Below are 576716 nucleotides of genomic sequence, written 5' to 3' on the forward strand. Positions count from 1 at the left end.
TACCCCTGCCATCCCACCGGCGAACATGTAAGTCGCCGGCGGGATGGCAGACGCGGCGGCGCGATTTCGCGCAAATCGCCGAAAAAGACTCACGAGTCTTTTTCGGCGATTCCCTGAAATTGCCCCGCCGCGTCTGCCATCCCGCCGGCGACTTACATGTTCGCCGGTGGGATGGCAGGGGTAGGCAACTCGGGGAGATTAGTCGCCCGCGAACAGGGAGTTAATCGCGGGCGACTAATCTCCTCCCCCGTGTGCCAGAGCCCTAAAGAATAATTGTTCTAAGACACACAAAGCTACTAGAGACAATTATCAGTAAATGATCAGCATTGTCTATTTTAGTAGCCACGGCAAGTAGCTGCTACTAGTAGCTCTGTGTGTCTTCTCCCTTAATAGGCCCCTCTATCATCCATCATTTTGGTTAAATGTGTGAATTTAATCAGTGAAGATTGATATAGGGAACGTCTCATATTAACTACATGATAACTCTATGCGTATATGTCACATGGCAACAAATGTTATCAACTATAATTGTTTCAAACAGGATCAAGCAGAATCCCCAAGGATCTTCAGGGCCAATGGCCTTATTAAAACACAAAATATTCCTGACAGTCTCAGGGTGAAGACACACAGAGCTACTAGTAGCAGCTACTTTTTCAATCTCCAGAAAATCCCCTGCCATAGACAATACTGAGAATTGCCTCTGCTAAAACACACGTAGAGACAGTTATCAGTAAATGATCAGCATTGTCTGTTTTAGTAGCCACAACAAGTAGCTGCTACTAGTAGCTCTGTGTGTCTTCACCCTAAGGATTTTGCAGTAAATCAATGGCAAAATAAGGAGAAATTTGAGAGGCAATCATGAGGATACTGCATAGAATTTGCCCTGTTACCAACGTTGTTGTTTCAGAACTTGGAGAAGTTGTAGGTCCGATAGAGTTAGAATTGGGGAGAAAGGCCATTTGCGCCACTGGATACACCTCAAATTTAAGATCAATTACGGTGAGATTTGGGGGTAAATATGTATTTCCTGCCCTAGATATTCTTGGAACCAATATTTTCCTATTTCTGTGCCCATTTCATGAGCTAAGGGGGCCCTGACCAAATGTTGGGAGGGGACTTCAACTGAACTGGTCTAATGTTACATATACAGTACAGAGGTAGAGCAAATTACTGTATTTTACTGGGGGAAAAGCCTGGGTGTATTTCTTCTTAAAGGGAAACTACACCCCCAGAATGAATACGTAACCAACAGACAGTTTATATTATGTTAAGTGGCCTATTAAAGAATCTCCCCAAACTGGAATATATATATCAGTAAATATTGCCCTTTTACATCCTTTCCCTTGAGCCGCCATTTAGTGATGGGCTGTGTGCTCCCTCAGAGATCAGCTGACAGGAAGTGATGCAGCTCTAATTGTAACAGGAAGTAGTGTGGGAGCAAAAGGCAGAACTCTGCCCATTCATTGGCTGATGGGGCCTAGCATGTATGTGTGCCTTGGCTTGTTTGTGTGCACTGTGACTCCTATGATCCCAGGGGGCGGCCCTTAGTACTTAAAATGGCAGTTTCCTATTTAGGATTACCCAATGGCACATACTGCTAAAAAAGTATATTTATATGAAAATGGTTTATTTAGATGAAGCAGGGTTTTACATATGAGCTGTTTATGCAATACAGTATATTTTTATAGAGACCTACATTGTTTGGGGGAATAGTTTCCCTTTAAAAGAGTTTGGGATTCTGGGAATTTGAACATTTCTTTCTGCCTTGCCAGGGGCCCCCCTGCTCTGCTTGAGCCCTGCTGTCAGTCAAACCCCCCCATTCTATTCTCGCATCCAGCTGGCTCTGTGTATAATTGCGTGACTGCAACCTTCTCATCCCAAATGATCACCCCTGGGTTCCTCTACTCGGGTTCTTGCTGTCACCACCATCGTCTCCTGCCTTTTGATTCTTCCGCCCTAAGTCCATTATTTGATACTGACTGAGATTGAATGACAGCCTCTCAGTTCCGGCTCTTCCTTTTGCTCGGCTAAATGAGAACTGTGTTTTTGTGCCCCGTGGAACGCTGCCAGCCTCGGCTCAGATCTTTGACATGCCGTGCCCTTGGGACCATCATCAGGGTCGCTAGTAATAAAGATTTATAGATTGCTGCTCGGTACCGGACCTGACTCACTTGTACTGGAAGATTCTCAGTCTGCAGAACGTATTCAGGTCAATGGGCTACAGAAATAGGGGTTGGTAGCACTAGGTAGGTACCTAATATATAGGGACAGAGACAGGGGAAAGTGTTGGAAGGGTTACTGCCTGCCCTGCTCTCATTTCCCTACAGAAATAGGGGTTGGTAGCACTAGGTAGGTACCTAATATATAGGGGCAGAGACAGGGGAAAGTGTTGGAAGGGTTACTGCCTGCTCTGCTCTCATTTCCCTACAGAAATAGGGGTTGGTAGCACTAGGTAGGTACCTAATATATAGGGACAGAGACAGGGGAAAGTGTTGGAAGGGTTACTGCCTGCCCTGCTCTCATTTCCCTACAGAAATAGGGGTTGGTAGCACTAGGTAGGTACCTAATATATAGGGACAGAGACAGGGGAAAGTGTTGGAAGGGTTACTGCCTGCTCTGCTCTCATTTCCCTACAGAAATAGGGGTTGGTAGCACTAGGTAGGTACCTAATATATAGGGACAGAGACAGGGGAAAGTGTTGGAAGGGTTACTGCCTGCCCTGCTCTCATTTCCCTACAGAAATAGGGGTTGGTAGCACTAGGTAGGTACCTAATATATAGGGACAGAGACAGGGGAAAGTGTTGGAAGGGTTACTGCCTGCCCTGCTCTCATTTCCCTACAGAAATAGGGGTTGGTAGCACTAGGTAGGTACCTAATATATAGGGACAGAGACAGAGGAAAGTGTTGGAAGGGTTACTGCCTGCCCTGCTCTCATTTCCCTACAGAAATAGGGGTTGGTAGCACTAGGTAGGTACCTAATATATAGGGACAGAGACAGGGGAAAGTGTTGGAAGGGTTACTGCCTGCCCTGCTCTCATTTCCCTACAGAAATAGGGGTTGGTAGCACTAGGTAGGTACCTAATATATAGGGGCAGAGACAGGGGAAAGTGTTGGAAGGGTTACTGCCTGCCCTGCTCTCATTCCCCTACAGAAATAGGGGTTGGTAGCACTAGGTAGGTACCTAATATATAGGGGCAGAGACAGGGGAAATTAACCTAGTATTGCTGAGCATTATTAATATTATAAAAGACAGGAAAGGCCTCATGTAAATTATACATTGTGACTCTGAATATAACTTATAACAAAAAAGCTTTTATTGTAATGCAAAATATTTTTTTTATTACATATCTTTTTTGTAACCTTACATCTCAATAATAAACTTTATCCCCCCCCCCCCATTCTTTTCTCTCTGTACATTGAGATTCTGATTGTATATTCATGTATGTACATAAACATATACAGCCCCAATAAAGCCCGCAGGGGGCCCTGCCAGCAGCTTATTGTATCATTCCGGGTAAGTTATTTACATTTGGGCCCCTTTCCTGGCTATGTACAGGCATATATACAGGATAATCCAATGGCGTTCGGCATCTTCGGTTTCATCTTGTTGTTTGATGTAAACAAGAACCCTACGGAGCTCCTTCTACTCATTATCCTACATTCACTTACACAATAAAATGCACATTTTACATTTGGGAACATGCCAGCAGAGCCATTTTTAAAAGGGAAAATAAAAAGCACAATAGGAAAGTGCTACAGCTCTGCGGTAAATCTGTAATAAAACAAACGTGGCGTTTTTAGTGCCGAAATTGTGATTGCAATTGGCTAACTTTGTAAACAGCAGGATTAACTTTCCCTTTAGTGTTGTCGGAAGCAGCAATAGCTTTCATTTTGGGTATTTGTACTTTGAAAGTGCAAAGCGGATAATACAGGGGTTGACATTGCCCAATCCTGACTGAACCAGATGCTTATTGGCCCATGTATGAAACCTTTCTGGTCGGACATTGGCCAGACAACTTAACTTAAAATGCCATTTCACAAGGGTTGTGGAAGTGTTTTTTGACCACTGGATCATCGAGGAGCCACTTCTATGATTCAATGATTGACCCAAGAGTTGGATCTGCTCCATCTGGCCCATCGTCTGGACGCCTATGTCCAATAAAGAACAAACAAGGGTTCCTGCATGATTTGTTGTTGGTTGAACATCTCAGATTCTCCTATCTTTATATTGACAGCTAAATACTGTGTAGGTTTTACCAGGGTCATTAGGGTTAGTAGGGTCCTGTCCTCCATTAAACTGGCAATGCCACCCTAGTTATAGGCACTACGGGACTAGTAACCCAGAGAAACCAAGCAGAAACTGGAAGCCAATGAATGCCTGCTGATTGGTTGCTATGGGTTACTAGAGTGGAGCAGACTTTTTTTACAATGTGTTTCCAGCAGTCACATGAAGTTGGCCTCACTCCCCGGCCATGTCTACGCTCCAAATGAATGGAGAAACCATTAAAGTGCAATGTATGAAGTCAAATCACTGCTTTTTTTGCAATGGAGCGCCATACATTGAAATGGAGCTGCCATGGAACACAGTGAAGTTACAATACATATTTTCAGTATTTTTTGGGCTAGTGGATGAGAAATATTAACATTTTGCACTGGTGTCTGTGCTTTCCTCATTGACTTGACAAACTGTTTCAGCCCACACCATTATAAATACACCTGCAATCAATTCAAAGTACCTTTTTTTATTTAATTTAGTCTTTTCTGAACCTGTTTCCTAACCAACGTCGATCCTATAAAGAAGACTGACTGGAGAACAAATGTTCTCTGACAAAGGGAAGCCATTTTCTTCATCAGTTCCTGCTGCTAAGGTGTAACCATTGTTATTCTATACCAGGAATTAGATGTCCCTCATATCTACTTACCTTCATTAAATCAGCTATTTTGAAGGTTTGTAAGTGGGTGGAGCCTGTTACAATTAGTTCCTATGAGGCTTTTCTCAAATATAAGTGTGTTTGCCCTGAGGGGTTATATTATATCAACCCCCAGTGTCTTGGGCTGAGTAAAGTATAGAACTGGGAAATGGTCTGTAGACCTCAAAAGAATAGAGAGCTCAGCAAAGTGAATTGTGTGTCTGGGTGCAAAGGCCCTAAACCAGGGGGCAGGTCAGATTGGGTTCAAGCCTACTTTGAAGATCAAACATGTTGTCAGCCCACCCCCCCCCCCCAGCTCATAACAAGGTTACAGACGTAAAAAAAATGGTGTAACAGTCACCCCGCTATAGTTCCAGGGGTACCCAGGGCACAAATAAGCACTCACCCCAAATCCCCCCCTAACTGGCCTTCAGGCTGGGCCCCCTTAGCCCATAACAAGGTTACAGATATATAGAAACATTGGGGTAACAGTCACCCCGCTATAGTTCCAGGGGTACCCAGGGCACAAATAAGCACTCACCCCAAATCCCCCCCTAACTGGCCTTCAGGCTGGGCCCCCTTAGCCCATAACAAGGTTACAGATATATAGAAACATTGGGGTAACAGTCACCCCGCTATAGTTCCAGGGGTACCCAGGGCACAAATAAGCACTCACCCCACATCCCCCCCTAACTGGCCTTCAGGCTGGGCCCCCTTAGCCCATAACAAGGTTACAGATATATAGAAACATTGGGGTAACAGTCACCCTGCTATAGTTCCAGGGGTACCCAGGGCACAAATAAGCATTCACCCCAAATACCCCCCTAACTGGCCTTCAGGCTGGGCCCCCTTAGCCCATAACAAGGTTACAGATATATAGAAACATTGGGGTAACAGTTGTAGATATTAGAATTCATAACTACGACAACAGTCACCCTGCTATAGTTCCAGGGGTACCCAGGGCACAATAAGCACTCACCCCAAATCCCCCCCTAACTGGCCTTCAGGCTGGGCCCCCTTAGCCCAAAACAAGGTTACAGATATATAGAAACATTGGGGTAACAGTCACCCCGCTATAGTTCCAGGGGAACCCAGGGCACAAATAAGCACTCACCCCAAATCCCCCCCTAACTGGCCTTCAGGCTGGGCCCCCTTAGCCCATAACAAGGTTACAGATATATAGAAACATTGGGGTAACAGTCACCCTGCTATAGTTCCAGGGGTACCCAGGGCACAAATAAGCACTCACCCCAAATCCCCCCCTAACTGGCCTTCAGGCTGGGCCCCCTTAGCCCATAACAAGGTTACAGATATATAGAAACATTGGGGTAACAGTCACCCTGCTATAGTTCCAGGGGTACCCAGGGCACAAATAAGCATTCACCCCAAATACCCCCCTAACTGGCCTTCAGGCTGGGCCCCCTTAGCCCATAACAAGGTTACAGATATATAGAAACATTGGGGTAACAGTCACCCTGCTATAGTTCCAGGGGTACCCAGGGCACAAATAAGCACTCACCCCAAATACCCCCTAACTGGCCTTCAGGCTGGGCCCCCTTAGCCCATAACAAGGTTACAGATATATAGAAACATTGGGGTAACAGTCACCCTGCTATAGTTCCAGGGGTACCCAGGGCACAAATAAGCACTCACCCCAAATACCCCCTAACTGGCCTTCAGGCTGGGCCCCCTTAGCCCATAACAAGGTTACAGATATATAGAAACATTGGGGTAACAGTCACCCCGCTATAGTTCTAGGGGTACCCAGGGCACAAATAAGCACTCACCCCAAATCCCCCCCTAACTGGCCTTCAGGCTGGGCCCCCTTAGCCCATAACAAGGTTACAGATATATAGAAACATTGGGGTAACAGTCACCCTGCTATAGTTCCAGGGGTACCCAGGGCACAAATAAGCACTCACCCCAAATCCCCCCCTAACTGGCCTTCAGGCTGGGCCCCCTTAGCCCATAACAAGGTTACAGATATATAGAAACATTGGGGTAACAGTCACCCCGCTATAGTTCCAGGGGTACCCAGGGCACAAATAAGCACTCACCCCAAATCCCCCCCTAACTGGCCTTCAGGCTGGGCCCCCTTAGCCCATAACAAGGTTACAGATATATAGAAACATTGGGGTAACAGTCACCCTGCTATAGTTCCAGGGGTACCCAGGGCACAAATAAGCACTCACCCCAAATCCCCCCCTAACTGGCCTTCAGGCTGGGCCCCCTTAGCCCATAACAAGGTTACAGATATATAGAAACATTGGGGTAACAGTCACCCCGCTATAGTTCCAGGGGTACCCAGGGCACAAATAAGCACTCACCCCAAATCCCCCCCTAACTGGCCTTCAGGCTGGGTCCCCTTAGCCCATAACAAGATGCAGTTAAACATTGATATATCTGCCAATCAAGTCATAGCTCAAAAAATGGTCACCACCAATCTCACCCTAACTGCCCATTAGTCTGGGCTTCCAGTTTCCTATAGGATTTTTACAAGTTAGAGCTCACCATTTGATAAATACACTTAAAAATCCCATAGGAATGAATAGAACGTGGGTGAGTTTTATGTATTAAGCTCGAAACTCCCATTTTAATAAATCTCCCCATTAGATTAGGTATTTGCTGAACTAATTAGTGCGGTTTCAGAACCTTTTACCCCTAATTCTCTCTATTTGGTTCTCCTAACGTGCCATATTCTGATTCAGAATATATCCTGCACATAAAGATAAATTAAATGACGTCTATGGAAGGAATATTTTGTCAGTAGTTATTTAGAAGCAGCATTTAAAATAAACAAAAGCCCCGATTATATGGAAGTTCCTACTATTTATATTAATCTGGTTGCATCTCACTACCTGTGTCTGAATATATTGCCCAAGGAACAGTGGTTGGAAGACTGCGTCTCATTGGTTAAAGTGGCCAGGCTTAGGTTTTGTGCAGGATTTTGGTGTAGGGAAGGCCTACATACACATTCTATGAACTTTGAAAAATGCCAAAGGGAAACTAAACCCACAATGGAAAATATATTGCATAAACAGCTCATATGTGAAACCCTGCTTCATCTAAATAAACCATTTTCATATAAATATACTTTTTTATTAGTATGTGCCATTGGGTAATCCTAAATAGGAAACTGCCATTTTAAGTACTAAGGGCCGCCCCCTGGGATCATAGGAGTCACAGTGCACACAAACAAGCCAAGGCACACATACATGCTAGGCCCCATCAGCCAATGAATGGGCAGAGTTCTGCCTTTTGCTCCCACACTACTTCCTGTTACAGTTAGAGCTGCATCACTTCCTGTCAGCTGATCTCTGAGGGGGCACACAGCCCATCACTAAATGGCGGCTCAAGGGAAAGGATGTAAAAGGGCAATATTTACTGATATATATATTCCAGTTTGGGGAGATTCTTTAATAGGCCACTTAATATAATATAAACTGTCTGTTGGTTACGTATTCATTCTGGGGGGTTTTAGGGATGGAGTTGGTCAGCTGACCTAGTAACTAACCAGCAGTCTCACAGATGGAGCCTGAGTTACCCCAAAATGATTGGGATCCCTGGGTGTAAATAGAATGGGAGGGCTCAATGGGCCTCTATAGACAAAGCCAATTTTTAGAGATGGAATAGAACATCCCATAATTATATATTCTGCAATATAACAAACTGCTGTGGATTTTCTTTGTTTCAATTACCCGCTATTACGTGTGCGTCACTCCTGCGCTCTGTAATTAATTCCACATTCAAATTATGACTATTTTTAACACTGGCGTTAATGGTGCTTTGTTATTTTATATTAGTTTCTAATTCAAGGGTCTGATTTCAAATATTTAAGCATTTACAGAGTTCTGTGATATTGTTATCTAGGCTCTCCTCCATCTCCCCTGTCACATTCAATCTCAGCTACATCAGGCGCAGGCAGGTCCGGGCAGCGCTGTGGGAAATAGAACTTTGCCTTCAGGTGAATGGTAAGTACTCCTGCCTTGTCTGTGTATCGGGACTTGCTTGGATATAGATAAAAAAAATCCCATTGGTCAATAAGGTCCACTTGTTCTGAAAGGCCTACAAACCATGGCCTAGTGGTACAGGTATTGGACCCCTTAACTGGAAACCCATTATCCAGAAAATCCAGAAATTACGGAAAGGCAATCTCCCATTTTAATTAAATAATTCATATTTTTAAAAATTATTCCCTTTTCTCTGTAATAATACTGTACTTGATTCCAACTAAGATATAATTACCCCTTATTGGGGCAGAACAGCCCTATTGGGTTTATTTAATGGTTAAATGATTCCCTTTTCTCTGTAATAATAAAACAGTACCTGTACTTAATCCCAACTAAGATATAATTACCCCTTATTGGGGCAGAACAGCCCTATTGGGTTTATTTCATGGTTAAATGATTCCCTTTTCTCTGTAATAATAAAACAGTACCTGTACTTGATCCCAACTAAGATATAATTACCCCTTATTGGGGCAGAACAGCCCTATTGGGTTTATTTCATGTTTAAATGATTTTTAGCAGACTTAAGTTATGGAGATCCAAATTACAGAAAGATCCCTTATACGGAAAACCCCAGGTCCCAAGGATTCTGGATAACGGGTCCCATACCTGTAGTGTAATCTACAGTTTGCAGCTGGAGCCATGCACACATATGTGCTGCTTATTGGGGCGCACCGCCTCTTTGAGCCCACAGCCTTTTCAAACTACGTCAAGGTCCTTCTGTTATGAAATGATGGAGCCTTTGTGCCATAAAATGCTTGGGCCACTTGCTGTGTCACTGAAATAGGGTTGCCACCATGTTAGACTAAAGTTACGGGCCAGAAGGGCCCCTCTGGGGTGGTCCATGGCATAGAAGGGGCGGGTGATGACAAAGTAGGAGGAGCTATGACATCACAGACCCAACAAGGTGGATCAGGGAAGGAGAAAATTGAAAAATAAATCAAGTAGCTGATGTATACAAAAAGTTATATAGTTATATATGTGCATTTATATACATAGAATATTATTGTCGCTGAACTAGGGTTCCCACAATGTTAGAGTAAAGTTACTGGCCAGCATGGCCACCTTGGAAGGGGTGGTCCATGGCATAGGAGGGGCGGGTGATGACAAAGAGGGAGGAGCTATGACATCACAGACCCCACAAGGTGGATTGGGGAAGGAGAAAAAGGAAGAGAAAGGGTATGTTTGGGGTGGGTAACATTTGCTATGGCTTTCTGACAACAGCCCAGGGCCCCAGGCTCCCTTACTCCAACCCTTTCTTCACCAACATTAAGGGGGTGATTTATTTATTTTTCAACATTCAAATTCGAATTTTATTTTCAAAAACTCGAATGTTTGGCATTTATTAAGCACAAAAAAAAACTCGAAAAACCTTGGGAGTTTATGTGGAAGTCCATGTTGTTGTTCCGGGCAAAATTCAAGCCGTTTTTTTCAAATCGAGTTTTTTAGGTTTTTTTGAGCTTGTAAACTCACCGTTATGAGGTATTTACGTTTTTTTCCATTATTCTATTGGCCAAGTGTTTTATATTAATATTGTAGTATTAGAGTTCTATTTATATTGACCCCTAAACATATCTGATCTCATGGCCGCCATTTTGTTAATCCAGTCCCCATTTCTATATCTCTCAACACCTTAATGTTCTTGGGGCTACGTTGGGTCCTAGGGCCCCGTGCAGCCGAAACCCCTGAAACCCATAGAACTAAAGCCTTAGTAAGAGCTTAAACCAGTTTTCCATGCCATTTTGATCATTGATTAATTGATCAATTATCAATTGATAAATCAAGTAGCCGATGTATACAAATAGTAGTTATATATGTGCATTTATATACATAGAACATTATGTTATTACCTATAACAGTATCAGACTGCAGCAGATATAGAGAATTTGTAGGCGGTTTATAGCAGCAATATAAAGAACTAGTTTTGGGGAATTGTACCCCAATCAAATCACTCTTTAGGGGTGCACAAATAGAGCCAACTGGGGCAAAGAGAGGCACACTAGGAATAAAAGAGAAAGGTGCCCACAGTAGGGCAAGATGGTGACAGTGACATATTGATGGATACAGACTGCAGGGTACGGTATTATTACCTAGAACAGAAGCCGGTACCTTTTGTACATCTGCCTGGACTATACACTACACCCCAATGTACTTAGTATTGCTGTGTGTATACAGAGGTAGAACGTTTCTTTATCCCACCCTTTCCTACCTGTCTAAGAGACAGCTATGTTTGCATTCTCCATTGTCTTAATGCAGTGGTTCTCAACCTCCCTAATGCCGCAACCCTTTAATACAGTTCCGCATGTTGTGGTGACCCCCAACCATAAAATTATTCCTAAAACCATCGGAAATATGTGTTTTCTAATGGTGAAAGGGTAGTTCGACCACCAAAGGGGTCCCGACCCACAGGTTGAGAACCGTTGGCTTAATGTAAAAGAAAGAACTGAACTGAAGTTGGTTTTATGGGCTACTCCCCTAAAAACAGGACTTTTTATTTTGTCCTTTGGGTTGTACACAACAACAGCAGGGGCCCATTTACTAACTATCGATTTTCTCAAATCAAATATTTAGCGCAAAAAGTTGCAGAGAAAAAATGCTGCGACTTTTCCAAGATTTACTATGCGTCTAAACGGCTAAAAATCCGAATTCGAGAATTCACCACAGAATTTCCGAGTTCATGTAGAAGCCAATGACAGAGGTCCCTTCCCTTTCCTTGAAGTTCTTTCTTTTGTCTCCAAACTTTAGAGATTTTGCTGGGTTTTGTCCGAAAACTTGACTTTTTCGAATTGTCACAACTAGTGATGAGCGAATCTGTCACTTCGCCATAAAATTCACAAAACCGGGAAAATTTTGCGAGACACATTTGTCACACAATATTTTTTGTAGTCTGCGTCTTTTTTGGTCACCTGCGCTTTTTTGATGCAAACGCACCCAATTTGAAGCCCAACAAAAAAAAATCCGCAAGACGATTTTTTCTGCGGCGAATTTTCACAGAAGTTTCGCAAAACAATTCACCAATGGCGAAATGCGCAAATTCGCTGCGAATCCATGCCTGGTGAAAAAATTCGCTCATCACTAGTCACAATGACAGTTCGATAAAGTCTGGATTTTCACTGTGACAATTCGAAAAAGTCAAGTGTGTTCTGACTTTTCTTTGCAACTTTTTTTTAGTGAATAATAGACATTCGGGAAAACGAGTTTAGTCGAATTTGAGAGTAAAAAAATTGGAAATTATGCCATTTTAGTAAATCCGCCCATTAGGGGCCGATTTACTAATCCATGAACGGATCTGAATGCGTTTTTTTCGTAATGATCGGTATTTTGCGATTTTTTCGTCGCCGACGCGACTTTTTCGTAAATTGTCGCGACTTTTCGTAGCCGTTACGACTTGCGCGAATTGTCATGACTTTTTCGTAGCTGTCGTGAAAATATCGTAAAGGTTTGCCCGCCATTTACTAGCGCTCAATACGAAAAAGTCGCGACAATGCGTGCAAGTCGTAACGTCTACGAAAAAGTCGCGACAATTTGCGCAAGTCATAATGGCTATGAAAAAGTCGCGACAATTCACGAAAAAGTCGCGATGGCGACGAAAAAAACGCAAAAAATACGAAAAAGTCGCAAAATGTTAGTTTCCAATCTGATTTTTTCCCATTCGGGATTCGGATTCATGGATTAGTAAATCAGCCCCTTAGCCTCCAGTTAGATTCACCGACCAATTACTGACTAGGCATAATCTATCTGGGTGCACCAACAGTATACAAAGGGGCACATTTACTAACCCACGAATCCAAATCCGAATTGGAAAAATTCCGATTGGAAAACGAACATTTTGCGACTTTTTCGTATTTTTTGCGATTTTTTTCGGCGTCTTTATGACTTTTCAGAAATTGTCGCGACTTTTTCGTTACCAATACGATTTGCGCGGAAAAACGTGAGTTTTTCGTAGCCATTACGACTTGTGCAAAAAAACGCGACTTTTTCGTAGCCATTCCGAAAGTTGCGCAAAATCTGGCGATTTTTTTTGTATCGTTAAAACTTAAAAGGCGCGACTTTTCGTGCAAGTTTTAACGCTATGAAAAAATTGCCAGATTTTGCGCAACATTCGGAATGACAACGAAAAAGTCGCGACAATTTTCCGAAAAATCGCAAAATACCGATCATTACGAATAAAATCGGACGCATTCGGCCCGTTCAGGGGCTAGTAAATGTGCCCCAAAGAAGTTATCATTGGCTTTTCAATGGTCTCATCCATTAAAAATAGTGAAGAGCAGATTTTGGAACTCAATATCTAGGGAGAAGTGATGGGCGAAATATTTTGCCAGGCATGGATTTGCTGTGAATTTGCGCGTTTCGTCATTGGCGGATTGTTTCGCAAAAAAAAATTGACACCTGCTTCAAAAAAATGACGCAACATTTTCGTCATTTCGAAAGTTTTTTGTAAATCTTTTGAAAGATTCTCAAATTTTTCTGCAAACCGAAACAGGACAGATTTGCTCATCCCTACTTTTTAAAAATGTTTGAATCTGAAAAAACTCTGGTATTTCTTGACGGCCAGCAAAAAAATTCTAATCAGAAAAACTTGTTTGTCATAAATTTTTTGGAAAAAAGTTGCAATAAAATCACTTTCTTCCCTTTATTTTCAATAAAGCTGTAAAATCTCACACATGTTTAAAAATATGAATAAAATGTCTTGAAACTAGTGATGAGCGAATCTGACCCATTTTGCTTCGCGGAAAAATGCACGAGACATTAGGAAATTTCGTGAAATGGCAAAAAATCTGTGAAACGCATTTGTTGCGCAAATTTTTCTATATGCATGTCTTATTTTGCTATGACCGTGACTTTTTATACCCCGTGATGAATTTTTCACGGCGGATTGTCGCTAAAGTTTCATAAAACAATTTGCCAATGCCGAAATACTGAAATTCGCTGCGAATCCATGCCTGGCGAAAAAATTTGCTCATCACTAATAATGTCCCCTTGTCCAAAACTCTCCAGCCAGTAATCAATAAACAGTGTTGGACTAGCCCACCAGGATACCAGGGAAACTCCCGGTGGCCCAGGTGTCAGTGGGCGCTCTTGCTTCTAACTATTTGCTGTAAGTTGGACTGGTCCATTGGGAAACCAAGTCCTTCTTTGTCAGTGTCGGACTAGCCAACCAGGATACCAGGAAAACTCCCGGTGGGCCCAGGTGTCAGTGGGCCCCCTTGCTTCTAGCCATTTGGCCTGTGTCATGGTCATTCCCTATTTCTGTATGGGAACAAAGAAGAGAAATAGATACCCTTTAGATACCTGTACAGATATGAAATGACAAGCTACATTGCAGCCTATTACCCTAGTCCTATCAGAATAAAGGCACCTTCTGGAATATTCCATTCACACCTGATCAGCTATAGACGGCACCTTCATTACAGCCTTTGGATACAAACTGGACTTCCACTGAAAATAATCCATTTCGTATGAATAACCCCATTAGCTAAGTTTGAATTAGTGAACAATTTGCTTCTGCCCTTCTTATATTAATTACCCCAACTCGTTTGACTCTCTTGGTGTATCGGAATGAAACCCTATAAGACTGCCAAGCTGTTGACTTTTTAAGAACCAAAGGGAAATGATGTAACTTCTGGTATCTCTGAGTGCCAACGATGGTGGGAATGATAATCCAATAAGATTCTAGGATACTAGGATATTCCTCGTATGCACCATAATTAGTACTTGTTTTTGTTATTTTTGAGGGATAGGAACATCACTGTGAATAAAGAATCTGTATTTGGGAGACATCTAGGGGCACATTCATCAAAGTACGATAGACTTGACATTTACGATCATCAGAAATTATCGTATCTAATCCGAATTTTACCTATTTCGGGATTCGAACTCGTACTTTGATGAATCTGCCCCTTAGATTAGGGATAGATGCGCTAAACTTCCATTGGTGTTTATCTTGCACCATGAAACCCTAAAGAGTTGTGTCCTGCATTGATTGTAGCTCAAACACAGACAGTACAGAGCTGTTGCATTTGTATCAGGGGCAATAGTACATTTTAAAAGTAAATGAAATAATTAGTGATGAGCGAATCTGTCCCATTGCTTCGCCCAAAAATTTGTAAAAAGACAGAAAAATTTGCAATATGGTGGAAAATTCACGAAACGCATTTGTCGCACTACTTTCTTGTTGTGCGTGACTTTTTTTTTACATCACTGCGCCCATTTTGATGTGACTGCGCCTATTTTGATTCACAACAAAATTTTTTGTGCAAATTTTCGAAAAAGTTGCACGAAACTATTCAGTAATGGCAAAATGGTGAAAAAATAGGAAAACGGTGGAAAATCAATGAAACACATTTGACGCAAAACTTTTTTGTCGAGCACAACTTGTTTTGACACGACCGCGCCTATTTTGAAGCACAACGAATTGTTTTTCGCACAAATTTTTGAGAAAGTTGTGTGAAACAATTCGCCATGGCAAAATGGCAAAAAATGTGAGAATGGTGAAAATGCGCAAGACACATTTGTCACATGACTTTTTTGTTGTGCGCAACTTTTTTTTGTCGTGATTGCGCCCAATTTGCTTCTATTTTTACACTTGCACAACTTTTTTTGCCGCACTACAATCATTCTTGCATGAATTTTCAAGGAAATTTAGCAAATCAATTCCCAAAGGCGAAATACGCAAATTCAATTTCCGCATTTTGCCAGCAGTGAATTGTTTCACGAAACTTCAGTGAAAATTCACGCGGAAAAATTAGTTGCGCGGAATTTTTTTTGTTGCGCATCAAAATGGGCACGGTCGCGTCAAAAAAGTGTGGGCGACAAAATAAATAAATGCAGGCGACAAAATAAATAGATGCGTGCGACAAAAAAATAGACGTGGGCGACAAAAAAAATTGTGCGACAAATACGTTTCGTGAATTTTCCGCCATTTCGCAAGTTTTCTTGCCGTTTCGCAAATTTTATTGCGAAGCGAAATGGGACAGATTCGCTCATAACTAAAAATAATTTCGAAAAATGCAGGAAACCCAAGTAAAAACAGAAGTAGATAGAAGTTTTCCACTAAACACTGAAAGAAAATGTTATTGATATTACTGAAACTGCGTGGAAAATATATTGTGTGTGAAATTCCGTTATTTTCTATTTCCCGCCCTGATGACTTTCTTATATATTTTTGATGAGTGGGAAAAAAAAACGCAACGACATTTGAACTTGTGTCGACAAAAACATGTTTCACCCTTTCGTGAGAAATAATGAATTTACCGCCCTAGTCTGAAGAACAATTATTATCTGTTCAAAATGCACCAAAATTGACGAAATACCAATGTATTGGAATCGATAGTATTTTTTTTATATATAAATAATCAAAATAAGGTACATAGAAAATTTTAACCAAAAAATGGCTCATTTTCCTATTTTCACCTTTGATAAATATGGGCATTTCCACCAGAAACAAATCTGAATAAACGGGGGGGCCCCGCCCCTTTTTAACCAATATGGCGTCAGAGAGATAAACGACCTCGGTCAGTCACAACTAGAGGACACTGTCCCTTGAACTCAGCCTGAGAACAACAAAGTCTTTACCGTTTTTTGTTTTTTTTTAACGAATCGAGGAAAATTAAGAGACAATCGTTCGTACATACAACCAGGGGTTCCCCGTCACTATTTTTATTGAAAAAAGAAATTTTTTTTTACATCCGCCCAAGAATACCTTAAATCAAGCATTCCGAAAAATAGAATTCTATCCATGCAGGTACTTGCTGCACCAAAAATAGTCTTTTTTTTGTTTGTTTTTGTTTTTTTAAATAAAGTAAAAAGAAAAAAAAAATGTACAATTTGAATTAAATAATTTTTCCTTGTTCCGTATTAATTGCTCCAGCGATAAAGCAAATGATCGGAGCCGTTTATTAGAGCAAAGTAAAACCCTGGAATAGTTCGATCCGCTTTTTTTGTTTTCTTCGTAAACGCATGCCATTTTCAAAAACAAAAAAAAGTGCATGCTGTTTTTTGTTTTTTTTTCGTAAATTGATTTGGAACCGGCCAACTAGAAAGATCCATAATATTTCGTGATTATTCATATTTTTAAACAATCTCTCTAGCGTTTAAAAAAAAAATAGTTTTATGATATTTACGGCATTCGAACTGCCTAATGCACATGCTTTCAAAGAAATAAATACAAAATAAATGTCAATTTTTTTTTAAAAAAATTTGTATTTTCTTTGTAGTCTAGGAACAATTAGAAGTTTTTCAAGTAATGCGATTGCTTACTGGAATTAATACCTGGGGGCACATTTACTAAAATTTGTTTTTTTTTCTGGGCTTGAAAGTCGTACAAACTCGACATAAACTCGATCATTGCTGTATTTATAAAATGTCACGATAATTTTGAATTGAAATTTCGAGAAAACTTGAAAAATTCAAGTTTAAACAGAGGTTCGTTTCCATTTTTCCCAGACAGGAAGTGCTCCAGTGGCCATTTTAGGAGCATAAATATAAATATAATGTGTTTACGTTTCACTTGAAACTGGGTGAAATAGAAAACAATGATGGGATTAACTTCCCCTTGAAAACAAGTGAAATAGAAAACAATGAGGGGATTGACTTCCCTTTGAAACTGGGTGAAAATGAAAACAATAAGGGGATTAACTTCTCATTGAAAGATCAAGGACAGGTTGCCAGTGACTATTCTATTCCTCTACTATTCTAAGCCTCCATAGGACTCAGTAGTACAGGTATCGGACCCCTTATCCGGAAACCCATTATCCGGAAAGTTCCGAATTACGGAAAGGCCATCTCCCATAGACTCCATTTTAATTAAATAATTCACATTTTTAAAAATGATTCCCTTTTTCCCTGTAATTATAAAGCATTACCTGTACTTGATCCCAACTAAGATATAATTACCCCTTATTGGGGCAGAACAGCCCTATTGGGTTTATTTAATGGTTAAATGATTCCCTTTTCTCTGTAATAATAAAACAGTACCTGTACTTGATCCCAACTAAGATATAATTACCCCTTATTGGGGCAGAACAGCCCTATTGGGTTTATTTCATGGTTAAATGATTCCCTTTTCTCTGTAATAATAAAACAGTACCTGTACTTGATCCCAACTAAGATATAATTACCCCTTATTGGAGCAGAAAAGCCCTATTGGGTTTATTTAATGGTTAAATGATTCCCTTTTCTCTGTAATAATAAAACAGTACCTGTACTTGATCCCAACTAAGATATAATTACCCCTTATTGGGGGCAGAACAGCCCTATTGGGTTTATTTAATGGTTAAATGATTCCCTTTTCTCTGTAATAATAAAACAGTACCTGTACTTGATCCCAACTAAGATATAATTACCCCTTATTGGGGCAGAACAGCCCTATTGGGTTTATTTAATGGTTAAATGATTCCCTTTTCTCTGTAATAATAAAACAGTACCTGTACTTGATCCCAACTAAGATATAATTACCCCTTATTGGGGCAGAACAGCCCTATTGGGTTTAATTACTGTTTAATGTTTTTAGCAATCTTTAGGTAGGAGATCCAAATTACGGAAAGATCCCTTATCCGGAAAACCCCAGGTCCCGAGCATTCAGGATAATGAGTCCCATACCTGTACTCGACAGATCAAACCTACCGATTTTATTTTATTTTTTTTGAGAAAAAAATAAACTTTTTGAAAAACTCCAATTCTCGAAATGATCTAGAAGAAAAAATTCCGAATTGATCTCAAAATTGCTTAGTAAATGTGCCCCTCGAGGTTTGAATTTGTTACAACTGAGTTGGGATTGCACAAACACTCATACTCATACCCGTGACCTGCTCTTTTTTTTTTTTTTTTTAGATGTTTTTTTGTTATTTTTTAGTAATTCAAAAAGGTTCTAAGGTCAGAAGTGCAAGCGACACACAAAGGCTTTGGATTTGGTACCCATTCCGTATTCATTATCTAGGAAATCCTCTGAAATACTTTCAGGGGGTTTATGTAAGGCATAGTTTGCTGGAGAAGTTAGAAGAATCCATGCTTCATGCTCACTAATGAGTCTCGAGGAAGGCAGGCGCGTTTCTCGTTTTCCGTTCTTTCGCTCCCCTCTCTCTGTGTCTCATTTCAGAAAAAATGAGAAGGTCTAAGAGAGAGTGAGACGGGTGATCTTCTCAAAAATACCCAGACCCTAAATTGATTTGCGCCTTTTCATTAACCTGTGTTTGTCTGTAAAGCTATGCAACCCAGGAGACACTGAGCTCACGGGGGACGGGAAGAGACTGTTTTTTAATGTGCTTGGTGAGATTTCTTCAATCTTGTAGGATATCGAGTGAAAGTACTGAGGATTCAGCTTGGAGCTGAAGGAGTTTTGGTGGGACACCACCCTGCTGGTGTACTCGTGAGATCTATAACACATGCAAGAACAAACGGACTGAAGGTCCGTCACTTCGGCCTTGTACCGTTGGCGGCCATGTTGTGTGTCCTCCTGGATGTGGATGATCATGCTGTTACGGTTTCCTGCCAAGGACGCCCGCTCCTCCGCGTCCCTCCTTTCATCCTCACTGTTCATAGTCAGGAACCTGAGAACGACTAAGTTTAGAAACGCCCCAATAACTGTCAGGCCTACTAAAATGTACATAAAGCTAAAAGCCACGTAGAGAGGCTTCTTCTGAAGGGCCCTGTTTTTTTGCAGAGCCACGTAGTCTCCGAAACCTATCGTCGTTAAAGTTATAAAACAGTAATAATAGGACTGAAAGAAACTCCAGTCTTCGTAGTGGGAGAAGGCGGCGGCTCCGATGCAAAGAGTGCCCATGCAGGAGAAGAAGCCAACGGTGACCATGTTCTCCATGGAGACGTCCGTACTGCGCATCCCGCAACATTTCTTGATTCGCTTCAGGAGGTACTTGACAAAGGTGTTCATCCGCTCTCCCAGGCTCTGGAACATGACAAGAGTGAGTGGGATTCCAAGGACGGCGTAGAACATGCAGAAGGCCTTTCCCGCATCAGTTCCTGGAGCTGCGTGTCCGTACCCTGATGGTATAATAGAAATAAAACACATTATTACATATTCTTTTATAGGATTGCAGCATTTAATTTCCTCCAGATCAAGAGTAGACAGGACTTAGCACTGGGGTAGCAGGGTGACTGTTACCCCAATGTATCTATATATGTGTAACCTTGTTATGGGCTAAGGGGGCCCAGCCTGAAGGCCAGTTAGGGGGGGATTTGGGGTGAGTGCTTATTTGTGCCCTGGGTACCCCTGGAACTATAGCAGGGTGACTGTTACCCCAATGTATCTATATATCTGTAACCTTGTTATGGGCTAAGGGGGCCCAGCCTGAAGGCCAGTTAGGGGGGGATTTGGGGTGAGTGCTTATTTGTGCCCTGGGTACCCCTGGAACTATAGCAGGGTGACTGTTACCCCAATGTTTCTATATATCTGTAACCTTGTTATGGGCTAAGGGGGCCCAGCCTGAAGGCCAGTTAGGGGGGGATTTGGGGTGAGTGGATATTTGTGCCCTGGGTACCCCTGGAACTATAGCAGGGTGACTGTTACCCCAATGTATCTATATATCTGTAACCTTGTTATGGGCTAAGGGGGCCCAGCCTGAAGGCCAGTTAGGGGGGGATTTGGGGTGAGTGCTTATTTGTGCCCTGGGTACCCCTGGAACTATAGCAGGGTGACTGTTACCCCAATGTTTCTATATATCTGTAACCTTGTTATGGGCTAAGGGGGCCCAGCCTGAAGGCCAGTTAGGGGGGGATTTGGGGTGAGTGCTTATTTGTGCCCTGGGTACCCCTGGAACTATAGCGGGGTGACTGTTACCCCAATGTTTCTATATATCTGTAACCTTGTTATGGGCTAAGGGGGCCCAGCCTGAAGGCCAGTTAGGGGGGATTGGGGTGAGTGCTTATTTGTGCCCTGGGTACCCCTGGAACTATAGCGGGGTGACTGTTACCCCAATGTTTCTATATATCTGTAACCTTGTTATGGGCTAAGGGGGCCCAGCCTGAAGGCCAGTTAGGGGGGATTAGGGGTGAGTGCTTATTTGTGCCCTGGGTACCCCTGGAACTATAGCAGGGTGACTGTTACCCCAATGTTTCTATATATCTGTAACCTTGTTATGGGCTAAGGGGGCCCAGCCTGAAGGCCAGTTAGGGGGGGATTTGGGGTGAGTGCTTATTTGTGCCCTGGGTACCCCTGGAACTATAGCAGGGTGACTGTTACCCCAATGTTTCTATATATCTGTAACCTTGTTATGGGCTAAGGGGGCCCAGCCTGAAGGCCAGTTAGGGGGGGATTTGGGGTGAGTGCTTATTTGTGCCCTGGGTACCCCTGGAACTATAGCGGGGTGACTGTTACCCCAATGTTTCTATATATCTGTAACCTTGTTATGGGCTAAGGGGGCCCAGCCTGAAGGCCAGTTAGGGGGGGATTTGGGGTGAGTGCTTATTTGTGCCCTGGGTACCCCTGGAACTATAGCGGGGTGACTGTAACCCCAATGTTTCTATATATCTGTAACCTTGTTATGGGGTGACTGTTACTATATTTTTACTAATGGCTTGTACACCAATATCTGAAAACATCTGCACTGGATGCCTAGGAGACAGATATTTCTCAATACAGTTAAAGGCTTCATGTGTAGAATTAACTTCATCCAAATGTGATGTTATTTGCCAGGGCATAATACAATAGCAGTAATTTTCAGCAAATTCCATGAAGAACTAAAAAAAAAACCACAGATGCAATAAAAATAAATATGACTGACATTTATATGCTTGTAGCAATGTGTGGGCTCACTATAATTTTTTTTTTTAATAGCTATTATCGCTGAAGTATCACGGTGGGTATAATATACTCTGTGGTGGGTAATGAAAAGAATAGCAAAATAAATGCTAAACAGTCTTTTTTGTCTCTGAAGGTTACAGGCTAATGCTTCTGCTTGTGGGAAACAAATGTTGCTATTAAACTAGGCAAAGGAGGCATTTCTCTCATATAAAAGGAAATTTCAGGATGTCTAATGGCCAGAAGTACTGGGGCACCTATCTGTGCTAAACTAATAGGAAGTTGCCCCTCCCTTTGCTGCTATAACTGCCCCTACCCTTCTGGGAAGGTTCCCACTAGATGTTGGAACAGTGTTGCTGGGAGTTGCTCCCATTCAGCCACAAGAGCATTAGTGAGGTTGGGCAGTGATGTTGGGGATCAGGCTCACAGTCGGGGTTCAGTTGGGTTGAGGTTAAGAGCTCGGTGCAGTCTGGTTCTACTACTCCCATCTTAGCAAACCCATTCTGTTCTACATTTCTTGGATTTACAACTTAATAACAGTGTCTACAAAATGGCGCCTGGGATTATGAATCCCAAGATTGAAGGACACAAGAGTTAAATCATTTATATAGTGCAAGTAAAATGTATTTTGCTTGTCAAACACAACACAAAACAATTTGGAATTATTTGCTACGATGACAGGCCCCGTTGAATTATGGGAGTGGAAAGACATTATTAATGACACCTAGAACTTTGCAGCAATGTTGTTATCCAGGTTTATTAGCAGAAATGTTTCTCTGCTGTTCATTCTCGGTGTATGCTCCATCTAGTGGTAGCCTGCAGAATCTATAAAGAAATAGCAATAATCTGTGGGTTGGGTTAGAAAAATAGGCGATACTGCCCCTTTAAATGCAGTGTTTGTTGTTCGTAAATAAATTCATGACTCCTGTGAGCCTCGGGGCCGGGAGCCAATGACCTTTCTGTTTTATTCAAAAAGCCATTGGTTCCAGGCAGGCAGCATTGGGATTGGGCCCTGTGGTGACGCATCATCAGAGCGCAGCATTTAATCCAATCACTGCCAAGCTCTATTGGCCATAAGCACCGAGACCAACGTCTGGCAGTTTTCTCTTGTCTGGTTAAAAATGACATTATATTTCTCCTGTTCCACAGCCACGCAGGGTTAATCTTTCTGTTCAGGGTTTTTTTCCCCCTTTCTTTCTGACATTTATTAGTCACATGCTAATTAAAACAGATGCTCCTACGTTAAGGTTTGATACATTTCCAACCACAAAAAGGCTTCAATTTATTGTTGGGAGAAAACAGAGAAAAAATGGATTTACATTCTTGGCTCGAGTACTGTTTTGTTCAAAGGGAAAGTTAAAGTGAGATCCCTCCTGGATCTGGCAATATTCAGTTGGGCAGTTTGGCCGATTTTGACTTTATTGCCTTGCCATAGGAACCGGGCAATTGCTTTACAGCAGGGATCCCCAACCTTTCTTACTCGGGAGCCACAGTCAAATGTAAAAAGACTTGGGGAGCAACACAAGCACCATAAAAGTTCATGGAGGAGCCAAATAAGGGCTGTGATTGGCCATTAGGGGCCTCTATGCACCCTATCAGCTTACAGGGGCTTTATTTGGTAGGGAATCTTGTTTTTATTCAACCAAAACTTGCCCCCAAGTCAGGAATTCAAAAATAACTCCCTGGTTTGGGGGCACTGAGAGCAACACCCAAGGGGTTGGGGAGCAACATGTTGCCCTGAGCCACTGGTTGGGGATCACTGCTTTACAGAGAGCAACATGGACTCCAGGAAATCCCACAGCAGACGAAAAATGAGCCACGATAGTGAGAGCAGTGCATGGTGGCACCTTATTATGCATTGTGTGTGGGCAGAGGTTCAGCCAAATATCTACTAGGACGAGGCCACCATTACTGACAAGGCAAAATGTATTCTGGAACAGTCAGGTTTCCTAAATAACCAAGTCAAAAGCACTCAAAGCTGTCTTCAGATGCACCCAGAATGTTGGTGCCAAGCGCAGAAAGAGAGGGGAATAGCGGGTACAGCAGGGCAAGATGGAGATGGTAGGACATAAAGAAAACATGGTGACTGTAGAGCAAGATAAGTACAGTAGGGCAAGATGGAGATGGTAGGACAAAAAGAAAACATGGTGACTGTAGAGCAAGATAAGTACAGTAGGGCAAGGTGGAGATGGTAGGACAAAAAGAAAACATGGTGACTGTAGAGCAAGATAAGTACAGTAGGGCAAGGTGGAGATGGTAGGACATAAAGAAAACATGGTGACTGTAGAGCAAGATAAGTACAGTAGGGCAAGGTGGAGATGGTAGGACATAAAGAAAACATGGTGACTGTAGAGCAAGATAAGTACAGTAGGGCAAGGTGGAGATGGTAGGACATAAAGAAAACATGGTGACTGTAGAGCACGATAAATACAGTAGGGCAAGGTGGAGATGGTAGGACATAAAGAAAACATGGTGACTGTAGAGCAAGATAAGTACAGTAGGGCAAGGTGGAGATGGTAGGACATAAAGAAAACATGGTGACTGTAGAGCACGATAAATACAGTAGGGCAAGGTGGAGACAATAAATGAGAAGGTCAGGCAAGGTGGAGACTATGGGGGAAGAGACTGTAGGGTAAGATGGTGAAGGTATAACAAGATGCATACAGCAGGGATAGGTGGAGATGTTGGGCAACAGTGTTGGACTGGGACCCCAAAGGCCCACCACAAAACTTAGACCAAGGGCCCACTCCCCAAACTATTTTTCCTTCTTTCCTCACTTAGCCACTTAGTTTTCCAAGTTTCTTTTATTTACATGCTAGCATATATTCTCTATCTTTCCATCTATTTCTCCTCTTTGTTCCCATTCAGAATTAGGGAATGACCATGAAGTAGGCCAAATGGTCAGGAGCAGGAGGGCCCACTAACCCTGGGCCCACCGGGAGTTTTCCTGGTATCCTGGTGGGCCAGTCCGACACTGTAGGTAGATTACCAGTGGCTTTACATATAGGGAGCCAACACTCAACAACATGTAAATGTATAATATGAGAGGGTAAAAGAGAAATTCTGCACTTAACTGCCACCTGAAAATGTACCCAAGCCCCAAAAAAGCACCAAAGATGCTATTGGCACTGCATATTGTCACATCGGGCACCATTCCTTGTGTGGTCTTCTGCCTTCCTCTCCGCCTACGACTTAAATAAGCCCCATTTCCAGCTCTATTTATAGGCGCACATCCTCCTGGCCCTGCCCCCTCAGTAACATCATAGGTGGGGCGGGGCTTGGGCCTATAAATAGAGGAGGAGCCACAGGCAGGTTTGGGCCTTTTGGCTAAGATCAAGTGTAGTATCAGTGGGATATCTCCTAATTAAGGAAGGTATGGAAGTCCCCATCCACTGTGAGGCAGAGGGCAGCTTGATCCTCTGGCCAAAGGGCCACATTGCTTATTAACCCTAAGTTGTCAGCACCCCAGACCTTGCGAACCTGCGGTGCTTTACCTTGGGTGCAATACCTTGGGCCCTGCACTGATCTAGGGAGGAGGTGTGTGGCCATTAGGCTCCTTCTCCCTCTGAAACCAGCCCTGACGTGGGCGCAATTGTTTTTTGGGACTTCTTCGGAGGTCCATTGTCTTCTGATAGGAGGGGTAACGGTAAAAGTGTTCCCCTAGCCTTACGCCAAAGGGACCCTAAAGACCTTTGCTTCCTTTGTGCCATTTGGCCGGGGAGGTGGGGGATAAAGGGGCCCACGCTAGCTCTTGGGTGAAGGTGGGTCTGAAGAAACGGTGTCCTGGGGTTTCTATGGGGACTTGGTCTATTTTTAAGGCTCAGTCCATTGTACCCTTTGCACTTGCACTGGGTTTACTGCAAAAGCACCTACTGGTGCCCGTGGAATCCCATGGGAGGGGGAGGGGCATTTGCGCAGAGATTACGTACATGCATGGCTTAGCGCTTGTGTATTTACCTGCTTGTACGGCGGCTCAGTGTAAGTGTTGTGTGTGCGGGTGTTTAACTCCATTATGTAGATTCTATGCTTTAACACTTCCAGATAATCTTCCCCACTTATCTCTCCAACACGGCACCCACCGCTGCCTTTAATTACCCTGTACTTATTGTGAGAGTTACGGCACATTGTGGGCTTTTTTGTTGTCACAGCAAATGGCTCTCTTGTCACCCTCCTTCATTTCTGTGCATTTTCCTTCCACGATCCTCTATAGAGCCACGCGTTTCAATGGAAACTCCCCGCACGGAACCTTTGGAACGTTTCTATAACTGGGAACATTCTTTCTCCCAATGCTTTTCATATATACAGCTTTCCACTCTTAGCGTGCAATTGGCATTGTGGATAATCCATGGTAAATAGAAACAACTGAGCAAAAGGAACAATGGACTCTCTTCGCTGATAACCCTGGTAGATAAGGGGAATTCGACCCAAAAAAGTAACTGTAATTGCTATATTAACCATTGTCTGTCTGGCTGTTTACATGCTCTGCTCTGCTGGTCATATATTATGGTTAAATGTGATGGACGTACGTCTTTTTTCAACCTAACTTACTATGTAATGTAATGTAATCATTTAGATTGTCCATAGGTTAAGCCTTGCCCGTGGTTTTCAAGATAAAACAAGGTATGTATTTGGCTGTTGGAGTAATAGATTAACAGGCATTGGCCAACCCAACAACCAACCAGATCCTTCAACCAACCCATATCTATAGTACATGGATATTGGCTGTGATTGGGTGGCCACCATCAGGGTCGGACTGGGGGTTGCAGGGCCCACCGGGGCTCCCGCCCCAGGAGCCCCCCTAACCCCCCTGCAGGGTCCCCCACCCGACGTCCTCCCCGAGCGCGCATAAATTTAACACGTCGGGCAGAGGAGGCGCCGGCAAGGGCCAGGTCAGGTCTGGGCCACCGGGGCTCACTAGGAACAGGGCCCACTGGGAATTTTCCCGGTGGCCCGGTGGCCCAGTCCAACCCTTGCCACCATGCGCACACATAACCATTGAAAACTTGTTTTTTGGGCATCAATGGCCGCCTTAAGACAAGAGAAAGAGTGGAGCCCTAAGGGCCATATTCAGATTCGATACAGTAGCCACAAACAATTACTTAAATCAAATCGGTTTAATCCAGAGCAAATTGTTTTGTGTCAATGCCATTCAGATTGATCAGCTGGGAAATATGGTTGAATATTTTCCATATGGTCAATGGGGTGATTGATCTAATTTCTGGGGGGATGGCCCATTTGGGCGATTCCAAATCTCAGACCAGTAGGAGATACTGGGGGGTCTTAAGGTCCCCATACACAAGCCGATCCACTCGTTTGGCGGTGTCGCCAAGTGAGCGGATCTTCTCCCGATATCCCCACCTACGGATAGGCGATATCAGGAGAATCCAGGATAATTCGATCATCTGGCCCAGGGGCCAAATGATCCAATTCTAACGATGGGCATAGGAAAAGTTGGCTCGTTGATGCGGTCCCCGATCCGACTAGATATTCTAACCTGCCCGATCGAGATCTGGCCAATTTTAGGCCAGATATCGGTCGGGCAGGCCCATCGTTAGTGCCCATACACGGGCCGATTAGCTGTTGAATCAGTCTAAGGGACCCATATCGGCAGCCAGAATCGGCCCGTGTATGGGGACCTTAAGATGTTCATAGCCTGAAGGTTATCAACAGGAGAACTCCATGGAATTTAAATCTGCCCCTAAGTGGTACAGGCAGAATTCTAATCAATTCCATGCATTCCATCATAATGCACTTGATTTTAATTCAATAATACACTCTTAATTACTTAATTGGGGATGGAAAATGTCAACAACTCATCTCAAGCTCAGGCTTTCCAGTTCCCATCCCTGAGCCCAATGATTTACTATCCTCCCCCCAGGACACATCATCAACTGGATTGCTGATTAACTTCTAGTGGAATGATAATAAAAGTGTATTATTTACTCTGCCATACCAGCGCCCCCCCTGTAGAACACGACGCTCAATCAAACATAAGAAAAAAAAACATTTGGAACTCTTAAATTATTGACAGAGAGAGCAAAGTAATAGCCTGAAATGCTTTTAGCTTAATTGGCCAATATTTTAATAGACAATTTCATCTGGCGTGGTTCCATTCTTTCTAACTTTGTACACGAATAAACTGCTGAGCTGGCCCCCGTCATGATGGGATTATTACTGGGAATGATGGTTCTGTATCAGGGGAACAAAGGCCTCTATGATCTTATATTGGCCAAAGCCACGTCGACTTATAGTTCAGTTGATCCATCACTTGGGGCTGAGTTACCTCTTGTTGGTCATATATTGTAGACGTATTAACTATTACGTTTAGGGCAATTAGTTACTCTATGTAGGTAGAGAACATATGCTGCCATACCATTTCTCACCAGTAGATGTCAGACTTATTTGATCACACCTTGGAGATCCAAGCTTTGGTCAAAGTGGCCTTTTGCTCGTTACCAAATTACAGATAAAGGAAAATAGTTTGCTGCCCAAATTTCACCCTAATTGACACTTATCTAGAAGAGTGAAAAGGCTCTCTCCCCAAACTTTAAGCTAACTGGCATTCAGATGGACCCCCTGTAGGTCCAACCTTTGGCCCTGGACCTCCATGAAGGACTAAGCTTTGGTCAGGCTTCCCCATAGCTATTGAAATTAGTACAGATATAGAAAATATTAGTTTATCGTGCATTCAGTCATAATTTCCAGAATATCTAGGACAGAAACGACATATTTATGGCCAAATATTACACCAATTGACCTCCAATCTGGGCTTTTAGGCATATCTAGGAAAGCAAATGACCATTCTCCGCAGTTCTCATTCTAACTGGCCTTCAGGCTGAGCCCCTATGTCACTGCTTCAAGTCCTCCCCAGGGGGCAGCCATACAGCTTTGCTGTAGATACACATATGCTAAGGAAGATACAACACTTGTCAACAAGGGGACTTGGACAACCTTTGCAACTAGACCTTCAACCATCCAACCCAATGCCAAACCAACCACTTAACTGGCCAATATTTCTGCAATCCAGAAATAAATCTATGGTTATGACTACCAGCCATGGCTTTCCAGGAAGCAATTTGGGCAAAAAGAAGGATTCACCCCTACTATTGACCTTCTAGATGGTGAAGTGTGATGTATGGTAGAAACCATATGGACCTCACCCAATAGTTTGGGAGAAACAGACAACTTTAAGATAATTCTAAAACTTTTTTCCCCATCTTGATATTTTTTAGTTGCTAATCCTTGGTAAATAAATATTCATACACTGACGCTTGTGCCACTGGAGTTGGACCGCCACCATCACAAACACTTCATTGATTAAGAGATTCGCTCTAATCCACATGCAGTCTCATCCAAACGTCTCCGGCCCACACGGAATGTCTGATTCTGCCCTTAGTGAAGGAGCACATCATATAACGAGCCCATTAGTAGGCACTTAGGCGCCCAGCAGGCTATTGGTTGAGCATTCACGGATGCTGCTCAGTCAAATCCAATCAGCGGCCATTGGCCAATATTGCCATTAGTACTGCCAGCAGAAGAGCGGATCGGTACCTAGAACTCTACACTTACCATCAAGACGTGATTAATGCTCTAATTTATGCCAAGTCTGATTGACTAAGATTATTAGTGACTTATCTCTGAATCACACAATGACAATATCTGCCAACCACTTGCAAACTTTATTCCGTCACGTGACTGCTACTAATGCCGCTATTGCTCATTCTCCATGTAAATCTGTCTTTGCAGTGAAAAACAAGCCAAAGTGAACTGTGCATTTCGGGGTTACTTAAAGCAACAGGATACACCCCATTTGAACATAAGGCTGAACATACTTTTTGCCTATTGTTTTCATTAATAAGTATCCATGGTGTCTGATCCTTCTGGCACAAAACAAGAACATGAAGCCAGTTTCACTGCCAGTACTTCCTGTCCCTTAGAACAAAGGAGCTCATTAAACTAATTACCAGGCCACTGATAAGCCCCTGATAATGAACAACTCAAAGGCTGCTGCTTAGATAAGGGGGGTGGTGTTGTTTGTAGGGAGCTCTGAACAAATTGACCTTTTTATAAAGGAAGGGTAGGGTGAGATAAGTGAAAATAGGCACCTTGTGCCTTTATATGGTCACTGACTTCTAATATCCTTATCATTTACAGTAGGGGGTACATTATCCCTTATAATACATGAGTGATACTCAGAGTTCCCTGTATAACTCAGCCTGCAGCCTTGTGCCTTTATATGGGGGGCACAGAACCCCTCAGTGACTGCTAATATCCTTATCATTTACAGTAGGGGGTACATTATCCCTTATAATACATGAGTGATACTCAGAGTTCCCTGTATAACTCAGCCTGCAGCCTTGTGCCTTTATATGGGCACAGAACCCCTCAGTGACTGCTAATATCCTTATCATTTACAGTAGGGGGTTCATTATCCCGTATAATACATGAGTGATACTCAGAGTTCCCTGTATAACTCAGCCTGCAGCCTTGTGCCTTTATATGGGGGGCACAGAACCCCTCAGTGACTGCTAATATCCTTATCATTTACAGTAGGGGGTTCATTATCCCGTATAATACATGAGTGATACTCAGAGTTCCCTGTATAACTCAGCCTGCAGCCGTGTGCCTTTATATGGGGGGCACAGAACCCCTCAGTGACTGCTAATATCCTTATCATTTACAGTAGGGGGTACATTACCCCTTATAATACATGAGTGATACTCAGAGTTCCCTGTATAACTCAGCCTGCAGCCTTGTGCCTTTATATGGGCACAGAACCCCTCAGTGACTGCTAATATCCTTATCATTTACAGTAGGGGGTACATTATCTCTTATAATACATGAGTGATACTCGTAGTTCCCTGTATAACTCAGCCTGCAGCCTTGTGCCTTTATATGGGGGGCACAGAACCCCTCAGTGACTGCTAATATCCTTATCATTTACAGTAGGGGGTACATTATCCCTTATAATACATGAGTGATACTCAGAGTTCCCTGTATAACTCAGCCTGCAGCCTTGTGCCTTTATATGGACACAGAACCCCTCAGTGACTGCTAATATCCTTATCATTTACAGTAGGGGGTACATTATCCCTTATAATACATGAGTGATACTCAGAGTTCCCTGTATAACTCAGCCTGCAGCCTTGTGCCTTTATATGGGCACAGAACCCCTCAGTGACTGCTAATATCCTTATCATTTACAGTAGGGGGTACATTATCTCTTATAATACATGAGTGATACTCAGAGTTCCCTGTATAACTCAGCCTGCAGCCTTGTGCCTTTATATGGGCACAGAACCCCTCAGTGACTGCTAATATCCTTATCATTTACAGTAGGGGGTACATTATCCCTTATAATACATGAGTGATACTCAGAGTTCCCTGTATAACTCAGCCTGCAGCCTTGTGCCTTTATATGGGCACAGAACCCCTCAGTGACTGCTAATATCCTTATCATTTACAGTAGGGGGTACATTATCTCTTATAATACATGAGTGATACTCAGAGTTCCCTGTATAACTCAGCCTGCAGCCTTGTGCCTTTATATGGGGGGCACAGAACCCCTCAGTGACTGCTAATATCCTTATCATTTACAGTAGGGGGTACATTATCCCTTATAATACATGAGTGATACTCAGAGTTCCCTGTATAACTCAGCCTGCAGCCTTGTGCCTTTATATGGGCACAGAACCCCTCAGTGACTGCTAATATCCTTATCATTTACAGTAGGGGGTACATTATCTCTTATAATACATGAGTGATACTCAGAGTTCCCTGTATAACTCAGCCTGCAGCCTTGTGCCTTTATATGGGCACAGAACCCCTCAGTGACTGCTAATATCCTTATCATTTACAGTAGGGGGTACATTATCCCTTATAATACATGAGTGATACTCAGAGTTCCCTGTATAACTCAGCCTGCAGCCTTATGCCTTTATATGGGCACAGATCCCCTCAGTGACTGCTAATATCCTTATCATTTACAGTAGGGGGTACATTATCCCTTATAATACATGAGTGATACTCAGAGTTCCCTGTATAACTCAGCCTGCAGCCTTGTGCCTTTATATGGGGGGCACAGAACCCCTCAGTGACTGCTAATATCCTTATCATTTACAGTAGGGGGTACATTATCCCTATATTACTCTCAAACCTTTGTTACAGAGCCAAACATGTCACAGTTCCACTTGTCATTTACAAATGCAATATCTCACTTTCCCCTCCTGATTGGTTAATATTTAATCTTTGCTGTAGGAACGACGGTTATAACCGTGACGCAAGTAACACGACCGCGTTGCCATCTAAATATTGATGTTCCGCGGTTATTGTCCCATTGTAAAACCTACGGATCCGCGTGAGATCCCTGGGAATTGTTTTTATTGTGCATTGATTGGCTCAGAGCCACATTCCCTGCGTTGCTGCCGCTGGAGACTCGCCGCCGCCGCCGCCGCGGAATAATATTTTATTATTTGCCGAATGGATCTGTGTCGGATTAGGGGAATAATAATGCTACTTTCACCGGTGGCGGAGTTTGTGAGCGCAATTTAGAGCGAGCTTTGAAACCCTCCCATTCAGCGCAGCTTATCTGTGAAGGGCTCTTGTGTGGGTCTATTAGAATCACAAGCGGCAGCAAATAAACTCGTCGCAGGACAATGGCGCGGCCGGGAGCTTTCAGCTAAAGCTTCGCCTTTGAAGCCGCAGTAATTGGATTTTTTACCAGCCGCGATACACACTGATGCAGAGTACGATAAAGCGCACAATACGGACGCAATCATTACTTGTGGTGAAACGTGTTGTTTGTATCGGTGTGAGCCGGAGAAAACCTCAACGCATCCCATTGGCGCGGCGAGACGCCGTTATGTAGTGCCATCAGCTTCTGGTCCTTGGAACTTACACTCATTCTCATATTTTCCATACAGTTCGAAAACAGAATTCTAAGCAATTTTGCAATTTACATTCATTATAAATTTGCAATGGTTTTTGTATATATAATTGTTATTAGAAGCAGTGTTTGTCCCTTTCTATTCCCTGCCCTGGGGGCTCTGACTGAAACAATGTAACACAAGGAGCAGCCTGACAGACCTGACTCGCTGGGGGAGACTGACCCCTGAAACACTGTAACACAAGGCAGCAGCCTGACAGACCCGACTCGCTGGGGGAGACTGACCCCTGAAACACTGTAACACAAGGCAGCAGCCTGACAGACCTGACTCGCTGGGGGAGACTGACCCCTGAAACACTGTAACACAAGGCAGCAGCCTGACAGACCTGACTCGCTGGGGGAGACTGACCCCTGAAACACTGTAACACAAGGCAGCAGCCTGACAGACCTGACTCGCTGGGGGAGACTGACCCCTGAAACACTGTAACACAAGGCAGCAGCCTGACAGACCTGACTCGCTGGGGGAGACTGACCCCTGAAACAGTGTAACACAAGGCAGCAGCCTGACAGACCTGACTCGCTGGGGGAGACTGACCCCTGAAACAATGTAACACAGGGCAGCAGCCTGACAGACCTGACTCACTGGGGGAGACTGACCCCTGAAACAATGTAACACAGGGCAGCAGCCTGACAGACCTGACTCGCTGGAGGAGACTGACCCCTGAAACAGTGTAACACAAGGCAGCAGCCTGACAGACCTGACTCGCTGGGGGAGACTGACCCCTGAAACACTGTAACACAAGGCAGCAGCCTGACAGACCTGACTCGCTGGGGGAGACTGACCCCTGAAACACTGTAACACAAGGCAGCAGCCTGACAGACCTGACTCGCTGGGGGAGACTGACCCCTGAAACACTGTAACACAAGGCAGCAGCCTGACAGACCTGACTCGCTGGAGGAGACTGACCCCTGAAACAATGTAACACAAGGCAGCAGCCTGACAGACCTGACTCGCTGGGGGAGACTGACCCCTGAAACACTGTAACACAAGGCAGCAGCCTGACAGACCTGACTCACCTTTACATTAACTTTTAATATGTTATAGAATGTCCTATTCTATATAGCAGCTTTGCAATTGGTCTTCATTATTTATTCTTTGTATAAGTTATTTGCCTTTCCCTCCTGCCTCTTTCCAGCTTTCAAATGGGGGTCTCTGACCCCGGCAGCCAAAAACTATTGCTCTGTGTGCTTACAAATGTATTATTATTGTTACTTTGTATTACTTATCTTACTATTCATCCCCTCTCCTATTCATATTCCAGTCTGTCATTTAACCCACTGCCTGGTTGCTAAGGTAAACAAGACCCTAGCAACCAGGTGGCTACTGAAATTCCAAACTGGAGAGCTGCTGAACAAAACACAAAATAACCAAAAACAAACCCCACAAAAAAATAACAAAATGAAGCCCAATTGCAAACTGCCTCAGAGTAATGATGTCTATATCATATTAAAAGTTAATTTAAAGGTGAACAAGAACGGATTCTGAAACATAAGATACAGGCGGTTTGTTTGTTTTTTTTGAAAAGCAAGGATCCACCAGTCTCTAAGGGGCAGATTTACTAGCAATCACATTTGATAAGTCATGATAATTTGTAAGTTGATCATACGAAAGTTTCTCAAGAATTCTGATGAAAGTTTTACAAAATGTTTGATAATATAATTGCCATTTCTCCCTATACAGGAAGTGCTCCAGCGGCCATTTTAGGAGCATTGGCGCTCATGCTGAGAAAAGAATATTGTGTATAAGTTTCACTTGAAACTTTGTTGGGTAGAAAACAGTGATGGGATTAACTTCCCCTTGAAACTGTGTAAAATAGAAAACAATGAGGGGATTAACTTCCCCTTGAAACTGTGTAAAATAGAAAACAATGAGGGGATTAACTTCCCCTTGAAACTGTGTAAAATAGAAAACAATGAGGGGATTAACTTCCCCTTGAAACTGTGTAAAATAGAAAACAATGAGGGGATTAACTTCCCCTTGAAACTGTGTAAATTAGAAAACAATGAGGGGATTAACTTCCCCTTGAAACTGTGTAAAATAGAAAACAATGATGGGATTAACTTCCCCTTGAAACTGTGTAAAATAGAAAACAATGAGGGGATTAACTTCCCCTTGAAACTGTGTAAAATAGAAAACAGTGATGGGATTAACTTCCCCTTGAAACTGTGTAAAATAGAAAACAGTGATGGGATTAACTTCCCCTTGAAACTGTGTAAAATAGAAAACAATGATGGGATTAACTTCCCCTTGAAACTGTGTAAAATAGAAAACAATGATGGGATTAACTTCCCCTTGAAACTGTGTAAAATAGAAAACAATGATGGGATTAACTTCCCCTTGAAACTGTGTAAAATAGAAAACAATGATGGGATTAACTTCCCCTTGAAACTGTGTAAAATAGAAAACAGTGATGGGATTAACTTCCCCTTGAAACTGTGTAAAATAGAAAACAGTGATGGGATTAACTTCCCCTTGAAACTGTGTAAAATAGAAAACAATGATGGGATTAACTTCCCCTTAAACTTTGTGAAATAGAAAACAGTGATGGGATTAATTTCCCCTTAAACTTTGTGAAATAGAAAACAATGATGGGATTAATTTCCCCTTGAAACTGTGTGAAATAGAAAACAATGATGGGATTAACTTCCCCTTAAACTTTGTGAAATAGAAAACAGTGATGGGATTAATTTCCCCTTAAACTGTGTGAAATAGAAAACAATGATGGGATTAACTTCCCCTTGAAACTGGGTGAAATAGAAAACAATGATGGGATTAACTTCCCCTTGAAACTGGGTGAAATAGAAAACAATGATGGGATTAACTTCCCCTTAAACTTTGTGAAATAGAAAACAATGATGGGATTAACTTCCCCTTGAAACTGGGTGAAATAGAAAACAATGATGGGATTAACTTCCCCTTGAAAGTGTGTGAAACAGAAAACAATGATGGGATTAACTTCCCCTTGAAACTGGGTGAAATAGAAAACAATGATGGGATTAACTTCCCCTTGAAACTGGGTGAAATAGAAAACAATGATGGGATTAACTTCCCCTTAAACTTTGTGAAACAGAAAACAATGATGGGATTAACTTCTCCTTGAAACTGGGCGAAATAGAAAACAATGAGGGGATTAATTTCTCCTTGAAACTGGGTGAAATAGAAAACAATGAGGGATTAACTTCCCCTTGAAACTGGGTGAAATAGAAAACAATGATGGGATTAACTTCCCCTTGAAACTGGGTGAAATAGAAAACAATGATGGGATTAACTTCCCCTTGAAACTGGGTGAAATAGAAAACAATGATGGGATTAACTTCCCCTTGAAACTGGGTGAAATAGAAAACAATGATGGGATTAACTTCCCCTTAAACTTTGTGAAATAGAAAACAATGATGGGATTAACTTCCCCTTGAAAGTGTGTGAAACAGAAAACAATGATGGGATTAACTTCCCCTTGAAACTGGGTGAAATAGAAAACAATGATGGGATTAACTTCCCCTTGAAACTGGGTGAAATAGAAAACAATGATGGGATTAACTTCCCCTTGAAACTGGGTGAAATAGAAAACAATGATGGGATTAACTTCCCCTTAAACTTTGTGAAACAGAAAACAATGATGGGATTAACTTCTCCTTGAAACTGGGCGAAATAGAAAACAATGAGGGGATTAATTTCTCCTTGAAACTGGGTGAAATAGAAAACAGTGATGGGATTAACTTCCCCTTGAAACTGTGTAAAATAGAAAACAGTGATGGGATTAACTTCCCCTTGAAACTGTGTAAAATAGAAAACAGTGATGGGATTAACTTCCCCTTGACTGTGTATGAAAGCCCTGGTTTTATCGCCATGGGTTTGTTTACATTTCCAAAGTGCTCCACACCCTGTGTTGCCCCGATAACTGCCCCCATGAACATAAATACCACATATCCTAGAAAGGGCCAAGAATTCTGCAGACTTAAAGGGGTTGTTCACCTCTGAGTTAACATGTAGAGAGTAATATTCTGAGACAGTTTGCAATTGGTCTTCATTTATTATTATTTGTGGGTTTTTTTTTATTATTTCAGTGTTTGTTCAGCAGCTCTCCAGTTTCAGCAGCTATCTGGTTGCTATGGTCCAAATTACCTTAGCAACCAGGGAGTGGTTTGAATGAGAGACAGGAATATGAATAGGGTAGGGGCTGAATAGAAAGAGAAGGAATAAAAAGTAACAATAACAATAAAACTGGAGCCTCACAGAGCAATAGGATTTGGCTGCCGGGGTCAGTGACCCCCATTTGAAAGCTGCAGGGAGTTAGAAGTATTTATTCATTTGAAAACTATAAAAAATAAATAATGAAGACCAATTGAAAAGTTGCTTAGACTTGCCCATTCTATAACATACTAAAAGTTAACCTAAAGGGGAACTGACCCTAATGTTACGTATTTAAGGTTTACAGACATTTTTTTCTGAGAGACTGACCCAATGGATTGTATTTTATGCCCCGTTTGATCTAACGCGCCCTTAGTTACACCTATATACACAATATATATATATATTATAGAAGGTTCGGCCAAGATGGAGAAGGGGAATCTGACAAAGATCAGAAAGCAGCGTTGGCGCCAGATGGTTCCGTTACAGATGAGCAAACCGTGGGCATAAAGCCTCTGCCTGGGTTTCCATTGCATAATAACCGCATCTGCCCAGAATAGAATCGCGGCTGTACGTACGCGGATACTAACGGCTCTGTGGGTTAAACCTACGTCCCTCCCTGGCCGAGCTCCCAGCGTCCCCAGCTCCAAAGCTTCGGCAGATGTTCCTTTTTCATTTCAATGTTTTTGTTTTTGGGTTCTCGCGAGCTCGATATAAAGATGCCAAGGACGGAACTTGTAAATAGCTTTATATAATCCCGTTTGGCGCCGCGACCACAGATGGCAACTTTTTTTTTTCTGTTTCTTCTCCTTTCTTTGTGCCCATTTAAAGTAGGGGTGCACCAAATCCACTATTTTTGGATTCAGCCGAACCCTGAATCCTTCGTGAAAGATTCGTCCGAAAACCAAACCGAATCTGAATTGGCATTTGCTAATTAAGGGAGGGCTAAAAAGAGCCAAATTTTTCAACTTCTGTGTTTATGTGTCAAAAAGTCATGGGATTTTATGGATTCGGTTTGGCCAGGAGCATGGATACGGCCGACTCCTGCCGAAAAAGGCTGAATCTTGGCCGAATCCTGGATTCGGTGCATCCGTAGTTCAAAGAAAGAAGTATGAGTATTTCGCCATTAGCAATTTTTTTTCTCCAAACTGCCATAAAAATTGGGCGCAACAAAAATTTGCTGAGGGGTTCTCTTATTGAGAGATTATTTCTCCCAGTGGCACTTCATGGTCAGTGCTAGTGATGGGCGAAATGTTTCGCCAGGCATGGATTTGCGGCGAATTTCCGCGTTTCGCCATTAGCGGATTGTTTCGCGAAACGGATGAAAAAATTCGCAGCGGAAAAATTCGACGTACGCCCAAAATAATAGCCGCGGGCGGCGAAACAATAGCCGCGCGACAAAATAATAGCCGCGGGCGACGAAACAATAGCCACACGAAAAATAATAGCCGCAGGCGACTAAACAATAGCCGCGGGCAACTAAACAATAGCCGCGCGACAAAATAATAGCCGCGGGCGACTAAACAATAGCCGCACGAAAAATAATAGCCGCGGGCGACTAAACAATAGCCGCGCGACAAAATAATATCCGCGGGCGACGAAACAATAGCCGCACGGCAAAATAATAGCTGCGGGCGACGAAACAATAGCCGCGCGACAAAATAATAGCTGCGGGTGACGAAACAATAGCCGCGCGACAAAATAATAGCCGCGGGCGACGAAACAATAGCCGCACGAAAAATAATAGCCGCGGGCGACTAAACAATACCTGCGGGCGACAAAACAATAGCCGCACGACAAAATAATAGCTGCGGGCGACTAAACAATAGCCGCGCGACAAAATAATAGCCGCGGGCGACTAAACAATAGCCGCGCGACAAAATAATATCCGCGGGCGACGAAACAATAGCCGCACGGCAAAATAATAGCTGCGGGCGACTAAACAATAGCCGCGCGACAAAATAATAGCCGCGGGCGACTAAACAATAGCCGCGCGACAAAATAATATCCGCGGGCGACGAAACAATAGCCGCACGGCAAAATAATAGCTGCGGGCGACGAAACAATAGCCGCGCGACAAAATAATATCCGCGGGCGACGAAACAATAGCCGCACGGCAAAATAATAGCTGCGGGCGACGAAACAATAGCCGCGCGACAAAATAATAGCTGCGGGTGACGAAACAATAGCCGCGCGACAAAATAATAGCTGCGGGCGACAAATTTTTTTTGTCGCACGACATTTTCGCCGTTTCGCGGATCTTTTTAAAGATTCGCAAATTTTTCGGCGAAGCGAAACAGAACAGATTCGCTCATCACTAGTCAGTGCCCATTTCCACCATTGGTTCCCTGTATATCCAGTGAGAAGCTACATAGGCCCAATGGGGTTGCATGTAACTGGAAGGTGACCTTACTGGGGGCGCCAAGTCCCCCCAATGAGCGCAAAGGCAAATCTGAGGTACTAGGCTTGAGTCTCTTCTTGAAAAAATTCCTGGCATGGGGTACTTGGCTGGAGGGCCCCACTCCTCCATCTTGTTTTTTTTAATCATGCAATTAGTCCTTGGGCACAGTACCTAGACCTAGCAGGTCTAGCCAGCCATACACGTTAAGATTTTTAAAAGATCTTTCCATTATAGCAGGACCAGGCTTATATTGAAACGATCGTTTAAAAGTATGATTTGTCCGTCAGCAAAAACGACCGTTTCAAGCAATATCGTCTAGTTGAAGGTAGCGAAACAACCTGATTGGTCAAAAAGAGACAAGAAAAATGGGCTTGTGGCGCTCCGCAGTCAAGTATTCTGGGTCCATGTGTCCATTGTTTCCCCCTCCCCTCCAGCTCAGCTTTCATTCCCCTCTAAAGGGAAACTATCCCCCCAAACAATGTAGGTCTCTATACAAATATATTGCATAAACAGCTCATATGTAAAACCCTGCTTCATCTAAATAAACCATTTTCATAAAAATATACTTTTTAGCAGTATGTGCCATTGGGTAATCCTAAATAGGAAACTGCCATTTTATGTACTAAGGGCCGCCCCCTGGGATCATAGGAGTCACAGTGCACACAAACAAGCCAAGGCACACATACATGCTAGGCCCCATCAGCCAATGAATGGGCAGAGTTCTGCCTTTTGCTCCCACACTACTTCCTGTTACAGTTAGAGCTGCATCACTTCCTGTCAGCTGATCTCTGAGGGAGCACACAGCCCATCACTAAATGGCGGCTCAAGGGAAAGGATGTAAAAGGGCAATATTTACTGATATATATATTCCAGTTTGGGGAGAGTCTTTAATTGGCCACTTAGTATAATATAAACTATCTGTTGGTTACGTATTCATTCTGGGGGTTTAGTTTCCCTTTAAGTTCCGCTGATTTCAATGCACAGTACAATGTCACTTGCAGTACAGCATTCTGACTGATGGAGGCGCCAAACCCTTTCCACCAATGCAGCTAAAATGAAGTTTTAAATCCAATAACATGGGAACTAAACCTCTTGTTGTTCTGTATAATCATTCGGACGCTGTACAGAACAAACGGACTGGGCCACCTGGTGGGCCCCGGCGGGCCAGACCCTCCCCTTGCCGGCGCACCCCCTGCCCGACTGCCCCTCCCCTGATGCGTTAAATTTCCTGCCTCATTAATCCAAACATTTTCAGGGGAAGAACTACTCTTTCTATGGGCATCTGCCTAACTCATGGGTGCCCTCAGGGTCGGACTGGGGGGGTACAGGGCCCACCGGGACTGCTGCCCCAGGGGCCCCACACTCCCCAAGGTGCCTCCTCCAGTCACGTCGCCCACAGAGGAGCCCCCGCCACGCACCTCTAAACCTGCCCTTGTCCAACGTGAAACGCGTCAGGGGAAGGACATCGGAGGCCAGAGGAAGCAGCAATAGGGTTGGGTCTGGGCCGCTGGGGCCCATTAGGGCCGGGGCCCACCAGGTATTTTCTTGGCCCAGTCCGACCCTGGGCACCGCTGGCCCAGAATGATCCCTGCTGGGGGCTCTGGGTCCCTCAGGTCCCCCTGTCCTGACGTGCCTAAGTATGCACCCTCTGGGGAGGGGCTGGGCGGGCAGCTGGGGGTGGGTATGGGGACCATGGTGGGTGTCCCTTGGGGGATGCGTTTGACGGAAGAAGACTAAAATCCGAATGAGTATGGGCACCTAGAGAAACAGACCAAAGTCAAAATAAAGGTATTAGGGGTTAGAGCCAAGCCACAGTGCTCAGCCAACCCCCCCCCCCCACCCCCCCAAAAAAAAAAAAACAAAATCAACATATCTGCATTAAATTTTATTCACAAATCTAATCATTTTTTTGGCCAAAGTGATTAAGACAAAAGTAGCCGATGCTCCGCCCCCAACCCAAATCAGCAGAGCTCATTGGCTCTAACGGCCCAGTGTATTTCAGCTTTAATGGTGCAGCTGCAAAGGGATAGTTATCATTTCCCATCATGATCAGCGCCAAGATCTTTATTTGCATCACAAAAACATAAAGGCCGAATATAATGGAAACTGTCAAAAGTGGCAGTGTTAAACTACATCTCCCATCAACCCCTAACAACCTGATCTTTCCTATGGTCTCTTCCCTTTTATTATGAGTTCAGAGCAGCTTTGCGCTGATCTCCTTGGAGACGGGAGAGTCCATTGTACAGAAGGGGGTCAGTAGCTGAGCTGCGGCGCGCAAGGTGTGACAAAGTGGCGGATGAGCTGATTGTGGCTACAAGGTCAGTGGGTCCCAGACATGCTGGAGCCGGATAATAGAAGTTGTAATTAAATTCCAGTTGGCTGACATCCCTGTCTCCTCTGCTCTATGGGACTCATATACAGTATATATATACAGTGGAGGAAATAATTATTTGACCCCTCACTGATTTTGTAAATTTGTCCAATGACAAAGAAATGAAAAGTCTCAGAACAGTATCATTTCAATGGTAGGTTTAACAGTGGCAGATAGCACATCAAAAGGAAAATCGAAAAAATAACTTTAAATAAAAGATAGCAACTGATTTGCATTTCATTGAGTGAAATAAGTTTTTGAACCCTCTAACAAAAAAAGACTTAATACTTAGTGGAAAAACCCTTGTTTGCAAGCACAGAGGCCAAACGTTTCTTGTAATTGATGAGCAAGTTTGCGCCCATTTTAGGAGGAATGTTGGTCCCACTCCTCTTTGCAGATCATCTCTAAATCCCTAAGGTTTCTGTCTCTGTGCAACTCTGAGCTTGAGCTCCCTCCATAGGTTTTCTATTGGATTAAGGTCCGGAGACTGACTAGGCCACTCCATGACCTTAAAGGAAATGGAAAGGCAAAATTTATAAATACTACCATTACATAGTGCTAGTATTGATAAACAAAAACGCTACACTTTGGGGCCAATTATATTAAGAAAAACTTATAAAATCTTACTTTAAACTTTTTGCTCTATCTAAAGAATGGCGCGGCCATCTTTGAAGTTGTTTGCCCTCTTCCGTTCCTTCGGCGTCTGTACTGCGCATGCGCAAGCTTCCTTCCTTCCCCCAGCCTAGGCGCGCGTCCTTTTCTGCGCATGCGCTTATAGTGCGCGCTCCTAGAGGCCGGTTCAGAGGGTGAAGAGGGAGAGCGCGCCTGCCTGAGCGCGTCCACGACTTCTGCAGACTGCGCATGTGCTGCCTGGATTAGAAGTCGTGAAGTCTTCAGAAGCGCGATGCATCATGGGAGCGTTCCTGACACAACTCAGTGGTTTTTGCAGCGCTTTGGATTTAGTGCACCTAAACGATCCGGATATGGGGAGACTTAAGGGCAGCGTTGAGACCACAGATGGTAAGCCTGCTCTTAGAGATTAACTCTTGTGTAGCCTTTCCTTCTCCTTTAATGTGCTTCTTCTTGAGCCACTCCTTTGTTGCCTTTGCTGTATGTTTTGGGTCATTGTCGTGCTGGAACACCCATCCACGACCCATTTTCAGTTTCCTGGCAGAGGGAAGGAGGTTGTCGTTCAGGATTTCACGATACACGGCTCTGTCCATTTTCCCATTAATGCGAATAAGTTGTCCTGTGCCCTTAGCAGAAAAACACCCCCAAAGCAAAATGTTTCCACCCCCATGCTTGACGGTGGGGACGGTGTTTTGGGGGTCATAGGCAGCATTTTTCTTCCTCCAAACACAGAGAGTTGAGTTAATGCCAAAGAGCTCTATTTTGGTCTCATCAGACCACAGCACCTTCTCCCAGTCACTCACAGAATCATTCAGGTGTTCATTGGCAAACTTCAGACGGGCCTGCACATGTGCCTTCTTGAGCAGGGGGACCTTGCGAGCCCTGCAGGATTTTAATCCATTGCGGTGTAATGTGTTTCCAATGGTTTTCTTGGTGACTGTGGTCCCTGCTAATTTGAGGTCATTAACTAACTCCTCCCATGTAGTTCTAGGATGCTTTTTCACCTTTCTCAGAATCATTGACACCCCACGAGGTGAGATCTTGCGTGGAGCCCCAGAGCGAGGTCGATTGATGGTCATTTTGTGCTCCTTCCATTTTCGAACAATCGCACCAACAGTTGTCACCTTCTCTCCCAGCTTCTTGCTAATGGTTTTGTAGCCCATTCCAGCCTTGTGCAGGTCTACAATTTTGTCTCTGACATCCTTGGACAGCTCTTTGGTCTTTCCCATGTTGGAGAGTTTGGAGTCTGCTTGATTGATTGATTCTGTGGACAGGTGTCTTTTATACAGGTGACTAGTTAAGGTGTCCTTAATGAGGTTGACTAATTGAGTAGAAGTGTCTAACCACTCTGTGGGAGCCAGAACTCTTAATGGTTCGTAGGGGTTCAAAAACTTATTTCACTCAATGAAATGCAAATCAGTTGCTATCTTTTATTTAAAGTTATTTTTTCGATTTTCCTTTTGATGTGCTATCTGCCACTGTTAAACCTACCATTGAAATGATACTGTTCTGAGACTTTTCATTTCTTTGTCATTGGACAAACTTACAAAATCAGTGAGGGGTCAATTAATTATTTCCTCCACTGTATTTATAGATATCTATATTAGGGATGCACCGAATCCAAAATTTGGCCAATAAGGGGTAATTATATCTTAGTTGGGATCAAGTACAGGTACTGTTTTATTATTACAGAGAAAAGGGAATCATTTAACCATTAAATAAACCCAATAGGGCTGTTCTGCCCCAATAAGGGGTAATTATATCTTAGTTGGGATCAAGTACAGGTACTGTTTTATTATTACAGAGAAAAGGGAATCATTTAACCATTAAATAAACCCAATAGGGCTGTTCTGCCCCCAATAAGGGGTAATTATATCTTAGTTGGGATCAAGTACAGGTACTGTTTTATTATTACTGAGAAAAGGGAATCATTTAACCATGAAATAAACCCAATAGGGCTGTTCTGCCCCCAATAAGGGGTAATTATATCTTAGTTGGGATCAAGTACAGGTACTGTTTTATTATTACTGAGAAAAGGGAATCATTTAACCATTAAATAAACCCAATAGGGCTGTTCTGCCCCAATAAGGGGTAATTATATCTTAGTTGGGATCAAGTACAGGTACTGTTTTATTATTACAGAGAAAAGGGAATCATTTAACCATTAAATAAACCCAATAGGGCTGTTCTGCCCCAATAAGGGGTAATTATATCTTAGTTGGGATCAAGTACAGGTACTGTTTTATTATTACAGAGAAAAGGGAATCATTTAACCATTAAATAAACCCAATAGGGCTGTTCTGCCCCCAATAAGGGGTAATTATATCTTAGTTGGGATCAAGTACAGGTACTGTTTTATTATTACAGAGAAAAGGGAATCATTTAACCATTAAATAAACCCAATAGGGCTGTTCTGCCCCCAATAAGGGGTAATTATATCTTAGTTGGGATCAAGTACAGGTACTGTTTTATTATTACAGAGAAAAGGGAATCATTTAACCATTAAATAAACCCAATAGGGCTGTTCTGCCCCAATAAGGGGTAATTATATCTTAGTTGGGATCAAGTACAGGTACTGTTTTATTATTACAGAGAAAAGGGAATCATTTAACCATTAAATAAACCCAATAGGGCTGTTCTGCCCCCAATAAGGGGTAATTATATCTTAGTTGGGATCAAGTACAGGTACTGTTTTATTATTACAGAGAAAAGGGAATCATTTAACCATTAAATAAACCCAATAGGGCTGTTCTGCCCCAATAAGGGGTAATTATATCTTAGTTGGGATCAAGTACAGGTACTGTTTTATTATTACAGAGAAAAGGGAATCATTTAACCATTAAATAAACCCAATAGGGCTGTTCTGCCCCCAATAAGGGGTAATTATATCTTAGTTGGGATCAAGTACAGGTACTGTTTTATTATTACTGAGAAAAGGGAATCATTTAACCATGAAATAAACCCAATAGGGCTGTTCTGCCCCCAATAAGGGGTAATTATATCTTAGTTGGGATCAAGTACAGGTACTGTTTTATTATTACAGAGAAAAGGGAATCATTTAACCATTAAATAAACCCAATAGGACTGTTCTGCCCCCAATAAGGGGTAATTATATCTTAATTGGGCATAATAGCTGATCAGATTCCCAACTACAGACTAGTTCCCAGAATTCCTTGATTAAACTGGAATCTATGGGAGATGGGCTTCCATTAATTCGGAAGTTTTTGGATAAAATGGTTTCCGGATAACGGATCTCATACCTGTACTAACATCACACTGACTGACAGTCTGTGACGTGGTAGAACTACAATTCCCAGCATCCCTAGAGTTGTCCCACATATGGATGTATATTTGATATTTTTTTATTCTCTTTCCCTCCAGACTGATGTGGGCCCAGACAATGCCCCTCTTTACCCCGAGTGCTTCCCTCTGCCAGTTTCCGTGCCTCATCCCCCCCGGCAACACTGCCACAGACTGACTTATAACCGCTGAGCACAAAGTGCGTTTCCCAGCGGAGCGCCGCGGTGCTGCCGCCTCTCAGAGCAGATGGTCTAATTTCATAGGCTACTGAGCGCCCCGCTTGCCGACATTGTCCGTTTATCAATGGGATGACACAAATTAACCTTTTCAATACTGTATAGTGATTATCTTTAAATGAAATTACCCTGCAGTTCATCTTTGAATGAATTTTTAGTATGATGCAAACAGAGCTATCCTGAGACAATTTGCAACTGCTCTCCTTTTTGTATTTATTAAGCTTTTTTTGTTTAGCAGCTACCTGGTTCTGGGAACTAGTCTGTAGTTCGGAATCTGATCAGCTATTATGCCCAACTAAGATATAATTACCCCTTATTGGGGCAGAACAGCCCTATTGGGTTTATTTCATGGTTAAATGATTCCCTTTTCTCTGTAATAATAAAACAGTACCTGTACTTGATCCCAACTAAGATATAATTACCCCTTATTGGGGGCAGAACAGCCCTATTGGGTTTATTTAATGGTTAAATGATTCCCTTTTCTCTGTAATAATAAAACAGTACCTGTACTTGATCCCAACTAAGATATAATTACCCCTTATTGGGGCAGAACAGCCCTATTGGGTTTATTTCATGGTTAAATGATTCCCTTTTCTCTGTAATAATAAAACAGTACCTGTACTTGATCCCAACTAAGATATAATTACCCCTTATTGGGGCAGAACAGCCCTATTGGGTTTATTTCATGGTTAAATGATTCCCTTTTCTCTGTAATAATAAAACAGTACCTGTACTTGATCCCAACTAAGATATAATTACCCCTTATTGGGGCAGAACAGCCCTATTGGGTTTATTTCATGGTTAAATGATTCCCTTTTCTCTGTAATAATAAAACAGTACCTGTACTTGATCCCAACTAAGATATAATTACCCCTTATTGGGGGCAGAACAATTCTATTCAGTTTAAATAATGTTTTATTGATTTTTTAGTAGACTTAAGGTATGAAGACTTTCAGATTTTAATTACGGAAAGACCCCTTCTCCAGAATACCCTTGGTCCCAAGCATTCTGGATAATGGGTCCTATACCTGTACCACTATTTTCCTGGACAAACTCACAAGTGACATCACAAAGGGGGGCAGAAATAAGCCCCACCTATAGCAAGGGGCAGGGGCAGAGCATTCCATTTACATGTACCCCCACATCTCAAATCACGGAACATGCCAAGTGATCCCAATGGTAATCCAGTTTATGGGCACTGATGTCCATCCGTGGGCACCTCAGGAGCATAACTGGGCCAGCAAAACCGGGGCACAGGCTAAATAATTCTAGTTTTCTAGTTAGAAATGTTGGACGTCATGTCCTTTGGATCGTCTCAATGGAATTCGGGAGAAATTGAGCCCTATTACCCTGCATTCCCATTGTATGATTCCAATTGAGCTGCAGGAGTATTTCAGTAGGGAATGAGAGTTTGGGCGGCCAGAGAGGATTCGTCGCAAGGGGCTTTACTGGATTATTTTATAGGGAACCATCAAGCTCTGATATAGTGGCAGAAAGTGCAGAGAAGATAAATTGGTTCTGGGCCGAGCTGCCTTTATTGCACAATAGTGACCTTTGAGCGTCCGGCAAATGAACAGAGATATTCACTGGTATATTGTAACCCAATTAGAAAGGCATTAAGAAACTGAGATGGAGCTAAATATTGCCTGTAATTGGTTTATGTTTAAAGTCACATCCTCTGCCTAAGTGCAGCTTCGGATTCCCTGAGGCCCAGAGCTGGACAAGGAGGTCTAGTACCATGTCACTGCATCTGGGACTTTTAGGTCCTTTGGTCCCTGGTGTGAAGGTTCTATTGTCTCAAAGGGACTTGGTGCTGCCCCATCAGTCCGACTGTTAAACCAGCCCAATACAGAAAGTCTTCCATTCACTTAGGCACCCAAAGGAACTAGCAAGGATACAGAGTGCCACCATCACCTTCATGCTCTGCCATCTTGTTCTGCTGTTACCATCTTGTTCTGTTGTCCCAGTCTTCTCCTGCAGTCTCCATCGTGACCTTCCATTCCTGCATTTTTCCTCCTTACAATTTCCGCTTTAGAGAGCCCTGCAGATCCCTACCTAGTCACTCTAGGGTGGGGCTGTTTTCATTGTATGTTCGAAGCTTCCAACAATGCTTTTACCCATGAGGGGTCAATAATCAACATATAGATTGAGTCTACTCCAACCCCAAGTGCATATCTGCTCCTTGGTGGAACTTTTCACTTGCTACCCTGATCATAACTCCTAATTCTTGACTGAGCTATTACAGATCTAGCGTCACACTATCTCCACCCAGACTCTAAATACCATATACCCACCCCAACAGGCCAGATCCAAAGAGGCCGAGCACAAGAACTATGGCATCTCCTGGCCAATTACTGAACTGCCAGATAGACACTTTTGCCCAACTTTAAATTAGGACCACAGTTAGCTGTCTAAAGATGGCCATACACAGTAAGATCCACTTGTTTGGTGAGGTCCCCAAGCGAGCAGATCCTGTCCCAATATCCCCACCTACGGGTGGGCGATATTGGGCTAATTCGATCGAATTAGAACAACAGGTATAGGTGTCTGTTGGTTTGGGACTGCACCAACAAGCCGATCAGACTAAAAATCAAACCTGCCCGATCGATATCTGCCTGATGCCTGCCTGTCAGGCAAGCTCATTGTTAGTGCCCATACACTGGTCAATAAGCTGCCAAATCAGTCTAAGGGACCAATATCGGCAGCTAGAATCCGCCCGTGTATGGACACCTTAAGTCAAAGGAAACTGCCTGAATAAAGGGTAACTAACCCTTCAGTCCCCTACACTATTTTTATATTTTTTGCATTAATACCATTTTATACATGTTCCTAACTGTATCAAATACACAGCAACTGACCCCAGAGAAAATGGCTACAGAACAGGAATACTTGGCCTTTAAACAATATACCTGTACCTGTATTTTTCCTCTCCTTGTATTTCTTTTATAAACATTCATGGAATCGCTGTGCTGGATTCTAACAGTATTACTGCAACACTGCAAGTCACAGATGCACCACTAACTGAATAAGTGATTCATGCCATTCATTGCCGGGAATATAGCGAGAGTCTGACACCGGCCGAGACCCCGGCACCCAGTTAGGGGGAAGACACACAGAGCTACTAGTAGCAGCTACTTGTCGCGACTACAGACAATGCTGATCATTTACTGATAATTGTCTCTGTGTGTTTTAGCAGAGGCAATTCTCAGTATTGTCTATGGCAGGGGATTTTATGGCGTTTAGTAGCCGTGACAAGTAGCTGCTACTAAGTAGCTCTGTGTGGCTTCACCCATATGGGTGTAATTGCCACGTGCCCCAGTGTGAGCCCCGGGTGGTCGATATATAAAGCGATGGGGTCTGCTGGGCGAGGGCGACTTGCGCTCTATTATGAGTCAGTGACACGGGGACAAGCGCGCATTAGCGAGGCAGCCGGGAACTCCCCCAGGCATCGGTTCCTATAGCCCAAGCTGCTCTGACATACGCTGCTGCCTATTGTGGGAGCCCAGGCCGGATTCATTTATAAATGCCTACATAGTAAGGATTACTGAGCCCAACTGGTGCCAACATGATACAGAATATAATGGGAGGAGATGGGAGTTGTGGAAAATGCACCAATGTTTCCCAGTTATAAACCTATGATACTCAGAGTTCCCTGTATAACTCAGCCTGCAGCCTTGTGCCTTTATATGGGGGGCACAGAACCCCTCAGTGACTGCTAATATCCTTATCATTTACAGTAGGGGGTACATTATCCCTTATAATACATGAGTGATACTCAGAGTTCCCTGTATAACTCAGCCTGCAGCCTTGTGCCTTTATATGGGGGGCACAGAACCCCTCAGTGACTGCTAATATCCTTATCATTTACAGTAGGGGGTACATTATCCCTTATAATACATGAGTGATACTCAGAGTTCCCTGTATAACTCAGCCTGCAGCCTTGTGCCTTTATATGGGGGGCACAGAACCCCTCAGTGACTGCTAATATCCTTATCATTTACAGTAGGGGGTACATTATCCCTTATAATACATGAGTGATACTCAGAGTTCCCTGTATAACTCAGCCTGCAGCCTTGTGCCTTTATATGGGCACAGAACCCCTCAGTGACTGCTAATATCCTTATCATTTACAGTAGGGGGTACATTATCCCTTATAATACATGAGTGATACTCAGAATTCCCTGTATAACTCAGCCTGCAGCCTTGTGCCTTTATATGGGGGGCACAGAACCCCTCAGTGACTGCTAATATCCTTATCATTTACAGTAGGGGGTACATTATCCCTTATAATACATAAGTGATACTCAGAGTTCCCTGTATAACTCAGCCTGCAGCCTTGTGCCTTTATATGGGCACAGAACCCCTCAGTGGCTGCTAATATCCTTATCAATTACAGTAGGGGGTACATTATAACCCCTTATAATACATGAGTGATACTCAGAGTTCCCTGTATAACTCAGCCTGCAGCCTTGTGCCTTTATATGGGCACAGAACCCCTCAGTGACTGCTAATATCCTTATCATTTACAGTAGGGGGTACATTATCCCTTATAATACATGAGTGATACTCAGAGTTCCCTGTATAACTCAGCCTGCAGCCTTGTGCCTTTATATGGGCACAGAACCCCTCAGTGACTGCTAATATCCTTATCATTTACAGTAGGGGGTACATTATCCCTTATAATACATAAGTGATACTCAGAGTTCCCTGTATAACTCAGCCTGCAGCCTTGTGCCTTTATATGGGGGGCAAAGAACCCCTCAGTGACTGCTAATATCCTTATCATTTACAGTAGGGGGTACATTATCCCTTATAATACATGAGTGATACTCAGAGTTCCCTGTATAACTCAGCCTGCAGCCTTGTGCCTTTATATGGGGGGCACAGAACCCCTCAGTGACTGCTAATATCCTTATCATTTACAGTAGGGGGTACATTATCCTTTATAATACATGAGTTTGACACCCAATATTCTAATGGTGCCACCCCTGTTTGATAGGCTATATATAGATACGTATATATAGATATATATATCCCCGCTGACACAGAGAGACACATATACACATATGCATGTAAAGCTTATCCAGCAGATAATTTTAAAGCTGTTACCATGGAATTAAATACGTTTGCTGTATTTATAGATTTGCACGGAATAACCCCAGTAACTAAGCAGCTTTCCCTTGGTTATCTGCATCTGAGTTTAATATAATCAGGATAAAAATAGGGAAATGAAGCCATCCCCGGAGCTCCAAGCAAATCATAACCCCCCCCCTGCTCTCACATAAGGATTACACCCATTTTTACTGATTTACACGGAGGATCAAGTTCCCACGTTAAAGAGATTTTTCTTGTTTCTAATGACTTTTTGCCTATATGGCAGCACCGCCACATCAGTATAGAGGACGGAGCTAAAGGAGATTAAAGGTTCGGGGAAACTGAGAATATTTCCCATTTAGAGCCGAGGAGCTGAGGTTGGTCTGTGGGTTATATGAGATTTATATGATTATCCTGGTGCCTGATATTGGCTCGGGGAAACCAAGGATGAGGGGGGGGGGGTGATTTACAACGTACTAACACAGATGATAAAACCGTTCCAGTGCAGTTGCCATAGCAACCACATCTTTGTTGTTCAGATTCATGGCTGCATATATATTGGGGGTGCTCAGGGGGTTCCACTGTTTGCCCCCTAGTGGGATTGGATAAAAAAATTGTAGGGGGGGGGCACAGAGTGGAACCTGTGGGGGCAAATCTCAGTTTCATATAGAACAAACAGGGCTGCTGCCTATGGAACACAGCAGCCCTATGACATAAGAGAAATTAAAGGGAAACTATACCCCCAAACAATGTAGGTCTCTATAAAAATATATTGCATAAACAGCTCATATGCAAAACCCTGCTTTTTCATAAAAATATAAATTTTTATTAGTATGTGCCATTGGGTAATCCTAAATAGGAAACTGCCATTTTAAGTACTAAGGGCCGCCCCCTGGGATCATAGGAGTCACAGTGCACACAAACAAGCCAAGGCACACATACATGCTAGGCCCCATCAGCCAATGAATGGGCAGAGTTCTGCCTTTTGCTCCCACACTACTTCCTGTTACAGTTAGAGCTGCATCACTTCCTGTCAGCTGATCTCTGAGGGAGCACACAGCCCATCACAAAATGGCGGCTCAAGGGAAAGGATGTAAAAGGGCAATATTTACTGATATATATATATTCCAGTTCTTTAATAGGCCCCATAACATAATATAAACTGTCTGTTGGTTACGTATTCATTCTGGGGGTGTAGTTTCCCTTTAAGACAAGGTCATATCGCCGGTGGGCCATGCTTGGCCAAGCTTTATACCACCAGAGGCTCCAATACAACCCCATGACGTGCCTACTGGACTAGATACTAAATGAGAAATTGATAGACGTGTCTAGTTACAAGTTCAGCCTATGGACTATTTTATAAGCCAACCACCTTGTCCGTTTGTAGCCCGGGATGCCGGATCTAATGGGCTTTCATTATACATAAGTGGCCAGGTTGCGCGGTTTATAATTTAACAAATGGGCCCCCTACTCGCAGTGGCGGAGATCAGAGGAGCAGATGTTCCTGGCCAGGGGTTGCTAATTGGAACTCTAGAGGAATGGAATCTCCATATCTAACCGGTGATCACAGATCAAGCAGAAGCGCCCCGGGCACTCACGGAATAATGGAGGAACCTCGCGGGCGCTCTCGCTTGATCTAAGGTACTGGGTCTGGTTTCCCTGTTCATGGAAATACATATCTGCATCTGCAGAAACAGCGAGGAGACAGCAGGTAGCATGTACCAAAGAAATTCTATTGCCTTATCATGGACATTCCCTGGGTCCTGCTTCTGGCTAGGAAGCCCATGCTGCTGCTCCGTCTGTCCTACAGAATGACACTAAGCATGGGAAGCAAACTGCCACTGAGCTCATCACATGATCCTAGATAGCTAATGATGTCACTATCCTGCTGCTGCCATGTTGGCTTACTGGCACCCTACTGGCCTTTTCTCACCTTCTGCTCCACTGTCACCATCTTGCCTTACTGTCACTATTATTAAAGTAGGACCCAACAAGGTTGTGACAGCAACTGAGGACTTGCAACCGTGTCTTACTGTTCTTAACTTGCCTATGGTCACCATCTTGTACACCTGTCTCTTTATTTTTCTATTGTCCCCATCTTGTCTCACTTACACCATCTCAGCCAGCTGTCTCCATTTTGCCCTTCTGGTACCGCTGTAGCTTACTAGAATCACAATGGCTTTCTGGTTTACTGGAACCCTTTTGGCCTTTGTCATCAACTGCCCTTCAGTCACATGGCCTGCTGAGACTAACTTGCCCTGCTTGGCTTACTGGCACCCTTTTGGCTTTCTGCCAACAATATTCCTTGCAGTCTCCATCTTGCCCTACAGACTTAATCTTGCCCTGCTCTCTCTATCTTGCCCTACTGTCTCCATCTTCCCCTACTGTCTCCATCTTGCCCTACTGGTATTATCTTGCCCTACTGGTATTATCTTGCCCTACTGGTATTATCTTGCCCTACTGTCTCTATCTTGCTCTACTGGTATTATTTTGCCCTGCTGTCTCTATCTTGCCCTACTCTCTCCATATTGCCCTACTGTCTCTATCTTGCCCTACTTGCATTATCTTCCCATACTCTCTCCGTCTTGCCATACTGGTATTATCTTCCCCTACTGCATCCATCTTGCCCTACTTGCATTCTCTTGCCCTACTCTCTCCATATTGCCCTACTGGTATTATCTTGCCCTACTGGTATTATCTTGCCCTACTGCCTCCATCTTGCCCTACTTGCATTATCTTGCCCTACTCTCTCCATATTGCCCTACTGTCTCTATCTTGCCCTGCTGGTATTATCTTCCCCTACTGTCTCCATCTTGCCCTACTGGTATTATCTTGCCCTACTGCCTCCATCTTGCCCTACTTGCATTATCTTGCCCTACTCTCTCCATATTGCCCTACTGCCTCCATCTTGCCCTACTTGCATTATCTTGCCCTACTCTCTCCATATTGCCCTACTGCCTCCATCTTGCCCTACTTGCATTATCTTGCCCTACTCTCTCCATATTGCCCTACTGTCTCTATCTTGCCCTACTGGTATTATCTTGCCCTACTGTCTCCATCTTGTCCTACTGTCTCCATCTTGCCCTACTTGCATTATCTTGCCCTACTCTCTCCATATTGCCCTACTGTCTCTATCTTGCCCTGCTGGTATTATCTTCCCCTACTGTCTCCATATTGCCCTACTGGTATTATCTTCCCCTACTGTCAGCATATTGTGCACATAAACTCAGTAACTATATTTGTTCTTTGCCTTTTGCTTCAGTGCTCCCAAACCTGGCAGATTAAATAGCATAAAGGATTAAAGCCCATTTTGGGCAATCACTTAGCAATGGAATCAAACTCTCCTCCTCCGGACTCCATCCCATTTGAGCCTTTAAAAGATCCATAGATGTTGCATCGACAAAACCAACCGGCAACCTAAAGTAAAGCGCCCGGCATCTTGAGGGAACGGCATCGTATATTATATTTACATGGAGGGAGGCTGCACCTTAATTATTTATCTATTCACTTTATTAGTTCTTTTCTTCTTCGGAACAGTTCATCCTGATATCTCTGCAAAGCGGGGAATGTGCCAGACTCTTGCCAAGAGCTTAGAACAAAGATATGAGCATTGAACAGAACACAGCCTCTCAGAACCATAACCCTGGCAATGGCTAAGTGCTCCAAGGGTTAATTAGCCTGTTGGGGCACTGTGGCCACAGGCAGGTATTAAATACATTTAAGGCTGGACTGGCAATTTAGATACTTTGGCAAATGCCAAAGGGGCGGCTGTAAGTTGCCATAGACCAAGTATTTTCTAGGACAAAGTGGTGCCACTGTTTGGGCCAAAGTAGTGTAAAAAAGCCAAAGTGTCTTTTGATTGGAAGCTCCAATACATTAGTCACATGGTGCTGGTGTAACGCAAATGCGAACCCCACTCAGACGCCCTGCTGGACTGATCCAATCTCGTTGCTGCTGACCCAGCACTAATGTATTTAATTCCCACTGGGGTCACAGAGTGGCTAATAAAGTGGCTGTAAAACCCCCTAACTAGGGGCCTTATAAATCATGAAACCCGAGTGTTTACTGGTTTAATTATTTGGTTCTTAATTAATGCACCTACGCTGGGTTTAACAACCATCACATCCAGTAATACCAAGAGGAAGCTTAAAGGGAAACTACACCCCCAGAATGAATACGTAACCAACAGACAGTTTATATTATGTTAAGGGGCACCCCAGGAACATATTTTATGCTTGTGTTGCTCCCCAAGTCTTTTTACATTTCAATGTGGCTTAGGGGTAAAAAAAAGGTTGGGGATCCCTGCCCTAATGTATGATATTAGTAGGGCATTAGAAGGCAAACAAAGCGTCCCCATTAGCACACAATACGCAGGCAGCCCACACAGTGCCCCCATTATAGTGGGGTACAGAGATGGCACATTGTCCCCTTACAGTGAATTATACAAAAAGGCCCCAGTAGTGAGCATTACACAGCCATTGTGCCCAGAGGGCATTGAACCCAACAAACTACATCGTCCAGCTCACATACTAAACCCAATGGATTGCATTATATAACCTGCCCATTGTACCCAACGGAGCTCATTACCCAACTCACACATTGAACCAAATAGAGTGCATTACCCATAGCCAATACACATTGGACCCAACAAACTGCATCTTCCAGCTCACATACTAAACCAAATGGAGTGCATTATATAACTTGCCCATTGTACCCAACGGAGCTCATTACCCAACTCACACATTGAACCAAATAGAGTGCATTACCCATAGCCAATACACATTGGACCCAACAAACTGCATCTTCCAGCTCACATACTAAACCCAATGGAGTGCATTATATAACTTGCCCATTGTACCCAACGGAGCTCATTACCCAACTCACACATTGAACCAAATAGAGTGCATTACCCATAGCCAACACACATTGGACCCAACAAACTGCATCTTCCAGCTCACATACTAAACCCAATGGATTGCATTATATAACCTGCCCATTGTACCCAACGGAGCTCATTACCCAACTCACACATTGAACCAAATAGAGTGCATTACCCATAGCCAATACACATTGGACCCAACAAACTGCATCTTCCAGCTCACATACTAAACCAAATGGAGTGCATTATATAACCTGCCCATTGTACCCAACAGAGCTCATTACGTAGCTCACACATTGGACCAAATAGAGTGCATTACCCATAGCCCACACACATTGGACCAAATAGAGTGCATTACCCATAGCCCACATACATTGGACCAAATAGAGTGCATTACCCATAGCCCACATACATTGGACTCAACAAACTGCATCGTCCAGCTCACATACTAAACCCAATGGAGTGCATTATATAACCTGCCCATTGTACCCAACGGAGCTCATTACGTAGCTCACACATTGAACCAAATAGAGTGCATTACCCATAGCCAACACACATTGGGCCAAATACATGACCCACACAGAGCCCCATAGCGTTGCATTGCTGAGGCGGTACAGTGAGTTATACACACAATGTGGCGGTGGTGTTGGTGCGCCTTGCTGTTCTCTATTACTGAATAGGGGAAATGTTTGCTCCTTATAGCGCCCGACATTAATGGGCTTATTTATCAGTTGTCGAATTTGTGAATTCGAGTCTGTATTTCTAAATCGAATAAACTCACATATCGAATGCTCGCTTATTTATTAATAAGGAAAACTCGCTTGAACCTAGGACAACTCCCATTGACTTCTATAGAACCCTAAATGTGGGTGACTGCGGCAGTGTCATTAGGAAAGCCTGTTACCTGGATACCGATGCCATATACTGTATTCTATACACAGAGTGGGGGTATTTCTATCCCTGTACACATATATCCGCGGGCAATGCCGCTCATTTTCATCCTATAAAAGACGGAATTTCACGGAGTTCTAATAGGAACAGCTCTGCCCCGCGTTTATCTCTTACTAAGCAAATCGGATGTGTAATTCAGCATTTCAGAGGCTTCTTGCTCGGATTAATAATCTTTATTGCGCCTCTAATGCATTCTGACATCCCCGTAAAACTGATCTGCGCTGTGACATCAGCATGAATATTTATGGGAGCCAAAGTGGCTCGTTACAGTCAGGGCGCGGGGAGATCGGTAGGTTGGGCACTGCACTGGCATTGGCACTGGCACCGGCACTGGCACCGCCACAGAACCAATGGGCAGTTACCAGGTATAGAAGGCTCTCAGTCGGACGTTGAGTCCAAATTCAGACCCAATGCTCCTGGTGCTGCCAGAACAAACCATTGGCTTTGGGAAAAATGAGGGAAAATATGGGCTCAGTAGATTGGGTCAGGTTTCCCATGGCATGATATAAATGGGCCCTACACATACATGTTACATGTGCATAGCATATATGTATAGGCAGCGCCACCATCAGGCACCTACGGGGGGTTCTGCTGGCAAAGGCTCTAGGGCAGTGGGGGCCCCAAGAGACGTAAAAGTGAGATTCACAGGTTGCCTATGGGGTGGGGCTTGTTGGGGAGTGGGCGGGGTTTGTATGGGTCATGGGTGGGATTTCAGGGTGTGATGGGGGTGGATCATGGGCATTGTTGGACATAGTTTACTCTTTACTGGGGCCCCCATTCTACTTGTTGGCAGGGCCCTTTATCCAGGGGGCTAGGTGACCAATCGTGCCCTCTGGGGGGAGGGCCCTGCTAGTTTAGTAGTACAGGGGCCCCTAATTCTAATAGCAGCCCTATTTATAGGCCTTTAGTTTCCAGTCACTGGTGTTAAATAAATGTTGGGTTTAATAAACATTTTACCAATATAATTAGTAAATTAACCCTTAAGGCTGCCCCCGGCGTGACTGATGGGACTGTCTCTCTGCGCTCTACTAAAAAGAGCCAAGTCGGATTGTACGTGACACACTGGATCATGGAGGGGTTAAAATAAAGGTCCTTTTATAATAGAGACTCTATATACAATATATTTATGTGTATTTGGGCATAGGAAGGCACCTGTTCTGCAATACCAGCTCCTGCCAGCAGGTGGAAGCATTCCATTCACATTTAGTGGCTGCTCTAACCATTACATGTAATAAAAGGCACTAAGTTTGCCCAGGAGCAGTAACCCATAGCAACCAATAAGAAACTTGCCTTTAATCCATTAAAGCCACATTCTGATTGGTTACTGCACCTGGTAAACTATGTACCTTTATTACATAACCCCATTAGAGTATTATGTGTTTATGCTGACTCAAAAGACAACAGAGAGCTGTAGTCTCCAACAACAGCTGGGAGTGCATTAAACCCAATTGGTTTTTTCTTTCTTTTTTTTTTTTTTTTTTACAGATGGCGCCAAACTCTCACAGAGCTGCAGTTCTGGTTAATTGAATAACCCCGCATTGATCTGGGTGCCGCTGACAAGCGCGGGCGTTAGTGCAAGGGTTGCATATGGCCCTTCGGTGTAAGGCTGTTAATTTCCCTTGTAGCCTTCATGAAATATGCATGGCCAATTGACTGGCGGCGGCCCATAAATCTGGCCCCGTTATCAGCCGCAGAATGCAAACGAGATTTCCAGCCCAAGCGATTGATTCCCCCCCCCCTGCACTTCAACACGTAGCGTCAGCATTGGGGAAATGATTATTGTTAACCCAAGAGCTAACACATTGCTAAATAATTAAGTTGCCCGCATCCCTCGGCTAAAGGAGATCCATAAATATAGGAGCCATTATTGGCCTTCGTGTAATATCCGCGGGGACAAATTATTTCTCCATTTTGCTTTTGGGGAACAGGCCTGCACCCCTTTGCTAATCAGATGGGGAGTCTCAGCTCGACTAACCTCCCACTATGGGTCCAAAAAACACCCCTTTCCCCCATAGATTCATAAAAAACCTATCCATCACCTGACACTTCAAAAGCATTAAAGGGCAAGTACGAATTTAGGCCTTTTGGTTGTGCGGTTTCCAGTCTTTGGATCCAAAAGGATTCTCGGCATCATCATTTCTTTGCTCTATGAAGTGTATCTGCCTTTAGTTTTAATATATTCTCCAGTCTATGGATGTGCAAATCGTTCTCCTTGGATAACAGAGTCATAGTATTGAGAATGACGAGAATGTTTTTGTATTTTTGATTTAAAAAAAGTGTGTGTTTTGGACTTATCCATTTTACAGAAGCCAAATGGCCTGATCCACTTCTGCCAATGGGATTTCCCAGTGGGAAATACATTCTGCGGGGGGGGGGGGGGGGGCTGTTGTTGTGCCCTCTGAGGATACGGCAGCTCTTGGTACGTACCGGTGCTTCCAATGGCGGCATGACAAATCATACAGTAGAGCAGGGGGCCCCAACCTTTCTTACTCGGGAGCCACAGTCAAATGTAAAAAGACTTGGGGAGCAACACAAGCACCATAAAAGTTCATGGAGGAGCCAAATAAGGGCTGTGATTGGCTATTAGGGGCCTCTATGCACCCTATCAGCTTACAGGGGCTTTATTTGGTAGGAAATCTTGTTTTTATTCAACCAAAACTTGCCCCCAAGTCAGGAATTCAAAAATAACTCCCTGGTTTGGGGGCACTGAGAGCAACATCCAAGGGGTTGGGGAGCAACATGTTGCCCCTGAGCCACTGGTTGGGGATCACTGATGTAGGGAAACTATGGCAAATGCCAAAGGGGCTGCAATGGACTGGAGTTTGATATTGGGCCTGTGTGGGGCCAATATTATTATTATTAACATTTATTTATAATCCCGCAGCGCTGTACAATAAGTGGGTTTCATACATTGGACATACAGAGTAACATATAAAGCAATCAGTAACCGATACAAGAGGTGAAGAGAGCCCTGCCCAAAAGAGCTTACACTCTACAAGGAGTAACATATAAAGCAATCAATAACCGATACAGGAGGGGAAGAGAGCCCTGCCCAAAAGAGCTTACAATCTACAAGGAGTAACATATAAAGCAATCAGTAACCGATACAAGAGGGGAAGGGAGCCCTGCCCAAAAGAGCTTACACTCTACAAGGAGTAACATATAAAGCAATCAGTAACCGATACAAGAGGTGAAGAGAGCCCTGCCCAAAAGAGCTTACACTCTACAAGGAGTAACATATAAAGCAATCAATAACCGATACAGGAGGGGAAGAGAGCCCTGCCCAAAAGAGCTTACAATCTACAAGGAGTAACATATAAAGCAATCAGTAACCGATACAAGAGGGGAAGGGAGCCCTGCCCAAAAGAGCTTACACTCTACAAGGAGTAACATATAAAGCAATCAGTAACCGATACAAGAGGGGAAGGGAGCCCTGCCCAAAAGAGCTTACACTCTACAAGGAGTAACATATAAAGCAATCAGTAACCGATACAAGAGGGGAAGAGAGCCCTGCCCAAAAGAGCTTACAATCTACAAGGAGTAACATATAAAGCAATCAGTAACCGATACAAGAGGGGAAGGGAGCCCTGCCCAAAAGAGCTTACACTCTACAAGGAGTAACATATAAAGCAATCAGTAACCGATACAGGAGGGGAAGAGAGCCCTGCCCAAAAGAGCTTACACTCTACAAGGAGTAACATATAAAGCAATCAATAACCGATACAGGAGGGGAAGAGAGCCCTGCCCAAAAGAGCTTACACTCTACAAGGAGTAACATATAAAGCAATCAGTAACCGATACAGGAGGGGAAGAGAGCCCTGCCCAAAAGAGCTTACACTCTACAAGTCTATGTATATATATATATGTGCCATTATGTGGCCAAAGTCTCATTATTCCCTAATTGATTTTGCTTTGTGCATTGCAGCTCTATGGAACCCTGCATTAGGGCGAGTGGGGGCCCCTACGCAAACGGGGTGGTTGGGTTTAACCCTCCTTTGTGGCCGCTATTTTCTGAGCTCATGACTCTCTGACCAAGGGTTTGTGATGATGTTTTACTCATTGGATACGGTTTATCTCAATTATTTCCCTCATTTATCTCTGTCATTGACTTTATAAAATCGGAAGGTAATTCCGGGGTCCCAATAGGATCTCATAATTAATCCAGCACCTCATTTACTCAGCAGACAGATCCAGTAGATCCGGGAATCATTTAATTACTGGGATCTAATCCATTTTATTACATGAACTGTTCCCGGTGAGGGTGACAGCTCCCTGGGTAATAGTATTAAAGGGCAAGTAAAGCCATACTTTAATCATAGGACCTTTAGACAGCCTCCCTGCCCAACTGCACTAGACAAACCCAGCTATTCATAATATGGCTTTACTACCTATTTAAGGGTTAACTCTGGCTACTATTAATACCCAATAGTAGAGTCCTGTGCGAGACCAATTTTTGAGACCCAGCCCCGACCCGAACCCGACCCGGACCCGACCCAGCCCCCAGGCCGCAACCTGCAACCCGGACCCACAAGCTGCATTTTTACTCGCTTTGACCCACTTCCTGACCCACAACTGCCGAATCCACAACCCGATCCATGACCCACTGACTATTGTTAAACAGGAAGTGCTGTTGCTGCAAACCGGAAGTGACATTATCAGAAGTGGGCGGGGTCAAATATAGATAATATAGGTAATATAATGTAAGATACGATAAAAATATGGATAACCCAACTCAAAGACCTACAACTTTACCAACTCTCTGCAACTGGAACATTAATAACCATATTATAAGCAACAGTGATTCACGTGGTTTACTTGCCCTTTAAATAGAAATAAAGCCATGCACATAGCCGTTATGGGCTGGGTAGATTCCTGGGGCACAGCGTGGCATGATTGGCAGGGGAACAGTGTGGGGTAACATCTCAGGGGGGAGGAGACATGAAAGAAGGTTTTCTGATCATAAGTAATAAAATATTAATAACTATCAATATTAATTCCATCTGAGCTCATTTAAGTAGGAACACGATGTATAGTTATGGTTGTGCCCATAGGCCCTTAGCTGCTCTTATATTCCCTGCTCGTAGTTTTATGTTCTTATGTCAGTTTGTATGGTAGTTAATAATATATAGGAAATGCAGATTTTATTCCTAGAGCCAGCAGGAACAGCCCCCTAAGTTTGCTCATAGCCTGTACAGAGAGATACCATAAAACTATGGCACATAGGGATTCCCCTGTACTAAGCACAATTCAGCAGGAACAGCCCCCTAAGTTTGCTCATAACCTGTACAGAGAGATACCATAAAACTATGGCACATAGGGATTCCCCTGTACTAAGCACAATTCAGCAGGAACAGCCCCCTAAGTTTGCTCATAGCCTGTACAGAGAGATACCATAAAACTATGGCACATAGGGATTCCCCTGTACTAAGCACAATTCAGCAGGAACAGCCCCCTAAGTTTGCTCATAGTCTGTACAGAGAGATACCATAAAACTATGGCACATAGGGATTCCCCTGTACTAAGCACAATTCAGCAGGAACAGCCCCCTAAGTTTGCTCATAGCCTGTACAGAGAGATACCATAAAACTATGGCACATAGGGATTCCCCTGTACTAAGCACAATTCAGCAGGAACAGCCCCCTAAGTTTGCTCATAGCCTGTACAGAGAGATACCATAAAACTATGGCACATAGGGATTCCCCTGTACTAAGCACAATTCAGCAGGAACAGCCCCCTAAGTTTGCTCATAGCCTGTACAGAGAGATACCATAAAACTATGGCACATAGGGATTCCCCTGTACTAAGCACAATTCAGCAGGAACAGCCCCCTAAGTTTGCTCATAGTCTGCACAGAGAGAAATCCCTAAGATTTGTTCATGTCTTGTATTTCTTTTCCACCTTACTAATAACAGGTTATGCTCTGCTGGTTGCTAAGGTCACACTCGGTGGATTAGTGGCTTTATCTGCTCTGGGAGTTGCTAGGCTACCAGCAAAGGACAGGACAGTGGTGGAGGCTTCTAGTGACCTGAGGCAGATATAATTTGGGTTATTATTAGAAAGCACTGACACAGGGTTTCCTGCCCCTCACACGTGGTTGTTCTTTTCTGGGCTCCCATAATGGTGTCTTGGAAATCAGAGCTGAACCTTCATTTCCCCCAACCTTCCTCTCGCTCTCACTCTCCTAGATATACCTGGAAGCCCAGCCTGAAGGCCAGTTAGGGGGTTATCTGGTGAGAATGGCAATTTGCTCTCCTAGATATACCTGGAAGCCCAGCCTGAAGGCAAGTTAGGGGGTTATCTGGTGCGAATGGCAATTTGCTCTCCTTGATATACCTGGAAGCCCAGCCTGAAGGCCAGTTAGGGGGTTATCTGGTGAGAATGGCAATTTGCTCTCCTAGATATACCTGGAAGCCCAGCCTGAAGGCCAGTTAGGGGGTTATCTGGTGAGAATAGCAATTGGCTGTCCTAGATATACCTGGAAGCCCAGCCTGAAGGCCAGTTAGGGGGTTATCTGGTGCGAATGGCAATTTGCTCTCCTTGATATACCTGGAAGCCCAGCCTGAAGGCCAGTTAGGGGGTTATCTGGTGAGAATAGCAATTGGCTGTCCTAGATATACCTGGAAGCCCAGCCTGAAGGCCAGTTAGGGGGTTATCTGGTGAGAATAGCAATTGGCTGTTCTAGATATACCTAGAAGCCCAGCCTGAAGGCCAGTTAGGGGGTTATCTGGTGAGAATGGCAATTTGCTCTCCTAGATATACCTGGAAGCCCAGCCGAAAGGCCAGTTAGGGGGTTATCTGGTGAGAATGGCAATTTGCTCTCCTAGATATACCTGGAAGCCCAGCCTGAAGGCCAGTTAGGGGGTTATCTGGTGAGAATGGCAATTTGCTCTCCTAGATATACCTGGAAGCCCAGCCTGAAGGCCAGTTAGGGGGTTATCTGGTGAGAATGGCAATTTGCTCTCCTAGATATACCTGGAAGCCCAGCCTGAAGGCCAGTTAGGGGGTTATCTGGTGAGAATGCCAATTTGCTCTCCTAGATATACCTGGAAGCCCAGCCGGAAGGCCAGTTAGGGAGTTATCTAGTGAGAATGGCAATTTGCTCTCCTAGATATACCTGGAAGCCCAGCCTGAAGGCCAGTTAGGGGGTTATCTGGTGAGAATGGCAATTTGCTGTCCTAGATATACCTGGAAGCCCAGCCTGAAGGCCTGTTAGGGGGTTATCTGGTGAGAATGGCAATTTGCTCTCCTAGATATACCTGGAAGCCCAGCCTGAAGGCCTGTTAGGGGGTTATCTGGTGAGAATGGCAATTTGCTCTCCTAGATATACCTGGAAGCCCAGCCTGAAGGCCAGTTAGGGGGTTATCTGGTGAGAATGGCAATTTGCTCTCCTAGATATACCTGGAAGCCCAGCCTGAAGGCCAGTTAGGGGGTTATCTGGTGAGAATGGCAATTTGCTCTCCTAGATATACCTGGAAGCCCAGCCTGAAGGCCTGTTAGGGGGTTATCTGGTGAGAATGGCAATTTGCTCTCCTAGATATACCTGGAAGCCCAGCCTGAAGGCCTGTTAGGGGGTTATCTGGTGAGAATGGCAATTTGCTGTCCTAGATATACCTAGAAGCCCAGCCTGAAGGCCAGTTAGGGGGTTATCTGGTGAGAATGGCAACTGGCTGTGTTAGATATTTTTGGAACTAAATTACTGATACCGCATATTTTCCTATATCTGTAATTATTTCATGAGCTAAGGGGGACCCTGACCAAATGTTGGACCTTCAACGGGGCCCCGGCCAAAGGACCTTCAAACGGGCTTTAATTGAAAAATTCTAATACCCACTGGTCCAGAGAATGAGGTCTGACCCTGGATATAAAAACCTTTATCAAACCCCTCTCCCTACAAAGAGCCCCCTCTAACGGTACAGGCCTCGGCCTATTGCCTCCCAGAAGGCAAAGAGTTAAAGAATCCTGTTACTAGGTTGCGAGAGTAAGAAAATGGTAAATTAAGCGCTATCAAAACATGCCTCAATTTAATTTCTATAGCAACGTCCAACATCTGAGCGGGGAAAAAAAGCTATTTATAAATTTGCATCAATTTGCTTAATTCTGTGTTGTTTTACTTGTTTTCACTCTAGGTTTTAATTTTCTCCTTTTTAAAAAAAAACCCGAGGTGGAATGTTCCGTTCCTTCAAGTACATTCATCTCCAGAACGGAGAATTCCGGCTTCTAAATCACAAAGGGAAAAAAAGGAGGCGATAGGGCCCATGGGGTGCTGGTTTGGGGTTTATTGGTTTAAGTTGCCCTTTTGAGTTCCATTGCTTGGGCACGGTGCCCTTTGCTGGGCGCCACTTGGGTTGCCTGGCATTTAATAGTGACATTTAGGTCTGTGCTTCTTCTATTTCATTGACAGGAACAATATTAAATGACAAATATGAACCCCTCATTGATACATAACTGCTCATGGTTAGATGTTATTTTGGGCAAAACACCCCCAAACCTTAGGGGTTGGCATCTCTGTCTTTGGCAGCTCCCAAGGAATGTTCTGGGCACAACAGTCCAGTACTGATCTAACAGATCCTAGTAGGAAGTCCCTGTGCCCCCAGCAGGTAACACTTAGGGCCCCCATTACTTCTCAGAACATGGGGGTGCAGACTATTAACCTCTGCTGTACCAACTTCTAAGAAGGTTTCGCCTCCTGAGACAGCGGCATACTGTGCAACACTGCACTTTCCTCCTCTCGGATTCGGAACCTTCCTACACGCCTGACCCGCTTCTCCTGGTGCCGACTGTGTGTGTGTAGTTTGCACCTTATGGTGACTGGGTGCCCATGATTTTTAATAGAATACAAGATTAATGGAACGGTTGCAAAGGCACTGGAGTAGGGCGAGTGTTTGTGGCACAGTGTCACCCCGGCACACACCAAGAAGGCATTGGGCACTATCAGTAGACAAGGAAAAGGAGGCGGCTAAATAGAGCCCCACCTCTGAGCCCCTCAACATATAAGGGGGAATTACACCTACTTCCCTGCCCTGTGATGCCCAGAGGTGCGGGGCCTTGAGTGTAGCACGAATACCTGTATTGGCCAGACTGGAGGTGCCACCCAGATGTCCCCTCTCCTGACCCAGAACTTGTGCCTCTTTCAGTGACAAGGCACAACAGGGGACAAGGCTGTTTTATGCCCACCGGTGCTCTGGTGCTGGGGTCAGACTGCGGCAAGACCAGGTCTGGACTGGGAGTCAAAATAGCCCCCCACCAGCCCAATGAATAATGACTGTCTAGGGCATCTTACAGTTATAGAATGTTGTATATAGTAAAGAGCGAAATCTTTCGGCAGTGATGGATTTGCAGCAAAATTCGGCATTTAGCCATTGGCAATTTTTTTTCACGAAATGGGCAGCGGCGGATTTGTAATGAAGGCCCCCCCGAGGCCTCCATCATTAGCCCCCCCCCCCCCGATTGCTTATGCGCATTGATTATTGCACCTATGGAGCAGTGGGGAGAGGGCACAGTGCGCGTCCTGGTCCCAGTGCTCCATATGCGAGCAATGTGTATGTGCCGTGCCGCCCTATGCACTTTCCAAGTGAGGAAAAAGTTGTGGTCACGTCAAAAAAGTTGTTAACGTATCAAATACATTGTGATATGCACATCCAAAAAGTAGCAGTGTTTCGCTCATCACTAGCCACTTTGCAATTGGTCTTCATTATTTATTCTTTGTACAAGTTATTTACCTTCCCCTCCTGCCTTTTTTCAGCTTTCAAATGGGGGTCACTGACCCCGGCAGCCAAACCCTATTGCTCTGTGAGGCTCCAGTTTTATTGTTATTGTTACTTTTTATTCCTTATCTTTCTTTTCCCATTACTATACTTATTCCAGTCTCTCATGTAAACCACTGCCTGGTTGCTAGGGAAAATGAGACACTGGCAACCACTTAGCTGCTGAAATGCCAAACTGGAGAGCTGCTGAACAAAGCTGCTGAACAAAAAGCTAAATAACTAAAAAAAAAAAACATAAAAAATGAAAAGCAATTGCAAATTGTCTTAGAATATCACTGTCTACAACATATTAAAAATGAATCTAAAGGGGAACAAGCCCTTTCAAACTGTCGGCTGAGCCGTCACCATTCCTCCCTGCCTGTCGCACCCTGCAATGAAGTCGCTCTTCGTCATACAGAGAATAATGGGGCCCAATAAAACCCCGTCGTTGGAACTAATGGTGCCCTGCGGGATTTATACATCAGCCACTTTGGCTTTTATTATTATCATTATTTTGTTATTATATTCGGGTGCCGACGGATGAAACAAACTCGGACGCGTCCCTTCCCTTTATCTTCATTTAATTCCCTGTAAATAAAGACTTCATTTCTTTTTTTTACAGCTGGTGAGGAAATAATCGGGGATTAAATACACGGCTGCCAGATGTGATATATACGAGGGGCTACTGTGGAGGGGGGCCCTTATATAGCAGCCTCAGGCCTCATACCTGTAACCAGGTCATGTGACCCCCTTGTTAGGGCCCCCGGCTCACCCCAGCACCCAGGCTGCGGGTTAAATGATGCTCTGAAGGGTTAACATAACCAACTGAGCAATTTAAAAGATACTAAATGTTCATTTTAAGGTCAACTTCACCTTTAAAAAACACTTGCCCTCAACTTAAACCCTTAAACCAAATACCCAAGCGGCGGCGTAACAATGGAGAAAGCAGACTTAGCAGTTGTGGGGGGGCCTGGGGAACAGGGGGGCCAAAAACACGGGGTCTGCTTCCTCTGGGTGGGGATTTATAGGTGGGTGCAGGGGGGGATAATATTGTAGGGAGGGCACGCCAGGGTGGGGGGACCAGGTGAGGTTGCTACTCTGTGCCGGGCCCCTCAAAAGATTTTTTTGCAGGGGGGCTCAGCGCAGAGTAGTAACGCCACGGTACCCAAGGGTCCTGCCCAGTGGCACAAGAACAAACTGCCAGGCCCCCTCCACATAAATCTTTTTAAGGGCCACAACCCGGCCAGTCCCTCCACCCACCCACTTGTGTCCCCCGCTCGCTCACACCGGGGTAGGTAAGAGAGCAGCAGGGCAGGGGGGTATTCTAACAACTATAGAGTAAGCCACCCTGTCCCCCAGCCCCCCCCCCAAACATGAGGTCTGGTTCCCCTTTAGTTATAGGGAGTGGGGGGGGATCGTCCAGCCCTGGGCCCCCAACCATCCAACCACTTTTACATATCTCCCCCCCCCCCCCTGTGGCCCACCAGCTGTCTGTGGGATAGTAGAGTTGTAGGTCAACAAGAGCCTCTGGTTAATCTGCATTTGTCTCATGATAATCTGCCCACTGGGTGGCGCTGTTTCATAGGCGTCTAAGGGGGACACTGCACCTCAGCACAGCCGGCTCTACAAACAGGGGTACTCTGGTCATGTGACAGTCTGTCTGTGGGTGATGGGAAGTGTAGTTTGCCAGATAGAGTAGCACAGAGCCATATCTGCCCAGCGATTGGGCTACAAACTGAGGGAGGAGGGGCTAAGGCAGCTCATTTCACATTCAGAATGAAGCAGAAGCAACTCCCAGCGGCTGTGTATAACTTACCCTAATTGAGTCTCTGACTGTCAGGAGAATTCCCAGTTACTAATTAGCGGCTGCACTCTCCGTCCCCGGCCTTTAGGCGCTTATACTGGGGGGTCTCAAGCATCGGCCGCCTTCTGTTACGCCGAGGTGCACAATGGGGGTTAGTTGCCACCATAATAGTTAAGGTTATATTATTTCCTTAAATATATAAGCATTTTACCATGTCCCCATCCAACCAGTCTGCAAGTCATGAATAAGCCGCCTAAATAAAGAGACTTGGCAGGTAATAATAAGGGTTAATGTACCCCCTACTGTAAATGATAAGGATATTAGCAGTCACTGAGGGGTTCTGTGCCCATATAAAGGCACAAGGCTGCAGGCTGAGTTATACAGGGAACTCTGAGTATCACTCATGTATTATAAGGGATAATGTACCCCCTACTGTAAATGATAAGGATATTAGCAGTCACTGAGGGGTTCTGTGCCCATATAAAGGCACAAGGCTGCAGGCTGAGTTATACAGGGAACTCTGAGTATCACTCATGTATTATAAGGGATAATGTACCCCCTACTGTAAATGATAAGGATATTAGCAGTCACTGAGGGGTTCTGTGCCCATATAAAGGCACAAGGCTGCAGGCTGAGTTATACAGGGAACTCTGAGTATCACTCATGTATTATAAGGGATAATGTACCCCCTACTGTAAATGATAAGGATATTAGCAGTCACTGAGGGGTTCTGTGCCCATATACAGGCACAAGGCTGCAGGCTGAGTTATACAGGGAACTCTGAGTATCACTCATGTATTATAAGGGATAATGTACCCCCTACTGTAAATGATAAGGATATTAGCAGTCACTGAGGGGTTCTGTGCCCCCCATATAAAGGCACAAGGCTGCAGGCTGAGTTATACAGGGAACTCTGAGTATCACTCATGTATTATAAGGGATAATGTACCCCCTACTGTAAATGATAAGGATATTAGCAGTCACTGAGGGGTTCTGTGCCCCCCATATAAAGGCACAAGGCTGCAGGCTGAGTTATACAGGGAACTCTGAGTATCACTCATGTATTATAAGGGATAATGTACCCCCTACTGTAAATGATAAGGATATTAGCAGTCACTGAGGGGTTCTGTGCCCCCCATATAAAGGCACAAGGCTGCAGGCTGAGTTATACAGGGAACTCTGAGTATCACTCATGTATTATAAGGGATAATGTACCCCCTACTGTAAATGATAAGGATATTAGAAATCACTGGGCTTTTACTGTACTGGTGGAGGAAGGGTTAAGCACACTAAATTATACACACAGAACCAATCCCTTAATAACTTGGGCAGTTTTTGAGACAAACAGTTGATACTTCACTCGCTGAATGTAACACTCGCTCCCGTGGTGCCGCACAGAGGGGACAATATTCACAGATACTTCAGGCACCTTCACCCTTTGGGTGCCATTTACACAGGCACAGTATCAGCAGCACCCAGAGGTGGCACTCACTTATAGGTGATCTTGTCCCAATGCTCAAGGTGCTGCAGGAATTCCCTATATATGTGCCTAACCGCTGAGTCCCTATACTGGTGGGCGACACCACGGGGAACTTACCCTTCTGGTCTCCCCATTGGAGCCTCTGGCCGCTCTACTAACTACCCTGATCCTGCCTCTCCCTCCTACTCTGAGCTATTACTCATCTTTCCTGATACTGACTACTCCTACTGAGGCCTACCTCCAACTCAGGTTCTTCTGGCACCAACCACCCTCCAAAGAGACCAAGCGCATAGTGACTGCCTATTTTTAAAGACAAGGGAACCCTTCCACCCCTGTCTATACAGTCCCTGTAGAACATGTAATTCAGAGTGACACACAGGGTAAGTGCCAATAGGGAGAAGTCATATCACACATTTATATCTCTGCCCTTTACATTGTTTATACCCGTTATGTTTATGTTGCTTTTGCCCAACTCTCTCCTGCTCCTCCCTTGGGCTCTCATTTCCACCTTTGGTTTCTCCTACATCTTTCCAATCTTACTGCCCCCAGTTCCTTCCGTGCACCCCAACTGCCCTTTCCCATTCTGCCGGCCAAGGTTATGTTCTCCCACTCTTTTCTCTGGATAAGCTCTATGGCTCCTTCTCATCCCAAAGCTTTAAAGCGGAAGTCTCCCCCACTCCGATTAATGTCCATTCCTCACTCTAGAACTTTAGCGATGTCTCCCACTTTCCTTTCCCTCCCTCTTGTGCTCTCCCTTCTGGCTGCTTTCTGTTCTGCTCTCCTTTGCCTTTGCCATAAGGGTTGGAAGCAGAACCTAGGGTCTAAGGGGACACCATGGCACCCATGGGTGCTCTACCGACCCTGCTTGCTCAAACCCTCCCTGTATTAGAGTCGCCAGCAGGTGTCATTGCTCCATAGCTTTCCAAGAAACATTATAAATTCCATATAAACAATTCCTATCACGTCGGAGCCTCCGTACTGACGTGCAGGGAGGGGGGGGGGGGTGCCGTACATTTGGCTGTTTTGTTAAATCACATTTCACTGATTCATAAAGAATTTAAAAAAAAAAGAAAAGAGCATCTTTTGTTGTGCAGATCGGCAGCATATGCCGTGTCATACGAATTGTCAGCCCACTTGTTTGTTTCGTGTGTGTGTTTATGTACATGTTTGCACACTTTGTGCATAATTGGTGCATACAATAGTGACAGACAGCACAAAGTGTTAATATATACCCCACCCCCGTCCCCCTAATCCAACCTGTATCATAAGGATATCATCTATGTACCTCCAATGATACCGAGTTCTAAGCTGGATCCACTCTGAATGTGTCCCGACATTATTCTGCCCCCCAAAGGCCCATTAGAAGCCAAACATAACTGGGAATGCAATGAGTACCCATGGATGTACCCCCAACCTGTCAGTCAAAACAACCCTCCACTGTAAATTAATTGTGGCCTAAAATGATCCTAATCTTATCCATTGACTAAAGTTTTCTAGAACATAGAGTGGTCTAGAACATTAAGGTCCAAGGATGGTATTGATACAAAAACAACAATTCCTGTTTATGAATTGGATCCAGTCCATTGTTTGTTGCACTCCATGATACCCTTTTGTCGGGTCAGCCTCAACCCCCTTCCCTTATTCATTCTAAAGTAGTGAGGCCCAAACTGTGGTGCCAGCCCACTGGGAGGGCTTTGAACTGAAGGCTTGTTGGGGGTAAGACTGTGGTGCCAGCCCACTGGGAGGGCTTTGAGCTGAAGGCTTGTTGGGGGTAAGACTGTGGTGCCAGCCCACTGGGAGGGCTTTGAGCTGAAGGCTTGTTGGGGGTAAGACTGTGGTGCCAGCCCACTGGGAGGGCTTTGAGCTGAAGGCTTGTTGGGGGTAAGACTGTGGTGCCAGCCCACTGGGAGGGCTTTGAGCTGAAGGCTTGTTGGGGGTAAGACTGTGGTGCCAGCCCACTGGGAGAGCTTGGAGCTGAAGGCTTGTTGGGGGTAAGACTGTGGTGCCAGCCCACTGGGAGGGCTTTGAGCTGAAGGCTTGTTGGGGGTAAGACTGTGGTGCCAGCCCACTGGCAGGGCTTGGAGCTGAAGGCTTGTTGGGGGTAAGACTTGGGGAGAATGAAACATACTTGAAAGGTCAACTAGAGTCAGACTTGGGGTGAATAATGATTTGCTGCCCTAGATATTCTTGGAACTATGGCTGAATAACTGATCCTTCAATGTTTTCTTCTATCTGTCGCCTCTCTGAGGGACTGAGCCTCCTAGAACTTTTGCCTTGGGTCTCCATCGTTTGGAATCTTTGGTATCTGCCAACCCTCTGGCCTCGAGGTTTCATAGAAGACTAAGTTCTAGGTTATATGCTATTTTTTCCAATATGGCTAAACCTTTGCCCTACTGTTAACCATATTATGGCTTTTTTTAACCCTTTTGAAGCTCAGCAGATGGTAGACTTTACGGCATTAATGTAGACGTACCAGTATGCCAATGCTGTAGGGTCTGCTGAAGCCTGTAGGGAAAACATGTTGCCTAGTAACACGGTGCTGGCCGCGATGATAAAATATTGACTTAAAACAACATAAAAGCAATAATACGTAGAATAGTCTGTACTTACACATTGCCTCTATAAAGTGGAGCAACTTAATATGCACCGGGCGCCTCGCGGCACCATCTTTACAGCCCGTGTCAATATCCATCCTATTAAAGCCATCTTTCAGCAACTCTTCCATAACAGATGTGTTGCCAATAAAATCCCGGCCAAACAGATCCTTGTCATTACCTCCCCGTGTAACGATAATTGCTCTGCCCTTTCTGCTTCTGGCCCCGCCGCCTACTGACTGCCACGGCCCCCATCTTTACTATACATAATGGCTAAGGATTTATTTGCACCCCATTATCAATCAGTATGGATATTGTTACCGGTGTGAGAGACTGCAGCGCAATACAACTGCCGGCTCTACCAAATGCCAAAATATATAATATGGAGAGAATTATAATGAAAGTGGTTCAGTCCTGTAGGTACCACCCACCTTCCCCTCGGTCTGGGTCCCTCCATGGCACAGTTCCATTTACAGTAGTCTCCAACACAGGTATGGCTATACCAATATCACAGTCTCGGCTACACCAGTATCACTCACATTAATTGTCTATTACAGTGGCCACAATGAGCTTCTGGTGGCCCACAGTGACTATCTAGGGGCAGCTGGTAAAGCAAGAGCAAATCTCTGGGGCCATATACTCAGTCTAAAGACAGAGGCGCTAATCAATGGGCATAGGGGTCGATCAATGGGCAGAGATGCTGATTAATGGGCAGAGGTGCTGATTAATGGGCAGGGGTACCTGTCAATGGGCAGAGGTGCCAGTCAGTGGGCAGAGGTACCAGTCAATGGATAGAAGTGCAAGTTAATGGGCAGAGGTACTGATCAATGGGCAGAGGGGACAGAAAATGGGCAGAGGTTCTAATCAAGGGGCAGAGGTGCAAGTCAATGGGCAGAGGTGCCAGTCAGTGGGCAGAGGTGCCAGTCAATGGGCAGAGGTGCAAGTCAATGGGCAGAGGTTCTAATCAAGGGGCAGAGGTGCAAGTCAATGGGCAGAGGTGCAAGGCAATGGGCAGAGGTGCAAGGCAATGGGCAGAGGTTATAATCAAGGGGCAGGGGTGCCAGTCAGTGGGCAGAGGTTCTAATCAAGGGGCAGGGGTGCCAGTCAATAGGCAGAGGTGCAAGTCAATGGGCAGAGGTTCTAATCAAGGGGCAGAGGTGCAAGTCAATGGGCAGAGGTTCTAATCAAGGGGCAGAGGTGCAAGGCAATGGGCAGAGGTGCAAGGCAATGGGCAGAGGTTATAATCAAGGGGCAGGGGTGCCAGTCAGTGGGCAGAGGTTCTAATCAAGGGGCAGGGGTGCCAGTCAATAGGCAGAGGTTCCAATCAAGGGGCAGAGGTGCAAGTCAATGGGCAGAGGTTCTGATCTAGGGGCAGAGGTGCAAGTCAATGGGCAGAGGTGCCAATCAAGGGGCAGAGTTGCAAGTCAATGGGCAGAGGTGCCAGTCAGTGGGTAGAGGTGCCAGTCAGTGGGTAGAGGTGCCAGTCAGTGGGTAGAGGTGCCAGTCAATGTTTAAGTTGTATAACACACAATAATGCCTCCTTTCCTTCTCCCAACAGAATAAATACTGAGGGGCTTTTCACCGCCATTCAAGAGACCTGGGGTACTTACTATTGCCCCCCATTCCCCACCGTCGCTGTGGCGCTTTGATACATTACGGCACCGAGCCGAAGGCAAATACAGGAAATGACAGACATTCTTGCAGTTTGCTCCAAAGTCTGTGTTGCTTTTTTTGGTTTCTTAACCTGATTCCCTCAACTCCAGAGGGCACCGCATCCAATTACAGGGTTCCGCCTGCTGAATGCCAAGCAGAGCCGCGTCGGGCAAACAGAGCCGCGCAGAACAAACACGCGTCTCGCTTTAAGGTAAAGAAAACAGAACAAGCGACTGAATATATTATACAGAGAGATACTAAGCACAATTCAGCAGGAACAGCCCCCTAAGTTTGCCCATAGCCTGTACAGAGAGATACCATAAAACTATGGCACATAGGGATTCCCCTGTACTAAGCACAATTCAGCAGGAACAGCCCCCTAAGTTTGCTCATAGCCTGTACAGAGAGATACCATAAAACTATGGCACATAGGGATTCCCCTGTACTAAGCACAATTCAGCAGGAACCGCCCACTAGTGCTCACCTGACCGTGTGTGCTGCTGGGTGCTGATCGCAGGTTGTGTGGTGCTCGTTGAGCTCAATCATGAGCAATTGCAGCCCTGGAGGGTGTGGTGCGCCCAGGGATGCTGATCCAGGAAAGCCCCAGGCCTCATCTGAGTCACCTAGGCCTCGGGGTGCTTCTGCAGAAGGAGGAGTTTCTGAGGGGCCCCAAGCGGAGTCCCCAGTGCAAGTTGCGGGGTTTGACCCTGACATGCTGCCGCATGAACCGGGATTCCAGGAAAATCTGGCCAAGGGAATTCAGAAGTTTAAGGAGAAAAGGGCTGAGCTTGCGGCTCTGAAATCTCTAATAAAGACCAAGAGGTATGAGTGCGCTAAGGCCTACAGCCTGGCCCGGCCCCGCAAGAAGGTAGAGATTGCTGCCCTGTGCGACAAACAGCGCACTCTGGAGCGGGAGCTGGACTTCCTTGGCAAGGGAATCGGCGCGGTAAAGGAATCCTTTGATAATGCCGAGCGGTTCCGGGAGATGGAGCAGAGGCGCCAGGAGGAAAAATACAGGGCATCGCTGAGAAGCAGAGCCATTACAGAGGTGTCCAGCGATGAGGAGCCTGAAAGCTCTGGGGCCCTCCAGCCAAACCGGCCAGTTCCAAAGAGCCCTGGGATCCCCACTGGCACTCCTACTGGTACCCCCACTGGTACCCCCTCAGGTACACCGGGCCTCCTAAGGGAGATCAGGCAGGTGGAGTCTCCTTGCTCCCTGAGACCGCAAAAAATGGTCTTTTCTATGGAAGAAATTGAAGATATTGACCCCAAGGAAAAGGTAAAAGCGAAGGAAAAGAAACAGCAGCTGGAAGTAAGTAGCTTTGTCTACACAGAATCTGATTTCCCTGTCCTGCCCTCACCCCAAAATCAGCCTATATCTATGGGTGTCTCCCAGGCTGCCCCTCAGTCAGCTGAGGATGTTGGGGTGCAGTCAGCCCCTGCTGCGTTGGCCAGTTGGGCACACAAAGCAAATGCCAATATGGCTACAGCAGGGAAAAGTGAGAATCTGCCATCTGGGAGGAATGTAGGGCAGCCGGCGCAGAACATGGCTGAAAGGGAATCAGTTTGCCACACTGCTGCAAATATCGGTGCAGAACAACTAGCGGGCCCTGAGGGTGTCATCTCACAGCAGCCAGAGGCCACTACATCCACTACTGTGTCTCTCCCAGAGCAGGAAAAAGCCAGTTGTGATGGGAACAACTCGGAGCGGAACCATAAAGGCAAAGCTGCAGTCGCTGAGCAGCAGGAGGAACAGCGAAAGGGAAAGAAGAAGAAGAAGACCAAGCCTGCTCCTAAATCTGGCAGGAAGAAGGCGGCTGCAAAAGACTCTGCAGCGGACTCTTGTAGTTCAGCAATTCCAACTGCTGCCATTTCCAATGGTGCAAGTGTGCGTGGGCGTGACTGCAGTGAGGGGATCGGTGAGCGACTGCCTGAGGCTGGTGAGTGCACTGGGAATGTGAATTCTGTGGGTGTAAATGTGTCTGGGGGGAAAGTGTTGGGGGGCTCGGGTCCAACTGTGCAAGGGTCAAATGCTGTTGTGCAAGAGGTGAATGTGGGTGCAGATACAAGTGTTGTGGGTGCAGGTATGAGTGCTGTGGGTACAAGTGCTGTGGGTGCAGGTACGAGTGCTGTGGGTGCAGGTATGAGTGCTGTGGGTACAAGTGCTGTGGGTGCAGGTACGAGTGCTGTGGGTGCAGGTATGAGTGCTGTGGGTGTGGGTACAAGTGCTGTGGGTGCAGGGGTGAATGACCCAACTGGTGCAGTTAATGCCACAGCGGCGGGTGTGAGTGCAGCGAATGAGGTGGCGGGAGTGAGTGGCCAAAGCTTTGCTAATATTGTCCGTGGCAAGGCTAAAGTGCCTGGCAGTGTGAATGTGGCGAAGGTGGCAGTGAGTGGGGCGCGTGTGGGTGACAAACCTGCAGTGGGGAATTACCCCCGACGTGGGAGGATCTACCCCGCAGACTCGGGGAGGCGCAGGAATGTGGTGCGGTTGCAGTGGGAGGGGGAGGGTCCCTTGCCTGAGGGAAATAATGTTATTGATAAGATCTGTGATATGGGCTTCACTGCAAATGATATTTATTGTTTTGTGCATAACAAAGTTTTCAAAGATTATACCATCAGCTTCATGAGGCCCCAGGAGTTAGATGAATTCTGGGAAAAGTTTAGGGATGCCACAGGGATGTGGGAGGGGTTTCGGGCAGTGCCCGTGTCTAGGCCTGGGGTCTGCAAGGTCACCATTCTAATAGAGAATGAGTCCATCCCCCCCGCAGACCTTAAGATCTGGCTCAGAAGGTATGGGGATGTGATAGGGGAGCTGGAGAGGGACTTTGGGTACAGGGGGATATGGACGGGGGGCTGGCAGGCTAAGGTGCGCCTACGCACAGTAGGCAATGTCACCCAGCACATCCCCAGCTCCGCATACATTGGCCGGGATTTAGTCTGCTGCTTTTATCCCGGGCAGCCCAGGGAATGTTGGAAGTGCGGCTCCACCAGGCATTTCAGTATTAGTTGCGATGTACTGAAATGCGCCATGTGCCTTGGCGTAGGTCATGTGGCAAAGCACTGTCCCAAAAGCATCCGGTGCAACTTGTGCGGAGAGCTCGGCCATGCGTATGGTTCCTGTCCTATGTCGTGGCAAAGCATTGATGAGGAATACCACAAGGAAATGGGGGTGCTGGAGTCCGAGGCCACACAGGGTCAGGTGGTTGGGGAAACTCAGCCTGTGCCTGATCCTGACCCCCCGTTCATCCCCCATAATTCATCTCAGCCTTCCCATGGCCCCCAGCCTCCCCAGGGCCCCCAGCCTTCCCGGGCCCCGCAGTCTTCCCAGGCCCCGCAGTCTTCCCGGGCCCCGCAGTCTTCCCGGGCCCCGCAGTCTTCCCAAGCCCCGCAGTCCTCCACATCCGTTAGGGCAACACGGGGAAGGGGGAGAGGACAACCTAGTGGACGGTCACTAATGTCCCAAAGGGTAGTTCAGGAGACCCCCCCTTCTGAGCGGCCTAGTGCGGCTAACAACACATTGGGGGATTGGGTCAAAGTAGGCGAACCCCAGAAAGCCACCTTGGCCAAGCAAAAGGCTACCAACTCGAGTGGGGGGAATCACAGAAAGAAAGAGGAGAGGGCAGAGGGTGCCCATACAAAGGAGGGGGCTGATCCCTTTCCTTTATCCGTAAACAGATTTGCTCCTTTATCTTGGGGGGAGAGGGCAGAGTTGGAGGAGGAGGAGGAGCTAAACAGGGAGCTTGGCCAGTCTGATAACGCCAACTCTTCCTCTTCGGAATTTGAGGACATAAGTCCTGCTGAAGCTGAAAAGCTTCCATCTGGTCTCTCTGCAAAGAGGGAATGCTCTGACGATGATAGGAAGGTAAAAAGGAGGGTGGAAACCTCCTCATCTTAATCACCCTGTAAATGGCTGTTCCCCCTCCGATACGCGTTGTGACCATTAATGTCGCGAGCGTTAAGTCTGTAGGCGCAAGAGACACGGCCTTCTTTTTTCTCTCCCGAGTTGAGGCAGACATTTTATTTTTGCAAGAGACCAGATTATGCAATCTTCAGGTGCTCCATAGGGCCAAGAAGGAATGGGTGCACGGTCCTTCCTACTGGTCTCTTGCGGCCGAGATGTACAGCGGAGTGGCGGTCCTTTTTAAGACCAGTAAGGTAACAGTCAAACGGGTGATTGAGGTAGAGATGGGCAGATGTATGGTCTTAGACGTCCTGCTGAATGGGCAGAATCTTCGCCTTATTAATGTGTACGGTCCTCAGACCCTAAAGGCGAGGAGGGACCTGTTTAGCAGGATTAAGCCCTTTCTTTTTACAGCCCGGCCGATAATTTTTGGCGGTGACTTTAACACCGTGACTAGGCCTATGGATAGGGGAGGTGCCGCAGGTCGGCTGGGCTACGATAGCATTTACCTGAATAGCATAGTTAGTCAGGCCGGCCTAGAGGATGTGCACATTCGCCACTTCCCTGACCGCACGGGTTTCACTTTTTATAGAGGAACATGTAGAAGTAGGATAGACAGGTTTTTTGTTAAACAGGACTTCATAGTGTCTCCTCCTGAGGTGACAGCCGTGGAGTTCTCCGATCACTGTATGGTGAGTGTGTCCTTGAATGTTTCAGAGTCCCCTCAGAGGGGAAGGGGTCTTTGGCGCCTGAATTCGGCCCTCCTGGGGGAGGAGTGTGTAAATCAGTCCTTCAGGGAGTTCTTTCAGGCTCAGGAATCCTTATTAGATCTGTGCAACACTAAGGCGGAGTGGTGGGAGATGGTCAAAAAGAGGGCAGCAGGACTCTTTCGAGGCCTAGCAAACAAGATACAAATTGATAAAGATCGTGCCTACCAATCTCTCAGGAGAAAGTTAGACAGACTGGTGTCTGATGGGGCCCAAGGTGGGGAAGTTGCCAGGGTCCGTGCCCTCATGAAGGAGTATCAGTATGACAGGTACTCTTCCCTGGTTTTGGAGAGGGACTACGGGAAGCACCACTCGCCCGACCCTTACCAAAACTGCCGGGAAGTGTTTTCCCGCAAGTCCATACACGGCTTGCAAAATGAGGCTGGGGTGCTAGAGACTTCGGTCCCTGGTATTCTCAGAGTTGTTAAGAACTACTATGCTAAACTCCTGAAGGGGCAGGGGCTCTCCCGGGCCAGTATGTCTTCCTTTCTGGAAGAGACCCCTATTCTGCAAGATGAGAATATTTCTTTTGACGAATTGGAGTGTGAGATTGGAGTTGAGGAGGTCAGGAAGGCAATTGAAGGCTTAGGCCTCAAAAAGTCTCCAGGGCCTGACGGTTTAACAGCCGAATTTTATAAACAGTTTGTTGATGTCCTGGCCCCTCGTCTCACAGAGGTATTCAATAGCACCCTGGAAGAGGGCCTACTCCCTCCCTCTATGAGACACTCAGCTCTTATTCTCCTCTCCAAGGGTTTGGACCAGTCTAAGGTTGAGAACTGGCGCCCCATCGCTCTTCTCAATACAGACCGAAAGATTCTGGCAAAGGTCATGTTCAACCGCCTTTTTCCTTTTGCAGAAAGGCTTCTTTCCCCCTCTCAGCACTGCACAGTGAAGGGCCGCAGCACCTTTTCCGCTGTCCTTGGCATCCGGGAGGTCCTAGAGCGGTGCAGGATCTGCGAGTGGGGTAAGTATCTGCTGACTTTGGATCAGTCAAAGGCTTTCGATAGGGTAAACCACGAGTATCTCTGGTTGCTCCTTGACAGGTACGGTCTTCCGGGTAAATTTGTTAATTGGCTAAAGATTTTGTATAAAGGGGCCGAGAGTTTCCCACTTGTGAATGGTTGGTCCGGGGAGAGCTTTGGGGTTTCTTCTGGGGTCCGACAGGGCTGTCCTTTGAGCCCTTTGCTTTATGTATTTGCCATTGATCCCCTCATAAGGCGGATAGAGTGCGATGCATTAGCAGGGGTTCCTCTGTCTCCCGGGAGGGCCCTGAAGGTCTCCGCTTATGCAGACGATGTCACAGTAGTCGTGTCTAGTGGGGAGGAGGCAGAGACTGTGGCACGGGTGCTAAGGGACTACTCAAGGGCCTCTGGGTCCTTGATTAATCAGAATAAGTGCAAAACTTTCTGGATGGGGAAGGGAGATCCTGCCTTCGATCTTCCGGATGTCTTCCCAGTGGCCCAGCCCAAAATTAAAATTCTTGGTATCGAATTTGGCCATGGCGATTATGCCAAGCAAATTTGGGAGGGCAAGTTGGAAACCGCATCTGTTCTGGTGAACCGGTGGAAAGGGTTGAAATTTACCCTCAGAGAAAGGGTGGATCTTATCAAAACCTACCTGATTCCAATCTTTTTGTATCTCAGCCATGTGTGCCTTTTGCCAGAAGCTTTCTACGTTAAGATCAAAGGTCTCTTCTTCCAACTGTTATGGGGGAATAAGACAAACCTCATCAAAAGAAATATTACCTACCTACAAAGGAAGGAGGGGGGTCTCGGTATGGTGAACCCCGTTGTGTTCTTCGTGAACACCTTTATTAAGTATAACTATAACAACCTCCTGTTGGAGAAGCCTCCTTTGTGGGTGGAGATCTTCAGAGTTTGGGCCCTTCCTTTTCTTGAGTGTTGGAAGAGAGGCGGCTTGGTAAAGAGCGTGCGTGCTCCTCATGCCCCTCTCCCGCCTTATGTTGCCGTGAGTCTGAAGGTGATGAGGCGGTGGTGTGTGTCTGTTGGGGAGATCAGGGCTTCTCCAAGAAGGGACATCGATAGGAGAGTCTTGGGTTCCTACTTTCATGCATCACTGGCCCTGAAAGACTGTCCAGACGAGGTGTTGAGATCAGGGCTCTCTTTAGTCAATTCCCCAAGGGTTCCCCCGAAGCTCAGGGATGTCGTCTGGCGCTCCTTCCACGGGAAGCTCTATGTTAATGGGAATCTGAAGTACAGACGCACTGATGACCGTGACTGCCCACGAGAGGAATGCTCTGGGGAAGTGGAAACGATGGACCACTTCTTGCTTCAGTGCCCCTTTAACATAGATGTTTACAAACAAGTCTCTGCTGCCTTGGGCATTCCTTGCCTCTCTGGTTGTAATTACCAGGAGTGGGCCTATGGGGCATTCAAGCGACACAGGGGGTATGATTTGGGCACTCTTTTCTTAGTCAGCTCTGTTGTCCGCTTTTACACCTGGAACACACGGTGCAAGGTTTCTCTCAGGCGTGAAGTCCTCCCCTGTCCAGTGGTGGTGGATATGGTACTGGGTGAGCTCGGGAAGATACGCTCTTTGGAGAGACAAAGGATGGATGAAGCAAGGTGGAAGGGTCTGTGGAGGGGCATTCAGTTTGACCCACCGTGAGTCTCTTGCTAATTCTGATGTCTCTTTGGTGTTGGGCTAGTTCTTTTCACCCCCCTTAGATTTTTGCCTTCGTCGTATTTTTCTGATGGGGCTTCATACAGTTTTAGGTGAGTAGCCCAATCTTTTGCCTTCCTGGAGTCAGAGCCATGTTTTGTGTATATAGTTGTTTATAGTAGAGTGGCACCCAGCCAGGCTGAGCCGCTCATTGAAGTTGAGTTAAAGTTGGAAATTGAGCAGCGTTGTGTAGCTCAGGTGCGACTATACATCAGCTTTGTAACATTTGTACAGTTGCCCACAGAGCAAGCGGATACGTTTTATGGATAAGCTAATTATGTTTACTGCATGTAAATCTATTTAATGCTTTTGCTTATTTGTTATGTTATTTTAAGCTTTATTGTATTAGGATGCAAGAACTCAATAAACAAAAATTTCCCCTGTACTAAGCACAATTCAGCAGGAACAGCCCCCTAAGTTTGCTCATAGCCTGTACAGAGAGATACCATAAAACTATGGCAGATAGGGATTCCCCTGTACTAAGCACAATTCAGCAGGAACAGCCCCCTAAGTTTGCCCATAGTCTGTACAAAGAGATACCATAAAACTATGGCACATAGGGATTCCCCTGTACTAAGCACAATTCAGCAGGAACAGCCCCCTAAGTTTGCTCATAGCCTGTACAGAGAGATACCATAAAACTATGGCACATAGGGATTCCCCTGTACTAAGCACAATTCAGCAGGAACAGCCCCCTAAGTTTGCCCATAGCCTGTACAGAGAGATACCATAACACTATGGCACATAGGGATTCCCCTGTACTAAGCACAATTCAGCAGGAACAACCCTCTACATTCTCTCAAGCAGTTGCTGAGGGACAATGGGCAAACTCCATACGTGAGATCCAGTACATGAAGGGGGTTCTATAACACATGAAAAACAAATTTACTTGCTGCTGTTTAACCCTTTGAATGCTGTCTTTTTACTTCAAAAAGCCAGTGATGGGTGAGACGCTCTCGCAGTACGCAGCTGTCTGAACTCTATACACCTCTCTCGCCAGACAATCATCAAACAACAGCAAGTGGATCAAGCAGAGCAGCATAAAAGCCCCCGCTCGGCACTTTATCTGCGGCCAAAGCAGCAACATCACAGGGAGCGGAGAACAAGAAAGTGGGGAGCAGGGGACTGAGCCCCCCGACTGCCCTGGGAATCTGTCCCATTTCACTTTACCGAAAAATCAGCGAAACTGCAAAATCTGGTAAAATGCCTTTGTAGATTGTAAGCTCTTTTGGGCAGGGCTCTCTTCCCCTCCTGTATCGGTTATTGGTTGCTTTATATGTTACTCCTTGTAGAGTGTAAGCTCTTTTGGGCAGGGCTCCCTTCCCCTCCTGTATCGGTTACTGATTGCTTTATATGTTACTCCTTGTAGAGTGTAAGCTCTTTTGGGCAGGGCTCCCTTCCCCTCCTGTATCGGTTACTGATTGCTTTATATGTTACTCCTTGTAGAGTGTAAGCTCTTTTGGGCAGGGCTCTCTTCCCCTCCTGTATCGGTTATTGGTTGCTTTATATGTTACTCCTTGTAGAGTGTAAGCTCTTTTGGGCAGGGCTCTCTTCACCTCCTGTATCGGTTACTGATTGCTTTATATGTTACTCCTTGTAGAGTGTAAGCTCTTTTGGGCAGGGCTCCCTTCCCCTCCTGTATCGGTTACTGATTGCTTTATATGTTACTCCTTGTAGAGTGTAAGCTCTTTTGGGCAGGGCTCCCTTCCCCTCCTGTATCGGTTACTGATTGCTTTATATGTTACTCCTTGTAGAGTGTAAGCTCTTTTGGGCAGGGCTCTCTTCCCCTCCTGTATCGGTTACTGATTGCTTTATATGTTACTCCTTGTAGAGTGTAAGCTCTTTTGGGCAGGGCTCCCTTCCCCTCTTGTATCGGTTATTGATTGCTTTATATGTTACTCCTTGTAGAGTGTAAGCTCTTTTGGGCAGGGCTCTCTTCCCCTCCTGTATCGGTTACTGATTGCTTTATATGTTACTCCTTGTAGAGTGTAAGCTCTTTTGGGCAGGGCTCTCTTCCCCTCCTGTATCGGTTACTGATTGCTTTATATGTTACTCCTTGTAGAGTGTAAGCTCTTTTGGGCAGGGCTCTCTTCCCCTCTTGTATCGGTTACTGATTGCTTTATATGTTACTCCTTGTAGAGTGTAAGCTCTTTTGGGCAGGGCTCTCTTCCCCTCTTGTATCGGTTACTGATTGCTTTATATGTTACTCCTTGTAGAGTGTAAGCTCTTTTGGGCAGGGCTCTCTTCCCCTCCTGTATCGGTTACTGATTGCTTTATATGTTACTCCTTGTAGAGTGTAAGCTCTTTTGGGCAGGGCTCTCTTCCCCTCCTGTATCGGTTACTGATTGCTTTATATGTTACTCCTTGTAGAGTGTAAGCTCTTTTGGGCAGGGCTCTCTTCCCCTCTTGTATCGGTTACTGATTGCTTTATATGTTACTCCTTGTAGAGTGTAAGCTCTTTGGGCAGGGCTCCCTTCACCTCCTGTATCGGTTATTGGTTGCTTTTACTCTGTATGCCCAATGTATGGAACCCACTTATTGTACATCGCTGCGGGATATGTTGGCGCTTTATAAATAAATGTTAATAATAATAATAATAATAATAATAATAATAATAATTGTAGTCACGTAAGCAGACAAATTGTTTTTACAGCGCAACTTTTTGTTTTGCAGCCATCGGAGTCTCCGGCTAGTTGGTCCCACTGTGAGTCAGCAGTTTGTGTGTATGTGGATTGGCTGTGTTGGTTATCATGTGACCAGATGAACTATACTGTAACAAGGGGGGGCAACATCCCTACCAGTCTCCCCCCGTGCCGGGGCATTAGGGCACACACAGGGCTCCGTCACTCACAATTTGTCGTTGTTATTTTGTGTTACTAAATGGCGCTAAATATCAAAAAATGGCTCGTCCCCTGTGTTACTGACTGGCCCCCCGTGCTACTGACTGGCCCCCCCGTGCTACTGACTGGCCCCCCCGTGCTACTGACTGGCCCCCCCGTGCTACTGACTGGCCCCCCCGTGCTACTGACTGGCCCCCCGTGCTACTGACTGACCCCCCCGTGCTACTGACTGACCCCCCCTGTGCTACTGACTGACCCCCCCCGTGCTACTGACTGACCCCCCCCGTGCTACTGACTGACCCCCCCTGTGCTACTGACTGACCCCCCCCCGTGCTACTGACTGACCCCCCCCGTGCTACTGACTGACCCCCCCCGCTACTGACTGACCCCCCCTACTGACTGACCCCCCCCTACTGACTGACCCCCCCCCGCTACTGACTGACCCCCCCCTACTGACTGACCCCCCCCTACTGACTGACCCCCCCTACTGACTGACCCCCCCGTGCTACTGACTGACCCCCCTACTGACTGACCCCCCCCTACTGACTGACCCCCCCTGTGCTACTGACTGACCCCCCCCGCTACTGACTGACCCCCCGTGCTACTGACTGACCCCCCCTACTGACTGACCCCCCCCTACTGACTGACCCCCCCTGTGCTACTGACTGACCCCCCCCCTACTGACTGACCCCCCCCTACTGACTGACCCCCCCGTGCTACTGACTGACCCCCCCCTACTGACTGACCCCCCCCCTACTGACTGACCCCCCCGTGCTACTGACTGACCCCCCTACTGACTGACCCCCCCCCCCTACTGACTGACAGACTTGATTAATCCCAAGCCCCTGCTGATGAGGCAACATCTGGATTCTATTGGCACAAAGACCCCGGGATCATGTTAATTCCATATATCGCTCTAACTGACCCTTCCTTCCCCTTTATACCCCCAGGGGCAGTTACACGGGGCTGTTACCACACAGAGCTGGGCAGCCGCTCACTATCGGTCGGGATTCTATTTTTGGCATCACTGTAGCAAAAAGGAGTCTTTAGAGATTTACTAAGCAGAGCGAGGTTTATAAATAGCGGCCGGGAGTGACATATTCACTTTCCCGCCACAGAGTCACATGGTACATTATTTATGGCAGCAGGAAAAAGTAAATAGGAATGTTTTAACCCTTCACCGCCAGGAATTGGAGAGACTTGGCCCTTCTGCTGAATGGAGGCCAAATTGGCCCCGCTGATGGCCAATATCTTCCTCTGGGGCAACTGGGAGTCGCTACATGGGGTACAACTTATAGCATAGACTGGGGGGGTAATAGTGTGGTTTGACCATGTTGGGGGGGGGCAGACTGGCACATTTGCCTTGAATGCTTATGGTAGTCAGATATGGGGGCAAAGCAATAACCTCTGGGGTCTTTGCCCCACCCCCAGGCCTGACCCCACATCTATAGGAGCCACTGATTGGAGGCTTATGGGAGGGGGTAATAGTGTCGGGGGGGGTAATAGTGTGGTTGGACCATGTCGGGGGGGCAGACTGGCAAACTTGCCTTGAATGGCTCTTATGGTGGCCAGGTATGGGGGCAAAGGCCAATAGATCACTGATTGACAGAGGGCAAGAACCTCTGCGGTCTTTGCCCCACCCCCAGGCCTGACCCCACTTCTACAGGAGCCACTGATTGGAGGCTTATGGGAGGGGTGTGGTCAGATTTAACACATGAGATTAGTGCTTTGGTTTCTAGGGCAACATCCCTTAGTGATGAGAAAACCCCTTTTCAGCACAGAAACTTTTCCCTATATCTATGGTCTCCGCATTCATCATTAAATAGGTACTGTCTCTTTAAGGTCAGCGGGGTTACTTCTTACAGAAAGAGCAACATCTCCCCCCCCACAAATACACCGGGTCATTATTAGCCCCCACATGTCAGTTCTACTCCATCAGCCGCCAAAGGTCGCCCAGGTGACTAACACGAGTGCGAATGTCAGAGCTCATTACTGGCGCTCTCACCGGCAGCCAATCACCATCCCTGTCATTCTGCCAGGCGCATCTTACAGCCAACTGACAGCTCAGCCTCCCAAGTGGCATTCTCCTACACTCAGTAGGCCAGGTCTCCGCATTCACACATGAAGTGAAATGAGCCAAGTGCAAAGCTACATTCCCTATGCGCCGTCATTTGCAAGCAAGCAGTATGGCAGCACCGCAGCACATAGAAGAAAATGACCCCCGGCCTGTGACATAGCAACTACAATCACCGGGGGGAGGGGGGGCTGCTCAACAACTTGGTTGGTACCCTCCCACTGATTCTTGCCCCATAAGCTGAGGGGATGCTGGGAGATGTAGTTTGCACATCTGCACCACTTTCCTCTGGCACCGTGGATACTACAGTGTATTTATTGTGCCCATTTGGGTTCCATCCTTTAATCAGATTCTTTATATTCACTTCATATCCGCTCTTAGCTGTTACTGCTGCCAAAGCTGCACGTCAGTCTCATCCTTGTGCTTCCCAGCAGGGAACGGGTTAAAGGGAGTAAAACCCAGTAAAGCAGCCCAGGTGGGACATGTTATGTCTGGCTCTGTTGGATCCGCTGCAGGGATACGGCCCCACTGTCCCCTCAGCCCCGCTCTGCTCCACTGTCCCCTCAGCACCCCGCTCTGCTCCACTGTCCCCTCAGCACCGCTCTGCTCCACTGTCCCCTCAGCACCGCTCTGCTCCACTGTCCCCTCAGCACCGCTCTGCTCCACTGTCCCCTCAGCACCGCTCTGCTCCGCTGTCCCTTCAGCACCCCTTTCCTCCGCTGCCCCCTCAGCACCCTGCTCTGCTCCACTGTCCCCTCAGCCCCGCTCTGCTCCACTGTCCCCTCAGCCCCGCTCTGCTCCGCTGTCCCTTCAGCACCCCTTTCCTCCGCTGCCCCCTCAGCACCCTGCTCTGCTCCACTGTCCCCTCAGCCCCGCTCTGCTCCGCTGTCCCTTCAGCACCCCTTTCCCCCACTGCCCCCTCAGCACCCCTTTCCTCCGCTGTCCCCTCAGCACCCCTTTCCCCCACTGCCCCCTCAGCACCCCTTTCCTCCGCTGCCCCCTCAGCACCCTGCTCTGCTCCACTGTCCCCTCAGCCCCGCTCTGCTCCGCTGTCCCTTCAGCACCCCTTTCCCCCACTGCCCCCTCAGCCCCGCTCTGCTCCACTGTCCCCTCAGCACCGCTCTGCTCCACTGTCCCCTCAGCACCGCTCTGCTCCACTGTCCCCTCAGCACCGCTCTGCTCCACTGTCCCCTCAGCACCGCTCTGCTCCACTGTCCCCTCAGCACCGCTCTGCTCCACTGTCCCCTCAGCCCCGCTCTGCTCCACTGTCCCCTCAGCACCGCTCTGCTCCACTGTCCCCTCAGCACCGCTCTGCTCCACTGTCCCCTCAGCACCCCTTTCCCCCACTGCCCCCTCAGCACCGCTCTGCTCCACTGTCCCCTCAGCACCCCTTTCCCCCACTGCCCCCTCAGCACCCCTTTCATTTACTGTCCCCTCAGCACCCCTTTCCCCCACTGTCCCTTCAGCCCCGCTCTGCTCCGCTGTCCCTTCAGCACCCCTTTCCCCCACTGCCCCCTCAGCACCCCTTTCCTCCGCTGTCCCCTCAGCACCCCTTTCCCCCACTGCCCCCTCAGCACCCCTTTCCTCCGCTGTCCCCTCAGCACCCCTTTCCCCCACTGCCCCCTCAGCACCCCGCTCTGCTCCGCTGTCCCTTCTGCACCCCTTTCCTCCGCTGCCCCCTCAGCACCCCTTTCCTCCGCTGTCCCCTCAGCACCCCTTTCCCCCACTGCCCCCTCAGCACCCCGCTCTGCTCCGCTGTCCCTTCAGCACCCTTTCCTCCGCTGTCCCCTCAGCACCCCTTTCCCCCACTGCCCCCTCAGCACCCCGCTCTGCTCCGCTGTCCCTTCAGCCCCGCTCTGCTCCACTGCCCCCTCAGCACCCCGCTCTGCTCCGCTGTCCCTTCAGCCCCGCTCTGCTCCACTGCCCCCTCAGCACTCCTTTCCTCCGCTGTCCCCTCAGCCCCGCTCTGCTCCACTGCCCCCTCAGCACCCCGCTCTGCTCCGCTGTCCCTTCAGCCCCGCTCTGCTCCACTGCCCCCTCAGCACCCCGCTCTGCTCCACTGCCCCCTCAGCACCCCGCTCTGCTCCGCTGTCCCTTCAGCCCCCTTGCCACACTTATTTTTTCTTTGCTTTTGTTTTGTTCCCTTTTTTATGCGCTCCGGATTTCCATATCGTTGAGCCTTCAGCACCCTTTCCTTTACTGTCCCTTCAGCACCCCTTTCCCCCACTGTCCCCTCAGCACCCCTTTCCTTTACTGTCCCTTCAGCACCCCTTTCCCCCACTGTCCCCTCAGCACCCCTTTCCCCCACTGTCCCCTCAGCACCCCTTTCCTTTACTGTCCCTTCAGCACCCCTTTCCCCCACTGTCCCCTCAGCACCCCTTTCCTCCACTGTCCCTTCAGCACAGCTCTGCTCCACTGTCCCTTCTGCACCGCTTTCCTCCACTGTCCCTTCTGCACCCCTTTCCTCCACTGTCCCTTCTGCACCCCTTTCCTCCACTGTCCCCTCAGCACCCCTTTCCTTTACTGTCCCTTCAGCACCCCTTTCCCCCACTGTCCCCTCAGCACCCCTTTCCTCCACTGTCCCTTCAGCACAGCTCTGCTCCACTGTCCCTTCTGCACCGCTTTCCTCCACTGTCCCTTCAGCACCCCTTTCCTCCACTGTCCCTTCAGCACCGCTCTGCTCCGCTGTCCCTTCTGCACCCCTTTCCTCCACTGTCCCTTCTGCACCCCTTTCCTCCACTGTCCCTTCTGCACCCCTTTCCTCCACTGTCCCTTCTGCACCCCTTTCCTCCACTGTCCCTTCAGCACAGCTCTGCTCCGCTGTCCCTTCTGCACCCCTTTCCTCCACTGTCCCTTCAGCACCCCTTTCCTCCACTGTCCCTTCAGCACCCCTTTCCTCCACTGTCCCTTCAGCACCCTTTTGCTCCACTATCCCTTCAGCCCCGCTCTGCTCTGCTGTCCCTTCAGCACCGCTCTGCTCCGCTGTCCCCTCAGCACCCTTTTGTTCTGCTGTCCCTTCAGCACCGCTCTGCTCCGCTGTCCCCTCAGCACCCTTTTGTTCTGCTGTCCCTTCAGCACCGCTCTGCTCCACTGTCCCCTCAGCACCCTTTTGTTCTGCTGTCCCTTCAGCACCCTTTTGTTCTGCTGTCCCTTCAGCCCCGCTCTGCCCCCTGGGAAGGCTGCTTAGGACCCCCAGCAAGACAAAGTTCCTATTAGTGATGATTCCTTTCCGAGTAGCGCAGGGAATGGAGGGAAGAATAGGGGAATATTGGGATAATGAGCGGAAATCTCTGCTTGGGAGAGTGTAGGATTTAAAGGGAAACACACAGATTTAGGCAAGCGAGCCATAGTGTCTGGGCACCAGTGATCCCTAGAAGGTTCCGTTGGTTTCTATGGAAGGAATACAGAAGACTGTACATGTGGAATGAGGGGAAGGCAAACAAACCCTCCCAGTAAGGAAAGGAAGGGGGGGGGGGTTTCTGCCTGACCCGGCCTGTCAATCACATTACCTCTTGGATCAAAAGAAGTTGACACAAACCCAAGGGGCATTTATTGTTTGCTGATTGGGCCTTACGGGATTGTATATGGGAATCAAACCAACCTTCCCTGACCAGGTACCCAATCAGGTAATGAATAATCCCATTGGCCCCCCAACCCTGTACCCCGTTCCCTGACCCCGGGCCCCAAAAGCTCGGATGAGCCCAAGTTTGTCTTAAAAAGGGGGGTGGCCAAGTCTGGCAAAGAACTTGGCCACCCCCCTGGCAAAGAAATGTATATATGTGACCTTTGCAATAATGGTTTAATCGTATCCGTAGCCTCCGCCTTTTCCACCTCCACAAATCCATTAACCCTTTCATTCGCTTTGTAAAACAGCTGCCGCAGGATGATAAAGACATTGTGAGGCCTTCCGATGTTGCTGAACTGCAACTTCCATCAAGAAAAAGTTCCAGGGCAGGGAAATGATTCAGTAGGAGCTACCGGGGGGGGGGGGAAGAGATACTGATCGCGCAAGCAGTGGATTTACTATGTGGGGAAACTGTCATCTTCCCATGGAGGGTTCCATGTGAATTACATTCCGGGGGGGGGGGGTAATAAAACCGCACGGTGGGCTATTGGCGCAACCCCACAACATTGTATCTGCCGAGGAAGGTCACACAAGTGTCACTATTGTCACTTTCCATCTGCCGGGGACTTAAACCCCCCAAGGTCCTAAAGAGGGGGGGGTCATTGGCGCTGAGATTCCTGCTCCTCTGCTTGTTTTATGCTCTGAATAAATGATAATACACTGATTTGTCTGCTATACAGCTACACAGATTACGTAACAGGCAGCCTATTCGCCATCACTACGGCGAGACTCACATAGCAACAGCCAAGGCTCTGTCCTTTAGGGGGGTCCAACTTATTATGGGGGGAGGCTATAAAAAAGGGGACAGCAAGGAGTAGATATAAATACTTAGGGGCTTATCTGTCCTTTAGGGGGGTCCAAGTTATTATGGGGGGGGCTATGAAAAAAGGGGACAGCAAGGAGCAGATATAAATACCTAGGAGTTTATCTGTCCTTTAGGGGGGTCCAAGTTATTATGGGGGGGAGGCTAAGAAAAAAGGGACAGCAAGGAGCAGATATAAATACTTAGGGGCTTATCTGTCCTTTAGGGGGGTCCAAGTTATTATGGGGGGGCTATGAAAAAAGGGGACAGCAAGGAGCAGATATAAATACTTAGGGGCTTATCTGTCCTTTAGGGGAGTCCAAGTTATTATGGGGGGGGCTATGAAAAAAGGGGACAGCAAGGAGCAGATATAAATACTTAGGGGCTTATCTGTCCTTTAGGGGGGTCCAAGTTATTATGGGGGGGCTATGAAAAAAGAGACAGCAAGGAGCAGATATAAATACCTAGGAGTTTATCTAAAGGTGGGGTGCAGCACCCCAATATCACGCCCCCCCCAGTTCCTTAATTTCATCCCTCTCTCCAGCTTGCCAAATAAAAATAAAGAGGAGTTAAAAAAAAGTCAAATAAAGAGAAAGAGTTAAATGCCATATAAATGAGGGGGGTGAAGAGGGTTAAAGAGGAGGAGGAGGAGGAGAGGGGGGAGAGGAAGGCAGGGGAGGAGGGAAGAGGTGAGTGAGAGAGTTAATGCAATGGGAGGGGGTTGGGGGAAGACACGGGGGGGGTAAAAGAAATGAGTTTTATTGGATATTACGCAATAGCGAGTGCGTTTAAATGAATTCGCTGCTAATTCTGCGCAGCAATGGAACAGCCCCTCTGAGATGTTTCATTTCATTATGTTTTATGTATTGGGTTGTTGTTATAACAATAATAATCACCTGACCCCCCAGCCCTGAGATCAGCCAATCAAAGATCACTCTTACCAACACAGAATGTGGCCCTTTCGGAGCCTAAGGTACAACAGACAATGCTGACGGCGTTATATTCCCCGGAGCTGAGCCTCTATCCAAGGGAACAATCCACAGAGCCCCCCGGGGGGGCCGCCAAGGTATAATGATGTTAAACAATTACTTTCAGGGGCTCAACATCTAAAAAAATGGAAACTATTAAATGATGTCAATGGCAGGGAACCATTAAATTCCCCATAAGGGGTTAATAGTGGGTGAAGGGGGGGGGGGTTGGGGGTCTTGCTGTTACTTTTTACACTTTCAGGGGATACAGTGACCCCTTGTTTGGGGGCAGGTAGGTACCAGGCTAAGGAGTGGGCATCACAATTTAACCCAATAGAGACCAACATGGAAAGCGTCGCAGTCGGATCACTTGGATCTGTCCAGATAGGGAAAAATCAATGGTCACTTTCCAAAGCTGCTGCTTAGTAGGAAATGAAGAGTATCGAAGCCGCGGAGCTCAATAGGAATCTACTTAACCTGACAAAGACTCACTTACTTTCTAAGGAGCTGACAGTTAGAGAGATCTGTGCTGAGCTGCACTAAGTAGACTCTCCCCGTGACTCACTGTCAGATAATAACGTATTGTCACCAAAGGAACAAGGCTCCTATACTCCTATTCTTCCCTACACAAACCATCAAAGCAAAGGCACCCACTGTATTGCCTCCCCAGCACCCAACGTTGGATCGTTCCAATCCCACCATCATAGACCGTCACTGTGAGCAGAGGGTTAATGAGATAAACAGGCAGTGATTCTGCTCTCTCAGACACTAGAGATAATAACGTATTCCAACAAAAGCAGGAGAACATGACAGTAGAACTTCTATTCTTCTAGAAACTCCATTGCTTCTACAGTAGCCAAGAGCTGATGCTTTCAGAACCATCCGTAGCCATGAACTGGGGCCACTATACAATGAATAGATACTGTAGGCAAATGGAAAGTTTATAATAGAGGGGTGGGTAATACCTGCTTCACTTGCCAGGCTTTGGGTTGACTGGGTTCATATTCTACATTGACACAAGAGCAAGTACAACACTACACGCTACTATGAAATCCTGATAACGATACCTAGGGGGTGAATAAACCTCCACTTTCATCAAGTCAGGACTCAATCCCTTGTGAGCAGCACCATCTCCTCCTCATCCAGACTCTAGAAATAAGAGAGAGCCAAGACCCAACTAGCGCAGGGAGAATGGATGAGTTTAGGAAGGCTATTGATGGGTTGAGGTTCCTCAACTCAGGGGTTCCTAGCTCAAGATGAGGTTAAAATATGTTTAGGAAGGCTATTGATGGGTTGAGGTTCCTCAACTCAGGAGTTCTTATCTCAAGATGAGGTTGAAATACATTTAGGAACGCTATTGATGGGTTGAGGTTCCTCAACTCGGGAGTTTTTAGCTCAAGATGAGGTTGAAATATTTAGGAACGCTATTGATGGGTTGGGGTTCCTTAACTCAGGAGTTCTTATCTCAAGATGAGGTTGAAATACATTTAGGAAGGCTATTGATGGGTTTGGGTTCCTCAACTCGGGAGTTCTTAGCTCAAGATGAGGTTGAAATGCATTTAAGAACCTTATTGATGGGTTTGGGTTCCTCAACTCGGGAGTTCTTAGCTCAAGATGAGGTTGAAATACGTTTAGGAAGGTTATTGATGGGTTAAGGTTCCTAAACTCAAGAGTTCCTAGCTCAAAATGAGGTTGACATACACCAATAATGACACTTTTCCCACCAAAGCCCACCCTAGCACCACCTTCCCAGCCAGCTGCTACTTACCTATAGTAGTAATGACAGTTATGGCAAAGTAAAATGAGCCAGCAAATTTCCACTGAACCCCAGCCCTGTGAGGTTCCGACTGCATGATGACCAGCTCCAGCTGCCTGTAGTCCTCACTGGTGATGTTGTACTTTCCCTTGAGCCGTATCTCCTCGGCTTTGAGCTTCTCTTCCTCCCTCATCTCGTAGTCGGACTCCAGGGCGTCAAAGACGGCGGCACCGACCAGCAGGTAAGTGAATGTGCAGATTATGAGGGACAGAGTCCGCACATTCTGCCGCTTCATGGCCGCCAGCAACCGGCTAGTGAGGGGATCATGTCCCCCCGTCCTGTCTGAGAGGGCGCAGCAGTCGCTGGGAAGTTGCAGGCAGCAGTGGTTGGGTTGGGCACCTGGTGAGTGGGAGTGGAGGGGGTGGCTGTGATGGATGCAGGGTTGGTGGTCACCTCTTCCCACTCCCTGCTCGTTTTCCTGGGAAGAAGAAAGACACAAGAGGCTACTGGACCTCCTGGACCAGTTGTCCTGCAGCCTGGTGACTCTGCGCAGGACTTGCCCAAACCAAGCCGTCCCGGAACGAAGGGCCATCAACTCCCCCACCCCCCGAATGCACCCCTTCTTTTCCTCTCCCCGCCAACGGTTCCTGATCTTCTCCAACAACCAAATCCAGGAGTCGAAGTGGAACAACGCGAAAAAAAACCCCAAACGCGACTGCGATCGATTTGTCTTAAGTAGACTCGCCAATGTGTCCTTTTATCTGAATGGGAAATGGCCAGTAAAACGCATCTGTCTCTCTACCTACTGCGATCTGGGAGGAATCTTGTACGACATGTAGACCAGCAGGGGGACCGACAAAGACTCTGGAGATGTTAAGACCCTTATTATAGAGTTAAATCGCCTTTCGACACTTGTGCCCATATATTGTCGGCCGAAAGTGCTGTCAGACCTTGTATCTCCACCGACCGAGCATGAAATGAACGCTCCAACACGCCCGCTCACTCGCAGAGACGCCGATTTTGGAAAGCGCTTGAGTTCCCTTGCGATTAATCATGACAGATGCGTCTGAACATTCTATCCAGCCGGAGTTGATACGATGTTGCACAAGGAACGCTCTGTAGAGTTCTGCTCGGATCTAGAACAAAGCACAATCACTCCGAGCCCCCCTGGAGACAATAGGGAGGGGGGGGTAGAAATTCCTTGCGGTGTTTCTGATGTTTCCAAGCGATTCCAAGTTGCAGGTAGGACTTCCCAGAGATAAAGTCGCTGCTGCTGCTGAGAAGCCAGTAAGGGCTCAGGTAGGTGGGGTCCTTCCAGGTTTGTGGGTTCCAGGTTGAGGGGTACAGCAGGCTGCAGAGACCGTCTCTCTGGGACAAGGCAGCAGGGGGGCCGCCGGGTCCCCGTTATGTTATATTGGCAGCTGCCCTCAGGCACACGCATCAATGCCGACAGATGGTAAATCTCTGGAGAGAGAACAGGTCCCCTTTGTCCTATTAGAATTCCCCCCCCCCCAAAAAAAAATGGGAAGGTTTCCCTTTAAAACAATGCAGCCCTCCAGCAGTCAGGTGAGAAGGTGCTTTGTCAACTGCCCCCCTGCACCTGCGGGTCCCCCCTCCGAAACTGCAACTCTCAGCTGTGGCATGTGTTTGTTTTATGGAGCTCCGAGCAGCACATTGGTGTGTGGGGGCTGCACTGGGAATTTACCAGCACCCCCCCTCAATCCCCCTGTCATTGTGTTGCCTTGTCTCCCCCTCTGATCGTTTCCCTGGAAGTCTCCGCTACCTTCTGCCTCCCTCTCCCTTTCTCCCCTATTCCTCCAACCCTCCCTGCCACCCCCCACCCCGTCCCTGGCCCCTCCCCGCTGTCCCTGGCCCCTCCCCGCTGTCCCTGGCCCCTCCCCTGGAATAGAGGGGAATCGCAGGAAACCTGGAGCACATGCTTCAATGTTTAGAGGTTGGAGAGGGAATGGGGGGGCCGGGGGGTATTTAATTAGAATGAATGGGGGTAAAAGTGCAGCCAGGGCAGGAGGAAGGTGCAACTTTATCTGGGGCGCAGGGGGTTAGCAGTTGGCATTCAGGGTGCGACTCTCTGCGTCTAAAGAACTGTCTGTGCGTCTGTTGCTGATATCTGCGGTACTGACCCAGTGACACCGGGATTGGGAATATTCAGTACTGATCCGACAGCACAATAAGCGCTCACTGCCTGTGGGTTTGTGCCAGAACTTAACCCTGTGTTTGCTGCGCAGCTTTGGTTTCTTATAGTCATAGCGCTGCTCCTTTAGTCTGAATTATCCTGGCAAGTCAACGATGATAAACCCCCCACTAATGAACCAATGAAATGAACACTATAGACCCTAATCGTATCCTTTAGTTATGAGAGGGGGGAATTGAACCCCAAAATGATTGTAGGTTACATAAACCGATACTATAAATGAATACATGGTCGCAGAACCCCTCAATGACTGCTAATATCCTTATCATTTACAGTAGGGGGTACAGTATCCCTTATAATACATGAGTGATACTCAGAGTTCCCTGTATAACTCAGCCTGCAGCCTTGTGCCTTTATATGGGGGGCACAGAACCCCTCAGTGACTGCTAATATCCTTATCATTTACAGTAGGGGGTACATTATCCCTTATAATACATGAGTGATACTCAGAGTTCCCTGTATAACTCAGCCTGCAGCCTTGTGCCTTTATATGGGCACAGAACCCCTCAGTGACTGCTAATATCCTTATCATTTACAGTAGGGGGTACATTATCCCTTATAATACATGAGTGATACTCAGAGTTCCCTGTATAACTCAGCCTGCAGCCTTGTGCCTTTATATGGGGGGCACAGAACCCCTCAGTGACTGCTAATATCCTTATCATTTACAGTAGGGGGTACATTATCCCTTATAATACATGAGTGATACACAGAACCCTTCAGTGACCCCCAGGGGGTCAGGACAATGTCCCTATAATAGAATCAGTCCTGCCCGTAGAATAAATTGCCCCTCCAGCCTGGCAAGCTGCCCCAGCTGAATACATGCAGGCTTCATATCATTCAAAGGGATATTTATTTGAAGACAGAACATTTACACTTCACAGAGATGAGAGAAGTGAATCCGCAGGCGTTCCCCGGCCCAGTGGGTGCTCTGCCTGTATATACAGTGTGTTCCCTCTGTGATAATACCCAGTGAGAGTCACACAGCACCCTAGGGAGACATCATGCAGAGCGCGCCAGGGTGCCATCCAGCCTGCAGCAGCCAAGCACTCCCAGACTGTCTCTCTATTGCCTTGTCCCCTAAGATAAAGTGCTCTGTTATACAGATAGCTAGAATCTCAGCCATAAAGCAGGGCAGGACTGCTGCTTACAATGGGGGGGGGATCAGATAGGATCTGTGCCACTGTGACAGAATGCTCTGTTATACAGATAGCTAGAATCTCAGCCATAAAGCAGGGCAGGACTGCTGCTTACAATGGGGGGATCAGATAGGATCTGTGCCACTGTGACAGAATGCTCTGTTATACAGATAGCTAGAATCTCAGCCATAAAGCAGGACAGGACTGCTGCTTACAATGGGGGGATCAGATAGGATCTGTGCCACTGTGACAGAATGCTCTGTTATACAGATAGCTAGAATCTCAGCCATAAAGCAGGGCAGGACTGCTGCTTACAATGGGGGGATCAGATAGGATCTGTGCCACTGTGACAGAATGCTCTGTTATACAGATAGCTAGAATCTCAGCCATAAAGCAGGGCAGGACTGCTGCTTACAATGGGGGGATCAGATAGGATCTGTGCCACTGTGACAGAATGCTCTGTTATACAGATAGCTAGAATCTCAGCCATAAAGCAGGGCAGGACTGCTGCTTACAATGGGGGGGATCAGATAGGATCTGTGCCACTGTGACAGAATGCTCTGTTATACAGATAGCTAGAATCTCAGCCATAAAGCAGGGCAGGACTGCTGCTTACAATGGGGGGATCAGATAGGATCTGTGCCACTGTGACAGAATGCTCTGTTATACAGATAGCTAGAATCTCAGCCATAAAGCAGGACAGGACTGCTGCTTACAACAAGAATACTTTCATTATTATAATTATTTCCCCACTAGCAATGAGCACATTTGTGACATGATTTCCCGACATGATTTCCCAGCATGCCTTGCTGTCGGATGACAAGACTCAGTAGTTCCGTCCCATGATGCTCAGCCTGTCAGTACCAGAGACAGACTCGGTTGCTCTGCCTGAGTCACTGCTCCCCAAGTGCCGCTCACACTTCAGGCTAATGGGCATCTGACGTCGGGAGCGGATCCGGCACAATCTGCTCTGCGGTCCCGGGTTCCGCTGCCAAGAGTTCTACTCCGAGCTCTGCCATTAAAAGGGCTAATTACCAGCAAACAATTAAATATTTCTCTCCGCCGCGTCCCATAGACAAGTGATTGCCGGCCAGAGGGGGATTCATCATAATCTCCTCCAAAAGCCTCATCTCAGTGGGCTGCGGAGCTGTTACCCCTAACAGCCAATCAGCAGCTTTGGCTGAGCCACGGCAGGAAAACGAATGAAAGCAAAACACTGATTGGCTGGTAGTTGGTAGAACCTTCAGCCCTTACACTTTTGTTAAACTACAACTCCAAGTATCCAAAATACTTTATGGAAAATTGTTATGGAAAACACAGTGTTAAGTTAAAGGGGAACTGCACCCTAAAAGCAGTTTTTGATTAAAATAAGAAAATGTAATAATAATTATAATAATAATATCCACTCATTCCTCGTTATTTGTACATGTATCTGTTATTGAAATCAGTATCTGTCAGACCCAGAGAATAGAATGGACAGCCGGTGAGCGGCAGGGTGGGTGTGTATTGGATCTTATTCTACTGTCTCCATCTTGCCCTACTGTCTCCATCTTGCCCCATTGTCTCCATCTTGCCCTACTGTCTCCATCTTGCCCTACTGTCTCCATCTTGCCCTACTGTCTCCATCTTGCCCTACTCTCTCCATCTTGCCCTACTCTCTCCATCTTGCCCTACTGTCTCCATCTTGCCCTACTGTCTCCATCTTGCCCTACTGTCTCCATCTTGCCCTACTGTCTCCATCTTGCCCTACTGTCTCCATCTTGCCCTACTGTCTCCATCTTGCCGTACTGTTTCCATCTTGCCCTACTGTCTCCATCTTGCCCTACTGTCTCCATCTTGCCCTACTGTCTCCATCTTGCCCTACTGTCTCCATCTTGCCCTACTGTTTCCATCTTGCCCTACTGTCTCCATCTTGCCCTACTGTCTCCATCTTGCCCTACTGTCTCCATCTTGCCCTACTGTCTCCATCTTGCCCTACTGTCTCCATCTTGCCCTACTGTCTCCATCTTCTCATACTGTCTCTGTGTGGCCCTTCTCTTACTTTTCCCCATTCTCTCTGTACAACTGCTACTTTTTGGGTTCTGGACATTCCCCCTTATGTACAAATAAAATGTATTACTTAATTTAACAATGGGGGCAGATGGGGGGGGGTAACTGGTCAGTAGGGGCCGACTCATCTCTGGTCTCTAAAGCAGAATTGGGATCATGCCCTGAATGACCCTCAGTGGGGCCCAAAAGCGCGAGGGCCCCGGGGGCTCATTGCCGGCACAATCTGCAAACTCTCCATCTCCATTATTTGCCCCTGGCGGAGCCCCTAATAATTGTTATTACCCCGGCAATGAGTTTGCATGGAAATGCAGGGAAATGTTTCCCTTTAGTGGCGACTTTGCCGACACGACGCAGCGGCGGGAGCGACTGACACAAATATATACAAATGACGGGAGGGAAAAGGAGACATTACGTCCCATTAAGCTAAAATGAATACATTAGGTTGCTAAGCAACCGGGAAAAAACCCATAAGAACTGTAGTGTCCCGTGCGCTCTATGTCAGGTATAGGAGATGCTAAAAAGATGGTAACGTGCAGTTGAACTACAACTCACTGCATCCCAAAATCTAGGATCAAGCTGTGCTGAAAGGTATAGTTCTTCAACAACTGGAGACCCATGATTAAAAGTTATTTGTTACCCCACAGTAACTGATTATTGGCCGAATGACTTTCCTTAGGAGCCAGGGAACCAACTGCTCTGCTCCTTGTAACCGAGAGGAACACAGCCCTGATTGGACACATGGCAGCCCTGTCCTGGTTCAGCCAATAGTTGCCAGGTCTGGGAGTGATTAACCCCCAATTGAAATGTATAAGGATTGAGTACAGTGCTGTTCAACTTCTGCTGCCATAGTTTTACAGTATCTCTCTGTACAGGCTATGAGCAAACTTAAGGGGCTGTTCCTGCTGAATTGTGCTTAGTACAGGGGAATCCCTATGTGCCATAGTTTTATGGTATCTCTCTGTACAGGCTATGAGCAAACTTAAGGGGCTGTTCCTGCTGAATTGTGCTTAGTACAGGGGAATCCCTATGTGCCATAGTTTTATGGTATCTCTCTGTACAGGCTATGAGCAAACTTAAGGGGCTGTTCCTGCTGAATTGTGCTTAGTACAGGGGAATCCCTATGTGCCATAGTTTTATGGTATCTCTCTGTACAGGCTATGAGCAAACTTAGGGGGCTGTTCCTGCTGAATTGTGCTTAGTACAGGGGAATCCCTATGTGCCATAGTTTTATGGTATCTCTCTGTACAGGCTATGGGCAAACTTAGGGGGCTGTTCCTGCTGAATTGTGCTTAGTACAGGGGAATCCCTATGTGCCATAGTTTTATGGTATCTCTCTGTACAGGCTATGGGCAAACTTAGGGGGCTGTTCCTGCTGAATTGTGCTTAGTACAGGGGAATCCCTATGCTGCCATAGTTTTATTATATCTCTCTGTACAGGCTATGAGCAAACTTAGGGGGCTGTTCCTGCTGAATTGTGCTTAGTACAGGGGAATCCCTATGTGCCATAGTTTTATGGTATCTCTCTGTACAGGCTATGAGCAAACTTAGGGGGCTGTTCCTGCTGAATTGTGCTTAGTACAGGGGAATCCCTATGTGCCATAGTTTTATGGTATCTCTCTGTACAGGCTATGAGCAAACTTAGGGGGCTGTTCCTGCTGAATTGTGCTTAGTACAGGGGATTCCCTATGTGCCATAGTTTTATGATATCTCTCTGTACCCCCCAGTTTGACCCTGCCCTCCCCTGTGAGAGGTTACAGTTGGCCTCAGTCGGGCCTCTCGCCTCCCTCCGGCTCCACCACAAGCTCAGGGAGGAATCATCCGAGTACAATTTGAACGTAATGGATATCTATGGATGCCTACATTCAGCCTCGGTTGCTTTGTTCCAGTGTAATAACCCCCTTTAATCTCCCTTCCTTCCATGAGAATATCTCTCCGTGTGTAGTTAAAAGGTAGAATTACCCTGAAGCCCCTTGGTGGCTCCATTCCTGGAGTCGTTCCTCTACCTGTAATGCCTCCTGATTTGCACTATAAGTGACTCCCATGTCCTTCAGATGTCCTCTATGGATACGGAAAATAGACTTCCTTCTTTTAAAGTTCTTTGGGGGGGGGGGTTGATTATTTGCCGTCTGTTTGTATTTCATCTCCGACCTACATTAGGACCTTTGAATACCGACAATATTTACTTATTTATTCATCTCACCGGGAGCAGGAATGTTCCTTTTATCTTCTGAGGCTTGAGCTTGTTCTGGTCTCCAACGCCCAGGCTTCTCCTTGTTTATTGGGAATGTTCCATCTTCTTTGTCTCTTTGTTCGCTTCATTGTGTAGGTTTCATGTCCGGCCCTGATACCTATTGATAATGATATAAAATTCATAAAAGCACAGAATTAAATACATAAGTGACAAAAAAAACCTCAAGACGCCTGGAACTCCAGGCCACTAGAATGAAGGTCCTACCCTAAAGATATACTATGGGGGAAGTGGGACAGGGAAATGCAAGGGGGGCAGTAGAGTGAAGCTACAGAGCAATTCCTAGAGAGGCATGAAAATGGGGGTATTATGGTAGAACATAAGGTAGAACATCTCATGGGAAGATGGTATAGGTTCTACAGGCGTGGGTGAATGCATGGACAATAGATTGTCCCAAGCTGAGCATAAGGTCCAAGAGGGAGTAGACTATTAGAGAAGATCAGCTTTTTAACCAGGACCTTCCCTGGCCGGCCCTTTCTCAACCAAGCCTGAGAAAGATTTGAAGACCAGAGCCAAACTTGTACCATCAGCTGAAGAAGAGATGGTGTGGGGGTCAGGCTATGGGAACACTATCCCACCAACGAAGGGGTAAGCTATCATAAGCGGAGCATAGGGACCAAATAAAAAAAATTCTATGTTGTAGAAAAAGTGGAAAAGTGGTGATGCATTTTCTGACCCAACCGCTGGATTCCAAGCTAGTCCATGCATGACTACAGCAGATTTGCAGAGAGAAGCATGTGGAGAACAAGGATTTTATACTTTATGCTCCACTTGTCTGGAAGCCAGGAGAGAGACATTAGTAGTAATGGGGATGATGGAAAGCTCCAAACTCCAAGCTCCATCATTTTTGTCATCCAAGTCTTTCTTTCTACAGTTGCTCCTCTAAATACAGGGCCCTGGGTCGTTCCCCTTATTTGCACCCCCAGCAGACATCTCTGTATTGTCTCTGTTAATGGATTCTAAAGGGCGTTTTGAGGTTCAAAAGAACATAAATGAGAACATGTTGGTGGCCACCTTGGGACGAGGAACCTTCTCATAACAAAATAAAGGCAACGCAAGGGCTGCTCCTGAATACTGAAAAGCGGCCGACTTTGAACACTGACCCCCATGTAAAAGTCTACATTAGTATAGCTACCAACAAACACGTAACATGGTGGACTTGTTCCTTTTCCCTAGCCACTTGGTCATGGCTTCCTCTGGTCTGCAGCACTCATATCCTCCCCAGTCACTTCAGATTCTGTTCCCAGATGCTCTTTAGATGCTCTCTCCTTGACTACTGTCTACTTTACATTTTATACAACTTTTTAGCCATTGCCCCCACACACCAACTGATCAGATGGGGTTGATAAGAACCACGCCTCACCTTTGTTCAGTAACTGTTGAGAAGGCTTCTCTCACACAGTAATGAGTTTTTATGGCTGCTGTAGGCAACATACGGCCCAACTGCCATTCACATAAAAACCCTTTGACATGGAGATTTGGCTTCGGGTGTGACTTGGACAACTGGTTTATAGTAAGTAAGTAAGTAAGTAGAGTTTTATTGTCATCCCAACAATATACTTACAAGTACACAGTGGGATGAAATATTGTCCTCCTGGATCAAAAAGGTGCAATACATAACTATAATTACTATAATAATAGAAAATAAAATGTATTAGTGTTATATACAATATTATATAGTGTTATGTAGTCCAGAAAAGGTGTGAAGTAAAGAATCTAGTGTGGAGGAGGACAGCATGGTGCTCAGGAGCGGGACTGCTTGGGGAAAGCAACTATCCTGATGATGCGGAGCCGTCTTCAAGATGGAAGAGGAGTAAACAAGTGGTGGGAAGGATGGTAGGGGGCAACCATGATGCTTATGGCTTTACGAAGGCAGCGTGAGGTGTAAATATCCTGCAGACTGGGTAGAGAGTTGCCGATGATGCGCTCAGCACAATCCTCTGAAGGGCTCTGCGGTCGGAGGCGTGGCAGTTTCCATACCAAACCATAATACAGCCGGTCAGGACGCTCTCTATGGGGCCTCTGTAGAGGATGTTAAGGATGGATTTGGTGCACCTTCTTCAGTCGTCGCAGGAGGTGCACCTCCCCAAATCCATCCTTAACATCTTCTACAGAGGCACCATAGAGAGCGTCCTGACAGTACAACCCCCCATACTCAGTGTGTAACACACTAACACATATATATATAACACAACTATTGGAACCCAAGATGAGCAGTTTCTTACACCCATTGCCCATTTGTTTTTAATCTAAATTCTCATTTTCACCAGCAGGTTCGGAGGCATGAAGAGCACTTGGCACAATCCTATCACCCCACCCCCCCCCCCCCCCCCAGGGGAATTGAGATCATTGCCCGAGGCTTGGGGCAGACTGTGTTCCAATGTTATGCAATGGCTGGCGTTACTAAGCGCCGCCGCACTGGATTATGAGATATGGTTGCTAGCCATATGCTCAGCGGAGCTCAGATCCATATCAGAACATTTCACTGTTTGTCTGGGACTTGCGGTCACTGAGTTCCTGGCCTCTTATCCATTGGTTTTCTATGAATTCTTTTAAAGAGGACTGAGGTGTCTGGGTTCCACCAGGGCTGACACCTCAGGCCCCCCCCCCCCCCATTTGGGGCCCCATTGCCTGACTACCCACCCTCCACCCATGCATTCCATATACTTACTTTACCATAATGGGGGAGGGGGGTCAGTGGGTAGGTGCCAATACTTCCCGGTGGGGATTGGTTCTGGGTCGGTAGGGGGCCCACTGGTTTTTTCCTGGCGCCCATTCCGACCTTGACCCCAATGCTAGAACATTAATGGGCTGGTTCACCTTTATGTTAGAGAATGCCCTATCCCGTGCTGCCATTGGTTTTCATTATCTATTTTTTAAAAGATTTCGTCTTCCAAATTGGGGTCACCGACCCCGGCAGCCCAAAACCATTTGCTCTCTGAGGTTACAATTTAATTATTATTTTTACTTTTCATCCCTTATCTTACTAGGCAGACCCCTCTCCTGTTCATATTCCAGTCTCTCATTCCAACCATTGCTTGGTTACTAGGGTAAATAGGACCCTAGCAACCAGATAGCTGCTAGTTTACCTGCTGAACAAAAAGCTAAACAACTGAAAAACCATAAAAAATATAGAAAATGGAGACCAATTACAAAATGTCTCCGTCTACATCAGACTAAACGTTAATCAAAGGGTGAACTGCCCCTTTAGGGGGCACAATTGGCAAAGGGCTCTCATTTTCTTTTTGGAGCCTTTTTGGCTCTTTTTTCCATTTTATTTATGATTAAAAACCAACTACTTTCATTGATATCATTAGTTCTTCGGTGCCGGCACAATAACCGTTTGATTGGATAAGGGCAATCGCTGTGGGTTGTCACGAGGGGCCGTCGGCTTTGATAAAAGATGTTTGGGTTTATTGCGCTGTATCTAACCTTCCGACGGTCGATAATAGTTAACTTTTTTACAACCCTCTCATCTCCCCTTTCTAAAAACAAGAGTAAAGGTTAATTACTCCTGGGACGTTTCCATCAGACCTGCCCGCGGAGGGGAAGCTCGATCCTTGGCTAAATTTAGCCGCGCGTCTCAGCGAGTATTGATCCCGTCACCCGCTGTTAATTAGATACACAACATGCAGCATTGCCAGTCATTTATCAAGTCCCGGCGCCGCCTCCCTCACTTTGCCCCTGGAGATGTCATTCGGGGACCTTCTCTAAACCCTCTATTGACAGAAAGCTCCCCGGCTCCAACGTCCGGCAACGGAAAAATATCTCCAAACCTCCCAAATATCCCATCAAATTTATCAGTAATTCCATTAACTCTTATTTTCATTATGTGATGTTTTCCGTTTTTGCATTAGGAATTTTGGGCAAATACCAAATCCACCACAAACCAACTAAATCTGAGCCTTAAGCTGCTCCAGAGAGTCATGTGACTGTAAAGGTGGCCATACACGGGCCAATGCCCTTCCCACCCCTTGTGTCTCAACCCTTTCTCCTTGTAGAGTGTAAGCTCTTTTGGGCAGGGCTCTCTTCCCCTCCTGTATCGGTTATTGATTGCTTTATATGTTACTCCTTGTAGAGTGTAAGCTCTTTTGGGCAGGGCTCCCTTCCCCTCCTGTATCGGTTACTGATTGCTTTATATGTTACTCCTTGTAGAGTGTAAGCTCTTTTGGGCAGGGCTCCCTTCCCCTCCTGTATCGGTTACTGGTTGCTTTATATGTTACTCCTTGTAGAGTGTAAGCTCTTTTGGGCAGGGCTCTCTTCCCCTCCTGTATCGGTTATTGATTGCTTTATATGTTACTCCTTGTAGAGTGTAAGCTCTTTTGGGCAGGTCTCCCTTCCCCTCCTGTATCGGTTACTGATTGCTTTATATGTTACTCCTTGTAGAGTGTAAGCTCTTTTGGGCAGGGCTCTCTTCCCCTCTTGTATCGGTTACTGATTGCTTTATATGTTACTCCTTGTAGAGTGTAAGCTCTTTTGGGTAGGGCTCTCTTCCCCTCTTGTATCGGTTACTGATTGCTTTATATGTTACTCCTTGTAGAGTGTAAGCTCTTTTGGGCAGGGCTCTCTTCCCCTCTTGTATCGGTTACTGATTGCTTTATATGTTACTCCTTGTAGAGTGTAAGCTCTTTTGGGCAGGGCTCTCTTCCCCTCTTGTATCGGTTACTGATTGCTTTATATGTTACTCCTTGTAGATTGTAAGCTCTTTTGGGCAGGGCTCTCTTCCCCTCCTGTATCGGTTACTGATTGCTTTATATGTTACTCCTTGTAGAGTGTAAGCTCTTTTGGGCAGGGCTCCCTTCCCCTCCTGTATCGGTTACTGATTGCTTTATATGTTACTCCTTGTAGAGTGTAAGCTCTTTTGGGCAGGGCTCTCTTCACCTCTTGTATCGGTTATTGGTTGCTTTATATGATACTCCTTGTAGAGTGTAAGCTCTTTTGGGCAGGACTCACCTCCTGTATCGGTTATTGGTTGCTTTATATGTTACTCCTTGTAGAGTGTAAGCTCTTTTGGGTAGGGCTCTTTACCCTCTTGTATCGGTTACTGATTGCTTTATATGTTACTCCTTGTAGAGTGCAAGCTCTTTTGGGCAGGGCTCTCTTCCCCTCTTGTATCGGTTACTGATTGCTTTATATGTTACTCCTTGTAGAGTGTAAGCTCTTTTGGGCAGGGCTCCCTTCCCCTCCTGTATCGGTTACTGATTGCTTTATATGTTACTCTGTATGTCCCATGTATGAAACCCACTTATGCCCCATGTATGGGCACTAACAGCGGACCTCCCCGACTTACATCTGGCCTGAAATTGGGCAAATCTGGATCGGGCAGGTTTTATTACCCCATTGGCTCGTTGATGCGGCTCCCGATCCGACTGCGCCAATACCCGCTGTTTTAATGAATAGAACTTGGATGGGTTTTTAAATACTGAGGTCTAAACCTGCTTTTGGATAAAGTTGCCCCATAATGATGATTAAAGGGCCTTTTATTGTGGTTTCAAAAGGCTCTAAAACCACGAAAATCCGTATGTTTCTCAACCTGCCCATGAGGGGCCCATTCATTAAACCACGAGTAACCACGATCATTTCTGATGTTCGAAAATTCCACGAAAATTCTTTTATCGGTTGTATGAAAATATTGTGGTTGCGCCCCGAAAGTCACAACATTTTCGGATCTGAACGTTCGTAAACCGGGCGAAAACCTTTCAGGCTTTGAACAGATCCAACCTGGCGAAAAGATGGTCACGATACCAAAGCTTGAATGAATTCCGAAATGGTCATAGTCTTTGCCAAAAGTACGACTTTTTCGTGGAGGTTAACGAAAACCACAAAAAAGTCGTGGAATTTTAACGAAATTATTACGAAAAGTTCTAGAAGTTAGAAAAAATACGAATTTTTCTCTAAAAAACGTAATTGTGGTTTAATGAATGGGCCCCTAAGTGATCGGGTTCAGTTTGGGATTTGCCCAAACTAAATCCCGGATTCAGTGCCCCCCCTACCTTACCCAGGCCTGTCCTGCCATACATTTAGGGGCTCATTTACCAACCATCGATTTTTTTATATTCAACTTGATTCTGATTTTTTCTGAGCGAATCGGCCATAAAATTTGCGAAACGGCCATAAAATTTGCGAAACGGCCATAAAATTCGCGAAACGGCCATAAAATTCGCAAAACGGCAAGAAAATTTGCGAAACGGCACAAAATTCACGAAACACATTTGTCGTGCAATTTTTTTGTCGCCCACGCTTTTTTGACGCATCTGCGCCCAATTTTGACACAACCGTACCCTTTTTTTGACGCATCTGCGCCCAATTTTGACACAACCGTACCCTTTTTTTGACGCATCTGCGCCCAATTTTGACACAACCGTACCCTTTTTTTGACGCATCTGTGCCCAATGTGATGCGCAACAAAAAAATTCCACGCAACGAGTTTTTCCAGCAAATTTTTCCGGCGAATTTTCATGGAAGTTTAGCGAAACAATCCGCCAATGGCGAAATGTGGAAATTCGCTGCGAATCCACTATTTACTACAATTAGAAAAAGTCAAGTTTTTCACCGCTTTTCCCGGAGTGACTTTTCCTTGCGACTCTTTTTTAGTAAATATTAGACTTTCGGGAAAACGAATTTGAAAATAAAAATTTTTTAGAAATGATGAAGTTTTAGTAAATCTCTGGTGGAAGGTGGAACCAATTGCGTTGGATTCAACACGACGCACACCGGGCATGTAGCTGAGGGCAGTGTTGCATTTGCCGCCATTCCCTTCCATGCATCGCAGCAAACCTAGCTCTGTGATTGGCTGCAACGCTGGAAATTTGAGGGAAAGCAGTGTATTGTGGGTAAAAACAGAGATTAGTATCTGATATTGCACTTTGCACACTGCACCTACTTTTATAAATGAGCCCCACGCTCCCCTTGTTATAGGCTATGAGAATACCTGGGCAGCGCCATTTATGAATGAGTTTATACGACGCCACTCCCCCTGGGATTCTAAGCCACGCCCCTTCTGGAGAAATCGGGATCTCTCATATATTTGCACTCGTTTAGAGTCCGTCGTACACACCGAAACCAATAAACTTGTGGCTCCTGCTCCTCTGACATCAGATATTCAATGTTCGGCTTTGGGAGACCCTCCAGAGACCGTCTCGCTCGCCCCCTCGCTCCCCTCCGTGCTATAAATGGCCGAAGATTGATGAGTTCCTTCTAAATAAACAGATTACCTTGCAGGCAAACGAGACAGGTGAGAATTCATTTAGCCAATATCGCCGGGCTTGCTAATGAATACTAATTGGTTTTCCTTGGGAGGGTGGGACGCTGGGGGGGAAACCGTCTCTATCTCCCGCCCCTGGGGTCGGTGGGACGGGAGTCCAGTTAGTGACAAACAGTAACCCTGAGACATCAAACAGGAGAGACCTCGGCCTGCACCTCTGGAGATGTTTCCCATAATAAAACTCCACTTGTTCTTCAAAGGTTTATATAGGTTGTCATATCGGCCAATCAGATAAGCTGGTCAGACTCACTTTCTGCCCCAGAACTGGTACCTATGAGCAGGTAGGGATGTAGTGTATTATATGGAATATGGAATGGAACCTACTTATCAGGGGGTAGAAGAGCAGGGGATTAGGATGCCCCCCAATAGGAAAGTGCAAGGCAAATTACACCCTACCGACCCCACCACCTTGGGGTATCAAAGTAAAGGAAGACATATTTGCTCCTGGAACCTCTCGGTGAGCAGGGAAAGTAACAGAGATACCAACCTGAATCCTGAAATTGTACTATTTTACCCAATGCCATGGAAGTCAGGCAGCCACTAGAGGGGGCTGTGATGGATGGGGGGACTGGGCCAATGGGAAAGCCAAAACTCGCAACCTGGAGGAACAGTTGAACCCACCGGACCTGAGGGTATTGGGCCTGTCTGTGCAACCCGACTGCACGAACCTAAGACAGAACTGGGGCAGTTTCTCCCCTTCCCTTTAGAGTCTCTCTTACCCAGGGCAGGGCAGTCCATGGGCAACTTTTCAGCTGTCTCTGTCCCCCGAGAGCAGAAACCCAGGGACACCCCCAGGGCAGTCTCACAGCCGGCACTTCCCATGGTGCATCAGGACTTGTTATTCAAATGTTCTGGCTCCTCCACTTTCTGGGGCCCAGTATGCAGTTCTTCCCCGCAGAACCAATAAAACTACTTTGTGGCCTCAAGTTCTCATGATGTTGCTTCCAACCAGGGGCATCTACTCCTTCCTGTACCCCGGGTCCTGTACCCCACACTGTACTAGAGCCTATACCCCGATTCCACCCCCCTATACATCTTTCCAAAGCCCCCACCCTTCCCCAGTCCATTGCAAATAGAGTTCTAAGCAACTTTCCCATAAACATTCATTAATCACTCTCACTGGTTTCAAAGTTCTAGGTAAACAGGGTCAGACTGGGCCACTGGGGCACCAAGAAGAAACCCGGTGGCCCTTGGTGGCCCAGACCCAACCCCCACAGGGCGCTCCCTCAAGCCGCCGGTCTGAGGATAACTTTAATTTAGGGGATTGGACGGCCCCTGTGGGAGGTGTGAAGCCCGCGGCTGGGGCCCATTATGGGGTGCAGGGGCCCATAAGGCAGTAAGTAGCCCGGTGGGCCCTGCACCCCCCAGTCCAACCCTCTGTGTAAATGTAATTGCTATTGAAATCAGTGTATATTAATGTGTGTGCAAAGTTGCAATTAGGTTTGGGTTTATTTCCCCTTTACTGCAATCCCAGCAGCACTTTGCTACTTTATCCCTCTCCCGCTATCAGTTCTTTATGGTAATAAGCACTAACGAGATTGGGAGGCGGGGGTGCCTAATCACCCAGGCAAAGAGCTGAGAGTTTGGGAACGTTGGTGCCGGCGCTGATTGTACCGAACGGGTTCAGCACACGGAAATCATTGCTTAAACCTGATTTACTAAGACGTGCTAATTAAGCGCTGAGTGTTCCGGAGCGACGGATCCAACGAGTCTCGTTACTGATCTCTGAGTCTCACACGTACCAGGGAATGGGTCTGGGTAAATCCAGTGTCACCAACTGGCCTATAGGGGGCCTTGGGGTAGGCAGAAGAGACAGACCCTGGGGGGCACTAGGCAAGTACCTCTCCTTCCTGCCAAGCCCTAGTCTGGGCCCTTGTCCCCCCACTGCAGCGGGTCACTGTACCTCCCTCCCCGTATTGCCCCCCACACATCATCACATTCTCAGTCGTACAGAGGAAGGGGACAAGGTGGCCGGTCAGGTTGCCTATGGTGCCCAACCAGCTTGGTCCGGCTCTGCTCTTGGGGGTTATCCAAGTTATCCCTGTAAGCCAATCACCTCTGGCCAAAGGTTACAAGGATGAAGTTAGTATGTTTCCTATCCACCAACCATGACTCTTGCCATCTTGCCCTACTCTTAGCATTTCCCTACTGTTGCCATCTTGCCCTACTCTTAGCATCTCCCTACTCTTGCCATCTTGCCCTACTCTTAGCATCTCCCTACTGTTGCCATCTTGCCCTACTCTTAGCATCTCCCTACTCTTGCCATCTTGCCCTACTCTTAGCATCTCCCTACTGTTGCCATCTTGCCCTACTCTTAGCATCTCCCTACTGTTGCCATCTTGCCCTACTCTTAGCATCTCCCTACTGTTGCCATCTTGCCCTACTCTTAGCATCTCCCTACTCTTGCCATCTTGCCCTACTCTTAGCATCTCCCTACTGTTGCCATCTTGCCCTACTCTTAGCATCTCCCTACTGTTGCCATCTTGCCCTACTCTTAGCATCTCCCTACTCTTGCCATCTTGCCCTACTCTTAGCATCTCCCTACTGTTGCCATCTTGCCCTACTCTTAGCATCTCCCTACTGTTGCCATCTTGCCCTACTCTTAGCATCTCCCTACTCTTGCCATCTTGCCCTACTCTTAGCATCTCCCTACTGTTGCCATCTTGCCCTACTCTTAGCATCTCCCTACTGTTGCCATCTTGCCCTACTCTTAGCATTTCCCTACTGTTGCCATCTTGCCCTACTCTTAGCATTTCCCTACTGTTGCCATCTTGCCCTACTCTTAGCATTTCCCTACTCTTGCCATCTTGCCCTACTCTTAGCATCTCCCTACTCTTGCCATCTTGCCCTACTCTTAGCATCTCCCTACTCTTGCCATCTTGCCCTACTCTTAGCATCTCCCTACTGTTGCCATCTTGCCCTACTCTTAGCATCTCCCTACTGTTGCCATCTTGCCCTACTCTTAGCATCTCCCTACTGTTGCCATCTTGCCCTACTCTTAGCATCTCCCTACTGTTGCCATCTTGCCCTACTCTTAGCATCTCCCTACTGTTGCCATCTTGCCCTACTCTTAGCATCTCCCTACTGTTGCCATCTTGCCCTACTCTTAGCATCTCCCTACTGTTGCCATCTTGCCCTACTCTTAGCATTTCCCTACTGTTGCCATCTTGCCCTACTCTTAGCATTTCCCTACTGTTGCCATCTTGCCCTACTCTTAGCATCTCCCTACTGTTGCCATCTTGCCCTACTCTTAGCATCTCCCTACTGTTGCCATCTTGCCCTACTCTTAGCATTTCCCTACTGTTGCCATCTTGCCCTACTCTTAGCATCTCCCTACTCTTGCCATCTTGCCCTACTCTTAGCATCTCCCTACTGTTGCCATCTTGCCCTACTCATACATCTCCCTACTGTTGCCATCTTGCCCTACTCTTAGCATCTCCCTACTCTTGCCATCTTGCCCTACTCTTAGCATCTCCCTACTGTTGCCATCTTGCCCTACTCATACATCTCCCTACTGTTGCCATCTTGCCCTACTCTTAGCATCTCCCTACTCTTGCCATCTTGCCCTACTCTTAGCATCTCCCTACTGTTGCCATCTTGCCCTACTCTTAGCATCTCCCTACTGTTGCCATCTTGCCCTACTCTTAGCATCTCCCTACTGTTGCCATCTTGCCCTACTCTTAGCATCTCCCTACTGTTGCCATCTTGCCCTACTGTTTGACCCTTCCCTACTTGTGAGTTCTCACACAACCTATTCTCCCCTATTCCTACGTGCAACTGGCAGTCTCAGATCAACATTATGCCCTTGGCAGTCTCTCCTTTCTGCACCCCATTAGACAGCTCAGATATAATTGGGGTCAGAATGGAGTTCTCTGACAATGGGCTCAGTAATAGGATTTGTATAGGGAGTAGGGAAGGGCACCACGTGTGAGACTGCTGAGCATGATGGGAAGATGGGGGGCTGGAAGGGGACTGGATGATGAGAAGATCAAGACTAAGGTGACAAAGACCCTTCAAGCTGTGAGACCGGAGTCAGGGAAGAAAAATTGCCTCCATAGGAAAAATCCATTCAAATTGGAAGCCTCTTTGTTGCTTTGGAAACCAATTAAAATTTGAAGTGAAGCAAATGGGGGGGAAGGGGACTTTTCCACTCAAATAATAAAGATAAGGAAAAGCCATTGAGGGATTAGGCGTCTGCCCTGCCATTGAGAGGCACTGATTGGCTGATGGTTATCCAGAGAAATAATGGGAAAGAACCCCCTTTGTGTCCCAACATTCTGATCCACAAGAGGGTGAAGCTCATAAGCCACACACAGAGCTGCTCCTGTATTTGTATTTATTATTGTTATGGCTCCTGTGTGTTCCATGAATTTATTGGGTTCCTAATTCTCTCTAATTGCCCAATAAACGCCTTTGTTCTGCTTTGGCGCCCCAGTCGCTGTCACTCATTGGCTGCGTTGTTGCATGAAGCCGTATTGGCGGGTAGAGTGCAACTTTGTAGCATAGAAGCGCTGATGCATGTAATACTGCGGGGAGGAAAGCTGTAAATAAATGTGGCACTTTCAGTGTATAACTGCCCCCCCCTCACTGGGATTTAACAAGAAAGTAAATGTTCCTGTATGTGGCCGGGCCGGGCTGCCGAGGGCAAATAAACAAAGCGGCTATGAAAGCCCACGTACAGCTCGGGGGGTACATGTCGCTGCCGGGGTTTGGGGGGCTCATTAGACCCACAGTGGGTAAGTAAATACGGAATCAGCCAGTAATGTTCAGGGAGGGGGAGGGGAAAGGATAAGGGTCTTGGGTTCTGAAATGAAAGGGAGGTTCTTCCTGGGCACAGAAGGGGCACTGAGTATTGGGGGCTACTAGGGACCCCCAGGGCATATCGGGGGCCTATTCTCCAAACATTGTCCTTCTCTTTTATTCCATTCTACCCCATTCCTTCCTGCTTTCTTTTATTTACCTCCCCGACTTACTGCCCCCCACTTTCTTCCCCCTCTCTCCCCTTCTCCTTCTGTCTCTTTCCATCTCCCTTTCTACTTTCTGTTGCTTATCTCCCCTCCTCTTCCCATTTCCTTCCTCTCTTCTCCTAATCTCCATCACTATTCTCTTGCCCCGCCCCTCCTCTATGTTCTTCTCCTCCCTTAGGGACACATTCTCTTGCCCCGCCCCTCCTCTATGTTCTTCTCCTCCCTTAGGGACACATTCTCTTGCCCCGCCCCTCCTCTATGTTCTTCTCCTCCCTTAGGGACACATTCTCTTGCCCCGCCCCTCCTCTATGTTCTTCTCCTCCCTTAGGGACACATTCTCTTGCCCCGCCCCTCCTCTATGTTCTTCTCCTCCCTTAGGGACACATTCTCTTGCCCCGCCCCCCCTCTATGTTCTTCTCCTCCCTTAGGGACACATTCTCTTGCCCCGCCCCTCCTCTATGTTCTTCTCCTCCCTTAGGGGCACATTCTCTTGCCCCGCCCCTCCTCTATGTTCTTCTCCTCCCTTAGGGACACATTCTCTTGCCCCGCCCCTCCTCTATGTTCTTCTCCTCCCTTAGGGGCACATTCTCTTGCCCCGCCCCTCCTCTATGTTCTTCTCCTCCCTTAGGGGCACATTCTCTTGCCCCGCCCCTCCTCTATGTTCTTCTCCTCCCTTAGGGACACATTCTCTTGCCCCGCCCCTCCTCTATGTTCTTCTCCTCCCTTAGGGGCACATTCTCTTGCCCCGCCCCTCCTCTATGTTCTTCTCCTCCCTTAGGGGCACATTCTCTTGCCCCGCCCCTCCTCTATGTTCTTCTCCTCCCTTAGGGGCACATTCTCTTGCCCCGCCCCTCCTCTATGTTCTTCTCCTCCCTTAGGGGCACATTCTCTTGCCCCGCCCCTCCTCTATGTTCTTCTCCTCCCTTAGGGGCACATTCTCTTGCCCCGCCCCTCCTCTATGTTCTTCTCCTCCCTTAGGGACACATTCTCTTGCCCCGCCCCTCCTCTATGTTCTTCTCCTCCCTTAGGGACACATTCTCTTGCCCCGCCCCTCCTCTATGTTCTTCTCCTCCCTTAGGGGCACATTCTCTTGCCCCGCCCCTCCTCTATGTTCTTCTCCTCCCTTAGGGGCACATTCTCTTGCCCCGCCCCTCCTCTATGTTCTTCTCCTCCCTTAGGGGCACATTCTCTTGCCCCACCCCTCCTCTATGTTCTTCTCCTCCCTTAGGGACACATTGATTTTGAGAAAAACTAGATTTTTTATGAAATTTACTTATGGGTTTTTGTCAGTACTGCAATTTTTTTTTGTGATATTGTTTCTTGAAAAATTTGAGTTTTTTGGAAATTTTTCCTGAAAAATTAGAGGTTTTTTTTTTAATATCTCCCATAATCCTCCATAGTCCTATGGAAGCTTAGAATAGTAGAGGAATAGAATAGTCAGTGACAGCCTGTCCTTGGCACATTTTCAAGGGGAAGTTAATCCCGTCAAGTGAAACTTAAACACATTATTGTTTTCCAAGAATGAGTGCCGATGCTCCTAAAATGGCCGCTGGAGGACTTCCTGTTTGGGAAAAATAAAGAGGATTCATGGAAACGGGCATTTAAACTTAAAATTTTTGTGTTTTAGCAAAACTTTCTGCTTGAAAAAGTCAGGATTTTCTAACATGAACTCAAAATTTTTGTATGACCAATTCAAACGTCATTGTGACATTTCATAAAAACAACAATATTTTTTTAATAAATCAGCTCCTGTGTTTTTCTCCTTTTTGCCCCCAACTCTTTCCCCTTTGTTTCTTGTTCTTTCCTTTTGTTTTTCTCTCCCCGTCTCCTTCTGTCCTTTCTGCTCAACTTTCTATTCCGATCTCTCCTTCCTCTGTCTCTTTCCTTCCCCCCTTTCCTCTCCGTCTGTCTCTTTCCTTCCCCCCTTTCCTCTCCGTCTGTCTCTTTCCTTCCCCCCTTTCCTCTCCGTCTGTCTCTCTCTTTTCCTTCCTTTCCTCTCTGTCTGTCTCTTTCCTTCCCCCCTTTCCTCTCCGTCTGTCTCTTTCCTTCCCCCCTTTCCTCTCCATCTGTCTCTTTCCTTCCCCCCTTTTCCTCTCTGTCTGTCTCTTTCCTTCCCCCCTTTCCTCTGCGTCTGTCTCTTTCCTTCCCCCCTTTCCTCTCCGTCTGTCTCTTTCCTTCCCCCCTTTCCTCTCCGTCTGTCTCTCTCTTTTCCTTCCTTTCCTCTCTGTCTGTCTCTTTCCTTCCCCCCTTTTCCTCTCTGTCTGTCTCTTTCCTTCCCCCCTTTCCTCTCCGTCTGTCTCTTTCCTTCCCCCCTTTCCTCTCCGTCTGTCTCTTTCCTTCCCCCCTATCCTCTCCGTCTGTCTCTTTCCTTCCCCCCTTTTCCTCTCTGTCTGTCTCTTTCCTTCCCCCCTTTCCTCTGCGTCTGTCTCTTTCCTTCCCCCCTTTCCTCTCTGTCTCTCCTTCCTCATCTTGCTCTACAATAAGCACCATCTTGCCCTTCTACTGGCACCATCTTGCCCTTCTACTGGCACCATCTTGCTCTACAATAGGCAGCATCTTGCCCTACAATAGGCACCATCTTGCCCTACAATAGGCACCATCTTGCCCTACAATAGGCACCATCTTGCCCTACAACAGGCACCATCTTGCTCTACAATAGGCACCATCTTACCTAAATAGGCACCATCTTGCCTTACAATAGGCACCATCTTACCTAAATAGGCACCATCTTGCCTTACAATAGGCACCATCTTGCCCTACTACAGGCACCATCTTGCTCTACAACAGGCACCATCTTGCCCTACTACAGGCACCATCTTGCTCTACAACAGGCACCATCTTGCCCTACTACAGGCACCATCTTGCTCTACAACAGGCACCATCTTGCCCTACTACAGGCACCATCTTGCTCTACAACAGGCACCATCTTGCCCTACTACAGGCACCATCTTGCTCTACAACAGGCACCATCTTGCTCTACAACAGGCACCATCTTGCCGTATTACAGGCACCATCTTGCCCTACAATAGACACCATCTTGCCTTACAACAGGCACCATCTTGCCCTACAACAGGCACCATCTTGCCCTACTACAGGCACCACCTTGCTCTACAATAGGCACCATCTTCCCTACTATAACCTTGTTGCTCTCCTTCCCACTGGTGAGCTATAGCCCCACAAGATGCAAATTTACAGGGACAGGGGCATTCCCTGGGGATTTTGTTGGCTAGGGGCAAGGGGATCCCCAAGCGGCCATGTTGCTAAGTGACAACACATTATATTAGTATAATTGAAACAACTTCATTTGATCAAATGCATTAGCCCCCCTGTATCCAGCAGCCCCCGACATGAAGCCCCCGTCTCCCAGGAAGTAGCCCCTGGGCTTATAAAATGGTTTTGCTCCCTTGTCTGTCAAATGTGTATTTTAGTGAATGTCCTTGTCGGCATGTGGTCCGCAATAATTCCGAATGGATTCCGAAGAAAAGAAACGGAGAGAGAAAAGCGTTAAATATTCATATTGCCGCCAGTTCCAATTTAGCCATTAATGAGATGTAAAGGGAAAGAATGAATTAATGCGCAGCGGGGGGGGGGGGCGAGTCGGGAGAAACCCAAGTAATACAGAAAAAACCCTCATTCTGTTCAACTCATTTATGATGATGAGGTTCTGGTAATCAGCCCAAAGGGACCGGGAGAAACGGAACGGGAGTTATACAGAGAGGGGCCGGGAGTCCCTACTGCGGCATCGTATCAATCAGAGAAATATATGGCGACCGGCTGTGAATTAGGAACCAATAAAGGACAAGTAAACTGGTTTTTCCTATTCTGTTCCTTTCCTTATAACCTTTCCATTTTCTGATCTTTGTTACTACGGTAACAATATGGGCTTGAGCTCCCCTATTATGACACACCCACTTTTTGGCCACTCCCCAGTTGCCACACCCACACAACATCACAGCTGCATCTTTTAATCTTAATATATTTCCTTAGAAAAGCTCCAAAATAATTTTATACATGTTCCTAGCCCCAGGAACAGAACCGCGGGTGCGGGAAGTTTGGAGGATGTTTGCAGTTGTGTTTAAGGTCCTTCTATTAGTTCCATTATGTCCCCAATAATTCATTTCTTTCAGATGCATTTCCATCCCATGGAGCAGAGAGGCTGGAGGACTCACACCCAGGTATTTCCAACCCATGGAGCAGAGAGGCTGGAGGACTCACACCCCGGTATTTCCAACCCATGGAGCAGAGAGGCTGGAGGACTCACACCCCGGTATTTCCAACCCATGGAGCAGAGAGGCTGGAGGACTCACACCCAGGTATTTCCAACCCATGGAGCAGAGAGGCTGGAGGACTCACACCCAGGTATTTCCAACCCATGGAGCAGAGAGGCTGGAGGACTCACACCCAGGTATTTCCATCCCATGGAGCAGAGAGGCTGGAGGACTCACACCCAGGTATTTCCAACCCATGGAGCAGAGAGGCTGGAGGACTCACACCCAGGTATTTCCAACCCATGGAGCAGAGAGGCTGGAGGACTCACACCCAGGTATTTCCAACCCATGGAGCAGAGAGGCTGGAGGACTCACACCCAGGTATTTCTATCCCATGGAGCAGAGAGGCTGGAGGATCCACACCCAGGTATTTCTATCCCATGGAGCAGAGAGGCTGGAGGACTCAAACCCAGGTATTTCCATCCCATAGAGCAGAGAGGCTGGAGGACTCACACCCAGGTATTTCCATCCCATGGAGCAGAGAGGCTGGAGGACTCAAACCCAGGTATTTCCATCCCATGGAGCAGAGAGGCTGGAGGACTCAAACCCAGGTATTTCCATCCCATGGAGCAGAGAGGCTGGAGGACTCAAACCCAGGTATTTCCATCCCATGGAGCAGAGAGGCTGGAGGACTCAAACTCAGGATATTTCCATCCCATGGAGCAGAGAGGCTGGAGGACTCACACCCAGGTATTTCCATCCCATGGAGCAGAGAGGCTGGAGGATCCACACCCAGGTATTTCCATCCCATGGAGCAGACAGCATCTAGTTAATTATGTCCATTATGTTTCCTGAGATGAACCTCACTGTTCGCCCAGTGTTGCTGCCTTAAATAATGTCACTGTAAAACATAGATATTGGCTACAAGAAATGCAACAAGCGTCCAATAGTCATGGCTTGCAGCTTTGATGAATGGCTGCACTCTACTTTATTATATCAATTATATCAGGAGCTTAGAGAGCTGGCGAGACAGATCATATGAGGACACCGCGCACCGAGATATTGGAAATTACACTATTGGTTCTAGAGAGTGCAAACCCCCAACTGCTGCCCACCAACAGCAATGAAAGTAGAACAAGATAGAGACTGTGGGACAAGATGGAAACAGTAGGGCAAGATAGAGACAGTAGGGCAAGATGGAGACAGTATGGCTAGATGGAGACAGTAGGGCAAGATGGAGACAGCATGGCTAGATGGAGACAGTAGGGCAAGATGGAGACAGTATGGCAAGATGGAGACAGTAGTGCAAGATGGAGACAGTATGGCTAGATGGAGACAGTAGGGCAAGATGGAGACAGTATAACTAGATGGAGACAGTAGGGCTAGATGGAGACAGTATAACTAGATGGAGACAGTATGGCTAGATGGAGACAGTAGGGCAAGATGGAGACAGTATAACTAGATGGAGACAGTAGGGCTAGATGGAGACAGTAGGGCAAGATGGAGATAGTATAACTAGATGGAGACAGTATGGCTAGATGGAGACAGTAGGGCAAGATGGAGACAGTATAACTAGATGGAGACAGTAGGGCTAGATGGAGACAGTAGGGCAAGATGGAGACAGTAGGGTTAGATGGAGACAGTAGGGCTAGATGGAGACACTGGAGAAAGAGGGGAGTAGTAGAAGGCAGTGGGGCAAGAGGAGACAGTATTGTAAGATGGCGATAGTAGGGTAAAATGGTGACAGTGGGGTAAGATGGGTAGAGTAGGATAAGATAGGGAAAAGTAAGGCACGATGGGGACAGTAGGGCAAGATGGAGACAGTAGGGCAAGATGGAGACAGTAGGGCAAGATGGAGACAGTAGGACAAGATAGAGACAGTAGGGCAAGATGGGGACAGTAGGGCAAGATGGAGACAGTAGGACAAGATGGTGATAGTATATTAAGAAGACAACAGAAGAGCAAAATGGCAAAATCAGGGCAAACGGAGACAAAAAGCCAAGATGGTGAGAGTAGGAGAAGATAAATACAGTTTGATGAGATGGGGCCAGTAGAGTAAAGGTATGACAGTAGCATTCATTTTTAGAGTTTCCTTCAGCTGTTTGTGAAACTGTCAGCACCCACCGACAGGTATGGAGGCCGTAATTGCCCCACCCACACAAATACTAAAGACAGTTCTGCTGGCCTATTGGAGCCAGTCAGTTGGATCACTAGGGAACCGATGCTGACCTCATACTAACTCATACTGGTCTTTACCAGGGAATCCTGGGTTTGAATCCGGCCCTATGACTTGATACTCCTGTTTCTCAGAGGGGGCATTGCCAATGCATATTGAAGAATATATTGGAGGTATGTAATAAAGTTTCCAAGAGAAATTTGGGCGTTATCTCTGTATATTTCCCCTCTGTACCCCTAGAGCCAGCCCTCCCCAGCTTTGCTAATAGAGACCACTAGTAGAGGCTATTCTGCCGGAGCGTTGACGGTAGCCTCGAAATGAGTTGCCAAGGGCTACATCTTAGCTTATTCCAAAGGCAAAGAGCTAAATGGTTTCTCTGTAGTAGCCAGACCACCCCGATGGCCGGGGGCTTAGTAGTAGTTCAAGTTCAAGCCTAATTATTTATATTGTTTGCTGTTCTTCCCTCCTTTGTGAGCCTCCAGGTGCGGAACCCATGATAGGTTCAAAGCCTCCTCCTTCGGATCCCCCTTTACAACGGTGCCAATTATCACAGGGAAACAGGAGCCAAATGTGTTTGTGCTGCGGATCTTATAAGCCGCGGTACTTGAGGATTTGTGTGTTGGCGTGCCAGCTTACATGTACCGCCGGCTGTTGGACAAAATGTGATTAAGAACAAATGAGATCTGGGCAGAGCGTCACGCAGGTTTGAAATGTATTCCCAAATTACCGGCAATTGAAGCCGGTGCCACTAACCTGTCAGAATATAATTAACCGTCCTTTATTCTTCACCAAGAGAGGGAAAAAAATTACATTTCCATACGGGGATGCGAGAGGCGCAGAAATGTGTCGGAGTTTCCTTCCTACCCGGAATATATTATAACTCATCAGTATCCAGATAAGAGACATCCCGTTCCGTTGAGTTGCAGAATGTTCTAAGCACGAGTTCCACTCAAGGGGCTCCGTTCCGCCATTATTGACCCCATTTATTGGCAAAGACAACAAAATACGTACTTTTTCCACTAGGTAAGTCCTCAGTATGGTCAGTATACAAGCTGGAGTGTAGGGCAGGCAGCGCAATATCATGGTCAGTATACAAGCTGGAGTGTAGGGCAGGCAGCGCAATATCATGGTCAGTATACAAGCTGGAGTGTAGGGCAGGCAGCACAATATCATGCTCAGTATACAAGCTGGAGTGTAGGGCAGGCAGCACAATATCATGGTCAGTATACAAGCTGGAGTGTAGGGCAGGCAGCACAATATCATGGTCAGTATACAAGCTGGAGTGTAGGGCAGGCAGCGCAATATCATGGTCAGTATACAAGCTGGAGTGTAGGGCAGGCAGCACAATATCATGGTCAGTATACAAGCTGGAGTGTAGGGCAGGCAGCACAATATCATGGTCAGTATACAAGCTGGAGTGTAGGGCAGGCAGCGCAATATCATGGTCAGTATACAAGCTGGAGTGTAGGGCAGGCAGCGCAATATCATGGTCAGTATACAAGCTGGAGTGTAGGGCAGGCAGCGCAATATCGTGGTCAGTATACAAGCTGGAGTGTAGGGCAGGCAGCGCAATATCATGGTCAGTATACAAGCTGGAGTGTAGGGCAGGCAGCGCAATATCATGGTCAGTATACAAGCTGGAATTTAGGGCAGGCAGCGCAATATCATGGTCAGTATACAAGCTGGGGTTTAGGGCAGGCAGCGCAATATCATGGTCAGTATACAAGCTGGAATTTAGGGCAGGCAGCGCAATATCATGGTCAGTATACAAGCTGGGGTTTAGGGCAGGCAGCGCAATATCATGGTCAGTATACAAGCTGGGGTTTAGGGCAGGCAGCGCAATATCATGGTCAGTATACAAGCTGGAGTTTAGGGCAGGCAGCGCAATATCATGGTCAGTATACAAGCTGGAGTGTAGGGCAGGCAGTGCAATATCGTGGTCAGTATACAAGCTGGGGTTTAGGGCAGGCAGCGCAATATCATGGTCAGTATACAAGCTGGAGTTTAGGGCAGGCAGCGCAATATCATGGTCAGTATACAAGCTGGAGTTTAGGGCAGGCAGCGCAATATCATGGTCAGTATACAAGCTGGAGTGTAGGGCAGGCAGCGCAATATCACGGTCAGTATACAAGCTGGAGTGTAGGGCAGGCAGCGCAATATCACGGTCAGTATACAAGCTGGAGTGTAGGGCAGGCAGCGCAATATCATGGTCAGTATACAAGCTGGAGTTTAGGGCAGGCAGCGCAATATCATGGTCAGTATACAAGCTGGAGTGTAGGGCAGGCAGCGCAATATCACGGTCAGTATACAAGCTGGAGTGTAGGGCAGGCAGCGCAATATCATGGTCAGTATACAAGCTGGAGTTTTCTTGCAACTTGTTTTAGTATATATCAAATGAGAAATTTTGGTTCTAGTAAATCTGCCCCTGTGGGTTCCTATAGCGACTGTGCAGAGGTGGGCACTATGGCAGGTCCCGCAGATAAACGCGTGTATGTACAGCCCTTCTACATTCTGTGACACATCACTAATTATACAAAGCAGAAAGGCTCCCAAGACGCCCCCCCCCCCCCCCCCAGTTAGACAAGAGCTTTATTATCCCCGTAAAGGGTTTTCTCTGGAGTCCAATAAGGAAACGTAACATTTCTATTTCTCATTTAAACAAGGATACGGCTAATTCATCCCACCGGTTGCACCTCTGTCACTGTAATTAATAGACGGACAACCCTGAGCCCCCTCTTCCCCTCTCCGGGGGGGCACGTTCCCGGCTTTAATAACATTTCTTGCTGTCATTTCCCTTTATTCCCTGTGTCCCGACCAAAGTAATGTTTCTGCTCCGTATGCAGGTACAGTATGTTATACTACTGGGAACCGCAACTCACAGTAGTGGGGGGGGGGGGGATAATAGCCTCTGGGAAGGGACTGGGGCTGTGGGATAGCAGGTATAGTAGGGAGAGATGGTGCCTATAGTAGCAGTGGGATAATAGCCTCTGGGAAGGGACTGGGGCTGTGGGATAGCAGGTATAGTAGGGAGAGATGGTGCCTATAGTAGCAGTGGGGGGATAATAGCCTCTGGGAAGGGACTGGGGCTGTGGGATAGCAGGTATAGTAGGGAGAGATGGTGCCTATAGTAGCAGTGGGGGGATAATAGCCTCTGGGAAGGGACTGGGGCTGTGGGATAGCAGGTATAGTAGGGAGAGATGGTGCCTATAGTTGCAGTGGGATAATAGCCTCTGGGAAGGGACTGGGGCTGTGGGATAGCAGGTATAGTAGGGAGAGATGGTGCCTATAGTAGCAGTGGGGGGATAATAGCCTCTGGGAAGGGACTGGGGCTGTGGGATAGCAGGTATAGTAGGGAGAGATGGTGCCTATAGTAGCAGTGGGGGGATAATAGCCTCTGGGAAGGGACTGGCGCTGTGGGATAGCAGGTATAGTAGGGAGAGATGGTGCCTATAGTTGCAGTGGGATAATAGCCTCTGGGAAGGGACTGGGGCTGTGGGATAGCAGGTATAGTAGGGAGAGATGGTGCCTATAGTAGCAGTGGGGGGATAATAGCCTCTGGGAAGGGACTGGGGCTGTGGGATAGCAGGTATAGTAGGGAGAGATGGTGCCTATAGTAGCAGTGGGGGGATAATAGTCTCTGGGAAGGGACTGGGGCTGTGGGATAGCAGGTATAGTAGGGAGAGATGGTGCCTATAGTAGCAGTGGGGGGATAATAGCCTCTGGGAAGGGACTGGGGCTGTGGGATAGCAGGTATAGTAGGGAGAGATGGTGCCTATAGTAGCAATGGGGGGATAATAGTCTCTGGGAAGGGACTGGGGCTGTGGGATAGCAGGTATAGTAGGGAGAGATGGTGCCTATAGTAGCAGTGGGGGGATAATAGCCTCTGGGAAGGGACTGGGGCTGTGGGATAGCAGGTATAGTAGGGAGAGATGGTGCCTATAGTAGCAGTGGGGGGATAATAGCCTCTGGGAAGGGACTGGAGCTGTGGGATAGCAGGTATAGTAGGGAGAGATGGTGCCTATAGTAGCAGTGGGGGGATAATAGCCTCTGGGAAGGGACTGGGGCTGTGGGATAGCAGGTATAGTAGGGAGAGATGGTGCCTATAGTAGCAGTGGGGGGATAATAGCCTCTGGGAAGGGACTGTGGGATAGCAGGTATAGTAGGGAGAGATGGTGCCTATAGTAGCAGTGGGGGGATAATAGCCTCTGGGAAGGGACTGTGGGATAGCAGGTATAGTAGGGAGAGATGGTGTCTATAGTAGCAGTGGGGGGATAATAGCCTCTGGGAAGGGACTGGGGCTGTGGGATAGCAGGTATAGTAGGGAGAGATGGTGCCTATAGTAGCAGTGGGGGGATAATAGCCTCTGGGAAGGGACTGGGGCTGTGGGATAGCAGGTATAGTAGGGAGAGATGGTGCCTATAGTAGCAGTGGGGGGATAATAGCCTCTGGGAAGGGACTGGGGCTGTGGGATAGCAGGTATAGTAGGGAGAGATGGTGCCTATAGTAGCAGTGGGGGGATAATAGCCTCTGGGAAGGGACTGGGGCTGTGGGATAGCAGGTATAGTAGGGAGAGATGGTGCCTATAGTAGCAGTGGGGGGATAATAGCCTCTGGGAAGGGACTGTGGGATAGCAGGTATAGTAGGGAGAGATGGTGCCTATAGTAGCAGTGGGGGGATAATAGCCTCTGGGAAGGGACTGTGGGATAGCAGGTATAGTAGGGAGAGATGGTGCCTATAGTAGCAGTGGGGGGATAATAGCCTCTGGGAAGGGACTGGGGCTGTGGGATAGCAGGTATAGTAGGGAGAGATGGTGCCTATAGTAGCAGTGGGGGGATAATAGCCTCTGGGAAGGGACTGGGGCTGTGGGATAGCAGGTATAGTAGGGAGAGATGGTGCCTATAGTAGCAGTGGGGGGATAATAGCCTCTGGGAAGGGACTGGGGCTGTGGGATAGCAGGTATAGTAGGGAGAGATGGTGCCTATAGTAGCAGTGGGGGGATAATAGCCTCTGGGAAGGGACGTTGTTACACCGGGCCATAATAATGCAGTTTATTTATACTCCCTCCTTCCTACGTTTCTCTCAGACCCGTCTCTATGAATACGAGCGGCAGTGCTGTCCCTTCCCGTAGGCTATTTATCATATTTCCAATCATTTCTATACACATATATATATATATATCTCCTTCCTTTCATTCCCCCTGTGCAACCCCCTTTCCTGAAGAGAAATACGACTCCAGCAGAAAAGGAATATCAATACCCAGCGAGCAGACAAGTCGTTAGAATGGATTTCAACAATCAAAACTGCGTTCGCGTAGGAATTCCGTGGGATCTTTAGGCAGAAATGGAATTACACAAACATCAATATCCCGTTGTCAGGCCGCGACGCAGAAGGGAATATAATGAGGGATAAATTACACATTTTACAGCGGTTTGGTCGTTTTATTAACACCCATAAAGCGAATTTCAATTCTTTTTGAGATCCTGAGACCCTGTAATTAACTGTAGGAATGAAACATACAGTCAATATATTATATCACTTTATCACTGATTCATTATTCTTTATAAGATATAGAGCTGCATAAACTTGTAGCATTTATTGTTATTAATAGATTCCACGTTCTGCCACTAGGTGGAGCATGTAATAAAACCAGCAGTAAAGCCTCAAAGTATGGCATTGCTGTAAAACCATGTGACTGCATTAAATCTTGCAAAGTACAAAATCTTGACTCAGTCTCTATAGAGTTCTACTGGCGCCATCAACGGAAAGCAGCACAGGATTCCCCAACACCTTCCCGTTGGCCCAATGCACTGGTAGGGAGTGATCCTACTACAGATGATTGGGATCAGTCATGTGATGTCTTGAGATGTTGTAGGAACAATGTACTGGGAGGCCAGTAGAAAGTTTAATTAGTGGCTAATCAATAATGCTGTAATTTAATCTATTGGACTAGTAGTTTATATATATATATATTTATAGCATTTGGTTTTGAACTGTGGTCAAATTATTGGTCAGGGGCCCAATTAAGAGAATGTACTCAACTGTTGCGTAAGTTGTAACCCCATAGCAACAGGTCTGGGCTCTGAGGAGCATCTAAGACAAGTATGCTGTCCTAGATGCTCCTCAGAGCCCAGACTGAAGGCCAATGCCTTCAGTCTTGACCTGAGGAGCATCTAGGACAGCATATTTGTCTTAGATGCTCCTCAGAGCCCAGACTGATGGCCATTTAGGATGAAGTTTAATGTATCTATGGCCCCAAAATAATAATAGAATACAGATGTAGAAAAAAATCCAAACTTCATCCTCATTGGCCTTTAGTCTGGACCTGACGAGCATCTAGGACAACATATTTGTCTTAGATGCTCCTCAGAGCCCAGACCGAGGGCGATTTAGGATGAAGTTTAATAGAATACAACAGCAGAGAAACCCCAAACTTCACCCTAATTGGCCTTCAGTCTGGACCTGAGGAGCAACTAGGAATGCAATAAACATATTTGTCTTAGATGCTCCTCAGAGCCCAGACTAAGGGCCATTTAGGATAAAGTTAATGTATCTATGGCCCCAAAATAATAATAGAATACAGATGTAGAAAAAACCCAAACTTCATCCTCTTTGGCCTTTAGTCTGGACCTGAGGAGCATCTAGAACAGCATATTCGTCTTAGATGCTCATCAGAGCCCAGACCGAGGGCCATTTAGGATAAAGTTCAATATATCTTTGGCCCCAAAAAGAGAAACCCCAAACTTCACCCTAATTGGCCTTCAGTCTGGACCTGAGGAGCATCTAGGGCTGCACATTTGTCTTATATGCTCCTCAGAGCCCAGACGAAGGGTAATTTAGGAAAAAGTTTAATGTATCTATGGCCCCAAAATAATAAAATAATACAACTGCAGAAAAAAAAACAAGCTTCACCCTAACTGACCTTTAGTCTGGACCCAATGAGCATCTAGGAATGCAATAAACATATTTGTCTTAGATGTTCCTCAGAGTCCAGACTGAAGGCCATTTAGGATTAAGTTAGAAGATAAAAATAAAAGAATCCAATGGCAGAGAAACCCCAAACTTCACCCTAATTGGCCTTCAGTCTGGGATTTGAGGAGCATCTACGAATGCAATAAACATATTTGACTTGAGCCCAGACTGAGGGCCATTTAAGATGAAGTTCGATGTAAATTTGACCCCAAAATAATAAGAGACTACAACAGCAAATAAACCCTAAACACCCCCCTAACTGACCATCAGTCTGGGCTTTGAGGAACATCTAGGACAGATACAAGCATATTGTAACTTTGGCACCAAAACACACTTTTAGCTGGGCCCCCACCTACTGTTTCTGGCTTCCCTGGGGAGTCAGCCCCCCATTCTGGGATGCTCTGCCTTCAGGCTGGATCACAACATAGAAAATAACTTTCAAGGAAATGTTTAGAAGAAAGGCTGTCTCCATAAAAGCCATCCCTGTATATTAATGTACGAACCGTGAAAAAATGTTGAAATTCTGAGGAAGAGAAGAGAATTCTTCCTGCCTGCTGTGCCCTTGGCAAGGATACGCCGCCTTCAGCCCTCAGCCTCGTCCTTCTTTTTTCCATGAATTCTGCACAATTAACGGAAGTCCCAAGAGCCAACCTGAAAGTCTTGTGGTTTTTACCCTTTCGACACTCCGTCGGCTGCAACATGGGAAAGGTTGGAGCAGCCCTTTGGGTCAATATTTCTCCGAGCCCGTGGCCCATTAGCATAAGTCAATATTCTGCTGAACTCAACTTTAGCATCAAATAGCGAGGGGGAAAGGCCCAACTGAGTCGGTATCGTAATCGTTCTACAGCCGGTAGTATTTACGCACAACTGGAGCTCATCTGGGTGGATGAATAGATCATTCACGTGGGGATTTGGCTAAATTCCTGAATTATTATCATTGTTATCTGATATTGGTCAGGTAGGGGGTAGTTAAATGTAGGGTCAGGTAGGGTGTGGCCAACCAACAGGTCACAGGTTGGGTGTGGTAGAGTATCTTTTTGTATTCAGCTTCTCCACCTCCCTTCCAACCTTCCACCCAAACTTTGGACTGCACCACTTCCATGTTTCTATATGGGGGTCAGGTTGCGGGTAAGGAGGGGTATAGCTGCTCCGAGAGAGTGAATAAAAACAGTTTGATGCTCCAGGTTCAAGGTAAAGCTGCTCCAAAGTAAGAAAGTGGTTTAAAGACCTGGTGAAGGTTGTAGGCCAGCAGGTCCAGGTTGGGCAGCTTTTGGCAACTACAGGTTCCTTGACAAAGAGAAATAAATATTGAAAAGCTATTTTTAAAGAACATAATCTATAGAAACCGATAGGTAATCTGAGCTTTGTCAGGCAGTATCACCCTCAGAAACAGCGTCGGACTGGGCCACCGGGGTACTGGGAAAGAACCCAGTGGGGCCCGGTGGCCCGGATCCAACCCCCCCCCAGGGTGCCCAGGGTGCCCAGGGTGCTCCCGTGATCCACTGTCTCCCTCCCATGAAGTGTCGCAGGTAAGTTTCTTTTAGGAGTGCTCGGGGGAGGGGGTCGGAGGGTGTTGGGGGCCTCTGCAAGGGGGGGGTCAGGGAGGAAGGAGAAAGGGGCCACTGGGGGGGGTGAAGGGGCCCCTGAGGCAGAAGGCCCGGTAGGCCCTGCACCCCCCAGTCCAACCCTGCTCAGAAAGATCAGTGGGTGCGATAGGGCAGCCCCATTGTGATGGATTTGGCCCCCCCAGTAGAGCGTAAGAGTAAGAGTAAAGCCAGAGTTGGGGAACACAGTTCAGCCAGTGGTAGGACAGCAGCTCAGAAAGCTTCCAACGCTACTAACCAATAGTATAAACATGACTGCAGCCAGTGGAAGATGATATGGATATTGCACTAAGCTGGAGAGTCAGCATCTTACATAGTGGTGGCACCCCGTTATCTACATAAAGGGGGACAAGCTAAGGACCTTCAGTTGTGCGGGTATAACTCAATGATCCACAAGCAAAAGTATCTAACAAAACAAAAAAGAGCCATCACACTGCAAAAATCAAATTATGATTTGTTTGGTTGGCTCTGGGCGACCAATGGCGTTCCTACATAGGCACCTACATAGGGAGAGACCATTTTGAGAAAAAGGGGTGGCTGGGATTGTGGGGGAAGGGGCTGCCACCTTAGAGCTGGGCGTCCAATCTCATTGGCTGGAGGTCTGCATGTTGGGCAGGTTCCCTGGGGTTCTTGGGACCAAGGTTCTTGCACATCAGGCACTGGATGAGAATGTGTATATAAATATATATATAGAAATAGTAGGGACACAGCGAGGCCTCAAATTGTGCAGCCAACGGAATCAAAATGCAGCTTCGGCTAAACGCGTTTGTCAGCAGCCACGTTACATTATTGCTCTGCATTCTAACCAACATTTACGTCAATTACCTTTTGCACTGTCAATTTCTTATTGCTTAGCCATGGATTTTATCTGCTGCGCTTGCCTAATTCCTCCCTAACGTGGCGCCATCAATACCTCGTATATAGTTATATAGCCTGTAATGCCCCACCATGGTTACAGATATATAGAAACATTGGGGTAACAGTCACCCTGCTATAGTTCCAGGGGTACCCAGGGCACAAATAAGCACTCACCCCAAATCCCCCCCCTAACTGGCCTTCAGGCTGGGCCCCCTTAGCCCATAACAAGGTTACAGATATATAGAAACATTGGGGTAACAGTCACCCTGCTATAGTTCCAGGGGTACCCAGGGCACAAATAAGCACTCACCCCAAACCCCCCCTAACTGGCCTTCAGGCTGGGCCCCCTTAGCCCATAACAAGGTTACAGATATATAGAAACATTGGGGTAACAGTCACCCTGCTATAGTTCCAGGGGTACCCAGGGCACAAATAAGCACTCACCCCAAATCCCCCCCTAACTGGCCTTCAGGCTGGGCCCCCTTAGCCCATAACAAGGTTACAGATATATAGAAACATTGGGGTAACAGTCACCCTGCTATAGTTCCAGGGGTACCCAGGGCACAAATAAGCACTCACCCCAAATCCCCCCCTAACTGGCCTTCAGGCTGGGCCCCCTTAGCCCATAACAAGGTTACAGATATATAGAAACATTGGGGTAACAGTCACCCTGCTATAGTTCCAGGGGTACCCAGGGCACAAATAAGCACTCACCCCAAATCCCCCCCTAACTGGCCTTCAGGCTGGGCCCCCTTAGCCCATAACAAGGTTACAGATATATAGAAACATTGGGGTAACAGTCACCCTGCTATAGTTCCAGGGGTACCCAGGGCACAAATAAGCACTCACCCCAAATCCCCCCTAACTGGCCTTCAGGCTGGGCCCCCTTAGCCCATAACAAGGTTACAGATATATAGAGACATTGGGGTAACAGTCACCCTGCTATAGTTCCAGAGGTACCCAGGGCACAAATAAGCACTCACCCCAAATCTCCCCCTAACTGGCCTTCAGGCTGGGCCCCCTTAGCCCATAACAAGGTTACAGATATATAGAAACATTGGGGTAACAGTCACCCTGCTATAGTTCCAGGGGTACCCAGGGCACAAATAAGCACTCACCCCAAATCTCCCCCTAACTGGCCTTCAGGCTGGGCCCCCTTAGCCCATAACAAGGTTACAGATATATAGAAACATTGGGGTAACAGTCACCCTGCTATAGTTCCAGAGGTACCCAGGGCACAAATAAGCACTCACCCCAATTCCCCCCTAACTGGCCTTCAGGCTGGGCCCCCTTAGCCCATAACAAGGTTACAGATATATAGAAACATTGGGGTAACAGTCACCCTGCTATAGTTCCAGGGGTACCCAGGGCACAAATAAGCACTCACCCCAAATCCCCCCCTAACTGGCCTTCAGGCTGGGCCCCCTTAGCCCATAACAAGGTTACAGATATATAGAAACATTGGGGTAACAGTCACCCCGCTATAGTTCCAGGGGTACCCAGGGCACAAATAAGCACTCACCCCAAATCTCCCCCTAACTGGCCTTCAGGCTGGGCCCCTTAGCCCATAACAAGGTTACAGATATATAGAAACATTGGGGTAACAGTCACCCCGTTATAGTTCCAGGGGTACCCAGGGCACAAATAAGCACTCACCCCAAATCCCCCCCTAACTGGCCTTCAGGCTGGACCCCCTTAGCCCATAACAAGGTTACAGATATATAGAAACATTGGGGTAACAGTCACCCTGCTATAGTTCCAGGGGTACCCAGGGCACAAATAAGCACTCACCCCAAATCCCCCCCTAACTGGCCTTCAGGCTGGGCCCCCTTAGCCCATAACAAGGTTACAGATATATAGAGACATTGGGGTAACAGTCACTATACACACAATGATATCATTATATGGAGCCAATACTATAGAATAAATAATTCTGATCCATGAGGCGCCGGCTGTAGAGTTCCGGTTGAGATTAGGGAGTCGCTGCAGAAACACGACCAATAGAGAAAGAGAAATGGATCTCAGAAATTCGTTAGATAAATAATAAGAGACAGGAAAAGTTTCTTTGATGATTTACAACCCAGAAGTGGCAGCAGAGAGAGATCTCTCCATAATGATCCCCCTTTATCTCTGCGGCGCTGCTGCCTGTAAAGATCTAAGGAGTCACGACTAAATGAGAAAACTGCCATTTCCAATAGTGTAAGCGGGCGCTCTCGTGTGACTCCCCAAACTGACAGTCGCGGTCATTCCGCGCTCATGTCGGGCCCCTCAGTGTCCAAAATGATAAACATTTCAACACGGTTTCATATCGGGTTTGGGTAATGAAATCCTTATTAAATGACCTTTTCCTTGTAAGTGACCATCACAGATAATCTGATCATCGGGGGAAAAAGTCACCGTGATGACATTGAACATGGCTGCTCTGCGGCTGTCTCTTGTGATTGGCCAATCAGCGGCGGCCTCGGCATCATAAATGTCATTAAGTCAGGAACGGCACAAATGGGAGCAAGTGCCATACATAGGGCTTCTATTATTCACTGCTCTGTGTGTTTGATAGGGTCACTGCCCTGCAGAGCTTACACTCTAAGAGTGAGTAGACAGGGATAGGTACAAACATCATGCTAATGTCAGGCCAAATGACCCTATTACAGGGTTTAGAAATGAAGGATGATGGGGAGCTACTGGTAAAGGGCATGGTGGACTTCAACTGGTGGAGAAACCCAAACATAAACATTCTCCAAGGGTTCCACTGTGAGAGGGGCTTTTTGATCCCATCAGATGCCACCGGTCCATCCATTTGACTAATGGGAAGCAAAGCCGGGTATAGGGTGGCAGTCAGGGTCTGCGGGCCACCTACTTTCTACAGGGCAACTGATTAATCTAAGTGCCAGTAAGCCATCTCCACCACGATAGGTCCCTTGTTCTAGGACAGTGATCCCCAACCAGTGGTTCGTGAGCAACATGTTGCCCCCCAACCTCTTGGATGTTGCTCCCAGTGGCCTCAAAGTAGGTGCCATTTTTGAATTTCTGGCTTGGGGTCAAGTTTTGGTTGCATAAAACCCAGTGTAAAGCCAAACAGAGCCTTCTATAGGCTGCCAATCCCCATAGGGGCTACCAAACAGCCAATTGTAGCTCTTATTTGCACCCCCAGGAACTTTTTCCATGCTTGTGTTGCTCCCCAACACAATTTCCATTTGAATGTGGCTCACGAGTATAAAAGGTTGGGGATCCCTGTTCTAGGAGTTCCTCTTGGGATATTATGATGGTTTTGGTTGTGAGCCCAATTACTGGTTGCTTCAGGCCCAATAGCGTGCTAAGGCTGGGCAGGTCCACTAGCTGTAGGGTGGCATCCAGGCTGGAGTGAAAGGTGATAATGAAAGGTGGAAGAACAGTCAACGTCATGGAGCCATGACGGTTGGAAGCCAATTATATCCTCAGTATATGACACTGGGCTTTCTCAGTGAAGATACTGCACTTCATTAGCACCTCTCAAGGCTCCTCTTTGAGGACTGTAACATTTTTACATTTAAAAGATAAATAAATAAAAGGGAACTTCGTAATACGTCCCATTGTAACACGTCAACGATGATGAACGGCTCGAGCGTTCTGAATACTCGCGGTAGCTATGAGGCTTTCCCATGAGTTGGCTCAAGCCTTGCAGATACTCAGCCATCAATAGATTCTACATGACTGAGATCGGAGCTGACATCCCCATAGGGAACAAACCAACAAGGGGAAAGAAAGACCTAGAAACAAATGAAAGTCCGGCCATGAATAAATCACAACTGGATCAGCCAATGTCCTTGGTTCTTGTTCATTCACATCTAATATTCTCGGTGCATTCTTTCTTTTTCCCACCAGTTCCTGCAATGTATTTCTTGTTGCTAGACAATATATATTCATTTATTTTTACAAAATACTCATTAGAAGCTCATGTAGTGACAATATGTGCCATTATGGTTCCAGCAGCCCATTGTGTCCATGAAGAGTTTTCTTGAGAAAGGCTCATCTACTCACCTACTCATCTACTCACCTACTCATCTACTCACCTAATCACCTACTCACCTACTCATCTACTCACCTACTCATCTACTCATCTACTCATCTACTCACCTACTCATCTACTCACCTACTCATCTACTCACCTACTCACCTACTCATCTACTCACCTACTCATCTACTCACCTACTCATCTACTCACCTACTCGCCTACTCATCTACTCACCTACTCGCCTACTCATCTACTCACCTACTCATCTAATCGCCTACTCATCTACTCACCTACTCGCCTACTCATCTACTCACCTACTCATCTAATCGCCTACTCATCTACTCACCTACTCATCTACTCATCTACTCACCTACTCATCTACTCACCTACTCACCTACTCATCTACTCACCTACTCATCTACTCACCTACTCATCTACTCACCTACTCATCTACTCACCTACTCATCTACTCACCTACTCGCCTACTCACCTACTCGCCTACTCATCTACTCACCTACTCGCCTACTCATCTACTCACCTACTCATCTAATCGCCTACTCATCTACTCACCTACTCATCTACTCATCTACTCACCTACTCGCCTACTCATCTAATCGCCTACTCATCTACTCACCTACTCATCTACTCACCTACTCATCTACTCACCTACTCATCTACTCATCTACTCACCTACTCATCTACTCACCTACTCATCTACTCATCTACTCACCTACTCATCTACTCACCTACTCAGGTCCTATTGGGATTCATTCTGACCTTCGGTCATTGAGGGTCTTCTGTTCTCCACGTGAAGGTTGACAAACTACAGATGGAGTCCTGCCCCTATATCACCATGAAAATAAGCATCTTGGATTAAGGTTTCACCATGTAGAACATTTCAGATAAATCAGCAATTGTAACCTGCTGTGGTTCTACAGTAACACTATAATAAAGTGTATTTGCATGGGGCAGATCTTATGGGGATAGCGATTAAATGTGTGAAAGTGGCACACAGTAGCCAATCAAAACCAAAGCCTTGGAATGGTCACTGGACTAGAGCAACCTGTAGCCAATCCACACCTTGGAACAGAACTAGAACCTGTAGTCAATCATAGACTTTGGACATTCACAGAACAAAAGCAACCTGAACCTAGTCAAAGGCTTGGAATATTTACTGGTCTAGAGCAACCTGTTGCCAATCAATGCCTTAGAACATTCCCAGAACTAGAACCTGTAACCAATCAAAGACTTGGAACATTGCTGTCTCCTTAACCCTTTGGTCTGTCTCTTCTGTTTGTTTAAAAGGTTAAAAACAACAACAACAAAAACATACTTGGAACATTCACTGAACAAAAGCTTCCAAGCTTTGGAATATCCACTGGACTAGACCGAGCTGTACCCAATCAAAGCCTTAGAGCATTTACAGGACTAAAGCAATATGTACCCAATCAAATCTTTACAGCACCAGAGCAACCTGTAGCCAATCAAAACTTTGGAATGTTCACTGGTCTAGAGCAACCTGTAACTAGGGATCCACCGAATCCAGGATTCGGTTTGGGATTCAGCCAAGATTTGGCCTTTTTCAACAGGATTCGGCCGAATACACGCTCTTCGCCAAACCGAATTTGAATCCTTAAAATCATGTGACTTTTTGTCACGTAAACACAGAAGCTGATAATTTTTCGCCTTGTGGTTCTCTTTAACCATAATTTGCATATGCAAATTAGGATTCGGTTCAGTATTCGGCCAAATCTCTTATGAAGGATTCGGGGTTTGGCCAAATCCAAAAATAGTGAAATCAGTGCATCCCTATCTGTAACCAATCAAAGCTTTGGAACAGTCACAGAGTAAACCAAGCTGTAGCCAATAAAAGCCACTGGACTAGACCAACCTGTATCCAATAAAAGCCCAAAACATTCACTGGACTAGACTAACCAATAGCTAATAAAAGCCAAGAAACAGTTACTGGACTAGACCAACCTGTAGCCAATAAAATCCAAGAAACAGTTACCGGACTAGACCAACCTGTAGCCAATAAAATCCAAGAAACAGTTACTGGACTAGACCAAGCTGTAGCCAATAAAAGCCAAGAAACAGTTACTGGACTAGACCAACCTGTAGCCAATAAAAGCCAAGAAACAGTTACTGGACTAGACCAACCTGTAGCCAATAAAAGCCAAGAAACAGTTACTGGACTAGACCAAGCTGAAGCCAATTAAATCCAAGAAACATTCACTGGACTAGACCAACCTGTAGCCAATAAAAGCCAAGAAACAGTTACTGGACTAGACCAACCTGTAGCCAATAAAAGCCAAGAAACATTCACTGGACTAGACCAACCTGTAGCCAATAAAAGCCAAGAAACATTCACTGGACTAGACCAACCTGTAGCCAATAAAAGCCAAGAAACAGTTACTGGACTAGACCAACCTGTAGCCAATAAAAGCCAAGAAACATTCACTGGACTAGACCAACCTGTAGCCAATAAAAGCCAAGAAACATTCACTGGACTAGACCAACCTGTAGCCAATAAAAGCCAAGAAACAGTTACAAGACTAGAACAAGTTTTAGCCAATAAAAACCCAAAACATTCACTGGACTAGAGCAACTTGTAGCCAATAAAAGTCAACAAACAGTCACTGGACTAGACCAACCTGTAGCCAATAAAAGTCAACAAACAGTCACTGGACTAGACCAAGCTGTAGCCAAACAAACCCAAGAAACAGTTACAGGACTAGACCAACCTTTAGCCAATAAAAGTCAACAAACAGTCACTGGACTAGACCAACCTGTAGCCAATAAAAGTCAACAAACAGTCACTGGACTAGACCAAGCTGTAGCCAAACAAACCCAAGAAACAGTTACTGGACTAGACCAAGCTGTAGCCAATCAAATCATCAAGATGTTCACAAGTCATCAGACTCAAGTTGAAAGCAGAAAAGCGACAGCACATTAGTGTGAGGCGCCTCTATACAACACAATGATGTGCATCCAACTTGGGTTTATTTACTTTGTGCCCAATTATTTGGTTCCGCCCGCTGTACATGCTCCGGGGTCCAACCCCTCGGCAACCGCGCCGCTGCGAGACCCTCTTGGTACCGCAATATTTTATTTGCGCGATTGATTTGCAGCGCTGGGATAATGAATTTCATTATAATTGGTTTTACAGGGAACAATTCCTGGGAGACTTTTGTTGTTGCTTCACGGAAAATATTCTTCCCCGGCTCTAACGATCTCAGGCGTTCTTGGTTTTTAATTAGTTTGTGTGGCGCCGCGGGAATTCAGCTCTGCGAATGTTCGGTTGAGGGCCACTTAATGCGCCGACCTCTACACTGAAATTGGGTCCCCAAGTCCCATCCATTGTATGCGGGTTGTGCTCCCTCTTAGCCACTCGGCGCTGTGGGACGCGCTGCGATTTATATACAGAAACAGAAATAATATTCATTAATGCTCAGAGACAGTCATTCTAGTGTGGGGGCTGTTTGGGCGTTTCCCAATCATTAGAGGGCACAGGAGGCCATTTTGGGTGGTCAATAAAAGACAAGAAACATTCACTGGACTAGACCAAGCTGTAGCCAATCAAAGCCAAGAAACATTCACTGGACTAGACCAACCTGTAGCCAATCAAAGCCAAGAAACATTCACTGGACTAGACCAAGCTGTAGCCAATAAAAACCAAGAAACATTCACTGAACTAGACCAACCTGTAGCCAATCAAAGCCAAGAAACATTCACTGAACTAGACCAACCTGTAGCCAATCAAAGCCAAGAAACATTCACTGGACTAGACCAACCTGTAGCCAATCAAAGCCAAGAAACATTCACTGGACTAGACCAAGCTGTAGCCAATAAACACCAAGAAACATTCACTGGACTAGACCAACCTGTAGCCAATCAAAGCCAAGAAACACTCACTGGACTAGACCAAGCTGTAGCCCAACAAACCCAAGAAACATATACAGGACTAGACCAAGCTGTAGCCAATCAAAGCCAAGTTTAGTAAGTTTAGATACTGAACATTGGCGGGTTTCCTGGATATCCCATTGGAACAAACCATTATAGTAAAGAATAGATGTTACACCATGAAACTTACTTGGTGTTGTGTCCAGAACATGAAAGATCTGATTGGTTGCACTGGGTAACTGCTCTGCGGCTGCTTAGTGAATAAGCCCCTTCACTTTTGAAAGGACCAGCTTCTATCCCTACAAACATGGCGGGATTTCTCAGGTTTGGATGACGATGCTCGCGAGCACTTCTCTCTGTGGGTTCAATGTTATGGCTCTGGCAGCAACTGAGGCTTTTTTTTATTTGAATAATTATGCTATTAGCAACGTGACAGATAACATCCATTACTGCGCGCGTGACGCGGCCCTCGGATGATAAACAGCCGCAACTGCAAGTGACACACACTGTGTTTATTCCTGTTGGCGACTAAGACACTGCAAGTAGTAGTGTTTCTCTATAGAGCCAGGAGGGACCGCATCAGTGCAGACAGTCATTCTAGTGTGGGGGCTGTTTGGGCGTTTCCCAATCATTACAGGGCGCAGGAGGCCATTTTGGGTCAATAAAAGACAAGAAACATTTCTGGACTAGAGCAACCTGTAGCCAATCAAAGCCAAGAAACATTCACTGGACTAGACCAATCTGTAACCAATCAAAGCCAAGAAACCTTCACTGGACTAGACCAATCTGTAGCCAATCAAAGCCAAGAAACATTCACTGGACTAGACCAATCTGTAGCCAATCAAAGCCAAGAAACATTTACTGGACTAGACCAACCTGTAGTCCAGCAAACCCAAGAAACATATACAGGACTAGACCAACCTGTAGCCAATCAAAGCCAAGAAACATTCACTGGACTAGACCAACCTGTAGCCAATCAAAGGCAAGAAACATTCACTGGACTAGACCAACCTGTAGTCCAGCAAACCCAAGAAACATATACAGGACTAGACCAACCTGCAGCCAATCAAAGCCAAGAAACATTCACTGGACTAGACCAACCTGTATTCCAACAAACCCAAGAAACATATACAGGACTAGACCAAGCTGTAGCCAATCAAAGCCAAGAAACAGTTACAGGACTAGAGCAACCTGTAGCCCAGTGATCCCCAACCAGTCAAATGTAAAAAGACTTGGGGAGAAACACAAGCACCATAAAAGTTCATGGAGGAGCCAAATAAGGGCTGTGATTGGCTATTAGGGGCCTCTATGCACCCTATCAGCTTACAGGGGCTTTATTTGGTAGGAAATCATGTTTTTATTCAACCAAAACTTGCCCCCAAGTCAGGAATTCAAAAATAACTCCCTGGTTTGGGGGCACTGAGAGCAACATCCAAGGGGTTGGGGAGCAACATGTTGCCCTGAGCCACTGGTTGGGGATCACTGATATAAAGTCTGAAGACCCCCATGTTAGAGTGAGAAGGCACAGGTCACCTCCCTTTGGGGCGAGAGCATTGTCACCTCTATGTAATCCAGTTGCTCAATAACAAGGAGGAGAACCCCCTGGTCGTTCATCCACCTACAAATGAACTGTCTGTGAGAAGTGGACAAAGCTTCCCGTGACAGCAGCTGCCACTGAGCGTCACATTCAGAACGGAGAGGCCCCTGAAGTTCAAGGGAATCTAATAAAGTTGTCACTCAAGCGGCGGTCTGAGCGGCGAGCTGCCACCTCTCATCCATCCCACATTGCAGAACGCATGATCATCCTCGTATGGAAGGACGCGGCCAAACGCGGCACAGAGCAAAGCGACAGTTATGACAGAAATTAATTATAGGTAAGAGAAAAAAATCCATCGGCAGCAAAAATTAATGAAGAATTTATTCAGCCTATGGGCGATGTTTTGGGGCCACTGGGGCCCATTGCAAACACTGATACGTTACTTATAATCCCCGCCCCCAAGTCACTAATGAACAAGGTAAATGAAAGTGGATCAATAGAAGAAAGCAGTGGTTTGTGGGGCAAAATCCAAATAGGTCTACTGCCCCCCCCCCCCCCACTGTCCAGCTTCTTACTCACCTCATCATAGAAAGCAATTAAATTGGTCTGACATGACCTGTCCTTCATAAAGCCATGCTGATTACAACCCATAATGCCATTCTCCAGAACTTAATTTTGAATGTGATCCCTTAACAACCCTTCAACTAACCTGCCCACCACAGATGTCAAACTTACAGGTACAATACCAGATGAAAGTGAGTCTGAGAAAATCAGAAATAGAGGCCTGGCTATACTGTACTAAGCTCCCTCAGTACCCGAGGGTGTATTCCATCTGGCCCTGGTGCCTTGTCCACATTAATTGGGTGGGTCTTGGGTCTTGCTATCCTTAATGACCCCATTATTACCATTACATAATAGAGACACAACCTCCCAACCCACATCTTTTTAATATTAATAGACTTGAAAAATGGTTTGGGATTAGTCTTAGCCTCTGCTGCAATCTGCTCCACATTTTCTATCTTTGCCTTCCCGGTTACTGTTTCACATTGGTTATAGTGTTTATATTCACATATTAAAAAGGATCTTCACCTTGTAACCTTGTCAGTTGTGCGGTTTATAAATGATTTGCTTCATGTGTTGCTTTCTCTTCCAAAGGTGCTTTTAGATAGAAGGCTTTGGGAAGGCTTTATTAGATTTTTTTAGTCTTTCTTTTTTGGTTTCTCTAGTGTGGCCCAAGCAAACAGATGACAATTTCAGTTCTATGTTTCACTATGGCAAGAGTTGATGTAAGGCAACCTGCCCAACTGGCGAGCATCAACATTCTACCCTTGCAATTGTGGGAGGTTCAGGTAGTCTTCTCTCTGGTAGATTTGGACTGCCGACGTGAAACTTCATGTTTCAAAAGGAAATTGGGCCCCATCTTACTTCTCCTGTGGCAGCTGTTAGTCATTCATCTGTAAGGTGACCAGTCTGATGGATGGCTACTTACCTCTCTGTCTGCTTGGTCCTTTGACCCTTGCCTGCCAATGTATTGTTAGTCTGGATATGGCCTCCGGTACCTCTCAACTGCAATGACTTTGGGCCAGCATACAAACTGCTGCTGCCTACCTTGTTCTTGTCCAGTTCCTTATGCATCTGGCTTCATGGTTCTCCATGGGTCACCAAAGTGAAGTGGATCTCTGTAACGGTCTCAACACAATGCCAAGGGCCACAAAAGTGTGTTAGTTCTCCATCTTTTCCAGTGATGTCAGAGCACAAAGGAGCCTCTATCCACTGGGTCCAACCATACCAGTGTATGGTACAAAGGAGCCTCTATCCATTGGGTCCAACCATACCAGCGTATGGTACAAAGGAGCCTCTATACACTGGGTCTAACCATGCCAGCGTATGGTACAAAGGAGCCTCTATCCACTGGGTCTAACCATACCAGCGTATGGTACAAAGGAGCCTCTATCCACTGGGACCAATCATACCGGCATATGGTACAAAGGAGCCTCTATCCACTGGGACCAACCATACCAGCGTATGGTACAAAGGAGCCTCTATCCATTGGGTCCAACCATACCAGCGTTTGGCACAAAGGAGCCCCTATCCACTGGGACCAACCATACCGGCGTATGGTACAAAGGAGCCTCTATCCACTGGGACCAACCATACCGGCGTATGGTACAAAGGAGCCTCTATCCACTGGGACCAGTCATACCGGCGTATGGTACAAAGGAGCCTCTATCCACTGGGACCAACCATACCGGCGTATGGTACAAAGGAGCCTCTATCCACTGGGACCAACCATACCGGCGTATGGTACAAAGGAGCCTCTATCCACTGGGACCAACCATACCAGCATATGGTACAAAGGAGCCTCTATCCACTGGGACCAACCATACCGGCGTATGGTACAAAGGAGCCTCTATCCACTGGGACCAACCATACCGGCGTATGGTACAAAGGAGCCTCTATCCACTGGGACCAACCATACCAGCATATGGTACAAAGGAGCCTCTATCCACTGGGACCAATCATACTGGCGTATGGTACAAAGGAGCCTCTATCCACTGGGACCAATCATACCGGCGTATGGTACAAAGGAGCCTCTATCCACTGGGACCAACCATACCAGCATATGGTACAAAGGAGCCTCTATCCACTGGGACCAATCATACTGGCGTATGGTACAAAGGAGCCTCTATCCACTGGGACCAATCATACCGGCGTATGGTACAAAGGAGCCTCTATCCACTGGGTCCAACCATACCAGCGTATGGTAAAAAAGGAGCCTCTATCCATTGGGTCCAACCATACCAGCGTATGGTACAAAAGAGCCTCTATCCATTGGGTCCAACCATACCAGCGTATGGTACAAAGGAGCCTCTATCCACTGGGTCCAACCATACCGGCGTATGGTACAAAGGACCCTCTATCCATTGGGTCCAACTATACCAGTGTACGGTACAAAGGAGCCTCTATCCATTGGGTCCAACCATACCAGCGTATGGTACAAAGGAGCCTCTATCCATTGGGTCCAACCATACCAGCGTATCGTAAAAAAGGAGCCTCTATCCATTGGGTCCAACCATACCAGCGTATGGTACAAAAGAGCCTCTATCCATTGGGTCCAACCATACCAGCATATGGTACAAAAGAGCCTCTATCCATTGGGTCCAACCATACCAGTGTATGGTACAAAGGAGCCTCTATCCACTGGGACCAATCATACCGGCGTATGGTACAAAGGAGCCTCTATCCATTGGGTCCAACCATAGCAGTGTATGGTACAAAGGAGCCTCTATCCATTGAGTCCAACCATACCAGCGTATGGTACAAAGGAGCCTCTATCCACTGGGTCCATCATTTGGGCGTATATACCCCAATACAGGGGAAATACATGGACAGTAAAGGGACCTGCCCCTCTCCAGCTGCACATCCGACTCTCCTACCAACATGGCGGCCCTTAACCTCCACTTAAGTCTCTGCTCCCCTCTGTCTTCCTTCATCTGTATCTTGTATTCACGTTCCATATAGAATTCAGAAATCCCATTATCTCGGTATAAATAAATAATAACAAACTGCTTTGTCCTGAATTCCGCTGTTATTTTAAACTGAACTCTAAACAAATGCATTAAGCGCGTCGCTCGCGAGCGTCGTTATGTCACTTCAGCCACCGCCTCTGTCACCAAACGTCTCCGCTCTTTTCTAGATTGCAGTTTGGTGAGTGGAGAGAAGCAGCTCTCATTAACCCTTTCCCAGCTATAGAGGGAACAGTATGTCAGGGACCTGCCTGCCGGAACTATATATTTCCTATCCATGTCTGTGCTGAGCGGCCGGATCAAAGGGCCCCCAACAAGCAATGGTGAATCAATAAAACACTTTCTGAATTCATACCCTGCAAACAAAAGGCCAGAGACTCAAAGAATTATTATTATTATTATTATTATTAAAGGGGAACTCCAGCTTTAAAACCAATAGAGCCCCACACAACACAGAAACCCCTAATATCCCTATCCCTGTAATCTGTTCCTTGAAACAGTAGGAATAAATCCCATTTTTATATGCTGAAATCCAGCTGCAAAACAGTTCTTCTCTTTCTGCATCATTTCAAATCCTGGCAGGGGAGGAGGGACTAAAACACTGATGTTACACATTGTAACAACTTCCCCACAGCTTACAGACAGCATGCAGGAACTACATAACCCACAATGCATTGCACTGGGATGTTCCTTTCCTTATTGGCATCACGTGTGCAGCAGGGGATTGTGGGATTGGGAGGAGGCAGGCTGAAGGCTGAGGACAGGCGACTACTGTTACATTTTATTTGAGTCACAAAGTAGTCAGCCAGATCAGCAGGGGAACAGGGGGTGGGGCTTAGGGAACAGGGGTGGGGCTTTGGGAACAGGGGGCGGGATTTAGGAAACTGTTCCAAACCAGATTATTACATTAATGAAAAGGCTGCATATTATTTAATTGATGTATATTGCAAAGTTGCTTGAAATTAAGTTTACTTTTACTCTCTCTCTCTTACTGGCGCTGTCTATATTCTAATACGCCCAAGGTCCATCTATGGAGAACAGAAACATCGTCCCACAGGAGTAACGTTCCCTCAGTTATAGTTTCCCTTTAATGTGTCGGAGGTGGAACAATGACATTTCCTGCTGGTCCCTCCTGTAATTCTCTTGTATCTCCCACAATTCCCCATACACTTTCCTACCGGCACAAACAATGGCTGAGAACCTAGAATGGATTCCATCCTTGCTCCGAGCCCCTCAGAACAATCTCCTCCTTTCTTCCATTTCTGATGAGACGACCTTGTGTCCAACCTCCTTTTCATTACTGTAAATGAATCTTCCCTTAATGTAAAGAAAGGAGATTGGAACACTGGCGAGCGAGTAAAGCGAAACGCAAGGAATAGAATAGAAATATTAGCAGTCACTGAGGGGTTCTGTGCCCATATAAAGGCACAAGGCTGCAGGCTGAGTTATACAGGGAACTCTGAGTATCACTCATGTATTATAAGGGATAATGTACCCCCTACTGTAAATGATAAGGATATTAGCAGTCACTGAGGGGTTCTGTGCCCCCCATATAAAGGCACAAGGCTGCAGGCTGAGTTATACAGGGAACTCTGAGTATCACTCATGTATTATAAGGGATAATGTACCCCCTACTGTAAATGATAAGGATATTAGCAGTCACTGAGGGGTTCTGTGCCCCCCATATAAAGGCACAAGGCTGCAGGCTGAGTTATACAGGGAACTCTGAGTATCACTCATGTATTATAAGGGATAATGTACCCCCTACTGTAAATGATAAGGATATTAGCAGTCACTGAGGGGTTCTGTGCCCATATAAAGGCACAAGGCTGCAGGCTGAGTTATACAGGGAACTCTGAGTATCACTCATGTATTATAAGGGATAATGTACCCCCTACTGTAAATGATAAGGATATTAGCAGTCACTGAGGGGTTCTGTGCCCATATAAAGGCACAAGGCTGCAGGCTGAGTTATACAGGGAACTCTGAGTATCACTCGTGTATTATAAGGGATAATGTACCCCCTGCTGTAAATGATAAGGATATTAGCAGTCACTGAGGGGTTCTGTGCCCCCCATATAAAGGCACAAGGCTGCAGGCTGAGTTATACAGGGAACTCTGAGTATCACTCATGTATTATAAGGGATAATGTACCCCCTACTGTAAATGATAAGGATATTAGCAGTCACTGAGGGGTTCTGTGCCCCCCATATAAAGGCACAAGGCTGCAGGCTGAGTTATACAGGGAACTCTGAGTATCACTCATGTATTATAAGGGATAATGTACCCCCTACTGTAAATGATAAGGATATTAGCAGTCACTGAGGGGTTCTGTGCCCATATAAAGGCACAAGGCTGCAGGCTGAGTTATACAGGGAACTCTGAGTATCACTCATGTATTATAAGGGATAATGTACCCCCTACTGTAAATGATAAGGATATTAGCAGTCACTGAGGGGTTCTGTGCCCCCCATATAAAGGCACAAGGCTGCAGGCTGAGTTATACAGGGAACTCTGAGTATCACTCATGTATTATAAGGGATAATGTACCCCCTACTGTAAATGATAAGGATATTAGCAGTCACTGAGGGGTTCTGTGCCCATATAAAGGCACAAGGCTGCAGGCTGAGTTATACAGGGAACTCTGAGTATCACTCATGTATTATAAGGGATAATGTACCCCCTACTGTAAATGATAAGGATATTAGCAGTCACTGAGGGGTTCTGTGCCCATATAAAGGCACAAGGCTGCAGGCTGAGTTATACAGGGAACTCTGAGTATCACTCATGTATTATAAGGGATAATGTACCCCCTACTGTAAATGATAAGGATATTAGCAGTCACTGAGGGGTTCTGTGCCCCCCATATAAAGGCACAAGGCTGCAGGCTGAGTTATACAGGGAACTCTGAGTATCACTCATGTATTATAAGGGATAATGTACCCCCTACTGTAAATGATAAGGATATTAGCAGTCACTGAGGGGTTCTGTGCCCCCCATATAAAGGCACAAGGCTGCAGGCTGAGTTATACAGGGAACTCTGAGTATCACTCATGTATTATAAGGGATAATGTACCCCCTACTGTAAATGATAAGGATATTAGCAGTCACTGTTGTGCAAAACAATCAGGGTTCTTGCACTGAAGCCCATAGAATCGGATCCCTGGGTAGTAGAGACAGGTAAACTGGTTGATGGAAACAGGGACAAAGCAGAGGTTTTAAACCACTTTATAAAGGTTTCATTTGTGTAAACATAAATCTACATAATGAAGCTTTGGGTGACTGACTGACTTAGGAGGAAGGTTTAAAAAGACTGCAATATGTGAAAGTAAAGAAAGGTCCGGAACCTGATGGTATTCACCCCAAGGTGCTAAAGGAACTTAGTGATGTGTTTGCTAAACCAGTTCATTTCATCTTCAGGGATATTCTGCGGTACTGTCTCCATCTTGCCCTACTGTCTCCATCTTGCCCTACTGTCTCCATCTTGCCCTACTGTCTCCATCTTGCCCTACTGTCTCCATCTTGCCCTACTGTCTCCATCTTGTTCTACTGTCTCCATCTTGCCCTACTGTCTCCATCTTGCCCTACTGTCTCCATCTTGCCCTACTGTCTCCATCTTGCCCTACTGTCTCCATCTTGTTCTACTGTCTCCATCTTGCCCTACTGTCTCCATCTTGCCCTACTGTCTCCATCTTGTTCTACTGTCTCCATCTTGCCCTACTGTCTCCATCTTGCCCTACTGTCTCCATCTTGTTCTACTGTCTCCATCTTGCCCTACTGTCTCCATCTTGCCCTACTGTCTCCATCTTGCCCTACTGTCTCCATCTTGTTCCACTGTCTCCATCTTGTCCTACTGTCTCCATCTTGCCCTACTGTCCCCATCTTGCCCTACTGTCTCCATCTTGTTCCACTGTCTCCATCTTGCCCTACTGTCTCCATCTTGCCCTACTGTCTCCATCTTGTTCCACTGTCCATTTTCTCATCTTGCCCTACTGTCCCCATCTTGCCTTACCCTCTCCATCTTGCCCTACTGTCTCCATCTTGTTCCACTGTCCATTTTCTCATCTTGCCCTACTGTCCCCATCTTGCCTTACCCTCTCCATCTTGCCCTACTGTCCCCATCTTGCCTTTCCCTCTCCATCTTGCACTACTGTCTCCATCTTGTTCCACTGTCCATTTTCTCATCTTGCCCTACTGTCCCCATCTTGCCTTACCCTCTCCATCTTGCCCTACTGTCCCCATCTTGCCCTACTGTCTCCATCTTGTTCCACTGTCTCCATCTTGCCCTACTGTCTCCATCTTTTTCCACTGTCCATTTTCTCATCTTGCCCTACTGTCCCCATCTTGCCTTACCCTCTCCATCTTGCCCTACTGTCCCAATCTTGCCTTACCCTCTCCATCTTGCCCTACTGTCTCCATCTTGTTCCACTGTCCATTTTCTCATCTTGCCCTACTGTCCCCATCTTGCCTTACCCTCTCCATCTTGCCCTACTGTCCCCATCTTGCCTTACCCTCTCCATCTTGCCCTACTGTCTCCATCTTGTTCCACTGTCCATTTTCTCATCTTGCCCTACTGTCCCCATCTTGCCTTACCCTCTCCATCTTGCCCTACTGTCCCCATCTTGCCCTACTGTCTCCATCTTGTTCCACTGTCTCCATCTTGCCCTACTGTCTCCATCTTGCCCTACTGTCTCCATCTTGCCCTACTGTCTCCATCTTGCCCTACTTTCTCCATCTTGCCCTACTGTCTCCATCTTGTTCCACTGTCCATTTTCTCAACTGACACCACCTTGTTCCCCTAGCACCTTTCTCTACATTGTGTTCAACCGTTGCCATCTTTCTTTACTGTCACCATCTTGTCTTACTCTACTGTAGCCATGTTACACTACTGGCACCATAGAATCCTACTATCCTGTGTCTTCATCCTTCATCTTTCCATACCGCAGGCTGGCAGTCAGTCCCCATGGTGCAACCAAATAGCCAATCACAGTGCTTATTTGGCAACACCAAAGAACTCTTTTCATGCTTGTGAGGCTCCCCAACACTTGTTACATCTGAGGCTGGGGATCCCTGCCCTACTGTCTCCATCTTGTTCCGCTGTATTAACTACTCTACGCGTTTCACACCTACAGCCGACAGCTCTGAAAGAATATTCTTCTCTATATCCCCCATAAAGATAGATTCACATTGGCCTCATTCCAATAAAATCATCCAACGTTCAATGGGAATGACCATTACTGGCCCGAGATGAACTCCCTGCTGATATATTACATAGAATCTGATTTATTTAACATGTTCCACCAGCCGTTCTTTGAACAAACTTCTATCAATTTATCCAATATCGCCAGGTTCACAACCACTTGACCTTCCCTCGACATTCCGTAGGACTCTCTCCCCGCCGCGTCCGTCCCCTGTGGGACCCAGCGAAGGAGCAAAGATGAAACACAAAAACATTTACTTTCAACTCTTCGCTCCTTTACAGAAACTCAATAGGTTTCCCATGCACATAAATAATTCACTTGCCCTTGGTGTAAATGATTTATCACAGAGGGAAGATTTGGAGCAATAAGTTTATGTTGAGAGCGCGCGGATCTAATCTCTGGAACTGAAATTGATTGGATTTGTTGTCAGACGCTGTTTATATAATGGACGGTTTTTTTCACAGAACTCACTTGCCGTTGTCATTCACTATGCAATTAACTTTCAGTCAGATTCAGGCAAATACGTTATTCTTTGTTTTAGGACTTTTACATTGTTCATTGTCCCTGCCCTGCAGCTTCGTTGCCTCTATGCACCAGGGATTCGGCCAATGATCCCCAACCTGTGGCTCAGGGGCAACATGGTGCTCATCACCCCTTTGATGTTGCTCCCAGTTGCCCCAAAGTAGGAGCCATTTTTACATTTCTGCTTGGAGGCAAGTTTTGGAAGCCTAGAGACACAGTTTTACTCCAAGGGGCACATTTACTAATCCACGAACGTCCATAAAGCGTCCGAATGCGTTTTTTTCGTAATGATCGGTATTTTGCGACTTTTCCGCAAATTGTCGCGAATTTTTCAAGTGCTCAGTACGAAAAAGTCGCGACAATTCACGAAAGTCATAATGGCTATGAAAAAGTCGCGACAGTTCACGCAAGTCGTAACGGTTACGAAAAAGTCGCGACAGTTCACGCAAGTCGTAACGGTTACGAAAAAGTCGCGACAATTTACGATACAGGGGAATTGTGGGAGATACAAGAGAAGTACAGGAGGGACCAGCAGGAAATGTCATTGTTCCACCTCCGACACATTAAAGGGAAACTATAACAAAAAAAATCGCAAAAAATACGAAAATGTCGCAAAATGTTCGTTTTCCAATCCGAATTTTTCTCATTCGGATTCGTGGATTAGTAAATCAGCCTCCAAGTGTAGCCTATGAGTAAAAAAGGGTTGGGTATCCCTGGATTCGGTGTTCCACAGTGCCGTATAGTGGTATCAAGCTGGGCAAGCATCCAATATTGGCACCAACCAGGACGCACAAACTCTATAGGTTATTTACTGGTTATCTCAGGCATTCCCATCTTCTCTCTAAAATGTCCACTCCAGGGCTCAGCAACGGGGGGTGGATCGGTGCCCACCCTCTGGATTTGTATGGAAAGCCGAACTAGCACATGGATTAGCTGAACCACCGAGTAACCACTTGTGTGTTAAACTGGCCTTCCATGCACCGATAATATCGTACGAAACCTCGCAGGAGGCTGCAGATATCGGTCGACTCGCCGATCGAGCGGGTTAGAAGATTTTTATTGGGCGCCATTGAAGGTGCCCAAGCAAAATGTATGTTCAGGGCTGAATCGGCAGAAGGAGGTTGAAATCCTATTGTTTCTACCTTCAAATCTAACGATTCAGCCCTGAATGTCAGTGGGGGGTTGAAATGATCTTTCATGCGACCAATGGTGAAAATTGCCACGTGTGTGGCCACCTTTATTGCGTCAGACAAATTGCCCGCTAACTCTATAGGGCTCATTACTCACACTGAGTGCGAAATTTCCGGCACAAATCAGAATTTTTTTAACCCAAACTGCAGCAGTTTATTTCCCATAATTCCAGCCACTAGGGGGGAGTTGCCATTGCCACAATTATGTCTGATGCCATTGCTCTATGATACATATCAGTCACAACTGTGCTGGAAAATGTTTACGTTGATACGGAGCCATTTCTGGTGTAAAGCCCTGCCCGGTGCCCGGATCTTTAGGTGCCTTTTCACCGCACATTTTGGCGCTGCTGCAAGGGGAGCTCTGGACCTTACACACCTTCGTGGTGGCCGAAGCTCCAAGGTTTTCTAGCATCACTGGGTGCTGGATACACTCAAACAGACTTGGAAGTGCAAGTACAACTAATATGGAGTCAAATTATGTAATGACTGAGCCAACTTGAGGTCCTAAATAAGCCAATATATAATTGTAATGAGGAGTCATGGAAGGAGGATCCCAGCAGCAATATGTATGAGCCAATCAGATGAATGTTTCAGCATATTATATAAGAGAACACTGCTGCCTGGCCATAGCGCCCACCTTCCCAAGGTTTCTGGTACCATCTGCCCATTCCATAGATTCGAGAGTTGCCTGTGGCACCAATACTCACACATAACGCTCTCCTCAACACTTGCCCCAGTCGGTGGTGACACTCTCTCAGACCTAAGCCAAATCGGCGGTGACAGTCTCTCAGACCTAAGCCAACATCTAAGCCAAATCGGTGGTGACAGTCTCTCAGACCTAAGCCAACATCTAAGACAAATTGGTGGTGACACTCTCTCAGACCTAAGCCAACATCTAAGCCAAATCGGTGGTGACAATCTCTCAGACCTAAGCCAACATCTAAGCCAAATCGGTGGTGACACTCTCTCAGACCTAAGCCAACATCTAAGCCAAATCGGCGGTGACAGTCTCTCAGACCTAAGCCAACATCTAAGCCAAATCGGTGGTGACAGTCTCTCAGACCTAAGCCAACATCTAAGCCAAAGCGGTGGTGACAGTGTCTCAGACCTAAGCCAACATCTAAGCCAAATCGGTGGTGACAATCTCTCAGACCTAAGCCAACATCTAAGCCAAATCGGTGGTGACAGTCTCTCAGACCTAAGCCAACATCTAAGCCAAATCGGTGGTGACAGTCTCTCAGACCTAAGCCAACATCTAAGCCAAATCGGTGGTGACAATCTCTCAGACCTAAGCCAACATCTAAGCCAAATCGGTGGTGACACTCTCTCAGACCTAAGACAACATCTAAGCCAAATCGGTGGTGACACTCTCTCAGACCTAAGACAACATCTAAGCCAAATCGGTGGTGACAATCTCTCAGACCTAAGACAACATCTAAGCCAAATCGGTGGTGACAATCTCTCAGACCTAAGCCAACATCTAAGCCAAATCGGCGGTGACAGTCTCTCAGACCTAAGCCAACATCTAAGCCAAATCAGTGGTGACAGTCTCTCAGACCTAAGCCAACATCTAAGGCAAATCGGTGGTGACAGTGTCTCAGACCTAAGCCAACATCTAAGCCAAATCGATGGTGACAATCTCTCAGACCTAAGCCAACATCTAAGCCAAATCGGCGGTGACAGTCTCTGAGACCTAAGCCAACATCTAAGCCAAATCGGTGGTGACACTCTCTCAGACCTAAGACAACATCTAAGCCAAATCGGTGGTGACAATCTCTCAGACCTAAGCCAACATCTAAGCCAAATCGGTGGTGACACTCTCTCAGACCTAAGACAACATCTAAGCCAAATCGGTGGTGACACTCTCTCAGACCTAAGACAACATCTAAGCCAAATCGGTGGTGACAATCTCTCAGACCTAAGCCAACATCTCCTCAGCTCCATTCTCATGATACATCAACAAGTAATGCACACATAGTGCTAAACCCTTACAAATGTCACACTCTTATGTATAATGAAGGGAAGTGACAAAATAAGCTTCAGCCTCACACAGTAGAACAATATGGATGGGGCCATAACCAACCTCCATGGAATGTGATGGGCAAAATGAATATTAATTTTTGTTCCATAATTTGTGTTTTTCTATGGAACAACTCTAAAATCCACCAGCTAAAACAGGGGTGGGTAAACTACGGCCCATTCGTCTTTTTAATCCGGCCCGCCGACTCCGTAAGTCTTGGCGTCTGGGGACTGACGAGTGAAAATGGCGTAACGCTGGCCCAGCCGTCAAATTTTAAAAGTCAATGTGGCCCCTGAGCCAAAAAGTTTGCCCACCCCTGAGCTAAAACCTGCCGAGATCATGTAGAAGTCAATGGCAGTTGTTTACAACTTGAAGATATTTCTTTGCTTCGTACTTTTAAAGGTTTTCTGTTCTTCTGACTTATACAAAAATAGTCACGGTCATCGTGGGACAAGTAGAAAAGGTTGCGGATTCCGTGACTTTTTGTATTGCAAAACACTTGCAATGTGGCTTTTGGTCCTCTGCTGCTTAGTAACCGCTTTTGACTAAAACGGCCAGTGACGAAAGGGCTCATATTAATAATATTTTTTTTGCCCCCCTCCCCCCGTATTCAGTGTAACCTTTGGGCAACGTATTTTCGGGCGCGTGGGTTATTAGTATAATGATCTATCACAGGATGGATTCCCTGCGGTGAACTGTCAGGATTGTAACCATTGTGTTCATTACTAAGCGTGGCGCTAATGAGGTCGTTACAGGACGCGGCGCTGATGGGAGCGTGGCCCCACATGACTGCACTGATATCATTCTCTCTCGTTCTGCATCTTAATAGGGCTGAGTAGGACTCATAATGTACAGTACGGTGTGTAAGACTCGACGCCCAATCCAAATACAGATCATTTTCATTCATCGCTATATCATTAATCTGGAGATGGCAACGCGCTCAGTTTAAACCCATCGAGAATCCGAAAACATAGACTCCTGTCCACCCGTGTCCGACAGCTATAAACAGGGCTGTGGCTTCTGGGAAAATCACGACTCCAAAATGGCCGTGGGACAGGGGGAGGAGATAAGGATGATCAACAAGGATAACCAGACCAATATGGCGACCGCAATCGTCAATGGTTTAGGGGAGCTCTAATAAACGTAATTGGTTTTGCGCAACATAATTATGGCATTTGGCAAAGGGCAGATATTTGGGAAAGTTACACTTTCGGGGGTTTCCTTTTCCTTTAAAAGAGTCTCCAGCCCTGGCTTGTAATTATTAATTTTGTATCTAGTCAGCTTTTTCTGGACAGAATAAAATCTCTTCTCACTTTTAGCTGAAATCTCATGATCTCAAGGGATAAGCCGGTGCCCTCTGGAAGGATCTACAGGCAATGTATTGATTTCATACCATGTGATTATCTGCTTTCTGCAGAACCAATTCTCCAGTTTATAAACAATTTGATTTTGGCTTCATTAAATTTCCCTTCATTAAATTCCAACTATTCTACCTTTTGACCAGAAGACCAAGCCCTACTGCCTAATCCATCTTCTTTAGGTTCCCTCATTCATTTAATTGTCTCCTATCCACCCTTTGGGCAGAAGGCCCAAACCCTACTGCCTACTAAATATCCTTTAGGTTCCCTCATTCATTTAATTGCCTCCTATCCACCCTTTGGGCAGAAGGCCCAAACCATACTGCCTACTCAATATCCTTTAGGTTCCCTTATTCATTTAATTGCCTCCTATCCACCCTTTGGGCAGAAGGCCCAAACCCTACTGCCTACTCAATATCCTTTAGGTTCCCTTATTCATTTAATTGCATCCTATCCACCCTTTGACCATAAGCCCAAACCCTACTGCCTACTCAATATTCTTTAGGTTCCCTTATTCATTTAATTGCCTCCTATCCACCCTTTGAGCAGAAGACCAAACCCTACTGCATTGTACCGATTTTTTAACATTCAGCCCAAATCTAATATTTTAGATTCAAATCTAATTTTGGTTTCATGGCTTTAATTTAACGTTCTTTATATAAAGGTTGCTCCTGGATCTGTACAGAGTGCCTGTACACTGTATTTGTTTTCCAGGCCTGATCTTCTAAAAGGAACTTTATATTACACAGCACATAGAAGACTATAAGATGATGGTTGAACGAAATAGGAATATGGTTGTTACACCTGAATGACCCAGAAGGAACCACCTAAGCCTCTTTTTGATTGGTGAGAATGACTTTTGTCCTGGCTCAACCTCACGTGTTCCTTATGTGCAGATATCCAATGAGAGCGCTCAATCCCTGACACCAGTCGCGAGGGAACGTGTGATGTTTTCTCCCTTCTCGGGAATGTGAATATGAGTTGAAGCTAAGCCAAGAACACTCTTTGGAACGCAAGTCAATGGGAAGTCACCACTGGTTCCCTATGGCACTTCCCTGACATATTAATTCTCCCCCATATGGGAAATCACCGCTGAACACTGCGTATACGGCACATCGAGACTCTTCTGCCTTTCACACAGGAAATGAAAATATATTTTCAATTACAGCTTTTTATGAGCCAACCGAGCCTACGGCTGCTATTTCAGGAGTCGGGCTGGCAGGGGTACAAGCAATGAATGTAAAAAATCCCATGAAAACTTACAGGTTTCATAATTTGTACAGAAACGGCGAGTATATATTATAAAAACTTCTAGCTGGATCTGAGTGGGATTCTTACCTTCGTGCCATCGATCTTGAAACTCAATCATATTTTCGAGATGTTTTCTGTATCCATCACTCTTGCAGTTCAAACACTCCCAGATCCCGAGAGCGTCATGATTTGCCTCCGTACATGTATTAAATGCAGTCAAGTCAGGTCACATATACAGTACTGTAGCTTTATTATCCCATTGTAACATCATTTATTTCCCAAATGACCATAATCATGATCCATTCAACGAAGGCCAGGCTTGCCTAGCATTATCTATCATACAGAATGCCTATGCCCCTATATCATTCGTTTTCTGATTGGATGAAACTGTCCTCCAATGAGTGAGTAGTATGGTAAAGGCATAATGGAGTAGAAGCAGTAGGAGGTTAAATCAAAGATGGCGGCAGCAGGACAAGATGGCCCACTGTAACACTTTGAGTGATAGTGTTTTCCAAACTGTGGCCCTTCAGGTGTTGTTGGCGCCCAAGCAACTACAACAGCTAAAAGACATATAGAAAGAAACAACGAGAGTGGCCAGAATGCCCCACCAGGACTACCAGAAGGACTACCAGTGGTCCCCAGTCAAGGACAATTCCTATTAGTCCTTTCTTATACCCACCATTGGTTTATATGCTGTCACTGTTGTGAGAATGAACCCTCAGTATTAGGTTGCTTGCGCCCTAGGAGGTCCAGCTCGACACTGAAGGGGGGGGGGGGGTCATATTTTACATCTATTTTACATCCATGTATAAGTACAAGATCCCTAATGTGTCTATTATACTGATATTATAGCCTTTCTTTATATAGACTGGGTCTGCTACTCCTGGGGGACGTATTCAAGTAATTCTAGGTTGACAGGTGGAAACCGGTACTGCAAGTGACAAAATTGCAGGTTTTGTAATGGAAATGTTTATAATGGTGAATCTCCCAGAAATAGCAAACAGCCCTTTTGTTTTAAACAGGTGGAAAGATTCGGATTGTCGGACAGGGCAATGTTTCTTCCAGCGGTATAATAAGTTCAGTAAGAGGAGGACCCCACGCTGAACATAAGGAAATGTCGGCATTGGTAGGGGGTCAGAATTTGGTCTCACTGAGGGTGTCTATGGCACGGATATGCACGCTGGGGAGGCAGAACCAAGACAAGGGGAGTTCTCTGTTGGAGTTATCGTCCTGAAATTTAATGTCCAAATAAAAATCTCCGGTGTAGAGGAAGAGGAGGGCTCCGAAGCACACGGAATGGTCCATTGGCTGCACCTGAAGAGAGAGACAGGGCAGAACAGTTCCATGAGATAACGGAGTCAAATAAAACTGTTTATGGCATGTGAAGGATGGAAGGGAAACCAAACTGAAGGTGAAACCCGTAAAAAGTGTTTCCATACCCTATTGTTCTGCTTTTAATGTCAGGGAGTGGGAGTTTCCCAACATATGGAGGCTGTGGGTTTGTAGTCTTTACTTCCTGTTCTGCAGAGCTACTTCCAGTTCTTGCAAATAAAGGACTGCCTATTTCTACAGTATCAATGCTGTTTGAAGGCTTAATAGAATGAATACTTGTACGTCCAATTTGAGGGCAAGATGGAAACAGTAAAGCAAGATGGAAGCAGTAGTACAAGATGGAGACAGGAGGGCAAGTTGGAAGCAGGAGGGCAAAATGGAGACAGTAGGGCAAAACGGTGACAGTAGGACAAGATGGAGACAGTAGGACAAGATGGAGACAGTAGGACAAGATGGAGACAGTAGGACAAGATGGAGACAGGAGGACAAGATGGAGACAGTAGGACAAGATGGAGACAGGAGGACAAGATGGAGACAGGAGGACAAGATGGAGACAGGAAGACAAGATGGAGTCAGTAGGACAAGATGGAGACAGTAGGGCAAGATGGAGACAGTAGGACAAGTTGGAGACAGGAGGGCAAGATGGAGACAGTAGGGCAAGATGGAGACAGTAGGGCAAGATGGAGACAGTAGGGCAAGATGGAGACAGTAGGACAAGATGGAGACAGTAGGGCAAGATGGAGACAGTAGGGCAAGATGGAGACAGTAGGACAAGATGGAAACAGGAGGGCAAGATGGTAGAAGTAGGGAGATGGAGAGATACTTACTGTTCCAATGTAAAACGTATTGGATCCAACAAACGTGACAATGTCCTGCAGCTCGTGGTTATGGACCCCATTCTGATAGTCCTGATAAGGAATGACAGTCAAAGCAAAGGGGCCCACCGCGTTCTTGCTGCAGTTAGTCAGTCGCACCTCCAGGTGAATGGGATCCCCTACTTTGCAGTCAGCAATCACGTCGCAGTCACAGGGTTTCCCATCGACCGACACATCTGGAACAAGAAGCAAATGCAAAATTAGGATTCGGTTCAGTAATCGGTGAGTTTTTCACAAAGGATTCGGGGTTCGGCTGAACCCAAAAACAATGGATTTGGTGCATCCCTAATTAATAATAGTTTTACTCAATACCCATATATATAGCCCTGCAGGTTGGACGCCCCCATCAGTCTGAATGCAGAACATATATTCCTACATAGAATTACTGCAGATTTACTCCATTTTCAACAAACTCATATTTGAAACTACTAAAAAAAAAATAAAAAACTCAAAATGCTCATTTTCGCCTTAACGAAAATCCTTCATTTTGTACATGAAAAATGCACCACGAGAAGTCTAGACGCTCTTTAAGCAGAAGAAAAAAATCAATTAATGATATCAATTTCCCCGTGGTGCGGAGGGTTCCGGAAGCTTCAGACTTGCCCAAAGTCGTAGATTATGTTCCGCCGTCCGGAATTCATTACTGGGCGCCGCGGCCAAGGAGCAGAAAGCGCAATGACACGGTTTTGGATAAAAAGGAACATTTTCACATTAAAAAACAACAAGCTGATTATTTATTGGCAAAAGGGAGTAAAATGGTATCTTAACCCAAAAATGATCAGATGGAACTTCTTACTTATCCAGCAAAAGGGCAACAAAATGGATTGTCCTGGGGGAGTTGGAAGGGAACATGTAGTAACAGGCCTGGGCCAAGTAGCATTGGGTCCCCCATAATATATGGTTCCCAGGCCTGGGCCAAGTAGCATTGGGTCCCCCATAATATATGGTTCCCAGGCCTGGGCCAAGTAGCATTGGTGCCACATAATATATGGTTCCCAGGCCTGGGCCAAGTAGCATTGGTGCCACATAATATATGGTTCCCAGGCCTGGGCCAAGTAGCATTGGTGCCACATAATATATGGTTCCCAGGCCTGGGCCAAGTAGCATTGGGTCCCCCATAATATATGGTTCCCAGGCCTGGGCCAAGTAGCATTGGTGCCCCATAATATATGGTTCCCAGGCCTGGGCCAAGTAGCATTGGGGCCACATAATATATGGTTCCCAGGCCTGGGCCAAGTAGCATTGGTGCCACATAATATATGGTTCCCAGGCCTGGGCCAAGTAGCATTGGTGCCACATAATATATGGTTCCCAGGCCTGGGCCAAGTAGCATTGGGTCCCCCATAATATATGGTTCCCAGGCCTGGGCCAAGTAGCATTGGTGCCACATAATATATGGTTCCCAGGCCTGGGCCAAGTAGCATTGGTGCCACATAATATATGGTTCCCAGACCTGGGCCAAGTAGCATTGGTGCCACATAATATATGGTTCCCAGACCTGGGCCAAGTAGCATTGGTGCCCCATAATATATGGTTCCCAGGCCTGGGCCAAGTAGCATTTCCCTCATAATATATGGTTCCCAGGCCTGGGCCAAGTAGCATTGGTGCCCCATAATATATGGTTCCCAGGCCTGGGCCAAGTAGCATTGGTTCCCTCATAATATATGGTTCCCAGGCCTGGGCCAAGTAGCATTGGTTCCCTCATAATATATGGTTCCCAGGCCTGGGCCAAGTAGCATTGGTGCCCCATAATATATGGTTCCCAGACCTGGGCCAAGTAGCATTGGTGCCCCATAATATATGGTTCCCAGACCTGGGCCAAGTAGCATTGGTGCCCCATAATATATGGTTCCCAGACCTGGGCCAAGTAGCATTGGTTCCCTCATAATATATGGTCCCCAGCCCGGGGCCAAGTAGCATTGGTTCCCTCATAATATATGGTTCCCAGGCCTGGGCCAAGTAGCATTGGTGCCCCATAATATATGGTTCCCAGGCCTGGGCCAAGTAGCTTGGGCCAAGTAGCATTAGTGCCCCATAATTAATATATGGTGCCCAGGCCTGGGCCAAGTAGCATTGGTGCCCCCACTTCAGCTCAAACCCCTGCACCCTCCCTTAGTCTACATACCAGCTTCTAAAACCTTCTTGGTCCACAGCCATCCTTCTTCTTCATCTCCAATCCCTACCTGATCCACCCCTCCACCAAAAGCCCCCAACTGTTGCACCCAAGGCCATTGCCTCTTCTGCCTACTCCTATTTCTGGCCCTGGTGGTTCCGGCTTTCAGTCACTGGGGCTGGTTGTAATGATCCTCCCCAAGAAGGGAAGTCCTCCTCAAGCTTATCGTCATAGAAACTAGAGCCTTATCTGTTCGATACACTTCAAAAATTCCTTTTTGGGACGTATCTCAGTCTGTACATTTCCCCACCCATAATGAGAAAACCAGATCCCAGAACTTTAACAAGTTTGATAACCAAAACATAGAAGAAGAAGCCATTTATATGTAGCATGGAGTCCCTCAGACCCTCACCAGATCTGCACAAGTGAGGCTGGAACCACAATCAGCACAATGAGACACATGGGGGGTTCCAGAGTAACGTATAGTATTCTAGAACCCATCTACCAACCATCTCGTTATAGAACCTGTGTAAGGTGTGGATGTTATTCCTGGTGTATATTAAAGGTACATACACATAGCCAGCCAAACACAGCAAGACCCAAGTCAGGATGACCCATTTTTTAACCCTTGGGGCAAAAACAGTATCACTTGGGCGGCCATTACAGACCACTAATCTCAATCACAGGCTAATTTAGTATTCAATGGAGTTTTTGCCCAGGCCAATCAGTATCGATCAGTGAAGCCCCCCTGAAGGGTCACATTACATTCCAGAAGTAGAGCGACCGGAAAAATCAGGACCGGAATGTTCCGTGTCACTAAATGCACAATTTCTAGGCTGCAGAAAGGAACGTGTGGCTTGGCCCTGATACTCGCTGCCTCGCACAGAATGAGTGGCCCTCGTATTACAAATGACTGTAAGTAATGGGCACGGTGACGATGCTTATTGGTCGGCACAGACATGCTCTAAGGGGATGTAATCTAATGAGCTCTGCTGGGGGGGGGGGGGGGGGGGGGGGGGGGGGGGGGGAGGGGAGGGAGGGGGGGGAGGAGGAACAGCGCTGCGGAATGTGTTGGCGCTTTATAAATACATGATAATAATAATAATAATAATAATAACCCTACAAACAGGGATCCAGCAAAACAAGGTGACCCAGCCCTCCCATTCTAGCTGGCATTTTAGTCCCGCCCAAACCACTCCCAGTTACACCCTCATTGCTGGGCCCAGCCCTCCCATTCTAACCTGCAATTTAGTCCCGCCCAAACCACTCCCAGTTACACCCTCATTGCTGAGCCCAGCCCTCCCATTCTAGCCAGCCTTATAGTCCCGCCCAAACCACTCCCAGTTACACCCTCATTGCTGAGCCCAGCCCTCCCATTCTAGCCAGCATTATAGTCCCGCCCAAACCACTCCCAGTTACACCCTCATTGCTGAGCCCAGCCCTCCCATTCTAGCCAGCATTATAGTCCCGCCCAAACCACTCCCAGTTACACCCTCATTGCTGGGCCCAGCCCTCCCATTCTAACCCGCCTTCTAGTCCCGCCCAAACCACTCCCAGTTACACCCTCATTGCTGGGCCCAGCCCTCCCATTCTAACCAGCCTTCTAGTCCCGCCCAAACCACTCCCAGTTACACCCTCATTGCTGAGCCCAGCCCTCCCATTCTAGCCAGCAATTTAGTCCCGCCCAAACCACTCCCAGTTACACCCTCATTGCTGAGCCCAGCCCTCCCATTCTAACCAGCCTTCTAGTCCCACCCAAACCACTCCCAGTTACACCCTCATTGCTGAGCCCAGCCCTCCCATTCTAGCCAGCATTATAGTCCCGCCCAAACCACTCCCAGTTACACCCTCATTGCTGGGCCCAGCCCTCCCATTCTAACCAGCCTTCTAGTTCCGCCCAAACCACTCCCAGTTACACCCTCATTGCTGGGCCCAGCCCTCCCATTCTAACCAGCCTTCTAGTCCCGCCCAAACCACTCCCAGTTACACCCTCATTGCTGGGCCCAGCCCTCCCATTCTAACCAGCCTTCTAGTCCCACCCAAACCACTCCCAGTTACACCCTCATTGCTGAGCCCAGCCCTCCCATTCTAACCAGCCTTCTAGTCCCGCCCAAACCACTCCCAGTTACACCCTCATTGCTTGACCCAGCCCTCCCATTCTAGCCAGCATTTTAGTCCCGCCCAAACCACTCCCAGTTACACCCTCATTGCTGAGCCCAGCCCTCCCATTCTAACCAGCCTTCTAGTCCCGCCCAAACCACTCCCAGTTACACCCTCATTGCTGAGCCCAGCCCTCCCATTCTAACAAGCCTTCTAGTCCCACCCAAACCACTCCCAGTTACACCCTCATTGCTGAGCCCAGCCCTCCCATTCTAGCCAGCATTATAGTCCCGCCCAAACCACTCCCAGTTACACCCTCATTGCTGGGCCCAGCCCTCCCATTCTAACCAGCCTTCTAGTCCCGCCCAAACCACTCCCAGTTACACCCTCATTGCTGGGCCCAGCCCTCCCATTCTAACCAGCCTTCTAGTCCCGCCCAAACCACTCCCAGTTACACCCTCATTGCTGAGCCCAGCCCTCCCATTCTAACCAGCCTTCTAGTCCCGCCCAAACCACTCCCAGTTACACCCTCATTGCTTGACCCAGCCCTCCCATTCTAGCCAGCATTTTAGTCCCGCCCAAACCACTCCCAGTTACACCCTCATTGCTGAGCCCAGCCCTCCCATTCTAACCAGCCTTCTAGTCCCGCCCAAACCACTCCCAGTTACACCCTCATTGCTGAGCCCAGCCCTCCCATTCTAACCAGCCTTCTAGTCCCGCCCAAACCACTCCCAGTTACACCCTCATTGCTGGGCCCAGCCCTCCCATTCTAGCTGGCATTTTAGTCCCGCCCAAACCACTCCCAGTTACACCCTCATTGCTGGGCCCAGCCCTCCCATTCTAGCTGGCATTTTAGTCCCGCCCAAACCACTCCCAGTTACACCCTCATTGCTGAGCCCAGCCCTCCCATTCTAACCAGCCTTCTAGTCCCGCCCAAACCACTCCCAGTTACACCCTCATTGCTGAGCCCAGCCCTCCCATTCTAACCAGCCTTTTAGTCCCGCCCAAACCACTCCCTGTTACACCCTCATTGCTGGGCCCAGCCCTCCCATTCTAGCCGGCATTTTAGTCCCGCCCAAACCCCTCCCAGTTACACCCTCATTGCTAAGCCCAGCCCTACCATTCTAACCAGCCTTCTAGTCCCGCCCAAACCACTCCCAGTTACACCCTCATTGCTGAGCCCAGCCCTCCCATTCTAACCAGCCTTCTAGTCCCGCCCAAACCCCTCCCGGTTACACCCTCATTGCTGAGCCCAGCCCTCCCATTCTAACCAGCCTTCTAGTCCTGCCCAAACCACTCCCAGTTACACCCTCATTGCTGAGCCCAGCCCTCCCATTCTAACCAGCCTTCTAGTCCCGCCCAAACCACTCCCAATTACACCCTCATTGCTGGGCCCAGCCCTCCCATTCTAGCTGGCATTTTAGTCCCGCCCAAACCACTCCCAGTTACACCCTCATTGCTGGGCCCAGCCCTCCCATTCTAACCTGCAATTTAGTCCCGCCCAAACCACTCCCAGTTACACCCTCATTGCTGAGCCCAGCCCTCCCATTCTAGCCAGCATTATAGTCCCGCCCAAACCACTCCAGGTTACACCCTCATTGCTGGGCCCAGCCCTCCCATTCTAACCTGCAATTTAGTCCCGCCCAAACCACTCCCAGTTACACCCTCATTGCTGAGCCCAGCCCTCCCATTCTAGCCAGCATTATAGTCCCGCCCAAACCACTCCAGGTTACACCCTCATTGCTGGGCCCAGCCTTCCCTTTTAGATGCATCACTTGGTACCATCCCACCCAAATAAGAACAGCAGGAATTTAAGCCAATTATAAACCCAATTCTACTGGGTGCATCTTAGAACCATGTTTTACCCAAGCCACGCCCTCTCTGCTGAGGCCAACCCCCCCCTAGCCACGCCTATTTTTCCCGCAGAGAATATAGGGTGCATTTCAATGGCTGTCAATGGCAGCGGGTAAGTAGAATTTGGGTGCAAATCCTGACAGTGGGAGACTGGGTGGGGGGGGCAGTTCCATTCCAGTGATGATAATGGGTAGAAAGCAGATACAAAGTGTTAGGGACTTGCACCCCTGTAGTTGAACTGTAACTCCCTGACGCCTCGGAGCCTTTGGGTGTTGAGTTTAATAAGCAGCAGAAACAAAAATCGAAGGTTTTACAAACTCACACAATGTTCCTTATTCCAAGGACACGTTGGGGTTACGGACCCCCCCACCCCCCCAGGATGGAGCCCCCATTGGCGCAGAACAGTATAAATCCAGGTCTGCAATCCAATATGAACTGTGCTTATAACAAAAATAAATATTGATCGGAATCCCAAGCATTCATGACAACAATCAATATGTAATGGAGGAGAACGGATAAACAGGCGGATTCTCTTCTATCATCTCTGAACTGTGCTGACCCCGAGCTCTTAGCGCAGCAATAAAACAAGAAATGGGGGGGGGGGGGGAATCCCGCGGATCCTCGAGACTCAATCTCTATCGACTGGGAGGGATAAACCAACCTCTTGTTATGAGGCACAATCTGAACAAACAAGAGGAATTTGCAAAGAAAAAAAAAAAGATTTCTCCTTCCAAAAAGTGTATATGCAACTTGTTTAATTAAGTGTATACCTCCTGTATGCGGAAAAGTAATTATATAGTCTCTTACAAAGCAGCAGTCCTGCCCTGCTTTATGGCTGAGATTCTAGCTATCTGTATAACAGAGCATTCTGTCACAGTGGCACAGATCCTATCTGATCCCCCCATTGTAAGCAGCAGTCCTGCCCTGCTTTATGGCTGAGATTCTAGCTATCTGTATAACAGAGCATTCTGTCACAGTGGCACAGATCCTATCTGATCCCCCCCCCCCCCCCCCATTGTAAGCAGCAGTCCTGCCCTGCTTTATGGCTGAGATTCTAGCTATCTGTATAACAGAGCATTCTGTCACAGTGGCACAGATCCTATCTGATCCCCCCCATTGTAAGCAGCAGTCCTGCCCTGCTTTATGGCTGAGGTTCTAGCTATCTGTATAACAGAGCATTCTGTCACAGTGGCACAGATCCTATCTGATCCCCCCCATTGTAAGCAGCAATCCTGCCCTGCTTTATGGCTGAGATTCTAGCTATCTGTATAACAGAGCATTCTGTCACAGTGGCACAGATCCTATCTGATCCCCCCATTGTAAGCAGCAGTCCTGCCCTGCTTTATGGCTGAGATTCTAGCTATCTGTATAACAGAGCATTCTGTCACAGTGGCACAGATCCTATCTGATCCCCCCCATTGTAAGCAGCAGTCCTGCCCTGCTTTATGGCTGAGATTCTAGCTATCTGTATAACAGAGCATTCTGTCACAGTGGCACAGATCCTATCTGATCCCCCCATTGTAAGCAGCAGTCCTGCCCTGCTTTATGGCTGAGATTCTAGCTATCTGTATAACAGAGCATTCTGTCACAGTGGCACAGATCCTATCTGATCCCCCCCATTGTAAGCAGCAGTCCTGCCCTGCTTTATGGCTGAGGTTCTAGCTATCTGTATAACAGAGCATTCTGTCACAGTGGCACAGATCCTATCTGATCCCCCCCATTGTAAGCAGCAATCCTGCCCTGCTTTATGGCTGAGATTCTAGCTATCTGTATAACAGAGCATTCTGTCACAGTGGCACAGATCCTATCTGATCCCCCCATTGTAAGCAGCAGTCCTGCCCTGCTTTATGGCTGAGATTCTAGCTATCTGTATAACAGAGCATTCTGTCACAGTGGCACAGATCCTATCTGATCCCCCCCCATTGTAAGCAGCAGTCCTGCCCTGCTTTATGGCTGAGATTCTAGCTACCTGTATAACAGAGCATTCTGTCACAGTGGCACAGATCCTATCTGATCCCCCCCCCCCCCCCCCATTGTAAGCAGCAGTCCTGCCCTGCTTTATGGCTGAGATTCTAGCTATCTGTATAACAGAGCATTCTGTCACAGTGGCACAGATCCTATCTGATCCCCCCCATTGTAAGCAGCAGTCCTGCCCTGCTTTATGGCTGAGATTCTAGCTATCTGTATAACAGATCATTCTGTCACAGTGGCACAGATCCTATCTGATCCCCCCCATTGTAAGCAGCAGTCCTGCCCTGCTTTATGGCTGAGATTCTAGCTATCTGTATAACAGAGCATTCTGTCACAGTGGCACAGATCCTATCTGATCCCCCCCATTGTAAGCAGCAGTCCTGCCCTGCTTTATGGCTGAGATTCTAGCTATCTGTATAACAGAGCATTCTGTCACAGTGGCACAGATCCTATCTGATCCCCCCATTGTAAGCAGCAGTCCTGCCCTGCTTTATGGCTGAGATTCTAGCTATCTGTATAACAGAGCATTCTGTCACAGTGGCACAGATCCTATCTGATCCCCCCATTGTAAGCAGCAGTCCTGCCCTGCTTTATGGCTGAGATTCTAGCTATCTGTATAACAGAGCATTCTGTCACAGTGGCACAGATCCTATCTGACCCCCCCCCATTGTAAGCAGCAGTCCTGCCCTGCTTTATGGCTGAGATTCTAGCTATCTGTATAACAGAGCATTCTGTCACAGTGGCACAGATCCTATCTGATCCCCCATTGTAAGCAGCAGTCCTGCCCTGCTTTATGGCTGAGATTCTAGCTATCTGTATAACAGAGCATTCTGTCACAGTGGCACAGATCCTATCTGATCCCCCCCCCCCCATTGTAAGCAGCAGTCCTGCCCTGCTTTATGGCTGAGATTCTAGCTATCTGTATAACAGAGCATTCTGTCACAGTGGCACAGATCCTATCTGATCCCCCCCATTGTAAGCAGCAGTCCTGCCCTGCTTTATGGCTGAGGTTCTAGCTATCTGTATAACAGAGCATTCTGTCACAGTGGCACAGATCCTATCTGATCCCCCCATTGTAAGCAGCAGTCCTGCCCTGCTTTATGGCTGAGGTTCTAGCTATCTGTATAACAGTGGCACACTCCTGCTACATTGCCTGGCTGTGAGACGGTTGGATGGGAATCAGAACAAACGCCCCTGTCTGTATCAGTAATGGGGAAGTTTAAGGATCAATATTCCAGATGAAAATGAGTGTATTAGTATTAGTAAAGCGGGCAGTGCGGCCGAGGGGCCCCGCAGGGACAGCGATCTGTTTGTTAGCCCCCGGGCAATGACAGGGATGTTATTAAACCCAACACAGCAATGGATGAACATTAGTGCTGCGCTACTGATCCTGCAGTAACTGCCCTACGTGTGTCACTCACTAACTGCCATCGTATGCACCGCAGCGGCCATATTGATTATTATTGCACACAGTTCAAGGGGAACTGCACCCCAATAGCCAATCAGTTCTTATTCTCACTGAGTTTATTGTTATTTGTAAATGTCTCCTGAAATAATGTAGCAAAAGTCAGTTCTACTCCAGGTCTGCTATACTGTATCAGGAAACACTATGGCACCTCCTACCCATATATATAAATACAAATATACAGAGAAGGAATGTTCTGGGCACACAATAAGCTGTACCCCCATACTGTACTGTCTAAGGGAAACCCTATGGCACCCCCTACCCATATGTATAAATACAAATATACAGAGAAGGAATGTTCTGGGCACACAATAAGCTGTACCCCCATACTGTACTGTCTAAGGGAAACACTATGGCACCCCCTACCCATATGTATAAATACAAATATACAGAGAAGGAATGTTCTGGGCACACAATAAGCTGTACCCCCATACTGTACTGTCTAAGGGAAACACTATGGCACCTCCTACCCATATGTATAAATACAAATATACAGAGAAGGAATGTTCTGGGCACACAATAAGCTGTACCCCCATACTGTACTGTCTAAGGGAAACCCTATGGCACCCCCTACCCATATGTATAAATACAAATATACAGAGAAGGAATGTTCTGGGCACACAATAAGCTGTACCCCCATACTGTACTGTCTAAGGGAAACACTATGGCACCCCCTACCCATATGTATAAATACAAATATACAGAGAAGGAATGTTCTGGGCACACAATAAGCTGTACCCCCATACTGTACTGTCTAAGGGAAACACTATGGCACCCCCTACCCATATGTATAAATACAAATATACAGAGAAGGAAAGTTCTGGGCACACAATAAGCTGTACCCCCATACTGTACTGTCTAAGGGAAACACTATGGCACCCCCTACCCATATGTATAAATACAAATATACAGAGAAGGAAAGTTCTGGGCACACAATAAGCTGTACCCCCATACTGTACTGTCTAAGGGATATTGGATATTGCAGCTAGGAGTAAAAAGAATCCAAAATTATTTTTTAATTATGTGAATAGTAAAAAAAATGAAGCAAGAAGGGGTGGGAACTTTATTATCACGGGGGGGTAAGTTGGTTGATGAGAACGGGGAAAAAGCTGAAATTTTGAACTCTTATTTTTCATCTGTCTATACATCTGAGGAGCCAGATAATGAAGGCTTCCCTTGTAATATACCCTGTGCTAGTAATTTAGCTACTGACGCATGGGTCACTCAGGAGGAAATTCAAAAGAGACTTGAACATGTAAAGGGAAACAAAGGTCCAGGACCGGATGGGATTCATCCCAGGGTATTAAATGAGCTGAGCGCTGTGATTGCCAAGCCTCTTCACATAATTTTTCAGGATTCATTGAGGTTTGGCATGGTGCCGAGAGACTGGCGGATTGCTAATGTGGTGCCGTTATTTAAAAAGGGATCTCGTTCTCAGCCTGAAAACTATAGGCCTGTTAGTCTGACATCAGTAGTAGGAAAACTTCTGGAAGGGGTAATAAGGGATAGGATAGTTGAATACATTGCAGTTCACAGTACTATTAGTTTGTGCCAGCATGGTTTTATGCGTAACAGATCTTGCCAGACTAATTTAGTTGCCTTTTATGAGGAGGTGAGCAGGAACCTTGATGCTGGAATGGCAGTTGATGTCATCTACTTAGATTTTGCTAAAGCGTTTGATACAGTACCGCACAGAAGGTTAATGATCAAATTGAGGAATATTGGCCTAGAACATAATATTTGTAATTGGATAGAAAACTGGCTGAAGGATAGAGTACAAAGAGTGGGGGGTAAATGGAACATTTTCTAATTGGGCCAGTGTGGTTAGTGGAGTACCGCAGGGGTCAGTCCTTGGTCCTTTGCTTTTTAACTTGTTTATTAATGACCTGGAGGTGGGCATAGACAGTACTGTTTCTATTTTTGCTGATGACACTAAATTGTGCAAAACTATAAGTTCCATGCAGGATGTGCCGCTTTGCAGAGCGATTTGACAAAATTGGAAAACTGGGCAGCAAACTGGAAAATGAGGTTCAATGTTGACAAGTGCAAAGTTATGCACTTTGGTAGGAATAATATAAACGCAAACTATCTACTGAATGGTAGTGTGTTGGGGGTTTCCTTAATGGAGAAGGATCTAGGGGTTTTTGTAGATCACAAGTTGTCTAATTCCAGGCAGTGTCATTCTGTGGCTACTAAAGCAAATAAAGTGCTGTCTTGTATAAAAAAGGGCATTGACTCAAGGGATGAGAACATATTTTTGCCGCTTTATAGGTCCCTGGTAAGGCCTCACCTTGAGTATGCAGTGCAGTTTTGGGCTCCAGTCCTTAAGAAGGATATTAATGAGCTGGAGAGAGTGCAGAGACTGCAACTAAACTGGTTAAGGGGATGGAAGATTTAAGCTATGAGGTTAGACTGTCGAGGTTGGGGTTGTTTTCTCTGGAAAAGAGGCGCTTGCGAGGGGACATGATTACTCTGTACAAGTACATTAGAGGGGATTATAGGCAGTTGGGGGATGTTCTTTTTTCCCATAAAAACAATCAGCGCACCAGAGGTCACCCCTATAGATTAGAGGAACAGAGCTTCCATTTGAAGCAGCGTAGGGGGTTCCTCACGGTGAGGGCAGTGAGGGGGTTGGGGAATGCCCTTCCTAGTGATGTGGTAATGGCAGACTCTGTTAATGCCTTTAAGAGGGGCCTGGATGAGTTTTTGAACAAGCAGAATATCCAAGGCTATTGTGATACTAATATCTACAGTTAGTATTACTGGTTGTATATATATAGTTTATGTATGTGAGTGTATAGATTGGTTAGTATAGGTTGTGTGCTGGGTTTACTCGGATGGGTTGAACTTGATGGACAATGGTCTTTTTTCAACCCTATGTAACTATGTAACTATGTAACTATGTAAGGGAAACACTATGGCACCTCCTACCCATATGTATAAATACAAATTTACAGAGAAGGAATGTTCTGGGCACACAATAAGCTGTACCCCCATACTGTACTGTCTAAGGGAAACACTATGGCACCTCCTACCCATATGTATAAATACAAATATACAGAGAAGGAATGTTCTGGGCACACAGTAAGCTGTACCCCCATACTGTACTGTCTAAGGGAAACACTATGGCACCTCCTACCCATATGTATAAATACAAATATACAGAGAAGGAATGTTCTGGGCACACAATAAGCTGTACCCCCATACTGTACTGTCTAAGGGAAACACTATGGCACCTCCTACCCATATGTATAAATACAAATATACAGAGAAGGAATGTTCTGGGCACACAATAAGCTGTACCCCCATACTGTACTGTCTAAGGGAAACACTATGGCACCTCCTACCCATATGTATAAATACAAATATACAGAGAAGGAATGTTCTGGGCACATCTGTATGTATTTATAACCTTAAACACAATTATAATTACTATAAATTAAGAGTGAAAACAAATAAACAACCTATAGGGTTATACACTCAGCTCTAATGAGACACAAGACTCCGGGGCCCGTAAGCCTATGGGGGGAGTTAGTGAGTCTGCGCTGAACACACAATTACACGACTCCTGACTCGCACACTATAAATAGCAGTTGTTTGCCCAAGATTTGACATTCTTACTCGAATTCTCCCGCAGAATAACAATTCCCGTTATTTTTAGCCCCTCTCTGTTCGAGGACGAATGTAAATCGCGAGGCAATTAGCGCCGCCGAATGCCCCCGGGTGACAAAATAAAAGCGCAGATGGGGACGGCAACCAATACCCACAATGCTTTTGGCTGCGCCAGTCACTCACAATATCTACAGATGTATTTATATAATAAACACAGACACAATGACTATATAAATTATGGCCCATATATAATGTATAAGGACTGGACGTGGCCCTACAAGACATTTTCGTGGCCCCCTATACTCCATAGACCTCTTTGTATAACATCAAGGCTTTAAATATTCAACACCCAGAGCATGGAGATCAATGGGGCCACGAGGGGCCCTCGGCTGATCTGTGTCCCTGACGTATATATATAACTGCTTTGTACCTCTCTATCCCCCCAGGGGCCCCTCTGATGTTGAGCGCCCAGAGCCAAATGCCCTTTCCGCTGCCCCCCACAATGGGCCCGGCAGGCAGATATAAAGCTGAAGCTATTAGAGAAGAGGCCATTTTGTGCGCTGACCCCTTCCCTGCCGGCGGAGTTGCCATAAGATTAGCATCAAAGCAGATCTTTCCATTGGTTACGGCACATAAAAAGGCACATGAGTGCGTGTGGGAGCTATTACCGGCCACTTACAGAGCACAACCCCAGGATGGAAAATGGAAGAGCTATCATACAAACATAAACCAGAGGCCCCAACCGCACGCGCGGCGTCACTAGGTAAAAGCCACGGAGCTCCAGGCAGGGAGGGCCATCTGGCAGTTACGTCTCCACTGAGAGGCACAGAGACAGGAGGATCTTGGGTGAACCACAAAGGTTCAGATATTTTCTGAACATATTCCATTATAAGTATCTTGGGCCAATTCCATGCATAAAACTGGAGACCACCAGCCAATTTAAATATAATACCCCAGAACCCACAGCAGGATAAATACAGCGCCAATTCCATGTATAATACCCCAGAACCCACAGCAGGATAAATACAGTGCCAATTCCATGTATAATACCCCAGAACCCACAGCGGGATAAATACAGTGCCAATTCCATGTATAATACCCCAGAACCCACAGCAGGATAAATACAGTGCCAATTCCATGTATAATACCCCAGAACCCACAGCAGGATAAATACAGTGCCAATTCCATGTATAATACCCCAGAACCCACAGCAGGATAAATACAGTGCCAATTCCATGTATAATACCCCAGAACCCACAGCAGGATAAATACAGTGCCAATTCCATGTATAATACCCCAGAACCCACAGCAGGATAAATACAGTGCCAATTCCATGTATACTACCCAGAACCCACAGCAGATAAATACAGTGCCAATTCCATGTATAATACCCCAGAACCCACAGCAGGATAAATACAGCGCCAATTCCATGTATAATACCCCAGAACCCACAGCAGGATAAATACAGTGCCAATTCCATGTATAATACCCCAGAACCCACAGCGGGATAAATACAGTGCCAATTCCATGTATAATACCCCAGAACCCACAGCAGGATAAATACAGCGCCAATTCCATGTATAATACCCCAGAACCCACAGCAGGATAAATACAGTGCCAATTCCATGTATAATACCCCAGAACCCACAGCAGGATAAATACAGTGCCAATTCCATGTATAATACCCCAGAACCCACAGCGGGATAAATACAGTGCCAATTCCATGTATAATACCCCAGAACCCACAGCGGGATAAATACAGTGCCAATTCCACGTATAATACCCCAGAACCCACAGCAGGATAAATACAGCGCCAATTCCATGTATAATACCCCAGAACCCACAGCGGGATAAATACAGTGCCAATTCCATGTATAATACCCCAGAACCCACAGCGGGATAAATACAGTGCCAATTCCATGTATAATACCCCAGAACCCACAGCGGGATAAATACAGTGCCAATTCCATGTATTATACCCCAGAACCCAAAGCAGGATAAATACAGCGCCAATTCCATGTATAATACTCCAGAACCCACAGCAGGATAAATACAGTGCCAATTCCATGTATAATACCCCAGAACCCACAGCAGGATAAATACAGTGCCAATTCCATGTATAATACCCAGAACCCACAGCATGATAAATACAGTGCCAATTCCATGTATAATACCCCAGAACCCACAGCAGGATAAATACAGTGCCAATTCCATGTATAATACCCCAGAACCCACAGCAGGATAAATACAGTGCCAATTCCATGTATAATACCCCAGAACCCACAGCAGATAAATACAGTGCCAATTCCATGTATAATACCCCAGAACCCACAGCAGGATAAATACAGCGCCAATTCCATGTATAATACCCCAGAACCCACAGCAGGATAAATACAGCGCCAATTCCATGTATAATACCCCAGAACCCACAGCAGGATAAATACAGTGCCAATTCCATGTATAATACCCCAGAACCCACAGCAGGATAAATACAGTGCCAATTCCATATATAATACCCCAGAACCCACAGCAGGATAAATACAGTGCCAATTCCATGTATAATACCCCAGAACCCACAGCAGGATAAATACAGTGCCAATTCCATGTATAATACCCCAGAACCCACAGCAGGATAAATACAGTGCCAATTCCATGTATAATACCCCAGAACCCACAGCAGGATAAATACAGTGCCAATTCCATGTATAATACCCCAGAACCCACAGCATGATAAATACAGTGCCAATTCCATGTATAATACCCCAGAACCCACAGCAGGATAAATACAGTGCCAATTCCATGTATAATACCCCAGAACCCACAGCAGGATAAATACAGTGCCAATTCCATGTATAATACCCCAGAACCCACAGCAGATAAATACAGTGCCAATTCCATGTATAATACCCCAGAACCCACAGCAGGATAAATACAGCGCCAATTCCATGTATAATACCCCAGAACCCACAGCAGGATAAATACAGCGCCAATTCCATGTATAATACCCCAGAACCCACAGCAGGATAAATACAGTGCCAATTCCATGTATAATACCCCAGAACCCACAGCAGGATAAATACAGTGCCAATTCCATATATAATACCCCAGAACCCACAGCAGGATAAATACAGTGCCAATTCCATGTATAATACCCCAGAACCCACAGCAGGATAAATACAGTGCCAATTCCATGTATAATACCCCAGAACCCACAGCAGGATAAATACAGTGCCAATTCCATGTATAATACCCCAGAACCCACAGCAGGATAAATACAGCGCCAATTCCATGTATAATACCCCAGAACCCACAGCAGGATAAATACAGCGCCAATTCCATGTATAATACCCCAGAACCCACAGCAGGATAAATACAGTGCCAATTCCATGTATAATACCCCAGAACCCACAGCAGGATAAATACAGTGCCAATTCCATATATAATACCCCAGAACCCACAGCAGGATAAATACAGTGCCAATTCCATGTATAATACCCCAGAACCCACAGCAGGATAAATACAGTGCCAATTCCATGTATAATACCCCAGAACCCACAGCAGGATAAATACAGTGCCAATTCCATGTATAATACCCCAGAACCCACAGCAGGATAAATACAGTGCCAATTCCATGTATAATACCCCAGAACCCACAGCAGGATAAATACAGTGCCAATTCCATGTATAATACCCCAGAACCCACAGCAGGATAAATACAGTGCCAATTCCATGTATAATACCCCAGAACCCACAGCAGGATAAATACAGTGCCAATTCCATGTATACTACCCCAGAACCCACAGCAGATAAATACAGTGCCAATTCCATGTATAATACCCCAGAACCCACAGCAGGATAAATACAGCGCCAATTCCATGTATAATACCCCAGAACCCACAGCAGGATAAATACAGTGCCAATTCCATGTATAATACCCCAGAACCCACAGCGGGATAAATACAGTGCCAATTCCATGTATAATACCCCAGAACCCACAGCAGGATAAATACAGCGCCAATTCCATGTATAATACCCCAGAACCCACAGCAGGATAAATACAGTGCCAATTCCATGTATAATACCCCAGAACCCACAGCAGGATAAATACAGTGCCAATTCCATGTATAATACCCCAGAACCCACAGCGGGATAAATACAGTGCCAATTCCATGTATAATACCCCAGAACCCACAGCGGGATAAATACAGTGCCAATTCCACGTATAATACCCCAGAACCCACAGCAGGATAAATACAGCGCCAATTCCATGTATAATACCCCAGAACCCACAGCGGGATAAATACAGTGCCAATTCCATGTATAATACCCCAGAACCCACAGCGGGATAAATACAGTGCCAATTCCATGTATAATACCCCAGAACCCACAGCGGGATAAATACAGTGCCAATTCCATGTATTATACCCCAGAACCCACAGCGGGATAAATACAGTGCCAATTCCATGTATTATACCCCAGAACCCAAAGCAGGATAAATACAGCGCCAATTCCATGTATAATACTCCAGAACCCACAGCAGGATAAATACAGTGCCAATTCCATGTATAATACCCCAGAACCCACAGCAGGATAAATACAGTGCCAATTCCATGTATAATACCCCAGAACCCACAGCAGGATAAATACAGTGCCAATTCCATGTATAATACCCCAGAACCCACAGCAGGATAAATACAGTGCCAATTCCATGTATAATACCCCAGAACCCACAGCAGATAAATACAGTGCCAATTCCATGTATAATACCCCAGAACCCACAGCAGGATAAATACAGCGCCAATTCCATGTATAATACCCCAGAACCCACAGCAGGATAAATACAGCGCCAATTCCATGTATAATACCCCAGAACCCACAGCAGGATAAATACAGTGCCAATTCCATGTATAATACCCCAGAACCCACAGCAGGATAAATACAGTGCCAATTCCATATATAATACCCCAGAACCCACAGCAGGATAAATACAGTGCCAATTCCATGTATAATACCCCAGAACCCACAGCAGGATAAATACAGTGCCAATTCCATGTATAATACCCCAGAACCCACAGCAGGATAAATACAGTGCCAATTCCATGTATAATACCCCAGAACCCACAGCAGGATAAATACAGTGCCAGGTTGAGGATTGCATTGGATCTTTCTGGTGTCTTTCTTTGGGGGGGGATGTTCTCCCCCTTAAGCCATCAGCATTCCTACCTAGCAGGCAGCTTGGAGACACAGTGCACTATGGGAATAATGAGCCTGTTCAACTTCCACAATTCAATTTCTGCTATAAATTTCCATAAAAAGCATAAAAGTTACTTAAATTAAGACAATTTCCATTTTTCTCCTTGGTCCGACCAATAAATACAGTGTGTAATCTCCCCCTAACGTGACGTCTCACTACAATGAAGTATTTACCAACACTAAAAGCGCCATGAATTACGGGAAGATGGCAGGAGCCAGATGATAAATCGATGCAGTAACCGGCGGCAACCCACTCCGGACTTCATCCCGCATCCAAAATCATATTAGTAAGAGATTTACAGGCTTTAAATTATAATTGGTGGGGACGGCATTCATCACGTTGGCTTCCCGGGGAGAAAGGGAAAAGCACAAAAGAATGGGGCGGACGACGTCTATTAAAAACCCAAAACATTATTACATCACACGCAGAGTCAATGGTGGTTCCGGAATATTCCACCCACCCCTCCATACACAGTATGCGCATACAGTATGGCGGCCTGGGGGCAGGGGGTGGAGCTAACAGGACATGACCAAAGCGTTCCATGGACATGGCCAAAACCTCTAGGACAGCGGTTCTCAACCTGTGGGTCGGGACCTATTTCGGGGTAGAACAACCCTTTCACAGGGGTCGCCTAAGACCATTGGAAAACACATATTTCCGATGGGCTTAGGAATAATTTTATGGTTGGGGGTCACCACAACATGAGGAACTGTATTAAAGGGTCGCGGCATTAGGAAGGTTGGGAACCACTGGTCTAGGAGGTTGGCATCACTGACAAATGTTTGCAAAGGTGACGGAGACGGCTGGTACGGAATCACTTCCTACACTTCCACCATTATTTCAGCATGTCACAGAAAAGCAAACCTTAGATTGGTTGCTATGGGTTACTAGACGTGGAAGTGACATAAAAGAGAACATGTCCTGGGCATTGGTTAGGGAAATGCAGTGACAGCTGGTATAGGAGTATATGTAATACAGGTATTTCCTAATGGGGATCAAGGCAAGTACAACGTAGTAGCCCTGTGCAACCAATCAGAGGCTTCCTTTGGCTCTATGGTGACTCGACTGAGCAATGATCCGTTCAGGCTGGCTGCTTGAAGTTACTGTACTTAGGGCAAATACAGTCATTGCATGAGATCAGGGCTCATTACATGAGACCAATATGGCCCTAACTCTCTCTCCGAAAAGGAACGATGGCCACAAACAACACAGTGCGGTTGGACAGTCACTTAATCCTAACATATATGTCACCCATTGTATGTTGTGTGATGCTTATCAGACCCAAGTGGAATTGTTTCTTTGTAACAGAAACCCATTTGGATTGAGTGGGTTCCATTGGCCAACCAATGACTAGTCAAGGCTGAACCATCCCCATCTTTCTGCGTGATGTTTTTTGGCTTGAAGAGCACCCAGTCTATTGACCGGTAAAATGAGTGGATTATTAAATCCAGCTTCACAGCTCCATGAATATCAAAGGCCCAGTAGGGGCCCCTGACCGATATATACAGTCTGAATGCTGTACATGGGAGGGCGAAACAGAACCTCACTAAGGTTTCCGGGTCACTAAATATATCTCCAGGGCCTGGAAAATGATATTTGTGTGTCAAGCCTAAAGGGAACACACCGGGAGTTCAGTTACCCAAGCACAACAAATTCTGGGGCAGGGAGCCAGGGGTTCTTTGGTGGGTTAAAAGCTGCTGAGTTTCTCAGTATGACTAGTGTGAAGGCTGAGTAACCGTGGGGCCCACTGAATGCAGAATAATGTGTGATATTGTCATTATGTGTTTGTGTGAGAGTGTGTGTGTGCCCCCAGGTGTGCTGCTCTTTACAAGATCCATCCAGTAACGTAGCGACAATCGCCTGGGAAATGTCAGGCCGCAGACACCTTTGTATCTGGCAATATCTCACCCTATGTTGCTTACATCTGTTTCCTGCAAACCACAGACTCTGACTATGTAACTGAACTGCTCCTCAATTGGAACTCCCAGTATGCTCTATGTAGGAAAGTTACGGGGGTGTACATAGCCCAGGAAAATCCCTTAGCTATTGCTGTGGCACCATAGGGCAAAGCCAATGGCGCTGGCATGATGCTATGCTTAGGTTGGTGCTTCTGTCTGTTGGAAAGTATCTTGTTGGCTTGTTGGAAAGTATCTTGTTGGCTTGTTGGAAAGTGTTTTGTTGGCTTGTTGGAAAGTGTCTTGTTGGCTTGTTGGAAAGTGTCTTGTTGGCTTGTTGGAAAGTATCTTGTTGGCTTGTTGGAAAGTATCTTGTTGGCTTGTTGGAAAGTATCTTGTTGGCTTGTTGGAAAGTATCTTGTTGGCTTGTTGGAAAGTATCTTGTTGGCTTGTTGGAAAGTGTCTTGTTGGCTTGTTGGAAAGTGTCTTGTTGGCTTGTTGGAAAGTGTCTTGTTGGCTTGTTGGAAAGTGTCTTGTTGGCTTGTTGGAAAGTGTCTTGTTGGCTTGTTGGAAAGTGTCTTGTTGGCTTGTTGGAAAGTGTCTTGTTGGCTTGTTGGAAAGTGTCTTGTTGGCTTGTTGGAAAGTGTCTTGTTGGCTTGTTGGAAAATATATTGTTGGCTTGTTGGAAAATATATTGTTGGCTTGTTGGAAAGTCTAAGTGGTCCATGGATTGTGGACATTTGGCCAGAGCACCCATGGAAAATGCTAGGCCAGCAAAGATTGTGTTGTGTGGCTTAAAGACCCGGTAAACGTTAAGATGGGGAGGGAGTTTTCTATGCCCCTCCTTCTTCTCCTGGAACTGGAATTACAAAGTTTTCAATGATAATTTAACAAGAACTAAAGATATTCAAAAATGATTAGAGAGAGTCATGAACGACGGTTCCTCTTGTATCTTGATGGTGTTGCTGAGAGGTTTAGAGCCGGCGCCTCTCCTCGCTCTTCAAGTGGTCCTTACAAGTTGAGCGGAGGGGGAAAGTGACAGAATGTTCACACTTCAGTGAGTCACCTCCCGACCTCTCACAGAGACGCATCACTAGATAACAGTTTAATGAGATAAGTTCTTCTTTTATCCTGTGTAACATCCAACCCAATTATGTAATCTAAAATCCTTGTGTTTTGGGTAGTCAGGCAGGGGATTGTGGGAAGAGCAATAAAAACTTGGCCAAGAAAATCTCCTTGGTAAAAAGGTTAGACCTGTCTTAAGTGGGCCAAAAACAGACCACTTCCCAAGTTTCTATTTATAATGGGGCCCAAAAACCAAAATCATCAGATACTGTAGCAAGATAGTGACAGTTCGGTAACATGGAGACAGTAGGGTAAAGTAGTGACAGTAAGGCAACATTGAGACAGTAGGAGAAGATGGGGATAGTAAGACAGTATGGTAAGAGTAGAGAAGGATTGTAATAGAAAGACCACATAGTAACAGTAGGGCAAGATGGTAAAAGAAGATGGTGAAAGTTGGGCAAGATGTGGTCAGTAGGACAAGATGGTGAGAGTGCGGCAAGATGTGGTCAGTAGGACAAGATGGTGAGAGTAGAACAAGATGTGGTCAGTAGAAGATGGTGATAGTACAGCAAGATGTGGTCAGTAGGAGAAGATGGTGAGAGTACAGCAAGATGTGGTCAGTAGGAGAAGATGGTGAGAGTACGGCAAGATGTGGTCAGTAGGAGAAGTTGGTGAGAGTAGGACAAGATGTGGTCAGTAGAAGATGGTGATAGTACAGCAAGATGTGGTCAGTAGGAGAAGATGGTGAGAGTAGGACAAGATGTGGTCAGTAGAAGATGGTGATAGTACAGCAAGATGTGGTCAGTAGGAGAAGATGGTGAGAGTAGGACAATATGTGGTCAGTAGAAGATGGTTAGAGTACAGCAAGATGTGGTCAGTAGGAGAAGATGGTGAGAGTAGGACAAGATGTGGTCAGTAGAAGATGGTGAGAGTAGGACAAGATGTGGTCAGTAGGAGAAGATGGTTAGAGTACAGCAAGATGTGGTCAGTAGGAGAAGATGGTGAGAGTAGGACAAGATGTGGTCAGTAGGAGAAGATGGTGAGATTAGGGCAAGATGTGGTCAGTAGAAGATGGTGAGAGTAGGGCAACATGTGGTCAGTAGGACAAGATGGTGAGAGTAGGGCAAGATGTGGTCAGTAGGAGAAGATGGTGAGAGTAGGACAAGATGTGGTCAGTAGAAGATGGTAAGAGTAGGATAAGATGTGGTCAGTAGAAGATGGTGAGAGTAGGGCAAGATGTGGTCAGTAGGAGAAGATGGTGAGAGTAGGGCAAGATATGGTCAGTAGGACAAGATGGTGAGAGTAGGACAAGATGTGGTCAGTAAAAGATGGTGATAGTACAGCAAGATGTGGTCAGTAGGAGAAGATGGTGAGAGTAGGACAAGATGTGGTCAGTAGAAGATGGTGAGAGTAGGACAAGATGTGGTCAGTAGAAGATGGTGAGAGTAGGACAAGATGTGGTCAGTAGAAGATGGTGAGAGTAGGACAAGATGTGGTCAGTAGGAGAAGATGGTTAGAGTACAGCAAGATGTGGTCAGTAGGAGAAGATGGTGAGAGTAGGACAAGATGTGGTCAGTAGAAGATGGTGAGAGTAGGACAAGATGTGGTCAGTAGGAGAAGATGGTTAGAGTACAGCAAGATGTGGTCAGTAGGAGAAGATGGTGAGAGTAGGATAAGATGTGGTCAGTAGGAGAAGATGGTGAGATTAGGGCAAGATGTGGTCAGTAGGACAAGATGGTGAGAGTAGGGCAAGATGTGGTCAGTAGGAGAAGATGGTGAGAGTAGGACAAGATGTGGTCAGTAGAAGATGGTGAGAGTAGGACAAGATGTGGTCAGTAGGAGAAGATGGTTAGAGTACAGCAAGATGTGGTCAGTAGGAGAAGATGGTTAGAGTAGGACAAGATGTGGTCAGTAGGAGAAGATGGTGAGATTAGGGCAAGATGTGGTCAGTAGGAGATGGTGAGAGTAGGGCAAGATGTGGTCAGTAGGAGAAGATGATGAGAGTAGGGCAAGGTGTGGTCAGTAGGAGAAGATGGGGCCTGTAACACTGTTCCAACCTGTGCAGTAGTTAAAGTACAACTCCATGTATCAGAGGCGTTACACAATAAAGGGAAACTACCCACACAGTTCCACTAATTGAGCTGCTGCACATCCCAATATAGAAAGACTTCCTTCCTGTCTGTCACCTCATGTAGATGAACCAACTCCCGGGAATTACAGTACAAGTTCTATTTCGGGCCCAGCTCGGGAGGTTTCTTTCAGGTTCTGATTGACTCCATTCCCAAACTGACACCTCATCGCTAGCGGGGCGCCCAGCAGCGCCACAAAGAGATTCCCCCTTAAATAAAGGCGCAGTCACTCTATTTACTGTGATGCCACGAGGAAACGTGCCGTGTTGCTATTCAGGGATACAAAGCGACAACTCCATGTGTGCGGGTACAGGAGCGGCGCCGGGAACCCACTCCCCCCCATTGCAACAAAGTTACCCCTCCTGCCCCCGAGTCAGATGAGAGACCCCATTTTTACAGCAAAGAGTTGTATAATGGCACAAAGTGTTGTATAATGGCACAAAGTGTTGTATAGTGGCACAAAGTGTTGTATAATGGCACAAAGTGTTGTATAGTGGCACAAAGTGTTGTATAATGGCACAAAGTGTTGTATAGTGGCACAAAGTGTTGTATAGTGGCACAAAGTGTTGTATAATGGCACAAAGTGTTGTATAATGGCACAAAGTGTTGTATAGTGGCACTAACCGGGGGGCTAAAAGCCCATGTAGGGCCCCCGATGGTCAGGACTAAGGAGACAGACACGGTATCAGTAACCCCCAGGCTCTATGCGCCTTCGGCCACTGGGTTTTTTTTTCCCTTGAAATTAGCGAAGTGACGTCAATAGAGATTAATGGATTACAAAAAGAGCAGCGGTCGCACAGTCGCACATATCTGTACAATCTGTACCCGCAGCAGCAACGCCGCTAATTCATTTTCCACAGAAAAAGCACTCGGGGGGCTGTGATGTCTCTGCCCCGATCTGTGTGTTCTCATCTTGTGCGTCTGGGCCCCCCCCGGTCTGATCCGGGCAGCTGCTACACACACACACACACTAACACACGTGTGTACAGACAGATATAATAGCTGCACAGGGTGGGGTGATAGGCCAGGGGGTCCCTGAGTAGTTGCAATGCCCGGGGCCGGCTGTAGGATGGCGCTCTAAGAGACAGAAATCAGCAAAACAATTCCCTTAACCCTGTAAGTGCTCAGTGCTGTAAGTGCCCTTATCTATTACCCCGTTTGTATCTTTCTGGCACTGACAGTGTTAATTCAATTAACAAGTTAACTGTTTAGGCACCTTTGGACACATTCTAGATCCCCTATAAATCTGCCCATCAGCCAAAAGGCAAGGATTGGACTGGCTAAGGCTGAATGCCATCCATGTGCCCGGAATAAAGCCAAAGGCCCAGCTGGGCATGAATGCAGCAGTTTAGCACAGCGCCATGTTATTCCCTTTATCCCCACTGTCTCCATCTTGTCCTACGGTCTCCATCTTGTCCTACTGTCTCCATCTTGTCCTACTGTCTCCATCTTGTCCTACTGTCTCCATCTTGTCCTACTGTCTCCATCTTGTCCTACTGTCTCCATCTTGCCATCTTGTCCTACTGTCTCCATCTTGTCCTACTGTCTCCATCTTGCCCTACTGTCTCCATCTTGCCCTACTGACTCCATCTTGCTCTACTGTCATCATCTTGCCCTACTGTCTTCATCTTGCCCTACTGTCTCCATCTTGTCCTACTGTCTCCATCTTGCCATCTTGTCCTACTGTCTCCATCTTGTCCTACTGTCTCCATCTTGCCATCTTGTCCTACTGTCTTCATCTTGTCCTACTGTCTCCATCTTGCCATCTTGTCCTACTGTCTCCATCTTGTCCTACTGTCTTCATCTTGCCCTACTGTCTCCATCTTGCTCTACTGTCATCATCTTGCCCTACTGTCTTCATCTTGCCCTACTCTCTCCATCTTGCCCTACTGTCTCCATCTTGCCCTACTGTCTCCATCTTGCCCTAGTGGCTCCATCTTGCCCTACTCTCTCCATCTTGCCCTACTGTCTTCATCTTGCCCTGCTCTCTCCATCTTGCCCTACTGTCTCCATCTTGCCCTACTGTCTCCATCTTGCCCTAGTGGCTCCATCTTGCCCTACTGTCTCCATCTTGCCCTAGTGGCTCCATCTTGCCCTACTCTCTCCATCTTGTCCTACTGACTTCATCTTGCCCTACTCTCTCCATCTTGCCCTACTGTCTCCATCTTGCCCTACTGTCTCCATCTTGCCCTACTGTCTCCATCTTGCCCTACTGTCTCCATCTTGCCCTACTGTTGCCTCTGACCAGACATTATCACTGTGTACGGCAGCTATAAAGATGATGATGATGCAAGAGGCAGAGGCAGATCTTTGCTTACATCTCAGCGCCCCTCCCTGCGAGCCCCTTGGAATAAGGCTCTTCCATCCCCGACGCTATTTCACTTTTATGGCTGTTTAATAACTTGTAGTTTGCTCAGTCGCGCTGTGATTTGCAGGCGCGCAGGATAAAAAAGGATCATCCCGTCGGATTTATTACTGCAATTTTATATTTCAACTTTAAATATTTTATCAGTGTTGGAGCTCCGGCACGCGGCTCCGGCTAGTTAACTAAAAGTAGAAAAAAAGACATTTCTGCACAGAGGATGGGATTACGAATAACGTCGGGGAACAGGCGGGTTTGTGCCGGGGAACAGGCGGGTTTGTGCCGGGGAACAGGCGGGTTTGTGCCGGGGAACAGGCGGGTTTGTGCCGGGGAACAGGCGGGTTTGTGCCGCGGCTCAGGGCAAAGTTGACACCTGTTCCATTGGCACCGAGGGTTCTGGGGAGTTCAGCAAGGAATTTAGAGCAGGTGAGGTCGGGGATGTATCGGCAGATTCGGAAGCCATTTTTACAAAAACATTTGTTATTGTCACAAGTTTCTTATAGGTTTGGTCAAACTGAATTTTATTCGGCACATTTGCCACTAAAAAGGGAATGATTTTTACTGCACGTCCCTTCAGACCAGTGGGAATAGAGTTAAACAAGAGTTGCAGACAGGGTCGGATTGGGCCGCCGGGAAAAAAACCCAGTCCTAGTGGGCCCCAGCAGGCCAGACCCGACCCTTGCCGGCGCTTCCCCTGCCGACCGTTCCTCCCCTGGTGCGTTAAACTTATGCTCGCTAAGGGGAGGACGTTGGATGAGGGACCCTGCGGGGGGGAAGTAGTGAGGCTCAGTGGGGGCCCCTGCGGAGGGGTGTGGGGGACGCGGCCAGCAGGGGGGAACCTGCAGGGCATCTGGGGCCCTCCATCCCCAGTCAAACCCTGGGTGGAGAAACAAAAAAAGTTGGCCATACGCGGTGCAATCCGCTCGTTTGGTGAGGTTGTCTAACGAGTGGATCATCTCCCGATATACTCACCTACGGTGGGCAATATGGGGCTAATTCAAATTAAAATGATGGGCCATCGGACCAAGGTCACCGATCAGGAAAATCAAACCTGCCCGATCGAGATCTGCCCAATTTTAGGCCCATACACGGGCAGATAAGCTGCTAAATCAGTCTGAAGGACCGAATTGGCACTAGATATCTGCCCATGTATGGCCGCCGTAAGGCTGGGCTCCCTAGAGCGCGACTATTACCGGGGCCGGCTGTGTATTTACCCCACACGCAAGGAACAATTATCACACGGAGCACAACGGAGCCTCCGCTACCGAACAGGCACTTGCATAGACGGCTTCTCTGCCTCCCCTTTCATCTGGGGAAAGACAAACATATTAACATGAATTCTCTGAGCTCTCCCGGGGAAAGGCAATGCAAGCCGGCTGTCACTCTCCGTGTAGCGTTCCCTCCCGGGAGGGGAAACTGCCAAGGAAGAAATCTTTGTGACAACAACTGGATCTGTATTCCTGGGGCCAAATCCGCTCGGCAGTAAAGAGAATTCTTCTTGCGGGAGAGACAGTCGCGCGTTTATTAGCACTCGCGCAGCTCTATAGGCAAGGGGAAGAGCGCTGCTCCTCTGAATTGGGGGTGAAACCTCTATAGAGCGTGCACCTCAAAATAACGCAGTGCAAGACTATGGGGGACTTGCTGAACTCCCAAACCAAGGGGTTAATATAAAGTTGCCCCTCCCTTTGCTACTATAACTGCCCCTAACCTTCTGGGAAGGTTCCCACTAGATGTTGGAACAGTGTTGCTGGGAGTTGCTCCCATTCAGCCACAAGAGCATTAGTGAGGTTGGGCAGTGATGTTGGGGATCAGGCTCACAGTCGGGGTTCCATCCCACAGGGGGTCAGTTGGGTTGCCCCTCCCTTTGCTGCTATAACTGCCCCTACCCTTCTGGGAAGGTTCCCACTAGATGATGGAACAGTGTTGCTGGGAGTTGCTCCCATTCAGCCACAAGGGCATTAGTGGGGTTGGGCAGTGATGTTGGGGATCAGGCTCACAGTCGGGGTTCCATCCCACAGGGGGTCAGTTGGGTTGCCCCTCCCTTTGCTGCTATAACTGCCCCTACCCTTCTGGGAAGGTTCCCACTAGATGTTGGAACAGTGTTGCTGGGAGTTGCTCCCATTCAGCCACAAGAGCATTAGTGAGGTTGGGCAGTGATGTTGGGGATCAGGCTCACAGTCGGGGTTCCAGTTCATCGTACAGGGGTTCTATGCAGTCAGGGCCTTCCCATCTCAGCAGCCCATTCTGTAGGGCCTGGCTCTGTGCATGGGGGGGTTTATTGTGCAGTGGCCCCAGTTCTGGGAATAATGGGTGTAGTTAAAGTAACCATTGCCAATCACTGTTGGACCCCCACACATTTAGCCATACGCTCGTTCCGACCTGCCCCACTGGAGGTTTTACTCAGCAATTAAAGCGCTGTACCTTTAAGTGATTTTTATTCTTTGCGCAGTTATTTCCAGGAACTTATTTAAAGTTCAATTGACCAGAATAAGGTCAATAATAGCCACCAGCGCGAAAATCACTTTATTGTACATACGGCCGCTACAGACAGAAAGGTCACATGCTGCGTGCCTCTGGTGATTACTAATTCCTGATCTGCTCGCAAGGAACAAGGAAGGAATAGGAATGGGAAATGTCGGGGGCTACAGACTCTTATGACTTTGTTGCTTAATGGGATATGGGTGTAGGGTAAAGCTTTGTTACATTTCTGCTTCCTGGTGCTCATGTGACTTCCTCTGCTTCCTACCAATTGTTTACTTCCTGGCACATGTGACTTCCTCTGCTTCCTACCAATTGTTTACTTCCTGGCACATGTGACTTCCTCTGCTTCCTACCAATTGTTTACTTCCTGGCACATGTGACTTCCTCTGCTTCCTACCAATTGTTTACTTCCTGGCACATGTGACTTCCTCTGCTTCCTACCAATTGTTTACTTCCTGGCACATGTGACTTCCTCTGCTTCCTACCAATTGTTTACTTCCTGGCGCACGTGACTTCCTCTGCTTCCTGCCAAAGGATTTTTTTCCTAGTGCCCAAGTTATTTCCTCTGCTGCCTACCAAAAGTTTACTTCCTAGTACTTACATAACTTCCTCCCAAAAGTGTATTTCCTGGTGCTTGTGACTTCCTCTACTTCCTACCAAAGGCTTTTTTCCTAGTGCCCAAATGATTTCCTCTGCTTCCTAAAAAACTTAACTTCCTGGTACTCACATGACTTCCTCTACTTCCTAACAAAAGTGTATTTCCTGATGCTCGCGTGACTTCGTCTACTTTTTACCAAAGGCTTTTTTTTCCCAATAATTCCCTCTGCTTCCTACCAAAACTTTACTTCCTGGTACTCACATGAGTTCCTCTACTACCTAACAAAAGTATTTTTCCTGATACTCATGTGACTTCCTCTACTTCCTACCAAATGTTTACTTCCTGGCACATGTGACTTCCTTTGCTTCTTTTTTCTTAGTGCCCAAATGATTTCCTCTGCTTTCTACCAAAACTTCTACTTTTCTACTTCCTGGTGCTCACATGACTTCCTCTACTTCCTAACAAAAACGTATTTCCTGGTGCTCACATGACTTCCTGGTGCTCATATGACTTCCTATACTTCCTGCCAAACGTTTACTTGCTGTTACTCATTTGACTTCCTATAAACCTGTGTTTTACCATGACGGTTTCCGTTACACCATGTGACACATACAGGTAGAATAACAGACCTATAGGAAGCAGCCTGTATGACACCTACGGCCTAACTGGCCAATCAGCATCTCTCGGCTGCCTGAGATAACACTATATCCCCTTTACATGCCACATTTTGCCCTTTTGTGCTAATATCCAGCAGCCCTGTCCCATTTAATAGAGATGCAGCCGCTGGGTCTGGCGCGCGGGGGATGAATGAAGATCATGTCAATATTGGGACAGAACATTTCTTTAATTGGTTTCTGCTCAGGGACAAAGGGAAACCAACAATGTCCCTCGGCCTGAGCTGTGAGTGAGAGCGACAAGGGCAGCGAGTATTGTATGAAAGGATCGTATCCATCAGAGAGAGGGCTGGTCCCCTGCCAACTGCCCCCCCCGACTATTGTACTCAGGGAACAAATCAAACGCTTGTCCTTTTGTCGGCACATCAGAAAGCGCAACCTTCACTGCTGGAGTCAAATCAAACAGGAGGAACCATCACTGGGCATGGAGGGATCAAACAGCTCCGGCAGCCGGACTGGGCCCCGAAATATTATTGTTCTCTTTGTATTCAGCCCAGTCCGACCCCAGCCGCCACTCACTGCCCGGCCTGATGGGATCTGGGGGACACGGGGGTACGGGATCTGTTATCCACTGACTGGCCCAAGGGATAGGGGGGGCTTTCTGTAATGTGGCTTTAACTATAGTGGGGTGACTGTTACCCCAATGTTTCTATATATCTGTAACCTTGTTATGGGCTAAGGGGGCCCAGCCTGAAGGCCAGTTAGGGGGAGATTTGGGGTGAGTGCTTATTTGTGCCCTGGGTACCCCTGGAACTATAGCGGGGTGACTGTTACCCCAATGTTTCTATATATCTGTAACCTTGTTATGGGCTAAGGGGGCCCAGCCTGAAGGCCAGTTAGGGGGGGATTTGGGGTGAGTGCTCATTTGTGCCCTGGGTACCCCTGGAACTATAGCAGGATTCATTTTAACTCTAACTTCTCATTCCTTATCTTCCCCTTTAAAAGAACCTACTGCAAAGGGTTAAACAGAGTTCCCAGAAGGCTTTTCTTTGAATAAATGAGTGCACTTGGCCTTACGGTTCCGGGGCAGGTACATTACAGGGGCTGTGCAGATACAGAGCCCTCTCCAATAGCTGAACAATTACAATGATAAAAGACTTTAACTTCCCCTTGGAACGGACACATGTCAGCCTCGCGCTACAGCAGCACATTCTCATTTTGCAGAGCAGCATATTAAATGAGAGTAGAAAATAAGATTTCATAGGCTGCGGGCAGGGATCCCGATTGTGAGTGACAGTAAATTACATATGGCCGCTTTCTGCTGCCAATAACACAATCAGCCCGTGAAGATTCCCAGGACGGCAAATTGCCACAGGGGCCACGTTAATTTATAATGCAACCAGCAGTACAACAGCTGCACCCCTATAATATTTAATCTTGGGGGATGCTGGGAGTTTTACTTCAACTGCTTTTTACGGTATTACTGACATGTCCCTATTGCACCCACAGTTTTAGTCCCTTCTCCAAAATCATCCTGTCCTACTATACACACTATTGCACAGTCCCAGTGCCTTGTCCTGACAGTGAACAGTGCTGAACATTCCATATATAATAATAACAATACTGTACAGATACAGGGGGTTAGTGGTTTCTGACATATTTGCAGTTTTAGACCACTAATACCTGGTTTAGGAGTTAAAACCGGGCTAAAGGGTGTTCCGATGATGTCAGTGACAGCAGGGGTGGAGCCAGTGAGATACTGAGACAATCCTATTGGGTTTATTTAATGGTTAAATGATTCCCTTTTCTCTGTAATAATAAAACAGTACCTGTACTTGATCCCAACTAAGATATAATTACCCCTTATTGGGGGCAGAACAGCCCTATTGGGTTTATTTCATGGTTAAATGATTCCCTTTTCTCTGTAATAATAAAACAGTACCTGTACTTGATCCCAACTAAGATATAATTACCCCTTATTGGGGCAGAACAGCCCTATTGGGTTTATTTAATGGTTAAATGATTCCCTTTTCTCTGTAATAATAAAACAGTACCTGTACTTGATCCCAACTAAGATATAATTACCCCTTATTGGGGGCAGAACAACCCTATTGGGTTTATTTAATGGTTAAATGATTCCCTTTTCTCTGTAATAATAAAACAGTACCTGTACTTGATCCCAACTAAGATATAATTACCCCTTATTGGGGCAGAACAGCCCTATTGGGTTTATTTAATGGTTAAATGATTCCCTTTTCTCTGTAATAATAAAACAGTACCTGTACTTGATCCCAACTAAGATATAATTACCCCTTATTGGGGCAGAACAGCCCTATTGGGTTTATTTCATGGTTAAATTATATACCCCCTTATCATAATACCAGCAAAATCAAACTGCCAGTTGGTTGCCATGGGTTATGGGGTGGGGTTAAGACATCATGGGCGTGGTTACAGTGCTGCTCAGGTGTGATTGGCTGAATTTAAAAGTTTTGAACTGGGCAGTCCAGATGGGTGGCAACCCTGGTTTGGTTTTTAGCATGAAATCATTTTCATTAACCCTTTATTTGTTGGGTAGGGGTAACACAGCTGCTCAACTGCAGCCAAAGCAGTTCTTTAATTCTAGGGGTACAAAGCCCAATTATATTATATTATATATATATTATATATTATATATTATATGAATTTCCCACTTCTATTTGGAGTATTTCCACCAGTTACGGCGTTGATATCTGTTTGGAAGGAATGTACGGATGCAGTAAATGCGGCTCCCAGCTGCTGCTACACGGAGATTAGCCGCCCAATGCTTTAATCTGAATATTTTATTTGTGGGGATAGGGGCCCAGCTGCCCGGCTCGGACACGGCGGCCGCACTTCACACTGTGGGGGAAACCAATGAAATGAAACAATTACACAAAATGGCGCCCGTGCACTCGGGCCGCGGGGTGAGTGCGAGCTGCTCGGCGAGACAATGGCGTCGGCTTTAATCTAACACATGTTCTGCCTCAGGGTCCAGAGATGGATTTTTCAGCTTTCTAGGTTCTGGCAGAAACAGGATTATATCCGTGACGTTAAACAGCTTTATAAATAGAAATAAGAATCATTTCGGGGGGGAGAGATACGGTCTGTGTCCCCGCGCGGCGTGGCCCTGATATACGGCAATATATATCCCAGTAACAGTCGCTGCACGGAGACTTGCAACAAATTCATAGAATCGAACTACAGTAATATCTCCCCTTTATTCCCAATATTATATAAGCTGAGGAATCTTCGGTAACCCATGGCAACAAAGAGGCAGTTTGATTTTGCTGGTATTATGATAAGGGGGTATATCATTTAACCATTAAATAAACCCAATAGGATTGTTCTGCCCCAATAAGGGGTAATTATATCTTAGTTGGGATCAAGTACAGGTACTGTTTTATTATTACAGAGAAAAGGGAATCATTTAACCATTAAATAAACCCAATAGGGCTGTTCTGCCCCAATAAGGGGTAATTATATCTTAGTTGGGATCAAGTACAGGTACTGTTTTATTATTACAGAGAAAAGGGAATCATTTAACCATTAAATAAACCCAATAGGGCTGTTCTGCCCCAATAAGGGGTAATTATATCTTAGTTGGGATCAAGTACAGGTACTGTTTTATTATTACAGAGAAAAGGGAATCATTTAACCATGAAATAAACCCAATAGGGCTGTTCTGCCCCCAATAAGGGGTAATTATATCTTAGTTGGGATCAAGTACAGGTACTGTTTTATTATTACAGAGAAAAGGGAATCATTTAACCATTAAATAAACCCAATAGGGCTGTTCTGCCCCAATAAGGGGTAATTATATCTTAGTTGGGATCAAGTACAGGTACTGTTTTATTATTACAGAGAAAAGGGAATCATTTAACCATGAAATAAACCCAATAGGGCTGTTCTGCCCCAATAAGGGGTAATTATATCTTAGTTGGGATTAAGTACAGGTACAAACGTATATGTGTTTTAGGGCCCCATGTACCCCAACAAGGCTACATATCTTACTATAGAACGTGCCACTGGTCATGGTTGGCCTTGCCCTGAGCAGTAAGACAAGGGGTGATGAACCCAAGGGAAGAGCGGGGCCCCCAGGACCCTGATATCCCCCTAACACAGTCCCAGCTCTGTGACGCCTGTAGCTTTAATGCCCTAGAATCAAGCGAAAGCATTAGTGGGGCCTTTATTTATTCAACAGTCGCAGCCGAAGACACAGTTGACTGGGTCGGAATATTCAAGCCCATGTTCTGCTTTGGGAAGTCTATTAAACTCCCTAAGACACTTGTCAGCACTTTGAGCGAGTGTGAAACGGCGACGCACTTTACCTTCCCGGGGGGGGGGGGGCAAGATGGAAAGTTCCGGTATGTGGGACAGGCAAGGGAGGAAAAAGGGGAGACATGGAGAGAGAGGGCAGTGAGGGAGGTCACAATGGGTGTAGGGAAATGTAGGATTTATCAACATTGCCCAAACCCACTCGCCAATAGCAACCAATGAGATCTTTGCTTTAATTTTCCAGCTTGTGTTCAAAACAAACTGCTGATTGGTTGCTATATATAGTGGCACTGGGTCGCTATACAGCACCGCGGCCCTGGGTCGCTATACAGCACCGAGGCACTGGGTCCCTATACAGCACCGCGGCACTGGGTCGCTATACAGCACCGAGGCACTGGGTCGCTATACAGCACCGAGGCACTGGGTCGCTATACAGCACCGCGGCACTGGGTCGCTATACAGCACCGAGGCACTGGGTCGCTATACAGCACCGCGGCACTGGGTCGCTATACAGCACCGAGGCACTGGGTCGCTATACAGCACCGAGGCACTGGGTCCCTATACAGCACCGCGGCACTGGGTCGCTATACAGCACCGAGGCACTGGGTCGCTATACAGCACCGAGGCACTGGGTCGCTATACAGCACCGCGGCACTGGGTCGCTATACAGCACCGCGGCACTGGGTCGCTATACAGCACCGCAGCACTGGGTCGCTATACAGCACCGAGGCACTGGGTCGCTATACAGCACCGCGGCACTGGGTCGCTATACAGCACCGCGGCACTGGGTCGCTATACAGCACCGAGGCACTGGGTCGCTATACAGCACCGAGGCACTGGGTCCCTATACAGCACCGAGAGGCACTGGGTCGCTATACAGCACCGCGGCACTGGGTCGCTATACAGCACCGAGGCACTGGGTCCCTATACAGCACCGAGGCACTGGGTCCCTATACAGCACCGAGGCACTGGGTCGCTATACAGCACCGAGGCACTGGGTCGCTATAACAGCACCGAGGCACTGGGTCGCTATACAGCACCGAGGCACTGGGTCGCTATACAGCACCGAGGCACTGGGTCGCTATACAGCACCGAGGCACTGGGTCGCTATACAGCACCGAGGCACTGGGTCCCTATACAGCACCGAGGCACTGGGTCGCTATACAGCACCGAGGCACTGGGTCGCTATACAGCACCGAGGCACTGGGTCGCTATACAGCACCGAGGCACTGGGTCGCTATACAGCACCGAGGCACTGGGTCCCTATACAGCACCGTGGCACTGGGTCGCTATACAGCACCGTGGCACTGGGTCGCTATACAGCACCGAGGCACTGGGTCGCTATACAGCACCGAGGCACTGGGTCGCTATACAGCACCGAGGCACTGGGTCGCTATACAGCACCGAGGCACTGGGTCCCTATACAGCACCGTGGCACTGGGTCGCTATACAGCACCGAGGCACTGGGTCGCTATACAGCACCGCCGCACTGGGTCGCTATACAGCACCGCGGCACTGGGTCGCTATACAGCACCGAGGCACTGGGTCGCTATACAGCACCGAGGCACTGGGTCGCTATACAGCACCGAGGCACTGGGTCGCTATACAGCACCGTGGCACTGGGTCGCTATACAGCACCGTGGCACTGGGTCGCTATACAGCACCGTGGCACTGGGTCGCTATACAGCACCGAGGCACTGGGTCGCTATACAGCACCGAGGCACTGGGTCGCTATACAGCACCGAGGCACTGGGTCCCTATACAGCACCGTGGCACTGGGTCGCTATACAGCACCGAGGCACTGGGTCGCTATACAGCACCGCAGCAGACACTCACTATAACAGACTGCACAACACTGTATTATTCTCAGTGATGAAGACTCCACATAACAACAACCCTTCTGTTACTTTGCTGCCCCTACAGGTCCCCGCGAGGGACATTCCGTGCCTACAGAAAGCAAACTCACTTCCCAGCCAGCACCATCTCTCTCCATCAAATGACTGAAAGTTATATCATTGCATAATGAATAATGGATTCTCTAAAGGACCGTGACATGCTGCGCGGCGCAGGTACAATGTTTCTCTGCGGTGCGACCAGAAACCCGTCGGTTCCTATAGGAGAAGCGCAGAATTACTCTCCAGTCAGAACATCCCCCTCTCTACATATTTAATGTACGGGTCCATTATCAGAGGACAGTTTTATGGTGCAATTTAAATGAATATTTTAGCTCTTCTGGAGACAGAAAAATGTACTTACATCTACGCAGTGCCTTTAAGTGATATATGTGTCCAATAAGAATAATAAATATCCCTGTGAGTAATTACATCTCGCAGTTACGCGCGAGGCAAAAAGACTCCTTCAGCAAAGTGAAACGGGTGCCAGACTGTAATGGGGTTATGTAATAAAAGGCTCTATGTTTTCCCAGGAGCAGTAACCCGTAGCAACCAATCAGCAGGCAGCATTTACTGGTTACCTGTGTAAAAGCGAAACTGGTTGCTATGGGTTACTGCTCCTGGGCAAACCTAGTGCATTTTATTACATATAGGGGTTAGTGTTCTATCCATATCCAAGTATTCTATCGGCAGATAAATGTTATAATATGTGCAAATTAATGAGGAAGGTGGGTCTAACACTATTGTTTAACAAGGTCTACATATCAGTTAGTTATGGTTACTCTTCGTCTACTGACTCTTCTTCTACTCAAGAAAGTTATCATTTGCTGCCAAGAGGGTCAACATTTCAGTCAATCATGGTTACTCTTCTTCTAGTGACTCTTTTTCGGCTACTAAGAACCTCATCATGAACTGTCAAGAAGGTCAATATTTTACTCAATCATGGTAATTCTTCTTCTTCTGTCTGCTCTTCTTCTACTACCAAGAACATCATCAGCATGTCATGAAGGTTAACATTTTAGTCAATCATGGTTACTCTTCAACTGACTTCTTCTACTGCCAAGAAAATCATCATGCACGGTCAAGAAGGTCAATATTTCAGTCAAGCATGGTTCCTCTTCTTCTACTGGCTCTTCTACTATCAAGAATGCCACCAAGCACTGTCAGAAAGGTCAACATTTCAGTCAATCATGGTTACTCTTCTTCTAGTGACTCTTTTTCGGCTACTAAGAACCTCATCATGCACTGTCAAGAAGGTCAATATTTTAGTCAATCATGGTTATTCTTCTTCTACCGCCTGCTCTTCTTCTACTACCAAGAACATCATCAGCATGTCATGAAGGTTAACATTTTAGTCAATCATGGTTACTCTTCAACTGACTTCTTCTACTGCCAAGAAAATCATCATGCACGGTCAAGAAGGTCAATATTTCAGTCAAGCATGGTTCCTCTTCTTCTACTGGCTCTTCTACTATCAAGAATGCCACCAAGCACTGTCATGAAGGTCAACATTTCAGTCAATCATGGTTACCCTTCTTCTACTGCCATTAAAGTCAACAGGTCAACATTTCAGTCACTTGTGGTTACTCTTCTTCTACTGACTATTCATCTACTGGAAAGAACATCAACATGCACTGTCAAGAAGGCGACCATCTCAATCAATTGTAGTTACTCCTCTTCTACAGCCAAAAATGTCATCAAGCACTGTCAGAAAGGTCAAAATTTCAGTCAATCATGGTTACTCTTCTTCTACTGGCAAGAACATCAACATGCAATGTTAAGAAGGTGACCATCTCAATCAATTGTAGTTACTCCTCTTCTACAGCCAAAAATGTCATCAAGCACTGTCAGAAAGGTCAAAATTTCAGTCAATCATGGTTACTCTTCTTCTACTGGCAAGAACATCAACATGCACTGTCAAGAAGGTGACCATCTCAGTCAATTGTGGTTACTCCTCTTCTACAGACAGTTTTACAGTTTTTCTACTGCCAAGAATGTCATCAAGCACTGTCAGAAAGGTCAACCTTCCAGTCCATCATGGTTACTCTTCCTCTACTGACTGACCATCTCAGTCAATTGTGATTACTACTCTTCTATTGACTGTTTATCTACTGCCAAGAATGTCATCCAGCAGTGTCAGAAAGGTCAAAATTTCACTCAACTGTGGTTACTGTTCATGCCTGCCAAGAAGGGTAGCAGCCATTTTGTGGATACTCTTCTTGAAAGTGGTGAAGGACAACAATGAAGTCCAAGATACATCTTCTTGCACTGCCATTAAGATCAATTTTTCAGTCTTTTGCCCAGTTATTGTACAGTTAGCTTTTCAGTCAAGGTGATTTGCACAGTCATGAAGATAAACATTTCAGCTTTTGCTCTGCTATGGAGGCCAAGATAGTATTCAAAGTTGCTTCTCTTCCTGTGCCATGAAGGTAAATATTACGTATTCTTGCTCTAACATGGAGGTCAACATTTCAGTCACTGTTTCTCGTCTTTCCTTTTCACCAATTCACTGACTTCCCTCTTGCTTAGGGATGAGCGAGAGAGAAATAAATGAAATATTGCTCAAACAGTATCTGCTTTAGTCACTGGTATTGGAATTAATATTTTGTGGGCTAATACAAGCATTTCAGAGGGCCTGAAGCAACGTGGCATGTATAGTTACTCACTGCTTCTACTCTGTGTTTATCTGTGGCGGGTTTTATTTTCACGCTTGGCATAAACACGCGCATCGTCTGCTGATGGAAGATTTTGTATGTTGCTTTTTTAATGCCATATGAACAACTGGTACAATAACGCCTTTCATCGAACTTTATTACTCATAATCCCATCTGTGTTACAACTCCATTGATCAGAAGACAGATGGCAGTGGCTGCAACTTTTCTATGACATCAGACAATTATGGCAAGTTGCAACTCTACATAATATGAAGGAGATAGTCTTTTGGAGGATGTACATATATATGCTATATAGGAGGGGGGTAGGGTTTGTTCAGCTATGGGAAAATGTGTTGGAATATTGAGGTGGTCACAAAAGCAAGGGTGGGCATATAAGTAGCTTAGGAGACGTGAGAGGAAAGTAGGGTGTTACAGGCAGGTAGGATGAATGAGATAAAAAAAAGCGGGTCATAATGAGGCCATTGTCTTTTTAAAGGAGAAGGAAAGGCATTTTCGCATTCTACTGCCAATAGACACATGAGTGCAAGCTAGAATGTTATATTTATCCTGCAGAAAGCTTTACCATACCTGAGTAAACTGCCCTAGAAGCTCCCTCTGTTTGTTTAAGATAGCAGCTGCCATTTTAGCTTGGTCTCAGTAGCTTCCTGCTGCAGCTGTTGCTAGCTCAGATTACACAGAGCTGGGGGGGAGGAGCATTTTCTGATGGAAGGGGGAGCGAATTCTGATGGAAGGGGGAGCAAATTCTGATTTTTCTGAGAGAGGAAGTCAGATACCCTAAGAACATGTATACACAAAAGGAGACAAGAAAACTGTGTTTCTTTTGATTGAAGACTCAGTGCAGCGTTTCTGTGCTTATGGCTGTATTTACATTAACCTTTCTAATTAAGCTTACTTACTTTGCTTACTTGGCCCCATATAATGCTTGCAGACACAGGCAAATGACTTTTCATCAGAGAGTGAGAAATAAATGGGAGGGTAAATGAAGGGACTAAAAGGAGTGCAATGTAAGGTCCAAGATGTGGGATGAGCAAGTATGGGGGGGGGGGGGCATATGCAGCCACAAATGGAAGGGTCCAGTTGGGAAAGTAAAGGTTACTAAAGGCTGCCATGCACGGGCTAATGTGGCCAGCTTATCAGCCCACGTATGGGGCCCTCAGAAGGGCCAACCTGACTGACATCTGCCTGCACATCAAGTTTAGGATGAGGAACTCGTTGTTGGCCCTTGTGTTGAAGCTCTTTGATGTGGCCCTTGTCCCAGTGGCTTGTGTCCCATCAATGTCATCCAATCGTTCAGGCCTAATCTGATATCGCCTCAAGGTGGGCATATCGGGGAAAGATCCACTCGTTTGGAGACCTTGCTGAGCTGCAGAGAAGTGCAGTTGTGAGATTGACTGACGGCGACGGGGAAAGGGAGACGGTGGAGAGAAACAGATAAAATCATGGGGAGTAAATAGAATATATAGGATAAAGGACTCGTACACTGGGAATATCCAGCTAGAAATTATATTCTATAAACAATAAACAGAGAGGTCACCCACCAAGGCGGCAGCTACACGGCTCCCAGAGGCGCCAGCGAGCGGCATCAAACAGAAATGAAATGTTTCTTCCCTCCCCGAGGGCCGAGAATTCTCCGTCACTTTGCTCCGCGCTATTCATAGTGATTTATAATAAATTTCAGCCCTCGGGGGGTGTTACCTGTGCGACTGCAGGCTATCATCATTGTGACAGGGGGAAGAAGGGGCTAATGTGCTGAGCGCACGGCTTTTCTATCCGCCGCCTCCTGCCTGGGATTAATAAGCAACGGCGGATAAATGAGTCCCCAGCTGACTCCCCTATGGCCACAGGGAGATCAAAAATAAATAAATATATTTATATACAGACAGACAGACAGTGTTTACCAAAAATGTGGGGTGGGGTTTAGTTGCTCCGCTGGTTTTGTGGTGAAGACACACAGAGCTACTAGTAGCAGCTACTTGTACCGGCTACTAAACGCCAGAAAATCCCCTGCCATAGACAATACTGAGAACTGCCTCCGCTGAAACACACAGAGAGACAATTATCAGTAAATGATCAGCACTGTCTGTTTTAGTAGCCACGACAAGTAGCTGCTACTAGTAGCTCTGTGTGTCTTCACCTTTAGGACTCTGTTAGTTATTTATTTAGGAACCTTCACTCTTTTGTATATTAAACCCAGAGGGTCAGGCTATAAAACTGTTGTAGCTGACAGGGGGAGGGGCAGAGAGTCAGTGACTTGAGCAGTGGGCGGGACTAGCGCACTCTAATGGCAGCTTGCAGGGGTAGAAATTCTTCGATATATGTACAAAGGTTTCTGTGGCCTGGATTTTATATGTTATATATGTTTTAATGTTGGGATTCACTAAATCTTCATTAATGTACAGTACTACAGTATCCTGAATGGTGAGGGCAGGAATCTGGGGGTTCAGGCAAATGCCAGGGGGGCTGCTGTAAGTTGCCATATTCACTATTTATAAGGCTGATGGGGGCTGTTTGGGCCGCTGTGTACTTGGAATTCCAGGGTCTATTGTGAAGCTCAGTCCAGGGCTGGGTGAGGGCTTCCCCTATGTATAAGAGCAGTTAAGACTCAGTAGTCAATGTATACATTTTAACTGAAGAAAGTGAGGGGTAATTTGAGCCCATTAAGCTCTCAGAGCAGCCCAGTACAGCACTTATGCTCACAGCCATTTGTAAGGTAAATGAAAGGTAAATATTTTCCTATAGCAATAAAACAGCGCATCTCTGGGCGTGCAAACAATGCAGCCGCGCAGGGGCGTCCGTATGAGGCAGATGCACCCATTCCCAGGATACAGGGATTCCATGATCAGCTCCCTCGGGGCTACAATACACTGTAATAGTGCCCATCCCTTCAGCTGAAAGGACCTGGGGTTTTCCGGATAAGGGATCTTTCCATAATTTGGATCTCCATAACTTAAGTTTGTTAAAAATCATTTAAATATTGAATAAACCCAATAGGGCTGTTCTGCCCCAATAAGGGGTAATTATATCTTAGTTGGGATCAAGTACAGGTACTGTTTTATTATTACAGAGAAAAGGGAATCATTTAACCATGAAATAAACCCAATAGGGCTGTTCTGCCCCCAATAAGGGGTAATTATATCTTAGTTGGGATCAAGTACAGGTACTGTTTTATTATTACAGAGAAAAGGGAATCATTTAACCATGAAATAAACCCAATAGGGCTGTTCTGCCCCCAATAAGGGGTAATTATATCTTAGTTGGGATCAAGTACAGGTACTGTTTTATTATTACAGAGAAAAGGGAATCATTTAACCATTAAATAAACCCAATAGGGCTGTTCTGCCCCAATAAGGGGTAATTATATCTTAGTTGGGATCAAGTACAGGTACTGTTTTATTATTACAGAGAAAAGGGAATCATTTAACCATGAAATAAACCCAATAGGGCTGTTCTGCCCCAATAAGGGGTAATTATATCTTAGTTGGGATCAAGTACAGGTACTGGTTTATTATTACAGAGAAAAGGGAATCATTTAACCATTAAATAAACCCAATAGGGCTGTTCTGCCCCAATAAGGGGTAATTATATCTTAGTTGGGATCAAGTACAGGTACTGTTTTATTATTACAGAGAAAAGGGAATCATTTAAACATGAAATAAACCCTATAGGGCTGTTCTGCCCCAATAAGGGGTAATTATATCTTAGTTGGGATCAAGTACAGGTACTGTTTTATTATTACAGAGAAAAGGGAATCATTTAACCATTAAATAAACCCAATAGGGCTGTTCTGCCCCAATAAGGGGTAATTATATCTTAGTTGGGATCAAGTACAGGTACTGTTTTATTATTACAGAGAAAAGGGAATCATTTAACCATTAAATAAACCCAATAGGGCTCTTCTGCCCCAATAAGGGGTAATTATATCTTAGTTGGGATCAAGTACAGGTACTGTTTTATTATTACAGAGAAAAGGGAATCATGGATATCCAAGGTGCGTATCTATCCCTGTCAGAAGATACAGGGGGGCAGGGACGAAACTACATGGCTGCTGCCAATAAAAAAGATAGGGGGTCGGCCTGGCACCCCCATTTCTTATGGAACCCTGGGCAGTACAGGGTGCAAGCTCAGGTGTGTGCCAGGGCACAGGTACGACCAGCGGAAGCCTTTTCATGTTGAATGGGTTTGGGAACACAAATGATCAGCAAACAGATTGCCGGGGGGGGGGGGGTTTACAAGCTGTGTTTGTTGGGTTACTGTACAAGGGTGCTTCATTACAACAATGTTTGCGCAGTGGAGACAAAAGGTGCGCTTTGTGCACAGAATAATGCCCGGCCTGTAGTGCCATAAATTGGCATAATGGAAAAACAAACAGCCCATTTGGGTTAATCAGAAACCGAGCCGCAAACAAGCGACCGTCCTTAAAGGGCAAGTGATCCCTGCTCGTTTGCTAACGAGCAATAAACCTCCATCAGAGAGCCAGCGAATCATATCCGGCTAAAAACCCGACCTGGGGTCGGCTGAATCCAACAAGATACAGATTAAAGGGGATCCTTTATATATATATATATTCATTATACATTTTAATTGCCTTAATGTGTGAATGTAATTGCTGCTGAAAGCAGTGTCTGTCCCTTTCTGCACTGCTGCTTCTGACTTTTGAAACAATGTAGAAGAAGTCGAAAGATGCCACACAGTTTCAAGAGTCAGAACTGACGGTGCAGAATACATAGAGAGCACAATCATTTACCTTGGAACATCTTCATTCATCATCATTTACAACAAGGGCACAAAATCCCATTGGAAACTGCAACTCCCTGCACCCTGGGACACCTCGCGGCTATCGGTGGGATGCTGGGAGTTGCGTTTCGGCCACCTCTAAAGCTCCACAGGTTGGCCCGGCAGCTCTCTGTTCCAACGGTACCGAGTCGCCGATTCTCATTCATCGGATCACTTTGGTTCTGCTTAATAAGTGGAATTCCCTGTGCTGGGTGCAGACTCATTACTTTTCATGAAGTATGCAAGTGTTTTCCTAGAGCACCGAGCCTAATCCATCAGATCGCTCAAATGGCACCGGGGCTATTACGTCTGAATAATAATCGTGCCCGGCATCGCCGATTCCAGCTTCATTTTTAGCCTCTGTTATAGCGCAGCCAACCCCCCCGGGCACTCTCAGCCAAACACTGCACCTCCCCATAGTAATTTCATATTATTTCTGTGCATCTGTTTAACCTTGCAGTGTCTCAAAGGAACCCCAGAATTAATATCCTGGTATTTGCAACAGCCTCATATTTCCTATACAAGTACTAGTATTTATACTGTTCTACTTATTTGTAAATATAAATAGCAAAGGGTTCTGGGAAAGAAAGCTGGTGATTGTAATGGTGCCTATAGTAGCAGTGGGGGGATAATAGCCTCTGGGAAGGGACTGGGGCTGTGGGATAGCAGGTATAGTAGGGAGAGATGGTGCCTATAGTAGCAGTGGGGGGATAATAGCCTCTGGGAAGGGACTGGGGCTGTGGGATAGCAGGTATAGTAGGGAGAGATGGTGCCTATAGTAGCAGTGGGATAATAGCCTCTGGGAAGGGACTGGGGCTGTGGGATAGCAGGTATAGTAGGGAGAGATGGTGCCTATAGTAGCAGTGGGGGGATAATAGCCTCTGGGAAGGGACTGGGGCTGTGGTATAGCAGGTATAGTAGGGAGAGATGGTGCCTATAGTAGCAGTGGGGGGATAATAGCCTCTGGAAAGGGACTGGGGCTGTGGGATAGCAGGTATAGTAGGGAGAGATGGTGCCTATAGTAGCAGTGGGATAATAGCCTCTGGGAAGGGACTGGGGCTGTGGGATAGCAGGTATAGTAGGGAGAGATGGTGCCTATAGTAGCAGTGGGGGGATAATAGCCTCTGGGAAGGGACTGGGGCTGTGGGATAGCAGGTATAGTAGGGAGAGATGGTGCCTATAGTAGCAGTGGGATAATAGCCTCTGGGAAGGGACTGGGGCTGTGGGATAGCAGGTATAGTAGGGAGAGATGGTGCCTATAGTAGCAGTGGGGGGATAATAGCCTCTGGGAAGGGACTGGGGCTGTGGGATAGCAGGTATAGTAGGGAGAGATGGTGCCTATAGTAGCAGTGGGGGGATAATAGCCTCTGGGAAGGGACTGGGGCTGTGGGATAGCAGGTATAGTAGGGAGAGATGGTGCCTATAGTAGCAGTGGGGGATAATAGCCTCTGGGAAGGGACTGGGGCTGTGGGATAGCAGGTATAGTAGGGAGAGATGGTGCCTATAGTAGCAGTGGGGGGATAATAGCCTCTGGGAAGGGACTGAGGCTGTGGGATAGCAGGTATAGTAGGGAGAGATGGTGCCTATAGTAGCAGTGGGGGGATAATAGCCTCTGGGAAGGGACTGGGGCTGTGGGATAGCAGGTTATAGTAGGGAGAGATGGTGCCTATAGTAGCAGTGGGGGGATAATAGCCTCTGGGAAGGGACTGGGGCTGTGGGATAGCAGGTATAGTAGGGAGAGATGGTGCCTATAGTAGCAGTGGGGGGATAATAGCCTCTGGGAAGGGACTGTGGCTGTGAGATAGCAGGTATAGTAGGGAGAGATGGTGCCTATAGTAGCAGTGGGGGGATAATAGCCTCTGGGAAGGGACTAGGGCTGTGGGATAGCAGGTATAGTAGGGAGAGATGGTGCCTATAGTAGCAGTGGGATAATAGCCTCTGGGAAGGGACTGGGGCTGTGGGATAGCAGGTATAGTAGGGAGAGATGGTGCCTATAGTAGCAGTGGGGGGATAATAGCCTCTGGGAAGGGACTGGGGCTGTGGGATAGCAGGGAGAGCGACGCTGCCAATCACCGCGAGTGAGACGCATTGTGCTCCTGTAATGGCTTTTGCTGCGCGGAGAAGAATAATATCCCATCACTGAGCAGGGACACGGCGCACAGAGAAGGTGCATTAAGCCGACGTTATTGCCATATAATGTGCCCAGTAATAAGCGATAAAGCGCCAGTGTCTGTGCCACATCGATGCCTTTTTAGCAATTGGGCAACTTCAGTGCAGAAGCTTTAAATACCAAATTATAATTAATAGAAGCCGGTGGCCAATAGCCGGGTATGTGATGCCGGGGCCAGGGATAAAGAAAATGGCTCCAGGCAGGGTCGGACTGGGGGGTGCAGGGCCCACCGGGGCTTCTGCTTCAGGGGCACCTGCACCCCCCAGTGGCCCCGCTGCCTTCACCCCCCCTAGATTCCTCCAACACCCACCGACCCCATCCCCCGAGAGTTCCTAAAAGAAACTTACCTGCGGCACGTCGGGGGAAGGATAGTGTGACCGCCCCGGGGGGGATCGGATCTGGGCCACTGGGGCCCAGTCCGACGTTGGCTCAAGGGTGCCAACCCCAACTGGGGCAGTTGTAGGCCACAGGGAGGACAGAAGGGCCACTACTAGGGGCAGAAGTATCTATAGAAATATTCTTGGGGTTCTATTGTTCTGGCACTGCCTGGGCAAGCAACTACTCAGTACCCTTTGGACCCCTCTGCTAGAGACTAGGGACACTTACAGGTACCAACATTCTGTAGGAACTCCCTAATCATTGGCCGGCCCGGAGACGTTCCATTAGGGGAATATGGGTAAGTGTTCAGTCCGAAGTTGGCTCTAGGGATTGGCATAAGGGTGGCAACCCCAAGTGGGGCAGTTGTAGGCCACAGAGAGGACAGAAGGGCTTTTTTCCCCCGTGAACCCACTACCAGGGGCAGAAACATCTTTTGTAATCCCTGGTTAGGGTCCCTTAATATTCTTGGGGTTCTATTGTTCTGGCACTGCCCGGGGACCCCCGCCCTGCAGGCAACTACTCAGTACCCTGAAGTTCCCTTTGGACCCCTCTGCTAGAGACTAGGGGCACTTACAGGTACCTACAGTCTGTAGGAACTCCCTAATCATTGGCCGGCCGGAGACTTCCCGTTAGGGGAATATGGGTAAGTGCTCAATGCAATGAAACGAGGCTGTGGAGTCCCCAGAATACGGGAAAGTATAGATAAAGGCAGGAGAAGCCCCCCCCCTCCAGTACCCAGCACCCCCCACCCTCATGATAAATGATCTGCTTCCCATTAAGTGAGAATTCCCTGCATCTGATGTGCATCTCGCAGGCAGCACGGGCGGCTTCTAATTCAGTAAAGATGGAGATCTCGGTGCCTATTTATAACCAACTCGCTCAGAGTGGGGGGGACTCCGCGGCGGTGATGGATAAAAGCTCCGGCTGCAAATAAAGAATGATGGGAGTACCGGTACCGGTACCGGCAGGGCTGGGCTTGGGGGGTTCCGAGTAGGGGCGGCTGCTGCACTGTGGGGCGACTCGGAGGAGCAGCTATGGGTAGGAAAAAAGGGAGCCTGTAGGGCAAGATGAGGAAACATATTCTTTATATCACTGTTGCCCAACTGTCAGCCTATTCTTTATATCACTGTTGCCCAACTGCCAGCCTATTCTTTATATCACTGTTGCCCAACTGCCAGCCTATTCTTTATATCAATGTTGCCCAACTGCCAGCCTATTCTTTATATCAATGTTGCCCAAATGCCAGCCTATTCTTTATATCACTGTTGCCCAACTGCCAGCCTATTCTTTATATCACTGTTGCCCAACTGCCAGCCTATTCTTTATATCACTGTTGCCCAACTGCCAGCCTATTCTTTATATCACTGTTGCCCAACTGCCAGCCTATCCTTTATATCACTGTTGCCCAACTGCCAGCCTATCCTTTATATCACTGTTGCCCAACTGTCAGCCTATTCTTTATATCACTGTTGCCCAACTGCCAGCCTTTTCTTTATATCACTGTTGCCCAACTGTCAGCCTATTCTTTAAATCAATGTTGCCCAACTGCCAGCCTATTCTTTATATCACTGTTGCCCAACTGCCAGCCTTTTCTTTATATCAATGTTGCCCAACTGTCAGCCTATTCTTTATATCACTGCTGCCCAACTGCCAGCCTATTCTTTATATCACTGTTGCCCAACTGCCAGCCAATTCTTTATATCACTGTTGCCCAACTGCCAGCCTTTTCTTTATATCAATGTTGCCCAACTGTCAGCCTATTCTTTATATCACTGCTGCCCAACTGCCAGCCTATTCTTTATACCACTGTTGCCCAACTGTCAGCCTATTCTTTATATCACTGCTGCCCAACTGCCAGCCAATTCTTTATATCACTGTTGCCCAACTGTCAGCCTATTCTTTAAATCAATGTTGCCCAACTGCCAGCCTATTCTTTATATCACTGTTGCCCAACTGCCAGCCTTTTCTTTATATCAATGTTGCCCAACTGTCAGCCTATTCTTTATATCACTGCTGCCCAACTGCCAGCCTATTCTTTATATCACTGTTGCCCAACTGCCAGCCAATTCTTTATATCACTGTTGCCCAACTGCCAGCCTTTTCTTTATATCAATGTTGCCCAACTGTCAGCCTATTCTTTATATCACTGCTGCCCAACTGCCAGCCTATTCTTTATACCACTGTTGCCCAACTGCCAGCCTATTCTTTATATCACTGCTGCCCAACTGCCAGCCAATTCTTTATATCACTGTTGCCCAACTGCCAGCCTATTCTTTATATCAATGTTGCCCAACTGTCAGCCTATTCTTTATATCACTGCTGCCCAACTGTCAGCCTATTCTTTATACCACTGTTGCCCAACTGTCAGCCTATTCTTTATATCACTGTTGCCCACCTGCCAGCCTATTCTTTATATCACTGCTGCCCAACTGCCAGCCTATTCTTTATATCACTGCTGCCCAACTGCCAGCCTATTCTTTATATCACTGTTGCCCAACTGTCAGTCTCTTGGCTGACAGTGGGAGCTGGCATTTAGGCAACATTGATATAAAGGAATCAGGAGTTTCAGATCAACAACAGATGAAGGGCTCCAGATGGTTGGTTAGGGATGGTTAGGGGTTAAATTCTCTCCAACTACTGACCAATAAATTAAATGCCAGGGGGACGTCCTGTGATTTGGGCACACAGACCCCTAAGCATGATGGCAGTGCCAAGAAGCACCATGGCCGGTATCCTGTGCCAAGAAGGCTTTTTCCTTAGTGTTTAAAGTAAATCCTATTGGCCAGTAGGGCGCCTGGGCACGCGGGATTGGTCGGATAACGGCACAAGGCTGGCATGGGGAGGGCAACAGGTGTTTGCCCAACGTGATACAGGAATGACCAGTTTCCTGACCAGTTCCGTGCCATTCAGTGCTCGGGCAGAACCAAGATGCGGGGGTGGCGCTGACAACAATTTATATTTGTAAGTGTTAAAGTCATTAAATCTGCTGAGCTGTTCCAGCCTGAGCCCGAGCCAACTGACACTGGGATCTATCAAACTGCCAGCCGAGGAGGAGGAGGAAGGCAGGGATGCTGGCTGCCACCCACTCACTCCCACAAACTGATTGAACTGCCCCGGAGCTTTATGGCATTGACCAACACCCTGTCCAACCTGGGGGCACACTCACCAAATGCACCCAGCTTTCCTATAGGCTGAAAGTGTATGCATACCTAATTAGTTCTAGCACCGGGCTCGGTACCCCTCATACGGACCCCACACACCCAGCACCAAGCTCGGTACCCCTGATATGGACCCCACACACCCAGCACCGGGCTCGGTACCCCTCATACGGACCCCACACACCCAGCACCGGGCTCGGTACCCCTGATACGGACCCCACACACCCAGCACCGGGCTCGGTACCCCTGATACGGACCCCACACACCCAGCACCGGGCTCGGTACCCCTGATACGGGCCCCACACACCCAGCACCGGGCTCGGTACCCCTGATACGGACCCCACACACCCAGCACCGGGCTCGGTACCCCTGATACGGACCCCACACACCCAGCACCAGGCTCGGTACCCCTGATACGGACTCCACACACCCAGCACCGGGCTCGGTACCCCTGATACGGACCCCACACACCCAGCACCGGGCTCGGTACCCCTGATACGGACCCCACACACGCCAGCACCCGGGCTCGGTACCCCTGATACGGGCCCCACACACCCAGCGCCAGGCTCGGAACCCCTGATACGGGCCCCACACACCCAGCACCGGGCTCGGTACCCCTGATACGGACCCCACACCACCCAGCACCCGGGCTCGGTACCCCTGATTACGGGCCCACACACCCAGCACCGGGCTCGGTACCCCCTGATACGGACCCCACACACCAGCACGGGCTCGGTACCCCTGATCACGGACCCCCACACACCAGCACGGCTCGGTACCCTGATATGGACCCCACACACCCAGCACCGGGCTCGGTACCCCTGATACGGACCCCACACACCCAGCACCGGGCTCGGTACCCCTGATATGGACCCCACACACCCAGCACCAGGCTCGGTACCCCTGATACGGACCCCACACACCCAGCACCGGGCTCGGTACCCCTGATATGGATAAGCTCTGTTTATGGGCAACTGGCAGTGCAGTTTATAAGGCTCTCAGCCAATCAGCCGGCCAGTTACTCGCATTGACTCACGCAGTGGGGGATCCCATTAACCTATCACTGCCTTTTTCCACAGCAATTTAAATAGATAATCTCTGTTACAAAGTGGGCAAAATATTTTTGGCACTGGTCAGGCTTAGATGTATGTAAATAGGTGCAACTTACAGCCCCAATTTAATTTTCTTTTTTTTTTTTTATTTCATTATTTGCCAGGGAAGCATCTCCCTGTTTTACATCCCTGCAAGAAATCACTATCTGCCTTCCTAGCCTGCAGCACTGCCAGAAATCAATTCCATTCATTTTGTCATAAATATTTTATTTTCTCTTTAAAGGGACATAATTGTGCTTAGTACAGGGGAATCCCTATGTGCCATAGTTTTATGGTATCTCTCTGTACAGGCTATGAGCAAACTTAGGGGGCTGTTCCTGCTGAATTGTGCTTAGTACAGGGGAATCCCTATGTGCCATAGTTTTATGGTATCTCTCTGTACAGGCTATGAGCAAACTTAGGGGGCTGTTCCTGCTGAATTGTGCTTAGTACAGGGGAATCCCTATGTGCCACAGTTTTATGGTATCTCTCTGTACAGGCTATGAGCAAACTTAGGGGGCTGTTCCTGCTGAATTGTGCTTAGTACAGGGGAATCCCTATGTGCCATAGTTTTATGGTATCTCTCTGTACAGGCTATGAGCAAACTTAGGGGGCTGTTCCTGCTGAATTGTGCTTAGTACAGGGGAATCCCTATGTGCCAAAGTTTTATGGTATCTCTCTGTACAGGCTATGAGCAAACTTAGGGGGCTGTTCCTGCTGAATTGTGCTTAGTACAGGGGAATCCCTATGTGCCATAGTTTTATGGTATCTCTGTACAGGCTATGAGCAAACTTAGGGGGCTGTTCCTGCTGAATTGTGCTTAGTACAGGGGAATCCCTATGTGCCATAGTTTTATGGTATCTCTGTACAGGCTATGGGCAAACTTAGGGGGCTGTTCCTGCTGAATTGTGCTTAGTACAGGGGAATCCCTATGTGCCATAGTTTTATGGTATCTCTCTGTACAGGCTATGAGCAAACCTAGGGGGCTGTTCCTGCTGAATTTTGCCTTCCCATTGTTGCTCTGTGGGGCCCCAGGGAAGCCGCCCTTGCTAAGAGGCTACTGGAGTGCAATGTGAAGTGTTTGCACTTAAGTCCTATGTTATATTAAAGGTTAAGGGTCCCTTGTAAAACTCCCAGCAGAAGGCAGAGAGGATGCTGGGAGTGGAACCCCGCACCCAGGGGGAGGCTCGGCTGGGCCGACTCTGGTTAATATGAGGATAAGAAACTGTTCTGCGTCTCCATCAGGCTTTCATGTCATATCAAAGCGGAGCTGGTAGAACATTCAATAATTAAAACCTATTTTCCGGCGCTGAAGTGCCACTTCCCGGCCCACAATGGGGAGAGAGAATGGAGGCCGGGGGATGAAACAATCAGCACTGCGGCGGCGCCATCAATCATTCATACATGCTAATAACATCTAATCAGCAGATAAAGGGCCCATGCATTATTCAGCCTATTGCTGCTCTTCAAAACCAACACGGCGGTAAGTGGGGATTTAATGCGCCAGCGAGACTGCGAGGAGTAAATACAAACACCGGCACGGGGGCACCCCCAATCCTTGGGCAGGCAGGTGGGGTTAACCCCTCGGTTCCCTGCACAATATTCCAACAAAGAGCGTGGCACCCGGGTCATAGGGAGACAGGGTTTGTTTGCAAAGGTTTGTGGTACAGATGGTTCTGCAGTGTAGCAGTGGGGGGGATTCAGTGTGACAGTTGGGACATTAGGGTTCTGCAGTGTAGCAGTAGGTGAGGATTCAGTGTGACAGTTGGGACATTAGGGTTCTGCAGTGTAGCAGTAGGTGGGGATTCAGTGTGACAGTTGGGACATTAGGGTTCTGCAGTGTAGCAGTAGGTGGGGATTCAGTGTGACAGTTGGGACATTAGGGTTCTGCAGTGTAGCAGTAGGTGGGGATTCAGTGTGACAGTTGGGACATTAGGGTTCTGCAGTGTAGCAGTAGGTGGGGATTCAGTGTGACAGTTGGGACATTAGGGTTCTGCAGTGTAGCAGCAGGGGGGGATTCAGTGTGACAGTTGGGACATTAGGGTTCTGCAGTATAGCAGTAGGTGGGGATTCAGTGTGACAGTTGGGACATTAGGGTTCTGCAGTGTAGCAGTAGGGGGGGATTCAGTGTGACAGTTGGGACATTAGGGTTCTGCAGTGTAGCAGTAGGTGGGGATTCAGTGTGACAGTTGGGACATTAGGGTTCTGCAGTGTAGCAGTAGGGGGGGATTCAGTGTGACAGTTGGGACATTAGGGTTCTGCAGTGTAGCAGTAGGGGGGGATTCAGTGTGACAGTTGGGACATTAGGGTTCTGCAGTGTAGCAGTAGGGGGGGATTCAGTGTGACAGTTGGGACATTAGGGTTCTGCAGTGTAGCAGTAGGGGGGGATTCAGTGTGACAGTTGGGACATTAGGGTTCTGCAGTGTAGCAGTAGGGGGGGATTCAGTGTGACAGTTGGGACATTAGGGTTCTGCAGTGTAGCAGTAGGTGGGGATTCAGTGTGACAGTTGGGACATTAGGGTTCTGCAGTGTAGCAGTAGGTGGGGATTCAGTGTGACATTTGGGACATTAGGGTTCTGCAGTGTAGCAGTAGGGGGGGATTCAGTGTGACAGTTGGGACATTAGGGTTCTGCAGTGTAGCAGTAGGTGGGGATTCAGTGTGACAGTTGGGACATTAGGGTTCTGCAGTGTAGCAGTAGGTGGGGATTCAGTGTGACAATTGGGACATTAGGGTTCTGCAGTGTAGCAGTGGGGGGGATTCAGTGTGACAGTTGGGACATTAGGGTTCTGCAATGTAGCAGTAGGTGGGGATTCAGTGTGACAGTTGGGACATTAGGGTTCTGCAGTGTAGCAGTAGGGGGGGATTCAGTGTGACAGTTGGGACATTAGGGTTCTGCAGTGTAGCAGTAGGTGGGGATTCAGTGTGACAGTTGGGACATTAGGGTTCTGCAGTGTAGCAGTAGGGGGGGATTCAGTGTGACAGTTGGGACATTAGGGTTCTGTATCGTGCAGGGTCTAATATCCTGCAATGCAATGTGAAAGCGAGACAAATTGTGCAAAATGTGCCTTTCCCAATGGGCCGGCAACCAGTTTTCAGCAAAAAAATCATATTGGAAAGGCCCCATACGTGTGCCAATAAGGTTCTGGGGGAGCTGATATGAGCCTGTGTATGGCCAGCTGTATCTTATTGGCCAAGGGTCCCTTAGGGTTCCATCCTGCCCCCAAATGGATTGTTTGGCCGCGTCCTAATGCTCCAACGAGCAGTGGGAGAAACGCTGATACCCCCAATGGGGCAGTCTGGTAAAAAAGCAACAACATCGGCACCAAATACGGACACGGGGAGCTGGGAAAGCCTCTGGCACTGGAGCCCGGCTATTTGCACCCTGGGGCAAAGTGGTGTGTACCCCTGAAATAGAGTGCAACTGACTGAGCAGCACAAACTAGGGGGCCACTAGTGTTATGGGGCCACTTAGGGTTCCAGTCTGCACCCAAAGGGTCCATAAGTGCCCCGAGGGGCCGCTATTGTGCTGTTAGGGCTCCGCCCTTTACACCCCTGAGGTTGGTGAATGAGGCCCCCGGTGCATTTGGCGACCCCCCCCCCAGAAGCCTGATACCCGCCAGGGAATGTGATTAGGGGAAAGGACGTCATTAGAAAGTGCGGAACTTAATAACCCAGCAACGGGCTCCGAGCGGCACCGGCTTTTTGTCATTAATGATGTGTTTTCATAGACGCGGTTCAGGTCCGCTTTAGAGATCATTTGATCTATTCTGGCGCCGCGCTCCATTCAGATAATAACCTGCCGCGCGAATATTATTCCCTTTTGTGAGGGACGTTACTGATCTACTCACACAATAATTACAGGAGCGAGATAACATCACCGCTGGTCAGAGGAACGGGCGCACAATGGCGGCTAACGAGAGCTCCTTAATCACTCCAAATGGCTGATATTGTTCCCGGGATGGAAGAGACGCAATTTATATGAAAGGGGGAGAGCGCGATCCATTGATAAAAGCGATGCTCGACGGAACCTTGTAACCCGCCTAGAATTTAAAGGGGAAGTACACTATATATAAACTATAGACAGGTCAAAACCTCTTCATTGGTAAAAAGCCGGAATAGTTCCTTCGGAGAAGGGTAGGGGCAGTTATAGCAGCAAAGGGAGGGGCAATCCAACTGACCCCTGTGGGATGGAACCCCGACTGTGAGCCTGATCCCCAACATCAGTGCCCAACCTCACTAATGCCCTTGTGGCTGAATGGGAGCAACTCCCAGCAACACTGTTCCACCATCTAGTGGGAACCTTCCCAGAAGGGTAGGGGCAGTTATAGCAGCAAAGGGAGGGGCAACCCAACTGACCCCCTGTGGGATGGAACCCCGACTGTGAGCCTGATCCCCAACATCACTGCCCAACCTCACTAATGCCCTTGTGGCTGAATGGGAGCAACTCCCAGCAACACTGTTCCACCATCTAGTGGGAACCTTCCCAGAAGGGCAGGGGCAGTTATAGCAGCAAAGGGAGGGGCAACCCAACTGACCCCCTGTGGGATGGAACCCCGACTGTGAGCCTGATCCCCAACATCACTGCCCAACCTCACTAATGCCCTTGTGGCTGAATGGGAGCAACTCCCAGCAACACTGTTCCACCATCTAGTGGGAACCTTCCCAGAAGGGCAGGGGCAGTTATAGCAGCAAGGGGAGGGGCAACCCAACTGAACCCCTGTGGGATGGAACCCCGACTGTGAGCCTGATCCCCAACATCACTGCCCAACCTCACTAATGCTCTTGTGGCTGAATGGGAGCAACTCCCAGCAACACTGTTCCAACATCTAGTGGGAACCTTCCCAGAAGGGCAGGGGCAGTTATAGCAGCAAAGGGAGGGGCAACCGAACTGAACCCGTGTTTCCAAGTCTGACCCTGCCCCCATACTTGACATTAGAGTGTTTGGTTATAGACGTCCTGCTCTGTAAAGCAGCATTGTGTGTGGGGGAGATAAGAAAGCTCAGCAGGGGCAGCACACACACAACTAACCCAGCGCAGAAACTGAATTGAAAAGGGGGGAATTGTGCAGATTCTCAGTTTTTATCTGCAGTAAAAGAAATAAAAACACGGCATATCCTTATAAATCACCCCCTTCCTTATTAGCGGTTTCTTTTCTGTTGCAAAGAGATGGATTTTGCCTTTTTTCTAACCCAGTCTGGCCACATCCCGGCTCCACACAGCAATTACACCAGGGAAAGAGCCGGGGGACGTGCGGCTATTGATTAGCGGGTATAATGAGCTGTGATTGCCATTTTCTATTGGCGTTGGGAGCAGATAAAAAATAAACCCTGGATGATTTATCTGATGAGTGGGTTTCATTTGTTTAAATGTCAGGAGATTTACTGGATAAGGAGTAAAGTTACTGCGCATCGGCCAATCGCTCCCATTCCCCCACACAGCTGTATATACTGTATATATATATATATATCTGTATGAATCTGACCTGAGCTGCTTTCTGATTAGGACAAGAGCTTAAAAATAGCAAAGGTAGGAGGTGCCATAGTGTTTCCCTTAGACAGTACAGTATGGGGGTACAGCTTATTGTGTGCCCAGAACATTCCTTCTCTGTATATTTGTATTTATACATATGGGTAGGAGGTGCCATAGTGTTTCCCTTAGACAGTACAGTATGGGGGTACAGCTTATTGTGTGCCCAGAACATTCCTTCTCTGTGTATTTGTATTTATACATATGGGTAGGAGGTGCCATAGTGTTTCCCTTAGACAGTACAGTATGGGGGTACAGCTTATTGTGTGCCCAGAACATTCCTTCTCTGTATATTTGTATTTATACATATGGGTAGGAGGTGCCATAGTGTTTCCCTTAGACAGTACAGTATGGGGGTACAGCTTATTGTGTGCCCAGAACATTCCTTCTCTGTATATTTGTATTTATACATATGGGTAGGGGGTGCCATAGTGTTTCCCTTAGACAGTACAGTATGGGGGTACAGCTTATTGTGTGCCCAGAACATTCCTTCTCTGTATATTTGTATTTATACATATGGGTAGGGGGTGCCATAGTGTTTCCCTTAGACAGTACAGTATGAGGGTACAGCTTATTGTGTGCCCAGAACATTCCTTCTCTGTATATTTGTATTTATACATATGGGTAGGGGGTGCCATAGTGTTTCCCTTAGACAGTACAGTATGGGGGTACAGCTTATTGTGTGCCCAGAACATTCCTTCTCTGTATATTTGTATTTATACATATGGGTAGGAGGTGCCATAGTGTTTCCCTTAGACAGTACAGTATGGGGGTACAGCTTATTGTGTGCCCAGAACATTCCTTCTCTGTGTATTTGTATTTATACATATGGGTAGGAGGTGCCATAGTGTTTCCCTTAGACAGTACAGTATGGGGGTACAGCTTATTGTGTGCCCAGAACATTCCTTCTCTGTATATTTGTATTTATACATATGGGTAGGGGGTGCCATAGTGTTTCCCTTAGACAGTACAGTATGAGGGTACAGCTTATTGTGTGCCCAGAACATTCCTTCTCTGTATATTTGTATTTATACATATGGGTGGGAGCTGCTCTACTGCTTGTCCAGTCCACAAAAAAAAGACATTGGTTTTACAATTAATATTTGTGGGTTCGGTGCATGTATTATACGTTCTGGGTATCGTTAAGCCCAGGGCAGAGATGGAGGGGACGCAGCAAATAAAATCAGTTTGCAGTTTATGATCTGTGCCGAGCCACAAACCTCTGTTCGGAGCAATTAAAATCATTGTTCCGATAATGAAATCGCTGCCTGCTGAATGCTGCTGCTGCTCAATCAATAACCGTTTAGATTTTCACAATATGGATTCAATTACGGGGAACAAAAACTTCCATTTTCTGCACTTTTTTTTTTATATGTCGTGATCGGTGTCTATTTAAAGCCGTAAACTGTAACTAAGCGGCATGCTGGGGGCCCATGTAGCCAGGGCAGTACCACTTGGGTGTCTAGTTCTACAGGGTAATGCAGTATGGCAGCTCCCCTGCTCAGGGAAAGCACCCATTGGCATAACTAGGGATCTATAGGCCTTGGTGCAAATTTTGTAACTCTGTCCCCAAACCATGGAGCCGAAATTGACACCACTGTAAGCTGTACCCCCATACTGTACTGTCTAAGGGAAACACTATGGCACCTCCTACCCATATGTATAAATACAAATATACAGAGAAGGAATGTTCTGGGCACACAATAAGCTGTACCCCCATACTGTACTGTCTAAGGGAAACACTATGGCACCTCCTACCCATATGTATAAATACAAATATACAGAGAAGGAATGTTCTGGGCACACAATAAGCTGTACCCCCATACTGTACTGTCTAAGGGAAACACTATGGCACCTCCTACCCATATGTATAAATACAAATATACAGAGAAGGAATGTTCTGGGCACACAATAAGCTGTACCCCCATACTGTACTGTCTAAGGGAAACACTATGGCACCTCCTACCCATATGTATAAATACAAATATACAGAGAAGGAATGTTCTGGGCACACAATAAGCTGTACCCCCATACTGTACTGTCTAAGGGAAACACTATGGCACCTCCTACCCATATGTATAAATACAAATATACAGAGAAGGAATGTTCTGGGCACACAATAAGCTGTACCCCCATACTGTACCCCCCCGCCTACATTTCCCCATCACGCTCATCTCACTCGCTGAGGCTCAGACATTATTCAGGAGTCAGTAGCAAGAGCAAGGCAACAGTGGATAAGAAGCAATGAATATTTCTATGAAAGTGCTGCATCCTGGGAGGCGAGTTATAACCAAGTACTGACTCATCCCTCGCAGCCCAATGAATCACCGCTGATTGTTTCCCCTTCGGGCCCCTGAGAGAGTGAGGAAGAAGCAGTGAAGTGCAGGGCCAGGGGGGGGCGCCACTTGTAAACCCACTCACATTGTTTCATTCGCTTCCAGTGGTTTGGGGATTATCTACAACTTTATATAAAGGTGCTGCTCGCTCACAGCCTTGCGGGTAGGTATTTATATGTGTCTATAGCTGCCCGTGCATAGGTAGGTCGGCACTGGCCAAATGGACAACCTTTTTCCAATTGGCCAGGTACAGTAAGTAATATGCCACATCAGGCTGATCTGATATTTAAGTATCCGGGGGCTGGGAAAGGACCATATTTCACAGCAAGATGCATTGCTCGTCTGATGGGGAACATCATTAATATATGTTGAAGGCCCCAAGCTGATATCCAACGGGAATGCCAAGACTTAAATATCAAATGCATCAGCCTTAAGGTAGCCATACGTGGGCCGACTAAAGGAGAAAGAAAGGTAAAAACTCAGTAAGCTTTATCAGAAAGGTCTATATAAATACAGCCATAAGTATAAGAAACGCTGCACGGAGTCCTCTATCAAAAGAAACACAGGATTTCTTGTCTCCTTTTTTGTAAACATGTTCTTCTGTATCAGACTTCCTCTCTTTTAGGACTCCTTCAGGTTTGGGGCTTGAGTCTGCTCAGTTCTCTCCCCTCTCCTGCTCCCCCCTCCTATAAGAATGCATAGGAACTCACTCCCCCCTCCCTTAGGAATGTGTGATCTGAGCTTCCAATGGCTACAGCTGCAGCAGGAAGCTACCAAGACCAAGCTAAAATGGCAGCTGCTATCAGAGGAAGCTTCTATGGCTGTTACTCAGCTATGGTAAAGCTTTCTGTTGAATAAATATAGTGTTCTAGGTGGCACTAATGTGGCGACTCTATTGGCAGTAAAATGCCAAAATGACTTTCCTATAAAGCTGCCGATGGACAGCCTGTGTATGGGGCCCTTAGTCGGCCTGCTGACTGATATCCATTGGCTCAGTTTAAAAATCCTACCGGGGTGAGGAGAGCATTGGCTCTTTGATGTGGTCCTTCCTCCACAGCCTGAATCCTGTCAATGTTATCTGAACATTTAACCAAAGAGTCGTACAGTTGGATCAATCCAATATCAGCCACCTCAACGTGTGCATATGGGGGAAAGGTATGTTCCTTTGGCCATCTCACTAAACAAGCAGATATTTCAGTGTAGGACCTTAGAGCCCTCCAGAGTCACTCATTAGGGACAAACCCACCGGGGGCTGACTGAGAGACAGCGGAGGTATCTGGAAGGGTTGGTCTTTTCATTTCAATAATGGAAAAATATGGAAAAATCCATGCTCAATTGTCTCTTGTTCTTACCCACACATCAGCCCCTCTGTATCTGCTCTTGTTGGGTTCCAACCCTTCTTTATTCTTCTTCAGCCATCATGAAGGGCTTGGGACTGGCACAAAAATACTAAAGGTTGGATATAATGTTCATTCCAGTCTTATGGGTCTCTGTTTTACCCCCAATCCCAGTGCGATGGCTCTGATTGGAGAAAGACAGACTCTAAAACTAGGGGAAGAGATTAGAATTTTTAAAAAGAAGATCTTATGGAATGGTTTTTGATAATAATATGTTCCGGTTGTAAAGAACACTAGAAGGAACTTGCCCAAGACCACAGCCCCACATCAATTGCCCAAAGTAGCCCTTGGATAAATGGACTTTATTCCCAATATTATCAATAACTGACTTAAGGCCCCCATACACAGGCCGATTGTAGCTGCCGATATCGGTCCCTTGGACCAATTCGGCAGCTTATCGGCCGGTGTAGGGGCAGCAACGAATGGCCTTCTAGACAGATATCTGGCCCAACTGTAGGTGGGGATATTGGGAGAAGATCCGCTCGCTTGACGACCTCGCCAGGTGAGCAGATCGTTACGTGTATGGCCACCTTAAGCTCTAATCAGATATCAATGAGGAAGAAAAAGGTGGGTACTAGTGGGCACAGTTTGGGGCAGTATCCTAGACTGCCAGCTTTCAATGGTGGCCAATTTTACCAAAGTTCTAATGATGAGGCCAAACAAGAACATATTGAACTTAAATGAGTCACGTGGGCACCAGAAGTGAGCGTGACTATAAAACAATAAAGAATATAATTTGATAAGGTCCCGGGTAATTTATCCTTTACTCCATGTGGTTTCAGGGACTAATAGAAACATTTCATGCTGATGAGCAGTCGGCAGTTGAGCAGTCGGCAGTTTGTATCCCAGTAATTCCTGTTGGGCAGAGGACGGGCAGAAGCCCACTGAGCAAACAAGCAGAACGTCATGCACGATTCCCAGAGTATAATGGGAACGGGGAGTTTCAGTGCAAAGGAGATAAGCAGTTAACGATAATTATATTCCTGCTGGATGTTGGAGATCCTGCTGTGCTAAACCTTTAATTGTCTGGCCTCTCGTACTGCTATTGATTAACAAATGAGATTCCCTTCTTGTTTAATGAATGAGCTTAATCACTGATCTGAGCTTTATTAAACTTTCTTTGAGTTGCGAGATGTGTTGTGATAATTTGCTGGATCCGGTCCAAGAGAGGTAAAAAAAAAACAACAGAAATGAAATAAAAATGTTACTCCAGGTATTAAGCAGTTAGCAAAGGACTGATCCTGAGTACTATAGGAACCTGATGGGTAAGAGCTTTAGCTTTTCAGAGGGAACCCTGACTATTAAGTCTTCACTCATTGGCTTCCAAAGCAGTAACATGAGCCTTGGGGTGTAGATAAATACTGCCCCAGCCTATCAAGGTTTGCCCCATCCTGTCCAGCCCAAAGGTACTAATACAGCGGTTCCACAGTGGGGTGTCCAATTGCAACAGTTCAGCTCGCAGTAGGGATGCCAGCTTTTCCATGGCCCCTTACCAGCTGATGATGTGAAGGCAGAGCTGACAGCTCAGGTTACACGGCACAGTTCAGAGGGGGAGCGAGCTGAGATGGGAGGGGGAGTGAGTTAAGATGGGAGGGGGAGCGAGTTAAGATGGGAGGGGGAGGGGGAGAGAGGAGCAACATGCGCAAACTCGTGCCCTCAAGGATTTTTCTGAGAGAAGGAAGTCTGAAACCAAAGAACATGTGTACACAAAAACATAGAATAAATCCTGTGTTTCTTTTGATAGAGGACTAGTGCAGCGTTTCTGTGAATTTACATAGACCTTTCTGATAAAGCTTACTTGGTTTTTACCTTTCCTTCTCCTTTAAATGATATGGATGTTTAGATTGCAGTTAGCTGAAGGTCCCCTTGCTGTGGAGAATATATAGTAGCCCCTCTCCCAAGTAATTCTCACCCACACAAAGCACCGAGCAATCGTTATCCTACAAGTAATGTTTATGATACTTTCCTTTCATCCATCTAATTCCCCCCTGAGTCACACCAGAGAAGCTCAACATCAGCGGAACCTTCCTTTGTTTCCTTGCAGGCCATAAATAATAGAGAATATTCTGTACATCACATATTCCCATCCCCAGTCCGTACGTGAGATATCAGACAGACGGAGGGATGATACAAAAGCTTCACTTTGGTGCGTGAGTTGGAAAACCTCTCTTCTGGCTTTTGACAAGATGTCCTACAGCAAAATCATGTGTCGAGGAAGCTTTATAACGGCATAGATTGTCCAAAGTCTAACCCTAACCTCCAACAACAAGTTGTGTATCTGTTCCACGGCTCCTGGAGATACGTATGGACTAGTCTGGACTCAGCAAAAATCCCAACAGCCTTCCTGTTGTATCAGAATCATGGCGTAGTGTTAGTCTTGCCTCTCCAGTGCTTGGGTCCTGGGTACAGTGTGACCTTATGAAGTTTGTGTGTCCTCAAATATTTTCGGAATATCTAGTGACCTGGGGGCCACATGTTGCTCCCCAACCCCTTAGTTGTTGCTCCGGCCTTAATTTTTGAATTCCTGGCATGGGGGAAAGTTTTGGTTGCATAAAACCCCAGTGTTCTGCCCAACAGAACTTCCTATAGGCTGCCAGTTCACAGAGAGGCTACCAAAAAGCCAATCACAGCCGTTATTTGGAACTCCTAGGAACTAGGAACTTTATTCTGGTCGAGGAAAGATGAAGCCCACAGTGTTCTGTGAGGGTCATATTTTATAATGTCCTCCCGCAGTTACCCATCTACCCTTTCCCCAGAAACACTTCGGCATTTTTTAAATATTTATCAATATTTTTCAATTCATTATCTAACTATGAGCAACCAACTGCTATGGAAAAGAAAGATACATGAGCTTCAAGTCAGATTAGCGAGAAGGGTTTGTATGAACAGGGAGCAACTTTTATACTTTCCTTTCCTCATCTATTTCTACACTACGACTGCTATTTCCCCACTGCTACACAGTTACTACAGTTCTACTCTACCACAACTATTTCTATTATTTTACTACTACTATTTATACTACTCTACTATTATTCTATTCTACTACAACTATTTCTACTCTATTACTACTAATATTTTACTCTCAACTACTAATATTCTGCTCTACTACTACTAAGCTACTCTACTATGACAATTCTACTCTACTGCTATATGAGTATAGTATTTCTACTGTAAGCTACTAAGAATACATCAGCCCAATCACAATCCTCCACTGGTGCCCTCTGCTAATCTGGGCTGGGATAATAATTTAATTATCCACTATACAATTAATGTATATATATATATATATATTGTATTATGTATAAAACCAAGACCCATTTTACGCCCTTCTATCCATTCATTTCAGTAACCGGGACCCATCGCACCTAATACCCGTGGAAGTTCAACATGGCTGCCATGTATAGGCAATATTATTTGCTGTCCTCAATCCTTAAGCATTGGTTGAATAGCTGATACAGAAATGTTTTCACATATGTGTAACCTGGTTATACTACAGGGGAGGGGACCGTGACTTTATGTTAAACCACAAAGGGGGCATGAAATGCCAGAAAGCCTAAAAACCACTGAATTCGGCCTTGTTTGTGCCATATACCCGAGGGAGGCCAATCTAGTCCCAATACGCACAATTCAGTTCATAATCCCTAAACCTGGAGAAGCACAGATGAAATATTTTCATGAAGATGTTTTATATTGCAACAATTCCGGACACGGAAGCCTTTTTAGATCAACTATATGGGCCCCATCAGCAAAATATCCACCAACTGCATCTGGTTTCATATCTTTGTTTTACTTTATTGCCTTATTGTCCTTTTAGGTTTCCTGCTGGCTCAGTAATCATCCAGAAATGAAAATGCACAATATATATATATTTATGTATATAAATATTTTCTGCAAAATCCCATTATTGCATTTGGCTTTAAAAGCAACCTCTTAGATGAAATGAAAAAGGACAGAAATGATGAGTTGGCTGTATGAGCAGGAGAGTAGCCGGCCCTGCAGAGAAGCTCAATATACAGTAGCCGGAGCTGGGATAATAAGGAGGGCTGTGGGATGCCCGTGCTAGGGTGGGCAAGCCCTCACCCCTCGTCTCCCCAACCTCCCCCCAAACACTGCTCATTAGCTCCACTTGGCACCCACATGTGCCCTTCCCCACCCACCGCCTACAACTCAGGCTATAGTGCCGTGTAGGAGAAAGGAGCATATTTAATCCAAATAATAATAAGAAAAATATGCACTGACACATTCTGGATTTTACATCTCACATTTCCCACTGTTAGTGCCACAGAGGGACAGGTTTCTCAGGACAAACTCATATTCCTCTCTTTGTGACTCTTTGGGAAAATCTGACCATAGCGCTAAGTCACTGTAATTCCACCCTAATCACAGAAATACAAGACCCTGTACAACATGGCTGTGTATAACGTCTGTGTGTAACGTCTGTGTGTAACGGCTGTGTATAACGTCTGTGTGTAACGTCTGTGTGTAACGTCTGTGTGTAACGTCTGTGTGTAACGGCTGTGTGTAACGGCTGTGTGTAACGGCTGTGTGTAACGGCTGTGTGTAACGTCTGTGTGTAACAGCTGTGTGTAACGTCTGTGTGTAACGGCTGTGTGTAACGGCTGTGTGTAACGTCTGTGTGTAACGTCTGTGTGTAACGTCTGTGTGTAACGTCTGTGTGTAACGTCTGTGTGTAACGGCTGTGTGTAACGGCTGTGTGTAACGTCTGTGTGTATAACGGCTGTGTGTAACGGCTGTGTGTATAACGGCTGTGTGTATAACGGCTGTGTGTATAACGGCTGTGTGTATAACGGCTGTGTGTAACGTCTGTGTGTAACGGCTGTGTGTAACGGCTGTGTGTAACGGCTGTGTGTAACGGCTGTGTGTAACGGCTGTGTGTAACGTCTGTGTGTAACGTCTGTGTGTAACGTCTGTGTGTAACGTCTGTGTGTAACGGCTGTGTGTAACGGCTGTGTGTAACGGCTGTGTATAACGGCTGTGTAACGTCTGTGTGTAACGTCTGTGTGTAACGGCTGTGTGTAACGTCTGTGTGTAACGGCTGTGTGTAACGTCTGTGTATAATGGCTGTGTAACGTCTGTGTGTAACGTCTGTGTGTAACGTCTGTGTGTAACGGCTGTGTGTATAACGGCTGTGTGTAACGTCTATGTGTAACGGCTGTGTGTAACGTCTGTGTATAATGGCTGTGTAACGTCTGTGTGTAACGTCTGTGTGTAACGTCTGTGTGTAACGGCTGTGTGTAACGTCTGTGTATAACGTCTGTGTATAATGGCTGTGTAACGTCTGTGTGTAACGTCTGTGTGTAACGGCTGTGTGTAACGTCTGTGTGTATAACGGCTGTGTGTATAACGGCTGTGTGTAACGCCTGTGTGTAACGGCTGTGTGTATAACGGCTGTGTGTAACGGCTGTGTGTAACGGCTGTGTGTAACGGCTGTGTGTAACGGCTGTGTGTATAACGGCTGTGTGTAACGTCTGTGTATAACGTCTGTGTGTAACGCCTGTGTGTAACGGCTGTGTGTAACGGCTGTGTGTAACGGCTGTGTATAATGGCTGTGTGTAACGCCTGTGTGTAACGGCTGTGTATAACGGCTGTGTGTAACATCTGTGTATAACGGCTGTGTGTAACGGCTGTGTGTAACGGCTGTGTAACGTCTGTGTGTAACGGCTGTGTATAATGGCTGTGTAACGTCTGTGTGTAACGGCTGTGTGTAACGGCTGTGTGTAACGTCTGTGTGTAACGGCTGTGTGTAACGGCTGTGTGTAACGGCTGTGTGTATAACGGCTGTGTGTAACGTCTGTGTGTAACGGCTGTGTGTAACGTCTGTGTGTAACGCCTGTGTGTAACGTCTGTGTGTAACGCCTGTGTGTAACGGCTGTGTGTAACGGCTGTGTGTAACGTCTGTGTGTATAACGTCTGTGTGTAACGTCTGTGTGTAACGCCTGTGTGTAACGCCTGTGTGTAACGCCTGTGTGTAACGGCTGTGTGTAACGGCTTTGCCTTCTGGCTGGTGGGAATTGATTGGTTGGAAGAGAAGCAAAATAAGAATAAGAAGGTACAAGAAACCCTGGGGGGCAGTTATCAAAGTGATACATAGACTTGATGGCCCAATATTTAAAGGGCTCAGTACAAACCCTTTGGGCCGCACCACTGGCCAATGAGTCCATAGCGCCATTTTGCTTTATGGGATAGGGCTGTGCAGCCTGTAATTAAAGTTATTTCTTCAAGATTTCCAGCACTGGGGATTAAATAAACATACATTTTCCCTTGAATTTTAGGATTAACGCAGCTTTAAAGGGAAACTACACCCCCAGAATGAATACGTAACCAACAGACAGTTTATATTATGTTAAGGGGCCTATTAAAGAATCTCCCCAAACTGGAATATATATATCAGTAAATATTGCCCTTTTATATCCTTTCCCTTGAGCCGCCATTTAGTGATGGGCTGTGTGCTCCCTCAGAGATCAGCTGACAGGAAGTGATGCAGCTCTAACTGTAACAGGAAGTAGTGTGGAAGCAAAAGGCAGAACTCTGCCCATTCATTGGCTGATGGGGCCTAGCATGTATGTGTGCCTTGGCTTGTTTGTGTGCACTGTGACTCCTATGATCCCAGGGGGCGGCCCTTAGTACATAAAATGGCAGTTTCCTATTTAGGATTACCCAATGGCACATACTGCTAAATAAGTATATTTATATGAAAATGGTTTATTTAGATGCAGCAGGGTTTTACATATGAGCTGTTTATGCAATATATTTGTATAGAGACCTACATTGTTTGGGGGTAAAGTTTCCCTTTAAATATGAAAGAGCGGAATAGAAGGAAGACCTGATGTTGGGCTTCAATCCCATCAGTAAATCCCTTATCTCCCACCGACATATTTAGACTTGGCTCTGTATGTTACAGTCGCTGGCGGGGATCCAGGCTTTAGGGCGGGGCCTACTTATCCATCACTAAAAGGATTAATCTCCTGGTTTCCATGAGGCAGGGAATTCTTTCCATATAAATAACTGGCGCAATATAGACTGCAAAGCCAACCGGCCAACTGATCCTTCATACAGGGACCTTCTGGGGGAGACCTATGGGAGACCTACATCAACCCCCCCTTTATCCATCCAGTTAATTTTCTATTCTAGACGCTGAATATCGACGCTTATAAAAGCTACGTTACTGGGGGTGGGGGCAATAAGCACTTACTGAATGTAGAATGGATCCAATGACAAGTACAAACCATATAATTCATTCATGCCACGTGGTAAAGCTTTGCCATTAGTGCCCATAGACACGCAAGTTCTTCAGATTCCACTCTACTCATCTTAGAAGATTTAGATATAATGTTAGATTTTAGGATTATTCCATTTCCATTCTACTAATACTCATAAATAATCTCAGCGAGGAATAGCTTTATTGCTTCCGCACACACAGAAACGTGAATGGTTTTCTCACTGAATGTTATCCCAACCATAGTACCAATATAAATACCACCAGCCCCAGCAGGAGACCATTCTAGATCTAGACGCCCTTGTAGATCTGATTTGTTAGGCAGGAGACCCTTCAAGACAAGCTTAGTCTAAACAGAAAACCCTTCCAGACCAGTTAAGCCCAGACAGAAGGTCCTTCTAGACCAGCTAGGTCCAGGTATGAGACCCCTCTTAACTAGCTAACCCCAGACAGGAAACCCTACTAGACCAGCAAAGCCCAGGCAAGAGACTATTCTAGATCAACTAAGCCCAGAAGGGAAGGCCTTCTAGACCAGCTATGCCCAGGCAAGAGACCCTTCTAGACCAGAAAGGAAGGCCTTTCAAGACCACCTAAGCCCAGATAGGAAACCCTTCTAGACCAGCAAAGCCCAGGCAAGAGACTATTCTAAATCAACTAAGCCCAAAAGAGAAACTCTTCTAGACCAGCTATGCCCAGGCAAGAGACCATTTTAGACCAGCTATGCCCAGGCAAGAGACCCTTTTAGACCAGCTTTGCCCAGGCAAGAGACCCTTCTAGACCAAAAAGGAAGGCCTTTCAAGACCACCTAAGCCCAGATTGGAAACCCTTCTAGACCAGCAAAGCCCAGGCAAGAGACCTTTTTAGACCAGCTATGCCCAGGAAAGAGACCCTTCTAGACCAGAAAGGAAGGCCTTTCAAGACCACCTAAGCCCAGCTATATTCAGACCAGCTATATTCAGCTATATTCAGACAGGAGACCCTTCTATAACGCTTTTTAACTTTGTGTCATCAAAATTTGATTGTTACACCAATCTATGTTCTACTAATATAACATAACCCCTCCAGCCCCATATACACAGGCAAACAGGGAGGCAGTATATCCCTTTTGGCCAAGGCTTAGACATGAATTTATTGTGTATGACTAATGCCAAGTGTGTTTAATAAACTCAACACATATAATTTTCATATGACTCTAACAGCACAGCCAACCATAGATAATTAATTGATCTGATATACATAATTTGTCTTGTCTACGGAAATTACACTCCGCTAAAGTGCATTTTAATACGGAGTCATTATATGCTTTGTGTCTTTAAGGCCTTATGTGCTGTTTAATTACACTAAGTTAGGTACAAACACCTATTAGAACAGCCTTAGCCTATAGAGCAGCAGATCAGAGCCAGGGTATATAGGAAGGGTTAAAGCAGGCAGCCAATCTGAGCAATTAGAACGCTCACCTGGCAAGGGCAATAGGCCAATCGGAACGTAGGGATACTGACATTTCAGATAGTGGCGCAGTCAACTGCAAATAGAAGAGCAAAGGGAAGAAAAACATTGAATCAGTGCCGACCGGTATGGCAAGTAATGTGCGCGGGTCCCCCGGGGGCCAACAGAACCGCATCCCGGCTAATGAGCAATGTAACTGATACCTGAATACCTTCCTATTTCTCAGGCCATTGTGCAATTGCCTCATTAGGGTATGATGGGGAATCAATAGGGTGGGGGGGGGGGGAGGGGAGATCTGTATTCAGCCGGGGACATGGGAGATAATACAACCGGATTATCCAGTCATTTACTGAGATGCACTGAAAGTAGAAATACAAGGAAATCATCTAGATTAGGTGGGTACGGATTAGTGAGAAAGTGTGCGGGGGGGGGGGGGTCGTACGGAAGGAACCAATTACCTCCATGTTTATCCCAAAACACACACTAACTGATTAATATAATGTACTAAAAGTATTCAAAGTACCGGGCTGAATCCATAGGAACAGAAAACGATCATAGTCATAGGGGTGTATTTATTAACAGTCATGCTGCTCATAGTAACCAATCAGCAATTAGATTTGAACGGCCAACTACGAGTTAGAAAACAAAAGCAAAGATTTGATTGGTTGTTATGGGCAACATTACCGTTGTGATTGTCTCCAGTGTTGATAAATACACCTCATGGACTCACTCAAAATATTGTACCATTCTATTTATTTATATGTTTTAAGTTGGCGATTAAAGGGGAGGGCTTATCTGTCAGTTGTCTCCATCTTGACCTACTGTCTCCACCTTGAACTACTCCATCATAACCTAAAGTCTCTATCATACCCTAAAGTCTCCATCATAACCTAAAATCTCCATCATACCCTAAAATCTCCATCATAACCTAAAATCTCCATCATACCCTAAAATCTCCATCATACCCTAAAGTCTCCATCATAACCTAAAATCTCCATCATACCCTAAAGTCTCCATCATAACCTAAAATATCCATCTTAATCTAAAATCTCCATCATACCCTAAAGTCTCCATCATAACCTAAAATCTCCATCATACCCTAAAGTCTCCATCATAACCTAAAATATCCATCTTAATCTAAAATCTCCATCATACCCTAAAGTCTCCAACATAACCTAAAATCTCCATCATACCCTAAAGTCTCCATCATAACCTAAAATATCCATCTTAACCTAAAGTCTCCATCTTGACCTAAAGTCTTTATCTTGACCTAAAGTCTCCATCATAACCTAAAGTCTCCATCATAACCTAAAGTCTTTATCATAACCTAAAGTCTTCATCTTAACCTAAAGTCTTCATCATAGCCTAAAGTCTCCATCATAACCTAAAGTCTCCATCATAACCTAAAGTCTTCATCATAACCTAAAGTCTCCATCTTAACCTAAAGTCTCCATCATACCCTAAAGTCTCCATCTTAACCTAAAGTATCCATCAAACCCTAAAGTCTCCATCTTAACCTACAGTCTCCATCATACCCTAAAGTCTCCATCTTGACCTAAAGTCTTCATCATAACCTAAAGTCCCCATCATACCCTGAAGTCCCCATCATAACCTAAAGTCTCCATCTTGACCTAAAGTCTTCATCATAACCTAAAGTCCCCATCATACCCTAAAGTCTCCATCTTGACCTAAAGCTTTCATCATAACCTAAAGTCTCCATCTTAACATAAAGTCCCCATCATAACCTAAAGTCTCTACCTAAACCTAAAGTCTCCATCTTGACCTAATATCTGGGGGGGGGGGGCAGTGTATGCAACTGGTACCTTTTTAAAAACATCTCTGTTTGCCATAAGGTGCTAATAATACCCACAGTTCCCCATTGGCACGGACGGCTGAACCTCACACAGTTATATGTTTTTAAACAACTTGACACAGATGCGGTGGCCGAGTCTTGGCCTCTGATTAACATATTCCACTCAAACGCAGAACTGCTAATTTAGCAAATGAGCCTGCTGTGCTTAAGTGGAAAACAAGCTACTGCCAATAAGTCACAGAGCTATTTTGGGAAAGCACTGTACTAAACCCAACAGTTTAACCCATTTGGAAGCTGGAGCCTGGTTGGCGCTTGATGGAACCGCTAATGAAGTATCCCCCAATGTGCTGTTTCATGACTGACTGCCCCAGCCTCCCATGTTACTTTCATCTCCTTCTCTCCAAGGCCATTTGCTGTTCTTTGCCAACAGCACTAAACTGTGTCCCAAAATAACAGTTTCTAAATCTGGCTTATCTGCGCGGCCAATGTGCCTCGTGTGTCGTCTCTGATCCTGTCAACTCCTTTGCGTCCGCAGAGGACTTTGAATCCTCAGTCAACATGGCGGCCATCGCACACACAATAAATCCACTCCTTGTGAGACTTACTTACCAATCATTTTGAAACCTTCCCCCAAGAAAGTAGAACCACGTGGGCAGAGTTGCTTTCCGTCTGACATAAAATAACCCAATTACTTATTTGTTGGCGTTCGGCTACTAAGAAGCACTGTTTTTAATTTAGGAACTGTCTCAACTTGAATAATGATGTTATTATCAGTTCTTGCATTCCTTCATTTTCCTTTACATCTTCTCTACCCATTGTTCCCAAGATCTTTAACCTGAAGAATCCAAAAACTGGTCCTGCCTGGTGACCAATAGTTTTGGTACAGCTCCTTCACATTCTCAATGGATTGGTCAAACCTTAGGGACCCAAAAATTCACATTTGGCACCATTTGGGTCAGATATATGCAAAAATCTATTATAGGATGTCCATGGTAAAACAAATTGCTATACAGTCATTCGTGGCTATGTGAGAACTTCCCCTTGGGAACTAGAATAGTTGATGTCATGATAGATGGAGGCAACAAAAGAAGTTGTCATTGCCTTTTTACTGAGCAGGATCCCTGTTGGACTGTTGGATATACAGATGGCAGTTTGCTGATAGACATATCGGTAAGAGAACTCTGCAAACTGCCCCAAGCTCTGATAGCACTGCAGCACTGGTAAAAAGGAAAATCCTAAGGGCTGAGGAACACTCTGAGGATCATTATAGAGAAAGTTGCACTTTACAGGTCCCAACTGTTGAGATAAATCAAATAGATGATTCTAAACCAATTCATGAAAGTTGACTTTGTTTAGGTATCCTGCTCTAGGCGTTGGGTGAAGGGATTAGCGATGCTCCAGAACTTATCAGTTTTTTTAGCAATGCTCCAGAATTGTCAAAAAACATGAAATATGTAGAACGAGAAAGAAATGAGCAAAAATCTTGACTGCATAGATGGGCCTGTCCAACTGCTGCACTTTCTACTGCTTTGACAGCTCCAGCTGAATGCAATATAAATAACTGTCTCCATGTTGGACATGACAAAATGTGGATGAAGCAGCAATGTGGAGCATTTATAGAGCAGCAACAAAGCTGAAGCAAAGGCTCTGGAACCAGCCTGGAGCTGAGAATGTGTCATGACCCCAGAACTAGTCTAGAGGGCAGGATTTGTCATGGTTCTGGAACCATTCTAAAGCTGAACTTTTGCCTTGCGTGGAACTAAAGGTTTGTCATAGCTCTGAAACCTGCCAGGAGCTGAGGATTTGTCTTGACTGGGGAACCTGTATGGAACTGAAGATTTGTCATGGCTCTGGAACATACCTAGACCTGAATATTTGTCATGACTCTGGAACCTGCCTAGAGCTGAGGATTTTTTCATGACTCTGGAACCTGCATGGAACTGAAGGTTTGTCATGGCTCTGGAACCTGCCTAGACCTGAAGATCTGTAATGGCTCTGGAACCTGCCTAGAGCTGAGGTTTTGTCATGACTCTAGAACCTGCGTGGAACTGAAGGTTTGCCATAGCTCTGAAACCTGCCTAGAGCTGAGGATTTGCCATGACTGTGGAACCTGCGTGGAACTGAAGATTTGTCATGGCTCTGAAATCTTTAGGGCAGCAACAGAGCTGAAGCAAACTAAAGAGGACTGGTCATGAACCAAGAACCAGTCATGAGCTCAGGATTTGTTATGGTTCTGAAACTATCCTGGAACTGAAAATGTGTCATGGCTTTGGTACTTGTCTAGAGGACAGGATTTGTCATGGTTCTGGAACCATCCTGAAGGTAAACTTTTGTCATGACTCTGGAACATTACTGGAGCTAAAGATTTGTCATGACTTTAGAACCTGCCTGGATCTAAAGATTTGTCATGATTCTAGAACCTGCCTGGATCTGAGCATTTATCATGGCTCTGGAACCTGCCTGAAGCTGAGGATCCGTCACAGACACAATATTAAGAACTGGGTAGAAAAAAATTCTGCTTATAATGACAGGTAAATGTATTGTGGTGCCCCACTAGTGTGAATGCCCAGGTAATAACCAAGGCTACTAGAAAGGCAGGTTCTGGCCCTGACACCTCCTACACACAATCCCATAATAAACAGATACGGATAAGTTGAGTTGCCGGTATGTTGAAGCAGATGAATAATGATGAATCACGCGGCGCTACGATGCAGAGGGAATTTATATCCAGATACAGAAATGGTGTTACTCACAAATCTATTACAGACTCGGGCCCAGTGGGCCGCCTCGCCTGCTACAATTATCCCAACACGTTCCCTGCTGGGGCACATTTAAATAGGTGTGTAACCCGTCACATATCTATCTTCCTACCGGGCGATGGGGAATATTACTGCACTGTTTATCTTATTAAATAATTGGCTGGAGTCGTTAGCAAGAATCTGCACAAAAGCACAAATATAAAGAGAGAAATAGAGGAGCAAGAAGGGTCGGACTGGGGTGTGTGGGGCCCACCGGAGCTGCTTCCCCGGGCCCCCAACACCGACCAACAGCCCCTTCTTCCCCCTGCGTGTGCAACTTATACTTACTTTATGTCATGATCGGGGGGAGAGGGGCAGACGGGGATTGCTTCTGGGTTGGTGGGGCCCACCGGGTTTATTTCCAGTGTCCCAGCAGCCCAGTCTGACCCTGGAAGCAAGAAGTGTTTATGTTTATAATTAATGTGATTTTCTCTCCCCGATTGTTAGATCATGTGACACATACGGATAGAATGGTTGGTAAGTGGGTAGGGAAGGTAACAGATACTGTATATGAGACGTTTGCCATTATGTATATTCAGGGCCGCCATCGGGGGGGAGAGGGGGTACAGTTGTGTACGAAAGTCATGTAATTGCTTAAGTTACGCATACAGTTACGTTAAAATGTAAGTAGCTTTTGCAAAAGTTGCCTAGAAACTTAAGAAACTGATGTAACTTGCCTAATTATGGAAAGGCCATCTCCCATAGACTCCAATTTAATCAAATAATTCACATTTTTTAAAATGGTTTCCCTTTTCTCTGTAATAATAAAACAGTACCTGTACTTGATCCCAACTAAGATATAATTACCCCTTATTGGGGCAGAACAGCCCTATTGGGTTTATTTAATGGTTAAATGATTCCCTTTTCTCTGTAATAATAAAACAGTACCTGTACTTGATCCCAACTAAGATATAATTACCCCTTATTGGGGCAGAACAGCCCTATTGGGTTTATTTAATGGTTAAATGATTCCCGTTTCTCTGTAATAATAAAACAGTACCTGTACTTGATCCCAACTAAGATATAATTACCCCTTATTGGGGCAGAACAGCCCTATTGGGTTTATTTAATGGTTAAATGATTCCCGTTTCTCTGTAATAATAAAACAGTATCTGTACTTGATCCCAACTAAGATATAATTACCCCTTATTGGGGGCAGAACAGCCCTATTGGGTTTATTTCATGGTTAAATGATTCCCTTTTCTCTGTAATAATAAAACAGTACCTGTACTTGATCCCAACTAAGATATAATTACCCCTTATTGGGGGCAGAACAGCCCTATTGGGTTTATTTCATGGTTAAATGACAAGGGGCGGGGCCAAAATGTTGGTACTGCGCGTGTGTTCATGGGGGGCCCCATATAAATAACCTGTGTGGGCCCCAGAGTTTCTGATGGTGGCTCTATGTATACTGATACACATGATGAAGGGATCACACGTCTCCGTATATATAAAGAGCCGTAATATCTCTTTATAACTGTGGCACAGTCAGAAGAATTCCCAATTCAAGTTCAGGCCATAGATTTTGTGCAGGAAACGTCACGCTGCTTATTCTGATGTTCCTACAGATTCCGCAGTTCGCACACAAGGCGGCTGCAGGCATGAAAAACGGATTTCAAGTTGCCCTGAAGGGAGTATAGCAAGTAACTATGGCAACAAGTGACAGGCCCAGTAACAGATTCTATTCTGTAAGGGAACATTGTTACAGAACTTCTCTCGCTGCATCTTCAGCATTGGGTATTACTGTATCTACATGCAGCTAAATACTATAGGAACCCATTCATAGCAACCAGGGTCCATTACGGGATCTGGCAGGTAAAAATGAATCAGTGGATTGTAAATGGTTTTATTACTTGATTATAATCTAATCTATAATTATAATTCCAATAATTATTGTATATATATATATATATATATATATATATATATATATATATATATCAGTTATAAAGTTAACCAGAATCTCAGCCATAAAGCAGGGCAGGACTGCTGCTTACAATGGGGGGATCAGATAGGATCTGTGCCACTGTGACAGAATGCTCTGTTATACAGATAGCTAGAATCTCAGCCATAAAGCAGGGCAGGACTGCTGCTTACAATGGGGGGATCAGATAGGATCTGTGCCACTGTGACAGAATGCTCTGTTATACAGATAGCTAGAATCTCAGCCATAAAGCAGGGCAGGACTGCTGCTTACAATGGGGGGGGATCAGATAGGATCTGTGCCACTGTGACAGAATGCTCTGTTATACAGATAGCTAGAATCTCAGCCATAAAGCAGGGCAGGACTGCTGCTTACAATGGGGGGATCAGATAGGATCTGTGCCACTGTGACAGAATGCTCTGTTATACAGATAGCTAGAATCTCAGCCATAAAGCAGGGCAGGACTGCTGCTTACAATGGGGGGATCAGATAGGATCTGTGCCACTGTGACAGAATGCTCTGTTATACAGATAGCTAGAATCTCAGCCATAAAGCAGGGCAGGACTGCTGCTTACAATGGGGGGGGATCAGATAGGATCTGTGCCACTGTGACAGAATGCTCTGTTATACAGATAGCTAGAATCTCAGCCATAAAGCAGGGCAGGACTGCTGCTTACAATGGGGGGGGATAGGATCTGTGCCACTGTGACAGAATGCTCTGTTATACAGATAGCTAGAATCTCAGCCATAAAGCAGGGCAGGACTGCTGCTTACAATGGGGGGATCAGATAGGATCTGTGCCACTGTGACAGAATGCTCTGTTATACAGATAGCTAGAATCTCAGCCATAAAGCAGGGCAGGACTGCTGCTTACAATGGGGGGATCAGATAGGATCTGTGCCACTGTGACAGAATGCTCTGTTATACAGATAGCTAGAATCTCAGCCATAAAGCAGGGCAGGACTGCTGCTTACAATGGGGGGGGATAGGATCTGTGCCACTGTGACAGAATGCTCTGTTATACAGATAGCTAGAATCTCAGCCATAAAGCAGGGCAGGACTGCTGCTTACAATGGGGGGATCAGATAGGATCTGTACCACTGTGACAGAATGCTCTGTTATACAGATAGCTAGAAAGACTGTTTGAGACTTACTGAATTAACCAATATATATAATATTTTGCTTCTTGTCTTTCCCAGAATGAGCAGAAATGGCTGATCCTGGAATAAAGCCAAGGATAACCCTGGGGGGCCGCTGTGCTAGAGAGATTTACACCACGGGGGGCATTTTGGCTGTGAGTCGTACTGCCAGGCTGTGCCTCTCGGGGGCAGGAAGGATGAACGCTCTTTTATCCGAACTCTCTTTGCTCTCCGGTGCCACAGTGGGTGACAGTTAGTCGGTATGACAGCCGGCCTATTCAAGGAATCCTTCCCCCCCCTCTCCCCGCCGGTAAAAGAAAGGAACGTTGTCTTTAAAAATTAATTCACATGGAAAAGGAGAAAGTCTATTCGGAGACAGAGACGGCAGCACTGGGCTCCCTAGTGTTTGATTGGGCCACGCTGCGGTGCTGGGGTCGGGGGCAGTTTGGGAAGGGAGCGTGTCTGGGGTACACGGCAATGTCACCTTTACCGAATGAACTTATTAATATTATTATTATTTATATACCCCCAGGACTTACAGGGTAAAGTGATACAAGGGATGGCGGCTATGAGATCACAGTACACGGTGGCTATGAGATCACAGTAGGTTGCAGCTATGAGATCACAGTAGGCAGTGGCTATGAGATCACTGTAGGTGGCAGCTATGAGATCACAGTACGTGGTGGCTATGAGATCACTGTAGGCGGCGGCTATGAGATCACAGTAGGTGGCGGCTATGAGATCACAGTAGGTGGCGGCTATGAGATCACAGTAGGTGGCGGCTATGAGATCACAGTACGTGGTGGCTATGAGATCACTGTAGGCGGCGGCTATGAGATCACAGTACGTGGCGGCTATGAGATCACAGTAGGTGGCGGCTATGAGATCACTGTAGGTGGCGGCTATGAGATCACAGTACGTGGCGGCTATGAGATCACAGTAGGTGGCGCCTATGAGATCACTGTAGGTGGCGGCTATGAGATCACTGTAGGCGGCGGCTATGAGATCACAGTAGGTGGCGGCTATGAGATCACAGTAGGTGGCGGCTATGAGATCACTGTAGGTGGCGGCTATGAGATCACAGTATGCGGTGGCTATGAGATCACTGTAGGTGGCGGCTATGAGATCACAGTAGGCGGTGGCTATGAGATCACTGTAGGTGGAGGCTATGAGATCACAGTAGGTGGCGGCTATGAGATCACAGTAGGTGGCGGCTATGAGATCACAGTAGGTGGCGGCTATGAGATCACTGTAGGCGGCTATGAGATCACAGTAGGTGGCGGCTATGAGATCACAGTAGGCGGCTATGAGATCACTGTAGGCGGCTATGAGATCACAGTAGGTGGCGGCTATGAGATCACAGTAGGTGGCGGCTATGAGATCACAACGCATCAAAATGAAAAGGTCACAGTACAGGAAGGTTACACTGAGGGGGGGGAATTAGACATTCCAAGAGGTTACAAGGGGAGGGGCCTGGGTTCGGTTATGATGGGTGGCACTACCCAAGGACCAATGAACCTATTGCAAGTTTCAGCATCTCAATGATCCAGGACTTCAAATTTGTCACAGGGGGGCACCATCTTGGAAAGTGTCAGTGCCCTAAAGTGCCCCGTGGGCCATTACCCTTAGGGCCAATCAGAGGAAGGTAAGATGGGCCTATTGATTAACACTGCTATAGACATATCTTGGCTCATTTATAGTAACGGATATGTACTGATGGGGAGGAACAGTAATGGGGGGCCCCTGTATATAACCCGCACGTCCCATTGCAGCTCCACGTTTGCCTGGGATTTATCAGGCTTTATATAAGCGGCGCATTTCTAAGAATCTAATCCCGCTGGCGGCGCTGAAAGGCTGAATGCGGCACAAGCAGATTTAATGCGTCCCCTGGGTTACATAATGCAACCCTAATGGGCAAGATGGAAACCTTTCATCGGGCCGACTCTCAGATACAGCCATTTATTGTATTTATTCCTCCAATCACATTCACACCCATCTCTCACTGCCGGCCCCAGCTGCCTGCTCTCTACTTCTCTCAGCCGACAGTCAGGATTTCTATTAATCTCCCCCCTGCACAACTGAGCCTGAGAGCTCCCAAGCTCCGATCCTAGGGCCCGGCTTCTCTACTGATCCCACATCCCTACAGCACCCAGAGCCCCCATAAATCTCAACCGATTCACAAGGCAACTCCCATCCTAACGGCAAACTGCATCCTGAGGAAAATTTAAGAAAACATAGTATATCTGAATCCCTATGTGCCACAGTTTTATGGTATCTCTCTGTACAGGCTATGAGCAAACTTAGGGGGCTGTTCCTGCTGAATTGTGCTTAGTACAGGGGAATCCCTATGTGCCATAGTTTTATGGTATCTCTCTGTACAGGCTATGAGCAAACTTAGGGGGCTGTTCCTGCTGAATTGTGCTTAGTACAGGGGAATCCCTATGTGCCATAGTTTTATGGTATCTCTCTGTACAGGCTATGAGCAAACTTAGGGGGCTGTTCCTGCTGAATTGTGCCTGAGTCTGAGCTTTCAGCCAGCGCTACACATTAGAACTGCTTTCAGCTAACCTATTGTTTCTCCTACTCCCATGTAACTGGAGGAGTCCAAAGCCGGACTTGGATTTCTTACTATTGAGTGCTATTCTGATACCTACTGGGAGCTGCTATCTTGCTCCCTTCCCATTGTTCTGCTGATTGACTGCTGGGGGTGATGGGGGGATATCACTCCAACTCGCAGCGCAGCAGTAAAGTGTGCCTGAGTCTGAGCTTTCAGAAGGAGCCAGCGCTACACATTAGAACTGCTTTCAGCTAACCTATTGTTTCTCCTACTCCCATGTAACTGGAGGAGTCCCAAGCCGGACTTGGATTTCTTACTATTGAGTACTATTCTGATACCTACTGGGAGCTGCTATCTTGCTCCCTTCCCATTGTTCTGCTGATCGCTGCTGGGGGGGAGGGGGGGTATCACTCCAACTTGCAGCGCAGCAGTAAAATGTGACTGAAGTTTATCAGAGCACAGGTCACATGGCTGTGGCACCCTGGGAAATTAAGAATATGGCTAGCCCCATGGGAAAAACAGATTACAATGCAGGATTCTGCTGGGGAAGCTCTATTAGCTGATGGGTTTCCCATGACAGTATAATAATATAATAATTACTGTTTATTACCCTCTATCCCTGTAATAGACAACAATAGAAATGCTTCCAGCTAAATTCTGATATTCAATGGTGCGACTCTGTGTCGGGGTAATTATCAGTCCTCGGGAACTTCAAACAAAAAAAGGGGGAAGAAAAGCTGCTGAAAGGCAGACGGGCCCCGAACACCAGATAAGGGCCCGATGGAAAGGCTGAATGGTGACAGAACTGCCAGGAACGTAAATGGGAGATAAGGAATTCATGGATAACACAACAACTGGCAGCTGGGCAATCACACTAAGTATACATCCCATGCGAATATGTCATTAGGTGACAGCATAACGGAGTCATAGAGCCCCCCAGGGGCCCCGCACTCCCCAAAAGAAATGGACCCTCATCTAGATTCATAGGCGGATGGCTCTGGGCAACTGAGACTGCAGCCAGGGGGCTCTAAAGGGGTTAATGCACGGCTCAACCAAACATTACTCAGTTGTTGCTGGACTACAAATCCCAGAATAATGTAACATATAATGATGGTTGAGGCATGCTGGGAGCTGTAGTCCGGCAACATCAGGGTTGAATTCTTAAAGAAATATTGCCCATTAATACTTTTCCCCCATCTCCCCAACCAGCGACTGCTTTAAAAAGCACAGTTTCCCAGCACTGAACAAGTCTGTCCTTTATCCCCATGTCTGATTCCTGTGCCATATAATGACGGGAATATATATATATATATATATATATATATATATATATATATATATATCTCATACAAGATAACAGCAAGATTCCTGACATAGTGCTGGGAATCAGCATTCTCATTGGTTGATTGTTTTGCTTTTATAATGAGGTTTTTGATCAGTAGAATTCTCACTGGTGAATTTTCTTGCATCTATAATTATGTTTTTCAGAAACTTCTACAGCAGAACTAGGGGGCACGGTCAGAACCAGAATTCAAAACCGGGCACCCAGAGGTTGCCCCCTGTTGGTCCCCATTCCACCCCCCTTGCCCTGGGTGGCATGACACCCCTAAATCTGTGCCACCCACAAACGGGGCCTGGGCACAGCGAGACAGTGTTATGGTTGTTAAAAGTGGGCAATGGGGCAGATGAAGATGTAACTTAGGACCCCTTGTGAAACTGGGGTCTTTGTATCTGGGGGGGTGTAATTGAATTAACTCTAAAGGTCCCCATACACGGGCCGATTCTAGCTGCCAATATGGGTCCCTTAGACAGATTCGGCAGCTAATCGGCCCGTGTATGGGGACTACCGACGGGCCTGCCCGACTGGCCTGAAATCGGGCAGATATCGATCGGGCAGGTTAAAAAAAATCTAGTCGGATCGGGGACCGCATTGATGCCTATACCCTGGAATCTCCCCATATCACCCACCCGTAGGTGGGGGATATCGGGAGAAGATCTGCGACATCGCCAAGCGAGCGGATCTGAAGGTGTATGGGGACCTTTAGTTTGCCTTATCATGTAATAAGTATAGTATATGCCTACATGTAGATGTATTCTGCCTCCCTGCAGAATGTTGCAAGCTCTTGGGGCCAGTTAACTGCAATAAATCCATTTCCCACATGATTCCCAGTATCGGCTCCCAGTCACGGCTGGACTCGCTCCTATAGAATGGGAAGGGGGAAAACAGAATAGTACTGAGTCACAGATTCCCTACGGGCATCTCTGGGATTTGACTTTCATATCCCGTTATTTACCCGTATGGGCCCCGGTGGAGCCGCGAGTTGCCCGCGCCCCTCTGTTTATGGCAGGGAATCTACAGTCAGAGGGAATAAATGAAATGTCACTGTGCGCCACAAGTCAGTGCTGTAAATCTGTCACCGAGAGTCACAGTGTCATACGCCGCCCCCCGGGGGGAGAAGCTAATTCCGGCTGCAATAACCTGGCCTAAAAATAGGCCGCGGCTGCCACTCCAAAGCAGAATCATTAGCCGGGGCCTGTCCCTTCTCTTCAGCAACACGGAATGGGAATTCACTTTCGGCACAATAGCTTGGGAACTGGCAGGGAAGGCCCTCTCCTTGCTGCCTGCCAATGGGATCAGGTCCGGACTGGCACCGGGGGGGGTAACACGTGGGGGCAAGTTCAGTAGGTATCAAAAGCGGGGCTCCCAGACTTTCTATATTTTCCCCAACCCCAGGAAATTTGTATTTTTAAAACCAACTTGCATGTATCAAACAGTTGATAATGACCAAAGGTTGGGATTACAGAGTCGCATGATGCCCAGATGGTGCCGGGAGTGGCACTATGGACACGCTGGGAGCGCCAAGCCTTGGTGCCGGCCCTGCTGGTCAGAGGTGGAAAGTCTCTGAGGAAAGGTCCACAATGAAATAAAAGTTTCATTATCAGTGCATTATACTCCTCTGAATGTAGAAGGAATGTGCTGAGAAAAGTTGCGTTTCAGGCTGATTTATTAAAAAAATTTCTGCAAAAACCCTACTAGCCCCGCCCTTCTGTTCCACTTCCTGCCGCCTCCTTTCCCAGGCTGTGCCGGCGGCACTCAGCATTGTACAACAGGAACCAATCAGTAGCTAGGCTGACCTGATAGAGAACTAAGCTGGTCTTTGCTCTAAGTCTCCTTGATAGACTCCCTGGGCCGCTGGGCAGATGGCACACAGGGTTCTTACATGTTGGCCCGAACACAACTGGAAATGTAACTGCTGCAATGACATGAATTAGGCCAGTAGGTTCTGAGAGTTTTGGGGCAGAACCGTAAACAGTAGTATGGAGAACACCATCTGGTTAAGGGCAAGAACCCATTATTTTTCTGCCTCTTTGCAATCAACCTATTTAATGCATTTCTACACCATGTACGGAGGCTGAGAATGCCACCTCACCTAAGTGTCATCTTTGATCAAAAGACCACTATAGAGCCAGCCCTGGGGTAGACACATCTTAGATATTCCATATCCTCATGCATTCCCACCTACCTGTATTATTATTAATATTTATTTATAAAGCACCAACATATTCCGCAGCCCTGTACAATACCTGTAGGGTCAGACTTACAGGGCTTCACAGGAACAGAACAAGTTATTAGGAAAAAAGACTGGGGTGCCACCATTAGGGAGGCCTGGGTTAAGGAGGCCAAGAGTTCCTACTGCCATATATTCAATATAGGTCCTCATGGGCCGGAGCCAGGGTAGCAGTGACGTGATGTCACTGGAGGGAAAATCCCACCCCCCTTAAAATGCTCAACCCCACCCACTTTTGGGGTCTTACATCAAAATCTGGCAGCAAAATTAGGGAGGGTTGAACCTTGCAGAACATTTCCACTGCCAGCTCAGTGCAATCTACTGACCCGGTGGCACAAAAGAGGCACCGCCAACAATTCCGTCCAAAGCAGCGGAAATGCCCCCAGGGGTGTGGCCTTGTCTAATGTACTAAGCTTCATTAACAAAAAATAAGCAAAGAGTTAGATTTTTTTGCCCAAACTCCCTGTTTATATCTCTCTACATGTGACATCCCTACAGCGACTCTTCCACCTCGGCTGCGGGTCATGGAGCTGAGCTAAACAGATTTTTATTGGCTGCGGAGCAGGTTGCAGAGGACCTTATTTCATCAATGAGGCGCGCCCGTGTCGGCAATCGTCCGGCTAAATATATCTCCATCGAACTCATTGCAGCAAATTAATTGATAGGAGAGATCTTCAGACACAAACGTTTGGCAGATGCCTTCAATTCCCTTATCTGCTCCGGCCCAACGTCTCTCTTTGCACATATGTTTAATTATTCTTGGGAAATCGGATTTTCTTTCCACTCTAATCAGCGTCCCTTCCTGGCGCAGTTTGCTCAATTTCCCCAAATTCTATTAGAATTAACTCCGGGCTCGGCGGCGGCTCTGTCAGGCCTGTTTGGATCTTTATCCGAAGCAGAAGGTTGGGGGCTGGGACCCACGGGCTGCGTGTATACAAGTGCCATAGGCTACATGGGTCACTGGGCAGGTTGGTCACCTTGCAGTTGGTCTATTATTACTGCTGCAGCGGTGTAGAATTTAAGCTATGTGTATACTACTGTGCTGCCATGAATGGGCCCCAAAGAGCTTCCAGGGTGCTGGGCAAGACCATAGGTAGCCTGGGCCATATCCAGTTCTGACTCATTTAATATTTATAGATATATATATACTAAATAATTGGCACAAAGGCTGGGCTGCCTGGATAGGCTGATAGCACTCCTGGGTAGGGTCGGACTGGCAGTCTGTGGGTTACAGAGGGCACTGGGAATACCAGGGCCTGTTTTGACTCCCAGTCTGGGCCTGCTCCAGCGTTAGGTGGTGCTATCACTGCCCCCTATTGCCATTGGTCCCAATTCCATGCCAAACTCCCACTTTAACATCTAATGCAGGGGAGGGAGGGGATTATGTAAAAGAAACAGGCCCGGGGTATTTTGTGGGGATCCTAGGAGGATGCCCGGCTACGCACCCCAGGCCATTTGTTTACTATAGGAAGGGAAGGTAAGTGGGCCTGGCTAAGCACCCCAGTCCATTTGTTTATTATAGGAAGGAAGGTAAGGGGGCCTGGCTAAGCACCCCAGTCCATTTGTATATTATAGGAAGGGAAGGTAAGTTGGGCTGGCTAAGCACCCCAGTCCATTTGTTTATTATAGGAAGGAAGGTAAGGGGGCCTGGCTAAGCACCCCAGTCCATTTGTATATTATAGGAAGGGAAGGTAAGTGGGGCTGGCTAAGCACCCCAGTCCATTTGTATATTATAGGAAGGGAAGGTAAGTGGGGCTGGCTAAGCACCCCAGTCCATTTGTTTATTATAGGAAGGAAGGTAAGGGGGCTGGCTAAGCACACCAACCAGTTTATTATAGAGGGGGAATGTAAGTGGGGCTGGCTAAGCACCCCAGCCTGTTTATTATAGAGGGGGAATGTAAGTGGGGCTGGCTAAGCTCACCAACCAGTTTATTATAGAGGGGGAATGTAAGTGGGGCTGGCTAAGCACCCCAGCCTGTTTATAATAGAAAGGGAAGGTAAGTGGGGCTGGCTAAGCACCCCAACTAGTTTATAATAGAAAGGGAAGGTAAGTGGGGCTGGCTAAGCACCCCAACTAGTTTATAATAGAAAGGGAAGGTAAGTGGGCCTGGCTAAGCACCCCAACTAGTTTATAATAGAAAGGGAAGGTAAGTGGGGCTGGCTAAGCACCTCAGCCTGTTTATAATAGAAAGGGAAGGTAAGTGGGGCTGGCTAAGCACCTCAGCCTGTTTATAATAGAAAGGGAAGGTAAGTGGGGCTGGCTAAGCACCCCAACTAGTTTATAATAGAAAGGGAAGGTAAGTGGGGCTGGCTAAGCACCCCAGCCTGTTTATAATAGAAAGGGAAGGTAAGTGGGGCTGGCTAAGCACCCCAACTAGTTTATAATAGAAAGGGAAGGTAAGTAGGGCTGGCTAAGCACCCCAACTAGTTTATAATAGAAAGGGAAGGTAAGTGGGGCTGGCTAAGCACCTCAACTAGTTTATAATAGAAAGGGAAGGTAAGTAGGGCTGGCTAAGCACCCCAACTAGTTTATAATAGAAAGGGAAGGTAAGTGGGGCTGGCTAAGCACCCCAGCCTGTTTATAATAGAAAGGGAAGGTAAGTGGGGCTGGCTAAGCACCCCAACTAGTTTATAATAGAAAGGGAAGGTAAGTGGGGCTGGCTAAGCACCCCAGCCTGTTTATAATAGAAAGGGAAGGTAAGTGGGGCTGGCTAAGCACCCCAACTAGTTTATAATAGAAAGGGAAGGTAAGTAGGGCTGGCTAAGCACCCCAACTAGTTTATAATAGAAAGGGAAGGTAAGTGGGGCTGGCTAAGCACCCCAACTAGTTTATAATAGAAAGGGAAGGTAAGTGGGGCTGGCTAAGCACCCCAACTAGTTTATAATAGAAAGGGAAGGTAAGTGGGGCTGGCTAAGCACCCCAACTAGTTTATAATAGAAAGGGAAGGTAAGTGGGGCTGGCTAAGCACCCCAACTAGTTTATAATAGAAAGGGAAGGTAAGTGGGGCTGGCTAAGCACCCCAACTAGTTTATAATAGAAAGGGAAGGTAAGTGGGGCTGGCTAAGCACCTCAGCCTGTTTATTATAGGAGGGGAAGGTAAGTGGGGCTGGCTAAGCACCTCAGCCTGTTTATTATAGGAAGGGAAGGTAAGTGGGGCTGGCTAAGCACCCCAACTAGTTTATAATAGAAAGGGAAGGTAAGTGGGGCTGGCTAAGCACCCCAGTCCATTTGTTTATTATAGGAGGGGAAGGTAAGTGGGGCTGGCTAAGAACCCCAGCCCAATGGTTTATTATATTAGGGGAAGGTAAGTGGGGCTGGCTAAGAACCCCAGTCCAATGGTTTATTATAGGAGGTAAGGTAAGTGGGCCCGGCTAAGAACCCCAGTCCAATGGTTTATTATAGGAGGTAAGGTAAGTGGGCCCGGCTAAGCACCCCAGCCCAATGGTTTATTATAGGAGGTAAGGTAAGTGGGCCCGGCTAAGAACCCCAGTCCAATGGTTTATTATAGGAGGTAAGGTAAGTGGGCCCGGCTAAGCACCCCAGCCCAATGGTTTATTATAGGAGGTAAGGTAAGTGGGCCCGGCTAAGCCAATGAGGCTCCGTTACAATAAAATACCCCAGTAGGCAACAGAATAGGGTGTGTGCGGCTTCTCCGCTGCAGTTTATGCTGGGAGGGTAATTACAGATTCAATGTTTGGACATTTCCACACATTCCAGGCAATTTATCTTTCATTGCGCAGGATTATTATTACCGGCAACGTCTGTGTATTCGCCAGTTTCGCTCTGATAGAAAAAAGAATTAAATAAAAACCCACCGGAGATGATTTGTCAGGACAGAAACAATTACTCTGATTCCCTGCTGGGGAGGGTTCTGCATATTTTGTTATTTACACAGCTATTTGCTTTTATCAGCCTGATTGTTCCTGGTTACAATTACATCCGTCTCATATCTTCATTAAGCGCCGGGGCTTCAGGCGCGGCTACTGTCATATTAATGCTCACCTTGATCCCGGCAGTTAGCTCTGCGCTCATTAACCCTTCCCAGGGAGCTGTTTTGCTACCAGTCTGTGTATATATATATATATATAAAGTTCAAAGTATCGGCACTCACCAACCAGAAACACCAATGTCCGGGTGCTATGATGTCACTTTATTTTATGGCACTTTGCACTAAGTCACTTTCAAATATGCCACTCGTTTCCGATGTGACATTTTTTGAGATTCTCTCTGAATAAGTAATTTAGATATTTTGGCACTGCTCTATATATTTTTTATCATGAAGCTTTGATACTCAGTTAACTGTATGCCTTTTATAATTTTAGGTCCCTGATGGGACATAATCATTACAATAATAGGCACAAGATGTTGTATAAACTTAACGCATCAAATTGGGTGACTTTATGCACTTGATAGGGTAGATATACTGTCACAGTCTTATTAATGATGTTTTAGTGTTAAATCTCATATGTGCACATAAGGGGTTAACTGAGTCTAATATCATGTGTACACCGATTGGATCATGTCAGTATTTAACTATGCACCTCACTTCCTTCACACTGTCCTGATGACGATCCGGCATGGATCGAAACGCGTAGACATTTGGGTCTAAATAAACTTTTTTGTCTTTTAATTTTTCCCTGGAGTGCTTTCTGCGAGACTTTATATATATATATATATATATATATATATATATATATATGTGGGGGGAAATGAGAGCAGGGCAGGCAGTAACCCTTCCAACACTTTCCCCTGTCTCTGCCCCTATATATTAGGTACCTACCTAGTGCTACCAACCCCTATTTCTGTAGGGAAATGAGAGCAGGGCAGGCAGTAACCCTTCCAACACTTTCCCCTGTCTCTGCCCCTATATATTAGGTACCTACCTAGTGCTACCAACCCCTATTTCTGTAGGGAAATGAGAGCAGGGCAGGCAGTAACCCTTCCAACACTTTCCCCTGTCTCTGCCCCTATATATTAGGTACCTACCTAGTGCTACCAACCCCTATTTCTGTAGGGAAATGAGAGCAGGGCAGGCAGTAACCCTTCCAACACTTTCCCCTGTATCTGTCCCTATATATTAGGTACCTACCTAGTGCTACCAACCCCTATTTCTGTAGGGAAATGAGAGCAGGGCAGGCAGTAACCCTTCCAACACTTTCCCCTGTATCTGTCCCTATATATTAGGTACCTACCTAGTGCTACCAACCCCTATTTCTGTAGGGAAATGAGAGCAGGGCAGGCAGTAACCCTTCCAACACTTTCCCCTGTCTCTGCCCCTATATATTAGGTACCTACCTAGTGCTACCAACCCCTATTTCTGTAGGGAAATGAGAGCAGGGCAGGCAGTAACCCTTCCAACACTTTCCCCTGTCTCTGCCCCTATATATTAGGTACCTACCTAGTGCTACCAACCACTATTTCTGTAGGGAAATGAGAGCAGGGCAGGCAGTAACCCTTCCAACACTTTCCCCTGTCTCTGTCCCTATATATTAGGTACCTACCTAGTGCTACCAACCCCTATTTCTGTAGGGAAATGAGAGCAGGGCAGGCAGTAACCCTTCCAACACTTTCCCCTGTCTCTGCCCCTATATATTAGGTACCTACCTAGTGCTACTGACCCCTATTTCTGTAGGGAAATGAGAGTAGGGCAGGCAGTAACCCTTCCAACACTTTCCCCTGTATCTGTCCCTATATATTAGGTACCTACCTAGTGCTACCAACCCCTATTTCTGTGGGGAAATGAGAGCAGGGCAGGCAGTAACCCATCCAACACTTTCCCCTGTCTCTGCCCCTATATATTAGGTACCTACCTAGTGCTACCAACCACTATTTCTGTAGGGAAATGAGAGCAGGGCAGGCAGTAACCCTTCCAACACTTTCCCCTGTCTCTGCCCCTATATATTAGGTACCTACCTAGTGCTACCAACCCCTATTTCTGTAGGGAAATGAGAGCAGGGCAGGCAGTAACCCTTCCAACACTTTCCCCTGTCTCTGCCCCTATATATTAGGTACCTACCTAGTGCTACTGACCCCTATTTCTGTAGGGAAATGAGAGCAGGGCAGGCAGTAACCCTTCCAACACTTTCCCCTGTATCTGTCCCTATATATTAGGTACCTACCTAGTGCTACCAACCCCTATTTCTGTGGGGAAATGAGAGCAGGGCAGGCAGTAACCCTTCCAACACTTTCCCCTGTCTCTGCCCCTATATATTAGGTACCTACCTAGTGCTACCAACCACTATTTCTGTAGGGAAATGAGAGCAGGGCAGGCAGTAACCCTTCCAACACTTTCCCCTGTCTCTGCCCCTATATATTAGGTACCTACCTAGTGCTACCAACCCCTATTTCTGTAGGGAAATGAGAGCAGGGCAGGCAGTAACCCTTCCAACACTTTCCCCTGTCTCTGCCCCTATATATTAGGTACCTACCTAGTGCTACTGACCCCTATTTCTGTAGGGAAATGAGAGCAGGGCAGGCAGTAACCCTTCCAACACTTTCCCCTGTCTCTGCCCCTATATATTAGGTACCTACCTAGTGCTACTGACCCCTATTTCTGTAGGGAAATGAGAGCAGGGCAGGCAGTAACCCTTCCAACACTTTCCCCTGTCTCTGCCCCTATATATTAGGTACCTACCTAGTGCTGCCAACCACTATTTCTGTAGGGAAATGAGAGCAGGGCAGGCAGTAACCCTTCCAACACTTTCCCCATATCTAGTGCTATAACTACATTTTGAAAGACAAAATGATATCCCCAAACTCTATTATATAATGATATCTGCAGTATAACTAATGACAAGGTACTTTTATAAAGAAAAAAAAACATTTTATCTCTCCATAAAAAAAGGTGTTAATATCGGCAATAATTAAACTAATGGGGAAAACACTTAACACAGATGCACATGTAATTCCATTCCCTGCGGGTCTGGGAGTGACACCAAGTAAATAAAGTGTGACAAAACAATTAACAGATTTATTACTAATTGAAGCGTTATGTAAACTGGAGAGAAATATACAGCACCTTCTTCTGGCAGGTCATGTGACTCCCTAATTGCAGATTAACTTGGCCTTTATACCCTGTTTGCCCCCAGCCTGGGGAAGATGATGACTCCAGTTTTACTCCTTAACAGCTGAGTTAATGAGATGACCATATGTAGTGATGGCGCCCATGATGTCAAAGATCATGTGATGAGAGAGAGAACAAGCCAACCCAGGAGGGGACTGAAGTTCTAACATGACTTGATGCTGGTTACCAGGTTCCAGCAGCAGACGAGTAGAACTAATTGGGCTGAACAACCCCCTGCAGGTTGGCCATCCCCACCTTAGATACTGGTGGAAGCTCATTTTGGAGGTCACTGAGACTTGAGATTTGTATGTAGATGGATGGGGAGAGGGATGAGAACTTGCAGGTATCTCCACTTCATACAACTCTTAGTAGAAAGATAACATTATTAGAAAGCCAGGCAAAAGAGAGTGCAAAATAGAGTGCCTCCAGGCTTGGATATTATCCTTCCTTCCGTGAGCGCAGTTGTTCCAGGGGTATTCCCACCAGGCAGGCTGAATAGAGGTGAGCAAGGAACTTGCTTCTTTCTCCATCTAAATCCCACTTAATCTGACTGCGAAAAGGAGGTGACATATAAATCATACACTACACAGGCTGGGCTATGAGGCCACGGTCTCCTCACGTGATGATACGGGTACACCCAACCAAAATTACTAACCCCTTGTAGCAATCATTAATGATAGATGTTGGGTGTCTACGAGATGGGTGAGCCTCTTATGGCATCACACACCCATGGCTTTGGTCAAACCATTTTCATATTCATGCGAGGCGTCACATCTCCAAGCCTCTAGTAGAACATCGCCATGGTCCTCTCTGAGTCTAGCACTGCACAGAACGAGGTCCCATTTAGAGAATGAGATCCCATTTAGTGAGCAAAGTCCCACTCAGAGAACAAGGTCCCACTAAGAGAACAAGGTCCCACTGAGAGAACAAGGTCCCACTGAGAGAACAAGGTCCCACTGAGAGAACAAGGTCCCACTGAGAGAACAAGGTCCCACTGAGAGAACAAGGTCCCACTGAGAGAACAAGGTCCCACTGAGAGAACAAGGTCCCACTGAGAGAACAAGGTCCCACTCAGAGAACAAGGTCCCACTCAGAGAACAAGGTCCCACTCAGAGAACAAGGTCCCACTCAGAGAACAAGGTCCCACTCAGAGAACAAGGTCCCACTCAGAGAGCAAAGTCTCACTCAGAGATATCAGGTTGCTTTTCATGGACTCTCTGGTTTGACCGGGTTTTAAAGACAATAAAGCTGTGGAATTTTCCTAAGAGCATATTCTTGGTTAAATCTATTACATATTTAATAGATGGGATTTGGGTTTCAAGTTGAGGCTACTTGATCCAAAGGAAATCTTGGATTCAGCTGGCCATACATAGGGCAATAAAAGCTGCCCGCTTGTCCCTCTAGAACAAGTTTTATTGGCTCTTGTATGGGGTCCACTGACTGGCCTGGCCAACCACTTTTCAGACATATCTACTGAGGCGGCTTGAAACTCCCATCGACCATCACCGCATTAAGGAGGTCCTTGTCTGATGGGTCTCCATAGGCCCTGCCCTATAATCCGATTGCTCATCCCCGAGCCAATGGATCGGCCTGATTAAGCCCAGTACGAGGAATATGGATGATGGGCCTACATGGCTCTGGTTCATATGCCTTCTGCTCTGCTCCTCTGTCTGGCTGCTCATTTCTCCTCTATCCAAAGGGACTTCATTCCATTTATTTTGGGGGCGACAGAAATAGCTGTTACCTGGGCTTCACCTATGGAGAACACAAACTGGCAGTTTCGGAAATGAAAATCCCACCGGCAAGGAAGGAAGATTTCCCTTCATTTTGTCCATAAGGATCTCATCTTGCGTGTGCGACGGCTCAGTTCTTGGGAAACACCTTCATTATTTTAAGACAAAATCAAATAAGGACTTAATGAAATGTACGGAGCGCTGATGACATTCTGTTTACTCTGCACTGTGCCGGCTGGCAGCTTGGGCTCCGCACTCAATCTCATCACTTAGACTCAATCAGCAGGACCAAAGCCGATTATCTGAGGGTTTCAATGGAGAGGAGGGCAGCACCGAGGATAAAGCCTCTAATGGGGGGGTCATATCGGAGACGGGTTCCCAAATGTGTCCCCGACACCATTCCCGGTGCAGCAAATAACATGCATCCGACAATGCACAGGGGGTTTCTTTCCCAATGCTGGCAGATTTTCCTGCTTTATTTACATTCAATTCCAGTTTATTCTTGAATATTTATCATTTTAGAGCCATTCCTATTGGGGGGGGTCTTTTAGTTTGCACAAGAAAACTGCCAATTTGGACCTGAATAAAACGGCACATAATGGTGTTTATTGATGACTAAATATCCATGCACCGTAAGAGCCCCTAAAAGTAAGTTGACCCTAGAAAACAATATATTTTTGGAAAGATCTAAAAAAAAAACCAAAAACCTATCTCTGCTAATGAGGCTGATGGTGTTTTCCCTTTGCCATTAGGATAAAACACTAACTATAGATGCCAGGGGCCCTGCCCACTATGTACTGGGACCCCATATCAACACATTCACTGCATTGTATATGGGGGTTAGAGCCATTAAAAAATACATTGATCCCAGAAAACCAGATATTTTTGGAAAGGCCACATCCTGAAGAATTTGAAATCACTCCAAAACTATAACTATGCGTAACTCCGAACCATAAAAAGCTGCAAATCCGTCTTTTAGAATGTAAGCTCTTGCTTTTTAGAGTGTAAGCTCTTGCGAGCAGGGCCCTCCCCCTGGTGTCTCCGATCCTCATCCAAATGCAACTGCAAACCATTTTTGTGAATTGTTTATATGTACATGTTAACTGTCTTTTGTACCCCTCTATTCTGTACAGCGCTGTGTAAACTGACTGCGCCATATAAATAATAATAATAATAATAATAGTTCAATTTTGCAAGTTTGAATGAGGTTTTTGAAACTCACCTCCCATGAGTATGAACACCGGGGGTCTTCTGAACAGATTGGCCACTGATATAGGGGCAAAATGATTGAAGAGTGAAGTGAGAGCTCCCCACGGACCACTGGAGTGAAATTCCGCCACGCTAATTGCATTTCTATGGGTTTTCTAAAACTATTTATCAATGAGTGAAAGTAAAAGTTGATCCTTTGGGAAACCACTGGCCAAGGCGCACTCTCTATCTCCGGGCAGGGAGCGGGCGATGAAGTCACAAGGGGCGGAGAGGGGTGGCCAGTGATGTCACAGGGCAGGGCTATGACATGGTGATCAGTAATTGGCCAATCGCAGCGTCAATCATAGCGAGTCCTGCCCTGCCAGGCAGTTTTGATCTGCTCTTCCTAAAAACCAGGCTGCCTGGGTCAAAACCATACAGGGTCTGAAAGTCCAATCAGGCCAAACAATACAGAATGAAATCAAATCCCTTCTAATCCAATAAAAGCAATGAGAGCAATAACAATATTATTTCCCAGGAAGACTGGCAGCTATGGGGAACGGAATATGTAACGGAATCACTAGAGAGTTTTGCACTTAGTCTTCATTTTTTATTATTTGTGGTTTTTGAATTATTTAGCTTTTAGTTCAGCAGCTTGGAGAGCTCGTTGCTGGGGTCCAATTTAACTTAGCAACCAGGCTGTGAAAGAAAGACGGGAATATGAATAGAAGAGGGCCTAAGTAGAAAGTAATACAAGGTAACAATATAGCTGGAGCCTGACAGAGCAACAGTTTTTTGGCTGCCGGGGTCAGTGACCCCCCATTTAAGTCAGATGAGGAAGGCAAATAATTCAAAAACTATAAAAAAAAAAAAATGAAGACCAATTGAAAAGCTGCTAAGAACAGGCCATACTTAAAGTTAACCTAAAGGTGGACCACCTCTTTAAGCCAGAATGGTCCAGAACTGGGCAGAACCTTCAGACTGGAAACATGGGCCGACCACGTTGGTCCGAGTACTGGGTCCCTTACTGAAGGTTCTAGGGGTCCCCAGCTCAGAAGCCTGTGGAATCCATGAGAAACCAGGAGAGACACGTAGGTATACCAACATGTTGCCCCCCGACCCATGCCCCTATTGGCAGAGGGTGCCTCAAGAGTCACAGAGACATAAAACACAATTCATAAAGGGGCATGCAGGTGAGTGGGTGTGGTTTGGTAGATTGTGGGAGGGGTTTGGGCATAATGGGGCGTGATTGGGTGGGTTAAGGACATGCACTGAGCCTTTTGTGATCATTAGGGCCCCACTGTACTTGTCAGCAGGGCCTCAGAGGGGTCCAGGGGGCCAATAAGTTAATAATTGGGGGAGAGGGCCCTGCTGCTAGGAGTTGGGTGCCCTGTGACTCCTAAGGGGGGTGCGGGTAGGTACCATGGAGGCACCAATATGTAATAAACAATCCAATCCAATTGATTACTTGCCAATATCAGCACTTTTTCAATGCCAATGAACGGTAAAGACTTGCAATTTTCCATCACCCCCCCCCCCCCGGCTCTGGGAGTGAAGGGGTTAACCACAGCCTCGGCCTAAAATAGAATAAATATTACAATGAAATAAATTCGCAGACAATAACTCGAAAGCGCGGATCAGTTCCAATTAGGGCTAACTGATCATTTTGCCTGTCCATTTCCACGGCAACAGCGGATCAAGAGGCGGAACGGCCGAGCAAATGAATTCAAGCTGTCAGGCCGCATCTCTTCAGCTCCGGATTTGAGGGGGGGAAAGCGAATTCGCCATAAACGCCGGATTCATAGAATTAACACAAAACTTGTCATTTCTGAACGACTGCGGCTGCCAATCAGCATTCAGATCTAAAAGGAGAAAATGGCGGTGCTCCTGCAGGGGATGCTGGGAGTAGTAGTTCTAGCGAAGGGGGTGGTTCACCTTCAGGTTAACTTTTAGTATCTTATAGAATGGCCTATTCTAAGCAGCTTTTCAATTGGCCTTCATTTTTTATTGTTTCTGAATTATTTGCCTCCCTCTTCTGCCTCTTTGCAGCTTTAAAATGGGGGTCACTGACCCCGGCAGCAAAAACCTATTGCTCTGTGAGGCTACAACTGTATTGTTGTTACTTTTTATTACATATCTTTCTATTAGCCCCAGTAGCCGAGGTGGCAGCGCCGAGCCCCAGTAGCCGAGGTGGCAGCGCCGAGCCCCAGTAGCCGAGGTGGCAGCGCCGAGCCCCAGTAGCCGAGGTGGCAGCGCCGAGCCCCAGTAACCGAGGTGGCAGCGCCGAGCCCCAGTAGCCGAGGTGGCAGCGCCGAGCCCCAGTAGCCGAGGTGACAGCGCCGAGCCCCAGTAGCCGAAGTGGCAGCGCCGAGCCCCAGTAGCCGAAGTGGCAGCGCCGAGCCCCAGTAGCCGAAGTGGCAGCGCCGAGCCCCAGTAGCCGAAGTGGCAGCGCCGAGCCCCAGTAGCCGAAGTGGCAGCGCCGAGCCCCAGTAGCCGAAGTGGCAGCGCCGAGCCCCAGTAGCCGAAGTGGCAGCGCCGAGCCCCAGTAGCCGAAGTGGCAGCGCCGAGCCCCAGTAGCCGAAGTGGCAGCGCCGAGCCCCAGTAGCCGAAGTGGCAGCGCCGAGCCCCAGTAGCCGAAGTGGCAGCGCCGAGCCCCAGTAGACGAAGTGGCAGCGCCGAGCCCCAGTAGACGAAGTGGCAGCGCCGAGCCCCAGTAGACGAAGTGGCAGCGCCGAGCCCCAGTAGCCGAAGTGGCAGCGCTGAGCCCCAGTAGACGAAGTGGCAGCGCTGAGCCCCAGTAGCCGAAGTGGCAGCGCTGAGCCCCAGTAGACGAAGTGGCAGCGCTGAGCCCCAGTAGCCGAAGTGGCAGCGCTGAGCCCCAGTAGACGAAGTGGCAGCGCTGAGCCCCAGTAGCCGAAGTGGCAGCGCTGAGCCCCAGTAGACGAAGTGGCAGCGCTGAGCCCCAGTAGCCGAAGTGGCAGCGCTGAGCCCCAGTAGACGAAGTGGCAGCGCTGAGCCCCAGTAGCCGAGGTGGCAGTGAGGCACAGCAGATTAACATGAACAGAGATTAAGAGCTGCTGCAGAAAGGGCAAGTAAGGTCGAGATAAATCCGGGAAAATCAGTTGTTTGCTTAGAAGAAGTGCAGTACCCAGGCCCGGGCCCATCTGAGCAGCTGGGGTGACTCCGACCTTTAGATCTGATTAATGTCGACTCGCAGGGCCCTTGGAACCCAGTCTGTACACACCAGCCCTGTTGCTGCTTTAAAGTGTAAGTTGCCCTTTAAATACTATAAAGCTAAGCAGGCTTTCTACCCCTTTCCCATCACTAGAGGGCGCTATTTCACTGGAGTGCCAAGATATAATGCAGGACTTGCCCTGATGATGAACATTATCCCAACGTGATCAGTCCCCCAGGCACTCCTGTGCCACCGACTCTATCCCTTTATTACTTCTTTCACCTGGATATCCCTACACCCCAGCGTTATTCTATCCCTACACCCCAGCGTTATTCTATCCCTACACCCCAGCGTTATTCTGTCCCTACATCCCAGCGTTATTCTGTCCCTACACCCCAGCGTTATTCTGTCCCTACACCCCAGCATTATTCTATCCCTACACCCCAGCATTATTCTATCCCTACACCCCAGCATTATTCTATCCTTACACCCCAGCATTATTCTATCCCTACACCCCAGCATTATTCTATCCCTACGCCCCAGCATTATTCTATCCCTACGCCCCAGCATTATTCTATCCCTACACCCCAGCATGATTCTATCCCTACACCCCAGCATTATTCTATCCCTACACCCCAGCATTATTCTATCCCTACACCCAAGCATTATTCTATCCCTACACCCCAGCATAATTCTATCCCTACACCCCAGCATGATGCTATCCCTACACCCCAGCATGATGCTATCCCTACACCCCAGAATGCCTTGCACCCAGTTTACTAAGGGCCTAACAGAGCGGCTCTCGGGCCCCAAGATAATAAAAGTCTGGACCAATCAAATTTCTATTTTGCCTTTATTGCTGAGAAAGAATAGCAGTTCGGAACAAACTCCCAGGGGACTCCCCGCTACGCTAAACATGAAATAACATTTTTCTGCTGGCAGCGGCGCGGCCTCCCTAATGGGTGTTATTTATAATAGCAATAAGTGGCAAGCGCCGGGCTGTAATCATCGCAGTGGCCACATCCCGGCACGTCGCATGAACTGCTGCTTCTTCTTGGTAACAGCACGAATTACAGACACGGTGGTCACCCCGACTTCTATATAACCAGACCCTAATACACCCCTATGCTAAATAGCCATTAGACAGGGGCAGGCATAAAACACTGGGGTGGAGAATAAAGTTTGGAGTAGGACTAATGGGGGTGCCCCTAGGGCTCAGTTTAAACTTGTGCGCGAAACGCGTCCAGAATGAACTTCCATTTGTAAAGGGGAAACAAAGGTTCAAAAATGTAAAGAATGAAGAAGAAAGTGTAAGCGAAGGATATAGAGGGAATGAAAGGGTTAAGGGGCAACTAAATGAAACCTGGCAAGGGGGCTAGTGATTGCAGGTTGGGGCTACTGGGAAACACTCCCCCCTTAAAAGACATTTTTCTCAGTGCTGGTTCCCTTTAATATACAATTTATATTCAGGCAACATGACTGCACTCCCAGATCCATGGATATTTACAGCAGGAGAACAAACCGTACCTTGTCTCCCATCTATATTTCATAGGGGCACGCGCGCTGATACGAGGAGCTGGAACGCGCAGCCCAGGTTTGGGGGCTTATTACAGGCGCAGCCAGTAAAGGGGGTGACGCATCAGAGAGAGAACTGACAGCATAGAGCGGCTTTCATCCCGCGCCAAGATGTTGGCAGCAATATTCCGTTTGGAGGAGCTGAGCTGGAATTCAACAGAGAGAGAGGCTGGAGTTTAAAGGAAAACTCATCTTTTTTCTCATTTATTACAAAAAATAAGAAAAGATAGATTTAAGCGCAAGGGACAGCGGCGGGGCAGTAATGTGGGTGCAAGGTGCCCTTAGGGTTTGAAACAGGGGGATTCCATACATGGCGCAGCCAACTTCTACTGTTCCTCGTGATGGTGAGACATGAACTGGCCAACAAAGTCCGTCAACAGGTGGAATTTGGATCCTCAATATACTTGGGGGTGTCTCTTGGATCCTCAATATACTTGGGGGTGTCTCTTGGATCCTCAATATACTTGGGGAATCTGCCATAATAATACAAAACATTATTTATGGCGTCAGTCTGTAAACTCCTCCCTGACCCCACTGCCCCCCTCTAACCCTGAGAAACCTTCTTCTATCTGCCTGGGGGCACAACTGGGGTTCCCCCATGTCCCACTGACCCAGCAACCCTGATAAACTCCATTATAAAGCCCCTGGGAATGTTCTGAGTAACCCGGCTCATACACAGGGCAATGTCTGGGTGAGTCGGGGCCTGAAGAAGTTCTTTGGTACCGCGGCCCACTCATTTCCAGGGAATTCTCAGCCCGACCCTAGGCTTGTGCACTCTGATCCCTCTCTGGCCAAATCCCAAGAAAATGCAATAAATTCCCAGGAAATCAATAGCCCCAATCATGCAGGATTTAGTTACTCTCTATAAATAAGGAGGGTGCAAGGTGCCCTTAGGGTTTGAAACAGAGGGGTTCCATACGAGGAGCGATACACGGCACGGCCAACTTCTACTGTTCCTCTGTGATGGTGAGACATGAACTGGCCAACAACGTCCCTCAACAGGTGGAATTTTAAACATGTCTGTCCAAAGATGTAGGTCACGATGCCCAAGACAACTTACACGTGTATGGCCATCTTTAGCCTCCGGGGGACCAGTCCAGACCTGTCCATCCACAGCCAAACCTAACCTTCCCCTGGAGGAATGATATATGGTGCCTCCTTAGACCTGCAGTCTCATTAGGCCTCAATTTATCAGATACCCCTCAACTTTTTTCACTTAATGCCCAGTTATCTTTCACACGGGGGTTTTAGGGTTGGATCTATGTAACATGGATGTAATATAAAAAGTTCTTTAGATCTCTTGGATCCTTTAGTGTCCCTTGGAAGGCCATCACTAGTTTCCGATATCTGCAGTACAAAGATATTGGTCAGGAATGCCCACCCAGCCAGTATGTGTATGGTCAGCTTATGCCTCTTTCCAGAAAAATTGTCCCCAAATAAAGAACAATTTTTATGTTTAAATAGGTTTTCTGGCCAAGGAAACGGAAGGGGGCAGAGTAAGTGATCTTTTAGCCCTACAAAAATAGCCCTTGAATGTTGCCATGGAACACGTTCTGTCCCCTCTATGTAGATGCCCCCATTGTAAGACTAAAGGTGCCCAATACCCAAGCAGGGGCCACTGCTGGCTGAACTGGAAGCTGCCTATTCTTACTAAAGGGGGTAGATTTTTATGTTTTTTTTTATTTTCTGTTCATGTCTATTTCTGCTCCAGTCTCCCATTCACAGATTTCTATTACATTGTACTTACATTCTAATTACAATTGCTGGAAAAAAGTATAAATGAAAGATCTCCCTAAGATACCCATGTTAACAGATATTGTTTTGTATATATATTTAGGTCCATGATTGGCTGCCACATAAGGACTAACCCAAACGCATTCTGTGCTGGGGGGGGGGGGAGCTCGTTACCAAAGCGCATTGTGAGAGATATTAATCTCCTATGGGCAGGGATGGGAATGAACCCAGCGTGACTCCATAATGGGACTTTAATGCATTGGGCCGTGTGTGTAAATCACTCGCTTAATATCGAATGCAAATCACCAGCATCACGGAGACAGAAGTGGGGGGTCACGGGGTGTCTCTTGGATCCTCAAGCTAAATGCGCAGGTACTTGGGGAATGTGCAATAATAATACAAAACATTCTTGTAGAGTGTAAGCTCTTGTATCGGTTACTGATTGCTTTATATGTTACTCTGTATGTCCAATGTATGAAACCCACTTATTGTACAGCGCTGCGGGATATGTTGGCGCTTTATAAATAAATGTTAATAATAATAATATTTATGGCGTCAGTCTGTTAACTCCTTCCTGACCCCACTGCCCACCTCTAACTTGAACCCTGAGAAAACTTCTTCTATCTGTCTGGGGGCACAACTGGGGTTCCCCCATGTCCCACTGACCCAGCAACCCTGATAAACTCCTTTATAAAGCCCCTGGGAATGTTCTGAGTAACCCGGCTCATACACGTGGCAACGTCTGGGTGAGTCGGGGCCTGAAGAAGTTCTTTGGTACCGCGGCCCACTCATTTCCAAGGAATTCTCAGCCCGACCCTAGGCTTGTGCGCTCTGATCCCTCTCTGGCCAAATCCCAAGAAAATGCAATAAATTCCCAGGAAATCAATAGCCCCAATCATGCAGGATTTAGTTACTCTCTATAAATATATATATATATATATATATTCATTAAAGGCCAAGGTAAAACAGCAGCCGTATTGAGCAGCAGGCAGGCACCATTTTATGGGCGCCGTTAGTAATGCTTTGTATCAGCCCAATATTGTATGTGCCAGAATAAGGGACCAAATAGACATCTCCATACACAGGATACACAATTAGATGGTGGGGAGGGAGTGCTGAATGAAAAGTGAAAGTAACTGTCTGCCCCAACTAAGCCTGAGGCATAGAGGCAGGGCAGGCAATATATGATTGACAGGTGGGATTTTTAAAAGCCTTTTCAATGGGTATAGTTGGGTTAAAAAAGGATTTTGGGTTTCATGTTTAATTTGAAAAGGACTTTTATTATACAGCTTTTAATTACCTGATACCTGTATATTCCATATGCCCATTCCCAAACATGAGCAAAATACACTTAAAAAGGCAAATATCTAGAGATCTGTAAATTGTTGGGTCTGGATTGTATTCTACACACCCCAACTGTGACAAGAATCTGAGCCGTTTGCCTGCCCCCCCACTCCAACATACACAGTTCTACCTTTTGGGGTGCTAAGCGTGAAATAGTGTGTAAAGTGCTTTGCACCCTTTTATAGCAATGCTGCCAGCGTTTAGTAGTGATGCCCACAGGAGGGGTAGGTTGAGGGGCAGTTGATTCAGACACACAATCTAAGGGGTGCAAGGTGCAACAGAGGAATGGTTACCCCCTGCCCCCCCCGCCCCCATAAAGCTTAAAGTGGAAAAGATACTTGCCTAGGATTTTAAACAAGAAGCAAGGATGGTGCCCACAGCATTATTACTATCACCCAACTATCTCATGTTAAATAAATCCCCTGGTGCATTGTGCCCCCCCCCATAGCTTTATTACCCACAGCATTATTACTATCACCCAACTATCTCATGTTAAATAAATCCCCTGGTGCTTTGTGCCCCCCCCCCCCCCATAGCTTTATTACCCACAGCATTATTACTATCACCCAACTATCTCATGTTAAATAAATCCCCTGGTGCTTTGTGCCCCCCCCCCCCCCCATAGCTTTATTACCCACAGCATTATTACTATCACCCAACTATCTCATGTTAAATAAATCCCCTGGTGCTTTGTGCCCCCCCCCCCATAGCTTTATTACCCACAGCATTATTACTATCACCCAACTATCTCATGTTAAATAAATCCCCTGGTGCTTTGTGCCCCCCCCCCCCCCCCCCCATAGCTTTATTACCCACAGCATTATTACTATCACCCAACTATCTCATGTTAAATAAATCCCCTGGTGCATTGTGCCCCCCCCATAGCTTTATTACCCACAGCATTATTACTATCACCCAACTATCTCATGTTAAATAAATCCCCTGGTGCTTTGTGCCCCCCCCCCCCCATAGCTTTATTACCCACAGCATTATTACTATCACCCAACTATCTCATGTTAAATAAAGCCCCTGGTGCTTTGTGCCCCCCCCCCATAGCTTTATTACCCATAGCATTATTACTATCACCCCATTATCTCATCTTAAATAAAGCCCCTGGTGCTCTGTGCCCCCCCCCCCTTAGAATCCCATTAATAATAATGATTATAATGAGCACAATTAGCAGTCGGGATTACCTGTACCAATACAAACTGCCCATAATTCTTCATGAACCAATCGATACTCTCTCAGTTTTCAGGAAAGGAGAAAAAAAATCTCTTTTTTCTCCTTAAATGGAGGAAATATGGGTCATTAGTGAATGTTGGCTCTATACCCCCCCTGTCTGATTTTGCCCCAAGGTGAGAAATAAATAGCAGATATCTAGTGAGCAGCAGTGTTCATTACAGCAGTGCCATAGATCAGTGCCTTCCATCAATAACCCCCACCCCCCCATTGGGTCAGTACTATCCCGGCCAGCATTGGCTGCACTTCCTATGGACTGACCCGACTGCTGCATCTAAAGCCCACAAAAAAACCAACCTATGTATTAGCTACTTACTGTTCTTCCACCCCATGAGAATATGGGGTGCAGATTAGAGCACTTGGGGTGCCCAAATTATAACCTGCCCTAAAGGATTGGGATAAAGGAGACATTAAAGAGACGCTGCATGGAGACTCTTTGAAGGGAAACAAGTGATTCCAGAGAAATAATATACTGTATGTCTGTACCCCTAAGGATTTCAAACATCGATGGCCAATCAATGGGCTCCAGTTATGGACATAATGTACTGGGGGTAAATATCAAAGGAGCATGACAGTTAATCCGTTCTCCTGAATAAATACAAATATACAGAGAAGGAATGTTCTGGGCACACAATAAGCTGTACCCCCATACTGTACTGTCTAAGGGAAACACTATGGCACCTCCTACCCATATGTATAAATACAAATATACAGAGAAGGAATGTTCTGGGCACACAATAAGCTGTACCCTCATACTGTACTGTCTAAGGGAAACACTATGGCACCTCCTACCCATATGTATAAATACAAATATACAGAGAAGGAATGTTCTGGGCACACAATAAGCTGTACCCCCATACTGTACTGTCTAAGGGAAACACTATGGCACCTCCTACCCATATGTATAAATACAAATATACAGAGAAGGAATGTTCTGGACACACAATAAGCTGTACCCCCATACTACACTGTCTAAGGGAAACACTATGGCACCCCCTACCCATATGTATAAATACAAATATACAGAGAAGGAATGTTCTGGGCACACAATAAGCTGTACCCTCATACTGTACTGTCTAAGGGAAACACTATGGCACCCCCTACCCATATGTATAAATACAAATATACAGAGAAGGAATGCTCTGGGCACACAATAAGCTGTACCCCCATACTGTACTGTCTAAGGGAAACACTATGGCACCCCCTACCCATATGTATAAATACAAATATACAGAGAAGGAATGTTCTGGGCACACAATAAGCTGTACCCCCATACTGTACTGCCTAAGGGAAACACTATGGCACCTCCTACCCATATGTATAAATACAAATATACAGAGAAGGAATGTTCTGGGCACACAATAAGCTGTACCCCCATACTGTACTGTCTAAGGGAAACACTATGGCACCCCCTACCCATATGTATAAATACAAATATACAGAGAAGGAATGTTCTGGGCACACAATAAGCTGTACCCTCATACTGTACTGTCTAAGGGAAACACTATGGCACCCCCTACCCATATGTATAAATACAAATATACAGAGAAGGAATGCTCTGGGCACACAATAAGCTGTACCCCCATACTGTACTGTCTAAGGGAAACACTATGGCACCTCCTACCCATATGTATAAATACAAATATACAGAGAAGGAATGTTCTGGGCACACAATAAGCTGTACCCCATACTGTACTGTCTAAGGGAAACACTATGGCACCCCCTACCCATATGTATAAATACAAATATAAAGAGAAGGAATGTTCTGGGCACACAATAAGCTGTACCCCCATACTGTACTGTCTAAGGGAAACACTATGGCACCTCCTACCCATATGTATAAATACAAATATACAGAGAAGGAATGTTCTGGGCACACAATAAGCTGTACCCTCATACTGTACTGTCTAAGGGAAACACTATGGAACCTCCTACCCATATGTATAAATACAAATATACAGAGAAGGAATGTTCTGGGCACACAATAAGCTGTACCCCCATACTGTACTGTCTAAGGGAAACACTATGGCAGCTCCTACCCATATGTATAAATACAAATATACAGAGAAGGAATGTTCTGGGCACACAATAAGCTGTACCCTCATACTGTACTGGCTAAGGGAAACACTATGGCACCTCCTACCCATATGTATAAATACAAATATACAGAGAAGGAATGTTCTGGGCACACAATAAGCTGTACCCCCATACTGTACTGTCTAAGGGAAACACTATGGCACCACCCTCCCATATGTATAAATACAAATATACAGAGAAGGAATGTTCTGGGCATACAATAAGCTGTACCCCCATACTGTACTGTCTAAGGGAAACACTATGGCACCCCCTACCCATATGTATAAATACAAATATACAGAGAAGGAATGATCTGGGCACACAATAAGCTGTACCCCCATACTGTACTGTCTAAGGGAAACACTATGGCACCCCCTACCCATATGTATAAATACAAATATACAGAGAAGGAATGATCTGGGCACACAATAAGCTGTACCCCCATACTGTACTGTCTAAGGGAAACACTATGGCACCCCCTACCCATATGTATAAATACAAATATACAGAGAAGGAATGATCTGGGCACATAATAAGCTGTACCCCCATACTGTACTGTCTAAGGGAAACACTATGGCACCCCCTACCCATTTGTATAAATACAAATATACAGAGAAGGAATGATCTGGGCACACAACAAGCTGTACCCCCATACTGTACTGTCTAAGGGAAACACTATGGCACCCCCTACCCATATGTATAAATACAAATATACAGAGAAGGAATGTTCTGGGCACACAATAAGCTGTACCCCCATACTGTACTGTCTAAGGGAAACACTATGGCACCCCCTACCCATATGTATAAATACAAATATACAGAGAAGGAATGATCTGGGCACACAATAAGCTGTACCCCCATACTGTACTGTCTAAGGGAAACACTATGGCACCCCCTACCGATATGTATAAATACAAATATACAGAGAAGGAATGATCTGGGCACACAATAAGCTGTACCCTCATACTGTACTGTCTAAGGGAAACACTATGGCACCCCCTACCCATATGTATAAATACAAATATACAGAGAAGGAATGTTCTGGGCACACAATAAGCTGTACCCCCATACTGTACTGTCTAAGGGAAACACTATGGCACCTCCTACCCATATGTATAAATACAAATATACAGAGAAGGAATGTTCTGGGCACACAATAAGCTGTACCCCCATACTGTACTGTCTAAGGGAAACACTATGGCACCCCCTACCCATATGTATAAATACAAATATACAGAGAAGGAATGATCTGGGCACACAATAAGCTGTACCCCCATACTGTACTGTCTAAGGGAAACACTATGGCACCTCCTACCCATATGTATAAATACAAATATACAGAGAAGGAATGTTCTGGGCACACAATAAGCTGTACCCCCATACTGTACTGTCTAAGGGAAACAATATGGCACCCCCTACCCATATGTATAAATACAAATATACAGAGAAGGAATGATCTGGGCACACAATAAGCTGTACCCCCATACTGTACTGTCTAAGGGAAACACTATGGCACCTCCCTCCCATATGTATAAATACAAATATACAGAGAAGGAATGTTCTGGGCACACAATAAGCTGTACCCCCATACTGTACTGTCTAAGGGAAACACTATGGCACCTCCTACCCATATGTATAAATACAAATATACAGAGAAGGAATGTTCTGGGCACACAATAAGCTGTACCCCCATACTGTACTGTCTAAGGGAAACAATATGGCACCCCCTACCCATATGTATAAATACAAATATACAGAGAAGGAATGATCTGGGTATGTAATAGGTGATGTGACACACTGTACTGTAATACGTACAGAGAACTGGATGAGAAGGAGTGGAATACATTAGGCACTGGGTGGATATTTATAGCTGTGCCATTAAAGGCTTCTGTCAGCCTAAAAACCTGTTTATTAATTCAGTGATACGCGTGGCACTCAGGAGCCGGGCTGCTGCCAATGTGAAACGGAATCGGCTCAGAGATGCCACTTGGAATTCAGCGCCGTAGAAGAGATCTCTGATGTGCTTATTTCACGTCCTGCGTCTCGATTCCCTCCCGCCGGGCAATTAAATGAGAACTTGTGAAGGAAGGAGCAAGGAGTATCCAAAATGTCACTCAGTCTCCCCTATCCAACATGAGCAAAGGCAGCCGGGAGTTACAGGGGGGCTCATTCATCAGCACATTTGCTAAAATGGATGTATGGTACAGGTATCGGACCCCTTATCCGGAAACCCATTATCCAGAAAGTTCCGAATTACGGAAAGGACATCTCCCATAGACTTCATTTTAATCAAATAATTCACATTTTTTAAAAATGATTTCCTTTTTTCTGTAATAATTAAACAGTACCTGTACTTGATCCCAACTAAGATATAATTACCCCTTATTGGGGCAGAACAGCCCTATTGGGTTTATTTAATGGTTAAATGATTCCCTTTTCTCTGTAATAATAAAACAGTACCTGTACTTGATCCCAACTAAGATATAATTACCCCTTATTGGGGCAGAACAGCCCTATTGGGTTTATTTCATGGTTAAATGATTCCCTTTTCTCTGTAATAATAAAACAGTACCTGTACTTGATCCCAACTAAGATATAATTACCCCTTATTGGGGCAGAACAGCCCTATTGGGTTTATTTAATGGTTAAATGATTCCCTTTTCTCTGTAATAATAAAACAGTACCTGTACTTGATCCCAACTAAGATATAATTACCCCTTATTGGGGGCAGAACAGCCCTATTGGGTTTATTTAATGGTTAAATGATTCCCTTTTCTCTGTAATAATAAAACAGTACCTGTACTTGATCCCAACTAAGATATAATTACCCCTTATTGGGGGCAGAACAGCCCTATTGGGTTTATTTAATGGTTAAATGATTCCCTTTTCTCTGTAATAATAAAACAGTACCTGTACTTGATCCCAACTAAGATATAATTACCCCTTATTGGGGGCAGAACAGTCCTATTGGGTTTATTTCATGGTTAAATGATTCCCTTTTCTCTGTAATAATAAAACAGTACCTGTACTTGATCCCAACTAAGATATAATTACCCCTTATTGGGGGCAGAACAGCCCTATTGGGTTTATTTAATGGTTAAATGATTCCCTTTTCTCTGTAATAATAAAACAGTACCTGTACTTGATCCCAACTAAGATATAATTACCCCTTATTGGGGGCAGAACAGCCCTATTGGGTTTATTTAATGGTTAAATGATTCCCTTTTCTCTGTAATAATAAAACAGTACCTGTACTTGATCCCAACTAAGATATAATTACCCCTTATTGGGGCAGAACAGCCCTATTGGGTTTATTCATTTCATTTTTATTCATTTATTATTGGGTTATATTTAAATGATGTTTAACAGACTTAACTTATGGAGATCCAAATTACGGAAAGATCCCTTATCCAGAAAACCCCAGGTCCCAAACATTCTGGATAACGCATACTAAAATATCATTATTTATCAATAAAATAGAAAATATAAGTAATATAAATGATACCAATCCCTACACGGTGTAACTGTACAGGTAGTTTATACGTGTGCGCCCCCGTTCCCTTGAGCCTCTAATTGGCCCTGGGGCCACGGAATTCTGACTCAGAGAAAAGAAAAATGACATGAAACATGATTTGTTCTTTTTTTGGGAAGCCATTTGCATAATCTCCAAAAATAGCCCTCAGTCTGTTTGTTTTCTAAGGGTAAGTAAATTCTCTTTTTTTTTCCACCCCAGTTTCCATGGAGATATTTCGGAGTATCAAAGACAGACGGCTCCAGTGATCCTGCCGAAGTTGCCTATTTATAACCGAACGGACACAGGGAACTGCCCCGCGTGGCTATTTCCAGCCCTCGTTAACCCCTTGCTGGAGAAAGGGATCCTAACCCTGCAGCAAAGTGATTTAGTTACCCTTTAATATAAACTAGCATTTAAAGGGCCAGACACACTGCAATGGTCAGCAAGCAGCATATGTGGCAATACCGGGGCAGAAGAGCAGGGTAGTGCTTGCCAGTACCTGATGCCCTCGGGTCTATATTCAGTACAGGTATAGAACCCGTTATCAAGAATGCTCGGGGCCAAGGGTATTCCGGATAAGGGGTCTTCCCATAATTTGGATCTCCATAACTTAAGTGTACTAAAAAATCAATAAAACATTCATTAAACCCAATAGGATTGTTTTGCACCCAATAAGGGGTAATTATATCTTAGTTGGGATCAAGTACAGGTACTGTTTTATTATTACAGAGAAAAGGGAATCATTTAACCATGAAATAAACCCAATAGGGCTGTTCTGCCCCAATAAGGGGTAATTATATCTTAGTTGGGATCAAGTACAGGTACTGTTTTATTATTACAGAGAAAAGGGAATCATTTAACCATTAAATAAACCCAATAGGGCTGTTCTGCCCCAATAAGGGGTAATTATATCTTAGTTGGGATCAAGTACAGGTACTGTTTTATTATTACAGAGAAAAGGGAATCATTTAACCATGAAATAAACCCAATAGGGCTGTTCTGCCCCCAATAAGGGGTAATTATATCTTAGTTGGGATCAAGTACAGGTACTGTTTTATTATTACAGAGAAAAGGGAATCATTTAACCATTAAATAAACCCAATAGGGCTGTTCTGCCCCCAATAAGGGGTAATTATATCTTAGTTGGGATCAAGTACAGGTACTGTTTTATTATTACAGAGAAAAAGGAAATCGGTTTTAAAATTCTGAATTATTTGATTAAAATGGAGTCTATGGGAGACGGGCTTTCCGTAATTTGGAGCTTTCTGGATAACGTGTTTCCGGAAAAGGGGTCCGATACCTGTATATATAATATATTCTATATATTAGCAGGTTCCTCTGAGCTGGCCAATGGAATGCTCAGTAGCAATTGATGGTGACTGGATACTGCCTCGGAGGCTATTAAATATGTATGTCCTAGTTGTTTGTATTGCAGAGATATTTGCCAGGGGAATTAGCCTTGTTTGCTTTCTTTTCTTATAGAATATTCCTCCCCGTCCCTGAAGCACAGATATCATATAAGGTCAGGATATAATTGGGACTGGGGGATTCTGGGAAAAGCCTGGTCTCCAATGCACTGGCAATGACACACCCAGGGGCCACCATCACGCCCCAAGTATATTATAGTAAGGCCTATGCTTAGCAAGAATATTGCAATTGGTCTTCATTATTTACTTGCTATCGTTTTTTAATTATTTGCCTTCTTCTTCTGCCGCTTTCCAGCTTTCAAATGGGGGTCACTGACCCCGGCAGCCAAAACACTATTGCTCTGTGAGGCTACAATTTAATTGTTATTATTATGTTATATTACTTATTTTTCTATTCAGCCCCTCTCCTGTTCATATATCAGTCTTTCATTCAAACCATGCCCTGGTTGCTACGGTAATTTGGATTCTAGCAACCAAACAGCTGCTGAAACTCCAAACGGGAGAGCTGCTGAACAAAAACTGAAATAATTAAAAAACTACAAATAAAAAATGAAGACCAATTGCAAATTGTCTCAGAATATTACTGTCTGCATCATAATAAAAGTTTATTTGAAGGTGGACATCCCCTTTAATCTGGTAAGACCCAGCAATTTACATTTTATTTATATTTATTACAGGAGATCTGGGCCAATAGCTCTTCTGCTCATGAATTACAGTGGCCCAGGGATTTGCTCATAACGTCCCCTAAATAAGCTCTTTTATCTGAACCCCCCCGACTCTGATCTCTCCACTTAATTTTAAATAAACCTCGTTGTCACCTAAATAATTAACTCTGCGTTCTAAATTAATTGTGTGATGATTAAACCATTTGTTGTCTCTGTCTCTAGAGAATAACGGAGCAGAACCCTTAGTGAGTCAGAGGGATCCACAGCCTCTGATTTGTTAATCCATGGTACAGGTATGGGACCTGTTATCAAGAATGCTTGGGACCGGTGGTTTTCCAGATAAGGGGTCTTTCTGTAATTTGGATCTCAATACCTTGAGTCTACTAAAAAATAATTTAAACATTAAATAAACCCAATAGGGCTGTTCTGCCCCCAATAAGGGGTAATTATATCTTAGTTGGGATCAAGTACAGGTACTGTTTTATTATTACAGAGAAAAGGGAATCATTTAACCATTAAATAAACCCAATAGGGCTGTTCTGCCCCAATAAGGGGTAATTATATCTTAGTTGGGATCAAGTACAGGTACTGTTTTATTATTACAGAGAAAAGGGAATCATTTAACCATTAAATAAACCCAATAGGGCTGTTCTGCCCCAATAAGGGGTAATTATATCTTAGTTGGGATCAAGTACAGGTACTGTTTTATTATTACAGAGAAAAGGGAATCATTTAACCATTAAATAAACCCAATAGGGCTGTTCTGCCCCAATAAGGGGTAATTATATCTTAGTTGGGATCAAGTACAGGTACTGTTTTATTATTACAGAGAAAAGGGAATCATTTAACCATTAAATAAACCCAATAGGGCTGTTCTGCCCCAATAAGGGGTAATTATATCTTAGTTGGGATCAAGTACAGGTACTGTTTTATTATTACAGAGAAAAGGGAATCATTTAACCATTAAATAAACCCAATAGGGCTGTTCTGCCCCAATAAGGGGTAATTATATCTTAGTTGGGATCAAGTACAGGTACTGTTTTATTATTACAGAGAAAAGGGAATAATTTTTTAAAAAGTGAATTATTTGCTTATAATGGAGTCTATGAAAGATGGCCTTCCCATAACTCGGAGCTTTCTGGATAGCGGGTTTCTGGATAACAGGTCCTATACCTGTATGATAAAGGCAGTAGTAAGTACTTTATACTCACTGCAGCTTCAGTAGGAACAGTTACTATGTCTCTACATATGGAAAGTAGATATGGTTAAAGGGGAAGTATAACTAATAACCAATTTATCTGCCTATTTATGTGCTCTGACTCCCATATCAATAAATACAAAGCTACAGAAAGGAAGGTTTCTGTTCCCTCCGGGCATCAATCTGACATCTCCCCAGGAAGGAGCTCTGTTGGACTAAGGGCAGAGACTCTTCTTGCCTTGGTAAATTTCGAATAAACCCTAATTTACAGTTGGGGGTCGGAAGCACAGCGTGAGGGCACGTGAGGTTCTTGAAGGGAAGCCGAGACATCAAGCTGGTGGGAATGAGAGCCGGCCGGTTCTGACAGCCCCTGTGTCTAACGACCGTCGAGAGAACATATCACCAGCAAACTGGCTAAGCGGCGGGGGAATTCTGCTCATTGGATAAAACGCACGGTCCATTGAGCGTAACTTGTCTTTGCGCTTGAAATCCGCAGGGTGATTGGATTACAGGGGAGAAAGTTAGCCATTCGTTAGACAGGCGGCCAAAGTGAAAATGATGCCGTGTAATGCGCCTCCAATCAAGCGAGACTGCTCGGCCGCAAACCGCCTCCGCCTCGGGGTTTTATTCCAGGCTCAGAAGCTTTTGGATCCACAAATACAATAGGATGAGTTGAAATACCAATCTCAGGGGATGTAAAGGGGTCTTATTTACTGCATACCACCCCCTTAAATATACAAAGAGCAAAGCATGCTGGGAAAGAAGGAACGCTATTTACTGACCAAGTAAAGAGGGAGAATGAAGAGTGATAAACACAGCCCTTGGGTGGACTTTTAGGACTTGCATTTTATTCTTCTTATTGCATTGGGGGTAACATTACTGCCTCTCAGTGTCGGGGTCTTGAAATTCCATTAGGGGCACAATGTGAGTTGGGTTTGTGGGTTTCCCCCCGGTTGCATTTGTTGCCCCCGGGTGCCTTAGTTTCTTCCCTTCTGGCAGAGCAGAATTTCTGAAAATGTTCCCCCCCAACCCATAGAGGCCCATTGTAGCCAACAAAGCACCCACCTTCTTCACTCGCATTAATCCAATAACCAGTCCAGTGGGAGCTATTGGGAAATCCAAATTTTAGAATATGGCAGGCACTCCAGGACTTGAGAAAAAGTATCAAGCAGTAGCTCAAAAAAGTTTATTTATATTAACACATAATGCTGTATAGCCTTACGCTTTTCGTACCATCATGGTACTTAATCATAGGCTAAGACCTATTAGCCTATAATTAAGTACTATGATGGTATGAAACGCGTAAGGCTATGCAGCTATGCAGTCCTGGAGTGCCTGCCATCTTCTAAATTTTGGATTTCCTTATGGCCCCCTCAAGCTGAAGGTCTGGGGCATGAGCGCCCAGGCCCATCTATACCATCGGTGAGCATTCAACCAATATTTGACTTTAAGAGCATAGTTTCCATTTGTGTTTATCAGTGGGAGCTATTAGTCAACTACGTCCTTCATATCCCAAAATAAAAAATATATCAGCACAATTAAGACTTCTTCAGTCCATACAGTCTGATTATTAGTCAGTGTCCCCTGGGAAGGGACCCAGTGGGTTGGTCCTCCCCCAGTCTTATAGTAGCGTCTGGCTAATAGTATATCTTGTGTAGTTACAGACTTGACAATAGTGCAGTGGAGGTTTAGTTCCCCTTTACATCCAGCTGTGAGTTCTACAGGTCTCCATGTTGTACAATGATCCTTGTGCCCCGTTGCAGATCTCCGATCGCAGCAGCTGAGCCGCGGTTGCGCCTATGAGAGCCGGAGAGCAGAGGAGACGCCAATCGCTCGGTTAGAAAGCAACGCGGCTGATTTATGTCCCCAATTCATCAAACAGACGTGGAGCAGATGGGGCCACACACGTCTCACTCACGTTATTCCCGTGTAACAACTGAAATCACCTACACGGCAACTGTCAGGCCCTGAACTTCAGCACATACAGAGCAAAGGGACTTATTTAAAGGGAAAGTTCACCTTCAATATTTTCTATTTTTTGTGGTTAAAGCACAGGGTTGAGTCCCTGGGGGGGGGGGCGGTATAAATCTTGCACCCCCAGAAAGTATTACTTTTGTTTCCCATTCCCGGGTCCCACAGCCCCTACTCACCAACAGACGCCAGGATTAACCCTCTCTACTCTGACACCCCCCAGGCACACAGATAAAGGCCCCCCCTTGGTTGGCACTGTGGCCCTGGCCCATAATGCCCTTCCCCAGATGAATGCACACAGATCTAAGCGCGCCGGTTCCACACTGCCCCTTGCTACCTTGTGTTTGCTCAAGCTCGTAACGAGACGCGATCGATGGCGGATAATTGGCTGCCCTTCTTTGTGTTCATAGCGGCTCAAAGCAGTTGTTTATTTGTCCTTTAATGCAGTGGTTCTAAATCTTCCTAATGCCGCGACCCTTTAATACAGTCCCTCATGTTGTGGTGACCCCCAACCATAAAATTATTTCGACCCCCAAAGGGCCGCTGCTTTCAGTTAAAGGGGCCCCCTGTCCCTCAGCGTCAGGACTGAGCGCTCGTGATCGCGCCAATGAACGTTCTGCGCTGCGCATAGTGCCGCTTATGTTGTTTCTGTTGTTGAGCCTGACGCAGCACATAGGCCTAACATGATATCCCATAATATCCCATAATGAAGAGCCGCCAATCATCTCCCTAAAGTGACACTCGCGTGCGGAGGAACAGCATGGCGGCCGACGTGTTCATTTAACGCATTTCTGCCTCCAAGTGGGACCCGTGGGATCCGTGTGATTGATATGCAGAGCGAGGCCCCGACACATTAATGCGCAGAATAAGCAAATTACACTTCCCCCATATTCCGCACAAACATTCCGGATAAAACATTTCCAATTTGCTTTCTCAGCTCCGAATATTAAATCTGCATTAATTCCGCCACATTACAGCGAGTAGCGAGCGGCTCCGGCCCTTTTATACTGGACTCTTTCCAGCTTTCAAATGGGGGTCACTGACCCCGGCAGCCAAAAACTATTGCTCTGTGAGGCTGCAATGTTATTGTTACTTTTAATTACTTATATTTCTCTTTTAAACCACTGCTTGGTTGCTAGGTGAAATTGACCCCTAGCAACCAGACAGCCCCTGAAATTCTAAACTGGAGAGCTGCTGAACAAAAAGCTAAATAATTAAAAAACTGCAAATAAAAAATGAAGACCAATTGCAAATTGTCTCAGAATAGCATTCTCTGCATCATAGCAAAAGTAAAGGTAAACAACCCCTTTGAAGGGGAACTTGACCCACAAACTTTTTTTTATTTTTTTTTAAATGAAAATATCATTCCAAGCCCCTTTCCATTATGTCTCCAATAGGCATGGCTGACTGATATTGACCAGGGAAGGTTTAAAGGAGACACTTAAGATAAACAAAAAAAAAAAACCCTAACCCTGTAGGTAATTATGAATAATATACGGTGCTGGTTTCCCTTTGGGCTAAACATTAACCCTATCTGTAACAATGGCCCCTTTATTGGAGCTCCCTATAGATCCTCTCAGGTCCCTGTCTGGGTTTCACATGAGGGGTGGGCGTGTCCTAACGGTCCCTGCCAGAAGAACAGTAGGAGGGGGAGAGCCAATCACAGCCCTGCAGTCACACAAGCACAGACAGACTTCAGTTCCCTATCAGGTCAGCCTAGCTGCTGATTGGTTCCTATCCTATAGTGCCGCCGCCCCTCTGCACAGCCTGGGAAAGGAGGCAACAGGAAGTGGAACAGATGGGCGGAGCTAGTGGGGTTTTTGGAGAAATTTTCAGCCCAAAACACTACTTTTTAAAGTACAATCCTTCTATATTTAGATGAGTACAATTCATTGGCACAATACTGTTTGTCACACAATATGTCCCCTTTAAAAATCCTGCTGGGGCGAGGGCCTCATTAGATCATTGACACAGTCCTTGCCCCAATGCCCTGCATTGCTGCCTGGTATCTGCCCCGTATTGCCCCGAGTAATTTGCAAGAAATGTTGAATTACATTTAAAGCCAATCTTCCCAATACAACCAGGTTAATTAATTAAAGCGCAGCAGTAATAATTAGCTCTTCTCCCTACCTCCTGCTGCTACTCTATTTAATATAAATATATGGGAACAATAAACTAAGAGCTATGGATGAATGTGTTACATCTTCTGTTAACTGGTCCCATCCCATAATAGATTTCTAGAAGCCATAGGGGCAACGCTGGTGTTATGGGGGCGGGGTCTAAGCAGAGGTGGCAGTAAGGGGACCTACATCTCATTGGGCATCACAAAGTAGTTGTAGGTGGTTCCAGTAAAGGTCAGTTTAGCAATACTCTGGATAATCACCCCAACTCTGTGCAGGTCGGTAGGGAGGATGGCAGTCGGATTGCTGGGTGCAATGGGTGCCAATAGAAGGAGGCCAGCAAAGCAGGCCCTTAAGTACAGTAGTTAGGTGCAAGGGCTCATGGGGCTTGTAGTCCGGGCAGTGATTGGGTAGAAGGTAGGGGAGGTAATAAAAGGGGTGAGTGGAGGTGGGTTTGGCGCCAATTTTCCTGAACAGCTCCGCCCACCCTATTGAGAAGCACCAGTCGCAGCTATTGGATGAGCAATAAATGGCAGGAGTTGGGCAGTAGGAGCCATGGCGGAAGTTGTGCAGGGCTAGGCGCGGTGGTGATTAGCCAATGTTAAAAGGGGAGGGACAAAAGATAAGGGGAGGAGTCTCTGGGATTTGTTATGCCGGTTAACAAGGGTAGTGTTATATATTAACGTGTTGACATTGTAACGTTGTATGATTGGTAATTATATGCAATAAACTTGGCTGCCGCCTTCATAACCCACACGGAGTCTGAGGGTTAGTGAAAGGGGGGTGAGAGTTTTGGGGGGACTTGACGCTGCCCGTGTCATGTAATAGGGACGCGCAATGCGTTACTTCCTGTAGGAGTCGGACCAAACCAATGCATTTTTTGTGGGGGGAGCTAATTTCTGGATTATTATTCAGAGGTCCCTCAAGGAAAAGTAAAAACGTTATGTAGCTGGCAGCCATGCAGAATACGGAATATGGCAAAAGCGTCAGTGTGCGACCCAGTGACATGGATACAGGCACATTTATATATTAATTATTATATTTATTCTGAATCCGACAGATGTTTATCGTGGGCTGCCCAGCTGCTGTGAGTTCTTGCCAACTGAGCACAATATGGTACATATGTCTGTACGGACGCAGAGAGGGGGGGAACATAAATAAATAATTGCCCCTGCCTGGTTTAATGCCCCAGCTCCGCGCTCAATGACGGGCAAGTGGGAGTCGCTGCCGCTGTGATTACGCGGCCTGTGTGACTAAGGCTCTGACTGGCATATGTGCCCGGGGCTGGTATTTACAGAGCCACGTCTGCCACTGAAACGGGCCTAATTAATCACCGCAACCCATACACTGCTGCCAAGGAACGAGAGGAACTTAAAGGACTTAATTTTATTTCCATTTTATTCATGTTATTTGCTAATATAACCGCTACTGAAAGCAGTATTTGTCTGTTACAATTCTCTGACTGTTGGTTCTGACTGTGTACAGGTATCGGACCCCTTATATGGAAACCCATTATCCAGAAAGTTCCAAATTACGGAAAGGTCATTTCCCATAGACTCCATTTTAATCAAATAATTCTTATTTTTAAAAATTATTTCCCTTTTCTCTGTAATAATAAAACAGTACCTGTACTTGATCCCAACTAAGATATAATTACCCCTTATTGGGGCAGAACAGCCCTATTGGGTTTATTTAATGGTTAAATGATTCCCTTTTCTCTGTAATAATAAAACAGTACCTGTACTTGATCCCAACTAAGATATAATTACCCCTTATTGGGGGCAGAACAGCCCTATTGGGTTTATTTAATGGTTAAATGATTCCCTTTTCTCTGTAATAATAAAACAGTACCTGTACTTGATCCCAACTAAGATATAATTACCCCTTATTGGGGCAGAACAGCCCTATTGGGTTTATTTAATGGTTAAATGATTCCCTTTTCTCTGTAATAATAAAACAGTACCTGTACTTGATCCCAACTAAGATATAATTACCCCTTATTGGGGGCAGAACAGCCCTATTGGGTTTATTTAATGGTTAAATGATTCCCTTTTCTCTGTAATAATAAAACAGTACCTGTACTTGATCCCAACTAAGATATAATTACCCCTTATTGGGGCAGAACAGCCCTATTGGGTTTATTTCATGGTTAAATGATTCCCTTTTCTCTGTAATAATAAAACAGTACCTGTACTTGATCCCAACTAAGATATAATTACCCCTTATTGGGGCAGAACAGCCCTATTGGGTTTATTTCATGGTTAAATGATTCCCTTTTCTCTGTAATAATAAAACAGTACCTGTACTTGATCCCAACTAAGATATAATTACCCCTTATTGGGGGCAGAACAGCCCTATTGGGTTTAATTACTGTTTAAATAATTTTTTCAGTAGACTTAAGATAGGAGATCCGAATTACGGAAAGATCCCTTATACAGAAAACTCCAGGTCCCGAGCATTCTGAATAACAGGTCCCATACCTGTACCACTGAACCACAGAGCCTGTGAAGTACTGTGGAAAGTGGGGTCTTGGCCCAGTCCAAATCGATACATACCCCAAGGGGTGGCACTTGGGGACCCTACTGTATAGGGACATGTCAGTGTATTAGAGTGCTGTCAATATTAGACATATTTACTAAGCCCCACGGTGAGGGGATTATTTTATGATATGCGCAAGGTTATTTCTATCCCCGTTAATTATCCCCTTACAGTTCCTGTACATTACCAGAGCGCGGCTGGGCGCCCCCGGCGGAACACCAGCCCCCTGTAATTTCAATTATCCCCCAATTCTGCCCTTATCAGTAACTGCCCTGTATATTCAGCACTTCTGTACATTAGGATTTGTTATCCGCTCGTGGTTAGGACGCGGCCGAGCAGGGAACACACAATGCAGCATTGGTTCCGCTACGGCGCCGCGGGGCTTACAGCAGCACTGACAGTTACGGGGGAAATGCGGCCCCCCGGGGAGAGTCCAATTTGGAAAGATGGCGGGAGGCCTCGCTAAAGCCGGGCTAAACCATTTCCCAACTGCCCCGGGAAGCAACACTCTGAGGGATCATATGGGTTTGGGTGAAAATAATGTAAATGTCACATCTGTAATGAGAAAACCTTCAGGTCTGGGTGTAGAGAAATCAGCCAATGGGGTGCCCCCCTTTAATACTGGGCGCAATGGGTTAATTTCAAGGTGTTATTCTGGTCTAGAGTCATTTAAAGGGGTTTAAGTTAACTTTTAGTAAGATGTAGAGAGTAATATTCTGAGACAGTTTGCTATTGGTCTTCATTTTATTATTTGTATTTTTTTTTATTAGTTATTGAATTTTCAGTTCAGGAGCTCTTCAGTTTGGGGTTTCAGCAGCTATTGGGTTGCTAGGGTCTAAATTACCTTAGCAACCAGGGAGTGGTTTGAATGAGAGATGAAGAGAAATTTGCCTGAATATAAAGATAAGGAATAAAAAGTAAATAAAACTGGAGCCTCATAGAGCAATAGTTTCTGGCTGCCGGGGTCAGTGACCCCCAATTGAAAGCGACAAGGATTCAGAAGGAGAAGGCAGGCAGGGTCGGACTTGGCCACTGGGATACCGCTCCCCCCGTCCTCCCCTGATGCATTTCATTTACACCCATTCAGAGGAGGATGTCGGGTGGGTGGCAGGGGCCCCTGTGGGGGTGCAGGGGATGCGGTTGGTGGGCACCTTGGGGGGTGCGCACCCCCCAGTCCAACACTGAAGGCAAGTAATTAAAAAACAATAAAAAATAAAGACCAATGGAAAATTTCTTAGAATTGGCCATTCTATAACATACTAAGGGGCACATTTACTAACCCACGAACGGGCCGAATGCGATTTTTTCGTAATGATCGGTAATTTTGCGATTTTTTTCGGCGTCTTTACGATTTTTGCGTAAAAACGCGAGTTTTTCTGCGTCTTTACGATTTTTGCGTAAAAACGCGAGTATTTCATAGCCATTACGAAAGTTGCGCAACGTCGCAATTTTTTCGTAGCGTTAAAACTTGCGTGAAACGTCGCGCCTTTTAAGTTTTAACGCTACGAAAAAGGCGCGACTTTGCGCGCAAGTGTTAACGCTACGAAAAAATCGCGACTTTGCGCAACTTTCGTAATGGCTATGAAAAACTCGTGTTTTTACGCAAAAATCGTAAAGACGCCGAAAAAATCGCAAAAAATACGAAAAAGTCGCAAAATGTTCGTTTCCAATTGGAATTTTTCCAAATCGGATTCGAAATTGTGTCTTAGTAAATCAGCCCCTAAGAGTTAACTTAAAGGTGAACCCACCCCTTTAATACATGCACTAAATTACGGGCAGGGTACAAAAGTGCCCGCCAATTTAAAAAACTGAAAAGATGTAGTGGAAGGCAAATAATTTGAAAACCATAAAAAATAAATAATGAAGACCAATTGCAAAGTTGCTGGGAATAGGACCAGTCTAAAACATTTCCCCAAAACGTTCTTTGCTGCTTTGTAAAACACGGACACAATGTGCAGCACTAGTGTGTAAATGTACCGAGAATCACGATAGGGGGATTATAGGGGTACGGTCCAATGAGAGCAGCCGCAGGGGGTGGAGCCAGTGCAGTATTACATGCACTATGGGGCAATGAGAATATCATACAGGCAGAGTTGCCTGAGGTCCATTTGCAGAACAGCTTTACAGGCTTTGTAATTGGCTAATTAATTGTTTCATAATCTACATCATTTAATCACAATATTCTCAATAGTTTCCCTTTCAATAAATGAGAGCTTTTAAGCCCTTTCAGCCTCGGGTCGGATCCTTCCATCGAGCAATTAGAAATCCATCGCTCGCGACCCTCCTCCCTGTGTGGCGACACTTTCATTTAGAACTTGATTATTTGGGTGTTTGAACTGAAGTTTGTGTATCTGCCCCCACGTTTCTAGAACTGGGAGGGAATTCAATGGGGCAATAACTCTACAGAACTGGGAGTTCCCATTGGTTGTTTGTTTTATTCGGCTTCGTCATCCCGCCGAGGAGCCTGGGAACTGTAGTTTGCACAGAATATCAATGAGCAAAGAGAAGTATAACACAATAAATATGAGCAGTGCAGGAAATACAATATTTGTCCTCTCCATTTCCAATTCCCTGTATTAGATTATAAATAGGCCCCCAGGTTCCCCCACGGGGCCAACCAATCATGAATAAGCAAGAACAATACAACTATTAATCGACTGTATAACCAATAGAGACCAATCAGCATTCTCCGCACACACACATTCTCTGTAAAGGGAAAGTAAACCTACACGTGCTTCTGTTTGCTTGTTTAACCCCATGGGCCCAAAGAAGTTGTTGAACTGTGACTCCAAGTGCCTCCTGTCAAGCAGGGGGGCAGTAGCCCAACAACCCCCCGAGGGCCGCACAGTGACTGGAATTTAAACCAATCAGATCATTTCATCCCAGCCTTGGGCGTTAAAGACGAAAACCAAATGTCAATGTTCATTTAACACACAGGCAATATTCTGTAGGTTTGCGGTACAGAAAGGGTTAAAAATCAGATGCCCCCCCAAGGGGACCACTTACCCCACTGGAGAGGAGCCAATTGGAGATGCTCGAGAACCAGCTGATTTAACACTCCTTCGACGCTCGCCTCGCCTTCTCGCTTCAGAGATGGGTGGGAAAGGGTTAAGGGAAAATAACACTGGCCAACCAGAAGGAAGAATAATGAAGACTTTCTGCAATTCAATGACCTGGAAGTTTATATGGCAATGAGTATGGCCAGTGTGAGTATGGCCAGTGTGAGTCTGACAGTGAGTATGGCCAGTGTGAGTCTGACAGTGAGTATAGCCAGTGTGAGTCTGACAGTGAGTATGGCCAGTGTGAGTCTGACAGTGAGTATGGCCAGTGTGAGTCGACAGTGAGTATGGCCAGTGTGAGTCTGACAGTGAGTATGGCCAGTGTGAGTCTGACAGCGAGTATGGCCAGTGTGAGTATGGCCAGCGTGAGTATGGCCAGTGTAAGTCTGACTGTAAGTATGGCCAGTGTGAGTCTGACAGTGAGTATGGCCAGCGTGAGTCTGACAGTGAGTATGGCCAGCGTGAGTATGGCCAGTGTGAGTATGGCCAGTGTGAGTCTGACAGTGAGTCTGACTGTAAGTATGGCCAGTGTGAGTCTGACAGTGACTATGGCCAGCGTGAGTATGGTCAGTGTGAGTATGGCCAGTGTGAGTCTATGTGGCCATTGGGTATGGCAGTGTAAGGTGGCCATACATGGTAAGATTTGCCCGATTGGCAAGGTCTCCTAATGAGTGGATCTTCTTCCAATCTGCTCACCTAAAGGTGATACTGAGCTAATTTTGACCCTAGAGCCAAACAATCGAGTTACAATGGGGGCACAGGCGCCATCAGACCGAGGGCTGCATCAACAAACCGACGTGGGCTCCGATTTAAGCCTCAATACAAATTACTTGTATATTAAAAACCCTAGATACGAGACAGACAGACAGAGGGACATACAGACAGAGGGACAGACAGACAGAGGGACAGACAGACAGAGGGACAGACAGACAGAGGGACAGACAGACAGAGGGACAGACAGAGGGACAGACAGAGGGACAGACAGACAGAGGGACAGACAGAGGGACCGTTTCTCTATGAGACCTGGATTGCCCTATGAGTGGGTTGCCCCACTTTTACTTGCCCCCTACCTTGCCCATAGTAAATGTATGTATATCTTTATTTATGGAAATGGCCCATTATGTCTCTGTGCTGCTCCCATCACTGTTCTACAACATATTCCTTCTACTCTTTGCTGGAGATTTGTGGAATTCTCATTTTTTAGGAATATTTTAGGTTGACTGTTGAACCCCAAGACAATGACACATGAGGAGATCAGTTGCCCCGAGATTAATCATCTCTAGTCGTAGTCGTTAATTATTTAGCTTTTTTTTTTAATTCTTTATTTTGCATTTAAGATTAATTAGCTTTTTGTTCAGAAAATGGCCAGCTATCTGGTTGCTAGGGCACAATATACCCTAGCAACCAGGTGGTGGTTTGAAAAAGAGACATGAATATGAAAAGAGGAGGGCCTAAACAGAGAGATAAGTGATAAAACGCAACACAAACAATAAAATTGTAGCCTTTTGGCTGCCGGGAAGATGGAAAGAATCAAGCGGAAGGTGAATAATTAAAGAACTATACAATATAAAAAATGAAGACCAATTGAAAAGTTGCTAAGAATAAGGCATTTTACAGTTCTAGTGCAAAAAATGCAAATCTTGAAAGAAAAAAAAAAGAAATGTGAACGTTAGTAAATGCCCCCCGGAAAGCATCAGAAGAGATTAGTCGCCACCGTTAGAGGAGATTTAATCACTGGGCAATTAATCTCCTCATGTGACATTGCGCTAATGAGGCTCCTCCCTATGGGGGGGCAATATATTATCTGCCTCACAATGTGAGTAAATTTCGCGCTGAGGCTTTTGGAAGTCGCTTTGATGCCGATAGGAACAAAGTGCAAATGGCGCGGTTTGTTTTCCCTCCCGCGGGCGAATCCGTCTCCTTCCCGCGCCCCAAACTCCCTAATGGCCTATTGGGAGCGTTGTTATCAGAGCAAATATGATAAATGCGAGCGCAATGTGCGGCTCCTGCGGATAATCAGCTCCTATGGGCGGAACGTCTCTCCCTCGGATTCTGCTTCTGGGAATTGGGCCGCTCCGGCTTCTCTCTCTTATCTCTCAACCACGGGTTTCCCCGAGTGCAAACAGCACCAGCAATTTATATATATATTCCTACTCTTATCTTATGGCAAACTGAACACATCTCTAACCCAACCAATGAATTGAATTTTATCAACCTGCTAAAAAAATAACATCCTAGCCGGACATTTTTAAAGGGGAACTTCAGCTTCCAAGAGCCCCAAACAGCACAGAAACCCCTAATATCCCTATCCCTGTAATCTGTTCCTTCAAACAGTAGGAATAAATCCCATGTTTATATGCTGAAATCCAGCTGCAAAACAGTTCTTCTCTTTCTGCATCATTTGAAATCCTGGCAGGGGAGGAGGGACTAAAACACTGATGTTACACATTGTAACAACTTCCCCACAGCTTACAGACAGCATGCAGGAACTACATAACCCACAATGCATTGCACTGGGATGTTCCTTTCCTTATTGACATCACGTGTGCAGCAGGGAATTGTGGGATTGGGAGGAGGCAGGCTGAAGGCAGGCGACTACTGCTACATTTTATTTGGGTCACAAAGTAGTCGGATCAGCAGGGGAACAGGCGGTGGGGCTTAGGGAACAGGGGGAGGGGTTTAGGGAACAGTTCCAAACCATAGTATTACGTTAAACATTATGAAAAGGCTGCATATTTTTAATTGATGTATATTGCAAAGTTGCTTGAAATTATGTTTAAGTTGTGTTGGGGTGAAGTTCCCCTTTAATTAGAAGCAACAAACAAAACTATGCCCTTGTGTGTCCATTACAACAAGTACATATAACACGTCGGTCATGTCCCACCTCCTTCAATCGCAGGTGCGGCCGGACAGGAGAGAAAACACATAACTGTATTATCCCCAACAATATATTACAGGCCAATAAATAGATGAGTTTTACTTTGTGCCCTGGACCTACTGTATTTCCCACTCCCAGGTGTCAGCTCTTGTGCGCCAGTCCCAACACGCTCCAGCGGCAACGCTCCATTGGGAACGGGGGGGGGGGGGGGGCTCGACCATCTGCTCTTAATAGAACAAAAGCAGCAAAATGTTTCAGAAAGTGAATTATCCCCGATACCTCGCAAGGTGAACAAAGACAAGACAATTAAATCTTGATAATGATGGAAAATTCATTATGAAAGAAACTGCCGGCTAAAAATAGCCCTTTCTAACGACGATAATTATAATTGATCCGAGTTCCACAGCTCCTTTTATTAAAGCAATTTTCAGCCGCTTATAATTGCAGATCTGGCGCTTCTGCTGGACGGGAGCTGGAACAGCTGAAATAGATTTGTAACAGTCTCGATTCGAGAGAATTTTTAATATCTTCTTCTTCTGTCTGATCTGCGAAGGGTGTAAGCAGCACCCAGCACCCTGTCTCTAAACTCAGCACTGCCCCCTATAGATCATAATAATTGTACAGACATGAGAAAACATTGGGGTAACAGTCACCCTGCTATAGTTCCAGGGTACAAATAAGCACTCACCCCAAATCCCACCCCCTAACTGGCCTTCAGGCTGGGCCCCCTTAGCCCATAACAAGGTTACAGATATATAGAAACATTGGGTAACAGTCACCCTGCTATAGTTCCAGGGGTACCCAGGGCACAAATAAGCACTCACCCCAAATCCCCCCCTAACTGGCCTTCAGGCTGGGCCCCCTTAGCCCATAACAAGGTTACAGATATATAGAAACATTGGGGTAACAGTCACCCTGCTATAGTTCCAGGGGTACCCAGGGACAAATAAGCACTCACCCCAAACCCCCCCTAACTGGCCTTCAGGCTGGGCCCCCTTAGCCCATAACAAGGTTACAGATATATAGAAACATTGGGGTAACAGTCACCCCGCTATAGTTCCAGGGGTACCCAGGGCACAAATAAGCACTCACCCCAAATCCCCCCCTAACTGGCCTTCAGGCTGGGCCCCCTTAGCCCATAACAAGGTTACAGATATATAGAAACATTGGGGTAACAGTCACCCCGCTATAGTTCCAGGGGTACCCAGGGCACAAATAAGCACTCACCCCAAATCCCCCCCTAACTGGCCTTCAGGCTGGGCCCCCTTAGCCATAACAAGGTTACAGATATATAGAAACATTGGGGTAACAGTCACCCCGCTATAGTTCCAGGGGTACCCAGGGCACAAATAAGCACTCACCCCAAATCCCCCCCTAACTGGCCTTCAGGCTGGGCCCCCTTAGCCCATAACAAGGTTACAGATATATAGAAACATTGGGGTAACAGTCACCCCGCTATAGTTCCAGGGGTACCCAGGGCACAAATAAGCACTCACCCCAAATCCCCCCTAACTGGCCTTCAGGCTGGGCCCCCTTAGCCCATAACAAGGTTACAGATATATAGAAACATTGGGGTAACAGTCACCCCGCTATAGTTCCAGGGGTACCCAGGGCACAAATAAGCACTCACCCCAAATCCCCCCCTAACTGGCCTTCAGGCTGGGCCCCCTTAGCCCATAACAAGGTTACAGATATATAGAAACATTGGGGAATCTTTTTTTTGGGGGGGGGGAAAGCTTTTTCATCCCATTCTGACTGTGGACACGGGTTTGTTATTTAGAAAGAGAGCTATTGCCTCTCCATGTTGTAAGGAAAGTTTCCATTTGCCTCCTAGATCCTGGATTAGCCTGGAGGTCCCGCAGCTAAAGGGAGGAGTGTTGGGACTAGTGATCAGATTCGATACAGAATTTATTTTGAACGTAATAAGAAAAAGGCAAACCCCTTATCAGTCAGGTTTTCCATAGAAAGCTAACTTATCCTTTAATGATAAATAAAACATTAGCTCGCTATCCCCGGCCTCCCAGAAGGCAATGAAGGCAGACATTCCCCTGCCCTACACACGCCGTTCCTGCTTGAGACAAGTTTGCTTGGTGTTTTCCAAAACATTATTACGGAGAGAGGCAAATATCAGGGCAGGATTTTGCCTCATTTGGAAGAGAACTTTATCTTCAAATTAACAGGCGCCGGGTATTTGCAGGGAATAAAAGTGGGACTTTGGCGCTCTGATCTGCTAATGTTCTTGTGTAGCTGACATTTGCTTTCTGTGTAACAAACATGTACTTTCAAAACTCAAAACCAATTATCCGGACAAAAAGCCAATCCCGCTTTGAGCACAATCTCTGCCGCGCACATTCTAGAGAAACGCGCCGGGCCCCTCACAGCAGCGCGTATGGCTGGGTTTAATGGCCCCCTCTCTGAATTGTCTCAAATAATGCTCTATGGCAGCGCATTCCAGGCTTTTGGTTCAGTATCACCCTGGACCCCCATGAACTCATAACAACTCATATGAAACAACATATAGTCATAGTACCCATAATGGCTGCCACCAAATAAGTGTAGACCTCAGATCCCATCCTAAATGGCCTTCAAGCTCACATTCCAGGAGACAACACTGCCATTCTCCGAAATCTCACCCCGACTCGCCTTTAGGCTGCCTCATCCCACGGTTCCAGGCCCATCTAACAGTGCGGCAGCCATAGAGTGGCACCAACCAACGAGCAATTACTGGTCTGGCAGCCATTTAATACACTGTGTAGAAACATATGCTGATTCTATAGAGCAGTGATCCCCAACCGGTGGCTCGTGAGCAACATGTTGCCCCCCAAACCCTTGAATGTTGCTCTCAGTGGCCTCAAAGCAGGGGCTTATTTTTGAACTTCTGGTTTGGAGTCAAGTTTTGGTTGCATAAAAACCAAGTATAATGCCAAACAGAGCCTTCTATAGGCTGTCAGTCCACATAGGGGCTATAAAGTAGTCAATTATAGCTCTATTGGCACCCCCAGGAAACTTTTTCATACTTGAGTTGCTCCCCATCTGCCATTTAAATGTATAAAAGGTTGGGGATCAATGCTACAGAGTCAAGGCTATGAAGAAGGTCAAGACAAATGGTAATGGAGAAGAGTAAAAGGAACAAGGAATTAGAGATGGCAAAAGAAGAACAGAAAAGATGGTTGGAAACACAGTTGGGAAGATGAATAGGGAAGAAAGAAGTCAGTTCATAATACATTTCAGATAAGCCAACAACCTCAATGCTAACTCCCAGGAGGTAGTCCAACGTACAAAGACTTAACCTTCAATATACCTAATAGGATACAAACTGATACCCACTATCAGGCCAAACAGAGGCTTCTGTAGGCTGCCAGTCCACAGAGGGGCTATAAAGTAGCCCATTATAGCTCTATTGGCACCCCCAGGAACCTTTTTCATGCTTGTGTTGCTCCCCATCACTTCTTCCATTTAAATGTGGCTCACGGGTATAAAAGTTTGTGGATCCCTGCTATAGAGTCTATCATTTATTGTGCACAATTAACATTTCTTTTCTTGGTATTTTTTTCTGTTGACTGCAGCACACTGGAATGGCTCATGTTGGTGACAGTATCAGTTGGCTTTCCATCAAAAACAGACATTGGGCTTTTACCCTGTTTTGCATAAAGGTTGTTCATCCCATGGTGGAGTAAAATACAATAAAAAGAGAGAGAAAGAAGAAGAGGATAAAGGAGGTCAAGACAAATGGTCATGGAGGAGAGTAAAAGGAACAAGGAAGTAGAGATGGGAGAAGAACAACAGAAAAGATGGTTGGAAACACAGTAAGGAACATGAATAGGGAAGAAAAAAAGTTAGTTCGTAATAAATTTCAGATAAGCCAACAACCTTGATGCTAACTCCCAGGAGGCAGTCCAACGTACAAAGACTTAACCTTCAATATACCCAATAGGATACAAACTGATACCCACTAAGAAATACTGTGCATTTGCCTGTATTCTGTACGCTGCGCTTCTAGCCTCTGGTGATTACCCATGGGTCCCACTCCGGTACCTCCGTCTCACCGCACATTAGATTAGCAGATAAGCCCGGAATGTGTAAAACATGTTCTCTTTTCATTAACATGAGTTTGACTAAGCCACTAAATGCACAATTAGGTACAACCCGACCGGCACTTTCCCTGCACTCCCTGCCAGTTAAGCCTCCTATAAAGCTATTTTGTGAGCACTTTAAAGCCACGGATCAGCTTACAGAGCAGTCAGACACATTACCGTCCTTGTCTAATCAAGTTCAGTTCGGCCGAGGGGAACATCCCTAGGGGGGGGCCCACGGCAAACTTTCTGGCACCTGGCACAGAACAGGCTAAAGCTGATGTTATTTGGCAGAAAGTGAATGATTTCTACTTTTATTCACGTTATTGTACAGAGACACCACGGAAATGGCTCAGCTGCAGGAACATCTCAGGAGGCCACATATATATGTGAAAAGGTAGCATTGTTTGAAGGGAAACTGTCACGCAAAGCAAATTTATAATATGTTGCGCTGTCTCAGCCAAGCCAAAAATATCAACCCCTGACCCCTTCCGTTCTATTTTGTTCCCTAATGAGCCATGCTTTATATGAAGAGCATTGCTCTGGGGTTCGTAAGTCCATCTTGCTGTACACGAGCTGTCAATCAAGAGAGGTAGGTTATGCTGGAAGGTGGGCAGTGATCACTTTCTTATTAAGAAATGAGGGAAATGAAGATATTGTTATGGCAGGGGGCCCAGAGTGCCACCCCTGCCTGTCAGAGCACACTCGCAAGCTGGTTTTATAGACGACACAATAGGGAGAGCAAAATCACACATATACTGTGCAATATATGCACTAATAATTGCCCTGGGTTCTTGTGGTTCCATTGATCCATTTCATGTATTTCTAATCTCTGTAGAGCGCCGTGTTTACTTATGATAAACGCCCCATGTGATCTTTGCTGGAAGAAGCAATATATCTGTGCATTCTTGGCTTCCTGCTGTGCCTCGCACCGTAGCTTCCATACTTATCCTCAGAGAGTGTATAATGCAGAATTGCTTCCCAGCGGGGGTTACAAGATGGACCCTCATATAAATAATTGGTTTCAGGCCATTAGTGTTGGCCGAAGAATTTTCCAACACCGTGTCCCAAGCTAAGGTACCCAGACGCCATCTTGTGTCTCAGTAAAACCCAAGAGACAGAAATCCACATACTCACCGTATTTTATAAACTCTTCTTTTCATATTATATTGACCAATACAGTATCTAGTCGAATTCAGTCTAAAACAACTGGACTTTTTCCTTGAAAACCTTTCACCACTCATCCAAGTGGCTTCTTCAGTAATTCTTGGCTTCTTCAGTAACTGAAGAAGCCGCTTGGATGAGTGGTGAAAGGTTTTCAAGGAAAATCTCAGAACAGTCCAGTTGTTTTAGAATGAATTCTACTAGATACTGTATATCATGGCCTGGATGAATGAGAATCTTCATAGACATTTTACACAAGAAGACATGGGCATTTTCTTCACACAACCCAAAAGGAGACTCCAATAGCCATTCTACCCTCACAGTATCCTCTGTTTATCCTTATACAGTAACCTGGTTTTCTCTGTTCAATGGGCACACCAGCATATCCTGCCTTAAAGAATACCCTCTATATTTTAATATATACAGGTATCAGACCCCTTATCAGGAGAGCTCTGAATAATGGAAAGCCTGTCTCCCATAGACTCCATTTTAATCAAGTAATTCAGATTTTTAAAATTGATTTTCTTTTTCTCTGTAAAAATAAAACTGTACCTTGTATTTGATCCCAACTAAGATATAATTACCCCTTATTGGGGCAGAACAGCCCTATTGGGTTTATTTAATGGTTAAATGATTCCCTTTTCTCTGTAATAATAAAACAGTACCTGTACTTGATCCCAACTAAGATATAATTACCCCTTATTGGGGCAGAACAGCCCTATTGGGTTTATTTAATGGTTAAATGATTCCCTTTTCTCTGTAATAATAAAACAGTACCTGTACTTGATCCCAACTAAGATATAATTACCCCTTATTGGGGGCAGAACAGCCCTATTGGGTTTGATTAATGTTTTATTGGTTCTTCAGTAGACTTAAGGTATGAAGACCCAAATTACGGAAAGACCCCTTATCCGGAATACCCTTGGTCCCGAGCATTCAGGATAACGGGTCTAATACCTGTATATATTTTTTTCAAGAATTATGACGTTGAGACACAAGGAGTCCCACTATTGGTGGCTTCACACAAGCAGGCTGTATATTGGGGTCCCTCCACTTCTATTTATACTCAATAAATAAAACGCCGAGAGGATATTAAATTCTAATAAGAACAGGACTTAGGCTGAGGATTATTAGAGTACAAGTGGGGGATGGAATCCAATATATTGATCATTTCTCTCTATACCTGAGGCTTTTGTTATTTGCCAAAGGATATGATTTTCCAGCGGATGCCCAACTTGCTGTTGATCTCCAAGCCTTTGGAATGTTGCCGCTCTTCTTCTATCTCCTTCAGGTTGGGGAAGCTCTGCCTTTCACTGGACGAGTCCGAAATGCTCTCAAAGTTGAATTTATCCACCTGAATTGCCATTCTGCCGAGACAAAAAGATATAAAAGTGCTGTCAGCTCTTACAGGGCTCCTTAGGAATAAAAGCATTATCATTATGAGTTTGGTAAAAGCCAAATGCAATCATAGAGCCATCGTGGAACACAATGAGGACACGTAGGTGCCCGGCACATAAACACTCTCAGCAGCAGAAACGTTATTACTATTATTGTTACTATTCTGTGGCTTTTGTAAAACTTTCCATTTGTCTCTTTTGGGTTTCGGCCAATTTGTCGGCTCATTACGATGCATCTGACAGTGGCGCAACCTTCATCCCACTTGGACTGAAATGTATAAGCTTAACATCTACATGGAGGAAGACATTGTGTAACTTTGGACTGGTTTCAGGAGAATCGTGTTGAGAAGGTAATAATACGCCATTGGTCGGCATACAGCTGGGAGCCAGAGACTCTCTGGAATAAGATTTGGGTACAAGTACAATATGAAAGTTAAAACATAGTACAGGTATGGGACCTGTTATCCAGAATGCTCGGGGCCTGGGGTTTTCCGGATAAAAAAATCATCATATTGAATAACCCCAATAGGATTGTTTTGTCTTCAATAAGGATTATTTATATCTTAGTTGGGATCAAATACAGGTACTGTTTTATTATTACAGAGAAAAGGGAATCATTTAACCATGAAATAAACCCAATAGGGCTGTTCTGCCCCCAATAAGGGGTAATTATATCTTAGTTGGGATCAAGTACAGGTACTGTTTTATTATTACAGAGAAAAGGGAATCATTTAACCATTAAATAAACCCAATAGGGCTGTTCTGCCCCAATAAGGGGTAATTATATCTTAGTTGGGATCAAGTACAGGTACTGTTTTATTATTACAGAGAAAAGGGAATCATTTAACCATGAAATAAACCCAATAGAGCTGTTCTGCCCCCAATAAGGGGTAATTATATCTTAGTTGGGATCAAGTACAGGTACTGTTTTATTATTACAGAGAAAAAGAAAATCAATTTTAAAAATTGGAATTATTTGATTAAAATGGAGTCAATGGGAGACAGACTTTCCATAATTGGGAGCTTTCTGGATAACGGGTTTCTGGATAAGGGATCCCATACCTGTGTTTATATATATATATATATATATATACATATATATCAAAAAATTTAGGTGTGAGATTTCTCAACCCTCCTTAAATCTTCTTCTACCTCTATATCATTACCATTTAGTGTCCCCTTTGTGGACCAAGAGCACTTTGCATTGCAAGCCAAGGGGCAGGAATTTCCACCAATTATTATACATTGCACATTTTTCATTACATCCCACCCAAGATGGGGAGGGCTATTTAGTAATTTTTGAGTTCGGAATTTTCAAGTTTTAGATTTTTTTACACAACTGAGAACAAAAGTAGTGATTAAATGGGATTAAGTTTTCTTTTGCAGTGGTTTAAAAGTTTGATAGAAAGCTCAAATCGGAAGAGATTAGTTGCTGCGATTTTCGAGGCTAATGTCCCACGGAAGATTGAGTCGCTGCGATTTTTAATAAGCGAGTTCCAGCGACAAGTCACTCGTTTTGTCTCTACATAGAGCAGAATATAAATCGGCAGTACCTAAACCGACGCTACTACTTCCAATCGCTTTGTCATTCAAAACTATTGGAATCGCTGAAAGTAAAACCCACTGAGCGGGAAGCCGCTGCGATTTCCCCATTGCACTGAATGTCATTTCTAATTGTGGGTGGGGAATATGATACCGGGATTTGTGGGAAATGGAATTGCTCCGTTGTTGAAATCTCTAGTAATTGCTTGTTAGGAAAACACTCCCCGTGGGACATAGGGTGCGAAAAAAAACCTCAACTGCAAACAAAAATTGCATTGTTCGTTCAGTTGTAGAAATAATCAAAATTGCTTTAATGTTGAAAATACACCTCGCAATAAATTCTACACAAGCTTTTAGGGCTTTATCTGCTCCATTTTTGCATTCAATTCTCAAATCATGAAAGTTAGAATTTGAGTAAAATTGATTAAGACTTGATTCACAAAACCAAACAAATCCATATGCGCCATCACTTCTACAAGTAGAGACGGGGCTCAAGTTTTTCAGGATTAGACCATTTGTCGCAACACCACTCCCTGTCGTTAAACCACAAATATTGTACTTATTGTGTTTATTGTATTTATGACCGTGTCCCATTAAGAGGACAGGCAGCCAGAGCCACAAGGTCCTACAAATCTCCGTAAAGCCTGTTCCTTCCCAAATGACCAGAAAGGAAGGTTCCTCCTCAATCAGGGTAGAGGCTTTGGTTAATCCGTAGACTGCAATTAGGAATCAAATCATACAGTAAACAAACAGCAGGCAAATTTAGTGAAACAGAAAAGACAAAGCCAGTGGAATAAACTATTCCACAATGGGCATGTCGGAGTTAGGAGGTGTCAGTAACTAACACCCAGCTAAAGTAGCATTCAAGCCTCTTGCTAATCCTTGGAACAATATAGAAAGAATGCATCTTCTCCTTATGGACTTGATATTGAACATCCGCATGTTGATAATTTATAAACACAGTCTGTACAATAAAGCTGGCCATAAATGTACAGATAAAATTGTACAAATCCTAGTTTTGCATGATTTCGGGCCATGTGTGGGTTCAGAATTATTGTTCGAATAACTCCCGCACCATGGGGATTGGTCGTTTAGTCGGTCAGACAGGTTAGAAAAGTTTGGTCGGATAGGGATAAAATCTGTGCATGTGTTGTGTATCTGATGATACTCTTGGGTGCAATACAATGGGAGTCACTTTTGTATGATTGGTGTCTGGCAACTATTTAATGTTCAGAACATCCTCCCATTTGTCTATGAAGATTCCTATTCGTCCAGGTCATGATATACAGTATCTAGTAGAATGTAAGGTGGCCATACACGTTAAGATCCGCTCACTTGGCAAGGTCCCCATATCGGGCAAATTTAGGCTAATTCGATCAGTTGGCCCTGGGGCCAAACGATCAAATTATAACGACAGCAATGGGCGCAGTCGGTTCGGGGACCGCATCAATGAGCCAATGTTGTCCCCGATCCGGCTACATGTTTTAACCTGCCCGATCGATATCTGGCCAATTTCAGGCCAGATATCAGTCAGGTAGGCCCGCCGTTAGTGCCCATACACGGGCCGATAAGCTGCCGAATCAGTCTAAGGGACCCATATCAGCAGCTAGAATCGGCCCGTGTATGGCCTCCTTAAGTCTAAAACAACTGGACATTTCTTGAAAATGTTTCTCATCCGAGTGGCTTCTTCAGTTCAAATAGCTGGTAGGGAATCCTCCCATTTGTTATTTTATGGGTTTATCCAACAATTTCAATCTGAAACACAATGTTCGTAACTTCCAGGCTCACATTTTATTTACCGCTCTTTAAAACGTTTTACATTCCCTTTCATGAACTTCCCAAAAGAGGGTTTCATTTGAGACGCTATAGCCAAATAATAAAGCGTTTCTCTAGGAGAATACTAAAGATGGCCCCAGCTGGGATCTCACAAAACCTTCATAATAACTCTCCCTTCATCAGGAACGCTTTTCCCCCTAGGCGGAGGCTGCTAATTAGCCAGGAGCAGCGGGCCTCTTTCTGACATTGCATTCAGCTTCTGCTTTCAAGGCTTCGCCAATAAACCTACTGTGCCCTAAACGGCTACACAATTAGGAACAATGGCACGTGCCTCCGATAGCTCTGGATTTTAGTTTTTATTTCTCCCGTTGTGATTCTTGTTAAACCCTTTTGCTGACAAACATTATAAAGCAGAAACTCCAGGTCAGAGAACAACTTCATGTACGTTAAATACCTGGAACTCCATTCCTCTGCTCCTCACTCCATCTCTTCCCTTGTGTCTCCGTACGTTCCTGGCCAACTCCTTCGTTCCTCGCAGAGCAATCGTTTGGTTGCGCCCCCAACTACTACTGCTGTTTCCCGCCTTAAACCTTTCTGCCCTGCTGCCCCTCACATTGGGAATACCCTCCCTGATTTCCTCCGGAGAGAATCCTCCCTCAGTCTTTTTAAAACTAAACTTAAAGACTCCCTATTGGAGCACTCACCCAGCACCTGATCTGGGAACTGGCACTTATATTGTAGTGTCACCCACTGTGACCTACAACACTTACATTTGCCTATTTGTGTCTGTAAGTTTCCCTCCCATATAGATTGTAAGCTCTACGGGGCAGGGACCTCCATCCTCTTGTGTCTTTGACTCTTAACTTATTGCAACTGTATCTTGTATTTATTTGTATTTATTGTTATACTGTGTATTTATCTATTATTATCTTAATAACCCCCTGTTTGTATTAATGTATTCTACTGTACAGCGCTGCGTACATAAGTAGCGGTTTATAAATAAAGATATACATTCATACATACATACATACAACTACAGGGGTGGTGCTTTAGGCTTCATCCAGGGGCACTAAACACACTTTGATAGGATAAAAATTCTTTGACATTGTAGTATCCTGTATATGAGATTCCACTGGTCGACCATAACTGACCCAACATGAGGAAGCCCATTTACCAACAATCGGATTGTTGTGGGGTTAAACTCATTTCCATGAATGTCAGTCATATATCAAAAGATTTGGATTGAAAAAGCACAAAGGAAAAAAAAAAGTTGCAGAAAACCAAAACTTTTTTGTATTGTCATACTAAAGCCAGCATCAGACCTCTAAAAATCTCTAAAACCACAAACCAAAGAAAGATAGGATTTGTTGCAGTTTTGTCACATAATAAATCGCAACAAAATTAAATTTTTTAATCAGGTTTTGGCATCAAAATGCCCCCCCTTATTTCTCCCAACCACCAGCCTATAGAGTTACGTTGATCCTCTAGACCAGTGGTTCTCAACCTTCCTAATGCCGCGACCCTTTAATACAGTTCCTGTTCCAGTTGTGGTGACCCCCAACCATAAAATTATTCCTAAGACCATCGGAAATATGTGTTTTCCGTCTTAGCCGACCCCTGTGAAAGGGTCATTCTGCCCCCAAAGGGGTCCCGACCCACAGGGTGAAAACCACTGCTCTAGACTTCAATAAACATTCAAGGCATCTTGTTGGGAATTTCTAGCAGAACCAACATTTCCAGGAAACACAAAGTAAGCTGAATGTAAATATATAATGGAACCCTGATTTGGAAGAATTGCCGTTAACAAAGGGTACTGGTCCACAGGGGCCACACCCAGGTTATGTACTGTAGAATATGGGAGAGGGCAACATTGGAGCGGTGGGGTCCCTGCGTCTTGGGGGAATGAAAATGAAATGTAACATTGTAGCACGTCCCACTGGAGGAACATGGGATCCTAAGGGGAACGTTTCAAGCTTTGAGAGGGATTGTAGGACAATCCTTCCATACATTGCTCTTTGCTATAACTTCAATATATATTTGTGTTACAAACAATTCTTTGAAGTTAAAAAGCCCCCAAAAAGTTGATTTGCTCCACTTCATTAATTCATGTAATTGTACAGGATAAAATCTTCTCACTGAAGCTGTGCTCCTCACAGTATTAGGGTTTATGGACCATCGAGTTGACTTCAAAAACTGCTCATGTTTTAATTATTAAATATCATGGGAAAATGAAACAAATGCTAATATTGTATTCTCAGAGTTTCATATTTGCAAACACCGGGGGAGACTCTGTACCATCCCACCCATCCCACTCTGTACCATCCCACCCATCCCACTCTGTACCATCCCACCCATCCCACTCTGTACCATCCCACCCATCCCACTCTGTACCATCCCACCCTTCCCACTCTGTACCATCCCACCCATCCCACTCTGTACCATCCCACCCATCCCACTCTGTACCATCCCACCCATCCCACTCTGTACCATCCCACTCTGTACCATCCCACCCTTCCCACCCTGTACCATCCCACTCTGTACCATCCCACCCTTCCCACCCTGTACCATCCCACCCTTCCCACCCTGTACCATCCCACCCTTCCCACCCTGTACCATCCCACCCTACCCACCCTGTACCATCCCACCCTTCCCACCCTGTACCATCCCACCCTTCCCACCCTGTACCATCCCACCCTTCCCACTCTGTACCATCCCACCCTTCCCACTCTGTATCATCCCACCCTCCCCACCATCACAATCCAGCAGTCGGGACTTGGATAGGATGGGACACTGGCAATGCAGGATTGATATTGGTCCAATCAGAAGGATGGAACTGACATAAATCAGAGTTATTCAAGTTGAAGGCTGTTGTTGAATTTCAGTGTGCAGTTTCCCGCTATGTCCTTATAGCAACTCGTCTTCCCCTCACGTAGTCCGTCTGATCCAGGCAAATACTCTCTCTGCTCTATCCTAAAACTACCTGTTACGGGATTGCTGCTTGCTTTGTATTCAAGCTTATAGGTTTACAGAGAAGGATTGGTACAGAGAATGCCCAGGGAAACCTTAGATTCACTGAACCTTTAGAGAAAAGCCATCAGGGCACATTTACCAACACACCAGGTGCTGTGGCCCTAGGGGGCTCCCTTAGGACTTATACAGAGAACACTTACATGGGAGCCTTGTATGATTTGGATAAGCTCCCGTCAGGACCTGGTGTTTACTGGCCGCTGCTTCTTTAGGTTGAGCCACAGGAGGCAGTGCAGTAAGGGACTGGCTTATATTACGGACTTATTCACCTGTTTGTACTCCCTGGCCCATGTCCACTGCAGACAGTAGCTACATTAACCGGCTATTTAAGCCTTCGTCCTTCTACAGCCTGTGCTGGATCATGGGCCCATGAGCTTTGTCCGAGCCTCAATTTACTGCCCTGCAAGTCTGATCCTGCCTGACCCTTGTTCTTCTGGTTCTGAATCCCCAGTTTTAACCCTAGGACTCTAATATGGACTTTGACTCTTCTCTGCCTGCCTTGACCTTCAGCCGGTCTTAAGGACTGTGTGCTTGCTGCCTGCCCAGACCTGGGCCTCAATTTGGATTTGCCAGTTCCTCACAGCTTTCTGCTGGGGTCTGATTTTCAGTTCTTTTTTATTACACATTTTGTAATGGCTCTGTATGGTTTGTGGTAGCACATTAGCTCCTCCCAACTAGTTTAACCCAAATGCCTTGCATATATTAACCAATGGGTAATCAAGGGATGTGCCTCACTATAAAAGGAGTGGGCAAACTTTTTAGCTAAGGGGCCACATTGACGTACAGACAGGCCAGGCCAGCGTTATGCCCAGGGCCGCCATCAGAAATCATGGGGCCTCTCTGTTCCCCCCCAGCATCCTCCAGCTCCCCCCCAACGTCCTTCCCAGCATCCTCCTCAACATTTCCAAACAGCATCCTCCCTTCAGCAACCTACAGCTTCCTGTGGCTCCCCCCCAGCTCCAGCACCTTACACCTTCCTGTGGCTCCCCCCAGCTCCAGCACCTTACACCTTCCTGTGGCTCCCCCCAGCTCCAGCACCTTACACCTTCCTGTGGCTCCCCCCAGCTCCAGCGACCTACAACTTCCTGTGGCTCCCCCCAGCTCCAGCGACCTACAACTTCCTGTGGCTCCCCCCAGCTCCAGCGACCTACAACTTCCTGTGGCTCCCCCCAGCTCCAGCGACCTACAACTTCCTGTGGCTCCCCCCAGCTCCAGCGACCTACAACTTCCTGTGGCTCCCCCCAGCTCCAGCGACCTACAACTTCCTGTGGCTCCCCCCAGCTCCAGCGACCTACAACTTCCTGTGGCTCCCCCCAGCTCCAGTGACCTCCTGCGTCGGCCTGCTTCCTCCATCCTTCGGCTGCGTCTGTCCCCCAGCTCACTACTCCATCAGAACACTTTTATACAGTTGCGCCCGGTGCGTATTGACGTCACGCGCAACCAATCAGGGCCCGTAATTCCTTAAAGGGGGCCGTGGAGTCGGCGGACTGGATTAAGAAGGCCAACGGGCCATAGTTTGCCCACCCCTGCTATAATGATATATCACTGAAAAAACCTAATGTTTAATACACTTTTTAAATAAAAATTTTTATTTAAGAGAATGTGCCATTGGAGAGTCCCAATATGAATCGCTGCCATTTTACTTAAGTCCGTCCCACTGGTTTGCACAAGACTCCGCCCTCACAAAAACAACCAATGCAACTTGGTACATTAAGTGATGAGTGGGCGGAGTCATGTCTTTTGCTCCCACACATCCTCCTGTAATAGTTACAAAAGGTGTTTTTTCCTGTCATGTGATCAGCGTGTGACTCACAGAAATCTACAAAATGGCGGCTCACTGTAAAAAGGCATAAAATGAAGCACTGGCTGATATGTACATGCTAAACACATGAGATTCATTGATCACATATCAGAAATATAAATGATCTTTTTGAGATTGTCTTTCAATACATATCGACCCCTTTTAATGATCCTTTAAGATTTCTTACGCATTGTTTTCAGGCAACCGTTGCATTTGGATGATTTAATTCCTTTCGCAGCGAAATAAAGCGCCGGTACCTGCGAATGAAAGATTAACCACACGGAAAGGCATAAAGCCCACTTGTAGTATAATTACATCGGGCAACATACAGATAAGGGCTGGTATTTTTAGCTCCGTATCCTACCGCTGTCCTCTATTTAGCAAGCAATTAGAAGCTAATTAAACAATATTAAGAGCGGCGAGTTTTCTGGCCGACTTGAGTAAATAAAACACTGTAATGCGCTGGATAATAAAGCGAAATCAACCTGCCGTCAGCCGAGCGCATTCCCGGCCCATATGCTTATCTTCCATGGGGATTAAAGCGGTCAGGAATCAGAATTGAAAAGGAAAGAAATTGGCAATGGTTAAAAAAATAATGTAATTAGCAGAAAATAATTAGAGAAATTATTTTGAGAGGAGCTATTTGCAATACTGCGCACAGCCGGCAGAAAGAGTACGTACTATTCCGTGTTAAATACAGACGGAAAGCAGATGTTCATTGTGCCTCACAGGCTTGCGTTGTAGGTCGATCCACCCGATTAGTGCCAAACTTCTATAATTATCCTTTATTTATTCAGCGTCAACACATTACACAGCTCTTAACAAATAGTGTCGATCATTCACATCTTTCCCCGCCTGTGGGATAGCAGGTATAGTAGGGAGAGATGGTGCCTATAGTAGCAGTGGGGGGATAATAGCCTCTGGGAAGGGACTGGGGCTGTGGGATAGCAGGTATAGTAGGGAGAGATGGTGCCTATAGTAGCAGTGGGATAATAGCCTCTGGGAAGGGACTGGGGCTGTGGGATAGCAGGTATAGTAGGGAGAGATGGTGCCTATAGTAGCAGTGGGGGGATAATAGCCTCTGGGAAGGGACTGGGGCTGTGGGATAGCAGGTATAGTAGGGAGAGATGGTGCCTATAGTAGCAGTGGGGGGATAATAGCCTCTGGGAAGGGACTGGGGCTGTGGGATAGCAGGTATAGTAGGGAGAGATGGTGCCTATAGTAGCAGTGGGGGGATAATAGCCTCTGGGAAGGGACTGGGGCTGTGGGATAGCAGGTATAGTAGGGAGAGATGGTGCCTATAGTAGCAGTGGGGGGATAATAGCCTCTGGGAAGGGACTGGGGGCTGTGGGATAGCAGGTATAGTAGGGAGAGATGGTGCCTATAGTAGCAGTGGGGGGATAATAGCCTCTGGGAAGGGACTGGGGCTGTGGGATAGCAGGTATAGTAGGGAGAGATGGTGCCTATAGTAGCAGTGGGGGGATAATAGCCTCTGGGAAGGGACTGGGGCTGTGGGATAGCAGGTATAGTAGGGAGAGATGGTGCCTATAGTAGCAGTGGGGGATAATAGCCTCTGGGAAGGGACTGGGGCTGTGGGATAGCAGGTATAGTAGGGAGAGATGGTGCCTATAGTAGCAGTGGGGGGATAATAGCCTCTGGGAAGGGACTGGGGCTGTGGGATAGCAGGTATAGTAGGGAGAGATGGTGCCTATAGTAGCAGTGGGGGGATAATAGCCTCTGGGAAGGGACTGGGGCTGTGGGATAGCAGGTATAGTAGGGAGAGATGGTGCCTATAGTAGCAGTGGGGGGATAATAGCCTCTGGGAAGGGACTGGGGCTGTGGGATAGCAGGTATAGTAGGGAGAGATGGTGCCTATAGTAGCAATGGGGGGATAATAGCCTCTGGGAAGGGACTGGGGCTGTGGGATAGCAGGTATAGTAGGGAGAGATGGTGCCTATAGTAGCAGTGGGGGGATAATAGCCTCTGGGAAGGGAATGGGGCTGTGGGATAGCAGGTATAGTAGGGAGAGATGGTGCCTATAGTAGCAGTGGGGGGATAATAGGTGGGGATGCTGGTAGTTCTACTTAATATTCTATTTCTGTTTAGCCAAAGCCCTACCATAATTATGGTGGCCCAGAAACTAAATTAAAGCAAAACTAGCAGAAGGATTTTTCTCTCCCTAAAAGCAGAGCCCATGATGTTATTAAGGCGACACCTGGAAGATGATTATGGCACCGAGCAGGAATCCCACTGGGAGAAGCCGGCACATAACTGGTGAGACTGTAGCGTAGCAGCGAGACACTGTAATAAAGTTAGTATCAACAAGCTTTAGAATACAATCCGCCCTCAGATTTCTCATTAGATGGCTGTTACGAGCTTCAAAAAGAATCCAGACTGAACATAACATCTATTACTGGGAGAAAACAGGCTTTTCATTTTCTTCCTTTGTTGATATTTATTCATTACTTCTTGGTAAGTGCAAGCATTATTATTTTAAGCTTAGCCCATAACAAGGTTACAGATATATAGAAACATTGGGGTAACAGTCACCCCGCTATAGTTCCAGGGGTACCCAGGGCACAAATAAGCACTCACCCCAAATCCCCCCCTAACTGGCCTTCAGGCTGGGCCCCCTTAGCCCATAACAAGGTTACAGATATATAGAAACATTGGGGTAACAGTCACCCCGCTATAGTTCCAGGGGTACCCAGGGCACAAATAAGCACTCACCCCAAATCCCCCCCTAACTGGCCTTCAGGCTGGGCCCCCTTAGCCCATAACAAGGTTACAGATATATAGAAACATTGGGGTAACAGTCACCCTGCTATAGTTCCAGGGGTACCCAGGGCACAAATAAGCACTCACCCCAAATCCCCCCCTAACTGGCCTTCAGGCTGGGCCCCCTTAGCCCATAACAAGGTTACAGATATATAGAAACATTGGGGTAACAGTCACCCCGCTATAGTTCCAGGGGTACCCAGGGCCCAAATATCCACTCACCTCAAATTTCCCCCTAACTGGCCTTCAGGCTGGGCCCCCTTAGCCCATAACAAGATTACAGATATATAGAAACATTGGGGTAACAGTCACCCCGCTATAGTTCCAGGGGTACCCAGGGCACAAATAAGCACTCACCCCAAATCCCCCCCTAACTGGCCTTCAGGCTGGGCCCCCTTAGCCCATAACAAGGTTACAGATATATAGAAACATTGGGGTAACAGTCACCCCGCTATAGTTCCAGGGGTACCCAGGGCACAAATAAGCACTCACCCCAAATCCCCCCCTAACTGGCCTTCAGGCTGGGCCCCCTTAGCCCATAACAAGGTTACAGATATATAGAAACATTGGGGTAACAGTCACCCCGCTATAGTTCCATGGGTACCCAGGGCCCAAATATCCACTCACCTCAAATTTCCCCCTAACTGGCCTTCAGGCTGGGCCCCCTTAGCCCATAACAAGGTTACAGATATATAGAAACATTGGGGTAACAGTCACCCCGCTATAGTTCCAGGGGTACCCAGGGCACAAATAAGCACTCACCCCAAATCCCCCCCTAACTGGCCTTCAGGCTGGGCCCCCTTAGCCCATAACAAGGTTACAGATATATAGAAACATTGGGGTAACAGTCACCCTGCTATAGTTCCAGGGGTACCCAGGGCACAAATAAGCACTCACCCCAAATCCCCCCCTAACTGGCCTTCAGGCTGGGCCCCCTTAGCCCATAACAAGGTTACAGATATATAGAAACATTGGGGTAACAGTCACCCTGCTATAGTTCCAGGGGTACCCAGGCCCCTTGGGGGACGAGGGGTCCTGCTTCAGATGTTTGGGGTGCCAGTCCCCCCGATACCAAGGCATGTGCAGTCAAGATACCCAGCTCTGTGCGTAGCAACCAACGCGGCCCCCACTGCCGCTCTGTAACCTTTATTAATCTCACGTCCGACATTCATGGGAATCCGAGTGATTTCTCATTTATTGGGAACGTTCCTCCCCGAGGAAGCTAAATAAGGCCTGAGATTTATCGTCGCTATTCACTATTGATCTGTCACAAGCAACCGGATCGATGTCCCAAATGGCAAAGCAATAGTGACCTATAGATCATGCCGGTACCAGCGGGGAGGGGATAGTACAGGCAGCACAATAACCCCCCATGACTGACATTCTGTGTTTGTGGGTTACAGGCGTTGGGGGGCACACACAGATAGGCGCTTTAGGTGGATGATGAGCTCTTGGCTTAGATCCTATTGGCCTCCCCGTGAATCCAGCGCCGCACTTACACAACAAAGAGATCACTGCCACGAGCGAGACTTGAATCCCCATTGAAGCGCCTGACTCACTCCTGTCTGACAGTGAGATGTTGGCAGTCGGGCCGAGCATCAATCAGGAGCCGGAAGGGAACAGATGGTTTTTCTGCTTGTTTGTATATAAATGCCACCATGTTGCTTCTCTGTGTGGGGCAAAGGGCTCCAGGGGGTGCTGGGAAAATGGACTCGGTTCAATGCAACACAGAACCTTCGATTAAAGGGGCAGTTGTACTATCACTTCATCACATGGCACCTTTTGCTGAATGGCTGTCTGTCTTAAAGGGGACCTCCAGCCTCTGAACCAAAACACAGAAACCCTAATAAACCTATCACTGTAATCTAAAGGAGGAATAAATACCATTTTTATAACGGTTCTTCTCTTTCTGTATCATTTGATATCCTGGCAGGGGAGGAGGGACTAAAGCAATGATGTTACAAATTGTAACAACTTCCCCACAGCTTACAGACAGCATGCAGGAACTACATACCCCACAATGCATTGCACTGGGATGTTCCTTCCTTATTGGCATCACGTGTGCAGCAGGGAATTGTGGGATTGGGAGGAGGGAGGCTGAAGGCAGGCTGGGGACAGGCGACTACTGTTACATTTGGGTCTCAAAGTAGTCAGCCAGATCAGCAGGGGAACAGGGGGCGGGGCTTAGGGAACCATTCCAAACCTGGAACATGTATGTGTGATTGGCTTGTTTGTGTGCACTGTGACTCCTATGATCCCAGGGGGCGGCCCTTAGTACTTAAAATGGCAGTTTCCTATTTAGGATTACCCAATGGCACATACTGCTAAAAAGTTATTATGAAAATGGTTTATTTAGATGAAGCAGGTTTCTATATATGAGCTGTTTATGCAATATATTTGTATAGAGACCTACATTGTTTGGGGGTATAGTTTTACTTTAAAATAATAAAATGACCAACTCCACACCCAGGGCCAACACACTCTGCCAACAGCAACCAATGGCAAGCCATGTTTGGGTCCAAGACAGTAACATCCATCTTGATAATATTTGCCCCAGTCACTCGCTAAGCTTGTACCCTATTGATGTAGTAGAAAGCCAATAAAGACAAGGTTTCTCTGCATCACGCAGGCCAACTTAAGGGCAAAGACACACCGTGCTACTTAGTAGCCGCTACTTGTCACGGCTACTTAATGCCAGAAAATACCTTGAAAATACTGAGAATTGCCTCTGCTAAAATACACGTAGAAACAATTATCAGTAAATGATCAGCATTGTCTGTTTGTGTAGCCGTGACAAGTAGCTGCTACTAGTAGTCCCGTGTGTCTTCTCCCTTATAGATCAATCTTGCTTATCAGTCTCCTGGATATTAGAGCAACTGGGTGCCATGAAGGGGCAATAGGACAAGAAGCAAAAAGCTTAAAAATGGCCCCTATGCCCCCCCCCCCCCCCCCGGGCCCCACACTAACAGGCACACAGCCCTGTAGTACTAATGTACGAGGAATACAAGGGCGGTTATGTCCCGAGCAGAACAGACAGAGAGAAATAACTCCTCTCCCAGCACAGGAATCCAATAACCACAATGGGATTATTAAACAAACTCTATTTAATAGACCATTACATGGGAAATTGTTTAAAGCAGAATATTTCTCAGCAGAAGCAATAACCATGGGAGAGCGTGACGGATGGGATACAATTAGCCATTAGGGAGGGGTGATTATGAGAAGGGAAAAGACATAGCGGTGATTAGAAACTAGCCAGTCACATTAGATGTAACAATCCCATAAGTGATTAGTATTGGGCAGATAAAGAGAGGGTAAGCGGGGCAAAGCCTGGCACTCTAACACTGTGTTGGGATTCCTTGTTCTTTACTGCCCCCCCTCATGGTATTGTGTCGGCCAAACTCATATCTTGTGTTGTGTCGGCCAAACTCATATCTTGTATTGTGTCGGCCAAACTCATATCTTGTATTGTGTCGGCCAAACTCATATCTTGCGTTGTCGGCCAAACTTATATCTTGCGTTGTGTCGGCCAAACTCATATCTTGCGTTGTGTCGGCCAAACTCATTTCTTGCGTTGTGTCGGGCAAACTTATATCTTGCGTTGTGACGGCCAAACTCATATCTTGCGTTGTGTCGGCCAAACTCATATCTTGTATTGTGTCGGGCAAACTCATATCTTGCGTTGTTGGCCAAACTTATATCTTGCGTTGTGTCGGCCAAACTCATATCTTGCGTTGTGTCGGCCAAACTCATTTCTTGCGTTGTGTCGGGCAAACTTATATCTTGCGTTGTGACGGCCAAACTCATATCTTGCGTTGTGTCGGCCAAACTCATATCTTGCGTTGTGTCGGCCAAACTCACATCTTGTGTTGTGTCGGCCAAACTCACATCTTGTATTGTGTCGGCCAAACTCACATCTTGTATTGTGTCGGCCAAACTCATATCTTGTATTGTGTCGGCCAAACTCATATCTTGTATTGTGTCGGCCAAACTCACATCTTGTATTGTTTCGGCCAAACTCACATCTTGTATTGTTTCGGCCAAACTCATATCTTGTATTGTGTCGGCCAAACTCACATCTTGTATTGTGTCGGCCAAACTCACATCTTGTATTGTGTCGGACAAACTCACATCTTGCGTTGTGTCGGACAAACTCACATCTTGTATTGTTTCGGCCAAACTCACATCCTGTACTGTACCCTATTCATTTAGCTCATATTTAGAAGGGGTTACACTGTCCCTTTAAGTCTCTGAAACAAAGTATTTATATTAGAGGAGAAGAGGGAGAAGGTCTTTAATAAAATGAGCTTTGGGTTCCAGCGATCCAGTCTGGCCGGTGGGCAGGATTAGGGCCGACTCAGCACTAAGCTCTTTATATTGTGTCATTCATTCCCTATTGATTTGCATTAGTGCAGCACAGAACTGCGAGTCCATTCCATCGCATTAATAGGCTTCCCTGGCTGCGCTGATATGGAATCATTGCTTATACCTGTAGGGAGGCCTCCCTGCTCATTCTAGCACTGGGCTTTATATCCTCTGGGGAGGCCTCCCTGCTCATTCTAGCACTGGGCTTTATATCCTCTGGGGAGGCCTCCCTGCTCATTCTAGCACTGGGCTTTATATCCTCTGGGGAGGCCTCCCTGCTCATCCTAGCACTGGGCTTTATATCCTCTGGGGAGGCCTCCCTGCTCATTCTAGCACTGGGCTTTATATCCTCTGGGGAGGCCTCCCTGCTAATTCTAGCACTGGGCTTTATATCCTCTGGGGAGGCCTCCCTTCTCATTCTAGCACTGAGCTTTATATCCTCTGGGGAGGCCTCCCTGCTCATTCTAGCACTGGGCTTTATATCCTCTGGGGAGGCCTCCCTGCTCATTCTAGCACTGGGCTTTATATCCTCTGGGGAGGCCTCCCTGCTCATTCTAGCACTGGGCTTTATATCCTCTGGGGAGGCCTCCCTGCTCATTCTAGCACTGGGCTTTATATCCTCTGGGGAGGCCTCCCTGCTCATTCTAGCACTGGGCTTTATATCCTCTGGGGAGGCCTCCCTGCTCATTCTAGCACTGGGCTTTATATCCTCTGGGGAGGCCTCCCTGCTCATTCTAGCACTGGGTTTTTAATCCTATAGGGAGGCCTCCCTGCACATTCTAGCACTTGATGTTTAATGCTCTTGGGAGGCCTCTCTGCACATTGCAAACTCTTAGCTTTTAGTAACCCTTCCCACACTGTATATAATAGAATCTACAATCAAGTAACAGAGTGCCAGAGTGGGACTGTGAGAGCCATCTTGTTGCTAAGCTTACTGACCTTAGCAACCATACATTCCTTACAGTTTAGGAGGGGTTGAGTTTAAAAAGAATTCTAAATAACAACAATGAAGCAATAATAACATAACAAGGGATAACTGTGTATGACTGTGGATGAATCTGCTTTGGGTTTCAAACCCCAAATCAAAACAGTTTGGGGAGTCACTTTTATATCTCGTGGCCTCTGTGGGAGTGGAAAGAAGCTGCCCATTTGCAGATAGAGAGGGGGGTAGAAGGGGTAGAACATATAGACTGGATTTATGTGGATCTCTTTGATGTAAATGAATGAGGGATCTCAGCACAAAACTGATTCTTTATTCTCTGATTTCTCTCTGCATTCCCTGCACGCTTCATGGTAAATATACTTTGTTTATTGCCTTTCCCACGCGAGCAGGATATATTCCCCTCCGGCACACAGGGAGCCCTGCCATATTACTGTCCGTCTGGGTTGCTATGAAGTATTCCCCGCTCATCCCCAGCAATGGGTTCCACTACAGAGAGCAGAATCAATAGGAATCCCAGTGAGCGGCCCCCGAGGAACGGCACAGTTATTCCTACCTGCTCTGCTCACCCACAGTAAATATTACACTGAATATTTAATCAAATTACGATTTTATGAAATCGTAAAAAACAATGATAAAAAAAAGATATTTCAGAAAATGTAATGTATTAATCTTAGCACAGTCCCTGCAGCATATTCAGTAACACCCACCCGTACTCGCAAGGTATAAATCCCGGTGTGCCCCACCTTTAGCAAAGGAACCTTTCAGACTGCTTTATGGTCTGTGTTAGAGCCCGGGGCGCGTTACCATAGTTACGTAGTTTATATCCCTATTACATTAGGAGCGCCAGTTCCAGACTGATGGGGGACGCACTGCCGGTTCTGCATGGAGACGCGTGCATTTCAGCAGGGAGGGGTCTCTATAACTCAGCCAAACGCAAGGGATAGCAGGAAATTCCCTGTAACACTAGCGAACATGACAAGACTTCTGTTAGGTCACAGGAATGATTCAGTTTACACGGGGACACAAGCATTACAGGGGCCCTTTGAGTGGTCTATGTGAAAGTGTAGCCCTCCTTATTTTCTAGCCCCCCCCCCCATCTCTATATATTTACAAAGCTACATAGGCAATTAAGCTTAAAGGTTCAGAAGGAAAGGTTAAATAAGTAAGCTTTATCAGGAAGATCAATGTAAATACAGCCATAAGCACTCACAGTAATGCTGCTCTGAGTCCTCTGTCAAAAGAAACAAGGCATTTCTTTCTTTCCTTCTATTCTGTACACATGTTCTTTGGTATCAGACTCTGAGCTAAAACCTCCTGGGCTCTGGCTTGAGCGTGCTCAGTTTGCTCCTCTCTCCCCTTTCCTTCTTCCCCCCTCCCCCTCTGCTGTAATCTGAGCCCAGAGCACAGAGATGCAGACAGGAAGTAAAGTGAGACCAAGGTAAAATGGCAGCTGCTTTCTTCAACAAATACAGAGAGTCTCTAGGGCTGTTTATGCAGGTATGGTAAAGCATTCTCCAAGATAAATATAGCATTTTAACCTGCCCTATTGACGGAAGAAGCTGCATCAGTAGCTTTCCTTCTCCTTTAACTCTTCGTTGTAACTGGATCATTGGGGCCAGCTCGCACTCCACAGCATTTAAAGATCTTGTGACTGGGCCACCCTATTACCATGTCCATTTTGTATGTGCTCTAAACTTCCAGTAGATTGTAAGCTCTTATATCTCAATAATTAGCAAATACACTGAGTCCATGTTCTCTCCTAACTGAATTATACTTTATGTATAAAGGCAAAGTAAAATACAGTATGAACAACAGCAATATGATTTGGCAAAAACAGCCTAAAGCTAGTGCCTTAGGCCAGAATATGGACCATAGCCTGCCATCAGATTGCCAACAGCTAGATCATAATAGCGGCCCATGGAGACCTATTGGAAAAGAAATTCATGAATTAATTACATAATGAATCAATGTGGCCCCTGCTAATGGGACTTTTAAATCCATCCTATGTCAGTTTAGGCCCGTGCATGGGATAGTAAGCTACCAACTTGGTCTAGAGTTGGCAACTAATATCAGCCTGTCTATGGCAAGCTTTATTTTCTGATTGGCTACAGGTTTTCTAGCTCTGCAAAAGCTCTAATGCTCCGATTGGCTACAGGTTTTCAATCTCTGCAAAAGCTCTAATACTCCGATTGGCTACAGGTTGTCTAGCTCTGCAAAAGCTCTAATGCTCCAATTGGCTACAGGTTGTCTAGCTCTGCAAAAGCTCTAATACTCCGATTGGCTTCAGGTTGTCTAGCTCTGCAAAAGCTCTAATGCTTCAATTGGCTACAGGTTGTCTAGCTCTGCAAAAGCTCTAATGCTTCAATTGGCTACAGGTTGTCTAGCTCTGCAAAAGCTCTAATGCTCCGATTGGCTACAGGTTTTCAATCTCTGCAAAAGCTCTAATACTCCGATTGGCTACAGGTTGTCTAGCTCTGCAAAAGCTCTAATGCTCCGATTGGCTACAGGTTGTCTAGCTCTGCAAAAGCTCTAATACTCCGATTGGCTACAGGTTGTCTAGCTCTGCAAAAGCTCTAATACTCCGATTGGCTACAGGTTGTCTAGCTCTGCAAAAGCTCTAATGCTTCAATTGGCTACAGGTTGTCTAGCTCTGCAAAAGCTCTAATGCTCCGATTGGCTACAGGTTTTCAATCTCTGCAAAAGCTCTAATACTCCGATTGGCTACAGGTTGTCTAGCTCTGCAAAAGCTCTAATACTCCGATTGGCTACAGGTTGTCTAGCTCTGCAAAAGCTCTAATGCTCCGATTGGCTACAGGTTGTCTAGCTCTGCAAAAGCTCTAATACTCCGATTGGCTACAGGTTGTCTAGCTCTGCAAAAGCTCTAATACTCCGATTGGCTACAGGTTGTCTAGCTCTGCAAAAGCTCTAATGCTCCGATTGGCTACAGGTTGTCTAGCTCTGCAAAAGCTCTAATACTCCGATTGGCTACAGGTTGTCTAGCTCTGCAAAAGCTCTAATACTCCGATTGGCTACAGGTTGTCTAGCTCTGCAAAAGCTCTAATGCTTCAATTGGCTACAGGTTGTCTAGCTCTGCAAAAGCTCTAATGTTCCAATTGGCTACAGGTTGTCTAGCTCTGCAAAAGCTCTAATGCTCCGATTGGCTACAGGTTGTCTAGCTCTGCAAAAGCTCTAATACTCCGATTGGCTACAGGTTGTCTAGCTCTGCAAAAGCTCTAATACTCCGATTGGCTACAGGTTGTCTAGCTCTGCAAAAGCTCTAATACTCCGATTGGCTACAGGTTGTCTAGCTCTGCAAAAGCTCTAATACTCCGATTGGCTAAAGGTTGTCTAGCTCTGCAAAAGCTCTAATACTCAGATTGGCTACAGGTTGTCTAGCTCTGCAAAAGCTCTAATACTCCGATTGGCTACAGGTTGTCTAGCTCTGCAAAAGCTCTAATACTCAGATTGGCTACAGGTTGTCTAGCTCTGCAAAAGCTCTAATACTCAGATTGGCTACAGGTTGTCTAGCTCTGCAAAAGCTCTAATGCTCCGATTGGCTACAGGTTGTCTAGCTCTGCAAAAGCTCTAATGCTCCGATTGGCTACAGGTTGTCTAGCTCTGCAAAAGCTCTAATACTCCGATTGGCTACAGGTTGTCTAGCTCTGCAAAAGCTCTAATACTCAGATTGGCTACAGGTTGTCTAAACCTACAAAAGTTATAATACCCTGATTGGCTACCGGTTGTCTAGCCCTAAAAAAGTTATAATACTCCGATTGGATAAAGGTTGTTTAGCCCTATAAAAGTTAAAATATTCTGATTGGCTACAGGCCTTTTAGCCCTGGAAAAGATTGAATAAGGTTATCAGCTCCAGGTTGGCTTTACCCCTGCTAAAGTATTGCTTTTATTGGCCGCAGGTTGATTATACCCCACAGAGATGTACTAATGCCCTGATTGGCTGAACGGCGGTTCTATTCCTGCAATAGTTCTCAAGCTCTGATTGGCTACCGGTTGATTCTAGCCCAGCCAATGTTTTGATTGCTCTAGTCTTGTCAGGGACCTTATCTTGTGAATAGCAACAGGTTGGTGTAGTTCTGTGAACATTTTAATGTTCTGATTGGCCTCGACATTACTGTAGCCTTGACCAATTGCAACTTATGATGCAGAAAACAAAAGGATATGCCTAAAGGACTCATCTAAACAACCACCAACACTTTGCAGTTAGGCAGCCAGAATCCTGCTCTGAAAAGTACAATAGCAATAAGATATATTCAGATTTAATATTCCGTCCCCACAGCCCCCAAGCCTACACACAGCACTTACACGTAAGTAAATGGCAAATGTCTGTATGTTGCGTGAGTGGGAGAGCCGCAGGCCAGGCTGACCGGATCATCCCTTTACATGGGTCACTGCACCGCTGCTACGATTGCAATGCTATATACTTATATTTCATTATTATGGGTTAAAAGGGCAAGAAGTTACCTGTTACAGCGCAGGAACCCCCCTCTGACCCACTTGAGACATATCCGACCCGTTCTTATAAATCCACGACTGTATTCCGCTGGCAGAGGAGCAGCCGCGTTCCTATTATCATTTCTACATTAGCTTCAATTACAGCCATCAATATTCTAGCAGAAAGCCAGGTAATTAATGAATCAAAGCTTTAATGGCTGCGACTGCGAGGGGCCCAATCGGAAGACTCCTCTGTGGGTCGGGGCAGCAGGTTGAATCATGAGCAGAAGAAATCAGAACTATATCCCCCCCCCCCATGTCGGCTCCACAGGAACCCATTGCCCCTGGAACTACATGTACTTATCCGGACCCTGCTGCCATGTAAAGGCTGTGATCACTTACTGCTCTGCTTATGAACCCATCGACGTAGTATAGAAAGTACAACATTACACGTTCCTGCCAGCTGAGCCCAAATGCATTTTTTAAATTGCCTGTAATAGAAATATGGCTGAAATATGGAATCATATACCCTTCTATAGCTGCCTTCCCTGTATTCCCCATGGCAGAGTGCCCCCCAGTGGTGTGGTTTCCAATCTATCAATTCTCAGGGGTCTCTTGTAGCCTGAAGGCATCTATAATCCCATTATTAACCGGGGTGCTCTAGGCAACTGTAAGCAGTCTGTACAGCCCACACTGGTCCATGCCAGCTTACTGGCCCATGTACGGAGCCAACATGACCTGCCCAATAAATATCTGGGCAAACCTGTTGGGCAAGTGTGAAAATCCTGGTGTGCAAGAAACACATTGGGTCAATAATGTGGTTCCTACCTGATGGGGTTGCATAGACACCTATTATGATCCAATCACTGTCCCAAAGAATCAGACAAGCCTGATTTGGTCACCTAGCTGCCCTCACCAAACATCTTTCCATTAGGGATGCACGGAACCCACTTTTTTAGGTTTGGCCGAACCCCCAAACCAACACTGAAGGATTCAGCTGAATCCCAAACCGAATCCGGGAATTGGTGCATCCCTACTTCCCATGCTCTGCTAGATTATTATTATTATTAACATTTATTTATAAAGCGCCAACATATTCCGCAGCGCTGTACAATAAGTGGGTTTCATACATTGGGCATACAGAGTAACATATAAAGCAACCAATAACCGATACAAGAGGGGAAGGGAGCCCTGCCCAAAAGAGCTTACAATCTACAAGGAGTAACATATAAAGCAATGAGTAACCGATACAGGAGGGGAAGGGAGCCCTGCCCAAAAGAGCTTACACTCTACAAGGAGTAACATATAAAGCAATCAGTAACCGATACAAGAGGGGAAGGGAGCCCTGCCCAAAAGAGCTTACACTCTACAAGGAGTAACATATAAAGCAATCAGTAACCGATACAGGAGGGGAAGGGAGCCCTGCCCAAAAGAGCTTACACTCTACAAGGAGTAACATATAAAGCAACCAATAACCGATACAGGAGGGGAAGGGAGCCCTGCCCAAAAGAGCTTACACTCTACAAGGAGTAACATATAAAGCAATCAATAACCGATACAGGAGGGGAAGGGAGCCCTGCCCAAAAGAGCTTACAATCTACAAGGAGTAACATATAAAGCAATCAGTAACCGATACAGGAGGGGAAGAGAGCCCTGCCCAAAAGAGCTTACACTCTACAAGGAGTAACATATAAAGCAACCAATAACCGATACAAGAGGTGAAGAGAGACCTGTCCAAAAGAGCTTACACTCTACAAGGAAACCAAGGGCAAGCTACACAGAGAAGCAACTCAACTACAACTGTGGTTTGATACACGGCCAATAAGAAGCTTCCTCTGAAGGACTGGGGAGATGATTGGGGCTTCCATGGGGTGGTGGGGTTCCTAGAATACAAAAATGAACTCTGAGACATTGAGACAGATTAGTTCTGAAGAGTCAAAGAGGAAAAGAGGGGGGACGCCTTCAAAGGGTGCTGCCCATAGACATGTAATAATAATAATAATAATAATAATAATAATAATAATAAAAATAGGAAGAAAATAATGTAGTTAATTGGGAAGAGCTCCCTTTGTCCAACCATGGAGTAAAGGATCACTGTATCTGGGCTGTGCTGAAAGTGCTTCTGGGGACAGGGCTGGCATGGGGAATACACAGTTGGCCCCCAAACCACGGCACAGGGAAGATAAGAATAACCAACCATTTTCTCCTTTTGGAGTAGAAAAGTATAATCTTTTAAAGTGATAGTGACACGTATTTTAACAAGCTGGGATCTGCTACTGCTGAGCCTATTACATGCCTGTTCCCTTTCAGGTAGTGCCCCATTACCAAATATCAGATGTATGACAATTTACTGGATATCTTTCCACTGCAGACATGCATGATCCGTATAAGCTGTTACCTAGAATTCTTGTAAGCCTCCTACTCTGACCCAAGGTCCTCTCTACCACTGCATAGGGCCCAGTGCCAGTAAATACCAGTGCCTACAGGGGTCTCATGCCCTGCTGAAGGGTTCAGACTGGCTGGGGGGGGGGGTCTCCTGCCCTGCTGAAGGGTTCAGACTGGCTGGGAGGGTTCTCCTGCCCTTCTGAAGGGTTCAGACTGGCTGGGGGGGGTCTCCTGCCCTGCTGAAGGGTTCAGACTGGCTGGGAGGGTTCTTCTGCCACGCTGAAAGGTTCAGACTGGCTGGGGGTGGCTCTCCTGCCCTGCTGAAGGGTTCAGACTGGCTTCGGGGGGGGGGGGGTCTCCTGCCCTGCTGAAGGGTTCAGGCTGGCTTCGGGGGGGGGTCCCCTGCCCTGCTGAAGGGTGCAGACTGACTGGGGTGGTTATCCTGCCCTGCTGAAGGGTTCAGACTGGCTGGGAGGGTTCTCCTGCCCTTCTGAAGGGTTCAGACTGGCTGGGGGGGGGGGGTCTCCTGCCCTGCTGAAGGGTTCAGACTGGCTGGGAGGGTTCTTCTGCCCCGCTGAAGGGTTCAGACTGGCTGGGGGGGGGTCTCCTGCCCTGCTGAAGGGTTCAGACTGGCTGGGAGGGTTCTTCTGCCCCACTGAAGGGTTCAGACTGGCTGGGGGTGGCTCTCCTGCCCTGCTGAAGGGTTCAGACTGGCTTCGGGAGGGGGGGTCTCCTGCCCTGCTGAGGGGTTCAGACTGGCTGGGGGTGGTTATCCTGCCCTGCTGAAGGGTTCAGACTGGCTGGTGGGGGGGTCTCCTGCCCTGCTGAGGGGTTCAGACTGGCTGGGGGGGGTCTCCTGCCCTGCTGAGGGGTTCAGACTGGCTGGGGGGGGGTCTCCTGCCCTGCTGAGGGGTTCAGACTGGCTGGGGGGGGGGTCTCTTGCCCTGCTGAGGGGTTCAGACTGGCTGGGGGGGGGTCTCCTGCCCTGCTGAGGGGTTCAGACTGGCTGGGGGGGGGGTCTCCTGCCCTGCTGAGGGGTTCAGACTGGCTGGGGGGGGGGTCTCTTGCCCTGCTGAAGGGTTCAGACTGGCTGGGGGGGGGTCCTGCCCTGCTAAAGGGTTCAGACTGCCTGGGGGGGTCTCCATTCTGAGACTGATACTGACAACCTGGTTTCCCACAGAGAGAAGCTCTTTCTCTTTAAAGCTTTGGTACCAACACAATGTATACAAGATTTGGGCCCCCAGCGCAGAACCAGTTAATAGCAACTGCACTAAAGCCTGATATTCTGCCCAACCCAAACCAACAGGATTCTGCGCATCCCTAATTCTTATGACAAACTCCTGATCTGCAGAACAAGCAGGGACGGTGCTGAAACAGCAAAATGCTGAGGCTGCTCCATTGGCACAGAGAGGGCGAGGGGCTCCCAGTCTAACCGGGAGAGACGTGCAGCACTGCCGGGCCCCCAAGCCACCCAGCAGAATATTAATATCAGGAATATGCTGAACACTGCACCAATGTCTTCCCATTGTCAAGTGACTACACAGGCTGCCTGGGGCATTCAGTTAGCCCCCGGCCAGCAGCTTTATATGCCATGTATCTCCCATTTATATCTGGATGAGTACAGTAAGGTGAGTTGCCACACTGCTTAGCTTAGCAGAAATGCGACTATAAAGTCTTCATTAACACAGAAGCTGCTCTACTATACACTCACTATGGCACCTCCTACCCATATGTATAAATACAAATATACAGAGAAGAAATGTTCTGGGCACACAATAAGCTGTACCCCCATACTGTACTGTCTAAGGGAAACACTATGGCACCTCCTACCCATATGTATAAATACAAATATACAGAGAAGGAATGTTCTGGGCACACAATAAGCTGTACCCTCATACTGTACTGTCTAAGGGAAACACTATGGCACCTCCTACCCATATGTATAAATACAAATATACAGAGAAGGAATGTTCTGGGCACACAATAAGCTGTACCCCCATACTGTACTGTCTAAGGGAAACACTATGGCACCCCCTACCCATATGTATAAATACAAATATACAGAGAAGGAATGTTCTGGGCACACAATAAGCTGTACCCCCATACTGTACTGTCTAAGGGAAACACTATGGCACCTCCTACCCATATGTATAAATACAAATATACAGAGAAGGAATGTTCTGGGCACACAATAAGCTGTACCCGATACTGTACTGTCTAAGGGAAACACTATGGCACCTCCTACCCATATGTATAAATACAAATATACAGAGAAGGAATGCTCTGGGCACACAATAAGCTGTACCCCATACTGTACTGTCTAAGGGAAACACTATGGCACCTCCTACCCATATGTATAAATACAAATATACAGAGAAGGAATGTTCTGGGCACACAATAAGCTGTACCCCCATACTGTACTGTCTAAGGGAAACACTATGGCACCTCCTACCCATATGTATAAATACAAATATACAGAGAAGGAATGCTCTGGGCACACAATAAGCTGTACCCCCATACTGTACTGTCTAAGGGAAACACTATGGCACCTCCTACCCATATGTATAAATACAAATATACAGAGAAGGAATGTTCTGGGCACACAATAAGCTGTACCCCCATACTGTACTGTCTAAGGGAAACACTATGGCACCTCCTACCCATATGTATAAATACAAATATACAGAGAAGGAATGTTCTGGGCACACAATAAGCTGTACCCCCATACTGTACTGTCTAAGGGAAACACTATGGCACCTCCTACCCATATGTATAAATACAAATATACAGAGAAGGAATGTTCTGGGCACACAATAAGCTGTACCCCCATACTGTACTATCTAAGGGAAACACTATGGCACCCCCTACCCATATGTATAAATACAAATATACAGAGAAGGAATGTTCTGGGCACACAATAAGCTGTACCCTCATACTGTACTGTCTAAGGGAAACACTATGGCACCTCCTACCCATATGTATAAATACAAATATACAGAGAAGGAATGTTCTGGGCACACAATAAGCTGTACCCCCATACTGTACTGTCTAAGGGAAACACTATGGCACCTCCTACCCATATGTATAAATACAAATATACAGAGAAGGAATGTTCTGGGCACACAATAAGCTGTACCCCCATACTGTACTGTCTAAGGGAAACACTATGGCACCTCCTACCCATATGTATAAATACAAATATACAGAGAAGGAATGTTCTGGGCACACAATAAGCTGTACCTGCAGTGAGGAGTTACAGGCAGCTTTCTATACCCAGAGACTCAAACTGCAATCAATAAGTTGCTCCCATAAAACTTCTATTCCCTCTCCTTATCTGTCCCTGCCCCCTGTAACCCGCCGGCGCACCCGGGGTCTCTGGAAGACGTCAGTCTGGCAGAAGGAATAAAACACCATGGGGCCCGCAGCTTCCGATTAGCGCATCTCGGAGCAATCAGAGCTCCGTGCCAATCTCAGCCAATTAGAGCCATCTGCACAGGCGTCAGCTCCCAAAAATAGCAAAAAAAAAAAAAAACCAGCTAATTTGTATCTGTTGCAACAGTAACCTGTGTGTCATGATAATAGAGTTTGGCCCAGATATGTTGCTATGGGAATCGACTGCTCCGTGTCTTTAACTGGATTTCTTCCGATCTATCCTTAGTAGCGCTGCACTTTCTTACAATTAGCCGTTACCCCTGTGGGAGCAAGTTGGAGACCCCAAATATTAATATTCCCCGGCTCAGTGGGACCCCAAGCTTTCTGCATTTGGGGGGCCACAACCCCACTAACTAATGCTGAGCATTACCGCTGATCTCCCAAATCCCCCCGAGGAATACAATCATATTCACTAATATCTCCCTATGTCTCCATTTATGTTACAGGATATCAGATACTACCCTGCCGGCTGTATACTTACATTTATATTTATATTGAATTACCCAGAATAATGATATATGGATTCTACTGCTGCCGCCGGGCTCTACACTTTATTATTGTGGCCCTTTCATCCCCCTCTGGTGGAACCGTATATATATATATACTACTGTTCAGCGCTGTGTACATAAGTAGCACTTTATAAATAAAGATATACATTCATATATATATATATATTAGCATTACATAATCCCACTTTGCAGCACTTCTGTTTATTTCAAGGAATGTCAGCCACTTGCAGCCCAACCCTTAACCCTATACTCTGTATGAAACCCAGGCTCTCCCTCTTTCTTTCTTCCACTAGTGGCAATATATTGGGAACTGTAGGGGGGATTCTTTCCAAGAACCTTTATCAACTCACCAAGCCCTCAATGTTCAATGGTACCAAGTCTTAGTACAGGGGAATCCCTATGTGCCATAGTTTTATGGTATCTCTCTGTACAGGCTATGAGCAAACTTAGGGGGCTGTTCCTGCTGAATTGTGCTTAGTACAGGGGAATCCCTATGTGCCATAGTTTTATGGTATCTCTCTGTACAGGCTATGAGCAAACTTAGGGGGCTGTTCCTGCTGAATTGTGCTTAGTACAGGGGAATCCCTATGCTGCCATAGTTTTATGGTATCTCTCTGTACAGGCTATGAGCAAACTTAGGGGGCTGTTCCTGCTGAATTGTGCTTAGTACAGGGGAATCCCTATGCTGCCATAGTTTTATGGTATCTCTCTGTACAGGCTATGAGCAAACTTAGGGGGCTGTTCCTGCTGAATTGTGCTTAGTACAGGGGAATCCCTATGTGCCATAGTTTTATGGTATCTCTCTGTACAGGCTATGAGCAAACTTAGGGGGCTGTTCCTGCTGAATTGTGCTTAGTACAGGGGAATCCCTATGTGCCATAGTTTTATGGTATCTCTCTGTACAGGCTATGAGCAAACTTAGGGGGCTGTTCCTGCTGAATTGTGCTTAGTACAGGGGAATCCCTATGTGCCATAGTTTTATGGTATCTCTCTGTACAGGCTATGAGCAAACTTAGGGGGCTGTTCCTGCTGAATTGTGCTTAGTACAGGGGAATCCCTATGTGCCATAGTTTTATGGTATCTCTCTGTACAGGCTATGAGCAAACTTAGGGGGCTGTTCCTGCTGAATTGTGCTTAGAGAATAACAAAGCTGGCTGCTTTTTAATGGATATACCCAATGACACCCGAAAATGTCTGTTGAGCACAAAGCCACTAGCCTACTAATAAGCAAATACAAGATGATTTCACATACTAATAAGAAGTAGAAAGGCAGGAACTCAGGGAAGGTGGTAGCAATGGCCCCGCAGTCCCATTCTGTCTCAGTGCATATTATCTATACAGATATATAATTTGAGGGAAATAGCAGCTGTTAGAGCTGAAGGAACGAGGAGTAAATGTCAGCGAGGGCCGAGGCGGCGGCCGGGCCTATTAGTACAAAGCTTTTTACTAAAGACTGAATATAAAAGCAGGTTTAAATAATAAGCAGTTTGGGTTATTGAGATAATATTTTCAATTTTCTCCTTCATGCACAGGGCATATATATATACAGCAGATGTAAAGGCCAACTTAGCCAAAAAATATTGTGGAAATGGCCGAGCAAGAGTCTCATATTGTCTAATCCACCCGCACTTGGATAGGAAGCTCAGAAACTGCTATTAAATCATGTATCCCTGTTATAAATGTATTTAAAAATCTGAGCTGTCAATCATATATTGCCTGCCCCGCCTCTATGCCTGTGGCATAGAGGCGGGGCAGGCGATATATGATTGACAGCTCAGATTTTTAATAACAATTACTTTAACTTTCCATTCATCACTTCCTATACATCACCTAAATGGCAAAAGCATAATACAAAGCTTTGCCTTAATAACAGTGCACACAAAATGGCGCCGGCCTGCTGGCTGTGACTACTAATTCCAAGACTGAAGGGAAAATAAATTCAATCATTGAAATAGTGTAAGTACAGTTTATTTTGCTCTACTAATCTGATTCAAAAGGATTAACAATTATTTCTTAGGGTGACGGGTTCCCTTTAATACGTCGAGGACCTTGGACGCTGGTTCTTTCAGCCCCGAGACCCTGAGGGCGAGTAAAGGTGGCCATACACCTTCAAATCTGCTCGCTTGGCTATGTCGCCACCTACGGGTGGGCGATATCAGGAGAGTCCAGGCTAATTCGATTGTTTGGCCCTGGGGCCAAACGATCGAATTATAAGGAAGGGTATAGAAAAAGTCGGTCCAGGGACCACATCAACATGCCGATGCGGTCCCCGATCCGACTTGATTTTTTAACCTGCCCGATCCAGATATCGGTCGGGCAGGCCCGTCAGTAGTGCCCATACACAGGCCAATTAGCTGTTGAATCGGTCTAAGGGACCCATATCGGCAGCTAGAATTGGTCCATGTATGGGGACCTTAAGAGGTGGGAGTTGGAAATGAGAGAACTGGTACTGGATTCTCAGAAAGGAAAGGAGCGTTGCCATTTGCTGTGTGCCAGTGGGTCAGACCATTGCCGCTTTTATTCTGCCACCTGTAACATTTGGTGTTGTGTTTTCAAATGGGATTACAGAACCAGAGCCAGCGCCATGTTCCCAGCCGAGCCTGGCAGCAAGTACCATCCCCAGCCGCCCCCCCCGGAGGCAAATTTAAAACAGATACATAATAAAATGCGTTATTTTTGTTTATTTTCATGCATTTTTCTCATCCAAAGGCTCCGGCGACAGGGCAGGCTGCAGGATTTGGCACGGCCCAGCTGGGCAGAAGCTTTGGAAGTGACAGCCGGGGAAAGGGATGATTTATGGAGCGGTTTGCGCGAGATGAATTGCTCTTCTCTGCCAGTTGGAAAGTATTAAGTGAGCTCAGGACGTTTCCAGCCGACGGCCCTCCTTGAGAAGGTTCTGTCTCGGAGAAATGGCCCTGAAATATCTGACCGGGGGGGGGGGGGAGTGTAGTTGTCTCCAATGGATTTTGGTAAAATGTAGCAGATTTTTATCAGCCGTGCAGCAGATATTCCTGCTAGTCCGCTCTACATCCAAGGTATCAGCTCAGAGATGGGGGTCTGAGGGGGCTACCGTTGCTGCTTAATTATGAACCAATCACATGAGAACATGAAAACACAAATTAAGAAACATGTTGACCCTAAACATAATGATTAGTAGATTATAGATAGATAGGGTTGAAAAAAGACCAGAGTCCATCAAGTTCAACCCTTCCAAGTAAGCCCAGCACCCACACCCTATACTCACCAATCTATACACTCACATACATAAACTATATATACAACCACTAGTACTAACTGTAGATATTAGTATCACAATAGCCTTGGGTATTCAGCTTGTTCAAGAACTTAATGGATTTCCCAACTGTGGGGGTCACAGGGTATATTATTAAGGGGGGCACACAATAAAAGATGTCCTTGTTGAGGAAAACCTTTACCTGAAAGGGTAAGCCAATGGGCTGGGACGAATTGGGTGAACCAATCAATGCATTTGATATGGGACTCGCTCAATAGGATTTTGTAACCTGCCTGATATCAGTCATACTGGCCATCGGAGAGACACAGCCAATGAGCTGATGGCTCAGGTTGGCAGCTATTGGTCAGTTTTTGGCCACCCTAACTCCAAACATGGCCGTACATCACCAGAGGCACATCTGGGAAATCCAATTTAATTTAAATGCAATTGGCGCAGCCTCGCAACATGGTGTATTAGAGGGGGGGTGAGGGGGAAGTTTCTACAGACCATGCGATGGTGATGGCTAATCATACAGCATCTGTCCCATTGCCGGATCAGGCAAATACCTTGAATGGTTGGCCACCTCGACAAAATTTGCACCAGCAATTAGCTGGGGTTTGGGTGGTAATTTATTGTTATGCGGCTCTTTAGTTTGGAACTGTAACCGGACTGGTCCGATCCCTCTCCAGCGAGCAGGCAGCTCCCAATAGAACTGTCCAGAGAAGGAATTATCTGTGGGCACAATGAGCTAAGATAAGTCCAGGTTGGCACCGTAGGATTATTGTGCCAGTGGCTGGGGCTGGAATGCCCAGTATATAGAATATATCACACAGTTCTGGCCCCCCCAGGCTTGAGAGACAGCAGCAAATATTAAGAGATGAGGAGAGATTTGAGGGGTTCTCCTGGGAAGAGGTCTCTTCTATCCCAGTATCATTACATACAGTGTTTCAGCGCCGCACTTGGCTTTTCTATCAATGAAGCCATTTAGTTTTTATTTCTCCAATAAAGTGGACTGTTAATTCTTATATTCTTCATATTCCCGAGCCAGCTCTATGTGCATGGCAGTTACCCCCAAACTGCGATGTTGTTTAAGTGCAAAGGAAACAGTCTGTGATTATGTGAAGCTTGGTATCTAATTATAGCGGCGCAATATCCCAGTGCGATTTCTGGCTTTTTGGTAAATTGTAGCTCAAAATATATATCACTTTCATGTCAAGCAAAACACATCACCAGGGAACATGTTTCCCATCGTTTATTCATAATTAATTATTAAGGATTCCCCGACGCTTGTTTTTCAAATTGTCATCAAACTCATTTAACCAGCGCCTCCACATTAATATCCCATATGCCATCAAAGCATTCTAGTCCAGCCCACTGCTTGTGTTACAGATTCCTTGCCCCTCCCACTGTAAGCTTCCATCAGAGTGTTCTAGTCCAGCCCACTGCTTGTGTTACAGATTCCTTGCCCCTCCCACTGTAAGCTTCCATCAGAGTGTTCTAGTCCAGCCCACTGCTTGTGTTACAGATTCCTTGCCCCTCCCACTGTAAGCTTCCATCAGAGTGTTCTAGTCCAGCCCACTGCTTGTGTTACAGATTCCTTGCCCCTCCCACTGTAAGCTTCCATCAGAGTGTTCTAGTCCAGCCCACTGCTTGTGTTACAGATTCCTTGCCCCTCCCACTGTAAGCTTCCATCAGAGTGTTCTAGTCCAGCCCACTGCTTGTGTTACAGATTCCTTGCCCCTCCCACTGTAAGCTTCCATCAGAGTGTTCTAGTCCAGCCCACTGCTTGTGTTACAGATTCCTTGCCCCTCCCACTGTAAGCTTCCATCAGAGTGTTCTAGTCCAGCCTACTGCTTGTGTTACAGATTCCTTGCCCCTCCCACTGTAAGCTTCCATCAGAGTGTTCTAGTCCAGCCCACTGCTTGTGTTACAGATTCCTTGCCCCTCCCACTGTAAGCTTCCATCAGAGTGTTCTAGTCCAGCCCACTGCTTGTGTTACAGATTCCTTGCCCCTCCCACTGTAAGCTTCCATCAGAGTGTTCTAGTCCAGTCCACTGCTTGTGTTACAGACTCCTTGCCCCTCCCACTGTAAGCTTCCATCAGAGTGTTCTAGTCCAGCCCACTGCTTGTGTTACAGACTCCTTGCCCCTCCCACTGTAAGCTTCCATCAGAGTGTTCTAGTCCAGTCCACTGCTTGTGTTACAGATTCCTTGCCCCTCCCACTGTAAGCTTCCATCAGTGTTCTAGTCCAGCCCACTGCTTGTGTTACAGATTCCTTGCCCCTCCCACTGTAAGCTTCCATCAGAGTGTTCTAGTCCAGCCCACTGCTTGTGTTACAGATTCCTTGCCCCTCCCTCTGTAAGCTTCCATCAGAGTTTTCTAGTCCAGCCCAATGCTTGTGTAACAGACTACTTGCTCCTCCCCCTTTAAGATAAAGTGTTCTAGTCCAACCCATTACATGAGTTACAATTCCTGCCCCTCTCCTATAAGCTGCCATAACAGTGATCTAGTTCCACCCATTGCTTTACATATAACAGTCTATTGAAGGTTTGGATTTAGCTCCATTTGGATGAGATTAAATTGTGGGTTCAAATATACCCAATTTTGTGGTTCATTGCCTAACCTTTTGTGTAGGCAATGAACCCCTCTGTGTAGGCAATGAGCCCCCCTGTGTAGGCAATGAGCCCCCCTGTGTAGGCAATGAGCCCCCCTGTGTAGGAAATGAGCCCCCCTGTGTAGGCAATGAACCCCCCTGTGTAGGCAATGAGCCCCCCTGTGTAGGCAATGAGCCCCCCTGTGTAGGCAATGAACCCCTCTTTGTAGGCAATGAACCCCCCTGTGTAGGCAATGAATCCCCCTGTGTAGGCAATGAACCCCCCTGTGTAGGCAATGAACCCCCCTGTGTAGGCAATGAACCCCCCTGTGTAGGCAATGAACCCCTCTGTGTAGGCAATGAACCCCCCTGTGTAGGCAATGAACCCCTCTGTGTAGGCAATGAACCCCCCTGCGTAGGCAATGAACCCCCCTGCGTAGGTGATGATCCCCCCTGCGTAGGCAATGAACCCCCCTGCGTAGGTAACAACCCCCCTGTGTAGGCAATGAACCCCCCTGTGTAGGCAATAAACCCCCCTGTGTAGGCAATGAACCCCTCTGTGTAAGCAATGAACCCCCCTGTGTAGGCAATGAACCCCCCTGTGTAGGCAATGAACCCCCCTGTGTAGGCAATGAACCCCTCTGTGTAAGCAATGAACCCCCCTGCGTAGGCAATGAACCCCCTGCGTAGGCAATGAACCCCCTGCGTAGGCAATGAACCCCCCTGCGTAGGCAATGAACCCCCCTGCGTAGGCAATGACCCCGCCTGCGTAGGCAATGAACCCCTCTGTGTAAGCAATGAAGCCCCCTGTGTAGGCAATGAACCCCTCTGTGTAGGCAATGAAGCCCCCTGTGTAGGCAATGAGCCCCCCTGTGTAGGCAATGAGCCCCCCTGTGAAGGCAATGAGCCCCCCTGTGTAGGCAATGAACCCCTCTGTGTAGGCAATGAGCCCCCCTGTGAAGGCAATGAGCCCCCCTGTGTAGGCAATGAACCCCTCTGTGTAGGAAACAACCCCATAGGAACAGCCCGAGGCTCCTGATCATAGTTCTGGGCTGATACTGGTAATCCCTCCTTCCCATCCGGCGCGGGCGCTAATGATAACAGCGAAACAGAATTAAATAAGCTCGACAGGGGGAAGAATCCCTGGCCCAACAAACGTACACGTGTCTAACATGGTTACCAGCCGTGTCAATCACCTCCACCCAACCCATGAGAGGCCTGCCAGCCGCTGGGGCATGAAATGTCTTAAGCCTTAATTAAGTGCAAGCTTATCAGTGGGGAGAGGAGCTTGTCCTTATATAACAGCCCCACAGCTTCCCGACTGGCGGAGAACTCTTATTATTTCTCATTATTATTATTTACTAAGCAGCAACAGAATTGCACTCAGCCTGGGCAACACTTACCAACACTGACCCAATACTGGGCAGCCCTCACCAACCAAGGGGCCAATACTGGGCCCTCTGGTTACTACCCCATCATTGTGCCACCCAGGCAGACTGCCCTGCCAAATCAGAATAATGGGGCCCCAATAAAAGAAAGACTAAACGGAAGGGATGGGCACAGACCTAATCAATGCTTATCCCCTAAACAAGGGGTCCTAAAACTTTTTAAGCGAGAGGCCAGTTCATGGTCCCTTATACTGTTGGGGGGCCGGACTATCCCTCTCCCAGCTCCCCGCTCCCTTCCAGCTCCCCCCACCCCAGCTCCCTCTCCCCACTCTCCGCTGAGTCCGCTCTCTTCCAGCACCCCCCCACTCCGTACATCCTGCCTCTACCAGTTCCTCCCTCCCGCTGCCCCCTGAGTCCTCCCTCTTGCAGCTCCCCCCTCCCCACTGACTCCTCCCTCTCCCAGCTCCCCCCTCCCACTCCCTGCTGAGTCCTCCCAGCTCCCCTGTCCCGCTCCCCGCTGAGTCCTCCAGCTCCCCCCCGCTCCCCGCTGAGTCCTCCCTCTCCCAACTCCCCCCGCTCCCCGCTGAGTCCTCCCTCTCCCAGCTCCCCTGTGCCGATCCTCGCTGAGTCCTCCCTCTCCCAGCTCCCCTGTCCCGATCCTCGCTGAGTCCTCCCTCTCCCAGCTCCCCTGTCCCGCTCCCCGCTGAGTCCTCCCTCTCCCAGCTCCCCTGTGCCGATCCTCGCTGAGTCCTCCCTCTCCCAGCTCCCCTGTCCCGATCCTCGCTGAGTCCTCCCTCTCCCAGCTCCCCTGTCCCGCTCCCTGCTGAGTCCTCCCTCTCCAAGCTACCCCGTCCCGCTCCCCAGTGGGGGCCGATTAAATTACCCTGGGGGGCCGGAAATGGCCCACGGGCCGTAGTTTGAGGATCCCTACTCTAAACCTTGCCCGATCTCTGTGCACTCCCTTCCACCTTCACAGACTACGAGTTAGTTGTCTGCATCTATTGGGGACTCCTCCCAACTTAACGACCATTAAAAAGGGCCAAAGACTATCAACCATGCCATAATAGGGTACATATGTCACCCAGGTGCCCCCCCATCTGCCTGTCCCTTGCATGCACTGCTGGTCCAGACTAAGAGAATGTTTGCAGCACTGTAGTAGTAACCAGCTCTATTCCAGCTGAAACACCAATGCCATCTTCTGTGATTTAAGAAATATTTTTATATTGGGGTTTACTTTCCCTTACCCCCTGAGCCCACCAGGAAGTACTAGCTCGGCTAATAGCAGCTCCTTTAGCTAATGACTTGATACACTGCATTGTGCCATTCATTATTAATGCAACTAAATAAACAAACAGCACAACATGATTTATTAATGAGGAGAGGTCGCGATTAGTTGTTATTGTTGGGAAAGCAAAATGAGAGGAAATGCAAAGTAAATACAATTATATTCAAGAACCAATACATGGGAGTCTCTGGGGGCTCTATTATGCCTAGGGAAATGCTCAGGCCAAATAATATATTTGAAGGCATAGGGAGGGGAAAAGCAGGGAGACTAAAGTTCTCTGGAAAATGGTGCATCATTGCGCAAGTTATAGTTCCGCTTGCCCTTTGCCTGCCCCAGCCTCTCTGAGATTCCCATTTATTTATATAAACCAATAAACCTCACATCTATCTTTCTAACTGTACTGGGAGCCAATTAGATTCTACAATATAAAATACAATTTCCAATCTAGCTCTTATGAATAATGGACCCCCCTCTGTAAGTCATAAGGCTGCAGGCTGAGTTATACAGGAAACCCTGAGTATCACTCATGTATTATAAGGGATAATGTACCCCCTACTGTAAATGATAAGGATATTAGCAGTCACTGAGGGGTTCTGTGCCCCCCATATAAAGGCACAAGGCTGCAGGCTGAGTTATACAGGGAACTCTGAGTATCACTCATGTATTATAAGGGATAATGTACCCCCTACTGTAAATGATAAGGATATTAGCAGTCACTGAGGGGTTCTGTGCCCATATAAAGGCACAAGGCTGCAGGCTGAGTTACACAGGGAACTCTGAGTATCACTCATGTATTATAAGGGATAATGTACCCCCTACTGTAAATGATAAGGATATTAGCAGTCACTGAGGGGTTCTGTGCCCATATAAAGGCACAAGGCTGCAGGCTGAGTTATACAGGGAACTCTGAGTATCCCTCATGTATTATAAGGGATAATGTACCCCCTACTGTAAATGATAAGGATATTAGCAGTCACTGAGGGGTTCTGTGCCCATATAAAGGCACAAGGCTGCAGGCTGAGTTATACAGGGAACTCTGAGTATCCCTCATGTATTATAAGGGATAATGTACCCCCTACTGTAAATGATAAGGATATTAGCAGTCACTGAGGGGTTCTGTGCCCATATAAAGGCACAAGGCTGCAGGCTGAGTTATACAGGGAACTCTGAGTATCACTCATGTATTATAAGGGATAATGTACCCCCTACTGTAAATGATAAGGATATTAGAAGTCACTGAGGGGTTTCATAGGCCGAGTATATTAGTATAGGATATGGTGTCCTTCACTGTATTTGCACATATATTGTAAAGTTGGCTTTCCCTATAATATTTCCCCTGGCCCCACACGTCAGTGCTTTGCACTTTGTCCTGCTGACAGGGGCCCAGAGTTAATAGCAATTATGAAGGCAGGGTGCTGTGTCCCTATATATAACAACACTTGCCATTTGGCATTTTAAGATGTAAAGTTAAATTAGTGGCTTCCGAATCTCAGCAATGGCGTAAAAACCCCACAAAGAAAAGTCACTTAATCAATGCAACAAAGTGATTGTGGCCGCAGATAAAGAGCAAGTCATGTCTGCCGACGCAGTGCCGCTTTCAACCTTTAATTAGACTATTTTTCTACAAAATGTCATGTTAATTAGCTGGAAATCTAATTACTAGCTCTTCACACAGAACAGTAAAGGCAATGTTTATAGAATAATTTGACACCGGACCCGCAGAGATAAGTTTTTTTTTTTCTAAACCGCCCAACCGTGACTTTGTCTGTCAGTGGCCAGTACGGAGCAGAACTGGGCCGAGACAGGTCGGATGGAGAGGAAAGGGCTGTGAGCCGCAAAACACAAAGCACAATGTACTTTAATTGAGAGAATCAAAGTTTGTCGGAAAAATCTTGGTCTATATGGACAGACCAGTCTTTATGATGCAAAAACTCCAATGGTTTGATCACTAATAGCTAATTAGGCAACATATACTAGTGCCTAAAGCGATACTGCCATGATATTTATGGGGTACTTTTTATTTCTAAATGACACTGTTACACAGCAAATAATTCCCTCTGCCATTTAACCTTTTATTCTTGTACCAACAAATGTATTTGTAGCTGTAATATTGGTGTGTAGGCGCCATCTCAGTGCCTTGTGCCTGAGTCTGAGCTTTCAGCCAGCGCTACACATTAGAACTGCTTTCAGCTAACCTATTGTTTCTCCTACTCCCATGTAACTGGAGGAGTCCCAAGCCGGACTTGGATTTCTTACTATTGAGTGCTATTCTGATACCTACTGGGAGCTGCTATCTTGCCCCCTTCCCATTGTTCTGCTGATCGGCTGCTGGGGGTGAGGGGGGGGATATCACTCCAACTTGCAGCGCAGCAGTAAAGTGTGCCTGAGTCTGAGCTTTCAGCCAGCGCTACACATTAGAACTGCTTTCAGCTAACCTATTGTTTCTCCTACTCCCATGTAACTGGAGGAGTCCCAAGCCAGACTTGGATTTCTTACTATTGAGTGCTATTCTGATACCTACTGGGAGCTGCTATCTTGCTCCCTTCCCATTGTTCTGCTGATCGGCTGCTGGGGGTGAGGGGGGGGGGATATCACTCCAACTTGCAGCGCAGCAGTAAAGGTAATTCGGACCCTAGCAACCAGAAAGCTGCTGAGCTCCAAACTGCAGAGCTGCTTAACAAAAAGTGAAATAACTTAAAAACTACAAATAATAAAAAATGAAGACCAATTGCAAATTGTCTCAGAATATTACTCTCTACATCACAATGAAAGTTAACTTAAAAGTGAACAACCCCATTAAGATGTCAACAGGCAGAGTTTGAAAGTGATGCGGAACTGAAACAGGTAAAAAATGTACTTTTTGATAAGTTCCATTTGTCTCTATACCTTAAATTTAACAGTGTGAGAAGTAGCGTCTTGCATTGTAGCATAAGTGTCTCCTAGAGTCTGCTCACACAGTGCTATTTCACATAATAATGTAACAGACAGATAATATTCTTATATTAAAGGCTGAAAAGGCTCTCTGAAAGCACTTGAGATAATAATGGCCGGTTAAAAAGGCTGACCTTTCCACTGGAGGCCATAATGAGATGTTTCCCTATTGCTTCTGCTACTTCATTGGATGACATTTATTTTTTTTTCCTACATTTTAATTCACATTATTATTTTAAGCAGAGTGAACTCTTCTGTGATTCATTCTAAAAGAGAAATATCTTTTGTCTTATCTGTCTGTTTTGTCTCTGGGAAGGGACTGGGGCTGTGGGATAGCAGGTATAGTAGGGAGAGATGGTGCCTATAGTAGCAGTGGGGGGATAATAGCCTCTGGGAAGGGACTGGGGCTGTGGGATAGCAGGTATAGTAGGGAGAGATGGTGCCTATAGTAGCAGTGGGGGGATAATAGCCTCTGGGAAGGGACTGGGGCTGTGGGATAGCAGGTATAGTAGGGAGAGATGGTGCCTATAGTAGCAGTGGGGGGATAATAGCCTCTGGGAAGGGACTGGGGCTGTGGGATAGCAGGTATAGTAGGGAGAGATGGTGCCTATAGTAGCAGTGGGGGGATAATAGCCTCTGGGAAGGGACTGGGGCTGTGGGATAGCAGGTATAGTAGGGAGAGATGGTGCCTATAGTAGCAGTGGGGGGATAATAGCCTCTGGGAAGGGACTGGGGCTGTGGGATAGCAGGTATAGTAGGGAGAGATGGTGCCTATAGTAGCAGTGGGGGGATAATAGCCTCTGGGAAGGGACTGGGGCTGTGGGATAGCAGGTATAGTAGGGAGAGATGGTGCCTATAGTAGCAGTGGGAGGATAATAGCCTCTGGGAAGGGACTGGGGCTGTGGGATAGCAGGTATAGTAGGGAGAGATGGTGCCTATAGTAGCAGTGGGGGGATAATAGCCTCTGGGAAGGGACTGGGGCTGTGGGATAGCAGGTATAGTAGGGAGAGATGGTGCCTATAGTAACAGTGGGGGGATAATAGCCTCTGGGAAGGGACTGGGGCTGTGGGATAGCAGGTATAGTAGGGAGAGATGGTGCCTATAGTAGCAGTGGGGGATAATAGCCTCTGGGAAGGGACTGGGGCTGTGGGATAGCAGGTATAGTAGGGAGAGATGGTGCCTATAGTAGCAGTGGGATAATAGCCTCTGGGAAGGGACTGGGGCTGTGGGATAGCAGGTATAGTAGGGAGAGATGGTGCCTATAGTAGCAGTGGGAGGATAATAGCCTCTGGGAAGGGACTGGGGCTGTGGGATAGCAGGTATAGTAGGGAGAGATGGTGCCTATAGTAACAGTGGGGGGATAATAGCCTCTGGGAAGGGACTGGGGCTGTGGGATAGCAGGTATAGTAGGTTCTGTTATATTAGTAATGTCCAACATGCAGCTCTTAATTTGATCTTTAGGCTCACCCCCCAGCACTGCCTCTCTTTATAAAGACAATAGAGATTGGCTGATTAATGACCTTCCTGTGGATCAGTTCAATGCTAGTTGAGAATAAGTTTGAATACACAGTTGGATTTCATGGATGTGTGTTTTCTCACCCACAGCTACTATTTAGTAGACTGCAGGGACCCCGGCGAATCCCCCAGAGGACACCGGGGAGTGAATTTCACTTCTGGAAACACAAGCACTTGGCTCTCGAAGGTAATTTGCTCTCCTTGTTTATAAGAAGCTGGCGATTATCTTATTTGCTTTGGCTGATTTTAGCGTAACATAAAAACAAATGGAGATCAACCAATCTAGCTAATGCGGATAGCGGTAATTAAACATAATTTGGTTGAGTTTATACTTAAAGCTGTTATAAAGCAAGAGGATAATTAGGCAAAGTGTCAAACAAAAACAGAGCGCAATCTCCCGCGTTGGAAACGTGATTGTCGAGATGGCCGCTCGCCGCTCCGACTCCCGTGACCTTCAGTTTATTTTTAGTCTCAGTAGGACATGGAAGGTTGTGTTTTGGGGGAGACTGATGATAGGCTACTTACTACAAGATGCAAAGGGGGTCATAATGTTTGCTACAGGTCTAGTGACCCCGAGTAACCAATCAGATATGGTATATGGTATGGGGACACCTGCCTGTCCAACATCTTCTTGCGTGGGGGGGGCCACTCAACCGGGTCCAATTAATCAGGTCTTTAACTACAAATGCTACGTCCAGGAACTGCATTAATGATTAAAAAGATCATGGGGGTTATGTAATTAAAGGCACTAAGTTTGCCCAGGAGCAGTAACCCATAGCAACCAATTAGCAGGTAGAGTGTTTTGGTCACCTGAAAAGCCAATATTTTACTGGTTGCTATTGGTTACTGCTGCTGGGCAAACTTAGTGCCTTTTATTACATATGAGGGACGTCTTCTATAATTGGGGGTCCAGGGCCAATCAGCCATTAGGAAGTGACTTTCAGCCACCATTGACCAAAAGCTCTACTTGACTACCAATTGGCTTTAACTGACAAAGCAAGATGATGTACTTCAGCAACAGGTAAAGGCCAAGGCTGCACCTTGCATTACTGTTGACATTTCCCTGTCACCATCTTGTTTTACTACCATGATTTTGTTACTATTTCCATCTTGTCTTTCTTAAAGGAGAACTAAACCCTAAAAATAAATATCGCGAGAAATGCCATATTTTATATACTGATCTACTGTACCAGCCTAAAGTTTTAGCATCTCAGTAGCCTTTACTGTACCCATTTTACCCTACTGTCATAATTTTCTCGTACTATCTTCACAGGGTGCTATTGTTTGCCATCCTATCCTACTGTATGCCATCCTATCCTACTGTATGCCATCCTATCCTACTGTATCCTATCCTATGCTACAGTTGAGACCTGGCCCTACTGTCATCATCTGGCCCCTTCTTACCCTACTATAACTTTTTTGTCACGTTGCCTCATCTTGCCCTACTGTTGCTATCTTACCACGCTGTTGGCCATGTTATTATATTGAACTGCAATACCCTGTCCCCCCACCACCAAAAAAAAACCACACTCTTCCTACCTACTACAACCACTGATCTCTGGGACTTTATTAAGTTCAAGGGCCCTGGCCAGTTGCCCCTATCTGAAAACTCTTAAGATGGCACCTTTAGCTAAAAATGTTGCATTTAGTGCCCACATAGATGTCTGCCTTCCTCATTGGAACATAAAGCCCCATTTCTCTTGTTATTCCTGTGCCACATAGATCAACACTTCTGTACAATCCTACATGTTACTAATGTCAGTTTAGCCTGACTGTCGGCTCGGAAGAGAAATAACAAGTTGAATGTTCCATACTGTGAAGGCCCAATATTAGCCGGACACTGGGTCCCCCCCTGCTGGTTTGTGACCTGCACAACAAGCCAATTTGCTGTACATCTGGCTGAGTGGGGGCAAATTGCACGTGGCAGATCATTAGACTCCATAGCTGCAGATTTCCATCCTTTCAATGTTATATTTTCCCACTTTGGCCAAAGCAATGTGAATTTCTAACCCTCTGCAAATAAGAGATTTGGCAGTTGAAATCCTAAGCAAAAAGAAGCCTGCCGCCTACAGTTTATTCAGAGAAAGTGGAATATATCCTTGTCTGTCTGTATGTCTGTCTATGGAACATTTTCCTGCTTATCTGTAGCATTTCTTTAGCGCTTTAGCGTGGGAGGGAGCACAAGAAGGGAATCCTTTTTTTCCCCCTTACAAATAGAAATGCAATTACAATGAATACTACACTGTAGAAAGTGCAAGCAGGTTGCCAGACACAAAAGCGCAGCGCAATGGAATAATGGTCTGAGTTTGCCGAGGTCTATTAACCCATAGCAACCAGATGTGTGTCTGAAGTGAAAAAACTGCCAGGGACAGAGTGGGCAGAGGTTTCAATACGGGAGAGATATACCTCATTCCAAGAATATCATAGTGGGAATATGAAAGTGAGAGTCAGGTTTCAGCTACAAATACATTTTAAACAGCTTATCAAGGCATAAAGGCAACAATGTAAATTGTATTCTAAGGGCATTTTAGGCAGAGCTTAAAATTAATTATAATTATAGCAGGAAAGGCATTTTGGCATTCTATTGCCAATAGATTAGTTGTATTAGTGCCACCTAGAACGCTATATTTATTCTGCAGAAAGCTTTACCATACCTAAGTAGCAGCCCTAGAAATTCCCTATGTTTGTTTAAGAAAGAACTGCCATTTTAGCTTGGTCTGACTTAATTTTCCTGCCTGCACACTGTTCCAGTAACAGCTCTAAACAGAGCAGAGAGGGAAGAGGGAGAGAGGAGAGACGGGAGGGGAAGGAGGAGGAGGAGTAGAAGGGAGGGGGAGAGAGGAGCAAACTGAGCAGGCTCGTGTCATGCCCTAAAGGATTTTTTTGAGAGCAGGAAATTTGTCATAGATCATATATACAGAAAAAATTAAGGAAGGTGGTGTTTCTTTTCACTTAGCGTTTCTGTGAGTGCTTATGGCTGTATTTACATTGACCTTTCTGATAAAGCTTACTGAGTTTGTACCTTTCCTTCTTCTTTAATAAAGATGTATTTATCAATAGCACTGGCAGTACTCCAAGCCTCTGACCAATTATTCATACCTAAAGATCTACAGTATATGAGTCAGCTCTATACATGGAAAGCAAAGAAATGGTTGTGTAAGCCCATACCTTTGGCACTCTCCGGCATGAAGAATGAGATCCTGGTTGTCCTTGGCATTTATGGTGAGCTCGTGCTCGGTTGAGTTAAAGACATCGAAGAGTAGGTGACACTGCCGCGTGCTGCAGGGGGCACAGAACATAAGGAGGCATTGAAGGTAATGATCTCTGAATCCTATTCTGCACTGACCCTCGGCTGGTTCAAGGGCCTAGAACCCAAGTAACTCCAGACGAGTGGCTTAGTGCAACATTAGCCTTTAGCCAAGTGAGATTAGTGAATATAAGTAACTTATGGGGGAAGTCCTCACCTTGTTGCCGGTAGGGTACTGACACGGGTGAAAAACACTGAAGGTTCTACGTCAACATGGAGCCCAAGAGACAAGTTCCTGTAGTAACCTTCCACATGCCCCGGGCCTCCAGAGTACTTAAAATTTAGAATTCCTTCCAGTGACTGTAAAAGAAGCAGAGGGGAAAATCACAGTCATTACTAGATACTTCTCTAGCCAGGTCTCCTGAGACATAGACTAAATGTTTAGAAAGAAGCAGTGCCTTCACCCTACACTCACAGCAACCACCACAATTCAACAAGTTCATTGTGATCATGTAGAACAGTGATCCCCGACCAGTGGCTCGTGAGCAACATGTTGCCCCCAACCCCTTGGATGTTGCTCCCAGTGGCCTCAAAGTAGGTGCTCATTTTATATTATCTGATAAGGAGGCAAGTTTTGGTTGCATAAAAACCCAATTTAATGCCAAACAGAGCCTTCATAGGCTGCCAGTCCACATAGGGGCTATTAAGTAGCCACGTATAGCTCTTATTGGCACCATCAGGAACCTTTTTCAGGTTTGTGTTGCTCCCCAAAACTTTTTTCATTTAAATATGGCTCATGGGTATAAAAGGTTGGGTATCCCTGATGTAGAGTATGGTAAGCATAAGTCCGTGCCAAAGCCTAATACTGTATAGGGTTATAGTAGGGGGGTGCCCTATGGTGCTGTTGAGTATAAAGCCCAAAACCCAGTGCAATTCCATGTAAAGTTGTGTGCAGCTTCTCTAACTCAAAGTCCCACCAGAACGCACCAAGAGCAGCCAGAAGGAATGACTAAGGGGTATTCTAGCAGCAGCTTATGGCAGCCCACTAGTATTTTATTGACTATGCAGAGGCCCACAAAGAGTTATACAGCCCAGTGGTCCTGTATTTAACACATGATTAGCTTTAAGTGCACAACAACTAGTTCGCAACTCACAAAAACATGTTTATGCTCAGTTTGGGTACAGCTGCCCGCTGACACCCAGCCTGCGGTTTTATTCATAATATCTGCACCCCTCTTTGTGTTTATGGCATGTAAGTCGCGGCCTCCACAACAGACAGTCTGAACTGGAAAACTGATTCTTATCTATTGCCAGACTCAGTTTCTCAGGCAAATCTGCAAGGCTGACGGTGTTAGGATAATAATGGCAAATGTAGTGATGCATCAAGGAGGTGAATTGCGCGTCCCCTTAGCCCTTAACCAAAGCAAACTCCTTTCCAAATGCTGTTTGTATTCCAGCTGTTACCGCCAGTTTGCATGCTATTCAGCACATGACTAATTAGGATCTCGAGGCAAGTGGTTTATTTTGTTTATTCTTCCACTGTAAAATTATTATTGCACCAGAGCGATCCAAACAGATTGGCCGCCATATCGGCAACATAAATCGTAAAAGAGGATGGAGCGAAGAAACCTCGCACAAAAGATACCAGTAACACAGTTTCATATTAGAGGAGATGCTACAGCTGGGTAAACACTTCACCAAAGTCCTCGATATTTTTAAATTCTATCCAAGTCAGAAATAATTTTTATGATCTGGTTACAACGAGCTAAGCTGACTAGAACAATCATATAGAATGGTTTTGCCACTGCAAGGAAACCTAAAAGTGCATACTGTTAAGCGGAGAGGTAATAGAATGGCAATGGTCTCTGGTACCTTCCAGTCTTTAGACATCTGAACTGATGCTTCCAAAGCAAAACAGAGACCTTTTCCGCAAACCCTTTAGCTGTCCAAAATAAATAAGACACCCAGTGCACACTGCTGGAGGGATCGGCACCCTCCCAAAACCAAACTAGCAACAAACGCAAATGGCACTCAGAGCTGCAAATAAGGGAGGAACCCCTTAAAAAACTTTATTTCGGAGGTGCAACGTTTCGGGGCAAAGTGACCCCTTGGTATGCTTTATAAAGGGGTCACTTTGCCCCGAAACGTTGCACCTCCGCAACGGGTTTCTTTCCTTATTTGCAGCTCTGAGTGCCATTTGCGTTTGTTGCTGATGCTTCCAAAGGACATTGACCCGACAGAGAACGTGGCCTTGGAGAAGAAGACACTTGATACAAACCCTTACTGAAGTATATAGGAATCAGAAGCAATGGGCAGTAGAGTAGGGTTTGTACACCCACAAAAAGTGGCACAGACAATATTTTTGTTGTTCCAACTTGAAACTCTCCTCTTTGCAAGATGGGGTTTTGCTTCATTTATGGAAACACTACGTATGTTCCATGACTTCTGAGGTTTCTACGAAACCTCATGCTCACACCTCGGGAATCTTGGTCGGATATAAGTTGGCATTCAAGTCTATAAAGTGGAGCTAGGGCCACTGTTTTGGATACTAGATTACTGTAAGGAATACATTTGGAGGTAACTGGTGTCTCCCATACCTGGTCCCTGGTGAGATGAGAAAGGATACGTGCAATTCACTAGTGACTGAAAGCAATATTAGGAATTCAGCTTGGAACTCAATGCACAAGATAACAGCACCATCAAATATTCCCCTTAAGCTGACAATAAATTCATATTTTAGCACGGAAAGACCTAGGTAAAATTTCTATTCCAACAGAGTCACCAGGCAAATTTTGCATTTAGTTAAGGCCCCACATTGTACAGAATACTGAAGCATTGGAGGATTAGTGGAAAATTTGGCTCGAGGGAAACCAGGTTTGATTCTAAAAAGCTCCCTGTGGACCTGAGCAAATCTCTTTATCTCCTTGCACCTCAGCTACAATCACTGCCTTCCTGTATGGCAAGGGGCACAGCGTGCATGGAAAATGTGCATAAGGAAGCATAAATCTAGCGGAAATAAGAATAAGGAAATAATAATGGAACGGCCACGGGGCTTTCAATCATGGTAAAAATTCACCAGAGCTGTGTATCCTGAAATAGAATTCAATAAAGCAAAGTGGGGTCATATTTAGGAAGATAAGGTATGTTCCAGGTACAAACAATGAATGAAAACAAAGGTCCGTGGAGATGAGGGAATCCCACTTTTTTATAGAGGAAGGGACAAGAGAAACCAAACTAAGGATAAAAAGACGCAGTTTCTCCATGGCCATAGTTCTGCCAACAATGCCCCTCTGCGCGTTTAATGGAAACCACTGGTTACTGCTGGGCCAACTGAAAATGTGCATTATGGAGTTAGGGGCCACCATCAAACTGGACGTATTTTCTACACAAGTTCATATGAGGTATGCCCAGTGCATCCCGCCATTACCCAACATGGCTCCCTGGCTAAAAAAAAAAAAATTTGCCCTGCCCAAGTAAAGGCGGCCATACACATTAAGATCCGCTCGCTTGGCAAGCGAGTGGATCTTCTCCCGATATCCCCACCTATGGGTGGGCGATACCGGGTGAATTTAGGCTAATTCGGTCGTTTGGCCCTGGGGCCAAATGATCGAATTAGAACCCTGGTAAGAGGCACAGCCGGTTTGGGGGCTGCATCAACGATCCAATGCAGTCCCCGATCCGACTACATTTTTTAACCTTCCCGATCAATACCTAGCTGATTTCAGGCCAGATGTCGGTCGGGCAGGTCCATCGTTTGTGCCCCTACATGGGCCGATAAGCTTCCGAATCAGTCTAAGGGACCCATATGGGCAGCTACAATCGGCCCATGTGTACGAATTGGCACATTGGGGTCAAGATCTGGTCTCACAACTGGCCAACAATATTCTGCCAAATCCACAAATGACAGAACTGAATTATCCTTATGTAATAAAGCACATCAAGGTTCACAGGGTAACTAACCCATCGGTGTTAGAATATAATAACCTACTGTCATAAAAATCAGGAGTAAATTAAATTGCTTGTATGTATTTGGGGTTTGGGAGGAAACCAAGGTACCCTGGCCAGGGCTGGACCAACAAGGGCAGCACTGCAATGCTAACCCCCATACTGTACTGTCTAAGGGAAACACTATTGCTAGCAGCCCACCATGCTGCCAGCACAACAGAACTATTTTGCTTTGTGTTGGGTTCTTTGTTGGGTTCTTTGTAGGGTTGCCACCTCTTTCAGATATTGGATCCGGGCAGAGGGTGGGGCTGATGATGTTAGGGGTGGGGCCAGTGACAACAGGGGCGGATCTGATGATTCTTCGCTGGCAGTTTTCACCCCGACGGTCCTTCCAAATAACAGGTGGCATCCCTAATTCATTCTATTTTAGTGATCAGAGTACAACAGAGATGAGCTGAGCTATATCCATGGCCAATGGGACGCTCTCCAGGCGTCTGTCTCAGCCCTGTACGAATCAGCATTAGCTCTGCAGAAAGCGTCTGGTTAGAGAAAGCCATTTGGTTACCCAGGCGAGGGTCCAGCGTGCTGAAGGAACATAGAAATCCTGTGGAAAGGAAAAACAGCCAAGGCAAATTGGGCTCAGGGGCCGAGCGTGGCGAGGATGGAGCGGGAAGGGAAGGTCTGCGCTGCCTCCAGGTCTGGCAACGGTACAGGAAAAATAAAGTAAATTGGTAAATAAAGTGCATGAGGGAAACGATGGAATAACTCAGCGCCACTTTGCGTCCCCTATTCTCTAACTTGTCAACAAACATGGCTTCCGTGACCTCCGTTCTCCGTAATTGGATCCTCGGGTACAGATGTAACAAATAATGGGTTAACAAAGAATCCCGCCAATTAGCTGGTCACGTTACCTCCTACCCATATGTATAAATACAAATATACAGAGAAGGAATGTTCTGGGCACACAATAAGCTGTACCCCCATACTGTACTGTCTAAGGGAAACACTATGGCACCTCCTACCCATATGTATAAATACAAATATACAGAGAAGGAATGTTCTGGGCACACAATAAGCTGTACCCCCATACTGTACTGTCTAAGGGAAACACTATGGCACCTCCTACCCATATGTATAAATACAAATATACAGAGAAGGAATGTTCTGGGCACACAATAAGCTGTACCCCCATACTGTACTGTCTAAGGGAAACACTATGGCACCTCCTACCCATATGTATAAATACAAATATACAGAGAAGGAATGTTCTGGGCACACAATAAGCTGTACCCCCATACTGTACTGCCTAAGGGAAACACTATGGCACCCCCTACCCATATGTATAAATACAAATATACAGAGAAGGAATGTTCTGGGCACACAATAAGCTGTACCCCCATACTGTACTGTCTAAGGGAAACACTATGGCACCTCCTACCCATATGTATAAATACAAATATACAGAGAAGGAATGTTCTGGGCACACAATAAGCTGTACCCCCATACTGTACTCTATAGCCAGGTCTGTCGCAAAACCCTGTGCGGCCATTTTGTTACCTCCCAAATGAACATTCTAAGCCCAAGTGTTAGGACAATAACCTGCAGGACACACAAGGGTTAACATTTGCGCGCAGGATCTGGTGTCACTTAAATGATGATTTATAACGGAATAAGCACTTTATGATCCAATCATTTGCAAGCTTAGTAAAATGTAGCGCTGTGTGGAGCAAATTTGCAGGGCCAATTTAATTTAGTAGTGAAGGTCAATAGAAATAAAGCGCCGGGGACATGAAACAAAGTGACCCTGGGTCGGCAGCTTTGGCTCGGAACACTGTGACCACTGAGTCATTACTGAAACGCATCAGTGCGCAGAGAGGGGGCGCATTACTGACCCCACGCTCGGGGAAGGAGATTTTATTGTATCGGGAAATAGCTTAGAATGACATTTTATTTTTTTTATAGCGCAGTTCCCCTTTAACCGCTCAGGGCTGAAATGGTTTGGTCTAATTCCAGGGCTTTCTAGGAGAGTTGCAGTTGAACTTGTGATCACTTCCCTCTCCAAGAAAATTCAACACTTACCCCCGGGGGCAAATCTGCTACCGAGTCACACGAAAGGATTCCAGGAAAATGACATTCACTGGCCTGGAAACTGATTGGCCGCTACCGGTGGCCATGTATGCACATCAGCGTATTACGTGGGGAACCCATTGCGTGCCAAGTGCCAGCGACTCACTGTCAGCCAGTATCTTACAGGTCACTCCATCATTCACTACCGTCTCAGCAGCAAAACCCAAGTGACAGAGGTGTCTGTGTGACGTGCACTGATTCATTGTGCCTATTGCCCTGTTAGTAAATGAGGCCTGGGGAGCTGCCTGCCCCTGCCTTATGGGTACATACATATATGTATGATGTCACACTCAGTTTGTTGATGTCACTTTCTAGAGTGGGCAGCAGCCAATTGCTGGATAGAGTTATTGTGGGTCAGGTTGGGCAGTCAGTCCCAGTGGGTTATAAATGAAGGTTGTGGGTGCCAATTCATCTGGTTAGATCAGTACAGGTTTCTGCTGTGCCAGGGGAATAGGCTGTAACGTGTGTGTATAATAAGCCGATATATATATACAGTATATTACATTTCTTTATAATAACAGTTTAACCCTCCTTGCACTGAATGTCCAGAATATATTTTAGGGTACAGCCAGGGCAGCCATCAGAAATCACGGGGCCCCTGAAAACAACATTTTCTGGGCCCACCTCCCACATGGCCCCTCCCATCAGTACAAAGGACACACAGATATAAAAAGTATCAAGGCCCCCATAACAGTGCCCCCCTAAAGATATGCTGACCAGGGTCCCCCATACACAGTGGCCCCCATACACAGTGCCCCCCTAACGCTATGCTGGCCAGTGCCCCCCACAGACAGTGCCTCCAATAAACAGAGCCCACCGAAGACGGTCTTCTTTTGGCTTCTTTCAGCGGCGGCTTCGGCGAATTCGGACTCCTCCAAGAGACAGGCCCTTTTATAAGGTTGGGCCTTGTGGGTACTGATGTCACGCGTACGCACGGGGCGCAACCAATGGGATTAGCCGCTGACCACCAATGAAATTTAAGATGCCCAATGTTAAGGTGGACTGGGCTCGTATTTGATTACGGGGTCCCCAGCTAACAAGAAAAGTTTAGCACGGCCGGGCCCCCCTTAAATAGTAGAAACTCTCTGGGCTCGGGACGACTGTCCCCCCTGTGCCTCCCTGATGGTGGCCCTGGTTACAGCTAATGGATCCCCTTAAGGCAGGGGTCCCCAACCTTTTTTACTCATGAGCCACAGTCAAATGTAAAAAGACTTGGGGAGCAACACAAGCACCATAAAAGTTCATGGAGGAGCCAAATAAGGGCTGTGATTGGCTATTAGGGGCCTCTATGCACCCTATCAGCTTACAGGGGCTTTATTTGGTAGGAAATCTTGTTTTTATTCAATCAAAACTTGCCCCCAAGTCAGGAATTCAAAAATAACTCCCTGGTTTGGGGGCACTGAGAGCAACACCCAAGGGGTTGGGGAGCAACATGTTGCCCTGAGCCAATGGTTGGGGATCAATGCCTTAAGGGAAGAAAGGAATATACAGATATAACTAACCGTAGCGTAACTATATATATATATATATATATATATATATATATAGCAGAGACCAGGTTATGCCACTTATTACTAACTTACATTGTAAATAAATCAGGGATGTCCAACCAGCAGCCCTCCAGCAGTTATTAACCTGCCCTCCCAGAATGGGGTCCCCCAGCTTCACTGCCTGGGGCCCCCGCTCCGTTCCCTCCGTCCCTGCCCATATCTGCCCAATGTGCTGAGCCAGCAGTGGCCCCTGTGCCAACACAGTGACAGCTGCCAGTGGCCCCGGCTAAATATAGACTACGGCAAGCGGTGCGGGGACATAAATAATGCAGGGAGTATTTGATTTTCTCTGCGCTCGGCCAAGCAATTCCCGCAGAAGAAAGGAACCCTTCGATACGCTCAGCGGAGATTAGAGAGGAGCTAAAAATAGCCGGCGCGGTGAGGAAGAGACCAACTGAAGGGAGAGGGGCCGCCTTCAGGCTGCTCGCTAAACGGAGGCATTAACTGGCAGTTCAATAGCGGGTCAGGCGGCAGATGGGATAACAGCAAATACGGAATGAGTTTGATATTATCAGCCCCTGATGTGTTTGACCCCTGCATGTTGCCATACGGTTATGTACCAAGGCACGGCGTATGTGATATCATATTGCTGAGCCAAAGCCAAGGTTTCGGGAAGGAATCGGCTCATTGCACAAACTACTTCCAACTCAACACAATCCTAAGGGTGCAGACACACAGAGCTACTAGTAGCAGCTACTTGTCACGGCTACAGAAACAGACAATGCTGATCATTTACTGATAACTGTCTCTCTGTGTGTTTTAGCAGGGGCAATTCTCAGTATTGTCTATGGCAGGGGATTTTCTGGTGTTTAGTACCAGTGACAAGTAGCTGCTACTAAGTAGCTCTGTGTGTCTTCACCCTAATGATTTATGACCTGGGTCCCTGGAAACAAATCTTCTAAGGGAGCCCGGTGAGAACAGTCCCTCCTCTCCTGGGTGCCACCAACACCTTCCTATACTCCCCCATGGTCTCCATACCTACTCTCTGCCCCTTCCCCATATATAATAAAATAAATAAAGAATGAAGTGTTTAATTTTAAACAGGTGACTTATATATACTTTTTATGTATATCACATAACCTCTATGTCTCCTCCCAACCACATGAGCCAGCAGCCCCCCAAAACTATGGGAAGCCTCTCCTCAAGCTCCACCCACTGCCACAGTGACAGAATGCTTTTTAAAGGGGTTGTTAACTTTGTAGAGAGTAACAATTGGCAGTTGGTTTTCATTTTTTATCTGTGTTTTTTTTTTTTTTTAATTATTTTACTATGTTCAGCAACTCTCCAGTTTGGAATTTTAGTTGTTATCTGGTTGCTAGGGTCCAAATTACATTAGGAACCAGGGACATGCTAAGGTAAGTTGTAATGAGAGACTAAAAAGTAACAATAAAACTGGAGCCTCACAGAGCAATAGGTTTTGGCTGCCGGGGTCAGTGACCCCCATTTGAAAGCTGGAAAGAGGCAGAAGAAGAAGGCAAATAATACAAAAGCTACTACGGCAGTGGCCATGCTTGGTGGGATCTGCATGGGCAAATCAGTGGTACAGAAGAACAGGAACAGCACCTCTTGTCTTTGTAGATTAAAATGCCTTTATTGCAAAGTTTTTTGGGGCAAACAACAACAGCAGCAACGCTTCAGGTCACATATGACCTTTTATCACATCAGTGGGATCTTACAGCAGGAAGAACAGGGGTAGTGGAGGGTTTAATTGCAAAGTGTCTGTTTAACCTGTGGGCTTATCAATTGGACAAGGAAGATGGCAGAAGGAAGATGAGCTGAAGGAGACATTAGCAAGCCCATAAGTTGCTCCCATGATCCTCCTCACATTTCAATTTGCATGAGTTCTCCTCAACATCGACGACAATTGATCACTGGCTGCTCGGCAGCAAATAAAAAGCCCTGGGGGCTAAACAATAATGAATAAACAAAAGTGAGACCTGCTGAAAGCGGAACAGAAAATCAATGAGTTCTAAATGAGTGCCGGAGTCAGTCTGCAGCTGCCCAGCTACTAAGCCTGCAGCTAATTGGGGTGAAGAGCAGAGAGGCCGGCACAAAAGTAAGGGCAACTTTAGCAACTAAGGGCTAGCACCTATTCCCACCTTACATCTAAGCCCCCCCCTCTAAACCATAGCACCCACCCTCCCCAATAAGGTCCACACTCCCCTAAACCCGATCATAAAAGGCAGAGATGTGAGATTTGTGGCACCCATGCCTGGCCAAGTGAACTGCTGTCCCTCATCCTGTGGTGGAAACATCTGGCCAGAAAAGTGCAGTTGAATCCAGAACCAAAGCCGCTGATTTCTAACCCTTTACTTGCTACCTGCCAAGTTCCACCACTTCTGTGATTTTCCTTTTTAATAGGTTTGTTGATCACATAACATGCAAAGCATTGTGGGAATTTGAGTCTCGGCTAGAGGGGAGGGGCTATTGCAAAACAGTTTCATTAATACATTTATACATTCAGAACCTGTGGTGCAAAAAAGAGTGTATTAGGGTTAGGGTGCAAAAGCCATGGGAAGGTTCACAGAACTCCGAGAATCATATCCGGTGGATGAAGGTGTAGTTCATTGTAACTGGGTGTGGCCAGGAAGGGGGAGGGGCTTGACTTGAGATTTTATCAACCAGGAACACTAAGAAGTATGGATGATACCTGGTTGGTGTGTGGCCAGTTTGATTAAAGGGGTTGTAAAGGGGAAGGTTCACCTGTGCAGCAGCTGAAGAGATTTTCAGAGATATTCACTTCAGAATCCTCTGAAATCCATGTACTGGGGGGGCGGGGTCAGTGACCCCTATAAAAACTACAGTTGCTTTTTTACTTCCTTAGATGATGTCACAAATAGTACCAGCAGCAGCCTGAACTCCCATTGGCGGTGTCTCCTGTCAGTCTGACACTGCTTCCTGTGCCTGTGACAGAGTGGATAATTTATAAGCTCTTGTAGATTGTAAGCTCTTTTGGGCAGGGCTCTCTTCACCTCTTGTATCGGTTATTGGTTGCTTTATATGTTACTCCTTGTAGAGTGTAAGCTCTTTTGGGCAGGGCTCCCTTCCCCTCCTGTATCGGTTATTGGTTGCTTTATATGTTACTCCTTGTAGAGTGTAAGCTCTTTTGGGCAGGGCTCCCTTCCCCTCCTGTATCGGTTATTGGTTGCTTTATATGTTACTCCTTGTAGAGTGTAAGCTCTTTTGGGCAGGGCTCCCTTCCCCTCCTGTATCGGTTATTGATTGCTTTATATGTTACTCCTTGTAGAGTGTAAGCTCTTTTGGGCAGGGCCCTCTTCACCTCCTGTATCGGTTACTGATTGCTTTATATGTTACTCCTTGTAGATTGTAAGCTCTTTTGGGCAGGGCTCTCTTCCCCTCCTGTATCAGTTACTGATTGCTTTATATGTTACTCCTTGTAGAGTGTAAGCTCTTTTGGGCAGGGCTCTCTTCCCCTCCTGTATCGGTTACTGAGTGCTTTATATGTTACTCTGTATGTCCAATGTATGAAACCCACTTATTGTACAGCGCTGCGGAATATGTTGGCGCTTTATAAATAAATGTTAATAATAATAATAATAACAGTATGTTAGATTAGTGACAGGCTGAGCCTGTTTGCCTATGCCATTGCAAGGAAGAAATTAACCAATGACCTTTCAATTTATGCAACTGTTTAGTGTCCAAGCAACCAATGAGTTGGTCCAATAGGGAATAAATAAGGGCAAAGGCCGGCAGTGATGATGTCAGCATGCAGGAAGTTGTCAGGGTGTCAGGTTCAGAATAGGCCCCTCCCATCCCTTCAGAAAACTGATCAGAGAGACAGAAGGACGGATTTAACAGGTATAAAGTGTCGCTTTTACAGTGGCCTTTTTTATGGAAATGGATTTTCTGACACGCTGAGAGCATTGTTGGTGATTTAATAAGAATTCCACAGTGAAGGTGAACAATCCCTTTAAATTGCCCAAACTGTCCCATGGAATGTGCAGCCGACATTAGATGATATTTTACAAACGGAAGGGAAAACATGGCAACAAGAATTAATAGTATCAGTAAATATAAGATTTATATTTCCATTGGGGAAACCCTCGGTGCAATTATAATAACCAGCCAAGGATAGACATCTACAGAAGCCTGCTGATAGGAGGAAACACTTATTACAAATATTCATATATTTCCATTAGACTCTTATTTAATAGGACCCCAACAGTCTTCAGGTATGAGCTGTGCATGCTGGGAGCTGTAGTTATGCATTAAGCCCTGTATCCCATTCAGAGCTCTGTCCCATCCCAGAGAAGACACCAGACTTGATCCTTCCATGATCCGGGACAAATGATTCTCTATTAGAGGGTCACAGTGGAACAAACACAACCAGTCCCAGGCCCATTTATCATTCACCAACCATCCGAGTGTTTATATTTAGACTCCCCCGACACTGTGACACTTTCCCTTGATCTCTATTTGTATTGTCACTGGCAGGGTTTAAAGATCATCGATGCCTAAACCCCTGGTGACCTTCTCTATTGAGTCTCCTCAAATAACATGACTAATTCATCCCTATTATTCTAGGGGTCGTCTGGGCATGTTTGTGTATTCACGAGAGGCGTGCAAAGGTCTAAATCTATTATATTCTACAGCCCAGAAACGGTAGCACAGTAATGTAGAGGGGAGGGCGCCCCCAAGTGTCTTACACAAATTATATATATAAATATATATATATAAATATATATATATATATATATATATATATATAAACACTGGGGTAATGAACTTATTCAAGTGTGCAATAGTCCCAAATAAGTCAACGTCCATAAGACATGTGCCATTGGGTAATCCTAAATAGGAAACTGCCATTTTAAGTACTAAGGGCCGCCCCCTGGGATCATAGGAGTCACAGTGCACACAAACAAGCCAAGGCACACATACATGCTAGGCCCCATCAGCCAATGAATGGGCAGAGTTCTGCCTTTTGCTCCCACACTACTTCCTGTTACAGTTAGAGCTGCATCACTTCCTGTCAGCTGATCTCTGAGGGATCACACAGCCCATCACTAAATGGCGGCTCAAGGGAAAGGATGTAAAAGGACAATATTTACTGATATATATATTCCAGTTTGGGGAGATTCTTTAATAGGTCACTTAATATAAACTGCCTGTTGGTTACGTATTCATTCTGGGGGTTTAGTTTTCCTTTAAACAGCAGATTTGAGTTCTTCATCAGTAAAGTTCCTATTCAAAAGATCCAGTATCATTTGATACTCTGATAAAGTTCGAGGGGTTATAAGAAGCAGCAGAAATACTGACCTTTATTGAATATGGGCCCAAAAGACTGAGACGGTAAGTGCTGTAGATAAAGAGCAAATTCAATATGGCGGCTGTATCTGGGAGGCTGCTCAGCAGCTCCGTGAGTTCCGTGTTTATAATGAGACAGACATGGCTTTACATGAGGTTCCAGTCCCGGCTAGAGGGGCTAATAATAATACTAATAATAATGTGCAAATAAATATGCACAGCTTTGCATTCTATAATGTCAGAAGGAATTTGTCGATTGACTGGCGGTTGGACATTATATCAGAAATTGGTAGGATCGCATTAATTCCACACAGTTAGCGCAGCTATTTCCATCGCTGGACCGTGACTTGATTTGCTGTCACGGTCACTTGAGCCCCTCTCGCTGCTAGTTCAGCAGTAAGTCAGTGAGAACTAATTTCCTCCTATATGTAACATCTCCTTCAGCATGACCTTGAGGGACCCCCCTACAGAGAAGCCGCAGTTCATTATGTAGAACACAGGTAACGATGGTGGCGCAGATAATTACCCCTCAGTCTATTTAAAGGCACCGTCCACAAAAGCCTATTTCCATTTCAGCTGCCAATTTATTGTAAATGACCAAGAACCAGAATCTAAGGAAAGCAAGAAGTGCCATTGGCCAAGTCAAACCAAACAGCCAGTGCCGGTAGCTACCAGATGCTACAAGGGGACATGGGTGGCAGTAAAACAGCTAAAAGTAACCCATATACTACCCAAGTGCCCAGGGTATACAGGCTGGATCTGGCATGGCCCCCTATTAAATTACATACGTGCCCATTGTATCTATGCTGGATCTGGTCTGGCCTCTGTGTGTGAACTGATTTACCCATGTACTATATATGTGCCTGGAGATGGCATCTCATCTGAACTGATTTCCCCATATAATACATTTGTGCCCAAGTTATCCAGTCTGGGTCTGGCATGGCATCTCAACTGATTTACCAATATACTTCAATTTGTGCCCAAGTTATCTATTCTGGGTCTGGCACGGCATCTGAACTGATTTACCAATATACTTCAATTTGTGCCCAAGTTATCTAGTCTGGGTCTGCCATGGCATTGTAACCGATTTACCCATATGCTATATTTGTGCCCAAGTTATCTAGTCTGGGTCTGGCATGGCATCGTAACTGATTTACCCATATGCTATATTTGTGCCCAAGTTATCTAGTCTGGGTCTGGCATCGTAACTGATTTACCCATATGCTATATTTGTGCCCAAGTTATCTAGTCTGGGTCTGGCATGGCATCGTAACCGATTTACCCATATGCTATATTTGTGCCCAAGTTATCTAGTCTGGATCTGGTATGGCATCTGAACCGATTTACCCATATACTTCAATTTGTGCCCAAGTTATCTATTCTGGGTTGGGTACTAGAATCAAACTAATTTACCCATATACTACATTTGTGCCCAAACATCTAGAGTGGATATGCCACGGAATCTGAACAGATTTACCTATATATTTCAATTTGTGCCCAAGCATCTATGCTCCATCTGCCATGGAATCTGACATGTGCCCAGGGTATCTATGCTGGATATGGCGCGTCCTTTGCACATACTGTTTGACCCACTGTGTTTCTTACCCACAGCGCTTGGCCTTGTATATCTAGGCTGGATCTGCAATACCCGCTGAGTATATCCAGTACTTGCCTATGATAGAATATTGAGTTGAAGAGAGGCAACGAGAAGCAGAATGAGACATTAAATCCAAGTTATTAGAAAATATTCCAGCTATTAAATAATTCAATATGAGCTTTGAGCCTGCAATTGAGGAGCATCAGCCATTCATTGTAACACCAATCAATACAATGCAAACCCATTTACTGAGGATTTATGAAACAGTAAGAACCCTCATAGAGAGCGAGTGCACAGTAACTGGCAATAGGGGCATCCCTGCACTGTGAGTTAATCTGGCACAAAGCGAATAGGGGCCTATATATTAAGTTGTGTAACATTATTTACCACTGGGCCTTTCTGCTTAAGTGCTATTTAATGATGTGCTTCACAATCCCCGATATAATCCGTGTGTGTGGGGGGCAGGGTTACACCACCCAAATGCCAAAATATATGCCATTATTTTTACCCCACCAAGTGGTAACTCTTAAAAGGAGTCATGAAATGGGAACAGCTAAACAGCTTAAAGGGGAACTATCACTAAAATTGAAATGTAATATAAGCTTTATCTTAAGGAAAATGAGTCTTTCTAAATATAATCAGTAAGAAATGCTGGCCTGTTTCTGAAATAATCAAGTTACTCTTCATTATTCTCTGAATAATTCTCTTCATTGTCTCTTCATGCAAAAGTGGGGGTCAAATTTTGATTGACAGGTGAGTCTAATACATCTTTTGAGGGGGGCTCCCTTTCCTAGCAGGTATATTAGCGGCAGCTCAAATAACCGACTCCAGCACAAACAAATCTAACAACATGTCTGACTCCAGCACAAATCCTGCATGTAGAGAAACGGGATCCTCATCAGAGCCTTTAGCTTTAATATATCCTCTAGGAAAACCCTTTCAAAGGATGTATTAGACCTGTCAATCAAAACCTGACTCCACCTCCTGCATGAAGAGAGAAATTGCTGATTATTATAGTGAAGAGTAACTTGAATATTTCAGAATTTTCAGGGAGATGGAGCTTATATTAATTTTAATTTTTGGAACTGCTCTTCTTTATAGTAGAAAGGCTCTGGCATTAAAAGAAGAGAACAATGGAGAGCAAGTGCAATGCTGAATCTGCAAGCTAATCTTGTTACACCGTTACAGAAGCTATGAAAAACAAACATTCACCTGTTTATAGTTCTATTAATCCTTCTGTTAGTATGGGGCTTTGGGGCTCCATTTGGCCCTTCTCACCCTAACTTTAATGGTTACTCTAAAAGTCCAACCCCTTCAGGAGCCATGTTTAAACATGTCGCACAAGATCTCTTGCTGTCTGCCAATTTGGATTTATGGCTCTGTATTATCAGCCTGTATGGCTCTAGGGATATAACATAATAATTTGCATGTCTCCACCCAAATGTCTTTAAATCATGCTTTAGGCCTCCCATTACTGGTCTAAATACAGTGCAATGTGTGTAGAATGGGGAATGAAAGAATACAAACACCTTATCGTCTCAGAAGGCTTTATATTGCATCTCAGGTAGAAGGAAGGGCTTTTCAGCTCCTTGTGGCCCTTCTCACCCTAACTTTAATGGTTACCCTAAAATTCCAACCCCCTCAGAAGCCATGTTCCAACATCTTGCCCAAGGTATCTTGCTGTCTGCAAATGTGGATTTATGGCTCTGTATTATCAGCCTGTATGGCTCTAGGGATATAACATGAGAATTTGCATGTCTCCACCCATATTTATTTAAATCATGCTTTAGGCCTCCCATTACTGGTCTAAATACAGTGCAATGTGTGTATAATGGGGAATGATGAATACAAACACCTTATAGTCTCAGAAGGCTTTATATTGCATCTCAGGTAGAAGGAAGGGCTTTTCAGCTCCTTGTGGCCCTTCTCACCCTAACTTTAATGGTTACCCTAAAATTCCAACCTCCTCAGAAGCCATGTTCCAACATCTTGCCCAAGGTATCTTGCTGTCTGCAAATGTGGATTTATGGCTCTGTATTATCGGCCTGTATGGCTCTAGTGATAGAACATAATAATTTGCATGTCTCCACCCATATTTATTTAAATCATGCTTCAGGCCTCCCATTACTGGTCTAAAGGTAGTGCTATGTGTGTATAATGGGGAATGAAAGAATACAAACACCTTATAGTCTCAGAAGGCTTTATATTGCATCTCAGGTAGAAGGAAGGGCTTTTGGGTACCTTGTTGCTCTTCTCACCCTAACCTAAATGGTTGATTTGTAAAGTATTTCTATTAGACAAATGCAAATGGGAGAGGAGCTTAATGGCCCTTAGTCCTGAATTATTTAGAAAGGAAAGCAGGCATAGAGCAAACCCATGACAGCTGGTAACACTATTCTGCCACCCACATATCTGACCCTACTTGCGCCCCGTCCAGGTGTGTGCTGCCCCACAGCCTTCCCGCGGCCTCTCTTCACATATCATTTGGGGAGTTTGGTGCAGCTGTATCACTCAATGAATAATTAAAAAGGACGTCATAAACATAAATGCAATTTCTCTCCATGGATACACATATAATTAACATCATGGTTCCATCTCCCATGAAGACGCTAAATGAAAACGCCTTAATGAAATGGAGAAATTGCTCGCGAGTAATTGAATAAGAGGAACATGTACGCAATATGCTGCCTGGCATTTTAACGGGAGGCAATTAACACACAATTTAACAGGTGGCCGTCCTTAATAACGAGGCATTGATCTCGTTGCGACTTGTTTCTTTGTTGCAATATAAAAGGGAGGTTGCTCATTATACGGGAACAGTCGGAATATTAATGGCTGCCACTTACAGAGGAGAAGGAACAGGCGGCCGCTAATGGGAGACATGTAAGGGCTATTTTCAGAGCTAAATGTGCTCTTGATCTTACACTAACCAAATCCAATCAAATGGTTTTGTAATGAGCTCTTGGATCTTAATGAAATCAGTGGGACATGTGTAGCCCCCACTGGTCAGATCATTAACCCTTCCATAACTCTTATACCTACATTGTTTCTATTGCCCCCCCCCCCCCCTGCAACTTTGTATTTTAGCAGATTATTCTGCCAGAAGGATGTGCATTCCTCTATGGTTTAAAGGGAAACTATACCCCCAAACAATGTAGGTCTCTATACAAATATATTGTATAAACAGCTCATATGTAAAACCCTGCTTCATCTAAATAAACCATTTTCATATAAATATACTTGTTTAGCAGTATGTGCCATTGGGTAATCCTAAATAGGAAACTGCCATTTTAGGTACTAAGGGCCGCCCCCTGGGATCATAGGAGTCACAGTGCACACAAACAAGCCAAGGCACACATACATGCTAGGCCCTATCAGCCAATGAATGGCCAGAGTTCTGCCTTTTGCTCCCACACTACTTCCTGTTGCAGTTAGAGCTGCATCACTTCCTGTCAGCTGATCTCTGAGGGAGCACACAGCCCATCACTAAATGGCGGCTCAAGGGAAAGGATGTAAAAGGGCAATATTTACTGATATATATATTCCAGTTTGGGGAGAGTCTTTAATAGGCCACTTAACATAATATAAACTGTCTGTTGGTTATGTATTCATTCTGGGGGTGTAGTTTCCCTTTAATAAAGAGTCGGTATAGGAAATCTTGTCCCCCTTAACCAAAATCAACACCCTAGAAAGGGACAGGCCCAGTTTAGTTTGCCAATATTAGAGAGGATATACCAGAGTAATGTAAAAGGGGCAGAGAGAATAGGCTGATAGGAATAGCCAGGCAGGCCACTGGGGTATAACTGGGCAGACTGGGGCATTACTGCATATTATACAGAAGACTTTAGAGCATGACCTGCTATTTTTGGGATGTGCCCACCCATGCTTGCATTGGTGGCAACTGAATATATCTATCTTACTATCTGCAATATGAAGACTCTCTCTCTCTCTCTCTCTGTGAATATATACACACTAAGGAGTCCCGTCAGGACCCCATGATTCCTGATGGGATGACAACCCTGTATACATATATATTATTTAATATAATTTGTATATATCTATGAGTATACTATATATCTGTTATCCCCCCAGCACCACCACCGTTCCCATATAAAGGAAGGCTCTTGCTATTGGTCACTAGGTTGCAACCTATTAAAAGAAGGGAATAGGGTTTCGGATAGGGCTCTGCTGCTGCAAATCCAGAAGACACTGAGAAGATAAGCAGTTAAACTGTTTTGGGGTTCCAATTATCCCCCCTCAACTTGTAGCTAGCAATTTGGGGTTGAATTTGTCTGTTCTGGAGCAAAGTATCCCAAGGAGCAGCTGGGACACAAGCCTGGAAGAGAGGACTGTGTGTGCGTCACTAAATAAAGCCAAGGACTGGGCCATTATATGAAATATTAAAATACAAGCATGATAAATAGCGGGCACTTTCCCAGCGCTAACCTTTATCAGGGATCAATAAAACATGCCCCCCGACAGTCCGTTTGATCCCTCGCTCTTGGAAATGAAACCTCCGGCGGGTTTCCGAGTCATTTGGAGAAAGATAAAAAGATAAACGCAATCTCTATTAAGATAAAGCTGATCGGGGGGAGGAGGGGGTTCAGGTAAAGAAATTATTTTTCTGGGCGTCTGGCTCAACAGGAAATATTTATATCAGACACCATTTTATAAATGGTAACATTTGGCCATATTTCTCTCTGGGAGGTTCCTATTGGACAGCACTGGCCTTTAGAAAGATGGGAAATGGAAACGCTAATGAGATCCAGTAACTAAAATCAGCCATTGAGCATCTCCAGGGCAGGTATTGATCTGAATTCAGAGGAACGCAGGTCATTTTGCAGCATGGAGCCCACCGAGCCCGACATGGCACTCCTCATTGGCCTGTGGGCAAACCGGCCATTTCTTCGACTGGAAAATTGTCCAGTCACTTGGCACTAAAGTGTCACCCTTATTGCCCTCCATGTGAATGGGACTGTCAGGCAACTGTGGGCTTTTGTAAGGAATTATGATACAAAATGAATTGCACTGGGATAGTTATGCTATAGAATGGCTCTCTGCTCCCTGCTGCCCCCCCAATGCCCACCGTGCTGTGTGGGTACCCAACAGGCAGCAGATTAATACATTCTCATTATGGCAGCACTTTGGGTCTGGACCGGGTCAGAACCCTGATGCAGAGGCAGCAAGAATTCCAACCATTTATTCCCAGGTGTAACAGCTAAAAGGGGCCCTTGTGCCTTTAACCCAATGCGCTTTCGCTCCCTGTTGCTTTGATCCCTATAATGTAACGCTGATTCGGGCAGACAGGAGAAATCGCTACCTCGGCGCGCATCCGTCAGGCTCAGGCAGGAGGGAAATTGCCTTTTACTGCTGATGCCGGCGACTCACTTGTAATTATGATTGTTATTTAGGGCAGTGTCTTGTAAGGAAATATCATGTTAAAAATGGAGTTTGGGGAAGGAGGGAGGGCGACTAAAGCTTAACTAAAGCAACAAGCACATTGTGTTGTGGGCTTCTGTACCAGCCCAGGGCTCCCCAGCCCATTAACAGAGGTCTGTGCCCCCAAAGGTGCCCCCCATCTTCTTTTCTGCTGATTCCCAGTAGGTGTATGTTGGGTGGGCAACCCCAATTATATATCTGAACTATAGATATTGGTCATCCATTGATCAGATGTGTTTGAAAAGTTGATTCCACATGTTATCCAGAGAATGGTGCACTGGCAGAGAAGGAGTGAAGATGATCATTTCTGCTCCAAATGAAAGGAACAATATTGCCAATGGCCAGTTATACAGTATGCTCGGGCCCATGGGCCGACCTGTCAAATACCAAAGAGAATCAGCCAACGTATGGCCACCTTTTTATAAACACGCCTCCATAAGTCATCAGCCAACCCCTAAATACCACCCTATATCTGTAACACCGTAATGAGCTAAGGGGGTCTGACCAAACTCTGGGCCTCCGATGGAGGCTCAAACTAAAAACATCTGGAAACCTCTGTTATACAAAAAAGATGCAGAAGAGGAGAACAGAAAGGGAGAAAACAGAATAAAGGAATATGGGAAAAGTAACACAAATGGAGGGACCAGAACAGATGAGACAATAACATGAGAAGAAAGCAGATGATTGGAGAGAGGAGGAAAGAGTGGGTTGGAGGAAGTCAGGGAAGTCCAGGCAGTGTGGGTTGACCCCATTAGGTTGAAGCCCCATGGCTAGGTACCAAGCAAGGTACCAGGAGACAGGAGCAAGGGATCTTCAGCACAGAACTTTACTAGAAACTCAAGGTACCGGAACACGGATTACCAGGAACTCAGGAACAGCACTTGGCATAACAAGGTCTGGGACAACTCAGGATACAGACTAACAAAATTAGCAAAATTAGCAAAATGATCCAACAAGGGCCAAACAGGGGAGGGACCTATTAAAGGGAACAAAATGAGTAATTGCCAACACCTGGCAAAAGACGGGAGAATAAGGCTACACGGCACTGTAAGATATAGTAACAGAATAACGGGAACTCCTGTTGCTGAGGTTCCTCAGTAGGGTTCAAGTCCCAATAGTTCCTTACAGTGGGCCCCTGGCACTTCAATATAACACTGACCAACCTTTTCCTATGGAATATCCCATAATGCAACAGAACCAAAGGCAACTCAATCGGGTAACACTGCTCTAAAGAGTGTAGCCGTCGGGTTTGGTTCCGAAATGTGCTTTGCACGGACAGAGAGTAATGACATAATGCAGGGGATTGTGGGAGGAGGGGCACTCAGCCATGATTACATAGCGAGGCGGTACATCACACATGACAGACCAGATATCAGGGCCAATGAGTAGAACATTAGAGCCCACCAGTTATTCAGGTGCATAAAATATTAACTGGCCGCTGGCAGGGGGAGGCTGATTCCATGTATAATTTATGGCATTAAGTACACTTGGTTGGTGGCAGTGTAACAGTCTGTTACAAACAGGCGGCATCTTGGGGTCATGGGACATGTGCCAAACAGACTGGGGGTCCATTATTTATAAAAGAAAAGACTGCCCGACCTCTGACCATTCAACTATTATTACATTACAAAACCCTCTTGCTCTCAGGGGGTGCTGGGAGTTGTGTTCATGCAGTTTTCATTCTCTGCTGTCTCTATCTTGCTTTAAAGCCTCCATCTTGTCCTACTGCCTCCATCTTTCTTTTATTTCTTCATCTTGCCCTACTGCCTCCATCTTTCTTTTATGTCTTCATCTTGTCCTACTGTCTCCATCTTGCCCTACTGCCGCCATCTTTCTTTTATGTCTTCATCTTGTCCTACTGCCTCCATCTTTCTATTCTGTCTTCAAATTGTCCTACTGCCTCCATCTTTCTTTTATGTCTTCAACTTGTCCTACTGCCTCCATCTTTCTTTTATGTCTTCAACTTATCCTACTGCCTCCATCTTTCTTTTATGTCTTCAACTTGTCCTACTGCCTCCATCTTTCTGTTATGTCTTCAACTTGTCCTACTGCCTCCATCTTTCTTTTATGTCTGTATCTTGTCCTACTGCCTCGATCTTGCCTTGCCTTCTCCATCTTGCTTTATCTTCTCCATCTTGCTTTTGTGTCTTCATCTTGTCCTACAGTCACCATCTTGTCCTACTTTACATTACAGGGGGTCTCATGATGGGGGGGGAGGGTAGCAGATAAACAACAAAGCACATATTATATTTAGTAAACATTAGGGATGTACCGAATCCACTAGTGTGGGATCCAGCCAAACCGTGAACCCCTTATGAAAGATTTGGCAGAATACCAAAGCGAATCCTAACTTGCATATACAAATGATGACACAGAAGGGGATAAAGAGAGTGACATGCTTTGTGTGGAGTGAAAAAAATATGATGTTTATGTAACAAAAAGTCACGTGATTTGAAGGATTCAGATTCAGTTCAGCCCGGCACATGGATTTGGCCAGATCCAAATCCTGCTGAAACAGGTCAAATCTTGGCCGAATCCTGAACCAAATCCTTGATTCTGTGCATCCTTAGTAACCACAGTGTGGCTCCTATCCTGCTGTGAACCTGTTAGTCTAGATGGCCCAGTTATGGAGCAGCCAAAAGGAACAAACTGTGACTATTAATAATATTATTATTATTATTTGACTAGACTGCAAGCTTCAAAGACAAGTTGAGCAGATTGTTTTCTGTCTTATTATTACTGAAATCTATATTTGCAGTCAGTCTGTGCGCCTTGGCTTACTATACACAGGCAAACACCATCTCTGGGAATAATTAGATATCTAGTATTTGGGAAATGTTAAACAAGAGCGGAATTAAATGTTTTAGTGATTAATTCCTCCTAAGGATTAAATGAAGCGCAACCAATTACAGCCTCATGTATCATTAGCTTATCTGAAAAATGATGGTATTATTTGCAGAAAACTCTTGGGTAAATAATCTGTTTCCCATCCTTTCCTGCGTCTCTTGCAGATTTATTCATTTCTTCTTTTGTAAAACTGCTTCTTAGAAACTTCAGATTTTCCTTTGGTCTTAGTACAGGGGAATCCCTATGTGCCATAGTTTTATGGTATCTCTCTGTACAGGCTATGAGCAAACTTAGGGGGCTGTTCCTGCTGAATTGTGCTTAGTACAGGGGAATCCCTATCTGCCATAGTTTTATGGTATCTCTCTGTACAGGCTATGAGCAAACTTAGGGGGCTGTTCCTGCTGAATTGTGCTTAGTACAGGGGAATCCCTATGTGCCATAGTTTTATGGTATCTCTCTGTACAGGCTATGAGCAAACTTAGGGGGCTGTTCCTGCTGAATTGTGCTTAGTACAGGGGAATCCCTATGTGCCATAGTTTTATGGTATCTCTCTGTAAAGGCTATGAGCAAACTTAGGGGGCTGTTCCTGCTGAATTGTGCTTAGTACAGGGGAATCCCTATGTGCCATAGTTTTATGGTATCTCTCTGTACAGGCTATGAGCAAACTTAGGGGGCTGTTCCTGCTGAATTGTGCTTAGTACAGGGGAATCCCTATGTGCCATAGTTTTATGGGGTCTCTCTGTACAGGCTATGAGCAAACTTAGGGGGCTGTTCCTGCTGAATTGTGCTTAGTACAGGGGAATCCCTATGTGCCATAGTTTTATGGGATCTCTCTGTACAGGCTATGAGCAAACTTAGGGGGCTGTTCCTGCTGAATTGTGCTTAGTACAGGGAAATCCCTATCTGCCATAGTTTTATGGGATCTCTCTGTACAGGCTATGAGCAAACTTAGGGGGCTGTTCCTGCTGAATTGTGCTTAGTACAGGGGAATCCCTATGTGCCATAGTTTTATGGGATCTCTCTGTACAGGCTATGAGCAAACTTAGGGGGCTGTTCCTGCTGAATTGTGCTTAGTACAGGGAAATCCCTATCTGCCATAGTTTTATGGGATCTCTCTGTACAGGCTATGAGCAAACTTAGGGGGCTGTTCCTGCTGAATTGTGCTTAGTACAGGGAAATCCCTATCTGCCATAGTTTTATGGGATCTCTCTGTACAGGCTATGATCAAACTTAGGGGGCTGTTCCTGCTGAATTGTGCTTAGTACAGGGAAATCCCTATCTGCCATAGTTTTATGGGATCTCTCTGTACAGGCTATGAGCAAACTTAGGGGGCTGTTCCTGCTGAATTGTGCTTAGTACAGGGAAATCCCTATCTGCCATAGTTTTATGGGATCTCTCTGTACAGGCTATGAGCAAACTTAGGGGGCTGTTCCTGCTGAATTGTGCTTAGTACAGGGAAATCCCTATCTGCCATAGTTTTATGGGATCTCTCTGTACAGGCTATGAGCAAACTTAGGGGGCTGTTCCTGCTGAATTGTGCTTACTACAGGGGAATCCCTATCTGCCATAGTTTTATGGGATCTCTCTGTCAAGGCTATGAGCAAACTTAGGGGGCTGTTCCTGCTGAGTTGTGCTTACTACAGGGGAATCCATATCTGCCATAGTTTTATGGGATCTCTCTGTACAGGCTATGAGCAAACTTAGGGGGCTGTTCCTGCTGAATTGTGCTTACTACAGGGGAATCCCTATCTGCCATAGTTTTATGGGATCTCTCTGTCCAGGCTATGAGCAAACTTAGGGGGCTGTTCCTGCTGCATTGTGCTTAGTACAGGGAAATCCCTATCTGCCATAGTTTTATGGGATCTCTCTGTACAGGCTATGAGCAAACTTAGGGGGCTGTTCCTGCTGAATTGTGCTTACTACAGGGGAATCCCTATCTGCCATAGTTTTATGGTATCTCTCTGTACAGGCTATGAGCAAACTTAGGGGGCTGTTCCTGCTGAATTGTGCTTAGTACAGGGGAATCCCTATCTGCCATAGTTTTATGGTATCTCTCTGTACAGGCTATGAGCAAACTTAGGGGGCTGTTCCTGCTGAATTGTGCTTAGTACAGGGGAATCCCTATCTGCCATAGTTTTATGGTATCTCTCTGTACAGGCTATGATCAAACTTAGGGGGCTGTTCCTGCTGAATTGTGCTTAGTACAGGGGAATCCCTATGTGCCATAGTTTTATGGTATCTCTCTGTACAGGCTATGAGCAAACTTAGGGGGCTGTTCCTGCTGAATTGTGCTTAGTACAGGGGAATCCCTATGTGCCATAGTTTTATGGTATCTCTCTGTAAAGGCTATGAGCAAACTTAGGGGGCTGTTCCTGCTGAATTGTGCTTAGTACAGGGGAATCCCTATGTGCCATAGTTTTATGGTATCTCTCTGTACAGGCTATGAGCAAACTTAGGGGGCTGTTCCTGCTGAATTGTGCTTAGTACAGGGGAATCCCTATGTGCCATAGTTTTATGGGGTCTCTCTGTACAGGCTATGAGCAAACTTAGGGGGCTGTTCCTGCTGAATTGTGCTTAGTACAGGGGAATCCCTATGTGCCATAGTTTTATGGATCTCTCTGTACAGGCTATGAGCAAACTTAGGGGGCTGTTCCTGCTGAATTGTGCTTAGTACAGGGAAATCCCTATCTGCCATAGTTTTATGGGATCTCTCTGTACAGGCTATGAGCAAACTTAGGGGGCTGTTCCTGCTGAATTGTGCTTAGTACAGGGAAATCCCTATCTGCCATAGTTTTATGGGATCTCTCTGTACAGGCTATGAGCAAACTTAGGGGGCTGTTCCTGCTGAATTGTGCTTAGTACAGGGAAATCCCTATCTGCCATAGATTTATGGGATCTCTCTGTACAGGCTATGAGCAAACTTAGGGGGCTGTTCCTGCTGAATTGTGCTTACTACAGGGGAATCCCTATCTGCCATAGTTTTATGGGATCTCTCTGTCAAGGCTATGAGCAAACTTAGGGGGCTGTTCCTGCTGAGTTGTGCTTACTACAGGGGAATCCATATCTGCCATAGTTTTATGGGATCTCTCTGTACAGGCTATGAGCAAACTTAGGGGGCTGTTCCTGCTGAATTGTGCTTACTACAGGGGAATCCCTATCTGCCATAGTTTTATGGGATCTCTCTGTCCAGGCTATGAGCAAACTTAGGGGGCTGTTCCTGCTGCATTGTGCTTAGTACAGGGAAATCCCTATCTGCCATAGTTTTATGGGATCTCTCTGTACAGGCTATGAGCAAACTTAGGGGGCTGTTCCTGCTGAATTGTGCTTACTACAGGGGAATCCCTATCTGCCATAGTTTTATGGTATCTCTCTGTACAGGCTATGAGCAAACTTAGGGGGCTGTTCCTGCTGAATTGTGCTTAGTACAGGGGAATCCCTATCTGCCATAGTTTTATGGTATCTCTCTGTACAGGCTATGAGCAAACTTAGGGGGCTGTTCCTGCTGAATTGTGCTTAGTACAGGGGAATCCCTATGCTGCCATAGTTTTATGGTATCTCTCTGTACAGGCTATGAGCAAACTTAGGGGGCTGTTCCTGCTGAATTGTGCTTAGTACAGGGAAATCCCTATCTGCCATAGTTTTATGGGATCTCTCTGTACAGGCTATGAGCAAACTTAGGGGGCTGTTCCTGCTGAATTGTGCTTAGTACAGGGGAATCCCTATGTGCCATAGTCTTATGGGATCTCTCTGTACAGGCTATGAGCAAACTTAGGGGGCTGTTCCTGCTGAATTGTGCTTAGTACAGGGGAATCCCTATGTGCCATAGTTTTATGGTATCTCTCTGTACAGGCTATGAGCAAACTTAGGGGGCTGTTCCTGCTGAATTGTGCTTAGTACAGGGGAATCCCTATGTGCCATAGTTTTATGGTATCTCTCTGTACAGGCTATGAGCAAACTTAGGGGGCTGTTCCTGCTGAATTGTGCTTAGTACAGGGAAATCCCTATCTGCCATAGTTTTATGGGATCTCTCTGTACAGGCTATGAGCAAACTTAGGGGGCTGTTCCTGCTGAATTGTGCTTAGTACAGGGGAATCCCTATGTGCCATAGTCTTATGGGATCTCTCTGTACAGGCTATGAGCAAACTTAGGGGGCTGTTCCTGCTGAATTGTGCTTAGTACAGGGGAATCCCTATGTGCCATAGTTTTATGGTATCTCTCTGTACAGGCTATGAGCAAACTTAGGGGGCTGTTCCTGCTGAATTGTGCTTAGTACAGGGGAATCCCTATATGCCATAGTTTTATGGTATCTCTCTGTACAGGCTATGAGCAAACATAGTGGGCTGTTCCTGCTGAATTGTGCTTAGTACAGGGGAATCCCTATGTGCCATAGTTTTATGGTATCTCTCTGTACAGGCTATGAGCAAACTTTAGGGGGCTGTTCCTGCTGAATTGTGCTTAGTACAGGGGAATCCCTATCTGCCATAGTTTTATGGTATCTCTCTGTACAGGCTATGAGCAAACTTAGGGGGCTGTTCCTGCTGAATTGTGCTTAGTACAGGGGAATCCCTATGCTGCCATAGTTTTATGGTATCTCTCTGTACAGGCTATGAGCAAACTTAGGGGGCTGTTCCTGCTGAATTGTGCTTAGTACAGGGGAATCCCTATGTGCCATAGTTTTATGGTATCTCTCTGTACAGGCTATGAGCAAACTTAGGGGGCTGTTCCTGCTGAATTGTGCTTAGTACAGGGGAATCCCTATGTGCCATAGTTTTATGGTATCTCTCTGTACAGGCTATGAGCAAACTTAGGGGGCTGTTCCTGCTGAATTGTGCTTAGTACAGGGAAATCCCTATCTGCCATAGTTTTATGGGATCTCTCTGTACAGGCTATGAGCAAACTTAGGGGGCTGTTCCTGCTGAATTGTGCTTAGTACAGGGGAATCCCTATGTGCCATAGTCTTATGGGATCTCTCTGTACAGGCTATGAGCAAACTTAGGGGGCTGTTCCTGCTGAATTGTGCTTAGTACAGGGGAATCCCTATGTGCCATAGTTTTATGGTATCTCTCTGTACAGGCTATGAGCAAACTTAGGGGGCTGTTCCTGCTGAATTGTGCTTAGTACAGGGGAATCCCTATATGCCATAGTTTTATGGTATCTCTCTGTACAGGCTATGAGCAAACATAGTGGGCTGTTCCTGCTGAATTGTGCTTAGTACAGGGGAATCCCTATGTGCCATAGTTTTATGGTATCTCTCTGTACAGGCTATGAGCAAACTTTAGGGGGCTGTTCCTGCTGAATTGTGCTAAGTACAGGGGAATCCCTATGCCAGCCAGGATATGAGAGAAGAGGATCAGTGTGAGGAGTGGGAAGGTGACACGGGGGTGGATCAGGGGTATAAAGGGGCAGTATAGGACAGAACTATGAGGGATTACAAATTTACCAGGAAGTAGATTGTGGGTAAATTACTAATCTGTGCCCCAGGATTGGCTGGCTGGAAGGTGCCATATTCAGTGCTGCTGGGGGCCCTAGCGATGTAGGTGCTGCCTCCCCTGTTCCTTTCCCCATAACAATTCAACTGGAGAGATGAAACCCCCGGCACAGACATGGAAGACTGTTTGGCTGAAAGGGTTAATGGTAACCATGGCAGCTGGTTGCAAGTGGAGAATCTGATTTCTCTCCCCCCCCCCTCGCCAGCTGACAGAGCAGATATAAATATCCCTATTAGCAGCTGCCATGAATCTTTAAACAGCGGGAGGGGGACAAAGGCAGCTAAATATAGCCCTGCGGTGCGGGAGGGAAGCGCCGTGTCCTCACCGAAACCTTTCCCCTCTCACTCCAACAGCCAATCCTCTCCCTGCAATGCTGATCATTATACCGGGCACATCAGGCACTGCACCCAATCCCATGGCAGCTCCGCCACCTCTGGGTCCCTCCTGTCCTCTATCTGCCCTGCCACCCCTGCCCCCACCCCCTACAGTAATACAGGCATACCTTGCCTTACTATACACAGTATCACTCAGATAGAGGCCAATATAAAGCAATACAGGCACACCTTGCCTTACTATACACAGTATGACTCAGATAGGGGCCAATATAAAGTGATACAGGCATACCTTGCCTTACTATACACAGTATGACTCAGATAGGGGCCAATATAAAGTGATACAGGCACACCTTGCCTTACTATACACAGTATCACTCAGATAGGGGCCAATATAAAGTGATACAGGCACACCTTGCCTTACTATACACAATATCACTCAGATAGAGGCCAATATAAAGCAATACAGGCACACCTTGCCTTACTATACACAATATCACTCAGATAGAGGCCAATATAAAGTGATACAGGCACACCTTGCCTTACTATACACAGTATCACTCAGATAGGGGCCAATATAAAGTGATACAGGCACACCTTGCCTTACTATACACAGTATGACTCAGATAGAGGCCAATATAAAGCAATACAGGCACACCTTGCCTTACTATACACAATATCACTCAGATAGAGGCCAATATAAAGTGATACAGGCACGCCTTGCCTTACTATACACAGTATCACTCAGATAGGGGCCAATATAAAGTGATACAGGCACACCTTGCCTTACTATACACAATATCACTCAGATAGGGGCCAATATAAAGTGATACAGGCACACCTTGCCTTACTATACACAGTATGACTCAGATAGAGGCCAATATAAAGCAATACAGGCACACCTTGCCTTACTATACACAATATCACTCAGATAGAGGCCAATATAAAGTGATACAGGCACACCTTGCCTTACTATACACAGTATCACTCAGATAGGGGCCAATATAAAGTGATACAGGCACACCTTGCCTTACTATACACAGTATCACTCAGATAGGGGCCAATATAAAGCAATACAGGCACACCTTGCCTTACTATACACAATATCACACAGTTAGAAGTCAATATAAAGTGATACAGGCACACCTTGCCTTACTATACACAATATCACACAGTTAGAAGTCAATATAAAGTGATACAGGCACACCTTGCCTTACTATACACAGTATCACACAGTTAGAAGTCAATATAAAGTGATACAGGCACACCTTGCCTTACTATACACAGTATCACTCAGATAGAGGCCAATATAAAGCAATACAGGCACACCTTGCCTTAGTATACACAGTATCACTCAGATAGGGGCCAATATAAAGTGATACAGGCACACCTTGCCTTACTATACACAATATCACTCAGATAGGGGCCAATATAAAGTGATATAAGCACACCTTGCCTTACTATACACAATATCACACAGTTAGAAGCCAATCTCCTGACAGTATCCTGCCTTACTATGCAGTAAATGGCAACTTTTAACCTCTTAACTGCTGTATTCACAGGAAAACCAAATATGTACCAAATGAATATTTCCATGGGCAAGCAAAAAACGAATTATTAACCTTTCCACTGCCAGACCTTGTGCTTCCTACCAGGACTGCTCAGCAGTTCTAATGTGTAGCGCTGGCTGAAAGCTCAGACTCAGGCACACTTTACTGCTGCGCTGCGAGTTGGAGTGATATCCCCCCCCTCACCCCCAGCAGCCGATCAGTAGAACAATGGGAAGGGAGCAAGATAGCAGCTCCCAGTAGGTATCAGAATAGCACTCAATAGTAAGAAATCCAAGTCCGGCTTGGGACTCCTCCAGTTACATGGGAGTAGGAGAAACAATAGGTTAGCTGAAAGCAGTTCTAATGTGTAGCGCTGGCTGAAAGCTCAGACTCAGGCACACTTTACTGCTGCGCTGCAAGTTGGAGTGATACCCCCCCCCCCTCACCCCCAGCAGCCGATCAGCAGAACAATGGGAAGGGAGCAAGATAGCAGCTCCCAGTAGGTATCAGAATAGCACTCAATAGTAAGAAATCCAAGTCCGGCTTGGGACTCCTCCAGTTACATGGGAGTAGGAGAAACAATAGGTTAGCTGAAAGCAGTTCTAATGTGTAGCGCTGGCTGAAAGCTCAGACTCAGGCACACTTTACTGCTGCGCTGCAAGTTGGAGTGATACCCCCCCCCCTCACCCCCAGCAGCCGATCAGCAGAACAATGGGAAGGGAGCAAGATAGCAGCTCCCAGTAGGTATCAGAATAGCACTCAATAGTAAGAAATCCAAGTCCGGCTTGGGACTCCTCCAGTTACATGGGAGTAGGAGAAACAATAGGTTAGCTGAAAGAGGAGGAAAATGTGCTGAATGTGAAATCTGGGACATTACATGACAGGGCAGATGATGCCAATGCCATGTTCATACCGTGACACTTACATTCAGAACACGAGTGCAGAAACATATGGGCACCAAAGCGCCGTCATTAAATATTTCATTTACACAGGCTGCCAATCAGATTGCCCGGTGCTCGCGCTCCCTCCCAGCCGGTGCTGCTGTGTTCCTAGCAGATGGCAGAGCTGTGCCGCCGTGGAACGCTTCTGATGAAGCAATTGGAAGGGCCAGGGAATGTCAGGAGCGATTTACATGAGCACATCAGCCGCTGGCAGGCATCCGTGCCCGGGTACCCGGGGGCCTCACCCCCAGCCTGACCCCAAATCCCTTCTGTAGCCTCTGACTGACATGTGACTCAAACCCCCAGAATTAATTTCTATAATAGGAAAGAAAATGATGTCACTATTGGAACGGAGAAGGATTATGATGATTGGGCAGCAAACAGCCGTGTGATGTGCGTGTCGTGCCCCCCCCCCATCATCGCTTTCTAATCCGCCTGTAATTAACAGAAGGGCAACTGGGAAATAAACAAATTAATTTAAACAACTGAAGGGATGTATATGGCAAAGGGGCAGTGCCCGGGGGCCGGGGCTAAGCCACTGCTATTGAAATCACTAGGGAACCATTGCCGGTAAAAAAAAAACCACATAGCCGTAAAGGGCCTGAATGTGTGTGACATTAAAGGGGAACTATTACCCTAATAAATCATTTCAAATATATTTATATTGTGTCTGTCAAGCAAAATAAATTTTACTTACACTGTAAATAAAATAAATATTGTATTTCTTTAATGTTCTACACACAGAATATCTGTATCAGTCCCACTGTATCCTACACACAGAATATCTGTATCAGCCCCACTGTATCCTACACACAGAATATCCGTATCAGCCCCACTGTATCCTACACACAGAATATCTGTATCAGCCCCACTGTATCCTACACACAGAATATCTGTATCAGCCCCACTGTATCCTACACACAGAATATCTGTATCAGCCCCACTGTATCCTACACACAGAATATCTGTATCAGCCCCACTGTATCCTACACACAGAATATCTGTATCAGCCCCACTGTATCCTACACACAGAATATCTGTATCAGCCCCACTGTATCCTACACACAGAATATCTGTATCAGCCCCACTGTATCCTACACACAGAATATCTGTATCAGCCCCACTGTATCCTACACACAGAATATCTGTATCAGTCCCACTGTATCCTACACACAGAATATCTGTATCAGCCCCACTGTATCCTACACACAGAATATCTGTATCAGCCCCACTGTATCCTACACACAGAATATCTGTATCAGCCCCACTGTATCCTACACACAGAATATCTGTATCAGCCCCACTGTATCCTACACACAGAATATCTGTATCAGGTCCCACTGTATCCTACACACAGAATATCTGTATCAGCCCCACTGTATCCTACACACAGAATATCTGTATCAGTCCCACTGTATCCTACACACAGAATATCTGTATCAGTCGCACTGTATCCTACACACAGAATATCTGTATCAGCCCAACTGTATCCTACACACAGAATATCTGTATCAGCCCCACTGTATCCTACACACAGAATATCTGTATCAGCCCCACTGTATCCTACACACAGAATATCTGTATCAGCCCCACTGTATCCTACACACAGAATATCTGTATCAGCCCCACTGTATCCTACACACAGAATATCTGTATCAGCCCCACTGTATCCTACACACAGAATATCTGTATCAGTCCCACTGTATCCTACACACAGAATATCTGTATCAGCCCCACTGTATCCTACACACAGAATATCTGTATCAGCCCCACTGTATCCTACACACAGAATATCTGTATCAGTCCCACTGTATCCTACACACAGAATATCTGTATCAGCCCCACTGTATCCTACACACAGAATATCTGTATCAGCCCCACTGTACCCTACACACAGAATATCTGTATCAGTCCCACTGTACCCTACACACAGAATATCTGTATCAGTCCCACTGTACCCTACACACAGAATATCTGTATCAGTCCCACTGTATCCTACACACAGAATATCTGTATCAGTCCCACTGTATCCTACACACAGAATATCTGTATCAGCCCCACTGTATCCTACACACAGAATATCTGTATCAGCCCCACTGTATCCTACACACAGAATATCTGTATCAGTCCCACTGTATCCTACACACAGAATATCTGTATCAGTCCCACTGTATCCTACACACAGAATATCTGTATCAGCCCCACTGTATCCTACACACAGAATATCTGTATCAGTACCACTGTATCCTACACACAGAATATCTGTATCAGCCCCACTGTATCCTACACACAGAATATCTGTATCAGTACCACTGTATCCTACACACAGAATATCTGTATCAGCCCCACTGTATCCTACACACAGAATATCTGTATCAGTCCCACTGTATCCTACACACAGTATATCTGTATCAGCCCCACTGTATCCTACACACAGAATATCTGTATCAGCCCCACTGTATCCTACACACAGAATATCTGTATCAGCCCCACTGTATCCTACACACAGTATATCTGTATCAGCCCCACTGTATCCTACACACAGAATATCTGTATCAGTCCCACTGTATCCTACACACAGAATATCTGTATCAGTCCCACTGTATCCTACACACAGAATATCTGTATCAGCCCCACTGTATCCTACACACAGAATATCTGTATCAGCCCCACTGTATCCTACACACAGAATATCTGTATCAGCCCCACTGTATCCTACACACAGTATATCTGTATCAGTCCCACTGTATCCTACACACAGAATATCTGTATCAGCCCCACTGTATCCTACACACAGAATATCTGTATCAGTCCCACTGTATCCTACACACAGTATATCTGTATCAGCCCCACTGTATCCTACACACAGAATATCTGTATCAGTCCCACTGTATCCTACACACAGAATATCTGTATCAGCCCCACTGTATCCTACACACAGAATATCTGTATCAGCCCCACTGTATCCTACACACAGAATATCTGTATCAGTCCCACTGTATCCTACACACAGAATATCTGTATCAGCCCCACTGTATCCTACACACAGAATATCTGTATCAGCCCCACTGTATCCTACACACAGAATATCTGTATCAGCCCCACTGTATCCTACACACAGAATATCTGTATCAGCCCTACTGTATCCTACACACAGAATATCTGTATCAGCCCCACTGTATCCTACACACAGAATATCTGTATCAGTACCACTGTATCCTACACACAGAATATCTGTATCAGCCCCACTGTATCCTACACACAGAATATCTGTATCAGCCCCACTGTATCCTACACACAGAATATCTGTATCAGCCCCACTGTATCCTACACACAGAATATCTGTATCAGTCCCACTGTATCCTACACACAGAATATCTGTATCAGTACCACTGTATCCTACACACAGAATATCTGTATCAGCCCCACTGTATCCTACACACAGAATATCTGTATCAGCCCCACTGTATCCTACACACAGAATATCTGTATCAGTACCACTGTATCCTACACACAGAATATCTGTATCAGCCCCACTGTATCCTACACACAGAATATCTGTATCAGCCCCACTGTATCCTAAACACAGAATATCTGTATCAGCCCCACTGTATCCTACACACAGAATATCTGTATCAGGTCCCACTGTATCCTACACACAGAATATCTGTATCAGGTCCAAGGGTTAACTGGAGTTATGGAGGGATATGGAGGGATGACACGAGGCAGGAAGGTCTCGGAGCTGTCTCTCGCGTGCTGCTGCCATGCTTTTCTGGGGAAGATTACATAAGAGCCACTAAATGCTTCAGGAGCCAAAGTCGGGCACATTAGGACGGTCGGTTTCACTCCACATAAACACCAGTGTCCCCTGGGGGCTCAGCAAACTCAAAGCCCTAAAGTGAAGGGACGGCTCTGAGAAGAGAAGGGAACTCAGAACTGTGACAGTCAGTAGGGAGCGCAATAACCTTGTGTGTGTGCCCCCCCATAGCTTTACCTTGGGGGTCTGGGAAATGCTTCATAGCAGCAGGGAGAGGCACGGAGCAATTAAACAGAAGCTCCATAGGCAATAATGTTAAAGGGACAGCGCTGATTTATCTTACAGTTGTGCCTAAAGTTACAGTGGGAAATTCAGAATTTAATCTAAAAAGTCAGTATATTCCCTTTGCTCTGATACAAGCCGCGAGTAGGACTGACAGCTGATATATTTAAGCCAGGCGTTGGGCATAATGTATGGTTCATCTGTCCTCCCCCTCATCCAATCACACAATAAATCCTGATTCACCAATGAGACGGTCAGGGTCAAAGCCAGACACTAATACAGTTATTCAGTATGTGCGCTCTGCAGTGAACCCCACTAATCCACCCACTCGTACTAAGGATTTCCCCCCTCTGCCCTTCAGATTAACAGACTTTGGCACCCAGGGGCATAATGCAGCCACCCTGGGCATAGCCGGAGATTCTCCCATAAGGCAGTGCAGCACCATTGGATGCAGTTGGGTGGGGAGGGCCAGTTAGTAATACCACTGTTAGTACCCTATTGGCTACTGGCCGTCACACCCATCTACTGACATTTAATGTACAACAATATTTAAGATGCGCTCAGTTATTCTGCTCAATATACATTAATTATAGGATTTTTTTTCTGAGCTGCACTACTACTAAGGGAAACACTATGGCACCTCCTACCCATATGTATAAATACAAATATACAGAGAAGGAATGTTCTGGGCACACAATAAGCTGTACCCCCATACTGTACTGTCTAAGGGAAACATTATGGCACCTCCCTCCCATATGTATAAATACAAATATACAGAGAAGGAATGTTCTGGGCACACAATAAGCTGTACCCCCATACTGTACTGTCTAAGGGAAACACTATGGCACCTCCTACCCATATGTATAAATACAAATATACAGAGAAGGAATGTTCTGGGCACACAATAAGCTGTACCCCCATACTGTACTGTCTAAGGGAAACACTATGGCACCTCCCTCCCATATGTATAAATACAAATATACAGAGAAGGAATGTTCTGGGCACACAATAAGCTGTACCCCCATACTGTACTGTCTAAGGGAAACACTATGGCACTCCCTACCCATATGTATAAATACAAATATACAGAGACGGAATGTTCTGGGCACACAATAAGCTGTACCCCCATACTGTACTGTCTAAGGGAAACACTATGGCACCTCCTACCCATATGTATAAATACAAATATACAGAGAAGGAATGTTCTGGGCACACAATAAGCTGTACCCCCATACTGTACTGTCTAAGGGAAACACTATGGCACCCCCTACCCATATGTATAAATACAAATATACAGAGAAGGAATGTTCTGGGCACACAATAAGCTGTACCCCCATACTGTACTGTCTAAGGGAAACACTATGGCACTCCCTACCCATATGTATAAATACAAATATACAGAGAAGGAATGTTCTGGGCACACAATAAGCTGTACCCCCATACTGTACTATCTAAGGATAACCAATGATAAAAATGCATTTGTTGGAGGCAGAGCTGGAATGATTTATTGTCGGCTCGCTAACAGAATACTAAAAAAGCACCAAAAAGAATCTAAATGCCAAAAATTAGCATTATAGAATCAATGAGACATTCTGACAATGTTCTGCAAAGCCTGTCACTAACGCTCCCAGGCGCTTCCCTTTGTATGAAGCCTGCGCGGCACAAAATGATTCCTAGCGCCCGTCTCGTAGAACCGCATTGTGACTCTTCCTAAAACCCAGAGTGACAGCTCCTGTGTATCAGACGGGTCACAGTTACACCAGTGATGTGATATTAACTGCATGGAAATAAACTTGTCATAGGAATAATAATCCAGTCAAATGTTCTATTTCTCATATTTAATTAGTAGGAGGGAAGGAAATCACTGGGGAGTGCCAAACTCGTACCACAATCCTACACTGGGGGTTACAATCACCCCCAACACAATTAATTAGGGTCACACTAGGGTGTGCAATCCCAGGGGCCCCCACACTAGTCATGTGTGGGGCAGCCCAACACCAATGGTATATATATCAGGCATGGGTATATAAATATTCGGGCGAGGAAAGGGTCAAATTTTTGTCGACCCGAACATCACTACCCCACACCCCGCTATGGGCCCCCCCAATGCCTGCCAACCCCCTCCCCTCTGAGTGCACGTACATTATACTTATCTTCAGCGTGATTGGGGAAGGGAGATCAGCAGGGGAACACCAGTGGGGATTGGGTCTGGGTCAGAAGGCCCGCGAGAGCCGGGGACAACCAGGTGTTTTACCAGGGCTCCACCGGCCCAATCCCACCCCCCTATTGAGATATAAAAGTACTTAACTAGTAAAGTGCTAGGTTAGTGTGTGTGTATATATATATATATATATATATATATCCCCTACTGTGTCTCATACCACATGGTAATTATTCCCTGTGTATTTATACTTATTTATTGTATTTATTATAACACTTGTCCTCCCTGTGTGTAATTGTGTAGATTGTACAGCGCTGCGTACCCTTGTGGCGCTTTATAAATAAAGTTATACATACATACATACACACACACACACATACATAAAACTGACTCTAGCTCAGGGCTGTCCAACCGGAGACCCAAGGGTTGGGTGTGCCCCTCACAACCCTTTTAACCCCCTGCATTCCCAATGAACAAGTTGTTGCTGCCATGTAAGATTCCCAATTAGACTGTAAGCTCTATGGGGCATAGATGTAACCACATTCCATGTACTGTACCATTATCCAGTGCTGTGTTTATATGAACCCAATGGCGTAATTAATGGAGACAATAAAGTGACTACAGAGGGCAAGTTACAAACACTGGCGGATAATACAAGGACAAGACGATCAGAGGCTGCACCAATACAACCCCTATATGGGCTCAATTACTCTCCCATAATGCAGCTCTGTTCCTTACTGCACTGATATCACAACACAATAATGAGGAGTTTGTTTGGACACCTGACCAGTAAGTTCATTATTGTACAGCAGGAAGCCGTCTGAAGCCTGCAGCTCAACACAGCCCCCTTGTGTTCAAATAACTGAATAGCACCCCCTAGGTTGCAAACTATGGGGTAAACCAGAGAGCAGTTTCCAGCAATATTTCCCCAGTTTATTAACGGGGCAGTTCACCTTTAATTTAACTTTAAGTATGTTACGGAATTAACAATTCTAAGCAACTTTTCAATTGGTCTTCATTATAAGTTTTTTGAACTATTTGCTTTCTTCAAACTCTTTGCAGTTTTCAAATGGGGGTCGCTGACCCCGGCAACTAAAAACCTACTGCTCTGTGAGGCTCCAGTTTTATTGTTACTTTTTATAACTTTTTTTTCAGTCCCTCTCCTATTCATATATCAGTCTCTCATTCAAGTCACTTCCTGGTTGCTAAGGTAATGTGGACCCCAGCAACCAGATAGCGGTTATAACTCCAAACTGGGAGTTGCTGAACAATTATTGAAATGATTATAAAACTACAAATAATAAAAAATAAAGACCAATTGCAAATTGTCTCGGAATATTACTCTCAAAGGTGAACAACCCCTTTAACACTTTCCTGACTGTCAGTTAAATGCTTAAACAAAGCGACACATTTCTAACTGCTGATACCTGTGCCAAGTAAATGGTACCTTCAAACCCAATACAAGTGCAACTCAATGGCACTAAGGTTCTGTTCCACTGAGACGAAGGGGGTTATGTAATAAAAGGCACTAATTTTGCCCGGGAGCAGTAACCCATAGCAACCAAGTAGAATTTACTGGTCACCTGTTAAAAAGCAAACACCTTATTGGTTGCTATGGGTCACTGGGCAAAATTAGCACCATGTGGGGCAGGCCTTTTGACATTGCCCTTATATACAATTTATTATATGTTATTTATTGTTACCTTTACGTGGTTGAAATCGCTGCTCTTGCTGTCTGATTGGTTGATAGGCTTACTCTCCACTCTGGGTTTGGAAACATGCCGAAATGGGCTGGAGATCTGGAGGCCACTGACGCTGATCCCATCTGGGAGGTGGAAAGACACAAAGAAATGGGGGCAAGAAGGGAAAGAGACACATTAGAATTAAAGGCCAAGTCAATCAGTCTCTGCAATCAAAAGCAGCATCTGCCCCTTGTTATATCTGCACTGCGGGTTCCAACTACATGTACCACTGTAACAAAAGCCAGATCTCCTCCAGCCCACTACAGAATCCTATCATTCCCCTATACAGGTCAGTTAGTCGCTGAAGTGTGCAGGGCATTGTGGGTACTGGAGTGGAGCTGACTATCAGAATATTGTTTCAATGCTACATGCAGTCAGAACCAGCAGTGCAGAGAAAGGCAAACGGAAAGAGATAATGCTTTTAGTAGCAATCACCTTTACAAATAATGTCTAAAGATATATATAATGCAAAGCTGATTAGAATTACATTTGCTTCCAATAAGCAAAATGTTATATATTATAGGTTTATATCCCCTTTACGGCCATTAGAGTGCACCTCGAGAATTAAACTGTAGGCTGAGTGTGTATGTATATATATATATATATATATATGTAATTCCACCCACGTGGATGTGAGTTTATCTAGCCTAAACTAACTTATTTCCCAGCATGCACTGCACGCAGGCTGATGGCGCGGTGGCGCCGCTAAGGGAACCTATTGTTTTCCCTGCACTTAATTACATGTTACGGACGCGCTGCTGCTATGCGATTGCAGTGAATAAAACAATTATCAGCATTAAAGGCCAAAGCCAAATAAAATAGATGAACTTGCTTGCAGGGCTTATTGCGACTGCTGCTGCGCAGGGCTCAGAGGAGACGCAATCTGGGGCCCCGAGATGACAAGACGCAATCCCTCCATTGGTTAAATTGGTAGCAGGAGGTTGCACAGCTAAAGTCATGAGTTATTTACACTCTCATTAGAGAAGGCTGGAGGGGACACTGATAACCCAGGGGCCAATGAGAATGCTCCTTATTCAACTGCACATTGATTCCCTGCAAACCGGATAACCCAGGGGCCAATCAGAATGACTTTTACTCACCCGGGCCCTAATACACTGCACCATTCTAACAGTGAGAAGAGACCATAACCTAATCCTGGGTTAAGTTAAAGGGGAACTCTACCCCCTGCATTGTAAAAGAGCCAATTTACAACATTCACTAACAGGGCTGCCATCAGAAATCACGGGGCCCCTCACAACAAAATTTTCTTGACCCCCCACCTCCTCGCATGCCCTGCCCCCCAATGGCCCTTCCCCAAGTGACCCCTCCCATCAGTACAAAGGACACACAGACATTGGTAGCCAGGCCCCCATAAAACATTGGTAGCCAGGGGTTATGTTTTGCATTGGTGCCCCTAAAACATTGGTAGCAAGGCCCCCCTAAAAAATTGGTAACCAGGGCCCCCCTAAAACATTGGTAGCCAGGGGTTATGCTTTGCATTGGTGCCAGGGCAGGGACCCCCTAAAACATTTCTGGTCCTCCCCCAGTGTCCTCATACTACTGGCCACTCCCCGCTGCTTCCTGCTGCCCCACCCCCACTGCTTCCTCCCGCCCCCGACAGCGTTCTCTAGCTCCCCCCCACGTCCTCCCCAGCATCCTCCAGCTTCCCCCCCCCACCAGTGTCCTCCCCAGCATCCTCCAGCTACCCCCCCCCCCCCCGCAGCATCCTCCTGCGGCTCCCCCCCCCAACATCCTCCTGCGGCAACCCCTGCTTCCCCACCCACCTCCCCTCCAGCATCCTCCAGCTGCCCCCCCCGCGCATCCTCCTGCGGCTCCCCCTGCTCCCCCAGTATCCTCCAGCTCCCCACCCCTATAAAGAGGCGTGGTTTGCGATCAGCAGTCGAATAAAAGGGGAATTAGAAAGTAGGGCGAGTGCCTGTGGAAGCTGAGACTGGGCAGATTGGTTTAATTCTAATGTAATTGGGATACAATGTAGGGTACAGGTAGGGGGGGCAGAAGGGGGTGCCTAATGTTTTTCAGGTAGGTTTTAGTTTTTAATGAATGTTCTTAGACATTCATTGGTGATTTCTGACACGTATATGTGCGCCGGTGCCGAGAGTCCCCGAGAGACATATATCATTTGGTTGCACCAGTACAGAGTAGTTAGGCTGCGAGAGAATAAAAACCTGACCAACCGCATAAATGAGACATTGGCAGCGGGAGGGGAAACGGCTCCTCTGATTGAGTTCAATAATAAAACACAAAAACTCTCAAAAACCACAGGAAAGTGGAAATCTGACGCCACAATGTTGAAAGAGATTTATTGAACATTCGCCGATGTTTGATGGATTCTTATTCATTATAACAAGTCCCGTCCCAAGCGGCTCGGAGATTCCTCTGTAATGAACCCGCGCGGTTCTGATGTGCGAGGCAAGTAAAGTTCATCACTTCGTTATTCTCTAGCAGATATTAAGGAATACATTTTAGGGTTTAGTTATCCTTTAATGATTGAAAGAAATGGATATGAATCATTGAGCGGCGCTCAGTCCCACGTCAGGCACTGCTGAACGTTCCGGCGCCGGCGAGTGAAGGAAAATGAGATCCAGGAGGAACAGACTGGGAAACGCTGAATGGCAATGAGGCCGGCACGCACAGAGCGTTTCGCTTGTTAAATATACCATAGAGCGAAATATATTTAATTTAAAGGGGAAATAAAGCCCCAGTATAATGATTTTCCCTTGTATTACTGACTTAGATGCAGATTATTATTTTGTTCTACTGACACAGGCTGCCCACAACCTTCCTTATCCATTCCCATAGTCCTCCTTTTTGTGCAACTATTTCCAGTAGGCTTGGGGTACAGATAGGGGCATAGCCAGTTCCAAAGATGGAAATTGTATGGTTCAGCAATAGCAGAAACAAACCTCAGAATTTTCTTATAGCCTGTACAGAGAGATACCATAACATTATGGCAGCATAGGGATTCCCCTGTACTAAGCACAATTCAGCAGGAACAGCCCCCTAAGTTTGCTCATAGCCTGTACAGAGAGATACCATAAAACTATGGCACATAGGGATTCCCCTGTACTAAGCACAATTCAGCAGGAACAGCCCCCTAAGTTTGCTCATAGCCTGTACAGAGAGATACCATAACATTATGGCACATAGGGATTCCCCTGTACTAAGAACAATTCAGCAGGAACAGCCCCCTAAGTTTGCTCATAGCCTGTACAGAGAGATACCAGAAAACTATGGCACATAGGGATTCCCCTGTACTAAGCACAATTCAGCAGGAACAGCCCCTAAGTTTGCTCATAGCCTGTACAGAGAGATACCAGAAAACTATGGCACATAGGGATTCCCCTGTACTAAGCACAATTCAGCAGGAACAGCCCCCTAAGTTTGCTCATAGCCTGTACAGAGAGATACCATAAAACTATGGCACATAGGGATTCCCCTGTACTAAGCACAATTCAGCAGGAACAGCCCCCTAAGTTTGCTCATAGCCTGTACAGAGAGATACCATAACATTATGGCACATAGGGATTCCCCCTGTACTAAGAACAATTCAGCAGGAACAGCCCCCTAAGTTTGCTCATAGCCTGTACAGAGAGATACCAGAAAACTATGGCACATAGGGATTCCCCTGTACTAAGCACAATTCAGCAGGAACAGCCCCTAAGTTTGCTCATAGCCTGTACAGAGAGATACCAGAAAACTATGGCACATAGGGATTCCCCTGTACTAAGCACAATTCAGCAGGAACAGCCCCCTAAGTTTGCTCATAGCCTGTACAGAGAGATACCATAAAAACTATGGCACATAGGGATTCCCCTGTACTAAGCACAATTCAGCAGGAACAGCCCCCTAAGTTTGCTCATAGCCTGTACAGAGAGATACCATAACATTATGGCACATAGGGATTCCCCTGTACTAAGAACAATTCAGCAGGAACAGCCCCCTAAGTTTGCTCATAGCCTGTACAGAGAGATACCAGAAAACTATGGCACATAGGGATTCCCCTGTACTAAGCACAATTCAGCAGGAACAGCCCCTAAGTTTGCTCATAGCCTGTACAGAGAGATACCAGAAAACTATGGCACATAGGGATTCCCCTGTACTAAGCACAATTCAGCAGGAACAGCCCCCTAAGTTTGCTCATAGCCTGTACAGAGAGATACCATAAAACTATGGCACATAGGGATTCCCCTGTACTAAGCACAATTCAGCAGGAACAGCCCCCTAAGTTTGCTCATAGCCTGTACAGAGAGATACCATAAAACTATGGCACAATTCAGTTGGTCTTGGCATCGTCTCCCCTATAAGAAGACAAAGTGAATGGGATGTGCTTGTAGGGATGAGGTATCAGTGTGGGCACAGTAACATCTCAGTAGCTAAAGGGCCACACGTTTGATAGCCCGTGCCCTGATACAGAGCCCAGTGTCCCCCCATGATCCTTTCTGCCCCCCCCCAGACACACAGGCTGTGCTATAAGACAAATGGAGAGTATGAAGTCTGGCACCGCAGGTACAAATTGGCCTTTCCGCGATGATCAAACGCGCCCTGCAGCTCGTCATGATCAAAGGCAACATCCCACCTGTGGTGCCTTATTCCTAATGACACTTCGTTAACATCAGCGCTAGAAAAGACATCGTGTTGCCCACGGCAATGCTTTGTTGTGCGCCTCCGGGGCCACAGGGGTTAATAGAGGATTCTCAATTGCACCTAATTACCGGATCTGTCAGTCTCAGCCGGGGAAATTGCCTTTATGTTTCACACTCTCCCGGCACGGAACCCAAACACATTAATGTTCTAATAATCAGATAATTCACAGGCACGAGGATCCGCTCCTGGCCACGCTACATACATGTATTTAAAGCTACATACATGTTTAGTATGTTGAGTACCTACAGAAATTTCCTGTATTAAAGGGGTTGCTCGCCTTTGAGTTAACTTTTAGTATGATGTAGAGAGTAATAGTCTGAGACAATCTGCAATCTTCATTTTTTTATTACAGGTTTAGGACTTGTTATCCAGAATGCTCGGGACCAAGGGTATTCCGGATAAAAGGTCTTTCCGTAATTTGGATCTCCATAACTTAAGTCTACTAAAAAAATCAATAAAACATTAATTAAACCCAACAGGATTGTTTTGCATCCAATAAGGATTATTTATATATTAGTTGGGATCAAGTACATGTACTGTTTTATTATTACAGAGAAAAGGGAATCATTTAACCATTAAATAAACCCAATAGGGCTGTTCTGCCCCCAATAAGGGGTAATTATATCTTAGTTGGGATCAAGTACAGGTACTGTTTTATTATTACAGAGAAAAGGGAATCATTTAACCATTAAATAAACCCAATAGGGCTGTTCTGCCCCCAATAAGGGGTAATTATATCTTAGTTGGGATCAAGTACAGGTACTGTTTTATTATTACAGAGAAAAGGGAATCATTTAACCATGAAATAAACCCAATAGGGCTGTTCTGCCCCCAATAAGGGGTAATTATATCTTAGTTGGGATCAAGTACAGGTACTGTTTTATTATTACAGAGAAAAGGGAATCATTTAACCATTAAATAAACCCAATAGGGCTGTTCTGCCCCCAATAAGGGGTAATTATATCTTAGTTGGGATCAAGTACAGGTACTGTTTTATTATTACAGAGAAAAGGGAATCATTTAACCATTAAATAAACCCAATAGGGCTGTTCTGCCCCCCAATAAGGGGTAATTATATCTTAGTTGGGATCAAGTACAGGTACTGTTTTATTATTACAGAGAAAAGGGAATCATTTAACCATGAAATAAACCCAATAGGGCTGTTCTGCCCCCAATAAGGGGTAATTATATCTTAGTTGGGATCAAGTACAGGTACTGTTTTATTATTACAGAGAAAAGGGAATCATTTAACCATGAAATAAACCCAATAGGGCTGTTCTGCCCCCAATAAGGGGTAATTATATCTTAGTTGGGATCAAGTACAGGTACTGTTTTATTATTACAGAGAAAAGGGAATCATTTAACCATGAAATAAACCCAATAGGGCTGTTCTGCCCCCAATAAGGGGTAATTATATCTTAGTTGGGATCAAGTACAGGTACTGTTTTATTATTACAGAGAAAAGGGAATCATTTAACCATTAAATAAACCCAATAGGGCTGTTCTGCCCCCAATAAGGGGTAATTATATCTTAGTTGGGATCAAGTACAGGTACTGTTTTATTATTACAGAGAAAAGGGAATCATTTAACCATGAAATAAACCCAATAGGGCTGTTCTGCCCCCAATAAGGGGTAATTATATCTTAGTTGGGATCCATTACAAGGTACTGTTTTATTACTACAGAGAAAAAGGAAAAATTCTGAATTATTTGATTAAAATGGAGTCTATGGGAGACAGGCTTTCCGTAATTCGGAGCTTTCTGGATAATGGGTTTCCGGATAAGGGGTCCGATACTTGTATTTGTAGTTTATTTTAATTATGTCAGTGTTTGTTCAGCAGCTCTCCAGTTTAGAGGTTCAGCAGGTTTTTGGTTGCTAGGATTCAAATTACCTTAGTAACCAGGGTGTGATTTGACGGATACATGAATAGGAGAGGACCTGAATAGAATAATAATATAAAGTAACAATAACAATTGCCTCAGTGGATGTAGTGATGAGAAGGCCAGACATTTACACCCAAACCCACTGCTTCCCAACCTGCATCTAAAACAGTACATATATGGGCGGAATCAGCCACCAATAGGGAGGGGTCTTTACTATTACATCACCAAAGGGGAGGAGCTCTGTCAAAGTTTGGTCTGCCACTCCCTTCAGCAGGAGGTTTGAATGTTTAAAGCGATTTATATCCTTTATATTGGGACTTCCCCTAAAATGGAGAACAGAAAAGCGCTAAGGTGTGGCTTGGTTTCTAGGGACATGGGTTTTATTCAGGGTTGCCCAGGTTGGCCTTTTTTCCACCAAATCGGGCTACTAATTTAAAGTAGATTTCCAAAGTACGAACCTGCCAAGGTACAGATTTGGGCTACTCTTTGGAGTGGGTTTGTAGTCAACCTTTTTTTTTCCTTAGTGAACCTGGCAAGCATCTCCCAGTGCATGTTGGGTAATGTAGTTGGTATGTAAGCATAAGCCTACAGCCAAGGTTCATGTAAAACTACATTACCCAGCATGCATACCAACATATGCCTTATTTTATTTCTCAGATATTTATTTTTTCCACTGTGGATATTGTGCTATTTTTGGGCTACTTTTGAAGTGGCGTTTGGCTAGTCCTGGGCTGGTTTTGGCACTGACTTTGGCTGGTTTTGACAATTAGACCTGGCATTTAGTGATGTACAGTAGAGAAAAAATCGACCCACACCCGACCGCTCCCAACTCAAACCCTACCCGACCCAGCTTCTGCCCTGTATTTATAGACCCGCGCCTGCCCCACAATGATGTCACAAAAGGGGTGGGGCACATCGGACGCGCAGCTATTAATTCAGAAGCCGGAAGATACAGGTCCCGCGGGTATCGGGCCGGCCTGCACATCACTACTGGTATTCCTGGTTTTATTGGGCCAGGGTCTCAGTGGAATGGCGGTGTTGGGGGGGACACAGTAAAAAAATCTTGATTTCAAAACAGCAGCGTCGGGGGTTAAAACATACGTGCATTTAGGCTTTGGAAGTCTATTCACCATAAGTCACTGGTTTGGTGCTTCTTGGCCCGTCACTAGAACTGCGCTATCCGGACCCTCTAACTCCATCAGCACATTCATATAGGATTTCAATTTCCTACCGTTCTTCTCTCCTCGCCATTATCTGCCATAATCTCCCTCCGAACAGAAGATTTGTGTTAATGCACTCGACTTGGAAAGCAGGGGAAAAAGTCCGACTTCAGTAACGGCTTCCAGTCGACTGCGAAACTTCCACTCGTTTCCCTTCCGTGGGACTTTTCATGAGATCCGCTATATAATAATCCCCTAACACAAAGGAAATTGTATTTCGTGCGCAGTAGGAAACTGAAATCTATGACCTGTGCATTTAACCAAAAAAAAAAGGTAAAAAAACTGCTTCTTTTTGATTCTGGAACATTCGGCAACGGCCCGGTTCATTTCAGCCGGCGAATAATGAGAGATGACAACTCCGACACTCACAGATCAGACAAAATAGAAATGGGGAAAAATTCTTTTAAATTTACGGGCAGCAAACGTAGGGGCGCGATTCTCTTCTTAGGGTTTATCAGCCGAAAATCAGATTTATGCAGAAGAGACATGAAAGGGTTTAATAAGCGCGGTGTATGGTTAGGGCCATATGTACGGAATGAGGGTGCGTGACGGGAGGGAGGAATTGGCCGTGTATCGGGGAAGGTGCCACAAACAAGGGATCGTGTATCTGCGCTGTTAGATTCAATTTCACACTAAGGAGTGCGGCGCGTTTAAGATCTTATCAAGGAATAAAGAACCGGTGTAGGCTGGAGTGTATAGAGGGGGATATGGGGGTGGCAGAAATCCAAGCATTCTCTCAAATCCCCCCCCCCCCCCACCCAAATTAATTTGGAGACGGGGTTTGTAGTCCAGTATAAAAATAATAGCAGAGCTGTCAACTTAATGGCTCTAATACTTGTGAGAAATGTGGCGCCCCCAAAATTCCACCCCCTACACTTCCCTATTGTCTCCTTGTCCTGTCCCCATCCTGCCCAACTGTCTCCATCTGTCCTACTGTCTTGTCCTACTGTCTTGTCCTACTGTCTCCATCTTGTCCTACTGTCTCCATCTTGTCCTACTGTCTCCATCTGTCCTACTGTCTTGTCCTACTGTCTCCATCTTGTCCTACTGTCTCCATCTTACCCTACTGTCTCCATCTTGTCCCACTGTCTCCATCCTGCCCCACTGTCTCCATCCTGCCCAACTGTCTCCATCTGTCCTACTGTTTTGTCCTACTGTCTCCATCTTGCCCCACTATCTGCATCTTGCTCTACTGTCGCCTTCGTGCGCTACTATCTCCATCTTGCCTTACTGTCTCCTTGTCCAACTGTCTCCATCTTGCCCTACTGTCGCCTTCTTGCCCTACTGTCTCCATCTTGCCCCGCTGTCTCCATCTTGCTCTACTGTCGCCTTCGTGCCCTACTGTCTCCATCTTGCCCTACTGTCTCCTTGTCCAAATGTCTCCATCTTGCCTTACTGTCTCCTTGTCCAAATGTCTCCATCTTGCCCTACTGTCTCCATCTTGCCCTACTGTCTCCATCTTGCCCTACTGTCGCCTTCTTGCCCTACTGTCTCCATCTTGCCCTACTGTCTCCATCTTGCCCTACTGTCTTGTCCTACTGTCTCCATCTTCCCCTACTGTCTCCATCTTCCCCCACTGTCTCCATCTTGAGTCTGTAGTTGTGAAAGACTGACAGAGAATAAATACTGGACTACAGGCTCTGATAATCAAGGCTTGAAATAAAGAGGCAAAGTGGAACCATCCTGTTTGAAGATGTCTGTTACGTGGAGACTACAAGCTCTTGGGATATTCCTCTTCCTACTGAGCAACACTAATAAAGCCTTAAAGGGGCTGTTTACTTTTGCGTAGCAGGAGTATGATGTAGATAGAAATAGACAATTTGGTTTTCATTGCTTATTATTTGTGGTTTTTTATTATTTCACATTTTATAGAAAAATAAGTAATACAAAGTAACAATAACAATAAAACTGGAGCTTCACAGAGCAATAGTTTCTTGGCTGCCGGGGTCAGTGACCCCCATTTGAAAGCTGGAAAGAGTTATAAGAAGGAGGCAAATAATTCAAAAACTATAAAAAATTAAGACCAACTGAAAAGTTGATAGAAATTGTCCTTTCTGTAACATATGAAAAGTTAAAGCTGAACTAATCCTTTAACTTGAAGATGGACTACCCCTTTAAAAATAATTAGGATTTCAGCAACAACTGAGAGATTTTGGAACAAATGGGGAAATACTAACATTGCAACGTGCCGCAATAGGAACTTACCATCGCTGAGATCCTGCAGAAGGTTTTCTTGGCAGGAGAAGTCTAGTTTGACCTTGATGTAGACAGTTAGAATTGCTGTATTTCCAGGTTTCAGAGGGAACTGGGCCAGCGTCTCCTCCAGCTCCCAGCTTAGGAAGTCACCGTAGAACTTTTCTGTAGAAATCAGAGAAAATAAAGCCTTTAGCCCCATTCCATAGAAATGATCTGGCCCCAAGGGCCCATGTATAGACAAAGCACATCTGATAGTTACTAAATACCAAGAGAATAGGACCAGCTGCCCTTATCCTCTCACAGAGGAACGGAAGGAGCAATCCCTCTGCTTAACCAACCGCAACAAGTCCAAAAAGAGTCATCACTACCCCAAGAGCAGGCACCACAGGTACAGGTACTGTTTTATTATTACAGAGAAAAGGGAATCATTTAACCATTAAATAAACCCAATAGGGCTGTTCTGCCCCAATAAGGGGTAATTATATCTTAGCTGGGATCAAGTACAGGTACTGTTTTATTATTACAGAGAAAAGGGAATCATTTAACCATTAAATAAACCCAATAGGGCTGTTCTGCCCCAATAAGGGGTAATTATATCTTAGTTGGGATCAAGTACAGGTACTGTTTTATTATTACAGAGAAAAGGGAATCATTTAACCATTAAATAAACCCAATAGGGCTGTTCTGCCCCAATAAGGGGTAATTATATCTTAGTTGGGATCAAGTACAGGTACTGTTTTATTATTACAGAGAAAAGGGAATCATTTAACCATGAAATAAACCCAATAGGGCTGTTCTGCCCCAATAAGGGGTAATTATATCTTAGTTGGGATCAAGTACAGGTACTGTTTTATTATTACAGAGAAAAGGGAATCATTTAACCATTAAATAAACCCAATAGGGCTGTTCTGCCCCCAATAAGGGGTAATTATATCTTAGTTGGGATCAAGTAGGAAAAATGTTTATACTGAGTTCAATATTTAAGACCGGTCTGGAGGCCGAGTTGGCTAAAATATGGGGTGGACACTGCTCCTCTCTGCTGGGTAATTCTGTAGCCAGAAGGCCAATATGGTGTATGCTTTGTCCAAGTGTATGTGCAGATACTATAAAATGGTCATATTTAGTCACCAAACTACAGTGCCTACAAATACCGGCACGCCTGGGACACAATGGTAATGGTGTCCCTGTTTCTGCCCAAATATGGGAGGAGAAAGGGTTGTGGCTCCGCCTATAAATTCTGTAACATGGCAGCTGCCTCAGTGGAGTAGAAGGCAATTTACAATAAGTATATCTTCATAATAATAATATCTCTGTTCAGGGATATGGTGCTATAACAATGGCAATGGGAAAATGAGACAGAAAATATAAATATTTCTTCCTACTGACTCACAGCCTGTCATGGCCGAAGCTTTGGTGGTGAATAATATAACCAAAGTATAATGGGCATCAATGTTACGCGGAACAATGCGCCTCTAATTCACAGTGTGTAAAGGCTTCTTTAGGCTCACAACACAGTGTTTAAGCAGATCCCCAATTAACAGTCTGATTCCCAGTCAAGATATCAATTCTGCTGTGGAAATGAATAGGAACCAATTAGTTTCCCTTTGCAGAAATGCCATTTGTCTCGCTGATGTCTTAGAACATATGGAGACTATTTGGTTCTATACGAGGGCAGCAGGCCTTGAAAATAATGTTTAGTATGATACAGGCAGTCATACTGAGACAGTTTGCAATGTGGTCAGTGAATAATTTAGCTCTTTGTCCAGCAGCTGTCCGGTCTGGGATTTCTAAGGTTGCATTTTTCCCTAGCAACCTTATAAATAGAAACATTGGGGTAACAGTCACTCTGCTATATAGTTCCAGGGGTACCCAGGGCACAAATAAGCATTCACCCCAAATCCCCCCCTAACTGGCCTTCAGGCTGGGCCCCCTTAGCCCATAACAAGGTTACAGATATATAGAAACATTGGGGTAACAGTCACCCTGCTATAGTTCCAGGGGTACCCAGGGCACAAATAAGCACTCACCCCAAATCCCCCCTAACTGGCCTTCAGGCTGGGCCCCCTTAGCCCATAACAAGGTTACAGATATATAGAAACATTGGGGTAACAGTCACCCTGCTATAGTTCCAGGGGTACCCAGGGCACAAATAAGCACTCACCCCAAATCCCCCCCTAACTGGCCTTCAGGCTGGGCCCCCTTAGCCCATAACAAGGTTACAGATATATAGAAACATTGGGGTAACAGTCACCCTGCTATAGTTCCAGGGGTACCCAGGGCACAAATAAGCACTCACCCCAAATCTCCCCCTAACTGAACCAGAAACAGAATCTGTGATACCTGGTTCTCTATTCGCAGCTGGCAGTGAAAGGGTTAAGGCTGTTGCCGCTGAGGAGTAACAGCCAATAGGAAGGAACTAGCGCTTGCCACATTTCAGGCCATTATATTCTAGCAATATTACCAATTCTCCAGGCGGCATGTTGTAGCAATGCTAATCTTGTTTCTCTGGCACCCCTCAATCAGCTGGAACACGAGTCAAAAACCGCCGGGGGGAAAATGAGAATACGAGGGTGGGGGGGAAGGAAAATTAATTGATATTCTGTTGGCAGCCGCGCGTGGGTTTGATGGCAGCGCTATCTGCAGCCGGGGCAGCGCCGGAGATGGCGGCAGGGAGAAGTCTGTGGGGCTCAGATTTAGATTGACAATATCCCATTTTATCTGCTTGTTCCCCTTTGTGTTTTAATCTCTGATGTGCGTCGTCTGCAGAACATTTTTTTTAAGGGGCATTCAAACCCAAAAGTAAAAAAAACTGCCTACTGAAAGAGAATGGAACTTTCCAATTCATTCTACATTTCAGAAAAGGGGTAGTTTGCCTTTAAATTAACTTTTAATATGTTGCATTTTTATGGTTAATTAGCTTTTTGTTCAGCAGCTCTCCATTTGGTATTTTAGCAGCTATCTGGTTACTTGGGTGCTTTTTACCCTAGTAACCAGGCAGTGTTGTAAACGAGAGATGGGAATATGCATAGTAGAGGGGCCTGCACAGAAAGATATGAGAGAAAAATAATAATAATAAAAATGGAGCCTCACAGAGCAATAGTTTTTGGCTACTGGGGTCAGTGACCCCCATTTAAAAGCTGGAAGAGAAAGGCAGATAATCCAAAAACTATAAAAAATGAAAACCAATTGCAAAGTTGCTAGGAATAGGCAATGCTATGCCATACTAAAACTTAATCACGTACTGCGTTCACCTTTATGTTATCCCTTCTGCACTACTGGTTCTGACTCCTGAGTCAGCCTTGCAGGCATCTTCACCTTTTATTACTGACAAATATGCCCTGCAGGCAGGATTGGAAAATTCTTGACGTACAATATAAAGCAATAAAATGGGATTTTTCATATGGGTATAAGCGGGAGAAGTGGAAGTCTCGCTGGCGTCGGGCGGAGGGATGGAGGCCTGGGAAGGTGAGCTGTACCTTTTATTGCTCCGACAGAGGCAGAAAATCAATATCCCATTTTGTCGCAGAGCCACCCTGTGAGTTGGGGAAAGTTTGTCATTACAGACGCACGCTGGTCCCATGAAAGCCTGGGCCGACCCGCTGCGCCGCCTCTCCGGGCCCGACGCCAGCCGTCAGATAATGAACACTCTAACGCTCTAATGTCACTTGTAAGGATTTTATCCGTCTCTGGGGGAATGCGACTCCCGACTGTGATGGAAGGACAGACCTTTCAGTCTGCGGATTTCTGATGCCACGGGCACTGTGCCAGTCTGTGTGTTACAGGGTGGGTATGGGGGGGCACAGGCTGTTATTATTGGCTCTCGGATGCATAAGCACATGTACATACGGCCCAGCTGCTTCTCAGCAACACAAGTGTATATGAAAAGATGTTTGATTGGCTTTCAGCAATGCAGGAAGTTTTCATTGGTTTGGGGTATCTGGGATTGGGGCTTTGTGACTGAGTGGTGACGTAAATGGGGGCAGGGTATTACATCAGTAACCAAATTCAAGGGAAATCGTGAATCCAGAAAATGTGACTTTTGGTTACATGAACACGGAAATTTAAAAAAAATATCTCTTTAACCCTTCCATAGCCTAATTTCCACATGCAAATTAGGATTCGGTATTTGGCTGAATCTTTCACAAAGGATTGGGGGTCTCGCCAAACCCAAAAATAATGCATTTAGCGCATCCCTACAAATAGTGAGCAGGGTGGGCTAGAAATGAAGCTGGGGAAGGGGATAGGAGACAGGCCCGGGGAGGATAGGAGGCGGGTCAGGGGAGGATAGGAGGCGGGTCAGGGGAGGATAGGAGGCGGGCCCGGGGAGGATAGGAGGCGGGTCAGGGGAGGATAGGAGGCGGGTCAGGGGAGGATAGGAGGCGGGCCCGGGGAGGATAGGAGGCGGGCCAGGGGAGGATAGGAGGCGGGCCAGGGGAGGATAGGAGGCAGGCCAGGGGAGGATAGGAGGCGGGTCAGGGGAGGATAGGAGGCAGGCCAGGGGAGGATAGGAGGCGGGTCAGGGGAGGATAGGAGGCGGGCCAGGGGAGGACAGGAGGCGGGCAAGGGGAGGGCAAGAGGTGGGTCAGGGGAGGACAGGAGGCGGACCAGGGGAGGATAGGAGGAAAGGCCAGGGGAGGATAGGAGGTGGGCCAGGGGAGGACAGGAGGCGGACCAGGGGAGGATAGGAGGAAAGGCCAGGGGAGGATAGAAGGTGGGCCAGGGGAGGATAGAAGGTGGGCCAGGGGAGGATAGGAGGAAAGGCCAGGGGAGGATAGGAGGTGGGCCAGGGGAGGATAGGAGGAAAGGCCAGGGGAGCATAGGAGGAGGACCAGGGGAGGATAGGAGGTGGGCCAGGGGAGGATAGGAGGTGGGCCAGGGGAGGATAGGAGGAAAGGCCAGGGGAGCATAGGAGGAGGACCAGGGGAGGATAGGAGGTGGGCCAGGGGAGGATAGGAGGAAAGGCCAGGGGAGGATAGGAGACAGGCCAGGGGAGGATAGGAGGAAAGGCCAGGGGAGCATAGGAGGAGGACCAGGGGAGGATAGGAGGTGGGCCAGGGGAGGATAGGAGGTGGGCCAGGGGAGGATAGGAGGCGGACCAGGGGAGGATAGGATATGGGCTGGGGGTGGAGGACAGGTTATTACAAATTTACTGGCAACTACATTGCCAGTAAATTTGTAATACCAGCCCCAGCCTGGCTGGTATGTTACCCGCTAGGCCAGTGAAACAGCAGCCAGTTGGCAACCCTACCCAGGATGGTGCAGGTATAGATGCATGCAAGGGAACCTGCAACCTGGGGGTGGGAGGTACAAGCGACTCTCCTGGGACCGTTGGAATCAATTTCCTATCAGGAAGGTGAGGATTAAATCTGGCCACACACATGGAGAGCCGCTTGTTAGGATAGGTCACTTTAAGGACATGTGAACCCTCCACAAAAATGCAATTAGTGAACAACATTTAAATTCCTGCCACTCCTGTTGTTTAAAGGTTAATAGTAAGGCTGCAGCACCCCCTTAATCACTTGGGATTCCTTCTCCTCCTCTAACCCACTCACCCCCTCCCTAAGGCATTTACTTTGGCTCTTGGCTAATGAGCATGCTCAGTTCTTCTTAACTCAGGTTACTAAACACGCCCTTCAGTCTAGCAGCCAATGAAGAGATGGCACTGCTGGTTTCCAAGGAAACTATTCTATCCGTGCACTCTACTGGAGAAACATGTTTATGTGTCAGAGGGAAAATGGCCGCCGGGTGAAACCTGCTATTTGTTAGAGAAAAATATGATGGTGCCGGCGAACAGAGGGGATATCTGCAGTACAAATGATGCAGTTTGGGTGGGGGAGATGTGCCCAACTTATATACATGTAGGGTTTACATGTCCTTTAATAGCTGCATCTCTACCAATTTGCTGCCACACTGGCAGATCCCTAATCAACTAATGAAATGTTATTGCAGGAGCTCAGGGATCCAATGCAGTCATCTCCTGATAAGATTTCCAACCTGTCTGAGAGACATCTGCCTGATTTCCTTCCAGCTACCTGTCAGGCAGGGGGTGCCCCTCGCTAGGACCAAGGGGCTGAGTCTGCAGCTTTCATTGGCCCATATCTGGCCAGCATTATTCACCATATTCCAGTGCTACAGTCAGAGGCGGATAAGGCAGTCACACAGAGACACATTTGAGGATTAAGCAGCTATATCTGCTGTGACACTCGGTTATCTCCCCAGGAAGCCCCCCGGGCACCACGCGCTGCTGGGGAACACGTAAAGCGTGAACACTCAATTAGCTGAGGCTACAGAACCACAGCAAAATATAAATCCCAAGGAAAAGGAAGGGTTGTGTTGGATTTCACAGGTAATAGAATTAGGGTTGGGTCTGGCACCGTCTCCGCTAACAATGCAACGGATTAGGGGGTCTTAGTTACTAAGGTAACTTGTTCTACGCAGTCACGCCAGCAGGGGGCATCTTGGGAGATTATTTGTGGGTGAAAAGCAGGCACTCACGTAATATTGGAGTAGAGAATGCCTGGATGCAGTATACACATAAGTATTGTACAAAATGGAAAAGATACCGCACTCACAGGCTTTAGTGCAAAAATAAAGAAAGTCTGACACAATAAATTTGTCTTTATTTTTGCACTAAGATCTGTGAGAGCGGTATCTTTTCCATTTTATATATATATATATGCCTCCGTGTTTTTGGAATGTAGGGGGACTCTAGAGTACAAGGGAGGGGGATATACAAAAACATTAGGAAATATAAGGAAAAGACTAACCTTTGGTGTTGACTGTTTTGGACGTCACTTCTAGTTTCTCCAAGCGCTCCGTTCCAATGTTCTCTAGTTTGATTATAACCTTTTGGGTCTCGCCGTTGTACAGCTGAACAGAAACGTGGGTTGAGACTTCGTCCCCTGAAGAAGGCTGTAACGCGTGGGCCGACCTAGGGCAGACAAGGGACCGTGAATATGGGGTGCTCCTTTTTTTAAGGGGTTGGGCTTGAAACGTGCAGTTTATAACTTGTAGTGCTTTGGCTTCACTGATTGGCTGTACTAACAGCTCAAATAAAAGTGACCGCTAGTGGTTAAAGAATGGTAGGATATTTCATTTACTTTCCCTTTAAATACCCTCATCTTTACCTTAAAGGGGTGGTTCACCTTCAGGTTAACTTTTAGAATATTGCAGAGTGGCCTTTTCTTAGCAACTTTACAATTAGTCTTCATTTTTTATAGTTTTGATTTATTTGCTGACTCTTTTTAGCTTCCAAATGGGGGTCACTGACCCCGGCAGCCAAAAAACTTGCTCTGTGAGGCTCCAGTTTTATTGTTACTTTTTATTTTATCTTATATTTATTTTATCTTATCTTTCTTTTTTTTTTTTACCTTTTTTATACATATCCCTATCTGGTTGCTAGGTTAAATTGGACCCTAGCAACCAGATAGCTGCTGAAATTTCAAACTGGAGAGCTGCTGAACAAAAAGCTAAATATTTCAAATAATAAAAAATGAAGACCAATTGCACATTTTCTCAAAATCACACTCTCTACATAATACTAAAAGTTAATTTAAAGGTGTACAACTCCTTTAACCAGCAAGCAAAAAATGGTTAATGCAAAAAATAAAATTATACTAAAATGATGTAAAGAAGGAGTTAATAAATGGTATAAATGTCTCCTTTATACTGCGCTGAGCACTGGTTTTTGCCAACGCTGCACTAAGGGAGCCTATAATACCACCTCACGTGAGAGGAGCAGTACTAGGATGGATGGCCTGGGGGTACCAAGTGCTGCCCATTGTGGAGTCACTTGGAAATATTAAGAATTACTCTATACACAGATCACATCAGAGTTTGCAGCATTCGTGCCTACAGCTCCCCTCAGGCACAAACAACAAGCAACCCAAAAACACAACCGCAGCCTCCGGGAACAGCTTGGCGGCTATTCAGCCCTTCAGCAGGAAGCGCCCTCGCCTGAAATCCAACCGCTCACTACGTTTCACTGAGCTATGTGAAATCAGGGCTGAATATCAAATTTGTGAGCAGCTCGTTAGATCCCACTGGAGTAATATTATATTTAGGGCAGAATATGCGCCCCTATGCTTGAATTAGCTAACTTCTCTGTGCGCACTTGGAGCCATTGCATCGGCCGGGGTGCATTTCATGCCAAAATCCATAGGTGCAGATTCTTGGCCTGTGTTCATCCGCAGCCCCAGGATCCACCATGTGAGGCATTAGCCTTAATGTGGCCATACACTATAAGATCTGCTTGGCAAGGTCACCAAACGAGCATATATTTCCCCCGATATGCAATATCGTTCTAATCCGTTAGTTCCACCAATCACATTACAATGAAGGGGAATACGAGTTGACGTGGTCCTTGATCAGCTGGGAGAATCAAGCCTGTCTGATCGACATCTAGATGATTTTCGGCCACATATCGGTTGGGGAGGCCCGTTGGAGTGCCCCATACATTGGCAAATCCTCAGCTTAAATTTGCAAATTAGAGAGGCTTCAGATGGGTTTTTTTGCCTTCCTCTGGATCAACTAGCAGTTAGGCAGGTTATATATAGGCATTATGGTTGAACGTGATGGACGTATGTCTTTTTTCAACCTAACTTACTATGTTACTATCTAGAATGAGTTAGTCACCCACGATAGATCTCTGCTACCGCAGTCAACTAACCACTCCAAAATGCCTTTCCACCGGCAACAACAGGAGTCCCTGGTGGAAAGGCAGGTCGATTGTCGATTAACCAGCACCCGACCCTAAGCCACCCGCTCCCAGCCTGAACCCGACCCTGCTAGTCCCCTCTATTTATAGATCCACGCTGAACCACTCACCCATGTCATCACAACACATGCAGGTGGTGCAGGGGCGCCTATAAATAAGAGAGCAGGAACCGGGAAGCCGGCAGTGTAAGGTGGCAGAAGAGACCCGAACCCCCCCCCATGACCCGTAAATGTTGTGCAGAGGTTGGCCCCAACCCGCCCGACCCGCGGGTATTGGGCACACATCACTACTACATTGCTTTGGCTTTACAAAGTCGTACAAAGTTGCCTGCAGGAAGAAACTTTGCGTGTCTTCTGAAAACCGAAGCGTAGGGCTTTCCACCGGTGACCGTGGACATTTATCTGTTATTGCATTAAAAGGCAAGCTCTTGTATACAGCAACAACGGTAACTGACCCCCTGACTCACCTGGGGAGGGAGGTGCTGATCTGAAGCCTGGGCAGTGCTGGAATCACATCCACGGTGCATCCATTGTTCTTTAGGCCCGGAAGGTTATCAAGCAGGCAGTCACTGTATACTCCAAACACCGACGTGTGATAGCCTTATAAAGTGATATATAAAGTGATATATAAGTCTGTGACTCAAGCAGTGGGCTGGACTATTACACTAATGACAGCTTCTAGGTGGATGGGCAGAGAGTCTGGGTTAAAACACTATGAAAAGGCAAATAGACTGGAAGATGGACTGCAATATAAATGTGACATAAAAGAGTTTGCTTCCCCTTTAAATGAAAAAGCTAATACTTCAGCAACACAAGAGTTAAAGTCTTCATTAAACCGTCTATTTCATAAAAATAAAAGCCCCCAGACAAGTTCATTTCCCAGAAACAAGCGTTATTCTCAGTGTGAGATAATAAATGAACAGAAAGTCCGAATCCCTGAGAAATCTCGCTCACACAATACTTCAGCGCTGTAACCCTGCCTGCTGATCAGACATGGGCCACGGCGCTCCCGTCCCCGGCTCGGCTCATTAGCGCTAACTGATAAATGTGTCCTCAAGGTCTGCTCTATTCCTGCTGCAATTCCTGCGCCCTCTATACAACTGCATTCAATTTATTGCCATGTTAGATAATGCGCTCTGCCACCTTCACCGCAGGAAATGTACTACATGCAATATTTAATTAGAGAGAAAATATGTTTTATATACTGTATATTTATATTTATACAAGCAAGGGCACTGTACAACATTTCTTCTCTGTATTATTGGTGCCCAGAACATTCCTTCTCTACATGTTTGAATTTATATTTATGTTTGGGATATGTTATATTGTGTCCCTTACACAGTAGACCAGTGATCCCCAACCAGTAGCCCGTGAGTAACATGTTGCTCCCCAACCCCTTAGATGTTGCTCCCAGTGGCCTCAAAGCAGGTGCTCATTTTTTGAATACTTGGCTTGGAGGCAAGTTTTGGTTGCATAAAACCCAGTGTAAAGCCAAACAGAGCCTTCTGTATGCTGCCAGTACACATAGGGGCTACCAAATAGCCAATCATAGTCCATATATGGCACCTTCAGGTACCTTTTTTATGCTTGCGTTGCTCCCCACCTCTTTTTACATTTGAATGTCGCTCACGGGTAAAAAAGGTTGGGGATCCCTGCAGTAGACTATCATGGAGGAGTATAGCTTATTTTTATTGTATTTATATTATTCCACTTTGTTCATTATTTATATTTATACATATATAACATACAGTTTGGTCATTTCCCTATGGGACCAAACCGTAAATTATATCCTTAGAAACGGTGCTTAGTGATGTCATCAGTTATAATCAGAGCTTAGTGATGTAATTTCTGTCACATGACTCACTTAAACTTGTATATTATAATAAATAAAGTACCTCCTATTGTAAAATATGTGAGTCACCTCGGAGTTCCATGACCTGTATAAAAGCCCTCAGCCTTGTACTTTTATATGGTCATGGAACTCCTCTGTGACATAATATCCCTATATGTTACAATAGGGGGCACTTTATTCACTATATATTATAAGGAACTCCTCTGTGACTTATAATATCCCTATATGTTACAATAGGGGGCACTTTATTCACTATATATTATAAGGAACTCCTCGGGGACTTTAATATCCCTATATGTTACAATAGGGGGCACTTTATTCACTATATATTATAAGGAACTCCTCGGGGACTTATAATATCCCTATATGTTACAATAGGGGGCACTTTATTCACTATATATTATAAGGAACTCCTCGGGGGCTTATAATATCCCTATATGTTACAATAGGGGGCACTTTATTCACTATATATTATAAGGAACTCCTCGGGGACTTTAATATCCCTATATGTTACAATAGGGGGCACTTTATTCACTATATATTATAAGGAACTCCTCGGGGACTTATAATATCCCTATATGTTACAATAGGGGGCACTTTATTCACTATATATTATAAGGAACTCCTCGGGGGCTTATAATATCCCTATATGTTACAATAGGGGTCACTTTATTCACTCTATATTATAAGGAACTCCTCGGGGGCTTATAATATCCCTATATGTTACAATAGGGGGCACTTTATTCACTATATATTATAAGGAACTCCTCTGTGACTTATAATATCCCTATATGTTACAATAGGGGGCACTTTATTCACTATATATTATAAGGAACTCCTCGGGGGCTTATAATATCCCTATATGTTACAATAGGGGGCACTTTATTAACTATATATTATAAGGAACTCCTCTGGGACTTATAATATCCCTATATGTTACAATAGGGGGCACTTTATTCACTATATATTATAAGGAACTCCTCGGGGACTTATAATATCCCTATATTTTACAATAGGGGGTACTTTATTCACTATATATTATAAGGAACTCCTCTGTGACTTATAATGTCCCTATATTTTACAATAGGGGGTACTTTATTCACTATATATTATAAGGAACTCCTCGGGGGCTTATAATATCCCTATATGTTACAATAGGGGGTACTTTATTCACTATATATTATAAGGAACTCCTCGGGGGCTTATAATATCCCTATATGTTACAATAGGGGGTACTTTATTCACTATATATTATAAGGAACTCCTCGGGGGCTTATAATATCCCTATATGTTACAATAGGGGGCACTTTATTCACTATATATTATAAGGAACTCCTCGGGGGCTTATAATATCCCTATATGTTACAATAGGGGGCACTTTATTCACTATATATTATAAGGAACTCCTCGGGGGCTTATAATATCCCTATATGTTACAATAGGGGGTACTTTATTCACTATATATTATAAGGAACTCCTCGGGGGCTTATAATATCCCTATATGTTACAATAGGGGGTACTTTATTCACTATATAATACACAAGAGCAGTAAATATTCTGTAAATTAAATCTTTACAAACGGTTGCTTAGTGATACCATGAGTTATAATTGGTGTTCAGTAATTTGTGCCATATGACTTACTGCAACTGGGTATCATAATAAATAATGTACCACCTGTTGTAAAATATAAGGATATTAGAAGACAACACAAAGTTCCGTTTTTATATGGTCATAGAACTGCTTGGTGACTTATAATATCCTTATATTTTACAGCAGGGGGTACACCAATCACTGTATAGAAGGGATGTTCTGGGCACACAGTAATGGAAGTTTTTTCCATTAAGTAGCCTATGTTGCTGAATATACGGGGCTGATTTACCATTGACTGTGATCTGCCCAGTGGTTCTGGGAACGCCAACTAACGTCACAGGATACAGGCCGGACTCGGCGGGAAGGGAAAGAGCCGCCGGAAGGTATTCAAACTCAACGCCGCTTGTCAGGAGACCCTGAAAGGAAAATACGGAGAGTTATTTATACATATAATGAGATGGGAAGCCAGGGATCTGCATGGAAGGAAGGTGTCTGTCTGGATCTTTCCATTGCCATGGGGTAATACTGAGCTGGTTTTGACTGTAAATGACTCCCTACCCAACCCAAAAGCTCTAGCCCCTCCCACTGCTTGAGTCACAGACTCCCTTCCTCCGTAAGCTGCCAGTGCCCTAGTCCCTCCCACTGCTTGAGTCACAGACTCCCTTCCTCCGTAAACTGCCAGTGCCCTTGTCCCTCCCACTGCTTGAGTCACAGACTCCCTTCCTCCGTAAGCTGCAGAGTGCCCTTGTCCCTCCCACTGCTTGAGTCCCAGACTCCCTTCCTCCGTAAACTGCCAGTGCCCTTGTCCCTCCCACTGCTTGAGTCACAGACTCCCTTCCTCCGTAAGCTGCCAGTGCCCTAGTCCCTGCCACTGCTTGAGTCACAGACTCCCTTCCTCCGTAAGCTGCCAGTGCCCTAGTCCCTCCCACTGCTTGAGTCACAGACTCCCTTCCTCCGTAAACTGCCAGTGCCCTTGTCCCTCCCACTGCTTGAGTCACAGACTCCCTTCCTCCGTAAGCTGCAGAGTGCCCTTGTCCCTCCCACGGCTTGAGTCACAGACTCCCTTCCTCCGTAAGCTGCAGAGTGCCCTTGTCCCTCCCACTGCTTGAGTCACAGACTCCCTTCCTCCGTAAGCTGCCAGTGCCCTTGTCCCTCCCACTGCTTGAGTCACAGACTCCCTTCCTCCGTAAGCTGCAGAGTGCCCTTGTCCCTCCCACTGCTTGAGTCACAGACTCCCTTCCTCCGTAAGCTGCCAGTGCCCTTGTCCCTCCCACTGCTTGAGTCACAGACTCCCTTCCTCCGTAAGCTGCCAGTGCCCTAGTCCCTCCCACTGCTTGAGTCACAGACTCCCTTCCTCCGTAAGCTGCAGAGTGCCCTTGTCCCTCCCACTGCTTGAGTCACAGACTCCCTTCCTCCGTAAGCTGCCAGTGCCCTTGTCCCTCCCACTGCTTGAGTCACAGACTCCCTTCCTCCGTAAGCTGCCAGTGCCCTAGTCCCTCCCACTGCTTGAGTCACAGACTCCCTTCCTCCGGAAGCTGCAGAGTGTCCTTGTCCAACCCCCAGTCCTGCCCATGTGTTTGCCAGTCAGCTATATCTCAATGTCTGGTATGACTGGTAAATTAGCAGAATGGGCCCTTCAGTCCCACCAGGTCCCAGGTTAAAGTAACATTCTCACAGTATATTGCAATGACAGACCGTGTGAGTCTTTAATTGTAAAAAAATTCAAAAACACTGCATATCCGAAGAATTAGGAAAACTGTTACAATGCAGCAAATAAATCTTATAGTTCTGTTGCTATTAGAGCAAGCAAGCCTCTCCCAAAGTCATCCACCAATCACCTATAGCCATTCATCTGCGCCACGTATGTTCTCCATCTGAGATCAGACACAGAACGGCTTTATATCGCTTCATCAAGGCCCAGAATTGCCCTTTAAAAGCACCCTATAGGGCCCTGCCTTTTCCACAACGTATCTGATCTCTCCCTATGTATTTTTTATACGGGCCTAACGGCTGCCACGTCGCTTTGAACATTCTGAAGGGAAACATCTAGTTTTCAGGGGCATGAATTTTGTATATGTGTTTCACTATTCATGTACAGGGGAGGCAGCGAGGGAAGGAGAGAAGGCATCGCCATGAAAGGGCTGATTTGAAAAGCATTTCCCTTTCTGAGGCTTTGAAATGTGCATTTGTACTGCCAGGAGAGTCACCCCTGCAATGGCAATTACTCGCAGCGTCCAATTATATATTTTTAGCATTACAGTAAATAGCACCAAAAATATTTCCCCTTTTATTCAGTATGTTCCATGTGGGAAAGGCTTAGACTCTAACTCAAATGTAGACAAACTCATTGCACTTCAATTCTTTTATTTCTCTCAAACCTGAAAATGCTAATTATGGCTCTGATTTAAAGTTATATTCAGCTTCATTTTCTAAGGAAAAAATATAGATTTGTTACATACTTACATTATACAGTGAGAGACACAAGCTCTGGCACCCCAAGCATTCAGTATGGAGTGAGAGTCAGAGACAGTGAGCAGTGTCACCATAAGCACATTATATACAGTCTGAGAGACAGGGGACTTTAACAACCCAAGCTCGTTATACCACAAGATACTGACACCCCAACTACATTACACAGTGAGAGGCGGTAGATACTGACACCCCAACTACAATATACAGTGAGAGTCAGTAGATACTGACACCCCAACTACATTACACAGTGAAAGGCGGTAGATATTGACACCCCAACTACATTATACAGTGAGAGGCAGTAGATACTGACACCCCAATTACATTACACAGTGAAAGGCGGTAGATATTGACACCCCAACTACATTATACAGTGAGAGGCAGTAGATACTGACACCCCAATTACATTACACAGTAAGGGGCAGTAGGCAGTGACACCCCAACTACATTATACATTGAGAGGAAGTAGATATGGAAACCCCAACTACATTATACAGTGAGAGGAAGTAGATACGGACACCCCAACTACATTATACAATGAGAGGAAGAAGATACAGACACCCCAACTACATTACACAGTGAGAGGCGGTAGATACTGACACCCCAACTACATTATACAGTGAGAGGCAGTAGATACTGACACCCCAACTATATTATAAAGTGAGAGGAAATAGTAAGTGGCACCCCAACTACATTACACAGTGAGAGGAAGAAGATACTGACACCCCAACTACATTACACAGTGAGAGGCAGTAGACAGTGACACCCCAACTACATTACACAGTGAGAGGCAGTAGATACTGACACCCCTTCATAGAACCTTTCTTACCCACGTGCCACTCTCTCCACAGAACATTTCTTACCCCCGTGCCAATCTCTCCATAGAACCTTTCTTACACACGTGCCACACTCTTTTACCTTCCCCCCGCCCCATACACCATTCTCTTTTCCCCTACTCCCTTCCCTGAGATCTAACAGCCCAAACACCACTTCCACTGCTTCTCATTTACCTTCTCCTCCAAACAAATCTGAGAATTCAGATTTCCTTCTGCCTTTAACTTCATCATCCTACTCCTTTCCCCTTCTACTGAGGCACATACGTTTATTTTAGCTGTTGGTCATTCATAACTTAAACTGCATGGGAATACTGACCGATTAGTGCAGGCTCTTTGCAATAAAGTAATAGAAACCCTTGGGAGACACGTACTAGACCTTCAATGGTGTGACTTTTAGAGTAAAGTAGTATATTTAAAATAATGATGATAAATGTAATAAAGAGTGCGTCTGTCTATGGTATCATTATATTGTTCATATTTTTACAAACTATCCCCATAGAACAGTATATACATAATATCCTTCTCTAATCTCTTGCTCATTAATGCCATAAATGGAATAAATGAATCTGAATGGGATGTATATATACATATATGTGAGTGCCTATATAATGGGGGTCCGGACTGGGGTCTGTATAATTTGCACGTGGAATAGTTTTGTTTTCTTGCAATATAAAATAATAATTAACGACTCATAAATAAAATGCCCGGTGTTTTGTCACGCCGATCATGAAAATGATGCTTAATGGAATAGTCCATTTCTCCAAGTGTCAGAAGCACTAGTGCAGAGAATAGCGAGAGACAGACACATACATCATTATTCCTGGCTCCTTCCCTGCACTACAGCATGATCCATAGGTACCAGCGGCCCTGTATTAACGGGCAATAAGAAGTAGAACAAATATGGCGGTGCCTGTAGGGCAGCTTACAGACAGAATATCATGTAAATGTTCCAGTCTCCTTGCTAGCTAGGAGTGAAGCCATTGGCAGTGATTCAAGGGAATGAATTATTGCTCCATTCGTGGATGTTTAATTCCCTCATATGTTGGAAAACATATGCATGAATATTGATCGATAAGTCCCCTTCAAATCAGGTTGCCAGACCACCCCCTGTCAGTTTCAAGAGCAGAATGTGAGCAGGAACTAAATATATATATACAGCTTAACATGGCCGCTCCATTGACTCAATACTCAGTACTGAATAAGGGAATATAAGTGACAATAAATCAGGATAACAGAAGCCCATCAGAGTCAGCAGTAACCGGCCAATGGGAATCCCTACCTATTGACTGAACAATAGAGTATTGCAAGTAGACCATCAACCCAGTGGTCCCCAACAATCTGCAAATACTTGAGGCCAATCACAGTGGGAAGCAATCCAGTTATTCCTATATATAATCCATGCTAACTATGCTCAGCTACTAGCTACCTGAATCTACACCTCCCAGAGAGACAGATACATGGGGAAGAGGAAAGATGGCCGGGGAGGGGGAATGATAATGCACCATAGTGCTGCCGGTGGTCACCAGTAAATTGGCCCTAGAGAATGCCCCAATGATTAAGCCACCATAGGGGACATAATGACAGTTACAGTGGGATCATACATTTATAGTTCTATTACTAGTGATGCCCCCAAAGGTTACTTGGAACCCATTCGGTGGGGGTACCATGCAGAGATAAAGCAGTTTTCCCAAATATCTCCCACCAATACCAGTAATTCTGTGCTAGAAGACAGTGCCAGGGAATTTCAGCCATAAAGTGAGGCTGGAGAAGGCTATGAGTAACCGCAACTGACCAATCTGTACGAGATCAAAAACAGATCCATTTTTTGCAGGATGAATCATGGTTTTTAAACATTACTAAACGTTCCAGACACAAATACAATTATTTTTTGGTGAGTATATTTAATGCAGCTATTAACATAAGCACCCGTATAGACAGGGGAAAAGGTTACAGTGAGCCCCATCCAGTCGCTCCGTTCCACTAGCACCATCTTTGCTGCAGATGGAAGTCACTTTAGTCATGGTTGGCTCATTATTTTACCATCTGTGCCTCTTTCAGTTCTGGCAAAACAGACTCTTTTGCAGACAATATTGGCTTTGGTGGCACAAAATCGAGAGAAGTGGCCACTCTGCCAATGACCTTCCTATTCGTCTGACTGTGAAGAACAAGTGGCTTCCAAAAGTGACAGATTTTAATTCCTATAGGAAATGCAAAGAGCAGGAGCGTTCTTCATCTCAAGGAACAACCACATTTGATTTATATTCTTCTCTTACTGGGGACATTTACTAACTATGGTGGAAGTGAAATTGCCTACATATTGTACTTTTGGAGCTTTGCCCCCCTGGCCAAGAATCAAAAACAGACGAATTTTTGTTCATTATGCAAAAACCGCTTTTGGAGATCACCTTTTTACATATTTTCTCCAACAAGATAAGCACTTTCTTCGTCCCTCCCAATCTTCCCAATGTAGGCAGGATGGTTGGGTTGGTAGAGCAGCAGAGTCGTTCTTCTGTAGTTGGGACACCAGGAAAACAAAATGGCTTGTTCCAGGATAATTTTCTGCAGCCTCCAACATATCTCCTTATATTACTTCGCTGAGAACATTCATACCTTTTCACTCAGACTAAGACACTGTGCAAAATGGCAGCCATAGCTAGAGCTCTGAAGTGGGCACTTAAGATACCACTGACACTCCTTAGGTTCCAAAAAACCAAGGGATTGTCCCATCAGCCTCATCTAGCTTTATGCTCTCTATTGTCCCTTTCTGTCTAAAGCCTTTTCAGAAAATCCTCACTGATACTTCAGAACCCTTCCTCAACTGGCTTAAAGCTGGCCATACACCTTCAGATCCGCTCGCTCGGCGATGTCGCCAAGCGAGCGGATCTTCTCCGGATATCCCCACCTACGGTGGGCGATATCGAGAGAATCCAGGCTAATTTGGTAATTTGGCCCTGGGGCCAAACGATCGAATTAAAACGACGGGTATAGGCAAAGTCGGTTCGGGGACAGCATCGGCTTGTTTTTTAACCTGCCCGATTTCAGGCCAGATATCGGTCGGGCAGGCCCGTCGGTAGTGCCCATACACAGGCCGGTTAGCTGCCGAATCAGTCTAAGGGACTGATATTGGCAGCTAGAATCGGCTCGTGTATGGGCACCTTAAGTCTATGACAGACAGCAGTATTCTAGTGCAACTTACAGTTGGTCTTCATTGTTCATGGTATTTGAATTATTTATGTTCCGCATCTCTCAGGCAGTAACAGGCAGAAATCTTGATGGTAGAATAGAAAACAAATAGCAGTGGACTATATAGAAATACAAATAAAAGGCAACAATAACCCTACAACTGTAGACAGAATTTTTTTTTCTGGTTGCAGGTCCGTCCTCTAAGCTGGAAAATGCTCTGTGCACTATTGCCCTTTTCGTTTATTCCATAAGGTTCTAACTGAACAGAGTCCAAGTGGCAGAGAGGAAAATGATGTTAGAAATAGAATAATACATGAACGGAGTACCTCCCAGGAATGTCAAATCACTGGAAACGCTCTAATAATTGGTCGTATATCCATTTAAGTTCTGGGAACTTGAGCCCACTGCAGACAAGCTGGCTCTGAATAGCACATTGTTATGGGTTATACATGAATAAAGAGCCATTACACAGATCCTCTGAGCAGCCAACATTTCCGCAGGAGCCACCAACTTACTAACAAATGGAAAATGTCCGGCCGCTATTAAGAGGGAGCAGACTGGCAGGATGATAGGAAGAAGGGCCCTACATACATATCATAGAAATGTGCATACCAAAAACAAAACACAAAAAGAAGTCCAAAGAAGGCAAAGATCCTGATACCATTATTTACATGACAAAAACCCTATAACACAAAAAGAAAATCCCTCCTTGCCCCACCCATCATAAACTGTAACCAGTGTTCTAAACCAGCTTAAGTCACTGACTCCTTTGTCCAGTCCCTTGAAGCTGCCATCACGGTGTCCATGTACCACCCACTGCTTGAGTTACAGACCATCTGCCCTGCCCCTTTAAGCTGCCATCACGGTGTCCAAGTACCTCCCACTGCTTGAGTTACAGACTGCCTGCCCTGCCCCTATAAGCTGCCATCACGGTGTCCAAGTATCTCCCAGTGCTTGAGTTACAGATTGCCTGCCCTGCCCCTATAATTTGCCGTATCCAAGTATCTCCCAGTGCTTGAGTTACAGACTGCCTGCCCTGCCCCTATAAGCTGCCATCACGGTGTCCAAGTATCTCCCAGTGCTTGAGTTACAGATTGCCTGCCCTGCCCCTATAATTTGCCGTATCCAAGTATCTCCCACTGCTTGAGTTACAGACTGCCTGCCCTGGCCCTATAAGCTGCCATTACAGTGTCCAAGTATCTCCCACTGCTTGAGTTACAGACTGCCTGCCCTGCCCCTATAAGCTGCCATTGCAGTGTCCAAGTATCTCCCACTGCTTGAGTTACAGACTGCCTGCCATGCCCTGCCCATATAAGCTGCCAACACAGTGTCCAAGTATCTCCCACTGCTTGAGTTACAACTGCCTGCCCCTATAAGCTACCATCAAGGTATCCAAGTACCTCCCACTGCTTGAGTTACAGACTGCCTGCCCTGCCCCTATAAGCTGCCATCACAGTGTCCAAGTATCTCCCACTGCCTGAGTTACAGACTGCCTGCCCTGCCCCTATAAGCTGCCATCAAGGTGTCCAAGTACATCCCACTGCTTGAGTTAAAGACTGCCTGCCCTACCCTTATAAGCTGCCATCACAGTGTCCAAGTATCTCCCACTGCTTGAGTTACAGACCGCCTGCCCTGCCCCTATAAGCTGCAATCTGGGTGTCCAAGTATCTCCCACTGCTTGAGTTACAGACTGCCTGCCCTGCCCCTACAAGCTGCCATCACAGTGTCCAAGTACCTCCCACTGCTTGAGTTACAGACTGCCTGCCCTGCCCCAATAAGCTGCCATCACAGTGTCCAAGTACCTCCCACTGCTTGAGTTACAAACTGCCTGCCCTGCCCCTATAAGCCTCCATCATGGTGTTCTAATAGCTCCCACTGCTCAAGTTACAAACTGCCTCCCCAGACCCTTTAAGCAGCCATCACAGCCTAAGCTTTAATTACAAACTCTCTGTAACTCTACCTGTAAGCAGTGCCGTTTCTACAATAAGGCAAGGTGAGAACCTCATTGCACTGTGAGTGCCTGACACCCTTTCAGATAACTAATCAATTCTAAACCCAACTGCTGAAATACAGTGGCTTTATCCATTGTCTGGCTAACAAGCTTGGTTGCTGCTGGCCATACAATGGTACCTCTGTTAGCAACCAATTAAACTGAACAGTGGTACAGACAACAGATCTGCCCTCAGGAAATCAATGCAGTAAAGAAGCCGATGAACCTTTTAACAGGTGAGTAAAAGGTCTTGGTGACATTGTCAGAGCCGGTGACCCACCACTATCTGCTCATTTCGGTCACGCTGACCCTCGATTCTATCCAGTCTCATTTCCTGCATTGAGGGAGAGGCGGTCATATCCATCCTGGCAAGAAATTACATTTACTCCAGGCTTTGTAATGGACGTCAGTGTGCTGAAACCCTCCACAGTGGCTGGAGTGCATGACTGCCGGCTATTAAGCAGCCTTCCTTGGAGATGATTGGGTTTATAGGACATTGCTCTAATGTTATTATAAGTTTTATGGACAAACACAGGGTGCTCTAAGGGTGAATCCACATTCATAAGCACACACAGCACTATAATCCAGTACAATGAAACCTTATACCTGGTATCTAGTACACAGCTCCCAAAATGCACATCCCGACTTAATATAAACACAGATTATTTTATGATGCAGAAATGATAACAAATGCTAAAGGCGGCCAAACAATGGCAGATTTAAGTCCTTTAGACCAATTTGGCATCTGCCCATGTATGGGGCTCCCTTACAGGCCTCCCCTGGGTGAAAACTGGCCAAGTATTGATCAGGCAAGTTTGATTTTCCCGTCGGATCGGGGACCACTTTGGCTCATTGATGCAGTCCTTGCTCCAATGGCTTCTATATCATTGTAATTTGATCATTCCTAGGGCTGACTATAAAGATTTTCATCCAGGTCATAGTATATCCAATATAAATAAATCTAAAGCAACTGGACTTGTTAAAGGAACAGTAACACCAAAAAATGAAAGAGCTTTAAATTAATAAAAATATAATACACTGTTGCCCTGCACTGGTAAAACTGGTGTGTTTGCTACAGTAACACTACTATAATTTATATAATAAGCTGCTGTGTAGCCACGGGGGCAGCCATTCAAGCTGGAAAAAAGGAGAAAAGGCACAGGTTACATAGCAGATAACAGATAAGTTCTGTAGAATACAATAGTGTTTTATCTGTTATCTGCTATGTGCCTGTGCCTTTTCTCCTTTGAATGGCTGCCTCCATGGCTACACAGCATCTTATTTATATAAATTATAGTAGACTTTCTGAAGTAAACACACAACTTTTACCAGTGCAGGGCAGCAGCACATTATATTTTAGTTACTTTTATACACTTTCATTTTTTGGTGTTACTGTTCCTTTAAGTAATCATTGAAGACGTTTCACTACTCATCCGAGCAGCTTCTTCAGTTCAACTGACTGGTAACTCCACAGCATTCACACCTCTGTGAGTTTCAGGTGTCACCTTTCTGAAGAGTTACAAAGTGCCATTGTGATTGGATTAGTGGAAGAGTTTATATGCTGTAGACTTCCCATACCAGTCAGTTGAACTGAAGAAGCTGCTCGGATGAGTAGTGAAACGTCTTCAATGATTACTTAACAAGTCCAGCTGCTTTAGATTTATTTATATTGGATATTCCTAGGACTCTTCAGTCTCATTGCCCGTCTCTCGCCATTCTCTCTTCATGCAGCAGGTGGAGTCAGGTTTTTATTGACAGGTCTAATACACCCTTTGGGGGTGGCTGCACCTTTGGCTTAGAAGAGGTATTACAGCTCACTCTTTTAAAATATCCGGCTTTGGCAGAAATCCTGTCTCTCTACATGTCGGATTTATGCCGAAGTCAGTTATTTTGTTTGTGCTGGAGTCAGTTGAGTTAGCTCTAACACGTCTGCAGCCCCCACTAAAAGCTGTACTAGACCTACCTGTCAATCAGAATCTGACCCCGACTTCTGCATGAAGAGAGAATAAAGAAAGACAGGTTATTTATGTAGTTAGATATTTCCATGAGAAAAAGCTTAGATTACATTTTGATTTTTGTGATAGAACCCCTTTAAACAGGCAACTGAACTTTTTATTCAACCAAAAGCATGAAGATCTCCAAAGCATGCTGATTGCCCAGGGATTCTGGGGGCTCTCTGTTCAAGGTGAAATACATTAACAGTCCAATCGGCTCCATTCTTTCAGTTCGCCAGAGAAAAGGAAACATGGCTGCCTAGTCAGTTGATTCCATCAGCAAGAGACGCTCTATACAGGTATGTACAGTAACTTACCATTGTCTCAACTCTCAGTTCAAAAGGCATGGGATTGTACACCATCAGCTGAACTTCACACACATCTCCTTGTACCCACTGGAAATCTGTAGATAAGAAAAAAAATAATTACAAAGTAGCAATATTTGCCCAAGTTAGTTACCCTCACTCTGGCCCAGGGGGGTGTTGTCCAGAAAAAAGGCTAACAAATAAGTCTATATTAACGGTCTGTTGAGGAGTAAAGGGAATTATAGAGATCAGAGTTTGAGATATCTGTTATTGGATGTGTTAATATCAAATTAAGCTTTCTGTTTGATTAATGCACATGTCTGAAATAACAGTGAGAAAGGATGGAAACAAGATAGCAGCTCCCAGTAGGTATCAGAATAGCACTCAATAGTAAGAAATCCAAGTCTGGCTTGGGACTCCTCCAGTTACATGGGAGTAGGAGAAACAATAGGTTAGCTGAAAGCAGTTCTAATGTGTAGCGCTGGCTCCTTCTGAAAGCTCAGACTCAGGCACACTTTACTGCTGCGCTGCAAGTTGGAGTGATATCCCCCCCACTCACCCCCAACAGCCGATCAGCAGAACAATGGGAAGGGAGCAAAATACCAGCTCCCAGTAGGTATCAGAATAGCACTCAATAGTAAGAAATCCAAGTCCGGCTTGGGACTCCTCCAGTTACATGGGAGTAGGAGAAACAATAGGTTAGCTGAAAGCAGTTCTAATGAGTAGCGCTGGCTGAAAGCTCAGACTCAGGCACAAGGCACTGAGATGGCGCCTACACACCAATATTACAGCTACAAATACATTTGTTGGTTCAAGAATAAAAGGTTAAATGGCAGAGGGAATTATTTGCTGTGTAACAGTGTCATTTAGAAATAAACAGTACCCCATAAATATCATGTCAGTGTCCCTTTATGTAAATGGATGGCATTATATTAGCTGGGGTTCCAGGACTGACAGATAGAACAGGAAGGTTCAGGAGATAGAGAGATGACTTCCCAGGCAGGGTACTGCCTCCAAAGAGCTTATAGTCAACTTCACAGACCATTTGGCATTAGAGCTTGGCTACTTTCTGAAACTGAAGTTGGACCTGGGGGCAAGGTATTGAACTTAATTAAGACTTTCTTGGCCCTTTTGTTCCTTTATGTTGCCTATGTCTTCCCAATACCAGACTCTAACTATGCTCATATCTATAGTCTGTTAGGACCAAAAGTGGAAATGCCTTTCAGCAGAGGAAAGAGCTGGGGATGAAGGTTTAGTAGCTGTATGCATGATTTCTTGCTTTATGGTTCTACAACAGATCAATTACTGCCCACCCTTGTCCTGTCATTCACACACCATAGTGCAGAAAGCCCCAACCCAAGGCTCAAAAGCAATAGGCTGCAAGCTGCTATTAGTGCATAGGGGGCAGGCCAATATCCAATCAGAACACAACTGAACCCCCCCCCCCCCCTGGGAACTCCTTTGCCCTTGTGTTACTTCAGTGGCTCCCAAATAAATGTGCCGTACCAAGAGCAAACGGCTGGGGACTTGGCTACAATGAATCATCTGCTTGTCACAAATACAATATAGAAAATATAACCAGTAACAGAGAGCTGTGTAACTTGGGCTCAATGTACAGAACCGCAGAATCAGGCCCGGACTGGCAATCTGTGGGGTCTGGAAAATGCCCAAGTGGACTGGTGGGGGGCTGTTTGGGCCTCTGTGAGTGCCAGGGTCTATTCTGACTCCCAGAGTAGAACTGCACAGAATGGTCTTGTAGCACAGTATAATAGTATTATAGTAATAATTGTATGAAATATAAGAATCCAAGGTCGATGACTCATTAGTGTATATAGGGGTAATTATGTAATCACAGAAATGATGCTAATGAATAATCAGAAACAATTAGAACTGCTAATCGACTATACTGCTACATATTATAATCCTATTTATTGTGTGTATATACAATATATATATATATATATATATATATATATATATATATATATATATATATATATATATAGTGGATGTGTAGAAAGCACTCACAGCATATAAAAGTAAAACAAAAGTTTGTTTGTTTATTAGCTCATCGCATCAACGCGTTTCGATCCTAATATATATATATATATATACACACAGTATATGTGTTTGTGTATATATATATATATATATATATATACACATATACAGGAATGGGACCTGGCAGCCAGAATGCTCAGGACCTGGGGTTTGCTGGATAAGGGATTTTTTTTTTGGCAAATTGGATCTCCATGCCTTAAGTCTAATAAAAAATCATTTAACCATTAAATAAACCCAATAGGACTGTTCTGCCCCAATAAGGGGTAATTATATCTTAGTTGGGATCAAGTACAGGTACTGTTTTATTATTACAGAGAAAAGGGAATCATTTAACCATGAAATAAACCCAATAGGGCTGTTCTGCCCCAATAAGGGGTAATTATATCTTAGTTGGGATCAAGTACAGGTACTGTTTTATTATTACAGAGAAAGGGGAATCATTTAACCATTAAATAAACCCAATAGGGCTGTTCTGCCCCAATAAGGGGTAATTATATCTTAGTTGGGATCAAGTACAGGTACGGTTTCATTATTACAGAGAAAAGGGAATCATTTAACCATTAAATAAACCCAATAGGGCTGTTCTGCCCCAATAAGGGGTAATTATATCTTAGTTGGGATCAAGTACAGGTACTGTTTTATTATTACAGAGAAAAGGAAATCATTTAACCATTAAATAAACCCAATAGGGCTGTTTTGCCCCCAATAAGGGGTAATTATATCTTAGTTGGGATCAAGTACAGGTACTGTTTTATTATTACAGAGAAAAGGAAATCATTTAACCATGAAATAAACCCAATAGGGCTGTTTTGCCCCCAATAAGGGGTAATTATGTCAGGAACTATTGAGATTCGAACCCTGGACTTTGTGCGGAACTCCGGCTGCACATGCTTACTGAGCCACAGGGGGCTCTTTGACCTACATGCGATCAGTTGCTCTAATGTCCTTTCTGCCTTTCCACCAGTTTCACTGTCTATATTGGTCATCACATGTGTGGCTGCTTTGTTAATCACCAGACTATTTAAACCCTCTCCGGGCTAGACACAGTGCTCGATCATCGTTCCCGCTGAGCCTGGTCTTGCCACCTCCGATTCCTGTGTTCCCTGCCTTGTTCCTGTTTGATTTTGCGATATTGACTTCTGCCTGACTTTCTGAATTGCTTGAACTCTGCCTGGACTGACCCCTGCCTGACTAACGGATCTTGCTAGAACTCTGCCTGAATCGACCCTTGCCTGATTAATGGACTTGCTAGAACACTGCCTGGACTGACCCCTGCCTGCCTTTGGATTCACCTGTTACCGGACTCTGTATTTATCACAGGCCTGTACTTTACTTTTATTTCCATTCTGTTTATATTCATTAAAACTTCTTTGTTCTTCTAACTTGGCTGTCTGGCCTTTTAAGGGAGTTCTGGGTTATCCGCACATAGGCTCCTACCTGCCAGCCACTCACCTGTGGTTGCACCTGACAAATTATATCTTAGTTGGGATCAAGTACAGGTACTGTTTTATTATTACAGAGAAAAGGGAATCATTTAACCATTAAATAAACCCAATAGGCCTGTTCTGCCCCCAATAAGGGGTAATTATATCTTAGTTGGGATCAAGTACAGGTACTGTTTTATTATTACAGAGAAAAGGGAATCATTTAACCATTAAATAAACCCAATAGGGCTGTTCTGCCCCAATAAGGGGTAATTATATCTTAGTTGGGATCAAGTACAGGTACTGTTTTATTATTACAGAGAAAAGGGAATCATTTAACCATTAAATAAACCCAATAGGGCTGTTCTGCCCCCAATAAGGGGTAATTATATCTTAGTTGGGATCAAGTACAGGTACTGTTTTATTATTACAGAGAAAAGGGAATCATTTAACCATGAAATAAACCCAATAGGGCTGTTCTGCCCCCAATAAGGGGTAATTATATCTTAGTTGGGATCAAGTACAGGTACTGTTTTATTATAACAGAGAAAAAGGAAATCTTTTAAAAAAAATATAATTATTTGTGTATAATGGAGTCTATTCCTAATGTGGAACTTTCCGGATAACGGATCCTATACCTGTACAAGTTTTAGTGAGTCATGTGACAGAAATTACATCACTAAGCTCCGATTATAACTGATGACATCACTAAGCACCGTTTATAAGGATATAATTTAGAGTTTGGTGCCATAGGGAAATGACCGAACTGTATATTATAATAAGATAATAAACAGAGACATTTCTTCTGGCTTTACGTTGTGTTATAAAGGGAAAATACTCGGTTTCAGTGGTATCTATGTGAGGTTTTACTTGCTGCCATTAAGTATAATGTAACGTTCCATCTCTAGGGTACCAGCCCTTCCACAGAACAAAAATGTCTTTCCTCTCTCTCTCAGGACCGGCTGCATGTTCTGAATAATGTCCCAGAAATTGAAGCCGGCCAATGTGAATGATTTATCATGCCGTACGGAGCTTTAGAGGCTGAAAATTATTTCGAAAAAGTCTATTTTCAGCCTCATATTTCACTTGTGCCCAAGGAGCCGTGGAAACTGGGAGGTACAGTGCGGTATAATATATGTTTAACGGCTCTGGAGAGACGGCGAAAGGTTAATTCACTCCCGGGGTGAAAGTGGAAGCAGTTAAACATACACGCGGGATGGAGTCAATTTATTCCTGACAACATAATTAGCCATTTTTAATTGCCCTTAAAAGTATGGGTTTACAAAAAATGGCATAAGGTAATTTTCAGTCATAATAAAGATCGATTTTGACTCATAGAATTTCAACAGAATTGTACATTTGTAGTATTAAGATATAATTAGGACTATCTTCCCATAAGAGAAAATTAGGAGGTGCCATAGTGTTTCCCTTAGACAGTACAGTATGGGGGTACAGCTTATTGTGTGCCCAGAACATTCCTTCTCTGTATATTTGTATTTATACATATGGGTAGGGGGTGCCATAGTGTTTCCCTTAGACAGTACAGTATGGGGGTACAGCTTATTGTGTGCCCAGAACATTCCTTCTCTGTATATTTGTATTTATACATATGGGTAGGAGGTGCCATAGTGTTTCCCTTAGACAGTACGGTATGGGGGTACAGCTTATTGTGTGCCCAGAACATTCCTTCTCTGTATATTTGTATTTATACATATGGGTAGGAGGTGCCATAGTGTTTCCCTTAGACAGTACAGTATGGGGGTACAGCTTATTGTGTGCCCAGAACATTCCTTCTCTGTATATTTGTATTTATACATATGGGTAGGGGGTGCCATAGTGTTTCCCTTAGACAGTACAGTATGGGGGTACAGCTTATTGTGTGCCCAGAACATTCCTTCTCTGTATATTTGTATTTATACATATGGGTAGGAGGTGCCATAGTGTTTCCCTTAGACAGTACAGTATGGGGGTACAGCTTATTGTGTGCCCAGACTATTCCTTCTCTGTATATTTGTATTTATACATATGGGTAGGGGGTGCCATAGTGTTTCCCTTAGACAGTACAGTATGAGGGTACAGCTTATTGTGTGCCCAGAACATTCCTTCTCTGTATATTTGTATTTATACATATGGGTAGGGGGTGCCATAGTGTTTCCCTTAGACAGTACAGTATGAGGGTACAGCTTATTGTGTGCCCAGAACATTCCTTCTCTGTATATTTGTATTTATACATATGGGTAGGGGGTGCCATAGTGTTTCCCTTAGACAGTACAGTATGAGGGTACAGCTTATTGTGTGCCCAGAACATTCCTTCTCTGTATATTTGTATTTATACATATGGGTAGGAGGTGCCATAGTGTTTCCCTTAGACAGTACATAGTAACATAGTAGTAACATAGTAAGTTGGGTTGAAAAAAGACATACGTCCATCAAGTTCAACCATAATGCCTATACCTAACCTGCCTAACTACAAGTTGATCCAGAGGAAGGCAAAAAACCCCATCTGAAGCCTCTCTAATTTGCCTCAGAGGGGAAAAAATTCCTTCCTGACTCCAAGATGGCAATCGGACCAGTCCCTGTATCAACTTGTACTAAGAGCTATCTCCCATAACCGTGTATTCCCTCACTTGCTAAGAATCCATCCAGCCCCTTCTTAAAGCTATATAATGTATCAGCCAGTACGACTGATTCGGGGAGGGAATTCCACAACTTCACAGCTCTCACTGTAAAAAATCCTTTCCGAATATTTAAATGGAACCTCCCTTCTTCTAAACGGAGTGGGTGCCCTCGTGTCCGTTGGAAGGACCTACTGGTAAATAAAACATTAGAGAGGTTATTATATGATCCCCTTATATATTTATACATAGTTATCATGTCACCTCTTAAGCGCCTCTTCTCCAGTGTAAACAGACCCAACTTGGCCAGTCTTTCTTCATAACCGAGACTTTCCATACCCTTTACCAGCTTAGTTGCCCTTCTCTGGACCCTCTCTAGCTCAATAATGTCCCGTTTGAGCACTGGAGACCAAAACTGAACAGCATATTCTAGATGGGGCCTTACCAGTGCTCTGTAAAGGGGAAGAATAACCCCCTCCTCCCGTGAATCTATACCCCTTTTAATACAGCTCAGAACCTTGTTTGCCCTTGCAGCTGCTGCCTGGCATTGCTTGCTACAGCCAAGTTTATTATCTACAAGGACTCCAAGATCCTTCTCCATTATGGATTTGCCTAGTGCAGTCCCATTAAGGTTATACGGGGCTTGCATATTTTTACATCCCAGGTGCATGACCTTACATTTATCCACATTAAATCTCATCTGCCACTTAGCTGCCCAGATTGCCAGTTGGTCAAGATCCTGCTGCAGGGATGTCACATCCTGGATAGAATTGACTGGTCTGCAGAGTTTTGTGTCATCTGCAAACACTGATACATTACTCATAATACCCTCCCCTAAGTCATTTATGAACAAATTAAACAAAAGTGGACCCAGTACAGAACCCTGAGGGACCCCACTGAGAACCTTACTCCAAGTAGAGAATGTGCCATTAACAACCACCCTCTGTACCCGATCCTGTAGCCAGTTTTCTATCCATGTGCAAACGACTTCACTAAGACCAATAGACCTTAGCTTAGAAAGCAGTCGTTTGTGGGGAACGGTATCAAATGCTTTGGCAAAATCCAAATAGATTATATCTACTGCATCCCCACTGTCCAGCTTCTTACTTACCTCATCATAAAAAGCAATTAAATTGGTCTGACATGACCTGTCCTTCATAAAGCCATGCTGATTACTGCTCATAATGCCATTCTCCACTACATAATTTTGAATGTGATCCCTTAACAAGCCTTCAAATAACTTGCCCACCACGGATGTCAAACTTACAGGCCTATAATTGCCAGGCTGAGATCTTATTCCCTTTTTAAATATGGGAGTGACATTCGCCTTCTTCCAATCCCTAGGTACCATACCTGATGAAAGAGAGTCTGAGAATATCAGAAACAAGGGCCACTGCAATTCTGCCCCTAGCTCTCTCAGTACCCGAGGGTGTATTCCATCTGGCCCAGGTGCCTTGTTTACATTTATCGTGTGTAACCCTTTAAGCACCATATCCTGTGCCAACCACTGTGTAGTTGGAGCTGAGGCAACAGTGCAGCTATTGGGTGGGACTTGGCCCACCCAATAGCTGCACTGTTGCCTCAGCTCCAACTACACAGTGGTTGGCACAGGATATGGTGCTTAAAGGGTTACACACGATAAATGTAAACAAGGCACCTGGGCCAGATGGAATACAGTATGGGGGTACAGCTTATTGTGTGCCCAGAACATTCCTTCTCTGTATATTTGTATTTATACATATGGGTAGGGGGTGCCATAGTGTTTCCCTTAGACAGTACAGTATGGGGGTACAGCTTATTGTGTGCCCAGAACATTCCTTCTCTGTATATTTGTATTTATATATATGAGTAGTAGGAGGTGCCATAGTGTTTCCCCAAGGCTAATAGCAAATCAGGGTTTTTTTTTAACTGCCTAAAAACCCCCCAAAACTACGTGCCATGGCCAGAGTGGCAATCTCGTGCCCCCATGTGAACAGGAGCACATCAGCCCACCAATGGGCCACGACCCACCTATACACGTGACAGAGGCAGTTGCTATGCAAGTCTAAGGCAGATGGCCTGGGCAAATTATGACATTCCTCTGCAATTGGCCCATTGCCCACAGACAGTACAATATCAGGGCACAGCTAAATAATTATGTATTTATAGACAGAGAACATATTCCGCAGCTCTGTAATGAACACGTCCCCTCTGCCCGGTGTTATTTAGTATTCTGAGCGCCTCCTCCTGCTGCCGGGATACGTACGAGCATATGGGCATTTATGTGGGCATTTATTTAGCCTGACCCGTTCCTGTTAGAGCCACGAGTGCCGGTGCCATCTGTTCCCTGATCAGATACAGAGATTAAGGAGGAAAGTAACGGCGCTGCCTCTAATCTGGCTGCAAAGCTCCGGCGCTCCTTAGCACGGAAGGTGATGTCTCTGCTCGGCTGTCACTCACAGATTACTATCCAATGTAGTTCTGGCCTCGGAGTAACCAGATAAGGTTCCCTTAATCCTGTCTCCCTCTTGGTGGTTCCATCAGATCAGTCGGAAGCCTTCCTCCCATCCCTCGAAGCTGCAACTAAAGGTCGCCATACACGGGCCGATTCTAGCTGCCGATATGGGTCCCTTAGACCGATTCGGCAGCTAATCGGCCCGTGTATGGGCACTGAGGACGGGCCTGCCTGACCCATATCTGGCCTGAAATCAGGCAGATCTTGATCGGGCAGGTTAGAAAATCTTGTCGGACCGACTTAGCCTATACCTGCCATTATAATTCGATTGTTTGGCCCTGGGGCGAATTAGCCTAAATTCCCCCGATATCGCCAAGCGAGCGGATGGATCGCCAAGCGAGCGGATGTATGGCTACCTTAAGGTGGATCACCTACGGGTGGGCGATATCGGGAGAATCCAAGCTAATTCGGCCCTGGGGCCAAACGATCGAATTATAACGACGGGTATAGGAAAAGTCGGTCCGGGGACCGCATCAACGAGCCGATGTGATCCCCGATCCGACTAGATTTTCTAACCTGCCCGATTTCAGGCCAGATATCGGTCGGGCAGGCCCGTCGGTAGTGCCCATACACGGCCCGATTAGCTTCCGAGGGACCGATATCGGCAGCTAGAATCGGCCCCTGTATGGGGACCTTTATTCTTCTTTATCCCCAACTGCAATCATGCTTATTAACCCTTTATATGCCCTGTGCGATGTTGTTGGACACGGACTCCCCATTGCTCCGTATCTGTGAGCCCCCCGTGCCAGCTGTGCCAAGCTCCTACCTCTGGTTCCGAGCAAAGCTTCCCATTCGCATAAAGCAGAAATCCTGTTCCTACAAACATCAAAGGATTCGGCTTTTCCTTCCTTAGAAATAAAACATTAACAATCCGATTGGTTCCGGTTATTTCCGATAATGCGGTTTTCTGCTCGCCGCTTTCCAAACAAAGGGCAGCAATTACAGTAGCGCCACACGGGGTGGGGTTTCTGTCAGCTTTGGCTTTTGTTATGAAGCTTAAAGGGAAACTATCCCCCCAGAATGAATACGTAACCAACAGACAGATTATATTATGTTAAGTGGCCTATTAAAGAATCTCCCCAAACTGGAATATATATATCAGTAAATATTGCCCTTTTACACCCTTTCCCTTGAGCCGCCATTTAGTGATGGGCTGTGTGCGCCCTCAGAGATCAGCTGACAGGAAGTGATGCAGCTCTAACTGTAACAGGAAGTAGTGTGGGAGCAAAAGGCAGAACTCTGCCCATTCATTGGCTGATGGGGCCTAGCATGTATGTGTGCCCTGGCTTGTTTGTGTGCACTGTGACTCCTATGATCCCAGGGGGCGGCCCTTAGTACTTAAAATGGCAGTTTCCTATTTAGGATTACCCAATGGCACATACTGCTAATAAAGTATATTTATATGAAAATGGTTTATTTAGATGAAGCAGGGTTTTACATATGAGCTGTTTATGCAATATATTTGTATAGAGACCTACATTGTTTGGGGGAATAGTTTTCCTTTAAAGGGACATATTGTGTGAAAAACCATATTGTGCCAATGAATTGTACCCATCTAAATACAGAAGGAATGGGCTTAAAAAAGTTGTGTTTCAGACTGATTTACTAAAAATATCTGCTTCCTGCTGCCCCCTTTCCTAGGCTCTCAGTACACAGCACTGTAGGATAGGAACCAATCAGCAGCTAGACTGACCTGATAGGGAACTGAAGCCTGTTTGTGCTTGTGTAACTGCAGGGCTGTGACTGGCTCTCACCCTCCTACTGGGCTTCTGGCAGGGACCGTTAGGACACGCCCACCCCTCATTTGAAACACAGACTGGGACCTGAGAGGATCTATAGGGAGCTCCAATAAAGGGGCCATTGTTACAGATAGGGTTAATGTTATACCTTTACTAGCTAACACACTTTGTAATCCTGTAAACCTACACCCATAACCCTGACTTCTAATATCCTTATCATTTACAGTAGGGGGTACATTATCCCTTATAATACATGAGTGATACTCAGAGTTCCCTGTATAACTCAGCCTGCAGCCTTGTGCCTTTATATGGGCACAGAACCCCTCAGTGACTGCTAATATCCTTATCATTTACAGTAGGGGGTACATTATCCCTTATAATACATGAGTGATACTCAGAGTTCCCTGTATAACTCAGCCTGCAGCCTTGTGCCTTTATATGGGCACAGAACCCCTCAGTGACTGCTAATATCCTTATCATTTACAGTAGTACAGTATCCCTTATAATATGAGTTTCCTGACATCTATTATCCTTATATTTCACCTCATGGAATACATTTTCCTTTAATATTACCCTTCGTTTTCTATAGTTCAATATAGGTAATAAATAAATGAGCAAAAGCAGCAGAATTTAATACTAAATAAAAGCAATATAAACCCCTCAGGTAGGGAGGATGGGGCTGGAAGGTGAATATTGATATTATAATAGGAAAGATCAGCAATGGGATTAAGATATTATACATAATAAATGTGCAGTAACTAGTAGCCTAACCCAGTTGATCTGACACATGAGCTGTGCGGCCTGCAGCGGGACAATCCATCACTGACAGGGGAGCCGCGGAGCCATTATTCATATATCACTTACATTTATTTTGTTAGCTTGCATATTAATTGTGATAAGCCTCAGTTTTATATTACGAAAGATTACATCCATCAAAAGAAATTAACGTGTCAAAAGAAGCCAAGATATATGGAGTCTCGGGGAATAAATCTGCCATTACTGGCGGCAAATCAAGCCCTTAAAGGGCAACTATCCCTTCATTTCATGGATTTTCTAATATTAAAAACTGAATATATTCATATATATATATATATATATATATATATATATATATATATATATATATATATATATATATTATATTTAGTTTCAATAGCTCAACAGTTTTTTATTTCAGAAACTATCTTGTTGCTAGGACCTTATTTTCCTAAGAAACCAGGCCAAAGTACTGCATAAGTACAACAGACAAACCGATTAGGTAACTAATAAAAAGTATCAATGTCAATACAATTGCAGCCTCACAGAGTAATAGTTTCTGGCTGCCGGGGTCAGTGACCCCCATTTGAAAGCTGGAAAGATGTAAAAGGGGGAGGGCAAATAACTCAAAAACTATAAAGAATAAATAATGCAGACCAATTGCAAAATTTCTAGGAATAGGACATTCTATAACATACTAATAATTAACTTAAATTTAATCCCCCCCTGAATAATATGTGGGTTTAGATGCCCCTTAATAGCCTAATTTTAGGCAGTTATATAATGGGAATCTACACAGACAGTGTCATTTTTGCACTATGATATATATATAAATATGAATAATATAGATTGGTACAATCCTATAGAGGGGATTAAAGCGGTATTTTACTTTCAGGTTAACTTTTAGTATGTTATAGAATTCCCTATTCTAAGCATCTTTTCAATCTTCATTATTTATTTTTAATAGATTTTGAATTATTTACTCTACTTCTTCTCTTCCCAGCTTTCAAATGGGGGTCACTGACCCCGGCAGCCAAAACCTATTGCTGGGATTCGGTGCATCCCTAATTGTTATTGTTACTTTTAATTATGTATCTTTCTATTTAGGCCCTCTGTCTCTCTTTAAAACCACTGCTTGGTTACTAGGTTAAATTGTCCCCTAGCAACCAGACAGCCCCTGAAATTCCAAACCAGAGAGCTGCTGAACCAAAAGCCAAATAATTCCAAACCTGCAGAAATTAAAAAATGAAGACCAATTGCAAATTGTCTCAGAATAGCATTCTCTGCGTCATACTTAAAGTTAATGTGAACCCCTTTAAACACCAAACATCTCGGTTCTGCTAACCCCCAGCATACAGCGTGCAGGAGAAGCTCGGTTGGAGCCGTACGTCCCTTTGCCACTGTCGGCCCTATAATAAAAGGTCATAAAGCAGAAGAGGACGATTATGGGCTCGGCAAAGTGAAAATGGGTTTAAAGCGGCGGCGGCGGCAGATAAGTTTAATAGGAGCGCTGGCAGGCACGGTGTTGTCATATTTTAATGTTAAATAAATCACCCCGGCCTGCAGGGAGGGCATTTTACTCCTTACAAATAATGATATGTGACAGGCATAATGACCGGCCCAGCACTTTGTGAAGGTGGAATATAATAACTGCTGAGATTTCAAGCACATCCTGCAGCGCCTGCAAATTACTCCCTTTATTCCTACGGCTGCTGTATTATTTATCTGCCTCCCTGCTCCCCTATCTATTGCTATCAATCAGCCCCAATCAATCCGCAGGCACAATCCCAGCTCACACCTGCAGATTGGGTTGCGCGGATCCCTCATGTTCCGGTGACAAAGCGCCAGCGTGGGGCTGCCGGCTGCAACCGAGTGTTAATTCAATGCAAAATGGCAGAGCTGTATAAGCAATAATCCTCTGTTACAGGCTATGAGTCTCACAGAGCGTGAATACAGAACATTAGTTTCCATTTATTATGCCCAAACTCTCCTTTTCATATATTTTTATTTCACGCTTTATGTACTTCTAATCAGTGCCTTGTTTGCGCTTACTAAATATATCCATTTTATTAAACACAACTGTTCCTGCGCTGAATGGAAATGATGTTTATCAGAGAGGATCTGTGCCGTGGGGGGAGAGAGAACAGATAAATAATACAGTATAATGGGAGGCCTGGCAGTTACTGCCCCGCTAGTTACAGTGCAAAAGTCCAAAGCAGAAAGTTCTGATTCACTCCTACTAATATCTGCACTCATATTAAACCCATAAATACCGGCTATTTCCATACAGCCGTGACCTTGCCGTCTCTCTTTAAATATTATATATAATAATAACAGTATTAAAGGGACGGTTCCCCATTAAGTTAACTTTTAGTATGTGTTCTAAGCAACTTTTCAGTTGGTCTTCAATATATATTTGTTATAGTTTTTGAATTATTTGCCTTCTTCTTCCAACTCTTTGCAGCTTTCAAATGGGGGTCACTGACCCCGGCAGCCAAAAAACTATTGCTCTGTGAGGCTCCAGTTATATTGTTATTGTTAATTTTTGTAAATTTCTTTTCTATTCAGTCCCTCTCCTATTCATTTACCAGCCTCTCATCCAAACCACTCCCTGGTTGCTAAGGTAACTTGGACCGTAGCAACTCCAAAATGGAGAGCTCCTGAACTGAAAATTAAATAACTACAAAAATGAAGACCAATTGCAAGTTGTCTCAGAATATCTCTCTCTACATCATACTAAAAAAAAAAATTCTAAATATTATATATATATATTTATACAGAAACAAAAGAGGAGCACACCCTTTAAATAAAGCAAGTGCCCTTGGTGCTGGTCAAATAATTCAGTAGACAGACAGAGTACCGCACACATAGGTACAAACCTGGTTTGTCCCTGAGGAAGAGCACAGTTTGGTGCTCGAAACGTCAGATTTTTTCAATAAACATTTTTGTTTTTTCTACAAAGTCCCTATGTGTGCGGTACTCTGTCTGTCTATATATATATTTATATATATATACACACAAACCATTCAACAGCAAATCTGCCTGGAACAAAGGGCCAAAATCCTTCCTTGCATCTATGCAAAATCTCCCCCCACACAGAGCAACACAATCCCCAATACCTACCCTCCCATAAATATGCCTCACTGCCCCCATTGCTGTGCTGTTCCCTGGGCATAGCTGTGCCACTTACCGATCTTCTTGTTCTTCTCCTCGCTGCGGTTGTGAGCGATAATTGGGGAGTAGATGAAGGGGCTCTTGGTGGACAGCTTCTGGCCCAACAGGTTTTTCACCTTCTGCGGCCTTAGAATGACCGGTAGGTCAAGAAGTTTCACAGACCTGGACGATGGAACAGGAGTTGGGTATTCAATGGTTAATTAGCCAGTTATGGTGTATAGAAAACTGAAGCAAAGCCCACGTGGCTGTATACTGTACACTCTGCTTTGCAGTGTGCCTTCTCTGTGCTCTCTAGAGTACCAGGGAGCAGGACTTCCTATTGTGCACTGCATGGAAGGCGGAGAAATTCCCATGTGATGGAAATAAGCACAGCCCACAGGAAGTACACAAGAGGAAGTTCCGTTCTTGAGGCTCCGGAGCAGATCCCTGTTAACTGTTTAACCCAACATTATTTATACTTCAGGAATCCAATGTATTTCAAGGTAGTGATTTCCTAATAGTGGGGCTGGGGTTTCTATAAGATGCCATAGACATGCACTGTTTATTGGGGCTGTGGTGGTCCCTTAGGGCCTCTATAAACGTGATATGCCAAGACCAATATTGCATCTCAGCCCAGTCTTGGGGGCAACATTTGTGGGAAAGGAGACAGAAAGGTGGCAGGGCCACAATCGATAATCATCGGGACCAATAAAACTACGTTATCGGGGTCCCAATTATTATCCCACTGGTCACCTTATTGGTAAATAAGACTCCAATGAAAATATATGCCACTGGCATGGAAGGCCATGACCCCAATCTACCCCATCCACTCCCATATATGACAAAATTCCATTCATGTTCTACCAATTCCAGCCCACTCCCCTACAAGCCACACCTCTTTGACTGTGTTTGCACATCTCGGGGTCCCCCTCTGCCATAGGGCCCACGACTGCATTAACCCTTTACCCCCCCCCCCAGGGTGGGAGAGTTTTTCTCGTATAACAAAGGCAAAGCAAATATAAAGCCCCACCCAGGTCATGTCAAGCACCAATACAATAGGATTACACTAAACCAAAACATTCCTGTTTTGTCACCTCTGGCCCACTTGCCAACTATATATATATATATATATATATATATAGAAATAGACTGACTATTGCTCTCTATATGCATATATTATACATATATACATATATATATATATATATATATATATATATATCTATATATGAGAAATGGCAGAGCTATTCCTAGAAGTAGATTTGCAGACAGAAATAAAAAGCCCAGAGAGAATTAGACAGCCAGCGAGCCTAAATCTTTCACACCGGTGCCCGTAACAGCCCAGAGGTTTTTACTCTCCCCCCATATATTTCTATATATAGAAGCTGCTAAAATCTGAAAATGAAATCTCAAGGACGCACGCGGTCAGTCGCACATCACGTACAGGCACAGGGCCAACTGCTATTTTTAAAGGAAAGATAAAATGACTCTGAGCTGATAGATTGCACGGAGAGACCTCCCAGAATCCTTTGCAGTCACTTCCCATAAAATAAGCTACAAAAAATGGCCAGCGAAGGCAATTTACTGCTTCTAAAGGCAATGTTACTGCTTTTTTTTAGTTTGCTCCCCCCCCCCAAAAAAACCAGGTACTAGCTAGCAATTCCCATACAGCCGAAAAAGCTTTTCATTCTTACCTGACAATGGGCAGTTTGGTGAAAGGAACTGGGGGCAATATCAGCCCCTCTGGTAAAGTAATGGGGTCCATGGTGCCAGGGCATTTTGAGGTGTAACTTTCCAGGCTCTGGGCCACATCCTTCTTCTCTGTAACACAAGAAATGGGATTTACATGAAAGAGTCACAGGTTGGTCTTAAAGGTACAGTACAAGATGCTTATACAGAGAATGGTGCAACTCATTGAACAGTTAGAAAATGTGTACAAATGAAACTGGGTACAACAGACAGACTGTGCAAAATAAAAAATATTTTTAATATAATTAGTTAGGCAAAAATGTAATCTAGAAAGGCTGAAGTGGGCAGCTGTCTAACATAATAGCCAGAACACTACTTCCTCCTTAACAGCTCTCTAAGCTGTTAACAGTCAGTAACCAATCAGTGACTTGGGGGGGGGCATATGGGAAGATCACAGTAAGAATGGAAAGGATTGTGACTGCTCTAGAAGAGTACCATAAGTATGGGAATGTGCCGCTGTTCTAGAAGAGTACAATGAGAATGGGAGGGCACTCGACTGCTCTAGAAGAGCACAGCAAGACTGCAAATGAGCGCCACTGCTCTAGAAAAGCACAGTAAGAGTGGAAATAAGTTCTGCTGTGCTAGAAGAGAACAGTCTAAATGGGAATGTACATCACTGTTCTAAAACAATACAATAAGAATAAAAATGATTGTCACTGACAGTACAGAAAGAATGTGTGTGTCACTGCTGCAGAATAGCACAGTAACTGGGTGGTGTTAGACTCCCCTGGATAAATCTATTTAAAAGGAAAATGTTTGCATGTGAATACCCTATAAGCATAAAGGTTCTTTCCATATTTTGGATCTCCATACCTTAAAAATCATTTAACCATTAAATAAACCCAATAGGGCTGTTCTGCCCCAATAAGGGGTAATTATATCTTAGTTGGGATCAAGTACAGGTACTGTTTTATTATTACAGAGAAAAGGGAATCATTTAACCATTAAATAAACCCAATAGGGCTGTTCTGTCCCCAATAAGGGGTAATTATATCTTAGTTGGGATCAAGTACAGGTACTGTTTTATTATTACAGAGAAAAGGGAATCATTTAACCATTAAATAAACCCAATAGGGCTGTTCTGCCCCCAATAAGGGGTAATTATATCTTAGTTGGGATCAAGTACAGGTACTGTTTTATTATTACAGAGAAAAGGGAATCATTTAACCATTAAATAAACCCAATAGGGCTGTTCTGCCCCCAATAAGGGGTAATTATATCTTAGTTGGGATCAAGTACAGGTACTGTTTTATTATTACAGAGAAAAGGGAATCATTTAACCATTAAATAAACCCAATAGGGCTGTTCTGCCCCCAATAAGGGGTAATTATATCTTAGTTGGGATCAAGTACAGGTACTGTTTTATTATTACAGAGAAAAGGGAATCATTTAACCATTAAATAAACCCAATAGGGCTGTTCTACCCCCAATAAGGGGTAATTATATCTTAGTTGGGATCAAGTACAGGTACTGTTTTATTATTACAGAGAAAAGGGAATCATTTAACCATGAAATAAACCCAATAGGGCTGTTCTGCCCCCAATAAGGGGTAATTATATCTTAGTTGGGATCAAGTACAGGTACCGTTTTATTATTACAGAGAAAAGGGAATCATTTAACCATTAAATAAACCCAATAGGGCTGTTCTGCCCCCAATAAGGGGTAATTATATCTTAGTTGGGATCAAGTACAGGTACTGTTTTATTATTACAGAGGAAATCATTTTTAAAAATTAAAATCATTTTTTATAATGGAGTCTATTGGACTCCTGTAATTGGTAATTAGAATAGATTAAAGTAGAATATTACAATAAGAAGGTGAGTGGGTGTGACTTGATTAGCATTATCAAATAAGAAAAAGCGTGACTCTAGAATCATATAGTATGGGGGGGGGAAGCGTTACTAGGGGTAACTGCGATATCTAACGGACTCAAGACCCCCTTCTCAACCCAAAAGAACATCATGATACGCCTGAGCGATGCCAACTGAAGTTGGGGGGCCTTAGAAGTGAAAGGATCTCTCCGCACTAAACACTTGGCACTTCCCTGATGTTCCGGACTGTCTCTTTTATAGCAGAAATGTGGGCGCTCTGATACCGTGCCGTCTCTGCCTACTCACTTCACCTTGCCTGTTTGAAGTCAGCCCCTCCGTACGATGAATCAGTTCAGGCGAAATTAATCACACGTCTTTTATGTATTTAAGGGAACAAAGGTTAAACAGTTTGCAAACTCAGCAGAGATCTACTCGGCTGGCATCAAAAAGGATCGGTACCCAAACAGCAGCCGCGGAGTCACTAAATATAGCCATTCATTGGTATAATGAACTCCCATTTATCTGAGCTGTCTTGTGTAGGAAGAGACGCGCACAAAAGCGAGGAACGGTCTCGTTCCTTTGTGTATAATGACAAGTAAAATTATGTATTAGGAAGATACCAAAATACACTTTTTTGCATACCTTTTTATGTGTAAGGGTGCTACTAACTTCAAAAAATAAAGACATGGGCTTTAGGCTTAACTGTCATCTACTGAGAGACTGACGGCCCAACCAGGCCGCAGAGATCACGGCAACAGATTCTCTGGTCTAAAAGGAGAAGCAACATGGAACCCACCGGACCAGACACAGCGGAGTGCAACGAAGAACCTTGGCTTGAAAATGAACCCGGCTACCTGCACCTCCATAAGGGCCCAGACAGGAACCAGGTTTAGTTAGTAAAGGGCAAGATAATCCAAATGAATGCTAGGAGACAGGAAGGGTATAATTGACGGATTGAGTACCCAATCGGGCTAATCTGACCATATGTCTTCCAATCGGATTACAGTATGAATATAAGCAGACCTCTGGGTGAGGATCACAACCCAATGTGATCCTCACCTAATAGTTTTTTTTAGGGTGCCAGATAAGACATCTATCCAATAACTGACATGGACCAATAAACCGTCAGCCAAGTTAATGGCCGACTATTATACCAGTCTCACAAAGGGCTTTCTTCACAGCAGTGATCACCAACCAATTGCCCTCAAGCAAAATGTCGCTCCCATTATCCCAGCTGCTGTAGGCTGCCAGTACCCAACACTAATCTCCTCCTTCCTATTAATCTCTGTATATTTATAATCAGCCCCGGACTAGAAATCTGTGGATTCTGGCAAATGCCAGAGGGGCTGCTGTAAGATGCCACAGACTAGTGATCCCCAACCTGTGGCTCAGGGGCAACATGTTGCTCCCAGGGGCCTTAAAGCAGGTTTTTTTCTTAATTCCTGGCTTGGAGGCAAGTTTTGGTAGCATATAAACCAGGGGTCCCCAACCTTCCTTACTCTTGAGCCACAGTCAAATGTAAAAAGACTTGGGGAGCAATACAAGCACCATAAAAGTTCATGGAGGAGCCAAATAAGGGCTGTGATTGGCTATTAGGGGCCTCTATGCACCCTATCAGCTTACAGGGGGCTTTATTTGGTAGCAAATCTAGTTTTCAAAACTTGCCCCCAATTAAGGAATTCAAAAATAACTATCTGGTTTGGGGGCACTGGGAGCAAAATCCAAGGGGTTGGGGAGCAACATGTTACCCCTGAGCCACTGGTTGGGGATCACTGATATAAACCATGCGTACTGCCAAACAAAGCCTAATGTAAGCTGCCAGACCACATAGGGGCTACCAAATAGCCAATCACAGACCTTTATGGCACCCCTTTTTGGCTTGTGTTCCCACTGTTTTTATATTTGAATGTGGCTCACCGGTAATAAGTGACACAGTGACAAATGAGCCTTTATTGAATAAAATATTCTATATACAGCGATGGGTTACAGGACTATTGAAAGGCATAATGGTAAAGGCCTGGGCCAGTGTGTGGGAAGAGTGAAATACAGTAATAAAGATTATTTCCCTACCCTGACACTGATGGCAGTTCCTATATTTAGCTGCATTTAAAATGGTCATTAAACGTTTGGTGTGTAATTTCCCTTAAATAGAAACCCATCCCGACTCGTAGCCGCACACTGGCAATTAGCCTGCCCTGCGTTATTCCTGCCAGGCCCTTTCTACAGTCTCCGCGGGTCTGCCAAGTGGCACTTTTGTGTCTTCTTAATCAATTCTGCCCATTAAGTTGTGAGATTGTGCCCTTCAGCCGAGTCCTCTGACTGTCTGCCAATCCCTATTTTTAGGCGCCATTAATCCTGCAAGGCAACATGTCGTGATAAATTAATAAGCTCATACAAATGCCCTTATTTTATAGCAACATAGTTAGGATTTTAGCATTTCCAGACATCGATTTACTGACCGATGGTTAAACTAAGGCAACGCGCAGGTAAAGCTCACCCCCAATGTGCCGGGGTGCCAGGAATACTGGGGGGCCCAATGTGCCCTGACTGATGTGCAGTTGCACTACAGGATTATAAAGTTCATCTTTAAAAAGGCTGGAGGACCCCAAAATGATTTTGCTATGAGAGCCCAAATGATTTCCTTTGTAATAATAAAACAGTACCTGTACTTGATCCCAACTAAGATATAATTACCCCTTATTGGGGCAGAACAGCCCTATTGGGTTTATTTCATGGTTAAATGATTCCCTTTTCTCTGTAATAATAAAACAGTACCTGTACTTGATCCCAACTAAGATATAATTACCCCTTATTGGGGGTAGAACAGCCCTATTGGGTTTATTTAATGGTTAAATGATTCCCTTTTCTCTGTAATAATAAAACAGTACCTGTACTTGATCCCAACTAAGATATAATTACCCCTTATTGGGGGCAGAACAGCCCTATTGGGTTTATTTAATGGTTAAATGATTCCCTTTTCTCTGTAATAATAAAACAGTACCTGTACTTGATCCCAACTAAGATATAATTACCCCTTATTGGGGCAGAACAGCCCTATTGGGTTTATTTAATGGTTAAATGATTCCCTTTTCTCTGTAATAATAAAACAGTACCTGTACTTGATCCCAACTAAGATATAATTACCCCTTATTGGGTGGAAAACACTCCTATTGGGTTTATTTAATGTTTAAATGATTTTTTAACAAACTGAAGTTATGGAGAACCAAATTACAGAAAGATCCCTTATCTGGAAAACCCCAGGTCCTGAGCATTCTGGATAACAGGTCCCATACCTGTACTACTATAGTTTACAGAAATAAACTGATGTGTAGCCATAAGGGCAGCCATTCCAGCTGAAATTGATCTAAATGGCACAGGTTATAGAGCAGATAACAGATGAGCTCTGTACAATACAATGGAATACAATGAGGTTCTTCTCGGATATCTCCTATGTAACCTGGGCCTTTTCTTCTTTTTCAGCTTAAATGGCTGCTCTCTTGTTTACAAAGCAGCTTATGTATATAACCTATAGCCGCCTTTCTACAGCAAACACAGGCAGTGTATGGCGCTAGAACATGATGATTTATTTTTTTGGCATTACTGTTCCTTTAAACCAGTAATAAGAAATAAACCATGTAACAGTACTGCCGGCGACACGTTGAAAAGACTAAGATAGAGACAGGCCAGACACACTTGAGACTGATCCCTGTCGAGACATTTGTTGCCGGGAATTTGGTCCTATCAAGAGGCCAATGAGCCACTGATTGAGCCTAGAGGAGAATAAAACAATATTTTTCCCTTAAGCTTCCGACTGTCCTTAGTGTGCAAACCCACAAAAGACCTTCAGAGTATAACGCAAGGGTTCATTTACTTCCCTGGCAGACTAGGGGTTAATGTGCTGCAGGTGGCTCTGGGTAAAGTGGCCAAGCTTTGGCGACTAGAGAAGCACCATGTTAGCGTGAAGGAAGAGGATTTGCCATTGTGCAGTCGTAGCAAAGCAGGAGATTGATGATCCTGTCTCGCTGCCGTCTCGCACCATAAAGTATGAAGAGCGGCATCATGAGGCGGAATCTTCAGGGAAATGATTGTTTAGATACTCAAAGAAAATACATTGGAGTTTCTGGAAATCGACACTTACTGCTCACACTTAGAAGCTCACTATCATCATCAGAAATTCATATAGCAAGCCAAATGGCCTATTATCCTGGAATAGACTTATTTCCCCCACTCCTACTGTCTGATAAGGGGATTTGTGGAATAGAGTATGTTAGAATCTCAGCCATAAAGCAGGGCAGGACTGCTGCTTACAATGGGGGATCAGATAGGATCTGTGCCACTGTGACAGAATGTTCTGTTATACAGATAGCTAGAATCTCAGCCATAAAGCAGGGCAGGACTGCTGCTTACAATGGGGGGATCAGATAGGATCTGTGCCACTGTGACAGAATGCTCTGTTATACAGATAGCTAGAATCTCAGCCATAAAGCAGGGCAGGACTGCTGCTTACAATGGGGGGGATCAGATAGGATCTGTGCCACTGTGACAGAATGCTCTGTTATACAGATAGCTAGAATCTCAGCCATAAAGCAGGGCAGGACTGCTGCTTACAATGGGGGGGGATCAGATAGGATCTGTGCCACTGTGACAGAATGCTCTGTTATACAGATAGCTAGAATCTCAGCCATAAAGCAGGGCAGGACTGCTGCTTACAATGGGGGGGATCAGATAGGATCTGTGCCACTGTGACAGAATGCTCTGTTATACAGATAGCTAGAATCTCAGCCATAAAGCAGGGCAGGACTGCTGCTTACAATGGGGGGGGATCAGATAGGATCTGTGCCACTGTGACAGAATGCTCTGTTATACAGATAGCTAGAATCTCAGCCATAAAGCAGGGCAGGACTGCTGCTTACAATGGGGGGATCAGATAGGATCTGTGCCACTGTGACAGAATGCTCTGTTATACAGATAGCTAGAATCTCAGCCATAAAGCAGTGCAGGACTGCTGCTTACAATGGGGGGGATCAGATAGGATCTGTGCCACTGTGACAGAATGCTCTGTTATACAGATGGCTAGAATCACAGCCATAAAGCAGGGCAGAACTGCTGCTTAAAATGGGGATGGGAATTCTCTATGCTGCCTGTGTGTGCCATACTCTGCCTGCCCTGCCCATGTGCGTGCCGTACTCTGTCTGCCCTGCCCGTGTGCGTGCCATACTCTGCCTGCCCTGCCCGTGTGCGTGCCATACTCTGCCTGCCCTGCCCGTGTGCCATACTCTGCCTGCCCTGCCCGTGTGCCATACTCTGCCTGCCCTGCCCATGTGCGTGCCGTACTCTGCCTGCCCTGCCCGTGTGTGTGCCATACTCTGCCTGCCCTTACTGCCTGTAGGAAGGTGTAGGAAGGTGGGGGATATCCCTGTAGTGAGCACCAACCATTTGAGCGTTTGCTGCACTACCACCATTAATGTGGGTATGGTCTCTATCACAACTCTTGTGATAACACGGGTGTAGTTTGAAGTGGGTGTGGTTTCAAAAAAGGGGGAGTGGCCAAAACTGGCTTCCATTATCAGCCTACCACCACGTAGACCATAAAAATTCCAACCCTTGGTACCATAGAAGTTGCAATGCTTGCGCTCACCAAAGGAACAACCCCAACTCAACTCAACTGCAAAGAGCAGTCTGACAAAATTGATGCAGACAAAAACAAAAGATTCAATATATATATATATATATATATATATATATATATATATATATATATATATATATATATATATATATATAGAGAGAGAGAGAGAGAGACAGACAGACAGAGAGAGAGAGAGAGAGAGCATTAAAGGGGAGGGCATTGCTTGGGAGCTTAATGCACAGAATGACTTTATGTCCTGTATATATTGGCAATGGGTGAGTGCAGAGGGGCTCTTGTATTTATTTAGTATCTATAGGGTGTCTGATTGTGCACCCCTGGCCCATGTATAGCTAACCCTTATAAACACACAGCGCTGGGGATAAATGATAGATGTGAATACAAGTCGCTAAGACTCTCATCCCACATAATCCACTGCCGCTCCTCCAGCAGCTTCATTAGAAAAGCGCCACCTCGGCAGTTTCTCGCTCCCCTGAGGGAGTTAATGCAGTGTCTTCATTTGCTTTTGATTCCATGCTCGGTGTAAATAATTCAATCTGTTTCTTATCGCGGCCGCTGAATTATTATGCAGGAAGCGCCATACCGCTTGTTAAAGGGATACAAGCTCTTACCTTGTTATTCACACACCCCAATTATATTAGGGGCCGAATGATCAAAGTAGGAAACCCAGAAGCTCTTTTTTTTCCCCAGTTGTTCAACAGTCGGGAATGTTTTGAGCAGGTTAAAACGTTTATTCATTAAAGCTGTTACTTGGAACTCTATGGGGTATTAGTGCTCAGGGCAGCTCAGCAGCAGCACCAGGAACTAATACCAACCCAAATAATTAAAAAAAGTAAGCTTTATCAGAAAGGTCTATATAAATACAGCCATAAGTTTAGAGAGTCCTCTATCTAAAGAAACACAGGATTTATTGTCCTTGTTCTTTTGTGTTCTTCTGTATGTAGGAAGCGCCATACATTACATTACATTAACATTTATTTATAAAGCGCCAACATATTCCGCAGCGCTGTACAATAAGTGGGTTACATACATTGGACATACAGAGTAACATATAAAGCAATCAGTAACCGATACAAGAGGGGAAGAGGGCCCTGCCCAAAAGAGCTTACACTCTACAAGGAGTAACATATAAAGCAATCAATAACTGATACAAGAGGTGAAGAGGGCCCTGCCCAAAAGAGCTTACACTCTACAAGGAGAAATACAGCTTGATAAAGGGATACAGCTCTTACCTTGTTATTCACAAACCCCAATTATATTAGGGGCCGAATGATCAAAGTGGGAAACCCAGAAGCTCTTTTTTTATTCCCACTTGTTCAACAGTCGGGACTGTTTTGAGCAGGTTAAAACGTTTATTCATTAAAGCTGTTACTGTTCTGTGCAGTAGAACTCTATGGGGTATTAGTGCACAGGGCAGCTCAGAAGCAGCTCCAGGAACTAATACCAAGCCAAATAATTAATCCCCACTAATCATATATCTCTCAGTAATGTGTCTATACAAACCCAGGTCCCATACAGCCCTGTCCCAAGTCACCGTACTGGACCCTGGGAGTTGCAGTAATACCAAAGGATCCCTCCATCTGTTCAGGGGCAAACCCCCTACGGTGGGCACATAGCGTGGCATTTCCAACACCCCCTCCCCGCCCCAATCTGCTGATATATGGAAAAAGGAAACACTGACAATAGGTTTTATAGCTTCTTTGAGCTGCTTCACTTATCATTTAGAATGAGAAACTGGTGATTTAATTAATCCTGGAAAGAAACACGACACACGGCCCTGGATCTGCGCTGCTCCGTTCATTAAAGCCGCTTCTAATGAATTAGCGTGCCCACAAGCTAGCCCGCTTAAATGCTTAATTTCATGCACCGTCCGCTTGCAGCATGGTAATCTCTCTACCACACCGCCTGGTTCTGGGAAGGAAAATGCTAGGTGGGCAGCTTTCTGTCAGTATGACACATACACAAGCCCGACAGGGGATACAAAGTAAAGACTCAGTAAGCTTTATCAGAAAGGTCTATATAAATACAGTATAAGAAACGCTGCACTGAGTCCTCTATCAAAAGAAACAAGTGATTTATTGTCTTCTTTTGTATACACATGTTCTTCTGTGTCAGACTTCCTGCTCTCAGAAAAATCTTTCAGAGTCCGCTCAGTTCTCTCCTCTTTCCCTCTCCCCCCTTACTCCTGTTCCCCCTCCCAACAGAATTGAATTCACTCCCCCACCCAACAGAATTCGCTCCCCCACCCAACTGAATTCACTCCCCCACCCAACTGAATTCACTCCCCCTCCCAACTGAATTCACTCCCCCTCCCAACTGAATTCACTCCCCCTCCCAAGTCTGTGTAATCTGAGCTACCAGCAGCTAAAGCTGCATCACGGAAGCTACTGAGACCAAGCTAAAATGGCAGCTGATATCTTAAACAAACAGAGGGAGGTTCCAGGGCTGTTTAAAGCTTTCTGCAGAATAAATATAGCATTCTAGGTGGCACTAATGTGGCTAATCTATTAAAAAGCCAAAATGCATTTCCTTCTCCTCTAAAGTTTGCTGATTAAAAAAAAATGGCATAGGAGGTACCAGTGGGGTACAGACGATGTAATTGGGCCCCTCATGGGTACGATAATATCTAAGCTTCAGTATCCCCCGCATATGCTACAAGCACAGGAAAGCTTCCCCGGTACTAACCTTGGTCCGACAGGAAGTCCAACATGGTTTGCAGAAGGAAAGAGAGATGCCGTACGGCCAGGGCAGGGTTCCCCATCCTGCGAGAAGCGTATACCAACTCATGGAGCAGGCGCATCTGCACAGCCGCCCATCCCTTGTGTGTGCCTGTAGGAAATAAGCAAGGCCATAATGACATATCTCTGAGGACAGACACTCCTGAGGTCCTGGTCATATTAGATAAATTGCCATAAATGCTCTTATTTTGGGAAAAATAGGACAATAAGGACAAACACAGAGAAAATTGGAAATAATTGTGCCTATTTCTCAAATTCCCTGATAATGGCATTCATTAATTTTACCTTCAGTGTCATTGGGCTGTGCCTGCTAGAATCACACACTATTGCTATAAGCTCCTCCCACTCAGGACTACAATAGCAAATGCATGTTCAACTCTATTGGTTAGTAAAGATATAATATAATAGTGTACGACAGTGCTGTCCAACTGGCGACCCCCCTCTGTGTGGCCCCCCACCTGTCTGGCTGCTTTGATGGCTTACCTTTGAGTAAGCATTAAATGGTATCAGTACTGAGATTAACTGCCCCCCTGCATGGTTCTCACCTCAGATTCAGGCTGTAATCCCTCTGTATTGTTTAAACATGTAATCCCCTGTGTTTTTCACACCTTTTAATACCTGCATTTTTCACCCCCTGCAGTGTTCACACCTCAGGCTCAGACTGTAATCACTCCCATTGTTCACTTCTTCACACCTCAGACATAGGTACTGTAGGCAGAATATGGCACATACAGCCAGCATAGGGCAGGTAGAGTATGGCACACACAGGCAGCATAGGTCAGGGAGGGAATGGCACACACAGGAAGGGTAGGACAGGCAGAGTATGGCACATACAGCCAGCATAGGGCAGGTAGAGTATGGCACACACAGGCAGCATAGGTCAGGGAGGGAATGGCACACACAGGAAGGGTAGGGCAGGCAGAGTATGGCACACACAGGCAGGGTAGGCAGGCAGAGTATGGCACACAGAGGCAGCTTAGGGAAGGCAGAGTATGGCACACACAGGCAGGGTAGGACAGGCAGAGTATGGCACACACAGACAGCATAGGACAGGCAGAGTGCTGCCTGTGTGTGCCATACTCTGCCTGCCCTATGCTGCTTGTGGGAGGTGAACCTGGCATGGGTTTGTTGTGGGAGTTTGTTAGCAGTTGGAAATAGCCATTAAATGGTCCCTAAGGTGTGTAATTATGTACTGGGGGTTGCTCTGCTATCCACAGGGGAGGAGGAGGCATATGGAATTTAAGGGTATATCTTAATATGACATAATTCTTTCACATATGAATGACGGTTGATATCCCCGCAAGCATTTGGGATTTTGCTGTGCTACCACCATTGTGATAAAATAGGTGTGGTTTTGAAGTGGGTGTGGTTTCAAAAAGGGGAGTGGTCAAAACTGGCTTCCATTAGCGGCCCTCCACCATGTATGCTAGAGAAATTCCGGCCCTCGGCACAGTAGAAGTTGGACAGCACTGGTGTACGAGGTCAGGGGTACCAAATCCTCTCCTTTGCTCCCTTAGAGTTCTGCAAGATGAAGCAATTCTAATGAAGAGTCCGCACATAGGGGGTCATTTATAAAGACTTTGCACCTGGGCAGTAACCTATAGCAACCAATCAGTAATTAGCCTTTCTCATCCAGCTGCAGGTTGAGCAGTGAAAGCAAATATCTGATGGGTTGCCATGGGTTACTGCCTAGGTGCAAATGTGCTCAGTCTTTATAAATAACCCCCATTGTGTTTTCATGGGGTAAGTGCTATATCCTGGTACTAATTTAGCCATACAGCCATACTCTGGGGTAATAAGGTGGCAACAGGACCACTTAAAAAGCCCCACTATGCACCCATAATCTAACTGAAGGACTTGGGGGTGCAAAATACAGCTGGTGTTCTCCCCACGTCTCCCAGCCTGTAGCAGGGCTTCTGTATGAGTGCACAAATATATCATATAACGAGATGTTATTTTTCCAATGCGTGGGATTGCGACTGCTGCTCTTTTGTAGGCGCTGCTAGAATCCAGCACTCGCTGCTCACATCTCTGCCTTCCCAGACAAACATTCCTGCCTGGCCCAGGCACATCCTACAGGGGGGATTCAGTGCCACCGCGCCGAACATCCTAATGGCTTAGAGCCCCCCCTCTCCCGTACCCCAATGATCCTCAAATGAATCTCCTCCCGCACTGCAACACTGCCCTCTTTACATGCCTTGGGCACAGAAGCACACCCGCCATTTAAGTCATTGTGCTGGTTCCTTTGTTAAACAGGCTCCGCTACAAAACTTACTTTCCTGCTGGAAATGGCAATAGAAATGAGATTTCTGAAAAGTCTTTTCTACCTCAAGAGTTCCTAACAAAATAACTGCTTTACGGAAAAGGAATGAAATGTTATATACGGGAGCCTTTGTGCCTGGAGTGGCGGAAAATAAGGATAATTCAGAGAGAGGGCGCCAAGGATTGTGAGTTACAATGGGTTTCACGGGAGGGGGTTCCAACGTTCCTACGGGAAAAACAAAGCATTGCTGGTTCTATAGTGCAAGTATAGGGACTCCAGCCTGCAGCAAGACAGCTCCTATTCAACTACAACTCCCAGCATTGTCTTTATAAAGTCTGTGAGTACAGGAAGCTTACTGTATAGAACATTCCTTCTCTGTATATTTGTATTTATACATATGGGTAGGGGGTGCCATAGTGTTTCCCTTAGACAGTACAGTATGGGGGTACAGCTTATTGTGTGCCCAGAACATTCCTTCTCTGTATATTTGTATTTATACATATGGGTAGGGGTGCCATAGTGTTTCCCTTAGACAGTACAGTATGGGGGTACAGCTTATTGTGTGCCCAGAGCATTCCTTCTCTGTATATTTGTATTTATACATATGGGTAGGAGGTGCAATAGTGTTTCCCTTAGACAGTACAGTATGGGGGTACAGCTTATTGTGTGCCCAGAACATTCCTTCTCTGTATATTTGTATTTATACATATGGGTAGGAGGTGCCATAGTGTTTCCCTTAGACAGTACAGTATGGGGGTACAGCTTATTGTGTGCCCAGAGCATTCCTTCTCTGTATATTTGTATTTATACATATGGGTAGGAGGTGCCATAGTGTTTCCCTTAGATAGTACAGTATGAGGGTACAGCTTATTGTGTGCCCAGAACATTCCTTCTCTGTATATTTGTATTTATACATATGGGTAGGGGGTGCCATAGTGTTTCCCTTAGACAGTACAGTATGGGGGTACAGCTTATTGTGTGCCCAGAACATTCCTTCTCTGTATATTTGTATTTATACATATGGGTAGGAGGCGCCATAGTGTTTCCATTACAAAAAGCAACAAGCAGCAGGTACCTTTACTAAAGTCCTTGGGATCCAGTGACAGGCTGTATCCCGGCAGCGTCTCCAGCAGGAGTTTATAGCAGGCCTTCCATCCGGGCTCTACGATACTTGGGGCCACACACTGCATTGCAGCGACACGTTTAAAGAAGGAAGATTTGCGACGAAAGCCGATGAGTTCGTACAATTCAGAGAGTACACTGTAACGCTGAATCTTCTCTTCTTCGGAAAGCTGCAACCGAGACAGACAGTCATTTGTATTGTGTATGTCTAGAGCAACATTACAGCAGACATTTGCCATATAAACACACACACACACACACACACACATATATATATATATAATACAAAAGTATGGCTTATTGATATCATTGGCATTTTCTTATCATTTACAGTAGGGGGTACATTATCCCTTATAATACATGAGTGATACTCAGAGTTCCCTGTATAACTCAGCCTGCAGCCTTGTGCCTTTATATGGGCACAGAACCCCTCAGTGACTGCTAATATCCTTATCATTTACAGTAGGGGGTACATTATCCCTTATAATACATGAGTGATACTCAGAGTTCCCTGTATAACTCAGCCTGCAGCCTTGTGCCTTTATATGGGGGGCACAGAACCCCTCAGTGACTGCTAATATCCTTATCATTTACAGTAGGGGGTACATTATCCCTTATAATACATGAGTGATACTCAGAGTTCCCTGTATAACTCAGCCTGCAGCCTTGTGCCTTTATATGGGGGGCACAGAACCCCTCAGTGACTGCTAATATCCTTATCATTTACAGTAGGGGGTACATTACCCCTTATAATACATGAGTGATACTCAGAGTTCCCTGTATAACTCAGCCTGCAGCCTTGTGCCTTTATATGGGGGGCACAGAACCCCTCAGTGACTGCTAATATCCTTATCATTTACAGTAGGGGGTACATTACCCCTTATAATACATGAGTGATACTCAGAGTTCCCTGTATAACTCAGCCTGCAGCCTTGTGCCTTTATATGGGCACAGAACCCCTCAGTGACTGCTAATATCCTTATCATTTACAGTAGGGGGTACATTATCCCTTATAATACATGAGTGATACTCAGAGTTCCCTGTATAACTCAGCCTGCAGCCTTGTGCTGAAATAACAAAACTAGAATAAAATTATTATGAACCTAAAACTAATGCATATAGACACTATCACACACACACCATCCGCAACCCAAAGTGAGAGTAAAAGTGGCGTGGGTATTTCAGCTTCCCTGCACCTCCCTAGTTCCATGCAAGAGAGATCAGTTATGGGGGCCAGGGGGCAATGTCAATATCCCTTTTCCTCACTGTGTAGTTCCAGTTCATGTTCCAGTGCAGTAAAACTACAACCTCTATATACAGTTGCAATTGTACACTGGCCAAACTGTGTAGCACTACTGGCCCCTAATGGCCATCTGTGCTCACTGCAGGGCTTTTACATCTCCATTTATTCCTTGAATCATTTTGTTATTGAATTGATTATTTCTATGTAAAGGAGTAATCGTCAAAAAATTTCCTAGTATAAAAAGTATCATACTCCAGCACCTATCTAATGGCAGGGATGCCCAGGGGCCCACATCCAATACTGAAATTTCAGTGCGTACAGAGGGATGTGTGGCATAAGTTAAATGATCCCTAGAGTGTCTTGGCTGGCAGAATCCTAGAGAAAGAATCCTGGCTGCGCTGAGTGATATCCAAGAGGGGGGGAACTGTTGCTAAAAAATCTTGCAGTTAGTCATTTCATTCTTTTGTTTGTTAATATTCCACTTCCTAATCTATCTTTAACATGAAACTTGAATTATTATCCGGATGCTTCTAAAGTTCCTGTTAAAAGGTGGCGGGGTGGACATCTTGGATCCCACTCAGGCAGGAGGGTAAATGAGTTAGAGTCGGAAGCAATTTTGGCTACCTGGAGTCAGTGGTACCATAAACTGAGGAGTTGGAGTGTAAGGATTTACCTACAGACTCCAGCTAGGGCTAGGGATTTGTGGGGATGGAGTCATCTTTGGGTACTTGGAGTCGGGTCGGAGTCTAAGGGTTTATATACCGACCCCACAGCCCTGTAAGCAGCTCCCAGGCACAGTCTACACCCTGGGGTGAACGAGGGAAAAGAATGAGGAAACTCATTGCAGAAATTAGGGATGCACCGAACCCAAAAAAGTTTGTCCGAACCCCTGAACCCACCCTGGAGGATTCAGCCGAATCCTGAACCAAATACAAATCCTAATCTGGGATTCTGCGCCTCCCTAGCAGAAATAGAAGCAATGCCGGCCTAATGTCCGCCATAGAATTGCCAGACAGTTATTGCCCCAGTGCGGGGAAACTGGCTAAAAGCATTATGGGTAGAGGCAAAACCGTGCAGCACCTCGCAGTCTAGCTCTTCCTTCTAAATGAATATATGGGAGGGCTCCCTCAATGAGTGGCGTCTGCATTTAACCCCCAGGGGGTTACAGGGGGCTTCAGTTAATGGCGGCATTACAAACACTTGCGCTCCCCTATACCTCACCCCTATTACTGCCGCGTATATAACCCCGGCGCAGCTGTTTGTACCTGAATCCCACTGAGCATTATACACCCCTATATGAGCGCACAAATATCCCCCCCACTTCCTGCGCATGAACCATCCAGCCAAAGAGATCCAGCTGCTCAGCTCCTACCAAGCCCTATGGCTGCTGTGGGAAAAAGTTATTTTGGAAAAGGGAGCTGCTCGGCGCTGCTGCACGGCGTAACTGCAAATTGTGTAATTAACATGGCGTATAATGTGCATTTACCCGGGATGGAGCGCTCGCTTCGAAATGCCTCACTGAGACGGCAGCACTGAACACCTTGCTAATTGGGTAATAACAAGAGCGCGTGATTTAGAGCTTCCAGGTGATTTACACTAAACAGCTCTCTCTCTGTAAATAGGAGGGGGAGGAATTTAACTCTTTTTCTACCCCAAAAGGAAAGATCTGAGCAGGATAAAGGGGAACAAAAGCCCTAAAATGTACCAAAAAGCCCCCAGCCTTAGTGAGCCTTACCCCAAACCCCTTCTCCACCTTTCTGCCGATAAGAGCATAATTAACTACCGCTTTTATTAATATATTCCAAATGTACGTGCCCTGAGCGCTAGTGCCCCCTAGTGTAACCAGGAATGACCTGACCATAGACCAACTGGTTTACAGGCGGATATATCAATTTTTAGTTTGTTTTTCTAAACCGAATAAACTCGCATAATGAACGATCACTTATTTATTAATAAGGAAAACTCGTTTGAAATAAAAAAAAAAAAAAATGAAAGTTTACGAGCTGTAAAAACTCGAAAAATTTGAGTTTGAGAATACGCCTTGACTTTGCCTAGGACAACCCCCATTGGCTTCTGTAGATACTCACAAGCTTTTAAATGGCAAATTTTTACATTTGAGTTTTTAGGGTTTTTGTACTCAAAGGGGTTGTTCACCTTCAACTTAACTTTTAGTATGATGTAGAGAGTGCTATTCTGAGACAATTTGCAATTGGTCTTCATTTTTTTTTTTTTATTATTTGTGGTTTTTGAATTATTTAGCTTTTTATGTGGCAGCTTTGCAGTTTGGAATTTCAGCAATCTGGCTGCTATGGTCCAAATTACCCTAGCAACCAGGCTTTGATTGGAATGAGGGACTGGAATATGAATAGGAGAGGGACTGAATAGGAAGATAAGGAATAAAAAGTAACAATAACAATAAAACTGGAGCCTCACAGAGCAATAGGTTTTGGCTGCCGGGGTCAGTGACCCCCATTTGAAAGCTGGAAATTCTATAACGTAGTAAAATTTAGTCTACAGACCATTTTTTGAATCTGCCAATGAGAAATAGGGGGTTGGCCTATGATGTAATCAACATAATTACCAGTAAATCAGCCCTACGGGGACTGGCAGCCAATCACAGCCGGCACTCACCTGGCGCAGATTGATGTACACTACATTCTGAAGGAATTCCGAGGCCTCCATGCTCCTTTTCTGTATGGCCAGCACACGTACGGCCTTCACACAGGCTTCCAGCTCGATCACCCCTGCCGCCTTGGACTGGAAAGACAAAGGTTTGGGTTTATGCTGAGAGGGTGCCACACATACTGGGAAGCGAGCAGCGCAAGAATGTATAGAATATAGGAGACTATGCAAGTATCCAACCAATTGGAGCAAAGGGATGCACTGAACCTTGGCTAAAGGTTAAAGAGCAGGTCCTGTTTGGGTTTGTGAATAAGCCCCAGTTAAATGCAGGGGGGCACCCCATGTCCTCACAGTGTAACATGAGAGAGTAACATGAAAGAGTAACTTCTTACACCGGGGTTTTCCAGACTTTTAGGGTTTAGCCCCACTTTGAGGTACAGTTGCTACCTTCCTACAGTGTTATATGGGGCTCAGTCAGAGCCTCGAGGTGGGGGGGCAGTTAGAACCCTGCGTTCCCTGAAGCTACTCGTATGCCATAAATATAAGCTGGCTATTTCATATACAACAGGTCAACGGGGCCAAACCTCACTGTATGTAGAAGAGTAGGGGGTGCAAAGACCCAAGTGCCCAGATGGCCAATACAAATGAGGTTACGCACAATCCCACAATGCCCGCACCTTCCCATAGCAAGAGATGGCCTCCTTGTATTTCTCAATGATGTCGTCAGGGCTCAGGCAATTTTTGGCACGGCCAATCTCGGTGCTGGCGTCCATATTGATCCCATTAGTCGACAGAGCACCTAGAGAAGTAAGAAGGAGCAATGTATAAGGCTTTATGTTAAATATAACAAACGTGGGTAACAGTCTGACAGTTTGTAGATATAATGAGAGAAACGAATTTGCTGCAACCCAGTGGCACAATGATGGTCCATATTATTATTTCTGGGATGAAACACGAGAACAAAGATTTAAAGTACATTGCTAATAAATAGGTTTCGTATTCGGCCAGGATTTGGCCTTATTCGGCAGGGTTGGGATTTGGCCGAACCAAATCTTAATTAGCAGAAATTAGCATTTGGAAGGGTTAAATGTTAGGGGGAAAAAAATGTCACCACCGATTTTTACCCCTTCCAGATCCTTATTAGTATATGCTTATTAGTATTTGGATTGGGTTGGGTATTCGGCTGAATGCATCAGGGTGGGTTCGGGGGTTTGGCTGAACCCAAAAAAACTGGATTTGGTGCATCCCTAGCTAATAACCAAAGGGAACAAAAGCCTTTGCCCTCCTGCATTCCTAACTAATTACCCTCCATACCTTCACTTACTAATTACCCTCCATACCTTCACTTACTAATTACCCTCCATACCTTCACTTACTAATTACCCTCCATACCTTCACTTACTAATTACCCTCCATACCTTCACTTACTAATTACCCTCCATACCTTCACTTACTAATTACCCTCCATACCTTCACTTACTAATTACCCTCCATACCTTCACTTACTAATTACCCTCCATACCTTCACTTACTAATTACCCTCCATACCTTCACTTACAAATTACCCTCCATCTACCCAGCACACTGCACATGTTCCTGTCTCCAGTTGACTTCCAACCCCAATGTGCAGCTGAGTGTGAGGGAATTGGAAGCTCATAAATAACAGATAACATAATCAGACCCATAGGTATAACACACAGCAGTCTTTTCATGGCACCTACAGTGAAACTTAAAAAAAACTAAGGATACCCATTTTATAACAAATAATTTATAACATTTGGCTTCACAGGGACATTTTATAAGTGGCACATAAGGAATCAACATTGGATGCAATAAATATTATGGGAACTCACCTGGGTCAATGAGAACTTCCTGTGCACCTATAAGGAATGTAAAAAAAAATTAAAATATAAACATTTATTTAAATGAAAATGTAAAACAGAAAATATCATATTAACCCCTTAAAGATCAAACTAAATATATAGCCACAGAGAGGCCATGTGTACGGTATGCACTGGCACCTCTTTCACTTCCAGAGCCAAAAAAAAAGTTACTCTTAAATCCTTTTTTAATTCTGTGAACACATTTCTAATGCCACACAATAGTGTACAGGTGGCCATACACGGGCAAATTTAAGCTGCCACATCAAGTCCTTTAGAGAGATTTGGCAGTTTATCTGCCCATGTATGGCCCCCCCGACGGGCCTTCCTGATTGACAGTTGCCGAATATCGGCCAGGTGTCAATTGGGGGACTGTATCGGCTCATTAATGTGGTCCTCGGTCCAACGGCCCATACCCCCGCCATTTTAATTCAATTGTTTGGCCCTAGGGCCTAACAATCGTATTAGCCCAATATTGTCCACTTTAAGTGGATTTTTCCTTGTATGGCCACCTAATATGTGCATTTAGTGTGTTGTTTTCTCCGCTGCAGCTAACCTCTCCTACCCTCCTACTCCTGGGCTACTGGGCCCTTATCACTCAGGCAGCAGTGTAAATACCCATAAGCCATTCAGATAAGGTCCCAGCTTTTGGGGCTACTGCTCTGAACATATACAACATATATAGTGTAACCTAACACAAGGCTGATTCTTTTTGCCAGAGGGGAAACAAATCAGCAAAATGTATACTCCTGAATGCAAGTACATAGAGCAGCAATGCAACACAGCATTACAGCAGTTTATAAAGCAAATATGCGCTTGTAGTGCCAAGAGACAAACACAAGATGGCGCAAGAGAGCAGAATAAAGATTCCAAGGGGCCTGTAAGAAAATAGAAGGAAGCCTAACAACATGGTCCTGCATCATCCGACAGTAACTGTAACAGAGGCAATTAAGGATAAAATACATACAAATTGATTAATGCACAAACATAAAGCATTAAATCTATTGCTCATAAGAGCCTATGAGCTTCTTAAACATTTTAGAGCCTGAGCACCCCCACATTGGGTCAGGTTAGTTCTACCTGGTCGGTGTCTCTTGAAGGAATCAGCAGACAGTGTGACGCTCTGCCTTCTCTGGGTTCCAGCCTTGCCCCCTGTGCCTCCGGGGTAATGGTGAATAACAGATGCGGAGCACAGGCCTTCCAGGGCGGCTGCAAAGATAGCGCAGAACATCATATACATATAGTTAAAAAGCACTTAAGGGGGTTGTTCACCTTTGAGTTAACGTTTAGTATGTTATAGAGAGTGATATTCTGAGACAATATGCAATTGGTCTTCAATTTTTATTATTTAGAGTTTTTTTTAATTATTTCAATAATTGTTCAGAAGCTCTCCAGTCTGGAGTTATAACTGCTATCTGGTTGCTAGGGTCCAAATTACCTTAACAACCAGGGAGTGGTGTAAAAGAGAAAATGATATATGAATAGGAGAGGGACTGAATAAAAAAAAAAAAGTTAAAAAAGTAACAATAACAATAAAATTGTAGCCTCACAGAGCAATAGTTTTTGGTGACCCCCATTTGAAAGCTGAATTAAAAAACTATATATAATAAATAATGAAGACTAATTGCAAAGATGCTATAACATATTAAAAATTAAATTAAAGTTGAACCACCCCTTTACTGTTGAATAAACACGTCCATCAAGTTCAAGCTTTTTCTCTAATATTTTCTAGCACACTTGGTAGGAAACAATATGGCTGCTCCCACATATACATACTGACACATGTGATATAGATTTATATTATCCTACACAAATAATAATCTATACCCTCATATGGATCAGCTGAAAATATTTAACCCTTCCGTGTCCTACTTTGCAAATTCAAATTAAGATTTGGATTCGGTTAAGTTTTCAGCTGAATCTTTTACAAAGGATTCCAGGTTCGGCCGAATGCAAAAATAGTGGATTCGGTACATCCCTATGTACCCCCTGTTGTAAAACATAAGGATATTTGAAGTCACCTTTATATGGTCGTGGAACTTGTCTGTGACCTATAAGATCATTACATTTTACAACAGGGTGTACTGTTTATTTCTAGGGCACAAAGGACACATGGATCCGAGTAAAGACAATGATACCCTTACCTCCGAGCCAGACAAAGTCATTGACGGCCCGTAAGAGCTCCACAGCCATGTGGTAATGCACCAGCGCATCCTGTAACATCCCTGCCTGTAGGCACAGGTCTCCCACGTGCTTGCGCATTCGGCCCTGGCAGCGCTTCTTATAGTGCCTGGGGGAACAGAATAAACAGTGGTACTGAATGGGAATGATTAGCAAAAAGCTAAGCCACCAATTATACATAAAGTTGCTGCACGAGTCAGGAGAATGAAATGGTGCTGGATGTCTTTCAAGGTGCCAGTATTAAATGAGAAGGAAAGGTACAAACTCAGTAAGCTTTATCAGAAAAGTCTATGTAAATACAGCCATAAGCACTCACAGAAACGCTGCACTGAGTCCTCTATCAAAAGATTTGTTGTCTCTGTTTTCCTGTGCCAGAGACACGCAGCTCTCTCCTCTCTTCCCTCTCCTGCTTCCCCCTTCCCTCAAGAATGCTAAGAACTCACTTCCCTCCCCTAAGGAATGTGGATCTGAGCCAATCAGCAGGAAGCTGACTCATAGTCTTACTAACTGAGCATGTACACCGGTCTGGGTCTGAGTGCAGGAGTGAGGCATTATGGGAACTTTCTTTACACAGCTCATCGATTTTTTTTTTCCTATGAGGCTTCTGATCATCTGAATGGGAAAAATATAGGGAGAATTAGGGGTTCTGTTGAGACAACTGAAGGTATGCCTGCAGCTTGAGATTAACTCTTTATTAGCCTTTCCTTCTCCTTTAATAGAAGCTGAACATATATGTGGTTAAACTATCTGTCACAAAAATAGCATGAAAAAAGACATTTTGGAAGGATAACCCTCTCTGTAGTAGCAATTCAGTTCTGATGCATAAATGAGCTGGGAACAGCTTCGATTGGATATGACTAGATCTGAATTGGTTATCATATAAGGAGTGCTTATCCCAGAAAAAGTAACAGTAATACACATCAGCAATAGCCCAATGGGAAGGTAAGGGATCAGATAGGATCTGTGCCACTGTGACAGAATGCTCTGTTATACAGATAGCTAGAATCTCAGCCATAAAGCAGGGCAGGACTGCTGCTTACAATGGGGGGGGGGGATCAGATAGGATCTGTGCCACTGTGACAGAATGCTCTGTTATACAGATAGCTAGAATCTCAGCCATAAAGCAGGGCAGGACTGCTGCTTACAATGGGGGGATCAGATAGGATCTGTGCCACTGTGACAGAATGCTCTGTTATACAGATAGCTAGAATCTCAGCCATAAAGCAGGGCAGGACTGCTGCTTACAATGGGGGGATCAGATAGGATCTGTGCCACTGTGACAGAATGCTCTGTTATACAGATAGCTAGAATCTCAGCCATAAAGCAGGGCAGGACTGCTGCTTACAATGGGGGGGATCAGATAGGATCTGTGCCACTGTGACAGAATGCTCTGTTATACAGATAGCTAGAACCTCAGCCATAAAGCAGGGCAGGACTGCTGCTTACAATGGGGGGATCAGATAGGATCTGTGCCACTGTGACAGAATGCTCTGTTATACAGATAGCTAGAACCTCAGCCATAAAGCAGGGCAGGACTGCTGCTTACAATGGGGGGATCAGATAGGATCTGTGCCACTGTGACAGAATGCTCTGTTATACAGATAGCTAGAATCTCAGCCATAAAGCAGGGCAGGACTGCTGCTTACAAATGTGAAAGGTGAGGAGTTATCTATTTGTAACTGAATCTCCCAGCAGCTTCTGGTTAAGGAACAACAGTGGGGGTTACGCTTCCTAATAGCTTTGTGGCAGACAAAACAATTAAAAACATTAGATTGAAGTGTTCAGTAAATTGCATGCCTATAACAGGACTCACCGGCTATCTGGGTCCAACCCTACAAAGTCCTTCTTCTCATATGGGACATACAGCAAAGGGATCTTCTCCCCAGACTTCTCACTAGTCCTGTCTAGACGTTTGCTTTCCAGGACAATAAAAAGGGACTGAATAAAATCCTCCACCCGCTTATCCACCGCAGCGCAGTCATCGTAGCTGGGATAGGAAGCAACGTCAATGCGGCTCTGATCCGCCATCTCGCCCTGAAACCCAAAAACAAACAGCCGCGAGTCGTACAGAGTGGAACTGTAAGCTTCCTTCTGCTGCTCGAACTTCAAGATGGTGGGAGGCAAGTCCCTGGCGGAGCCGCACTCGGCAATAGATATGAGGCCGACCACTTTACGGTGAGTCTGGAAGTCGCCCCACTCATTGTTCTCAACGGGGTACTGGTGCCGGTACCGGATAAACAGCAAGCGCTGAGTGTTCATAGGGTTGACCTGGCACACCGATGACACGCGGTTATAGATCTTGAAGAAATTCTCATTCTTGATGACCCCGATGGACTGAACCACGACAAGGAGGGTCTGATGGTCCTCCGCGCATTGCATATAATCGGGGGCACTCATTCTTCATTAAATACAGATTCTGCAGAGAAAAACAGAAATGTTATAATCGGAGACGCGGAAATTCAGTACAATTAGACATAATAGACTGACGGAACAATTGTGCAGTGCGTTCTCTGGCCAAGCTCTAGAGGCTCTAGTTTAATATATTATACCAAGGGTTCTAGGTACTGACCCAACTTTGTTTTTTTGTACCCAGTCCCTTCTGCTTTCTCCCCGGACAAACCAATAAGAAGGCTGAATTGAAATTCTACCGATAAAGTGTTGGACTTGGTGAAATTTTCCATTTCTATAGGGCCTGGACAATGACACCCTATTATATCTAGAACCGTGCGTATCAGAAGATATATTGATGACACTTGTTAAAACAGGGGTGGGCAAACTTTTAGGCTCAGGGGCCACATTGACTTTTAAAATTTGACAGACGGGCCGGCCAGCACCATCTCCGTGCGTCAGTCCCCTAGGTTTTGCGTCGCTGCGCTTACATGCAGTCTTTACGCCAAGTCTCGCGTGATGAGACTGCGGAGTTGGGATTTTCTGAAAGACAGACGATTGAAAACTGCGGTCTCTGTTAGGAAAAGCGAGACACACCAATACTCGGCGGCCGGATGTGGCCCGCGGGCCGTAGTTTGCCCACCCCTGGGCTAAAAGAACACCATCCCCGCAGAGTTTGGGCATGAAACGGGCACGGTGTTTATACAGGCACAACCCCAGCTCCCCAATAACATTCTGCTGCCGGCGGGATCCTTGGGGTTACAGTTCCACTGCATCTCCAGGTGCCCAAAGCTTTGGGTCAGAACCAGCCCCCGACATGCCAGAGCCAGAGCATTCCTAACACTGTATGAATGATGTGGGGCAAAACAACACATAGGGGAGTATATTTATCACAATGTGTAGAAAGTGGAGTAAAACATTACCGGTGATGTTGCTGATAGCAGCCAATCAGGTGCTTTGCTTTACTTTTCTATCTATTGAAAGCTAATTGCTGATTGGTTGCCCTGGTCACATCACTGGTAAGGCTTCACTCACATTTTACACAGCTTGATAAATACACCCCACAGCTGAGGGCAATGCCCGGGCCCGGTATGTGCCACTGACAGCAATCCCAGCATGCAACACAAGGGGCCACACACACAGCCGGGTATCCCTGCCCCACAGCTGCTCCCGCTACTCACACTACAAATAGAGCTTTAAAATCCCAGATACACAAAATGGGAATTCCGCCCAACGGATCCGGAAGTGACGTGCCAGCCCCGCAATCCGTAGCGCAGAGCGGGGAGCAGTTTAACCCTCCCGCAGGGATATTCCCGTCCCGCTGCTGCCTGACAGGTAAATCCCGCAGTCTCTTCTCGCGAGAACGTGACGTCCCCCACACACGGCTATATACGCGCTGACGTCACACGCAGCCTCTAGGTGGGAGGGGCCAGCCGGGACTGAGGGAAATAGTTGTGGCGGGGCGAACTCGCGTTATTACTGTGTGCAGCTTGTCAGGGAATCAATGGATTTGTTATTGTGTTGGTGCCCACTGCCCCCCACAGCCCCCCACACAGCCTTAGCGCTAAATGTCTGAATAAAACTACATTATGGTTTCCCGTTCCACTATCCCCCATGTTTGTGCCTGGGAACAGAACCCCTAGGGGCTAGAGTGGCCCCAATATCCTGCTCAGATATACACATGAATGAATGGAATACGCTCGGGTGCAGGCACATGTAGCCGATATACGCATGAATGAATGGGATACACTCGGGTGCAGGCACATGTAGCCGATATACACATGAATGAATGGAATACGCTCAGGTGCAGGCACATGTAGCCGATATACACATGAATGAATGGGATACGCTCGGGTGCAGGCACATGTAGCCGATATACACATGAAAACGCGAGAGAATGCAAAGTCTGGCGTTTTCGTGTGTATATCGGCTACATGTGCCTGCACCCGAGCGTATCCCATTCATTCGTGCGTATATCGGCTACATGTGCCTGCACCCGAGCGTATCCCATTCATTCGTGCGTATATCGGCTACATGTGCCTGCACCCGAGCGTATCCCATTCATTCGTGCGTATATCGGCTACATGTGCCTGCACCCGAGCGTATCCCATTCATTCGTGCGTATATCGGCTACATGTGCCTGCACCCGAGCGTATTCCATTCATTCATGTGTATATCGGCTACATGTGCCTGCACCCGAGCGTATCCCATTCATTCGTGCGTATATCGGCTACATGTGCCTGCACCCGAGCGTATTCCATTCATTCATGTGTATATCGGCTACATGTGCCTGCACCCGAGCGTATTCCATTCATTCGTGCGTATATCGGCTACATGTGCCTGCACCCGAGCGTATTCCATTCATTCGTGCGTATATCGGCTACATGTGCCTGCACCCGAGCGTATTCCATTCATTCATGGGTATATCGGCTACATGTGCCTGCACCCGAGCGTATCCCATTCATTCATGGGTATATCGGCTACATGTGCCTGCACCCGAGCGTATCCCATTCATTCATGTGTATATCGGCTACATGTGCCTGCACCCGAGCGTATTCCATTCATTCATGGGTATATCGGCTACATGTGTCTGCACCCGAGCGTATTCCATTCATTCATGGGTATATCGGCTACATGTGCCTGCACCTGAGCGTATTCCATTCATTCATGCGTATATCGGCTACATGTGCCTGCACCTGAGCGTATTCCATTCATTCGTGCGTATATCGGCTACATGTGCCTGCACCTGAGCGTATTCCATTCATTCATGCGTATATCGGCTACATGTGCCTGCACCTGAGCGTATTCCATTCATTCGGGTGCAGGCACAAGTAGCAGGCGTAGGGCTGAATTTCCGGCAAGCATTTTTCCGCTTACCGAAAAAATCATCCCCACACCACGTGTGGCATCAGCCTAAAGCAGGGGTGGGCAAACTACGTCCCGCGGGCCACATCCGGCCCGTCAGCCCTTTCAATCCGGCCCCCTTAAAAGAATGACGGGCCCTGATTGGTTGCGCCCCATGCGTGCGCACAGCGTCAGCACGCGGCGCAACCATATAAAAGAATGCACTGGGGAGCCGGGGAACAGAAGGACGGGACGGAGGAAGCAGCGGGTCGCTGGGGGTGGAGCTGAGAGGCCCCATAATTTTTGATGGCAGCCCCGGGCGTAACGCTGTCCCAGCCCGGTCCGGCCCGTCTGTTAGTTAATGTGGCCCCTGAGCCAAAAAGTTTGCCCACCCCTGGCCTAAAGGCTGATGCCACACGAGGCATAGGGCGGATATTTTCAGCAAGTGGAAAAATGCTTGCCGAAAATTCAGCCCTACGCCTCCTACCTGTGCCTGCACCCGAATGAATGGAATACGCTTGGGTTAAAGCACATGTAGCAGAAATACCCATAAGAACACAAGACTTTCAAACTCTCCCGTTTTTATGTGTATTTCCGCTACATGTGCCTGCACCCGAGCGTATTCTATTCATTCCGGTGCCGGCACAAGTAGGAGGCGTAGAGCAGAATTTTTGACAATCATTTTTCCACTTGCTGAAAATATCCGCCCTACGCCTCGTGTGGCATCAGCCTTAATTTGTATCTTTTTTAGCTTCAGTGCAGGAGATGAAAGGGAAATGAGGGACTTTTCAGTAAGAATCTGGGACTGGGGGCTGAGCTGTCAAAAGAGGGACTGTCCCGCAAAAATCAGGATAGTTAGGAGGTACCGTATGTAATATCCCTCATGTTTGTATCCTTACTGCAAAACTGTGTGGGATTATTTCCTAGTGGAATTTCCCCCGAGGTGTACTCTCCTCACTGTCCACTAGGTGGCGGCACTGCACTGTGAATCCCAGTTTCCCAGTATCTTTCACTATTGCAAAGGGGGCTCAGTGCACCAAGCACAAGCCAGATAAGTGCGCCTAGAAAGGGTTACACTTTATTTTTCTACTTTATTTTATAACTTTCACAACAGTTTCAATGCTTTATATATTCAATGTCCAATCATTGCTTCTATGTGTTTAGAAAAAAAAAACATTTTACTTTACTAGCCTTACTTTACTGTGTCTAGAAAATATAAGAATGGTTATGGGGAGGTTACACACTAATATACAGTAATATAGGAAATATAGGAAGTTAAATGGAACATTTGAAGAAGGCACTGGGCTGCCGGGACACCGGGGAAAAATTCAGTGGGCCTGGCAGCCCAGAACCAACTCTTAATCGGGCTCAGGGGAGGATGTCGTGTGGGGCCCCTGTGGGGGGTTAGGGAGGCTAAGCAGGGGCCCCTGTGGGGGGTTAGGGAGGCTCAGCTGGGGCCCCTATGGGGCTTAGGGAGGCTCAGTGGGGGCCCCTAGGGGATGCTGGGGGACGCAGCCGGCGGGGACACCTGTAGGGCCCTTGGGGCGGTAGCCCCGGTGAGTCCTGCATCCCCCAGTCCAACCCTGGAAGAAGGAAAAGTAAAAATCCCTGGGGGTGCCAAATGTTAGGCTCCCCCCTCCCCCAGTGATTGTAATCGCTTACCTGTTACCCCAGATTGGGGCAGGAGAAAACTGCATCATCCCAGGGTAGCTGTGAAGGAGCAATCCCTTTCATCTCACACGCAGGAAAGTGAAAGAGGCGGCTTTCTTTTGTTCAGCTTTTCACCCTACTGAGCCTGCACAAATGGCACACAGACAGAAGAAGGAAGAGGATCGCTCTCTTGCAGTTACCCCGGGCTGGGGCAGTTTTCTCCTAGCAGGAGACAATGTGTCAAGGACAGGCTGTCACTGACTATTCTATTTGTGTACTATTCTGAGCCTCCAGGAATCAATGGTTCTCGGCAGCTTAAACCTGACGTACTTTTTGTCTGTCTAAAAAAGACATACAGTTTTATAAATCTCAAATGTTCGTTGTTTTTTTTTGAAAAAAAAAATACTCAAATTTTTCGAGAAAATCCTCACACTTATTTAATTTGTCCTTCCTATAGACCAGTGATCCCCAACCAGTGGCTCAGGGGCAACATGTTACTCCCCAACCCCTTGGGTGTTGCTCTCAGTGCCCCAAACCAGGGAGTTATTTTTGAATTCCTGACTTGGGGGCAAGTTTTGGTTGAATAAAAACAAGATTTCCTACCAAATAAAGCCCCTGTAAGCTGATAGGGTGCATAGAGGCTGCCTAATAGCCAATCACAGCCCTTATTTGGCTCCTGTCCCTGTACTTGATCCCAACTAAGATATAATTACCCCTTATTGGGGGCAGAACAGCCCTATTGGGTTTATTTAATGGTTAAATGATTCCCTTTTCTCTGTAATAATAAAACAGTACCTGTACTTGATCCCAACTAAGATATAATTACCCCTTATTGGGGCAGAACAGCCCTATTGGGTTTATTTAATGGTTAAATGATTCCCTTTTCTCTGTAATAATAAAACAGTACCTGTACTTGATCCCAACTAAGATATAATTACCCCTTATTGGGGCAGAACAGCCCTATTGGGTTTATTTAATGGTTAAATGATTCCCTTTTCTCTGTAATAATAAAACAGTACCTGTACTTGATCCCAACTAAGATATAATTACCCCTTATTGGGGCAGAACAGCCCTATTGGGTTTATTTAATGGTTAAATGATTCCCTTTTCTCTGTAATAATAAAACAGTACCTGTACTTGATCCCAACTAAGATATAATTACCCCTTATTGGGGGCAGAACAGCCCTATTGGGTTTATTTAATGGTTAAATGATTCCCTTTTCTCTGTAATAATAAAACAGTACCTGTACTTGATCCCAACTAAGATATAATTACCCCTTATTGGGGCAGAACAGCCCTATTGGGTTTATTTCATGGTTAAATGATTCCCTTTTCTCTGTAATAATAAAACAGTACCTGTACTTGATCCCAACTAAGATATAATTACCCCTTATTGGGGGCAGAACAGCCCTATTGGGTTTATTTCATGGTTAAATGATTCCCTTTTCTCTGTAATAATAAAACAGTACCTGTACTTGATCCCAACTAAGATATAATTACCCCTTATTGGGGCAGAACAGCCCTATTGGGTTTATTTAATGGTTAAATGATTCCCTTTTCTCTGTAATAATAAAACAGTACCTGTACTTGATCCCAACTAAAATATAATATACCTTAGGTAGCAGAGATCTATTGTGGGCGACTGAACCGCTCAGTGGATCTTTACCCTCAAATGCAGAATCCCCAGTGTCAGACGTGACCTTCCTGAATGACCATAATCTATAGGAATAATAATCTATATGGTTTTGTGGTTATTAATTGCTGCAGTAAAACTGATTCCATCATTCAATCCCTATTTACCTACTCTCCTCGCTTGTCACAGGGCTGGGTTACGCCGGCCGTACACGTAAAGGTTTGTCTCTAACTTGTAATTGGTCATTTTTTATTTTCTGCAGTTTTTAAATGATTTATTCGCTCAGTAGCCCCCCAGTTTGGTATTTCAGCAGCTTTCTGGTCGCTAGGGTCCAGTTTAACCTAGCAACCAGGCAGTGGTTTGAAAGAGAGAGAGGGATATGAACAGAGGAGGGGCTGAATAGAAAGATAAGGAATAAAAAGTAACAATAAAACTGGAGCCTCACAGAGCAATAGGGTTTGGCTGCCGGGGAAAAGCCAAGTGATTGGCTCAGGATAAGCCTGGTCCTACAATAATGTAAAGATCTTTTAAACATCCTAACGTGTATGGGCAGCTTTAGAGCAAATGCCCCATAAGCAATAACTGCCCCGCCGCACAGTGGCCCATAACTCAGGGATTTCTGTACAATCAGAGCTGCTCTATGTTCCTTTCTATCAGCCGCACTACAACTCCCAGCAGCCCCCGAGTGCTGAAGTCCCGCCAGTACGTGATTACGAGCGCTAGGAATGATGGGACTTGTAGTTTTTATCAGCTGTACGGAAGCCGCGTTGTGCAGCTGAGGCCGGAAAATGGCGGCTCCGGAGAGCCGGTTGGTGTCGCTGCCTCTGTCTCGGATCCGACTCATTATGAAGAGCTCGCCCGATGTGTCCAACATTAACCAGGATGCGCTGATGGTCACTGCCAAGGCCACTGTGAGAGATGGGGCAGGGGGTGCGGGGCTGGGGGGGTATCCGGGCACCCACTGGGGGGACGGAGGGTACAGGGCTGGGGGGGACGGAGGGTACAGGGCTGGGGGGGACGGAGGGTACAGGGCTGGGGGGGTATCTGGGCACCCACTGGGGGGGCGGAGGGTACAGGGCTGGGGGGGTATCTGGGCACCCACTGGGGGGGCGGAGGGTACAGGGCTGGGGGGGACGGAGGGTACAGGGCTGGGGGGGTATCTGGGCACCCACTGGGGGGCGGAGGGTACAGGGCTGGGGGGGTATCCGGGCACCCACTGGGGGGACGGAGGGTACAGGGCTGGGGGGGTATCTGGGCACCCACTGGGGGGCGGAGGGTACAGGGCTGGGGGGGTATCCGGGCACCCACTGGGGGAGGAGGGTACAGGGCTGGAGGGTATCTGGGCACCCACTGGGGGGGCGGAGGGTACAGGGCTGGAGGGTATCTGGGCACCCACTGGGGGGACGGAGGGTACAGGGCTGGGGGGGTATCCGGGCACCCACTGGGGGGACGGAGGGTACAGGGCTGGGGGGGTATCCGGGCACCCACTGGGGGGACGGAGGGTACAGGGCTGGGGGGGTATCCGGGCACCCACTGGGGGGACGGAGGGTACAGGGCTGGGGGGGTATCTGGGCACCCACTGGGGGGACGGAGGGTACAGGGCTGGGGGGTATCTGGGCACCCACTGGGGGGCGGAGGGTACAGGGCTGGGGGGGTATCTGGGCACCCACTGGGGGGACGGAGGGTACAGGGCTGGGGGGGTATCCGGGCACCCACTGGGGGGACGGAGGGTACAGGGCTGGGGGGGTATCTGGGCACCCACTGGGGGGACGGAGGGTACAGGGCTGGGGGGTATCTGGGCACCCACTGGGGGGCGGAGGGTACAGGGCTGGGGGGGTATCTGGGCACCCACTGGGGGACGGAGGGTACAGGGCTGGGGGGTATCTGGGCACCCACTGGGGGGCGGAGGGTACAGGGCTGGGGGTATCTGGGCACCCACTGGGGGGACGGAGGGTACAGGGCTGGGGGGGTATCTGGGCACCCACTGGGGGGACGGAGGGTACAGGGCTGGGGGGTATCTGGGCACCCACTGGGGGGCGGAGGGTACAGGGCTGGGGGGGTATCTGGGCACCCACTGGGGGGACGGAGGGTACAGGGCTGGGGGGGTATCCGGGCACCCACTGGGGGGACGGAGGGTACAGGGCTGGGGGGGTATCTGGGCACCCACTGGGGGGACGGAGGGTACAGGGCTGGGGGGTATCTGGGCACCCACTGGGGGGCGGAGGGTACAGGGCTGGGGGGGTATCTGGGCACCCACTGGGGGACGGAGGGTACAGGGCTGGGGGGTATCTGGGCACCCACTGGGGGGGGAGGGTACAGGGCTGGGGGGGTTGAATAGTGGGGCCCCTATTGCACAGATTTCGGCCCCACTGCACAACCGTATGTACCATGAGTTTTCATATCCAAATGCTTTAATAACTAGAGGGAACCCAGGCGGTGCAGGAAGGGCGGAGCCTTATCTATGGGGGTGTCCAACCTGCTGAGCTCCCGATCCTCGGGGGTGGGGCCAGTATCCTTCCTTCCACCTTAAATACCCAACTCTGCCCAAAGGATTCTGGGAATGTGCAGCTAATAGAGAAGGAATGAGAGAGATCCCCTGACCCAGTACTGAGGTTCCTTTGTTCCCACAGGAGCTTTTTGTCCAGTTTCTCGCCACCCACTCGTACAAACACGGCACCGGCAAAGAGACCAAAACCCTGACGTACAGCGACTTGGCCAACGCCGCCGAGGAATCCGAAACATTCCAGTTTCTCTCAGGTACGTTGTGTTGTCTCCGTGTGTATCTGGGGCCCCCCCGTCCTGCTGTGTGTGTATCTGGGGCCCCCCCGTCCTGCTGTGTGTGTGTATCTGGGGCCCCCCGTCCTGCTGTGTGTGTGTATCTGGGGCCCCCCGTCCTGCTGTGTGTGTGTATCTGGGGCCCCCCATCCTGCTGTGTGTGTGTATCTGGGGCCCCCCGTCCTGCTGTGTGTGTGTATCTGGGGCCCCCCGTCCTGCTGTGTGTGTGTATCTGGGGCCCCCCCGTCCTGCTGTGTGTGTGTATCTGGGGCCCCCCATCCTGCTGTGTGTGTGTATCTGGGGCCCCCATCCTGCTGTGTGTGTGTATCTGGGCCCCCCCGTCCTGCTGTGTGTGTGTATCTGGGCCCCCCCGTCCTGCCTGTGTGTGTGTATCTGGGGCCCCCCCGTCCTGCTGTGTGTGTGTATCTGGGGCCCCCCCGTCCTGCTGTGTGTGTGTATCTGGGGCCCCCCGTCCTGCTGTGTGTGTATCTGGGGCCCCCCGTCCTGCTGTGTGTGTGTATCTGGGGCCCCCCCGTCCTGCTGTGTGTGTGTATCTGGGGCCCCCCATCCTGCTGTGTGTGTGTATCTGGGGCCCCCCATCCTGCTGTGTGTGTGTATCTGGGGCCCCCCATCCTGCTGTGTGTGTGTATCTGGGCCCCCCCCGTCCTGCTGTGTGTGTGTATCTGGGGCCCCCCGTCCTGCTGTGTGTGTGTATCTGGGGCCCCCCGTCCTGCTGTGTGTGTGTATCTGGGGCCCGGTAGCCGCAGCGCCCGATGGGGGGGGCCCAGTAGCCGCAGCACCCGATGGGGGGGGCCCAGTAGCCGCAGCGCCCGATGGGGGGGGCCCAGTAGCCGCAGCGCCCGATGGGGGGGGCCCAGTAGCCGCAGCGCCCGATGGGGGGGGCCCAGTAGCCGCACCGCCCGGAGCTCATGTCCGTGTTACTTCTCATTACAGACATTTTGCCCAAGAAGATTCTGGCCAGTGACTACTTGCAAATGTTAAAAGACGAACAGGAAAGGGATGAAGATGATGATGATGAGGAGGAAGAAGAAGAAGAAGAAGATGATGAGGATGATGATGATGATGAAGAGGAGGAGGAAGATGACGATGATGAAGAAGATGATGATGATGATTAGCCATACTGAGCTGGACTTTGTACTTTTGTATTCTGTGTGACTATTTTTGACTACTAAGTTACTTTTGTATTTTTTTTAGAGACAACTTGCCCTTTGCTCCTCTCGGGAGAATGTTCCAGAATAAATCCATTTCTAACAAACAGCGGCGCTGCGCGTGGAGGTTCTGTCCGTGCCGCTGGGCACCTGTAGCTCCAAATAAACCCCCCAGGGATATCTGGGGGGATCCCTCCCTGCATTCTGCTGAAAGTGGGGGGGGGGGCTGCCATGTCTGAGAGTGACTGTTAGTGACAGGCCGAGCGGTTTGCCTATGTCACTGCCAGGGAGAAATCAACCAATGGCCTTTCAGTTTATGCAACTACTTAGAGAGTCCAAGCAACCAATGAATTGGCCCAATAGGATAACAGTAAGGGCAAAGCCTGGCAGTGATGATGTCAGCATACAGGAAGTTGTCAGTGTGTTGGGTTCAGAATAGGCCCCTCCCATCCCTTCAGAAAACTGATCAGAGAGACAGAAGGACGGATTTATAGTGGCCTTTTTACTTTTTCTATGGAAAATGGATTTTCTGACAAGCTGAGAGCATCGAAGGTGAACAAACCCTTGAAAGGAATAGTTCTTTTTATTTAAAGGGGAACTAAACCTCCCTGCTGCAAATCTAACTATTTGGGCCCCTGCACAGGATGAGGCTTTCATTGCCTGTTCTGCCAGACAACATGGCGGCTGCCAACCCTGCGGAGCGGCTATTGATGATCCAATGTGGGGGGGGGGGCAGGGCTGCTCAGTGGGGCAATGGTTTGGGGGAGGGGCAGATGGGCTGTATGGGGATTCAAATAAGTATAAATGGGGGGGGGGGTTACTCGGGGTCCCACTCTCTGCAAACTGGGAGAAATAGAACCTTCGGAACTGGGCTGAGGCAGCGCAATCACACGGCAGGGCTACGTTTCATCCCAATCGGCTCTGTACTTGGGGCTGTGAGACGCCACTTCTTGTTGCACCTATGGGACTGAATGCCCGGACTTGAATTGGGTTATTGCCCTGCTGAGGTGCAAGGGCCGTGCCACTGGCCAGTAACTGGGCACCTGTCCCTATGTATTTGGAGTGTGGGAGGAGCCGGGTGGGGCTGTACTCATGGCAGCACAGGAGGGAGAATCCTTGCAGACAGTGCCCCCTCGCTGGGGTTGAACTCATGACTTCTGTGCTACAAGGCAGAGGTGCTGCTGTACTTACTGTATCAGCCCTATAACTGTAATGCTCCAGGCCTTCAGTTGCCCCCAGCAGCTCCCCATCTTGGACCTCGTTAGGCATCTTTTGTGTGTCAGTGGCACTGCACATGCTCAGTGGGCTGCAGTTGAGAAGCTTAGCTTAGGGGGCGTGGGAAATCAAGCAGGAAGTGAGGTCACATCTATCATTGAAGCTGATGCTCCAGCACATGCGCAATCCCTTCCCACAATCCCTTGCACATCTGTAACACAGTAAATATACCCACTTTACTGTAGCACCCATGCAGCACCTAGTGTTAATAAACAAGCACCCACCACCACCATGAAATGGGGTTTAATTAATTTTGATGCCTTTGTTCCAATACCGCCATATAATGTGTGTAACCACGCCCCCTAATGTCATTGGCTCATTCGTTTAATTCTGCCGAAGGCGGTTACGTGATGGAAACACCTGCAGGGCCTTGTCATTCTGAGCTCAGGGGCGGAGTCTGCTCCCTCCGTATCCGTATAATCTATAAACAGTAACTTCTCAGGAAAATACCCCGGGCTGGGGCTGTTAACTGTACCAGGGGGGCTGCTTGTGTTGCATTTCGCAGATGAATGGGTGGGGCCCAGATGTACAGGTGCCCGGAGGGATCAGTAGCTGCAGGAGCCGGGAATAGAATGTCTCTAATACAGAACTCTGGCGCCATCTATAGCAGCCAATGGCTATACAGTTACTGTACCTGTGCTACCGGCCCCCACTCCCCTGTTTTGAACCCCAACAGCAAGTTCTGCTGATTCTCTCTGTATTTAACTAAATCTGTGCGGTGCCGCCATAGTGTACTCCGTTTTACCCACAGAGCTTACACTCTAATTGCCGGTGCACTAAGTCCTGGGAATCAGGTCTGTGATCTCATCCAGCCTAGCTCCAGCCTGGGGAGGGATCCGATTGGCTGGCTGCCCCACTGCACGTCTGGGAGAGGTGTGCCTAAGGTTTGGAGCCAAAAATCTAGGGGCGGGCCCAGCTGTTTATAAAGGGAGCCCCTGCTGTTGTTTGCCAGTGCAGAGATAGAGACCCAGAGTGAGCAGTTAGCACAAACTGTGTGAGGTCAGACTTGAAAGGATAAAAGTCTGCTGGGCTGCCAGGGAGTACAAAGTCCTCTGTGGAATCTCTGTGTTTCCCCTGGAGTGAACAGGTATTGCTCGGTTATCTGCTACGTGGGAGCAGCCACCCTTTTCAACGGGGAAGGTACTCTGGGGCAGGTAGCGCTACCTGGGGGGAATTAAGAGCTCTTTGGGAAGGGACTGAACTGATTTAAGGGTTGGGGGTCTATCTGGATCCAAGTTGGGGCTGGGCAAAGTACTGTGTCAGCCATGGCTAGCCCACACAAGGTCCTGTTCTGTTTCAAAGTTATATAAAGTTTGATATTGCTGCAACCCGTGTGTGATTATTTCCTAGTGGAAATCCCCTAGAGGTGTGTCCCTCAGTGTCCACTAGGTGGCAGCACTGCGCTGTTCCCAGTTCCCAGTATCAATATTACTCTGAGAACACACATCTCCTGTGAAATAAAGCCAATATTAAGTGAATGTGCCAAGAAAGGGTTACATTATATTCATTCGCTGTCCGATTGCTGAAGTGGCAGAAACACTTGAATGCAGAGTCGGTGCAAGTATTTTGGGGTTAATAATCAGAAGGACTGCAGTTATTCGGTTCCCTTCGGGTTCAGAGCAAATGGCGTCTGACAAGGATTTTTTAGATGCATTTCACTGGGTAAAACAACCTGCAGGGCGGGGTCTGTCTGTACCGCTTCTCTGAGGTGATTGGCTGCTCAGGACATGTGACCCATCTGGTTGCACAAATGATCTGCCTGTTTGTGGGGAGCCGCCCTTTACATTCATTTTGCAGCTCTATCAGGTGGGCAGGGGGTGGAGACACTGACGTAGGAGGAGTCTTGTTTAACCCTTTGCCTGCCAAACACTTATAGAATATGTTGAACATGATGGACGTATGTCTTTTCTTCAACCCAACTTACTATGTAGGGGACCAGAGAAGCCTGTCCCGTTTCTCAGTCTGTGACATCATCCAGCCTAGCTACAGACTGGGGAAGGACCTGATTGGCTGGATGCCCCAGTGCATGTCTGGTAGAGGTGTGCCTAAGGTTTGGAGCCAAAAATCAAGGGGCGGGCCCAGCAGTTTATAAAGGGAGCCCCTGTTGTTTTTGCCAGTGTTGAAAGAGAGATACAGAGTGAGCAGCCAGTACAAAGTGTTGTGAGTTCAGACTGAAAGGATAAAAGTCTGCTGGGCTGCCAGGGAGTACAGAGTCCTCTGTGGAATCTCTGTGTGTTTCCCCTGGTGTGAACAGGTATTGCTTGTTTGCCTGCTACGTGGAAGCAGCCACCTTTCCATAGGGGAAGGGACTCTGGGGCAGGTAGCGCTACCTGGGGGGACTAAGAGCTCTTGGGGAAGGGACTGAACTGATTTAAGGGTTGGGGGTCTATCCGGATCCAAGTTGGGACTGGGCACCTACAGACTGTGACAGTGCCGGGAGTGATAGACTGCACGGGTTCCTCAGGGCGGGATTATCAGTCCTCCCTAAAGCTGTTCTACCTTCTATTTCAACAGTTATATAAAGTTTAATATTTCTGCAAATCTGTGTGCGATTATTTCCTAGTGGAAATCCCCTTGAGGTGTGTTCCTCAGTGGCCACTAGGTGGCGGCACTGCGCTGTTTCCCAGCTCCCAGTATCTATAATTCATGAGAACAAAGTAATCTCCTGTTTCTAAGTCTAAAACAGCCAAATGAAGTGCCAGGAAAGGGTTACAAATACAAAGGCTCTAACTGGCAATAATGTATATAATACAGAGCGAAAACAGCGCCTTCGGCAACAAGGCAGGGGGGCTCCATGTCAGCCCTACCATGTGACCTCCTAGCAGCACAAACGATTGGATTACATGTCAGCAGCTTGGACTGCTCCTCCCCCTAGCCCCGCCCACTCACTTCCTGCGGCAACACATGGGGGTAACGTCACGGCCAGCGGCCCTCCTGCTGCAGAAAGTGTATTGTGCTCTTTCCTTTTACAAATTGATTTATTCTTTTTAACTAAAGGGGTCGTTCACCTTTAAATTAACCTTTAGTATGATGTAGACATTGATATTCTGGGACAGTTTGCAATTGGGCTTCATTTTTTTTTATGGTTTTTCAGTTAGTTTGCTTTTTTGTTCAGCAGCTAACTGGTTGCTAGGGTCTTGTTTACCTTAGCAACCAGGAAGTGGTTAGAATGAGAGACTGGAATATGAATAGGGGAGGGGCTGAATAGAAAGATAAGGAATAAAAAGTAACAATAACAATAAAACTGGAGCCTCACAGAGCAATAGGGTTTGGCTGCCGGGGTCAGTGACCCCCATTTGAAAGCTGGAAAGAGACAGAAGAAGAAGGGAAATAATTTAAAAACGATAAAAAAGCTTAATAATGCAGACCAATTGCTAAGTTGCTAGGAATAGGACATTCCATAACATACTTAAAGTTAATTTAACCACCCCTTTAAAACTGTCCGGGAATACAAGTACCAGAAGCCAAATCAGCTGGCAAGGAAAGGGTTAATGCAGCTGCCAATGAGACTCCAGGAGTGACTTCCCGTATCACTCACAGTGACATCACTGGCAGCCAGAACAGCAGGGGGCGCTCCCGTTACAATTTCATGATAAGTATAAAACTGACCCCCAAGTTACACCCCTAGTTTGGACTTTAACACTTAGAGGGAAAGGCTCTGAAGTGAAATATTCTCCTAAAAATAAAGGTTGTAGCAAAATCATCTCTGACCAGCAGATGGCGCCATAATGCTAAAAAAACAAACTCATCACTACTGTAATATACATATAGTGTACTAAATACTGACACCATAGGGATTCCCCTGTACTAAGCACAATTCAGCAGGAACAGCCCCCTAAGTTTGCTCATAGCCTGTACAGAGAGATACCATAAAACTATGGCACATAGGGATTCCCCTGTACTAAGCACAATTCAGCAGGAACAGCCCCCTAAGTTTGCTCATAGCCTGTACAGAGAGATACCATAAAACTATGGCACATAGGGATTCCCCTGTACTAAGCACAATTCAGCAGGAACAGCCCCCTAAGTTTGCTCATAGCCTGTACAGAGAGATACCATAAAACTATGGCACATAGGGATTCCCCTGTACTAAGCACAATTCAGCAGGAACAGCCCCCTAAGTTTGCCCATAGCCTGTACAGAGAGATACCATAAAACTATGGCAGCATAGGGATTCCCCTGCACTAAGCACAATTCAGCAGGAACAGCCCCCTAAGTTTGCCCATAGCCTGTACAGAGAGATACCATAAAACTATGGCACATAGGGATTCCCCTATACTAAGCACAATTCAGCAGGAACCGCCCACTAGTGCTCACCTGACCGTGTGTGCTGCTGGGTGCTGATCGCAGTTTGTGTGGTGCTCGTTGAGCTCAATCATGAGCAATTGCAGCCCTGGAGGGTGTGGTGCGCCCAGGGATGCTGATCCAGGAAAGCCCCAGGCCTCATCTGAGTCACCTAGGCCTCGGGGTGCTTCTGCAGAAGGAGGAGTTTCTGAGGGGCCCCAAGCGGAGTCCCCAGTGCAAGTTGCGGGGTTTAACCCTGATATGCTGCCGCATGAACCGGGATTCCAGGAAAATCTGGCCAAGGGAATTCAGAAGTTTAAGGAGAAAAGGGCTGAGCTTGCGGCTCTGAAATCTCTAATAAAGACCAAGAGGTATGAGTGCGCTAAGGCCTACAGCCTGGCCCGGCCCCGCAAGAAGGTAGAGATTGCTGCCCTGTGCGACAAGCAGCGCACTCTGGAGCGGGAGCTGGACTTCCTTGGCAAGGGAATCGGTGCGGTAAAGGAATCGTTTGATAATGCCGAGCGGTTCCGGGAGATGGAGCAGAGGCGCCAGGAGGAAAAATACAGGGCATCGCTGAGAAGCAGAGCCATTACAGAGGTGTCCAGCGATGAGGAGCCTGAAAGCTCTGGGGCCCTCCAGCCAAACCGGCCAGTTCCAAAGTGCCAAGGAACACCCACTGGCACTCCTACTGGTACCCCCACTGGTACCCCCTCAGGTACACCGGGCCTCCTAAGGGAGATCAGGCAGGTGGAGTCTCCTTGCTCCCTGAGGCCGCAAAAAATGGTCTTTTCTATGGAAGAAATTGAAGATATTGACCCCAAGGAAAAGGTAAAAGCGAAGGAAAAGAAACAGCAGCTGGAAGTAAGTAGCTTTGTCTACACAGAATCTGATTTCCCTGTCCTGCCCTCACCCCAAAATCAGCCTATGTCTATGGGTGTCTCCCAGGCTGCCCCTCAGTCAGCTGAGGATGTTGGGGTGCAGTCAGCCCCTGCTGCGATGGCCAGTTGGGCACACAAAGCAAATGCCAATGTGGCTGCAGCAGGGAAAAGTGAGAATCTGCCATCTGGGAGGAATGCAGGGCAGCCGGCGCAGAACATGGCTGAAAGGGAGTCAGTTTGCCACACTGCTGCAAATATCGGTGCAGAACAACTAGCGGGCCCTGAGGGTGACATCTCACAGCAGCCAGAGGCCACTACATCCACTACTGTGTCTCTCCCAGAGCAGGAAAAAGCCAGTTGTGATGGGAACAACTCGGAGCGGAACCATAAAGGCAAAGCTGCAGTCGCTGAGCAGCAGGAGGAACAGCGAAAGGGAAACAAGAAGAAGGAGACCAAGGCTGCTCCTAAATCTGGCAGGAAGAAGGCGGCTGCAAAAGACTCTGCAGCGGACTCTTGTAGTTCAGCAATTCCAACTGCTGCCATTTCCAATGGTGCAAGTGTGTGTGGGCGTGACTGCAGTGAGGGGATCGGTGAGCGACTGCCTGAGGCTGGTGAGTGCACTGGGAATGTGAATTCTGTGGGTGTAAATGTGTGTGGGGGGAAAGTGTTGGGGGGCTCGGGTCCAACTGTGCAAGGGTCAAATGCTGTTGTGCAAGAGGTGAATGTGGGTGCAGATACAAGTGTTGTGGGTGCAGGTGTGGGTGCAGGTACAAGAGCTGTGGGTGCAGGTACAAGAACTGTGGGTGCAGGTACGAGCGCTGTGGGTGCAGGTACAAGAGCTGTGGGTGTGGGTACAAGTGCTGTGGGTGCAGGTACAAGTGCTGTGGGTGTGGGTACAAGTGCTGTGGGTGCAGGGGTGAATGACCCAACTGGTGCAGTTAATGCCACAGCGGCGGGTGTGAGTGCAGTGAATGAGGTGGCGGGAGTGAGTGGCCAAAGCTTTGCTAATATTGTCCGTGGCAAGGCTAAAGGGCCTGGCAGTGTGAATGTGGCAAAGGTGGCAGTGAGTGGGGCGCGTGTGGGTGACAAACCTGCAGTGGGGAATTACCCCCGACGTGGGAGGATCTACCCCGCAGACTCGGGGAGGCGCAGGAATGTGGTGCGGTTGCAGTGGGAGGGGGAGGGTCCCTTGCCTGAAGGAAATATTGTCGTTGATAAGATCTGTGATATGGGCTTCACTGCAAATGATATTTATTGTTTTGTGCATAACAAAGTTTTCAAAGATTATACCATCAGCTTCATGAGGCCCCAGGAGTTAGATGAATTCTGGGAAAAGTTTAGGGATGCCACAGGGATGTGGGAGGGGTTTCGGGCAGTGCCCGTGTCTAGGCCTGGGGTCTGCAAGGTCACCATTCTCATAGAGAACGAGTCCATCCCCCCCGCAGACCTTAAGATCTGGCTGAGGAGGTATGGGGATGTGATAGGGGAGCTGGAGAGGGACTTTGGGTACAGGGGGATATGGACGGGGGGCTGGCAGGCTAAGGTGCGCCTACGCACAGTAGGCAATGTCACCCAGCACATCCCCAGCTCCGCATACATTGGCCGGGATTTAGTCTGCTGCTTTTATCCCGGGCAGCCCAGGGAATGTTGGAAGTGCGGCTCCACCAGGCATTTCAGTATTAGTTGCGATGTACTGAAATGCGCCATGTGCCTTGGGGTAGGTCATGTGGCAAAGCACTGTCCCAAAAGTATCCGGTGCAACTTGTGCGGAGAGCTCGGCCATGCGTACGGTTCCTGTCCTATGTCGTGGCAAAGCATTGAGGAGGAATACCGCGAGGAAATGGGGGTGCTGGAGTCCGAGGCCACACAGGGTCAGGTGGTTGGGGAAACTCAGCCTGTGCCTGATCCTGACCCCCCGTTCATCCCCCATAATTCATCTCAGCCTTCCCATGGCCCCCAGCCTCCCCAGGGCCCCCAGCCTTCCCGGGCCCCGCAGTCTTCCCGGGCCCCGCAGTCTTCCCGGGCCCCGCAGTCTTCCCGGGCCCCGCAGTCTTCCCAGGCCCCGCAGTCCTCCACATCCGTTAGGGCAACACGGGGAAGGGGGAGAGGACAACCTAGTGGACGGTCACTAATGTCCCAAAGGGTAGTTCAGGAGACCCCCCCTTCTGAGCGGCCTAGTGTGGCTAACAACACATTGGGGGATTGGGTTAAAGTAGGCGAACCCCAGAAAGCCACCTTGGCCAAACAAAAGGCTACCAACTCGAGTGGGGGGAATCACAGGAAGAAAGAGGAAAGGGCAGAGGGTGCCCATGCAAAGGAGGGGGCTGATCCCTTTCCTTTATCCGTAAATAGATTTGCTCCTTTATCTTGGGGGGAGAGGGCAGAGTTGGAGGAGGAGGAGGAGCTAAACAGGGAGCTGGCACGGTCTGATAACGCCAACTCTTCCTCTTCGGAATTTGAGGACATAAGTCCGGCTGAAGCTGAAAAGCTTCCATCTGGTCTCTCTGCAAAGAGGGAATGCTCTGATGATGATAGGAAGGTAAAAAGGAGGGTGGAAACCTCCTCATCTTAATCACCCTGTAAATGGCTGTTCCCCCTCCGATACGCGTCGTGACCATTAATGTCGCGAGCGTTAAGTCTGTAGGTGCAAGAGACACGGCCTTTTTTTTTCTCTCCCGAGTTGAGGCAGACATTTTATTTTTGCAAGAGACCAGATTATGCAATCTTCAGGTGCTCCATAGGGCCAAGAAGGAATGGGTGCACGGTCCTTCCTACTGGTCTCTTGCGGCCGAGATGTACAGCGGAGTGGCGGTCCTTTTTAAGACCAGTAAGGTAACAGTCAAACGGGTGATTGAGGTAGAGATGGGCAGATGTATGGTCTTAGACGTCCTGCTGAATGGGCAGAATCTTCGCCTTATTAATGTGTACGGTCCTCAGACCCTAAAGGCGAGGAGGGACCTGTTTAGCAGGATTAAGCCCTTTCTTTTTACAGCCCAGCCGATAATTTTTGGCGGTGACTTTAACACCGTGACTAGGCCTATGGATAGGGGAGGTGCCGCAGGTCGGCTGGGCTATGATAGCATTTACCTGAATAGCATAGTTAGTCAGGCCGGCCTAGAGGATGTGCACATTCGCCACTTCCCTGACCGCACGGGTTTCACTTTTTATAGAGGAACATGTAGAAGTAGGATAGACAGGTTTTTTGTTAAACAGGACTTCATAGTGTCTCCTCCTGAGGTGACGGCCGTGGAGTTCTCCGATCACTGTATGGTGAGTGTGTCCTTGAATGTTTCAGAGTCCCCTCAGAGGGGAAGGGGTCTTTGGCGCCTGAATTCGGCCCTCCTGGGGGAGGAGTGTGTAAATCAGTCCTTCAGGGAGTTCTTTCAGGCTCAGGAATCCTTATTAGATCTGTGCAACACTAAGGCGGAGTGGTGGGAGATGGTCAAAAAGAGGGCAGCAGGACTCTTTCGAGGCCTAGCAAACAAGATACAAATTGATAAAGATCGTGCCTACCAATCTCTCAGGAGAAAGTTAGACAGACTGGTGTCTGATGGGGCCCAAGGTGGGGAAGTTGCCAGGGTCCGTGCCCTCATGAAGGAGTATCAGTATGACAGGTACTCTTCCCTGGTTTTGGAGAGGGACTACGGGAAGCACCACTCGCCCGACCCTTACCAAAACTGCCGGGAAGTGTTTTCCCGCAAGTCCATACACGGCTTGCAAAACGAGGCTGGGGTGCTAGAGACTTCGGTCCCTGGTATTCTCAGAGTTGTTAAGAACTACTATGCTGAACTCCTGAAGGGGCAGGGGCTCTCCCGGGCCAGTATGTCTTCCTTTCTGGAAGAGACCCCTATTCTGCAAGATGAGAATATTTCTTTTGATGAATTGGAGTGTGAGATTGGAGTTGAGGAGGTCAGGAAGGCAATTGATGGCTTAGGCCTCAAAAAGTCTCCAGGGCCTGACGGTTTAACAGCCGAATTTTATAAACAGTTTGTTGATGTCCTGGCCCCTCGTCTCACAGAGGTATTCAATAGCACCCTGGAAGAGGGCCTACTCCCTCCCTCTATGAGACACTCAGCTCTTATTCTCCTCTCCAAGGGTTTGGACCAGTCTAAGGTTGAGAACTGGCGCCCCATCGCTCTTCTCAATACAGACCGAAAGATTCTGGCAAAGGTCATGTTCAACCGCCTTTTTCCTTTTGCAGAAAGGCTTCTTTCCCCCTCTCAGCACTGCACAGTGAAGGGCCGCAGCACCTTTTCCGCTGTCCTTGGCATCCGGGAGGTCTTAGAGCGGTGCAGGATCTGCGAGTGGGGTAAGTATCTGCTGACTTTGGATCAGTCAAAGGCTTTCGATAGGGTAAACCACGAGTATCTCTGGTTGCTCCTTGACAGGTACGGTCTTCCGGGTAAATTTGTTAATTGGCTAAAGATTTTGTATAAAGGGGCCGAGAGTTTCCCACTTGTGAATGGTTGGTCCGGGGAGAGCTTTGGGGTTTCTTCTGGGGTCCGACAGGGCTGTCCTTTGAACCCTTTGCTTTATGTATTTGCCATTGATCCCCTCATAAGGCGGATAGAGTGCGATGCATTAGCAGGGGTTCCTCTGTCTCCCGGGAGGGCCCTGAAGGTCTCCGCTTATGCAGACGATGTCACAGTAGTCGTGTCTAGTGGGGAGGAGGCAGAGACTGTGGCACGGGTGCTAAGGGACTACTCGAGGGCCTCTGGGTCCTTGATTAATCAGAATAAGTGTGAAACTTTCTGGATGGGGAAGGGAGATCCTGCCTTCGATCTTCTGGATGTCTTCCCAGTGGCCCAGCCCAAAATTAAAATTCTTGGTATCGAATTTGGCCAGGGCGATTATGCCAAGCAAATTTGGGAGGGCAAGTTGGAAACCGCATCTGTTCTGGTGAACCGGTGGAAAGGGTTGAAATTTACCCTCAGAGAAAGGGTGGATCTTATCAAAACCTACCTGATTCCAATCTTTTTGTATCTCAGCCATGTGTGCCTTTTGCCAGAAGCTTTCTACGTTAAGATCAAAGGTCTCTTCTTCCAACTGTTATGGGGGAATAAGACAAACCTCATCAAAAGGAATATTACCTACCTACAAAGGAAGGAGGGGGGTCTCGGTATGGTGAACCCCGTTGTGTTCTTCATGAACACCTTTATTAAATACAACTATAACAACCTCCTCTTGGAGAAGCCTCCTTTGTGGGTGGAGATCTTCAGAGTTTGGGCCCTTCCTTTTCTTGAGTGTTGGAAGAGAGGCGGCTTGGTAAAGAGCGTGCGTGCTCCTCATGCCCCTCTCCCGCCTTATGTTGCCGTGAGTCTGAAGGTGATGAGGCGGTGGTGTGTGTCTGTTGGGGAGATCAGGGCTTCTCCAAGAAGGGACATCGATAGGAGAGTCTTGGGTTCCTACTTTCATGCATCACTGGCCTTGAAAGACTGTCCAGACGAGGTGTTGAGATCAGGGCTCTCTTTAGTCAATTCCCCAAGGGTTCCCCCGAAGCTCAGGGATGTCGTCTGGCGCTCCTTCCACGGGAAGCTCTATGTTAATGGGAATCTGAAGTACAGACGCACTGATGACCGTGACTGCCCACGAGAGGAATGCTCTGGGGAAGTGGAAACGATGGACCACTTCTTGCTTCAGTGCCCCTTTAACATAGATGTTTACAAACAAGTCTCTGCTGCCTTGGGCATTCCTTGCCTCTCTGGTTGTAATTACCAGGAGTGGGCCTATGGGGCATTCAAGCGACACAGGGGGTATGATTTGGGCACTCTTTTCTTAGTCAGCTCTGTTGTCCGCTTTTACACCTGGAACACACGGTGCAAGGTTTCTCTCAGGCGGGAAGTCCTCCCCTGTCCAGTGGTGGTGGATATGGTACTGGGTGAGCTCGGGAAGATACGCTCTTTGGAGAGACAAAGGATGGATGAAGCAAGGTGGAAGGGTCTGTGGAGGGGCATTCAGTTTGACCCACCGTGAGTCTCTTGCTAATTCTGATGTCTCTTTGGTGTTGGGCTAATACTTTTCACCCCCCTTAGATTTTTGCCTTCTATGTATTTTTCTGATGGGGCTTCATACAGTTTTAGGTGAGTAGCCCAATCTTTTGTCTTCCTGGAGTCAGAGCCATGTTTTGTGTGTATAGTTGTTTATAGTAGAGTGGCACCCAGCCAGGCTGAGCCGCTCATTGGGGTAAAAATCGTAAGCTGAAAATGGAGCAGGTTTGTGAATATCTCAGGTGCAACCTTGTACATCAAAATTTGTGCAGTTGCCCACAGAGGAAGCAGAATTATGTGAATAAGTTGGTTATGTTTATCCTTTGTATGTAAATATTTTTTTTGCTTTGCTTATTTGTTTGTTATTTATTTAGATTTATTGTATTAGGATGCAAGAATTCAATAAACAAAAATTTCCCCTGTACTAAGCACAATTCAGCAGGAACAGCCCCCTAAGTTTGCTCATAGCCTGTACAGAGAGATACCATAAAACTATGGCACATAGGGATTCCCCTGTACTAAGCACAATTCAGCAGGAACAGCCCCCTAAGTTTGCTCATAGCCTGTACAGAGAGATACCATAAAACTATGGCACATAGGGATTCCCCTGTACTAAGCACAATTCAGCAGGAACAGCCCCCTAAGTTTGCTCATAGCCTGTACAGAGAGATACCATAAAACTATGGCACATAGGGATTCCCCTGTACTAAGCACAATTCAGCAGGAACAGCCCCCTAAGTTTGCTCATAGCCTGTACAGAGAGATACCATAAAACTATGGCACATAGGGATTCCCCTGTACTAAGCACAATTCAGCAGGAACAGCCCCCTAAGTTTGCTCATAGCCTGTACAGAGAGATACCATAAAACTATGGCACATAGGGATTCCCCTGTACTAAGCACAATTCAGCAGGAACAGCCCCCTAAGTTTGCTCATAGCCTGTACAGAGAGATACCATAAAACTATGGCACATAGGGATTCCCCTGTACTAAGCGCAATTCAGCAGGAACAGCCCCCTAAGTTTGCTCATAGCCTGTACAGAGAGATACCATAAAACTATGGCACATAGGGATTCCCCTGTACTAAGCACAATTCAGCAGGAACAGCCCCCTAAGTTTGCTCAGTTTACCTAGGTGATGTTGGTGCGGTAACACAGAGAAGACACATGGGCGGGGCAGACAAATGCTCCGCCCCACAATACAAATGACAATGACGGCTCGGGTCGCAGGTCACACCTCTTTAATAGGTAAGTACTGTATATATACAAGTCCATTCTATTCTTCCTGAGAATAAGTTATAGCGCCCCCTGGCGAAGCAACAGGGGTTCATGTTGAACAGAGAACAAAAAGATAATTTATTCGGATACCAACGATGCAGATAAAAAAACAGCGGAAGGGGGTGGAGTCGCCTGGCATTAGGCGCGGGTGAACTAAGCGAGTAAAAACGTTGCGCGGGAACGTGAGACTTCTTTATAAATTAATTAAAAACAGTGAATGGCTGGGGGGGTGGAGTCTGTGCAGGCGCGGACGTTGCTAACGGCACATTTACAAAAAAATAACTTTATTTGGGTGAAAATAAAAACAAGAACTAGCGGCTGCTGACGTCCAATGAAATGCTTGTATCCATCCGCACGGAAACAAGAGGGTAAAAGGTCTGATAAGGAATCGCTGCTCAGCGCTGTGTAGATCCGGCAACCGCTGAGTTACATGAATAGAAAAAAAAAAGTTCCAGCGGCCGCTTCCTGGGTTTCCCGGGTAACCGTAAATCTCTGCGCCGCTCCGACCCTCTGCGCGCTACGGGCAGCCTCTGTCCTCCATGTTGCATTGGCCGCCCTGGGCTACTGGGCCGGGCAGGCTGGCTTTCTCAGTTGCTATGGGGATGTTGCCGGTAACTCCGCCCCGGGCGCCCCGTATTTCAGCCATAGTTATAAGAGGAAGAAAGGGGGGTAAAACTGCAAGTCGTGGCCCGGGCAGCGCAGGAGAAGCAGAGCGTTGCTGGTGGAAGGCTTTGATGGAATCCCAAAGGGAAACTTGCTGAGAGAAACAGGACAGGGGTTCCGGTGGCTCTAATGCGGCCGCGAGTGGCTGATCATTCTCAGTCGCGCTTGGTCTATGACATCGAGCAAGTTCTTGGCGTCTACGGCCAAAGCGTGCGCCGCCGTCAGCATCTGCTTCTTGTACTCCTGCTGCAGGCTGGTCATCACGTACTGCTGCGCCAACTTCATCTTATTGATCAGCTCCGCCAGGTCCGAATTCAGCAGCTTCTGCGCCATCTCGATCTGCAACAGTGACAGACACTCAGGGGAGGGACGCAGAACTGCCCCCCGGGATACCCCCCCCCCCATCTGAGTGCGCAGTGTCACTCTCACACCCCCCAGGTGACCAGTAAATACAACTGCTGATTGGTTGCTATGGGTTACTAGACCTGTTATCACATTACCCATGTATTTCTCCCTGTAGAGCAGGGTTCCCCAACCTTTCTTACTCGGGAGCCACAGTCAAATGTAAAAAGACTTGGGGAGCAACACAAGCACCATAAAAGTTCATGGAGGAGCCAAATAAGGGCTGTGATTGGCTATTAGGGGCCTCTATGCACCCTATCAGCTTACAGGGGCTTTATTTGGTAGGGAATCTTGTTTTTATCCAACCAAAACTTGCCCCCAAGTCAGGAATTCAAAAATAACTCCCTGGTTTGGGGGCACTGAGAGCAACACCCAAGGGGTTGGGGAGCAACATGTCGCCCTGAGCCACTGGTTGGGGATCACTACTGTAGGGGCACCCATAGTAAATACCCGTAGGGCCGGGGCAGAAACAGAAGCATAAGCACAACTTACCTCTCTGTGAGTGCTGGCCGGAAGAACAGGAATGGTTTCATCTACTGTCGCCAATAACGTCCGCAGCGCCAGGCCCACCCCCTGCGGGAGGAAATCAGACGTGTCAGTTCCGTGCTGTTTATACACCCCCAGAAGCTGAGACCCCCCAACCCTCCCTGAAGTGCTAGTGATGGCGGATACAGCAGACAGTATTAGGAAAGGGCTGGGTGCCTTTTTAGCAGTGAAACGGTAGCAGGCAGATCCAGGGACAGAGCCAATCACACGTCAGGGACAGAGCCAATCACACGTCAGGGACAGAGCCAATCACACGTCAGGGACAGAGCCAATCACACATTTAGGATTTTTGGATTCATTCATTTACACCTTTCTCATTTACACATTTCTCATTTACAACCGCCCGTGCATCTACCTACCCGCCCGTGCATCTACCTACCCGCCCGTGCATCTACCTAGCCGCCCGTGCATCTACCTAGCCGCCCGTGCATCTACCTAGCCGCCCGTGCATCTACCTAGCCGCCCGCGCATCTACCTAGCCGCCCGCGCATCTACCTAGCCGCCCGCGCATCTACCTAGCCGCCCGTGCATCTACCTAGCCGCCCGTGCATCTACCTAGCCGCCCGTGCATCTACCTACCTCCCTGTGTATGAACCTACCGACACCTTCTGGTACTGCTATTCCAGGGCAGAAAAGCAATTACCTTGACCATGGGAACATATTCCTCGGGGGGCGCCGGCTGGATCCTGCTCGACATTTCTATCACAGCTTTAACCAGACCGGTCACATTCTCGTAGACTTTGTCGTTGGTTCGGTCCAGGTTGGCAGTCGGCGGGGGGCTGATCTCCTGGGGCTGGATCTTAATAAGCAAAACAAGAGGAATCAGAGAGAGAAAATATTGTGCAATTTACTGATGTACTGACCCATTTACTGATGTACTGACCCATTTACTGAGTTGCAGAGAGAACACTCAGGGCTGTTACTGGCTTGGGGGGCAGAATAGCAGCCCGTGGGGAGAGATTTATTTATGGGGGAAGCAGAGAAGTGGATACAGAGGGCAGCAGTGAGCACAGGGTACAAGAGGTTGGGTATCTGGGCATACAGTATCATTAATACAGAACCCAGTGGCCCAAGTGTTCCTGCGGGGTCTATAGGGCAATGGACCTGTGTTGGTCTGGCACCAAGAAGACCCCAATAGAAGTGCAGACCCCCCCATACTTGAAGCCATAAAATGGAAATTCTCATCCAACCAGCCGTCTGGCAGCAAAGCCAGTAGATCTTATTGGGCCACAAATAGAATCCAAGGTGCCGGGCACAGTGCAATGAGAGCCCAGTCCGGGCATGGGGGTGCCAGTCTGCGGAACTAAATACAAGGTCACCCATAATAATGAGAAGGGGCCAAGAACCAAGCGCCAGGGGCTGCTGAGCCAATAGCCCCATGAGTAAAACTGCTAATCTCATAACTGCAAAAGTGCTCAGAGGAGCACCGAGTCATGTGATTAACCCCCATACAAGCAACAGTCGCCCCCCAATGTAAGTCAGAGGGGCTGTAAGTCAGATGCTTGTTTGGATGAGAATTTCTGTTTGGGTGTGAGCGGTACCAAGTGACCCGTTTGAAGCTGTGAGAACATGCAGTAGGAGACGGGCACGACACGGGCACACACACACACACAGAGGTAGTGCTTACCCGCCATGGCTAGTTGCGAGCAGAGGAGGGTTAAGAAAAGTTACCGAAGCAAAGGAAAAAAAAAAAAAGAAAAATCTATTAATAAATGCAGGAGAAAGGAATTGAATGGAGAATAAATGCAAAGCAGGGATTGGCGGCTGCTACTGAACTGCAACTCCCAGAATCCTCATAGTGCTTGGTTACTGGGGGTTGCAGATCATGGCTGCCGGGGGGGGTGCTACTGGTATTCTATATCACTAATAAGCTCCATGCATCAGCGCCGGGCTGGGGGGCAAATCATCGTGCACAAAGCTCCTACTTACCCCATGCTACATGCCGGGGTACATGCAGAACATAAGGGCATGCAAGGGAACCAGCGCTGCCTACGTAGCGGGCAACTGGCGCAAAGTACCACAGAGTTGGCCTGCGTGGGGGCAGAAGGGCCAATACTGCGTCACCTCCTGACTCCCAGTATATTCAGTACTGCCTCCCATCCCACATACTGCACAGTATTGGTCACATGTGTAAAGCATCCTATTGGAGCACTGTACTGGCCCAGATCACACCAACAAAGAACCTGTAAGCCAACCAGAGGCAACCGAAGGTGCCAGCGCCAGTAACTGGCCAATGGCTGCATATGTGCTCCTCGGGGGAGGGCTTCAGGCTATTGCGTCTGTTAAGGTTCTTCTACAGCCAGAATATGATTGGTTCAATATTACTGCATGGTAAAAGCTAAGTAATCACATTCACCCCGCCTCTAGGGGGCACCATTCCACTGAAGTTTGAGATTCCAACCTGGCACATATTATAGATATAACAATAACCCCCTCTGTGCCAAATAATCTACAGCCACAGGCACTGAGATGCTCATCTACTTGCCCAGGGCCACAGGTCAGTAGGATAAAGGGCAAGTACACCCTGCTTCCCTGCATATAAATGGGGGGCCTTTTCCCTAAGTTCTGTCTCAGAGGAAGGCTGGGAATTCTGAACGAGCGGAGATTAGGAACAGTCGCTCGTGTCATTTTCCATTGAAGAATATTTTCCCTTGAAATGTGAACCTTTTCGGTGACCTCAGCATTTCATATTTGTGGGGCCGGTGAAGTCACGGCAGAAAGAGAATTTACTGGGCTGTTCCACTGCTCACAGGACGGGGGGGGGAATATATATTAGGGGCTTGTTGAGGTTCCTTTAGGCTCAGGATGCCGGGCAGATTCCAGGCTCACTACTCCACCTGCTCAATTCTTTACCCCAGGACGCATATGAAACCCAGAGGCAGAATGACTATTAAAGGGGAACTAAACACCAGCTACATAAACCTGACAGCAAAAAAAAAAACAAAACCCGTTAGCTCATACTTGGCCCAAACCACATTACAGGTCCCACTACACCTGCCCAGAGACATGATAATAGCAGAAAGCAGGGAGGCTGGAGACCCCAGTTAAACTGTACATATCCCCTTAACAGTTAGAGGAAGACCAATAACTAGGAATTCAGCACCAGAGCATCAGAACACTGCAGTACAGGTAGCAGCATTGGACAATCCTTATATAAAGGCAAAGCTCATATACTGCGTCCCTGCCCTGCTATTCTCATGCCCCTGGGCAAGTGTGGTGGGACCTATAGTGTGGTTTGGAGCGACCCATTTGCACAGGAGGGGTCGGCCCTGCAGCCTCCCGCAGTCACCACCGCAGCAGCTGAGCATGGAAACAATCGCAATGTGGTATTGAGTGGATACGGCTACAGGGGGGGCCACAGGGGAAAGTCCCTAAGGCTGCGCAGCTGCAATAACAGTCTATGGGCATTTGTGACATAAATGGAAATACCCATGCTCGGCTGGCACAGAACCAGGTCAGACCAGAACCCCAGCGCTAATGGTACAGGCCGGAGCTGCTTCCAGTTCCCTTCTGGGAAACCCCTGCTAAGGGCAGCACCATATATTGTGGTACCAATTGGCCGTTGCATTCTGCTGCTACAGGGAAGCTAAGTACAGCTTTTGACAGGGGATGCTGGGTAATATAGTTGTGCATCACTGGATGTATCAAACGTTCCCTTTCCCTGCTCCTACCTTGACGCCTTCATTGTAGCTGTCCACCGGGCTGTTGTGTGCAGGAAGGTTCCCCAGGTGGCTGGGGGCCCCAGGGCGCGGAGGTTTCTTTGGTGGAGCCGAGTGATCTGCGCATAAACAGAGCTGCGTTGAGCTGGAGTTCAACTAAGTGCTGTGTGAGTAAGCCTGCGTGTGGCCCTCCTGTCACTCAAACTGTCCCTCACCCAGAACCTACTTACCCGGCTTTCCAACAGGTTGGTATATGTGCTGGTTCCCAGCCTGTAAAGAGAAAGGGCAAAATTATATTTGTTACATACGACTGGTGCAAACGTACAGTTCTGCGCACACAAGCAGCCGCCTATAAATAATCATACACACACATAGCAAGGGGCAATACGGATTGGCTTTCTGTTGGGGTAAGGAAACAAAATGGGCCCCTAAAAGGGCCACTGTAGGCATGAAGTGATCAGCAGGTACATTTGTATAAGGAACATTTCCTATTTAGCACAGAGCAGGAGAGGCCAAAGTGAGATTTCACCATGAGAATTGGAGGGGGGTGTTACTCTACGGGCAGGCAAGCTATTCCCTATGAATTAGTGAACCATGCATGTTATTTGGGTTGTAAATAATAATCCTTAATTAGCCAATCAGCAGTGAGTGAGACAGAATGGACAGACAATGTATCAGAGCAGCTACGGGAGGAAGAGGTAAATCATCAGATTCCCCCTCCTTGCAGAATGGACTGTTCCTTATGAATTCTGAAAGCCAAGCAGGGTCCAAGTGAGAGGAAGGTGCTGGTTCTAGAGAACTTCTCTCTGACCCTGCTGGTATAACCCAAAGTACGTGTCTATGTCGGTGCATAGGGAGATGGTTCCCTGCGTCTCCCACTGGTGCTTCCCGTGCCAAAGAGCTGACCCTCCGTCTGGCGCAATGATTTCTATCCACCAGTTTGGCACCAGTGCCAGAACCTGCCCAAGTACTCTCACGACTATGTACTTTGGCCCAAAGGGAGAACTGAGGCAGTAGGTTCTTGTTCTGGGCCGCAGAGGAATGTTGTTGTTTTCTTATCTAAACCTTGGCTCGCTCCAACTTTCCTTTCATGGCCTTCCAGCCACAGACATTCCTGAAGCGTTTTCTCACTCGCCGAGGAATCAGAAGTCGGAGGATTTCATGTGACAGAGAGAGGAATCAGGACAGGATTGTGTCTGGGCACTTTACTGGAGCCACATGGAATAGTGATCCATTCTCGTACCAGTGCCGACCCATCCTCGCACCAATGCCGACCCATCCTATCCTCGCACCAATGCCGGTCCATCCCCGCACCAGTGGCGTACTGCACACAAACAGGACCATCCAAGCCAAAAACAGACGTTCGTCATTTTGGGCGCATTGGGACAAATGGATCTCTGCCCAAAGCCATCGAAAGCTCAGGCCAGTGATTGGGTTCAACCAGTCCCAGATCCATAAGTAACGGGGAAGGAGAGGAGCTGACCCAGTGCCAGATGGATACAGGCACACACACACAAAGTACAGATCAGTCAAGCCCGTGCACAAACACTCAGGAGTCCGTAAGGCAGTGCATACAGTAACTCTGAGGTTTAACATGTAACTACACCCTCTTCCTGCCAGTGCACCCACAGCAAATGTGCCAACTGTTGGCACAGCCAAGGCACCCAATGCTGCTTATAAGCACACATTTATTGCACAAATAATGTCACCCAGAGTTAGGCTGAACCATTGTGCCTGCTGAACTGCATCTGCCAGAAGTCCCTGTGCCCATAGGTTATCTGGGCACGCTCCGTTTCTAAGCTGCTGTAGTTACTCCCAGAGGGGTGAGAGGCAAAGGGGTTAATAGTAGGAACATTAGTGAAATCTCTAATTGCCACAAATAACAGATGCATTTTGGTGCGTGTATCACTTTAATGCCACTTGACCCAAAATTCCCAGTGCGGGAAATAATAAACCAAAAATAACCCAAAAAGGAAAAGTCGCCCTCGTGTTGGAGTCCATGGGAAACTGCACAGTGAACGGTGAGAATAAACATCTGGCTGCATGGAACTGAATGGCCCTGCCCATGTGGTGCCCAGATGGAGGCACAGCCCGGGAAGTGAATCCCCCCCATACGGGCACCGCTCTGGCACTGAAAGGATCAACTGAAGAAATGCCTGGCCGCCCTGCTGGCACAGATCCGCAGAGCTTTGTTATGGAAACAGACAGTGGTTACTTGACAGCCTCATCCAAACAATCCGCTCTCTCTGAGCAGCCGTTTATACTGGGGGGGGCACCTCATTGCAGAGGGGGGGGGGGGGCATCTTACTGCAGAGAGGTGGCAGACTGCCCCCAAAGCTGCCAGCTGCTTTATCTCCCATACTAAAAGGATGAAGGTGTCTCTTGGTTTCTATGCGGCAGGTGGGTAAGGTGCCAAGGCAGCCCCCCCAAAGCACCGAAACAGTGACGCTCACTTACTGGGCACTGAAGGTTTCCATCCACGTGGTCAACGCTGCCCCTGGAGAGCCGCACATCTGGCTTCTGAAATAAGAAAAGGGTAGAATTAGATAAATATCTGTATATAACAGAAGGTGCCCGTCTCCCTGTGCCAACCAGCTGAACCTATCGGAGTCTGAGCCGTGGGGCTGCCGTACCATTCGCCCCGCGCAGCAGCTGAAAAACTGCATTTTGTGCAGAAAGGGCACGACTGTGGCGCGTGAGTGTGCCGAGCCGCGGGCAGATCTGCTCCTCGCATGGATGGAGAAAAAGCAGCATTAATTCCCGCTTCCTGTTAGAGGAAGACTTATATGCTCTTGGCTTGGCCGAGTGCAAGGAATGGAACAGCAGCCAATGACTGGATCTCTTTAACCCTGCGCGCGCCGGGGCTTCAGGAAGGAGCTGGAGGGAAGGCAACCGGCTGACAAGATAAATAAAGTTTTGTGCTGCTGTTGTGGCTAAGTGCTTGGCAGAAAGAACCAAGCCGGGGCCACAGGGTGAAAATCAGCGGGCAGAGGGGTGCGGGGTCCTGATGAAGACTCAGTAGGAGACAAAGCTGAGCCACAGAACCTCTCAGTACCGACGCTGTGACAAGGCGTGACCCACATACAGAGGGTGCAGAGACGACACACACTTGCGGTTGCTGCTGCCTCCGTACGGCTCACAGGAAGTGCACCACATGATAACAGGCAGATAACCTGTCACAGTCAGCATGTAGTTGGACTGCAACTCCCACAGGCAGTTATGGGAACTACCAATCCTGCCTGCTATTGGCCAGCACTAGAGCAGGAATAAGGGCACGGGGCTGCACAGAACCAAGGACAGAATTCAGGATTTGATCAGCCTGCGCTACTGTGTAACAGTCATGTGACGAGTTTATATTATTGATTATTATTAGATCAAGGAAAATGTAATTACCAAAAATCTCTCCTCCTTCTCCAGCCAGCGTTGATCTTCCTCCATCTCTTGCTGCTGCCTTATTAGCCTTTCCTCCATTAAATGGGTCGGCAGAACCTGGGCCATACTCCTCAGGTCCATGGGCCCAGAGTCCTAGGAAAGAAAGACTAAAAGTGTTTAGCCGAGAGTATGGCGCTCTCTCTTAATAGTGCCACCCCCACCTAAGGCCAAGTAAACCCTCCCCACACATAGGCGCTAAATAAAGTCACTGGGGATAAGGTTAAACTTATAAAGTGGATGTGCCAATGGCAGGTTTGGTGCATGGGGCGGAGCCACTGACTGCCCAATGTGATGCAGACTGTTGGCACGCTGGCTATAAGCCAATCAGAAGCCATTAGAATAAATCAATACAGACATGGGGGAAGCAAAATTGCGTTGCACAACTCAATTCTTGATGTGTAGAACAGGAAGTTGCTGGCCCGCCATGTATGATTAAACTATAAACCTCAACACCTGCTGAAGCCAACAATCCATTTAGCTATAATTTAATTATCCTTGGCACAAGTGGCTGGGGCCAGACAGGTCGGTAGCCCTCCCATTGGCCGTGTATTGTCTAACTCAGGTACGTAACCACATCCTGCACAACATCGGCAGGAAAGGCAGGCCGAGTGGTTTCTCTGTCTATGATGTGAGGAATCTGGCGAGAGCATTAGGCGTTACCTCCATGCCGGGCTGCCACATGTTTATATCAGGTGTCCGGTGGTTCCAGGAATCCATGTGATCTATAACGGATGCCTGACCTGGATACAGGTTTCCTGACATGGAGGGAATCCCATGGGAAATGGAAAAGCCAGAAACCTGGAAGAGGAAAGGGAACACACAGAATGAATCTGGCGCAGTGGCTACCAACTCTATGAAATGGCTACAGAATGCACAGTCCTGCTCCTTTAACCAAACGGCTAAATTGCTTGGAGAAGAATAAGCGCCAAGAACCCAAGATACCGGCACTTCCTCCCTGGAGAGGCACAGAGTGACACAGCAAGTTATACACCCCCCCGACCCAAACCACAGGCCCCGGGACTGGTGCAGGGCAGATAAGTGCGCAAACATAATTCTCAAATATACAGAGATGGAATGTTCTGGGCACACAATAAGCTGTACCCCCATACTGTACTGTCTAAGGGAAACACTATGGCACCTCCTACCCATATGTATAAATACAAATATACAGAGAAGGAATGTTCTGGGCACACAATAAGCTGTACCTCCATACTGTACTGTCTAAGGGAAACACTTTGGCACCCCCTACCCATATGCATAAATACAAATATACAGAGAAGGAATGTTCTGGGCACACAATAAGCTGTACCCCCATACTGTACTGTCTAAGGGAAACACTATGGCACCCCCTACCCATTTCTATAAATACAAATATACAGAGAAGGAATGTTCTGGGCACACAATAAGCTGTACCCCCATACTGTACTGTCTAAGGGAAACACTATGGCACCTCCTACCCATTTCTATAAATACAAATATACAGAGAAGGAATGTTCTGGGCACACAATAAGCTGTACCCCCATACTGTACTGTCTAAGGGAAACACTATGGCACCTCCTACCCATTTCTATAAATACAAATATACAGAGAAGGAATGTTCTGGGCACACAATAAGCTGTACCCCCATACTGTACTGTCTAAGGGAAACACTATGGCACCTCCTACCCATATGTATAAATACAAATATACAGAGAAGGAATGTTCTGGGCACACAATAAGCTGTACCCCTATACTGTACTGTCTAAGGGAAACACTATGGCACCTCCTACCCATATGTATAAATACAAATATACAGAGAAGGAATGTTCTGGGCACACAATAAGCTGTACCCCTATACTGTACTGTCTAAGGGAAACACTATGGCACCTCCTACCCATATGTATAAATACAAATATACAGAGAAGGACTAGTCACTGTACTAAACAGATGACAGCTAACAGGCCGGTTTGGGTTCCATACAGGTTATGGTTATTGTTTACTAAGGTTGGTTTCCTCTCGTTCGTGCTTTCTCTCAGTTCTCAGTCTCAGACAATATCTATATAACCCCTTCCTTATTTGTGGGGAAGTCTGTGTGTGAAATGATCAGCTAAATGCATCAGCTGCAGCTCCAGTTCTGACCCAATCTGCTGAAAATGAAACGTGTATGGCATGTAGTTTAAAGGAATGTGGGGGAACATACAGGTTAGTAGCAGCAATAGTGGTACCTATAGAGGTAATGTAATGAGGTACCAACTGAGATTAGTTATTACACTGACTGAATGTGCCAGTAGAGTTCAGTCATAGAGGTACATATAGAGGTACATATAGAGTTCAGTGGTAGTGCTACCTATAGAGTTCAGTGGTAGTGCTACCTATAGAGTTCAGTGGTAGTGCTACCTATAGAGTTCAGTGGTAGTGCTACCTATAGAGTTCAGTGGTACCTATATAGTTCAATGTTAGTGGTATCTGTAGAGTTCAGTGGGACCTATAGAGTTCAGTGGGACCTATAGAGTTCAGTGGTAGTGGTACCTATAGTGGTAGTTGTATAGTGGTACCTATAGAGTTCAGTGGTACCTATAGAGTTCAGTGGTAGTGGTACCTATAGTGGTAGTTGTATAGCGGTACCTATAGAGTTCAGTGGTACATATAGAGTTCAGTGGTACCTATATAGTCCAGTGGTAGTGGTACCTATAGATTTCAGTGGTAGTGCTACCTACCTACCTGCTAGTATGCCCCAACAAACCTTTTCCCTATGGGGCTAGGGCACCTCAGTTCAGACATCTATATATCAGATAACATGTAGGGCTGCTGGTTAGCTTTGCCTTTATGTGTCACTTTATGGTGCCGTCTATTCCAGGGGTGGAGTTGTACTGAGAGTGACCCATTTACACTGACTGGCACAATATCTGTCTCTGAGAGACCTCTGGGAATCAGATGGGTGCCCCTGTTGGTGAGTGATGGATGAGAAAACGGCAGTTGTGTCTGTGCCCCCCACACTGTATGGCTGCAATACTGCCCCGCCTGGGCTTACCTGGTAGTGATTGGGCTGCACCATGTGTTGAGGACTTGGGAAAAAACCTTCGCTGGACCTCGGGCTGGGGTATCCCGGCCTGCTGGGCTGAATCACACAGGAGAGAAGATCATGAAATCACTGTACGGCAGCATGGCAACACCGGGGGGGTGTCCCTGTAAGGTGGGAGCCTATTCATGGACTGAGCACGGGACTGGCAGTAACAGCAGCAGTTTGCCGGACAGGTGGCCGGACTGTAAGTGCTGAGACAGGGGAGTTTGTGTCTCCCCCACAGGGGAGAAAGTCAATAAACAGTAAGTGTACTGAGTCGCGTGCAGCTGTGCGAGGAACCCTCAGGCAGCTACTGTATGTACGAGCAGCTAAACCCCTGCACTGCCGGGAAGTCAACCGCACAAACTCACTGAAAGTAGGACTGGGTATTATATAGGGAAGCTATAAAAGCTCCGAGGTGACTTCTATTTAACAACAGGAGGTACTTTATCTATTATAATATAATAAGTTTTAGTGAGTCATGTGACAGAAATGACATCACTAAACTCTGCTTATAACTGATGACATCACTAAGCACCATTTATAAGGATATCATTTACAGTTAGGTCCCATAGGGAAATGACCAAAGTGTCACTGACCTTTGGGGGGGCCTCGTCGGATCCTCCCGAATCCCAGGAAACCGTCACCTGTCGGCGGGATTCCATCCTCATCCGCTCCTCCTGCTGCAACTTCTCCTCTTCCAGTATAGTACTAGGGCATAAACACAGGGACAGTAAGCAACGGACTCCCGGGACCCTGCTAAATACCCCCCACTGGGGGCTGGCTCACTCCCTGCACCTGTCACTGGCTCGTAACCCCCACATTCTGCCAGGGGGGCTGTAAAGTGATGCTCAACTGCTGCAATGTAGGGATAGTAGCACAGCCACGCTTATTGTGATATCATTTAGCAATGTAGGGATAGTAGCACAGCCTCGCTTATTGTGATATCATTTAGCAATGTAGGGATAGTAGCACAGCCTCGCTTATTGTGATATCATTTAGCAATGTAGGGATAGTAGCAGAGCCTCGCTTACTGTGATATCATTTAGCAATGTAGGGATAGTAACACAGCCGCGCTTATTGTGATATCATTTAGCAATGTAGGGATAGTAGCAGAGCCTCGCTTACTGTGATATCATTTAGCAATGTAGGGATAGTAACACAGCCTCGCTTACTGTTATATCATTTAGCAATGTAGGGATAGTAGCAAAGCCTCGCTTATTGTGATATCATTTAGCAATGTAGGGATAGTAGCACAGCCGCGCTTATTGTGATATCATTTAGCAATGTAGGGATAGTAGCACAGCCGCGCTTATTGTGATATCATTTAGCAATGTAGGGATAGTAGCACAGCCGCGCTTATTGTGATATCATTTAGCAATGTAGGGATAGTAGCACAGCCTCGCTTATTGTGATATCATTTAGCAATGTAGGGATAGTAGCACAGCCTCGCTTACTGTGATATCATTTAGCAATGTAGGGATAGTAACACAGCCGCGCTTATTGTGATATCATTTAGCAATGTAGGGATAGTAGCACAGCCGCGCTTATTGTGATATCATTTAGCAATGTAGGGATAGTAGCACAGCCGCGCTTATTGTGATATCATTTAGCAATGTAGGGATAGTAGCACAGCCTCGCTTATTGTGATATCATTTAGCAATGTAGGGATAGTAGCACAGCCTCGCTTACTGTGATATCATTTAGCAGTGTAGGGATAGTAGCACAGCCTCGCTTATTGTGATATCATTTAGCAGTGTAGGGATAGTAGCACAGCCTCGCTTATTGTTTATCATTTAGCAATGTAGGGATAGTAGCACAGCCTCGCTTATTGTGATATCATTTAGCAGTGTAGGGATAGTAGCACAGCCTCGCTTATTGTGATATCATTTAGCAGTGTAGGGATAGTAGCACAGCCTCGCTTATTGTGATATCATTTAGCAATGTAGGGATAGTAGCACAGCCTCACTTATTGTGATATCATTTAGCAATGTAGGGATAGTAGCACAGCCTCGCTTATTGTGATATCATTTAGCAATGTAGGGATAGTAGCAGAGCCTCGCTTATTGTGATATAATTTAGCAGTGTAGGGATAGTAGCACAGCCTCGCTTATTGTGATATCATTTAGCAATGTAGGGATAGTAGCACAGCCGCGCTTATTGTGATATCATTTAGCAGTGTAGGGATAGTAGCACAGCCGCGCTTATTGTGATATCATTTAGCAATGTAGGGATAGTAGCACAGCCGTGCTTATTGTGATATCATTTAGCAGTGTAGGGATAGTAGCACAGCCGCGCTTATTGTGATATCATTTAGCAATGTAGGGATAGTAGCACAGCCTCGCTTATTGTGATATCATTTAGCAATGTAGGGATAGTAGCACAGCCTCGCTTATTGTGATATCATTTAGCAATGTAGGGATAGTAGCACAGCCTCGCTTATTGTGATATCATTTAGCAATGTAGGGATAGTAGCACAGCCTCGCTTATTGTGATATCATTTAGCAATGTAGGGATAGTAGCACAGCCTCGCTTATTGTGATATCATTTAGCAATGTAGGGATAGTAGCACAGCCTCGCTTACTGTGATATCATTTAGCAATGTAGGGATAGTAGTAGGAGTGCAAAACTAGCAGCCCTTATAGTGGAATAACTATAAATATAACATTTAATAGCAAAATCAACGCATCAGTTGCATGACTCAGTGCCAACCCACCAACTGAAACAAACCCATAGTGTGGCACAAAGAGCCAATAACAACACAATAACAACACAATCACATACAATGCCTGGGGAACTCAGCGGAATGGAAAAGCAGAATGAAATACCTGTTGGTCCAGGGAGCATGAAATAAGGCCAAGAAGTGCGCAGAGCGAGGGATCCTGTGCCGGAGAAGCCAATACCTCACAGATCCTCCTGGAACCCTCTGAGCCCTGAATGTGTCTATGTGCAACTAATGATCCCCCCTCACAGCCGCCTCCCCGTTCTGCTATGTGGATTGTTATTCTTGGATGGCTGCCACCATTAAAGCTCTCTATGCCTGGAATCTACAGCAGCTCCGACTGTCTGGGCTTCAGCAGAACTGGTAGTGCCACCTTGCTGGCGCTGTGTGCCGATCCGGGCTGCAGTGCGGCTCCATGGGATTGTCAGGCCGCCGCACTGTGTATTCCCTCTCAGATGAATGCTCCATCCCACACTACTCACACACAGGAAGCCACCGCAGCACCTCAGCTCCCAGCCCCTTCCCCTGCTCCTCTGCACACATTCTACTGCTGCGGCCCCTGTTACCCCAGGATGGGGCAAAATGCCTCCCCGGCTGCGAGTGGGTTAACACTGCAGTCGCCTTATAAAAGCAACGGATGCTTGGCATTCCGTTATGGAAAGAGTGAAAACCCCAATGCTTGGCTTGTTATTTCTAGCTGGCAGTTAGCAGGTTAATTTAAAGGAGCGGCGGAAGGGTGAATATTTCTCAGCACCTCATATAAAGAACTCTTAAGGTGGAACAGTGATTTATAGATCAATAAAGTAACAGTCCCAAAAGGCTCAGGACAAGAGGACCTCATCTTTATCTCATATACATTTACAGCACTGCTGGATGGAGAAGCCTGTGATATATTTATCCCTAAAATGCTCAACGTCTGGGCTGTGACTCTGTTACAGGATAATGACTCTCTGGGGTGGGTAACAAGTGTGAGTATATATATATGTCTGTCTGACAATGGGAAGCCTGTAGTAGGAGGCATGGGAGATCACTGGCCTCTCCAGCTGTTACAGAAGTCAGAGGGGCGGCACAGCCGAGGGGGCAAGGAGTCACATTGTGGCATTTTTTCCCAAACAGAGTATTTTTAGCAGGAAGGAGACATAGCTTTCAGATGAACTGTTCCCTGGCAGCCCACACAGACGGACGTTTCCCAGAAATCCTCGCTGGGGAATCTAATGGCAGCTCTCGGGGAGAGGAATAAAGCTACGGGGATGGGTATAAGAAGCCATGGAACTATGGCAGCATAGGGATTCCCCTGTACTAAGCACAATTCAGCAGGAACAGCCTCCTAAGTTTGCTCATAGCCTGTACAGAGAGATACCATAAAACTATGGCAGCATAGGGATTCCCCTGTACTAAGCACAATTCAGCAGGAACAGCCTCCTAAGTTTGCTCATAGCCTGTACAGAGAGATACCATAAAACTATGGCACATAGGGATTCCCCTGTACTAAGCACAATTCAGCAGGAACAGCCTCCTAAGTTTGCCCATAGCCTGTACAGAGAGATACCATAAAACTATGGCACATAGGGATTCCCCTGTACTAAGCACAATTCAGCAGGAACAGCCCCCTAAGTTTGCTCATAGCCTGTACAGAGAGATACCATAAAACTATGGCAGCATAGGGATTCCCCTGTACTAAGCACAATTCAGCAGGAACAGCCCCCTAAGTTTGCCCATAGCCTGTACATAATGGCACAGGGATGCTCAGGGACAGATATTGGGCTGCACAACATTTTCTGTGACTGTTTAGGAAGAATAAAAGGAAAGACGGGCGCGTGTGAGACATGAGGGTACATGCCCGGCCCAGACTAAGGAATCAGTGGGTATGAGGAGGGGATAATGGATCACTATGCCAATGGGCTGGGCCTGTCCCACTGGGATTTTTGGCAGTATCGGCCTGTTACACACAAAGGGCCCATTGACAGTGGGACAGAGGCACTGAGAAAAGATTGGGCCCCAGAGGGCAATTATAAGAAAGGGACAGTGGGACAGATTAACGCCTGATAGAATCACTGGGGGGGGGGCTGGAAAATGCGACACACAAGGGCAGTTCTTTATCAGGTCCACAAGAGCACAAACAGCACCACAAGTTCCGCCCCTGTCTGATTAGTCGCTAATTATAAAATGATATGAGGAATACGGGAATCTCTTCTCCTGAGGGCAGATGCCAATAACAGAGCTTCCATAGGATTATATAATACAGTAATACCATAATGCCCCTCTATGCAGGGAAGCACAGCGCATCTACATTTACACTCACTGGCACAGGGCGCTCTGCACACATTTTGGCCACAATATTCACACTCAACTGACCACAGGTTTTACCCGCGGGTTCTGACTCCCAAAACAACATAAGAGTCAGCTGTCCTCCAACCAGGACTCCGCTTTCCCCACTGCCTCACGAGCCCCTTCTCAGGTCTGTTAATCTGCTCCTGCTACATTGTGTCAGAAGTCGGGACTAGCAGTGCAGAGAGCACAGAGAGGGACAGAGAGCTGTAATAAGCTATTATATTTCTGCATATAACTATGGAACCAGTGAGAATAAGAAATGGATATCAGGTAGTTACATTTTTTTCACTGGGTCAATTGTTTATAGGCTTTATATCCCCTACACAGCTATTCTCTCTGAATGAACTGCCCCAGTGTAGAAATGCACTAAGGGGGTACTATACAGCAAGGCCCCCTTGCCAAGCAATAAAAGCACTGACACGTAGCAACTGGCACCCCAATAGTTAATATAAAACTGGACATGAGCTGGGGAAGGATGCTGGGAACTGTAGGCCAGAGCTGCTATGACCAGTGTTCAGGATTATCATTCAATGGGGAGGCACAGCATTAGGGGGCAGGGCTCGAGATTTAGGTAAGTACTTTATTTCATTCTAAGCAGTTGGCCGATGAGCTAGAACAACTGTTATCTACATTACGTTGGTTCATTTGCCCTTTAATTCCATTCAGGCAGCCACTAAATGGTGCCAGGAAACGTCACGCACAAAATAGAATCTCTTAAAGGAACAGTAACACCAAGAAATGAAAGTGTATAAAAGTAACTAAAATATAATGTGCTGCTGCCCTGCACTGGTAAAAGTTGTGTGTTTACTTCAGAAAGTCTATTATAATTTATATAAATAAGCTGCTATGTAGCCATGGAGGCAGCCATTCAAAGGAGAAAAGGCACAGGCACATAGCAGATAACAGATAAAACACTATTGTATTCTACAGAGCTTATCTGTTATCTGCTATGTAACCTGTGCCTTTTCTCCTTTTTTCCAGCTTGAATGGCTGCCCCCATGGCTACACAGCAGCTTATTATATAAATTATAGTAGTGTTACTGTAGCAAACACACCAGTTTTACCAGTGCAGGGCAACAGTGCATTATATTTTTATTACTTTAAAGCTCTTTCATTTTTTGGTGTTACTGTTCCTTTAAAAATGACATTTAATTTGAGTTGGAGCCACCATATTGCTTGTCTGTGCTGCAGAAAATGCAACAGTAGAACAGAGCCCCCCAGTGGCCACAATGAGAAGGTGCTGTGTTTATACAGAACATCCTTTTTACACATCCTTTCTTCTAAGAAACTCCATAAGACTAAATATGCCTGTCACATGATTCAATTCAACCCCCCTGATTCTTGGGGGCAGAAAGAGCAAGAGGGGGTGCAGCTCACACAGCACTACACCCACAATGACCCCCAGGGGCCCCTACCTGAGTTGTGCTTTGAGTTCAGTAAATCGCGGCCTCCTACTTGGGTCGTAGGCCCAGCACTTCGTCATAAGGCTGTACAGCGTGGGGGGGCAGTTGGGGGGCATCGGCAAGCGTTCACCATTCTCAATTCGACCAATCACATCGTTGTTCTTTACCCCTTGGAAAGGCTTGATTCCATACATTAATATTTCCCACATGCACACACCTGGAAAAGCAAAGACAGAAGGCATTATTAAAGGGGGACTTCTAATATCCTTATCATTTACAGTAGGGGGTACATTATCCCTTATAATACATGAGTGATACTCAGAGTTCCCTGTATAACTCAGCCTGCAGCCTTGTGCCTTTATATGGGCACAGAACCCCTCAGTGACTGCTAATATCCTTATCATTTACAGTAGGGGGTACAATATCCCTTATAATACATGAGCGATACTCAGAGTTCCCTGTATAACTCAGCCTGCAGCCTTGTGCCTTTATATGGGGGGCACAGAACCCCTCAGTGACTGCTAATATCCTTATCATTTACAGTAGGGGTACATTATCCCTTATAATACATGAGTGATACTCAGAGTTCCCTGTATAACTCAGCCTGCAGCCTTGTGCCTTTATATGGGCACAGAACCCCTCAGTGACTGCTAATATCCTTATCATTTACAGTAGGGGGTACATTATCCCTTATAATACATGAGTGATACTCAGAGTTCCCTGTATAACTCAGCCTGCAGCCTTGTGCCTTTATATGGGGGGCACAGAACCCCTCAGTGACTGCTAATATCCTTATCATTTACAGTAGGGGGTACATTATCCCTTATAATACATGAGTGATACTCAGAGTTCCCTGTATAACTCAGCCTGCAGCCTTGTGCCTTTATATGGGGGGCACAGAACCCCTCAGTGACTGCTAATATCCTTATCATTTACAGTAGGGGGTACATTATCCCTTATAATACATGAGTGATACTCAGAGTTCCCTGTATAACTCAGCCTGCAGCCTTGTGCCTTTATATGGGCACAGAACCCCTCAGTGACTGCTAATATCCTTATCATTTACAGTAGGGGGTACATTATCCCTTATAATAATGCCTTTATATGGGCACAGAATATCCTTATCAGGTCAGCTATATCCTAGGGACAGTAATCCCATTTTTGCAGGGTAAAACTAATCAGCAATATACCGAGAAGCCTCTGTCTAATAAGCAGCCTGATATAGGCTGCAGGTGGGGGATGGGAGGAGTTTGTTTATACAGAGGTTTTTTTTACTAAACTCCTGGTATTAACAGGAAGAGTAAGTTGACTTTATTTATCTTATTAGATTCTAACCTGTTATGTTTAAAAAGAACCCGAAACCATACAAATGTCCCAGTGAAACCGCACAAAGGAAGTCAGCGCAGCACAAGTTCTACTCAGTGAGCTGAGGCTGAACAAGGGGTGTACTGGCCCTTTAACTGAACAAATAACCATGATTGTGCCATTATATTCCTGTGCTTCCTCCCATACAAATAACAATATTCCCCATATTCTTCCCTAAAAGGAAATCTATGCTAATTCCCAAATTCCAACAACACAAACTAGAAACAAGATTTTTATTGCAACAAAATAATTGAATCCTGGCCCAGTTATTGTTTCTGTGAGAATCAACTGGGTCTCTGCCCTGTGCCGGATTATACTGTGTAACACCCCGGGGGGGGGGGGGGGGGGGGGGGGGGGGGGGGGAGACACAGCGACACAGACAAACATTTTCTTGCTCTTCCTATTGGAGTTTCCTGATTATTTTTAACTTAGGCTCTGATTGGCTAGAGGCTGACAGTTGCCCCTCCCAGAGCAAGAACGGGGGAAATCCGTGTTGCTTTATAGTTAATAGCACTCAGTGAGTGCAATAGGCACCCGTGCCCACGTGATAATAAGCACAGGCAGATATTTCTGGATGTATAACCCCCTGCTACATACAGTATGTGTAACGCATATAATTGAAATACAAGCTTTATGGAGTCACCAAGTGGTTACAGCTGAGGCTTCTCAGCATTGGGGACACCCAAGCCCCCGAGTAACAGCCCCTATTTGTGCCAATAATGAATCTGACTTGCACACAGCCAATGATTTCCTCAAGCTGCACTGCTGGTACTATTGGGTTTCTATTGCTCTGACTGCACTTGTATCAAAGCAAAGGCGGCAGTGTAACAAAGTGACCGACAAACTGTCACACACGCCCGCCACTTGGGAGGGAGGAAGTGCGACACTTAGACATGGAAGGAGCTCAAATGTTATCTGCTACTGGCAGCAGGGCGTATGGGCACGGCACTACTACTACTTGTGTTTTAGCCAAGATCCAGGCTTTAATATTCAGTGGGGAGTTTCCTGCATCAACTCTGTGGGCATCAAGTATAATCCCCCACTGCTACTATAGGCACCATCTCTCCCTACTATACCTGCTATCCCACAGCCCCAGTCCCTTCCCAGAGGCTATTATCCCACTGCTACTATAGGCACCATCTCTCCCTACTATACCTGCTATCCCACAGCCCCAGTCCCTTCCCAGAGGCTATTATCCCACTGCTACTATAGGCACCATCTCTCCCTACTATACCTGCTATCCCACAGCCCCAGTCCCTTCCCAGAGGCTATTATCCCACTGCTACTATAGGCACCATCTCTCCCTACTATACCTGCTATCCCACAGCCCCAGTCCCTTCCCAGAGTCTATTATCCCCCCACTGTTACTATAGGCATCATCTCTCCCTACTATACCTGCTATCCCACAGCCCCAGTCCCTTCCCAGAGGCTATTATCCCCCCACTGCTACTATAGGCACCATCTCTCCCTACTATACCTGCTATCCCACAGCCCCAGTCCCTTCCCAGAGGCTATTATCCCACTGCTACTATAGGCACCATCTCTCCCTACTATACCTGCTATCCCACAGCCCCAGTCCCTTCCCAGAGGCTATTATCCCCCCACTGCTACTATAGGCACCATCTCTCCCTACTATACCTGCTATCCCACAGCCCCAGTCCCTTCCCAGAGGCTATTATCCCCCCACTGCTACTATAGGCACCATCTCTCCCTACTATACCTGCTATCCCACAGCCCCAGTCCCTTCCCAGAGGCTATTATCCCCCCACTGCTACTATAGGCACCATCTCTCCCTACTATACCTGCTATCCCACAGCCCCAGTCCCTTCCCAGAGGCTATTATCCCCCCACTGCTACTATAGGCACCATCTCTCCCTACTATACCTGCTATCCCACAGCCCCAGTCCCTTCCCAGAGGCTATTATCCCCCCACTGCTACTATAGGCACCATCTCTCCCTACTATACCTGCTATCCCACAGCCCCAGTCCCTTCCCAGAGGCTATTATCCCCCCACTGCTACTATAGGCACCATCTCTCCCTACTATACCTGCTATCCCACAGCCCCAGTCCCTTCCCAGAGGCTATTATCCCCCCACTGCTACTATAGGCACCATCTCTCCCTACTATACCTGCTATCCCACAGCCCCAGTCCCTTCCCAGAGGCTATTATCCCCCCACTGCTACTATAGGCACCATCTCTCCCTACTATACCTGCTATCCCACAGCCCCAATCCCTTCCCAGAGGCTATTATCCCCCCACTGCTACTATAGGCACCATCTCTCCCTACTATACCTGCTATCCCACAGCCACAGTCCCTTCCCAGAGGCTATTATCCCCCCACTGCTACTATAGGCACCATCTCTCCCTACTATACCTGCTATCCCACAGCCCCAATCCCTTCCCAGAGGCTATTATCCCCCCACTGCTACTATAGGCACCATCTCTCCCTATTATACCTGCTATCCCACAGCCCCAGTCCCTTCCCAGGGGCTATTATCCTCACTACTCTTACTGTACCTGCTAAGGCCATACTAAGTGCTGCTCTGCTTGGTTACACCCCCACCACAAAATTCATCTTTGGGCAAATTTCCCAGTGACATTAAAAGGTCAGTGTTATTAGTGGTGGGCAAAAGCTTCCTGCCTGGATACACACCCCTTTGCAGAAGGCCGCAGACAAGGGGAGGTGTGAAATGCTACGCACCTCTCAGACTGTCTTAGTGTCGCTGCTGTGAAACCACATAATATTCTCTATATAAATAACATTCTGACTGTATGACCTTTGCACAAACTGTCGCTTCGCTCTCCCTGGGGAACGTACCAACATAACACATAGGGGAAGAGGGCAGGGAAGAATAAGTCTGTGTTTGTGCAACTGATAAATCATATAAGACCACAGAACAACTCAGCTTTTAACCATTTAGGGCAATGTTGCCAATAAGGGCAATGGCACGCAGTAAGATTTGATGTCGTGGTTAAACCTGCTCTAGGTGGGCCAGAAATCTCCCGAATATGATTTAATCACAGAAAAACACAAAGGGAGGAAATTTTCAAGTCTTTTTCACTTACCAAACATCCACACGTCACTGGCAGAGGTAAAACGTCTAAAGTTAATGGACTCCGGCGCCATCCATTTAATGGGCAATTTGCCTTTGGAAGCTGCGGGAACCACAATATTTAAGGTTAAATCACAGTAAATGATTATAAACAGAGTATTGCGTTCTATTGGTTATAACATTTATGCAGCTAAGATTGGGTCAATATTTAGTATTTAATGTTACTGTACAGTAGTACAGAACATTCTGGCGCTATATAAATACATTATTATCATACTTATTATTATTGACATTATTGACATAATCAATAATAACGATTATTAATAATAATAATAATAATAATGAGAAAATCCCTTTTCCAATGGCACATTGGGTGTTTTGTCTGTTATTTCCAAGGTTAAAGCTGCAGAGAAAAATCACCTTTTGCTTAGAGCCAATAACCCTTTCCATACAGCACAGACAAACAGCAGGCTTCCATACATTATATACTGGCTCTCACCTTTATAGTAAGTACTGTCCTCCATATATCTGGAGAGGCCAAAGTCCCCTAATTTTACACAGTCCGAGGACGAGACCAGTACATTTCTAGCAGCAATATCTCTGTAACAGAAAAGAGAACATGGATATGAATCCATCAGTGTAGAAATGCGAAATATATGGTATTATCATCTCGGCTGCTGATATCCAGCACATCAACATCTCACAATGGGAAGAACTTGTGTGTCTAAATTGCCAGCTGAAACAAATCCCTATATTAAAGTAGAAAATACATCAGTTTAGCGGGGGGAAGCCTCTGAGTATAACAGGGGGCTGCTTATTATATATAGATTTTGGAAATATAAAAATGCAAACAGTGTCCAGCAGGTGTCACTAGTGGGTAACATTTAAACAGAAGCCCAATGTTACCAAAATAGACATTTGTATTAACTCTTTCCCAACCACATTTTTTTTCCCTTGGTTTAGCATCAACTTGTAATAAGTGTGTTTGTTTCCAGAGGAAGTAGCACCACCTATAGGAGAGTTGCAGATATAACACTGACGGGGAACGGACTGAGCTTTGTAATGTAACATTTTCAAGAAACAAAAAAGTATTTCATTTCATTCCCAATAAAATGCCCCAATGATAAGTAACTGCTCATACCTATGTACAAATCGTTTGCTTTCCAAGTAGGCGAGCGCCGTGCTGAGCTGGTAAGCGTAGAGGATCAAGGATGCCAGATCCAGACTGTATTTTCTGACTTGTAAAAATGATCTCAGCTTTTGGAAATGGAAAGAAAATGGGTCAGTACCGCAAAATGTAATGTGGGTGACATGCCTGGGGGCTAACGCATATTGTACATACACCTACAGCTACTTAACCATTCAGTACTACTCATGAGTTCCATAACTAATTCAGATAAGTTCACTACTTTTCCCCTTCCATATTATATACAAAAATTGAATTTATTGTGTGCCCAGAACATTCCTTCTCTGTATATTTGTATTTATACATATGGGTAGGAGGTGCCATAGTGTTTCCCTTAGACAGTACAGTATGGGGGTACAGCTTATTGTGTGCCCAGAACATTCCTTCTCTGTATATTTGTATTTATACATATGGGTAGGAGGTGCCATAGTGTTTCCCTTAGACAGTACAGTATGGGGGTACAGCTTATTGTGTGCCCAGAACATTCCTTCTCTGTATATTTGTATTTATACATATGGGTAGGAGGTGCCATAGTGTTTCCCTTAGACAGTACAGTATGGGGGTACAGCTTATTGTGTGCCCAGAACATTCCTTCTCTGTATATTTGTATTTATACATATGGGTAGGGGGTGCCATAGTGTTTCCCTTAGACAGTACAGTATGGGGGTACAGCTTATTGTGTGCCCAGAACATTCCTTCTCTGTATATTTGTATTTATACATATGGGTAGGGGGTGCCATAGTGTTTCCCTTAGACAGTACAGTATGGGGGTACAGCTTATTGTGTGCCCAGAACATTCCTTCTCTGTATATTTGTATTTATACATATGGGTAGGAGGTGCCATAGTGTTTCCCTTAGACAGTACAGTATGGGGTACAGCTTATTGTGTGCCCAGAACATTCCTTCTCTGTATATTTGTATTTATACATATGGGTAGGGGGTGCCATAGTGTTTCCCTTAGACAGTACAGTATGGGGGTACAGCTTATTGTGTGCCCAGAACATTCCTTCTCTGTATATTTGTATTTATACATATGGGTAGGGGGTGCCATAGTGTTTCCCTTAGACAGTACAGTATGGGGGTACAGCTTATTGTGTGCCCAGAACATTCCTTCTCTGTATATTTGTATTTATACATATGGGTAGGGGGTGCCATAGTGTTTCCCTTAGACAGTACAGTATGGGGGTACAGCTTATTGTGTGCCCAGAACATTCCTTCTCTGTATATTTGTATTTATACATATGGGTAGGAGGTGCCATAGTGTTTCCCTTAGACAGTACACAAAGAGAGCTTTAAGCAATTTATAAGGGTCATTATAAGTCCCCCTTATCATTTATAAAGCTGAGCATGCCTTATTAAATGAACCAGTAAAGGCATTCCTATAACTCAAATGAAATACTGGCACTCCTTGATATCAAAAGAAGTACCTGTTGAAATATTAGGAGAATGCAGGCACAGAGGAAAGCAATATGGCAGGTTTCACTTAAGTTAATATATAATACTATATAAGGGAAATATATAGTATATATAGTAATATATAGTATAGTATAATTACTGTATAAGGGAAAGTGGCTTAGAATATTTCACTATGTTATGACAGTAATATATAAAATATAATGCAATATAATACAGATATCTATTGCCCGGTGGAAGTTCCATTAGAACCTACCTCTCCCAGGGTGCACAGTTCCATGATAATCCAGACTGGGTTCTCCGTAATGACTCCAATTAACTTCACAATGTGCGGGTGGTCAAACTGGCGCATAGTTACTGCAAAAAAAACAGAGGCGGCATTTAGTTTAGTAAGAGCCACGCAACACCGAGATGAACAGTAGGATAACCCCCGATATGGGCAGCAGAGTACAGGGTTCCTGTGAGTAAAACAAGATTGACTCATTCCTACATTATTTTAACCAAAAATAGAAGTGTTGCTAAAGGAAAGATGGGGCAGGATACAGATATTTATGGGAAACTCATGGGTATCTGTGAGCAGGTACTGCCTTTTCACCATTTTGGTACTGCCATACTGGTTGCAAAGTCCAATGAGAGGTATGGAACTGGAAAGGGGTACAATTAGAATGGGTCTAGGACACATTTTGGGCACATACTCCCTTCTCTGATACCCAGAGGCCACAGTTCCAACCACTTGTGCCTAATCCCTGTGCAGTAAGGAAGTGTACTTACAGCCAATACCAAGCGCAATATCATTTATAATAATAAGTCAGATGAAAACATCCCAGGTAACCCATTTAGAGCATGGAGACACCGGTGTACCAATGCTCTGCATGGGCAAAGGCAAATGGGGCACCTTGTAGCCAGTGGAGGAAACCAAGTGACAGAAAATACCTTGTCTCTGCCCCAAATGTAAATCATATTAAACAACACAAAAATGACAGTTACTTGTTATTCATGAGACCCCCATAAAGAAAACAGGAGAGCTGAATAGGAAGAGATGAAGGGGTGCTCCATACACTTCAGGCCTGGATTACACATTTGTTATATGGCTCTCAAACATAGAGGGGAATTTGTGGCCCATTCTCAAAATGGAAAAATATATTATAAGCCATGGGCAATAACGCATTGGGTGTGGGTGGCCAAATCCGGCCAGTGGCACTCATTTGGCAAGGTTAAAGCATATCTTGCAGTGTATGGTCACCTTTAGGCCTACGGGCTCAAGTGGTTGTGCAGAGCCCATGGGACAACTATACCTGCAGAGCTGGGCCTGTATATGACCACATTTAACCCTGTACATGCTGCAGAATGAAAAATCCACAAAAGCAGATGTGCAATTACAAATAAGCAGGGACTACAGACACCAGAGAACATTTCTTGGTTATTAATGTGTTTGACTTGAGCTAACATCCCCCAGGCAGCAGGACTCCCACCTGTCTCCAACAACTGCTCATGGACCAGAGGCCAATGCAACAGCTACTGTGCCAGTGTATATTGCTCACCTGGCAGCCCCTTCTTGATTCTGTTCACTAAACTGGGTCTCACAAGGCTGAACTAGAGCAAAGGCTGAGTTGCAAAAATGTGCGTGGGAGTTGCCATATGCATGATTTCAGTTTTCGCTTCAGTGTCAATGTCAAAAGAGGTGTATTAGGCTTTAAAATTGTCTGGTTAAAATGTTTATTAGCCAATTTCAACATGTTTTGGAGCAAATATTCCATATATTGAATGTACAGTGCCGCGTATAGCTCATGTTTTGGGGAATACAGGTGGTTAAAGGCTAAGGGGCGACTGCCCAAAACTGTGCCACCATCACTTCAAAACAGGAAAAACAGAAGCTAGTAACTGAGAATTCCCAGAAATGTTTGTGCCACCCTGACGCATTAGCCGACAGCTGCAGTGCCAGCAACACTGGGTGCCAGAAAGTACCCGCTTCATCTCGGGATTCCATGCCAATCTCCAGCAGGCTCTTGGCAGGAATGGAAAGGGATCTTTGTGGTGCCTACAAGCAGAGCAGCCCTCCTTTTTGAGTGGGGGTTGAAACGCGTTGGGTTTTTGTTATGTAAATAAAAGTTTATTTTTGTTATATTATTTGGATGCGCCCTGCTTCTCTCTTACATAGTTGGTTGTTCTACTGACTGCCCCGGTGGACCTGCACCCAGTATTAGGGCAAAATAGACCTCTTACACGCTGTGGCCCATTTTCCAACTCTTTTCCCTAGTTTACATCAATGTATGCCTGACCCTCCTTTCAATAGCAAAGAACTTTATTTAGTAGAAGTGGGCCTGAGGCTCAAGTTTTTATTCTTCGCTTCCCATTTGCCAAGTCCCAGTGCAGGTTTCTCCACTGTAAGCAACAATAGAACATGGCAAGTGCCACCCTAACGCCCAAGTGGTGAATGGGATGGGGTGCCAAAGACTTACAGGCCTCTTGTAAGAACTTTTCTCTCACACTGTCCGATGTGCAGTTCTTACACGTTTTGATTGCGACAGCCATGGCCGGATTCTCCTATAAAATAAGCAGAGCGCAGCCGGTTAGCACCACACACAATGGGGGACATAGAGAAATACAGTGTATTGCTTTGGATAGAAAGTGGGTGCTTAGTGACTGCTCATTAGCTGATAGGAATTACAGCTCCCCGGCTCCCGCTGCCGGCAAGAGGGCGACTACATAAATTCATTTGGTAGAAATGCATCATAAAATCACCTAATTAGACAGCGCCTCGGAGTGACCCAATATACAGCAGCCCACCGAGCTGTAAGTGCTTAGCTAAACATTAATAACGTGTCTGAGCAAAGAACGGCCAGGCTCCATTTAGCAGGCGAGGAGTCACATCCCCGCAGTGGTGTTATACAGACAATAACTCACAAACACAAATTAGCCCAATAGTTTGGCCGAGTAATAAAGATGAGACACTAAAGTTTGGGCAAAGTGCAACTGTGTCACTTTACTGTATAAATCGTAGGAAATGGTCAGATTAAAGGGTTATTAATTGCAGGGCAGAGGCGGTAAAGTGCAATTAGTGGGAGAATATCGGCTTTTATTCCTTTTATTGTCAATTTGCAATCTGGTTGCAATGGCTAGCGTCAGCCAAGGGGCCCATTGTGCCACACAATAGATGCACAAATACAATAAGACAACATGGCTACAGTGGCGCTGGGATACCCATCTGGCAGTAGCACTCTTACTGCCCAACCCCTGCAATTATATGAACAATAAAAGAGTCTGGAGAGATCATTAGATAGGCTTTACTCCACTGATAAAAATTTTTTTAAAAAAAGCATTTTACAGAGATATTTTACACAGCTTCACATAGGGCTAGGGTTGGTCTTATACCGGGGGGCTATGATATCAGGGGTGGGGAAATAGGCAGACTGTGGGGGTGAAAGGTGGATGGGGCCATTAAATGGGCAGGAAAATGGGCAGAGCAGAGGTGGGCCCATTGTTATAAACGGTGATTGGCAGGAAAGGGTGTGAGGGAAAGGAGGGAATTAAAGGCCAATTACATTGCTGGTAAATATGTAATACTTAACTGGGAATTTACTGACTAGGCTGGTCAAATACTGGCCGTGTAGCAACCCTACATAGGGCCACACCAACGCTTTGCCAGTTTGTCTGTAGTTTACACAAACTGTATTGTAAAAACATATATATATATATATATACACACACACACATTTACTACGAGCCAGGTTTTGAAGTTGGACTAAATGCAAGCATAAATAACAGTAAAACAGGTGGGACAGCAACAGAGCACTCACCGGACTCATGTAAACCCCTTGGTGAACATCTCCAAACTGCCCTTCACCAATGCAGCGTCCCAGCTCAATGCGCTCTCTCTGGATCTCATAATCGCCAGCTGTGAGACAGGATAGAAGGGATTTAGTACCCAGCTGGTGGGAAGCCGGGGTCAGGGTGGGAGGCATCTGTACAGCAGGCACCATGGGATAAATATTAATAGCTCAATAACCCCATGTGGCGCTGCGGGCCAAGCTCACCTAACCATCTGCATTCACACTGCATTCATTCCCAGTTGCTTGTCTGACTACAGTTTAACATTGGCTCAGATAAATACCCCAGGGCTGTATGGCTAAAAAGCCCTAACATAGAGCAATACGACACTTTAAAGGGGAAGTGTTACTATATAGAGCTCAATTAAATAAGGGGTATGCCATTTTTTTTGTACATGCTGCATTACTAAACTTGCCACTGACAGTACCGTTTCTCACCAGCTTTCCCAAGGAATGGATCTTTTCCATGGATAACAGCAGAACAGCGCCACCAACTGCGCTTTTTTTTTTTGTAGTGAGAAACAGCTGAATAAAAATAGCAGTATCCTCTTTTAAGCAGCTCTATAAAACCCCAACGTAACCATTGATGTGAAACTACAGATCCCATCAGCAGCAGTTTAGGAAGCCATTATGAGGATGGTGGGAAGTGTAGTTACACAGCAGCTGGAGAGCTACAGGCTGAGAATCAGCCCAGTGAGCTGTAAGGAGTTTTTAAGGGAAAGGGAGGGGAGGATGATAAGTACGGTGGCCCCAGAGCAAAGCAACATTCATCCCACGGCAGGCAAAGTAAAATGATTGGACAGAGACCTGTTACCTTCGTCTAATCCATAGCTCTCTGATTGGCAGTTAAAAGGGGAATAAAAAACACAAACTGGTTTTACAAAAGGTTAAATGAATTGCAACAAAACAACACACATGGCCTCGGCACCGGAGGCTAATGAGCAACAGGCGGATCGGGAGACAGAGAAATAAATCAGCTGATTCCAGGACACGTTACTTGCAGGCCAGTTGGCACAGACATCATGGCAAATAGATGCCAGTCTGGGGTTTTTTTTCATCTTAAAAAATATTGTTTGTACAATGAAACCCCAAACAAGCATTTATTTGAAACAAAATTAGGGTGAAGACACACTGAGCTACTAGTAGCAGCTACTAAACGCCAGAAAATCTCCTGCCATAGACAATACTGAGAATTGCCTCTGCTAAAACACATGTAGAGACAGTTATCAGTAAACAATCAGCATTGTCTGTTTTAGTAGCCATGACAAGTAGTTGCAACTAGTAGCTCCGTGTGTCTTCACCCTAAAGGTGGCCATACACGCACCGATATTATCGTACGAAACCTCGTTTCGTACGATAATCGGTGCGTGTATGGTATGTCAGCGAGCCGACCGATGTCGCAGGAAGCTGCTGAAATCGGTCGGCTCGTCGATCGGCCAGGTTAGAAAATTTTGATCGGGCGCCATAGAAGGCGCCTGACCAAAATTCTCCCTTCAGAGCTGAATCGGCAGAAGGAGGTAGAAATCCTATTGTTTCTACCTCCTTACCTGCCGATTCAGCCCTGAATGGTGTGTGGCGGATCTGACGATGTTTCGTGCGACCGATGGTCGTACGAAACATCGTCGGATCGCCACGTGTATGGCCAGCTTTATAAAGAAGAGGAGACATAGGTGATTAAAGGGGAAGTAGCACATACAAACACCGAAACAGATAACGGTCAATTTTAAGCATATATAGAGAATGGAGGAGCACTCACCAAACAACAACACAGCATGCCTGGGTGCAGGTAAAATGTGTACAGAGCCACAAAAAAGTACCGCACTCAACAGGCTCAGATGGAGTAAGTGATTCTAATAAACTTCTTTTGTTATTCCAGCTGAGCCTGTTGAGTGTGGTACTTTTGTGTTGCTAAATAAATAAATAAATATATATATATATATATATATATATATATATATATATATATACACATATACACCATACACAGTGTGCTTTCTGCTCTGTAGTGTGCCAGATGGGTGGGAACTATTTCCGTCGCACAAGCTGATTGGCAGGTACTGTATATCCTCCCAGATGCCCAATCCCAACCCCTGACACAGCAGAGAGCAGAAAGAACACACTGCATGGAAATCTCAGAACTGCACTGAGCTTCAAATGTTTAATGGGGGGAGTGGGGGGCATTTACTTATGATAAGAATGAAATGTGGCAATGAATGTGAACACGTCTGTATCACTGACAATGATATAAACTACATAGACATGGCATACAGACATCTCGGATGATGCCCTGTTCCTTGCTATGTGGTAGGAAAGATACAATGTCCCCAATAATAAACAACAATTCTTGTGATTTACAGACAACAGAGAACCGATATATCACATTATTATATTACTATTTTTATTTTTAGATCAGCTTTAATTATATTGTCTTATTGGACATTCACATACTGTTTATACAGTTTATAATACACAAGAGCCATGTATATTCTGTAAATTATATCCTTATAAATGGTGCTTAGTGATGTAATTTCTGTCTCAGGACTCACTGAAACTTGTGTATTATAATAAATAATATACTGTACCCCCATGGTGGTACGAGGCCTTCAGCCTCCTGCTTTTATATGGTCATGGAACTCCTCTGTGACTAATACTATCCTTATATTTTACAATAGGGGGTACTTTATTCACTATATATTATAAGGAACTCCTCTGTGACTTATAATATCCCTATATGTTACAATAGGGGGCACTTTATTCACTATATATTATAAGGAACTCCTCGGGGACTTATTATATCCCTATATGTTACAATAGGGGGCACTTTATTCACTATATATTATAAGGAACTCCTCGGGGACTTATTATATCCCTATATGTTACAATAGGGGGTACTTTATTCACTATATATTATAAGGAACCCCTCGGGGACTTATAATATCCCTATATGTTAAAATAGGGGGTACTTTATTCACTATATATTATAAGGAACCCCTCTGTGACTAATACTATCCTTATATTTTACAATAGGGGGTACTTTATTCACTATATATTATAAGGAACTCCTCTGTGACTTATACTATCCCTATATGTTACAATAGGGGGCACTTTATTCACTATATATTATAAGGAACTCCTCGGGGACGTATTATATCCCTATATGTTACAATAGGGGGCACTTTATTCACTATATATTATAAGGAACTCCTTGGTGAATTATAATATCCTTATATTTTAAAATAGGGGGTACTTTATTCACTATATAAATGCACGGCATCCTTTCACTTTGCCTAGGTCCCTTCACTGTAGCTGTTAAACCAGGCACAAGCATCCTATGCAGCAGTGCTGTAAATGGTAATGAGCCATGTTCTGTTGGACAGTGACTCTGATACTGACCTAGAATTCCTGTCATAAAGAAAGACACTACTTCTGCTGTTTGCCAGAAAGGAAATAGAAATAGTCACGTGAGCACTAGCAAATATATCCTCCACACAAGCACAAAACATAACAGTAACATTTCCAACAGTAAAGCTCAACTCCAACCCCCCCAAATTGTACCCGCCCCGAGGTGCAGCAGCCCTTTAACAGTAACGATCCAGGCCTTCACATCTACCCCCAGCAGCTCCCCATCTTGGATCCTGTTAGGCCATCTCTTGTGTGTCAGTGGCACCGCACATGCTCAGTGTGCCCTTGGCTGCTACTGAGACGATGATCAGAACACCAGTAGAAAGTGTAATAGAAGCTGATGCTTCAGGGCTGATTATCAATTCTGAAATACAAAGCTCTAGTTTTTGGAATAACTATTCAGCCTTATATTGTACATATACTGCATATTGGGAGTGTTATATACTATATATTGTAAGTGGGTCCCTGAGCTCAGGTAAGTGACCGCAGCACAGAGCAAGTGCTGGGAATCAGCAGAAAAGGAAATGGGGGGCTACTGGGGGCATCTTTGGGGGCACAGATCTTCCCTGATAAAGGGCTGGTACAAAAGTTCAAAACAATGTGCAATATATCTAGATTAATCCCCAGATTTAATAAAAAGTACAACGTTTGCCAATTAGTAGTAACCCATAGCAACCACAGGTGACCAGTAAATTCTACCTGCTGATTGGTTGCTATGGGTTTCTGCTCCTGGGCAAACCAAGTGCCTTTAGTTGCATAACCCCTTAAGTCTTGGGTTGAGCTTTACTTAATTTAACACCATCGCCATTCATTGCTGTATGTAGTTTGTATTAGAGATGCACAGAATCCACTATTTTGGGATTTGGCCTAACCCTGAATCCTTCATAAGAGATTCAGCTAATGAAGGGGGAAAAGAACCGCACGATTAAAAATTTCCAACTTCCGTGTTTATGCAATGAAAAGTCATGTTTTCAAGGATTCGGATTCAGTTTGGCCAGGACCATGGATTCGCCCGAATCCGGCTGAATAACACCGAATCTTGGCCAAATCCTGGATTTTGTGCATCCCTAGTTTATATCACAAACTTCCGTTTTTCTGTAGGTATTATTCAGGGTCATACCAGCACCCCCACCACCACCCCACAAACCAGTCCGTCCCATATACTTACTGGAAGGCATAGTGTATGTGTCCTCTTCATCTATAATTTCTGCATAGTCGTCAGTCTCTGGAAGGAAAACATAGAGACAAGAGTTAACGATGCACTAACGAGGGAGGGGAGGAAGGCGAGACACCCAGAGCGATTCAGTAGATACAGATTGTTACACACACGGAGAGTGTGATTTACAGGAGAGAGACGTGTGAATGACACCCTGGTTCTGTGCCAGACTCTCCCCACTAGGCTTTCTGTCACTCGCCTTGTACAAATACCGTCCCCGCTGCACTCAACCTCACGTCTTGGCACCATCGCTATTTGCTTTCCCCGTGTATAGGCTCGCAGTGATGTGACCTGGGCTACATCGCTCATTGCTGTATCTAGCAGCAGGGCTATTCATTATTCATACAGCTACATGGGGTGGCCGGGGGGTGTAATGTATATTCATGGTGTATTTTTGCCTCTATACATGTATTTATTGCACCAGGAATAATATTTAAGCTAAAGATCAGAAAGAGACTGAATGGAGAGCCCTGGCCTTCCCTTGCCCAAGCCCTGACTGTAGCGGTAACGTGAGGCATACAGAGGAAGCACATTAACCCATAAGGGTGAAGCCACACGGTGCTACTTAGTAGCAGCAATTTTTTCACGGTTCACTAGATGCCAGAAAATACAGCGCTGCTTTGTCAGCCAGAGCCGTGGGAACTGCACTATTGCTTCAAATTAATGACATTGGAAATTAAAAATTGTGGCCTGAAAATGCAGAAGTGAGTATTTTCTGACACAACTGAAATGATATGGGGGCCACTCTCTGCATTATGTAACCTGTTACAAACACCTATTTGTCATTGCCCTTATTCAGTGCCTGAATCACTGGGAGCCTATAAGGGCCCACTCAGCGCCTATATTCAGTGCCTGAATCACTGGGAGCCTATAAGGGCCCCACTCAGCGCCTATATTCAGTGCCTGAATCACTGGGAGCCTATAAGGGCCCCACTCAGCGCCTATATTCAGTGCCTGAATCACTGGGAGCCTATAAGGGCCCCACTCAGCACCTATATTCAGTGCCTGAATAACTGGGAGCCTATAAGGGCCCCACTCAGCGCCTATATTCAGTGCCTGAATCACTGGGAGCCTATAAGGGCCCCACTCAGCGCCTATACTTAGTGCCTGAATCACTGGGAGCCTATAAGGGCCCCACTCAGCGCCTATATTCAGTGCCTGAATCACTGGGAGCCTATAAGGGCCCCACTCAGCGCCTATATTCAGTGCCTGAATCACTGGGAGCCTATAAGGGCCCCACTCAGCGCCTATATTCAGTGCCTGAATCACTGGGAGCCTATAAGTGCCCCACTCAGCGCTTTTATTCAGTGCCTGAATCACTGGGAGCCTATAAGGGCCCCACTCAGCGCTTTTATTCAGTGCCTGAATCACTGGGAGCCTATAAGTGCCCCACTCAGCGCCTATATTCAGTGCCTGAATCACTGGGAGCCTTTAAGGGCCCCACTCAGCGCTTTTATTCAGTGCCTGAATCACTGGGAGCCTATAAGTGCCCCACTCAGCGCCTATATTCAGTGCCTGAATCACTGGGAGCCTATAAGGGCCCCACTCAGCGCCTATATTCAGTGCCTGAATCACTGGGAGCCTTTAAGGGCCCCACTCGGAACCTATAAGGGCCCCACTCAATACTTAAATACAAATACTGGTGGATCTCGGTGCTTCTCGGAAAAACGGAAGACATTTACTTCAGGGTTTCCAATTTCTAATACTACCTGTGACCCCGGGAAAAGTAATTTTATGAACTAAACTTAGATTGTAAGCTCTATGGAACAGGGACTGTACATCCAGTGTTTAGTGCTGACACAGTATAAGAAAACATCACAAAGTTCCTGCCACTTACAAGAATTTGTTACAATTACAAGAAAATGACACAAGGTAAAAATAAACTGAGATTTGTTATATTATTATTACATGAGATTGTTTGATTAAAGCTCCACCCCTTACATAACATTTCATACATATTGAATTTGGAAAGGGGTGTGGCTAAAGAGTCAGAGTCCTCAGGATATTGGTCTTCATTGAAAAGAGAAAATACCCGATTGGCCCAGATTTATAAACAAGAATTAAAATTACACATTTTTTTTGTAAATAATCAACCAAGCAGCATCTTTTAGTGATAATCATTGTTAGTAAGTAGCATTGAGAACATAAATAATGAAAGCACAGGCATTACCGTCCCCACTAAATTCATCTGCGGGATCCAGGAGGCATGCAAAGAGAAAGCAGAGAGAGGAATAAGGAGGCTGTAGAACAGAGTGGGTACAGGGGGGGCCGGTGTCCCACCGAAGGCAGTCTGGTCGAGTACATTGATACACAATATGCCCTTATGGGCCGCCCAACATTCCCCCAGAGCATATAGCAAATGCATTAGCTGAGGCACGAGGGTCTGGAACCCCATATTGATGGAGAAATCAATAAGAACGTGATTCTCCTCCAACTGGTAAGATACGGTACTGCAAGTGAAAAAGCTATCAATTCTATCCTGCCTGGAAAATATCATCACAAACAATATGAGCACTATTTTAAGGAAAAAACCTTTAGAGGTGATTCTTACCCTTTACACTTGCTAATTTGAAAAGAACACATTTTTATTACTAAGGGCACCTATCGGAATGATGGGCATAACATTAATTGGCTACTGTAACGGCAAGACAATTAGACATGATGTGAAAATGCTAACGAGTGCTTAACAAATTGTCTCTAATGAGCTGAGAATGTGATCCCAACTGCTTTGCACTCAGACCCATTAATCTCCCTGTATATGGCGGCACTGTGTATTGGCTCTAATGGACTTGATATCACAATGATTGATGGTTGTACTGGTCTGTGTGTGGGGCTGGGCACAGAAGGGGGGCACATACCGAATTACAGAAAGGCCATCTCCAATAGACTGCATTAAAACTATATAGTATTGATTTCCTTTTCCTCTGTAACAATAAAACAGTACCTGTACTTGATCCCAACTAAGATATAATTACCCCTTATTGGGGGCAGAACAGCCCTATTGGGTTTATTTCATGGTTAAATGATTCCCTTTTCTCTGTAATAATAAAACAGTACCTGTACTTGATCCCAACTAAGATATAATTACCCCTTATTGGGGCAGAACAGCCCTATTGGGTTTATTTCATGGTTAAATGATTCCCTTTTCTCTGTAATAATAAAACAGTACCTGTACTTGATCCCAACTAAGATATAATTACCCCTTATTGGGGCAGAACAGCCCTATTGGGTTTATTTAATGGTTAAATGATTCCCCTTTCTCTGTAATAATAAAACAGTACCTGTACTTGATCCCAACTAAGATATAATTACCCCTTATTGGGGCAGAACAGCCCTATTGGGTTTATTTAATGGTTAAATGATTCCCTTTTCTCTGTAATAATAAAACAGTACCTATGTATGTTTTATTGATTTTTTAGTAGACTTAAGGTATGGAGATCCAAACTACGGAAAGACTGGATAATGGGTCCTATACCTGTAGTATGATCCCAAATTCCCACTTATGAATATGCACCACTGTTGAACAGAGTTCTGTAGATAAATATCTAATTGTGATAAAATACCATGTTTAGGCTGATGGTACACCCCAACTTAGGGGTATATTTATCATGTTGTGTAAAAAGTAGAGTGAAGCATTACCAGTGATGTTGCCCAGGGCAACCAATCAGCAATTAGATTTGAACAGCTAGAAAATCAAGCAAAGCATCTGATTGGCTGATTGGCTGCTATGAGCAACATCACCGGTGATCTTTTACTCCACTTGATAAACAGCATGATAAATATACCCCTACAGGGTACAGGGGAATCCCTATGCTACCACAGTTTTCTGGTATCTCTCTGTACAGGCTATGGGCAAACTTAGGGGGCTGTTCCTGCTGAATTGTGCTTAGTACAGGGGAATCCCTATGCTGCCACAGTTTTCTGGTATCTCTCTGTACAGGCTATGGGCAAACTTAGGGGGCTGTTCCTGCTGAATTGTGCTTAGTACAGGGGAATCCCTATGCTACCACAGTTTTCTGGTATCTCTCTGTACAGGCTATGGGCAAACTTAGGGGGCTGTTCCTGCTGAATTGTGCTTAGTACAGGGGAATCCCTATGCTGCCACAGTTTTCTGGTATCTCTCTGTACAGGCTATGGGCAAACTTAGGGGGCTGTTCCTGCTGAATTGTGCTTAGTACAGGGGAATCCCTATGTGCCATAGTTTTATGGTATCTCTCTGTACAGGCTATGAGCAAACTTAGGGGGCTGTTCCTGCTGAATTGTGCTTAGTACAGGGGAATCCCTATGCTGCCATAGTTTTATGGTATCTCTCTGTAAAGGCTAAGAGCAAACTTAGGGGGCTGTTCCTGCCTGTAAGGCAAAATCAGTCAGTAAAACCTTTACAGAAGTCTGAGAAAACATTTAAAACTCGCAGTTTGAGCGGAATTATATTTAATACAACCCTACCCAATACATTCCTTTCTCACACAGTTACTGAATGTCGGATTTGCACCCTCTCGCAGGAAACACCTTCTTCCCGTAAGAACTGAAAGATGATTGAGAAGCCACAGCCAAGGACAACACAAAAAGCCCATTCACACAGGGGGGACAGAGCAGGCGTTCCCAGGTCCAAGCACAGAGGCTGCACTGTACTCCTGCCCTTAGCAGTTATACGCTGAGAGCCCTCTTCTACTTACAGACCGGCCATACGGCACTGCTGTGGCACAGGCACCTACCCATGTCAGCAGCTTATACTATAGAACCCCAATATATATCTATACAAAAGTGGGTATAACCCCAAAACCACTTGTTCTTGCGCCCTGGGTACCCCTGGAACTATAGCAGGGTGACTGTTACCCCAATGTTTCTATATATCTGTAACCTTGTTATGGGCTAAGGGGGCCCAGCCTGAAAGCCAGTTAGGGGGAAATTTGGGGTGAGTGCTTATCTGTGCCCTGGGTACCCCTGGAACTATAGCGGGGTGACTGTTACCCCAATGTTTCTATATATCTGTAACCTTGTTATGGGCTAAGGGGGCCCAGCCTGAAGGCCAGTTAGGGGGGGATTTGGGGTGAGTGCTTATTTGTGCCCTGGGTACCCCTGGAACTATAGCGGGGTGACTGTTACCCCAATGTTTCTATATATCTGTAACCTTGTTATGGGCTAAGGGGGCCCAGCCTGAAGGCCAGTTAGGGGGGGATTTGGGGTGAGTGCTTATTTGTGCCCTGGGTACCCCTGGAACTATACAGCAGTGTGATTTATAACAAAGTTACTCAGAGCAAATGTATAAGTGCAATGAAACCAAAGCACATATAAGTCCATTACAGCACTTCAGTACATGAAGTAACAGTTTCTGAAATGAACCAGAACACACGTAATGGGTCAGCACAACTCTCCCACAACAGTCAGCGTTAATGAATGAGCAGAATAAACTGACATTGGATCAGTACTATATCTGAGCCTTAGTGTGCCAAAGCAATGAACCAGCTGAGTGGCCATAAACATTACTCCCCTGCAACTCCCCAAAAGAAACAGCCCCCAGAAGCCCCCTGTAATGGAGCAGCCCAACTAATGCTTAAGCCACTTACATTGAGTAGTGTATTAGCTGCTCTCCATATAACTGCATTCTTTTTCTGGGAACCCCAATCCATCCCTATACATCACTTCATGCCATGCTGACAAATATCATGGGCTCCAAATATCATCAATAATATGGAATAAAAGCTAATCACCTGAAGTCCCTAAATGACCACTGAGCCCAATGGAGACAAGATGGAGGCAGCTCTACTCTCCCAGTGCAAGGTTACAGAATTAGTTGCGCTAATACCTAGCCTATTCAGCATCTACATTATATCTATATAAACTCTGTACACGTATGGGACCTATTATCCAGAATGCTCAGATTTTATTATTACAGAGAAAGGGGAATCATTTAACCATTAAATAAACCCAATAGGGCTGTTCTGCCCCAATAAGGGGTAATTATATCTTAGTTGGGATCAAGTACAGGTACTGTTTTATTATTACAGAGAAAAGGGAATTATTTAGCCATTAAATAAACCCAATAGGGCTGTTCTGCCCCAATAAGGGGTAATTATATCTTAGTTGGGATCAAGTACAGGTACTGTTTTATTATTACAGAGAAAAGGGAATCATTTAACCATTAAATAAACCCAATAGGGCTGTTCTGCCCCCAATAAGGGGTAATTATATCTTAGTTGGGATCAAGTACAGGTACTGTTTTATTATTACAGAGAAAAGGGAATCATTTAACCATTAAATAAACCCAATAGGGCTGTTCTGCCCCAATAAGGGGTAATTATATCTTAGTTGGGATCAAGTACAGGTACTGTTTTATTATTACAGAGAAAAGGGAATCATTTAACCATTAAATAAACCCAATAGGGCTGTTCTGCCCCAATAAGGGGTAATTATATCTTAGTTGGGATCAAGTACAGGTACTGTTTTATTATTACAGAGAAAAGGGAATCATTTAACCATGAAATAAACCCAATAGGGCTGTTCTGCCCCAATAAGGGGTAATTATATCTTAGTTGGGATCAAGTACAGGTACTGTTTTATTATTACAGAGAAAAGGGAATCATTTAACCATGAAATAAACCCAATAGGGCTGTTCTGCCCCCAATAAGGGGTAATTATATCTTAGTTGGGATCAAGTACAGGTACTGTTTTATTATTACAGAGGCAAAAAATGAAATTATTTTTAAAAATTAGAATTTTCTTAAATATTTTTTCAACAAAATATAAATATTTGATTAAAATGGAGTCTATGGGAGATGACCTTCCTGTAATTCGAAAGTTTCTGGATAATGGGTTTCCGCTTAATGAATCCCATTCCTGTATCTAGATTCCATACCCAGAGAGGAGGCATAAAGTAATTCATATATAGGGATATAGAATCTAACTGCTCGTGCCAATCCCAGATGCCAATGTGTATTTAGCCCGATGCCCATGTACCAGCGCTGGCGCGTCTCAGTGCCGTGTGTGCCAATCACAGATGATGTGGAGCTACTAATCTTTTCAGACAAGTGACTGCCATCAGAGGAAAGGCAAGGGCTAATTTGGGGCTATTTCGGAGGCTTGAGGCGAAGCTATTTTGGGATGGCAGAAGGAAGGGCAGTGTGCAATTAGCATGACCAGTAGGAATGTCACAGCGAGCTACAAAGGGCAATGACTTCATCCGATTGTCTGGTTCCCCTGCTGGCATTTCATCCTGGCCTGCCCCACCACCCTCTCTTTATAGCTGGGAGACCCTAAGCAGGGTTTATTTATAATATAATAACATGGGTGGGGAGCCACAAGATGCCTCCCCTCCATGCACAGGCTGCCCGGCCAAGTCTTACCTGATACGGAGACTGCGTGCGCCCGGACCCCATGCTTCTCGCTGTTGGCCAGCCTGTAAGAGAGAGGGTTGAATCTGTGAATGGTGCACATTCTTCATGGTCAAAGAGCCTGTGTCTTCCCCTCTAACAGGCTAACTTCTGTAATTAGCAGGACTAATCCATTTTCCACCCAGGCAGAGGGGGGTTGAGGGAGGGCCCTGAAAACTGAAAGGAAAATACCACTACCTCTTTTTGTGTGGAGCCGAGCTGTAAAAGAGAATGTTGTTGGAAGGTGGAAAGAGGAATTAATCTGGAAAACAACATCCCCGCCGCCATAGGGACACATTGGCTTTACTCAAGGATCAGCTATTAATGAGGAGCCACATATATGGCAGCACACACAACTCACTGGTTTATGGGTAAAATCATAAATTGGGTTACCTTAAGTAATATTACACATTCCTTTATTGCATAACTGGTTAGAATGCGAAGATATAATACTGTACAGAAACAGAGTCCCAACGGATACATCAAGACCCAACTCTATGTTATATGTAGGGGAGCTATTAATCCTGCCCCAACCCTATGTTATATGTAGGGGGGCTATTAATCCTGCCCCAACCCTATGTTATATGTAGGGGAGCTATTAATCCTGCCCCAACCCTATGTTATATGTAGGGGAGCTATTAATCCTGCCCCAACCCTATGTTATATGTAGGGGGGCTATTAATCCTGCCCCAACCCTATGTTATATGTAGGGGAGCTATTAATCCTGCCCCAACCCTATGTTATATGTAGGGGAGCTATTAATCCTGCCCCAACCCTATGTTATATGTAGGAGAGCTATTAATCCTGCCCCAACCCTATGTTATATGTAGGAGAGCTATTAATCCTGCCCCAACCCAATGTTATATGTAGGAGAGCTATTAATCCTGCCCCAAACCAATGTTATATGTAGGGGAGCTATTAACCCTGCCCCAACCCAATGTTATATGTAGGGGAGCTATTAACCCTGCCCCAACCCTATGTTTTATGTAGGGGAGCTATTAATCCTGCCCCAACCCTATGTTATATGTAGGGGAGCTATTAATCCTGCCCCAACCCTATGTTATATGTAGGGGAGCTATTAATCCTGCCCCAACCCTATGTTATATGTAGGGGGGCTATTAATCCTGCCCCAACCCTATGTTATATGTAGGGGGGCTATTAATCCTGCCCCAACCCTATGTTATATGTAGGGGAGCTATTAATCCTGCCCCAACCCTATGTTATATGTAGGGGAGCTATTAATCTAGCCCCAACCCTATGTTATATGTAGGGGAGCTATTTATCCTGCCCCAACCCTATGTTATATGTAGGGGAGCTATTAATCTAGCCCCAACCCTATGTTATATGTAGGGGAGCTATTTATCCTGCCCCAACCCTATGTTATATGTAGGGGAGCTATTAATCTAGCCCCAACCCTATGTTATATGTAGGGGAGCTATTAATCCTGCCCCAACCCCTATGTTATATGTAGGGGAGCTATTAATCCTGCCCCAACCCTATGTTATATGTAGGGAAGCTATTAATCCTGCCCCAACCCCTATGTTATATGTAGGGGAGCTATTAATCCTGCCCCAACCCTATGTTATATGTAGGGGAGCTATTAATCCTGCCCCAACCCTATGTTATATGTAGGGGAGCTATTAATCCTGCCCCAACCCCTATGTTATATGTAGGGGAGCTATTAATCCTGCCCCAACCCTATGTTATATGTAGGGGAGCTATTAATCCTGCCCCAACCCTATGTTATATGTAGGGGAGCTATTAATCCTGCCCCAACCCTATGTTACATGTAGGGGAGCTATTAATCCAACCCAATGTTATCTATAGGTGTCGGTACAAGGGCTGAAAGTCTGGGCGCTGGCATTTCCCACTGTCTCCTGCTGAATAAACTGGAATGTTCCCTGCATTCCTTGTGTGCATTTCTGCCACTTTCTTCACAGACTCATTCACACTTGGTCACTGCTTAGCATTCTAGCATCCAGGCGGGATCAGCCATTCCTGTCTTCCGGAGAAAGATCCGCCCAAGTCTCTCGGTCATTATAAAGGGTAAGTAAAGATCCACAGGCCAAGAGTCAAGTTCAAACTTCTATAACGAGACACTTTTCCATTTGGAAGATAGATATTTCTGCATAGTTACTATGAAACATTTCTAACTATACATTTCCTTATTCTATAGGTGGGAATGGCAAACTCTGCCATTGGATTCTGCAGACAGGTAGCAATCTCCAGGGCTAGTGTCTGGGCTATGGAGGCAGAGCTGATTGGCAGAGAAGGGCAAAGCCAGTGAATTTAAGCTGCGGCCAGAGGATAGCTCAGGGCTATTTTAAAATATGGCCATGTGTTGCCCAATGTTAATGTACCATTATATTGCCCCGGTGCTACTCATGGGCTGTCAGCACGTCAGCCTGGGTCACTGTTGATTTAACCTTTTTACTGCACGAGAAACCTGTCAGTCAGAGATCCATTATCAGTGACCCTGCAGCTGTTCTGAACTGCAATTCCCAGCATCATTCTCAAGGCCAATCACCTGCAAGAGAATGCCCGTGGCCCTGACTCAGCAAGGAAAGGGGAGGGGAATGTAAGTGAATTTGTACTCCCCAGATGAACAAAGGTTCAATGGAACCTATAAAATCAATATCCTACACCGTTCAGTCTGATGCAGCCCCACACAACTCCTAACACATTCCGTTCAACAGCCTCGATAGATAAACACTAATAACATTCAGAAAAACAATGACTCACAGCCTTATGGGATGTCAAATATGATGCACTACAGGGAGATTCAGTGACCAACCCCCTGCCTACCTACAGCTCTCCCACCATCATCCATATCCAGTTATACAGGGAACCCTGAGTATCACTCATGTATTATAAGGGATAATGTACCCCCTACTGTAAATGATAAGGATATTAGCAGTCACTGAGGGGTTCTGTGCCCATATAAAGGCACAAGGCTGCAGGCTGAGTTATACAGGGAACTCTGAGTATCACTCATGTATTATAAGGGATACTGTACCCCCTACTGTAAATTATCATGTACACACAGAGTGAATAGCAGCTAATGAATGGTTCATACTTTCAAACAAACTGGACCATTGCTGAACATTTGTCTCTACTTTCACATGGTAACAGTTTAGAATCAATAAGACAAAGTATATGCAGAATTAACTATACAGTGCAGGTAAATATACACTTACTTTGGTATGGATGGAAGCGCTCTCTCGCCTTCTGCATTTAAAACAAACAAGAGAAAAGTTGTTACAGTTTTATATCAGTTGCCTGACAAAAGCAAAAGACAAAACTATAATTGACAAAAATATTAAATAAATATACAAGAGGCACCTGCTGACTCTATAGCAATGTCAAATGATAAAAGAAACAAAGATTAAATCACAGGCCAAGTATAGGCTTCTTCAAGTTAAGTTTTATAAGATATTTTCTTCATTTATATATTGATTTTCTCCATTAGGAACAAAACGAAAACTGTAGTACCGTGTTAGCCAGTGTCAAAAATAATAATAAAAAAACAACAAAACACAAATACAAGAGTATTGTAGAAATTATACCTATATTGGCTAACAATAAAAATACATCGCAAGCTTTTGGAGCTCTAAGGCCCCTTCATCAGGCAAAATACAAATGAGAACTGAAATGGCACAACATTTATACTGATAGATCAGAGAGAAGTGTTCACAAGCAATAAATTAGGAAGTTACAGATAGATAGAGATAACTTGTGAAGATAGTGAAAGTAATTAAGGTTTATTAGGAACACATTCTGCAAACTGCCACTAGGTGGCGCATGTAGGGAAAGTACACTCCTAACATCCTTGGAAAATGGCATTGCTGCAAATGCATAAAATGCAGTTACAAAGCCCCCCATAGACTTTTCATGTAAATCCATTGATAAACACTTAAAAGCATCAATAAAAACATTCATTCCCCGGGATATGGGTTAAAATACAGGTATGGGACCCATTACCCAGAATGCTCAAGACATGGGGGATTTCCACATAAGGGGTCATTCTGTCATTTGGATCTCTTAAGTCCACTGAAAAATTATTTAAACATTATTAAACCCAATAGGATTGTTTTGCCTCCAATAGGGACTAGTTACATCCTAGTTAGAATTAACTACAAGGTACTAATTCCCAAAAATCAATATTATTTGGTTATAATGGAGTCTATGAGAGATGACTTTCTTGATAATGGGTTTCCGGATAAGGGATACTACACCTGTACTGAACAAGTTAATTTTATTTAGAGTAGGCGTGTCCCTCACTTAGGGTTGGGTATTATTTCCTGCCCATTGGCTCTTAACCGATGTGACCCCACCCCTTTTGGATTTAACTCATTCCTTACAAAGCCAAAGGGTCAATTAAATCTCCTCTATAATGGGCCATATTGGGACTAAGTATTGCTCAAAAGCTTGTTATATATCCCTTCCAATCAGCCAATAACAGATAACGATTGTGAAGGCAGTCTGTCATTTCCCATGCTAGCCTCTCTGTGCCCCTTGCACTAATAGTGAGAGAGAGGCAGGGGATACGGAGGAGACAGCGGCTGGAGGGGAGACAGCTCTTGCACGGCAGTGAGTTGATCAAATGTGTCAGCTCCTTCCAACCAGGCCTGTAGGTGGAGGACAAAGCGGCCATCTTGTCCAGGAGGGAGGAGAGCAGCCCTCCAGCAGACACGGGCTGTACAGACGAATTAGCATCAGTCCCGGCACCAATGAAAGGGGACAGTAAAACGGTAAAATCCTCCAAGCTAATGATCCCAAACTGGCCGGGCTTCTTTGTAGTATAAATGGCTTTTTTTTTTGGAACAAATCCTTACTGCTCAAGGTAAGAAAGGGGGGGGGCAAATTCAATTCTAGCACAGTCTGGTTATTCCCTGTGTCTGTAGCAGCAACATCTCTGCAGTTGAAACAAAATTCTTCGACTGTAAAATTAGCCACAATCTCATTTACGGACAATCATCCGTTTAACCCTTTCGTTTCTTCACGAGAAGCCCAGGGGGCTGTTTATGTCAGGATAACTGGGAGCAATGGATTAGTGTGTAAATCAGCTGTATTTTTACATTAATACATACAAGTCAAACTGGCAGCTAATAAACTGCTCCAAAAACATCACTTTCATGCAAAATAATACCAAAAAGCAAGGGAAAGCAAACACTATGGCAGCACGTTAAGGGGGTTGTTAACCTTTGAGTTAACTTTTAGTATGCTGTAGAGGGTAATATTCTGAGGCAAGTTGCAATTGGTCTTCATGTTTTATTATTGGTAGTTTTTTTTTTTTAATTATTTCTATTTTTGTTCAGCAGCTCCCAGTTTGGAGTTCCAGCAGCAGCTAGATGCCAGGGTCCAAATTCCCTTAGCAACCAGGAAGTGATTTGAACGAGAATTTGGTATATGAACAGAAGACTTGAATAGAAAGATAAGGAATAAAAAGTACCAATAACAATAAAACTGGAGCCTCACAGAGCAATAGGTTTTTGGCTGCCGGGGTCAGCGACCCCCATTTAAAAGCTGGAAAGAGTTGAAAGAAAAAAAAGAAAGGGGGGGGAAAAGGTGGCAAAAAATTCAAAAACTATAAAAAAAATAAAGACCAGTTGAAATTTTGCTTACAAATGGCCATTTTACATCATACCAAAAGTTTATTTATAGGTGAACCACCCTATAAATCTGTTTCTGGTAACGGGGATATTGTCAAGACAGGACGGCTGCATTTCCCAAAAAGGAAGTACAGTCAGTCACATGAGAACAAGAAAATAGCCTCCTCCAGGAAAACACAAAAAGGAACTATATACTCCTTGAAGAGGTGATTAATAAGGGGACACTGACATGATATTTATGGGGCACTTTTTATTTCTAAATGACACTGTTACACAGCAAATAATTCCCTCTGCCATTTAACCTTTTATTCTTTAACCAACAAATGTATTTGTAGCTGTAATATTGGTGTGTAGGCGCCATCTCAGTGCCTTGTGCCTGAGTCTGAGCTTGCAGCCAGCGCTACACATTAGAACTGCTTTCAGCTAACCTATTGTTTCTCCTACTCCCATGTAACTGGAGGAGTCCCAAGCCGGACTTGGATTTCTTACTATTGAGTGCTATTCTGATACCTACTGGGAGCTGCTATCTTGCTCCCTTCCCATTGTTCTGCTGATTGGCTGCTGGGGGTGAGGGGGGGGATATCACTGCAACTTGCAGTGCAGCAGTAAGGTGTGCCTGAGTCTGAGCTTTCAGCCAGCGCTACACATTAGAACTGCTTTCAGCTAACCTATTGTTTCTCCTACTCCCATGTAACTGGAGGAGTCCCAAGCCGGACTTGGATTTCTTACTATTGAGTGCTATTCTGATACCTACTGGGAGCTGCTATCTTGCTCCCTTCCCATTGTTCTGCTGATTGGCTGCTGGGGGTGAGGGGGGGGATATCACTGCAACTTGCAGTGCAGCAGTAAAGTGTGACTGAAGTTCATCAGCAATGCAAACAAGGAGCACGTTTCTTTCCCATTCCCTGACATCTCGCTGCCCGGAGCCCTGTGCAGTAAAATGATACCCGGAGCCTGTAAGGAGCTTTGATGAAGTCAAAGGAGAATTTCGGAAGAATGCGTGACCTTGTGCAAGTTGGAATTTAAAGGGCACGGTGCAACCGACACTGCCGAAAAAATCTACTGCTGAAAGGGAAATTATATAAAGCTGATTTTATTTACATATAATTCATGTCCAATCAGCATTCTACCATTACGCCCACTGATTTCCAATAACTCCATTCATGTAGCTGTATAAATATGCAGACTGCACTGCCCATTGGCAGGGGTGTTTATGGGCACTCGGATGATACGACATGCCTATAGCCAACATACGAGAAATATCAGGTCTATTTTATTCCCAGGGTATAAAGGGGAACCAGAGAGCAGAAAGTAAAAGTAGGACTGAGCTTTTCCAAATGCCTTAAAGGAACAGTAACACCAAAAAAAAGAATATGTTTTAAAGTACAGGTATAAGACCTGTTATCCAGAATGCTCAGGACCAAGGCTATTCCGGATAAGGGATCTTTCCGTAATTTGGATCTCCATACTTTAAGTCTACTAAAAAATCAATAAAACATTAATTAAACCCAATAGGATTGTTTTGCATCCAATAAGGATTATTTATATCTTAGTTGGGATCAAGTACAGGTACTGTTTTATTATTACAGAGAAAAGGGAATCATTTAACCATGAAATAAACCCAATAGGGCTGTTCTGCCCCAATAAGGGGTAATTATATCTTAGTTGGGATCAAGTACAGGTACTGTTTTATTATTACAGAGAAAAGGGAATCATTTAACCATGAAATAAACCCAATAGGGCTGTTCTGCCCCAATAAGGGGTAATTATATCTTAGTTGGGATCAAGTACAGGTACTGTTTTATTATTACAGAGAAAAGGGAATCATTTAACCATGAAATAAACCCAATAGGGCTGTTCTGCCCCCAATAAGGGGTAATTATATCTTAGTTGGGATCAAGTACAGGTACTGTTTTATTATTACAGAGAAAAGGGAATCATTTAACCATTAAATAAACCCAATAGGGCTGTTCTGCCCCAATAAGGGGTAATTATATCTTAGTTGGGATCAAGTACAGGTACTGTTTTATTATTACAGAGAAAAGGGAATCATTTAACCATTAAATAAACCCAATAGGACTGTTCTGCCCCCAATAAGGGGTAATTATATCTTAGTTGGGATCAAGTACAGGTACTGTTTTATTATTACAGAGAAAAGGGAATCATTTAACCATGAAATAAACCCAATAGGGCTGTTCTGCCCCCAATAAGGGGTAATTATATCTTAGTTGGGATCAAGTACAGGTACTGTTTTATTATTACAGAGAAAAGGGAATCATTTAACCATTAAATAAACCCAATAGGGCTGTTCTGCCCCAATAAGGGGTAATTATATCTTAGTTGGGATCAATTACAATGTACTGTTTTATTACTACAGAGAAAAAGGAAATCAGTTTTAAAATTCTGTATTATTTGATTAATATGGAGTCTATGGGAGACGGGCTTTCCGTAATTCGGAGCTTTCTGGATAATGGGTTTCCGGATAAGGGATCCCATACCTGTAATAACATACTGTTGCCCTGGTAAAACTGATCTGTGCTTCAGAAATGCTACTATGTGTATATAAACAAACTGCTGTGCAGTAATGGAGGCAACAGGCCCAGGTTAAATAGCAGATATGTTCTGTAGAACACCATTATATTCTACAGAGCTTATCTGCTATGTAACCTGAGCCTTTTTTCCTTTCAATGCCCCCATTGCTATACAAATTATAGTAGCATCTCTGAAGCAAACACACCATTTTACCAGGGCAGAACAACAGTATATTATATTTTAATTGCTTTAGGACACTTTCATTTTGGGGTGTTACTGTTCCTTTAACAGTCAGGATAGCAATGCATACAGACGTGCAATTCATTTCTGTGCTTTTCTGCAAACAGTGGGAAGCAAGTAAAGTCACTCTAGCAAACACAGTTGGATGAAGAGCGATTCTTTGGTTTTCCTGCATGACAGACCTGATGGGGATATCTATGATGAGGCAGGAAAAGATAACGTGATTTTGAGCATTTAAATGAGCATCGGAGAAGGTCACGTAACACAAAGAAAATATTCACTAGGGGAGGATCTGGGAGCGAATGCAATAGGATGTATTTCCTGGCTGCTCCTCTCAAATACAGAGAGGTCCCGTTAGGAAGCCAGCGGGGCTGCCACCGATCAGCAGAACAATCCATTTACCTTTTTGTGGCCGGATGATAAAAGATTCCGAGGCTCCGCTGACGAGGCGACAGTATCCATCTATCAAGTCCGCCATGTTCTCAGCGATGGTGAGGGACGGGGCTGTCACAGTCAGAGGCTGAAGGAAAGAGGACGTCCAACAAAAGAGGCATTATAGCAATGCGTGGTGTCACAGAACAGCTGCATCCTAAACCCAGAGCTGTGCATATTGTACATCAGCCCCATACACCCTCATTATTACCCCCCCTACTGAGTCAGAGCAATACATACTGTAAATAAGCCCCATACATACTCATTATTGCCTCTCCTACTGAGTCAGGGCCAGTATATAGCCTTTCCCTTCATGGATACCTACCTCTGGGGCTCCAGCAATTTTCAACTGCAACATCCCCTTTCTGTCCTTCTCTTCACTGCTGGAATACTGGATTGTTTGGACCTGAGTAAAGTCTGCCAGATGGGTGGGCTGAAAAACATAACATCAGTAGTGGTGTTATAAATTGCAGATCAATAGGATTATTGCAGCCAGCCCTAACTACCAACAATGGGCATCAAAACACTTTCAAACTGTTCCTATTTGGGCCAACCAATCCAAGCTTCTACTGCCAAGTTCAAGGAGTGAGTCCTGATAGAAAGTGGTTGTGGTTTCTGGAGTAGGAAAGAAAGAGGTGCCGCACCCTAAGGAAGTTGCAATGGGGAACTAGTCCCTTGTGCGTTTGATTTCTTGGCACATTAAACACGAGGGACGAGTTCCTCACCGCAACTGCCCTAAAGGTTGGTACCTGTTTCGTTGCTTCTGAATAAAAAGAAATTATCACTCTTGCAACTGAACAAGCCCTTTAATTACAGTGCTAATATCATTAATGTGTAACCTGAGCACCCCCTGCTCTTTGGCCAGGGCAGAAGAGTAATTTACTAAAGCAGGAAGTATCTCCCCTGTCTGGTTTGAACACTTTTGTCACACTGAGTAATGGAACTGAGCAGAAAAGTGTCAAGAGATGCTTCCTGATACAGTAAAATGGCCTTGTAATCTTTTACAGGAAAAAAAGGTGAGGTTGAGGTCGCTTATAAAAACTGCTATAATAGCAAAGCCTAGCTGTAAACAAGATTTATTAACTGCCCGATGGAGTCTGCTTTATTCTGTATTGCAATGACAGTTCCCCTGTAGTGTTAAGGCAGAGAGCGCTGCGCTCAGAACAATGTACTTACATTAGAGCCCTTGTCTGTGAGGTAACTAATCCCTTCTTCTGGGCCAATAGCCAACTCCACGGATATAATCCAACTGGACTTTTATTGGTGTAATAGAAAGTAAGCAAGGACAGGAGAGCAGGAAAAGGGAAAACAAAAACCATTAGTACAAAATCTGAGTACAGAGAGTGTATCTGTCTTGTAAGAAACCTGCAGCAATCTCTGTATTAATGTCACGGCTGAATTTATCAGTTTTATTAACTTTTATTCACAGAGCTCTAATCTAAAGGCTCTTAGTATTTGGCATTAATTGCATTCCAAGCTTTCTGCATTCAAACTGGACTTATTTGCTGTTAAAGCCCCTCCCATAGGCACATAATAAGGCTATAGATATAAATCCACAGATGTGCACGGGACACCTGGCCTTCAGGCGGGAAGAAAATAGGAAAAATGAAATAATCCGGATCTCTTCAATAAGTGATAAATGTCAATCTATTGTGTATTCCCCCTGCATATTGCTTACGATATAGTGCCACCTAGTGGACTGGGAAAACAGAGAAATGTCTGAAGAGGTGCAACAAACAGACCCTAAGGGTAACGGCCCTCGGGGAGAAGAGTTGCATGCGATTTAACCTCAGCTACCGTGGGCAGCTAATCTCCCTGAAATGCCTTCCCACCGGCCATAAAGTGAATCGCCAGCGGAAAGGCATATGCGCCCCAAGTCCCAAGTTTCAGGCAGTGTGTATGCCTTCCGACCGGCAATTAACATTAATGCCAGTGGGAAAGCATTTAAGGGAGTGAAGTTGCCTACGGTATCGAAGATTTATCTTGGGTGACTGATATCCCCGTGGGCCATAAGCCTCTCTCTTTCCCTGCACTGTATCTACCATCGCTAAACATAGCAACCAGCAGACAGGAAAATAGAAGTTAAATACTTTTTTTTATTTTTTAAATGACAGTGCGCCACTGTCTACAGCACAAGGTTAAATTTCCCTTTATAAAATAAAATGCAAGTACCCTGCAAGCAATGAAGGGTAGTGAAATTAGGCTTAGCTTCCTGCTGTGACCTCCTTATAAATGGGGCCTTTCTTCTGCACAGACTTCCCTTATTTAGCAAAGCTTTTTGGTGCTGAGAGATTTTTTTCTCTTTTCCTTTACCCACAGATTTCAAGCTGCCCGTGTAACCTCTGTATCATCTGTATGGGTATGTGTGATTTCCCTGTACTGTAGGAGCCCATGTTGGAACCTACATGCACCAACCACTGGGGAAAAACAGAAAAATACCCCTAAACTGGCATCTCTGCTCAAATTCAATTTGTTCCTAAATAATCATGTCCCTAGCCTGGGCACAACTAAGTATGGGTAAAGGATTTGTTATCTGGAATCCCCTTATTCAAAAAGCTATGAATTACGCGACAGCCGTCTCCCACCAATTCCATTTAAATTAAATAATTCCGATTTTTAAAAATGATTCCCTTTTCTCTGTAATAATAAAACAGTACCTGTACTTGATCCCAACTAAGATATAATTACCCCTTATTGGGGCAGAACAGCCCTATTGGGTTTATTTCATGGTTAAATGATTCCCTTTTCTCTGTAATAATAAAACAGTACCTGTACTTGATCCCAACTAAGATATAATTACCCCTTATTGGGGGCAGAACAGCCCTATTGGGTTTATTTAATGGTTAAATGATTCCCTTTTCTCTGTAATAATAAAACAGTACCTGTACTTGATCCCAACTAAGATATAATTACCCCTTATTGGGGCAGAACAGCCCTATTGGGTTTATTTCATGGTTAAATGATTCCCTTTTCACTGTAATAATAAAACAGTACCTGTACTTGATCCCAACTAAGATATAATTACCCCTTATTGGGGGCAGAACAGTCCTATTGGGTTAAAATAATGTTTAAATTGTTTTTTAGTAGACTTAAGGTTTGCTGATCCAAATCACTGAATGACCCCATATCCAGAAACCCCCAGGTCCCGAGAATTCAGGATAAGAGGTCCCATATCGGTACAAGGTATATTCCCTATGGCAGTTAGCCTCTTGAATGTTTTTTTATATAACTAAAATCACATAAGGCTCATTAAAGCTAACCCACCCAATAGTAGCAGCCAGAGACCACTGACTGCTGGAAAGCTTGAATCCACTGCAAAATATGGACAAACAATGCCCAGGTATGGGTGAGTGCTGAGCATATCACTAACATGGAGCTATAGTGGTTTCATATTTATGACTCCCAGAGACCATTGCTCTCAAGAGAGGCATGTCTTACTTTCCGCATCACTACCTATTGTTGCTCAGTAGGCCTTGGGGTATTCATATGTATACAAAAAAACTGTCAATCACACGGAAGTAATGCCTGTAAGCAAAATACATTTACCCTGTCCCCATGGTAAGAATGTTTGCTTGGGGATGCCATGTTTGCACAAGGATTCCCTGGTTGCTGCTCTCTATACAGAATGGGAACAACAATGGAAAAATCTATAGAACGGTTGCCCCTTCCTCCCACTAAATGTTCCCTTGACCTATTCTTTCTTTATTCAACACAAAAGACTTTACACTGTGCTTCTTCCTCTTGTCCACTGTATCATTACTCTTGGTTTGTTACCCCTAGTAACTATGCCGTGTTGATAAATGTCACGTCGATGCCACCACATAAAAATGGCAACGGCCATGTACATGATAGCTGGTTATAGGGGCTGCTCCCCTTAACTGTTCACATGAAGTAGAGAGTGATATTCTGAGACAATTTGAACTAGTTTCCATTATTTATCATTTGTGGTTTTTAAGTTATTTGGCTTTTTATTCTGAAGTTCTCAAGTTTAGAATTTAAGAAGCTGTCTGGTTGCTATGGTCCAAATTACCCTAGCAAAGCTCAACACGTAGTGAAAAATGTTGTACTATTTCAAACAACTTGGGAATTAGTCTTCATTTTTTATAGTTTTTGAATTATTTGCCTTCCTATTCTGCATGCTCCCAGCTTCCAAATCGGGATCACTGACCCCGGCAGTGGGAAAAACAATTGATATGAGTTTCCAATTTTATTATTAGTGTTAGTTTTTATTGCTTATCTTTCTACTAAGGCCTCTCCTATTTATTTTCCAATATCTCAATAAAAACACCTACCTGGTTGTTAAAGTACAGAAGACCCTAGCAACCAGATAGCTACTTAAATTCCAAACTGGAGAGTTGCTGAACAAAAAGCAAACTAACTGAAAAGCCATTGTCTCTGAATATCTCTAAATCGTACTAAAAGTTAGTTTAAAGGTGAACAACCCCTTTAATATTTGTGGTACAAATTTTAACACTGCCCCCTACCTATCTAACATGTCTCTGTACAACCAGGAACCCCTTTAATCACTGAAGAGACACTATTCATGTTGGGGGGGTCCCTCACTCCATAGAAACAAGAGGGGGAGTCACACTTACTCCGAGGGCGCACTTGAAGCATTCCTTGTCGTATCTGTACACCGGAGAGAGAATTTCAAAGAATTTCAAAATACTTTCTTCTCGGTTCAAGTTGGCAAACTGCCGAAAAGTCTGTTGAATCAACTTTCTTAGGGTTTTTGCCTAAACAGGAAGAAAAAGAACACAGTTCTGTAAAAATAGTTTTTGGAGGGTACTGGGGAATCCACAGTAATACTACATATCCCTGCAGCAAGCCTCCAGCAATAACACAACAGGATTTGAAAATTTGCAGAAGGTTTACTTTACCTTCACCGAATCCAGTAAACTCTTTGGAAAAAACCTCTTCAGGCCCACGTCTTTCCTGGAAAACAGAATATAACAAGTGGCAATGACTCAATTGTATTGTTAGCAGACAAATATGTACCTAGTAAATATGTACTGTATATGTATATGTATCCACAATTAATATTAAGGTGAAGGAGAGGGAGGTGATGGTCAATACAAAACTAAAGTATGAAAAAAGCCTGACGTCTAAACTTCCTTTTGTATACATGTGTGTTATATACACCAGAAGGAAGTACGGGTATAGGATCCATAGACTGTGTTATTAGCAAATAATTCAAAATTTTAAAAATGATTTTCTTTTTCTATGTAATAATAAAATAGTACCTGTACTTGATCCCAACTAAGATATAATTACCCCTTATTGGGGGCAGAACAGCCCTATTGGGTTTATTTCATGGTTAAATGATTCCCTTTTCTCTGTAATAATAAAACAGTACCTGTACTTGATCCCAACTAAGCTATAATTACCCCTTATTGGGGGCAGAACAGTCCTATTGGGTTTATTTCATGGTTAAATGATTCCTGTTTCTCTGTAATAATAAAACAGTACCTGTACTTGAGCCTAACAAAGATAAAAATTACCCCTTATTGGGGGCAGAACAGCCCTATTGGGTTTATTTAATGGTTAAATGATTCCCTTTTCTCTGTAATAATAAAACAGTACCTGTACTTGATCCCAACTAAGATATAATTACCCCTTATTGGGGCAGAACAGCCCTATTGGGTTTATTTCATGGTTAAATGATTCCCTTTTCTCTGTAATAATAAAACAGTACCTGTACTTGATCCCAACTAAGATATAATTACCCCTTATTGGGGCAGAACAGCCCTATTGGGTTTATTTCATGGTTAAATGATTCCCTTTTCTCTGTAATAATAAAACAGTACCTGTACTTGATCCCAACTAAGATATAATTACCCCTTATTGGGGGCAGAACAGCCCTATTGGGTTTATTTAATGGTTAAATGATTCCTTTTTCTCTGTAATAATAAAACAGTACCTGTACTTGATCCCAACTAAGATATAATTACCCCTTATTGGGGGCAGAACAGCCCTATTGGGTTTATTTCATGGTTAAATGATTCCCTTTTCTCTGTAATAATAAAACAGTACCTGTACTTGATCCCAACTAAGATATAATTACCCCTTATTGGGGGCAGAACAGCCCTATTGGGTTTATTTAATGGTTAAATGATTCCTTTTTCTCTGTAATAATAAAACAGTACCTGTACTTGATCCCAACTAAGATATAATTACCCCTTATTGGGGCAGAACAGCCCTATTGGGTTTATTTCATGGTTAAATGATTCCCTTTTCTCTGTAATAATAAAACAGTACCTGTACTTGATCCCAACTAAGATATAATTACCCCTTATTGGGGTACTGCCAGCGGAAAGGCATTTTGGGGAGATCATTCAACTGCAGTAGCTGATATTTAACTATAGCAGCCTAATCTCGCGCTTATATGGGAATCAAGAAAGTAGATTTGTTCATGGGCAATAACCCTTGGCAACCAATTATGTTTTTGCTTTCACTGTTTAACCTGCAACTTAGCTGAACGCCAGTCACTGATTGGTTGCTATCCATGTGCAGATTGGCAGAGTATTTATGAATAAGGCACAGCACTGTGAAAATATTATATATAGGTGTATGTTACATATATATATACTGTATATATATATATATATATATATATACACACACACACATTATTAGTCAATGAAAGCATCAGATCTCCATAGCCAAACACACATTAAGCAATTACAGCAGATGTAATAGGGCCTGGTTGCTGAAATAATTTTATTTATCACAGTTGGATCTTCATGTTAATTACAGGGAAACATTCTGATCCAAGCAGGGTGACTGAGCCAGGGCCTGCTGGTAGGCTGACTGTGTGACAAGGGGTAATTACTATGGGAAACCAGACACCAGGGGGGTACTAATGTGGGTTAACTCAACGCATCTCTGTGGCTCAGCAACAGGAGAGAAAACATTCTATATGTTACGGTCACAGTCGTATCTGATGGCTCCAAGCAATAAATCTCTACTAATCTAATGTGATCTTCCCATGAACGACTGTTGAATTAAAATAGCTTATATCACAGATATGTGTGCTTGTTTCCTAATGTGCCCTTGAGGTTGGTCATCAGAGCTCCTCATGAAGAGACAAAATTAAAGCAGATTCTACTATGGCAGAATATAAAGTAGCATAATGTGCTTCTAAGGGACAGAATTTTGTTTGCCTTCATATATTGCCCTGCTCCATATATCCCAAATCAAGTTATGTCAGTCATATTTGTACTTCTACCTGTCTGCTTGAAATATGCAACAGTGGCACAGGGTCCTCTCTGATACTCAGTGTAAGCAGCAGTCCTGCCCTGCTTTATGGCTGAGATTCTAGCTATCTATATAACAGAGCATTCTGTCACAGTGGCAGAGATCCTATCTGATCCCCCCATTGTAAGCAGCAGTCCTGCCCTGCTTTATGGCTGAGATTCTAGCTATCTGTATAACAGAGCATTCTGTCACAGTGGCACAGATCCTATCTGATCCCCATTGTAAGCAGCAGTCCTGCCCTGCTTTATGGCTGAGATTCTAGCTATCTGTATAACAGAGCATTCTGTCACAGTGGCACAGATCCTATCTGATCCCCATTGTAAGCAGCAGTCCTGCCCTGCTTTATGGCTGAGATTCTAGCTATCTGTATAACAGAGCATTCTGTCACAGTGGCACAGATCCTATCTGATCCCCCCATTGTAAGCAGCAGTCCTGCCCTGCTTTATGGCTGAGATTCTAGCTATCTGTATAACAGAGCATTCTGTCACAGTGGCACAGATCCTATCTGATCCCCCCATTGTAAGCAGCAGTCCTGCCCTGCTTTATGGCGGAGATTCTAGCTATCTGTATAACAGAGCATTCTGTTACAGTGGCACAGATCCTATCTGATCCCCCCATTGTAAGCAGCAGTCCTGCCCTGCTTTATGGCTGAGATTCTAGCTATCTGTATAACAGAGCATTCTGTCACAGTGGCACAGATCCTATCTGATTCCCCCATTGTAAGCAGCAGTCCTGCCCTGCTTTATGGCTGAGATTCTAGCTATCTGTATAACAGAGCATTATGTTATAGTAGGCTTGGATCCAATCTGATCCCCATTTATGTTTCCATCACTGCAGAATTCTGAGCCCTGGGCAAGGCAAAGGAAAAAAACCTCACATATGTATATTTATAAAAACTGTAGTAACTGAAAAAATAATTGAAAAGCAAAAAGATTGCGCCCCTTGAGCACTAACATACATTTAAAATCCTATACCGAGTGTGTTTGTGACCTGTGGCTATGAATCTCAGCCTGATATAATTAGTGAAAACAAGAGAAATACCAATGGGCTTTTAATGTGGGACATTTATCTCGATGACACTTGCATGGCATTAGTGCATGATCAGACTCACAGAGGGATTGCTTTATTGTCATTTAAGCAAACGGCAGTAATTCCAGTCAATAGGACTGGCTGTCACGGGCATCTCAGGATTCGGCAATTAAACGGCTGGCTGTGCCCAAGCAGTATAAAATGCCATAAAGAAAAACAAAAGTTGATGCAGGCTGCGTCCATCCATCGCTGAGACCTGTGAATTATTATTGCTCGGCTGCAGGCTGAATACATGCAGTACAAGGGGGCAGAGATGGGTAGAGCCCGCGTTTCTGTGGTTATTATTATCTATTGTACAGGTATAGGATACCTTTTCCGGAAACCCATTATCCAGAAAGTTCTAAATTACAGAAAGGCCATAGACTCCATTATAAGGAAATAATTCAAATTTTTTAAAATTATTTTCTTTTTCTCTGTAATAATAAAACAGTACCTGTACTTGATCCCAACTAAGATATAATTACCCCTTATTGGGGCAGAACAGCCCTATTGGGTTTATTTAATGGTTAAATGATTCCCTTTTCTCTGTAATAATAAAACAGTACCTGTACTTGATCCCAACTAAGATATAATTACCCCTTATTGGGGCAGAACAGCCCTATTGGGTTTATTTAATGGTTAAATTATTCCCTTTTCTCTGTAATAATAAAACAGTACCTGTACTTGATCCCAACTAAGATATAATTACCCCTTATTGGGGGCAGAACAGCCCTATTGGGTTTATTTCATGGTTAAATGATTCCCTTTTCTCTGTAATAATAAAACAGTACCTGTACTTGATCCCAACTAAGATATAATTACCCCTTCTTGGGGGCAGAACAGCCCTATTGGGTTTATTTCATGGTGAAATGATTCCCGTTTCTCTGTAATAATAAAACAGTACCTGTACTTGATCCCAACTAAGATATAATTACCCCTTATTGGGGGCAGAACAGCCCTATTGGGTTTAAATGATGTTTAAATGATTTTTTTAGTAGACTTAAGGTATTACGGAAAGACCCCTTATCGAGAAAGCCCCTGGTCCCGAGCATTCTGGATAAAAGGTCCTATACCTGTACTATAAATAATATGCATGTTAAATACAAGCTAAATTGTCAGCATTGGAACAGTCGGTTACTGTGGCGCTATTACAGAATATCTGTCGGCTGTCAGGGGTGCAACGCTCTGCCAGGGACCCATCCCGGGGAATTCAGCTTTTCAGCAGTTGCTAAAATACAGCGGAGCTATTTATGGGTTTATATGCCATGAGAATGTGACCTACTTTCTAATGATTTCAATCCCCCCACACAAAAATGCTGTCAGGGAACATAATGTGGGTCAGGTACACAATGTAAGTAAGTTGTGCCATGCTATGGGTACTCCGAGCTCTGGCAGGAACCGAACCCCGTGCCAGTGGTGTGAGGCAGCAATACTAACCACCGTGCCACCATGCTCTTCACAGCATCTTTAATCAGGGCAAGTAAAGGCATTATATAATAGGCATATATATAATCTCTGTAAATTGCTGTGTAAAGGCGTCATAAATTATGGCGTAGAATTCTCGAGACAGGCCGGTGCGCTCTGGGGTGATAAAGAGCAATGCATATAGGTGGCCATACACCATACGATCTGCTTGTTTGGTGAGATAGCCAAAGGAGCACATCATCTCCCAATATGCCCACCTACCGTGCCAGATATTGGGCTCATTTGATCATTTGGCCCTAGGGCCTGATATCGCTCACTGTAGGTGGGCATAATGGTAGCACATTTGTTTCTAAGCAAAGGACCCAAGGAAAGTGACTCAGAGATACTACCGCTATACTGGGTTAGCACAGTATGATAAAGTCTGCTTGAGCCAATCATAAATGTGCAGCATGGATTTAACATAGGAATAAAAATACCACTGAAATGTACATCAGAGGGGAAATAAGTGACCAAATCTAGTGATACTTACTCTAAAACTTCATAGTTGGATTTCTTTTCAAGGGCATTGCCCCTCATCTCCCCGTAGGATCTCCTGCAGTGGCAGAAACACAGTGTTATGGTTATGGCACAGTTTCTTACAGGGTGGATTGTGCTTAGTACAGGGGAATCCCTATGTGCCATAGTTTTATGGTATCTCTCTGTACAGGCTATGAGCAAACTTAGGGGGCTGTTCCTGCTGAATTGTGCTTAGTACAGGGGAATCCCTATACTGCCATAGTGTTATGGCATCTCTCTGTACAGGCTATGGAAAGCGCCATTACCAGCCCATTTGGCAGACCAAGGAACCCTGTAGCTAGCCATCCCTTTCAGTGACTGTGGCATCTTTGGAAATTATAAAACTGAAGCTGAGTATTTATGAATTCCATAGAAGCTTGGGCTAATAAAGCAGAAGAAAAATTACATTTGTTTGTTTATATTTCCACTAACAGAAAGAACAAAATAAAAAATACAGTGGTCATTTCCATAAAGGAAATAGTGAAGGTTAAAAAAATTCAAGGAAGCCAAAATTCATCTTTATGTATCTTACCTAATTTCCAGACAGCCCAATTTCAAGGCAATCTCTTGGTCCACTTGGTCGGCTATTTCTGACATATAATCATTTTTTACCTGTAAAATAAGACATTACATATCATCAGAAAGAAGTAATGGGACAAGTCATGTCCACTTTCAACAGAACTTTAAAATCAATCCAACAGATATCTGGCCAATCCCAGGCAAGATATCATCCCATCACACCTTCAGTTTGGCCCTACACCAAGCTGCCAGATGCCCATGTCGGCCAGTGTATGGGCAGCTCTAGCTTGTTGGTTTTTTTTTTTTAATCTCCTTCACCCATTAAATTTTTAGAAGTGAACTAATACAAATTAAGTCATATATTAACAGATTTGGTTATAAATAGGAAACACCAATAAGCTGCTTTATGCGCAGCACAGCTCTACCGTATATATATTGTATATATAGGCAGCACCTAGAGCAGCATTACTGTGTATCCCAATCAGCCAGTATAGGGTTTCATCCCTCTCTGTAAGTGGGGTAACTCTACATCCCCCCCAAGCACCATTATGATTAAGTGTGGGACAAACAAGTGAAATATAGTAGTGCAAACTGATTGCCGTTACTCAGCAAGCTGCAAGCTAAGCAGGATAGGGGTAAGACCCTGCTATGGGGGGGGGGCTGCTGACAGCTCTATCTGGGCTGATGGTTTCTAAGAAAGTAACTGAAAACCAAGATGGCTGAGCTGGGGGAGCTGACACAGCCGTGACTAACGTGTAACAAAACGACTGCAAAATGCCAGGGGACACGATTATATTTCAGAGCCACGTCTCGTGGAACAACCAGAACAGATGGCAGGGCTCCCAGTCTCCCTCACCTACTGCCCATCTCTGCTCCACATTACTGGCTTGGCCTCAATATCAGGTAATAAGGGAAGGCAAAATTACCTTCTTGAGTTTCCATTGAAACAGAGCCTCTGGTGGCTATATTGGAATATTTACGTTCCATTCAATACTGGCCCTATATAGTAGGGATTTGCTGCCTCCCCAAACATTATCTGTATGGCACCAAAGAAGTAATTCCTACTCACAGACAGTGGGGAACAACATGCTGCCAAGTTAGCCGAGGATGATTATGGCCCCATAATTCCACTCCAAGCAAAATATCTGCTTTCTACATGGTGAGAATAAATAAAGTAGCAGTGACCCTAGGCAGCAGCGGTACGGGCTGCCCTATACAAACCCACAATAAAGGGTTAATATCCAGCGAAAGCACAAAAAAAAAAAAAAAAAAAAAAAGATTTCCCCGAGTTGAACATACACGGATTTATCCCTATGTTTATGAGCGAAGCATCTGTTGTGCTAAAAACCATATTGTGGGTCTGTGGGAGTGAGCGGAGAGAGGAGATACGCCGCAACCCGACATTTTAGCTTCCCAGCTGGCGGATTTTATAGCCATATGCCCCACGCCTCACCCTTCTGCCACTTGTGCCAACATGAACAGAAAGGAAAAAGTAAATAAATGCTGCAAAGCCAAGAAACATATATATATATATATTTACACATACACTTTCTTTAGGAGAAAGGCTCTCTGAGAGGTCCTAATGATAAAGGTGCTAATGATAAAGGTGCTAATGATAAAGGTGCTAATGATAAAGGTGCTAATGATAAAGGTGCTAATGATAAAGGTGCTAATGATAAAGGTCGAAATGAGGACCTAAACATTGGGATTTTGTACGATGTGCTCACAATAAAAATATGGAATTTTCATTATGGTGTGCCAGTCTGAAAATATATATTTTATATACAATTTATATGACTGAGCACCCTGCTACGTGGAATTTATTAGCATAGGGAGCCAATTAACCTGCCTGTATGTATCTGGGGTGTGGGGGGGAACCCATGCAGAGAGGGGGAGAACATACAAATTTCATGTACAGTAGCATAGGACCCCCTGCAATGCTAACCGCTGCAGTCACGTTTTATATTTCTCACCCTCATATTTAAAGGGGAAGTTTCACCTACGAGGTAACTTTTAGTATGATGTTGAAAGCGCTATTCTGAAACAGCTTGCAATTCAATTTCAGCAGTTATCTGTTGCTAGGGTCTAATTTACCTTATTAACCAGGGAGTGGTTTGAGAGAGTGATTGATATATGAAAAGTAGAAGGTCTGAATAGAAAGATAAGTAATAAAAAGTAACAATTCAAAATAAAATTGTAGCCTCACAGAGCAATAGTTTTTTTGCTGCCGGGGTCAGTGACCCCCATTTGAAAGTTGGAAAGAAACAGAAGAAAGACAAAACATTCTAATAAATAAATAAATAAATAAAAGAAATCAAGACCAATTGAAAAGTTGCTTACAATTGGTATTTCGATAACTTTAAAAGTTAACTTAAAGGTGGACTACCCCTTTAAATCAATCATCAGCAGACAGCAGTGCAGTAAAAGTAGCCTAATAAAGGGTAACTAACCCTGTGGTGTGACCTGTGAGACACTTGCTCTGAGTACAGAAATCAAACCAGTGAGTGGATTCGGACCCCTTTTCCTTCACCAAACACACAAAGAGACCGACAGTGATCCGATTGCAAGCTGCAGGGAACAAGCCCAATTGGACGCAGTCAATATGAAGGCGGCGCAGGGACCCAGACATGATGGAAATGTAAACACATTAGGGCACGGCTAAGAGGGAACCATGATGGCCGTCCATTCATTTACACCAATTACACACCAGCTGCCCGCTGCCTCCTCTTCCCTTTCTGCTGTCAGCCCCCCCCGTTATCTAACAGACTTTCAGCAGGGGGTACTAGGGCAGAACTGCCCCCTCTCAGCTAAAGGAAGCCTCTAATAGCCTTGGAATGGGCATTTTCTCAGATCAATATTTAATTCTGCAATTGGAAATACTTCCTGCCTCGTCAGTTCCACAGTGATGCACTCGCTCCCTCCTCTCCATTCACTGCGCATAGAGCGACAATCCCGCCAATCACTCAGCGGCCCCAGCGCACTGCCAATGGGAAAGCGCCCATATCCCAAGGGATGAATGGGGTTCATAAGTAATTTCATAGAAGATTTGAAGTATGGAAATCCAAATTACAGAAAGATCCCTTATCTAGAAAACCCCAGGTCCCAAGCATTCTGTATAACAGGTCCTATACCTGTAAGTGACACTCAGAGTTCCCTGTATAACCCAACCTGCAGCCTTGTGCCTTTATATGGGCACAGAACCCCTCAGTGACTGCTAATATCCTTATCATTTACAGTAGGGGGTACATTATCCCTTATAATACATGAGTGATACTCAGAGTTCCCTGTATAACTCAGCCTGCAGCCTTGTGCCTTTATATGGGGGGCACAGAACCCCTCAGTGACTGCTAATATCCTTATCATTTACAGTAGGGGGTACATTATCCCTTATAATACATGAGTGATACTCAGAGTTCCCTGTATAACTCAGCCTGCAGCCTTGTGCCTTTATATGGGGGGCACAGAACCCCTCAGTGACTGCCAATATCCTTATCATTTACAGTAGGGGGTACATTATCCCTTATAATACATGAGTGATACTCAGAGTTCCCTGTATAACTCAGCCTGCAGCCTTGTGCCTTTATATGGGGGGCACAGAACCCCTCAGTGACTGCTAATATCCTTATCATTTACAGTAGGGGGTACAGTATCCCTTATAATACATGAGTGATACTCAGAGTTCCCTGTATAACTCAGCCTGCAGCCTTGTGCCTTTATATGGGCACAGAACCCCTCAGTGACTGCTAATATCCTTATCATTTACAGTAGGGGGCATAATACTGTATATATATATCTTCCTGTGTAAAGATACAGGATAAGTGCAGCAAGTAGCAATCAGTGCAGTGTAGGCAGCAGCATTATGGACGCAGAGCGGCAGGCAGGCCCAACAGCTGCAGGGAGAAATTGCTTGCCATCTGCCTTCATCTGTTGCCACATTCACACCCTCCCCGCACAAAGTCAAAGCTTTGCATTCTCTGGAGTTAATCTTTGCCATGACCCAGGTTAAGGTGCCCCTCTCATGTGTTAATTAGGGGGAATTGCCAGTGTAAAGGAGAAGTTCTGCAATAAACTCTCCATTCCGTGGGCAGTGGGGGCAGCAGTAGAAGGGGGGCTCCAGATGTCACAGCATTGGGCTGCGCCTTCCCTTCAGTCTCAGATCCACATGGAGCTAATATTTATACTCAAGGAGCAAAGGAGATATCCCACAATGCACACAAACATATTTACATACACAATTTTCTCTAAAATGATTAGATTAGAAGTGACTCAGGCACCGTCGCTAAGTCGGACTCAGTGGGACAAACCCCCCTATTCTGTTCCACTTACAGGTCACACAGAAGGTGATTCTGCTCACCGTTTAGCTATTGGGCAGTTCCCAGATGCTACACAATGTGGCCCCAAGCTGATGCCAAGCTCTGCTTCCAAAGAAGAATACTAGCTATTTACTCTAGAAATAACAGAGACCTTTAAAGGTCAAGTAAACATAAAAGAAAATACGGTTTGAAATGGAATAAAGAGCATGCTTTCTATTTAGTAGCAAACAAATGAAGGGAAGAAAAAAAATGCTGTCCTACCTTTGCTAGCTTTACTATATCTTCCTGGACAGTTTCTGCTGAATTGTGCTTAGTACAGGGGAATCCTTATGCTGCCATAGTTTCATGGTATCTCTCTGTACAGGCTATGAGCAAACTTAGGGGGCTGTTCCTGCTGAATTCTGCTTAGTACAGGGGAATCCCTATCTGCCATAGTTTTATGGGATCTCTCTGTACAGGCTATGAGCAAACTTAGGGGGCTGTTCCTGCTGAATTGTGCTTAGTACAGGGGAATCCCTATGTGCCATAGTTTTATGGGATCTCTCTGTACAGGCTATGAGCAAACTTAGGGGGCTGTTCCTGCTGAATTGTGCTTAGTACAGGGGAATCCCTATGTGCCATAGTTTTATGGGATCTCTCTGTACAGGCTATGAGCAAACTTAGGGGGCTGTTCCTGCTGAATTGTGCTTAGTACAGGGGAATCCCTATGTGCCATAGTTTTATGGTATCTCTCTGTACAGGCTATGAGCAAACTTAGGGGGCTGTTCCTGCTGAATTGTGCTTAGTACAGGGGAATCCCTATGTGCCATAGTTTTATGGGATCTCTCTGTACAAGCTATGAGCAAACTTAGGGGGCTGTTCCTGCTGAATTGTGCTTAGTACAGGGGAATCCCTATGTGCCATAGTTTTATGGTATCTCTCTGTACAGGCTATGAGCAAACTTAGGGGGCTGTTCCTGCTGAATTGTGCTTAGTACAGGGGAATACCAGGCATAGTTCATGGTACCTATTGTTTGCTTGGTGATTTCGAGATTTCTCATTATGTTGCTTACTGATACAAAGAGAGAGATATGAGATGGGGATAATAAATTCATACAAGATGTTGCTCGTGGCGATTAGGAACCAGCGCTACACAGCGGGGGCCATTAGGGCAACACAAAGTAACTGCTATAAACCTAAAACCTGGGATTACAGTTCTGCTGATAGTGAATGACTGATAGAGCAGGGATATTAGCAGCAGGGGAGTGGGATTACACTGAGGATAAAGTGTACCGGGGAGCCACGGAACCGACCCGCACTCAGCCCACGTCGCACTGCTGATCTCAGCCGCAGAATGGTGTCACGCTGCCGCTAATCCCCCCAAGCGCCAGTAACGGCAACATGAAACTATTGCACAGAATTCAGAATTTCCCTTCTACGCTGGTGACAAATGTGCCAATTAGGGCAAGTTATTAAGCAGCTCTGAATGCGCAGGATTATAAATTAACTGATAGAAATGGGTCGGGGGGAAGGAGAAGCTGTGAGAACCAAGGACAGGCGGGTTATTCCCTAACCGAGAAATTCCTCTGCACACAGGCAACTTGTTTGTATGGGAAATGGTTTCACCTTCCTATGTGAAGGGCCGGTCATATCTATGTGTGAATATACACACACACACACACACACACGGGTTTACTGTTAAGTTAACTTTTAATATGTTATAGAATGCCCTATTCCTAGCAACTTTGCAATTGGTCTTCATTATCTTTCCAGCTTTCAAATGAGGGTCACTGACCCCGGCAGCTAAAAACCTATTGCTTTGTGGGGCTCCAGTTTTATTGTTACTTTTCATTCCTTTTCTTTCTATTTAGGCCCTCTCCCATTTATATTCTGGTCTGTCATGTCAACTGCTTGGTTGCTATGGTAAACAAGACCCCAGCAACCAGATAGCTGCTGAAATTCAAACCGGGAGAGCTGCTGAAGAAAAAGCTAAATAACTAAAAATCCACAAATAAAAAATAAAAACCATTGCAAATTGTCTCAGAATATCAATGCCGACATCATACTAAAAGTTAATTTAAACAGCCCCTTTCATTACAGCTCCCTTTCCCTGGGGAAATCTCTACTAAAATATGATATTAAGGTAGGAATGCCCCAAATTATATTATACTTTAATCAGAAACTGCCCTACATTACTCCAAAACAAATTTTAATCCAACAATAATATTTAACAGTTCTTTTACTCTAGCACCGTCACTGAGAACACAGAACCCCCAAACCTTTCCTTTTTATAAAATATAGAAACTCGGTTCTATCAATTTACTGTGCATCAAATCTGAGTAAACTGCAAAAAAAACAAAAAAAGGGAATCGGATCCTTGTAACTGTTTGGATGGAAGAAATGAATCTTATCTGCCGGCTGCAGAAAGAGAGGAGTCCGAAGAGTTAACTGTTGGGGCAGCCAATGGGCTTTGCCGGGAGATTGTGACCTTGAATAAAGCCAAACATTTTGCATGATAAATGCGCTTTGCAATGCGGCGGAAGGACGAGGCCCGGGTCTCTCACGCTGCGCAAACAAACTGACTCTCTCCTGAGCAAACAAATCACCGCCACTTGAATACAATCACAAAGTGAATGGATCCGCTTTCTGCGGAACATGGGGGAGAGGAGCAAGGGAAATGCCCTGCTATATCATTATATAAATATTATAGGTTGTTATTATTAAGATTACAGTCTGGGCTGGGCATCTGTAGTATTCTTACACAGTGTAGTATCCTTACTACAACACAAAGTTATAAGAGAAACATACCCTTCTCTGATGTCAAATATAATGTGTAATCCTACACTGCACATTTATCAAAGTATTTATCATAGTATTTTTTTCTAATTTAACTGTGCGTATTTTCTGCGTTTTTTCCCCGTTTACGAACGTTCAGATATGAAAATTTTGTGACTTTCGGATCGCCAATACGATATTATCGTGACAATTACGGGTTTTTTGTAAGCATTTTCGTGACATTTCAGATCAGAAATTATCGTATCTAATCCAAATTTTACCCATTTTGGGACTCAAACTCCCCCTTAGGCTCATGAGGCGACTAATCTTTCCAAAATTCCTTCTCCTGCATCAGTTTTTTGAAGTCGCACACAGTTGCCTGCATGAGAAAACTTTGCACGAATTCAAAAAGCTGAAGAGACAAGTATACTTGGCCTTTCCACCAGTGAGTCCTATTATTGCCCCGGTGGAGAGGCATTTTGGGGCGGTTAGTTGCCCACGATAGCGGATATCTATCACAGGCGATTAAATCTCTCCATAGGACATCAGCCTTAAGGTGGCCATACACAGGCTGATTTTAGCTGCCAATATCAGGCCTTTAGACCAATTTGGCAGCTTATCTGCCCGTGTATGGGCACGAATGATCAGCCTCCCGACCTACAACTGGCCTGAAAACGGGCAGATCTCGATCAGGCAGGTCTAATTTTTCCATCAGATCGTGGACGGCATCAGCTCGTTGATGTGGTCCCTAAACCAGTGGCGCCTATACCCGCTGTTTTAATTAGCCCAATATTGCCCACCTATAGGTGGGCATATCGGGAGAAGATCTGCTTGCTTGGTGACCTTGCCAAGTGAGCGGATCTTCCCGTGTATGGCCAGCTTTAGATTGTAAGATCCATGGGGCAGGGACTCCTTTCTTGTCTCTTTGACACTTAGATCTTTAATTAATAACTTTATTTGGTATTTATTATTGCAATGACTCCTGTTTGTTCTATGAATTTATATATATTTATATATATATATATATATATATCACTCTGTGTTTGACCCCGTTTTTGGATTTATCAGGGGAGTTGTTTGCCGCACTCTAACTTTGAAAAAGGCTATGGAGACAGCTGAAACGTTAGTCTCACGTGTGATATATAGATATATATATATATATATATATATATACATACACATACACACAGAACAGATGCTTGCCTTTATCTGACTGGCTAAATCATTTTCCCATCAGTGAGGCCGCAGATTAAATTTTAAAAAAAAAAAGTGTTTTACGAAGAATAAAACTCACCCACTATTATAAGAAGAAATACTAAAACTGAATAATCACTTTTCTAAATTGTAAATAACAAACTGCGAGGGAGCAACAAACACACAGGCAGTTTGATTCCGACAGGAATACATTTTAGCCAAATGTAAATATATTTTCTATCACTTAAAATAGTTCTGCACTGACCCTGGGATAAAAATGTTACATTTCCTCCTTTCCACCATCTGACGCCATTGAAGTTCTAAATAAATAAAAATATGAATGCCACAGCCCAAGGACAATACGGTCCGACATACAAAAAACATGGGAAAGGAGTGCAAAAGCTGCATTATTTATGCTAGGAATGTGAGGATCCTTGGTAATAACATTGGAGACAGGGCTGGAATGCCACACTGTATCAGCAGGGACAAGCAATCTGTAGCCCTCTAGATAAGCCAACCTTCAGCTGTGGGTAGGGTGCTGGGAGTTCCAGTCCAACAACATCGGAAGGGTGAAAGAATGTCTTTCCCTGCAGTATTAAGGCAATTAAGGACTACCTCAAATGCAAACTCCATATTCCACAGCCAATGGCTAGCTGAGCATGCTGGGAAGGGTAGTTCACAACACCTGGATTTGTGAATGGGGCAAAAAAATAAAGGAAAAGTACTGAATAATTTTGATGGGGTGAATTTGAAGTGCCTGAACATCATTACATTAATGCTGAATCATCAGATAGGGGTAAAGAGTTCCTTTTAACTACATATCTGATGATTCAGCCCTTAATGTTAGTAGAGCTTATGCAGAGTTAGTTACTTAGCAATTAGAGCTAGGGTGGAGTATTTGGGGGGAGGGTTAAACGTTTTACTGAATGAATTTAAAGCTTAAAGTTCAGGTTTTGGGGATTCTAGAGATTCAGTTTCTGGATAATAGAGATAGAGGATTTGGGGAGGTTTCTCACTGGGATTTCGGGTTAGTGTATTAGTATCAGGAAGGACAAATTAGGGCTTTGCTGGGAAGGAATAATGATGGGGGTTTAACCAAACCAATAACTGCTAACCCTAAAAGAGGTGACCGGCATTAGTACCTACCTGCTGATAAAAGAAATTCAGGGTGGGTTTGTCTTCTGTGAACTGATTCAGAAATCCTTTCGGCAGATATCGAATTCTAAGCTCGTACCTGTAAATAAGCAAAGCACAATAAGTCACAACCCTATAATGGTACAGCTGCAAACTAAATATGATGACATTACTAGTAAATTACCCTTGGGGCTCTCCAGCTACTACTGAACTATAACTCAATACACACCCTGTCTTCTTGTTTCCACCTCCAGCCTGGGTGGGTGTGTGGGAATCAGACCCCACTCAGCTGGGGTAAGTAATTGTCCCAATCAGAGCCTGACAGTGCCCCCTGGTCCAATGTAAATGTGGTACTCATAGTGGGGCCTTCAGACTGGCAGAAGGGGCAGAGTGGGGCACCAAGGGTAGAATTAAAAGGGTAATAAACTTCATAACTGTGCAATGCCAACACTGAATTTTTAATATTTTCTTAGCTGTTGGCTGATGATTCATTTATTTCATTGTTTGTTTTATTATTAACTTTATGTGTAAGCTCTTGTGAGCAGGCCCCCTGATCCTATAATAATTCAGTAACCCTTAATGTAAAATTATTTTAAGACCCCCCCCCATTTACTATAAATGAATGTAATAACTTGCTATATAAATAAATGATGATGTGCATTACACATTATACAAATCTATAATGCTACATAGTGAATAAAAAGATACCGACAAGCACGGAACGCGCCAAGCAAGCGACCTCTTCGGGTTATTGGAATCACTAAAGGCTTCGGAGCTCACACCGGAAGGCTTTGGTAAATAAGTGCTATAGAACCTAAACAGCCTAATCCTGAAAGGCTGGAACATTAGGGGGGAGAGAAGGATTTGTATTTCAGGGACGTCGCTGCTGAAATATTACGTCTGTGTGACCCAGAGGGCAAAGATTGTGGAACCAGCGGGCACCGGCTGATAAGCAAGTCCCCATTGATCTGAGAGAATGCTAATGCCCCGAGCAGCATGTAAGCGCTTGCCTGGGAGAGAACAGATTTCTGCCACTAAATATGTATAAATACACAGATCGCAGATAAAGAAGAACACTGAGCACTCGGCAATAACTGAAGCAAATACTGTGGAAATAGGTTGAGTGAGATAAGGAGACGACGGAGGACAACGGAGATGCTGTAGCACACAGTAAGGAGATGCAGTGCTAGTTATACCTAAAATTACCAATCTACAAATCATACTGAAAGATAATAAACACATTCCTTCCCACCCCCATCCCTTGCATCAGCTCACATCTTGAGTTTAAGAGTAAAGGTGCCCATACATGGGCAGATTTCAGCTGCCGATTCGGGTCCTTCAGATCGATTCGGCAGCTTATCTGCCTGTGTATGGCCCACCCTGACGGGCCTACCTGACTGAGATCTGACCTAAAATTGGGCAAGTCTCAAACGGGGAGGTATGATTTTCCTGTCAGGTTGGAAACTGCATTGGCTCGTGAATGTAATCCTTGGTCCAACAGCCCATATACCCGATGTTTTTAATTCGATCGTTTGGTCCTAGGGAGACAATATTAATTCTTGGTCAGGGGCAACATCTTAAGGTGGCCATACACGTTAAAATCTGCTCACTTGGCGAGGTCGCCAAGAGAGTGGATCTTCTCCTGATATCCCCCACCAACGGGTGGGCAATAATGGGCGAATTCAGGTTAATTAGGTTGTTTGGCCCTGGAAGCAGAATGACTGTAATAGGCACAGTTGGTTCGGGGACCGCATCAGTGAGCCAATGCGGTCCCCGATCCGACTACATTTTTTAACCTGCCCAATCGATATCTGCCCGATTTCATGCCAGAGTGGTCGGGCAGGCCCGTCGTTAGTGCCCACACATGGGTCGATAAGCTGCTGAATCAGTCTAAGGGACCAATATCGGCAGCTAGAATCGGCCCGTGTATGGCTGAAAAACCTATTTGCAGCACTAGTGTTCCCAGCACCGAGTTACAATTGGAACTTGCCCAGTAGAAGCTCTATAAACGGGCAGCCAGCCATGTATTGAGGGATCCTCTCCATTTAATCTCTGGAAAAGGTTCAATGCACCCTGCACTGAAAAACATCAGCAAGGGTTGCCACCTTTTCATTTCTGAATAAAATACCAGACTGCCCATCCATTAGAGTTCCTGCCTACTAATGACATTGGCAGCAGGTAGACTGGTAAAATACCATCCAGTCAGCAACCCAAGAGGGAGGGGGAGAAGATGCTTTCATGGAATATATATAAGTCTCAATAGGTACATAAATCATCCCTGCTAATGACTTAATGGCCTGCATGATCCTGACATTAGGGTTTCTACTGCATCTTCCTGCTGCCTCCTCATCCTGTACAAGTAAGTATCCTGCGTGCTGCCTGGCTAAATGGCTTTCCATGTACTAAAATCTTAATAACATAAAAGCTAACATGCTGGATTGGATGGATGGATTGAAACGTTAGAAAGGGAAAAGGAAAAATGGCTTTAAAGGACAAGGAAACGTCTAATCTCTAATGGTGCCGTTTTGTTAGGCATCCCGCTTGACTAAAATCACTTACATCTATCCATCCCCCAGGTTTCCCCTGACAGGAGCATGTACAGAACAGTTTATTTGGAAAAATTACTAAAAAGCGACCCTGCTCACCGGGGGGGGGGGGGGGATGTTCAAGGAATACCTGGGAGAAGGGAGAGAAATGGCCGTGCTGTACTGGAAAGTAACACTGTATATATAGCTTTATATCTATATATTGCATAAACAGCTCATTTTATTTTACTGATATATACAGTGGCTTGCAAAAGTATTCTGCCCCCTTGAACTTTTCCACATTTTGTCACATTACAGCCACAAACTTGAATCAATTTTATTGGAATTCCACGTGAGAGACCAATACAAAGTGGTGTACACGTGAGAAGTGGAACAAAAATCATACATGATTCCAAACATTTTTTACAAATAAATAGCTGCAAAGTGGGGTGTGCGTAATTATTCAGCCCCCTGAGTCAATACTTTGTAGAACCACCTTTTGCTGCAATTCCAGCTGCCAGGCTTTAGGGTATGTCTCTACCAGCTTTGCCCATCTACAGACTGAAATCCTTGCTCATTCTTCTTTGCAAAACAGCTCCAGCTCAGTCAGATTAGATGGACAGCGTTTGGGAACAGCAGTTTTCAGATCTTGCCACAGATTCTCCATTGGATTTAGATCTGGACTGTGACTGGGCCAGTCTAACACATGGATATGTTTGGGTTTAAACCATTCCATTGTTGCCCTGGCTTTATGTTTAGGGTCGTTGTCCTGCTGGAAGGTGAACCTCCGCCCCAGTCTCAAGTCTTTTGCAGACTCCAAGAGGTTTTCTTCCAAGATTGCCCTGTATTTGGCTCCATCCATCTTCCCATCAACTCTGACCAGCTCCCCTGTCCCTGCTGAAGAGAAGCCCCCCCAGAGCATGATGCTGCCCCCCCATATGTGACAGTGGGGATGGTGGGTTCAGAGTGATGTGCAGTGTTAGATTTCCGCCACACATAGCGTTTTGCATTTTGGCCAAAAAAGTTCCATTTTGGTCTCATCTGACCAGAGCACCTTCTTCCACATGTTTGCTGTGTCCCCCACATGGCTTGTAACAAACTGCAAACGGGACTTCTTATGGTTTTCTGTTAACAATGGCTTTCTTCTTGCCACTCTTCCATAAAGGCCAACTTTGTGCAGTGCACGACTAATAGTTGTCCTATGGACAGATTCCCCCCCCTGAGCTGTAGATCTCTGCCGCTCCCCCAGAGTCACCATGGGCCTCTTGGCTGCATTTCTGATCAGCGCTCTCCTTGTTCGGCCTGTGAGTTTAGGGGGACGGCCGTGCCTTGGTAGGGTTACAGTTGTGCCATACTCCTTCCATTTCTAAATGATCGGTGGAACAGTGCTCCGTGGGATGTTCAAGGCTTTGGAAATCTTTTTGTAGCCTAAGCCTGCTTTAAATTTCTCAATAACTTTATCCCTGACCTGTCTGGTGTGTTCTTTGGACTTCATGGTGTTGTTGCTCCCAATATTCTCTTAGACAACCTCTGAGGCCGTCACAGAGCAGCTGTATGTGTACGGACATTAGATTACACACAGGTGCACTCTATTTAGTCATTAGCACTCATCAGGCAATGTCTATGGGCAACTGACTGCACTCAGACCAAAGGGGGCTGAATAATTACGCACACCCCACTTTGCAGTTATTTATTTGTAAAAAATGTTTGGAATCATGTATGATTTTCCTTCCACTTCTCACGTGTACACCACTTTGTATTGGTCTTTCACGTGGAATTCCAATAAAATTGATTCATGTTTGTGGCTGTAATGTGACAAAATGTGGAAAAGTTCAAGGGGGCCGAATACTTTTGCAAGCCACTGTATATATTCCAGTTTGGGGAGATTCTTTAAAAGGCCACTTAACATAATATAAACTGTCTGTTGGTTACGTATTCATTCTGGGGGTTTAGCTTTCCTTTAAAATAACAGTAGCCCTCTACTGGGGTAGAATATCAGCAATTTTAGTAACAAGGCTATTCTGCCTCCTTTTTTGGCCACATCCCCCATCTATAGATATATAAAGACTGTTTCAATGAACAATATTCATTGTTAGTAAAAGACTGAAGAGAAGAAAAGGAAACTTACTTCCATTCTTCCGGCGGATGGGACTGTTCATATTTCTCTCTAACATGTGACACCCCCATGTCCGGGTGCAACCAGTGAACCTCCTCTGAGTGCAAGTGACTGAGCCTGAGCCCGAAGGAAGCCACGTTCTTTACTTTGTGACTGTCAACAATCTTCTGGATGATTCCCTGCAAGACACAATACAGTTTCAGCCTGAGATTCATTCAGAGATAAAGAATTTGAAAAAAGGACCAATAAATGAACACACTGAGACAACTGAGAAGGAAGAAAGATGCAAATGTTCACAACGAGCAGCCGATCAGCAGAACAATGGGAAGGGAGCAAGATAGCAGATCCCAGTAGGTATCAGAATAGCACTCAATAGTAAGAAATCCAAGTCCGGCTTGGGACTCCTCCAGTTACATGGGAGTAGGAGAAACAATAGGTTAGCTGAAAGCAGTTCTAATGGGTAGCGCTGGCTGAAAGCTCAGACTCAGGCACAATGCACTGAGATGGCGCCTACACACCAATGTTACAGCTACAAATCCATTTGTTGGGTCAAGAATAAAGGGTTAAATTGGCAGAGGGAATTATTTGCTGTGTAAAAGTGTCATTTAGAAATAAAAACTACCCCATAGAAATCATGACAGCATCCCATTAAAATCATAATGGAGGATGGAAGGAAAATGTTGTGGAGATGAGCGAGAAGCAGGGGCTGTAAATGGAGGAGAAGCATAAGAGCCAGCTAATTGCAGCGTCTGGCAATGCCACATTGTACTGAGGAAGGAAAATACTGACCCTGACATCTGTTGCGTCCCCGTGTCGGATATTGCTAGACCATGTCGTTGGTTCATTGTTGCTTTCAAAGTAGTGGAAGACCCTTAAGACTCTTTCGATGGCTCCTGGAGAGCGCTCCATGCCTGTGCTTAGGCGGGACTTGGCGTTTGTGCTCGGAGTGTGGTTTAGGTTTGGGTCCAGGTAAGCCGCAGCCATAGCCTTGCCGGATGCTAGGTGTCTGTCATATTCTACAAGAGAAGAGAAGACAATTTATATCAGACAGATACGGGAATACCTATTGTATGCAGGATATTTTTGATCGCTGTGTTCTGGTGGGAAATAATGGCCCTTACCCACCCATAATCCCCTCCATTAGACCTGCATAGTGAACGCTCTGCATATGGAAGATCAGGCAAGTGCAAGTGAATGCTGATTTTTTTTTTTATATTAAAATATCCATACCTGATAGAAAAGGTATTTTAAAATCTCAGCTGTCAATCATATATTGCCGGCCCCTTAGAGGCGGGGCAGACGTTTACTTTCACTTTCCATTCTGCATTTCCTAGATGTCACTACTCTCCGTTCATTTCCCCTTCCTTCAGTCTAATAGTGTAGCACCCAGTGCATCAGGTCCCCCATTCTGGCACATACCCAAGATATTGGCATGATACTGGCATAATTTATACAGTGTAATTAAACTTTATTTTGCTTCACAAACACAATAGAAAATTATTACAAATACATTTCTTAGGGTAACAGTTCCCCTTTAAGGAAAATGACTGAATACCCCCAGGAACACACTGACAGGAAATAAAGTGCAATGCGAGTGGCCACGTGAGAGATAAAAGCTGTGTATAGGAATAAATACAGACAGTGATACATGTATTTACTTCTATAAATGCTTTTCCTTATGTTATGGGGGGGGGGGGTTATTTTACAGAGGGATGAGGAGTCAGTCAAGGACACAGTAACTATTCATACAATACAGATTAGGGGCGCCCTCCCCCCCTCTCAAGTTACATTATGGCTCAGAAAAATGAGGGGGAAAAAAATGGAAATTCCCATTCATACAATCTATAGGGGCAGCTGTACACGTGCGGATATACACAGGCCCCAAACAGATATTCTCTAGCCTGTGTGTGTCTGGGCAGCAAATGCTTTATTGGTTTTTGGGGCAACGGTCAAAGGTAAAAGGTAAAATAATGCAACTAAATTGTAGATAATAAAGAATAAAATGGATTCCCATATGTGTTTAATTCACTATAGTGGTTTTATATTTACCTTTAGATTGACTTTCAGTACAATGTACACAGGTGCTATCCAAAACATGGCCATACAATATAAGATCTGCTCCTCATCAAACAAGCAATCGTCCCCCAATATGCCCACCTTGGGTGATATTGTGCTAATGTGATTATTTGGCCCTAGGGCCACACAACCGCATTGCAATGAAGGGGATATAAGCAGTCAGAGCGAGGACCCCATCAATGCCGTTAAAGCCAATGCAGTCCTTGGTCTGATGGGAAAAATCAAGCCTGTCTGATTTTCGGCTAGATATCGGTTGGAGGGCCCCATACACAGGCAGATAAGCAGCTTAAATCTGCCTGTGTATGGTCACCTTAAGACAATTTTCAATTGGCCTACATTTTACATTATTGGTTGATTTTGAACTATTTAGCACGTGGCTAAGCAGCTCTCCAGTTTGAAATTTCAGCAGCTACCTGGTTGCTAGAGTCCAGTTTACCTAGCAACTAAGCAGTACTTAGAAAAATGAGTAATAACATTTAACAATAACAATAAAATTGTAGCCTCACAAAGCAACAGTATTCTTGGCTGCCGGGGTCAGTGACCCCCCATTTAAAAACTGAAGAGGAAGGCAAATAATTAAAAATTAAACATAAAGACCAATTGAAATGTTGATAAGAATATGCCATTCAATATCATACTAAATGTTGAAGGTGAACCACTTACGTAGCCAGAAAAAAAAACAAATTCATGGTTTAAAAAGTACATTTTAGGAAATCTTTCAAAATTATAAACAGGAAAGCAAGTGGAAAAGCTCATTCTACATTGGGTTCTGTTAGAAATGATGTGAGGTTAAACTTCCCCTTTAATCAGCTTCATTCCATGTGAGCCATGTGAACGGAATAATTGAAATCAGCGCTATTTGCCTCGTGCCGAGGGCACACAACCCCCCCCCCCCCCGCCCTAACAAAATCATCTTGACAAGTGCAAGACTAAACACCACGCGCCCCGCTCCAACACCGAATTGTAATTACGCCGCCGCAGCCGCCGCGGATCCCATTTTCCACTTCAGGAACCTTTGCATAAATTCAGGCTTCATTAATGCGAGGGCTGTGAAATAAAGCCGAACGCGGCAATAAATCCTTAATATTTGCATCTCGGGCTGCGGAATGAAGCCAAACGCCGCCATAAGTCCTTAATATTTGCGCCTTGGGCTGCGCTTCCACTCGGCCCGACACTCGCGGGGATTACGGATCTAATTGAAAAGCCGTCTGCATTGACAAAATCACTTTTAATCTGTGTGTATTTATTAAACCCACGGGTGCTGCATCAACTTTAGGCAAATAAGCAGAATGGGGCCTGCTGATAGGCTGTAATATCAACTACAGCTCCCAGCATGCTCGGCTAACAACTCAGGGATACCCTAGTAAGCGTTCCTGATAGGGATGCACGGAATTCAGGATTCGGTTCCATGGTCCTGGCCGAAAGGAGAAGGAAAGGTACAAACTCAGTCACTTTATCAGAAAGGTCTTTGTAAATACAGCCATAAGCACTCACAAAGAGAGTCCTCTGTCAAAAGAAAAACAGGATTTCTTGTCTCCTTTTTGTAAACATGTTCTTCTGTATCAGACTTCCTCTCCTTTAGGACTCCTTCAGGTTTGGGGCTTGAGTCTGCTCAGTTCTCTCCCCTCTCCTGCTCCCCCCTCCTATAAGAATGCATTGGAACTCACTCCCCCCTCCCTTAGGAATGTGTGATCTGAGCTTCCAACTACTTTAACTGCAACAGGAAGCTATCAAGACCAAGCTAAAATGGCAGCTGTTATTAGAGGGAGCTTCTAGGGCTCTTTACTCCGGTATAGTAAAGCTTTCTGCTGAATAAATATAGGGTTCTAGGTGGCACTAATATGGCAAATCTATTGGCAGTAAAACATGCCTTTTCACCACATAAACATAGAAGTTAAAAATGTTTAACTTTTTCCGCATTCTATACCTTTCGTGAAGGATTCAGGGTTGGGCGAATCCCAAAATAGTGGATTCGGTGCATCCCTGGCCTTCCCTGTATAAATAGGGGTGGGGCAATGGGAGGTGCTTAATACATTTTCCGTACAGAAAGCGATGCTTTGGTCAAAGCCATAAGCAATATGCTAGCACCCACTTGTAAGAGTTCATGAAAACATCCAGAAAAAGGGTAGTTTCTGTGCACACAATTAGTTTCACCCCCTATTATCCATATATAAGGAGATAAATAAGCTTCAGAGCTCATTTAATAACAGAAGAGCTGACCATGGCCTATAAAGATGTGAATGAAACCCCTGTAGGAAAGAGAAACCCCCCTGGGCTCCTAGCAGCACAGACTGACCTTACGGAACCTTTATATGGGGCCAGGGACAGATCCCAGGGGGCCGGAGCTATTTGCAGAGCAGCTGTTGTTCCCGATATCACATATCAGCTCCTATTAACCCCCCTAAGGGGAAATGTGCCAAAATAAGCCTGTGTCAAGCATGGCAGGCAGAATACCGGGCAATCGGCAGCATATGTGGGTTTCCTTTATAGACCCCCAATTAATGGTGGTACTGGACGTTTCTCCCCTGGTACAAATAGAGTGGCCCCACAACATTAGTGAGACAGTGGAGAGACCTGGGTAGTCTGGCACAGAATGGGCTCTATATATTTTTGCCTTCACTGTTTTAGTTATACCATGTGACGCACAGAAACAGCATGATGGGTAAGTGGGTGGGGCCTGTATATGAGATGCTCCTTATATTCTGACCTTCAGCATCTCTGTGCATTGCCAGTGCCACTAAGGGAATCTTCAAATTTTCTCAAATACATCAACCCATTCTCTTTAAAGATTGCAAGCTCTTTTGGGCAGGACCCTCCATCTCTTGTTTCAGTTGCTTTGTATGTTATTTGTATCATAGGCCTCAGGTTTTGGAAGTTGCGGTTAATGGAGGCAGAGGGGTGGGCAGCTCGGGCGGGAGAGGGACAACACGGGTGGGCTTCAGGGGGGCTCTCTTTGACCACAGAAAGTGGGCGTGGCCAAAAATTTCCGCTACACGTGCCACAAATCCTCCCTCTCCTGCCACCCCCCTAACCAAAAACATCTTCTGCTCCCCTAATTTGTGTGCAATTCTGTATGTATAAACCCTCTTATTGTACAGCACTGTGGAATATGCTGGCGCTTTATCAATACACATTAATAATAATAATAATACTGGTTAAAATAAAGCTAAAAGGCTGCAGAAATCCTCCGTTTTATTGCCCGACAGATGTTTATTGGAAGCTTAAGAAGCCCTTATCGCATACGGACATCGTTCGTGACACATGAAACTGGAGTGGAAGTCAGTGGCTGCGGCGCCGCTTGCTGGGAGTTTGCCCGGAGATTCGCCCACAGGTTTATTTTAGAAACAATATGAATACATTCTAAAAACTAAAATACTGCCAAAAGAATAAAACGGACAGAAAATGCAGGTTTTGTGCTGGCAAGTCGGAAATACAGACTCTAAGGAACTGCTTATGATTAAAGGGGAAATACACCCTATGGAGTGAATAGCAACGGCTGGCAACAGGCTGGTCTTAGCCCAAAAACAAATATTTAAGTGTTTTCAACCCAGTACCTGTCTGTCAACGCTCGTGACAGGTGGTTGCCATTAAAGTCTATAGGAGACAGTCTGGCCAACAGGTGCCTCTCTCTAACAGAATCCAGTAACACCTGGTACCCTTGGGCCTAAAGGCAAAACTTCTCTATAACACAGAATATCCACCCCAGGAATATGTGAGGAGAGGATATATCTAACGAGCCACCAACCCTAGTGGTACATTGTATTTATCAGCCTATGTACAAAGTCAAGAAGTTGAGGCACAGAAATGAATGGTCATACTGTACTGACTAAAGGAAAGGCAATATGGCAGCTCCCACCCATATGTGCCAATACCAATGCAGAGAAAGGGATGTTATGGGCCACAGAGGGACACTTGCCCACCCAGTGATCCTTTAAACACAAGGTTCACAAGGGTTGACAAACATTTAACCAATCACAGCATTACGGTGGCCGTATATGTCAAGATCTGCTTGTTTGGTGAGGAGACCTTCTCCCAATATGCCCAATATCAGGCTAATTCATTGTGGCCCTAGGGCCAAACAATTAAAATAGAATGACAAGTATAGGAGCCATTGGACCAAAGTCCCCAATCCAACAGGATAATCAAACATGCCCCATATCTACAACCAATCGACAGACTCAAACCCAGATAACTATATAGCACTCATTCCAACTGTATGCCCCCAAACTAAGCCCCTAAGCTCCTGCCCCCCTAGAAATCACCTCCTGCACCGCAAGGGTTAAAACTTCTAAAGGTAGCGGCATTTTGTATTCTGTGCATTGGATCTTGATGTATGCAGCTATGATAGTACCCTTAGCCGGGCAGCAGTGCTGCAGGATGCCCTCCCCTAGGCCCCTGTAACTCACTGCTCACAAAGGTGTCGCCCCCGTAACTGCCCCAGGCCGGTTCTGCCGTATCACAATGTGTATCACAATGCTGTGTTGTGACTTGCGTTAAGGCAATCCTACACTGTTCCCACGGTTCTCTCTGGCACGGCGTCACTTGCCATAAATAAGCCTTTGTCCTACCGGCAAATAACGAAATACTCCGTGGCACGAGACTGGGTCCATTGTGCTGCTTGGTCATTTGGTGCTGAATTCCCATTATTACTGGCACTTACAGGCTTATTGCCCTCCCTCAGTCTTTTTAAAACTAAACTTAAAGACTCCCTATTGGAGCACTCACCCAGCACCTGATCTGGGAACTGGCACTTATATTGTAGTGTCACCCACTGTGACCTACAGCACTTATATTGTAGTGTCACCCACTGTGACCTACAGCACTTACATTTGCCTATTTGTGTCTGTTAGTTACCCCTCCCATATAGATTGTAAGCTCTACGGGGCAGGGACCTCCATCCTCTTGTGTCTTTGACTCTTAACTTATTGCAACTGTATTTATCTGTATTTATTGTTATACTTGTATTTATCTATATAACCCGTTTGTATTAATGTATTCTACTGTGCAGCGCTGCGTACATAAGTAGCACTTTATAAATAAAGATATACACACATACAGTAAGGAATTATGAGGGGCTGCTATTAGTCAGGGTTATTGCCCTACAGTAGGGAACTATGGGGGGCTGCTATCAGTCAGGGTTATTGCCCTACAGTAGGGAACTATGGGGGGCTGCTATCAGTCAGGGTTATTGCCCTACAGGAGGGAACTATGGGGGGCTGCTATCAGTTAGGGTTATTGCCCTACAGTAGGGAACTATGGGGGGGGTGTTAGTTCATCTAGCCTGCCTGGCATTGGAACGGTTCTGGGACCCCCAGGTGTTACAGAGTCAGCCATAGGAAACAAACCTGCGGAAACTCAGGTGCTAGAATTTACACTATATACCATCAGCCCATTAGAGACTATGTTAACTACACAGCACATTTTGGTACATATACATACATACACAGAGCAGGACGGCATTACTTTTACAAACAGCTGTGCCACGCTCCACTTTCCATGGCCGTTTGGTTTATGGAGCAGATCCGGAGTTAATTACACAGCCTGAGACTCTGCATTTACACGGCTATCGGCTCAATGCAAATAAATTTAAGAGGAGCCAAATCTATGGCGAGGATTACTCCTCTAATCTACTGCCGGCTCCTAAATCCCACTGCCATCTGGGAGATTTCAACTCGTTTTCACATATATCATATATATGAGCTGAAAAACAGCATGGAGACCAATCGCTGATAAATCCCCGTCTCACACAGCTAGATTGCTTTGCCCATTTATTAATTCTAAAGAGAAGTCTTCTTTATTTTTTACTGATCAAAATGGCTTCATTACACTAAAGGTCGTCAAACAAGCGGATTCTCCCGATATGGGCACCTACGGGTGATATTGGACCCTAGGGCCAACTGACTGAATTAAAATAGCGGGTACATGGGCCTCCGGAGCGAGAATTGCATCAATGAGCCAATGCAGTCCCCGACCCAATGGGTAAATCAAACCTGCCCAATTGAGATCTAGCCTGTTGGGGGTGCCCATACACGGGCAGATAAGCGGCTGAATCGATCTGAAGGATCAGAATCACCAGCTAAAATCTGCCTGTGTATGGCCAGCTCTATGGACAGCATCTCACCAACCTCTTCACTCCTTTTTAAGGCAAGGCATAAAGGGTCTGAGCACCAGAGGAGCCAGTATGGGGGGGAAATAACATAGAAAAGAGCAGGGGACACACTGTGTAATAACTGTAATTCTGGGAGTTGTAGTCCAGCAACTCCAGGAGTGGCAATCTATGCACGTTCCTGATTTGGGATTCCACCGCCTCCTCTAAATCCAGGCGTTTGCAGAAGAAGCTGGAGGGCAGAAGCTCGGTGCCGGAAGGGTTGATTAAAAATTTAGTGTTGCGGCATTTGCTTTGCAGGGAGGCGCTGTACCAACGGGAGTGTACATCAGCTCTACGCACATTTAGGGCCCCCTGCACTTGCTACAGACGAGGCTATTCAGGCACTGATCAGGTTCCCAATATCATAATTCATTATATTCACAAGTCCTTGAATATTACTTGCATAATTAAGACAAATCTTCTGAAGAAACCCATAAGAATGCACAGGGACTTGGCTGCAGCTACGGAACAGTTGTACCATATTGCACAAAGGCACAACACAGCGGGTATTTGCCAACAAACACAACCAGGAGGCAAATGTGCAGACAAACATTGTAGCCGGGACTCTGACAGTGCCAAATAATCAGCCAAAAGGTTTCACTGGGCTGGAACTTGCCCCAGTAGCAGCAATGCTGTAGGCAATACACCAGCAATGAGCCATAAAGGAACGCTGGTATTTGTTGGTGCTTCAGGTATGGGATCTGTTATCAAGAAAGCTCCAAATTACGGGAAAGCCATTTCCCCCAGACTTAATTTTAATCAAAAAATTCAAAATTTTGAAATGGATTTCCTTTTTCTCTGTAATATTAAAACTTTGTACCTTGTACATCATGTTTACAAAAAAGGAGACAAGAAATCCATGGACCTTTCTGATAAAGCTTTACTTCTCCTTTAAATTGGCCCTTGCCAGAGGTATTTAGATGAAAGGGGGATGTAGATGAACAATAACAACCTAACAAACTGTGTATGACAAAAGAAAGGGTGCCAGTGGTTCTTCCAACAGAATAGCCCTACTCAGGGAATATAAACACCACTACTTATCCTCGGTGGAGCACGTGACTGCTCTTTCTCACTAGCCCCGATTCTCTTACACACCTGGGATGTAGGAGTTGGATTTCCCTAAGTGATCCTCATTTATAAGGGTCCCCGAATTTCGGCTTCTCTAAGGCTTGGGTTATTTTAGGGCTCAGCTTGATACTGGCACACTCTGCTTACAGGCACCAGAGTTTATCCACCTCTGGTGCATTATTTTCCTTCTCCTCCTTTTTCTAACTCTTTCCAGCTTTCAAATGGAGGTCACTGACCCCAACTGCAAAAACATTATTGCTTTGTGAGGCTCTTATTAAAACCACTGCCTGGTTGCTAGGGTGATTTGGAGAGAGGCAACCAGATAGCTGCTGAAACTCCAAAATGGAGAGCAGCTGATCAAAAAGCTAAATAACTCGATAATAAAAAATGAAGGCCAATTGCAAAATGTCTCAGAATAGCGCTCTCATACTAAAAGTTAAACTGAAGGTGAAAGTTTAGTATTCCTGGGCCGACAAGGGGGACTTGCCTCCCACAGGGCATAGGTAACAGAACCGGGACGTTCTGAGCCAGCAGAGGAAGTTAAACCCCTACAATTGGAAAGTTGCAGAGCATTTTTAGGTAAAATGTTTCTTTTGGGTTTACACCCTTTTTAAAAATAGTTTCCAAGGAAAATAGCAAGGCTAAAAGAAGAAAACTGTGGATTATTTCCCCATTTCCCTGACAGTCGGCTCATGTTTAACACTCAGGTCGGGGAGAGGCAGGATACAATGGCAGAGAATGATCAAAATAGAAATAAATGGAAACATCCGTTAGTGAAGCGGCTCAGATTGTTTCCAGTTCCAAGGTAATAAATGATGATACTTAAGTAAAGTTCATCTGGACAGTGTGGCCCCCAGGGACATTATTCCTGGTTACAGATATTCTGACTGGGAACGTTAGATTATTGGAACATCTCCTTACAGAATGATGGCAGTGATCACAGGAAAAAAAAAAGCATTTATCTTTCTGCTATAAAAAGAAGAGATAAATCCAATATATGGCATGGCTTAGTATTGCCGAGCAGTTCTGAGGCTGAAGAAAAGCAAATTCTGGCCGATTAAGACAATTAAGAAGCCTCCGCGGGGAGCGGGGAACATTTCCTCAGGAAGCAGAGGATTCATTAGACTTTCAGAAGGAGCGGCTCTTTTGGGGCCCGGCCTAGTTCTGTTCTGAGAAGTTTAACCTCACTTTACTGATGCAGAAATCTATCCAGGTCACAGAGCAAGACATACGAGCGATCTGCAAAGGGAAAGTGCTCCCAACCAGCAAGTGTGGGCATTGCCTGGGCATCCTATGGGTACTAACAGCCCCACCGAGCATTCTAAGGGGCAAAATAAAAGCACGGGTGTAACATACATGCAGCGATGCCCCCAGGTCAGACTGAAACCCTCTAATCTGCGTGAGTGCCCCACAGCAAGAGTCTGCAGACTGGGGGGCTAAAGGAGAACTAAAGCTCAACAAAGACTTGCTACACTTTTTATTTTGTGCTTCTGTACAAGCCGAAGACCCCACAACCTTTTAAGAGGGAAGATCTGGGCCAATTTTTGTTCAATATATACATATATGTTCAATGGATTGATTATAGTCAAATGAACAAGTCATACAATGAAGTCTATAGAGTCCTTCTCCTCCATAAAAACCCACAACCATCCTACGGCCTCCCACTTGGAGAGCCCTGCTATATAGTTTATATAAATTAAAGAACATTTACAATACAAGGTTTATTTAATTCAGAGTCACATTACATCGTAGACTGGAAATCAGTGCAGTCTGCATCAGAATGGATTAATAATCAGCATTACAAGCTTTATCCCCCATTGGTTTCTGGGTACAAACGTTGGGACGAGGGAGGTGTTTCACCCCTACGCCAGTGCCATATGTCATTTGTGCTGGAGAAGGCAGAATCCCAATCAGTCTGGCTGACACCTTACAAGTGCTGCAATGGCTGCAGGGGGAGCGCGATGTGATGTACGAGTATCTGTCTAACAGCACAAACCTACAGAATTCTGAGAAAGTAAAAAAAACATCTTTCCAAGAGAAACCAATTGGCTGCCGTAGGCACAGCTCTCGAAATGTTTAGTGCTTTAAAAGTTATTAGTAAATGTAATTGCTATTGAAAGCAGCATTTGCTGAACTCTTGGTTGTTACAATGTTGCAAAGATCAGTCTCCCCCAGCGAGACAGGTCTGTCAGGCTGCAGCCTTGTGTTACATTGTTTCAGTCAGAGCCCCCAGGGTAGAGAATAGAAAGGGACTGGAAAACACTGCTTCTAATAACAATTATATACACAAATACATCAAAAACTATTACACATTTGCAATGAATGTATATTGCTTAGAATTAGGTTTTCTTTTATTAGGCAAAAATGTATATTTTAGGTTGACTTGTTCTTTAATGGCACTTTAAACAGAAATATCATTCTTACTGGTTCACAAACCTGTCTGAAAAAACAAGTTAAGAGAGGAACAAGGTATAGAAATGGGCCCTTATGATCCCCAATGAGAGTCCCCAAAGGTACCCACGTCATGTCCTCCTCCGTGCACCTACAAAGTGTGCTAGCGAGATGTTACATGGAAGGAACACAATGATGAGGCAGAACACTAGAACCGCAAGAATAACTTTAGGGCCTATGCGAGGGCCTAGTTGGGTCTTGGCAACACACTGGGAATAAAACCGTTTAGGAACAGAGAAAGGAACTACAGGCATGGGACCTGTTATACAGAAACCCCTTATCCAGAAAGTTCTAAATTACAGAAAAAACTTCTTAATCAAATAATTCACATTTTTAAATATTTCCTTTTCCGGTTATAAAATGGCAGTAGCTTGTACTTGATCCCAACTAAGTCTATAATATTATTATTATTTGTAACATTTATTTATAAAGCGCCAACATATTCCACAGCGCTGTACAATAAGACAAGAATGTATATTGGTTGGCCAGGAGCCTTAACTTGAAATTCAGTATTATAACCAACCAACCTCAAGCCCAGATGGGTGAAGTCTTTCATGGAATAAGCAAGGTCTTCGGGCAATTGGGTGCAGGGTTACCTCAGTCCCGAGTCCCAATTAGCCAATAATAAGGACCCAGCACAGAATGCCCCTAACGGCCTACCCATGCAGAACCCAGAAGGCCAAGTGAGTTTCTAATGGTGGCCCCTGAGGGACAATGTTTGCTAATTTATTGAGAAATACATTATGATATCATCGGAATCATTATTCTCTCCTTTTTTTTAACAAATATCAGATGCTTCTGGTGTAAAACCTTGTGCCAAAGCCACAAATCCTTAGAGTGAAGTGATTAATTGGATTGGCACTTGCTGTCACTTTACATTCTTTGACATTATTACAGGCCAATGCTATAAATCTGCTCTTCCCACACTCCCACCAATAAACAAAAGGGAGTGCTTCGCTGGTGTGAATAAGCCGCGTGTCACGCTATTAAATTCAGGAGCCAGAGGAAGGGGCCAATGTGGAAAATGACTAGTGAGCCACCAGACACGTATTTTATTCTAAGCACCCCACATCCTTCTGTAACCTCTGCTTTGTCCTGGGCATTTCACTCTAGTCTATGAGTTCTGGAATGAAATCAGCCCCCTATGTTTGCACCCATAAAGCCCATGCTAAATCGAAGGCTCAGTACATAAAGACTGGGTGCCAGTGTTATACAGATACATACCCCAGGGTACCCCAATCTGCCCCACTGCTGTGTAGTTAGACAACTACCTCTTCCCTAGGTGCAAAGTCATAACTTACAAGCTCTTATTACATACAGCCCTAATCAATAGATTATATAAATCACATCTATAATCTAATAACCCCCTTTGCCATTTCTGCCTTCGCATCGGCAAAAGGCCTGAAACCAAATGGATTAATGAGCTAATTACAAACGGAGGCCATAATGGTTTAAATGCAGCATCATCTTAATATACTCTCATTTTTATGACAAATTACACAGATGAAGTGAAGACAGAGAATGATCTTGCGCTGCTTAATGGCTTTGCATTTCCAGGGGTCACCTCCGGGCTGCCGGGGAGTCATTATCCATGGTGGGGGTTAATGTCCATAGCATCTCTATGCGCTGGGCTGCAATTAGCCATTATAGCGTGAAGGAAAGCTAATTTTTAGGGTGAATAAAAAAGATTACTGCCACAACAGCTTCATGTTTAAGAGGATAGATGTTCTCTTCCTTAGGTGGGGGCAAAATCACCACTGAAGCCACTTTTGCATTGATAACCCAATAGCAATGGCTCGGAGAGGATATGGCTGAACCAATGGGAACAAGGCTTCTTTGGGCGCATACAACAAAAGGTTCATAATAGATCGCCATTTTGTACCAAGGTCTGGAATGAAAACTTAATCAACAAAGTTTTTATTATGTAAAGTGGCCTATTAAAGAATCTCCCCAAACTGGAATATATATATCAGTAAATATTGCCCTTTTACACCCTTTCCCTTGAGCCGCCATTTAGTGATGGGCTGTGTGCCCCCTCAGAGATCAGCAGACAGGAAGTGATCCAGCTCTAACTGTAACAGGAAGTAGTGTGGGAGCAAAAGGCAGAACTCTGCCCATTCATTGGCTGATGGGGCCTAGCATGTTTGTGTGCACTGTGACTCCTATGATCCCAGGGGGCGGCCCTTAGTACTTAAAATGGCAGTTTCCTATTTAGGATTACCCAATGGCACATACTGCTAAACAAGTATATTTGTATAAAAATGGTTTATCTCGATGAAGCAGGGTTTTACATATGAGCTGTTTATGCTACAGTATATATATTTATAAAGACCTACATTGTTTGAGGGTATAGTTTTCCTTTAAGGAGGGATCATTACTATCCTGCGCCATATAATACTGTCTGATCAGCTCGGGACCCTGGAGCTGTTAGTCTAACAATGGAACCCCCAGCCCCGTTACACTCAAACCCATCTGTGAGGGTTTCCAGACATCAGTTCATGCAAAGGAACCAGCATTCTTCTCGATTCTGTATTCAACACTTGTATAATTATAGCCTGGGACTCACTGCGCAATTATGGGTGAAGCGTGCAATTATGTGTTACATTATCATGTATCCTGCCAAAACAGACTTTTATTGTGCCATGTCACAATGGTTCCGGGTGTAATTTGCATGGTGCTGCCCTACTTCTCCAGACAAACAGGTGTTTATCTGTGAATGCGCCCTGGGCTAGAAGTATCGCATATACGTTTGCTTGTAAACAAACGGAGAGTTCTAACAGCACATTTACCAGCTGAGTATTATATCCCCAGGGCCGCCATCAGAAATCACGGGGCCCCTCACAACTAAATTTTCTAGGCCCTCCCACGCCCCCAATGGCCCCTCCCCCAGTGACCCCTCCCATCAATACAAAGTACACACAGACATTGGTAGCCAGGGCCCCCTAAAACATTGGTAGCCAGGGCCCCCCTAAAACATTGTTGGTCCTCCCCCAAATTATTCATACTATGGCCAGCTCCCCGCTGCTTACTGCTTCCTCCCGTGTCCTTCGGCTCCCCCCCAGCATCCTCCAGGGCCCCCCAAGCATACGGCTGCTTTTTCCAGGGCCCCCCCAAGCATCCTCCAGTTCCCCCCCCCCCCCAGTGTCCTCCTGCTTCCTCCAGGCCCCCCAAGCATCCTCCAGTTACCCTCCGTGTCCTTCTGCTTCCTCCAGCCCCCCCCCAAGCATACTGCTGCTTTCTCCAGGGCCCCCCCAAGCATCCTCCAGTTCCCCCCTCCAGTGTCCTCCTGCTTCCTCCAGCCCCCCCCCCAAAGATCCTTCAGCACCCCCGTCATCCTCCAGTCCCCCCCCCAGTGTCCTCCTGCTTCCTCCAGCCACCCCCAAAGATCCTTCAGCTCCCCCATAATCTTCCAGTTCCCCCCCCCAGTGTCCTCCTGCTTCCTCCAGCTCCCCCAAGCATCCTTCAGTTCCTCACCGGTAGCCCTGCTACTTCCTCCGGCTTCCTTGATGTCCACCGCTATGTCCCGCTGCTGTCTGCAGCATCTGCGCTTTTATAAAGGTTGCGCCCTGTGCGTGTGATGTCACTACGCACGGGGCGCAACCTTATATAAGCGCAGATGGAGCAGAGAGCAGCGGGACATAGCAGCGGTCGCCAGTAGTGACAGGGCCCGGACTCGATTAAAGGGGGCCCGAGCTAAGAACTGTAGCACGGCCGGGCCCCCTTTAAAGTTAGAAACGTCTGGGCCCAGGATGACTGTACCCCCTGTGCCCCCCTGATGGCGGCCCTGTATATCCCTATATCACTATATCACTATATCAGTGCGTCGGGTTATTATAGGATTAGATATGTAAGATAGGAATTGTATGAAGCTAAACAGAGTCTGCTGTGGCCCATACTGCCCAGGATTCAGTTTGGGATTCGGCCAGGATTCAATTAAGATTTGGCTCGGTATTCGACCAAATCCTTTACAAAGGATTCGGCCGAATCCGAAAACAGTGGATTTTGGGCATCCCTAATTCCCACAATAAGAAAGCAAGAACAAATGATTATGAGTTTAAGTCTCTCTTCTTAAACAGGAACTTTTTTTTTATTATTATTTATTTTTGCCTAATGAAAGAAAAAAAAATATTCTAAGCAACTTTCCAACATGCATTCATTACATATATATACAAAACAATTGTTATAATTGACATATGCCCCCATTTTTTAAAGGGGGTAATATATCCCCTACTGTAATGTACCCCCTACTGTAAATGATAAGGATATTAGCAGTCACTGAGGGGTTCTGTGCCCATATAAAGGCACAAGGCTGCAGGCTGAGTTATACAGGGAACTCTGAGTATCACTCATGTATTATAAGGGATAATGTACCCCCTACTGTAAATGATAAGGATATTAGAAGTCACTGAGGGGTTCTGTGACCAAATAAAGGCACAAGGCTACACAAAGTTTGTGTAGTTAAATAATGGAGAATCAGTGTCCTGACAGATGGGATATACGCTAAGCAATGTTTCAATAGTACCATATTTCAGTTGCGCTTTTATAGAGTGCAATGTAAATCTATATTATCCTTACGTTAGTGAAACAAAGAGCGGGGCACAGAAACAAACACGCTGCTAACCCCCAAAGGGAAAAGAAATTGGGTCACAGGTCGAAAAACATTAACACTATGGGTCGCTGATCTGTTGTCATGAGAACGAGGATTTGTGCACACAATACGCCGATTTCCTAAAGCCTTGGGATTATTTAGGCACATACACTGCTCTCTGCATTACTCCCCCTCCCATAATTCCTAGGGCCAGGAATCGACTGGCAGGTATTAATACAAGTAAGGAGAGTAACGAGCAGACAGCCATGGAAACCATTATGGGGTCTGCCCAGTGACCTTGCAAGGGAAAGTTAAGCGTGTATAATAAGTTGTGAGCCATAAAAGCTGGAAATGAACTCAATGAGAGAAACACAATATATGTAGTACATAATCATGCGCTGTGCCTTTAAATGTCATCAAAGATAAAGTGTCCCAGTGTTTCCAGTTTAAACCCAGCATGGAGAATGTGTTTCTCTATTTCCCGGATAAATAATACAGGTATGGGACCTGTTATCCAGAATGGCTGGAACCAGGGTTTTCTGGAAAGGGTTCTTTCTGTAATTTGTATCTCCATACCTTAACTCTAAGAAAAAAAATAATAAAAACATTAAACCCAATAGCATTGTTTTGCCTCCAATAAGGATTAATTATATTATAGTGACTGTATGGCATCTAAAGGTCCCCATACACGGGCCGATCCGCTCGCTTGGCGATGTCAGCAAGCAAACGGATCTTTTCCCGATATCCCCACATACGGGTATTGGCCCTGGGGCCAAACAATCGAATAATAACGACAGGTATAGGAAAAGTCGGGCCGGGGACCGCATCAACGAGCCATTGTGGTACCCGATCTGACTAGATTTTTTAACCTGCCCGATCGAGATCTGCCCGATTTCAGGCCAGATATGGGTCGTGCAGGTGCGTCGGTAGTGCCCATACACGGGCCGATTAGCTGCCGAATCAGTCTAAGGGACCCATATCGGCAGCTAGAATCGGCCCATGTATGGGGACCTTAACAGCAGCACCTCTGGCACTTGCCTGCCTGTCTGCCTGAGAGACTGGAATATAAATAGAGATAGGCCTCAATAAAAAGATAGTTACATAGTTACATAGGGTTGAAAAATGACCAGAGTCCATCAAGTTCAACCCTTCCAAGTAAACCCAGCACCCACACCCTATACTAACCAATCTATACACTCTCATACGTAAACTATATATACAACCACTAATACTAACTGTAGATATTAGTATCACAATAGCCAGATAAAGATAGATAATAAAAAGTAACAAAACTGGAGCCTCACAGAGCAATAGTTTTTGGCTGCTGGGGTCAGTGACCCCCATTTGAAAACCACCCCTTTAATTTAGCAAGAGAATCAGATGAAAAAAATTAAAACACAACTCACTGAAGGAACCAAAGCAGCACCCACTAAATACCAAGCTACAACCCCATTGGGAACCAAAGCAGCACCCACTAAATACCAAGCTACAACCCCATTGGCTTCCCTGCATCTTATTTACCCTTTAAAATACTTAGAATTTCCAGATGACCCCCAATGGGGAAGAGAGGCGTTTATGCCAATGGCGGGTTCTGCAGGGTAGATGTACGCACCGGGCAGGTAACCAAGCCTTGTGCCTACAGCCAATAGGAGCAGTGATTTCAGGCACATCATGCACACATCCCGCACAATAAAACAGGGGACTTTGGGGCTTTAGAATTACAGCTTTCTTTGTGGTGAACGGCAGCTAAGTTTGTTTTGGAAAAAATAAGTGGATTTTTAGAATTAGCCCAGAAAATGAGCTTGAACAGATGAATCACTTCATTACATTGAATTCAGTAGTTAAATACACATATATATATATACTGTATACATGCACTGATGTTGTAGGAGGTGATAGAGGGGGTTACTGCAATAAATAGTGCGTGTGTGAGTGATCTGAAAGTGCCAAGACAGCATGTAGGGAATAATCTTTCCCATTTTCTCTTTCCTACTCGAGGCCTGCTGGGAGTTGTACTTCAAAAGCTCTGGAGCCGCAAGAGATTAACAACTTGATTTACAGAGCAAAACACCTCCGATAGCTACAGCCCCCCATACGTACGTACAGATAGCAGCTTTAGGGGGAAATGCTTAGAAAACGTATAATACAGGCTCAAATCACATGCAATGTGTTAGTTCTATTGTTATTGCCGTATTTCCCAGAAGAACCCTGATGTGCATCTAGTATGTGACTGCCTGCCCCGCAATACTGAGGCCATATACGCTGCCAACACGACCCCTTCCAATTCATTTGTAGGCCTGGCAGCCACATAATTACATGATAATAATTACACCTTGGCCCAAAATGTAGATGAGACAGGCAAAGCTCCTTGTGTGTATGGGCAGCTTCACTATGGCCAGTGTTAGGGAAAGGGGACTGGTAGCCGAGCATTTGCTGGGGGGCGAGGGCTGCTGGGAGAAGGCAGCCGGTGAGTGGAAGTGCTTCCAACTGACTGCCTGCCTGCAGGCTGAGAGGAACAAGAGAGTGCAAGAGAGAGACAGTCTCCCATTTGGCCATGGCTTTAGGGTGAAGACACACGGAGCTACTAGTAGCAGCTACTTGCTGTGGCTACTAAAATAGACTGCTGATCATTTACTGAGGCAATTCTCAGTATTGTCTATGGCAAAGTGTTTTTCTGACATTTAGTAGCTCTGACAAGTAGCTGCTACTAAGTAGCTCCATGTGTCTTCATCCCTAGGGTGGTAACTACTTACAGGGCTGGACTAACAGGTTAACTTAAGGTGGTCATTATTGGCATTTTTAAACTACTGATTGGGGCCCTTCTAACCAATTTGGCACGGGCCGTTTCTAGCTGCCGATATCGGTCCCTTAGACTGACTCGGCAGCTTACCGGCCCATGTATGGGCACAAACAACGGGCCTGACCCAACCGATCGTTCGGGCAGGTTAAAAAATGTAATCGGCCCGACTGCGCCTATTCTGGCCCTGGGGCCAAATTACTGAATTAGCCTAAATTCTCCCAATATCACCCACACGTAGGTGGAGATACCAGGAGAAGATCCGCTCACTTGGCGACCTCGTGTATGGTCACCTTAACGTGTATGGCCAACTTTATCTGCCTGTGTATGCCCCCCTACGGGCCTACCAAATTGATATCTGGCTAAGAATTGGGCAGATATTGATCAGTATGTTTGATTTTACCACCAGGCCCAGGAATGCATTGTCTTGTTGTTGCGGTCTTTGCCCCGCAGCCTGTCTCCCTGTTGTTGCGATCCGGTCATTTAAATGGATCTTATAATGTATGGCCATCTTTTATCCTGGCTAGCCCCTCACTGGCATGGGCTGGCCAACACTGGGCAATTTAGTTACCCTATGTGCCTATAGAGGAAACATAAGAAAAACAATGTACAGTGTAATTAAGTGCCCATCACTTTCCCTGGGCAGCATTACAGTGTATCTCACCGCTGGTTCCTGCCGGCACATACACTCCTCATTCCCTGCCCGAGCACCCTGTATCCTGTGCAGAAAACAAAGGACTCTAATGAACTCCACTTTACAAAAGGTAGAGCCGGGGCCCTTGGCGAGCGTGGCTGGAGAGCTATAGCAACGCTAAACTGGGGGCTGATAGAAGGGAAAGGCTGCAGGAGGGGAGAGAGACCTTGGAAATCTTAGTGGAGGGTGGGGGTCGGACCCACTATACAAAATTAGAATAATCATCACCTGCCCAAGGCCTATATTAATGCACACAGGGAAGATAAATAGATACACTAAATTAGCCAAAGCCAGAAGATGATGATCAGATTTAAAGGTCAAGTTAAACGGTACTAAGCCTCAGAGAGCCAGTCAGAAGGCATTAAAGGAATACAGACACAGTTTAAAAACATTCTCTCACTCATTTTATCAGTATTATTGCACTGCAACTCGCCATGGGGCTTTACTTTCCCTTTAATATGCAGATCTCATTTAGCTATATGCTGCCAACAAGTTAGTAAAGTTATTAAAGGGGCAGTTCACCTTTATGTTAACCTTTAGTAGGTTATAAAATGGCCAATTCTAAGCAATTGGTTTTTATTTTATATAGTTTTTGAGTTATTTGCCTTCATCTTCTGGATCATTCCAGCTTCCATTTCAAAAACTACTGTTCTGTGAGGCTACAATTTTATTGTTATTCTTAATTTGCATTACTTATTTTTTAAGGTGAGCTACCCCTTTAATAGGGGAGTCATCAATTATTCCAAGGTGCCAAGGGGGAGCAGTCAGTGGTACCGGTGGGAAGGAACCAGCCTGAGAAGGAAAATCAGTAGAAAAGGACATTTCTAACCCAAATTTGGGTTTCTGGGTTGTTTAAAGGGTAAGTAAGCAGCACGCAGTCTCTGGGGATTGGCGGTACAGTAAATTATACACAGTGGAATTCAGCGTTGGGGGGGGCTGCACAGACACTTTCATAAATAAAAGGGTAACAAGGGAATAAGCGCCTAAAAGAAAGTCTCTATTATTTAATTATTTACAAACAAAATGCATTTGCCTAAGGAAAAGATTTAGCTCCTCATTACATTCATGGTGCCACCGAAGCCTGGCTGTGCCTGCCCACATTATTCTACTGGGAAACGGGCCAGTCTGCTCTCAGCAGATCGTTCGGGGTCACCGGCGCTCCGAGTTATTAGAAAGAATAAATGCTAAGACATAACTGGGGCAGGAGTTGAATGAGTTTAAAATTCTTTACAAGGGCTTGGGAGGTGCGGGAGATCCCTTTTATTGCAATAATCAGGCCAGAACTCAACAAAAAGCAATATATAACCTACAATTTGCTTTCTTGTTGCTAGGGTCAGGGATCCCAAGCAATCAGATGGTAATCGGATCAGCACAGGAAAATAATTTTTAAAAAACCCACATATTTGGCTGTGACCCCTTTGGAAGCTCTGTATTTGCCCCCACACCCCGTATCTAGATGATGAATTTGTTGCCCGATACAGGGGTCCATCCCAGCTCTGTATAATCCCACTGTATTCAAATACCAGCAGCTGGAACAAGATGCCATCTGAATTCCGTTACAGCATTGCCCAATTATCATATATCAGTTATTTTATTAACCAAGAAGCACAGAAATGTCCTCATTTGATAGAAAAGCTGCTAACAAATAGCCTCTGTTATCAGATTGGGTCCCAAAGAAACAACACAAATATAATATAAATATAATATTATAATATAAAAAAACAATATAATATGGGCTTCTTTGGTGGCTGCACTAATAATAAGCCCTGGCCCTGCCTAAAGGTGTCCATACACACTAAGTTCCCCACCTATGGGTGGGCGATATCGGGCTAATTCAATCGTTTGGCCCTGGGGGGCAAAGACTGAATCAGAACGACGGGTATAGGCGCTGTCGGCTTGGGGACCCCATTAATGAGCCAAAGCGGTCCCTGATCCGACGGAAAAATCAAACCTAATCGAGATGTGGCCAATTTCAGGGCAGATATAGGTCGGGCAGGCCCGTGTTTTGTGCCCATACACAAGCAGATAAGCTGCCAAATTGGTCTAAGGGACCAATATCGACCGCCTTTATGGTCTGTTATTCCTAACCAAAGGCTCGGGGAGAGATATTGCTGCAAATATACTCAAACTCTTTTTCCAGTAAGAATGCAAAGTAAGCGGCCAATCTGAAGGGAAGCTAACCAAGTCATGGAGTAAGATAGTAACCAACTAACTCACCCTACGCGTTTTATAGCAGTATGTACGGTGTGTTTCCATTAATTGATTCCCGTATCTACGCAATGGGGACCATCACTATAGGCCACAACCCTAACTTTCTGTTCCAGTTGTTTTGGCTGTCAACCCGAATGAGCATCACCATGGAAAACCAACCGTACAGTGTGGCCCCCAGTACACATCCATTAAAGTCAATCAATCACACAGCCTGCCTGGTGATACCTTAAAGGGATAGTACCACCAAAACCTGAATATGTATCAAAGTTAAAATATAATATACGGTTGCTCTGCACTGGTGTGTCTGCCTCAGAAACCCTACTATAGTTTATATAAATACCCCGCTGTGTAGCCCCGGGGGCAGCCATTCCTGCACTGGTACAGCTGGGGTGTTTGCTACAGAAACCCTACTATAGTTTATATAAATACCCTGCTGTGTAGCCCCGGGGGCAGCCATTCCTGCACCGGTACAGCTGGGGTGTTTGCTACAGAAAACCTACTATAGTTTATATAAATACCCCGCTGTGTAGCCCCGGGGGCAGCCATTCCTGCACTGGTACAGCTGGGGTGTTTGCTACAGAAACCCTACTATAGTTTATATAAATACCCCGCTGTGTAGCCCCGGGGGCAGCCATTCCTGTACTGGTACAGCTGGGGTGTTTGCTACAGAAACCCTACTATAGTTTATATAAATACCCCGCTGTGTAGCCGCGGGGGCAGCCATTCCTGCACTGGTACAGCTGGGGTGTTTGCTACAGAAACCCTACTATAGTTTATATAAATACCCCGCTGTGTAGCCCCGGGGGCAGCCATTCCTGTACTGGTACAGCTGGGGTGTTTGCTACAGAAACCCTACTATAGTTTATATAAATACCCCGCTGTGTAGCCCCGGGGGCAGCCGTTCAACCTGAAAAAAGGGGAAAAGGCACAGGTTACCTAGTAGATAACAGATAAGCTCTGTAGAGTACAGTGTCATTTTATCTGTTATCTGCTATGTAACCTGTGCCTTTCCCCTTTTTCCAGCTTGAATGGCTTTTGAGTTTTAAAAGCAAACACACAACTTTTACCAGTGCAGGGCAACAGTACATTATATTTGAATTACTTTGATACATTTTATTTTTTTTTTTGTTACTGTTCCTTTAAAAGAAAAGGTTAGTCACCTGGGGAGGGGGTGCCAATCCGGCCCCCAGTGATTATAGTGACCTTAGCAGTAGCTTATTTCTCCCATAATGTAATACTAGGTGGGTCCAATCAAAATGAACCCCACACAAAACAGTGTGTAAGGGCTCAGTGCTCCCCCAAAAATAAGGGATGTTTTTCCCTTTTTGCACCCCTTAGCCAATGTGTTGCCTGGAAGGGGGGGTAAATATACTCCAAATGTACATTTTGGTCTAAGCCAAGGGCAAATTCCCTCATGACACAGTGTAACTACCCCACACTGCACTAGAAAGGAACAATGTAGCAGAATGCTGCTGAGGGATTAGGTGCATTCATGGGGTCGGGCCCCCTATTACCATTAGGCAGGATTACTATAGCCATTAATCAGGAAAGAGTTCCAAAGCATGCCAATTAGGGGAGAGCACTGCTTAGCACTAGCGTTAATTAGCAAACGAAGCTAACGAACCACACAATACCGCTATTGCCGCACTTTCCACAGGGTAGGCTATTTTCTTTTTATAGCCAACGGCCCGGCCTCACTGCTGTAATAGGTTTGTGACCCCCCCAGCTCCCAGCAGGCCACTATAAGAAACAGCCACTTGCCCATAAAAATAAGCAATGGCTTTCAGCATTTATTTTCTTTGGTACTGAAACTCAACCTCATCTAAGGCTTCCTGCATGGGCAATAAGCAATTAAAGTAGGTGCAGCCTGCACTGCGATTTGTGCAGCCATGCAGAATGTATCTACATGGAATGCTAACTAAAAAGTAGTATCATTTAAACAGATTCTGGGCTTGGAGTCGGGTTCATTTCTGGGCAGGGCAGCTACCCCCATTGCCCCTGTTAAAGTGATTGATAACTAGAAGCTTCTGCCGTTGCAGAACTACAACTGTCATTCGTCACGTGGGTCCTCTTAAGAAGGTATGTAAAACTCCCAGCATGCATTGCCCTGGACTATGTGTAAGAGGATGCTGGGATTGTTGCTCAGTGGAGCATGGGGACTCAGGAACACACTGGATACAATGGAATACAGTTGCACACTGTACAGATGTCTGACTTACAAGCCCTGGAGTGAAATCCCATGGGGTGCGGCTCCTTGGCTATGGGTCCCATATTGTTCTGGTCTGGGACACACAGGAAGTACAATAATGGCGGCAGCGATAGAATGAACACGAAATGCAGTCAGAGGGCTTGGTGTAGCCTTTAAATCTGAACTCACATAAATGCAACTTGTTGGATGGTTAATTAGCAGTAATGAGGGTGCATGCTGCAGACTGCAATGCAATCAATGGAGCAGCATTTGGGTTTCTGTGTGTGTGCTGTAGGGAAAGAACCATCACACAGCAAAGCAAACACAGAGGTAAGTGCCAGGGTGGCACAGCGGAGATGTAACCCCGAAACCCAACCTGCCCCGCAAAATGCCGCCATTGTAGAACCCGCGTTGCACACTAATTCTGCACTATGGGTGAATCCACTGCAGCCGGACACAAATACAATCCACATGCTGCGCAATTAATTACCGCTTCATTAAGATGCACGTTACAGGGTGCAGTGATTTATACTGACCAGGCACCTTTTCTACATGATATGGGAGGGGGGTGCTGCTAAAGGGAAAAAGGGGGAGGTATAGAGTGTATTCAAGTAACTTGCAGCGACCAATCATAATGCAGCTCTCATCAGTCTTACCGCTGTTAACTTTTTAGAGCAAACTGCAGATTGGCCGTTACGACTAATTAAGCTGTTCTTGTTAATCAGGTGTACCTAGTGCAGTTTTGTGAACTGGCCCTCCAATTAGCTAGCTACCCATGGGCAGATATAAAGCTGGGGCTTCAGATATGAAATACAGACCCCCCCCCCCCCACCAGAATCTAGTCCCTGGCCAGTGGGCCCTACAGATACAGGTGGGGCCAGCTAGAACGTCTCATTCCCACACACTGTTGTATTCAATTGAATTCCCTGCAATGGCTTTTAGGGTGAAGACACACAGAGCTACTGATAGCAGCTACTTTGTTAGACTAGTCGCCCGCAATAAATCTCCCTTGTAGCGGGCGACTAATCTCCCCAAAATGTCATCCCACCGCAAGAATGAAAATCGCCAGTGGGATGGCATACGCGGCGCCACAAGGCAACTTCCACGATTTCTGGGAAATCGCGGCGCCTGCGTATGCCATCCCACCGGTGATTTACATTCTTGCCAGTGGGATGGCATTTTGGGGAGATTAGTCGCCCACGACAAGGGAGATTTATTGCGGGCGACTAGTCTCCCCGTGTGCCAGAGCCCTTAAGGCTAATAAACTCCAGAAAATACCCTGCCATAGACAATACTGAGAATTGCCTCTGCTGAAACACACAGACAGTTATCAGTAAATGATCAGCATTGTCTTTTTAGTAGCCCAGACAAGTTGCTGCTACTAGTACCTGTGTGTATCTCAGAGCAGAGACACAGAGCTACTAGTAGCAGCTACTTGTCACAGCTACAAAAATAGACAATGCTGATCATTTACTGATAACTGTCTCTACGTATTGTCTATGGCAGGGGATTTTCTGGTGTTTAGTAGCCGTGACAAGTAACTGCTACCAAGTAGCTCCGTGTGTCTTCACCCTCAGTGCTTCCCGCAGCACAGTAATGCAGGAGTTAACGGACACTTAGGGCTCTGGCACACGGGGGAGATTAGTCGCCCGCGATTAACTCCCTGTTCGCGGGCGACTAATCTCCCCGAGTTGCCTACCCCTGCCATCCCACCGGCAAACATGTAAGTCGCCGGCGGGATGGCACATGCGGCGGCGCGATTTCGCTCAAATCGCCGAAAAAGACTCGCGAGTCTTTTTCGGCGATTTCCGGAAATCGCCCCGCCGCGTCTGCCATCCCGCCGGCGACTTACATGTTTGCCGGTGGGATGGCAGGGGTAGGCAACTCGGGGAGATTAGTCGCCCGCGAACAGGGAGTTAATCGCGGGCGACTAATCTCCCCCGTGTGCCAGAGCCCTTAGTGTTTGGTATTTCAGTGTGGTTCTGTGGGTAGCATACCCATTAGCATGGAATCTTATCTGCGACTGACATTACAGTGTGGCCCCCTGTGGGCATAGCCCTTAAAAAGAAAAAGGGGGTCAGTTAACCCCCGAGTTCCACCGCAGTAGAAAGCACAAAAAATCTGCTTCACGGAAAGTCAATAAAACTTTAATTCTGACACACAAGTGATTTATCTTACAGGCACATGGGTAGAGCAGGAAGATACTGGGAGAGGAAATGGGTTACACAAGTTGACCTTTAAACAAGGGAGAGAGTGCCTTGTCATGCTGTGGGACCTACCTGCGCTGGGCCATGAATAGCCCGGAGATGTGGCATGCCAGCAGCAGCAGCAGCGGGGCAGGACGGGAAGCAGCCTACCCCCCGGTGTAGGGTTTCAGGATCTGACAACAGGTGGATTAAACGCTTGCTGAATATCAAATGCTGAAGCAGCAGGAGCCCCGGGGCCCCCAGAAAGCACTTGGCTTCATGCAGAAACACACCGGGGCCCTTGTTATTGTTTACAAATCGGCCACAAATCTCCGTTATATCTCCTGTAACGCTCCTGCCTGGGGACAGCTGGAACATTCAGTGCCATTTGCAGGAATAACTCCCCTGGCAGCCCTTCATATGCACTACATTTCCCAGCATGCCCTCTTGGGATGTTTCACTAGCAAGTGTGCCAAGGCAACGTTGCAGGGTGATTATGCAATGCCCATACATCCTGTCTGGCAAACCGGCAGGTCGAGTCACGCTGCAGACTGCACCGGATTTAGTGCAACCACGTCGTTTGCTTCTACACTAGTTTCTAATTAGCCATTCAGCAAGCCGATTTTGTGTCTAGTTTTAAAGGGAATATCAGACTAAACAGACAGAAATGAGGCCGGGAATAAAGGGAATATGTGCCCTAATCAGAGATGTCAATTTAATTAATGTTGCCTTTAGGAACGTGCAGATGGCCAGTGAAACGGGGGATCAGCCAGCAAATCTCCTTGCCTGGGTATTACACCAGCGGGCATCTGTCACCCCCCCCAATGTGCTGCTAGCATGATATTTGGGCAGATCAGCTGGTAGGGATGGAGCCAACAGCGGCTATGATTGCACACAGCATTCTATCCCACTGGACTCACAATAAGGAGGGTTTGTAGCTCAGTCTCCATACAGCAATGTGACGGTGCGGGTACAGACGCAGGCACACCACTGCCACCCCCAACCCCCCCGCAAATCATTCTACTTGTCCGGCCAAATGACCCGTGACATCAGTTTATATGTGACATACTGTTAGTGGGAGTGACCTGAACGCTGTCACATCTGTCACTAAAGTGCGCCTCTGTCACAACAGCAATATATTAATATGCCGGTATTTACTTGCCCTTTGTTACCCCCCAGCCCAGAGAAGGTCCTTCCCAAAGACCCAGAGGGGCCGGGGGCTACGTGTCACAGCAAGTTTTCCTGCGCAGATGGACATGTTGACAGCAGAGGTTACTACTAACCCCCCCTGTGCCTCTCTACCTGCAGCCACTGCATTAACTCTTCTGCTCCCAGGGGGAAACCTCTGACATCTACTTCCCCAATTCCACAGCAGAATTAGTGGGGGGGGAATGGGCAATTTAGAGTTGTTAAAACTACAATTCCCACGATCCCCACTGGATCAATAAAGCATAAATATCAGTAACAGTTGTGATGTTGAGGTTGAGGGTGCCTACCCATAAGCTGGGAAGAAGGTTTACACCAAGATCAAGGCATGCTAGGGGTTAACAAGCAGAATGACTTTGGGCAGGCAGTGGTAATGAGCTACCAGACTGGAGGGGAGAAGGAAAGGGGTACCTTTGGCCCAGCAGATCGGGAAGGGACTGCATCCGCTCTTCTCCATAAAGATGACAGCACCTGGCCGCTCCGGGCCCAGCCGGCCTGCCCCTTCCAACCACATACACACACCGGAGCCGGGGAGAGGGGGGATCAAGGCAGCTTCCCGGATACAATGTCCCAATTGAGTGCTGGGGGGCTGGGAGCCTGCTGGAGGGTTGCCCGCATTGGCTCAGCGTGGCACATTGAGGCTACCTTCCAATGGCACCATCTTCTCATGGCTCGGCAAACACACACACCATCCTATTTGTTTCTCCTGGGGAGAGAGGCAGTAACGTGACCGTGCCTGTAATTCCTGGCTTCATTCAGCCGGGCTGAGGCAGAGCGAGAGAGGGAGGAGGAGGAGGAGGAGGAGGCACTGACGAGAGTGAAGGCTATTAGCGAGCACCTTGTTAATATGCTAATAGCACCCTACACTCTCTGTTTACCAAACACACAGCAAACTTGGCTGAGCCCGGACACAGGGAACCCGCCGCTCTCTGCCAACCAAACAGGTTTCCATTCAGGTCTGGCACCGGGGCAATGGCTTTAATTCACAGGGTCGGAAATGGTTCTGAATGAACCGACCCAGATACTCACAACAGCAAAATTAACTCTTTCATACACACAGGGAAAATGCAACATTTGCAGATTGAACTTTTAACACTTTTCAGAGGGAATTTATAACATTATAACATTTATTGAATTCCCTTTCTATAGGGCTTCTCTCCCACTTGAACTACAACTCCCAGCATCCAAAGAATCACACAATCCTATAACACCTTCATAAACCTCAGTCCCCTGCTGTTAAACTATAGCTCTCAGCTTCCCTGAAGAGCCAAAACCTTCAGTTCACCTTAACATTAGCTCTCAGCTCGATACAGGCAGTTGTAGATTGTAAGCTCTTTGGGGCAGGGCTCACTTCACCTCTTGTATCGGTTACTGATTGCTTTATATGTTACTCTGTATGTCCAAAGTATGAAACCCACTTATTGTACAGCGCTGTGGAATATGTTGGCGCTTTATAAATAAATGTTAATAATAATTGTCCCAAGTCATTTACTTTTTTGTTCTGCAGCTGTCAGGCTTGGTATTTCAACTGCTGTCTGTTTGCTAGGGCTTAAACTACCTTAGCAACCACACAGCAACTTGGCAGTCAAAATGGGGGTAGAGAGTCTGCAAAGAAAGGTAAGCAACAAAACGTATGAAAAACAAAACATAACCCAGGTTTTGGTTGACAGGGTCACCGACCCCGACAAACTGACTCATAAGTTTCAGTTGGAGGACCTGAATAGGCATGACAAAAAAAAAAGCATACAAAAACAAATAAGACCAATTGAAAGGTTGCTGGAATACAACATACTAAATTCCATTTAAAGCTGAACTCCCAGCTGCCATATTCAACTTACCCAACTGAAAACTGAAGCCGCCACCCTGGGCCTCAGCCACACAAACTATGGTCAGCAATGTGTCTGAATTTATCAAAGCAGAATCACATATATAAATGGTTTTAGCAGTGTAAATGTATGGTGCTCCAAATTAAGGAAAGATCCTAGGTGCACAGAATTCCAGAGAAAATCTACATAAATGTAATAGCCAAGCTTCATGCAAATAGTGCCCGAGTTGTACACAAGACTCCAGCCCCTCAAGGCAGCAAGGCTTACCCTCCTGATGAGCTTACCAATGTCCCTTAGTGGAACTGGTTGCTTTACTCACTGCCCCCCAGTACTGACTGCCAATCCCCCATATAAGCCTCGCTCATACACACGCACAAGTGTCAGGGGCACCTTGCGGTTAATTAATAACCCCTATACAGATCTATATAGTAGCCCCCAGGCTTATGAGCAGATAAAGGGCACGAAAGGGGCCCGAAACATGTCATGTATGGCATAAAAATAAAAGCACTTTTTTTGCAGCAATTTTGCATTTTGTCTCGTGCTCCCCCCATATATATTTTTCCATTAGACATTGGCTGAGAGTGCGGCTCTATTGCTGGGCGTTTGATGCATGAGGTCTGGAAGGCTGGGCGCAGAGGGCCTATCTAGTCACTTATGAGCAAAGTGGCTATAAACTGTCAATGCACATTAAAGGGGCTTAATTATTTTTGAATTTGCGAATGCGAGTTTGTTTTTCTAAGTCGATTAAACTCGTATATAGAATGCTCACTTATTAAAGTGGAATACTCAATTTTTTGAGTTTCAAACTCGAAACAAACTCAAATAAAACTTGTAAACTTGAATTGAACATATGGCTTAACTTTACCTATGCCAACTCCCTCTGACTTCAAGGTTGACAATTTTAGGTTGAAGACACACGGAGCGACTAGCTGCAGGTACTTGTCACAGCTACTAAACACCAGGAAATCCCCTGCCATAGACAATACTGAGAGTTGCCTCTGCTAAACACACGTAGAGACAATTATCAGCAAATGATCAGCATTGTCTGTCTTATCAGCCATGACAAGTATTTGCTACTAGTATCTCCATGTGTCTTCACCCTTAAATGACAATCCTTTACATTCAAGTTTTTGGGTTTTTTGCACTTAAGAAATACCAGACATTCGAGTTTTCGAAACATAACACTAATTTCAGTTTTTTAAGTGCCAAAAAACTTGAGAAAAAAACCCACATTCGACCATTGATAAATCTCCCCCTTAGACATAAGCCAAAGGGAACTGTCATAGGCAAAGTTAAGCCATATGTTCAGTTTGAGTTTACGAGTTTTACTTGAGTTTGTTTTGAGTTTGAAATTCGAAAAATTCACAAATTCGAAAATTAATACACGGGCAGATTTCAGCTGCTGATTCGGCCCCTCTGATAGGCCTCCCTGACCAATATCTGGCCTAAAATTGGCCAGACTTCAATCGGACGGGCATTATTTTTCTTCGGATCAGGGCGGCATCAGCTCATTGATGCGGCCCTCGCTCCAACTTTTCCTATCCCTGTCACTTAAATGTGATTGTTTGGCCCTGGACTGAAGTTGGCCCCACATGGGCCAATAACGGCTGCTGGGGGAGGTCATTGTTATCCCCGATACTTACTGACCAATTGATATCTGATCAGAAGCCAAGGTGAATTTTTAAGGCTGTAAAAAGCGAGGAAGGAGCTTCAAACAAACAAAGTTTGGCAAAGAGTGAAATAATCCGATGCCCAAGTCAAATAAGAAGGACTCCTGCTGACTTGGTGTGACGTTAGTGCGAGGGTCTCCCAACCTATGTCTTTAGCAAGACAAACAGATTCAACCTCAAGGCTCCATACATTTTGGTACAAGAGAAAAAAAAGCAACTCAGTTCCCTGCAACAAAACGTATCACATTACCCAAAAAGATCTCTGAACACCCAGGAAGGGTCACGCAGACCTGGAGCGCAAGCTTCCGAGCGTCTGGAATTCACATAACATTTATGGCCAACAAGAATAGCGTGCACCCCCGCTCGCTTTGATGTTGAACTTGCCCGTTGCTGCCTGAACCCACGATAATCACTTTGCTGTGGGAAAGAAACACATTTGCTTTCTCCCAAACCATTGCGTCACCACTAAAGGGAAACTAAGCCACAAACTCATTAGCCGACTGAGAAATTTCCCTTGCTTTACACACTTTACCAGGGCGGCCTGTTGTTCCAATGGGGGACTCTAGTGCGATGGGTACACCTTTGGGTCAGGAACGTTAAAACTCAAATGACATTTGGGGGAATTCAATGAACGAGGGAGTAGAAACCCACAGTGCCCCCCAATTCTGCTTCCATTAGTCTTGCAGATTTTGACCTCTTACAACTAATCCTAAGCTTATAAATAGACCACAAACGGCAGACACAGAGCAAAAATGGTAGCCAACTTGCCAACTCCAATGAGTTTTGGCATGTGTGAGGGGCCAAAACAATGGCCTGCCTAGCTGATATCCAATTAGGGCTGACAGATATGATGAGATCATTTAGAAATTCCCAATGGATAAGGGACACACTCAATCAGAGCTGCATGGGGCCCAAGTGTAGGACAACTGTTAGACAGGAGGTCCTGATTAAGACCACCATTTGGGCAACCAAAGCAGACAAGCTCTCACAGGAAGTCTGTCACATACACACCTACAGGGGGATCATCCCACTGCACATACACAATATGCTGTACCCCCATACTGTACTGTCTAAGGGAAACACTATGGCACCCCCTACCCATATGTATAAATACAAATATACAGAGAAGGAATGTTCTGGGCACACAATAAGCTGTACCCCCATACTGTACTGTCTAAGGGAAACACTATGGCACCCCCTACCCATATGTATAAATACAAATATACAGAGAAGGAATGTTCTGGGCACACAATAAGCTGTACCCCCATACTGTACTGTCTAAGGGAAACACTATGGCACTTCCCAATATGGGGGGAGGTCTTAATCATAAAGATATATAGAAAAAGAAACAATATGAAATGCATGAATTAATATTACAGGCTGGAGCCATTTCATGGGAACCGAGTGGTCCCAATTTATCTTTCCTTTCATGTCATGTGAGGACACATTCACATGCTGATAATGGGAACTGAGAGCAGATACAGCACCCGTATCCCCAAGGCATCTTCCTTTAATCCTGTACTGCCAACAACCACATCAGTTACCCTTTGGTATGAGCCAAGCAAATCCCCGCCCAATCTGTGTGCCAGCGGGGCATTTGGTACCAACCCTGCAGCGTAAGGCTTCACGCGCCTACGGAATAACACGCATGTGAGCCGAGACCCCATGAGCAAAGGGAATTGAGCATTACATGAACACGTGTTACTGCTTCTCAATACAACATGAAACCCAGCACGGGGGTGGGGCTGAGAAAATGTAAGCTACAAATGGAGTACCTAAATCCTCAAAGAATACACCCAATTCAGTAAAATTTATATATGTATATATATATATATATATATATATATATATATATATATATATATATATATATATATATATATATATATATATATATATATATATATATATAGTGTGCTAACACAGTTTAATTAGACAATTTATAAAAGAGATCAGAGTTAAAGACAAAAATCTTTACCTAAAATAGGTATTGACCTGGGTGTAAATACCCCAGGTCCCTCGCCAAATATTTCAAATGTTAGTACACAAGCAGTGAAGATCACATAAATATACACACACTCACCGATGCCGAAATTTGGTTCGGGTGCTTGGAGCCCCGAACCCGTAGCCCAAGGGAGCAAACTCAAATCTCTGAAGAAAGCGGCTCGCAAAGCACCATGGTGTGCCTATGGCGTGCCTATGATTAAGTGCGGGCACGCACAAAACGCGTCAGGCGTTCTGGGTTTTTAAGAATGTAAATAAAGTTCGAGTTTTATCCATTCTCTGGCTGACCATGGTGCTTTGCGAGCCGCTTTCTTCAGAGATTTGAGTTTACAAATGGAGTACAACAGGCCCCCCTAGGGGTAAAAACACCCAGAGGGGTGTAAATATAGGCAACCAAGGTAATTTACCTCAGGACAGAAATATATCCCCATTACATTAAAGGGACACTGCCATAATGATTTCTATGGGGTAGTGTTTATTTCTAAATGACACTGTTACACAGCAAATAATTCCCTCTGCCATTTAACCTTTTATTCTTGAACCAACAAATGTATTTGTAGCTGTAATATTGGTGTGTAGGCGCCATCTCAGTGCATTGTGCCTGAGTCTGAGCTTTCAGCCAGCGCTACACATTAGAACTGCTTTCAGCTAACCTATTGTTTCTCCTACTCCCATGTAACTGGAGGAGTCCCAAGCCGGACTTGGATTTCTTACTATTGAGTGCTATTCTGATACCTACTGGGAGCTGCTATCTTGCTCCCTTCCCATTGTTCTGCTGATCGGCTGCTGGGGGGGTGGGGGGGATATCACTCCAACTTGCAGCGCAGCAGTAAAGTGTGCCTGAGTCTGAGCTTTCAGCCAGCGCTACACATTAGAACTGCTTTCAGCTAACCTATTGTTTCTCCTACTCCCATGTAACTGGAGGAGTCCCAAGCCGGACTTGGATTTCTTACTATTGAGTGCTATTCTGATACCTACTGGGAGCTGCTATCTTGCTCCCTTCCCATTGTTCTGCTGATCGGCTGCTGGGGGTGAGGGGGGGGGGGGATACCACTCCAACTTGCAGCGCAGCAGTAAAGTGTGAGTGAAGTTTATCAGGGCACAGGTCACATGACTGTGGCACCCTGGGAAATGAAGAATATGGCTAGCCCTATGGGAAAAACAGATTACAATGCTGGATTCTGCTGGAGAAGCTCTATTGATGGGTTTTGAATGTGAATATAAAATGAATTGCTAGACAGCCTTATTTTGTGGTCTTGGGGTACAAATACACCCCTAAGTGTACATGACTTGACCCATCATTGTCCCACTATTAATCCTACAGTACATACAGCAGAAATTCCTCTCCTAGCCGTTCCTAAGATGCAGAAGTGGTTCTCACAAATTTCACCTCCTCGCAGAGCAATTCCCCCGCCAAGAGATAATGGCATTCCCAGTGCAAGACTGAGCCTGTGTCCTGCCCCTCAGGGGGAAAGTGGTGCAAATAAATCTATAAACATTTTGCTTTTCTTTAGGTTGGATCCATATCAAAGGAAGCACCTTGCACACCCCTATTATATATCCACCCAAAAAATTGATGATGTATATTACACCTTTGCAGCCTTTTCATGATGTTTAATGTAATAATATGGTTTGGAACAGTTCCCTAAGCCCCGCCCCCTGTTTCCCTGCTGGTCTGGCTGACTACTTTGGGACTCAAATAAATGTAGCAGTAGTCGCCTGCCTTCAGCCTGCATTCTCCCAATCCCACAATCCCCTGCTGCACACGTGATGTCAATAAGGAAAGGAACATCCCAGTGCAATGCATTGTGGGTTATGTAGTTCCTGCATGCTGTCTGTAAGCTGTGGGGAAGTTGTTACAGTTTGTAACATCAGTATTTTAGTCCCTCCTCCCCTGCCTGGATTTCAAATGATGCAGAAAGAGAAGAACTGATTTGTAGCTGGATTTCAGCATATAAAAATGGTATTTATTCCTACTTTTCGGAGGAAAAGATATATATATATATATATATATATATATATATATATATATATATATATATATATATATATATGTACATTAGGGGTTTCTGTGTGGTGTGGGGCTCATCTGGCCTGGTCAGTTACAGTTGGGAAAATCTGTACTGTACAACATCATATAAGCTGACTGTAGCTTAGGCTGGTTTATACATTCCCATAGCCACGGCAGGGAAATCTGTGATGAAAAGTAAAACTGCAAAAATACAAAAAGGGGAAAAAAAAAAGAGAACAAAAACACTTACCTGATTGGAACGAAAGCCTTGAAATATCTGCAAAATGAAAAAAAAGAAGAAATTAATGAATAAATAATGAATAATAAATTATTAACAATGGGGTCAAAAAGAGGGCACTTTTATCAATAGGTAAAGCGAAAATCTATTCCAAATAGGGACAAACCCTAAGGAAAAATTACAAATGGGGGGAGGGGGGTTAGAAAAGAACCGGGAAGTTACCCACATATGTAGGGGCTGTGGTTCCTACTGTGTCTGGGCATAGAAACAGGTCTCCGTACTGAGATAACCTCCACACCTTCTTTGCTCTCAGATATAATATAGGGAATAATGTAACCCCTGTTGTAAACTATAACAATATAAACATTCACCAAGAAGTTATTGCCACATTATATAATAAGGGGGGGTGCATTGTTATTAGATACTCGTGTGGAGCATTATCTATACAGACATTTAGCCACGCCACCAATAGTAGTTGCTGATTCCGTATGGAGACCCCCACATGCTATACCTCTATACCCTATAGCAGGGATCCCCAACCTTTCTTACTCGGGAGCCACAGTCAAATGTAAAAAGACTTGGGGAGCAACACAAGCACCATAAAAGTTCATGGAGGAGCCAAATAAGGGCTGTGATTGGCTATTAGGCAGCCTCTATGCACCCTATCAGCTTACAGGGGGCTTTATTTGGTGGGAAATCTTGTTTTTATTCAACCAGAACTTGCCCCCAAGTCAGGAATTCAAAAATAAATCCCTGGTTTGGGGGCACTGAGAGCAACACCCAAGGGGTTGGGGGCAGCATGTAGTTTGGGGATCACTGCCCTATAGGGAATTACTGAGCTCTATCAGAACGGCTTGAAACATTATAGATGTATAGCACATCCCAAAACCCAAAACGCTGGCACTAATATGAAACAGAACAATATATATGACATATATTATATAATAAATTCAATGGAAAATGTCAGCATTCCTGCAGTAGTTTTGAACCATTATACAGCACCAAATCTTACAGAAACTTGTAAAACCTTTTTGCAGTGACATTTGTGGTGCCCCCCCCCAAACCGTATAGCCGCACTGATATTTACGCACTCAGCCCCCAGACAGTAAACAAACGTTAATGAAACAGCTCAGCATAAAGGCTGGAGCCCAATCTGCACGTTCAGCCATGAGAATCACCATGAGAATCACCTGGCCAAGGCACCAAGATGCCAATTAACACTCCGTTAACCAATTAACCTTGCTCTAATTATCACTGTAACATCTTGCTCGGAAAAGTGCGAGTGAGAATCGAGGGGGTTTTATCCGGGAGCCAGAATGAAATGAGATAAAATGATTGACAGTTTGGGTGGCAGAGAGAATAAAGGGAAAGTGTTCCCTGCAGGTTGGGGGAGGAAGGAAATCTCTGTATCAGGAGAAGGCAATGGAGGAGGAAGTGTCCTGCGCTAAACAATGGAACAGGATTCAGGGGAAGTGCAAGAGGATCAGATAGCGGCTACTGTAAGGAAATAGGCAGCTTGTGGCCTGACTCTCCCCCTAGCGCTGTCCCTCCAGCCTTCCTTCCCTCCTCCAGTGATGGGTGGCGCGTATGCATGGGGTGTACATGTGTGAATGTATGTAAGCTTGTATGTTCAAGGGCAGGGTCGGACTGGGCCGCCGGGGCACCAGGAAAAAGCCCAGTGGGTCCCGCCGGCCCTGACCCCCATCCCCGCTGGGTGCTCCCCCGCTCTCCCTCCACCAACAAAGGTAAGTTTAAATTATGTGCACTTGGTGGAGGGGGTCGGATGGGAGGGTGTTTAGGAGGTGCAGGGGCTCCGGTGGGCTGCTGCCCCCAGTTCGACACTGTTTAAGGGTATGTGCCAGCCAGCGGAACATCATATATGGACAAATTGCCCCTGAAATGGGGTAACAGGCAGGTTGTGGGCATAACTCTCCCCCCAACACACTCCTACTGGATTTCATTCTCCCCTCCGGCGCTGTCAGAAATAGGCACAGACCCAAATGTGGATTCAACAGAGGCCCTGGCACTCCATGTACACAGAGACCCAAACAGCCCCCAATAAATAGTCTGTGGCATCGAACAGAAGCCCCTCTGGCATTTGCCAGAACCCACAGATTGCCAGCCCATGCTTGGCTGCGCAGATTGGGGGTTTGTGAGTTTATGAGGGTGGGTATGGATCACTTTCTCTCCGAGACACAAATATGGCAGAAGTCAGCTTTGCGTTCTTTATCATTTCTAAACCAACTGGCTTCTGCTACATTGTCTCAGAAGTCAGAACCACCAGAGCATAAAATAACAAATACCGCTTCAATAGCAGTTTATTAAGTAAAATAAATTCTGGAAAGCTGCTATTTTTTTCCCCACAATTCAATTTTATTGTTGCCTTTAATCTCATGTGCATGTAGCATATGACCGCGCAGACACATATTACATGCAAAATGACAGCTGACTTTGCTTTGGAAATGACACACAGTGGGGCCCGAAGGAAAGAGGCAACAAAAGAAGCGTGGGGGGGCACAGGCGTCCCACATGTCAGCAGTTCAGATGTCAGTGAGCAGCAGCTGCCGCCTGGCTACTGACAGTTTGTTATCACTCTGTGACCAGTAAATGTCTCTTATCCACCCCCAGTACAGACAAAAGCCACTCAAACTCCCATCTACCCCATGGAACAGCTCCAAACAATGGCTCTCTGGGGTGCGAGACACTTAATCACCAATGAGCACAGACAAAAGGAACAACTACCTGATCCCCCCACGAGGGATGCGGCCGAGCCGGGAATTAACCTATTGTTGGCACAATGATATCTCTTAATATCACACATGTACATACATGCACTTACACCTTTGGGTTAACTTTTAGTATGATGGAGAGAGTGATATTCTGAGAAAATTTGCAATTGGTCTTTATTTTTTGTATAGTTATTTTCAGTTCAGGAGCTCTCCAGTTTGGGGTTTCAGCAGCTATCTGAAAATAAAGTTACAAAAAGTAACAAAAACAATAAAACTGGAGCCTCACAGAGTAATAGTTTCTGGCTGCCGGGGTAAGTGACCCCCCCCCCCCATTTAAAAACTGCAAAAAGTTGGGAGAAGGCGGCAAATAATTCAAAAAGTATAACAAATAAATAATGAAGACCAATTGAAAAGCTGCTTAGAAACAGCCATTCTATTACATACTAAAAGTTAGCCTAAAGGTGAACCGCCCCTTTAAAATACAATGTACTGTTGTGTGTTTGCTACACAAACCCTACTATTGTTTGTATAAAGATAATGTGTAGCCCCGGGGGCAGGAGAAAAGTCCCAGGTTACATAGCAGATCACTGATACACTCTGTAGATTCCCATTGTATTCT

At 45.6% G+C, this 576716-nt stretch overlaps 4 protein-coding genes across 19 annotated transcripts in view; 1 reads left to right on the forward strand and 3 right to left on the reverse strand.

Annotated features, from left to right (window-relative positions):
* Positions 1–18554: 18554 nt before the first annotated feature.
* kcnk9 (potassium channel, two pore domain subfamily K, member 9) lies at positions 18555–95112 on the reverse strand. The gene is made up of 2 exons (XM_004915035.4): positions 93312–95112; positions 18555–19915 (listed from the first exon to the last, which is right to left on the reverse strand). Exons 1-2 carry the CDS (start codon positions 93889–93891, stop codon positions 19074–19076), a joined length of 1422 nt encoding a protein of 473 aa, XP_004915092.1. The 5' UTR covers positions 93892–95112; the 3' UTR covers positions 18555–19073.
* A 58607-nt stretch (positions 95113–153719) lies between these two features.
* On the reverse strand, positions 153720–440900 carry trappc9 (trafficking protein particle complex 9). Of its 2 annotated transcripts, NM_001142140.1 has the most exon segments (23): positions 153720–154807; positions 155653–155876; positions 274954–275044; positions 284335–284488; positions 327638–327748; positions 327934–328076; positions 366705–366826; positions 376718–376870; positions 383476–383639; positions 385891–386023; positions 389155–389281; positions 399655–399740; positions 413922–414067; positions 415579–415705; positions 425777–425920; positions 429168–429384; positions 433089–433214; positions 433757–433878; positions 434933–434959; positions 436040–436168; positions 437104–437249; positions 438954–439556; positions 440710–440783. In NM_001142140.1, coding segments are annotated over 22 exon segments (3456 nt in total). In that variant the 5' UTR covers positions 439538–439556; positions 440710–440783; the 3' UTR covers positions 153720–154627.
* Positions 440901–446420: 5520 nt separating this feature from the next.
* Positions 446421–449708, forward strand: chrac1 (chromatin accessibility complex subunit 1). Its single transcript, NM_001015967.2, is given in 3 exon segments — positions 446421–446566; positions 448286–448412; positions 449385–449708. Coding segments are annotated over 3 exon segments (432 nt in total). The 5' UTR covers positions 446421–446443; the 3' UTR covers positions 449567–449708.
* A 13537-nt stretch (positions 449709–463245) lies between these two features.
* ptk2 (protein tyrosine kinase 2) overlaps positions 463246–576716 on the reverse strand; it is a 151163-nt gene continuing 37692 nt past the window's right edge. The window contains exons 2-36 of one of the 15 annotated variants that reach the window (XM_004915026.4): positions 573381–573407; positions 538796–539022; positions 538019–538185; positions 533378–533465; positions 523985–524064; positions 523427–523489; positions 518028–518082; positions 517743–517883; positions 514324–514401; positions 513473–513580; positions 513118–513235; positions 507529–507559; positions 504305–504357; positions 499132–499149; positions 496914–496970; positions 495737–495772; positions 493158–493178; positions 492314–492411; positions 490976–491060; positions 488773–488873; positions 487059–487174; positions 486417–486517; positions 485931–486020; positions 481510–481714; positions 475641–475752; positions 475012–475098; positions 472662–472799; positions 471963–472094; positions 471027–471089; positions 468800–468839; positions 468582–468688; positions 466538–466546; positions 465554–465709; positions 464857–464937; positions 463246–464301 (exon numbers count right to left, since the gene is read on the reverse strand). In XM_004915026.4, the coding sequence (XP_004915083.1) occupies positions 464089–464301; positions 464857–464937; positions 465554–465709; positions 466538–466546; positions 468582–468688; positions 468800–468839; positions 471027–471089; positions 471963–472094; positions 472662–472799; positions 475012–475098; positions 475641–475752; positions 481510–481714; positions 485931–486020; positions 486417–486517; positions 487059–487174; positions 488773–488873; positions 490976–491060; positions 492314–492411; positions 493158–493178; positions 495737–495772; positions 496914–496970; positions 499132–499149; positions 504305–504357; positions 507529–507559; positions 513118–513235; positions 513473–513580; positions 514324–514401; positions 517743–517883; positions 518028–518082; positions 523427–523489; positions 523985–524064; positions 533378–533465; positions 538019–538185; positions 538796–539022; positions 573381–573407 (3302 nt within the window). In that variant the 3' untranslated portion in view covers positions 463246–464088. Of the gene's footprint in view, positions 464302–464856; positions 464938–465553; positions 465710–466537; positions 466547–468581; positions 468689–468799; positions 468840–471026; positions 471090–471962; positions 472095–472661; positions 472800–475011; positions 475099–475640; positions 475753–477869; positions 478178–481509; positions 481715–485930; positions 486021–486416; positions 486518–487058; positions 487175–488772; positions 488874–490975; positions 491061–492313; positions 492412–493157; positions 493179–495736; positions 495773–496913; positions 496971–499131; positions 499150–504304; positions 504358–507528; positions 507560–513117; positions 513236–513472; positions 513581–514323; positions 514402–517742; positions 517884–518027; positions 518083–523426; positions 523490–523984; positions 524065–533377; positions 533466–538018; positions 538186–538795; positions 539023–566030; positions 566402–573380; positions 573408–576716 lie in introns of those variants that run through there. The other 14 variants (XM_004915034.4, XM_002934477.5, XM_018095176.2 and 11 more) reach the window with 14 other exon arrangements.

This window comes from Xenopus tropicalis, chromosome 6, assembly GCF_000004195.4.
Source record: "Xenopus tropicalis strain Nigerian chromosome 6, UCB_Xtro_10.0, whole genome shotgun sequence".
NCBI lineage: Eukaryota > Metazoa > Chordata > Amphibia > Anura > Pipidae > Xenopus > Xenopus tropicalis.

What these genes read in the sequence shown, in the direction of transcription:
- trappc9 (XM_012964380.3), bottom strand. Translation starts at nt 439,537, where the DNA reads ATGAGTGCCCCCGATTATATGCAATGCGCGGAGGACCATCAGACCCTC. An exon ending in CCATCTCTTGCTATGGGAAG is followed by an intron (nt 433,215 to 433,756) that starts GTGCGGGCATTG and finishes TTGTCTTTCCAG; the next exon opens with TCCAAGGCGGCAGGGGTGAT. An exon ending in AGTACCCTACCGGCAACAAG is followed by an intron (nt 327,749 to 327,933) that starts GTGAGGACTTCC and finishes TGCCCCCTGCAG; the next exon opens with CACGCGGCAGTGTCACCTAC.
- kcnk9 (XM_004915035.4), bottom strand. Translation starts at nt 93,891, where the DNA reads ATGGCCCTTCGTTCCGGGACGGCTTGGTTTGGGCAAGTCCTGCGCAGA. An exon ending in AACTGTCATTACTACTATAG is followed by an intron (nt 19,916 to 93,311) that starts GTAAGTAGCAGC and finishes TTATACCATCAG; the next exon opens with GGTACGGACACGCAGCTCCA.